We start from the raw sequence: 510,179 nt of genomic DNA, 5'->3' as shown, positions 1-510,179 counted from the left end.
TATTTTAATCAAACACAGAGCTCCGCTTCAGATTTAAGCACCCTAAAAAGTAGGAATGAGGACGAAACTTAATGACGATAGATTCCGTTCAGCAATAATATAATATCACAATAAATTCTTCTTATAGCGGTCTGAAACGATAGAAACCTGTATTCTCATTCAGAACCTAGATCTAGTTAGCAGGTTGGAAAGTGGTTGAAACTTTTATTAAAAAATTCAAATTCCTCACAAGTGAAAGCGAATTATTAAAACTGTAATAAAAAAGTGAGCAGAAAATTAGGAAGAATTACATAAAATTAAGCAATTGAAAAGACATTTACGTCACACATCACGTGAACGGCTCATTGTCAATATTCATTATGATTCGTATCTGTATGTAGTATTGAAAGTATCAGTATCTGTATGTAGTGTCGAAACTATGCTTTTGTTTACGAAAAATATTCTAATATCCAAAGTTTCAACCATGAGTTTTCTTGTCTTCTAAAATGTAAAATTACAAACATTACAAACTAAATTCTAAAATTACATAACTTAATAACTAAAAAAAATAAAACGTATGGATTGGTTATTTAACATAAAATAAAAACACAATATCTTAAGAATTAAAATAATAGGAAATACAATCCGTTACATTTAAAAAGTCAAGATGAATTTTTTTTAACTTGTCTGTTTTCCTAATTTCTTGGATTCTCTAGAAAAGTCTGGTTTCGTCGGAATCCATATCAAATTTAAAAATAAATAAATAAAGTAATAAAATTAAAAGAACTGACTTAAAAAAGAATTAAATATAATTTTGAAATTTACATTTTCTGAGTCATTTTTGCAACCTCACTTAATTTAAAATTTGTTAAGCAAATATGATTTCATGAAAAAATACATTTTTCATAATAATTAATTGTGTTTATTAATTTTTTTAATAATTATAAGAACTTGTGAATTACATAATTGAAAGTCTTGCGGCAATATTAATTATTTACAACACAACTTAATTAAATACATATAGTATATATAAAACAATGCTTCGTAGCATTAATAATTGGTTTCTAACAATTGTTTAATGGAATTAACAACAATGAATAATTAAAAAATATTTTTTATTTGAAAATTCAACATTTTCGCACTTTAAAATAGTATCTTATGGTAGCATTATTAGCTTTTCTTATATCATTACAACAACTTTAAGAACATTTCGTAGCAGTAAATTTGATTATACTTGTGTTGGTGAAATCTCAGAAAATTACTTTTAGTAATTACTATAAAAATGCTTAGGTTACTTACGAGTTCAAGACTAATTCACAGATGAGGTGGGCAATAATTAGTTCAATGCCCTTTAAAAAAAATCTACTTAGTCTTTTCGAAATTATTTTAAAATGTTCCTTTTATATGATTCCATAATTCTTTTTTAATCTTTTAAAAAATTTATTCATAGCTTTCTGAAATCAAAAACAAAAAATATAATATGATCAAAAAGTACTTTTTTACATTTGCATAGCAAATTACATTACAAGTTATTGCACTTACATAACATAAACAATTTCGCATAAAAATATTATATATGTCCTCACTTACTCAATAGATGGCACCATTTGTCAATATTTTTCCTAAAGCACTTCAATATTATTTCTTATCGGAAAAGTTATTCCAAACAGAAATAAATAAAATAGTTTTATTCTCCTTTCGAAATTTCTCATTTTTTGTCATTCCTCTCAATTTTTCAAGTACCTAATACTATAAATATATATATAGTTTTTTTTTCTTCTTTAATCTGGCAATCATCCAAAGCGAGCAGAGGCATGATGAATAATATTTACAATTCTTCGAGAGAAAAAATAAAAATAATCTCGCATTGAACTTTTTTCGAAAACTCTTTTTCATCTTTTTATTCCATTTCTATCCAGTAAATTGCCGTTTGGACGTTTGCCATCTTTAATGTTTGCCATTTTTATTTTCCACCGCGTCTAATTTACTTGTTCTTGCTTATGTTAATGACGTATTTTACGAGTTATTTTTTTTTTTATTTATCAATATTTTTTTTTTACCTTCTTCAATTTATTGCAAACGATCTTTTTTTTTTATTGGAGAAAAGGGGGAAAAAGTAAAGAAATTTTTCCCCTGCTATTTAAATTTTCGTGATTTTTGACTTCACGTTGCTTCCAATAAAAAAATAATTTTTAATGACCCTGTTTGAAACGTGTTCCATTTATTGTATTTTGATCTGAAAACTGAGACGAAATTGCGATATTAAAAATGTTTCATTGATGATAAGATTGGCGTTCTTGATTTCACGGAGATTACTTTTTGATGATGATTCTTTCGAGCCGGTGATTATCTTTTGGCTTGTTACTTATTTCTAAATAACGTTGTACTGTTATTAAAAATACGTATTTTATAATATTTTGAAAATTCAATTTCAACACAATCATAACAATTAGTGTATCTAACATTTGACATGCTGTTTGTATGTTCTAAAAGTTTCTATTCTATTTTTTTTTAAAGTTATTAAGAATATTAAAAAAAAATAAATAAATAAAAATTATTATTAAACGGGAAGAAAAATCAACAAGGGAACGTCACCATATTGAATTTAGTGCAGTATACTTTTTCAACGTTTTAAATGATTTTTGTAGTTTTTCAGCTGGAAAATTGTTTTCTTAACATTCAATATTAGGTAGGGAGATTTATTTTTAAAATTTTTTATTTAGTTGGGTATATTTTTCAACCAAATAAATCATATTTTCGATTCACAACACAATTGCAAAATAACAAACAATAAAAGCTCATAGATAACCAGTGGTTCAGTTAGACGGGAACATAATTTTTTTTCTTTTAGATTACATGTTTTTTTTATTTTTTAGATACTTCACAGCAACTTATATTTTATTTTCAATGTCTACAACTAGGCAATCTCAAGTTTAGAAAAATGATTATAATAATAAGAAAAACACATTTATGACTACTTGATTGAAACGCATAATTTCACCGTCGATTAAAATATTTGTTGAGCTCTTACGGAAGCTGCTAAAATAACAATGTCTGCGACATATTTTTTTTTTTTTTTTTTTTTTTTAAAGTTTAAATTACAGTTTATAATAGAACTGCTCCACTATTCTAATACTCACTCTACGAAACGAATGTATAACGCCACTCCAGTTCATAAAAAAATATATTGCTATGAAATAAATTTTATTTTGCTAGTCCAGGAAATTTTGTTTGCTAAAAAGTTGTTTGACAAAATATTACGAACAATAAGATAGCTAGGAGATAGTAATAAGAAAATTAGATTTTTATTGTGCTTAAAAATTTCCAAAAAATTATTGTTATTTAAATTTTAAAATTTTTTTTTATTTTGTGTGTATTTTTGTTGCTAGTTGAAGGGAACAAGGGGCAAGTCCCCGTAACACTTAGGGTGTGGACGCCTGTCACCCCTACTGTATGCTAAAGATGAGACGGACTCAGCCAAAGCTCAGGTTCATGAAAAAATTTTCATGTAGTTTCTCAATTTCTTTAAATTAAACAAAAGTAAAAATATTGTTCAGTGAAAACAGAGCTGGTTTAGCTATACATATATTCATAACTACTAATGAGAGCCGTGGTAACCCAGTGGTTAGAGAATCGGACTCCAGTACGAAAGACCCGGGTTCGATCCACTGCTCCGCTAAGACTTACTGAGTACGTGCGATATACGTGGTTGCCATCCTTTGGCATCATTCTTATATAAACTAATTTCTGAAGATTTTAATCCTTTGCCTAATCGACCCGTCTGTTGGCGAAAAAAAGCTGATGAAATGATAAAATAAAGTAAAAATCTAGGGAAAAAATCGAGTAATTTAAGTTTTTCAAAAAATTTCTTTTTCTACTTTTTTTTTCGTTAGCTAACGGTACATATTAAATGGCGATATTTGGCCAATAATAATAAGCTTGTTCAATATTCGCTATCAGGGTATGAATCTTGTGATTAGCTGGCGCATGTCAGAAATAATAATACTTATAAAGAAAATTTTGTACAAAACGAGCATGGTCTTTCTGAGTGACACTTACACTAAGACATATTTATTGTATTGTAAAGTTTCGAATATCGGATGTCACGAAAATGACCAACAATTAATAAAATCATTTTAAGAAAGGGGATATTTCAGTACCGTGATCTGTCGCCTTAACTGCTATCGCAAAGTTGCCCAATAGATTTTAAACTTGCAAAAAAAATTTAGAAGAAAAAAAAAAGTTTCATGTAGAAGTTTACCCGGGGTAGTTGCGAGTCCCTTTCTGTGATGTTTCTTTTAATTTCTCGTGGGCCGCTGCCTGGAAGTTGTGAAGACTTAGCGATTTGCACAGGTCACGATGCGAAAATTTTCCCTTAAAAAACGAAATGAGAGAAAAATGTGTGATTTGAGCTATGCTTACATATATTTACTACTTACATATATTTTAAAACAAATTTCAAAATTAGTTGCGAAATTCTTCAACAGATGGCATTACTTGGAAAAATGACAAAATATATAGTTTTCAATGAGACGATTCTTTTCAGCAACAAGAGGCGCAATTTGAGGACAAATTTGCCAGACAACTGTCCAATTATTTCAGTCGTAAGGAAAGTCCATCATTTTCTAATGTTTACTAGTCATCAGCACCATCTGTTAATGAACTAGTTAACTAATTTTGAAATAATCAGTGAAAAGATATTCTTAAAGAGATCACAGCGTATTTTCTTTTTTCTATAATTTATTTTTCTAATTGTTGGAATTATTTTTGGGATACGCCGTTTTCTACCCTCTTTTTAAATAATACTTTTTCATGCAAGCAATAATTTAATGTTCATAAAATTGTTCGAACATACGTTAAAACAAACTTTAAAATTAAGTTAACGTTTTCAAAAGAATCTCAATAATATTAAAGTAACAAGAACCTTCACACCTAATTACCTTCATAACTAGTTAACTAATTTTGAAATAATCAGTGAAAAGATATTCTTAAAGAGATCACAGCGTATTTTCTTTTTTCTATAATTTATTTTTCTAATTGTTGGAATTATTTTTGGGATACGCCGTTTTCTACCCTCTTTTTAAATAATACTTTTTCATGCAAGCAATAATTTAATGCTCATAAAATTGTTCGAACATACGTTAAAACAAACTTTAAAATTAAGTTAACGTTTTCAAAAGAATCTCAATAATATTAAAGTAACAAGAACCTTCATAAATAAATTATGGGAACAAAGAAAAAGAAAGGGGGAAAAAAAACCAAAGTTCGATAAAACGCGAGGCATTAAAAGCTTTAGTTTCAACAAAAACTTATAACCTTCTCCTCCAGTAAGAAGAAAAAAAGTACTAAAAGCATCCTTGAAAGGAAAAACTTAGGCGCATAAATCGCTCCATTCATCACACAATTGCCACGCAGTCTTCTCTAAATATTAATACTTTAATTATGTCACAAGAGAGGGTTAAAATATTCAGAGGTGACATTTTATGTCGTACTTTTATTAATCATTTTGTCCGGAGGCCGAAAAGGTATTAATCCATTTCGTAAACTTAATTTCCTACCCTAATGGCCTCTTAAAAGCATCTTTGTTTCTAAATTCTTTCTTTACTTTTTTTAATCACTTACCTGAAAAACGAGTTATTTTTTCTTTCAGATTCATTGCATGCAAATACAACATAAAAAAAATATTTAATTTGTTGCATGTTATTATCTTATTATTACATTATATCGATATGTTTGTTAAATTTATTTGATTTTATCGTCGAGTTAGAATGAACAATAGTAAGTGCAAACATGAAATATCTTTTTCAGTTATTAAAATTCAGAATGCATTTATAAGTCTCGCTAGAAGTAATTGTAATAAAAAACATACATAAAAATTGCGAATTTTTTATTGATCCATAAAGAGTATACTAGTATGGAGTTATGTTTAGTATATCTGTTACCTTTAAAGTGTGAAATCCTTTATTTCTTAGAATAACTAGGCATTTCAAGAAATAACAAGTCAGTTAAATTAAATTAAATTATTGAATTCTACGATTTAACTAAGTATTCTATAGAATAACGATTACTTGGTCGTTAAAGTATGAAATACGCTAGTGTTTCCCAAAGTGTGGTACGCGTACCCCCAGGGGTACGGGAACAGTTTAGTGGCGGTACGCGTTCTTATACGAAATATCTTACAACAAACGAAAATTTCTCAAATTTTATTTAAAAACAAAGCTAACCATAAAAATTTACGATTACGTATTTTTCTATTGGCTATTTTTTGCAGAGTTAACAGTTAATAATTAGTGGTGTCAACAGCCAGTTGTGATTTTTAACTTTTGTGCACTTTTTTTATAGTAAAAACCACATTCATTTTTTTATTAGTGGTACACAGCGTTGCGATAAATTTAGAAAGGGTACACAAAAGTCATAAGTTTGGGAAACACTAAAATACGCTAATACGGCTTTAGTAAGATCTTTGAATCAGTTCTAGCTGCTTTTAGTCAGTTTTAAACCTCTTATAGCTGCTTTCTGACACGTGTATGTACGCTTCATTCCGTTGCCGTAATCTTCGTTCCGTTCCTTTCAGGCGTAATTATTAATGTGAACAATAATAAATTATATCATTTGCTTTTCCTTATTCTTTATTAATTAATCATCCGCAATAGGGATAAAATGTATTTTTCCAGAGATTTTAGTTATTCACGATCAATTAATTTATAAAAAAAACTTTATTTTTCACTTTCACTTTATGGAATAACTAGGTAAAGTATGAAATGTTTCACCTATTGTATACTTATACTATTCTAATCATCTATTACAATGTTTCCCAAACTTATGACTTTTGTGAACCTTATTAAATTTTTCGTAACGCTGAGTACCACTAATAAAAAAATGAATGAATTTTTTACTATGAAAAATTGCGCAAAAGGTAAAAATCACAACTGGCTGTTGACACTACTAATTATTAACTGTTAACTCTGCAAAATGTAACCAATAGAAAAATACGAATTCGTAAATTTTCATGGTTAGCTTTGTTTTCAAATAAAATTTTTTGAAATTTTCGTTTGTTGCAAGATATTTCGCATAAGAACGCACTTTGGTAAAAACTGATCTATTATATATTTATAGTACCAATTTTTCCATATTTTATTTTTTTAAGGAAAAAAAAAGCTACTTTGTATGGCTGCTATATTTGCTAAAATATTATGCACTTGTGGTGAAATCTTTCTACCTAAAAAATTTCATTGAAATTGCAGGGCTCTAGTAGTCAACAACTTTTGAAAACCATTTGCACAATTACATGGATAGTCATGCGCATATTTCATCATTAAGGAACCCTCCTACAAACCATGTGATTAACCCAGGTCAAAATAGGGATATACACTGCCAACAAACATAGAGAAAAAAAGTGGTAAAACCTCCCTCTGGGGACACCTCTCAGGGGGGAACAACCCCTCTGCGTCATTGATGGATAGTTGCTGAATAAAGTACTCCCTTGAAACCCCCCACGGCTTCCCTTTCTACTATTTAGAATAGTGCTTCTGTAACGTTGAAAAAAAGAAATTTTTACGAGGTTCGTATGGAAGCCGTCGTCCCCCTTTTTTTTCTCTCCCTCCTTGTCCATACTTCTGGCTTAAGAAAATCTCTTCCCCTTTGAGATCATTTGTTGACATAAAATGCTCGACAGCAGATTTATAGAAATGCGAGCGGACAATTGTCAAGCCTTTCTCCACGTCTTCCTATAGGCTTTTAAAAATTTGTCAGAAAACTACATTTTTCTTCAAAAATTTATTATACTGGTTAAATGATATTTACCTGATCAATTATGAGACATAAAAAAAATTACTTCATTACATTGTTTGCCTACATGTTTCTGCAAATTTTATTTCTGAAAAAAAAAGCCAACAGTAACACGCGGGGAAAAAAAAACACAAAGGAAACCTGAAATACACAAAATAACACATCTAAAATTAAAATAACGCTTGCATATGTAGAAAATAGAGTATAAAGTCCGTTAAAAAATTTAACAACAAAAAAAAAGGATTACTTTTCAATAAAACTTCATGTAGGGCTATTACTCGTACAAGTAATAACTTGACCATTCGATTTCTTTTTTTCTTTTTAGTTCCATTATTTTATAGTACTCTTAATTGTCTCCTTCTCACTGTTTTAAATTATACGACTTTCATTAATTTGGTGCGCTATGGTCAAAGTCTGTTTGGTTCTAGTCAAAGTCATGGTCAAAGTTTATATATACATGCATTGTTCTTATTATTATCTGCTCTATTTTGTTACTGCTGTAATTGTTATTTTTGAATACTTTGAAAATTTTATGCATGTATTTTCTTTTTAGTATGTAGCATTACGAAAAGTGGTAACAACGTCGACTTACCTTCTTTTTTTTTTAAATGCTACATGGCATTCTACTATTGTTAAATCTGGGCTCTTATATGCTCTTATTATTGAAACTTGAAAATGAACACGCAAACTAACTCGATACTTTTCAAACTAAATGCCTCGAACGAATTTTAAAGTCAAATAAAATCACAAACAGTGAACTCTTTCAGAAAAACAAAAACTAAACCTATCACAATAGAAATGAAAAAACGAAGACGATCCTGAATAGGACACTGGCTAAAAATTTCCCCCAAAAGATCTAACTAGAAGAGCTTTGACGTAGGCGCCGGATGGAAAACGGAAAAGAAGCCGGCCGAAACTAACCTTCATAGAAATAATAATAAAAGAAAGATATTTCTTGAGATGACCCAGTTGGGGGAGGGAGCGCAAGGAAAACGGCTCTTTACCGGCAGGGACGCTACGTTTGTATTCTCATTAGCCACTTAACATAAATAGACTTAAGGCAAGTCAATATGGCATTCAACAACATTTTAAAATATAAGTTTCACAATCTTTATTCGTATCGAAATAAAACGTTTAATAAAATCAATATCAGATTGAATTGCCAACAGGGTAAACTTTAAATTATATTCAATGCATACTGAAAATTATAAAAAACCAGACAAGTTTTAGTAATTACTAAAAATAATACTGAACCGAAATTGTTTTTTCCCTATAGTATTTATAGTTTCTTCTTTTTTTATCATTTGGATTGTTTCAGCTTTTAACATGTTACAAGTACTCCCTTTTATTATTTTATTAGCTCAACCATATTTTTTTTTCTATATTTTCCATTCATCTGTGTCTTTATCTATATTATACAATGAGTAATCTTCCCCCCACGCTAGCCACACATTTATTCTAGCCAACTATCTTTTCATACGATTGGTTAGAGAAATCAATAAAAAAACACGCCACCTAGGCATCCTATTTCTTAATAAACCTTCAATAGAGAAAAAAGAAGCATTTCTGCAAACCTGAAAACATTATCTGAAAATGTCCCTTTTCCTGAATGTACAAAAGATCATTATATATGAGATCTCAATAAGCGACCGAATGATGCGAATATCCAAAAGAGGAAAGAAAATAAAGAGGAGTAACAACTCAAAAGGTGTCAGAAATAAATGGTTGATACATGAAACAGAAAGAAGGAGTAACAGGAGAAGAAAGCAAAATAGAAAGAAAATAAGTGACAATCAATTTACAAACAAGTAACAAGAAGAGACAGAAAAAGAAATTGGAGCAGCAGGGCTGTTTAATAATACATTAGGCCTATCCTGCTGCATGACCGGTGGCAGAAGATGTCACCTCCCCCCCTCCAAAGATGACGGCTGTATATAAAGGGTTAACCAGATGAAAGTTAATTCGTGCGTTGGAAGCAGACTTGAACTAAATGTTGGTTACTCATGTGTTTGACTTTTACTTCTTGTTTATGGAATCGATTATTTTTATGATCATTTGCTTAAAGATTTTTCTTAAACGTTAAAAACAGTGTTTTACTTTCCATTTTTTTTTTTTCGATTCTATCCACTTTCTAATAGAAGTAGATAAAAATTTACAACAAAATTGAGGGATTAGGTGGGATGACGTTTTCATTCCATTTGCAAAGCACATTTCATCGAATTAATATTAAGACAGATGGAGAAAAAAAAACGCATTTTAGTTTAAAAAAAATAGGCTACTTTTTTAACTGTCGTGAGTTAGTAACAATTATTCCTGACTGTTTAAGTTTTATTATTTAATTATAAAATGGCGCAAAGTGTCAATGCGGCTGTTTTCAGAAAAGGAAAAGCATTTGTGATTGAATTTTTTAATCTTAAAAAAGTTCGTTGTATTATCTGGACGCATAAGAATATTCGAAAATTGAAAGTAATCAATTGATTTAAATGATTTTATTCTATGTTTTAAAATCTCACCAAACTTGGCAATTTTCTCATGGCTGTCGTTGGCAATTAAAAAGGAGACTAAAACAACTATTTTGGGGATAAAGTTATTATTTTTACCAAAATAAATACAAAAACGACTATTTTGTAATCAGTTCCGAAAAATTTGCGACTTTTTTTCTGCATGTTAGGTGTTAAAAAAAGAATGAATTCGCGATTTTTCAGCAGTAGGGATAAAAATCGGTTTCTCTCTGATGTATTCATACGTGACGTCATGAGCTTATGGAGAGACTTTTTCTTTCACTTCATTTGTGCAATAGATATCTCCAAGTCAGAGGCTGAACTAGATCAGTGTTCTGCTATCATTCAAAAAATTTCAGTTTACACTATTCCTATAGGATGATTCGTATTCCAAGTAACGTCAGCTTAAACATCTCATGCGGAATGTTTTATGCCACTGAAGTAAACTGCAAGCGTTGATAACCGCCAGAAACCATAGTATAGTTCATTCACCAGGAGTTGGCACTTGGCTCCTCCTCCTCGGACGCAGAGTTCATTTCGGTGCGGGGGAGTAAGAGGAAAAACACTTTGCCGCTTGAAATCGAGATAAAATCTTATGCACGCAAAGCCTCCACACGGTTTTTTACAGGTAGTCCAATCAGACCACTAACCAAACCAATTTACGAAAGAGCCCTTTAATAGAAAATCTAGTAAAAATAAAAAAGTGGTAGCAAATATATGTTAAATTTTGAATATGATTAATTTGTCTTATATACTTGTTTACCACTACAGATTCAATTCTCAAATATATATGACAAATTCTTCTCAGTCATTTCTAAAATAGAATTTGGTTTCATGTACTCAGACTGTTCACTTTTTAAATAGTCTGCGCAGACTACTTATAAAAAACCGTGTGGAGGGTTTTTTGATGTAGAAGGTGATGGCCAAACACAAACAGTGAATTCTTTTTAAGTCACTTACTTCTCTTTATCATCAGCTATTATACCTTTCGTTATTCTAGCTAATTTATATTTAAAAACTTTTCCCCCGCAAAATATCTAAAAAAGAACAAACTATTCAAATAAAAAGAGAGAGAGAAATATCAACAAAATATGCACATGAAGATTGCGAAATAAATATTTTTGTCATATGATTGCCAAATAGCAGCCTTGTTCACATCCTTCTCCCCAAAATAGCGAAATAGTATCATCCGATACCACGTGATGAAGGCGGAGCCAAGTGCCAACTCCTGGTGAACGAACTATAGCTGTCAGAGTTAGTTTTTGATAGAAGCGTATGAATGTAAAATTTTTAGAATTTAATTACTATTATTATTTTAGAACAAAAATAAAGTATCGATGGATTTGCTTATTTTATTTAGCATTATTTTACAAGTGTACTGAGCCCGTTGTTCTTAATGAGGTAGGAAAATTTAACGAACTGATTTTCGGCATAACAAATAATGTAATTATTGATAATAGTATTTGAAAATTGACTACTCTAATACATAATTACACGCGGAATTTTATTCATCTAACATAACATATTAAATAATTATTTAGTATGTACTATATTATTCATTTAATTTAATTTCACGCGATTTCGATTAACTGTTTATTCACATAACTGTCATATTTAATTTAAAAAACTTGCTAAATCTGATCCGTGCCGTTTAACCATATCGCTATCTATGTTTTTAATTAATTCTAAGTCATATTTATTTATTTAAAAATTCATTTAAATGCCATACTTTCCTACTCATGTCGAGACTCGAGCATTTCAATTCATTCAGTCATGCATACTTTCTTCTTTGTAATCAAAATTGAGTTCTGCAATTCTAACTGTTATACTATCCCCGAATCTCTAACCTTTCATTTCATACATAACTTAATCATTTCATACATAACAGGAATTAATTACAAAATTGGCATTTTAACCTTTATCCGTGAATTTCAACTTAATTTGTACCACGCTAAGTTTAATTTTTTTTTTTTTAAATATTCAAACTAATAGAAATTTTTTAATAAGTTTAATATTTTCTTAAATATTTAAACTAATGGAAATTTTTTAATAAGTTTAATATTTTCTTAAATACTTAAACTAATGGAAAATTTTTAGTAAGTTTAATATTTTCTCAAATATTTAAACGAATGGAAACTTTTTAATAAGTTTAATATTTTTTTAAGTATTTAAACTAATGGAAATTTTTTAATAGGTTTAATATTTTTTTTAATATTTAAATTAATGGAAATTTTTTAATAAGTTTAATATTTTTTTAAATATTTAAACTAATGGAAATTTTTTAATAAGTGTAATATTTTTTTAAATATTTAAACTAATGGAAATTTTTTAATATTTTCTTAAATATTTAAACTAATGGAAATTTTTTAATAGGTTTAATATTTTTTTTTAATATTTAAACTAATGAAATTTTTTTAATAAGTTTAATATTTTTTTAAGTATTTAAACTAATGGAAATTTTTTTATAGGTTTAATATTTTTTTTAATATTTAAACTAATGGAAATTTTTTAATAAGTTTAATATTTTTTTAAATATTTAAACTAATGGAAATTTTTTAATAAGTTTAAAATTTTTTTAAATATTTAAACTAATGGAAATTTTTTAATATTTTCTTAAATATTTAAACTAATGGAAATTTTTTAATAGGTTTAATATTTTTTTTTAATATTTGAACTAATGGAAATTCTTTAATAAGTTTAATATTTTTTTAAATATTTAAACTAATGGAAATTTTTTAATAAGTTTAAAAAATTTTTAAGTGTTTAAACTAATGAAAATTTTGTAGTAGGTTTAATTTTTTTTTTAATATTTAAAGTAATAGAAATTTTTTAATATGTTTAATAATTTTTTTTAAATATTTAAACTAATAATTTTATAAAAAATAATTATTTTCTATTAATAATCATCTGAAATAATGTCCAGAGTAAAAGTACAAAATATTTTCAAGAAGTAGCCGGTAAAAAACTATTCAACCGTAGCTTAAAATTTGAACTTAATTGAGTAGTCAGTTGAATTTGGAGAAGATATCAAACAAATCAAGAGTAAGAGACCCACCGTTATCTTTTTTCAAAAGTTATAATAATAACTACAATAATATAATAATAACTGCAATAATAAATATATATATAAAAAAAAGCCTTAAAGAAATCTTATTCTTCGAGGAAACACTTTGATAACAATCCAATTTTACTGTCTCTTTTCAATGCAATTAACCGAAGTTCAGAATACCAATAGAATGAAGAAAAATGTTCTAGTGATAAAGGAGTACTAACTCAAAATCTGTCATCCATGACATTTTTATTTATTTAACTCTATTATTTATTTAACTTTATTATTATTTTGTATTATCTTGCTTAAAACAACTATTTTTAATATCTTGTGTAAATAAATATTTTCATAATTTCACCAATTGTTTTTCACATCTTTAATATTTTCTTTTTAACTATTGCGAACCACAATTCACTATAATATTTTGCAAAAGTTAAAACGCGGCCTCTATAAGTAGGAAAGATTTCGGTCAACTTTATTATAAAGGCTAAAGTTTCGAACTTAAAAAGTATCATTATCGTATCATTTTCATTCTTCTTCTCTTACTTACAAACTACATCATCCGGGAAGTGCTCGAGTTTCAGAATCTTCCTTCCTGTTTAAAATTACTCCTGATTTCGGCGAAATAATACATTTAGAATTCTATCGTTATCGTTACACTGTAGCAACATTTTATATCAGTTACTATTAAAACTGAACAACCATATTTACTTATGATAGCGGCAAATCGTATTATAAACAACACATTTCCGAAAGTAATACATTAATTACTTTAAAGTTACTTTAAAATGTAGGGAAAAACATCGAGTAAAATTTAATTTATAAAAATGTATTCATTTAAAGAATATAATTAACAACTAAAAATTTTTGACAATTTGTAATACTTTTAAGACTATAAATTTAAATTGAAGATAAATTAACTATAAAAATTAGTTTTGATTCAACTAATTTATAAAACCAGTTCACCTCGTAAAGGCATATATTAAACAAGCAATGTAACTTAAGTAAAGCAAGCATTTAAAGGTCCTTATAATCATTTAGAACATATAATAAGTCAAGATAAATTTTATAAACGAAAAAAAAACAATAATTCAATTGATCCAATTAATATCACCATATTCCTGAGACAGACAGACGTATACTATAATGTTAATGATACTAGGACGAGATTATTAGGGTTATTAGTTTTCTTTATCTGTTAGTATAAAGGATTAGAATATCGTCCTAAAACGAAACAAAATTTTTACCAATGATTAAAGCCAATCTCTGCAACTAGCACAAATTGCTACAGTGACACCACAATTCAGTCATAAATAGTCACACCAGTTATTACAGATACAGACACAGGTGTGGTCACACCATCATGGTTGTTAAGTGTTTTCTGATTTAATTAGTCTCATAGACGTATCGACATGACTATGGATGTTACTTAATCTTGTGACGCCACATAAAGGTCTCGGTGACTATTATAATTGGGCAAAACGAATCATCAAGGCGAATCGAATCAATAGAATAACTTCACTTTGGTGATTCGCATCACTCGTTGATTCGAATAACTGATTCGAATCATTTACTCATTCGAATCAGTGTGTGGTTCGATAATGAAATTGATAAAAATTGGATAAAAATTATTTATCTATTATAAAATTGACTTTAAAATATTTTTTCACATTTTTTCGGCAGTAATAAAATGATATGCCTCAATATCATTTTATTATCTTTTGAAAAAGCATTATTGCTTTTGTAGTTCCTTTCGAATGATACAAACATATTTTAGTCTAATTTTTCCAGAATAGTGGTACAATTTTTTTTATATGCATCTTGTGAAACCTTTGTATTCTTATACTTTTCGGTGAACTGTGAAAAAAAAAAACTTGTTGCAATTACATTATTTTCCTATTACCATAATTAGTTAAGCATCCCTAGCCCCAATAATAGATTAACAAGCACCGACCATAGTGCTGACGTGAAATATCCTCAGTGGTGGACGGATCATGGATTAGAATCCCCTTGCTATCGGGCTAACCGTGGTAGGTTCTCGTGGTTTTCCACACCATCTAAAGCAAATGTGGGTTAGTTTCACCAAAAAGTTCGCCTCAAAGGCTAGTTTGATCAAAGAACTCCCTTGTCTTCTGGGTTGGGTTCAAAATTACTAGGATACGGAGTTGAACATTGATAGTAGTCAAAATACCTATTTTTCTACCTATTTTGAAAATTTGTTTAGATAAAATAACATTTTAAAAAAATGAACACTAAAATACATGAGTACTACTCAAGAATCAAAGCTGCTTCGAATCTTTTAGAATAAAAAGTGGGGATCTTTTGTGGTTTTCCGAGCTATTAGTATATAAATTATTGTAATTCTTTTTATAGTAAACAATGTTCCTCTTTTTTTTTTCAAGCTCCCAGCTCTCAAGACTAAAATTTCAAGTTGGGAGCTGATCGGCAGAAGATTTGTATTTAATTAAGATGACAGTAGAGATTTTAATGGTGTTTCCTGTTTCAATTGATTTGTTTTCTTTTTTTCTGAAAGTGCTGTTTCCAAAGAAGGGTGAGTCTTACTTTTTGTCTTTAATTCTTCATATACTTAACCTTTTTCATGTTCTTAAATGTCACGTTTTATATTCTAAAATATTTACGTTTCCACTCTTAGCATATCTGTCATAGTTTAGTGACTATGCAATTTATATATTTTTTAAATCAAAAAATGGGATGTGAGATAAATTACAATGAAACACTCGGTTTGTGCCAAAATAACACCGTGAAAGCACCGAATTCGAAGCAAATGGCTCAGATTACTGATTCGAGACACCGAATCAATTCAGTGATTCGAATCTGTACTCAATTCTAGTCATCATGCATTGTGACTTGATCACTAAGTCAATGTTGAACTTTTCTTCACAAGAGTCAATTTTGCAAACGCGGTCTCACGTTGAAGTCATAAGATACCATTACCATGGACGGACATTGACACCTTTTAGAAGTGAGATGACTTCACAAATATGTCGCAGTACCGGTCGCAATCTGGTAACGAATCGTCATTTGTCAGTTTTATAACAAAAATAGAAAATGTTGAAGGATTTACTCCTTTAACATTGTTTCTATTTTGAAATATTAAAGAAATAATAAGTTACAAATAAAAAATGAAATTTTTTTAATGTAAAGAATAAAGCGTAGTTAGAAAAGATTTATTTAGTTTAAATAAGATATTTGTTCTTTGGTACTTTTTTGTTTACTTCGCACCAGAGCTGCACAATGTGTTAAATGATATTTGTTAGTTTAATAATTGTTATGTTTTTTATGTGACTAATTTATAAAAAAACTAATAATAAAAAAAATGTGTACTAAGTTTTGATTTTCACTGACATAGGGGGAAAAATTTGTGTTTTATCTCTGATAAACAATAGTAGAATGATATGAAACAATACTGAACAAAAAATCGTTCTACGTTCCTAGTTATCTTAACCATAGAACTATCTTTGAAGTAAAGAATAGCATCTGCTTCCGAAAATATTCTTATCAAACGTGAGCAGCTGTTTGCATATTCCAATCATACTTTTCTTTCTTTAACACCGCTGTGGCAACGCACGTAAAAAGCAGACGAGAAATGTAACCGCAACAAAATGGCCTCAATAAATATTTATTGTTGAATGGAGTAATCTAACAAAGAAGTTCATTTCATTTATGTAGGTACAGAAAAATGTTTTATTTATTATTTGACGAATATTGGTTACATAATAGGAGCACGAAAAAGAAAACTTTCCTATTTACAATATTGAAGGTTAAACAAATATTTGGAAAATGTTTCGTAGAGGGAAAGAAGTAAATAGCATTTTGGAAGATGAAAGCCAAGAGTTAAAATTACATAAATAGAATGTGGAATAAATACGATTTGATTCTTAAAGAAACACGTTTTTTTTTTTGTGTGCGTGTTCATTAAATATGATTTTAGTGAGTACTTTTAACTATTAGAGAAATTTCATGAATGCAAACAAAATAAATTGAGTTATAAACTAGTTTAATTTCATCGTTAAAATTTGAATTTCATAGAAATTTTCACTCAACTCACAACAATCTTATGTTTGTATAATGGTCCAAAAAAATATAGCCTGTCTCAAATTTTTTTAAATAAATAAATTAAGCACTTTTATATTTTCTCTTTGAAAATTCAGATTGTTTCACACTAGATCTGATATAACAATATTTTTTTCTGAATTCAATATAATTCATGATAATAAAAAGGAAAGTATTGAAAAATAAATTTGATAACGTAGTAGATAAGTTTATTTCTTTTAATTTTAAAAGAAAGTAAAAATAAAAATTAATTATGATTCAAATTTACTACCCACGTGCAGACAAAATACAAAAAGACAATTTGACATGCAATGAACAAAATTTGTTTTCTTTTCTTTCTATTAGAAATCACAGATTTCTTGAATGGAATTTTTGTGAATCTTTTGCTGAAATAATTGATGAACTAATACATTAAATTATTGAAATTTCCATTTTGAAGAATTTTTTTATTGTTATAAGTTACTAACTATATACTTTTTTTGTAGTCTAACAAGCCTTTTTTAGTCTCTGTAGTCTTTTTTAGTAGTCGAAAACATTACACAAGCTTTTTTTACACAAAACAATTTAGCCTGCGCAATCTGATGATGAACATTGTAGCGAAATTTGAAACAGTACTTTTTTTATTAAGCAGTGGCAACAAACCACATAATTGCCATTTTCTAAATTTATTTTTCATCTTTGTCGTCTCAATTCTTTTTTGAGACGACCACAAATCATTGATCAGTTTATTATTTTTGCTGATTATGAAGAAAACAAAAAGCTGATAAAACTTTAGATAAAATTGTGAGAATGTCACTAAACATTTCATGCAAACTCTGAAGTAAGAGCGAATAAATTGACTGTTTTGAAAATTCTAAACACAAATGTTTTGTCATACTTAATCTGTTCCCTCGTGATCGCAACGAACTATAACGTTGTTGTATGAGACGAATTCCTGCGATTTCTATATGAACAGTCATTCAGTTACTCTGGAGACGTCTTTAATGTAGCGTGTAGCATTCTAACGTTCCTTCTTTATTGTGGCTTATTAAATTTAAAAAAGAATAATGTTTGATATTCTTCTTTATGCAAGCGAAAACAAAATGGTATCTCTCTTTTTAGAGAAGGAACATCCAAAACACATCGGAAAAATATTATTAAATAAACAGAAAAAAAAAATTATCTTCTGATTAGAGTTAAAACCTAATGCCTGCGAAATCATTTTACTAAATTTAATGATATAACATGAAAGGCCTATTTAAACTTTACATTCAATAGTTTTATGAATCATATTACTTCAAACATTAAAATAAGCAAAAAGTATACATAAGCCTCATAATTTTATATCATTTAATTTTACAAAAATTTTTAAGTTTCAATAAAAATCATTATTTATAAACTAAAAAACGCAAACTAAAGAATGCTTACGAAAAAAAAAAAAACAATTCTAAAAATTCCTCAAATTAAAATTAAAAATTTTCATTTTTTTTAAATTCTTAATTGGACGTAGAAAACCATTCTATACAGAACTATCATCAAATTAGAAAAAAAAAAATTTTTTTTACAAGTAAATTTTTTATTATAAAAATCATAACACTTATCTGACTCATAAATCCGGAGAATGTCCAAAATGATATGTTCTTCATTTGAAAACTTTATTCTCAAATAATATATGTATAGATAGATTATCCTTTCATTACTTTACGATGACATACCACACAATAAAATTTTATAACTGCAAGATCTCAATATGAATTTCAATATGTAACTTAAAAACAGAATAGCTAAATTATAATTTAAATTTATCATTCAAAATTTTAAAAAAAACTTACCAAGAAAACGATGAAAATTTATTAATAATCAACGCAAAGGATACTATTTCAAGTAATTCGGATGATTCTTTATTGTTGTTTTTCGAATTATATAGATACAGAAATATATACTATTCTATAAAGAAGAAGAATATTCTATAACTATTACAGTTCTGAAATCACATTTATACACTGGAATGAAATAAGCAATGTTGACTTCACTTCAATTCATAATGAATTGAAGACAAAAAAAATTTATTTTACCGTAATACACACATCTGTAGCAGCATGCGATCATGAAATCGGAAATTATGTTGTTGATAATAGAAAGGTAAAAACTAATGAGAAATTGTTCTTCAAATGATAGGCGCGTTCTGTTTCAGAAAGATTTACCAATATTCTAGGTCGTTTTTTCAAGTTTTTCAGCCTTTTTCTGCAGTTAAATTTTTCTTTTTACTTGCTGCTAAAAAAATAGCGTCCTACTCTGTTAATGATTCTGATAGAACTGAATGAAAACTTAATAAATAAAAGCCTGAAAATAACCTATCCGCTAGAGGGCGTACTCGAGCGTTGCGATCGTGAATTAAGTTGCATTTAAGTTATATGTTCAAGAATAGTTTTAAAAACGATTATCCAGCTCTCCCAAGGCTGCAGTATTAGGGTTAAGTTCCAATAGCAACAACTACTTTTTTATTCTATCAAAGCGAAATCCTTCCTAAATCCTAAAATGGAATTGGAATGATATTTTAAAAAGAGATAATGAGAAGTTAAGCAGTGGTGACGAAAAACCATACTCTTGTCGAAGCTGGGTTTCTATATCGAACTATGATCATAAGGAAATTACGACACACGGTTAACATTCTCTGACTTATGGGTGGGAAGCCATATTCTCTAGTAAAAATAACTATTAATGTTTTTATTAATTCTCTAGACATATTTGAGTGGCAACGTTTGTTGAGACACATGTAATAAAAACAAATGGCGTAAAAATGTTCTACGAAAGTAAAAAGAAACAACTTGAAACAGTAAAACCTAAAATCTACTTTGTTTTATGACTATATTTTGTGTTTTGTTTGCTAACGAATGTATAATTTATTAGTCCTTGAACCACTCAGTCAAATAAGTCATAGAAGCTAAAAGAGCGTAAGGACTAATCAATACTGACATAAAGCTGAAGAATAATAAATTAAAGAGAAAAAAATTGACACAGGTAAGTGGTAATCTAATTGATATTGAGAAGTCGTAAGATCAAAATAATTTTGTATTATAAAAGTTTCAAATATCAATATACTTAAAAGCAAATTCTTTGTACGATATCGTAACTATTAAAAATGGCGCAGAAACAGGGTATGTCAAAATTATGTAGAACAAAAATGATACCAAAGCACTACAGATTAACGTTAATACAATAAATAAAAAGCGATGATGCATAATTTAACATGTAATAGTGATTTTTCAAAATTATATAGCAATTTTGAAAGAGATTCGGAACAACAGAAGTGTCTTTATTTACAAGAATTCTTCAATTATAGATTCAATAAAAAGATTTGGATTTCTCACTAATATTAAGCAAATTAGAACACATGGCATTTACTTTAAGCGCAATGGATAAAAATATAGATGAGGAAATGGTTATATCCAAATTTTTATCTATTCTTCCAGAGTAATAAAAGAATTTTGTGCATGGGAATCTGGGAAAAAAGAAAAAAACTTTAACGAATTTAACAGCAAGGTTATTGACTGGAGAACATAATATAAAATTGGCAGAAAATTGAGAATCGTTTGCTTTTAAAAAACAAGAAGATGTTTTAAATGTAATAGTACTTCGTTTATCTAATTGCATGCAAATTTAAAAGTCAAATATACTCGTCTAAAGGCATAAAATGTTTCAAGTGTAATAGTTCATCACATTTAGTAAAAGATTTCAAGAGTTCATCAGATAATTATAATATGAGTAAAAAGAAAGATTGTTATTTTCATAAAACCAACAAGAAACAAAATAAAGCCATATAGTTTCTAACCTTCAATACATTTCTGAATTTTTGGATGTCTGTATAGTTGATTCGGGATCTTCTTCTCATCTGGTAGACAGTAATAGTCTGATAGTAATAGTCTGATAATGAATCTGAAAGATGCATTTAAAAAATGTGTTATACATTCTAGATTTGAATGAAAATTTTTTGTCGGTTAATGCCATATCAGAAAATGATGACGTCGTAAAATTTGTTAAAGATGAGGTGGAAGTTTCTTTTATTTATTATTATTTTAAAAGTTAAACAAAGTAATTCCGCTCTATATGAAATAAAATAAATGAACGAAAAGATGCATTAATCACCAAAGACGAAAATAATGCAAATTCTTTCCATAGAAAATTTGGGTATTTAAACATTGATGGTATGAAGATATTAGTAACTCATTCATCCTGGAGGAATTTGAAAATTAATGAACTTAAGAATATTTCTCATCCTTGTGAAGTATTTGTAGAAGCATAACAAACTTGACGTCCATTGTCACGTGAATATATCAGAGCAACTAGGCCATTGGAATTAATACACAAAGATGTTTGTGGACCAAAAGAACATAACACATGGGATAGGAAGAATAAATATTGTAACATTTTTAGATTATTTATCATATTTTGTGACGGTTTATCCAATTAAAATTAAGTTTAAGGTTACAAAAAATTTGAAGAACTATTTTAGGGATGTAAAATGGTAGTGAAGTGTTTCAAAAATTTGGTTTGATAATGGAGGTGAATATATTTAACATGGGTTTAAAAACTGGAGAAAATTAAGGGAAATTGTTTCAAATTACCCCATTCCATATTCTCAATTAAATGGCATGGTTTGAATTGTAGTCTCCTATGTTAGATATTATTATTTGATTCCAGATCCAAAGAAGAGGAGACCTATTAACTGCAGCATATTTGTTAAATTGAAGTTCATCAAATGCAGTAAACACAACTCCAAATGAAACGTTGTTTCGAACAGAGTCAGATTTATTGAGAAAGAAAATATTTGGAAATAAAAACTTTGCAAAGATATCTTGGTAAGTTAACGAAACTATCTTAAAATTATGGGTTTACATTCACATTTTTAAATTTAAAACTAATCATAACTATTCAAAGTATCTATTACAAGCAGAAATATTATTAAATAACAATGTATTTTGTGAAATAATTCGAATTTAAAAATTATAATAGCTCTTCTTAGCATTTTTTATCAAGTAATTTAAGCTATATGACAAACGCACAGTTATTTTTCAGATAAAATTTGTTTTCTTGTTAAGAAGTCATTTATAGTAGCAGTTTTTTTAATTGAACGGATGAAAAATTTATGTTTAAGTATTTAAAGGACTGTTAAGAGATTAAACAGTTTAGCGTTATTTCATATCTTAGGAAGAAAATGCGGAACCTAACTCCCCTAAATATTGCTACCATGGCTTTTTCGACAAATACTGCTTATTCATGATTTGCTTATTCATGATTTAATTTTGATTTTGACTGTCAATATTTCGAACGCAAGTCATAATTTCAATTTTAAATGCCTTTTTTCCTGACACTTCACCAACTGAATAACTTTATATTTGTTTCCAATTTTTAAAGCATCAAAAAAATTTTTTTTCAAATATAACTCAATATTTTCAAATATAACCTTCAAATCGAAATATTTATAAATAAATAATCTTAGATTAAAACAACTTTCTTATGACATGAATCGAAATTATGAATAAAATATTCACGAACATTTTAAAAGAAAAAAAAACTTATTAAGAACAAAAGTCCATATAAAAACAAAGAAAAAAATACGACAAATATTTGCAACGTACTAGTTTATGTCAAATGCAGACAAGATTTTCCTCAAATATTTCTTCATTCTCCAGGAGATTGATATTTTTTACGGTGTTACGAAACTACGTGTAGCAAAAAATAAAGAGCAAAGAAAAAAGTTATTGCTTTGTAAATTGGTTTGACAAAACATTTTTATCTAATATATGGAAAAAATATGATATCATAGAAGATTAACCTAGTTTACCAAATATTTTCTGAGAATGATTTACTTCGCTTTCCTAAATCCTGAATTATGTTATTGATCCTGTTTTTACTTTATTGTGCTACACATCATTACTGCTCTTTTTGGAAGGGAATTTTCCCATACGACGTTTCAGTTTTCGGTGCTTTTAAGAGAATAGATTTGTTTAAGATCTATGGGGAAATTAAAGCTATGTATAAAAATGAAAAGTAAACAGAGTTGTTTAAAATAATAAATTGCAGATACTAAATTTTTTTTTCTAAGTTAGTCATTTCAATGAAGTCAAATAAAATCAACGTCCATAGATTGTTTCAGCTCGAAATAAAATTTTTATGATTATTTTTAATTTACTTGCAACGATTTTTAAACTTTCCTTTACCAGCAGTCGACACCGAAAAATAGTTATAAAAAAATTTATTCATAATTTTTACTGTTTTATTGTTTTCGCAAATAATATGCACTCGATTGGTTGAATAGTTAATACAAATACCCCTATTCTTATACGGTTTAATTCTTAATATTAGAGTACAGAATCTTCTAATTTGGAAAATTGTAAAGCTATTTGACATAATCTTATTGCATAGGAGTGTTCTATTATAGAAAATTAACACTCATATTCATGTTTTATTACATAAGACATTTAGATACTGTAATAGATTTTAATACTAAAACTAAAGCAAAATTTGATTTACTGTTTATTTCTTTCTTTCTTGGACCGATTTAATAGTTTACAGACTTATTAAATATGCCAATAAGCATTACGTAATTAATTTCTAACTACTTAATCAATATAATAAAGTAGTTGCATTATTTTTTTTTAACAAGACTTTTATGCTTGAGTTACGGTAATGGAAAAAATTGTATTTCACTTCTTATTTAAACTTAATCGATGTAAAACATAAACAACACACCACAAAAAATTAAAGAAAGTCTATTAAGATCGCATTTCTAAAACATGTTTTTCCCCCTCTTTATTTCCGGTGTAACGGATTAATTAAAAATCTTATAAACTATCATGCAAATGATAGCTGAATACCGGTTCTACGTACTGGGTGAAAGAAAGATAATAAATTAAAGTAAAAAGGAAGAAAAAGTATATAATCACTCAACTGATATTGATCAACTATATAACATCAAACACCTTTTCTTTCTTCTATCTAGGGGCGCAGTGTTAAAAAAAAACTACTTTAATTACTCATATCTTGCACAGTTTTAAACGAATTTTTTTTTCAAATTTTACAGCAAAAATTTTATAATTAATTTTAAATTGTTCTAAAAATTTTGATTAATTTTATTGAATATTTTAAGTTATAGAAAAAAACCTAAGAAAAAAAGTTTTTTTTTTATATAAAAATGTCTATATCTACGTGACTATTTAGCTATTCTTAGATATTTTGTGTAGTCATTGAATATAATAACTAAAAACACTGCTTTAAGTTACAAACCTATTGCTACATTTTTTGTCATACGGTGTTCAAAAACATTATTTTCTGTTTGTAATTTGTTGTCGGATCTTCAAACCTCTAAAAGCTTCAGACTTCTCTAAAACCTCTAAAACTTCTCTAAACCTCTAAAAGCTTTAAACTGTATGAGAAATTGCTTAATCGAAACATTTCTATAGTTATAAAATAATTCTCTTAGTATTTCTTGAAAAATATGAAAAAATGTATTGCTATAGAAAGAGTAAAATTACTTTACTTGTATTGTATTGTGTCATAACATTTTTTTTGTGTCATAATATTGTGTCATAACATTCTTTTTTTTAAAGTGCAATTAATCATTTTTAAATCCGGATAATTCTTTATTTCGTTATAATAAACATTTTAATAGAATGTTCTAATTTTCAAATTTAATAGTTATATAATTTATTAACAAAATTACATTTCTTTTTTTTTACAAATAATTTAAGAAAAAAAAATGATAAATGAGAAGCAATCGATGAGAGGAGAGAGCATGATCATTGCTTCCTAGTTTACAATAAATAAATACGTATTTTATTACATCTAAAATATTTCAAACGAGCAAATTATACTGGAATGCTCCATAATCAAATTAAGTTCTAGGTATTTAAAACAATCATACCATTGAAACAATTTTAACTGAAGAACTTTACAGTTGATTAAAAATTAAAGACACACTTAGATAAAAATGTAAAATTGATCTTTTCTTACACGCGTCAGATTTTATTTAAATATATTAAAACTAGTTTAATATTCAAGTTATGCCAGTTTTTACTTTAAGATCTACGGCATAATTTTATATAAAATAATTCTGAAAATAGCAGAAGGAAATACTAACTGTAACTGTGCATTCTTTTTAATAGAAAAAGAAGAAACAACCCCCTCAACCACCCTTTTACCCGGGTGACTTTATGCCCTTCCTTTTCCCTGACTTCACAGAATTCCTTCCGCGTCTTTCTTAGTTCCGAAGTTGACATTTTTGGAATTTCACATTCTCTAGGAATTCGACTTCCAGAGATTTTATTCTTAAACTTAAATTCAGTTAAAGATTCACCTCATTCGCTGCTCTTTTTTCTTTTATCATTTTGACTGGAAAAATTTTTTCATAGAAATAAAGAATTCTTTTAATACCAGAAAAATGTAATTGTGATTTATTGGATAATAAGTTAGACCATTTATATGCTACTTATCGTTTTATGCATATTAAAATTCTCTATATCTTACAATCTCAATAGTTTTCTAAAATAATAATAATAATTATAAATAAATAAATAAGAATAATTAACAAGATGGAAGCACCCGGGATTTTTGTTCAAACCTATCTCTTTTTTGTTTATCTGAAATATATATATATTCTTGAAAGATTCCGGTATGTGTAAGTTCATTTGAAATCGTTGAAATCGCAACTCGCTTTATATATTACATTCTGAGTTCTTATTTTTATTTTCTGTTTTTGTTTGATATATTTTATTTTGTACATTTTTACTTAATGCGTTCGATTTTCGTTTGGTTTTTTGACTGTTCCTCACACTACTGTAATATATTTTGCTTTGGCTATATATTAATACAATATTAGAAAGCACTCTCTTTTGCGGGCATATTAGTGTGAGCTGATGACAAGATTATATCATTATTTTGTTTGGACATTATTTTGTTTCCTGATTTTTTTAATAATTGCTTTTTAAATAAAAAAGAACATTTGAAATATTTTTAAAAATATTTTATTTTAATAATTTTTTTCTCTTTTTTTCATTAATTTTTATTACATTATTTTCCATGTTTTCTCTTTAACTTATAAATATACACATACGAAACGGCTGCTACGGGTGGTTCGACCCATCGTACAAAATCAAGGATTTTGTTTATAAAAAAAAATCTAATTATGTATTAGTTTTTCGTTAGAACTCTCTATAGATCTTTCGAATTAAAAAAAATTGTTAAGTTGTTTTGGTTAAACTTGATAATATGAACATAAAATAATACTTCTCTCTAACTTATCAGGGTCAAAAAGTTATTTTTTCCCCTAACATTTCGAAATTTTTTTAACTTTTTACTATATTTAATTATTTACTGGCTCATTTCCTCCATCATAAAATTTTTCGACTTAACTTGAAATTAGAAAAATAAAACAGTGTTTTCAAACTCATCAGTGCAGAGAGTTTTTTTCTGCTTGCTTTCATTTCGTCGAATTTTATTAAAAAATTGAAGAAATTTCTCAGAAATCAAAAAATAACTATAATTAACAAGCAACGTTCGTTCGAAAAAAAAAATTCCTCACATTAAAGGACATAACTATTTTATTTAAATATAACTTATATCTGCAGACGAACAATGATATCGTTTGACGTTATTGATTCTCCAAGCTCAAAATCTAATGATCACATCCTAAATGTCAGTGACATTTTGAAAATGACAAAAAAAAAAAGAAGAAAAAATGGAAATTATTATTCATTTCCTTAGCTTGCCTTTCCTTCCTTAGCTTTTAATCTTGTTCGTGTATTGTTTAGATCAGTGATTCTCAACCTTTTTTTTGTGGCGGCACACTTTTAAAGATTTCGAAATTTGACGGCACAAAATGAAAAAAATTAGCTTAAAAGTTATTTACTTACCTATAATACAATGTGTTAAATAGTTTGCGATAATAATTTTGAATGTGAAATAAAATGATACGTACTACAAAAGCACGTTTATTAAGGGATTAATTATTTCTTACGACTAATTTTTTGATAGTAACAGTTATTTATTTTTTGCTAGTTATTAATTGTTACAAGGTTCCCACTCTATGATGAGATAGAAATTTAAGGACTTTCCAGGACTTTTCAAGGACCTCAACAAAATTTTCAAGGACCTTAATCAAAGACCAATTTTAAAAATTATTCTCTTCTATTTTACTAGAAGCAATAATTAATTTCAAATATTATACCTAAATGCTTTGCCTATATAGAGAGAAGAGAGTATATGTATTATGGACTAAAATTTATATTTTTTTAAAAACAACCCTACTGGTTTTACATATTAATTCACAAAATCATTTTCAGCACAATCTATAACTAATGGTAATGAGGCGTTAATGGTGAAATCCTTTAATCCTGTGTATTTCCATGTGAAGGCTGCATGAAAGACAGAGCTAAATCTTAGGTATTCCATATTCCATGACTATTCCATAACCCCCTCCTCTCCTCTATTAAACACCGTTTCTGAAATTATTCATTCATAATTTACGCAACTTTCTCTAAATGTTATGCAGCAACAATTCTTTCTGAAAAAAAAAATTAGAAGGAACATATCCCATTTTCACCATGTTTAAAAGCATTATTCGTTATGTGTAATCCACAACTGCCAATGAATATGACCTGGTGGGAATAGTTCTCTTTTAATTCACACTGAAGCTTCTAATAGAATTTCTAATTGACATAGGGTCCATCCATGGATAATTGAAGTATTTTAGAGAGCTTTTAACCATTATCCATGCATTTGTAAAAAGAGGACAAAATATTTTCTGCAGTTCCATGACCCATAAATTGGGAGGTAAGATACTTAGTGCAAACTTTATTATCAATTCCTTACCATAATGTCCATCTGTTTAGATTGTAGAGACTGATTTAACGTCTCATCAAAGAGTACAGTGTAACAATCAACATTCTTCAGCTCATTTATGAGAACCCCTTTGAAGTATAGTGCCAATTCAAAGGAGCCCAAATAGGCTCACTTTGTGGCACTACAAAAAAATTGTCTCGCTATACAGCTATCAGCAAACATTTTGGAGAACAATTTACTAATCCCTTCACAGGAGTTACATGAATAATTACTAGTGATGCACTTCAGACTCCAGAGAATTTCAGCATCAAGCACATTCCTTTTGACCAGATAAGAAGACAATGTTACCTCGGCCACTAAAGTTTCTGTTTCACATGGGGCACACGATGCTGAAGGAGTATTTACACCAGATGAATTAGATGTTGATGTCTTTGGAAAAAGAGAACTCAGGGCATGAGACTGCTTTTTTGTTTTACCTTTCTTTGATGTGTGATTTCAGAGCAGATTCTTCCATTTTCGCGATATCGATCTCCTTCATGCATAATCGGCACTTGGCTCTGAACTTCTTTTCGGGCATCGATAAAATCCATTCTTTATAAGCTTGATTATCGATCCATTGGGGATTAAAATAGCACTTCCCAGGCATAACTAGTCTAAACTACATAACACAAATACGAAGCCGTGCCTTTGTGAATACGCTTTACAATAAAGTTTTGAAATGACGCAAACGTAAGGACAAGTGCGGATGGTAAAACGGCAAATTTATTGAAAACTACAAGGTACATATTGTTACGAAATTCGAGAGTATTCCAGTTTTGATAAGAAAAAAGATCTAAGCATATGCAACAGGAGATGAAGTGGAGTCTCGCCCAGAACGCATTGATTGTCTGCTGTGCTTCGCGCGCTTGGCAGACACCAAGACGCTAGGCCCGGTTAGAAACGGTAGCGTTAAAAACCACGTGAGAGAGCTCGTGAACAAAACAGAAAGAACGAGAGATCCGCGGGTGTTTTATGAAAAGGGCCGCCGGCAGTATTGGACAAATTCAAGGACCTAAGACGTTTTTCAAGCACTTTCAAGGACCTAAATTTAGCAAAAAAAAATTCAAGGACTTTCAAGGACTCTCAAGGACCGTGGGAACCCTGTGTTAGTATGTTTTCTACAGTTCATATTTGTTCGTTTTTTTACATTAATTCTTATTTTTTGTGATTTCCTGAAAACTAGTATTTTTGCTAATTATTAATTGTTAGCTTATTTTTTGTTAGTTATCCTTTGTTAATTTGTTTTTATAACTATTTATTGCATAGCTTACTTTAATGATTAGTTTTTAACTCCGTTTGAAAGTTAATATTTAGCTTGCTTTCCTTTGTTAATTAATAATTTTAATAGTCATTAAACTTCCTACCTATAATTTCAACATTTTTTAAAATTGTCAAAGACAATTTAAACAATTCCTTCTGATTCTAACTTATTTTAAGATTGTCTGAGACAAGACAATCACCGACAAAAATGTTCACGCGGCTAAAGCGTGGAAAAATTATAAAAAGTATATAGATATAGATATATATATATATATACACAGACTCTTTTTTAATTTAAATTTTACTCGTAATGAAAAAAGCATTCTAATTTTTATTGTATCATTTCCAATATTTGGCGGCACATTTTAAGAATTTGGCGGCACACAAAAGTGCCGCGGCACAGTGGTTGAGAATCACTGGTTTAGATTTTAATAGAACATGTTTTATATCGTTCAAGAAATTTTATATTCATCCATTGTATGCAAATAGCAATGCATTTCATTGCGTCGTGTCGTCTAGAACTAGTGAATTAGTTTTTTTTTTCCAAATTAATAGTCGGTTGAACCAACTCTGGAAGTTGGCACAATTTTTATAATGTTAAAAAAAGTGTTTTGTTCTAACAAGTTTAAATTTATATCATTTGAAATCTGATTCAAAGTAATATTAAAATCGCAACTCACAATTATAATCTTGCTTATTTAATGCAGCTATTAGACAACGGCTATACGTAGATCTTGGCGAACAAAGGTATTCTTTGGCGAAGACGTAGATAATGATTTATTCATACTATACGCGTTGTTAATTCTTTGCATTTAACAAAATGTTAATTGCGTTTATTTTCGAATTATTTCTTTTCACTATCAGATTTTTATTCCAAAGAAAAGTTGGAAATGTGGCTTGTACAAATAATATCAAAATAAAACGAATCAGACTTATAAGGGTCAAATGACAAGTTAAAATGCTTTGAAAAGCTTTTACATTTCTTACTTACTTTTCCTTTATCAGGGCGCAATTATTAAACTTTTTTTATTTATCATTTTTCAGAGGGGTGAAAATGAATAATGGAAAAATAAAATTTAATTAACTTTCACACTGTTAACGGAAAAGTACCGAATATCATAATGTAATTTATTTAATTTTTTTACATTTTTAAGTAAGGTAGAAATTAGTGTTACCGATTTTTTTAGCCAGTTTAATGTATCAATCATTGAACAATGAGTTTATATGACCATTTAGTTAGTTTCATATAAATAATAATTTGTAGCTGTGATTTTTACTTATTTGAATAGCATGTATCTATGACAGCTTCAGAGTCGCGTACATAAAAACAATTATTTATAGCGATTTTTACTTATTTGAAAAAGATTTTTCTTTGCCCGAGACAAAATCACATACCTAACGAAAATTATTTGTATCAAAATTGGCTTTATTTTAATACTGTTTTTCTATGACCTCTACAGAGCCAGGCACATAAAAAATTATACGTAGCCAAAGTGGTTTTTACTTAATTGAATAATGTTTTTCTTTGCTTGTGACAGAGTCAAGTACATAAAGAAAATCATTTGTATCCACTGCGGTTCTTACTTTTCCGAAGTCCATGCACCTGGTCTGAATTAAAAAAAAGTACGATCCGAAGCCGATGGTCGGAAATAAAATGTGTGTAACCTATTCGTAGGATAAGAAACACACAAAAATAAGGAATAATGCATAATTTAAAAAAAAAATCCCATCTCGATTAGTTTTTAAAACAAACAATCCAAAATTCTTGGAGAGAAGATTAAGGAAAGGAACCAATCATATACACCGGAGTTTGCGGTTACAGAATAGACAGGGTTAGTCCTACGTCATCAACGACGTCACTAGCTCTCCTCGTTCCAAACAAAGTTTTGAACGGAGCAAACAATATGGCGTTTCTCATGTAGTTAAAAGTGGGTCAACTGAATCTTTGAATTTATTAATATAGAGTCGAATTTAACCACTGACATGGCAAGAAAAAGTGTTGCATATATTAATATTACGTTAATCTCTTTTTATGATATTAATTGGAATAGCTTATTAATTGCAAATGATTATTAAAACTTTTTGTATATATGATTGAGAGAATTTGTATTTAATATTTACCATATAAATTGTATTTATAATCTGGAAATCGGAAATTTGTGAATTTTATTATTTGGAAAAAGTTATTTCTAATTTATGTTTAATTTTTCATAAAATATGTATATTATATTAAATAAATTTTTTTTTTATAATATTGTAACAACTTATTAATTGTAAATAATTATGAGAATTTTAAAACAAATTAAAAAGTTATGTAAGAAGCATGAATAAAGTTAGATAAATTAGTGAAAATTATAAAGCATTTTAGATACACGTTTTTAAAATAGCTCAAATTAATTGGTAAATTTACTAAAATGATAGGAAGTAAAAAATAAAAAAAAATTATGTAAACAAAAGAGTTGACAGGTCTTAAAACATATTTACAACCAAATTATGAAATAAATATGGATGACTTGAATGTTACGTTCACTGCAACAAATAGAATATTACTATGAAGGTAATTTAAAAAATTTTGATTTAGACTGTCAAATGCAAATTTTATTCTATAAAAAGTGATAACAGTAACATTTGCCAAAATAAAAGCTGTATAACTAAATATGCATACATACATTAAAGAATTAAGTTTCTGAATTAAAAAATTTCTTAAAAATTTGAATTATATTTATTTGAAATGCATGCGAAATTAATATTATTAAATAAGTAAAATTTAAACATCTATGTGAATACATAGATTAATAAATATGAATGTTAAATAAAAGTTTATGTATGGGATAAGTATGTTTTAAAGAATTCTAAAAAAATTCATGTTGCACTTTCTTATAGAATAAAATAGGAATCTGAGATTTTAAGATAAATTCATATATAACACCTAAAAAAATTGTTCCTCTCACATTTTAAAATGAAAATTAGAAATTTAAAATTCTGAAATAATTTAGCTATTCTATATATTAAAATTCTGGAAACTAAACATAGTATTGACCCTTTTAACATACCACTACACTGCACTATGATAACACTACACATTAATATAGCACTACACTACTAACGTTAAGAAATAATCTAATATTATTATTAGATAATAGATACCTTATTATCTAATAATAAGGTAACTTAATTTTCTCAAATAATTAATGCATAAAACTATAGTTAAAAACTAATTAATGATGATGTTGACAAATATAAACAAGATAAAATCTCAAGTCAAAATAAATCTGAGTTTAAACTAAAACTCTGTGCAGATTTAAAATTAAATAAGTTAGTTACATAATTTATTCCTATTTAGTAGTTAAAAACTAAAGCTTATGAGAATTAGCAGCAATAATCAGAAAATCTTAAGCAAACAAAGTTTACAATAACTACAAATTTTATCATCAGACATAATTAAATAAACAGACATATTAGTATTGATAAATACAATCTAATTATAGATTAAAAATTAATTACAAAGCGTTTTAAAACAATGCATGCCTATCCATAACTAAAGAAAAAAATTAGATGTAGGTCAAGAATATGTAACAAATTCTAAATAAAATAAGACATTATTTTAAACATGAAACAAGAGTTAAAAATATTGACGCTTAGATTTTTATACATCAAAATTAAAGATAACTTGACTATTTTGAAACTTTTTTTTATAGCATTTAATGCGCTTAACTCGCAAAATCTACTGATACTCCGTATAAAGAAAACTACTTAAATTAGGAATAAGTCCCTTAGAAGCGCTATATAAATTTATCTATTTCAATAATAAACTAAAAATCTTGCCGTCTTAAATTCACATAGGAAATGCCATTGAAATGGTTCGTTCGAAAAATTGTTTGGAACGCGTTTGGAAGAAGGCGGGGTTTGACGTCATAAAATACGTCATCACTGTCCCTGTCTATTACCAAATGGCGTACCTAACAATGAATAGATGACCTCTGCCCTTCCTCACTTACTCAAGGATTAATAAACGCACTTCAATATTCGATTATTATTGACTTGCCTCTATGGTGAGAAATATTTTAGTTGAAACTAAGTCTAACTTACTTCGTCTAAGGGTTACTGCTGCAAGTTCGTCTTTTAAGTGCACGTGTGAATATATATAGAGAATTTTTTTTTTATTTTATGTTTCATTCTGATTTTTAAAAGTTAATTGATTGTTGTTTAAAGAAAAAATATTTCTGCTGTTTATTCTTTTGTATCTTAATATATTTAAAAAAAATCTTCCGTGTTTTTGGTATTTCTTTTTTATTTCCCTCACATATATTTATTATCATTTCAATTATTAAGACCATTAAAAATTTATTTGATTGTTTCATTAAAAAAAAAGAAGCCTCGGACTATTTATTATAATCTATATATATATTTCTCTTACACGGCGACAAAAAAAAGCTCCTCGAATGGCAACGCTGGAAAATCGACCAATGGTTGACGCTAAAAATGTCACATGCCAAATCTACTGAAATGGCTCAACATATAGCGCTTTTAAAAACGGAAACTGAAATAACCAGAGAGAGCATAAGCTAGGCAGAAGTGAGTAGTCTTTGTCGATAGATCTCTATTCGCGATCGCAACGCTCGAGTACGCCGTCTAGCGGGAGCCTGTAAATATCAGACATTAATTTATCACATTTTCATTTAGTTCCATCAAAATCATTGACTGAATCAGATGCCATTTTTTAGCAGCAAATAAGAAACAAAATTTCCCTAAGGAAAAGGCCGAAGAACTTGAAAAAAATCTCCAGAATATTAGTAAATCTTTCAGGAACAGAACACGCCAAACATTTGAAGAAAAATTCTTCAATAATTTTTAATTTCTATTATCAACAAACTTGCAACTGATGACTTCCGATTTCGGATACTGTTACAGATGTGTGTATTAAGGTAAAATGCATTTCTTCTGTCTTCAATTCATTACGAATTAAAGTGAAGTCAACATTGCTTTCGTCATTCCAGTGAATAAATATGAATTCAGAACATACAGAATTGTAATAGTTATAGAATAGTATATATTTCTGTATCCATATAATTCGGAAAACAACAATAAAAAATTATCCAAGTTACTTGAAATAGTGCCATTTCTGCTGATTCTTAATTAATTTAAATCGTTTTCTTGGTAAGTTTTTTTTAATTTTGAAAGAATAAGTTCAACTAGAATTCAGCTATTCTGTTTTTAGCTACATATTCAAATTCATATCAATTATAAAATTTTGCTGTGTAGTATGTTATCTAAAAGTAATGAAGGTATAAACTATGTATCTATTATTTGAGAATAAAGTTTTCAAACAAGGAACTTATCATTTTGGAATTCTCCGGGAATCATAAATCAGGTAAGTGCAATGATTTTTACAATAAAAAATTTGCTTGTAAATATTTTTTTTTTTCATTTGATGATGGTTCTCTACAGAATGGTTTTTTACGTCTGATTAAGAACTATAAGAATAATAAAAAAAGAAACAATATGAAAGTTTTTATTTCAATGTAAAGAATTCTTAAAATCGTTTTTTTATCCTAAGAATTCTTTATTTTCCGTTTTTTAGTTTATAATTTTTTGATAAAAATTTTTCTCAAAATACTTTTTTTGAAAAATTAAATGGTATAACATTATGTGTTTATGTATACATCTTGTATATTCCAATGTTTGAAGTAATATGATTCAGAAAAGTATGGAATAAAAATTCGGTACTAACGTATTAACGCCACCGCCGCTACAGATTTGGCGGTTTTTAAGTGCCGCCAATCTACACTTAAAATTTTTGCGACAGTTCATAAAATAAAACACTTTATTTAAAATCAAAATAGTCAGTCGGATTTCGGTGGAAAATGAGCCGATATAGAGTTTAGCATAGATTCAAAACAATCATATCGCCATATGAACTCTGATAAATAAGATTCCAAATGAAATAACATTTCCAAAACGTACGTTTACCAAGATAAAGTTTTATGTTGTGGGAATTGGTACATTTTAGTTTTTTCGGTAAAATATTTCCCTCCTGAAAAAATAAAATTGCATCTTGTTTTGTTTTTGGCAAATCCCAAAGACGAATTTTCGTAGCACTAAAAATGGCGACAAAAAAGAATTGTTTTTTTTTTTTGTTTTTGTTTCGTCAGCATTCTTTATTTTACGTTTCTTAGTTTCTAAATAATGATTTTTATTGAAACTTGAAATTTTTTGATAAAAATTGTTGTCAAAAAACTTTGTTTACAAAATTAAATGTCATAAAATTATGAGGCTTATGTATACTTTTTGTTCATTTTAATTTTTGAAGTAATATGATTCTTAAAACTATAGAATGTAAAGTTCAAATGGGTCTTTCATGTTATAGCATTAAATTTAGTAATACTATTTCTCGGGCATTAGGTTTTAACTCTTATAAGAATATACATATTTTTTTCTGTTAATGTACAAATATTTTTCCGATGTATTTTGGATATTCCTTCTCTAATAAAAAGAGATACCATTTTGCTTTCGTTTGCATAAGAAAGAATATCAAGCATTTTTCTTTTTTAAATTTAATTAGTCACAATAAAGAAGGAACGTTGCAATGCTACGTGCTACATTAACAACGTCTCTAGAGTAACTGAATGACTGTTCATATAGAAATCGTAGGTATTAGTCTCATACAACAACGCCCCCTATAGTTCGTTGCGATCGCGAATTTTAGTATTTTGTCGAAAGCTCTTTTGTCACGAATTTATATATTACGAATTTATTTGACGATTTTTGATTTATATCACGAATTTATTTGTTTTACTAGAATTTATTTGTTTATGCAGGTTTTTCCATTGCAATTCACTTCTTTCAATTTTTAATAGACTTAATTATAGTCAAAATTATAACCTTCTGAAAGAGATATCAGTTTCAGAAATTTTATCTAAAGATTTTATACTATAGCACATTTCTAATAAGTTTAACAAATTACATGTCATTTATTTGAATTCAAATTTATTTTAATGACTTAGTATTTACTAAAAAGATGTACTTTTTTTTTAAAAAAAAAGTTGTTATATGGATTTTAATGATTGTTTTGAATTCTTAGAATTTTGTGCATTTGCAATGCACCTAAGTTAGTAGCGAGCGAAGCGTGCTTGGTTTGCGAAGCAAACCATATAAGATTGCGTAGCAATTTTCGGGGGTTCGCGAGCGTTAGCGAGCAGGGGGAGCAGCCCACTAGTATATAAAATTACAATATTTTAAATTATCGATTTAGTACCAACTGGGGCATTATCCTTTCAGGTAGTAAGGGAAAACTGTCCTATTTCAGTTGGTAAAAATTAAAAGGTTGCTGGCGTATCTCAGTCAGTGGTCTCTAAAATTATCGTAATTGAGTAATAAGCGCGTATTCTTTTCTTTAAAAAACGTTACTGAGTTGACGATCATAAAAATAATCGCATTTTTTTTATTCAACACTTCTTTATTTTTTATGAAACATAAATTTCTTTTCAACTGGCTTATTTGTTTACCATTTACCAATTGTAATTTTTATAATTATTATATATTAAGTATCAGTTTAGGGAGTATGGGGCAGTAACTCTTAATCTTTTTTTTTTAAAAAAAAAGAAAGAGAGAGAGAGAAAGAATATTGTCAAGTATAAAGCGGGTTATGGCCCTTTATCACCAAAAAATAACAATGTACTGGAAATAATAGGCAATAACCTCTTTATTCCTGCCTGTGTTAATACTCTTATTGTTTAGTAATAATCACATTACAAATAACCTGTAGTTCATACACTGATATTTTCCCTAATCTACCTTTAATCTTATAAAAGAATAAAATAACCATTATTTTTTTATAATTATTCCAAATACTGAAAAATTAAAAAGAATGATTTAATATAAAATAATATGTTACATTTTATTTGGTAGTTAAATAATATTCGAGATTCAAATAATAGTTTGAAGTTAAACTTGAATGTATCGCTGAATATATAAAATATTGCCACGAACAAAAATACTGAGTGTATTCTAATGAATAATACTTTAATAAGTAATACTTTGTAATAAATTAATAATTTTTTTTTTTAAAAATTGCGAATTAAATCACTTGGTGAATTTTTCGATGGCGAATTAGCATCTGTACTTGACTCAAGAATTTAAAATAAGCTCAATTTCAAAACTTTAAAGATGCAAAGGGAAAATTACCTTGAATAGCCTGCTTCATTGATGGTGAAGATAAAATAACAATACCATCAACATAGGAATAATTTTGGTTTCAAAAAATAAAAGCCTTTTTTTCGCCAAAAAGATTATGTAATAAAAATAGTGTTTTAAGGATATTTCCATTTTTCTACTTTTTTCGCCAAAAGGATTGTATCGTCTTCCCTCTCGTAAAATGTTGTTGACGTTCAAACTTGTTAGGACCCCTTCTCTGTCCTTGTTACATATCATACGTCCGGCGCTTTCGTGACCGTATGATCGGCGTCGCATACCATGTGACGAAGAAAAAAATTGCATCTTCTTCTTTGGCATGACAGCCTTTTGAGGGCCCGAGCCTTCCTCTATTCTGCTCTTTTCTTTGCGATTGTTCTCCAGTTAGTAATTCCTAGAATTTTAAAATCCTCTTCCACCCAGTCAAGCCAGTGATCAGTGGACCACATATTTCACCACCAATAGGTCAAGCAAAAAACTGCTTGCTGACCAAAACTATTTTGCATTTTCGAATTAAGGATAGAACATTTATTAAATTTCAGCAATAAAAAGAACTCTTTTTTTTAGGTCGGAAATTCGAAAAAAATTCCGACAGAGAAGAAGAATGCATTAAATCCACTAATAAATAGCTTGTTTATTGACGGTGATAAAATAAAACAAAGTAGTAAATCGATAGGAACAATTCGATTAAAAAAGAGGGATCAACTTTTTTTTTGCCGAAGAGATTATAGGAAGGCGGAACTCTTAAAGATATTTTTACTTTTTACTTTGAGCCAAACAAACTGTAGCGTTATAAAAATAGTTTACTTTTCTAATGATTCAATTACATATCTACGATGTTCAAAAGGGAACAGTAAAAAGTAAATCAACTACGTAAATAGCCTCTTCGTCGACAGTGATAAAAGAAAATTATATCACTCCAGGAATAATTTGATCTAAAAAAAGAAAGGTTAAAATTCTAACATACGATACAACCTTTGACATGGATTTGAAAATTTTCTCTAATACCAAATTGATGCGTTATTTTGCTTACAAATTAAAACATTGAATTTATTTACTTTGCAAATAAGCTTAACTGAGAAATTAAGATTGAATAAGGAACACAAAAGAGAAATAGGATTATGTGAACTGCTGTAACTTAATCATATTAAAAAAGAAAAGAGGATAAAAAAGAAATGATAACAAATCCTGCGTGTTTTGTATACTAGGATTAGACGCAATAAAAAGGTAACCACTCTTACCTCAGAAAAGATTTTATGATAGAGGCATAATTTTACTTTTTTTTTCCTTTTAAAAAGATTGCAGCGTCATAAAGGTAGTTTTTCTTTTCTGTTTTAGTTTATTATTATTTTAGTTGCCTCACTACCTACAATCAAAATCGGCATCGATGCTTCTGATGCATTTCATCATTTCGTTCTGTAGGGAATTGTATGATGAAATCATAAATCACGATTTTCCATGAACTTAAGAAAACTGATGTCACATTTAAGAAAATGCAAATGCCTTAACAATCGCAAGTCATGTATCTGTTTAGAAATTCTTATTTCTCTTAGGGAAAGAATCTACATAGTCAGAGCTGCTTTGTTTATAATCTCATTAGCGAATCACGACATTTATAATTGAGCGATAATTCCGTTTTATCTTCTTTTTTAAAAATTCATTTACACTTTCAATATTTCCTCTAGGATGTATGTTGACCCCCATTTTAGAAGAATAAGTCACGTGATAGTAATGTCATTATAGTATTTCATCTTCTTCCATGCGTATTTTAACTAATCTAAACAAAATACCATCCTAAATAAAAACATGTTTTTTCATACTCTCAAACATTTGAGGCTCTTACAAATTTTTTTTTTTATTTTTTTTATTATTTTTTATTAGTTGAAATGAGCTGACGCAGAAATTTTTCAAAACGAATAGAATTTTTTCATTATCCGAATTTGTTTTTTTATTTATCTATTTAAGTTATTTTAAGAAGTGGTGAACAAATTCATTCTTATTGTAATTTATTTGAATAGCAATACATTACGTTTGATACCACTAGGCAAAATATTTTCTGAAACTACTGATATTCCGTAGTTGTTAGAACGTATGTGCCAATCATAGTTTACTTCTTACAGAAAATAAATTTACTTAGGGCTGCTTTGTGTATAACCTCCTTGAATTGAATCAGGATTTGAATATATTTAAGCGACACGGTGTCCTACATTTTTTTCGAAATCATTTACACTTAAATATTTAGAAATAGGTTCTTAATGAAATAGGTCGATTTCATTATTTTTTTCGACAAAAAATCGTATGGCAGTAGAGCTATACTTGCGTTTCCCTTTTATTCTATGTATATTATAGTAATTCTAAGCTTATATGCCCCCCTTTTTCGACTTAAGAGATAACGTAATGATACTGTGCCATATTAAGCCAATCTACTAAAATCTCCGTGGGGAATTTATTTAAATCAATAAATTCCCAACGGAAATTTGGTTATTAAAATTTGGAGATTTGAGTGACATTTAGCTTTAAATTTGGAAATTTAAAGCTAAATGTCACTTTTTTTGGAGGAATATACAAAGGATTTATTAAGATCCGGTTTATTTGTTCATTTATTTTCGGACAAATCAGAGGGTTTTGAATCGTTGAGATTTTTGATCTTTTTCAAATTTTTAGAACAGGTTTTTCATGCTAAGATATTTGACACACATTTTTTTATTTCTTCGCAATATTTCTTTTTTCAAAAGTTTTGAAGAATTTAAAGGTAAAAAAGCATCTAAAATAGTATCTCACTTGTTTAAATAGATCTGTGTAAGTTTTGTCCTTCTTTGATCCAATCAGTAAATTCGCAATCGCAAATCATATTGGGCACAAACAACAACTTTTAAGGCTATTTCCAACCTTCTTTCCCCCCCCCCCTTCCCGGTATTTTCAAATTTATGAGAGGGTCTTAAAAGTTAAGGTTCATATTATATAAAGGTTGAGTAAGTTACACAGGATCTATGGATTAATTGATTAGCTTTGTTTCTACTATATTTAAAAGCTTTTTTTTCCCCCAGCTAATTTCATGCCTAATCACTTTTAGAAAAAGCACTTTATAACCTTGAAACTTACGAAAAAAATTCAGTTATTCACAATTTCAAGGTCAAATATTCATTTACCCCAAATTACACTACTTGCTCTTTTTTGGTACTTTTCATTAGTAAAATTATAACCTACAATTCATTCAATGCATTCAGAGAAATTCACCAAGTTATTCAATGTGATGATATTCAGTGAAATATCTAACGTTTGTGGTACACTGCCAGCACAAGTAAATTTTGTAGCTCAAAATCTAAGTTAAAAATCCTCGTTTCGTTGAATTTTGAATGTTTTTTTGACTTTTTTTTGGATCAATGTCAACCATTCGTATTTTTTGTTAAAATAGTAAATAGTAGAACACGAATAGTTATCAATTTATTTCCTTTTCACACAAAAAATATTTCCATGCTTAAATCGATGTGTTTTATCAGTTGACCGTCAGTATTAATCTCTCAAAAAGAAATTTTTTTTCTTGTAAACTTGAAAACAGTTATTGTCTAATAGCTTAAGCATGTTTTAACTTCAAGGTATCCTGAAAACGTCAACAAAATCAAAAATATCAGCTATCCAAAATTATCTTATTCTTTCAAAAATTGGTCCTCAATACTCCCATTGTCAAAAACATGTAGTATGAATATTTTTAAAATGAGCAAATATGAATATTTTTGAAATGACATTACTGCCGTATGAATTTTTAACGAGTCAATTAACATGTTTGATGAATGAATGAAACATGATTACTTAACAAACATGTTTGATGAATGAATGAAACATGATTATGTAACAAACATGTTTGATGAATGAATGAAACATGATTATGTAACAAACATGTTTGATGAATGAATGAAACATGATTATTTAACAAACATGTTTGTTGAATGAATGAAACATGATTATTTAACAAACATGTTTGATGAATGAATGAATGATTATTTACCGAGGATTAACAAACCTCTATAACGAGATGGTTATGGGCAAAATATTTTTTCCCCCTGATTTAAAGCATTTCTCAAAGCATATGCAATGATTACAGTGTTATACATTTAACGAAAAATTTGTCAAAAAATTCCAATACATATATTCATTAAAATGCCAGGTAACTACAATTAAAAACTGTAGCTTTAAATTTATAAAATAAATTATAATTCAATTTCTACGTTTTTAATTATTCCTACATTTTTTAACACGAATTATGAGACATTTGTATGATTTGGATTATAAAAATTATTGGTTACATAAAAACTAAGAAATATAGATTGTATTAGCTTCAATGATTTGTTTTATAAATCACCGAACTTACATAAATTTGCAAAATTGTTTGCTTACATGGTTAGATTTTCGTAAATTGAAATCAACAAAAAGCCATTTGAGACAATTTGGAATTTTTTCTTCTTCTTTTTTTAGCAGCATTGCTCGTTTGTCGAAATGTCATTTACAAGCATTTTTCCCTTTTTGCTCTTAGTGGATTTAGCCGACTTTTTCGCAGCTTAAGACTTCTTTCCCTAGACGGGTTTTCTCTGTTTAGTTGAGCCTTTTTCAGCCTGAGACATTTTGTTTCCGCTTCTAATGATGCTACAACCATAATTCTTCCGACACTACTGAAGTCTGGAATTTTTGCTCTCATATCAGTCAAACTGTTTGAAAAATAAATTTCATCTAGTTACATTGGAGATTCCTTATCGTTTTTCGAAGTCAAGCAAATATATTTGAAATTTAAAAACAAGTACTGTATTTCGAATCCAAAAAAAAATAAATAAATAAATAAAGTAAATAAATAATAATAATAATAATAATAATACATATATATATAATTTTTGAATGAAATACATAATTTTTATATACTTTTTAAAATTATTGTGATACATTATCTTGATTATAAAGTGTCCAATTTATTATTTATTTCACAGCTAAAGCAAAAACTTTAAAACGAGCCTGCCAGGATTCGAACCTGGAATCTCCTGATTCGTAGTCAGGCGCGTTATCCGTTGCGCCACAGGCCCCCATACAGAACCTGCTTTTTGTATAGATTACTATAGACGATTGCAACGCTCTCCCCATCTGGGGTGAAGACTGGTTCCACGCCATTTGCCCTTCTCCCTTCCCTCTCCTCCTCTTTTCAGTTGTATAGGAATATACTACGATATTTTCTTCCTTTCTTAATAATTTTCGTATTTAATTGTTAAAAAATATTTTTTAAATTTCCATGACTCATTCTTTCAGAACGATATTCAATGTAGTTTTCCATTCCATATATTTTCCTAACTTAAAAGATTTTAATCTATTTGAAAATCAAGACAGAAACTAACGTACTTCCTTCTCCTATGGCCCTCCACACGCTAATGGTGAAAGCATGCGCAGTGTTGCCATAGGTAGAGAGTTCTGCTCTACGCTACCTGTAGCCCATTTCGATAGCCAATAATAAGAAAATGCAATTTCTAGTAACTTGTTTTATTTTTATAGCAACGTTGCTGTTAGCTTCTTCATAGGAAATTTCAAATAACACTCACTCTTCTCTACTCCCGGGATTACCATATTGTGTTTCGAAAATTTTTATGAAATTAAACATTCATCCACTCTCAGGAGACAAAATATTTATGTTGCAGAGTTTAAAAAAAATACAAGAGCATAATGTTTTAATATTTATTTGCTTTTTTCAATTTTGCGCATGTGTAGCGAATGGCGTAGAGTACTAGTAAGCTTACAATGTTCGCTCGCCTTTTTCAAATCATTTCTGTATATTCATATATAAAAAAAAGCATTGTTTTCGCTATCACTATTTACTTAGAAAATATTCAAATAAATTTAGACGATAAATGAGTAAATTTAATGGTTAATAATTAACTGGTTAATATTTAATAAATAATCTCAAGAAATTAAAGCGGTAACTTGATTTTTTTTACCCATTGGCAAAATAGGTCTTGGTTTGGATTTGATGGCGTCATCACACTTTTTAACTACAATAATCAGGAGTAATAGTTTACAGTGCGCATGCGTCGTCATTGTATGCGTTGCTATGGCGACCGCTGCTGTTTGATAATTTTTTTAGAATTCTTTTTTTCACTTTTTAATTTTGTTTTGCATTAAGTGGGTGAGTTTATTTTTTTAATCGAAACTTCCAGAGAGTTTTTTCTTAAAAAAGAGTATTTAGTGGTATATATAGTCATTGCCTTTCTTTAAATAAGATCTTTCAGGATAAAACACTTTAAAATATGCAATAATGTTTTAAATAAATAAAATTTAAAAAATAATAATTGTAGCGATATCATACACACAAGACAGGAAAATAGATCGCTTTGTTTCTAGAGGATAATTTAAATTCTCTGATATTTTTCAAGGCCATAGAATTCTCCGCGTTTTAACTTTTACTACAAGTTTAAGAACAATTTACATATGCACGTCTTATAACTCATACTAATCATCGAAATAAAATAATTTTAAAAAAATTAATACCACCATACTTTACATATAACTTTTAATTTTCTGAAGGTAAAATGTTATTGAAAATTTGTCATTTGATTTCTTTTCTCATCATATCTTTATCTATCAATTAATATTTATAACATAAACTGATTAAAAGAATTTGTTTTTTAAATTTGATTTTAATGCAATTAAATTTTTATTCTAAAAACAACTTTAAACAAATTGGGTGAGTTTTTTAGCACTACGCTTATTTTTGTAATTTTCTGCAAAAACTGAGCAGGATCACTGAATATAATGCGTTGCAATCTTGCACAGTTGGTTCAAACAAGCGTAACGCTAACACGTTCGTAAGTTCTACTGAAGCTGAACTTGATCTTAACCGTTGGTAACCGCAACAGTTTAGTTTTACGGATCTAATTCAGCCTGAGTTCTACACAAGCTCTCTAGAGAGCCGAAATTGCTTCGTAGTACTTGTGCTGTCCAAAACATACGCACTTGAAGGCGTCGGATGCAAAAAGAAAGTGCTCGTAGTTAGCGCTTACTCAACTTAATCAAAACCTTCCGATACATTCATTCCTTTCTCAAATAGAGTCATATTTAAACTCATAAAATAATTTTGAGTCAAATTCTTTTTTAATAAATTACATACTTCAATTTATTTAGAAATACACTGACCTAGCTGTCATTTCGCCAATACATTATTAAAGGCATTTCTGTGCAATATTTTATTTATTACTAGCCGTCTGCAGCAACCAGCTGGTTCGCCTTCACGAACTCACCGCTACGCGGTTCCATATCGTTTTCCGCTTTCACGGAGTCACCGCTTCGTTGTTCCACATTGATTCTGTTACATTCGGCAGCATTACTCTTCTATGGCCTTGGTATTTTAGAAACAAATGAAAGGCATGCTATAAAAATTAAGCACTTTGCGGTTCTCTCTTTATGTTCGCCTACATGAAATCACCACTTCGCAGTTTCACATAGATCCTGCTGCTTCGGCAGCATTTACATTTGATTGATGCATTTATATAAAAGGAAAGTAGTAGGAATTAAGTTTTATTATTTAAATTACTAATTAAGAGTTCTTAGCTTTAATATTAACATCAAGCAAACATAGTTGTCTGTGGAGGTATATAATGAAAAGTATTCTCTGCTATTCTCTTAAACAAATTTTTAGTCTTTCTGAAAGTGTAAACTATTTTTCTATTCAATGAATAATAAATGGCGCTATACGTAATATCTGGCTGATACGTAAACAAATATGCAATAAAAGTAGCAATTAATACTATTACTATTAATATAACGATACAAAAACACGGCATTTAACCTTGAAACAAAGCAATAGATCGACAAAATTAAGTAAAAATCTTAAATTATAAGTTAAATTAGTAAACTATAAGTTAAAATTATAAATTAAATTAGTAAATTATAAGGAAAATTATAAGTTAAATTAGTAAATTATAAGCAAAATTATAAGTTAAAATTATAAATAAGTAAAATTATAAATAAGTAAAATTATAAGTTAAAATTATAAGCAAAAATTATAAAAGTACAAATTAAGTAAAAATTATTTTAAAAAAAATTTAAAATCTGTATTCTTTCAACAATTGTTAAAAATTAAAATTTTTTGTTTAAAAAAAAATCAAACTTTGTTTCACCCGACGAACAAAGTAACAGTATTTTCCTTGTCGATAACATACTTCCAGTTTAAAAGGGGAAAAGAATATAAATTTATTAAGTACGCTCATTTATTCCATTTATAAAAGATGTGTGTTGTTTTTTCGCGAAAAACAAATGAAATTATTATGCTGTTTCAAGTTGCATGATGAATTACTTTTCAAAACCACTTTTTCTATTTCCTCTTTCCATTCGTGGTTGTTTGTACGATGGTTGTTCGTATTTTAAAATTCATGAATAATAAGATAGGGTGAGTTAATGTTTCTTCTTCCCAAAACCACTTTATTATATTTGTGAATAGTTCCATTAATCAAAATGCGCATGTGGGGAAAGAAAGCTTGGCAAAAGATCAGTAATAAATCTTTGCACGTTACTTATTAGGAATTATTTCAATATTTATTATGTGATTTATTCTTTGATAATTTATCTTCAAGTTGCTTTCAAAATAATGCTTAAGAGGAATATTAAAAAGGGTATATTAAGAGGAATATCAATAATGCTAAAGAGGAATATTAAAAAGGGATAGTCGATGGTAATTTACTTACAATAGTAATTTCCTAATTTGCGCCTTATTAAGTAATGTTTTATACATTTGGAAATGTTCGTACAGTAAGGAACCGATTATCCGGAACTATCGCTATTCCGGATAACTGATTTTTCAGGTTTTCTGAATCGCTACAAAAAGCCGTTTTTTTTTATTGTTAAACCCAACTAAAAAAGAAAAAATGTTGGGAAATAATCTTAAAAAGAAGAAAAAACGATGAAGTAATACACTAATGATTATTTCCAAAATGATGGTAAGGTAAACATCTTTCAAAAAAGAAAGAAAAATCCTAAAATCTTACGAGGAAAAAAAAATTGTTTTAAAAATTGCGGGAAAATTTATTGATTTTCGTTCCGGTTTTTTGGTTTTCCGTTCTTCTGATTTCCGGATAACGGGTCCTGTACTGTAATAGATAACACATTTCTTCAGATATTAAAATAATGATCGATAGAAGCTTTCTAACAGTAATAATTTTATAATTTACAACATATTATGCATTTTTATTGTTTTATGGGTCGCAAAATATTCGAAATAGTGTATTACTACAAACTTATGGCAGAATATTTTGAATGCTTACAAAAAATCCTCAAAACATCTCAATAACTTTTGATCTAGTGTTCGGATTTCGACATACTAACAGTTGTAGGGACTAACCAAAATTCATACTGAATTAACTTTAATTTGTATAATATCTCAAGAGATATTTTAAGTTAGAAAACTTAGGATACTATGAATATTTTAAGATTGGAGGAAACAAGGTTGGGTCGTTTTTGAACAGTTTTTGAAAAATCTATATATGAAATTATAGGTTTTTCATTATAATATATATATTTCTAAATTTGAAACTTACATAACGCAAATAGAATGGTGCATTAAAATACTTGGACATTTCTTTAATTCCTAAAGCTAAAAATGAAAAATTTCTAAATAAATAAAAAAATTATAAGGAATAATATAATGAAGAATAATATAATATAAAGAAGAATAAATAAAAGTATTTTTTTTAGAGATCTATTTGCTTAATGTTCTTCTTTAGTTTAGCTTTTTTGACTTCTAGTTCAGCTTTCATTCTGTTCACTTCTTATAACTTCAGGTATATTCTGTTTTTATTTTATTTTATGTTTTAATTTTAAAATGTTAGATTAATCACATTTTAATGTATTCTGATATATATACTTTTCAACAAACGTTCAAAGATGCCCCACCAATGCAATTTAATTTTATCAATAACAACTCTAGCATAAATAGTTTATATCATAAGTATATCTATAAAGTAATTTAATAAAATGAGTGAAATAAATCAAAACTAAAGCTTTCAGTTAAATATGCTCTAAAGAATTAAAATAATAAGTGTAAATTAACTCCAGTTGTAAGCTTACAACTTTATTTTGATATATATAATTTAGTGATTACTTTACCAGACAGCTACATTTAAGAAAATGATTAACTTGACTAAACTTATCGGTTTATATTAAAAATTTGGAGCTCATGCACATATTTAAAAAATGTTCATAATTTCAAGGATAAAATTTAAGGTGTCAAAGTGTGCCTCATTCCTCTTACTTGGTTTATTTTAATATTTCTTAGTAGAAATGTGTACGTAGATACGAAGCATGGAATACAACAAAAATATTAATCGCAATTCTCATCGATATTTTAAATAAATTAATTAATCAAAAAAGTTTGGGGAAAAAATGAGTTTTGGGATTTTGGATTAAAAAAATAATTATAAAAGATTATGCTATAATGTATAATATAAAGTATTATAATATAAAGTGATGGTGCATAAAAGATCAAAAATATTGAATAACATTTAATTAAATAAATAAAAATAACATTTAATGAAAAAAGTTTCCAAGGGCTTTAAATACAATACTTTATTCTCACTATGTGAAAAATAATTAATATTTATTGCATTAAATAAATTTATTCAACTTTATCACGTTTCCTTTGAGATAATTGTTTATAAGCTTGGGAAATTGGGAGCAGTGAAATTGGAATTCTTCAAAGCATTAAGCAATAAACTGATACGAAATTTCTTAGCAATTAATTCTTATTCTGTAATTAAATGAAAATTAATTGGTTCACTTACAATTTCGAACAATGTTTTAAATGAATATATTAAACCGTCTCCTTATTTCAAATATATAATAGGCTTACAAATGTTTTAATTTAAATTTATAACTCTAATTATTTAAGCAAGAATTTCGATGTAATTATTTTAGTTTTGTTAATTAAATTAGTTTTTCTTAATTAGTTAAATTTGATCAAGTTTTTTTTAAAAAGATAGAACATGACTTATAATTAAATTATTTATTTAGAAAATATTACTTACATAAATTTATAAATATATATCCATTGAAGACATTTTTGTATGCAAGGTGTTCCGTTATGATTATCGTTGAAATAGATTTTTAAAACCCCTTTCAAAACACTATACACATTAGAAGGCACAAAATAATATTTTATCAATTAGAAAGCAAATATGTTATCAAAATCTACTGAAGAAAGAGGAGCTGAAAATATCAAATTGCAAGCTCCATCAGGCAATTAAACTGGATTTGGTTTATTTCATCCCATATTCCTCACTAGGAATTCAACATAATTTTTAGAACGTTTTTGTTTAATATTAATTGATATCAAACAATACATTAATTCGACCCTTTATATGACATTTTATTTTTGACAAAGATTCTAGAAACACTATTGAAGACGGTGATTGTGAAACCCTCTGTACAATTTCTGCTTCATTAGTTTGCAATTTTTCCACTTCGAAATTGCACAATCAGTTTTATATTAAAGTCAAAAATTTTACACTTAAGGAATAATTAAATAGAGTAAACCAGTGATTCCCAAAGTGGTCTATATCGACCCCCAGTGGTCGATGACAGCCTGCAAGGGGTCCATGTCAAATGAGAAAAAAATTGGGGGTCCATGAAATGAAAATGGGGGTCAACGATAGTGGATAAGCAGGTCGTGACTTTAAGTTTGGCATTTCATGAATGGTATAATCAACATACACTGATAGTACCCTATTTACTTACATTATACTACCTTATAATATAAAGACATATATTTATCTAAATTCTACATAATTTATAAAAGTAGCTATGAAGTAAAAATTTTATTAAAATTTAAGTTATTAGGATTATTTTCTGATATATGAAACTGAATTATTATGAACTAGCAGTTGCCAGCAACTCCGCCCGCGTACGTTTTTATTTTCTCTGCGTATAAGGTTTTATTTTGTAACAAAAAAGTATTTTTCCGCTGTAAATTAGTTTGAATTTTATTAATAAATATATAAAATTAACATGTGTTTTTCACACTACACTTCACTACAGTTAGAAATTCAAATCTTTCACACTAAGTAGCACTATATCAGCTGTCAAAAATACATTTGATGTTGATGAATTTATAAAAAATCAATATCAGGTAAAAAGGGGGTCTATCCAAAACCGAAAAAAACATGGCAAGGGTTCTACGAAACAAAAAAGTTCGGGAAAACGAATTATGACGTTTTGTCTAGTACAAAAACAAAATTTAATGTGGAATAATGTAAAATAAAAACTTTATTTAATGTTGCTTGTTATGTTCTTTTTCTTTTAAGACAAATTATTCTAAATTAACTTATATCCTTACCACATATATTTCCCCATTATGTACGACTAGTAGTAATATGCCTTGTAATTCTAAGGAAAGTAATTCTTGTCTGGAGTAGTATAATAGTTAAGAACGAATTCACTTAGTTATGTTAGCATGAACAAAAAGAAAGTAAAGATAAAGTGACTTAGAGAAGGAAATAAATATTAATTAGAACGAATAGAGGAAACAGAGACGAAGAATTCATGCTGAATATTTCATCACGTTCATAAATATGTAATGAATTATTATATTTTTCATTTATTAAAATAAATTTTTAACGTCGTCATGCTTACGGCGAAATACTTACTTTTAAATTGTTTTAACTCTCATTTCAGCAGGGGAAAGTATGAATAGTAAGTGAATAAAAATGATAAGAATAAATTCTCAATACTGTCATTTGATTCATTAGTTTTGATATAAGGAATCGGTCTATTTACGTGATGTTTATGAGCAATTATTACAGTTTAATTATATAGGGGGTTAGGATATCTAGACACTTGTTTTAAAGGGGTTATAGGTTTACCCTGGACGCCAATTTATGCCAAAAACGTATTTAAAACAACGTATAACTTATTTTCAGTACAAGTACAGTTATAGTAATAAAGCGTAATAAAGACTTCTAAAAACGTATTAGTAACATAAAGGTACGCATCTCCCAACCCATTTTTAGGGCTATATCTTTTAACGGCCATGGTAGGAATGCCACATAATTTTGTCACTCAAACGACGTGAACAGTGCCTGAGATGGTACCCCTCTTTTCAAATTTCCTCATCGCAACCAACGAGAGGACTTTCAGTCACGACAGATTTAACGTGCATCTTATCAAAACACGACAGATATACACACACCGGTTGTTGGTCGGCTGTTTGGATCAAACTCACAACCCCCAGCTCTCCAACCAGCGGTGTGAGTAAACTTGTAGGTATAGGTAAAAAAAAAAGACATTAAGTGATTAACTTGTGTTCTAATAACCGAAGATTTCTACGTACTAAAATCAATCGTACAGGGAGAAAGTTGCATGCAAAAAAGTGAACTGGACAAATCTTCTAAAGAAGGCCAAGGGCCACCCTGGTCTGCCACGTCAGCAATGATAATGGGGAAAATCAATCTTAATAGATTAAAAGATAAAATAATAGAATAAAAGATTATCTAATAGATAAAAGATTAACCTCACATATGTTAATAAATTAGTACTAATTAAGAATTAATTTATAAAATCAGACACAAAAAAATGCACGTTCTCTAAATATTTTTTTTTGTACAGATTTGATTCTTCCTATGTTTAATACACAATATGGAAAGAAGCTGCAATCGGAAATTCAAGGATTGGACAAAGTAAATGGAAACACTTCGATACTAACACATTTTTTGATATTTCTAAAAACATACTTAGAGAATCAGTTTATAAATTAAGAAGTGTTTAGATCGTTCGATTTCTCATACACATCAATGAAGTTTAAAGCTTTTGAGGTTTGACCGACAATAAAGTACAAACGGAAAAAAAAATTTTGAACACTCTATACCAAAACAATGTAGTATTAAATTTGTAACTTATAACTATTATTTTAGTTATTACATGCAATAATTGAACCAAATTTCGTAAACCAAGCTTAATAATAGAGGTATGGGCATTTTTATAAAAAAGAACTAATTTTTTGGTCTTACGTTATACCTTTGAAAATATTCAATAAAATTAAGCAAAACTTTTGCATCAATTTAAAACTGATTACCAAATTATTGCTTTAAAATTTGAGAAAAAAGGGTTAAAAACTGCGCAAGATATGAGCAATTTAAGTAGTTCGTTTAAGTAATTAGCATGCTCTGAAAGAATTAAAAAAAAAAAAAAAATTCTTAATTTTGTAGTAAATTGTATTTGGCAACTAATAAAAAATGTCCGATTAGAATATCATAAAAATTTTAAAAAATTTGAGCAATTTTCTTAGTAGTTTTCTTACTTTTTAAAGGAAAGCTTAAAATGATAAGGAGCTTTCCACAAATTTCATTTTGTACTATTAAACTAGATTTATGAACAAATGATAGTACCCTTTTAATGATGGTAAGGACAATATATGATGCTAAGGACAACAGTGTGATGGTATTAGGAAATAAAATATGAGAAAGAAAAGCTACTTTTATAGGGGATGATCCTCAATAATGCCGGCATAATTTTAATAAATCTTGTTTAATAGTACAAAATGAAATTTGTGGAAAAAACTTCATCATTTTGAAATATGCAGAAAATAATCTCTATAAAAGAACTACTTTATATACTCATATCTTGTTCAGTTTTTAACGAATTTTTCACAAATTTTAAAACAATAATTTTGTAAACAATTTTTAAATGCTTGTTTAAAAAGTTTTGTTTAATTTTATTGAATTATTTAAGAAGTTATAGCAAAACAAGGTGGGACAGAAAAAATTATGTCCATATCTCCATAAATATTTAAGCTAGGTCTACGAAATTTTGCGCAATTATTGCATGTAATAACCAAAATAACAGTTATAAGTTACGAATTTATTACTACATTTTTTGGCATAGGGTGTTCAAAAAATATTTTTTTCGTTTGTAATTTATTGTAAACCTCAAAAAGCTTTAAACTTCTTTAATATATATGAGAAATCGCACGTTCAAAATGCTTCTAAATTTATAAACTTATTCTCTAAGCATTTTTTAAAAATATCAAAAAATGTGTTATTATCGAAATGTTTCCATTATTTTGTCCAATCCCTATATATGTTCCTTATTGTTTAGTCAGGACAGTGGTCGAAAGTTTAGTCCTCTCAATTAATTTTATTATTTAATTAATTTTATTTCTGATTAATTTATTTGTTAATTATTTTTTGCATATTTCGAAATATCTAAAGAGCTTTTTAAGCGAATCAAAAAATTTATCACATAATAATGTCTATTTTCAGTCAGTTCCGTGCAAAAAATAATTTTCATAAAATATATCTCATCATATTGTCAAGAATTCAAAGTTGCCGAATAAAAGTTTTGTTAATTGACAACGGTATCTAAATAATGATATTACTTAGCTTCGTAGGAATAGGGAAAATATCATAAAACCAATTTTTCTTTTTGTGTGTGTTGGAGAAATCGGAAGTACTGCGCTAAAAGCACAATTTAAAAAAAGAAAGGAAAAAAAAAAGGAAAAATAGTGTTTTATTACAAATAATCACTAAGTCCTTCTAAGAGGGATAGAAAAGGAAAATGGGAAACATATTACGCATATTTTCAAAAATACATAGATTAATATTAAAAATAGATTATGAAAAATGAAAAAGTTTGAGTTTGATTATGTTGTTATTTTTAAGCAGAAAATTTGACTAAAAAGGTTTTTTTGAATCAAACTACAACATTTGAACTTCAAGGGATTTTTTTTGAGTAAAAATAATAATAAATGGCTGAGTATCTATATACTAATTTTAGTTTTAGATTATTTAGAAATAAAATTAGTTTAAATAAATTTACTAAAGCAAAAATAGATACGAAGGTCAGTTAAGTGGATAGAAAAACACATAAAATATTGATGCTAATTTCGTTTATTTTGAAAGTTTGATTTTTAGGTTACTTTTTTTTTCTTGAGTGATAAATTTCAAAATAAATTTAATTGGAAAAGACGTTGACAAATAACAAAAAAGAAGATAAATTAAGCAAAGGCTTTGATTTAAATTTTTCTTTTTCTCATAAAAAAAGAAAGAAAGATGAATTGACTGTAAAAGATGGAAACAAATGTTAACTAGGAAAAAAGAAACCGGACATGTTTATATTATACTCAGTAAAGGGAAAGAATAAACATAAAATAAATTGAGTGAGTAAGATAAAATCAAATACAGCGAAGTAAGAAACAAAAAGGAATCACAGACTAAACGAGTTAACGATTTAGTTTTTTTCCCTTTTTCCTCTGCGTTATAAAATAAGAAAGTTTTTTATCTCTCTGAAAGAAATAATTCATATTTACGTAAGGTATTTTTATTTTGTTACATTAAATCTCTATAGGGGATTAGCAACCTTTTTAAAGCATTTTTTTATTTATTTATTGTCTAAATTATATATTTTTTGCTTTAATTATTTGAAACGCGGCTTAGTCATTGAATTAATTTTGTGGTTTAAGGCAAGAACAGGCAATTGTAATGATTCTAATCTGAACAAAAACAGCAAAATAATCGAAATTTGAATTAAAAAATTTAGTTGACCCGATGTCATGTTATTAGTATGAAAATATTGATTTTAATATTTAATCAAGCAATTACAAAACTTAATTCCAAGCATTTTATCATTGATTTTTATTGCATTAAGCCTCTGAAATAATTGTTATTTTATAATAGGATTATCATTGAACTTTCTGGATAAAAAATCAAAGTAATTAATTTAAAATAATTTTTGATTAACTAACTTTAAATTATAATTTAATTAATTGAATGTAAATTTAAAATCAAAAAGAAATTTTGAATTGTTCAGGTAAATTCACATAAAGTACTGTTATGCTGTTCAAAGCACAAAACGCAATTATTCCACACTGGTATTGTTACGCTATTAAATTATTTATATCATAAAAGAATTACGATACCATGTTTTATAACAAACAATAATTGAAAATTAGAAAGCTATTGTCAATTGCAAGTTATACAATTTTTTAAGACCTCTATAAAATGTAATTTTGTGGGACAAAATTCAAATATTAATGAAATAACTAAATGGTTCAATAAAAGTATTTGATAGAATGCAACATATATTTTTAATTATAATCAATGTTAAGAAAATTTTATACGAATTTTTGGTAAATTAGTTTCCGAAGTAGTTATAAAAGTTTTTGATCTACGTACTTAATAAGTTCTAGAGATGTGCGTTGGAAATACAAAAAACGAAAATTAATTAAAGATCCTAAATTTTCGACCAATCACTTCTGACTAAACTATTCGAATAATTTTCCAGATTATGGTTACTTATTAAAGTTGTAGTGAATAATCTGAATCAGTTGTGAAAAGAAGCAGTATTTTGTTTTTTTAATAATTTTTTATGGAAAAATGTGACCTAAAAAAAAAATTTACAACGGACTACACTCAACAGTTTTTAATCTATTGATCGAACTTTCATGTTTTAGGACTTAATCTCAAGAGGGGTTGACGTCAAACATGCTAATTACCTAGTGTAGACGATATTTTAATACAAAACAATTAAAAACATTTTCGACCTTTTATTAAATTAAATAAAACAAAATAATAAATAATTAGTACAAAAAAATTCGAGCATGGAATTATTTTTGCTTGGATAAACAGATTTTATAACCTGTGAAAAATTTGTTTATGATCCGCTTAATAACTTCTCGAGATATAGTGAAATCAGGGCCGGATTAACCTATAGGCACACTAGGCACGTGCCTAGGGCCTACGAAATTCAGGGACCTACGAAAAACTTGGGAGAAAAAATTTGTCGACAAAAATAATTTAGCTTTAAAAATAACAAGTGTATTTTGCACAAAATTATGAAGATACAAATAAAAAAAAAATATTTTTCGGTAATAAATTATTTTGCAGAATCTTATGATCTAATATATTACTTTTTTGCGATTTTTGGATTCAACGAAATCTTGTATTATGCTGTCGAATTCCAAACTACGCTACTAAAAATGTAAAAAAAAATATGCAAGAAAATTTTAGCATATATTTTGAAAAGAGGGGAGGAGGGGGGGAGGAGGGGAGTAGGGGAGGGCCCAAAAACGGCTATGCCTAGGGCCTACGAAAGGTATAATCCGGCTCTGAGTGAAATGCGCAAAAATTAAAATTAACAATTAAAGGATCCAGATATTGGACCACTCTCCTGACCAAAATATTGGGACCATATTTCCAAGATTGTGGCTACCCACTAAAATATGGGGATCAAAAATCAGAATCCGTCGAAAGAAAGGAATGCTTATTCAGAGAAAGTAAGTTTTTTGAGTCTGATTTCGTAACTTAAAATGCCGTCTGCACTAATTAACTAGCATATTTAAAGTCACTTCCTCCAACCATAAAGATTAGAGTCCCATTACATGAAGATCTAATCATTAGATTAAAAGTTATTCAGCGTATTCCGTTTATTTATTTATTTTTTTCTGGGAGAGGGCACAGTGTGTCTAATGGGGATGTTTCGCTCAAAACTTATTTAGAATAAATTTCTCTGAACTTCTTTTTCGTTTTTTAATTTAAAAAAAGGCTGGAAGTAAAATCTATAAAGTAATTTGAATATTTTATAAAGATCGTTTAAAATGTTATACCTAAGCGAAGAAGAGTTAGCATATTTAAATCGTAAATATGTGTTGTTGTGGCTAATGCCACTTACCATTACTAGCAAGCCTGTTTGATGAAACCAATCTAATCTGCGAATTTAGGGCAAAGGGTGCGTTTCTTGTTTTATAGTGGCGACATCTATGGCCAAGAATACTACTTTAGCCACACACGGGTCACAGCCAGTTTGCAGGACTAACCCATTCAAACATTCATTCAATCCACAGATTGTAATTGAGACCTGAACCAGAGAACGATCAATCTTCAATTCAGTACCCCCAGAGATATTTATTTGTTATGGGAACATGGAGGACTTTGCGACCTGACATATTTAACGCGCACCCGTCACCATATACTAAACGGGAAGTCTTCGGACGGCGCAGATAGAACTCACGAACTCTAGAACATGGGCCCAACACTCAACCAACCAGGCCTATGAAATATCTAAATACCTTATTTAAAAACATGTTTTAAAACTACAAAAGTTAACGAATAAATAAATAAATATAAATAAATAAATAAATATAAATAAATAAATATAAATAAATAAATAAATATAAATTAATAAATAAAAATAAATAAGTGAAAATAAATAAAATTCAAATGATGAAAATTAAAAAATTTTATTAACAAATTGGTACATACAAAATCAATCCCTATCGATAAAGAGAAACTTTGTGACGTTAATGATTTCCTTTCCTCATTCCTTATAAAAACGAGCATTTTTAGAATTAACTCTGTTTCACCGAAAAATTAAGAATTTTGCTCAAAAAAAAAAAAAAAAAAAAAAAAAAAAATATTATATACTAACCTTAAAACAGAATACTAACTTATTTAGTATACTGACCTTAAAACTGAAAAATATAAATATTTAAATAACCCCAATAAGTGTTTCAAACAATGAAATAACTTTTATTGAAATGTATCTTTAAAAAGATTAATAATATTTAAATTATCTTTTTTCGTTGCGTTTTAAGCAGATGCCTGCCATTATCATAACCCTGAGGTCCGTAAATCATAGCCAAGCATTGTTAGAAACATTTCGTTTTTCTTTATTTAATTTTCTTTATTTATTTTGTTTTTTATTCCTTCCTTTTTTTCTCTCTTTCGCGTGCATATATTGGAATTATTATTATTATTATTTCCAGACCGTGTGTCCCCTAAATATAATATAATTTTAATTGCTAAAAAAATAATGATTTTCAGTTTAGTCTAATGATGGGATAAAATATTATATAACTAACAAAATACATTAAAAGAAGTCGAAGCATGAAATAGTTTTTAAAATAATATTTAAACAGAAAAATACGTACAACTACGTATACGTATAATAGTATGCTTAGATCATAAATAAATAGTTGAAACACATATAAATAGTATGAAATAATACATGAATAGTAGATGAATGTGTAATTCATAATTTTGTTTACATACAAACAAAAAAAAATTTAAATGATTATTTCATGATTAATTAATTTTTTTAATATGATTCCATTTTTTGAACTACAATTTCTTAAAAAGGATCCTCCAGTTTGCCTTAGCGAAGTTTCATACCTTAGTTCATATTTGCTCAAACTCTCTAATTTATCGTCGCTTTATGTAACTAATTGCCTAACTACCTAACTAATCGATTAACTAATCACCCGTCTTATTTCTCTTAAAATCGTAAGTGCTGTCGCCCTGGATTTGGGTGTTAAACCTAATGTTACATTTTGCTATGCTGCGTTAAAACTATAAAACTTGGTTACCATGGTGTGCAAAAAAAAAAAAAAAAAAAAAAAAAAACTGCCTAGGGAGATAGATGGAAAAAAATGATTTAAGATTTGATTATTAATTCGAGAATTATCAAATATTAAATTTGTAGTAAAAAAAAAAAGACATGTTGGGTTGATCTACTTCCCACTAAAATACAACTACAGAGTAAAAGTTGACGAGCTGAGTTTTAAATATGAACTTTATAAAGCTTTAACTTTTTTTTACGAAATTCTGAAAGTTTTTAAAGTTCAACTGTTTCTCTCTCTCTTTTTTTCTCTTTTTTTTTTAGAATTTTTTCACTTTTTCGTTTGTTTTAAAGAATATTTAAGTATACATTGTTGCAGAGAAACTTACCTTCCTCGAGATCCTAATTTTATAATCTCGCGTTTGACTTGATATCAAAAGTAACGAAACAAAAGTAAATATATAAAATAAAGAAGAAAAAAAAAAGTAATTAGATGTTGCCAAATATAAATCATAACATTTATATCAAATTGTTTTTTTAAAAAAAATATAAAATTCTCAAGCTGAAAAATAACCCATTTCCAATTTAAGCAGTAAGTTTAATGTTATAAATTGTTAAAACTTAAATTACTTCACCTTTATTACTCTTTATTGTGTCCCATTCTATATTCCCAGGTTTAAAAAGGATTTTTTTCTAGTACAGTTGATTATTTTTCAAATGCAAGTAAACCTTCATTTCGTAATGATTAACATATTGACAGAATTTTACTGCATAAAATTATTAATAATTTTATATTTTAGAACAAATTGCTTCTTTTTTTTCGTAAAAAATACCGACTTTTAAGGGGGGGGGGAAGGTGAATATGGAAACCGCGATGCGCAACCACAAGATTCGTGAGAGGCAAAACTTCAAAGTGCCATTATTTCTATAAAATTGTTTAATGAAATCACAGACGTGCACAAATAATTTTGACTTCATGATTATTGGGAAAATAATAATACTAAATTCTATCAACACAAAACTCTTTATTTACATTGAAAAGAAAATACATTTTGCAATGTCTCAGTTATACGCGTAATTCAACTTAAAGTAACATCAGTGGGACTTCTGTTATTGCGGATTAAATGACAAATAACTTATTTCAGGTTGTAAGGTATTAGTTTAAGCAGGACTGTCGATTTTTTTGCTAGTTATTTATTGTTAGCTTGTTTTTTATGGTCATTAATTGTTTATTTAGCATTAATTGCTAATTTTTTTATTAATAATTGTTTATTATTTTGTTTGTTTTTTGTGAATTTTAATTTAATTGTTACATATGCTTCATAGTAAAATAGCATTTGTGTAATAACAATTCATAGTACAATAACAATTGTGATCAGTGGCGTGCCCAAAATATTGTGTCGCGTGCCATTGGTTCGCCATCCCTGTTCTAGTATATTAGAATTTCCACCAAAACCTAGCAAAGTAATACGAATTATATAAGTATTACTAACAAATAAGGTATCTAAAGGGTTACTCGGAAATCAAGTTACATTTCAATAATTTAATTGAATAAAATATACTGTAAAATATTTTGCGTACATCATAGTGATTGATATAAACTTTAGGAAATGCAAATTTGTGCAAAAAAAAAATTAAAGAGTTGTAAAATTTCGCCAAATACACGATAAATAATACAGAAGGAGAAAAATCACGTTTAAAATATAAATAAAAGAAATAATTTTAAACGATTTCTCGTTAGAGCTCTAACTTTGTAAATAAATTGTTATTATAAAAAATATCTGAGAAAAAAACTACCTCTTTTTGGAAGTTATTGGCTCATAACGTTGAATTATGCTAATAGTTAATTACCAAGTGTTAATTTCAAATTGCATACATCGATCTTTTTATTTTTATTTTTATTAAAATTACAGAGGTTATATTTAAAATTGCACTTCATATTATAACATGATATCAGCAGAAATAAATTTTGAGAAATAAATTAGTATAAAATATTGAAATTTTGCAGAATTATTGTATCAAAATAGAAAAATATCAATATCATTCGTACATCGATAGATATTAATATCACTCACGCTCTCTCATACATGCATACATTTTGTTGGCTAATTGGAAAATTCGGTTCTTTGCAACCTGCCAACGTCACTTAGGAATACGCCAATGAGGCTCACTGCAATCAGCTCTACAAATTATGACGGCATTTTGCAAAGAGCCGAAACTTCTAATTAACCTAGATATAAACATCTTATTTTCAAAGGATTCTGTAGGGGAAAAACAAATTAGCTAAGAAACAAATACAAATAATCGATTTCATTCACTTGTATTATCTTTTTCAATTAACTTAGGAGCCGCCCGGATTGTGTAGAGGTCTGGGAACTGGCCTTGCATCGGAAAGATTCTGGGTTCGAATCTCGGTTATGGCATGGATGTTCCTTCATTCTCTGTACTATCTGTCCTAAATGTAGGGAGCAACGTTGACCCACCTAATATGGTCCCTCTGAAAGAATGGCCAACAAATCTGCCCGGGAATATGCCTGAATTGACGAAATGTTAACAAAGGTGGACATTGGAAATTAAAAAAAATTAACTTGGGAATTTACCTCAATAACTTAGGTTTTAGAAGTAGTAAATCAAAAGATAATTTAGAAAATATGAAACTGAATATTTTAAATTTATTTGCATAGAAACGCATGCATTTTTTATTAGTGTCCAAAATCGTAAAACGAGCAAATATTTCCGACTCCACTGCCCGGCTTTTAATTCGAAATTGAATTTACATTGGTTTTTAACATTTAAATATACATTCATTAACAAATATGTTCAGAAAAATCTGCAAAGAAAGAACTGATTCAACAAATCAAATTTATTTATGTTATTAAAACATAAGACAGTTTGATCTAATAATCGTAATTTTAGAAAACATCATAGAATATATATAATAGTCTAGAATATATTTAATGGTACTCAATATAACATGTATCATTGATATAAAAAATATTTCTCACTTCTGCCCTTTTGCTCTTCTCGAAATTAATAATAAATCTCATTTTTGGAACTGGAAAAACCAGACAGTTCTTATTTAGTAAATTGAAAGTTCGTTGAACTGGAGCGTACTCGAATGTTAATTTATATAAGGGTATAAATTGTCGCGAAACGGACAGATAATACAATAAAACGAGAAAAACTACTTACACCGACGAAATGTTTTAGTGGTTATAATCTTTTCCTTTCATGATATTAAACGTCTTAAACTTTTCAAACGTATACTGAGGCTTTCTTTTTTTTTAGTCTCGTTGCATCACACAAAGGTTAAAAGTTCTTAATTGAATTTAGTAACAAAGAATAATAAATAATTTTAAATAATTACTGTAACCCAAAAGGACTGTTGCGTTAGAGGACTTAAAAGGTTACCGAAAATTACGGTGTGTTAATAGTAAAAAATATTTTTATTAGCAACTATATCAATCAAAATGACAGTCTTTAATTAAGTAAATTGTCCCATAATACTAAGATATGATTACCGATATTTTCTTTATTTTACTTCCTTTATTTTGACGTCACACTTAGTTCATACAATTGCGCTTGATTTTATTACATCCAATGCGTAATTTCATTTGTGTATGAGGCAGTATATCCGCTTCTGGCTCTCGTGTCTTCAACCAGTTCTGTAAAGTCGGTAGTTGAAATGTCCGACTCCGTCTCTAACTCTGACTCCGACTTATACTCAATTGAAATTTCCACGAAATCCAAGTGTGAAATATTAATGTTAAGTAATTGTTAATTTTAAATTGTACATTTTATGTAATATTTAAGTAAAAGGCACTTTATTTGAAATTATATATTGTAATAGAACATAAGAGTTGAAAAAATAAATTAAAAGAAAAATATTTATACAAAATATTGAACTTGTGCAAAATAATCATGAGAAAAGAAGAACTTATCTACACATTACACGTTTACTGGCACACAGATGAAAGTCTTATGGAGGAAAAAAAAAATATTTTATTTTATAATCGGTGGTGAACAACTGACCCAATTTTTAACTCCGTAGCCTTGCAATTTTGAACCCAATACAGAAGATAAGGAAACTCCTAGATCAAGTATTGGAAAAAATTTGCCTTCGTGGAGGATTTTTTGATGGAACTAACCCGTATTTGCGTTACATTGAGATGAAAACCACGAAAACATCTCACGGTTTGTCTGAGGGAAAGAGGGCTCAAACCCATGATTCGTATACAAACCAATACAGAAGACAACGGAACCCATTACAGAGGACAAGGGAACTCCTAGATCAAGTATTGGAAGAAATTTGCCTTCACGGAGGTCTTTTTGATGTAACTAACAAATTTGCGTTACATTGAGATGAAAACCACGAAAAACTCCCATTGTTTGTCTGAGGGCAAGAGGGCTCAAACTCGTGATTCGTATACCACTGAGGAGATTTTAAGTTCCCACTGTGGTCTATGCGAGCCGAGTACGGAATTCGTATCGACCAGCCATCGCTGGAATTTGAACCCGGCTGACCTCGAGGCGAGTGCTTTTTCCCCTGAGCCGCCATTGCTCAAAAAGTTGTTTACTGAATATTCATGAACTAAAAAACTATTACAGTTGGTAAATTCAATTCATTCGTATATTTCTTTTTTTATTTGACTCAGTAAATAAATAAATTTGTCAAATTTCATTAAAAACACAAATCACATTTTCCATTTCATACACTGACATCTGCAAAATTAACTTTCATTTTAACTTCTCGGCTCCAACTCCACAGCCCTGCATTTTACGAACCGAACGAAATCATAAATATTGAGATAATAGTTATCATGAATTTCAGTCTGTCAAATTTCAAAATCTATTATAGACGAAGTTTTGTAGCTTTAGATTATAACAACAACATATTAAATAGAAGTAATTTATTTCATTTCATTCTATTCTCAATTTGTTTCAAACTTTTTATTAGTTTTTTATTTTAGTCCCCCCTCTCAAATATCTGATGGATGACGCGTTACTCACTAAGTTGTCATCAACGCCTGATGCATTGATCATAAGTAACAAAAAATGCTTTACTATAATTATGCTATAATTCATCAAAAATAAATAAATAAATAAAAATGACGAATCAAAAAATTCTTTAAAGTTACAAATTGTGATTTCACTGAGAAAAAAAAAGGAAAAAATCTTCTTACAAAGGAATTAGAAAATATTGTGAGCTATATTTTCCGATGTTTCCAATTATTCTGAAAAGCGCTATGCATTAGATGTAAATTCTCCAACCAATTCAAGAAGTTTTAACACAAAAAAATTACTAGAAATTTTTTTATAAGTTAAAAGCTTTTAGTTAAAAAAAAAAAAATACTTTCAATTAACATTTATTCTATTCCCCCCCCCCACACACACACACTAAGCGAATAAAATGTGACGCCCAAGTCATGTGGTATCCGTTAAGTTTGTTCTAGTGGTTTGGAGATAGAAGGTTGAACCGGAGAATAAAACAGAGAGATGTGAATTGAGACATTCTATATGGTCTTTTCACGGGTAGGAGGACCTACTTTTTTAGTAACTGTTTCGGTTTGAGTGTTTATGTTTGCCTCATAACAGGCCTCATGAGTAAGGTGATCTCCGAAGCAAGAAAAGAGGTTCAACCGGTTCTATTAGGTAACAAGCTCTGTTTTGTATTATGTTTGAGAAAAGTGAAACCTTTGCACTCTTCAGAACCGGTTTTTTGGGTTATGCTCAGTGGCATTTATGATAAAAATTTGAGTTTTGGCTTTAGGCTTGGTTAACAGTTCACTCAACTACATCACAAAAATAAAATTTGATTAGTTGTCCATTACGGGCATTTTACACTTAGATAGCCTTTAGCGTTTAAAAAAGATGGCGGATTACAGCAAATCACCTTTTTCTGCTGATTGCCTACGGGATTACAGCACATGGAGAATTTTTAACTTCTCTTCTACTTCATTCTATTGTAGTTTCACCTCTTCAGGCACTACCCATACTTCATTACGGAGGTGGCCTCATTGGCCAGGTACTCCGTCTCAACTTCTACCAGTTTACGCATTTAACCAGCTAAAATTTTATTCATATCTTCATTTTACAACCTTCAAAAATTCCCTATTTGAATGTAAATGAAATTTTCAACTAAATATCTTGTGCAAAATATATTATCTACACATTTTTAAGTTTTCTTTTCTTTTTTTTCTTTTTTTTTCTTTTTTTCTAGGCATTGGCTAAAAACATGGCTCTAAATACCTTGGTGTTATCAGAAACAAACCTTTTTTCTTCCAAATAATTTTTATTTTTCTTATTTAAATTTTTGTAACCTTATATTATTATTCTTGTAACCTTGTATTATTATTTTTGTAACCTTATGTTTATATTATTGAATTTTTCTTATTTAAACTTTTGTTATTAACTAACAACCCTGTTCTCCTTTATACATATTCAGTACTTAAAAATCTGCGAAGCCACATTAGTTGAGGCTGCACTGCACATAAATTGTAAATTAGATTTTTTTTTTAAAAAAGAGAATGAAAAAAAAAACACACCTCGAAATGCTTAACTCAATCACCTTAATCTCAAAAGAAAACAAATGCGAGTGAAATGTAGCAACGACCAGTTTCCAGGTTTTTCAGTTTTCAGACGTAAACAACTTTTTTCGCCATTTTCCCAGGGATGTTTTTAGTCCAACAGCCGGTTCTTCAACCTCAAGTCACAGGAGAAAGTGTCGCCACTGAAGCGGTAAATGCGACTTGTTTCTTTAGAAGAAAAAAAAGAAAGCCAAGACAATAACTACTTAAATACCGTGTTAAAAAAAAGGCAGTGTACGGGATGATGCATGTATTTTCCCTTACGGAGGTTATGGCCTGAAGGTGATGGTGTTGTTTTCTGCATTATAGATAATAAACACCTTGTTGCTTAAGGTAATAGAATATGACTTAGCCAACCGTTATGATAAATGTGCAGGAAACGAATAAGTAAATAAAACCGGAAGGAAACATAGGTTTAATTGACGTAAAAGATATTTCATAATGAAATGCACATTTAAATCTTACCATCATTTAAAAAGGAGAATGAACTATTAAATATGATCAGCACTATACCAAAATGCTTTTTTAAATAAAGTGTCCTAACACTAAAGTGACCACACGTCCCGATTTTGGCGGGACAGTCCCGCTTTTTGGTGGACTGTCCCGCGTCCCGCCGATTTTTAAAAATGTCCCGCTTTTTAGAAAATATCTGCATTTCTTATTTTAAATGTACTGTAAAAATATATTCCTATTATTTATTAAGTATTATGGTGAATATAAAGAAATAAAAAATACATAAAAAACACATAAAATGCGTGCAGAGTAAACTAAATTAGGCAATGTACCAGGTTAGATTTACTCGGTGGTGTGCTATCATTGTCTTTACGTCTCGGCTTAATTCAGATAACTGCGAACTGCCGTTAGACAGTGCGGTTTGTTGTTCTCAATTTGACGTTCGGTTTGACTCATTATTTGATTGACAAAGGTTGAGCAATAGTCGCCACAAAGTAACGGTCAATAAGGTAAAATTTAATACTCTTTTTTAGCCTTTGTAATAATTTTTTTTATTTATTTCTAGTATTTACCCACAAAATAAAAGATGAGTAAAAAAAGAGGATGCAAATTTAATGAAGAGCTAAGCAGAGAATTTCCATTTATTAAAAGTACCAAAATAGACTATATGGTACTGTGTGATAAACGCAATGCTGAATTTTCGGTCTCACATTGTGGAAAAAACGATATTACTAAGCATTTAGCGACAAAGAGGCACAAAAGATTTTTTAATAATGTCGCTTCCTCATATAAAATGGAACAGTTTTTTCGCAGTGCTAGCTTTAGCAACACGGAAAAACAGCTAGCATTAGCGGAAGGGCTATTTGCTTTCCGCACCATAAACCACAATCAAAGTTTCAGATCAATGGATTGTACGTCGCAAGTGATCATAACATTATACGACAAAAAAATATGCATGTGCAAGGACAAAAACCGAAGCAATTATTTGTAATGTTTTTTCACCATATTCGTTTTCACAATTGTAGAAAGAATTAGAAAAATGCGCATTTATATCCATATATTCTGATGCTTCCAACCACAAAGATTTAAAATTATTTCCCACAGGTGTTAGATTTTTTGATCTAGAAACAGGAATTAAAATTAGAATATTAGATTTTGTTTCATTGCCTGATGAAACTTCACAAATAATTTTTGATTTATTAAGTAGATACTATTTTAAAAAAGAATAATTTAAACAATAAAATTATTGCCCATTGTGCTGATAACACTAACGTAAATTTTGGTGGAAAAGCTAGAAGAGGCATCAATAACGTTTTTACGAAACTTAACGAACATTTGAAGCAAAAAAATATTGGAGTAGGTTGTGCAACGCACATTCTATACCTATACTATTCAAACAGCATCTGACTTACTTCCAGTTGATGTTGAAAATATTTTTGCAAACATTTATTCGTATTTTTATATATATATTGTGCGTGTTGAAAGTTTGACTAAATTGTAATACTCATTTCATCCCATTTGTCCCGCTTTGTCTCAATAAAAATGTGGTCACTTTACCTAACACTCACTGTAATTTCCAATTAAAAAAATCAATGAATTCAAACTTGATTTGATTCTGGAGTTTCAAAAAATTTTAAAATTTTAAAAGTCTGACATTTTATAAGTTTCGTTTTAGGTCATTTTTACTCATTAGCTCTTCTTTTATATAAAGTATTTTTAAACACCAAAATTCCCATTAAAATTACGATTGCTTAAAGTCATTGACATGAAATTTTATAATTTTGCTAAACACAGCGTTATTTTAAGACAGCTTAAAAAGTTTCTTTTTAAGACTTGGGATGCAAAATTTGCATTTTTGAGATGCATAATTACAAACATAGCGTAGTCGAATATCGAAATAATTTGAGAAAGTTGGAAATCGTTTTTATATTTTTGGCAAATCCTAATATTTGCTGACATTTGCTTTCTTTACCGTGATGAGCTTTAGCCACCATCTTGAATTTATTGAGAGGGGACACTTCAATGTTGCCGTCTACACTAATGGAGTATTTATTTATTTATTCCTATGTATTTTTGGCGCATAATAAAACGTAACCAAAACCAAGTTGGTAGGAATGAATGATTTGAAAATTATAAGCGTTTTATTCATAAATATTTATGAGTCAAAAATGAGACTTCTTATTGGTAAATATTACTTCTATTTATAATGTATCTATTGCTCATCCTCTAAACACGTTTTTATTCATTATTAAAAAAAACTTTTTGAATTTTACCTCATAAATTTAAAGTCAACACTTTCAGCTATGTTTTATATAAAACGTTGTAAGTTAGAAACATATAATAATTTAGTGACTTTGCTCATGTTTAAAATTGATATTCACTATGCGTGCGAATAATGTTTTAACATAATATGAGAAAATGATACAACGAATTCTTATTGACACCCTAGGAAAAATTGTGGCTCACGGCACAATAACTTGAAACTAAAATATCTTTCTGTTTCGGTTTTTATTCAATTAAAATTATTCATTTTTGGAAAATAATTCTCTAAAATTCAGTAATGAATTTAAACATATATCGATTACACAATTTCTAACACCAATCCGATTTTTTTTTAATGAAAATTCTTTAAATCCCAGTAAGAAATAATAATGATGCCCTGTTACGGTTGGGTATAGAATAAAAATGAAAAAGTTGCAAAAATGATAACAATTTAGAAAATAAAAAAACTAAAAAAATTAATGGCCGGGTGAAACATAGTTAGTGGTACATTTACGAAGTATGGCTAACCCAGAAAAATAGTAAATTTTCTTCTTCAAAAATACGTTCCAGAAGACAACAAGTATATTCAAAAAAACATGCCTTCTTCTCCATAAAAACGATATCCCGTTTAGGATGAAACAACCTGAAAAATCCTTGGCTAGTGAAAAAGGAATTAGTCCAGTTCTTTTTTTAAAAAAATCATTGTGGTTTTATTAGAGGAAAACAAGTTAAACAAATCATCATGTTGAGGCACCTCAGGTAAGGAATCATCAATGGAACATCCTAATATTGTGGTAACTAGTGATAACTGGAATAAGCAGGAGATATTCCTATCATGAAGTTAGAAAATGACTGTGAACGATTTCCATCACTGTCGGTGGCTGGTCAGAGGGTCATCTTAAAAAAACTGGAGATTTATAAGCAGGAGGTATCTTTAGTAGGCATTAATCCGATTTATCAGGAACATTCTTTTAGTAGGCATTCAATCAGCGACAATGACAAGGACAGCAGATTTTTAACATGGCGGTAGATGAGTTATTTTCAGAGAACAAAGCCAAACATCAAATAAAGATGGCGCAAGGAAGCCATCCTTCGAAAAAAAAGCTTCTCCACCTTAGGGAGGTGGGAGCAAAAAAAAATATTAAAAACTCCGTTAAGCGGAGGGCAGCAAGTTATCTGCACATCAAATTATCGAAAGCTATACGTCTTTCGCGCTCCTCCTTTTTATAAGATACGAAAACTGAAAGTTGAAGTTGTAGTGCATGTTGTGCAAGTTAAAGTTAAATTATCTAAAAATCACGAGTTGAGACGAAAAATTGATTATACGTTAAAAGTTACGGTTGAGAAACACAACAAACACGCGGAGATGAAAGATGCCGACGACCAGTGGAATTCTCAGAAAAAAAAGGGTGGAAACTTCTCGAAAGAAAGGGGCTCTTTAAGGAGCTGGTAAGGAATTTTAGGGGGAGAATGTCCAAATTGCGCTACCGCTTAAGGGGCTAAAGAAAGATGATGAAATAAAAAATGTATTACAAAATTATAAATTAAGTCAAAAGAATTAGTATTATTGATTAAAAAAAACAGGATATTTATAAATTAGGCTGTGACCTAATGTCACATTATACCCCCCACTGCAGAAAAAAAATTTTGAAGAAAAATTTTTTTTTCGTTTTTGCCAAAAAAATATTAATCCAAAAAAATTTATAAATGAAATTAAGTTCTATCAGCCTGCAACTCCAGTTCACCACTACTCCACTTACAAATAGTCAGATGTTTACATAACAATCTATATCAAAACTTTTGATAGTAAGAGTCTGAAATGAGAAAAGCTGTGCCTCAAACATAAGACATATAAAGAATTAGTAACACATAACAACACATACATATAAGCAGCTTTACATGGCTGCATCTTGATTAGTGAGATGGCCAAACAATGTTAATTGTTTGATAAATGGACGAAAAAAACACAAAACAATCTTAATTGTTTGCTACATGAAAACAAACATTTTGACAATGAATCGTCAACACATGTACTATAAATTAAACTTAAACAACATATGCCTTGATGCATGTGAATGCCTATAAGTGCAATAACACCCGTATAAAAATTCATGCTACATGAAGTAGACTGAGAAAATCTTCTCCAAAGAAAATAACATTAAGGAGGTAAAATGGATAATTGATTATTCAAAAAAGAAAATCTCACTTAGTAATAGTGGAAAAGCAATTTTTGAGGTAAAGGACATTAACTCAAATTATTCCTTGTAATAAGGAATTGAAAAAAAATTGATTTGTTTGCTGGAAATTATTATGAAAAAAAATTGAAAAATTGCAAACAAACGAAAAAAAATCAGGCTACCATTGTAGACTGACAATACTCCGAGCTTAAACGAAAAAAACTTTGTACAACATTTTGTACATCAATCCATTAAGTGAATTTTGAGAAAAAAATTGAAACCAATCAAACAAGATTGATAAGTAGTAATCCGAGTTAAAACGACAAAAAAAATTAGTACACATCAAACTGTATACCTGAAACAAATCAAAGTCATTAGTGAGAGCAATAAGTGCATTAAAATTATTAATTTTAGACTTGAAAAAAAATTTAAAAAAATTTGCAATTAAATTTACTAGTTGTAACAGGAAAAGCCTAGGCAAAACATTAAACTTAACAAAAACTGCAAGGAATTTTAACACTTAAAAAAACAACAAATTGACTCACAGAACTTTGACCAAAAAAAACTGCTAAAAACAAAACAAACACAAAACAAGGCCTTGACACATTGCTTACAAAAAGCATTACCTAACAAAAATTGCTGAACAATATACAATTAACAAACTCAGCATCAACAATTTGTATAAAACAACATAACACAAAACAATAAAAAATCATAACAACCGTTGTGACACCTTGAGATGTACAATGAGGTGTACTTGTATACATTACTAATGCAAAGATAATTCACACTCTGCAAAGATCCAAAAAAAATTTTTGTATGTAATAATAGTGACTTATGACATACTAGAAAAGGAAAAAAAAAATACTGTACAGAACTACAGGGTGAAAAACAAAAAAATTTGGCATTCGAAAATCAGACGTCATTAATTAATTACAATTATGTGTTTAAGTAATTTAAAAAAATACAAATATTAACATGAAATATTTGTTAAAAAATTGCAATCAGTTAGACATGAACAACCACAAACACGAACCCATAGTTATAAGTTTGTAGAGTCGCAAAAAGGAGGGCACTGCTCATCATCCACCATACAGACCATATCACAATTTTGAATACCTCATTCAATTAAAAAATGTTAGAATTATTGACAAAATTAGTTACAAGAACTGTATATCAAAAAAATTTAACCAAAAAATCACTGGTATTGCCTGACAAGTACTACAGGATCCCGATGTTCCGCGGATATGACGGCCAGCATCATATACACCGATACCCAAATAACACCCATCACACATATCAATGTTACATTCAAACAAATTTAATTAGAAAAAAATTATTTACTTCTTAAATTGTAACGACAAGCCTTAGGGAGAGTCATATCACTATCAATTACACTAGGGGAGGTATCCAAAGAGGGATGAAAAAGCAAATTTTGCCTCCTATGAGGACATAGACGTAAACGGTCTATATGAACAGTTAGTTTAGGTGCCTTCGTATTGTCCAAAAGTTGGATTACATAATCCACATCATTAAATTTTGACAAAATAGTAAACGGACCATCAAATTTAGGTTTAAACACATTAGTATGTTTTAAATAGACAATATCACCAATATTTAGTGATCTTAATTTTGCTTTCGCACCTTGTCTCGAATTTTGTTTGACTTGTGCTCGTTCAGAATTATGGTAAGCATTTTCATATGCAATATTGAGCTCATTTAAGGTCTCCAATAAATAGTGAGATTTATCCAAATGTATTGGTTCAACACTAGTTTCAAAACAATCAAAAATTAAAGCCAAATTACGACCAAAATGAAGTAAGTTAGGGGTGAATTTGGTTGAAGAGTGAATTGAACCATTGTATATATTTTGGTGAATTAATAAGCTGGTTGCAAATGACACACCTTTCTCATGTAAAGTTAAAACAGAAGATTTAATAGCTTGATTAATGCGTTCACTCATCCCATTACTTTGAGGATGAGCAGCACTGCTATGGGCTAATTTTATGCCTAACTTTTTATTGATTAATTCAAAAACCTCAGCTTTAAACTGAGTGCCTAGATCTGTTAATAGGTATAACATTCTACCATAGTGAGTAATATAATTCATTAAATGTTTAGAAACAGTCTCAGTGGTTAAATTGACTAGTTGGTTTAAAATTAAATGTCTAGAGAAATGATCTATGAAAGTTAAAATATATCCACAATTCTTAATGAGTCCTACAATGTCCATTGAGACAAATTGTCCAGGCCTCTGAGGTAGCCACATTGATTTTAAAGGAGCAGGCTTGCTCGCAGACTGTTTATGTTTAATACATAATTCACAAGACTTAACATAATTACAGGTATCACTGTAACAACTTTTCCAAAAATATCTTTTTGACACAAGCTCATACGTCTTTTGAATACCAGAATGGGAAACATGACAAATATTTAACACCTTAGATTTTAATGAATTTGGAACTACAATTCTGTGTTTATGAGGAAAAACCTCAGTGGCATACATTAATATACCATCATTTAAAAAGAAATGTTCAGTCTTAGATTGATTAATTAACGTGGGATTGTTTAAAAGAGAAATAATTTCCTGAATATTTTGATCTTTATATTGTTCCGATTTAAATGTGTCTAAAGAAATTTCAAGAGGGGAGTCATTATTAGTTAAAGCATGAATTACATGGTCTTCATTTATATCAGTGAAAGGTAAAATTAGTTCAAAATCATTACTATTTAAAGCAGGTTGACAAAAATTAGGATCAGGAGAACGACTAAACCAGTCGGCTAACACATTCTCATGACCAGGTATATGTATAAACTCAAAAGTATATTCACTTAAAGCAAGCAACCAACGTGTGATAATATCAGCAGGTGATGTAACCTTGCGATAATGTTTTAGGGGTTTACTATCACTCAAAATTGTAAAATTTCTATTATAGAGGTAAGATTTAAATGCTGTAACACCCTTAAAAATTGCATATAGCTCCAATTTGATGGCGGGATAGTTTTTCTCAGACTTGGACAAAGCCTTACTAAAAAAAGAGACAGGGCGAAGAGATCCTTCATGCTCCTGCATCAAAACTGCTGAAATGCCTAATTTGCTCGCATCAGTATTTAGGAAAAACGGTTTACTGAAGTCGGGTAACTGAACAAAAGGTTTCGAAAAAAATGCATTCTGTAATGCATCAAATGCCCGCTGTTGTTCGTCAGTCCATTTAAATTTAGATTGCTTTGTAGCAACTTTAGTCAACACCGCAATTAATTGGGCGAAATTTGGAATTAAATGGCGATAAAAGCCACACACACCTATAAACTTCTTAACCTGTTTGGCGTTACGAGGGGTAGCAAATGAAGTAATTTTGGCTATATTGGATGAAGTAGGGGTTATACACTTATGGGAAATTACAAAACCGAGATATTCAACAGACTCTTTAAAGAAAGAACATTTATTAGGAGCTAAAGTTAAGTTATATTTAGTTAAAATTTTAAGTAACGCTGATATTCTATTAGTCATTTCCTCAAAGGAATTTGCTCCGATTAGGAAATCGTCTTGATAAGCGTGGATACCTTTAATACCCTCAGTATTTACTTCCTCAATAATTAGGTCTACTAAAGCCTGGAAAGTACTCGCTGCCGTTTTGAGGCCAAAAACGAGTCGTCTATTAGCGAAGGATCCAAACGGAGTAGTAAAAGTTAGTATGTCCTGTAGGTGTTCAGGAAGCATAACCTGCCTATAGGCTTCTCGAATATCACACTTTGTGAAAAATTTATATGAAGAAATCTCATTAATTATAGTGCTTATTTTAGGCAAAGGGTAAGTGGAGCTTTCTACCACTGCATTAAGTAATCTTAAGTCCAAAGCTAAACGATACTTCGGTTTTCCTTGACTATTCTCTGAGTTTTTCTTTTTGACTAAGACTAGTGGAGCAGCCCAATGGCTAACATGCCTATGAATAATCCCGGCTTCCACTAATTCATCTAATTCTTGTTTAATGTCATCCCTTAAAGCATATGGAATTTCAAATGGTAAGGTTTTTATTGCATTGTCATTTTTCAATGTTAACGAGGGAAATCCTAAAGTTTTTATGGTTTTAGAAAATGCAGCAAAATTCTCCAATAAAATGTTTTGAAGAATTAATTTTTGATCAGTGTCTAAATGTGCTAAATCAAAATCAGTAGATTTTAGTTCATCTTTTCTTAAATTTAAAATATCCTGAGAAGCAGTAATTAAATTACACTGTTCTAGATTAGTACAATCATTTAAATCTACATTATTACCATCATTACTATTTTGGACAACAAAATTACAAATAATATAACCTATATTCAAGCCTTTATTTAAATGAACAGTGTTATCAGAATTATTTTGGATTATTGTATTAAACACATTATTGTCAACAACATTAATAGAAGGATGAATATTAATTTTTGAATTATAAGTAGGTGTGAAATACACTTCTTTATTTGTTTGATTAGCAAAAGAATTAATTCTTAAATGGGCAATGGCAGTCTCGCCTGGCTCAATTGTGAGTTTATTTTTTAAAACTACATCAATCTGTTCATTATTGGTATGATTAGAAGCTAACTTATCAAAATTATTTAAAGGAATACAAAAATTACTAAATTGCGCCAACTCGTCTTGGAATTTAATAAGAACATTATGTGTTCTTAGAAAATCAAAACCTAGAATTCCCTGAAAAGTATCACTCTTAATATCTGCAATAAAAAATTGATGTCGAAAAAAATTATTATGGATTTTAAAGGAAATTTCAGCACACGCCGAGAATTGAAGCTGAGAATTAACTGTTCTTATTTGGACTTTTCTTGATAAGAATTTTACTTTATTATGAGCCCTGATTGCATTGAAAGTATCTAATGTCAATAATGAGACTGACGACCCACTATCGAGTAGAAAATTTACATTAACATTTTTAAAGCTAGATGCAATTGTAGGAAGATTACTTTCATGTGAAACAATATTTATGTGTTCAGTATTCTCTTTATAGTCACAGTTATTCAAAAACTCCCTAATGGTAACATTTGAGTTATGCATCGATTTTGACATAAACTCATTTATATCAAAAATTTTGGATGGTTTGGTGGATGAGAAGACAGGGCCATCCCCTACTGCCTCCTGCGAGAGTTTAAAGGATTGTTACCTCTATAATTAGTATTATTAACCCTCGGTCTAAATTGTTCATTTTGACTAGGAATCGGTGGTGGTGGATACTGCGGTGCAGTGAACCTGGGAGAAACCATGGGGAACTGTGGCGGAAAAGAATGCATCGCCAATGGCCCAAATGAATTTTGTCTTAAATGTCTGAGATACGTTCGACACTCACTCATGATATGCCCAGACCTATTACAGAAAACACAGTGAAGGTTTGGAGTTGGGCGAGGTTGTTCATGTCCAACCCGATCCTGGTTCTGTACAGGGTGAACTAAAAGGGGACATAATTTAGTGCTGTGGGGTTTCGAACATATATTACAATTAGACTGCATAGTCTCAATTTTTGTTGTCAGCATTTCGAGTTGTTTTGAAATTAAGGTGAGCTGATCAGGTGCAGCAGAAGCACACTGAGTCACCGCATGAGCTGCGACTAAAGGAGTAGCCGATCCAGCTAAAGATTGTTGAATTGTCACGATATGATTGGCCCTTTTGACCATCTCGCGGTAATCTTGTATTCCCTCAATGAGAATAGTCTCCTTAAGGTGCAAAGGGATTGCAGATAAGAACTGCATGGCTTTTATCCGAGACAAAGCAGTTTGGTCATTTATAAAGTTATATGCCTTATGGGCAAGAGAATCTATCCTATATTCTAAATTTTTGATAGTTTCAGAGGGCAAAAGGCTGATTGCCTGAAATTTTGCCAAGTCAGCCGAGGAAGAATCTTCTTGTTTGAAAAAATTTTGAAGCAGCTGACATGCATCCTCGAACTTTGTGACCACCCTACATTCAGGTGAATTCTGAAAAAAAGTGAGAGCAGCCCCAGACAATTTTGATTTTAATAAGTATAATGCAGCCGGATTATCAAATTGATTTAATTTTATTAGATCTTTAATTTGGTTCAGGAACCACTCTACATTCTGAGAATTTCCAGAAAATTCTGGACTATTGAAATTGAATTTAGGGGTTTGCCTATTGGCCTCTATGTTATTTACGTTGTCAGGCATAATTATTGGATTAGAATAAGTTCTATTTCGGGTTTGAATTGGGGTCATCTAATGAAAAAAAATTTAAATAATAAAAGTATCAATTACACAGGTATTATTACTAATTGTAACCATTTGATAACCTCATGAAAATAATATAAACATTGAAATATAATAAATTTAAGTATCAAGAAAAACACAATTACAAAAAATTAGGTAACCCTTCAAATTAATCATATAACGATATACTTGCTTAAACAAGAAATATCAACCATTAGAAAAAACAATATTGTCATTAATTATTTCAAAGTGCAAATAAACACCCAAAAAAATTTTAAAAAAACCAATTATAGATATGTAATAGTATTATAATAGATTAGAACACTAATAATTTATCAATTTAGGAGAGTAAGACATTGGCAATTCATATTAAAAATCAATTCAATAACCTATCAACAAATTAATCAATTAAAGTATTAAACATGACCTATTTCAAAAGCATACGAAGCAAAATTTTATTTCACATAACATTTACCAAATATTAAATAATGATTATTTATTTTAACCAATTGCTGTGAAAAAAATTTTCAAACCATTTATGTAAACATCAATTTTATAGAATAAAAGGAATCTTATTTTTAAATTGTTATATGAAAAATTATTTACCAAACCTTATCCAATTACTACTTATTATTTAATCAAAAATATTTATATTAATCATCCTAATCAAAATCGTTATTTTTAATTACTATTATAAAACAATTGTAATATTCAATTACAGAAATTATGACAAATACTTATTATTATCTCAACTTAAAAAAATTATCTATTTGGTTATTGTATGAAACAAATTAGTAAATAACCAAAACAAGATATTAATGAACTAATCAAAACATAAAGTGTATTAAAAAAAATTTGATTACATTGCATAATTTATTATTGTTTATTTGGCTATTATATCAAAAACTATTGAAATAAACAATTCATTTCCTACTCCAAACTTAAAGAAATTTATTGAAATTAATTGTATTAAACATTGAATAATAATATCTTACATTACTCATAGTAAAAAAAATTTAATTTGAAATCACTGGTCAAAATAATTATAATTAAAAACTATATACACCAACCGAAAAGCGGAACGGCACCAGATGCCCTGTTACGGTTGGGTATAGAATAAAAATGAAAAAGTTGCAAAAATGATAACAATTTAGAAAATAAAAAAACTAAAAAAATTAATGGCCGGGTGAAACATAGTTAGTGGTACATTTACGAAGTATGGCTAACCCAGAAAAATAGTAAATTTTCTTCTTCAAAAATACGTTCCAGAAGACAACAAGTATATTCAAAAAAACATGCCTTCTTCTCCATAAAAACGATATCCCGTTTAGGATGAAACAACCTGAAAAATCCTTGGCTAGTGAAAAAGGAATTAGTCCAGTTCTTTTTTTAAAAAAATCATTGTGGTTTTATTGGAGGAAAACAAGTTAAACAAATCATCATGTTGAGGCACCTCAGGTAAGGAATCATCAATGGAACATCCTAATATTGTGGTAACTAGTGATAACTGGAATAAGCAGGAGATATTCCTATCATGAAGTTAGAAAATGACTGTGAACGATTTCCATCACTGTCGGTGGCTGGTCAGAGGGTCATCTTAAAAAAACTGGAGATTTATAAGCAGGAGGTATCTTTAGTAGGCATTAATCCGATTTATCAGGAACATTCTTTTAGTAGGCATTCAATCAGCGACAATGACAAGGACAGCAGATTTTTAACATGGCGGTAGATGAGTTATTTTCAGAGAACAAAGCCAAACATCAAATAAAGATGGCGCAAGGAAGCCATCCTTCGAAAAAAAAGCTTCTCCACCTTAGGGAGGTGGGAGCAAAAAAAAATATTAAAAACTCCGTTAAGCGGAGGGCAGCAAGTTATCTGCACATCAAATTATCGAAAGCTATACGTCTTTCGCGCTCCTCCTTTTTATAAGATACGAAAACTGAAAGTTGAAGTTGTAGTGCATGTTGTGCAAGTTAAAGTTAAATTATCTAAAAATCACGAGTTGAGACGAAAAATTGATTATACGTTAAAAGTTACGGTTGAGAAACACAACAAACACGCGGAGATGAAAGATGCCGACGACCAGTGGAATTCTCAGAAAAAAAAGGGTGGAAACTTCTCGAAAGAAAGGGGCTCTTTAAGGAGCTGGTAAGGAATTTTAGGGGGAGAATGTCCAAATTGCGCTACCGCTTAAGGGGCTAAAGAAAGATGATGAAATAAAAAATGTATTACAAAATTATAAATTAAGTCAAAAGAATTAGTATTATTGATTAAAAAAAACAGGATATTTATAAATTAGGCTGTGACCTAATGTCACAAATGAGTTTACAGATATCATCTTCGATATCTCCTTCGATTATAATCCAATTTTTATCAAATAAAAATTATTTATTTCTAGGAAAAAACATTCTCGAAAATTCAACACCAGGTAATAATGATTTTATCTCTATTGAAATTCTGTTTGTAATCCAGTTATCATTTAGTAAAAATTATTAATTTTTACTTCATGAAATCATTCTCTAAAGCTCAATAAGAGGTAATAATGAATTAAGTTCTACGTCTTAATTTACGTTTAATGAAATAATAATTAGACTGATGAAAACGTTAAAATTAATTGCACTTTATATACAACCTTGACGGAAACAAGATCAAACATATCAAGAATTAATTCATCTTTCCTACCTGTACCTTGACCTGTCCTTAACCTTACCTTAGATTCAAAGACAACGCAAAGAAGGAAAAGCGACGAAAATTGAACCCCTTTACTAATAATAATTACGAATTTTGAGACTCGAAAATTACTCATTAGTCTGCTTGTAAAAATGAATTGCCTTAAAATAATCGTAATAATAACTTTAAACAAACGAAACTGTTAAAGCTATTAATTACAATTCCTATTGACCTCTTAACCTAGAAGTCTGCTTAACGGAAAAGCTGTATTTCTTAACATATGTATGTGGATTTTTCTATCTGTCTATCATTTTATTAAAAAAAAAAATGATTGTTTTATTGAAATTTACCCCTCTCCAAAGTAAACATGGATACTAAATAAATTAGTCTTCCAATTAAATATTTTAATTCTGGTTAACGCGAACCATAATAAAGTCCATTGAACTTTTTAAAGAGGTTAAGATGCTTTATTGGAATTATTATTTTGCATAATACAATTAGGTAAATAATTGCCAAAATTTCGCTCTCTACAAAATAAAAATTTTTGAACCCTTCACCATTAAAACACAAACATCACCGATATAAATTATTTTATTTTAACCCAGTAAGGGTAAATATTGTTTAAAGATGAATATTTTAATTATACCTTTTGTGAGAAAGATTTTTTTGAATTTATTTTTATCTAAACTACCTTCGTCTATAATTTTATCTATTCAATTTTATCTTTTGCATGTTTTTTTTTTTAAACTTCATATTTTCCCTAATTATCTTTGTCTTTAATTTTTCCTGCATCCTTTGAATGTAAGATAGATTTTTTTAATTTTTCATCACTTAAATTATCTTTGTTTTTAAATTTCCCTTAACTTTTGTTAAGACAAAATTTATTGTTTTAAAAAAAAATATCATTACCTAAATTATTTTTGTTGTAAATTTTCCTGCATCTTTTGCAAAATAGCTTTTTTTTTTTTACATTCTTCATTGCCTAAATTTCCTTCGTCATTTGTGTTCTTATATTTCTTACAAGCAAGATTTTTTTCTTATCATTGTCCAAATTACCTTCGTCTTTGATTTTCTTGTATCTTTTGCAATCAGGATTTTTTTTAAACTTACCATTATCTAAATTATCTTTATCTTTAATTTTCCTGTATCTTTTGCCAGACAGATTTTTTTTTTTTTTTTAATTATCATTACCCAAATTATTTTTACCTTCACCTTTCTTGGCGAAAATGATTTTATGAGTGCTCTGTGAAGTCCATACACCACAAAAGCTAGTTACCTACGATAAAAAGACGAAAAATGATATAATTTACAAAAGGCGCAGTTTTGAAAAAAAAAAAAAATTCCAGAGATTATATTTGTAAGCTATTAAATTAAAAATGAGGGGAAAAAACTTGCTTTCGTATAAAGTTCATTGCGCGAGCTAAACAACATTGCACTATGGATAAATTTACTTTATTTAATACAAGTTACGCATATTTAATTACCAATCATTATTTAAATGTATGTGTCGAATTGTAGCTTGAGGTTTCTTATTTTTTGATCAAAATTAATACTACAATTTAAAACTTACCCAAAAATGCTTATGAAACATTTTTTGGAATGAAATACATTTTTTAAACATTTCATTGTCTAAATATTTATGAGTTTCAAATGTTGCATCAGGATTTATGAATCAAATGACATAAAAGCAAACACAAACAAGTAAATAATCTAATCCTCCAAACTGTGCATGAAAACTTAAGGGAAATTCTTCGTCCGGAGTTCGAGTAGCTGTTCAGGCGGGTTTCTTTAATTCTTTTTGCACTTAATATTTCATTGATGTTTTTAATTATTGTTTAAGATTTATAATGCAGACTGAAGACAAATTTTCGTGATAGCCAATATCTGAAATATATTAATTAATTAACAACATTAAATTTTCACTATTTATCTATGTGTTGTAATTTTTAGTATTACTTAATTACGTATTAGAGAAGAACTTTTAAACTAAACTAAAATTTAGATGATAAATTGTGATTTTTCAAATTATTAGCGCAGTCGGAAGAGCAAGAGGCTTCGGTAATAGGACGGCTCCGATTTTCGTTCGAATGTGTTATTTTTAATCATTTTTTAAAGTTCCTTGTATTATTTATACAGTCGAACTCGTTTATAACGAGCACAAAGGGACCGTCACATGTACTCGTTAAATCCGAGTGCTCGTAATAAACGGGTCCTTAAGGCAGACGTGCAACCAGAAGAGGGGGGCTTGGAGGTCAAATGATTGAGTTGACTTAAAATTTAATTAATACTTACTTACTTTAATTACATTAATTAATTTAATTAAATATTTGTCTTAATTTAGTGACAACTAACCCCTCCCCCCAAACCAGCAAAAAATTTCTAGTTGCGCTACAGTCTTAAAGGAAAGGAAATATAAACGGAAAGAAAAATAAAGGAAAAGATTCTTACCAAAACATTTATTTTTTCATTAATCTTCATATTTAAAATAGTTTGTCAGCTTACTTTTAACTCGCGCATTTCATATCATTTTGAAAAAAAGATAAGACAGAAAGACTAAAAAGATGAGAAAAAAGATTGCCAGACAGAAAAATATTGCTCGCTAAAACCGGGTCTTGCTCGTTAAAAGCGACTTCTGTTCTATAGACTTAACATTGATCCAACCAAATATTCTCGTTTCCCTCGTTAAATCCGAGTTCTCGTTAAATCCGAGCTCGTTATAAACGAGTTCGACTGTATCTTGTTTAAAGTTTAAGACATATAATGCTTACTAGAATCAAATCTTCTCGATTAAATCCGTCGTCAGTGAAAATATGAAATTTATTTATTTAAATATATATAATAGTAGATTTTTGAGATTTCTTTACGCGTTACATTCTTTTTCTTTTTATTATTATTACTATTTTGTCTAGTGTAGAAAATTGTAAAGCCGAATTGAAATATGGATATTAAATTTCGAAACGGGATAGCTTAGTTAGTAGTAGAACGCTAAGCTTTTAACCTAACAGTAGAGACTTTTTTTTCATTCTCTTTTTCCCTGCATTATTCATTAATGTCAAATTTCAAAAATGGCTCCCTTATCTACGTCCCTTTAGTCCAAATACTCCAAAAAATTATCGTAGTCCTTCCTTAGCAAGTACTTTTTTTTTTCAAAAATATTTTTTCATCGGCCAATTTCACTTGAAATGAGCCAAAATTGAAACATGATTATATTTCATTTTTCATCCATTTATTTATATATTGCTCGGCTTTTACATAACATTTTAAAATTTATTAATCTTTCAATTTCATTATAATCTTCATTTAATGTATTACTATTTCTTTTATTTTTAATAAAATTACATATTTTTTTTATAATTTTACCATATTTTTTTATCTTTGAGAATTTTAGAGATTTTATCACACATCATTAGTGAAAGTTTCTAAAAGGTTGCTTTAATCGTAGTCATTATAAATTTCACGAAATTGTTGCTTTAAGTCATCTTTATTACTCGTCTTACTCGTTTAAATCTATCTGCTAAAAATTATCTACTTTATTCATTGATTTACTTTTTTTATTACTATTATTATTTTCTTAATTTTACAGACTTATTTTGTGTAGTGTTGATCTTTGAAAGAAGACTTTAAATCATATTAATTTCCTAATATTTAAGAATTAACTTCATTTCAGAATTAACTTCCTAGCAATGCCTGTTTTTTTATTTCGAATGCATTATTAGATTTTTTTATTTTACTGTTATTAAGTATTAATTTTTGGTAATTAAGATTAATTTATAATAAATATTATTATCTACCTTATTTTTTTAATACACGTGATCAAATAATTTTTTTTCTTGGACTGTTAGTGAAAGTTTTGACCCCTGAAAAGTGACTTTTAGCCGTATCAATTTCCTGATAAACGAAAGTCAACTTCTGACCTTGCCGTGACCTTAACAGACAGCAGTAGTAAAAGCGCTGAACGAAACTTCTCCTTTTCCCTACTTCACACAAATCCCATTCTTTTTTCTTTTTCTTTTTACTTTTTTTTTCTAGTTATTCACCTGACCCATAACCGTGAAGAATATTTAAGAAAAGGGGGGAGTGCATAAGCATCCCCTGTAACCAATTCTTAAAATGATCAGCTGTCTTTCAATTGCCAGGTAGCAAACTTTTTTTTCCCCTACAAAATACTTCTTTTCTTTTTTTCACCCTTCAGAAAGCGTTAGTTTTTTCTTTCTTTTTTTCCCTTTAATTTTTTATTGATTTTTTTTTCTCTTTCGAACGCGTGTGAGATTAGAACGTGTACTAAACACGAGCTGTGGAACTTTTTTTCCCGCCTATAATCCAGATACCTCATAGCTGCAGGAAATAGCACACTTTTTCCCCACCATAAATGTTTGGGGTGTTTTAATATATTAACTTTATTTTCTTCCGGGATCGTTTCGTGGGCAAATCAAATTTTTTTAAATAAAAATACAGTTATTTTAGAGGTAAATTCTGAAGAAAAAAAAATTGAAATATACTGAGTATATTAATGAAATAATATCAGAAATAATAAATGAATAATAAATTTTTTTTTATGAAATATAATGAAATAATAAATTAAGGAAATAATTATGTAAAGAAATATATCGAAATAGATTATAATAAATGATACATTAAATGAAATACAGTGGTTTTGAAAGTCGTTAAAAAAATAGCAAATTTGAAGGTGTCAAAAGCCTTTAAAATTTGTTGTAAAAAATATTCTGTTATTTACTTTATTTGTTAAAATATTTATTTAAATTTTTGATAAATTTTATTTCAACAATGTCCATAGTTTTTAACAGTTATCGATCGATTCACTGCTGAATTAAGTTTTTTTTTCTAAATTTTTCTTTCAAATATTACTGTAAAATTTCTATTTGAAAACTGCCGTTTATAGGGAAACCAAAAATGCATTAAATATGTGTATACTCAAAACATTTTTAACGTATTTACAAATTTAAAGTTGTTACTGCAAAATCAGTCTTCACTTTGATTTGTTAATAACTTTAAATCAGTTGCATATGCATTATTCTTATTTTACTAGGAAATATATAAATATTTTTTTTTTTTTTTTCATTTCGTAAGGCAATATCAGATATATTTGCCTTTTTTTTCTACGTTATGTAGATTTTTTTATGCTTCTTAAATGATAAATTCTTAATGTTTTGTTAAAAGAAATTTTTTATTTTGGAAAGCAACAATGTCAGATACATTTGCTAATGCAATGATTTTAAAAATCAATGTCAGATATACTTGTTGTAATTTATTGAACTATGTAGAATTTTTCGTCTCTCTCTCTCTTTCTTTCTCTCTCTCTCTCTTAGTGTAAAAATTATTTTTCCTAATGTAATTTCTTATGCTCTGAGAGACTGCAAGGACAGCGTTGAACGAAGAGTAATTCTAAGATCACCTTAAAAAATCAGTTTTTAAATTTATTTCAAATTCTATTTTTACGAACTTTTACACGTGGATAGTTAAAGGGAACATAAAACTTAATTAATTGATGATTAAAATTGATAGGAAAAATGCAGTAAATCTCACCTTTTCAAGGCAATGAGTTCGATGACTGAAAATAAATTCTTTGATATTGATTAATCTGTGAATGAGTTAAACTAATATCATTAAATAAGCATCCTTTTAAGCAATAGAGTAATTTAAAGATGCATTTTGATAGAACATTTTTACAAGCTGTGAGGAAGGATAAGACTTCTCCCTCAGTTGATGATGGTTACACCAAGTGAAAATGAAATCTGAGAAACAAAGAGTAATAAAAGATAAAATATAGCATTTATATTCAATTAATATTTAGACATTGAAAAGATAGTCGTATGACATGAAAGATTCAGTTCTCAAAAACCACACCCCCTGGCTGTAAAAAAAAAAAAAAAAAAAAAAAAAAAAAAAAAAAAAGCAGAGATTTTTTTATCCAACAAAAATTTCAAATCAGCATTTTAGAAATTTAAGGAAAAAGTTTTTATATTTCCTTATTACTACTACACTTTCCTAAATTGTTCCAATATTGATTTATAAGCTATGTATCAAATCCGCAATCAAGAACAAAATATATGTCCACAAAAATGGGACAAATTGTTCTACAAACTGCCAAATGAAACATCGATTGTAGCAACACATGCTTAAAACTTAAAACTGCACAAATTATGTACTTTTTTTTAATAAATAAATATAACTAGTAGACAAAAGAAGCCATCATTAAAAAAATGCATGCAGCTAAAAAATAAATTAAACGCATCTTAATTATTAGAATATTTTTACGCACGTGAGAAGTAGGATTAATTTAAATGATCGCAAAAAGACATGACTGTAACTAGAATGCAACAGATAGGTTTAGATTCATCAGATTGATCAGACTGGTGTCTTACTATTCCTTTTTTTTTTTCGCTGGAGAACCGCGCGTCTTAGGGCAGTGTTCCCCAAACCCCGGTCCGCGGATCCAATGCTACCGGGAAGCCCATTTCATTGAAACTGAATTTAAATTCCTAGGTTTATACCCCAAATTAAATTAAAAATATGCGTGTTTCATTAAAATTTTATTTATTTAAAAAAAAGGGGTCCCCGAAGGTAGTGACATAAATTTTTTAATGTTTAAAAAAAAAAAAAAAAAAAAGGAGGAAAACCACCGCAACTATTTTTTCTTTCAATTAGTTTTAATAAAAAAAATCAATCATCATAACTCATAACTTTAAATATCATAAATAAAACACGAAAGCGCGGCCTCGAAATTTACATTGGAACTAATGAAGAACAGTAACAGCAACCAAAACAAAGCAACGGAATAAACTGGACATAAGCAACACACTTCGGGTGTCAGTGTCTCCGATCACCCCCTGATGGAACCGTCTCATTGCAAAGAAGCAAGCTTAGGGTTATTGATTTAACGTTCTAGTAAGTTGAAATGTTAAATCACTTTATATTTATTTTTTGGTGTAACTGTATTTTATTTTGAGGGCATGTTTAAATACAATTAAATTAAAATTAATAAATCAAAATAATCTAAAATATAAACAATCAAGGCCCCCCCCTCCCCATCGGGCCACGGTAAAATTATCAAACGTTGACAGGTCCGCTTTGATAAAAAGGTTGGGGAACACTGTCCTAGGGGACGCGTCATAAGTTATTATTAGCCGTCTGTTCTATAATTTTAACTCCGCCGACCGAAGATTCCCCGTGAAGTAAATGGTGACTGAAGCCCGTTAAATCTGTCGAGTCGCAAAGTCCTCCATGTTCCCATAACAAATCAATACCTCTCGGGTTACTGATCCAGGAGTTTCCTTGTCTTCTGGATTGGTTCAAAATTACAAGGCTACGTAGACTACATCAGTAGTCGTAAACCCAAAAAAATTGGGTCGGCTGTTCAACGACGGATATAATATAATTTTAACGTATATGACGCGTTATAGCATGCAAACGGTCAAAGATAAGGTGTAGGAAAAGGTCCAAAAGGAATACGAGATTCACAGCTAATAAACTACAGATAAATCATTGTTTACTTTTGGCTAACTTGAATGTTTACTTTCTTCTGATTAATGCTGCTTTACATGCTGGAGCTTTTAAGTTGCATCTTCGCATCTGCATTAAGTTGCATCTTCGCAAGACAAATTCAGGCCCAAGGCCCTCCAAATTTTCAGGGGCCCCTTACAAAATATTTTGAAATTAAATTACTGAAGAGTAGTCCTAACAATGGAAAAGAATCTATTGAGCTGCATGATCCAAGAGAAACATTCTAAGAAAGTTTGAAAGCAGACAATTGAAGATTATTTTTCTGAGATAAAGTTTACGTATCTATAAATTAGAGCAAAATATAAAACAACAAAATAATGTTATGTCAAAATAAAAATAGTTTGGTGGCCAAAAACAATTTAAATCAGTGGTTTTTGCTAAAAACCGCTGATTAGCGGAATTATATTTTTATTTAATACTTAAACCAACACAAAGCTAGCCCACCTTTCATTAACTTTTTACTAATTTTTGAGGACCCTCAGAAATTGTGGGCCCTAGGCCCATACCTATTGGGCTTAGGCGATAATCAGGGCCTGTCTGCATTTTTATACTAAGTCAAACTGTTTACAATCAATTGCAGTTTACAACAGCTGCTCGAAAGAGCGATGACCAGCGCCCTCTGTTGGTTTAACGCTGTATTTCCGCACACGCATTCTTATCTAAAATATGGTTATGTACTTTTTTTTTACATTTATACCCTGCCTTAACACCCTGTAAAATTTACCAATCAGTGGATTTGTATATGTAATAAGTACTTGTAAGTTACAAATGACAGCAAAAGATTGTTTTGCAATTCTCAATAATTTGTTAGAAAAAAATTATTTTTATAGTTAATCTTTATTTTTATATTGTTCGTGAGATATTTTCGAATGTCTTCCTTTATTAATTCCGCCACTGGAAAAGATAAAGAAAGAAAGAAAAAACACACCTCATGTTAACGACTGCAATTTGTGGAATTTTCTATAACCCTATAAGGTCAAATATCAGGTTCAGTTATCTAAGTTCTATACTTAATTGGAAAGAAACAAATCTAAGTTGTCTTAACAAATAAAATTTATTGGTCAAGAAAAGTGAAAGAAAAAAAAATTGCGGAATTGAAAAGATCTTATTTGTTAGATAACTTTAAATGGAAGAACTTTATTTTCTTTTATTTAATATCTTTTTTCTTTTCTTGGTTTAATATCCTTTTTTTTTTATTAATAAGTTATCCGTAATATTTATTTCTCGCTCATATCTACAAATGAAAGAAAAAAGTTACAAGGCGTGAAGAAAGGGAAGAAATGGCAATTTTCTTTTTTTTCCTTTCTTTCTTTTTATTGTTGTTATTATTTATGTATTTTTACAGAATGTGCAATGTAAACTATCCTCGGTAATAGATGGATCATGGACTCAAATCCTCTTGACATCGGGCTAACCGTGGGAGATTTTTGTGGTTTCATAGAGGTTCAAGTAAGTTTCAGTTCAAAATTCAAAGGTTACGGGGTTAAACATTGACAGTGGGTCAAAAGTGGGTCGGAAGTTCAGCGCCGGTTATAAAATGAAATAACGAGTGATGCGGAAAAACTCTTTCTCTTCCACGAGTGTGGAAAGCAACCTTATTTAAACAAGAGTGAGACAAATAATTATGTTTTAGTTCGAAGATCAAACAGTAGTTAGCTTTGCTACGTGCGAGTTAATTCCATTTGATAATGCATTAGTAATTTTGAGTTGTGCCATTTTTGATCTAGATAAAAAAATAATTAAAACTTAGAATTATTTTTTGGGAGAAAATTTAAGTCAATGATGTCTGACATGCAATCAATGATCGTATCAAAATTTATCTGTACAGGCATGGCAGAATGAAATGATTGGGTTAATATCCCACATTTTTTCCAAGAGTGACATTTTTACATCTAACTGCTCTTAAATATTGTTTCCAGATAGGTATTTTACAAACCTCTAGAATTTCCACTAGATGGCACTCAACAAATACTCACGCCAGGTGGCTGAGTGGTAGCGCTTCGCGCTCCTGTGCCACAGGTCCTGGGCTTGATCCTCGGGCCGGGCAAGGTTGACTCAGCCTTTCATCCCTTCAGTGGGTCGATAAATGAGTACCAAGCATGCTTGGGAACTAAACACTGGGGGTTTCGCGTTCGGCTGACCACCAAAAACGGAAAATCTGCTCCTGCACCCCAGAGCCCAAGGTCAAGAAACCTGAGATGGGCACTGTAGGTCTTGGCCCTCTATAGGCTGTCGCGCCACTGAGTTTAGTAGTTAGTTTAGTAGGCACCCAACAAAAACATTTTGTTGCTTACATGGTGTTTTTCACCATGTAACCTGAACAATATGAAAAATCTGACTTATCATCATATTTCCCAATTGATTCTTGAACTATAATCGCAGCCTAAATTACCTATTGATGTAAAAATTTGAATCTAATTAGTGTAACGTGTTGTAAGGACGCATTGTTTACAGATACGTACGTACTTTACAAGTTTTCAATACTTCCACAAGATGAAACTTTTTTTTTTTTTTTAATTTTTACAGAATTGCATATTATATATTCACCGTACTCTAGTATCTTTTAACACGTTCATTGCCAGTCGAGCGTAGATGGTTAAACTATATCTATCATTGAAGACAGGCAATCTTTAAAGATAAAATCTAAGTTACATTTTCTTATTTTAACGAACAGTTAAGTTTTTCAAATTCACATTTAGTTTATTTTAATAAATATTAATAATATTTCAATAATTCTATTTTGTCCAGAGAAAACATGTTTTCTGCACAAAGTAGTTGAATGGTAATATATGCATATTGTTACCACGGCAAGAATTTCGTGATATAGCCTGATCGGCAACGAAATTGTTAAAGCGTATGAAAATACAAAGATGTTAATCAACAAGAATTTGACTTTAGTTGAGTTAGTAAGTTTGAACTCAGTTAGTTTAATATTGTACATATCTCTGTATTTGAGTTTTAATAAATATTTTAGTTTTTGCATTATCTTTATAATTTTATAAGACAGTAACGTTATAGTCAAAGTACTTTAATATGAGTCGTATTTTAATATGAGCAGTATTTTAAACAGTAATGCAAGTAATTTTTTTAAAAAAATTTGAAATACAAGGCCGTTAACCAATCAGACAAAACCACGCGATATTTTATATACTTTATTAATCTCTTCTGACAAAATTATGCTAATTCAATTCTGCGATCAGTTTTTTTTTTTGAAAGTTAGTTTAATATTATACATGTGTCTATTTTTTTTTTGTACTTATTATTTTTTTTATTTTTATAAATATTAGCTGGACCGGAAAGTAATGTCGTTTCGGTGCATTAGATATTAGTTATCAAGATTTTATTTTTAATCAATAATGTATTCACCCTCGTTAGCCACAACCTTTTCAATGCCGGATCGAAAATGAATCTAAATGGATCGGGGGAGGGATGAATTGGTTTTTAAGACTAACGAAAATTTAGTGCGCCGTAACAACATTACTTTTTGGTCCCCTTAATACTCGAGCTTTTGCATTACCTGTATAATATTATAGAACAGTAACGTTATTGTCACAGTATTTTAATATGAACAGTATTTAAAACAATAATATTCAATAACAAAGAATCTTTTTAAAAAATCTCAAAGCTGGTACTACCACTTTGACATAGAATTTTTATTAAACATATTTTTCATACTTTTTTCATTAGTTTGTATCAATTTAGGTCAAAAAAAGTGAAAAGTATTATATTTATAATTTATAGTTATAAAATAATGCAACGCTGCACTTTTTTTTAATTTTTTTTTAATTTTTTTTAATTTTTTTTTTAGAAAAGTAAAATCTTCTAAACACTACTCACTTCCAAAGAATATTTTTTTCTAATTTGATCTTATTTGCAGCTATTAGGATCTAAGAGAAACAATTATTCATCATTGAAATTTCGTTAATTTACAAAATCAATTATTGATAAGTTTTTGAATAAGAATGATAAAACATTTTTTCAAACTACTTTTTGGATTTTACATTTTACTATACAAATATAATTCCGGTGATCTAACAGATTTTTTTTTAAGTAACTGGTAGTCTGTTTTTATAATTAAAAAAATACCGAAATATGTATTTGCGTGTAATTAGAGCACCAGAAAAACATTATGTAAAAGAGACATCGATGTCTCATCTGCGTCAAAGGGTTAAATGATTTATCCAAAATTGCTAACTGCTTTAGATTTTTTAGCTCTAAATTTATATTTTTAAATTTTTCGTAAGTTCTAAATGCCACTAAGTTCTATTAGGCTGAATAATTGCGTATCCCCAAAAGTTTGTTAAAAACTTAAAAGCAATTCAAGCAAACGAAAATCAAAAATCTTAACTAAAAAAACCAAGGATACCTCTAAATTCATTCTTTCAGTAATTTTATAATTGTTTAATTTTAATTGAACAGGGGGAGGACTTATCTTTTTAATTGATTTTCTGAACATACATCGAAATTACCTCTTAATCAGTAAACTTAAATCAGATGTATAATTTCATCATTTAGATGTCGCAACGTGAGAAACTTTTCATTATATGAAAGCATCACTTTCTCAGTTTGTTTATCTTGTCTAGTCTGACGTCTGTTTGAAAAAGAAGAATAAACAACCTTCAAATTCATCACTTTAACCTCTTTCCCCAGCTATCTTCAGCGCAAATCAAAATGTGTTGATTTATTTCGGCGGATGGATCGTTTTCTGGACGCGCCTCGCATTTCCAATCTTTCCTGGAAGGTGTGCACAGCGTGACGATTTACAGAGAGCTATTCTTCTATTTCACCTTCTCGCTTTATTTATTTATTACTTTTATCGTCTGTTTCCCCCTCCCCCCCATTCTTTATCTTTCTTTTTTTATATTCTTTCAGGAAAAAGAGAGTTAAAAGTTCTGGGCAAAACTCGTTCGTTCCATACTTTTCAAATCAAATTTGCGCATGAGTGACACTCATTTTTATTTATTTATTTTTTAACGAAGAAGTTAATCAAATATGCTGCATAAAAAAAGAATCTCACTCCTTTTCCTTTCACTGTGGCGTAAATAACACCTTCGAATTGCTTATAGGATATGATTCTAATCAGAGATTAGTAAAATATTATAAAATATTGCACTTATTCATAACAATTCTCTTCATTGTTAGCATAACTTATTAAATTACTTATTTACTCCTACTTATACCCTGGCACTACAATTTATGTACGGTCCTCGCCTTACAGTCCATACCGTCTACAGTAGCCGCAACAATTCCAAATTATTAAATTAAAATACATAAATGCATACTTAATTAAAAATGTTACATTATTTAGAAACTGTAATTATAAGATAAATGATTATTTTTGAATTTATTAAATTACAAGATTACAAAATGAATTTGTAAAAGAAAATGCTAATTAGGGTCCTAATAGCATATTTGAACACAAGCTCCTCAAATCGCTACTGCTCTCCGATCATTTTTTTAAGAGAAGGATGCTAATTATTTTTTTTTTCTGTCAAAAATATTATTGATTGAGTTGGACACGAAAAATATTAGTTTCAAAAAGCAGTCTCATTTGCAGGAACCATTTATAATTAGTTTACTTTTCAATGCATAAAATGAATGACGAAAAAAAATAATACTAAATAAATAAGTGCGGAACAAAGCAGCAGTCTACGGAATGCAGGTTTCGTATTACATACTTATGTAAAAGTACAGGACGAAAGAATTAAGAAAAAAAAAAAAAAAAAAAAAAAAAAAAAAAAAAGACCTTGGAAAACTTTTGATTAAATTATTCGATTTACACGTTCTAGGTCTCGGTGTTAATGGTTCTAGGGGGTGACCTCAAATATGCTAATTAATTCATGAATATGATGTTTTTAGTTACGAAATCAGACACAAAAACATACTTTCTCGGAATAAACATACCTTTTAGATATAGGGGGTAGCTGCTATCTGGAAAATATTGTCCCAATGGTTTGGTAAACAGACCGCAAAAGTTTAGATCCCTTAATATTAATTTTATTTTTTAAACGAAAACTTTTTAAACGAATCCAAAATTTTTTACACACTATTCTAAAATTCGTTTATCCAAAGATAATTTCATGGAAAAAATAACTTTTACAATACATCAATTATTTTTTATTATTTTATTTTTCATTATTTTATTTTTTATTATTTTATTTTTCATTATTTTATTTTTTATTATTTCATTTTCTATTATTTTATTATTTATTATTTTATTTAATAATGATCGGAAAAGTTTCGAATTGTAAGGTATTGCTGTATCTAATCATTTAGTTAAAAAGTAGGAATGTATTAAGTTTATTTCCGTTAACTTCAAATTAATGCTTATTGAATTTTTAAAACGATATTTAATTGGATTCGAGATACAATTACTTTAAATTCTGACTCAGTTTTCCAATGCGATCGGAAAGGAACTCTTTATCTATCTCAATCTTTTTTTCTAGGGGTGAGTTTTTTCTTGCCTATTAAACAGAACAGAGGTAGACATAGTTAGACCACATACTTAGTCATCATTATAGAAAACAAATTCAATAAAAAGAAGATCATTTGTTTAATTGGACTAATCTCTGAAGTTATTATTATTTAATTTTCGTTTTATTTCAAACACGTAATGTATCTCTCTTCTCGTGTTAGAGTTGTTTCTAATTTATCATTATGTAGCATACATTTAAAAAGTAAAAGAACACGAGCCTGCCAGGATTCGAACCTGGAATCTCCTGATCCGTAGTCAGGCGCGTTATCCGTTGCGCCACAGGCCCTCGATTTAGCAAAGAGAGTGGATAATAATGTTGAAAAAATTTTAACTGTCGAAATATTTATTAGCTATCCAGGTTATCAAACTAAGGTAAACAACGTTAAAGAGCACAAAAATATATTATTTTTAGCACAAAGGTCGCCCACTTGTGTATTTATCCAGGTTATCCTTGCAATCAAAACACTTTTATTTCTATTTAAAATATATTGGTGTACAAGTCTCCACTTTCACACTGGTAGATTTAAAGAACAAGTTAACATTTAAAAACATTACAATATTTCACTGTTGTAATATACTAGCTTTTAGTTTTTTTTTCTCCTTAAAAAACGGGTTTTATTCTTTCCGAGATACTCCATTGATATTATTCTCTTTTTTTTCTTTCTTACTTTTTAAGAATTTTTTTCATTTCTATTGTTTTTGTTGTTATGCAGGCCATTAAGGCACGGGGTTGCGCTTGTTGCTGTTTTCCAGTGGCGCCATCTATTTTCAAGACTTTGGCTTCTGCCACACCCTTACGTCATATCCATTTATACGGTGGACCCATTCATACATCCATTCATTCATCTACACAGATCGTAATTTCGACCTAAACCAAAGAATGATCAATATCCTATCCAGTTTAACCAGAAGTAAAATTTGTTACGGAAACAGGGAGGATTTCGATACCCGACAGAATTATCGCGCACACCAGTCACCATTTATTAAACGGGGACTCTTCAGCCGGCTGGATTCGAACTCCAGTTCTCGCGAATGGGGATCCAGCGCTCTACCATTTAAGCTATTCTGGCCTCTTTTTTTCTCCCTTCTTCTTACAATAACATTCAATGTTTGCATCATACGGGCAATGACTCAGATACTAGAAGCTAATATGGTGAGAAAATATCTATAGAAACCAAATTTTATTTTTGATTCATCATATTTTATGCGCTGTAAAGAATTTTAGAGTAGCTCGACACCGAAAATCGTGGCAACTACTTTATACCTAAGCTTTTTAGAACAAAGGACAGTTCCTGAAACACCAAGCATGGTCTTTTACACTAGTTGGAGTAAAATAGCTGCCACCACTTTCGTTATTCAGTGACACTAATATTTGTAATTACAGTAAAATAAGATACATATACTACAAAACAATCAGTAAAATTCTTACAAAACAATATAAAGTAAGAATCGTTAAGTGGGTTTCGTATATACAGTAACTTTTAAAATAAAATTAGTTTGCAAGTCAAAGATACAAATAGTACGAAGAGAAAATTAAGACAAATTCGTGCGAGTAATACATTATAAAATTATATAATGTAATTTACTGAGACTTAGAAATTAAAATATAAGTATCCTTATTACACTATTAAAAAAATACACAATTAAAATAATTTTGCGGCAAACTTTTGTTTTTGTTTATGCAAAGCAGCATTAATGATATCAACAAACTCATGCCAACTCGTAATCGATTACAGACAGTATAAAAAGTGCTCTTAACAGTGTTGTTTTCGGTAGCGAAGATATATAACGTCTGACGTGAATTCATGTGTGTTTAGCGTACTTCTATTGTAAGTGTTTTAGATTTAAGAGGACACTATTCCACGAGAGAAACTTTTCATCGTAAATTTTCATTCGCCCTCTATAATTTAAAAGAAAGAAGAAGTAAGTTCAGGAAAACCTAGAGTAAGGCATGAAGTTTCAAATACTGTAAAAAAAAATTCAAAATATCAAAATGAAAATGAATTTAAGAAAAGATAACTTAGGATTACGCAATGGGACATTTCTCTTCCAACAATTTGCTTGCATTTTGATATTTCGAATTCTTTTTTCTTTCAGCATTTGAAACTTATTCTAGGTTTGCCTGAAATCACTTTTCCTATACTCTAAATTTTAAGTTACTGAGGGAGATGAAAAATATTAGCAACGAAAAGTTTCTAATGGCATCCTCTTTACTACACTTTTTAAATTGTATATGAAAGCTCGATTTAGTTTTAATTGGAAATAAAGTGTTTCATTTAGACAATCGTTTGAGTTGTTCAACATCAAATTTGTAGAGATAGATAGAACATCACAATTTTTACAGCGTATAGTTACACTACATGCATTTTTTAGATGAACAAACAAGAAGCCCAGGATTTTTATGTCTCTACTTTACATGGTGTTGCTTTGTAGTGGTGTGTTGGAGAATATGCGACTTTTCAATTAAATAAAGTAATTATGCGATTTTGAAATGAAAAAAATAAGTAAATAATAATGCGTTCCTTTGTTTCTCCAGCAACTGAATTTGCTAATTATAATTCTTTTTATTATTATTTGTGATATGTGTGAATTACAGTTTCAGATATTAAATTTTGGTGCCTGCTATAAAATTTTAGAGTTAATAAAACTCTGTTTTATGATAGGGGTGACACTTATCAAACTTATTCTCTTAAATCACCTTTTGAAACCCTCATAGGGAGTTCTTTATTGTGCGGTTTCATCCACACTTATTTTTTATCCCTGTTCAATACAGCTTCACGTGACTCTTTGTAGACAGTACTCGACAATACATTCTAAAAGTACTTTCATACTTTTCAAAATTTATTTGTCGTATATTTTGGTGTATAAGTCGACCCCCTATTGGTGTATGTTGGGTGTATAAGTAGAACGCAGAAGAAACCAAATATGAAAATTTCTATTTTACTATAAATTCTTTTAAAAATTGTGGAATTTCGAATTTTTTGAATGGGGGTGAAGACGATTTTTCGTGGTACTTAGCAGATGAGGGTGAAATAGAATCTATCGCTTCGTGGGATCCGTAAGACGGCACTACTAATGTTATTGAATCCCACACAAATGATGTTCTAAATTTTTTAAAATTTAGCCCTATAGTATATTTCAAAAGTTTTTATTGTCTTATATTTTTTGAATACTCTTGAATAAATTATATTAACTTTACCTATTCTTACACTTTTTTTTCCTTAACGTAATTTAGAGTATCGTTTCTAAAAAATCTTTATATATTAGGAAAATATGATAAGAGAAAATGCAAAAAATTAAAATTTTATTGTATATAGCATATTAAAAATTGTTTTTGAATAAATTGTTTTTGAAAAAAATGTTTTGAAAAATTAATATTAGAAATTGTTTTGTAAAAATTGTTTTGAAAAATTGATATTAAAAATTGTTTTTGCAGGAATTTTTTTTTTCTATTTTATTATAAAATCTTTTAAAAATTGTGGAATTTTGAACTTTTTATTGTGTTATATTTTTGAAATACTCTTGAATAAATTATATTAACTTTTCTTATTCATAATTTCTATTTCTTAAAGTAATTTAGAGTATTGTTTGTAAGAAAATCTTTATATATAAAGAAAATATAATAAAAAGAAAAAGAAAAAAATTCAAATTTAATTGCATATACGGTATTAAAAACTGTTTTTATAATTGGTAAATTGATGCAGAGTTATTTATATCTACCTCATTGTTCATAATGCATCGATATTTGACGATCAACTAATGTCCGATTTTATTATTGGTGTATAAGTCGAACTTCTGATTATCGTAAAATTTTGCGTGTTTAAAAAGTCGACTTATACACAGCGATATATAGTATATATCATTTTTTTAAAATAAATATTAAATTAGAATTTTGTAAAGTTTTTAATTCGAGTAAGATGTATTTAGTATTTGCATTTTAATTGTAAAGTATTTCCTGGTTTTCTTTGAATTGTAACCGAAATATTACAACTAATGAAAATAAAAAGCGCATCTTTTAATAGGTAAAGATCATGATAAAAAGTTCAGAAATCAAACAATTCCAAAGAAAAAGAAATGAATAATTGTTTACTTTAATATTATTAGATCATTAGCAATTGGAGTTATGGAAATTACAATTAGTTTTTATGGTATTTGTACATAAAATCAAAATTATTCCAATTCGCTACGTTTGAAAAAAATTGAATGGTCTTATGATGACTCCTGAAAAATAAATTGAATTTAAAAATATCACAGAGATGTCTCCGGGGAATATAACAGCAACTGAGAGCTGAAATAAAATCTCAATTTCATAGTCATCTTTTCTGTAGTTTTACCATGAATATCAGTACAAAGGAGAAAAACAGAATTGAAGGGCTGGGGTAACAGAACTGAAAACTTTAAACATATAGAGAGATCAATATTCTTTCGCTTTTATGAACTACTTTTTTGGTACTTTCTTACAAAACAAAAGTACGTAAGTCTAAACATTCAGTCTTATCCAATATACGAAAATAGGAAGATAGCATGATTGTATTTGAAAATAGCATGATATGTTTTTTTTTTTCGTGTTTCGTAAAATACATTTCGCTTTTGGAAAACAACACTGACAGAATTTAAACGATTAAAATGTCAAGCTAACTACAAATAGTCACAATAACAAAGATCATTTTTTAGCCAAAATTGTTTCTAAGGTTGTAGAAAACCCTTTTTTTTTTAATTTTTTAATCTAAATCAAAAATAACATTTGAAACCTTTTTTTAAAAAATGTTTTTAGTTTCCATTCTATTCCATTCAATTTTCCTTTCAATTTTTTCTTTCCATTTGGATTTTAATTTATTTCTTTATTTCATTTTTTCAAAGTAAAAAAATTCCATTTCTATTAAAAATGGAATATTATATAGAAAAGAAATCGGTATTGTTTTACCCCATTGTTTTTCATAAATAATCGAAAAAAGTTACCAAAAATACAAATTTGTAAAAATATTTGAACAACGACTATGTAACCAACTTACCTCTAAACAGTAATTTCTCACCCAAGGTTTGTCCATTAAAAAAAAAAAAAATCTGTTGACAAATAGGAAATTCAGGAAAGGGCCTTAAAATTAATAATAAATGTCAGAAAGTTAATAAATATGCACGATAGACTACTGAATTGAGAGTGACGAGGAATTCTATTGCAGAGAAAGCCAAAAATCACCCAGAAGAGCTGGAAAAGAAGAAGTCGAAGACTACTGAATTGTCAAACAGTGAAACTAGCAAGAACATGGTAAGTGTATAATATTATTTAATACTTGTATATTGCATCAATAATTTCAATATTTCCACTTATCTTTATTACATTTTTTCATCAATAATTGCAATAATATAAATCAACTGTTTATATTTTAATTAATAGTCATCTAATTAATAAATATTTATAGTCAATTAATATTGAACAGAAATTGTTTCCATTTGATTAAGTGTTTCCATAAAAAGAAAAAAAAAAAAGATTTTAGTGATATACAAAAAAGATGAAAGAGTTAGTCAATGCTATTCAACAAGTGCGACATTTTCATATACATTTATTACATTGTATCACCATTAATTTGTAAAATGTGGAATATTTTTTATTTCATTTTTATTTAATTGATAATCCAAACTTAAGTTAAGAAAAAGTAAGTAAATAAATGAAGGCCTTTTCTGTTTTATAGTTAGTTATGGCCTTAAGAGAAGGCAATTAAACCTATTACGACCCTTCATAAAACCCTTAAGAAACAAATTTTATGGAAACTATATTCATAATTTTTTTTTCTTGGCGCCATCTATTTCTATATTCGTCGATTATAGTTAAGATTTTAGTGTATTGAATTTCCTTAAAAAATATTTTTAAAAGATATTATTAAAAATGTGCTTTGCATAAAAACAAACTCTTTCAGAGCTAAAAGCAACAACTAATGAAATTTAAATATGTATCACTCCAGACAAAGAGTAATAAAGGGAAATTCAAGACAAAATATTTATATTTTATGATAATGAGACCAAATATGTACATACATTTTTTAAAATTTATATACAATTGATAATAAACTACCAACTGAGAATTCTTTGATTATTATTATACAGAAACGGACAATGGTCTGTATTCAGTTTTGTTAATCCCCATACAGTCATTCTTTTCTTTGAAATAATATTGAAAAAAAAAATATTCCCCTTTTAATTTCAAAAGAACTATGACCCGAGCCTGCCAGGATTCGAACCTGGAATCTCCTGATCCGTAGTCAGGCGCGTTATCCGTTGCGCCACAGGCCCCCGCGATGCGTTTCAAGTAGTAAAAAATTAATAAGCATCAAATGTGTTAGTGCAGGTGCTTCTAAAGCGTATGCTTTAAAGTGCCGAAGTAATCTAAGGGGGGAAGCGAAATCCATACAATTTCAACTATAATATTATTTCCTTAATCGTAATCTGCTTCGTTTCAAAGGAAAAAGCATCAACATTTTTTTTAAAATTGACTTTTGGATGTCCAAGTTATGAAAGTGAAAGAGTTTTGAGAGTTCACATTGCCTTTGCTGCTATGCGTCTATTTGAAGCTGGGTTCTTAACAGTCTGTTATTGTTCGAATGCGCAAATATCGCTCAAAAAGAAATTCGGAAAGAAAAAGAAAATTGCGAGAAGCTACGTGAAAATACGCCATATCACAATTTTAATGTTATTCAATGAACTGCTAGTTCACCCACGGCACTAAATAAATTTCCAATATTTCCGAAAATTCGTGGTAATTTCTTTTTATTTATATTTGCTTTTATGTTTTTACTATATGCTATTATAAATACACTATTGTAAATAAAATTAGAATACTTGATGGTTTTCAAGTATGAGCTTTTATTCTCAATACTTACTTCATAACTGTTTTATAGTCTAGTGTGTGCTGTGCTATGCAGGGTTTGATCAAGAAAAGCGGAAGTCTTACTCAGAACTGTGAGAGGCGCATTGAGTGCTAATTTAAACCAAATTTACATGTTGTTTAATCATGAAGAGTTTTTAAAATATTTATAACATAAGTAAATTACGCTATGTTAGTAAATTTAAGCTGTTGTGAAGCAATGAAACATGGAACAATAGTTTTATAATTTCATTCCATGCATTATTTACTTTAGAAAATGATTGCAAAATGTATCAGCACTCTAATTAAACGCTTGTTTATGTTTTGTATGCATCTCGTTTCATGAGATAAATATCTAAAATAGAGAAAAATAAATAATTTTGAACAAATAAGTTGCTGATAAGTCCACATGAACTAAATGTTTGAGCTTTGAGGTAATCTTAAACATTTTATTCTTCTTTCTTTCTTTTCTTTATTTTAAAATCAATATGAATTTGTTTAAAAAGTAACCATTCTACTCAAAATAATAATAATCATTTAAGGAAAAAATATATGAAAGTAACAAAAGAGTGTTTCCTTAAATTACTATTTATTTTCTTAGAATCTAGAATTGTTTCATTTTTTCGGAAACCCCAATTGGTTAAAAAAATAATAAATCATAAATAAATAAAAATATGACATAGTTTCAAATGATATAATATTTAATACATTCTTTCTTATTTGTAAAATAAGTAAAATGAAAATATATATATATTTATTTATTTTAGTAATCATATGTTTGGGAAAATATAGTAAACGGTTTAAAAGATTTTTTCTATTGAAAAATAAATTCCAAAAGTAGATATCAGTAAATACTTAATATGTTTAAAAATAAAAAAAGAGCAATGGAACATTTATTCAAAACTATGGATGCACAGAAGTACAAGTAATTAATAATTTTGTATAAAATATATGAACTATTATTTTTCTTATTATTTTTAATAAGCGATTTAAATTACTTTTTTGAGCCGTTATGAGATGAATCATTTTACGTGTAATTTTTTAATGCATACATTATTACTCCGATGTTTTTAAATAATTAAAACTAACTAACTGAATTAAAAAATTTTATTATTCTACTGTACAGTAACATTTTAATAATTATTTTCTTCCTTTCTGTTTTATTTAATATTACTTAATATTTAATTCTCTTTAATTTGATTTTCTTTGTTACTAATGATTTATTCATTTTTTAAAATTTCATTTGCAGATCCAATCGAGAAATATAAATTTCTTTATTTAATATTTATCTAAATTTTTTTCTTCTAAATTTTAATTTTAATCTAAAAGCATTTACGTTTTTCCTTTTTCATAACATTTGCACGAAATTGATTTTACCATGATGATAATATTAATTTTAACTTGATACAATAAAGTAATACTCTTCATAATATTTGTATTGAAGTTACAGAAAATTAATTCAATCATGTTTGTATTAAAAACTAAAATACCTAGCGTGTTTTTGTGGTTGTTGACCTTGCACGCTTCCTCTGTGTACTCTGACTGACAGAAAAAGGAAAAAAATTTTACTCCACTATTTCTTATTAAAGGAATTCTTTAGTTTACAATATAGGTAATTGGTGATGTCTCTGCGCATGTGCGAACACTTGCTTTTGTATATTTACTGTTTCGCTTTCAAAATATTTAGATTTTTAGATTCAAATAGTTAGATTTTGGTTCACTTCAAAATATTTATATTTTGACCATTCTTTTCATGGTATTAAAAAAAAAAAAGAAAGAAAGGAAATACTAAGAACACGATTTCCCTTTAGTAATTAGACATTTTTTTTTAAGGAATATTGAGATAAAAACGTTTTCCAAGTTTGCAATTACAACTACAAGATCTATAAAAATATCTTTTAATGCTAAAAATGTTTACTAAGCGTAATTTTGATCTCAACTAACATATTTTTTTGAAAATTAAAATTGGAACTAAATTTTTATTTTCATTTCGAACTATACATAACCAACTTGATTGTTTCATTTTTTGGTTTTGGTTTTCTCTCTGACACTTAATAATTTCTTAATAATTTATTTTATTTTATTTTCATTATTTATTTATTGTGCTTTCGGATAGCTGTATATTTTTTCAATCTTTGTCATGTAATTTCTATTTCGATGCGTACTGTAGTTGTTTGAAGTATCAAGTACTGGAAACATTTGTACTTTTCTGTTAGATAGATAAGAAATTTTTTTGCATTGCTTTTATTTATTTATTTTTCCCTTTTTACGTTTCTTATTTCTATGGAACAGCTTTTTATTAATCAAATCTCTTTACAAATTTGTCAGCTGCTAAATTAATTCTTGAGTATGATTTCTGGATGGGCTTTAACCCCAAACTCACTATCTACGTCACTGATTGGGATTGTTTCCAATGAGTTTGCGACTCCTTCCTGTAGATTGGATTGATATGAAAATCGTGTTTTAATATCAATCCAATAATATCTAGCGTTTGGCTAGACAACCTTACGAAATTTATGGTGGTAAACTTCGTCTGATGCAGTAACGAAAGTAGAAAATAACACAGGAACAATCAAAAATATTGTCCCAATATGCGAGCCACCTAACTAAAATGTGAAATTACTTGACAGATCAATAGATGGCACCACTAACATTTTGATCGATATAAATTTTTAAAAAATTTAATATATATTAAATAAAAAAAAATTGATAAAGATAAATTATGATTTAAACAAAATTTGATAAAAAGACGGTAAAAAATACATGAGGAAAATGTGTAAAACTACCATTTCAACGGAGCCCCCTATCGATCAGTAAGGTAACTACATCGGTCGATTCCATATTGGAAGTAAACCCAAACAAACAAAAAAAAGAAGAAAAGAGGAAAGGAATCTAATGCACCACAGAATAGTGAAATTCAAAATAATTTTTATTCTAAGAAAATAAACCTCTTGAGAAAGCGCTTAAATTTATAAAAGATCAACAATGAGCATAAGTGCTGAGTAAGTGCATAATCATGCATAATCATGTAAAGTCTTATCAATGAGTAAGTGCATAATCATGAAAAGGGTATAAAAATAAATGCCAATCAACAAAGGAGTGCAATCCATCAAATATAATCAAATATTTTTTAGTTGTGTGATTACAGTATAATTTTGAATAATTCTTTGAATAAAAGCACCTTAAAAATTTATTTCAGAAAAGTAATACACAAATGTTTAGTTATTTTAAGAACAACTAAGGATTAAATTTTAAACTTAGAATCATTATTTTATCCTCCTCCTTTGATTAAATATTTTTTTAACACATTCATTATCTGTTAGTAGTAATAGCAGGCATGTATGCGGCGGAAGTGACGTCACAGTCAACCTGAGCTTATTTCTGCCCCAACCGGAAGTTGCTTATTTCTGCCCACCTACAAACCGGAAGTTGCTTATTTCTGCCCACCTACAAACCGGAAGTTGCTTATTTCTGCCCGCTTGCTTATTTCTGCCCGCCTGAAACTTCGTCTGCAGCGTCATGGGGAGCTTATTTCTTTTTTTCTTAAGCCTAATATATTTTTAGTTTCGGTTTCTGTTTTTAATTTAGTTTCGTTTTTTAAATATTATTTAATTTATTAGTTTTTGAGGGTGGCAACACTTATTATTTTTAATATTAGTTTTTAAGGATGGCAACACTTAGAAGCTTTGTTATTTGGGGAGATATTGTATATTATGAAGTTATGACGTCATCTTTTATTACATAACACATAAATGATATCATGCTTTTGATCTAGTGGCGCCATCTATGTGGGAATAAAATAACTTTAAATCTATTTTAATATTTAAATCTGTTTTAATATTATTTATTAAATATAATTAAGGCTGAGGATCGAACTCACGCCATCAAAAAGCCTTCGTGGGTCAGTAGTTGGATATCATAACCACTGACCCACGAATGCTTGGTTAGATACGTGTTAATAAGCTAAACTTTTGTATTCTGAACACGTGTATAAATAAAAACTGTTTGATATCGATATCATACTACAGTTTCATCGATATTCACTTAACCTTTGATAGTTATTAAATAATTATTTCTGCCCCTCTTAATACTATTATAATTTTCTCTGGATGGCAATGGTACTGACCATACACGTGTTAATTATTACATAATAAATAAATGATATCATGCACATGCTTTTTATTCTAATGGCTCCATCTATACTTAAATATTAAAAAGAAAATATATTAATAACTCTTAATTTTAGTTATTTTTTATTATAAATATAATTGATAAGACTTTAATTATTATTAACCTAATCAATATTAATGAATACATTTAAATAAATTGATTCTATAATAAAATAAAAATTGTATTAAGTATGTCTACTGTGAATATTAAAAGTATCAGACTTAAAGGCATATTAATTTTAAGTCAATGAATGTTATTTTATAAGATTAGATATTTATCACCTTCGTTTGAATTTACGGCTATCAATGTAGTTTTGTTATTTTTGAACCCAGAAGACAAGGGAACTCCTAGATCTCGAAACAATACATGTCTTCGAAGAGGACTTTGTGACTGCCCACGTTATATGAAGAGGAAAACCACGAAAAACCTCCTACGCTTAGTCCGACGAAAAGCAGTGGGCTTGGTTTTGTTAATCAGAATCCTGTGAATGTACAGAGATCAGAGGAAAAACTTAAGGTTTTACTTTGAAAAACTAGAAAATTTTTACTAAAATAAAATTATTTTCTTAAAAGTTAGATATTATTTTTACAAAAATAAAAATTTTTGAAAGTTTCCCTCAATAATAAAATATTTTCTGAAAATTGGAAAATGTTAATAAAAAGTTTGAAATATTTTTACAAAACTAGGATAATTTTTACAAAAATCAAAAATATTTTACTAAAAGATAGAAAAATTTCATAAAAATAAGAAATATTTTCTGAAATGTTAAAAAAAAATTTTACAAAAAAAAAAAAAAAAAAAAATCTTTTCTGAAAACTGGAAAATGTTAATAAAAAGTTTGAAATATTTTTAGAAAACTATAATCTATGATTTAATTAATCTATTACGCAATCACACTAATGATGAAAAAATGAATATGATATTAGCAATAAATGGTTGATAGTTAGAAAACTGGACAGATGCCTTTGATTTCACCTAATTTTTAGTTTTGCAAGAGCTCCAACACGTATTAATATAGATATTTAAAAAATATAAATTTTATTAATTTTCTATAAAATCATTTATGAAAAAAAAATTATTATCTAATTAAAAACTAATATATAACAATATATCTACGGTGTTTATTCAAACATATTTTTAAATACATTAATAAACATCTTTAAACTTATAATTTATCAACTAATATAATTTAATTATTATATTAAAATACTTATTTTTTAATCTCATGAAAAAAATATCTGAATTAATTTTATTTTCTATTAGAAAATGAATAATGACATATTTGCATAATATTATCAATTATATATTAAATTTCTTTAAAATTACAAATGAATTAATTTAAATCTAAGAAACACATAAAAGGAGTTTTTGCCGCTATAAATTCATTTATGTTCAAAACATATTCATTTTATTTTTATTTAATATTATAATAATGCAAATAGCTTACTTTATTTTGAAAAATACTAGTAAATTTAAAAACTATCTATAGCCATTCTATTTGAAAGTATATATTTAAATGATACTGATTACAGAACTTGAACATGATATCTATTCCTCACAAAAGTTTACAAAGATAATGTCTGTCCAGGACGTTTGGGGTTTATCCACGTTTTATCAATTAGTCATAATATAAAGTGTAACATACTTGTTATAGAACGTGGGAATACAACTATTTCTCAGAAAAAATTGTTAAGAAACATATGATGTATGCTCGCAGAAGTGGTTGGATGAAACTTTGAATGAAATGTTATTTATTAAAATATATTTTGTCTTTATTGATCATTTTTCACACGTGAAAAAGTTTATATTATCAAGAAAAAATTACACTCTTTAATAATTAATACAAAAAGTTTCAGAAAAATATATAAAATTCTCTGAAAAACTAGGAGGTTTTAGCAAAAAACTTAAATATTTTTATAAAACTAACAAATTTTTCACAAAAAGTAAAAATATTTTCTTAAAAGAGAAATTTTTTGTAAAAACATAAATATTTTTCTTGAAAGATAGAAATTTTTTAACAAAAAGTTAAATTTTTTTCTTGAAAGACGAAATTTTTTATAAAAACATGAACATTTTCTGATAAAATAGCAAATTTTTAACAAAAAGTTAAAATTTTTTCTTAAGAAAGGAAATTTTTTGTAAAAACGTAATTAGCTTACTTAAAAGATAGAAACTTAAAACTAAAAACTTAAAAGATAGAAAATTTTGTGAAAAAGTTTGAAATATTTTTATAAAACTAGCAAATTTTTAACAAAAAGTTAAAAAAATTTCTCTTTTATAAAAATTTTTTTAACTTTTTGTAATAATAATGGGCAGAAATAAGCAACTTCCGGTTGGGGCAGAAATAAGCTCAGGTTGACTGTGACGTCACTTCCGCCGCATACATGCCTGCTATTACTACTTCTGTTTAATGCAAAATTTCATTGTATGTGAAGTTATTAAAATACATTAAGTAAAAAGAGTTTATTTATTCTACCTATAAAAAAATTAAATTGTCCATAAAAAAAAATCATAATTTTTCAAATTATTTTTTTCTTCTATTTTTTTCATTCACGCATATACACAACTTGTTAAATACGTTTTTTCATTCTTGTTTTTTTTATTTTCAATTATTTTATGTGTTTAAGAGTTATTAAAAACAAATTCTGAATAAATTTTTTTTTAAATTTTAAAGGCAAAATACAAATTTAAAACTTAATATTCCATTTTCAGAACATTGACGTTTCAAAGGTTCTATTTTTAGATGATGTAGTGATACATATTAATGGGAATATTTGTTATTATTCCTTACTAATTATTATGAAGTTTTCTGTCATATGTCATAAATTCATACGTCTTCGGAGAGAAATACCTTTTAAAAAGTCAAAAATAAAGTTTCAATTGTTTGACTCAATTTTGAAAATTCTATATGTATTGAACTATAATTTGACACTCATTACAAGTTGGATTTGACGTCCTTGGCATGGCTTCGAATGTTCGAAACGCGTGTATGAATCCTTTATTATTTGAAATTTTAGTAATATTTTATGATCAGAACTCCTATGAGAATTTGTAAAACCTTTTTTTTTAAATCTTAAACGATTAAAAATTAACTTTAAATTAACATGATGGAAGAAAATTGAATAAGAAATATATCGTCTTATCTCGAAAAAAAAAATTCGATTGAAAATGATGGACGATTATTCTATTCCACTTACATTTCAAAACAGTCCCATGAAATCGATAAAACAACTTACGGCACTGACAACAAGAGATTGACAATCGTTCCCCTTCTCTGGAAGAACATTTCTTTGTAACAAATCATTGGCTCACTGGATATTGCGTATTTTCCCATCGGATGAAACATGGCACAAAATCGATGCTATTGTTTTGAATCTATGGCTCAAGTAAGAAAGCCTTGGCCCAAAGTGTTTTATTCCCTTTGCGATCACGGCATTTTCGAGATGAAATGAGACTTTTAGATATATCTATCGAACCTGCTGTAGGTATTTTAGTTATTTTAAAATATAGTTTAATGGATTGGAACAAATTTCATGGATTGATTTAAGGAACCGGTTCCAGATATATTAAAGTAAACAAAAACAAATAAAAAACCTAATTGGAAGTTTGAATTTAATAAAATAATATTATAATAATTTAAAAATGTGCAAAGTAAGACTGCAAATTTATTTTCATTACTTCTTTGACGCAGATGGGGCACCGGTGTTCTTTTCATACATATATTTTTTTCCCCTGATGTCTTCTATTGTAATTGCAAGTAAAAATATATTTTGATATTTTTTAATAATAAAAAGCTATCTGATAGTTATTCTGATAGTTATTAAAAATCTGTTAGATTATCGAAATCATGTTTGTTCTGAAACATAAAATTCAAAAAGAAGTAGGAAGAAAAATTTTTTTGTTTCCTTCATATTCGAAAATTTATTAATAATTGAATTAGCAAATTTCAATGATGAATAACCGTTTCTGTTAGATCTAAATAACTGCGAAGAAGTGCAAATTGGAAAAATTATTATTTGGAAATTCGTGTTTGGAAGATTTTACCTGTAACGCAGAAATAAAAATACTTTATAAACAATATTTTCAAAAAAAAAAAAAAAAAAAAAAAAAAAAATATTTGAAATAATAGGAAATAAAGTATTTTGCATTAACATATTGTATTTAACTCGCAAACGAGGTTTAGTTACTTAAAGCGCCTGTCGCAGGGCCGTCTTAATAGCAAGCAGGGCCCCCGGGCACAGAAATGTTTTAGGCCCCTATTACATTTCATACTGTTTAAAATAGAACTAAAAAACTTTACATGCATAAAATTAAGCATTTTTAAGATATGCAATAATTTTAACAAAGATAAAACACATTTTTATAGCCCCAAAAACTCAATGCACATAAAATAAAGCATTTTTAAACTAGGCATAATTTTTCTTAAATAAATGAGATGCTAACAAATTGCAATCCTCAAATAGTAAGTAATTTTCAAAACGAAGAAGCTAATTAAAATAAGTAAATTAAAAAGCATAGGGATATAAAAAAAAGTATTGTATTTTATTTTGTAACCGTCTCTGAACAGCCAACCCAATTTTTGGGTTTACGTCTACCAATGTTCAATTCCGCAGCCTTGTAATTTTTAACCAATCCAGAAGACAAGGAAACTCCTGGATCAGTACCCCCAGAGGTATGACTTGTTATGGGAACATGGAGGACTTTGTGACTCGACAGACTTAACGTGCATCAGTCACCATTTACTACACAGGGAGTTTTCGCCGGCAGAGATCGAACCCACGTACATGGGCTCAGTGCCCTACAAACCAGGCTATCCCGGCCAAGGGTTAAACAGTTGTTTCATTTTTATTATATCCGTCATTGAACAGCCGACCCAATTTTTGGGTTTACGACTTCTAATGTTCAACTCTGTAGCCTTTTACTTTTGAACTCAATATAGAAAACAAAGGAGCTCTTGTATCAAGTATCGGGAGAAATTTTGCATTCGTGGAGTACTTTTTCAGTGGAACTAACCCGCATTTACATTACATGGAGATGAAGACCACGAGAGCCTCCCACGGTTAGTCTGACGGCAAAGGGACTCTAACCCATGATCCGTCTGCCACTGAGGATATTTCACGTCAGAGCTGTGGTCTGTGCAAGCCGGAAGCAGATTCGTATCGACCAGCCATCCTCGAATTCGAACCCGGTTCACCTCATTGGAAGGCGAACACTCTATCACCTGAGCCATTGCGGCTAGGGTATAGCAATTTAAAAAATTCAAAACGTATGAATTGTTTCGTCAAACTATTAAAAAGTCAGTTATTGTAATATCAATATTTAAACATCTTTCAATGCACATCAGACATAACCAGTTTAAAAGTTGTTGTCGTATGATTCGAAACACTTTCAATTATTATTTTAATTAACTATAAATACTAAACAGAGTTGGTTGTCAACCAGATTTAGTTGTTGTTGTAGTTCATTTACGTCACACTGGAGCTGCACAACGGGCTATTGGCGACGGTCTGGGAAACATCCCTGAGGATGATCCGAAGACATGCCATCCCAATTTTAATCCTCTGATGAGGGGATGGCATCCCCGCTTCGGTAGCCCAATGACCTACGCGAAGTCGAGCACTTTACGGTAGAACAGTTTAACGAGGACCCATACCGCATATCTTCGGTCCCTACGCAGACTGATCCAAGTGGTTACCCACCCTCACAGTGACCGTAGCCAGTGATGCTTGACTTCGGTGATCTCAAGCATATTAAGAGACATTATCGCTTAGGGAGTTGAGCACCTAAAAACTTCATTTTAACGAAGAAAAATAGATTTCGGCTGACTTTTTATTTTTCCTAGTGATAAACTATTCAAACTATTGGTGTTTGCATGGTAATCAATCACTATTCTTAGAAAAAAATGCGCACTTTTTACACTAGTATATATCCCAAAAAGCATGCAACCTTACGACTACCTTCTGTCAGAATTTTCTTCTTATTGTCGAACGAAAGTGTTTGTACTAAAAAGCTTTTTTTAATAGGGCAAAAATATTGCAGTTTTTAAACCTTTCATCCTAAAAGGATTACAAATTATTTTTTAAGACTTTTTTTTTAAATAAGGTCACTTAGGTCCATAATGAAGGCTTAGCTGACGTCACACACTAACGATAAGATCAAACTGCATTGCTCATTAAAATTTCATGACAAGGTGGATTTTAGCTGAGCATGCAAGACTTTGTGCAAAGAAACCTTATAATGACCTAGGTTTAAGAGTATTTTCACTTTGAGACTAGCTTCATTAAAGGATTTTTTTCAAGCTTGAAAACTCTAAGTCAACCTCGATTTAAGGTTTTTATATAGGAGGTTGTTATCCAAGGTTTTGGATGAGGGTAATGTGCGTAGAATGGAGCAGATGGCCACTGATCTCGTTTTAAGGTTAGAAGACTTACACGTAAGCCGCATAACCAACCTTTTTAGGTTTACATTAAAAGGTTTCTGCTGAGTGAAAATAAACCATATTTTGCTATTTGGGATTTATTTTAAAAATTATATAATGCAAAGTTGTTTATTCTTAGTTTTTTTTTCAATACAATTTATAAAAAGTAAGATTCTCAAGGGCCCCCTGAGTGCCTGGGGCCCCTGGGCACTGCCCGGGTGTGCCCATGCGTAAAGACGGTACTGGCCTGTCGAGTAAACAGGAATATGAATCTAGTTACCGGTGCTGGCACTTTTAAGTGAGGCGGAGCGTTGTTCAGAAACTTTAGTGAAAGTATTTCTAATCTGAATTTAGAATCTGAATTATTCTTATCAATTATACAATTTGTTTAAACTTTCATATACCAACAAATAATATACTAACTGATGTTTCATAATGTATTTCATAAACATAAATTATTAAAATGTTAAGTATAATACTTTTCTCTTATTTTGATCTAAAATAATAATAATAGCAAAGAAAGTATGAAAAATGAAATTAATTAAAATTCTGCGCTAAAAGGCTAAAATAAAGTAACTCTTAAGCAAAATTCCAAATGGAAGTTCTAGTTTTTGTAGTAAACTAGTTTAAGAAAGTGACAGAATTCCAAATAGTAGTTCTAGTTAGTGTAAATAAACTAGATTAAGAAAAGCACAGAATTCCAAATGATCGTTCTAGTTAAAAGAACCGACTTAAAAAAAGTGACGAGATTCCAAGTGGTAGTTCTAGTTCGTGTAAATATACTAGTTTAAGAAAGTACTAAAATTCCAAATGATAGTTCTAGATCTTGTAAATAAACCAGTTTAAAAAAAGTGACAAAATGTCAGATAGCAATTTTAGCTTGTGCAAATTAAACAGTTTAAGATAGAGACAGATTTCCAAATGGTGGTGGTGGTACTTATTCCTCTTGGCCTAGAACAAGGCTAGACCAAGTCCAGGAGACCGTTCACCGACAGAAAATCAAACACCATCTGCGGATCCTCCAAAATAAAAATTTTCTCCAGTCCCATACAGGACAGCAAATGATCAGGTGAAGCCTGGTGAGCAATACATTTTAGGCATATAGGGAACGTCTTTTGACCCTGAAAAAATGCTAGTCCGCGGGTATGACCAGTGATTAGTCTTGTGATAGCTGTCTGCAGTTTCCTATCACCTTTTAGCTCCAGGGCAGCCCCAGGACTATTTTGTTGATACCATTCACGACCAGGTGGAATCCTCCAAGTCCTATTATTGTCGGCCTTTACTTTTGCATAGATTTCATTGAATGTTAGAAGGCCACTACTATCTATGGGATCATTGGAGCCCTCCTTGGCCAGATCATTAAAGTGAAGGCTCACGTGGGAGGGGATCCACTGAAGATGTATATCATTGTGATAAGAGTAAGTCATCAAATTGTCGATGATATTTAGGCCAATTCTGTCACTGATGTTTTGCCAATTACTCAGGTATTGAACTGAGCTCTTACTATCCGTGAAAATCCAGATATTCTCTGTACTCTAAATGCAATGGAATTTTCCAATCCAATGGAATTTTCCAAATGGTAGTTACAGTTAGTGAAAATAAACCAGTTTCAGAAAGTGCATGATTCTTTTGATGCCTCTTTTAAAATTTTAAAAACGTTTGCAAATCCAGAGATTAGCATTCTCAGTTTCTTCAGAGTCTACCATCATGAACGTGAGTGGATGTGAAAACATTAGAGAAAACTGAGCAAGATTCTTATAAGAGAGAATTTCGAAGATGCACTGAACAGGCACTAAAGAAATTCAAATTTACGCTTAACTATTTATTAGGCAAAGACTCTAACCATTGCACCTCTTTCAAAAACCATTTATCAAAAATATCAAAAAAAAGTTTTAATTTTTTTTTTTTGAAAAAAAAAAAATCAATGCTTCTAAAACATAAGGTCGAATAATTTCAACTGCTCATATGCCAAATTAACAGAGTTCGGATTTTTAAAATCTTTGAATCCCCTATAAACATGACAACACCATTAATTAACTAAACCATGATGTCACAGTTATGGATCAATGACTTCAATCATCTTTCAGAAACAGGAAAAGAGATTTTTAAGTACAATAATAATCAGGATTGTAGTGTTAATTTTCTTTATTTTTTATTCGAACAGAAACTACTGCACAGTGAGGAGGAAAGGGTAAATCAGAAAATATCAAAGATAATTTTCGGTCAAAAATTGTTATAAGATCTGAAGTTGTCTAAGTTTTTTCTTTTAGGGCTTCCATATTTTTATTAAAATACTATATACAATACGTACTATAAAATAATACTATATACGTACTTTTATTTGCCTACTTATTTTTATTTTTTCGTTCTGAAAAATCAGTATAAAATGTATAAAAATATACAGAGTTATGAATTATTTATTCAAAATTTAAGCATCGAACTGCTTATTATTTTACCCTTAAAAAACCAGAGAAAGAGCTCTAATAGAATAAAATATCCTAATTAGACTATAAAATAGGAATGTAATATTAGATAGAACGATAATTTCGCAACTAGAAAATTCTCAAAATCCAGCACAATTGATGTCTAACTTGCACTTAAGATACGTTAGCCTTCAATTTATTAGTATTACGATCTGATAGTATATCATTTGTATACGAAAATTTATACAAATTATATATTTGATAAGAATAGTTCTGATTCTAAATTAAACATAGGAAATACGTTCATAAAAATTTCTGAGCAAAGTTCCGCCTCGCTAAAAAGTACCAGCGCCGGTAACTAGATTCATGTTCCTGTTTACTGGACAGACGCTATAAGCAACTAAGCCACGGCGCCACGATTGTACGGAATTACAAATGCAAAATACTTTATGTCCTTTTTTCTGTAAGAAACAAATATTTGAAAGTATTGTTTACAAAATAATTTTTATATCCATCACTTTCATGCATAGTTAATTTACATATATTAAAAGTTAAAAGCAGGCATGGGAGAGATTCGAACTCTCGATCTCCTGTTTACTAGACAGGCGCTTTAACCAACTAAGCCACGGCGCCACGAATGTACGGAATTTCAAATGCAAAATACTTTATGTCCTTTTATCTGTGAGAAACAAATATTTGAAAATATTGTTTACGAAATAATTTTTATATCCATCACTTTCATGCATAGTTAATTTACATATATTAAAAGTTGAAAGCAGGCACCGGAGAGATTCGAACTTTCGATCTCCTGTTTTCTGGACAGGCGCTTTAACCAACTAAGCCACGGCGCCACGATTGTACGGAATTGCAAACGCAAAATATTTTATGTCCTTTTATCTGTGAGAAACGAATATTTGAAAATATTGTTCACAAAATAATTTTTATATCCATCACTTTCATGCATAGTTAATTTACATATATTAAAAGTTCAAAGCAGGCACCGGAGAGATTCGAACTCTCGATCTCCTGTTTACTAGACAGGCGCTTTAACCAACTAAGCCACGGCGCATCGATTGTACGGAATTGCAAATGCAAAATACTTTAAGTCCTTTTATCTGTGAGAAACAAATATTTGAAAATATTGTTTACAAAATAATTTTTATATCCATCACTTTCTTGCATAGTTAATTTACATATATTAAAAGTTGTACGCAGGCACCGGAGAGATTCGAAATCTCGATCTCCTGTTTACTAGACAGGCACTTTAACCAACTAAGCCACGGCGCCACGATTGTACGGAATTGCAAATGCAAAATACTTTATGTCCTTTTATCTGTGAGAAACAAATATTTGAATATATTGTTTACATAATAATTTTTAAATCCTTCACTTTCATGCATAGTTAATTTACATATATTAAAAGTTGAAAGTAGGCACCGGTCAGATTCGAACTCTCGATCTCCTGTTTACTAGACAGGCGCTTTAACCAACTAAGCCACGGCGCCACGATTGTACAGAATTGCAAATGCAAAATACTTTGTGTCCTTTTATCTGTGAGAAACAAATATTTGAAAATATTGTTTACATAATAATTTTTATATCCATCACTTTCACGCATAGTTAATTTACATGTATTAAAAGTTGAAAGCAGGCACCGGAGAGATTCGAACTCTCGATCTCCTGTTTACTAGACAGGCGCTTTAACCTACTAAGCCACGGCGCCACAATTGTACGGAATTTCAAATGCAAAATACTTTATGTCCTTTTATCTGTGAGAAACAAATATTTGAAAATATTGTTTACGAAATAATTTTTATATCCATCACTTTCATGCATGGTTAATTTAAATATATTAAAAGTTGAAAGCAGGCACCGGAGAGATTCGAACTCTCGATCTCCTGTTTACTAGACAGGCGCTTTAACCAACTAAGCCACGGCATCACAATTGTACGGAATTTCAAATGCAAAATACTTTATGTCCTTTTATCTGTGAGAAACAAATATTTGAAAATATTGTTTACGAAATAATTTTTATATCCATATCTTTCATGCATAGTTAATTTACATATATTAAAAGTTGTACGAAGGCACCGGAGAGATTCGAACTCTCGATCTCCTGTTTACTAGACAGGCGCTTTAACCAACTAAGCCACGGCGCCACGATTGTACGGAATTGCAAATGCAAAATACTTTATGTCCTTTTATCTGTGAGAAAAAAATATTTGTAAATATTGTTTACAAAATAATTTTTAAATCTTCACTTTCATGCATAGTTAATTTACATATATTAAAAGTTGAAAGCAGGCACCGTAGAGAATCGAACTCTCGATCTCCTGTTTACTAGACAGGCGCTTTAACCAACTAAGCCAAGGAGCCAAGATTGTACGGAATTGCAAATGCAAAATACTTTATGTCCTTTTATCTGTGAGAAACAAATATTTGAAAATATTGTTTACAAAATAATTTTTATATCCATCACTTTCATGCATAGTTAATTTAAATATATTAAAAGTTGTACTCAGGCACCGGAGAGATTCGAACTCTCGATCTCCTGTTTACTAGACAGGCGCTTTAACCAACTAAGCCACGACGCCACGATTGTACGGAATTGCAAATGCAAAATACTTTATCTCGTTTTATCTGTGAGAAACAAATATTTGAAAATATTGTTTACGAAATAATTTTTATATCCATCACTTTCATGCATAGTTAATTTAAATATATTAAAAGTTGAAAGCAGGCACCGGAGAGATTCGAACTTTCGTTCTCCTGTTTACTAGACAGGCGCTTTAACCAACTAAGCCACGGCGCCACGATTGTACGGAATTGCAAATGCAAAATACTTTATGTCCTTTTATCTGTGAGAAACAAATATTTGTAAATATTGTTTACGAAATAATTTTTATATCCATGACTTTCATGCATAGTTAATTTACATATATTAAAAGTTGTACGCAGGCACCGGAGAGATTTGAACTCTCGATCTCCTGTTTACTAGACAGGCGCTTTAACCAACTAAGCCACGGCGCCACGATTGTACGGAATTGCAAATGCAAAATACTTTATGTCCTTTTATCTGTGAGAAACAAATATTTGTAAATATTGTTTACAAAATAATTTTTAAATCTTCACTTTCATGCATAGTTAATTTACATATATTAAAAGTTGAAAGCAGGCACCGTAGAGAATCGAACTCTCGATCTCCTGTTTACTAGACAGGCGCTTTAACCAACTAAGCCACGGAGCCAAGATTGTACGGAATTGCAAATGCAAAATACTTTATGTCCTTTTATCTGTGAGAAACAAATATTTGAAAATATTGTTTACAAAATAATTTTTATATCCATCACTTTCATGCATAGTTAATTTACATATATTAAAAGTTGAAAGCAGGCAACGGAGAGATTCGAACTCTCGATCTCCTGTTTACTAGACAGGCACTTTAACCAACTATGCCACGGCGCCAAGATTGTACGGATTTGCAAATGCAAAATACTTTATGTCCTTTTATCTGTGAGAAACAAATATTTGAAAATAATGTTTACAAAATAATTTTTATATCCATCACTTTCATGCATAGTTAATTTACATATATTAAAAGTTGAACGCAGGCACCGGAGAGATTCGAACTCTCGATCTCCTGTTTACTAGACAGGCGCTTTAACCAACTGAGCCACGGCGCCACGAATGTACGGAATTGCAAATGCTAAATACTTTATGGTCTTTTATCTGTGAGAAACAAATATTTGAAAATATTGTTTACGAAATAATTTTTATATCCATCACTTTCATGCACAGTTAATTTAAATATATTAAAAGGTGTACGCAGGCACCGGAGAGATTCGAACTCTCGATCTCCTGTTTACTAGACAGGCGCTTTAACCAACTAAGCCACGACGCCACGATTGTACGGAATTGCAAATGCAAAATACTTTATCTCGTTTTATCTGTGAGAAACAAATATTTGAAAATATTGTTTACGAAATAATTTTTATATCCATCAATTTCATCCATAGTTAATTTAAATATATTAAAAGTTGAAAGCAGGCACCGGAGAGATTCGAACTCTCGATCTCCTGTTTACTAGACAGGCGCTTTAACCAACTAAGCCACGGCGCCACGATTGTACGGAATTGCAAATGCAAAATACTTTATGTCCTTTTATCTGTGAGAAACAAATATTTGTAAATATTGTTTACGAAATAATTTTTATATCCATGACTTTCATGCATAGTTAATTTACATATATTAAAAGTTGTACGCAGGCACCGGAGAGATTCGAACTCTCGATCTCCTGTTTACTAGACAGGCGCTTTAACCAACTAAGCCACGGCGCCACGATTGTACGGAATTGCAAGTGCAAAATACTTTATGTCCTTTTATCTGTGAGAAACAAATATTTGTAAATATTGTTTACAAAATAATTTTTAAATCTTCACTTTCATGCATAGTTAATTTACATATATTAAAAGTTGAAAGCAGGCACCGTAGAGAATCGAACTCTCGATCTCCTGTTTACTAGACAGGCGCTTTAACCAACTAAGCCACGGAGCCAAGATTGTACGGAATTGCAAATGCAAAATACTTTATGTCCTTTTATCTGTGAGAAACAAATATTTGAAAATATTGTTTACAAAATAATTTTTATATCCATCACTTTCATGCATAGTTAATTTACATATATTAAAAGTTGAAAGCAGGCAACGGAGAGATTCGAACTCTCGATCTCCTGTTTACTAGACAGGCACTTTAACCAACTATGCCACGGCGCCAAGATTGTACGGATTTGCAAATGCAAAATACTTTATGTCCTTTTATCTGTGAGAAACAAATATTTGAAAATAATGTTTACAAAATAATTTTTATATCCATCACTTTCATGCATAGTTAATTTACATATATTAAAAGTTGAACGCAGGCACCGGAGAGATTCGAACTCTCGATCTCCTGTTTACTAGACAGGCGCTTTAACCAACTGAGCCACGGCGCCACGAATGTACGGAATTGCAAATGCTAAATACTTTATGGTCTTTTATCTGTGAGAAACAAATATTTGAAAATATTGTTTACGAAATAATTTTTATATCCATCACTTTCATGCACAGTTAATTTAAATATATTAAAAGGTGTACGCAGGCACCGGAGAGATTCGAACTCTCGATCTCCTGTTTACTAGACAGGCGCTTTAACCAACTAAGCCACGACGCCACGATTGTACGGAATTGCAAATGCAAAATACTTTATCTCGTTTTATCTGTGAGAAACAAATATTTGAAAATATTGTTTACGAAATAATTTTTATATCCATCAATTTCATCCATAGTTAATTTAAATATATTAAAAGTTGAAAGCAGGCACCGGAGAGATTCGAACTCTCGATCTCCTGTTTACTAGACAGGCGCTTTAACCAACTAAGCCACGGCGCCACGATTGTACGGAATTGCAAATGCAAAATACTTTATGTCCTTTTATCTGTGAGAAACAAATATTTGTAAATATTGTTTACGAAATAATTTTTATATCCATGACTTTCATGCATAGTTAATTTACATATATTAAAAGTTGTACGCAGGCACCGGAGAGATTCGAACTCTCGATCTCCTGTTTACTAGACAGGCGCTTTAACCAACTGAGCCACGGCGCCACGAATGTACGGAATTGCAAATGCTAAATACTTTATGGTCTTTTATCTGTGAGAAACAAATATTTGAAAATATTGTTTACGAAATAATTTTTATATCCATCACTTTCATGCACAGTTAATTTAAATATATTAAAAGGTGTACGCAGGCACCGGAGAGATTCGAACTCTCGATCTCCTGTTTACTAGACAGGCGCTTTAACCAACTAAGCCACGACGCAACGATTGTACGGAATTGCAAATGCAAAATACTTTATCTCGTTTTATCTGTGAGAAACAAATATTTGAAAATATTGTTTACGAAATAATTTTTATATCCATCAATTTCATCCATAGTTAATTTAAATATATTAAAAGTTGAAAGCAGGCACCGGAGAGATTCGAACTCTCGATCTCCTGTTTACTAGACAGGCGCTTTAACCAACTAAGCCACGGCGCCACGATTGTACGGAATTGCAAATGCAAAATACTTTATGTCCTTTTATCTGTGAGAAACAAATATTTGTAAATATTGTTTACGAAATAATTTTTATATCCATGACTTTCATGCATAGTTAATTTACATATATTAAAAGTTGTACGCAGGCACCGGAGAGATTCGAACTCTCGATCTCCTGTTTACTAGACAGGCGCTTTAACCAACTAAGCCACGGCGCCACGATTGTACGGAATTGCAAGTGCAAAATACTTTATGGCCGTTTATCTGTGAGAAACAAATATTTGTAAATATTGTTTACAAAATAATTTTTGAATCTTCACTTTCATGCATAGTTAATTTACATATATTAAAAGTTGAAAGCAGGCACCGTAGAGAATCGAAATGTCGATCTCCTGTTTACTAGACAGGCGCTTTAACCAACTATGCCACGGAGCCAAGATTGTACGGAATTGCAAATGCAAAATACTTTATGTCCTTTTATCTGTGAGAAACAAATATTTGAAAATATTGTTTACAAAATAATTTTTATATCCATCACTTTCATGCATAGTTAATTTACATATATTAAAAGTTGAAAGCAGGCACCGGGGAGATTCGAACTCTCGATCTCCTGTTTACTAGACAGGCACTTTAACCAACTAAGCCACGGCGCCACGATTGTACGGAATTGCAAATGCAAAATACTTTATGTCCTTTTATCTGTGAGAAACAAATATTTGTAAATATTGTTTACAAAATAATTTTTAAATCTTCACTTTCATGCATAGTTAATTTACATATATTAAAAGTTGAAAGCAGGCACCGTAGAGAATCGAACTCTCGATCTCCTGTTTACTAGACAGGCGCTTTAACCATCTAAGCCACGGAGCCAAGATTGTACGGAATTGCAAATGCAAAATACTTTATGTCCTTTTATCTGTGAGAAACAAATATTTGAAAATATTGTTTACAAAATAATTTTTATAACCATCACTTTCATGCATAGTTAATTTACATATATTAAAAGTTGAAAGCAGGCACCGGAGAGATTCGAACTCTCGATCTCCTGTTTACTAGACAGGCGCTTTAACCAACTAAGCCAAGGAGCCAAGATTGTACGGAATTGCAAATGCAAAATACTTTATGTCCTTTTATCTGTGAGAAACAAATATTTGAAAATATTGTTTACAAAATAATTTTTATATCCATCACTTTCATGCATAGTTAATTTACATATATTAAAAGTTGAAAGCAGGCACCGGAGAAATTCGAACTCTCGATCTCCTGTTTACTAGACAGGCGCTTTAACCAACTAAGCCACGGCGCCAAAATTGTACGGAATTTCAAATGCAAAATACTTTATGTCCTTTTATCTGTGAGAAACAAATATTTGAAAATATTGTTTACGAAATAATTTTTATATCAATGACTTTCATGCATAGTTAATTTACATATTAAAAGTTGTACGCAGGCACCGGAGAGATTCGAACTCTCGATCTCCTGTTTACTAGACAGGCGCTTTAACCAACTAAGCCACGGCGCCACGATTGTACGGAATTGCAAATGCAAAATACTTTATGTCCTTTTATCTGTGAGAAACAAATATTTGAAAATATTGTTTACGAAATAATTTTTATATCCATCACTTTCATGCATGGTTAATTTAAATATATTAAAAGTTGTACTCAGGCACCGGAGAGATTCGAACTCTCGATCTCCTGTTTACTAGACAGGCGCTATAACCAACTAAGCCACGGCACCACGATTGTACGGAATTGCAAATGCAAAATACTTTATGTCCTTTTATCTGTGAGAAACAAATATTTGTAAATATTGTTTACGAAATAATTTTTATATCCATGACTTTCATGCATAGTTAATTTAAATATATTAAAAGGTGTACGCAGGCACCGGAGAGATTCGAACTCTCGATCTCCTGTTTACTAGACAGGCGCTTTAACCAACTAAGCCACGACGCAACGATTGTACGGAATTGCAAATGCAAAATACTTTATCTCGTTTTATCTGTGAGAAACAAATATTTGAAAATATTGTTTACGAAATAATTTTTATATCCATCAATTTCATCCATAGTTAATTTAAATATATTAAAAGTTGAAAGCAGGCACCGGAGAGATTCGAACTCTCGATCTCCTGTTTACTAGACAGGCGCTTTAACCAACTAAGCCACGGCGCCACGATTGTACGGAATTGCAAATGCAAAATACTTTATGTCCTTTTATCTGTGAGAAACAAATATTTGTAAATATTGTTTACGAAATAATTTTTATATCCATGACTTTCATGCATAGTTAATTTACATATATTAAAAGTTGTACGCAGGCACCGGAGAGATTCGAACTCTCGATCTCCTGTTTACTAGACAGGCGCTTTAACCAACTAAGCCACGGCGCCACGATTGTACGGAATTGCAAGTGCAAAATACTTTATGGCCGTTTATCTGTGAGAAACAAATATTTGTAAATATTGTTTACAAAATAATTTTTGAATCTTCACTTTCATGCATAGTTAATTTACATATATTAAAAGTTGAAAGCAGGCACCGTAGAGAATCGAAATGTCGATCTCCTGTTTACTAGACAGGCGCTTTAACCAACTATGCCACGGAGCCAAGATTGTACGGAATTGCAAATGCAAAATACTTTATGTCCTTTTATCTGTGAGAAACAAATATTTGAAAATATTGTTTACAAAATAATTTTTATATCCATCACTTTCATGCATAGTTAATTTACATATATTAAAAGTTGAAAGCAGGCACCGGGGAGATTCGAACTCTCGATCTCCTGTTTACTAGACAGGCACTTTAACCAACTAAGCCACGGCGCCACGATTGTACGGAATTGCAAATGCAAAATACTTTATGTCCTTTTATCTGTGAGAAACAAATATTTGTAAATATTGTTTACAAAATAATTTTTAAATCTTCACTTTCATGCATAGTTAATTTACATATATTAAAAGTTGAAAGCAGGCACCGTAGAGAATCGAACTCTCGATCTCCTGTTTACTAGACAGGCGCTTTAACCATCTAAGCCACGGAGCCAAGATTGTACGGAATTGCAAATGCAAAATACTTTATGTCCTTTTATCTGTGAGAAACAAATATTTGAAAATATTGTTTACAAAATAATTTTTATAACCATCACTTTCATGCATAGTTAATTTACATATATTAAAAGTTGAAAGCAGGCACCGGAGAGATTCGAACTCTCGATCTCCTGTTTACTAGACAGGCGCTTTAACCAACTAAGCCAAGGAGCCAAGATTGTACGGAATTGCAAATGCAAAATACTTTATGTCCTTTTATCTGTGAGAAACAAATATTTGAAAATATTGTTTACAAAATAATTTTTATATCCATCACTTTCATGCATAGTTAATTTACATATATTAAAAGTTGAAAGCAGGCACCGGAGAAATTCGAACTCTCGATCTCCTGTTTACTAGACAGGCGCTTTAACCAACTAAGCCACGGCGCCAAAATTGTACGGAATTTCAAATGCAAAATACTTTATGTCCTTTTATCTGTGAGAAACAAATATTTGAAAATATTGTTTACGAAATAATTTTTATATCAATGACTTTCATGCATAGTTAATTTACATATATTAAAAGTTGTACGCAGGCACCGGAGAGATTCGAACTCTCGATCTCCTGTTTACTAGACAGGCGCTTTAACCAACTAAGCCACGGCGCCACGATTGTACGGAATTGCAAATGCAAAATACTTTATGTCCTTTTATCTGTGAGAAACAAATATTTGAAAATATTGTTTACGAAATAATTTTTATATCCATCACTTTCATGCATGGTTAATTTAAATATATTAAAAGTTGTACTCAGGCACCGGAGAGATTCGAACTCTCGATCTCCTGTTTACTAGACAGGCGCTATAACCAACTAAGCCACGGCACCACAATTGTACGGAATTTCAAATGCAAAATACTTTATGTCCTTTTATCTGTGAGAAACAAATATTTGAAAATATTGTTTACGAAATAATTTTTATATCCATGACTTTCATGCATAGTTAATTTACATATATTAAAAGTTGTACGCAGGCACCGGAGAGATTCGAACTCTCGATCTCCTGTTTACTAGACTGGCGCTTTCACCAACTAAGCCACGGCGCCACGATTGGACGGAATTGCAAATGCAAAATACTTTATGTCCTTTTATCTGTGAGAAAAAAATATTTGTAAATATTGTTTACAAAATAATTTTTAAATCTTCACTTTCATGCATAGTTAATTTACATATATTAAAAGTTGAAAGCAGGCACCGTAGAGAATCGAACTCTCGATCTCCTGTTTACTAGACAGGCGCTTTAACTAACTAAGCCAAGGAGCCAAGATTGTACGGAATTGCAAATGCAAAATACTTTATGTCCTTTTATCTGTGAGAAACAAATATTTGAAAATATTGTTTACAAAATAATTTTTATATCCATCACTTTCATGCATAGTTAATTCACATATATTAAAAGTTGAAAGCAGGCACCGGAGAGATTCGAACTCTCGATCTCCTGTTTACTAGACAGGCGCTTTAACCAACTAAGCCACGGCGCCACGATTGTACGGAATTGCAAATGCAAAATTCTTCATGTCCTTTTATCTGTGAGAAACAAATATTTGAAAATATTGTTTGCAAAATAATTTTTATATCCATCACTTTCATGCATAGTTAATTTACATATATTAAAAATGAAAGCAGGCACCGTAGAGATTCGAACTCTCAATCTCCTGTTTACTAGACAGGCGCTTTAACCGACTAAGCCACGGCGCCACGATTGTACGGAATTTCAAATGCAAAATACTTTATGTCCTTTTATCTAAGAGAGACAAATATTTGAAAATATTGTTTACGAAATAATTTTTATATCCATCAATTTCATCCATAGTTAATTTAAATATATTAAAAGTTGAAAGCAGGCACCGGAGAGATTCGAACTCTCGATCTCCTGTTTACTAGACAGGCGCTTTAACCAACTAAGCCACGGCGCCACGATTGTACGGAATTGCAAATGCAAAATACTTTATGTCCTTTTATCTGTGAGAAACAAATATTTGTAAATATTGTTTACGAAATAATTTTTATATCCATGACTTTCATGCATAGTTAATTTACATATATTAAAAGTTGTACGCAGGCACCGGAGAGATTCGAACTCTCGATCTCCTGTTTACTAGACAGGCGCTTTAACCAACTAAGCCACGGCGCCACGATTGTACGGAATTGCAAGTGCAAAATACTTTATGGCCGTTTATCTGTGAGAAACAAATATTTGTAAATATTGTTTACAAAATAATTTTTGAATCTTCACTTTCATGCATAGTTAATTTACATATATTAAAAGTTGAAAGCAGGCACCGTAGAGAATCGAAATGTCGATCTCCTGTTTACTAGACAGGCGCTTTAACCAACTATGCCACGGAGCCAAGATTGTACGGAATTGCAAATGCAAAATACTTTATGTCCTTTTATCTGTGAGAAACAAATATTTGAAAATATTGTTTACAAAATAATTTTTATATCCATCACTTTCATGCATAGTTAATTTACATATATTAAAAGTTGAAAGCAGGCACCGGGGAGATTCGAACTCTCGATCTCCTGTTTACTAGACAGGCACTTTAACCAACTAAGCCACGGCGCCACGATTGTACGGAATTGCAAATGCAAAATACTTTATGTCCTTTTATCTGTGAGAAACAAATATTTGTAAATATTGTTTACAAAATAATTTTTAAATCTTCACTTTCATGCATAGTTAATTTACATATATTAAAAGTTGAAAGCAGGCACCGTAGAGAATCGAACTCTCGATCTCCTGTTTACTAGACAGGCGCTTTAACCATCTAAGCCAGGGAGCCAAGATTGTACGGAATTGCAAATGCAAAATACTTTATGTCCTTTTATCTGTGAGAAACAAATATTTGAAAATATTGTTTACAAAATAATTTTTATAACCATCACTTTCATGCATAGTTAATTTACATATATTAAAAGTTGAAAGCAGGCATCGGAGAGATTCGAACTCTCGATCTCCTGTTTACTAGACAGGCGCTTTAACCAACTAAGCCAAGGAGCCAAGATTGTACGGAATTGCAAATGCAAAATACTTTATGTCCTTTTATCTGTGAGAAACAAATATTTGAAAATATTGTTTACAAAATAATTTTTATATCCATCACTTTCATGCATAGTTAATTTACATATATTAAAAGTTGAAAGCAGGCACCGGAGAAATTCGAACTCTCGATCTCCTGTTTACTAGACAGGCGCTTTAACCAACTAAGCCACGGCGCCAAAATTGTACGGAATTTCAAATGCAAAATACTTTATGTCCTTTTATCTGTGAGAAACAAATATTTGAAAATATTGTTTACGAAATAATTTTTATATCAATGACTTTCATGCATAGTTAATTTACATATATTAAAAGTTGTACGCAGGCACCGGAGAGATTCGAACTCTCGATCTCCTGTTTACTAGACAGGCGCTTTAACCAACTAAGCCACGGCGCCACGATTGTACGGAATTGCAAATGCAAAATACTTTATGTCCTTTTATCTGTGAGAAACAAATATTTGAAAATATTGTTTACGAAATAATTTTTATATCCATCACTTTCATGCATGGTTAATTTAAATATATTAAAAGTTGTACTCAGGCACCGGAGAGATTCGAACTCTCGATCTCCTGTTTACTAGACAGGCGCTATAACCAACTAAGCCACGGCACCACAATTGTACGGAATTTCAAATGCAAAATACTTTATGTCCTTTTATCTGTGAGAAACAAATATTTGAAAATATTGTTTACGAAATAATTTTTATATCCATGACTTTCATGCATAGTTAATTTACATATATTAAAAGTTGTACGCAGGCACCGGAGAGATTCGAACTCTCGATCTCCTGTTTACTAGACTGGCGCTTTCACCAACTAAGCCACGGCGCCACGATTGTACGGAATTGCAAATGCAAAATACTTTATGTCCTTTTATCTGTGAGAAAAAAATATTTGTAAATATTGTTTACAAAATAATTTTTAAATCTTCACTTTCATGCATAGTTAATTTACATATATTAAAAGTTGAAAGCAGGCACCGTAGAGAATCGAACTCTCGATCTCCTGTTTACTAGACAGGCGCTTTAACTAACTAAGCCAAGGAGCCAAGATTGTACGGAATTGCAAATGCAAAATACTTTATGTCCTTTTATCTGTGAGAAACAAATATTTGAAAATATTGTTTACAAAATAATTTTTATATCCATCACTTTCATGCATAGTTAATTCACATATATTAAAAGTTGAAAGCAGGCACCGGAGAGATTCGAACTCTCGATCTCCTGTTTACTAGACAGGCGCTTTAACCAACTAAGCCACGGCGCCACGATTGTACGGAATTGCAAATGCAAAATTCTTTATGTCCTTTTATCTGTGAGAAACAAATATTTGAAAATATTGTTTGCAAAATAATTTTTATATCCATCACTTTCATGCATAGTTAATTTACATATATTAAAAATGAAAGCAGGCACCGTAGAGATTCGAACTCTCAATCTCCTGTTTACTAGACAGGCGCTTTAACCGACTAAGCCACGGCGCCACGATTGTACGGAATTTCAAATGCAAAATACTTTATGTCCTTTTATCTAAGAGAGACAAATATTTGAAAATATTGTTTACGAAATAATTTTTATATCCATGACTTTCATGCATAGTTAATTTACATATATTAAAAGTTGTACGCAGTCACCGGAGAGATTCGAATTCTCGATCTCCTGTTTGCTAGACAGGCGCTTTAACCAACTAAGCCACGGCGCCACGATTGTACGGAATTGCAAATGCAAAATACTTTATATCCTTTTATCTGTGAGAAACAAATATTTGAAAATATTGTTTAAAAATTAATTTTTATATCCATCACTTTCATGCATAGATAATTTAAATATATTAAAAGTTGAAAGCAGGCACCGGAGAGATTCGAACTCTCGATCTCCTGTTTACTAGACAGGCACTTTAACCAACTAAGCCACGGCGCCACAATTGTACGGAATTTCAAATGCAAAATACTTTATGTCCTTTTATCTGTGAGAAACAATAATTTGAAAATATTGTTTACGAAATAATTTTTATATCCATGACTTTCATGCATAGTTAATTTACATATACTAAAAGTTGAAAGCAGGCACCGTAGAGATTCGAACTCTCGATCTCCTGTTTACTAGACAGGCGCTTTAACCAACTAAGCCGCGGCGCGACGAATGTATGGAATTGCAAATGCAAAATACTTTAGGGTCTTTTATCTTTGAGAAACAAATATTTGAAAATATTGTTTACGAAATAATTTTTATATCCATCACTTTCATGCACAGTTAATTTAAATATATTAAAAGTTGTACGCAGGCACCGGAGAGATTCGAACTCTTGATCTCCTGTTTACTAGACAGGCGCATTAACCAACTAAGCCACGGCGCCACGATTCTACGGAATTGCAAATGCAAAATACTTTATGTCCTTTTATCTGTGAGAGACAAATATTTGAAAATATTGTTTACGAAATAATTTTTATATCCATGACTTTCATGCATAGTTAATTTACATATATTAAAAGTTGTACGCAGGCACCGGAGAGATTCGAATTCTCGATCTCCTGTTTACTAGACAGGCGCTTTAACCAACTAAGCCACGGCGCCACGATTGTACGGAATTGCAAATGCAAAATACTTTATATCCTTTTATCTGTGAGAAACAAATATTTGAAAATATTGTTTACAAAATAATTTTTATATTCATCACTCTCATGCATAGTTAATTTACATATATTAAAAGTTGAAAGCAGGCAACGGAGAGATTCGAACTCTCGATCTCCTGTTTACTAGACAGGCACTTTAACCAACTGAGCCACGGCGCCACGAATGTTCGGAATTGCAAATGCTAAATACGTTATGGTCTTTTATCTGTGAGAAACAAATATTTGAAAATATTGTTTACGAAATAATTTTTATATCCATCACTTTCATGCACAGTTAATTTAAATATATTAAAAGGCGTACGCAGGCACCGGAGAGATTCGAACTCTCGATCTCCTGTTTACTAGACAGGCGCTTTAACCAACTAAGCCACGACGCCACGATTGTACGGAATTGCAAATGCAAAATACTTTATCTCGTTTTATCTGTGAGAAACAAATATTTGAAAATATTGTTTACGAAATAATTTTTATATCCATCAATTTCATCCATAGTTAATTTAAATATATTAAAAGTTGAAAGCAGACACCGGAGAGATTCGAACTCTCGATCTCCTGTTTACTAAACAGGCGCTTTAACCAAGTAAGCCACGGCGCCTCGATTGTACGGAATTGCAAATGCAAAATACTTTATGTCCTTTTATCTGTGAGAAACAAATATTTGTAAATATTGTTTACGAAATAATTTTTATATACATGACTTTCATGCATAGTTAATATACATATATTAAAAGTTGTACGCAGGCACCGGAGAGATTCGATCTCTCGATCTCCTGTTTACTAGACAGGCGCTTTAACCAACTAAGCCACGGCACCACGATTGTACGGAATTGCAAGTGCAAAATACTTTATGGCCGTTTATCTGTGAGAAACAAATATTTGTTAATATTGTTTACAAAATAATTTTTGAATCTTCACTTTCATGCATAGTTAATTTACATATATTAAAAGTTGAAAGCAGGCACCGTAGAGAATCGAACTGTCGATGTCCTGTCTACTAGACAGGCGCTTTAACCAACTATGCCACGGAGCCAAGATTGTACGGAATTGCAAATGCAAAATACTTTATGTCCTTTTATCTGTGAGAAACAAATATTTGTAAATATTGTTTACAAAATAATTTTTAAATCTTCACTTTCATGCATAGTTAATTTACATATATTAAAAGTTGAACGCAGGCACCGGAGAGATTCGAACTCTCGATCTCCTGTTTACTAGACAGGCGCTTTAACCAACTAAGCCACGGCGCCACGATTGTACGGAATTGCAAATGCAAAATACTTTATGTCCTTTTATCTGTGAGAAACAAATATTTGTAAATATTGTTTACAAAATAATTTTTAAATCTTCACTTTCATGCATAGTTAATTTACATATATTAAAAGTTGAAAGCAGGCACCGGAGAGATTCGAATTCTCGATCTCCTGTTTGCTAGACAGGCGCTTTAACCAACTAAGCCACGGCGCCACGATTGTACGGAATTGCAAATGCAAAATACTTTATATCCTTTTATCTGTGAGAAACAAATATTTGAAAATATTGTTTACAAAATAATTTTTATATCCATCACTTTCATGCATAGTTAATTTACATATATTAAAAGTTGAAAGCAGGCACCGTAGAGATTCGAACTCTCGATCTCCTGTTTACTAGACAGGCGCTTTAACCAACTAAGCCACGGCGCCACGAATGTACGGAATTGCAAATGCAAAATACTTTATGGTCTTTTATCTGTGAGAAACAAATATTTGAAAATATTGTTTACGAAATAATTTTTATATCCATCACTTTCATGCACAGTTAATTTAAATATATTAAAAGTTGTACGCAGGAACCGGAGAGATTCGAACTCTCGATCTCCTGTTTACTGGACAGGTGCTTTAACCAACTAAGCCACGGCGCCACGATTGTACGGAATTGCAAATGCAAAATACTTTATGTCCTTTTATCTGTGAGAAACAAATATTTGAAAATATTGTTTACGAAATAATTTTTATATACATCACTTTCATGCATAGTTAATATAAATATATTAAAAGTTGAAAGCAGGCACCGGAGAGATTCGAACTCTCGATCTCCTGTTTACTAGACAGGCGCTTTAACCAACTAAGCCACGGCGCCAAGATTGTACGGAATTGCAAATTGAAAATACTTTATGTCCTTTTATCTGTGAGAAACAAATATTTGAAAATATTGTTTAAAAATTAATTTTTATATCCATCACTTTCATGCATAGATAATTTAAATATATTAAAAGTTGAAAGCAGGCACCGGAGAGATTCGAACTCTCGATCTCCTGTTTACTAGACAGGCACTTTAACCAACTAAGCCACGGCGCCACAATTGTACGGAATTTCAAATGCAAAATACTTTATGTCCTTTTATCTGTGAGAAACAATAATTTGAAAATATTGTTTACGAAATAATTTTTATATCCATGACTTTCATGCATAGTTAATTTACATATACTAAAAGTTGAAAGCAGGCACCGTAGAGATTCGAACTCTCGATCTCCTGTTTACTAGACAGGCGCTTTAACCAACTAAGCCGCGGCGCGACGAATGTATGGAATTGCAAATGCAAAATACTTTAGGGTCTTTTATCTTTGAGAAACAAATATTTGAAAATATTGTTTACGAAATAATTTTTATATCCATCACTTTCATGCACAGTTAATTTAAATATATTAAAAGTTGTACGCAGGCACCGGAGAGATTCGAACTCTTGATCTCCTGTTTACTAGACAGGCGCATTAACCAACTAAGCCACGGCGCCACGATTCTACGGAATTGCAAATGCAAAATACTTTATGTCCTTTTATCTGTGAGAGACAAATATTTGAAAATATTGTTTACGAAATAATTTTTATATCCATGACTTTCATGCATAGTTAATTTACATATATTAAAAGTTGTACGCAGGCACCGGAGAGATTCGAATTCTCGATCTCCTGTTTACTAGACAGGCGCTTTAACCAACTAAGCCACGGCGCCACGATTGTACGGAATTGCAAATGCAAAATACTTTATATCCTTTTATCTGTGAGAAACAAATATTTGAAAATATTGTTTACAAAATAATTTTTATATTCATCACTCTCATGCATAGTTAATTTACATATATTAAAAGTTGAAAGCAGGCAACGGAGAGATTCGAACTCTCGATCTCCTGTTTACTAGACAGGCACTTTAACCAACTGAGCCACGGCGCCACGAATGTTCGGAATTGCAAATGCTAAATACGTTATGGTCTTTTATCTGTGAGAAACAAATATTTGAAAATATTGTTTACGAAATAATTTTTATATCCATCACTTTCATGCACAGTTAATTTAAATATATTAAAAGGCGTACGCAGGCACCGGAGAGATTCGAACTCTCGATCTCCTGTTTACTAGACAGGCGCTTTAACCAACTAAGCCACGACGCCACGATTGTACGGAATTGCAAATGCAAAATACTTTATCTCGTTTTATCTGTGAGAAACAAATATTTGAAAATATTGTTTACGAAATAATTTTTATATCCATCAATTTCATCCATAGTTAATTTAAATATATTAAAAGTTGAAAGCAGACACCGGAGAGATTCGAACTCTCGATCTCCTGTTTACTAAACAGGCGCTTTAACCAACTAAGCCACGGCGCCACGATTGTACGGAATTGCAAATGCAAAATACTTTATGTCCTTTTATCTGTGAGAAACAAATATTTGTAAATATTGTTTACGAAATAATTTTTATATACATGACTTTCATGCATAGTTAATATACATATATTAAAAGTTGTACGCAGGCACCGGAGAGATTCGATCTCTCGATCTCCTGTTTACTAGACAGGCGCTTTAACCAACTAAGCCACGGCACCACGATTGTACGGAATTGCAAGTGCAAAATACTTTATGGCCGTTTATCTGTGAGAAACAAATATTTGTAAATATTGTTTACAAAATAATTTTTGAATCTTCACTTTCATGCATAGTTAATTTACATATATTAAAAGTTGAAAGCAGGCACCGTAGAGAATCGAACTGTCGATGTCCTGTCTACTAGACAGGCGCTTTAACCAACTATGCCACGGAGCCAAGATTGTACGGAATTGCAAATGCAAAATACTTTATGTCCTTTTATCTGTGAGAAACAAATATTTGTAAATATTGTTTACAAAATAATTTTTAAATCTTCACTTTCATGCATAGTTAATTTACATATATTAAAAGTTGAACGCAGGCACCGGAGAGATTCGAACTCTCGATCTCCTGTTTACTAGACAGGCGCTTTAACCAACTAAGCCACGGCGCCACGATTGTACGGAATTGCAAATGCAAAATACTTTATGTCCTTTTATCTGTGAGAAACAAATATTTGTAAATATTGTTTACAAAATAATTTTTAAATCTTCACCTGGACAGGCGCTTTAACCAACTAAGCCACGGCGCCACGATTGTACGGAATTTCAAATGCAAAATACTTTATATCCTTTTATCTGTGAGAAACAAATATTTGAAAATATTGTTTAAAAAATAATTTTTATATCCATCACTTTCATGCATAGTTAATTTAAATATATTATAAGTTGAAAGCAGGCACCGGAGAGATTCGAACTCTCGATCTCCTGTTTACTAGACAGGCGCTTTAACCAACTAAGCCACGGCGCCACAATTGTACGGAATTTCAAATGCAAAATACTTTATGTCCTTTTATCTGTGAGAAACAAATATTTGAAAATATTGTTTACGAAATAATTTTTATATCCATGACTTTCATGCATAGTTAATTTACATATATTAAAAGTTGAACGCAGGCACCGGAGAGATTCGAACTCTCGATCTCCTGTTTACTAGACAGGCGCTTTAACCAACTAAGCCACGGCGCCACGATTGTACGGAATTGCAAATGCAAAATACTTTATGTCCTTTTATCTGTGAGAAACAAATATTTGTAAATATTGTTTACAAAATAATTTTTAAATCTTCACTTTCATGCATAGTTAATTTACATATATTAAAAGTTGAAAGCAGGCACCGTAGAGATTCGAACTCTCGATCTCCTGTTTACTAGACAGGCGCTTTAACCAACCAAGCCACGGCGCCAAGATTGTACGGAATTGCAAATGCAAAATACTTTATGTCCTTTTATCTGTGAGAAACAAATATTTGAAAATATTGTTTACAAAATAATTTTTATATCCATGACTTTCATGCATAGTTAATTTACATGTATTTAAAGTTGAAAGCAGGCACCGGAGAGATTCGAACTCTCGATCTCCTGTTTGCTAGACAGGCGCTTTAACCAACTAAGCCACGGCGCCACGAATGTACGGAAGTGCAAATGCAAAATATTTTATGGTCTTTTATCTGTGAGAAACAAATATTTGAAAATATTGTTTACGAAATAATTTTTATATCCATCACTTTCATGCACAGTTAATTTAAATATATTAAAAGTTGTACGCAGGCACCGGAGAGATTCGAACTCTCGATCTCCTGTTTACTAGACAGGCGCTTTAACCAACTAAGCCACGGCGCCACGATTGTACGGAATTTCAAATACAAAATACTTCATGTCCTTTTATCTGTGAGAAACAAATATTTGAAAATATTGTTTACGAAATAATTTTTATATCCATGACTTTCATGCATACTTAATTTACATATATTAAAAGTTGTACGCAGGCACCGGAGAGATTCGAACTCTCGATCTCCTTTTTACTAGACAGGAGCTTTAACCAACTAAGCCACGGCGGCACGATTGTACGGAATTGCAAATGCAAAATACTTTATGTCCTTTTATCTGTGAGAAACAAATATTTGTAAATATTGTTTACAAAATAATTTTTAAATCTTCACTTTCATGCATAGTTAATTTACATATATTAAAAGTTGAAAGCAGGCACCGTAGAGATTCGAACTCTCGATCTCCTGTTTTCTAGACAGGCGCTTTAACCAACTAAGCCACAGCGCCACGATTGTACGGAATTGCAAATGCAAAATACTTTATGTCCTTTTATCTGTGAGAAGCAAATATTTGAAAATATTGTTTACAAAATAATTTTTATATCCATGACTTTCATGCATAGTTAATTTACATGTATTTAAAGTTGAAAGCAGGCACCGGAGAGATTCGAACTCTCGATCTCCTGTTTGCTAGACAGGCGCTTTAACCAACTAAGCCACGGCGCCACGAATGTACGGAAGTGCAAATGCAAAATATTTTATGGTCTTTTATCTGTGAGAAACAAATATTTGAAAATATTGTTTACGAAATAATTTTTATATCCATCACTTTCATGCACAGTTAATTTAAATATATTAAAAGTTGTACGCAGGCACCGGAGAGATTCGAACTCTCGATCTCCTGTTTACCAGACAGGCGCTTTAACCAACTAAGCCACGGCGCCACGATTGTACGGAATTTTAAATGAAAAATACTTTATGTCCTTTTATCTGTGAGAAACAAATATTTGAAAATTTTATATCCATCACTTTCATGCATAGTTAATTTAAATATATTAAAAGTTGAAAGCAGGCACCGGAGAGATTCGAACTCTAGATCTCCTGTTTACTAGACAGGCGCTTTAACCAACTAAGCCACGGCGCCACGATTGTACGGAATTGCAAATGCAAAATACTTTATGTCCTTTTATCTGTGAGAAACAAATATTTGAAAATATTGTTTACAAAATAATTCTTATATCCATCACTTTCATGCATAGTTTATTTACATATATTAAAAATGAAAGCAGGCACCGGTGAGATTCGAACTCTCGATCTCCTGTTTACTAGACAGGCGCTTTAACCAACTAAGCCACGGCGCCACAATTGTTCGGAATTGCAAATGCAAAATACTTTATGTCCTTTTTTCTGTGAGAAACAAATATTTGAAAATATTGTTTACAAAATAATTTTTATATCCATCACTTTCATGCATAGTTAATTTACATGTTTTTAAAGTTGAAAGCAGGCACCGGAGAGATTCGAACTCTCGATCTCCTGTTTACTAGACAGGCGCTTTAACCAACTGAGCCACGGCGCCACGAATGTTCGGAATTGCAAATGCTAAATACTTTATGGTCTTTTATCTGTGAGAAACAAATATTTGAAAATATTGTTTACGAAATAATTTTTATATCCATCACTTTCATGCACAGTTAATTTAAATATATTAAAAGGCGTACGCAGGCACCGGAGAGATTCGAACTCTCGATCTCCTGTTTACTAGACAGGCGCTTTAACCAACTAAGCCACGACGCCACGATTGTACGGAATTGCAAATGCAAAATACTTTATCTCGTTTTATCTGTGAGAAACAAATATTTGAAAATATTGTTTACGAAATAATTTTTATATCCATCAATTTCATCCATAGTTAATTTAAATATATTAAAAGTTGAAAGCAGACACCGGAGAGATTCGAACTCTCGATCTCCTGTTTACTAGACAGGCGCTTTAACCAACTAAGCCACGGCGCCACGATTGTACGGAATTGCAAATGCAAAATACTTTATGTCCTTTTATCTGTGAGAAACAAATATTTGTAAATATTGTTTACGAAATAATTTTTATATACATGACTTTCATGCATAGTTAATATACATATATTAAAAGTTGTACGCAGGCACCGGAGAGATTCGATCTCTCGATCTCCTGTTTACTAGACAGGCGCTTTAACCAACTAAGCCACGGCACCACGATTGTACGGAATTGCAAGTGCAAAATACTTTATGGCCGTTTATCTGTGAGAAACAAATATTTGTAAATATTGTTTACAAAATAATTTTTGAATCTTCACTTTCATGCATAGTTAATTTACATATATTAAAAGTTGAAAGCAGGCACCGTAGAGAATCGAACTGTCGATGTCCTGTCTACTAGACAGGCGCTTTAACCAACTATGCCACGGAGCCAAGATTGTACGGAATTGCAAATGCAAAATACTTTATGTCCTTTTATCTGTGAGAAACAAATATTTGTAAATATTGTTTACAAAATAATTTTTATATCCATGACTTTCATGCATAGTTAATTTACATGTATTTAAAGTTGAAAGCAGGCACCGGAGAGATTCGAACTCTCGATGTCCTGTTTGCTAGACAGGCGCTTTAACCAACTAAGCCACGGCGCCACGAATGTACGGAAGTGCAAATGCAAAATATTTTATGGTCTTTTATCTGTGAGAAACAAATATTTGAAAATATTGTTTACGAAATAATTTTTATATCCATCACTTTCATGCACAGTTAATTTAAATATATTAAAAGTTGTACGCAGGCACCGGAGAGATTCGAACTCTCGATCTCCTGTTTACTAGACAGGCGCATTAACCAACTAAGCCACGGCGCCACGATTCTACGGAATTGCAAATGCAAAATACTTTATGTCCTTTTATCTGTGAGAGACAAATATTTGAAAATATTGTTTACGAAATAATTTTTATATCCATGACTTTCATGCATAGTTAATTTACATGTATTTAAAGTTGAAAGCAGGCACCGGAGAGATTCGAACTCTCGATCTCCTGTTTGCTAGACAGGCGCTTTAACCAACTAAGCCACGGCGCCACGAATGTACGGAAGTGCAAATGCAAAATATTTTATGGTCTTTTATCTGTGAGAAACAAATATTTGAAAATATTGTTTACGAAATAATTTTTATATCCATCACTTTCATGCACAGTTAATTTAAATATATTAAAAGTTGTACGCAGGCACCGGAGAGATTCGAACTCTCGATCTCCTGTTTACTAGACAGGCGCTTTAACCAACTAAGCCACGGCGCCACGATTGTACGGAATTTTAAATGAAAAATACTTTATGTCCTTTTATCTGTGAGAAACAAATATTTGAAAATTTTATATCCATCACTTTCATGCATAGTTAATTTAAATATATTAAAAGTTGAAAGCAGGCACCGGAGAGATTCGAACTCTAGATCTCCTGTTTACTAGACAGGCGCTTTAACCAACTAAGCCACGGCGCCACGATTGTACGGAATTGCAAATGCAAAATACTTTATGTCCTTTTATCTGTGAGAAACAAATATTTGAAAATATTGTTTACAAAATAATTCTTATATCCATCACTTTCATGCATAGTTTATTTACATATATTAAAAATGAAAGCAGGCACCGGTGAGATTCGAACTCTCGATCTCCTGTTTACTAGACAGGCGCTTTAACCAACTAAGCCACGGCGCCACAATTGTTCGGAATTGCAAATGCAAAATACTTTATGGTCTTTTATCTGTGAGAAACAAATATTTGAAAATATTGTTTACGAAATAATTTTTATATCCATCACTTTCATGCATAGTTAATTTACATGTTTTTAAAGTTGAAAGCAGGCACCGGAGAGATTCGAACTCTCGATCTCCTGTTTACTAGACAGGCGCTTTAACCAACTAAGCCACGGCGCCAAGATTGTACGGAATTGCAAATTGAAAATACTTTATGTCCTTTTATCTGTGAGAAACAAATATTTGAAAATATTGTTTAAAAAATAATTTTTATATCCATCACTTTCATGCATAGTTATTTTAAATATATTAAAAGTTGAAAGCAGGCACCGGAGAGATTCGAACTCTCGATCTCCTGTTTACTAGACAGGCGCTTTAACCAACTAAGCCGCGGCGCCACGAATGTACGGAATTGCAAATGCAAAATACTTTAGGGTCTTTTATCTTTGAGAAACAAATATTTGAAAATATTGTTTACGAAATAATTTTTATATCCATCACTTTCATGCACAGTTAATTTAAATATATTAAAAGTTGTACGCAGGCACCGGAGAGATTCGAACTCTCGATCTCCTGTTTACTAGACAGGCGCATTAACCAACTAAGCCACGGCGCCACGATTCTACGGAATTGCAAATGCAAAATACTTTATGTCCTTTTATCTGTGAGAGACAAATATTTGAAAATATTGTTTACGAAATAATTTTTATATCCATGACTTTCATGCATAGTTAATTTACATATATTAAAAGTTGTACGCAGGCACCGGAGAGATTCGAATTCTCGATCTCCTGTTTACTAGACAGGCGCTTTAACCAACTAAGCCACGGCGCCACGATTGTACGGAATTGCAAATGCAAAATACTTTATATCCTTTTATCTGTGAGAAACAAATATTTGAAAATATTGTTTACAAAATAATTTTTATATTCATCACTCTCATGCATAGTTAATTTACATATATTAAAAGTTGAAAGCAGGCAACGGAGAGATTCGAACTCTCGATCTCCTGTTTACTAGACAGGCACTTTAACCAACTGAGCCACGGCGCCACGAATGTTCGGAATTGCAAATGCTAAATACTTTATGGTCTTTTATCTGTGAGAAACAAATATTTGAAAATATTGTTTACGAAATAATTTTTATATCCATCACTTTCATGCACAGTTAATTTAAATATATTAAAAGGCGTACGCAGGCACCGGAGAGATTCGAACTCTCGATCTCCTGTTTACTAGACAGGCGCTTTAACCAACTAAGCCACGACGCCACGATTGTACGGAATTGCAAATGCAAAATACTTTATCTCGTTTTATCTGTGAGAAACAAATATTTGAAAATATTGTTTACGAAATAATTTTTATATCCATGACTTTCATGCATAGTTAATTTACATATATTAAAAGTTGAACGCAGGCACCGGAGAGATTCGAACTCTCGATCTCCTGTTTACTAGACAGGCGCTTTAACCAACTAAGCCACGGCGCCACGATTGTACGGAATTGCAAATGCAAAATACTTTATGTCCTTTTATCTGTGAGAAACAAATATTTGTAAATATTGTTTACAAAATAATTTTTAAATCTTCACTTTCATGCATAGTTAATTTACATATATTAAAAGTTGAAAGCAGGCACCGTAGAGATTCGAACTCTCGATCTCCTGTTTACTAGACAGGCGCTTTAACCAACCAAGCCACGGCGCCAAGATTGTACGGAATTGCAAATGCAAAATACTTTATGTCCTTTTATCTGTGAGAAACAAATATTTGAAAATATTGTTTACAAAATAATTTTTATATCCATGACTTTCATGCATAGTTAATTTACATGTATTTAAAGTTGAAAGCAGGCACCGGAGAGATTCGAACTCTCGATCTCCTGTTTGCTAGACAGGCGCTTTAACCAACTAAGCCACGGCGCCACGAATGTACGGAAGTGCAAATGCAAAATATTTTATGGTCTTTTATCTGTGAGAAACAAATATTTGAAAATATTGTTTACGAAATAATTTTTATATCCATCACTTTCATGCACAGTTAATTTAAATATATTAAAAGTTGTACGCAGGCACCGGAGAGATTCGAACTCTCGATCTCCTGTTTACTAGACAGGCGCTTTAACCAACTAAGCCACGGCGCCACGATTGTACGGAATTTCAAATACAAAATACTTCATGTCCTTTTATCTGTGAGAAACAAATATTTGAAAATATTGTTTACGAAATAATTTTTATATCCATGACTTTCATGCATACTTAATTTACATATATTAAAAGTTGTACGCAGGCACCGGAGAGATTCGAACTCTCGATCTCCTTTTTACTAGACAGGAGCTTTAACCAACTAAGCGACGGCGGCACGATTGTACGGAATTGCAAATGCAAAATACTTTATGTCCTTTTATCTGTGAGAAACAAATATTTGTAAATATTGTTTACAAAATAATTTTTAAATCTTCACTTTCATGCATAGTTAATTTACATATATTAAAAGTTGAAAGCAGGCACCGTAGAGATTCGAACTCTCGATCTCCTGTTTTCTAGACAGGCGCTTTAACCAACTAAGCCACAGCGCCACGATTGTACGGAATTGCAAATGCAAAATACTTTATGTCCTTTTATCTGTGAGAAGCAAATATTTGAAAATATTGTTTACAAAATAATTTTTATATCCATGACTTTCATGCATAGTTAATTTACATGTATTTAAAGTTGAAAGCAGGCACCGGAGAGATTCGAACTCTCGATCTCCTGTTTGCTAGACAGGCGCTTTAACCAACTAAGCCACGGCGCCACGAATGTACGGAAGTGCAAATGCAAAATATTTTATGGTCTTTTATCTGTGAGAAACAAATATTTGAAAATATTGTTTACGAAATAATTTTTATATCCATCACTTTCATGCACAGTTAATTTAAATATATTAAAAGTTGTACGCAGGCACCGGAGAGATTCGAACTCTCGATCTCCTGTTTACTAGACAGGCGCTTTAACCAACTAAGCCACGGCGCCACGATTGTACGGAATTTTAAATGAAAAATACTTTATGTCCTTTTATCTGTGAGAAACAAATATTTGAAAATTTTATATCCATCACTTTCATGCATAGTTAATTTAAATATATTAAAAGTTGAAAGCAGGCACCGGAGAGATTCGAACTCTAGATCTCCTGTTTACTAGACAGGCGCTTTAACCAACTAAGCCACGGCGCCACGATTGTACGGAATTGCAAATGCAAAATACTTTATGTCCTTTTATCTGTGAGAAACAAATATTTGAAAATATTGTTTACAAAATAATTCTTATATCCATCACTTTCATGCATAGTTTATTTACATATATTAAAAATGAAAGCAGGCACCGGTGAGATTCGAACTCTCGATCTCCTGTTTACTAGACAGGCGCTTTAACCAACTAAGCCACGGCGCCACAATTGTTCGGAATTGCAAATGCAAAATACTTTATGTCCTTTTTTCTGTGAGAAACAAATATTTGAAAATATTGTTTACAAAATAATTTTTATATCCATCACTTTCATGCATAGTTAATTTACATGTTTTTAAAGTTGAAAGCAGGCACCGGAGAGATTCGAACTCTCGATCTCCTGTTTACTAGACAGGCGCTTTAACCAACTGAGCCACGGCGCCACGAATGTTCGGAATTGCAAATGCTAAATACTTTATGGTCTTTTATCTGTGAGAAACAAATATTTGAAAATATTGTTTACGAAATAATTTTTATATCCATCACTTTCATGCACAGTTAATTTAAATATATTAAAAGGCGTACGCAGGCACCGGAGAGATTCGAACTCTCGATCTCCTGTTTACTAGACAGGCGCTTTAACCAACTAAGCCACGACGCCACGATTGTACGGAATTGCAAATGCAAAATACTTTATCTCGTTTTATCTGTGAGAAACAAATATTTGAAAATATTGTTTACGAAATAATTTTTATATCCATCAATTTCATCCATAGTTAATTTAAATATATTAAAAGTTGTACGCAGGCACCGGAGAGATTCGAACTCTCGATCTCCTGTTTACTAGACAGGCGCTTTAACCAACTAAGCCACGGCGCCACGATTGTACGGAATTGCAAATGCAAAATACTTTATGTCCTTTTATCTGTGAGAAACAAATATTTGTAAATATTGTTTACGAAATAATTTTTATATACATGACTTTCATGCATAGTTAATATACATATATTAAAAGTTGTACGCAGGCACCGGAGAGATTCGATCTCTCGATCTCCTGTTTACTAGACAGGCGCTTTAACCAACTAAGCCACGGCACCACGATTGTACGGAATTGCAAGTGCAAAATACTTTATGGCCGTTTATCTGTGAGAAACAAATATTTGTAAATATTGTTTACAAAATAATTTTTGAATCTTCACTTTCATGCATAGTTAATTTACATATATTAAAAGTTGAAAGCAGGCACCGTAGAGAATCGAACTGTCGATGTCCTGTCTACTAGACAGGCGCTTTAACCAACTATGCCACGGAGCCAAGATTGTACGGAATTGCAAATGCAAAATACTTTATGTCCTTTTATCTGTGAGAAACAAATATTTGTAAATATTGTTTACAAAATAATTTTTAAATCTTCACTTTCATGCATAGTTAATTTACATATATTAAAAGTTGAACGCAGGCACCGGAGAGATTCGAACTCTCGATCTCCTGTTTACTAGACAGGCGCTTTAACCAACTAAGCCACAGCGCCACGATTGTACGGAATTGCAAATGCAAAATACTTTATGTCCTTTTATCTGTGAGAAACAAATATTTGAAAATATTGTTTACAAAATAATTTTTATATCCATGACTTTCATGCATAGTTAATTTACATGTATTTAAAGTTGAAAGCAGGCACCGGAGAGATTCGAACTCTCGATGTCCTGTTTGCTAGACAGGCGCTTTAACCAACTAAGCCACGGCGCCACGAATGTACGGAAGTGCAAATGCAAAATATTTTATGGTCTTTTATCTGTGAGAAACAAATATTTGAAAATATTGTTTACGAAATAATTTTTATATCCATCACTTTCATGCACAGTTAATTTAAATATATTAAAAGTTGTACGCAGGCACCGGAGAGATTCGAACTCTCGATCTCCTGTTTACTAGACAGGCGCTTTAACCAACTAAGCCACGGCGCCACGATTGTACGGAATTTTAAATGAAAAATACTTTATGTCCTTTTATCTGTGAGAAACAAATATTTGAAAATTTTATATCCATCACTTTCATGCATAGTTAATTTAAATATATTAAAAGTTGAAAGCAGGCACCGGAGAGATTCGAACTCTAGATCTCCTGTTTACTAGACAGGCGCTTTAACCAACTAAGCCACGGCGCCACGATTGTACGGAATTGCAAATGCAAAATACTTTATGTCCTTTTATCTGTGAGAAACAAATATTTGAAAATATTGTTTACAAAATAATTCTTATATCCATCACTTTCATGCATAGTTTATTTACATATATTAAAAATGAAAGCAGGCACCGGTGAGATTCGAACTCTCGATCTCCTGTTTACTAGACAGGCGCTTTAACCAACTAAGCCACGGCGCCACAATTGTTCGGAATTGCAAATGCAAAATACTTTATGTCCTTTTTTCTGTGAGAAACAAATATTTGAAAATATTGTTTACAAAATAATTTTTATATCCATCACTTTCATGCATAGTTAATTTACATGTTTTTAAAGTTGAAAGCAGGCACCGGAGAGATTCGAACTCTCGATCTCCTGTTTACTAGACAGGCGCTTTAACCAACTAAGCCACGGCGCCAAGATTGTACGGAATTGCAAATTGAAAATACTTTATGTCCTTTTATCTGTGAGAAACAAATATTTGAAAATATTGTTTAAAAAATAATTTTTATATCCATCACTTTCATGCATAGTTATTTTAAATATATTAAAAGTTGAAAGCAGGCACCGGAGAGATTCGAACTCTCGATCTCCTGTTTACTAGACAGGCGCTTTAACCAACTAAGCCGCGGCGCCACGAATGTACGGAATTGCAAATGCAAAATACTTTAGGGTCTTTTATCTTTGAGAAACAAATATTTGAAAATATTGTTTACGAAATAATTTTTATATCCATCACTTTCATGCACAGTTAATTTAAATATATTAAAAGTTGTACGCAGGCACCGGAGAGATTCGAACTCTCGATCTCCTGTTTACTAGACAGGCGCATTAACCAACTAAGCCACGGCGCCACGATTCTACGGAATTGCAAATGCAAAATACTTTATGTCCTTTTATCTGTGAGAGACAAATATTTGAAAATATTGTTTACGAAATAATTTTTATATCCATGACTTTCATGCATAGTTAATTTACATATATTAAAAGTTGTACGCAGGCACCGGAGAGATTCGAATTCTCGATCTCCTGTTTACTAGACAGGCGCTTTAACCAACTAAGCCACGGCGCCACGATTGTACGGAATTGCAAATGCAAAATACTTTATATCCTTTTATCTGTGAGAAACAAATATTTGAAAATATTGTTTACAAAATAATTTTTATATTCATCACTCTCATGCATAGTTAATTTACATATATTAAAAGTTGAAAGCAGGCAACGGAGAGATTCGAACTCTCGATCTCCTGTTTACTAGACAGGCACTTTAACCAACTGAGCCACGGCGCCACGAATGTTCGGAATTGCAAATGCTAAATACTTTATGGTCTTTTATCTGTGAGAAACAAATATTTGAAAATATTGTTTACGAAATAATTTTTATATCCATCACTTTCATGCACAGTTAATTTAAATATATTAAAAGGCGTACGCAGGCACCGGAGAGATTCGAACTCTCGATCTCCTGTTTACTAGACAGGCGCTTTAACCAACTAAGCCACGACGCCACGATTGTACGGAATTGCAAATGCAAAATACTTTATCTCGTTTTATCTGTGAGAAACAAATATTTGAAAATATTGTTTACGAAATAATTTTTATATCCATCAATTTCATCCATAGTTAATTTAAATATATTAAAAGTTGAAAGCAGACACCGGAGAGATTCGAACTCTCGATCTCCTGTTTACTAGACAGGCGCTTTAACCAACTAAGCCACGGCGCCACGATTGTACGGAATTGCAAATGCAAAATACTTTATGTCCTTTTATCTGTGAGAAACAAATATTTGTAAATATTGTTTACGAAATAATTTTTATATACATGACTTTCATGCATAGTTAATATACATATATTAAAAGTTGTACGCAGGCACCGGAGAGATTCGATCTCTCGATCTCCTGTTTACTAGACAGGCGCTTTAACCAACTAAGCCACGGCACCACGATTGTACGGAATTGCAAGTGCAAAATACTTTATGGCCGTTTATCTGTGAGAAACAAATATTTGTAAATATTGTTTACAAAATAATTTTTGAATCTTCACTTTCATGCATAGTTAATTTACATATATTAAAAGTTGAAAGCAGGCACCGTAGAGAATCGAACTGTCGATGTCCTGTCTACTAGACAGGCGCTTTAACCAACTATGCCACGGAGCCAAGATTGTACGGAATTGCAAATGCAAAATACTTTATGTCCTTTTATCTGTGAGAAACAAATATTTGTAAATATTGTTTACAAAATAATTTTTAAATCTTCACTTTCATGCATAGTTAATTTACATATATTAAAAGTTGAACGCAGGCACCGGAGAGATTCGAACTCTCGATCTCCTGTTTACTAGACAGGCGCTTTAACCAACTAAGCCACAGCGCCACGATTGTACGGAATTGCAAATGCAAAATACTTTATGTCCTTTTATCTGTGAGAAACAAATATTTGAAAATATTGTTTACAAAATAATTTTTATATCCATGACTTTCATGCATAGTTAATTTACATGTATTTAAAGTTGAAAGCAGGCACCGGAGAGATTCGAACTCTCGATGTCCTGTTTGCTAGACAGGCGCTTTAACCAACTAAGCCACGGCGCCACGAATGTACGGAAGTGCAAATGCAAAATATTTTATGGTCTTTTATCTGTGAGAAACAAATATTTGAAAATATTGTTTACGAAATAATTTTTATATCCATCACTTTCATGCACAGTTAATTTAAATATATTAAAAGTTGTACGCAGGCACCGGAGAGATTCGAACTCTCGATCTCCTGTTTACTAGACAGGCGCATTAACCAACTAAGCCACGGCGCCACGATTCTACGGAATTGCAAATGCAAAATACTTTATGTCCTTTTATCTGTGAGAGACAAATATTTGAAAATATTGTTTACGAAATAATTTTTATATCCATGACTTTCATGCATAGTTAATTTACATATATTAAAAGTTGTACGCAGGCACCGGAGAGATTCGAATTCTCGATCTCCTGTTTACTAGACAGGCGCTTTAACCAACTAAGCCACGGCGCCACGATTGTACGGAATTGCAAATGCAAAATACTTTATATCCTTTTATCTGTGAGAAACAAATATTTGAAAATATTGTTTACAAAATAATTTTTATATTCATCACTCTCATGCATAGTTAATTTACATATATTAAAAGTTGAATGCAGGCAACGGAGAGATTCGAACTCTCGATCTCCTGTTTACTAGACAGGCACTTTAACCAACTGAGCCACGGCGCCACGAATGTTCGGAATTGCAAATGCTAAATACTTTATGGTCTTTTATCTGTGAGAAACAAATATTTGAAAATATTGTTTACGAAATAATTTTTATATCCATCACTTTCATGCACAGTTAATTTAAATATATTAAAAGGCGTACGCAGGCACCGGAGAGATTCGAACTCTCGATCTCCTGTTTACTAGACAGGCGCTTTAACCAACTAAGCCACGACGCCACGATTGTACGGAATTGCAAATGCAAAATACTTTATCTCGTTTTATCTGTGAGAAACAAATATTTGAAAATATTGTTTACGAAATAATTTTTATATCCATCAATTTCATCCATAGTTAATTTAAATATATTAAAAGTTGAAAGCAGACACCGGAGAGATTCGAACTCTCGATCTCCTGTTTAGTAGACAGGCGCTTTATCCAACTAAGCCACGGCGCCACGATTGTACGGAATTGCAAATGCAAAATACTTTATGTCCTTTTATCTGTGAGAAACAAATATTTGTAAATATTGTTTACGAAATAATTTTTATATACATGACTTTCATGCATAGTTAATATACATATATTAAAAGTTGTACGCAGGCACCGGAGAGATTCGATCTCTCGATCTCCTGTTTACTAGACAGGCGCTTTAACCAACTAAGCCACGGCACCACGATTGTACGGAATTGCAAGTGCAAAATACTTTATGGCCGTTTATCTGTGAGAAACAAATATTTGTAAATATTGTTTACAAAATAATTTTTGAATCTTCACTTTCATGCATAGTTAATTTACATATATTAAAAGTTGAAAGCAGGCACCGTAGAGAATCGAACTGTCGATGTCCTGTCTACTAGACAGGCGCTTTAACCAACTATGCCACGGAGCCAAGATTGTACGGAATTGCAAATGCAAAATACTTTATGTCCTTTTATCTGTGAGAAACAAATATTTGTAAATATTGTTTACAAAATAATTTTTAAATCTTCACTTTCATGCATAGTTAATTTACATATATTAAAAGTTGAACGCAGGCACCGGAGAGATTCGAACTCTCGATCTCCTGTTTACTAGACAGGCGCTTTAACCAACTAAGCCACGGCGCCACGATTGTACGGAATTGCAAATGCAAAATACTTTATGTCCTTTTATCTGTGAGAAACAAATATTTGTAAATATTGTTTACAAAATAATTTTTAAATCTTCACTTTCATGCATAGTTAATTTACATATATTAAAAGTTGAAAGCAGGCACCGTAGAGATTCGAACTCTCGATCTCCTGTTTACTAGACAGGCGCATTAAAAGTTGAAAGCAGGCACCGTAGAGATTCGAACTCTCGATCTCCTGTTTACTAGACAGGCGCTTTAACCAACCAAGCCACGGCGCCAAGATTGCACGGAATTGCAAATGCAAAATACTTTATGTCCTTTTATCTGTGAGAAACAAATATTTGAAAATATTGTTTACAAAATAATTTTTATATCCATCACTTTCATGCATAGTTTATTTACATATATTAAAAATGAAAGCAGGCACCGGTGAGATTCGAACTCTCGATGTCCTGTTTACTAGACAGGCGCTTTAACCAACTAAGCCACGGCGCCACAATTGTTCGGAATTGCAAATGCAAAATACTTTATGTCCTTTTATCTGTGAGAAACAAATATTTGAAAATATTGTTTACAAAATAATTTTTTTATCCATGACTTTCATGCATAGTTAATTTACATGTATTTAAAGTTGAAAGCAGACTCCGGAGAGATTCGAACTCTCGGTCTCCTGTTTGCTGGACAGGCGCTTTAACCAACTAAGCCACGGCGCCACGATTGTACGGAATTTCAAATTCAAAATACTTTATATCCTTTTATCTGTGAGAAACAAATATTTGAAAATATTGTTTAAAAAATAATTTTTATATCCATCACTTTCATGCATAGTTAATTTAAATATATTATAACTTGAAAGCAGGCACCGGAGAGATTCGAACTCTCGATCTCCTGTTTACTAGACAGGCGCTTTAACCAACTAAGCCACGGCGCCACAATTGTACGGAATTTCAAATGCAAAATACTTTATGTCCTTTTATCTGTGAGAAACAAATATTTGAAAATATTGTTTACGAAATAATTTTTATATCCATGACTTTCATGCATAGTTAATTTACATATATTAAAAGTTGAACGCAGGCACCGGAGAGATTCGAACTCTCGATCTCCTGTTTACTAGACAGGCGCTTTAACCAACTAAGCCACGGCGCCACGATTGTACGGAATTGCAAATGCAAAATACTTTATGTCCTTTTATCTGTGAGAAACAAATATTTGTAAATATTGTTTACAAAATAATTTTTAAATCTTCACTTTCATGCATAGTTAATTTACATATATTAAAAGTTGAAAGCAGGCACCGTAGAGATTCGATCTCTCGATCTCCTGTTTACTAGACAGGCGCTTTAACCAACCAAGCCACGGCGCCAAGACTGTACGGAATTGCAAATGCAAAATACTTTATGTCCTTTTATCTGTGAGAAACAAATATTTGAAAATATTGTTTACAAAATAATTTTTATATCCATGACTTTCATGCATAGTTAATTTACATGTATTTAAAGTTGAAAGCAGGCACCGGAGAGATTCGAACTCTCGATCTCCTGTTTGCTAGACAGGCGCTTTTACCAACTAAGCCACGGCGCCACGAATGTACGGAAGTGCAAATGCAAAATATTTTATGGTCTTTTATCTGTGAGAAACAAATATTTGAAAATATTGTTTACGAAATAATTTTTATATCCATCACTTTCATGCACAGTTAATTTAAATATATTAAAAGTTGTACGCAGGCACCGGAGAGATTCGAACTCTCGATCTCCTGTTTACTAGACAGGCGCTTTAACCAACTAAGCCACGGCGCCACGATTGTACGGAATTTCAAATACAAAATACTTCATGTCCTTTTATCTGTGAGAAACAAATATTTAAAAATATTGTTTACGAAATAATTTTTATATCCATGACTTTCATGCATACTTAATTTACATATATTAAAAGTTGTACGCAGGCACCGGAGAGATTCGAACTCTCGATCTCCTTTTTACTAGACAGGAGCTTTAACCAACTAAGCCACGGCGGCACGATTGTACGGAATTGCAAATGCAAAATACTTTATGTCCTTTTATCTGTGAGAAACAAATATTTGTAAATATTGTTTATAAAATAATTTTTAAATCTTCACTTTCATGCATAGTTAATTTACATATATTAAAAGTTGAAAGCAGGCAACGTAGAGATTCGAACTCTCGATCTCCTGTTTTCTAGACAGGCGCTTTAACCAACTAAGCCACAGCGCCACGATTGTACGGAATTGCAAATGCAAAATACTTTATGTCCTTTTATCTGTGAGAAACAAATATTTGAAAATATTGTTTACAAAATAATTTTTATATCCATGACTTTCATGCATAGTTAATTTACATGTATTTAAAGTTGAAAGCAGGCACCGGAGAGATTCGAACTCTCGATCTCCTGTTTGCTAGACAGGCGCTTTAACCAACTAAGCCACGGCGCCACGAATGTACGGAAGTGCAAATGCAAAATATTTTATGGTCTTTTATCTGTGAGAAACAAATATTTGAAAATATTGTTTACGAAATAATTTTTATATCCATCACTTTCATGCACAGTTAATTTAAATATATTAAAAGTTGTACGCAGGCACCGGAGAGATTCGAACTCTCGATCTCCTGTTTACTAGACAGGCGCTTTAACCAACTAAGCCACGGCGCCACGATTGTACGGAATTTTAAATGAAAAATACTTTATGTCCTTTTTTCTGTGAGAAACAAATATTTGAAAATTTTATATCCATCTCTTTCATGCATAGTTAATTTAAATATATTAAAAGTTGAAAGAAGGCACCGGAGAGATTCGAACTCTCGATCTCCTGTTTACTAGACAGGCGCTTTAACCAACTAAGCCACGGCGCCACGATTGTACGGAATTGCAAATGCAAAATACTTTATGTCCTTTTATCTGTGAGAAACAAATATTTGAAAATATTGTTTACAAAATATATCTTATATCCATCACTTTCATGCATAGTTTATTTACATATATTAAAAATGAAAGCAGGCACCGGTGAGATTCGAACTCTCGATCTCCTGTTTACTAGACAGGCGCTTTAACCAACTAAGCCACGGCGCCACAGTTGTTCGGAATTGCAAATGCAAAATACTTTATGTCCTTTTTTCTGTGAGAAACAAATATTTGAAAATATTGTTTACAAAATAATTTTTATATCCATCACTTTCATGCATAGTTAATTTACATGTATTTAAAGTTGAAAGCAGGCACCGGAGAGATTCGAACTCTCGATCTCCTGTTTACTAGACAGGCGCTTTAACCAACTAAGCCACGGCGCCAAGATTGTACGGAATTGCAAATTGAAAATACTTTATGTCCTTTTATCTGTGAGAAATAAATATTTGAAAATATTGTTTAAAAAATAATTTTTATATCCATCACTTTCATGCATAGTTAATTTAAATATATTAAAAGTTGAAAGCAGGCACCGGAGAGATTCGAACTCTCGATCTCCTGTTTACTAGACAGGCGCTTTAACCAACTAAGCCACGGCGCCACAATTGTACGGCATTTCAAATGCAAAATACTTTATGTCCTTTCATCTGTGAGAAACAAATATTTGAAAATATTGTTTACGAAATAATTTTTATATCCATGACTTTCATGCATAGTTAATTTACATATATTAAAAGTTGTACGCAGGCACCGGAGAGATTCGAACTCTCGATCTCCTGTTTACTTGACAGGCGCTTTAACCAACTAAGCCACGGCGCCACGATTGTACGGAAATGCAAATGCAAAATACTTTATGTCCTTTTATCTGTGAGAAACAAATATTTGTAAATATTGTTTACAAAATAATTTTTGAATCTTCACTTTCATGCATAGTTAATTTACATATATTAAAAGTTGAAAGCAGGCACCGTAGAGAATCGAACTGTCGATGTCCTGTCTACTAGACAGGCGCTTTAACCAACTATGCCACGGAGCCAAGATTGTACGGAATTGCAAATGCAAAATACTTTATGTCCTTTTATCTGTGAGAAACAAATATTTGTAAATATTGTTTACAAAATAATTTTTAAATCTTCACTTTCATGCATAGTTAATTTACATATATTAAAAGTTGAACGCAGGCACCGGAGAGATTCGAACTCTCGATCTCCTGTTTACTAGACAGGCGCTTTAACCAACTAAGCCACGGCGCCACGATTGTACGGAATTGCAAATGCAAAATACTTTATGTCCTTTTATCTGTGAGAAACAAATATTTGTAAATATTGTTTACAAAATAATTTTTAAATCTTCACTTTCATGCATAGTTAATTTACATATATTAAAAGTTGAAAGCAGGCACCGTAGAGATTCGAACTCTCGATCTCCTGTTTACTAGACAGGCGCTTTAACCAACCAAGCCACGGCGCCAAGGTTGCACGGAATTGCAAATGCAAAATACTTTATGTCCTTTTATCTGTGAGAAACAAATATTTGAAAATATTGTTTACAAAATAATTTTTATATCCATCACTTTCATGCATAGTTTATTTACATATATTAAAAATGAAAGCAGGCACCGGTGAGATTCGAACTCTCGATCTCCATTTTACTAGACAGGCGCTTTAACCAACTAAGCCACGGCGCCACAATTGTTCGGAATTGCAAATGCAAAATACTTTATGTCCTTTTATCTGTGAGAAACAAATATTTGAAAATATTGTTTACAAAATAATTTTTTTATCCATGACTTTCATGCATAGTTAATTTACATGTATTTAAAGTTGAAAGCAGACACCGGAGAGATTCGAACTCTCGGTCTCCTGTTTGCTGGACAGGCGCTTTAACCAACTAAGCCACGGCGCCACGATTGTACGGAATTTCAAATGCAAAATACTTTATGTCCTTTTATCTGTGAGAAACAAATATTTGTAAATATTGTTTACAAAATAATTTTTAAATCTTCACTTTCATGCATAGTTAATTTACATATATTAAAAGTTGAAAGCAGGCACCGTAGAGATTCGAACTCTCGTTCTCCTGTTTACTAGACAGGCGCTTTAACCAACCAAGCCACGGCGCCAAGATTGTACGGAATTGCAAATGCAAAATACTTTATGTCCTTTTATCTGTGAGAAACAAATATTTGAAAATATTGTTTACAAAATAATTTTTATATCCATGACTTTCATGCATAGTTAATTTACATGTATTTAAAGTTGAAAGCAGGCACCGGAGAGATTCGAACTCTCGATCTCCTGTTTGCTAGACAGGCGCTTTAACCAACTAAGCCACGGCGCCACGAATGTACGGAAGTGCAAATGCAAAATATTTTATGGTCTTTTATCTGTGAGAAACAAATATTTGAAAATATTGTTTACGAAATAATTTTTATATCCATCACTTTCATGCACAGTTAATTTAAATATATTAAAAGTTGTACGCAGGCACCGGAGAGATTCGAACTCTCGATCTCCTGTTTACTAGACAGGCGCTTTAACCAACTAAGCCACGGCGCCACGATTGTACGGAATTTCAAATACAAAATACTTCATGTCCTTTTATCTGTGAGAAACAAATATTTGAAAATATTGTTTACGAAATAATTTTTATATCCATGACTTTCATGCATACTTAATTTACATATATTAAAAGTTGTACGCAGGCACCGGAGAGATTCGAACTCTCGATCTCCTTTTTACTAGACAGGCGCTTTAACCAACTAAGCCACGGCGGCACGATTGTACGGAATTGCAAATGCAAAATACTTTATGTCCTTTTATCTGTGAGAAACAAATATTTGTAAATATTGTTTACAAAATAATTTTTAAATCTTCACTTTCATGCATAGTTAATTTACATATATTAAAAGTTGAAAGCAGGCACCGTAGAGATTCGAACTCTCGATCTCCTGTTTTCTAGACAGGCGCTTTAACCAACTAAGCCACGGCGCCACGATTGTACGGAATTGCAAATGCAAAATACTTTATGTCCTTTTATCTGTGAGAAACAAATATTTGAAAATATTGTTTACAAAATAATTTTTATATCCATGACTTTCATGCATAGTTAATTTACATGTATTTAAAGTTGAAAGCAGGCACCGGAGAGATTCGAACTCTCGATCTCCTGTTTGCTAGACAGGCGCTTTAACCAACTAAGCCACGGTGCCACGAATGTACGGAAGTGCAAATGCAAAATATTTTATGGTCTTTTATCTGTGAGAAACAAATATTTGAAAATATTGTTTACGAAATAATTTTTATATCCATCACTTTCATGCACAGTTAATTTAAATATATTAAAAGTTGTACGCAGGCACCGGAGAGATTCGAACTCTCGATCTCCTGTTTACTAGACAGGCGCTTTAACCAACTAAGCCACGGCGCCACGATTGTACGGAATTTTAAATGCAAAATACTTTATGTCCTTTTATCTGTGAGAAACAAATATTTGAAAATTTTATATCCATCACTTTCATGCATAGTTAATTTAAATATATTAAAAGTTGAAAGCAGGCACCGGAGAGATTCGAACTCTCGATCTCCTGTTTACTAGACAGGCGCTTTAACCAACTAAGCCACGGCGCCACGATTGTACGGAATTGCAAATGCAAAATACTTTATGTCCTTTTATCTGTGAGAAACAAATATTTGAAAATATTGTTTACAAAATAATTTTTATATTCATGACTTTCATGCATAGTTAATTTACATGTATTTAAAGTTGAAAGCAGGCACCGGAGAGATTCGAGCTCTCGATCTCCTGTTTGCTAGACAGGCGCTTTAACCAACTAAGCCACGGTGCCACGAATGTACGGAAGTGCAAATGCAAAATACTTTATGTCCTTTTATCTGTGAGAAACAAATATTTGTAAATATTGTTTACAAAATAATTTTTAAATCTTCACTTTCATGCATAATTAATTTACATATATTAAAAGTTGAAAGCAGGCACCGTAGAGATTCGAACTCTCGATCTCCTGTTTTCTAGACAGGCGCTTTAACCAACTAAGCCACGGCGCCACGATTGTAGGGAATTGCAAATGCAAAATACTTTATGTCCTTTTATCTGTGAGAAACAAATATTTGAAAATATTGTTTACAAAATAATTTTTATATCCATCACTTTCATGCATAGTTTATTTACATATATTAAAAATGAAAGCAGGCACCGGAGAGATTCGAACTCTCGATCTCCTGTTTACTAGACAGGCGCTTTAACCAACCAAGCCACGGCGCCAAGGTTGCACGGAATTGCAAATGCAAAATACTTTATGTCCTTTTATCTGTGAGAAACAAATATTTGAAAATATTGTTTACAAAATAATTTTTATATCCATCACTTTCGTGCATAGTTTCTTTACATATATTAAAAATGAAAGCAGGCACCGGTGAGATTCGAACTCTCGATCTCCATTTTACTAGACAGGCGCTTTAACCAACTAAGCCACGGCGCCACAATTGTTCGGAATTGCAAATGCAAAATACTTTATGTCCTTTTATCTCTGAGAAACAAATATTTGTAAATATTGTTTACAAAATAATTTTTAAATCTTCACTTTCATGCATAGTTAATTTACATATATTAAAAGTTGAAAGCAGGCACCGTAGAGATTCGAACTCTCGTTCTCCTGTTTACTAGACAGGCGCTTTAACCAACCAAGCCACGGCGCCAAGATTGTACGGAATTGCAAATGCAAAATACTTTATGTCCTTTTATCTGTGAGAAACAAATATTTGAAAATATTGTTTACAAAATAATTTTTATATCCATGACTTTCATGCATAGTTAATTTACATGTATTTAAAGTTGAAAGCAGGCACCGGAGAGATTCGAACTCTCGATCTCCTGTTTGCTAGACAGGCGCTTTAACCAACTAAGCCACGGCGCCACGAATGTACGGAAGTGCAAATGCAAAATATTTTATGGTCTTTTATCTATGAGAAACAAATATTTGAAAATATTGTTTACGAAATAATTTTTATATCCATCACTTTCATGCACAGTTAATTTAAATATATTAAAAGTTGTACGCAGGCACCGGAGAGATTCGAACTTTCGATCTCCTGTTTACTAGACAGGCGCTTTAACCAACTAAGCCACGGCGCCACGATTGTACGGAATTTCAAATACAAAATACTTCATGTCCTTTTATCTGTGAGAAACAAATATTTGAAAATATTGTTTACGAAATAATTTTTATATCCATGACTTTCATGCATACTTAATTTACATATATTAAAAGTTGTACGCAGGCACCGGAGAGATTCGAACTCTCGATCTCCTTTTTACTAGATAGGCGCTTTAACCAACTAAGCCACGGCGGCACGATTGTACGGAATTGCAAATGCAAAATACTTTATGTCCTTTTATCTGTGAGAAACAAATATTTGTAAATATTGTTTACAAAATAATTTTTAAATCTTCACTTTCATGCATAGTTAATTTACATATATTAAAAGTTGAAAGCAGGCACCGTAGAGATTCGAACTCTCGATCTCCTGTTTTCTAGACAGGCGCTTTAACCAACTAAGCCACGGCGCCACGATTGTACGGAATTGCAAATGCAAAATACTTTATGTCCTTTTATCTGTGAGAAACAAATATTTGAAAATATTGTTTACAAAATAATTTTTATATCCATGACTTTCATGCATAGTTAATTTACATGTATTTAAAGTTGAAAGCAGGCACCGAAGAGATTCGAACTCTCGATCTCCTGTTTGCTAGACAGGCGCTTTAACCAACTAAGCCACGGCGCCACGAATGTACGGAAGTGCAAATGCAAAATATTTTATGGTCTTTTATCTGTGAGAAACAAATATTTGAAAATATTGTTTACGAAATAATTTTTATATCCATCACTTTCATGCACAGTTAATTTAAATATATTAAAAGTTGTACGCAGGCACCGGAGAGATTCGAACTCTCGATCTCCTGTTTACTAGACAGGCGCTTTAACCAACTAAGCCACGGCGCCACGATTGTACGGAATTTTAAATGCAAAATACTTTATGTCCTTTTATCTGTGAGAAACAAATATTTGAAAATTTTATATCCATCACTTTCATGCATAGTTAATTTAAATATATTAAAAGTTGAAAGCAGGCACCGGAGAGATTCGAACTCTCGATCTCCTGTTTACTAGACAGGCGCTTTAACCAACTAAGCCACGGCGCCACGATTGTACGGAATTGCAAATGCAAAATACTTTATGTCCTTTTATCTGTGAGAAACAAATATTTGTAAATATTGTTTACAAAATAATTTTTAAATCTTCACTTTCATGCATAGTTAATTTACATACATTAAAAGTTGAAAGCAGGCACCGTAGAGATTCGAACTCTCGATCTCCTGTTTACTAGACAGGCGCTTTAACCAACTAAGCCACGGCGCCACGATTGTACGGAATTGCAAATGCAAAATACTTTATGTCCTTTTATCTGTGAGAAACAAATATTTGAAAATATTGTTTACAAAATAATTCTTATATCCATCACTTTCATGCATAGTTTATTTACATATATTAAAAATGAAAGCAGGCACCGGTGAGATTCGAACTCTCGATCTCCTGTTTACTAGACAGGCGCTTTAACCAACTAAGCCACGGCGCCACAATTGTTCGGAATTGCAAATGCAAAATACTTTATGTCCTTTTTTCTGTGAGAAACAAATATTTGAAAATAATGTTTACAAAATAATTTTTATATCCATCACTTTCATGCATAGTTAATTTACATGTATTCAAAGTTGAAAGCAGGCACCGGAGAGATTCGAACTCTCGATCTCCTGTTTACTAGACAGGCGCTTTAACCAACTAAGCCACGGCGCCAAGATTGTACGGAATTGCAAATTGAAAATACTTTATGTCCTTTTATCTGTGAGAAACAAATATTTGAAAATATTGTTTACAAAATAATTTTTTTATCCATGACTTTCATGCATAGTTAATTTACATGTATTTAAAGTTGAAAGCAGACACCGGAGAGATTCGAACTCTCGGTCTCCTGTTTGCTGGACAGGCGCTTTAACCAACTAAGCCACGGCGCCACGATTGTACGGAATTTCAAATGCAAAATACTTTATATCCTTTTATCTGTGAGAAACAAATATTTGAGAATATTGTTTAAAAAATAATTTTTATATCCATCACTTTCATGCATAGTTAATTTAAATATATTATAAGTTGAAAGCAGGCACCGGAGAGATTCGAACTCTCGATCTCCTGTTTACTGGACAGGCGCTTTAACCAACTAAGCCACGGCGCCACAATTGTACTGAATTTCAAATGCAAAATACTTTATGTCCTTTTATCTGTGAGAAACAAATATTTGAAAATATTGTTTACGAAATAATTTTTATATCCATGACTTTCATGCATAGTTAATTTACATATATTAAAAGTTGAACGCAGGCACCGGAGAGATTCGAACTCTCGATCTCCTGTTTACTAGACAGGCGCTTTAACCAACTAAGCCACGGCGCCACGATTGTACGGAATTGCAAATGCAAAATACTTTATGTCCTTTTATCTGTGAGAAACAAATATTTGTAAATATTGTTTACAAAATAATTTTTAAATCTTCACTTTCATGCATAGTTAATTTACATATATTAAAAGTTGAAAGCAGGCACCGTAGAGATTCGAACTCTCGATCTCCTGTTTACTAGACAGGCGCTTTAACCAACCAAGACACGGCGCCAAGATTGTACGGAATTGCAAATGCAAAATACTTTATGTCCTTTTATCTGTGAGAAACAAATATTTGAAAATATTGTTTACAAAATAATTTTTATATCCATGACTTTCATGCATAGTTAATTTACATGTATTTAAAGTTGAAAGCAGGCACCGGAGTGATTCGAACTCTCGATCTCCTGTTTGCTAGACAGGCGCTTTAACCAACTAAGCCACGGCGCCACGAATGTACGGAAGTGCAAATGCAAAATATTTTATGGTCTTTTATCTGTGAGAAACAAATATTTGAAAATATTGTTTACGAAATAATTTTTATATCCATCACTTTCATGCACAGTTAATTTAAATATATTAAAAGTTGTACGCAGGCACCGGAGAGATTCGAACTCTCGATCTCCTGTTTACTAGACAGGCGCTTTAACCAACTAAGCCACGGCGCCACGATTGTACGGAATTTCAAATACAAAATACTTCATGTCCTTTTATCTGTGAGAAACAAATATTTGAAAATATTGTTTACGAAATAATTTTTATATCCATGACTTTCATGCATACTTAATTTACATATATTAAAAGTTGTACGCAGGCACCGGAGAGATTCGAACTCTCGATCTCCTTTTTACTAGACAGGCGCTTTAACCAACTAAGCCACGGCGGCACGATTGTACGGAATTGCAAATGCAAAATACTTTATGTCCTTTTATCTGTGAGAAACAAATATTTGTAAATATTGTTTACAAAATAATTTTTAAATCTTCACTTTCATGCATAGTTAATTTACATATATTAAAAGTTGAAAGCAGGCACCGTAGAGATTCGAACTCTCGATCTCCTGTTTTCTAGACAGGCGCTTTAACCAACTAAGCCACGGCGCCACGATTGTACGGAATTGCAAATGCAAAATACTTTATGTCCTTTTATCTGTGAGAAACAAATATTTGAAAATATTGTTTACAAAATAATTTTTATATCCATGACTTTCATGCATAGTTAATTTTCATGTATTTAAAGTTGAAAGCAGGCACCGGAGAGATTCGAACTCTCGATCTCCTGTTTGCTAGACAGGCGCTTTAACCAACTAAGCCACGGCGCCACGAATGTACGGAAGTGCAAATGCAAAATATTTTATGGTCTTTTATCTGTGAGAAACAAATATTTGAAAATATTGTTTACGAAATAATTTTTATATCCATCACTTTCATGCACAGTTAATTTAAATATATTAAAATTTGTACGCAGGCACCGGAGAGATTCGAACTCTCGATCTCCTGTTTACTAGACAGGCGCTTTAACCAACTAAGCCACGGCGCCACGATTGTACGGAATTTTAAATGCAAAATACTTTATGTCCTTTTATCTGTGAGAAACAAATATTTGAAAATTTTATATCCATCACTTTCATGCATAGTTAATTTAAATATATTAAAAGTTGAAAGCAGGCACCGGAGAGATTCGAACTCTCGATCTCCTGTTTACTAGACAGGCGCTTTAACCAACTAAGCCACGGCGCCACGATTGTACGGAATTGCAAATGCAAAATACTTTATGTCCTTTTATCTGTGAGAAACAAATATTTGTAAATATTGTTTACAAAATAATTTTTAAATCTTCACTTTCATGCATAGTTAATTTACATACATTAAAAGTTGAAAGCAGGCACCGTAGAGATTCGAACTCTCGATCTCCTGTTTACTAGACAGGCGCTTTAACCAACTAAGCCACGGCGCCACGATTGTACGGAATTGCAAATGCAAAATACTTTATGTCCTTTTATCTGTGAGAAACAAATATTTGAAAATATTGTTTACAAAATAATTCTTATATCCATCACTTTCATGCATATTTTATTTACATATATTAAAAATGAAAGCAGGCACCGGTGAGATTCGAACTCTCGATCTCCTGTTTACTAGACAGGCGCTTTAACCAACTAAGCCACGGCGCCACAATTGTTCGGAATTGCAAATGCAAAATACTTTATGTCCTTTTTTCTGTGAGAAACAAATATTTGAAAATATTGTTTGCAAAATAATTTTTATATCCATCACTTTCATGCATAGTTAATTTACATGTATTTAAAGTTGAAAGCAGGCACCGGAGAGCTTCGAACTCTCGATCTGTTGTTTACTAGACAGGCGCTTTAACCAACTAAGCCACGGCGCCACAATTGTACGGAATTTCAAATGCAAAATACTTTATGTCCTTTCATCTGTGAGAAACAAATATTTGAAAATATTGTTTACGAAATAATTTTTATATCCATGACTTTCATGCATAGTTAATTTACATATATTAAAAGTTGTACGCAGGCGCCGGAGAGATTCGAACTCTCGATCTCCTGTTTACTAGACAGGCGCTTTAACCAACTAAGCCACGGCGCCACGATTGTACGGAATTGCAAATGCAAAATACTTTATGTCCTTTTATCTGTGAGAAACAAATATTTGTAAATATTGTTTACAAAATAATTTTTAAATCTTCACTTTCATGCATAGTTAATTTACATACATTAAAAGTTGAAAGCAGGCACCGTAGAGATTCGAACTCTCGATCTCCTGTTTACTAGACAGGCGCTTTAACCAACTAAGCCACGGCGCCACGATTGTACGGAATTGCAAATGCAAAATACTTTATGTCCTTTTATCTGTGAGAAACAAATATTTGAAAATATTGTTTACAAAATAATTCTTATATCCATCACTTTCATGCATAGTTAATTTACATGTATTTAAAGTTGAAAGCAGGCACCGGAGAGATTCGAACTCTTGATCTCCTGTTTGCTAGACAGGCGCTTTAACCAACTAAGCCACGGCGCCACGATTGAACGGAATTGCAAATGCAAAATACTTTATGTCCTTTTATCTGTGAGAAACAAATATTTGAAAATATTGTTTACAAACTAATTCTTATATCCATCACTTTCATGCATAGTTTATTTACATATATTAAAAATGAAAGCAGGCACCGGTGAGATTCGAACTCTCGATCTCCTGATTACTAGACAGGCGCTTTAACCAACTAAGCCACGACGCCACAATTGTTCGGAATTGCAAATGCAAAATACTTTATGTCCTTTTTTCTGTGAGAAACAAATATTTGTAAATATTGTTTACAAAATAATTTTTAAATCTTCACTTTCATGCATAGTTAATTTACATACATTAAAAGTTGAAAGCAGGCACCGTAGAGATTCGAACTCTCGATCTCCTGTTTACTAGACAGGCGCTTTAACCAACTAAGCCACGGCGGCACGATTGTACGGAATTGCAAATGAAAAATACTTTATGTCCTTTTATCTGTGAGAAACAAATATTTGAAAATATTGTTTACAAAATAATTCTTATATCCATCACTTTCATGCATAGTTAATTTACATGTATTTAAAGTTGAAAGCAGGCACCGGAGAGATTCGAACTCTTGATCTCCTGTTTGCTAGACAGACGCTTTAACCATCTAAGCCACGGCGCCACGAATGTACGGAATTTAGAATGCAAAATACTTTATATCCTTTTATCTGTGAGAAACAAATATTTGAAAATATTGTTTACAAAATAATTTTTATATCCATCACTTTCATGCATAGTTAATTTACATATATTAAAAGTTGAAAGCAGGCACCGTAGAGATTCGAACTCTCGATCTCCTGTTTACTAGACAGGCGCTTTAACCAACTAAGCCACGGCGCCACGAAAGTACGGAATTGCAAATGCAAAATATTTTATGGTCTTTTATCTGTGAGAAACAAATATTTGAAAATATTGTTTACGAAATAATTTTTATATCCATCACTTTCATGCACAGTTAATTTAAATATATTAAAAGTTGTATGCAGGCACCGGAGAGATTCGAACTCTCGATCTCCTGTTTACTAGACAGGCACTTTAACCAACTAAGCCACGGCGCCACGATTGTACGGAATTGCAAATGCAAAATACTTTATGTCCTTTTATCTGTGAGAAACAAATATTTGAAAATTTTATATCCATCACTTTCATGCATAGTTAATTTAAATATATTAAAAGTTGAAAGCAGGCACCGGAGAGATTCGAACTCTCGATCTCCTGTTTACTAGACAGGCGCTTTAACCAACTAAGCCACGGCGCCACGATTGTACGGAATTGCAAATGCAAAATACTTTATGTCCTTTTATCTGTGAGAAACAAATATTTGTAAATATTGTTTACAAAATAATTTTTAAATCTTCACTTTCATGCATAGTTAATTTACATACATTAAAAGTTGAAAGCAGGCACCGTAGAGATTCGAACTCTCGATCTCCTGTTTACTAGACAGTCGCTTTAACCAACTAAGCCACGGCGCCACGATTGTACGGAATTGCAAATGCAAAATACTTTATGTCCTTTTATCTGTGAGAAACAAATATTTGAAAATATTGTTTACAAAATAATTCGTATATCCATCACTTTCATGCATATTTTATTTACATATATTAAAAATGAAAGCAGGCACCGGTGAGATTCGAACTCTCGATCTCCTGTTTACTAGACAGGCGCTTTAACCAACTAAGCCACGGCGCCACAATTGTTCGGAATTGCAAATGCAAAATACTTTATGTCCTTTTTTCTGTGAGAAACAAATATTTGAAAATATTGTTTGCAAAATAATTTTTATATCCATCACTTTCATGCATAGTTAATTTACATGTATTTAAAGTTGAAAGCAGGCACCGGAGAGCTTCGAACTCTCGATCTGTTGTTTACTAGACAGGCGCTTTAACCAACTAAGCCACGGCGCCACAATTGTACGGAATTTCAAATGCAAAATACTTTATGTCCTTTCATCTGTGAGAAACAAATATTTGAAAATATTGTTTACGAAATAATTTTTATATCCATGACTTTCATGCATAGTTAATTTACATATATTAAAAGTTGTACGCAGGCGCCGGAGAGATTCGAACTCTCGATCTCCTGTTTACTAGACAGGCGCTTTAACCAACTAAGCCACGGCGCCACGATTGTACGGAATTGCAAATGCAAAATACTTTATGTCCTTTTATCTGTGAGAAACAAATATTTGTAAATATTGTTTACAAAATAATTTTTAAATCTTCACTTTCATGCATAGTTAATTTACATACATTAAAAGTTGAAAGCAGGCACCGTAGAGATTCGAACTCTCGATCTCCTGTTTACTAGACAGGCGCTTTAACCAACTAAGCCACGGCGCCACGATTGTACGGAATTGCAAATGCAAAATACTTTATGTCCTTTTATCTGTGAGAAACAAATATTTGAAAATATTGTTTACAAAATAATTCTTATATCCATCACTTTCATGCATAGTTAATTTACATGTATTTAAAGTTGAAAGCAGGCACCGGAGAGATTCGAACTCTTGATCTCCTGTTTGCTAGACAGGCGCTTTAACCAACTAAGCCACGGCGCCACGATTGAACGGAATTGCAAATGCAAAATACTTTATGTCCTTTTATCTGTGAGAAACAAATATTTGAAAATATTGTTTACAAACTAATTCTTATATCCATCACTTTCATGCATAGTTTATTTACATATATTAAAAATGAAAGCAGGCACCGGTGAGATTCGAACTCTCGATCTCCTGATTACTAGACAGGCGCTTTAACCAACTAAGCCACGACGCCACAATTGTTCGGAATTGCAAATGCAAAATACTTTATGTCCTTTTTTCTGTGAGAAACAAATATTTGTAAATATTGTTTACAAAATAATTTTTAAATCTTCACTTTCATGCATAGTTAATTTACATACATTAAAAGTTGAAAGCAGGCACCGTAGAGATTCGAACTCTCGATCTCCTGTTTACTAGACAGGCGCTTTAACCAACTAAGCCACGGCGGCACGATTGTACGGAATTGCAAATGAAAAATACTTTATGTCCTTTTATCTGTGAGAAACAAATATTTGAAAATATTGTTTACAAAATAATTCTTATATCCATCACTTTCATGCATAGTTAATTTACATGTATTTAAAGTTGAAAGCAGGCACCGGAGAGATTCGAACTCTTGATCTCCTGTTTGCTAGACAGACGCTTTAACCATCTAAGCCACGGCGCCACGAATGTACGGAATTTAGAATGCAAAATACTTTATATCCTTTTATCTGTGAGAAACAAATATTTGAAAATATTGTTTACAAAATAATTTTTATATCCATCACTTTCATGCATAGTTAATTTACATATATTAAAAGTTGAAAGCAGGCACCGTAGAGATTCGAACTCTCGATCTCCTGTTTACTAGACAGGCGCTTTAACCAACTAAGCCACGGCGCCACGAAAGTACGGAATTGCAAATGCAAAATATTTTATGGTCTTTTATCTGTGAGAAACAAATATTTGAAAATATTGTTTACGAAATAATTTTTATATCCATCACTTTCATGCACAGTTAATTTAAATATATTAAAAGTTGTATGCAGGCACCGGAGAGATTCGAACTCTCGATCTCCTGTTTACTAGACAGGCACTTTAACCAACTAAGCCACGGCGCCACGATTGTACGGAATTGCAAATGCAAAATACTTTATGTCCTTTTATCTGTGAGAAACAAATATTTGAAAATATTGTTTACGAAATAATTTTTATATCCATCACTTTCATGCATAGTTAATTTAAATATATTAAAAGTTGAAAGCAGGCACCGGAGAGATTCGAACTCTCGATCTCCTGTTTACTAGACAGGCGCTTTAACCAACTAAGCCACGGCGCCAAGATTGTACGGAATTGCAAATTGAAAATACTTTATGTCCTTTTATCTGTGAGAAACAAATATTTGAAAATATTGTTTAAAAAATAATTTTTATATCCATCACTTTCATGCATAGTTAATTTAAATATATTAAAAGTTGAAAGCAGGCACCGGAGAGATTCGAACTCTCGATCTCCTGTTTACTAGACAGGCGTTTTAACCAACTAAGCCACGGCGCCACAATTGTACGGAATTTCAAATGCAAAATACTTTATGTCCTTTCATCTGTGAGAAACAAATATTTGAAAATATTGTTTACGAAATAATTTTTATATCCATGACTTTCATGCATAGTTAATTTACATATATTAAAAGTTGAACGCAGGCTCCGGAGAGATTCGAACTCTCGATCTCCTGTTTACTGGACAGGCGCTTTAACCAACTAAGCCACGGCGCCACGATTGTACGGAATTGCAAATGCAAAATACTTTATGTCCTTTTATCTGTGAGAAACAAATATTTGTAAATATTTTTTACAAAATAATTTTTAAATCTTCACTTTCATGCATAGTTAATTTACATACATTAAAAGTTGAAAGCAGGCACCGTAGAGATTCGAACTCTCGATCTCCTGTTTACTAGACAGGCGCTTTAACCAACTAAGCCACGGCGCCACGTTTGTACGGAATTGCAAATGCAAAATACTTTATGTCCTTTTATCTGTGAGAAACAAATATTTAAAAATATTGTTTACAAAATAATTCTTATATCCATCACTTTCATGCATAGTTAATTTACATGTATTTAAAGTTGAAAGCAGGCACCAGAGAGATTCGAACTCTTGATCTCCTGTTTGCTAGACAGGCGCTTTAACCATCTAAGCCACGGCGCCACGATTGTATGGAATTTCAAAATTTCAAATGCAAAATACTTTATATCCTTTTATCTGTGAGAAACAAATATTTGAAAATATTGTTTAAAAAATAATTTTTATATCCATCACTTTCATGCATAGTTAATTTAAATATATTAAAAGTTGAAAGCAGGCACAGGAGAGATTCGAACTCTCGATCTCCTGTTTACTAGCCAGGCGCTTTAACCAACTAAGCCACGGCGCCACGATTGTACGGAATTGCAAATGCAAAATACTTTATGTCCTTTTATCTGTGAGAAACAAATATTTGTAAATATTGTTTACAAAATAATTTTTAAATCTTCACTTTCATGAATAGTTAATTTACATATATTAAAAGTTGAAAGCAGGCACCGTAGAGATTCGAACACTCGATCTCCTGTTTACTAGACAGGAGCTTTAACCAACTAAGCCACGGCGCCACGATTGTACGGAATTGCAAATGCAAAATACTTTATGTCCTTTTATCTGTGAGAAACAAATATGTGAAAATATTGTTTACAAAATAATTTTTATATCCATCACTTTCATGCATAATTAATTTACATATATTAAAAATGAAAGCAGGCAACGGTGAGATTCGAACTCTCGATCTCCTGTTTACTAGACAGGCGCTTTAACCAACTAAGCCACGGCGCCACAATTGTACGGAATTTCAAATGCAAAATACTTTATGTCCTTTCATCTGTGAGACACAAATATTTGAAAATATTGTTTACGAAATAATTTTTATATCCATGACTTTCATGCATAGTTAATTTACATATATTAAAAGTTGAACGCAGGCTCCGGAGAGATTCGAACTCTCGATCTCCTGTTTACTGGACAGGCACTTTAACCAACTAAGCCACGGCGCCACGATTGTACGGAATTGCAAATGCAAAATACTTTATGTCCTTTTATCTGTGAGAAACAAATATTTGTAAATATTTTTTACAAAATAATTTTTAAATCTTCACTTTCATGCATAGTTAATTTACATACATTAAAAGTTGAAAGCAGGCACCGTAGAGATTCGAACTCTCGATCTCCTGTTTACTAGACAGGCGCTTTAACCAACTAAGCCACGGCGCCACGTTTGTACGGAATTGCAAATGCAAAATACTTTATGTCCTTTTATCTGTGAGAAACAAATATTTAAAAATATTGTTTACAAAATAATTCTTATATCCATCACTTTCATGCATAGTTAATTTACATGTATTTAAAGTTGAAAGCAGGCACCGGAGAGATTCGAACTCTTGATCTCCTGTTTGCTAGACAGGCGCTTTAACCATCTAAGCCACGGCGCCACGATTGTATGGAATTTCAAAATTTCAAATGCAAAATACTTTATATCCTTTTATCTGTGAGAAACAAATATTTGAAAATATTGTTTACAAAATAATTTTTATATCCATCACTTTCATGCATAGTTAATTTACATATATTAAAAGTTGAAAGCAGGCACCGTACAGATTCGAACTCTCGATCTCCTGTTTACTAGACAGGCGCTTTAACCAACTAAGCCACGGCGCCACGAAAGTACAGAATTGCAAATGCAAAATATTTTATGGTCTTTTATCTGTAAGAAACAAATATTTGAAAATATTGTTTACGAAATAATTTTTATATCCATCACTTTCATGCACAGTTAATTTAAATATATTAAAAGTTGCATGCAGGCACCGGAGAGATTCGAACTCTCGATCTCCTGTTTACTAGACAGGCGCTTTAACCAACTAAGCCACGGCGCCACGATTGTACGGAATTGCAAATGCAAAATACTTTATGTCCTTTTATCTGTGAGAAACAAATATTTGAAAATATTGTTTACGAAATAATTTTTATATCCATCACTTTCATGCATAGTTAATTTAAATATATTAAAAGTTGAAAGCAGGCACCGGAGAGATTCGAACTCTCGATCTCCTGTTTACTAGACAGGCGCTTTAACCAACTAAGCCACGGCGCCAAGATTGTACGGAATTGCAAATTGAAAATACTTTATGTACTTTTATCTGTGAGAAACAAATATTTGAAAATATTGTTTAAAAAATAATTTTTATATCCATCACTTTCATGCATAGTTAATTTAAATATATTAAAAGTTGAAAGCAGGCACAGGAGAGATTCGAACTCTCGATCTCCTGTTTACTAGCCAGGCGCTTTAACCAACTAAGCCACGGCGCCACGATTGTACGGAATTGCAAATGCAAAATACTTTATGTCCTTTTATCTGTGAGAAACAAATATTTGTAAATATTGTTTACAAAATAATTTTTAAATCTTCACTTTCATGAATAGTTAATTTACATATATTAAAAGTTGAAAGCAGGCACCGTAGAGATTCGAACACTCGATCTCCTGTTTACTAGACAGGAGCTTTAACCAACTAAGCCACGGCGCCACGATTGTACGGAATTGCAAATGCAAAATACTTTATGTCCTTTTATCTGTGAGAAACAAATATGTGAAAATATTGTTTACAAAATAATTTTTATATCCATCACTTTCATGCATAATTAATTTACATATATTAAAAATGAAAGCAGGCAACGGTGAGATTCGAACTCTCGATCTCCTGTTTACTAGACAGGCGCTTTAACCAACTAAGCCACGGCGCCACAATTGTACGGAATTTCAAATGCAAAATACTTTATGTCCTTTTATCTGTGAGAAACAAATATTTGAAAATATTGTTTACGAAATAATTTTTATATCCATGACTTTCATGCATAGTTAATTTACATATATTAAAAGTTGTACGCAGGCACCGGAGAGATTCGAACTCTCGATCTCCTGTTTACTAGCCAGGCGCTTTAACCAACTAAGCCACGGCGCCACGATTGTACGGAATTGCAAATGCAAAATACTTTATGTCCTTTTATCTGTGAGAAACAAATATTTGTAAATATTGTTTACAAAATAATTATTAAATCTTCACTTTCATGAATAGTTAATTTACATATATTAAAAATGAAAGCAGGCAACGGTGAGATTCGAACTCTCGATCTCCTGTTTACTAGACAGGAGCTTTAACCAACTAAGCCATGGCGCCACAATAGTTCGGAACTGCAAATGCAAAATACTTTATGTCCTTTTATCTGTGAGAAACAAATATTTGAAAATATTGTTTACAAAATAATTTTTATATCCATCACTTTCATGCATAGTTAAGTTACATATATTAAAAGTTGAAAGCAGGCACCGTAGAGATTCGAACTCTCGATCTCCTGTTTACTAGACAGGCGCTTTAACCAACTAAGCCACGGCTCCACGAATGCACGGAATTGCAAATGCAAAATACTTTATGGTCTTTTATCTGTGAGAAACAAATATTTGAAAATATTGTTTACGAAATAATTTTCATATCCATCACTTTCATGCACAGTTAATTTAAATATATTAAAACTTGTACGTAGGCACCGGAGATATTCGAACTCTCGATCTCCTGTTTACTAGACAGGCGCTTTAACCAACTAAGCCACGGCGCCACGATTGTACGGAATTGCAAATGCAAAATACTTTATGTCCTTTTATCTGTGAGAAACAAATATTTGAAAATATTGTTTACGAAATAATTTTTATATCCATCACTTTCATGCATAGTTAATTTAAATATATTAAAAGTTGAAAGCAGGCACCGGAGAGATTCGAACTCTCGATCTCCTGTTTACTAGACAGGCGCTTTAACCAACTAAGCCACGGCGCCACAATTGTACGGAATTTCAAATGCAAAATACTTTATGTCCTTTTATCTGTGAGAAACAAATATTTGAAAATATTGTTTACGAAATAATTTTTGTATCCATGACTTTCATGCATAGTTAATTTACATATATTAAAAGTTGTACGCAGGCACCGGAGAGATTCGAACTCTCGATCTCCTGTTTACTAGCCAGGCGCTTTAACCAACTAAGCCACGGCGCCACGATTGTACGGAATTGCTAATGCAAAATACTTTATGTCCTTTTATCTGTGAGAAACAAATATTTGTAAATATTGTTTACAAAATAATTTTTAAATCTTCACTTTCATGAATAGTTAATTTACATATATTAAAAGTTGAAAGCAGGCACCGTAGAGATTCGAACTCTCGATCTCCTGTTTACTAGACAGGAGCTTTAACCAACTAAGCCACGGCGCCACGATTGTACGGAATTGCAAATGCAAAATACTTTATGTCCTTTTATCTGTGAGAAACAAATATTTGAAAATATTGTTTACAAAATAATTTTTATATCCATCACTTTCATGCATAGTTAAGTTACATATATTAAAAATGAAAGCAGGCAACGGTGAGATTCGAACTCTCGATTTCCTGTTTACTAGACAGGCGCTTTAACCAACTAAGCCACGGCGCCACAATTGTACGGAATTTCAAATGCAAAATACTTTATGTCCTTTTATCTGTGAGAAACAAATATTTGAAAATATTGTTTACAAAATAATTTTTATATCCATGACTTTCATGCATAGTTAATTTACATATATTAAAAGTTGTACGCAGGCACCGGAGAGATTCGAACTCTCGATCTCCTGTTTACTAGCCAGGCGCTTTAACCAACTAAGCCACGGCGCCACGATTGTACGGAATTGCAAATGCAAAATACTTTATGTCCTTTTATCTGTGAGAAACAAATATTTGTAAATATTGTTTACAAAATAATTATTAAATCTTCACTTTCATGAATAGTTAATTTACATATATTAAAAATGAAAGCAGGCAACGGTGAGATTCGAACTCTCGATCTCCTGTTTACTAGACAGGCGCTTTAACCAACTAAGCCACGGCGCCACAATAGTTCGGAACTTCAAATGCAAAATACTTTATGTCCTTTTATCTGTGAGAAACAAATATTTGTAAATATTGTTTACAAAATAATTTTTATATCCATCACTTTCATGCATAGTTAAGTTACATATATTAAAAGTTGAAAGCAGGCACCGTAGAGATTCGAACTCTCGATCTCCTGTTTACTAGACAGGCGCTTTAACCAACTAAGCCACGGCTCCACGAATGCACGGAATTGCAAATGCAAAAGACTTTATAGTCTTTTATCTGTGAGAAACAAATATTTGAAAATATTGTTTACGAAATAATTTTCATATCCATCACTTTCATGCACAGTTAATTTAAATATATTAAAAGTTGTACGTAGGCACCGGAGATATTCGAACTCTCGATCTCCTGTTTACTAGACAGGCGCTTTAACCAACTAAGCCACGGCGCCACGATTGTACGGAATTGCAAATGCAAAATACTTTATGTCCTTTTATCTGTGAGAAACAAATATTTGAAAATATTGTTTACGAAATAATTTTTATATCCATCACTTTCATGCATAGTTAATTTAAATATATTAAAAGTTGAAAGCAGGCACCGGAGAGATTCGAACTCTCGATCTCCTGTTTACTAGACAGGCGCTTTAACCAACTAAGCCACGGCGCCAAGATTGTACGGAATTTCAAATGCAAAATACTTTATGTCCTTTTATCTGTGAGAAACAAATATTTGAAAATATTGTCTACGAAATAATTTTTATATCCATGACTTTCATGCACAGTTAATTTACATATATTAAAAGTTGTACGCAGGCACCGGTGAGATTCGAACTCTCGATCTCCTGTTTACTAGACAGGCGCTTTAACCAACTAAGCCACGGCGCCACGATTGTACGGAATTGCAAATGCAAAATACTTTATGTCCTTCTATCTGTGAGAAACAAATATTTGTAAATATTGTTTACAAAATAATTTTTATATCCATCACTTTCATGCACAGTTAATTTAAATATATTAAAAGTTGTACGTAGGCACCGGAGATATTCGAACTCTCGATCTCCTGTTTACTAGACAGGGGCTTTAACCAACTAAGCCACGGCGCCACGATTGTACGGAATTGCAAATGCAAAATACTTTATGTCCTTTTATCTGTGAGAAACAAATATTTGAAAATATTGTTTACGAAATAATTTTTATATCCATCACTTTCATGCCTAGTTAATTTAAATATATTAAAAGTTGAAAGCAGGCACAAGAGAGATTCGAACTCTCGATCTCCTGTTTACTAGACAGGCGCTTTAACCAACTAAGCCACGGCGCCAAGATTGTTCGGAATTTCAAATGCAAAATACTTTATGTCCTTTTATCTGTGAGAAAAAAATATTTGAAAATATTGTCTACGAAATAATTTTTATATCCATGACTTTCATGCACAGTTAATTTACATATATTAAAAGTTGTACGCAGGCACCGGTGAGATTCGAACTCTCGATCTCATGTTTACTAGACAGGCGCTTTAACCAACTAAGCCACGGCGCCACGATTGTACGGAATTGCAAATGCAAAATACTTTATGTCCTTCTATCTGTGAGAAACAAATATTTGTAAATATTGTTTACAAAATAATTTTTATATCCATCACTTTCATGCATAGTTACTTTACATATATTAAAAGTTGAAAGCAGGCACCGGAGAGATTCGAACTCTCGATCTCCTGTTTACTAGACAGGCGCTTTAACCAACTAAGCCACGGCGCCACGGTTGTACGTAATTTCAAATGCAAAATACTTTATGTCCTTTTATCTGTGAGAAGCAAATATTTGAAAATATTGTTTACGAAATAATTTTTATATCCATGACTTTCATGCATAGTTAATTTACATATATTAAAAGTTGTACGCAGGCGCCGGAGAGATTCGAACTTTCGATCTCCTGTTTACTAGACAGGCGCTTTAACCAACTAAGCCACGGCGCCACGATTGTACGGAATTGCAAATGCAAAATATTTTATGTCCCTTTATCTGTGAGAAACAAATGGTTGTAAATATTGTTTACAAAATAATTTTTAAATCCTTCACTTTCATGCATAGTTAATTTACATGTATTAAAAGTTCAAACCAGGCACCGTAGAGATTCGAACTCTCGATCTCCTGTTTAGTAGACAGGCGCTTTAACCAACTAAGCCACGGCTCCACGATTGTGCGGAATTACAAATTCAAAATACTTTATGTCCTTTTATCTGTGAGAAACAAATATTTGAAAATATTGTTTACAAAATAATTTTCATATCCATCACTTTCATGCATAGTTAATTTACATATATTAAAAGTTCAAAGCAGGCACCGGAGAGATTCGAACTCTCGATCGCCTGTTTACTAGACAGGCGCTTTAACCAACTAAGCCACGGCGCCACGATTGTACGGAATTGCAAATGCAAAATACTTTATGTCCTTTTATCTGTGAGAAACAAATATTTGAAAATATTGTTTACGAAATAATTTTTATATCCATCACTTTCATGCATAGTTAATTTAAATATATTAAAAGTTGAAAGCAGGCACCGGAGAGATTCGAACTCTCGATCTCCTGTTTACTAGACAGGCGCTTTAACCAACTAAGCCACGGCGCCAAGATTGTACGGAATTTCAAATGCAAAATACTTTATGTCCTTTTATCTGTGAGAAACAAATATTTGAAAATATTGTCTACGAAATAATTTTTATATCCATGACTTTCATGCATAGTTAATTTACATATATTAAAATTTGTACGCAGGCACCGGTGAGATTCGAAATCTCGATCTCCTGTTTACTAGACAGGCGCTTTAACCAACTAAGCCACGGCGCCACGATTGTACGGAATTGCAAATGCAAAATACTTTATGTCCCTTTATCTGTGAGAAACAAATGGTTGTAAATATTGGTTACAAAATAATTTTTAAATCCTTCACTTTCATGCATAGTTAATTTACATATATTAAAAGTTGAAAGCAGCCACCGTAGAGATTCGAACTCTCGATCTCCTGTTTAGTAGACAGGCGCTTTAACCAACTAAGCCACGGCTCCACGATTGTATGGAATTACAAATGCAAAATACTTTATGTCCTTTTATCTGTGAGAAACAAATATTTGAAAATATTGTTTACAAAATAATTTTTATATCCATCACTTTCAGGCATAGTTAATTTACATATATTAAAAATGAAAGCAGGCACCGGAGAGATTCGAACTCTTGATCTCCTGTTTGCTAGACAGGCGCTTTAACCAACTAAGCCACGGCGCAACGATTGTTTGGAATTTCAAATGCAAAGTACTTTATATCCTTTTATCTGTGAGAAACAAATATTTGACAATATTGTTTTCAAAATAATTTTTATATCCATCACATTCATGCATAGTTAATTTACATATATTAAAAGTTGAAAGCAGGCACCGTAGAGATTCGAACTCTCGATCTCCTGTTTACTAGACAGGCGCTTTAACCAACTAAGCCACGGCTCCACGAATGTACGGAATTGCAAATGCAAAATACTTTATGGTCTTTTATCTGTGAGAAACAAATATTTGAAAATATTGTTTACGAAATAATTTTTATATCCATCACTTTCATGCACAGTTAATTTAAATATATTAAAAGTTGTACGTAGGCACCGGAGATATTCGAACTCTCGATCTCCTGTTTACTAGACAGGCGCTTTAACCAACTAAGCCACGGCGCCACGATTGTACGGAATTGCAAATGCAAAATACTTTATGTCCTTTTATCTGTGAGAAACAAATATTTGAAAATATTGTTTACGAAATAATTTTTATATCCATCACTTTCATGCATAGTTAATTTAAATATATTAAAAGTTGAAAACAGGCACCGGAGAGATTCGAACTCTCGATCTCCTGTTTACTAGACAGGCGCTTTAACCAACTAAGCCACGGCGCCAAGATTGTACGGAATTTCAAATGCAAAATACTTTATGTCCTTTTATCTGTGAGAAACAAATATTTGAAAATATTGTCTACGAAATAATTTTTATATCCATCACTTTCATGCATAGTTAAGTTACATATATTAAAAGTTGAAAGCAGGCACCGTAGAGATTCGAACTCTCGATCTCCTGTTTACTAGACAGGCGCTTTAACCAACTAAGCCACGGCTCCACGAATGCACGGAATTGCAAATGCAAAATACTTTATAGTCTTTTATCTGTGAGAAACAAATATTTGAAAATATTGTTTACGAAATAATTTTCATATCCATCACTTTCATGCACAGTTAATTTAAATATATTAAAAGTTGTACGTAGGCACCGGAGATATTCGAACTCTCGATCTCCTGTTTACTAGACAGGCGCTTTAACCAACTAAGCCACGGCGCCACGATTGTACGGAATTGCAAATGCAAAATACTTTATGTCCTTTTATCTGTGAGAAACAAATATTTGAAAATATTGTTTACGAAATAATTTTTATATCCATCACTTTCATGCATAGTTAATTTAAATATATTAAAAGTTGAAAGCAGGCACCGGAGAGATTCGAACTCTCGATCTCCTGTTTACTAGACAGGCGCTTTAACCAACTAAGCCACGGCGCCAAGATTGTACGGAATTTCAAATGCAAAATACTTTATGTCCTTTTATCTGTGAGAAACAAATATTTGAAAATATTGTCTACGAAATAATTTTTATATCCATGACTTTCATGCATAGTTAATTTACATATATTAAAAGTTTAAAGCAGGCACCGTAGAGATTCGAACTCTCGATCTCCTGTTTACTAGACAGGCGCTTTAACCAACTAAGCCACGGCTCCACGAATGTACGGAATTGCAAATGCAAAATACTTTATGGTCTTTTATCTGTGAGAAACAAATATTTGAAAATATTTTTTACGAAATAATTTTTATATCCATCACTTTCATGCACAGTTAATTTAAATATATTAAAAGTTGTACGTAGGCACCGGAGATATTCGAACTCTCGATCTCCTGTTTACTAGACAGGCGCTTTAACCAACTAAGCCACGGCGCCACGATTGTACGGAATTGCAAATGCAAAATACTTTATGTCCTTTTATCTGTGAGAAACAAATATTTGAAAATATTGTTTACGAAATAATTTTTATATCCATCACTTTCATGCATAGTTAATTTAAATATATTAAAAGTTGAAAGCAGGCACCGGAGAGATTCGAACTCTCGATCTCCTGTTTACTAGACAGGCGCTTTAACCAACTAAGCCACGGCGCCAAGATTGTACGGAATTTCAAATGCAAAATACTTTATGTCCTTTTATCTGAGAGAAACAAATATTTGAAAATATTGTCTACGAAATAATTTTTATATCCATGACTTTCATGCATAGTTAATTTACATATATTAAAAGTTGTACGCAGGAACCGGAGACATTCGAACTCTCGATCTCCTGTTTGCTAGACAGGCGCTTTAACCAACTAAGCCACGGCGCCGCGACTGTACGGAATTTCAAATGCAAAGTACTTTATATCCTTTTATCTGTGAGAAACAAATATTTGACAATATTGTTTTCAAAATAATTTTTATATCCATCACATTCATGCATAGTTAATTTACATATATTAAAAGTTAAAAGCAGGCACCGTAGAGATTCGAACTCTCGATCTCCTGTTTACTAGACAGGCGCTTTAACCAACTAAGCCACGGCGCCACGATTGTACGGAATTGCAAATGCAAAATACTTTATGTCCCTTTATCTGTGAGAAACAAATGGTTGTAAATATTGTTTACAAAATAATTTTTAAATCCTTCACTTTCATGCATAGTTAATTTACATATATTAAAAGTTCAAACCAGGCACCGTAGAGATTCGAACTCTCGATCTCCTGTTTAGTAGACAGGCGCTTTAACCAACTAAGCCACGGCTCCACGATTGTACGGAATTACAAATTCAAAATACTTTATGTCCTTTTATCTGTGAGAAACAAATATTTGAAAATATTGTTTACAAAATAATTTTTATATCCATCACTTTCATGCATAGTTAATTTACATATATTAAAAGTTCAAAGCTGGCACCGGAGAGATTCGAACTCTCGATCTCCTGTTTACTAGACAGGCGCTTTAACCAACTAAGCCACGGCGCCACAATTGTACGGAATTTCAAATGCAAAATACTTTATGTCCTTTTATCTGTGAGAAACAAATATTTGAAAATATTGTTTACGAAATAATTTTTATATAAATGGCTTTCATGCATAGTTAATTTACATAAATTAATAGTTGAAAGCAGGCACCGGAGAGATTCGAACTCTCGATCTCCTGTTTGCTAGACTGGCGCTTTAACCAACTAAGCCACGGCGCCACCATTGTACGGAATTTCAAATGCAAAATACTTTATGTCCTTTTATCTGTGAGAAACAAATATTTGAAAATATTGTTTAAAAAATAATTTTTATATCCATCACTTTCATGCATAGTTAATTTAAATATATTAAAAGTTGAAAGCAGGCACCGGAGAGATTCGAACTCGCGATCTCCTGTTTACTAGACAGGCGCTTTAACCAACTAAGCCACGACGCCACAATTGTACGGAATTTCAAATGCAAAATACTTTATGTCCTTTTATCTGTGAGAAACAAATATTTGAAAATATTGTTTACGAAATAATTTTTATATCCATGACTTTCATGCATAGTTAATTTACATATATTAAAAGTTGTACGCAGGCACCGGAGAGATTCGAACTCTCGATCTCCTGTTTACTAGACAGGCGCTTTAACCAATTAAGCCACGGCGCCACGATTGTACGGAATTGCAAATGCAAAATACTTTATGTCCTTTTATCTGTGAGAAACAAATATTTGTAAATATTGTTTACAAAATAATTTTTAAATCTTCACTTTCATGAATAGTTAATTTACATATATTAAAAGTTGAAAGCAGGCACCGTAGAGATTCGAACTCTCGATCTCCTGTTTACTAGACAGGCGCTTTAACCAACTAAGCCACGGCGCCACGATTGTACGGAATTGCAAATGCAAAATACTTTATGTCCTTTTATCTGTGAGAAACAAATATTTGAAAATATTGTTTACAAAATAATTTTTATATCCATCACTTTCATGCATAGTTAATTTACATATATTAAACATGAAAGCAGGCAACGGTGAGATTCGAACTCTCGATCTCCTGTTTACTAGACAGGTGCTTTAACCAACTAAGCCACGGCGCCACAACTGTTCGGAATTGCAAATGCAAAATACTTTATGTCCTTTTATCTGTGAGAAACAAATATTTGAAAATATTGTTTACAAAATAATTTTTATATCCATCACTTTCATGCATAGTTAATTTACATGTATTAAAAGTTGAAAGCAGGCACCGGAGAGAATCGAACTCTTGATCTCCTGTTTGGTAGACAGGCGCTTTAACCAACTAAGCCACGGCGCCACGATTGTACGGAATTTCAAATGCAAAATACTTTATATCCTTTTATCTGTGAGAAACAAATATTTGACAATATTGTTTTCAAAATAATTTTTATATCCATCACATTCATGCATAGTTAATTTACATATATTAAAAGTTGAAAGCAGGCACCGTAGAGATTCGAACTCTCGATCTCCTGTTTACTAGACAGGCGCTTTAACCAACTAAGCCACGGCTCCACGAATGTACGGAATTGCAAATGCAAAATACTTTATGGTCGTTTATCTGTGAGAAACAAATATTTGAAAATATTGTTTACGAAATTATTTTTATATCCATCACTTTCATGCACAGTTAATTTAAATATATTAAAAGTTGTACGTAGGCACCGGAGATATTCGAACTCTCGATCTCCTGTTTACTAGACAGGCGCTTTAACCAACTAAGCCACGGCGCCACGATTGTACGGAATTGCAAATGCAAAATACTTTATGTCCTTTTATCTGTGAGAAACAAATATTTGAAAATATTGTTTACGAAATAATTTTTATATCCATCACTTTCATGCATAGTTAATTTAAATATATTAAAAGTTGAAAGCAGGCACCGGAGAGATTCGAACTCTCGATCTCCTGTTTACTAGACAGGCGCTTTAACCAACTAAGCCACGGCGCCAAGATTGTACGGAATTTCAAATGCAAAATACTTTATGTCCTTTTATCTGTGAGAAACAAATATTTGAAAATATTGTCTACGAAATAATTTTTATATCCATTACTTTCATGCATAGTTAATTTACATATATTAAAAGTTGTACGCAGGCACCGGTGAGATTCGAAATCTCGATCTCCTGTTTACTAGACAGGCGCTTTAACCAACTAAGCCACGGCGCCACGATTGTACGGAATTGCAAATGCAAAATACTTTATGTCCCTTTATCTGTGAGAAACAAATGGTTGTAAATATTGTTTACAAAATAATTTTTAAATCCTTCACTTTCATGCATAGTTAATTTACATATATTAAAAGTTGAAAGCAGCCACCGTAGAGATTCGAACTCTCGATCTCCTGTTTAGTAGACAGGCGCTTTAACCAACTAAGCCACGGCTCCACGATTGTATGGAATTACAAATGCAAAATACTTTATGTCCTTTTATCTGCGAGAAACAAATATTTGAAAATATTGTTTACAAAATAATTTTTATATCCATCACTTTCATGCATAGTTAATTTACATATATTAAAAATGAAAGCAGGCACTGGAGAGATTCGAACTCTTGATCTCCTGTTTGCTAGACAGGCGCTTTAACCAACTAAGCCACGGCGCCACGATTGTACGGAATTTCAAATGCAAAGTACTTTGTATCCTTTTATCTGTGAGAAACAAATATTTGACAATATTGTTTTCAAAATAATTTTTATATCCATCACATTCATGCATAGTTAATTTAAATATATTAAAAGTTGAAAGCAGGCACCGGAGAGATTCGAACTCTCGATCTCCTGTTTACTAGACAGGCGCTTTAACCAACTAAGCCACGGCGCCAAGATTGTACGGAATTTCAAATGCAAAATACTTTATGTCCTTTTATCTGTGAGAAACAAATATTTGAAAATATTGTCTACGAAATAATTTTTATATCCATGACTTTCATGCATAGTTAATTTACATATATTAAAAGTTGTACGCAGGCACCGGAGACATTCGAACTCTCGATCTCCTGTTTACTAGACAGGCGCTTTAACCAACTAAGCCACGGCGCCACGATTGTACGGAATTGCAAATGCAAAATACTTTATGTCCCTTTATCTGTGAGAAACAAATGGTTGTAAATATTGTTTACAAAATAATTTTTAAATCCTTCACTTTCATGCATAGTTAATTTACATATATTAAAAGTTGAAAGCAGCCACCGTAGAGATTCGAACTCTCGATCTCCTGTTTAGTAGACAGGCGCTTTAAGCAACTAAGCCACGGCTCCACGATTGTACGGAATTACAAATGCAAAATACTTTATGTCCTTTTATCTGTGAGAAACAAATATTTGAAAATATTGTTTACAAAATAATTTTTATATCCATCACTTTCATGCATAGTTAATTTACATATATTAAAAACTAGCCGCCTAAGGCGGCCAGCTGTCCGCCACGCTGAAGGTTTTCACAAATAAAGTTTTTTAAAACGTAGCAGGAAATCTGAAGATTAGTGGACAATTAAAGTGTTCCTGTCCTGCAATTTTGTCTTCATATCCAGTTCTGCTGCAGATGTGTTATAGCTCTTGAGGATGTTTGAAATTATATAGTTACAACGCTTAAGAAAAAGAAAACTAAAATGCTAAATACATGAAAAGAACACGAAAACGAATAAATGTTTTATGGTATCAATTTCTATTTCTATATAATTTTTTATGGTATCAAATTCTATTTCTATATCTGTTACGTCAAGCACTCAGGTATTATAATTTGATCTAGTTGTGCTTGTATAATTTTGATCTAGTTGCGCTTTCTACGTCATTTTGTTAACATCGTTTGGTTTGTTATTTAACATCGTTTGGTTTGTTATTTCTAAGTTAACTTTCAAAAAATTGGCTGGCATCAGCATTTTTATTCTTTAAGTTGCTTATTTTTTCTTTTGGAATTCGTTCCTTTTTAGCAAAATGTTTTTCAACCTAATCGAATTCTTTGCCGACTGTTCTCTGTATATATAAACAAAATAAAGTAAATATTTTTAAAGTGTTGTGAAAAGAATTTTTAGTTGTACAAAGTACTACAATATCGCTACAAAAATTATCGTCTTCGCTTAAGAAAAAAAAAATAGAGCGTGGAAAGAAGAAGAAAAACTTATTATAACAATTATGAACAGCGACAAATATATCAAAGCGAAGCGTTCTATTTACGTATCGAATATGTTGCCACATTTTTAATACAAAAGTTAAACTTTTCTCCACTTTAATAAATGTAAACTAATGCGAACTTTACAATTAAATTATTAATTCCTTCGTATATCATTGGTTTAAGTTGTCGAAAATTAATATTTCAATTGTAAGGTTCGCATTAGCATACATTTATAAGAGTGGGGAAAAGTATATGCATTTTTTAATAGTTTTTTGAATATGGCTCTTTGAAGACGAAAAAGCAGACGAAAAGCATAGACTTACAAAATGACTGATAACTAAATAACTAATCCAAATTTTTAAAAAAGAAAAAAAATACTTCTTCATTATGTCAAAACACAATTATGTGCCGAGTTTCGTGCCTGGGCGAGGCTTCTGGGGCGATATATTGTGATTACAGACACACACACACACACACACACAGCCGCTTTTATTATTATGTATAGATGAAAGCAGGCACCGGAGAGATTCGAACTCTTGATCTCCTGTTTGCTAGACAGGCGCTTTAACCAACTAAGCCACGGCGCCTCGATTGTACGGAATTTCAAATGCAAAGTACTTTATATCCTTTTATCTGTGAGAAACAAATATTTGACAATATTGTTTTCAAAATAATTTTTATATCCATCACATTCATGCATAGTTAATTTACATATATTAAAAGTTGAAAGCAGGCACCGTAGAGATTCGAACTCTCGATCTCCTGTTTACTAGACAGGCGCTTTAACAAACTAAGCCACGGCTCCACGAATGTACGGAATTGCAAATGCAAAATACTTTATGGTCTTTTATCTGTGAGAAACAAATATTTGAAAATATTGTTTACGAAATAATTTTTATATCCATCACTTTCATGCACAGTTAATTTAAATATATTAAAAGTTGTACGTAGGCACCGGAGATATTCGAACTCTCGATATCATGTTTACTAGACAGGCGCTTTAACCAACTAAGCCACGGCGCCAAGATTGTACGGAATTTCAAATGCAAAATACTTTATGTCCTTTTATCTGTGAGAAGCAAATATTTGAAAATATTGTTTTCGAAATAATTTTTATATCCATGACTTTCATGCATAGTTAATTTACATATATTAAAAGTTGTACGCAGGCGCCGGAGAGATTCGAACTCTCGATCTCCTGTTTAGTAGACAGGCGCTTTACCCAACTAAGCCACGGCTCCACGATTGTTCGGAATTACAAATGCAAAATACTTCATGTCCTTTTATCTGTGAGAAACAAATATTTGAAAATATTGTTTACAAAATAATTTTTATATCCATCACTTTCATGCATAGTTAATTTACATATATTAAAAATGAAAGCAGGCACCGGAGAGATTCGAACTCTCGATCTCCTGTTTACTAGACAGGCGCTTTAGCCAACTAAGCAGCGGCGCCCCAATTGTACGGAATTGCAAATGCAAAATACTTTGTGTCCTTTTATCTGTGAGAAACAAATATTTGAAAATATTGTTTACAAAATAATTTTTATATCCATCACTTTCATGCATAGTTAATTTACATATATTAAAAGTTCAAAGCAGGCACCGGAGAGATTCGAACTCTCGCTCTCCTGTTTACTAGACAGGCGCTTGAACCAACTAAGCCACGGCGTCACAATTGTACGGAATTTCAAATGCAAAATACTTTATGTCCTTTTATCTGTGAGAAACAAATATTTGAAAATATTGTTTACGAAATAATTTTTATATACATGACTTTCATGCATAGTTAATTTACATATATTAAAAGTTGTACGCAGGCACCGGAGAGATTCGAACTCTCGATCTCCTGTTTACTAGACAGGCGCTTTAACCAACTAAGCCACGGCGCCACGATTGTACGTAATTTCAAATGCAAAATACTTTATGTCCTTTTATCTGTGAGAAGCAAATATTTGAAAATATTGTTTTCGAAATAATTTTTATATCCATGACTTTCATGCATAGTTAATTTACATATATTAAAAGTTGTACGCAGGAGCCGGAGAGATTCGAACTCTCGATCTCCTGTTTACTAGACAGGCGCTTTAACCAACTAAGCCACGGCGCCACGATTGTACGGAATTGCAAATGCAAAATACTTTATGTCCCTTTATCTGTGAGAAACAAATGGTTGTAAATATTGTTTACAAAATAATTTTTAAATCCTTCACTTTCATGCACAGTTAATTTACATATATTAAAAGTTCAAAGCAGGCACCGGAGAGATTCGAACTCTCGATCTCCTGTTTACTAGACAGGCGCTTTAACCAACTAACCCACGGCGCCACAATTGTACGGAATTTCAAATGCAAAATACTTTATGTCCTTTTATCTGTGAGAAACAAATATTTGAAAATATTGTTTACGAAATAATTTTTATATAAATGACTTTCATGCATAGTTAATTTAAATATATTAAAAGTTGAAAGCAGGCACCGGAGAGATTCGAACTCTCGATCTCCTGTTTACTAGACAGGCGCTTTAACCAACTAAGCCACGGCGCCAAGATTGTACGGAATTGCAAATTGAAAATACTTTATGTCCTTTTATCTGTGAGAAACAAATATTTGAAAATATTGTTTACAAAATAATTTTTATATCCATTCACTTTCATGCAAAGTTAATTTACATGTATTAAAAGTTGAAAGCAGGCACCGGAGAGAATCGAACTCTTGATCTCCTGTTTGGTAGACAGGCGCTTTAACCAACTAAGCCACGGCGCCACGATTGTACGGAATTTCAAATGCAAAATACTTTATATCCTTTTATCTGTGAGAAACAAATATTTGACAATATTGTTTTCAAAATAATTTTTATATCCATCACATTCATGCATAGTTAATTTACATATATTAAAAGTTGAAAGCAGGCACCGTAGAGATTCGAACTCTCGATCTCCTGTTTACTAGACAGGCGCTTTAACCAACTAAGCCACGGCTCCACGAATGTACGGAATTGCAAATGCAAAATACTTTATGGTCTTTTATCTGTGAGAAACAAATATTTGAAAATATTGTTTACGAAATTATTTTTATATCCATCACTTTCATGCACAGTTAATTTAAATATATTAAAAGTTGTACGTAGGCACCGGAGATATTCGAACTCTCGATCTCCAGTTTACTAGACAGGCGCTTTAACCAACTAAGCCACGGCGCCACGATTGTACGGAATTGCAAATGCAAAATACTTTATGTCCTTTTATCTGTGAGAAACAAATATTTGAAAATATTGTTTACGAAATAATTTTTATATCCATCACTTTCATGCATAGTTAATTTAAATATATTAAAAGTTGAAAGCAGGCACCGGAGAGATTCGAACTCTCGATCTCCTGTTTACTAGACAGGCGCTTTAACCAACTAAGCCACGGCGCCAAGATTGTACGGAATTTCAAATGCAAAATACTTTATGTCCTTTTATCTGTGAGAAACAAATATTTGAAAATATTGTCTACGAAATAATTTTTATATCCATGACTTTCATGCATAGTTAATTTACATATATTAAAAGTTGTACGCAGGCACCGGTGAGATTCGAAATCTCGATCTCCTGTTTACTAGACAGGCGCTTTAACCAACTAAGCCACGGCGCCACGATTGTACGGAATTGCAAATGCAAAATACTTTATGTCCCTTTATCTGTGAGAAACAAATGGTTGTAAATATTGTTTACAAAATAATTTTTAAATCCTTCACTTTCATGCATAGTTAATTTACATATATTAAAAGTTGAAAGCAGCCACCGTAGAGATTCGAACTCTCGATCTCCTGTTTAGTAGACAGGCGCTTTAACCAACTAAGCCACGGCTCCACGATTGTATGGAATTACAAATGCAAAATACTTTATGTCCTTTTATCTGCGAGAAACAAATATTTGAAAATATTGTTTACAAAATAATTTTTATATCCATCACTTTCATGCATAGTTAATTTACATATATTAAAAATGAAAGCAGGCACCGGAGAGATTCGAACTCTTGATCTCCTGTTTGCTAGACAGGCGCTTTAACCAACTAAGCCACGGCGCCACGATTGTACGGAATTTCAAATGCAAAGTACTTTGTATCCTTTTATCTGTGAGAAACAAATATTTGACAATATTGTTTTCAAAATAATTTTTATATCCATCACATTCATGCATAGTTAATTTAAATATATTAAAAGTTGAAAGCAGGCACCGGAGAGATTCGAACTCTCGATCTCCTGTTTACTAGACAGGCGCTTTAACAAACTAAGCCACGGCTCCACGAATGTACGGAATTGCAAATGCAAAATACTTTATGGTCTTTTATCTGTGAGAAACAAATATTTGAAAATATTGTTTACGAAATAATTTTTATATCCATCACTTTCATGCACAGTTAATTTAAATATATTAAAAGTTGTACGTAGGCACCGGAGATATTCGAACTCTCGATATCCTGTTTACTAGACAGGCGCTTTGACCAACTAAGCCACGGCGCCACGATTGTACGGAATTGCAAATGCAAAATACTTTATGTCCTTTTATCTGTGAGAAACAAATATTTGAAAATATTGTTTACGAAATAATTTTTATATCCATCACTTTCATGCATAGTTAATTTAAATATATTAAAAGTTGAAAGCAGGCACCGGAGAGATTCTAACTCTCGATCTCCTGTTTACTAGACAGGCGCTTTAACCAACTAAGCCACGGCGCCAAGATTGTACGGAATTTCAAATGCAAAATACTTTATGTCCTTTTATCTGTGAGAAGCAAATATTTGAAAATATTGTTTTCGAAATAATTTTTATATCCATGACTTTCATGCATAGTTAATTTACATATATTAAAAGTTGTACGCAGGCGCCGGAGAGATTCGAACTCTCGATCTCCTGTTTAGTAGACAGGCGCTTTAACCAACTAAGCCACGGCTCCACGATTGTACGGAATTACAAATGCAAAATACTTCATGTCCTTTTATCTGTGAGAAACAAATATTTGAAAATATTGTTTACAAAATAATTTTTATATCCATCACTTTCATGCATAGTTAATTTACATATATTAAAAATGAAAGCAGGCACCGGAGAGATTCGAACTCTCGATCTCCTGTTTACTAGACAGGCGCTTTAACCAACTAAGCAGCGGCGCCCCAATTGTACGGAATTGCAAATGCAAAATACTTTGTGTCCTTTTATCTGTGAGAAACAAATATTTGAAAATATTGTTTACAAAATAATTTTTATATCCATCACTTTCATGCATAGTTAATTTACATATATTAAAAGTTCAAAGCAGGCACCGGAGAGATTCGAACTCTCGCTCTCCTGTTTACTAGACAGGCGCTTGAACCAACTAAGCCACGGCGTCACAATTGTACGGAATTTCAAATGCAAAATACTTTATGTCCTTTTATCTGTGAGAAACAAATATTTGAAAATATTGTTTACGAAATAATTTTTATATACATGACTTTCATGCATAGTTAATTTACATATATTAAAAGTTGTACGCAGGCACCGGAGAGATTCGAACTCTCGATCTCCTGTTTACTAGACAGGCGCTTTAACCAACTAAGCCACGGCGCCACGATTGTACGTAATTTCAAATGCAAAATACTTTATGTCCTTTTATCTGTGAGAAGCAAATATTTGAAAATATTGTTTTCGAAATAATTTTTATATCCATGACTTTCATGCATAGTTAATTTACATATATTAAAAGTTGTACGCAGGAGCCGGAGAGATTCGAACTCTCGATCTCCTGTTTACTAGACAGGCGCTTTAACCAACTAAGCCACGGCGCCACGATTGTACGGAATTGCAAATGCAAAATACTTTATGTCCCTTTATCTGTGAGAAACAAATGGTTGTAAATATTGTTTACAAAATAATTTTTAAATCCTTCACTTTCATGCACAGTTAATTTACATATATTAAAAGTTCAAAGCAGGCACCGGAGAGATTCGAACTCTCGATCTCCTGTTTACTAGACAGGCGCTTTAACCAACTAAGCCACGGCGCCACAATTGTACGGAATTTCAAATGCAAAATACTTTATGTCCTTTTATCTGTGAGAAACAAATATTTGAAAATATTGTTTACGAAATAATTTTTATATAAATGACTTTCATGCATAGTTAATTTAAATATATTAAAAGTTGAAAGCAGGCACCGGAGAGATTCGAACTCTCGATCTCCTGTTTATTAGACAGGCGCTTTAACCAACTAAGCCACGGCGCCAAGATTGTACGGAATTGCAAATTGAAAATACTTTATGTCCTTTTATCTGTGAGAAACAAATATTTGAAAATATTGTTTAAAAAATAATTTTTATATCCATCACTTTCATGCATAGTTAATTTAAATATATTAAAAGTTGAAAGCAGGCACCGGAGAGATTCGAACTTTCGATCTCCTGTTTACTAGACAGGCGCTTTAACCAACTAAGCCACGGCGCCACAATTGTACGGAATTTCAAATGCAAAATACTTTATGTCCTTTTATCTGTGAGAAACAAATATTTGAAAATATTGTTTACGAAATAATTTTTATATCCATGACTTTCATGCATAGTTAATTTACATATATTAAAAGTTGTACGCAGGCACCGGAGAGATTCGAACTCTCGATCTCCTGTTTACTAGACAGGCGCTTTAACCAACTAAGCCACGGCGCCACGATTGTACGTAATTTCAAATGCAAAATACTTTATGTCCTTTTATCTGTGAGAAGCAAATATTTGAAAATATTGTTTTCGAAATAATTTTTATATCCATGACTTTCATGCATAGTTAATTTACATATATTAAAAGTTGTACGCAGGCGCCGGAGAGATTCGAACTCTCGATCTCCTGTTTACTAGACAGGCGCTTTGACCAACTAAGCCACGGCGCCACGATTGTACGGAATTGCAAATGCAAAATACTTTATGTCCTTTTATCTGTGAGAAACAAATATTTGAAAATATTGTTTACGAAATAATTTTTATATCCATCACTTTCATGCATAGTTAATTTAAATATATTAAAAGTTGAAAGCAGGCACCGGAGAGATTCTAACTCTCGATCTCCTGTTTACTAGACAGGCGCTTTAACCAACTAAGCCACGGCGCCAAGATTGTACGGAATTTCAAATGCAAAATACTTTATGTCCTTTTATCTGTGAGAAGCAAATATTTGAAAATATTGTTTTCGAAATAATTTTTATATCCATGACTTTCATGCATAGTTAATTTACATATATTAAAAGTTGTACGCAGGCGCCGGAGAGATTCGAACTCTCGATCTCCTGTTTAGTAGACAGGCGCTTTAACCAACTAAGCCACGGCTCCACGATTGTACGGAATTACAAATGCAAAATACTTCATGTCCTTTTATCTGTGAGAAACAAATATTTGAAAATATTGTTTACAAAATAATTTTTATATCCATCACTTTCATGCATAGTTAATTTACATATATTAAAAATGAAAGCAGGCACCGGAGAGATTCGAACTCTCGATCTCCTGTTTACTAGACAGGCGCTTTAACCAACTAAGCAGCGGCGCCCCAATTGTACGGAATTGCAAATGCAAAATACTTTGTGTCCTTTTATCTGTGAGAAACAAATATTTGAAAATATTGTTTACAAAATAATTTTTATATCCATCACTTTCATGCATAGTTAATTTACATATATTAAAAGTTCAAAGCAGGCACCGGAGAGATTCGAACTCTCGCTCTCCTGTTTACTAGACAGGCGCTTGAACCAACTAAGCCACGGCGTCACAATTGTACGGAATTTCAAATGCAAAATACTTTATGTCCTTTTATCTGTGAGAAACAAATATTTGAAAATATTGTTTACGAAATAATTTTTATATACATGACTTTCATGCATAGTTAATTTACATATATTAAAAGTTGTACGCAGGCACCGGAGAGATTCGAACTCTCGATCTCCTGTTTACTAGACAGGCGCTTTAACCAACTAAGCCACGGCGCCACGATTGTACGTAATTTCAAATGCAAAATACTTTATGTCCTTTTATCTGTGAGAAGCAAATATTTGAAAATATTGTTTTCGAAATAATTTTTATATCCATGACTTTCATGCATAGTTAATTTACATATATTAAAAGTTGTACGCAGGAGCCGGAGAGATTCGAACTCTCGATCTCCTGTTTACTAGACAGGCGCTTTAACCAACTAAGCCACGGCGCCACGATTGTACGGAATTGCAAATGCAAAATACTTTATGTCCCTTTATCTGTGAGAAACAAATGGTTGTAAATATTGTTTACAAAATAATTTTTAAATCCTTCACTTTCATGCACAGTTAATTTACATATATTAAAAGTTCAAAGCAGGCACCGGAGAGATTCGAACTCTCGATCTCCTGTTTACTAGACAGGCGCTTTAACCAACTAAGCCACGGCGCCACAATTGTACGGAATTTCAAATGCAAAATACTTTATGTCCTTTTATCTGTGAGAAACAAATATTTGAAAATATTGTTTACGAAATAATTTTTATATAAATGACTTTCATGCATAGTTAATTTAAATATATTAAAAGTTGAAAGCAGGCACCGGAGAGATTCGAACTCTCGATCTCCTGTTTACTAGACAGGCGCTTTAACCAACTAAGCCACGGCGCCAAGATTGTACGGAATTGCAAATTGAAAATACTTTATGTCCTTTTATCTGTGAGAAACAAATATTTGAAAATATTGTTTAAAAAATAATTTTTATATCCATCACTTTCATGCATAGTTAATTTAAATATATTAAAAGTTGAAAGCAGGCACCGGAGAGATTCGAACTTTCGATCTCCTGTTTACTAGACAGGCGCTTTAACCAACTAAGCCACGGCGCCACAATTGTACGGAATTTCAAATGCAAAATACTTTATGTCCTTTTATCTGTGAGAAACAAATATTTGAAAATATTGTTTACGAAATAATTTTTATATCCATGACTTTCATGCATAGTTAATTTACATATATTAAAAGTTGTACGCAGGCACCGGAGAGATTCGAACTCTCGATCTCCTGTTTACTAGACAGGCGCTTTAACTAACTAAGCCACGGCGCCACGATTGTACGTAATTTCAAATGCAAAATACTTTATGTCCTTTTATCTGTGAGAAGCAAATATTTGAAAATATTGTTTTCGAAATAATTTTTATATCCATGACTTTCATGCATAGTTAATTTACATATATTAAAAGTTGTACGCAGGCGCCGGAGAGATTCGAACTCTCGATCTCCTGTTTACTAGACAGGCGCTTTAACCAACTAAGCCACGGCGCCACGTTTGTACGGAATTGCAAATGCAAAATACTTTATGTCCCTTTATCTGTGAGAAACAAATGGTTGTAAATATTGTTTACAAAATAATTTTTAAATCCTTCACTTTCATGCATAGTTAATTTACATATATTAAAAGTTGAAAGCAGGTACCGTAGAGATTCGAACTCTCGATCTCCTGTTTACTAGACAGGCGCTTTAACCAACTAAGCCACGGAGCCACGAATGTACGGAATTGCAAATGCAAAATATTTTATGGTCTTTTATCTGTGAGAAACAAATATTTGAAAATATTGTTTACGAAATAATTTTTATATCCATCACTTTCATGCACAGTTAATTTAAATATATTAAAAGTTGTACGCAGGCACCGGAGATATTCGAACTCTCGATCTCCTGTTTACTAGACAGGCGCTTTAACCAACTAAGCCACGGCGCCACGATTGTACGGAATTGCAAATGCAAAATACTTTATGTCCTTTTATCTGTGAGAAACAAATATTTGAAAATATTGTTTACGAAATAATTTTTATATCCATCACTTTCATGCATAGTTAATTTAAATATATTAAAAGTTGAAAGCAGGCACCGGAGAGATTCAAACTCTCGATCTCCTGTTTACTAGACAGGCGCTTTAACCAACTAAGCCACGGCGCCAAGATTGTACGGAATTTCAAATGCAAAATACTTTATGTCCTTTTATCTGTGAGAAACAAATATTTGAAAATATTGTTTACGAAATAATTTTTATATCCATGACTTTCATGCATAGTTAATTTACATATATTAAAAGTTGTACGCAGGCACCGGAGAGATTCGAACTCTCGATCTCCTGTTTACTAGACAGGCGCTTTAACCTACTAAGCCACGGCGCCACGATTGTACGTAATTTCAAATGCAAAATACTTTATGTCCTTTTATCTGTGAGAAGCAAATATTTGAAAATATTGTTTTCGAAATAATTTTTATATCCATGACTTTCATGCATAGTTAATTTACATATATTAAAAGTTGTACGCAGGCGCCGGAGAGATTCGAACTCTCGATCTCCTGTTTACTAGACAGGCGCTTTAACCAACTAAGCCACGGCGCCACGTTTGTACGGAATTGCAAATGCAAAATACTTTATGTCCCTTTATCTGTGAGAAACAAATGGTTGTAAATATTGTTTACAAAATAATTTTTAAATCCTTCACTTTCATGCATAGTTAATTTACATATATTAAAAGTTGAAAGCAGGTACCGTAGAGATTCGAACTCTCGATCTCCTGTTTACTAGACAGGCGCTTTAACCAACTAAGCCACGGAGCCACGAATGTACGGAATTGCAAATGCAAAATATTTTATGGTCTTTTATCTGTGAGAAACAAATATTTGAAAATATTGTTTACGAAATAATTTTTATATCCATCACTTTCATGCACAGTTAATTTAAATATATTAAAAGTTGTACGCAGGCACCGGAGATATTCGAACTCTCGATCTCCTGTTTACTAGACAGGCGCTTTAACCAACTAAGCCACGGCGCCACGATTGTACGGAATTGCAAATGCAAAATACTTTATGTCCTTTTATCTGTGAGAAACAAATATTTGAAAATATTGTTTACGAAATAATTTTTATATCCATCACTTTCATGCATAGTTAATTTAAATATATTAAAAGTTGAAAGCAGGCACCGGAGAGATTCGAACTCTCGATCTCCTGTTTACTAGACAGGCGCTTTAACCAACTAAGCCACGGCGCCAAGATTGTACGGAATTGCAAATTGAAAATACTTTATGTCCTTTTATCTGTGAGAAACAAATATTTGAAAATATTGTTTAAAAAATAATTTTTATATCCATCACTTTCATGCATAGTTAATTTAAATATATTAAAAGTTGAAAGCAGGCACCGGAGAGATTCGAACTCTCGACCTCCTGTTTACTAGACAGGCGCTTTAACCAACTAAGCCACGGCGCCACGATTGTACGTAATTTCAAATGCAAAATACTTTATGTTCTTTTATCTGTGAGAAGCAAATATTTGAAAATATTGTTTTCGAAATAATTTTTATATCCATGACTTTCATGCATAGTTAATTTACATATATTAAAAGTTGTACGCAGGCGCCGGAGAGATTCGAACTCTCGATCTCCTGTTTACTAGACAGGCGCTTTAACCAACTAAGCCAGGGCGCCACGATTGTACGGAAATGCAAATGCAAAATACTTTATGTCCCTTTATCTGTGAGAAACAAATGGTTGTAAATATTGTTTACAAAATAATTCTTAAATCCTTCACTTTCATGCATAGTTAATTTACATATATTAAAAGTTGAAAGCAGGCACCGCAGAGATTCGAACTCTCGATCTCCTGTTTAGTAGACAGGCGCTTTAACCAACTAAGCCACGGCACCACGATTGTACGGAATTACAAATGCAAAATACTTTATGTCCTTTTATCTGTGAGAAACAAATATTTGAAAATATTGTTTACAAAATAATTTTTATATCCATCACTTTCATGCATAGTTAATTTACATATATTAAAAATGTAAGCAGGCACCGGAGAGATTCGAACTCTCGATCTCCTGTTTACTAGACAGGCGCTTTAACCAACTAAGCCACGGCGCCACAATTGTACGGAATTGCAAATGCAAAATACTTTGTGTCCTTTTATCTGTGAGAAACAAATATTTGAAAATATTGTTTACGAAATAATTTTTATATCCATCACTTTCATGCATAGTTAATTTACATATATTAAAAGTTCAAAGCAGGCACCGGAGAGATTCGAACTCTCGATCTCCTGTTTACTAGACAGGCGCTTTAACCAACTAAGCCACGGCGCCACAATTGTACGGAATTTCAAATGCAAAATACTTTATGTCCTTTTATCTGTGAGAAACAAATATTTGAAAATATTGTTTACAAAATAATTTTTAAATCCTTCACTTTCATGCATAGTTAATTTACATATATTAAAAGTTCAAAGCAGGCACCGGAGAGATTCGAACTCTCGATCTCCTGTTTACTAGACAGGCGCTTTAACCAACTAAGCCACGGCGCCACAATTGTACGGAATTTCAAATGCAAAATACTTTATGTCCTTTTATCTGGGAGAAACAAATATTTGAAAATATTGTTTACGAAATAATTTTTATATAAATGACTTTCATGCATAGTTAATTTAAATATATTAAAAGTTAAAAGCAGGCACCGGAGAGATTCGAACTCTCGATCTCCTGTTTACTAGACAGGCGCTTTAACCAACTAAGCCACGGCGCCACGATTGTACGTAATTTCAAATGCAAAATACTTTATGTCCTTTTATCTGTGAGAAGCAAATATTTGAAAATATTGTTTTCGAAATAATTTTTATATCCATGACTTTCATGCATAGTTAATTTACATATATTAAAAGTTGTACGCAGGCGCCGGAGAGATTCGAACTCTCGATCTCCTGTTTACTAGACAGGCGCTTTAACCAACTAAGCCACGGCGCCACGTTTGTACGGAATTGCAAATGCAAAATACTTTATGTCCCTTTATCTGTGAGAAACAAATGGTTGTAAATATTGTTTACAAAATAATTTTTAAATCCTTCACTTTCATGCATAGTTAATTTACATATATTAAAAGTTGAAAGCAGGTACCGTAGAGATTCGAACTCTCGATCTCCTGTTTACTAGACAGGCGCTTTAACCAACTAAGCCACGGCGCCACGATTGTACGGAATTGCAAATGCAAAATACTTTATGTCCTTTTATCTGTGAGAAACAAATATTTGAAAATATTGTTTACGAAATAATTTTTATATCCATCACTTTCATGCATAGTTAATTTAAATATATTAAAAGTTGAAAGCAGGCACCGGAGAGATTCGAACTCTCGATCTCCTGTTTACTAGACAGGCGCTTTAACCAACTAAGCCATTGCGCCAAGATTGTACGGAATTGCAAATTGAAAATACTTTATGTCCTTTTATCTGTGAGAAACAAATATTTGAAAATATTGTTTAAAAAATAATTTTTATATCCATCACTTTCATGCATAGTTAATTTAAATATATTAAAAGTTGAAAGCAGGCACCGGAGAGATTTGAACTCTCGACCTCCTGTTTACTAGACATGCGCTTTAACCAACTAAGCCACGGCGCCACGATTGTACGTAATTTCAAATGCAAAATACTTTATGTCCTTTTATCTGTGAGAAGCAAATATTTGAAAATATTGTTTTCGAAATAATTTTTATATCCATGACTTTCATGCATAGTTAATTTACATATATTAAAAGTTGTACGCAGGCGCCGGAGAGATTCGAACTCTCGATCTCCTGTTTACTAGACAGGCGCTTTAACCAACTAAGCCAGGGCGCCACGATTGTACGGAAATGCAAATGCAAAATACTTTATGTCCCTTTATCTGTGAGAAACAAATGGTTGTAAATATTGTTTACAAAATAATTCTTAAATCCTTCACTTTCATGCATAGTTAATTTACATATATTAAAAGTTGAAAGCAGGCACCGTATAGATTCGAACTCTCGATCTCCTGTTTAGTAGACAGGCGCTTTAACCAACTAAGCCACGGCACCACGTTTGTACGGAATTACAAATGCAAAATACTTTATGTCCTTTTATCTGTGAGAAACAAATATTTGAAAATATTGTTTACAAAATAATTTTTATATCCATCACTTTCATGCATAGTTAATTTACATATATTAAAAATGTAAGCAGGCACCGGAGAGATTCGAACTCTCGATCTCCTGTTTACTAGACAGGCGCTTTAACCAACTAAGCCACGGCGCCACAATTGTACGGAATTGCAAATGCAAAATACTTTGTGTCCTTTTATCTGTGAGAAACAAATATTTGAAAATATTGTTTACAAAATAATTTTTATATCCATCACTTTCATGCATAGTTAATTTACATATATTAAAAGTTCAAAGCAGGCACCGGAGAGATTCGAACTCTCGATCTCCTGTTTACTAGACAGGCGCTTTAACCAACTAAGCCACGGCGCCACAATTGTACGGAATTTCAAATGCAAAATACTTTATGTCCTTTTTTCTGTGAGAAACAAATATTTGAAAATATTGTTTACGAAATAATTTTTATATAAATGACTTTCATGCATAGTTAATTTACATAAATTAAAAGTTGAAAGCAGGCACCGGAGAGATTCGAACTCTCGATCTCCTGTTTGCTAGACTGGCGCTTTAACCAACTAAGCCACGGCGCCACCATTGTACGGAATTTCAAATGCAAAATACTTTATGTCCTTTTATCTGTGAGAAACAAATATTTGAAAATATTGTTTAAAAAATAATTTTTATATCTATCACTTTCATGCATAGTTAATTTAAATATATTAAAAGTTGAAAGCAGGCACCGGAGAGATTCGAACTCTCGATCTCCTGTTTACTAGACAGGCGCTTTAACCAACTAAGCCACGGCGCCACCATTGTACGGAATTTCAAATGCAAAATACTTTATGTCCTTTTATCTGTGAGAAACAAATATTTGAAAATATTGTTTAAAAAATAATTTTTATATCTATCACTTTCATGCATAGTTAATTTAAATATATTAAAAGTTGAAAGCAGGCACCGGAGAGATTCGAACTCTCGATCTCCTGTTTACTAGACAGGCGCTTTAACCAACTAAGCCACGGCGCCACAATTGTACGGAATTGCAAATGCAAAATACTTTATGTCCTTTTATCTGTGAGAAACAAATATTTGTAAATATTGTTTACAAAATAATTTTTAAATCTTCACTTTCATGAATAGTTAATTTACATATATTAAAAGTTGAAAGCAGGCACCGTAGAGATTCGAACTCTCGATCTCCTGTTTACTAGACAGGCGCTTTAACCAACTAAGCCACGGCGCCACGATTGTACGGAATTGCAAATGCAAAATACTTTATGTCCTTTTATCTGTGAGAAACAAATATTTGAAAATATTGTTTACAAAATAATTTTTATATCCATCACTTTCATGCATAGTTAATTTACATATATTAAAAATGAAAGCAGGCAACGGTGAGATTCGAACTCTCGATCTCCTGTTTACTAGACAGGCGCTTTAACCAACTAAGCCACGGCGCCACAATTGTTCGGAATTGCAAATGCAAAATACTTTATGTCCTTTTATGTGTGAGAAACAAATATTTGAAAATATTGTTTACAAAATAATTTTTATATCCATCACTTTCATGCATAGTTAATTTACATGTATTAAAAGTTGAAAGCAGGCACCGGAGAGATTCGAACTCTTGATCTCCTGTTTGCTAGACAGGCGCTTTAACCAACTAAGCCATGGCGCCACGATTGTACGGAATTTCAAATACAAAATACTTTATATCCTTTCATCTGTGAGAAACAAATATTTGAAAATATTGTTTTCAAAATAATTTTTATATCCATCACTTTCATGCATAGTTAATTTACATATATTAAAATTTGAAAGCAGGCACCGTAGAGATTCGAACTCTCGATCTCCTGTTTACTAGACAGGCGCTTTAACCAACTAAGCCACGGCGCCACAATTGTACGGAATTGCAAATGCAAAATACTTTATGTCCTTTTATCTGTGAGAAACAAATATTTGTAAATATTGTTTACAAAATAATTTTTAAATCTTCACTTTCATGAATAGTTAATTTACATATATTAAAAGTTGAAAGCAGGCACCGTAGAGATTCGAACTCTCGATCTCCTGTTTACTAGACAGGCGCTTTAACCAACTAAGCCACGGCGCCACGATTGTACGGAATTGCAAATGCAAAATACTTTATGTCCTTTTATCTGTGAGAAACAAATATTTGAAAATTGTTTACAAAATAATTTTTATATCCATCACTTTCATGCATAGTTAATTTACATATATTAAAAATGAAAGCAGGCAACGGTGAGATTCGAACTCTCGATCTCCTGTTTACTAGACAGGCGCTTTAACCAACTAAGCCACGGTGCCACAATTGTTCGGAATTGCAAATGCAAAATACTTTATGTCCTTTTATGTGTGAGAAACAAATATTTGAAAATATTGTTTACAAAATAATTTTTATATCCATCACTTTCATGCATAGTTAATTTACATGTATTAAAAGTTGAAAGCAGGCACCGGAGAGATTCGAACTCTTGATCTCCTGTTTGCTAGACAGGCGCTTTAACCAACTAAGCCATGGCGCCACGATTGTACGGAATTTCAAATACAAAATACTTTATATCCTTTCATCTGTGAGAAACAAATATTTGAAAATATTGTTTTCAAAATAATTTTTATATCCATCACTTTCATGCATAGTTAATTTACATATATTAAAATTTAAAAGCAGGCACCGTAGAGATTCGAACTCTCGATCTCCTGTTTACTAGACAGGCGCTTTAACCAACTAAGCCACGGCTCCACGAATGTACGGAATTGCAAATGCAAAATACTTTATGGTCTTTTATCTGTGAGAAACAAATATTTGAAAATATTGTTTACAAAATAATTTTTATATCCATCACTTTCATGCATAGTTAATTTACATGTATTAAAAGTTGAAAGCAGGCACCGGAGAGATTCGAACTCTTGATCTCCTGTTTGCTAGACAGGCGCTTTAACCAACTAAGCCATGGCGCCACGATTGTACGGAATTTCAAATACAAAATACTTTATATCCTTTCATCTGTGAGAAACAAATATTTGAAAATATTGTTTTCAAAATAATTTTTATATCCATCACTTTCATGCATAGTTAATTTACATATATTAAAATTTAAAAGCAGGCACCGTAGAGATTCGAACTCTCGATCTCCTGTTTACTAGACAGGCGCTTTAACCAACTAAGCCACGGCTCCACGAATGTACGGAATTGCAAATGCAAAATACTTTATGGTCTTTTATCTGTGAGAAACAAATATTTGAAAATATTGTTTACGAAATAATTTTTATATCCATCACTTTCATGCACAGTTAATTTAAATATATTAAAAGTTGTACGTAGGCACCGGAGATATTCGGACTCTCGATCTCCTGTTTACTAGACAGGCGCTTTAACCAACTAAGCCACGGCGCCACGATCGTACGGAATTGCAAATGCAAAATACTTTATGTCCTTTTATCTGTGAGAAACAAATATTTGAAAATATTGTTTACGAAATAATTTTTATATCCATCACTTTCATGCATAGTTAATTTAAATATATTAAAAGTTGAAAGCAGGCACCGGAGAGATTCGAACTCTCGATCTCCTGTTTACTAGACAGGCGCTTTAACCAACTAAGCCACGGCGCCAAGATTATACGGAATTTCAAATGCAAAATACTTTATGTCCTTTTATCTGTGAGAAACAAATATTTGAAAATATTGTCTACGAAATAATTTTTATATCCATGACTTTCATGCATAGTTAATTTACATACATTAAAAGTTGTACGCAGGCACCGGTGAGATTCGAACTCTCGATCTCCTGTTTACTAGACAGGCGCTGTAACCAACTAAGCCACGGCGCCACGGCGCCACGATTGTACGGAATTGCAAATGCAAAATACTTTATGTCCTTCTATCTGTGAGAAACAAATATTTGTAAATATTGTTTACAAAATAATTTTTATATCCATCACTTTCATGCATATTTAATTTACATCTATTAAAAGTTGAAAGCAGGCACCGGAGAGATTCGAACTCTCGATCTCCTGTTTACTAGACAGGCGCTTTAACCAACTAAGCCACGGCGCCACGATTGTACGTAATTTCAAATGCAAAATACTTTATGTCCTTTTATCTGTGAGAAGCAAATATTTGAAAATATTGTTTACGAAATAATTTTTATATCTATCACTTTCATGCATAGTTAATTTAAATATATTAAAAGTTGAAAGCAGGCACCGGAGAGATTCGAACTCTCGATCTCCTGTTTACTAGACAGGCGCTTTTACCAACTAAGCCACGGCGCCAAGATTGTACGGAATTGCAAATTGAAAATACTTTATGTCCTTTTATCTGTGAGAAACAAATATTTGAAAATATTGTTTAAAAAATAATTTTTATATCCATCACTTTCAGGCATAGTTAATTTAAATATATTAAAAGTTGAAAGCAGGCACCGGAGAGATTCGAACTCTCGATCTCCTGTTTACTAGACAGGCGCTTTAACCAACTAAGCCACGGCGCCACAATTGTACGGAATTGCAAATGCAAAATACTTTATGTCCTTTTATCTGTGAGAAACAAATATTTGAAAATATTGATTACGAAATAATTTTTATATCCATGACTTTCATGCATAGTTAATTTACATATATTAAAAGTTGTACGCAGGCACCGGAGAGATTCGAACTCTCGATCTCCTGTTTACTAGACAGGCACTTTAACCAACTAAGCCACGGCGCCACGATTGTACGGAATTGCAAATGCAAAATACTTTATGTCCTTTTATCTGTGAGAAACAAATATTTGTAAATATTGTTTAAAAAATAATTTTTAAATCTTCACTTTCATGCATAGTTAATATACATATATTAAAAGTTGAAAGCGGGCACCGTAGAGATTCGAATCCTCGATCTCCTGTTTACTAGACAGGCGCTTTAACCAACTAAACCACGGCGCCACGATTGTACGGAATTGCAAATGCAAAATACTTTATGTCCTTTTATCTGTGAGAAACAAATATTTGAAAATATTGTTTACAAAATAATTTTTATATCCATCACTTTCATGCATATTTAATTTACATATATTAAAAATGAAAGCAGGCAACGGTGAGATTCGAACCTTCGATCTCCTGTTTACTAGACAGGCGCTTTAACCAACTAAGCCACGGCGCCACAATTGTTCGGAATTGCAAATGCAAAATACTTTATGTCTTTTTATCTGTGAGAAACAAATATTTGAAAATATTGTTTACAAAATAATTTTTATATCCATCACTTTCATGCATAGTTAATTTACATGTATTAAAAGTTGAAAGCAGGCACCGGAGAGATTCGAACTCTCGATCTCCTGTTTACTAGACAGGCGCTTTAACCAACTAAGCCACGGCTCCACGAATGTACGGAATTGCAAATGCAAAATTCTTTATGGTCTTTTATCTGTGAGAAACAAATATTTGAAAATATTGTTTACGAAATAATTTTTATATCCATCACTTTCATGCACAGTTAATTTAAATATATTAAAAGTTGTACGTAGGCACCGGAGAGATTCGAACTCTCGATCTCCTGTTTACTTGACAGGCGCTTTTGTGGATTTAACTCACAAAGCAGAGTTTGCTAAAAATCATGACGTACACAAATAAAGTGGAACACATTTATTATTACTTTCAATGGTTAACTTAAATCTAAAATTCTAATTGAATATACAAATATAAATATCGGATCATCATACAATCGGCCAAAGACTCAAAATATGAGTAGGCTGCTCATCCCGCTCCACTGGGGTGAAAGAAGAAATTGTTCGTTCTTTTATAGATAACGATTTCGTACGTCACATTGATTGAATGCTTGTTTCTTGAATTCCCTTCACTTCCTTCCTGGAAACGAATCTAAAAAATAAACTCAAACTCTAAAGTTTATAAATGGAAACTACTTATTTCCACATTCGGCCCCATTATAAACTTTATCAATAAAATACTGAAATTTTTCTTTACTTAAAGGTTTCGTGAGAAAATCTGCTAAGTTGTCTTTGCTACAGATGTACTCCAATTTAAATAAGTTTTCTTCTAACATATTTCTAATAAATTGATATCTTACGTCTATGTGCTTAGTTTTCACATTTTCAATCGAATTTTTGGAAAAATAAATTGCTGCTTTGTTGTCACAGAGTTGAATTGGTACTTCCATATTTTCTAATACATTCAATTCATTTAAAACTCTTGAAAACCAAATAATTTCTTTAACAGATTCTATAAGTGAGATAAATTCGGATTCCATAGAACTAAGAGCTACACACTTTTGTTTACTTGTTTTCCAAGTGAACGGTACACCACCAAAATATATTATATGTCCACTTGATGAATATCTGTTGGTTAAATGGCATCCCCAATTAGCATCAGAAAAAGCTACTAAGTTATTTTGATTTACACTTGACAAGTTAATTTTTAAATCTTTCGTATTAAACACATAATTTAATAAATCAACAACTATATTCCAATGTTGATAAGAATAACCATTACAATATTGCGATAAAATATTAACTGAGAAAGCAATATCAGGTCTACTTCTATTAGCTATAAAAGAAAGACAACCAATCAAAGTTCTATATGGGAATTTTTTCATTAAATCTGTTTCAAAAATTTCTTCTTCGTTAACTTTAGGTGGTAATTTAATTCCAGGTTTTAAAGGCAAATTTACAAAAGTTTTAGGTAATTCTTCAAATTTCTTCATTAACTTTTCAATATAAGTTACTTGATGTAAATAAACCCTATCATTTACGGTTTCAAAGTTTACACCTAACAAATATTTCAATTTGCCTAAATCTTGAATTTCTAATTTACTTTTAAGTAAATCAACAGCTTCATCAATTTTGTTTTGGTCTTCCCCAAATAATACTATGTCGTCGACATACACCAAAAGAATAACTTTAGATTTTAATTTATAAACACAATTACACCAAAGTAGTTTTTCAAAACCTAGTTGTCCTAAAGTATTATCTAACTCAATATTCCACTGTCGTCCACTTTGTTTTAAACCATATATAGCTTTATTTAATTTACAAACCATATATTCTTTACCTTTAACTTCAAATCCTTTCGGTTGAGACCTATATAAAGTTTCACTTAAATTACCGTATAAATAAGCACTTTTAATATCCAGTTGTACACATTTCCAGCATAAACAACTTACTAATAAAATGAATAGAAATCGTATAATTGAAAAATTTACTACAGGTGAAAAAATTTCAGAAAAGTCTTTTCCTTTTACCTGTTTAAATCCTTGAGCTACCAGCCGGGACTTGAACTTCTTTATCTGGTTTTTATCATCTCGCTTCACATTATACACCCATCTGCTTCCGATGATTTTGGCACTTTCTGGAGGTTCAACTAAATCCCATACTTTACGATTTTTCATCATTTGAATTTCATCTTCCATGGATTTATTCCACTTATCCTTGTCGGCTGATTCTTGGGTTTCCTCGTACGTTCTAGGCGATTCCAAGTTGTATACTTCGTCTTCAAAAATATCTTCGAAATCTTGAACTACACAATCCGTCGATGAATCTCCGCTATCTTCTTGCTTTGGACTTGTAGACTTAAATGAAAATAGTTCTGGTTGGAACTTTAATCCGTTCTTAGCACAAAATCGTTCTACGTCCATAGTTGATCGAAGTCTCTCTTTGCTTGAAGGTGGGTAATAGTAAACATCTATTCTTGAACTTAATTTTCTTGGTGCTTCAACTCTTTTCCACTCTTCAATTTTTATTGGTAGCATTTCTTCTTTCTTTGTAACAGTTTCTTCATTATTGTCTAACACTTGTTCTTGGTAGCTGTCTTTGTATCTTACGTATTCACACTTCTTATTCTTCCCAAATAATGTCTCTACTCCATTTTTCGTTTCGTCAAAACTAGCATGAATAGTTTCTACTACTCTTCTTTCTTCTGGAATATAGATCCTATAACCCTTCGTTCTTGTTGCGTAGCCAACAAAGATTCCTAATTTTGATGTCTTGTTCAATTTGTTGCGTTTTACCTTGGGTACGTGAACAAATGCCAAAGAACCAAATATTCTTAGATGTCGAACTGATGGTTTGTATCCACTCCAAATTTCAAAAGGTGTTAATCCATTTGTTAATTTGTGTTCACTTCGGTTTCGTACATGAACGTACATATATAGAGCTTCAGCCCAAAATCGGTCATTTAGTCCACTATCGTGAAGTGATGCTCGAACAGCTTCAACTGCGTCACGGTTGAATTTTTCTGCAATCCCGTTTTGTTCTGGTGAATAAGTTGAAGTTCGCTCTATTCGAATTCCCAGATTGTTTAAATAATCTTCAAACTCGGCGTGACAAAATTCCATTCCGTTGTCTGTTCGGACTGACTTCAATTTGCAGTTTAATTCTCTTTCAGATTTTACGAGATATGTTTTGAAACATTTAAAAACTTCTGTTTTCTTCTCTACAGTAAAAACTTTCACTTTTCTGGAAAAATCATCTATTATCGACAAAAAATATCGACTTCCACCCATTGAAGGTGTTGGAGAAGGTCCCCACAAATCCATATGCACCTTATCCAGTACTTTATTTGTTAGACGTTGATAATTCCTTTTAAAAGATGCTCGGGTAGACTTTGTCACTTTGCAAGTAATACAAGTTTCAGATTTACCTTTAAGTTGCTCAATTCCTTTTACAACATTGTTATTACTCATGTGCTTAACAAGACTGTCATTTAGGTGAGCAAATCTCCTATGACACAGTGTTACGTCTAATGCAGCGTTAATTTCATTTTTAAGTATTTCAGATTTACGTTTGTCAGGTAATCCTTTCACAATGTACAGTTTATCTATTCTAGGTACACTGAAGAAATATCTGCTACGGTTATCGTAGATTATCATTTTTGAATTTTGCCAAACAATTTTATATCCCGCTATATCAATATTAGATCCAGCTATTAAGTTGCGTCGTATATTTGGAGCATAGTATACGTTCTTTAATATAAGCTTTACGAATCTGTCGTTATCGTTAACATAAAAAATTATGTCACCTACCCCTTCTACTTCTGATGTACTGTTCTTATCCCCGACGAGTACTTTTGCTTTCTTCAGAGGTCTAAACGTCTCGAACCATTCTCGTCTGTTTGTGAAATGGGATGTTGCTGCTGAGTCAATAAGCCATTCTTCTAAATCCAGTTCCGTGCTGTCGACCGAGGCAACTTCTTCGTTAATTTCAATATCCGTATAGAAAAGACCAGTAGCGGGATTTTGCCTCACACTTTGACGATCTTGCATCTTATTTGCAGTTTTGCTTGCTCTGCAATCTCTTGAATAATGACCTTGTTTATTGCAGTTGAAACACGGCCCCATACCTTTAGGTCGATATCCTTTGCTCTGCAAGTTTCGTCTGTATCCAGTTTCTTGTGTACTTCTCCGGCCCAGACCGCTTCCGCTGTGTGGAATGTCTTTGTGCTTCGACAAATTCCTTTCTCTTGATGATTTTATGTCTGTTTTAGCTAAGTAAGCATTTGTAACTGAATCGAACCCACTATCTCGAGCTTTTAGTTGGATTCTGCCGGATTCGCTGATCAATTGACTCTCAATATTATTTATTGTAAATTCCGAATCCTTTAAACGATATAAGATCTGTACTAAATTGCCATATTCTTCCGGAAGTTTCCTTATTATCTGGAAACAAATTAATAGTTCGGGAATCTCGAATCCAGCTTCTTTAATCTGTGCACTTTTATCTCGAACTCGTTGACAGAATATTCCAATCACCTCTTCATTTGGCTGAAATTTCAATTCGTAAAATTCATCTACCAGGCCAGCAATTCTTGCTCTTGATTTAGGTTCAAAATTTTCTTTTAGAATGTCCCAAGCTTTTCTTCCATCTGTCGTAGACTGAATCAACTTTAAAAATTGACGTTCAACACCTTGATATATTGTAGAATAAGCTCTAGCTTTCCTTATCTCGAAATTCTGTTTAACTGATTCTGGAGCAGTGTCTACAGGTGGTGGTGGGGGTTCAGCTCCACCGACGAATTCCCAACTTCCACGATCCATCAGAGCCACTCTCATGTCACACTTCCAACTATCGTAGTTGAATGCTCCAAGTTTGGGAAAGGCTAAGTTCGTTGATTCGGAATTTCCTTCCATATTCAAAACTTGGTTTCTTCCTGCTATTAAAATAAATCTTTCAGCTCCCAGATAAAATTTCTTCTTAATCTATATCGTTGAGGTGGGCAAAGGCGTTGACGTTTGCAAATAGCGTTGAGGTGGGCAAAGGCGTTGACGTTGGCAAATAGCGTTGAGGTGGGCAAAGGCCCATAACCTTTGTGGATTTAACTCACAAAGCAGAGTTTGCTAAAAATCATGACGTACACAAATAAAGTGGAACACATTTATTATTACTTTCAATGGTTAACTTAAATCTAAAATTCTAATTGAATATACAAATATAAATATCGGATCATCATACAATCGGCCAAAGACTCAAAATATGAGTAGGCTGCTCATCCCGCTCCACTGGGGTGAAAGAAGAAATTGTTCGTTCTTTTATAGATAACGATTTCGTACGTCACATTGATTGAATGCTTGTTTCTTGAATTCCCTTCACTTCCTTCCTGGAAACGAATCTAAAAAATAAACTCAAACACTAAAGTTTATAAATGGAAACTACTTATTTCCACAGCTTTAACCAACTAAGCCACGGCGCCACGATTGTACGGAATTGCAAATGCAAAATACTTTATGTCCTTTTATCTGTGAGAAACAAATATTTGTAAATATTGTTTACAAAATAATTTTTAAGTCCATCACTTTCATGCATAGTTAATTTACATATATTAAAAGTTGTACGCAGGCGCCGGAGAGATTCGAACTCTCGATCTCCTGTTTAGTAGACAGGCGCTTTAACCAACTAAGCCACGGCGCCACGATTGTACGGAATTTCAAATGCAAAATACTTTATGTCCTTTTATCTGTGAGAAACAAATATTTGTAAATATTGTTTACAAAATAATTTTTAAATCTTCACTTTCATGCATAGTTAATTTACATATATTAAAAGTTGAAAGCAGGCACCGTAGAGATTCGAACTCTCGATCTCCTGTTTACTAGACAGGCGCTTTAACCAACTAAGCCTCATCGCCAAGACTGTACGGAATTGCAAATGCAAAATACTTTATGTCCTTTTATCTGTGAGAAACAAATATTTGAAAATATTGTTTACAAAATAATTTTTATATCCATCACTTTCATGCATAGTTAATTTACATATATTAAAAGTTGAAAGCAGGCACCGGAGAGATTCGAACTCTCGATCTCCTGTTTACTAGACAGGCGCTTTAACCAACTAAGCCACGGCGCCACAGTTGTACGGAATTTCAAATGCAAAATACTTTATGTCCTTTTATCTGTGAGAAACAAATATTTGAAAATATTGTTTACGAAATAATTTTTATATCCATGACTTTCATGCATAGTTAATTTAAATATATTAAAAGTTGTACGCAGGCACCGGAGAGATTCGAACTCTCGATCTCCTGTTTACTAGACAGGCGCTTTAACCAACTAAGCCACGGCGCCACGATTGTACGGAATTGCAAATGCAAAATACTTTATGTCCTTTTATCTGTGAGAAACAAATATTTGAAAATATTGTTTGAAAAATAATTTTTATATCCATCACTTTCATGCATAGTTATTTTACATATATTAAAAATGAAAGCAGGCTCCGGAGAGATTCGAACTCTCGATCTCCTGTTTACTGGACAGGCGCTTTAACCAACTAAGCCACGGCGCCTCGATTGTACGGAATTGCAAATGCAAAATACTTTATGTCCTTTTATCTGTGAGAAACAAATATTTGAAAATATTGTTTACAAAATACTTTTTATATCCATCACTTTCATGCATAGTTCATTTACATATATTAAAAGTTGTGCGCAGGCACCGGAGAGATTCGAACTCTCGATCTCCTGTTAACTAGACAGGCGCTTTAACCAACTAAGCCTCGGCGCCACGATTGTACGGAATTGCAAATGCAAAATACTTTATGTACTTTTATCTGTGAGAAACAAATATTTGAAAATATTGTTTACGAAATAATTTTTATATCCATCACTTTCATGCTTAGTTCATTTACATATATTAAAAGTTGCACGCAGGCACCGGAGAGATTCGAACTCTCGATCTCCTGTTTACTAGACAGGCGCTTTACCCAACTAAGCCACGGCGCCACGATTTTACGGAATTGCAAATGCAAAATCCTTTATGTCCTTTTATCTGTGAGAAACAAATATTTGTAAATATTGTTTACAAAATAATTTTTAAATCCTTCACTTTCTTGCATAGTTAATTTGCATATATTAAAAGTTGAAAGCAGGCACCGTAGAGATTCGAACTCTCGATCTCCTGTTTACTAGACAGGAGCTTTAACCAACTAAGCCACGGCGCCACGATTGTACGGAATTGCAAATGCAAAATACTTTATGTCCTTTTATCTGTGAGAAACAAATATTTGAAAATATTGTTTACGAAATAATTTTTATATCCATCACTTTCATGCTTAGTTCATTTACATATATTAAAAGTTGAAAGCAGGCACCGGAGAGATTCGAACTCTCGATCTCCTGTTTACTAGACAGGCGCTCTACCCAACTAAGCCACGGCGCCACGATTGTACGGAATTGCAAATGCAAAATACTTTATGTCCTTTTATCTGTGAGAAACAAATATTTGTAAATATTATATACAAAATAATTTTTAAATCCTTCACTTTCATGCATAGTTAATTTACATATATTAAAAGTTGAAAGCAGGCACCGTAGAGATTCGGACTCTCGATCTCCTGTTTACTAGACAGGCGCTTTAACCAACTAAGCCACGGCGCCACGATTGTACGGAATTGCAAATGCAAAATACTTTATGTCCTTTTATCTGTGAGAAACAAATATTTGAAATTATTGTTTACGAAATAATTTTTATATCCATGACTTTCATGCATAGTTAATTTAAATATATTAAAAGTTGTACGCAGGCACCGGAGAGATTCGAACTCTCGATCTCCTGTTTACTAGACAGGCGCTTTAACCAACTAAGCCACGGCGCCACGATTGTACGGAATTGCAAATGCAAAATACTTTATGTCCTTTTATCTGTGAGAAACAAATATTTGAAAATATTGTTTAAAAAATAATTTTTATATCCATCACTTTCATGCATAGTTAATTTACATATATTAAAAGTTAAAAGCAGGCACCGGAGAGATTCGAACTCTCGATCTCCTGTTTACTAGACAGGTGCTTTAACCAACTAAGCCACGGCGCAACGATTGTACGAAATTGCAAATGCGAAATACTTTATGTCCTTTTATCTGTGAAAAACAAATATTTGAAAATATTGTTTAAAAAATAACTTTTATATCCATTACTTTCATGCATAGTTAATTTACATATATTAAAAGTTGAAACCAGGCTCCGGAGAGATTCGAACTCTCGATCTCCTGTTTACTAGACAGGCGCTTTAACCAACTAAGCCACGGCGCCAAGATGGTGCGGAATTGCAAATGCAAAATACTTTGAGTCCTTTTATCTGAGAGAAACAAAAATTTGAAAATATTGTTTACGAAATAATTTTTATATCCATCACTTTCATGCACAGTTAATTTACATATATTAAAAGTTGAAGGCAGGCACCGGAGAGATTCGAACTCTCGATCTCCTGTTTACTAGACAGGCGCTTTAACCAACTAAGCCACGGCGCCTCGATTGTACGGAATTGCAAATGCAAAATACTTTATGTCCTTTTATCTGTGAGAAACAAATATTTGAAAATATTGTTTGAAAAATAATTTTTATATCCTTCACTTTCATGCATAGTTAATTTACATATATTAAAAATGAAAGCAGGCTCCGGAGAGATTCGAACTCTCGATCTCCTGTTTACTAGACAGGCGCTTTAACCAACTAAGCCACGGCGCCTCGATTGTACGGAATTGCAAATGCAAAATACTTTATGTCCTTTTATCTGTGAGAAACAAATATTTGAAAATATTGTTTACAAAATACTTTTTATATCCATCACTTTCATGCATAGTTCATTTACATATATTAAAAGTTGTGCGCAGGCACCGGAGAGATTCGAACTCTCGATCTCCTGTTAACTAGACAGGCGCTTTAACCAACTAAGCCTCGGCGCCACGATTGTACGGAATTGCAAATGCAAAATACTTTATGTCCTTTTATCTGTGAGAAACAAATATTTGAAAATATTGTTTACGAAATAATTTTTATATCCATCACTTTCATGCTTAGTTCATTTACATATATTAAAAGTTGCACGCAGGCACCGGAGAGATTCGAACTCTCGATCTCCTGTTTACTAGACAGGCGCTTTACCCAACTAAGCCACGGCGCCACGATTGTACGAAATTGCAAATGCAAAATCCTTTATGTCCTTTTATCTGTGAGAAACAAATATTTGTAAATATTGTTTACAAAATAATTTTTAAATCCTTCACTTTCTTGCATAGTTAATTTACATATATTAAAAGTTGAAAGCAGGCACCGTAGAGATTCGAACTCTCGATCTCCTGTTTACTAGACAGGAGCTTTAACCAACTAAGCCACGGCGCCACGATTGTACGGAATTGCAAATGCAAAATACTTTATGTCCTTTTATCTGTGAGAAACAAATATTTGTAAATATTGTTTACAAAATAATTTTTAAATCTTCACTTTCATGCATAGTTAATTTACATATATTAAAAGTTGAAAGCAGGCACCGTAGAGATTCGAACTCTCGATCTCTTGTTTACTAGACGGGCGCTTTAACCAACTAAGCCACGGCGCCACGATTGTACGGAATTGCAAATGCAAAATACTTTATGGTCTTTTATCTGTGAGAAACAAATATTTGAAAATATTGTTTACGAAATAATTTTTATATCCATCACTTTCATGCACAGTTAATTTAAATATATTAAAAGTTGTACGCAAGCACCGGAGAGATTCGAACTCTCGATCTCCTGTTTACTAGACAGGCGCTTTAACCAACTAAGCCACGGCGCCACGATTGTACTGAATTGCAAATGCAAAATTCTTTATGTCCTTTTATCTGTGAGAAACAAATATTTGAAAATATTGTTTACGAAAATTTTTTTATATCCATCACTTTCATGCATAGTTAATTTACATATATTAAAAGTTGAAAGCAGGCACCGGAGAGATTCGAACTCTCGATCTCCTGTTTACTAGACAGGCGCTTTAACCAACTAAGCCACGGCGCCTCTATTGTACGGAATTGCAAATGCAATATAATTTATGTCTTTTTATCTGTGAGAAACAAATATTTGAAAATATTGTTTACGAAATAATTTTTATATCCATGACTTTCATGCATAGTTAATTTAAATATATTAAAAGTTGTACGCAGGCACCGGAGAGATTCGAACTCTCGATCTCCTGTTTACTAGACAGGCGCTTTAACCATCTAAGCCACGGAGCCACGATTGTACGGAATTGCAAATGCAAAATACTTTATGTCCTTTTATCTGTGAGAAACAAATATTTGAAAATATTGTTTAAAAAATAATTTTTATATCCATCACTTTCATGCATAGTTAATTTACATATATTAAAAGTTAAAAGCAGGCACCGGAGAGATTCGAACTCTCGATCTCCTGTTTACTAGACAGGTGCTTTAACCAACTAAGCCACGGCTCAACGATTGTACGAAATTGCAAATGCGAAATACTTTATGTCCTTTTATCTGTGAAAAACAAATATTTGAAAATATTGTTTAAAAAATAACTTTTATATCCATTACTTTCATGCATAGTTAATTTACATATATTAAAAGTTGAAACCAGGCTCCGGAGAGATTCGAACTCTCGATCTCCTGTTTACTAGACAGGCGCTTTAACCAACTAAGCCACGGCGCCAAGATGGTGCGGAATTGCAAATGCAAAATACTTTGAGTCCTTTTATCTGAGAGAAACAAAAATTTGAAAATATTGTTTACGAAATAATTTTTATATCCATCACTTTCATGCACAGTTAATTTACATATATTAAAAGTTGAAGGCAGGCACCGGAGAGATTCGAACTCTCGATCTCCTGTTTACTAGACAGGCGCTTTAACCAACTAAGCCACGGCGCCTCGATTGTACGGAATTGCAAATGCAAAATACTTTATGTCCTTTTATCTGTGAGAAACAAATATTTGAAAATATTGTTTGAAAAATAATTTTTATATCCATCACTTTCATGCATAGTTAATTTACATATATTAAAAATGAAAGCAGGCTCCGGAGAGATTCGAACTCTCGATCTCCTGTTTACTAGACAGGCGCTTTAACCAACTAAGCCACGGCGCCTCGATTGTACGGAATTGCAAATGCAAAATACTTTATGTCCTTTTATCTGTGAGAAACAAATATTTGAAAATATTGTTTACAAAATACTTTTTATATCCATCACTTTCATGCATAGTTCATTTACATATATTAAAAGTTGTGCGCAAGCACCGGAGAGATTCGAACTCTCGATCTCCTGTTAACTAGACAGGCGCTTTAACCAACTAAGCCTCGGCGCCACGATTGTACGGATTTGCAAATGCAAAATACTTTATGTCCTTTTATCTGTGAGAAACAAATATTTGAAAATATTGTTTACGAAATAATTTTTATATCCATCACTTTCATGCTTAGTTCATTTACATATATTAAAAGTTGCACGCAGGCACCGGAGAGATTCGAATTCTCGATCTCCTGTTTACTAGACAGGCGCTTTACCCAACTAAGCCACGGCGCCACGATTGTACGGAATTGCAAATGCAAAATCCTTTATGTCCTTTTATCTGTGAGAAACAAATATTTGTAAATATTGTTTACAAAATAATTTTTAAATCCTTCACTTTCTTGCATAGTTAATTTACATATATTAAAAGTTGAAAGCAGGCACCGTAGAGATTCGAACTCTCGATCTCCTGTTTACTAGACAGGAGCTTTAACCAACTAAGCCACGGCGCCACGATTGTACGGAATTGCAAATGCAAAATACTTTATGTCCTTTTATCTGTGAGAAACAAATATTTGTAAATATTGTTTACAAAATAATTTTTAAATCTTCACTTTCATGCATAGTTAATTTACATATATTAAAAGTTGAAAGCAGGCACCGTAGAGATTCGAACTCTCGATCTCTTGTTTACTAGACGGGCGCTTTAACCAACTAAGCCACGGCGCCACGATTGTACGGAATTGCAAATGCAAAATACTTTATGTCCTTTTATCTGTGAGAAACAAATATTTGAAAATATTGTTTACGAAATAATTTTTATATCCATCACTTTCATGCTTAGTTCATTTACATATATTAAAAGTTGTACGCAGGCACCGGAGAGATTCGAACTCTCGATCTCCTGTTTACTAGACAGGCGCTCTACCCAACTAAGCCACGGCGCCACGATTGTACGGAATTGCAAATGCAAAATACTTTATGTCCTTTTATCTGTGAGAAACAAATATTTGTAAATATTGTTTACAAAATAATTTTTAAATCCTTCACTTTCATGCATAGTTAATTTACATATATTAAAAGTTGAAAGCAGGCACCGTAGAGATTCGAACTCTCGATCTCCTGTTTACTAGACAGGCGCTTTAACCAACTAAGCCACGGCGCCACGAATGTACGGAATTGCAAATGCAAAATACTTTATGGTCTTTTATCTGTGAGAAACAAATATTTGAAAATATTGTTTACGAAATAATTTTTATATCCATCACTTTCATGCACAGTTAATTTAAATATATTAAAAGTTGTACGCAAGCACCGGAGAGATTCGAACTCTCGATCTCCTGTTTACTAGACAGGCGCTTTAACCAACTAAGCCACGGCGCCACGATTGTACTGAATTGCAAATGCAAAATTCTTTATGTCCTTTTATCTGTGAGAAACAAATATTTGAAAATATTGTTTACGAAAATTTTTTTATATCCATCACTTTCATGCATAGTTAATTTACATATATTAAAAGTTGAAAGCAGGCACCGGAGAGATTCGAACTCTCGATCTCCTGTTTACTAGACAGGCGCTTTAACCAACTAAGCCACGGCGCCTCTATTGTACGGAATTGCAAATGCAATATAATTTATGTCTTTTTATCTGTGAGAAACAAATATTTGAAAATGTTGATTACAAGATAATTTTTATATCCATCACTTTCATGAATAGGTAGTTTACATATATTAAAGGTTGAAAGCAGGCACCGGAGAGATTCGAACTCTCGATCTCCTGTTTACTAGACAGGCGCTTTAACCAACTAAGCCACGGCGCCTCGATTGTACGGAATTGCAAATGCAAAATACTTTATGCCCTTTTATCTGTGAGAAACAAATATTTGAAAATATTGTTTACAAAATAATTTTTATATCCATCACTTTCATGCATAGTTCATTTACATATATTAAAAGTTGTACGCAGGCACCGGAGAGATTCGAACTCTCGATCTCCTGTTTACTAGACAGGCGCTTTAACCAACTAAGCCACGGCGCCACGATTGTACGGAATTGCAAATGCAAAATACTTTATGTCCTTTTATCTGTGGGAAACAAATATTTGAAAATATTGTTTACGAAATAATTTTTATATCCATCACTTTCATGCTTAGTTCATTTACATATATTAAAAGTTGTACGCAGGCACCGGAGAGATTCGAACTCTCGATCTCCTGTTTACTAGACAGGCGCTTTAACCAACTAAGCCACGGCGCCACGATTGTACGGAATTGCAAATGCAAAATACTTTATGTCCTTTTATCTGTGAGAAACAAATATTTGAAAATATTGTTTAAAAAATAATTTTTATATCCATCACTTTCATGCATAGTTAATTTACATATATTAAAAGTTAAAAGCAGGCACCGGAGAGATTCGAACTCTCGATCTCCTGTTTACTAGACAGGTGCTTTAACCAACTAAGCCACGGCGCAACGGTTGTACGAAATTGCAAATGCGAAATACTTTATGTCCTTTTATCTGTGAAAAACAAATATTTGAAAATATTGTTTAAAAAATAACTTTTATATCCATTACTTTCATGCATAGTTAATTTACATATATTAAAAGTTGAAACCAGGCTCCGGAGAGATTCGAACTCTCGATCTCCTGTTTACTAGACAGCCGCTTTAACCAACTAAGCCACGGCGCCTCGATTGTACGGAATTGCAAATTCAAAATACTTTATGTCCTTTTATCAGTGAGAAACAAAAATTTGAAAATATTGTTTACGAAATAATTTTTATATCCATCACTTTCATGCACAGTTAATTTACATATATTAAAAGTTGAAGGCAGGCACCGGAGAGATTCGAACCCTCGATCTCCTGTTTACTAGACAGCCGCTTTAACCAACTAAGCCACGGCGCCTCGATTGTACGGAATTGCAAATTCAAAATACTTTATGTCCTTTTATCAGTGAGAAACAAATATTTGAAAATATTGTTTACAAAATAATTTTTATATCCATCGCTTTCATGCATAGTTATTAATTTACAAATATTAAAAATGAAAGCGGGCACCGGAGAGATTCGAACTCTCGATCTTCTGTTTACTAGACCGGCGCTTTAACCAGCTAAGCCACGGCGCCACGAATGTACGGAGTTGCAAATGCAAAATACTTTATAGCCATTTATCGGTAAGAAGCAAATATTTGAAAATATTGTTTACAAAATAATTTTTATATCCATGACTTTCATGCACAGTTAATTTACATATATTAAAAGTTGAAAGCAGGCACCGGAGAGATTCGAACTCTCGATCTCCTGTTTACTAGGCAGGCCCTTTCACCAACTAAGCCACGGCGCCACGATTGTACGAAATTGCAAATGCCAAATACTTTACGTCCTTTTATCTGTGAGAAGCAAATATTTGAAAATAGTGTTTGCAAAAAAATTTTTATATCCATCAATTTCATGCATAGTTAATTTACATATATTAAAAGTTGAGAGCAGGCACCGGAGAGATTCGAACTCTCGATCTTCTGTTTACTAGACAGGCGCTTTAACCAACTAAGCCACGGCGCCACGATTGTACGGAATTGCAAATGCAAAATACTTTATGTCCTTTTATGTGTGAGAAACAAATATTTGAAAATATTGTTTACGAAATAATTTTTATATCCATGACTTTCATGCGTAGTTAATTTACATATATTAAAAGTTGACAGCAGGCACCGGAGAGATTCGAACTCTCGATCTCCTGTTTACTACACAGGCGCTTTAACCAACTAAGCCAACGCGCCACGATTGTACGGAATTGCAAATGCAAAATAATTTATGTCCTTTTATCTGTGAGAAACAAATATTTGAAAATATTGTTTACGGAATAATTTTTATATCCATGACTTTCATGCGTAGTTAATTTACATATATTAAAAGTTGAAAGCAGGCACCGGAGAGATTCGAACTCTCGATCTCCTGTTTACTACACAGGCGCTTTAACCAACTAAGACACGGCGCCTCGATTGTACGGAATTGCAAATGCAAAATACTTTATGTCCTTTTATCTGTGAGAAACAAATATTTGAAAGTAATGTTTGCAAAATAATTTTTATATCCATCAATTTCATGAATAGTTAATTTACATATATTAAAAGTTGAAAGCAGGCACCGGAGAGATTCGAACTCTCGATCTCCTGTTTACTACACAGGCCCTTTCACCAACTAAGCCACGGCGCCTCGATTTTACGAAATTGCAAATGCCAAATACTTTACGTCCTTTTATCTGTGAGAAACAAATATTTGAAAATAGTGTTTACAAAAAAATTTTTATATCCATCAATTTCATGCATAGTTAATTTACATATATTAAACGTTGAGAGCAGGCACCGGAGAGATTCGAACTCTCGATCTTCTGTTTACTAGACAGGCGCTTTAACCAACTAAGCCACGGCACCACGGTTGTACGGAATTGCAAATGCAAAATACTTCATGTCCTTTTATCTGTTAGAAACAAATATTTGAATATATTGCTTGAAAAATAGTTTTTTTATCCATCAATTTCATGCATAGTTAATTTGCATAGATTAAAAGTTGAAAGCAGTCACCGTAAAGATTCGAACTCTCGATCTCCTGTTTACTAGACAGGCGCTTTAACCAACTAAGCCACGGCGCCACGATTGTACGAAATTGCAAATGCAAAATACTTTATGTCCTTTTATCTGTGAGAAACAAATATTTGAATATAATGTTTTCAAAATAATTTTTTTATCCATCACTTTCATGCATAGTTAATTAACATATACTAAAAGTCGAAAGCAGGCACCGGAGAGGTAAGAACTCTCGATCTCCTGTTTACTAGACAGGCGCTTTAACCAACTAAGCCAAGGCGCCACGATTGTACGGAATTGCAAATGCAAAATACTTTATGTCCTTTTATCTGTTAGAAACAAATATTTGAAAATATTGTTTGCAAAATAATTTTTATATCCATCACTTTCATGCATAGTTAATTTATATATATTAAAAGTTGAAAGCAGGCACCGGAGAGATTCGAACTTTCGATCTCCTGTTTACTAGACAGGCGCTTTAACCAACTAAGCCAAGGCGCCATGATTGTACGGAATTGCAAATGCAAAATACTTTATGTCCTTTTATATGTGAGAAACAAATATTTGAAAATATTGCTTACAAAATAATTCTTATATCCATCAATTTCATGCATATTTAGTTTAATTATATTAAAAGTTGAAAGCAGGAACCGGAGAGATTCGAATTCTCGATCTCCTGTTTACTAGACAGGCGCTTTAACCAACAAAGCCACGGCGCCACGATTGCAGGGAATTGCAAATGCAAATTACTTTATGTCCTTTTATCTGTTAGAAACAAATATTTGAAAATATTGTTTAAAAAATAATTTTTATATCCATCAATTTCATGCATAGTTAATTTACATATATTAAAAGTTGAGAGCAGGCACCGGAGAGATTCGAACTCTCGATCTCCTGTTTACTAGACAGGCGCTTTAACCAACTAAGCCACGGCGCCACGATTGTACGGAATTGCAAATGCAAAATACTTTATGTCCTTTTATCTGTGAGAAACAAATATCTGAAAATAATGTTTACAAAAGAATTTTTATATCCATCAATTTCATGCATAGTTAATTTACATATATTAAAAGTTTAAAGCAGGCACCGGAGAGATTCAAACTCTCGATTTCCTGTTTATTAGACAGGCGCTTCACTCAACTAAGCCACGGCGCCACCGTTCTAAGGAATTGCAAATGCAAAATACCTTATGTCGTTTCATCTATAAGAAACAATTATTTTAAAATATTGTGTTTACAAAAAAATTTTTATATCCATCACTTTCATGCATAGTTAATTTACATGTATTAAAAGTTGAAATCAGGCACCGGAAAGATTCAAACTCTTTTTTTTTTTTTTTCAAGACAGGTACTTTAACCAACTAAGCCACATTGATACTGTTGTGAGCTAGAAATTTGCAAATGCGAATTACTTTATGTCCCTTTATATGTAAGAATATACAAAATATTTATACAAAATAATGTAATTTATACAAAATAATGTGCAAATGCAAAATACTTAGCTTCCAAGAAGAAAAAAATTCTTTAATACTGTTAACAAAATTATGTTTATTTCCATTCATCTTTCGCCCATAGTTAATTTCCAAGAAAAAAATATTTAGAAATACCGTATACAAACGTTTTTTTTTCATTCCCGTCCATGTCTCATGCACATTTACATATCACTTGGCTGAAGCACGGAAAGTTACGAACCCACAATTTACAGTTGTTTTTGCCACACAAAAAAAAACCAAGGTGACGCCGGTATTAAATATTCCTTTTGTTTATGTAAATTGAATAAACTTTAATAGTTGTTATCATCCTTTTCTCTTGATAGGAGGGAAATTATTTGAAATATTGTTAACAAGCTCTTTTTGATATTTGTGATAATTTAATTTACAACTAATGCTATGTTGAGATGGCCATTGCCATATAATTCAGAATCATCTCTTATAGTTCAAATTAACATAAAGGATTGTGTTTCTTCTTAAAGTAATTTCCTTGGTTCAAGAAATTCAGAAAAAGAGCGGATCAATTTGTTTACCTTTTACAGCAATTGAAACTATATATAATTAATTTTCAAAATTCATTTATGTATGTCTTTGGAAGCGGGAAATATATTTCCTGTGAAAAATAATTATAGATTTTGTAACTTTAAAACTCCTAAAGCTTGAAGATCCTTCCCTAATTCAATAAAAAAATATTTTGAAAAATTAACATGATTAAATTTTAACTACTTTAATCATAATAAAATATTGAAATCATTATTGTTAGTATTATTATTTATTTATTTTTACAACTTGTTGACTGTGGATTCCCTTTTTATGGTAACTCGAAATTGTCTGTTTCTCACTGCCATGTACGCCAATTACCACAAATATTGATCGTTAAAATTAATTTTAATAAAAGAAAAGTATGATTTTTTCCTTTTTCTGATTTGTTCCAACTCTGGATTCCATTTGGAATGGTTACTCGAGATCGTTTGTTTCTCAAGGACAAGTTCGCTAAATACCACGAATTTAATGTCACAGTTTAAAAACGTTTTCATTATTTACTTCCAAACAATTCCGATCGACCTTAGCGTAAATTCCTTACTAACACAGAGAAGAAAAAAAGAGGTAATTGCTCAGGGCTTTTTAAAGCCAAATAAAAACAACGAGATCGGACAATAGACGTGCTTTAATGATTAGAGAGGTGAGAGAAATATTTTTCTTTTTTTCCCTTTGTCTCTCTCTTTTGTCCAAGTACCGGTTCTTCGTCAAAAATCCCAACAATCTCTTTTTACCAGTAAGTTTCTTAATCGGATGATATGTTATTAAATAATGATAAGAAAATAAAAAAATCAGTTATTGGTTTAGATATAAACGGAAGTTCGAGAGACTAAAAGATTAAAAAGTTTGAGTTTTAATTTTTATTGCTTAAAAAGAGTAAAGTATGTTTTTCTCTTGCAAATAAAGGAAAAATTGATTTTGCTTAATTAAAACGCAAAATTAAACTTGGTTTCGTTTTTCCCCTACATTGAATTTCATTTGATATTGAAAATTGGAGCACGAATTGAAAATGACAATGATCAAAAGGGCTTTGATCATAGCCATTTTTCATTATTTGTTTTCCAACTTTAAAACAATTTATTTCGAAACCACAAATATATTTAAAACTTTAATGTTTCAGTTATTTTAATTTAACTTGTTTTCTGGAAGTTGGTAGAATGTTTTAAGATATTATTTTATAGTTTTAGTTTAAAAGTTTTTTAGCTTCTTTTTTTAAAGAAAAATGTGTCCTTTTAATTTTAGTACTTTTAGTAATTTTTAAATTTTTTTAAACGTTAAAAACAAAAATTCCTTCGAGATATTAAAGAAAAATTCGAAAATTAAATTAAAGTATTTAAAATACTAAAATTGAATTAAACTATTTAAAATAATAAAATTGAATTAAAGTATTTAAAATAATAACTAACACCTAACTTTGAAAATATTCACTTGCTTAAAAACATATTAATAAAAATAAAAAAAATATTTTTAAGTGAAATAACTTCTCTTTATGAACTCGTCAAACCTTACAGTTGTTCACTTTCAAAGCATCAAGAGGGCATTAAGAGGACACTATACAGAGGAAAAAATTTTTCATAGCGAATTCTGTATCGGTAATTTAAAATTTAAGGTGGAGAAAAAAGAGAATTTATGTAATCAATTGTAAACCATAAAATTTCTTTGTTTACATTTTGACATTTAAAAAAATAATAAATAAATGCAATAATAAATAAATGAAATAATAAATGAAATAATAAATAAATGAAATAATAAATAAATGAAATAATAAATAAATGAAACAATAAATAAATGAAATGAAATTAAAATATTTAGTGTTTGAAACGTTATGGTTTTATCTTGCTTTATCTTAATTCACTTTTTCTGTACTTTAAATTTCATCATGAGAAAAGTATCAACTATTGGACTATTAACCGACTTCGTTAGTTTCCTAAGACTAATTTCCCTCGAAAAAGAAAGTAAATTGGTTAGTATGTCAACGAAATATTTTAATACGCGAATTAACATAAATAATTTTTAAGGCACTCGTTAATATAATAATTTTTCATAAAAAATTAATTTTATTTCAAATTGGTCCTCTTTCTCTCTCACACACAATCTTTTATTCAAGATTTATTTTTTCTTAACAGCTTATTTATTGTATTACTAATGCCCCGAATGACTATCTAAAGACACCGACGAGTGAAATTTTTAAATTGGATGGAAGGAAAATAGTTTACATAACTAATTACAATTTTTAATTATTTTGAAAGAATTTGTAATTGTTGAATCTGACGCCGTTTTGTCTTTCTTTTTCCGATACATAGCTAAGCAATCTCCAGAATTTAAAATTTCAAAACTTCATGAAATACTAAATGAAAAAAGATTAAAAATGAGTGTTTAAAATACACACAATTCAATTTTCGTTCTCATTAATCGTCTGCGAAAGACTTATCGTCTGAATGGAATAAACACAAGGAACAGTGAAACTTATTTATTTCAAATCACTAACGCATTGAATAAATAGGAGTTTTCAAAAAGGAACCCTTACAGAAATTGAACGATCGATTCATCACAGCTTTTCTGAATCAAGTCTTTGAGAACAAAGATAAAACAGTTTTACGGAATCTGCCAACATCTCATTTTTCCCACCATCCCTCATTCTAAAGTAATAGCATGATTTTCACTTGGAACACGCTAATAGCTGCGAAACTTAAAGTGTTCTTAATAGCTCTTTTTTCCCCTTTCCTTCTAGATTACAATTGTGATAGAAGATTTGAAGTCGATTTTCTACTTCGTTACTGAATCAAAAGATTTTCTTAAGACTTGCTTTGAATTTTCACGGTAAATTAATTTCTAAAAGTGTACGGATACTTGCACTCTGTTCATTAGAGTTACAGCCCATGATGATTTAATATTACTTAGTATCTGTCTCAGTAGTCTAAAACAGTAATTTTATCGCAGCAGATGATTAATGATTGCTGCTCAATAGTTTTAAAAATTAGATATCACAGTGAAAGCAGATATAGAATCTGCAACAAGGCACTTAGCCTCCAACTAAAGGTAATTGAATGATTTTAAAGGTAAAATAATGATTTTCACTATGAACACACTAATGTCTTAAAAACTTTAAATGTTCTTAAATAGCATTTTTTATTCTTTATTTTACAGTTTAGAACAGTGGTAAAGAAATTTGAAGTCGATTTTCTACAACGCTACTGAGGCAAAAGATTTTTTAAGACTAACTGCCTTGAATTTTCAAGGTAAATTAGATTCTAAAAGTATATAGATGCTTTTGCTAAGCTCTTTCTAGAAACAGCCCATGAAGATTTAGTATAATTTAGAATCCGTCTAAAACAGCAATTTTATCTTAGCTGATGATTAATAAGCGCTGTACAATGCGCTTAAAATTGATAGCACTATGTCTTTACAGATTTTAAAAAAGTAATAATCAATAAAAAATAGTTTTAAAAATTAAGATATTACTGTGAAAACAGATATAGAATCTGCAAACAAGCTACTTAGCCATTAACTCTTATTCTAAAGTTAATAGAATGATTTTCACTACAAACACACTGATGGCTGCGAAACTTGAAATGTTCTTAAATATCATTTTTTTAAAAAAAATTTTTGTCGGATCAGAACAATGGTAAAAAATTTGAAGTCGATTTTCCTCATCTCTACTGAATCAAAGAATTCAATTCACTCGAATTTTTACGGTAAATTAAATTTTAAAAGCACAGAAACACTTATGCTCTGCTATTTCTGACCGCAGTCCTTGATGAAGTCGTTAAATGAAGTTTTTGTGAAAGAGTAATAGTATTAGGGGGGCAGAAAAGTAATGCCGTTTCGGTGCATTTGATGTTTGTTATCAAGATTTTATTTTTAATCAATAACGTATTCACCCTCTTTAGCAACAACTTTTTCAATGAATGCCGGATCGAAAATGAATCTAAATGGATCGAAAAAGGAATTGGTTTTTAAGACTAACGAATATTTAATTTTCATTATTTTTTGACAATTTTTTTACACATTTTTGACAACGATTTACCTTTTCAGAAATGAATTGTTAAATTTTATGTAAAAATGTCATACTTCTTTATGTTTCATAAAATTTATTATAGGATCATTTGCGCTGCCTTCCACGTGTAGAGGTGAGAGGGAGGCTAGTGTGAACATTAGGAAGAAAGCGACATCTTGCGTAACTGATTTATTTATTGCTCAAATATCTTCCGAGGGATATTGTAACTTGGCAACATTAATAGACACTTCCATATGCTGTTGCTTAATCACTTGACGAATGCTTTGGTAGAAATCTGAAGAAAAAAAAAAAGGTTTTTAAGGTACAAAAGTAATTTTCAAATGTTCTCTTCACCTTTTTATTTACTTATTTAATTTTCATATTTCAATAATTCTTTACCTTTTTATCGACATACTATTTAATTATTATGGAAAAACTAACAACTTTTTAAGTTCATCTATGAACCAGAATGCAGTAAAACGTCCAAATTATTATTAAAAATACTTAACAAGTTAAAATTTATATTTAATAAGGTTTTTTCACAAATTTTTAAACATGTCACTGATTGATTTTAATTCCGCACTCTGTGGAAGTTTTCTGAAATTAAATTCCACACTTAAATGGTTATTGAGAGCTATGTAATAAGTTTGGTCACCGCAGGTGGCCAGTTGACCCGCGAAGCGGTTTAACGACTTTTTAAGGCCCCCACGTAAGTTACATCACCCTCGCACCCCGGAGGTCACAGGATCCAGCTCGTTGGACCGGGAAACCACACAGCCGCCACCCAGAAGCCGTGCGTGCGGTCTCGAACACTTAATGCCTAATCTTACAACCCTATAGACCTACTAAGCCCGTCTGTCTAGGCTAGCTGGAAAGAAATAAAATAAACGCAAAAAAAAAAAAAAAAAAAAAAAACGATTAAAACAGCTTAGTAGGGTCGATCGGACGGAGCACTAAGTGACTCTATATGTCTAGTCCTTGTCTATATGTAATCCTAGGTCTAGTCTATATGTGTCCTAGGTCTAGTCTATATGTAATCTATATTTAAAACTGATGGCCCATGCCATAACCATTAACCATATCTGTTATAAAAATAACAATAATTATTTTTATTTATTGTTTAGATAAACCGCCGTGACTGCCGGTCGCCTGCCAATGAGGTGACCCTGGTTTGAATATCAGAGGTGGCGGGTTGGTACGAGTTCTGCTCCCGACTTTCACTAACCGCAGTGCTGACATAAAATATCCTCCCCTTACCATCGGCCTAAATGTCGGAGGACTTTTTTATGGAATTAACCCGTATTTGTGCAACAGGGAGAGGAAATCACAAAAATCTCATACTGTTTGAACGACAGCAAAGAGATTCTAACTCATAATCTATCTGCCACAGAGGATATTTTACGTCAGCACTGTGTTCGGTGAGAGCTGGGAACAGAATTCGTATCAACCAGCCACCATTGGGATTCGAAACTGGGTCACAGAGGAGAGAGGAGGCCAGAAACAGTCCATCCCCTCAGCTACCATGGCTCCATGTAATAGAGGATCACGTTGAAGTAAAGTTTAAAAATGACGTTTGATAAATAGATGTTAATAAAGTAACTCCCAAACCACGCTTTGCTAGCTAATTTTTGTAAATGTTTTAACTCAAAGCCTACAGGCAATTACCATTTTGTTTCTATACCATTTGAAAAAATAATCTGGTGTTTGGTATATTTGAAAAAAATAAAATAAATTTTTTTTATTTTACTTGATTGCTAACGAATTTCAATCATTTCCTGAACAGCTACAAATATAATGTATATATATCGTCAGATTTTTCGTCAAATATATCATCCCTAGAAAGAGAATTAATTTCCGAGGAGCTAAATTGGTCAAATATCAAATAAATCTTTTAATTTTTACTAGTGGCTCCTGTTGAACTTTGTCATGGGTACCACAGGCACCAGAATCTTCCTAGTTTACATTAGTTAAGAATTCGTGATAACAATTAACGCACTATATGTGTATATCTTCTCAACTAACTCTTTGTTTTTCCCTTATTACTGCCTCAGAAACCACAAATATCAATAACAAGTTCTAGAAAGTCACAAGACCAATAAGTTCCCGATTGTGGTTTTGAAACGTAATGGAGGGTCTCTAACTTCATAAGAAAAGGGCCTTATCACGTGTCATCGACCTCTTGTAAGTCCATCAATCTATGTTCACAGGGGGAGGGGTCCAGTAGGGAGAACGAAAAACTCTTGTCACCCACTTTACATGTTTCTTAGTCACTGAAGAATCGTAAATTTGGAAATTCCTTATGCTAGTTCCAATTGCTTTTCAAATAGTTTTTGAGCATGATTTTCTTTGAAAAAAATAATTAAGTTAAAAACTCGTTTTTAGTATGGGGATTACTACTGCTGATAAAGCAGAATTATGTATTTATGAAAAAATTGTTTTTAATCCATTCTTTCCACACCATCCTGGATTTTAGGAAAATATTTTTTTTTTTTTTAATTTAACAAACATGTGTAATACGCGCGTGTTTGTGTGCAAATATAATATAACGTGTTTAGAATAACAAATACTCAAATTCTTAAAAAAATAGAATCTTTATTTTATTAGAAGAGACGTTGAGAATACCATATGAATCTTTTTTCAAGCAAATCGCACCACCCCATACAATAATGTAAGGTATTGTGTCTAAATTATCATAATCAAAAATAAAGAATATATAAGACTGTATTTCTTTATCTATTTTATTTCATTATCTATCGTATTTCATTATCTACAGTAGGGAACCGATTATCCGGAACGGTCGGGATCATCGCTATTCCGGATAACTGATTTTTCCGGTTTTCTGAATCGCTACAAAAGCCGTTTTTTTTATTGTTAAACCCAACTAAAAAAAAAATATATTGGAAATAATCTTAAAAATAAGAAAAAACGATGAAGTAATACACTAAAGATTATTTCCAAAATGATGGTAAGGTAAACCTCTTTAAAAAAGAAAGAAAAAACGTAAAATCTTACGAGGAAAAAAAATTGTTTTTAAAAATGGCAAGAAAATTTATCGAATTTTGTTACGGTTTTTTGGTTTTCCGGTTTTCTGATTTCCGGATAACGGGTTCTGTACTGTATTACATAACTTGAAAGAGCTTTAAAAAAATTTCGCCTACGTAGATCAATGGGATCTTTAAAATATTATTTTATTTCCTCTAACCTTATTTTAAAAATTTAAATTTTTAAATTTAATTGTATTTACAGTTTGCACATAATTTTTTTTAACGAAAACAGGAATTATATGCATTGCTTCTTAAGTCCTCAGGGATCATTAAATTAAAATCCTCCGGACGAGGACTCATACCCTGGACCGTAAGGTAAAAAGTCAACACTCTACCCGCAAGTGGAGAAAGAGGAAAAAAGGAAATATGATAAAAAAAGTAATATAGGATCAGAAAAAATAGGGATTTGAACCCTAGATCGTCAAAATAAAAACCAAACGCTCTACCGACTGAGCTATTGGACTCTATCAGCTAGAACAGAAAAAACGTAGAATACTTTCAGAACAAAAAAAAGAGGAATGTGACAGAGAAGTAAAATAAAATCAACCGAACAGAGACTCAAGCCCTGGAACTTTAGTTTTAAAACCAAACGTTTTACTGGCTGAGAAATTCGGGACCATTGCGCTTGAACAGTAAAAACTGAAAACTCCTCCGGGAAAAAAGAATATAAGAGAGGAGTAAAATAAACTCTCCCGTACAGGGACTCGAACCCTGTACCTTTTGGATAATAGCCTAACTCAATATCTATAAATATATGAGGGCTCTCACTGCTAGTGAGGGAAAAAAATCGTAGAATTCAGACGGGAAAAAAAATTAGGAATAGGAGAGAGAAGTAAAATAATATCCATGTGTTAAGGTCTTGATCCCTGCACCGATAAGTTAATAGCCTAACGCTCTACCGACTAAGCTCACCGGCATCTTTTCTTTATTGCAGATAAACAGATAAAATATTATAATTATAAAATAGAAGAAAAAAAATAATCGCCAGAACACGGACTCGAATCCTGCACCGTTAGGTTAAAAGATTAGCGCTCTTCCGACTGAGGTATCCGGGATCATTCCGGTTAAGCAGATAAACAGATGAAATATTACAAGTATAAAATAGGAGTAAAAAAATGGATCGCCCGATTGCCGAAGACAGATAAAATATTCAAAGTATAAAATAGAAGTAAAAAAATGGATCGCCCGTACAGGGACTCGAATCCTGGACCGTTAGGTTAATAGCCTAACGCTCTACAAAACTGAGCTATCGGGGCTTATTCCGTTTGTGCAGATAGGCAGATAAAATATTATAAGTATAAAATTGAAGTAAGAAAAAGAATCGCCCGATCGCGGAAGACAGATAAAATATTCCAGGTGTAAAATACAAGTAAAAAAAGGGATCGCCCAAGCAAGGGTTCGAGCCCTGGACCGTTAGATTAATAGCCTAATGCTCTACCGACTGAGCTATCCGGGCTTAATCCGTTCGTGCAGATAAACAGATAAAATATTATAAGTATAAAATAGAAGTAAGAAAAAGAATCGCCCGTTCGCGGAAGACAAATAAAATATTCCAGGTGTAAAATACAAGTAAAAAAAGGAATCGCCCGAGCAAGGGTTCGAGCCCTGGACCGTTAGATTAATAGCCAAATGCTCTACCGACTGAGCTATCCGGGCTTAATCCGCTCGTGCAGATAAACAGATAAAATATTATAAGTATAAAATAGAAGTAAGAAAAAGAATCGCCCGTTCGCGGAAGACAAATAAAATATTCCAGGTGTAAAATACAAGTAAAAAAAGGGATCGCCCGAGCAAGGGTTCGAGCCCTGGACCGTTAGATTAATAGCCAAATGCTCTACCGACTGAGCTATCCGGGCTTAATCTGTTCGTGCAGATAAACAGATAAAATATTATAAGTATAAAATAGAAGTAAGAAAAAGAATCGCCCGTTCGCGGAAGACAAATAAAATATTCCAGGTGTAAAATACAAGTAAAAAAAGGGATCGCCCGAGCAAGGGTTCGAGCCCTGGACCGTTAGATTAATAGCCAAATGCTCTACCGACTGAGCTATCCGGGCTTAAACCGCTCGTGCAGATAAACAGATAAAATATTATAAGTATAAAATAGAAGTAAGAAAAAGAATCGCCCGTTCGCGGAAGACAAATAAAATATTCCAGGTGTAAAATACAAGTAAAAAAAGGGATCGCCCGAGCAAGGGTTCGAGCCCTGGACCGTTAGATTAATAGCCAAATGCTCTACCGACTGAGCTATCCGGGCTTAATCCGCTCGTGCAGATAAACAGATAAAATATTATAAGTATAAAATAGAAGTAAGAAAAAGAATCGCCCGTTCGCGGAAGACAAATAAAATATTCCAGGTGTAAAATACAAGTAAAAAAAGGGATCGCCCGAGCAAGGGTTCGAGCCCTGGACCGTTAGATTAATAGCCAAATGCTCTACCGACTGAGCTATCCGGGCTTAATCCGCTCGTGCAGATAAACAGATAAAATATTATAAGTATAAAATAGAAGTAAGAAAAAGAATCGCCCGTTCGCGGAAGACAAATAAAATATTCCAGGTGTAAAATACAAGTAAAAAAAGGGATCGCCCGAGCAAGGGTTCGAGCCCTGGACCGTTAGATTAATAGCCAAATGCTCTACCGACTGAGCTATCCGGGCTTAATCCGCTCGTGCAGATAAACAGATAAAATATTATAAGTATAAAATAGAAGAAAGAGAAAGAATCGCCCGATCGCGGAAGACAGATAAATTATTCCAAGTATAAAATACAAGTTAAAAATGGGATCGCCCGAACAGGGACTCGAACCCTGGACCGTTAGGTTAAAAGCCTAACGCTCTACCGACTGAGCTATCCGGGCTCAATCCGTTAGTGCCGATAAACAGACAAAATATTATAAGAATAAAATAGAAGAAAGAGAAAGAATCACCCGATCGCGGAAGGCAGACAAAATATTCCAAGTATAAAATAGAAGTAAAAAAAGGGATCGCCCGAACAGGGACACGAACCCTGGACCGTTAGGTTAAACGCCTAACGCTCTATCGACTGAGCTATCCGGGCTCAATCCGTTAGTGCCGATAAACAGATAAAATATTATAAGTATAAAATAGAAGAAAGAGAAATAATCGCCCGATTGCGGAAGACAGATAGAATTTTCCAAGTATAAAATAGAAGTAAAAAAAGGGATCGCCCGAACAGAAACTCTATCCCTGGACCGTTAGGTTAAAAGCCTAACGCTCTACCGACTGAGCTGTCCGGGCTCAATCCGTTAGTGCCGATAAACAGATAAAATATTATAAGTATAAAATAGAAGAAAGAGAAAGAATCGCCCGATCGCGGAAGACAGATAGAATTTTCCAAGTATAAAATACAAGTTAAAAAAGGGATCGCCCGAACAGGGACTCGAACCCTGGACCGTTAGGTTAAAAGCCTAACGCTCTTCCGACTGAGCTATCGGGGTTCAATCCGTTAGTGCCGATAAACAGATAAAATATTATAAGTATAAAATAGAAGAAAGAGAAAGAATCGCCCGATCACGGAAGACAGATAGAATTTTCCAAGTATAAAATACAAGTTAAAAAAGGGATCGCCCGAACAGGGACTCGAACCCTGGACCGTTAGGTTAAAAGCCTAACGCTCTTCCGACTGAGCTATCGGGGTTCAATCCGTTAGTGCCGATAAACAGATAAAATATTATAAGTATAAAATAGAAGAAAGAGAAATAATCGCCCGATTGCGAGAGACAGATAGAATTTTCCAAGTATAAAATAGAATTAAAAAAAGGGATCGCCCGAAAAGGGACTCGAACCCTGCACCGTTAGGTTAAAAGCCTAACGCTCTACCGACTGAACTATCCGGGCTCAATCCGTCAGTGCCGATAAACAGATAAAATATTATAAGTATAAAATAGAAGAAAGAGAAAGAATCGCCCGATCGCGGAAGACAGATAGAATATTCCAAGTATAAAATACAAGTAAAAAAAGAGATCGCCCGAACAGGGACTCGAACCCTGGACCGTTAGGTTAAAAGCCTAACGCTCTACCGACTGAGCTATCCGGGCTCTTTCAGTTTGTGCCGATAAACAGATAACATATTATAAGTATAAAATAGAAGAAAGAGAAAGAATCGCCCGATCGCGGAAGACAGATAAAATATTCCAAGTATAAAATACAATTAAAAAAGGGATCGCCCGAACAGGGACTCGAACCCTGGACCGTTAGGTTAAAAGCCTAACGCTCTACCGACTGAGCTATCCGGGCTCAATCCGTTAGTGCCGATAAACAGATAAAATATTATAAGTATAAAATGGAAGAAAGAGAAAGAATCGCCCGATCGCGGAAGACAGATAAAATATTCCAAGTATAAAATACAAGTAAAAAAAGGGATCGCCCGAACAGGGACTCGAACCCTGGACCGTTAGGTTAAAAGCCTAACGCTCTACCGACTGAGCTATCCGGGCTCAATCCGTTAGTGCCGATAAACAGATAAAATATTATAAGTATAAAATAGAAGAAAGAGAAAGAATCGCCCGATCGCGGAAGACAGATAAAATATTCCAAGTATAAAATACAAGTAAAAAAAGGGATCGCCCGAACAGGGACTCGAACCCTGGACCGTTAGGTTAAAAGCCTAACGCTCTACCGACTGAGCTATCCGGGCTCAATCCGTTAGTGCCGATAAACAGATAAAATATTATAAGTATAAAATAGAAGAAAGAGAAAGAATCGCCCGATCGCGGAAGACAGATAAAATATTCCAAGTATAAAATACAAGTAAAAAAAGAGAGCGCCCGAACAGGGTCTCGAACCCTGGACCGTTAGGTTAAAAGCCTAACGCTCTACCGACTGAGCTATCCGGGCTCAATCCGTTAGTGCCGATAAACAGATAAAATATTATAAGTATAAAATAGAAGAAAGAGAAAGAATCGCCCGATCGCGGAAGACAGATAAAATATTCCAAGTATAAAATACAAGTAAAAAAAGGGATCGCCCGAACAGGGACTCGAACCCTGGACCGTTAGGTTAAAAGCCTAACGCTCTACCGACTGAGCTATCCGGGCTCAATCCGTTAGTGCCGATAAACAGATAAAATATTATAAGTATAAAATAGAAGAAAGAGAAAGAATCGCCCGATCGCGGAAGACAGATAAAATATTCCAAGTATAAAATACAAGTAAAAAAAGGGATCGCACGAACAGGGACTCGAACCCTGGACCGTTAGGTTAAAAGCCTAACGGTCTACCGACTGAGCTATCCGGGCTCAATCCGTTAGTGCCGATAAACAGATAAAATATTATAAGTATAAAATAGAAGAAAGAGAAAGAATCGTCCGATCGCGGAAGACAGATAAATTATTCCAAATATAAAATACAAGTAAAAAAAGGGAGCGCCCGAAAAGGGACTCGAACCCTGGACCGTTAGGTTAAAAGCCTAACGCTCTACCGACTGAGCTATCCGGGCTCAATCCGTTAGTGCCGATAAACAGATAAAATATTATAAGTATAAAATAGAAGGAAGAGAAAGAATCGCCCGATCGCGGAAGACATATAAAATATTCCAAGTATAAAATACAAGTAAAAAAAGGGATCGCCCGAACAGGGACTCGAACCCTGGACCGTTAGGTTAAAAGCGTAACGCTCTACCGACTGAGCTATCCGGGCTCAATCCGTTAGTGCCGATAAACAGATAAAATATTATAAGTATAAAATAGAAGAAAGAGAAACAATCGCCCGATCGCGGAAGACAGATAAAATATTCCAAGTATAAAATACAAGTAAGAAAGGGATCGCCCGAACAGGGACTCGAACCATGGACCGTTATTTTAAAAGCCTAACGCTCTACCGAATGAGCTATCCGTGCTCAATCAGTTAGTGCCGATAAACAGATAAAATTTTATAAGTATAAAATAGAAGAAAGAGAAAGAATCGCAGGATCGCGGATGACAGATAAAATATTCCAAGTATAAAATACAAGTAAAAAAGGGATCGCCCGAACAGGGACTCGAACCATGGACCGTTATTTTAAAAGCCTAACGCTCTACCGAATGAGCTATCCGTGCTCAATCAGTTAGTGCCGATAAACAGATAAAATTTTATGAGTATAAAATAGAAGAAAGAGAAAGAATCGCCCGATCGCGGATGACAGATAAAATACAAGTAAAAAAAGGGATCGCCCGAACAGGGACTCGAACCCTGGACCGTTAGGTTAAAAGCCTAACTCTCTACCGACTGAGCTATCCGGGCTCAATCCGTTAGTGCCGATAAACAGTTAAACTATTATAAGTATAAAATAGAAGAAAGAGAAAGAATCGCCCGATCGCGAAAGACAGATAAAATATTCCAAGTATAAAATACAAGTTTAAAAAGGGATCGCCCGATCAGGGACTCGAATCCTGGACCGTTAGGTTAAAAGTCCAACGCTCTACCGACTGAGCTATCCGGGCTCAATCCGTTAGTGCCGATAAACAGATAAAATATTATAAGTATAAAATAGAAGAAAGAGAAAGAATCGCCCGATCGCGGAAGACATATAAAATATTCCAAGTATAAAATACAAGTAAAAAAAGGGATCGCCCGAACAGGGACTCGAACCCTGGACCGTTAGGTTAAAAGCGTAACGCTCTACCGACTGAGCTATCCGGGCTCAATCCGTTAGTGCCGATAAACAGATAAAATATTATAAGTATAAAATAGAAGAAAGAGAAAGAATCGCCCGATCGCGGAAGACATATAAAATATTCCAAGTATAAAATACAAGTAAAAAAAGGGATGGCCCGAACAGGGACTCGAACCCTGGACCGTTAGGTTAAAAGCCTAACGCTCTACCGACTGAGCTATCCGGGCTCAATCCGGTAGTGCCGATAAACAGATAAAATATTATAAGTATAAAATAGAAGAAAGAGAAAGAATCGCCCGATCGCGGAAGACATATAAAATATTCCAAGTATAAAATACAAGTAAAAAAAGGGATCGCCCGAACAGGGACTCGAACCCTGGACCGTTAGGTTAAAAGCCTAACGCTCTACCGACTGAGCTATCCGGGCTCAATCCGTTAGTGCCGATAAACAGATAAAATATTATAAGTATAAAATAGAAGAAAGAGAAAGAATCGCCCGATCGCGGAAGACATATAAAATATTCCAAGTATAAAATACAAGTAAAAAAAGGGATGGCCCGAACAGGGACTCGAACCCTGGACCGTTAGGTTAAAAGCCTAACGCTCTACCGACTGAGCTATCCGGGCTCAATCCGTTAGTGCCGATAAACAGATAAAATATTATAAGTATAAAATAGAAGAAAGAGAAAGAATCGCCCGATCGCGGAAGACAGATAGAATTTTCCAAGTATAAAATACAAGTTAAAAAAGGGATCGCCCGAACAGGGACTCGAACCCTGGACCGTTAGGTTAAAAGCCTAACGCTCTTCCGACTGAGCTATCGGGGTTCAATCCGTTAGTGCCGATAAACAGATAAAATATTATAAGTATAAAATAGAAGAAAGAGAAATAATCGCCCGATTGCGAGAGACAGATAGAATTTTCCAAGTATAAAATAGAATTAAAAAAAGGGATCGCCCGAAAAGGGACTCGAACCCTGCACCGTTAGGTTAAAAGCCTAACGCTCTACCGACTGAACTATCCGGGCTCAATCCGTCAGTGCCGATAAACAGATAAAATATTATAAGTATAAAATAGAAGAAAGAGAAAGAATCGCCCGATCGCGGAAGACAGATAGAATATTCCAAGTATAAAATACAAGTAAAAAAAGAGATCGCCCGAACAGGGACTCGAACCCTGGACCGTTAGGTTAAAAGCCTAACGCTCTACCGACTGAGCTATCCGGGCTCTTTCAGTTTGTGCCGATAAACAGATAACATATTATAAGTATAAAATAGAAGAAAGAGAAAGAATCGCCCGATCGCGGAAGACAGATAAAATATTCCAAGTATAAAATACAATTAAAAAAGGGATCGCCCGAACAGGGACTCGAACCCTGGACCGTTAGGTTAAAAGCCTAACGCTCTACCGACTGAGCTATCCGGGCTCAATCCGTTAGTGCCGATAAACAGATAAAATATTATAAGTATAAAATGGAAGAAAGAGAAAGAATCGCCCGATCGCGGAAGACAGATAAAATATTCCAAGTATAAAATACAAGTAAAAAAAGGGATCGCCCGAACAGGGACTCGAACCCTGGACCGTTAGGTTAAAAGCCTAACGCTCTACCGACTGAGCTATCCGGGCTCAATCCGTTAGTGCCGATAAACAGATAAAATATTATAAGTATAAAATAGAAGAAAGAGAAAGAATCGCCCGATCGCGGAAGACAGATAAAATATTCCAAGTATAAAATACAAGTAAAAAAAGGGATCGCCCGAACAGGGACTCGATTTCTGGACCGTTAGGTTAAAAGCCTAACGCTCTACCGACTGAGCTATCCGGGCTCAATCCGTTAGTGCCGATAAACAGATAAAATATTATAAGTATAAAATAGAAGAAAGAGAAAGAATCGCCCGATCGCGGAAGACAGATAAAATATTCCAAGTATAAAATACAAGTAAAAAAAGGGATCGCCCGAACAGGGACTCGAACCCTGGACCGTTAGGTTAAAAGCCTAACGATCTACCGACTGAGCTATCCGGTCTCAATCCGTTAGTGCCGATAAACAGATAAAATATTATAAGTATAAAATAGAAGAAAGAGAAAGAATCGCCCGATCGCGGAAGACAGATAAAATATTCCAAGTATAAAATACAAGTAAAAAAAGGGAGCGCCCGAACAGGGTCTCGAACCCTGGACCGTTAGGTTAAAAGCCTAACGCTCTACCGACTGAGCTATCCGGGCTCAATCCGTTAGTGCCGATAAACAGATAAAATATTATAAGTATAAAATAGAAGAAAGAGAAAGAATCGCCCGATCGCGGAAGACAGATAAAATATTCCAAGTATAAAATACAAGTAAAAAAAGGTATCGCCCGAACAGGGACTCGAACCCTGGACCGTTAGGTTAAAAGCCTAACGCTCTACCGACTGAGCTATCCGGGCTCAATCCGTTAGTGCCGATAAACAGATAAAATATTATAAGTATAAAATAGAAGAAAGAGAAAGAATCGCCCGATCGCGGAAGACAGATAAAATATTCCAAGTATAAAATACAAGTAAAAAAAGGGATCGCCCGAACAGGAACTCGAACCCTGGACCGTTAGGTTAAAAGCCTAACGCTCTACCGACTGAGCTATCCGGGCTCAATCCGTTAGTGCCGATAAACAGATAAAATATTATAAGTATAAAATAGAAGAAAGAGAAAGAATCGTCCGATCGCGGAAGACAGATAAATTATTCCAAATATAAAATACAAGTAAAAAAAGGGAGCGCCCGAAAAGGGACTCGAACCCTGGACCGTTAGGTTAAAAGCCTAACGCTCTACCGACTGAGCTATCCGGGCTCAATCCGTTAGTGCCGATAAACAGATAAAATATTATAAGTATAAAATAGAAGGAAGAGAAAGAATCGCCCGATCGCGGAAGACATATAAAATATTCCAAGTATAAAATACAAGTAAAAAAAGGGATCGCCCGAACAGGGACTCGAACCCTGGACCGTTAGGTTAAAAGCCTAACGCTCTACCGACTGAGCTATCCGGGCTCAACCCGTTAGTGCCGATAAACAGATAAAATATTATAAGTATAAAATAGAAGAAAGAGAAACAATCGCCCGATCGCGGAAGACAGATAAAATATTCCAAGTATAAAATACAAGTAAGAAAGGGATCGCCCGAACAGGGACTCGAACCATGGACCGTTATTTTAAAAGCCTAACGCTCTACCGAATGAGCTATCCGTGCTCAATCAGTTAGTGCCGATAAACAGATAAAATTTTATAAGTATAAAATAGAAGAAAGAGAAAGAATCGCAGGATCGCGGATGACAGATAAAATATTCCAAGTATAAAATACAAGTAAAAAAGGGATCGCCCGAACAGGGACTCGAACCATGGACCGTTATTTTAAAAGCATAACGCTCTACCGAATGAGCTATCCGTGCTCAATCAGTTAGTGCCGATAAACAGATAAAATTTTATAAGTATAAAATAGAAGAAAGAGAAAGAATCGCCCGATCGCGGATGACAGATAAAATATTCCAAGTATAAAATACAAGTAAAAAAAGGGATCGCCCGAACAGGGACTCGAACCCTGGACCGTTAGGTTAAAAGCCTAACTCTCTACCGACTGAGCTATCCGGGCTCAATCCGTTATTGCCGATAAACAGTTAAAATATTATAAGTATAAAATAGAAGAAAGAGAAAGAATCGCCCGATCGCGGAAGACAGATAAAATATTCCAAGTATAAAATATAAGTTTAAAAAGGGATCGCCCGATCAGGGACTCGAATCCTGGACCGTTAGGTTAAAAGTCCAACGCTCTACCGACTGAGCTATCCGGGCTCAATCCGTTAGTGCCGATAAACAGATAAAATATTATAAGTATAAAATAGAAGAAAGAGAAAGAATCGCCCGATCGCGGAAGACATATAAAATATTCCAAGTATAAAATACAAGTAAAAAAAGGGATGGCCCGAACAGGGACTCGAACCCTGGACCGTTAGGTTAAAAGCCTAACGCTCTACCGACTGAGCTATCCGGGCTCAATCCGGTAGTGCCGATAAACAGATAAAATATTATAAGTATAAAATAGAAGAAAGAGAAAGAATCGCCCGATCGCGGAAGACATATAAAATATTCCAAGTATAAAATACAAGTAAAAAAAGGGATCGCCCGAACAGGGACTCGAACCCTGGACCGTTAGGTTAAAAGCCTAACTCTCTACCGACTGAGCTATCCGGGCTCAATCCGTTATTGCCGATAAACAGTTAAAATATTATAAGTATAAAATAGAAGAAAGAGAAAGAATCGCCCGATCGCGGAAGACAGATAAAATATTCCAAGTATAAAATATAAGTTTAAAAAGGGATCGCCCGATCAGGGACTCGAATCCTGGACCGTTAGGTTAAAAGTCCAACGCTCTACCGACTGAGCTATCCGGGCTCAATCCGTTAGTGCCGATAAACAGATAAAATATTATAAGTATAAAATAGAAGAAAGAGAAAGAATCGCCCGATCGCGGAAGACATATAAAATATTCCAAGTATAAAATACAAGTAAAAAAAGGGATGGCCCGAACAGGGACTCGAACCCTGGACCGTTAGGTTAAAAGCCTAACGCTCTACCGACTGAGCTATCCGGGCTCAATCCGGTAGTGCCGATAAACAGATAAAATATTATAAGTATAAAATAGAAGAAAGAGAAAGAATCGCCCGATCGCGGAAGACATATAAAATATTCCAAGTATAAAATACAAGTAAAAAAAGGGATCGCCCGAACAGGGACTCGAACCCTGGACCGTTAGGTTAAAAGCCTAACGCTCTACCGAGTGAGCTATCCGGGCTCAATCCGTTAGTGCCGATAAACAGATAAAATATTATTAGTATAAAATAGAAGAAAGAGAAAGAATCGCCCGATCGCGGAAGACATATAAAATATTCCAAGTATAAAATACAAGTAAAAAAAGGGATCGCCCGAACAGGGACTCGAACCCTGGACCGTTAGGTTAAAAGCGTAACGCTCTACCGACTGAGCTATCCGGGCTCAATCCGTTAGTGCCGATAAACAGATAAAATATTATAAGTATAAAATAGAAGAAAGAGAAAGAATCGCCCGATCGCGGAAGACATATAAAATATTCCAAGTATAAAATACAAGTAAAAAAAGGGATGGCCCGAACAGGGACTCGAACCCTGGACCGTTAGGTTAAAAGCCTAACGCTCTACCGACTGAGCTATCCGGGCTCAATCCGGTAGTGCCGATAAACAGATAAAATATTATAAGTATAAAATAGAAGAAAGAGAAAGAATCGCCCGATCGCGGAAGACATATAAAATATTCCAAGTATAAAATACAAGTAAAAAAAGGGATCGCCCGAACAGGGACTCGAACCCTGGACCGTTAGGTTAAAAGCCTAACGCTCTACCGAGTGAGCTATCCGGGCTCAATCCGTTAGTGCCGATAAACAGATAAAATATTATTAGTATAAAATAGAAGAAAGAGAAAGAATCGCCCGATCGCGGAAGACATATAAAATATTCCAAGTATAAAATACAAGTAAAAAAAGGGATGGCCCGAACAGGGACTCGAACCCTGGACCGTTAGGTTAAAAGCCTAACGCTCTACCGACTGAGCTATCCGGGCTCAATCCGTTAGTGCCGATAAACAGATAAAATATTATAAGTATAAAATAGAAGAAAGAGAAAGAATCGCCCGATCGCGGAAGACATATAAAATATTCCAAGTATAAAATACAAGTAAAAAAAGGGATCGCCCGAACAGGGACTCGAACCCTGGACCGTTAGGTTAAAAGCCTAACGCTCTACCGACTGAGCTATCCGGGCTCAATCCGGTAGTGCCGATAAACAGATAAAATATTATAAGTATAAAATAGAAGAAAGAGGAAGAATCGCCCGATCGCGGAAGACATATAAAATATTCCAAGTATAAAATATAAGTAAAAAAAGGAATCGCCCGAACAGGGACTCGAACCCTGGACCGTTAGGTTAAAAGCCTAACGCTCTACCGACTGAGCTATCCGGGCTCAATCCGTTAGTGCCGATAAAGAGATAAAATATTATAAGTATAATATAGAAGAAAGAGAAAGAATCGCCCGATCGCGGAAGACATATAAAATATTCCAAGTATAAAATACAAGTAAAAAAAGGGATGGCCCGAACAGGGACTCGAACCATGGACCGTTATTTTAAAAGCCTAACGCTCTACCGAATGAGCTATCCGTGCTCAATCAGTTAGTGCCGATAAAAAGATAAAATTTTATAAGTATAAAATAGAAGAAAGAGAAAGAATCGCAGGATCGCGGATGACAGATAAAATATTCCAAGTATAAAATACAAGTAAAAAAAGGGATCGCCCGAACAGGGACTCGAACCCTGGACCGTTAGGTTAAAAGCCTAACTCTCTACCGACTGAGCTATCCGGGCTCAATCCGTTAGTGCCGATAAACAGTTAAAATATTATAAGTATAAAATTGAAGAAAGAGAAAGAATCGCCCGATCGCGGAAGACAGATAAAATATTCCAAGTATAAAATACAAGTTTAAAAAGGGATCGCCCGATCAGGGACTCGAATCCTGGACCGTTAGGTTAAAAGTCCAACGCTCTACCGACTGAGCTATCCGGGCTCAATCCGTTAGTGCCGATAAACAGATAAAATATTATAAGTATAAAATAGAAGAAAGAGAAAGAATCGCCCGATCGCGGAAGACATATAAAATATTCCAAGTATAAAATACAAGTAAAAAAAGGGATCGCCCGAACAGGGACTCGAACCCTGGACCGTTAGGTTAAAAGCCTAACACTCTACCGACTGAGCTATCCGGGCTCAATCCGTTAGTGCCGATAAACAGATAAAATATTATAAGTATAAAATAGAAGAAAGAGAACGAATCGCCCGATCGCGGAAGACATATAAAATATTCCAAGTATAAAATACAAGTAAAAAAAGGGATGGCCCGAACAGGGACTCGAACCCTGGACCGTTCGGTTAAAAGCCTAACGCTCTACCGACTGAGCTATCCGGGCTCAATCCGGTAGTGCCGATAAACAGATAAAATATTATAAGTATAAAATAGAAGAAAGAGAAAGAATCGCCCGATCGCGGAAGACATATAAAATATTCCAAGTATAAAATACAAGTAAAAAAAGGGATCGCCCAAACAGGGACTCGAACCCTGGACCGTTAGGTTAAAAGCCTAACGCTCTACCGACTGAGCTATCCGGGCTCAATCCGTTAGTGCCGATAAACAGATAAAATATTATAAGTATAAAATAGAAGAAAGAGAAAGAATCGCCCGATCGCGGAAGACATATAAAATATTCCAAGTATAAAATACAAGTAAAAAAATGGATGGCCAGAACAGGGACTCGAACCCTGGACCGTTAGGTTAAAAGCCTATCGCTCTACCGACTGAGCTATCCGGGCTCAATCCGTTAGTGCCGATAAACAGATAAAATATTATAAGTATAAAATAGAAGAAAGAGAAAGAATCGCCCGATCGCGGAAGACATATAAAATATTCCAAGTATAAAATACAAGTAAAAAAAGGGATGGCCCGAACAGGGACTCGAACCCTGGACCGTTAGGTTAAAAGCCTAACGCTCTACCGACTGAGCTATCCGGGCTCAATCCGTTAGTGCCGATAAACAGATAAAATATTATAAGTATAAAATAGAAGAAAGAGAAAGAATCGCCCGATCGCGGAAGACATATAAAATATTCCAAGTATAAAATACAAGTAAAAAAAGGGATCGCCCGAACAGGGACTCGAACCCTGGACCGTTAGGTTAAAAGCCTAACGCTCTACCGACTGAGCTATCCGGGCTCAATCCGGTAGTGCCGATAAACAGATAAAATATTATAAGTATAAAATAGAAGAAAAAGGAAGAATCGCCCGATCGCGGAAGACATATAAAATATTCCAAGTATAAAATATAAGTAAAAAAAGGAATCGCCCGAACAGGGACTCGAACCCTGGACCGTTAGGTTAAAAGCCTAACGCTCTACCGACTGAGCTATCCGGGCTCAATCCGTTAGTGCCGATAAACAGATAAAATATTATAAGTATAAAATAGAAGAAAGAGAAAGAATCGCCCGATCGCGGAAGACATATAAAATATTCCAAGTATAAAATACAAGTAAAAAAAGGGATGGCCCGAACAGGGACTCGAACCATGGACCGTTATTTTAAAAGCCTAACGCTCTACCGAATGAGCTATCCGTGCTCAATCAGTTAGTGCCGATAAAAAGATAAAATTTTATAAGTATAAAATAGAAGAAAGAGAAAGAATCGCAGGATCGCGGATGACAGATAAAATATTCCAAGTATAAAATACAAGTAAAAAAAGGGATCGCCCGAACAGGGACTCGAACCCTGGACCGTTAGGTTAAAAGCCTAACTCTCTACCGACTGAGCTATCCGGGCTCAATCCGTTAGTGCCGATAAACAGTTAAAATATTATAAGTATAAAATTGAAGAAAGAGAAAGAATCGCCCGATCGCGGAAGACAGATAAAATATTCCAAGTATAAAATACAAGTTAAAAAAGGGATCGCCCGAACAGGGACTAGAATCCTGGACCGTTAGGTTAAAAGCCCAACGCTCTACCGACTGAGCTATCCGGGCTCAATCCGTTAGTTCCGATAAACAGATAAAATATTATAAGTATAAAATAGAAGAAAGAGAAAGAATCGCCCGATCGCGGAAGACAGATAAAATATTCCAAGTATAAAATACAAGTTAAAAAAGGGATCGCCGAACAGGGACTAGAATCCTGGACCGTTAGGTTAAAAGCCCAACGCTCTACCGACTGAGCTATCCGGGCTCAATCCGTTAGTGCCGATAAACAGATAAAATATTATAAGTATAAAATAGAAGAAAGAGAAAGAATCAGCCGATCGCGGAAGGCAGACAAAATATTCCAAGCATAAAATACAAGTAAAAAAAGGGATCGCCCGAACAGGGACTCGAACCCTGGACCGTTAGGTTAAAAGCCTAACTCTCTACCGACTGAGCTATCCGGGCTCAATCCGTTAGTGCCAATAAACAGATAAAATATTATAAGTATAAAATAGAAGAAAGAGAAAGAATCGCCCGATCGCGGAAGACAGATAAAATATTCCAAGTATAAAATACAAGTTAAAAAAGGGATCGCCCGAACAGGGACTAGAATCCTGGACCGTTAGGTTAAAAGCCCAACGCTCTACCGACTGAGCTATCCGGGCTCAATCCGTTAGTGCCGATAAACAGATAAAATATTATAAGAATAAAATAGAAGAAAGAGAAAGAATCACCCGATCACGGAAGGCAGACAAAATATTCCAAGTATAAAATAGAAGTAAAAGAAGGGATCGCCCGAACAGGGACTCGAACCCTGGACCGTTAGGTTAGAAGCCTAACGCTCTACCGACTGAGCTACCCGGGCTCAAACCGTTAGTGCCGATAAACAGATAAAATATTATAAGAATAAAATAGAAGAAAGAGAAAGAATCACCCAATCGCGGAAGGCAGACAAAATATTCCAAGTATAAAATAGAATTTAAAGAAGGGATCGCCCGAACAAGGACTCGAACCCTGGACCGTTAGGTTAAAAGCCTAGCGCTCTACCGACTGAGCGATCCGGGCTCAATCCGTTAGTGCCGATAAACAGATAAAATATTATAAGTATAAAATAGAAGAAAGAGAAAGAATCGCCCGATCGCGGAAGACAGATAGAATTTTCCAAGTATAAAATACAAGTTAAAAAAGGGATCGCCCGAACAGGGACTCGAACCCTGGACCGTTAGGTTAAACGCCTAACGCTCTACCGACTGAGCTATCCGGGCTCAATCCGTTAGTGCCGATAAACAGAAAAAATATTATAAGTATAAAATAGAAGAAAGAGAAATAATCGCCCGATTGCGGAAGACAGATAGAATTTTCCAAGTATAAAATAGAAGTAAAAAAAGGTATCGCCCGAACAGGGACTCGAACCCTGGACCGTTAGGTTAAAAGCCTAACGCTCTAAAGTCTGAACTATCCGGGCTCAATCCGTTAGTGCCGATAAACAGATAAAATATTATAAGTATAAAATAGAAGAAAGAGAAAGAATCGCCCGATCGCGGAAGACAGATAGAATATTCCAAGTATAAAATACAAGTAAAAAAAGATATCGCCGGAACAGGGACTCGAACCCTGGACCGTTAGGTTAAAAGCCTAACGCTCTACCGACTGAGCTATCCGGGCTCTTTCCGTTTGTGCCTATAAACAGATAACATATTATAAGTATAAAATAGAAGAAAGAGAAAGAATCGCCCGATCGCGGAAGACAGATAAAATATTCCAAGTATAAAATACAAGTAAAAAAGGGATCGCTCGAACAGGGACTCGAACCCTGGACCGTTAGGATAAAAGCCTAACGCTCTACCGACTGAGCTATCCGGGCTCAATCCGTTAGTGCCGATAAGCAGATAAAATATTATAAGTATAAAATAGAAGAAAGAGAAAGAATCGCCCGATCGCGGAAGACAGATAAAATATTCCAAGTATAAAATACAAGTAAAAAAAGGGATCGCACGAACAGGGACTCGAACCCTGGACCGTTAGGTTAAAAGCCTAACGCTCTACCGACTGAGCTATCCGGGCTCAATCCGTTAGTGTCGATAAACAGATAAAATATTATAAGAATAAAATAGAAGAAAGAGAAAGAATCACCCGATCGCGGAAGGCAGACAAAATATTCCAAGTATAAAATAGAAGTAAAAAAAGGGATCGCCCGAACAGGGACTCGAACCCTGGACCGTTAGGTTAAAAGCCTAACGCTCTACCGACTGAGCGATCCGGGCTCAATCCGTTAGTGCCGATAAACAGATAAAATATTATAAGTATAAAATAGAAGAAAGAGAAAGAATCGCCCGATCGCGGAAGACAGATAGAATTTTCCAAGTATAAAATACAAGTTAAAAAAGGGATCGCCCGAACAGGGACTCGAACCCTGGATCGTTAGGTTAAAAGCCTAACGCTCTACCGACTGAGCTATCCGGGCTCAATCCGTTAGTGCCGATAAACAGATAAAATATTATAATAATAAAATAGAAGAAAGAGAAAGAATCACCCGATCGCGGAAGGCAGACAAAATATTCCAAGTATAAAATAGAAGTAAAAAAAGGGATCGCCCGAACAGGGACTCGAACCCTGGACCGTTAGGTTAAAAGCCTAACGCTCTACTGACTGAGCGATCCGGGCTCAATCCGGTAGTGCCGATAAACAGATAAAATATTATAAGTATAAAATAGAAGAAAGAGAAAGAATCGCCCGATCGCGGAAGACAGATAGAATTTTCCAAGTATAAAATACAAGTTAAAAAAGGGATCGCCCGAACAGGGACTCGAACCCTGGACCGTTAGGTTAAAAGCCTAACGCTCTACCGACTGAGCTATCCGGGCTCAATCCGTTAGTGCCGATAAACAGATAAAATATTATAAGAATAAAATAGAAGAAAGAGAAAGAATCACCCGATCGCGGAAGGCAGACAAAATATTCCAAGTATAAAATAGAAGTAAATGAAGGGATCGCCCGAACAGGGACTCGAACCCTGGACCGTTAGGTAAAAAACCTAACGCTCTACCGACTGAGCTATCCGGGCTCAATCCGTTAGTGCCGATAAACAGATAAAATATTATAAGTATAAAATAGAAGAAAGAGAAATAATTGCCCGATTGCGGAAGACAGATAGAATTTTCCAAGTATAAAATAGAAGTAAAAAAAGGGATTGCCCGAACAGGGACTCGAACCCTGGACCGTTAGGTTAAACGCCTAACGCTCTACCGACTGAGCTATCCGGGCTCAATCCGTTAGTGCCGATAAACAGAAAAAATATTATAAGTATAAAATAGAAGAAAGAGAAATAATCGCCCGATTGCGGAAGACAGATAGAATTTTCCAAGTATAAAATAGAAGTAAAAAAAGGTATCGCCCGAACAGGGACTCGAACCCTGGACCGTTAGGTTAAAAGCCTAACGCTCTAAAGTCTGAACTATCCGGGCTCAATCCGTTAGTGCCGATAAACAGATAAAATATTATAAGTATAAAATAGAAGAAAGAGAAAGAATCGCCCGATCGCGGAAGACAGATAGAATATTCCAAGTATAAAATACAAGTAAAAAAAGATATCGCCGGAACAGGGACTCGAACCCTGGACCGTTAGGTTAAAAGCCTAACGCTCTACCGACTGAGCTATCCGGGCTCTTTCCGTTTGTGCCTATAAACAGATAACATATTATAAGTATAAAATAGAAGAAAGAGAAAGAATCGCCCGATCGCGGAAGACAGATAAAATATTCCAAGTATAAAATACAAGTAAAAAAGGGATCGCTCGAACAGGGACTCGAACCCTGGACCGTTAGGATAAAAGCCTAACGCTCTACCGACTGAGCTATCCGGGCTCAATCCCTTAGTGCCGATAAGCAGATAAAATATTATAAGTATAAAATAGAAGAAAGAGAAAGAATCGCCCGATCGCGGAAGACAGATAAAATATTCCAAGTATAAAATACAAGTAAAAAAAGGGATCGCACGAACAGGGACTCGAACCCTGGACCGTTAGGTTAAAAGCCTAACGCTCTACCGACTGAGCTATCCGGGCTCAATCCGTTAGTGTCGATAAACAGATAAAATATTATAAGAATAAAATAGAAGAAAGAGAAAGAATCACCCGATCGCGGAAGGCAGACAAAATATTCCAAGTATAAAATAGAAGTAAAAAAAGGGATCGCCCGAACAGGGACTCGAACCCTGGACCGTTAGGTTAAAAGCCTAACGCTCTACCGACTGAGCGATCCGGGCTCAATCCGTTAGTGCCGATAAACAGATAAAATATTATAAGTATAAAATAGAAGAAAGAGAAAGAATCGCCCGATCGCGGAAGACAGATAGAATTTTCCAAGTATAAAATACAAGTTAAAAAAGGGATCGCCCGTACAGGGACTCGAACCCTGGATCGTTAGGTTAAAAGCCTAACGCTCTACCGACTGAGCTATCCGGGCTCAATCCGTTAGTGCCGATAAACAGATAAAATATTATAATAATAAAATAGAAGAAAGAGAAAGAATCACCCGATCGCGGAAGGCAGACAAAATATTCCAAGTATAAAATAGAAGTAAAAAAAGGGATCGCCCGAACAGGGACTCGAACCCTGGACCGTTAGGTTAAAAGCCTAACGCTCTACTGACTGAGCGATCCGGGCTCAATCCGGTATTGCCGATAAACAGATAAAATATTATAAGTATAAAATAGAAGAAAGAGAAAGAATCGCCCGATCGCGGAAGACAGATAGAATTTTCCAAGTATAAAATACAAGTTAAAAAAGGGATCGCCCGAACAGGGACTCGAACCCTGGACCGTTAGGTTAAAAGCCTAACGCTCTACCGACTGAGCTATCCGGGCTCAATCCGTTAGTGCCGATAAACAGATAAAATATTATAAGAATAAAATAGAAGAAAGAGAAAGAATCACCCGATCGCGGAAGGCAGACAAAATATTCCAAGTATAAAATAGAAGTAAATGAAGGGATCGCCCGAACAGGGACTCGAACCCTGGACCGTTAGGTAAAAAACCTAACGCTCTACCGACTGAGCTATCCGGGCTCAATCCGTTAGTGCCGATAAACAGATAAAATATTATAAGTATAAAATAGAAGAAAGAGAAATAATTGCCCGATTGCGGAAGACAGATAGAATTTTCCAAGTATAAAATAGAAGTAAAAAAAGGGATTGCCCGAACAGGGACTCGAACCCTGGACCGTTAGGTTAAAAGCCTAACGCTCTAAAGACTGAACTATCCGGGCTCAATCCGTTAGTGCCGATAAACAGATAAAATATTATAAGTATAAAATAGAAGAAAGAGAAAGAATCGCCCGATCGCGGAAGACAGATAGAATATTCCAAGTATAAAATACAAGTAAAAAAAGAGATCGCCCGAACAGGGACTCGAACCCTGGACCGTTAGGTTAAAAGCCTAACGCTCTACCGACTGAGCTAACCGGGCTCTTACCGTTTGTGCCGATAAACAGATAACATATTATAAGTATAAAATAGAAGAAAGAGAAAGAATCGCCCGATCGCGGAAGACAGATAAAATATTCCAAGTATAAAATACAAGTAAAAAAGGGATCGCCCGAACAGGGACTCGAACCCTGGACCGTTAGGTTAAAAGCCTAACGCTCTACCGACTGAGCTATCCGGGTTCAATCCGTTAGTGCCGATATGCAGATAAAATATTATAAGTATAAAATAGAAGAAACAGAAAGAATCGCCCGATCGCGGAAGACAGATAAAATATTCCAAGTATAAAATACAAGTTAAAAAAGGGATCGCACGAACAGGGACTCGAACCCTGGACCGTTAGGTTAAAAGCCTAACGCTCTACCGACTGACCTATCCGGGCTCAATCCGTTAGTGCCGATAAACAGATAAAATATTATAAGTATAAAATAGAAGAAAGAGAAAGAATCGCCCGATCGCGGAGGACAGATAAAATATTCCAAGTATAAAATACAAGTAAAAAAGGGATCGCCCGAACAGGTACCTGGACCGTCAGGTTAAAAGCCTAATGCTCTACCGAATGAGCTATCCGGGATCAATCCGTTAATGCCGATAAACAGATAAAATATTATAAGTATAAAATAGAAGAAAGAGAAAGAATCGCCCGATCGCGGAAGACAGATAAAATATTCCTAGTATAAAATACAAGTTAAAAAAGGGATCGCCTGAACAGGGACTCGAACCCTGGACCGTTAGGTTAAAAGCCCAACGCTCTACCGACTGAGTTATCCGGGCTCAATCCGTTAGTGCCGATAAACAGATAAAATATTATAAGTATAAAATAGAAGAAAGAGAAAGAATCGCCCGATAGCGGAAGACAGATAAATTATTTCGAGTATAAATCACAAGTAAGAAAAGGGATCGCCCAAACAGGGACTCGAACCCTGGACCGTTAGGTTAAAAGCCTAACGCTCTACCGACTGAGCTATCCGGGCTCAATCCGTTAGTGCCAATAAACAGATAAAATATTATAAGTATAAAATAGAAGAAAGAGAAAGAATCGCCCGATCGCGGAAGACAGATAAATTATTCCAAGTATAAAATACAAGTAAAAAAAGGGATCGCCCGAACAGGGACTCGATCCCTGGACCGTTAGGTTAAAAGCCTAACGCTCTACCGACTGAGCTATCCGGCTCAATCCGTTAGTGCCGATAAACAGATAAAATATTATAAGTATAAAATAGAAGAAACAGAAAGAATCGCCCGATCGCGGAAGACATATAAAATATCCCAAGTATAAAATACAATTAAAAAAAGGGATAGCCCGAACAGGGACTCGAACCCTGGACCGTTAAGTTAAAAGCCTAACGCTCTACCGACTGAGCTATCCGGGCTCAATCCGTTAGTGCCGATAAGCAGATAAAATATTATAAGTATAAAATAGAAGAAAGAAAAAGAATCGCCCGATCGCGGAAGACAGATTAAATATTCCAAGTATAAAATACAAGTAAAAAAAGAGATCGCACGAACAGGGACTCGAACCATGGACCGTTAGGTTAAAAGCCTAACGCTCTACCGACTGAGCTATCCGGGCTCAATCCGTTAGTGCCGATAAACAGATAAAATATTATAAGAATAAAATAGAAGAAAGAGAAAGAATCACCCGATCGCGGAAGGCAGACAAAATATTCCAAGTATAAAATAGAAGTAAAAAAAGGGATCGCCCGAACAGGGACTCGAACCCTGGACCGTTAGGTTAAAGGCCTAACGCTCTACCGACTGAGCGATCCGGGCTCAATCCGTTAGTGCCGATAAACAGATAAAATATTATAAGTATAAAATAGAAGAAAGAGAAAGAATCGCCCGATCGCGGAAGACAGATAGAATTTTCAAAGTATAAAATACAAGTTAAAAAAGGGATCGCCCGAACAGGGACTCGAACCCTGGACCGTTAGGTTAAAAGCCTAACGCTCTACCGACTGAGCTATCCGGGCTCATACCGTTAGTGCCGATAAACAGATAAAATATTATAAGAATAAAATAGAAGAAAGAGAAAGAATCACCCGATCGCGGAAAGCAGACAAAATATTCCAAGTATAAAATAAAGGTAAAAGAAGGGATCGCCCGAACGGGGACTCGAACCCTGGACCGTTAGGTTAAAAGCCTAACGCTCTAAAGACTGAACTATCCGGGCTCAATCCGTTTGTGCCGATAAACAGATAACATATTATAAGTATAAAATAGAAGAAAGAGAAAGAATCGCCCGATCGCGGAAGACAGATAAAATATTCCAATTATAAAATACAAGTAAAAAAGGGATCGCCCGAACAGGGACTCGAACCCTGGACCGTTAGGTTAAACGCCTAACGCTCTACCGACTGAGCTATCCGGGCTCAATCCGTTTGTGCCGATAAGCAGGTAAAATATTATAAGTATAAAATAGAAGAAACAGAAAGAATCGCCCGATCGCGGAAGACAGATAAAATATTCCAAGTATAAAATACAAGTAAAAAAAGGGATCGCCCGAACAGGGACTCGAACCCTGGACCGTTAGATTAAAAGCCTAACACTCTACCGACTGAGCTATCCGGGCTCTATCCGTTAGTGCCGATAAACAGATAAAATATTATAAGTATAAAATAGAAGAAAGAGAAAGAATCGCCCGATTGCGGAAGACAGATAAAATATTCCAAGTATAAAATACAAGTAAAAAAGGGATCGCCCGAATAGGGACTCGAACCCTGGACCGTTAGGTTAAAAGCCTAACGCACTACCGACTGAGCTATCCGGGCTCAATCAGTTAGTGCCGATAAACAGATAAAATATTATAAGTATAAAATAGAAGAAAGAGAAAGAATCGCCGGATCGCGGAAGACAGATAGAATTTTCCAAGTATAAAATAGAAGTAAAAAAAGGGATCGCCCGAACAGGGACTCGAACCCTGGACCGTTAGGTTAAAAGCCTAACGCTCTACCGACTGAGCTATCCGGGCTCAATCCGTTAGTTCCGATAAAAAGACAAAATATTATAAGTATAAAATAGAAGAAAGAGAAAGAATCACCCGATCGCGGAAGACAGATAGAATTTTCCAAGTATAAAATAGAAGTAAAAAAAGGGATCGCCCGAACAAGGACTCGAACCCTGGACCGTTAGGTTAAAAGCCTAACGCTCTACCGACTGAGCTATCCGGGCTCAATCCGTTAGTGCCAATAAACAGATAAAATATTATAAGTATAAAATAGAAGAAAGAGAAAGAATCGCCCGATCGCGGAAGACAGATAAATTATTCCAAGTATAAAATACAAGTAAAAAAAGGGATCGCCCGAACAGGGACTCGATCCCTGGACCGTTAGGTTAAAAGCCTAACGCTCTACCGACTGAGCTATCCGGGCTCAATCCGTTAGTGCCGATAAACAGATAAAATATTATAAGTATAAAATAGAAGAAATAGAAAGAATCGCCCGATCGCGGAAGACATATAAAATATCCCAAGTATAAAATACAATTAAAAAAAGGGATAGCCCGAACAGGGACTCGAACCCTGGACCGTTAAGTTAAAAGCCTAACGCTCTACCGACTGAGCTATCCGGGCTCAATCCGTTAGTGCCGATAAACAGATAAAATATTATAAGAATAAAATAGAAGAAAGAGAAAGAATCACCCGATCGCGGAAGGCAGACAAAATATTCCAAGTATAAAATAGAAGTAAAAAAAGGGATCGCCCGAACAGGGACTCGAACCCTGGACCGTTAGGTTAAAGGCCTAACGCTCTACCGACTGAGCGATCCGGGCTCAATCCGTTAGTGCCGATAAACAGATAAAATATTATAAGTATAAAATAGAAGAAAGAGAAAGAATCGCCCGATCGCGGAAGACAGATAGAATTTTCCAAGTATAAAATACAAGTTAAAAAAGGGATCGCCCGAACAGGGACTCGAACCCTGGACCGTTAGGTTAAAAGCCTAACGCTCTACCGACTGAGCTATCCGGGCTCAATCCGTTAGTGCCGATAAACAGATAAAATATTATAAGAATAAAATAGAAGAAAGAGAAAGAATCACCCGATCGCGGAAAGCAGACAAAATATTCCAAGTATAAAATAAAGGTAAAAGAAGGGATCGCCCGAACATGGACTCGAACCCTGGACCGTTAGGTTAAAAGCCTAACGCTCTACCGACTGAGCTATCCGGGCTCAATCCGTTAGTGCCGATAAACAGATAAAATATTATAAGTATAAAATAGAAGAAAGAGAAATAATCGCCCGATTGCGGAAGACATATAGAATTTTCCAATTATAAAATAGAAGTAAAAAAAGGGATCGCCCGAACAGGGACTCGAACCCTGGACCGTTAGGTTAAAAGCCTAACGCTCTACCGACTGAGCTATCCGGGCTCTTTCCGTTTGTGCCGATAAACAGATAACATATTATAAGTATAAAATAGAAGAAAGAGTAAGAATCGCCCGATCGCGGAAGACAGATAAAATATTCCAAGTATAAAATACAAGTAAAAAAGGGATCGCCCGAACAGGGACTCGAACCCTGGACCGTTAGGTTAAACGCCTAACGCTCTACCGACTGAGCTATCCGGGCTCAATCCGTTTGTGCCGATAAGCAGGTAAAATATTATAAGTATAAAATAGAAGAAACAGAAAGAATCGCCCGATCGCGGAAGACAGATAAAATATTCCAAGTATAAAATACAAGTAAAAAAAGGGATCGCCCGAACAGGGACTCGAACCCTGGACCGTTAGATTAAAAGCCTAACACTCTACCGACTGAGCTATCCGGGCTCTATCCGTTAGTGCCGATAAACAGATAAAATATTATAAGTATAAAATAGAAGAAAGAGAAAGAATCGCCCGATTGCGGAAGACAGATAAAATATTCCAAGTATAAAATACAAGTAAAAAAGGGATCGCCCGAATAGGGACTCGAACCCTGGACCGTTAGGTTAAAAGCCTAACGCACTACCGACTGAGCTATCCGGGCTCAATCAGTTAGTGCCGATAAACAGATAAAATATTATAAGTATAAAATAGAAGAAAGAGAAAGAATCGCCGGATCGCGGAAGACAGATAGAATTTTCCAAGTATAAAATAGAAGTAAAAAAAGGGATCGCCCGAACAGGGACTCGAACCCTGGACCGTTAGGTTAAAAGCCTAACGCTCTACCGACTGAGCTATCCGGGCTCAATCCGTTAGTTCCGATAAAAAGACAAAATATTATAAGTATAAAATAGAAGAAAGAGAAAGAATCACCCGATCGCGGAAGACAGATAGAATTTTCCAAGTATAAAATAGAAGTAAAAAAAGGGATCGCCCGAACAAGGACTCGAACCCTGGACCGTTAGGTTAAAAGCCTAACGCTCTACCGACTGAGCTATCCGGGCTCAATCCGTTAGTGCCAATAAACAGATAAAATATTATAAGTATAAAATAGAAGAAAGAGAAAGAATCGCCCGATCGCGGAAGACAGATAAATTATTCCAAGTATAAAATACAAGTAAAAAAAGGGATCGCCCGAACAGGGACTCGATCCCTGGACCGTTAGGTTAAAAGCCTAACGCTCTACCGACTGAGCTATCCGGGCTCAATCCGTTAGTGCCGATAAACAGATAAAATATTATAAGTATAAAATAGAAGAAATAGAAAGAATCGCCCGATCGCGGAAGACATATAAAATATCCCAAGTATAAAATACAATTAAAAAAAGGGATAGCCCGAACAGGGACTCGAACCCTGGACCGTTAAGTTAAAAGCCTAACGCTCTACCGACTGAGCTATCCGGGCTCAATCCGTTAGTGCCGATAAACAGATAAAATATTATAAGTATAAAATAGAAGAAAGAGAAAGAATCGCCCGATCGCGGAAGACAGATAGAATTTTCAAAGTATAAAATGCAAGTTAAAAAAGGGATCGCCCGAACAGGGACTCGAACCCTGGACCGTTAGGTTAAAAGCCTAACGCTCTACCGACTGAGCTATCCGGGCTCATACCGTTAGTGCCGATAAACAGATAAAATATTATAAGAATAAAATAGAAGAAAGAGAAAGAATCACCCGATCGCGGAAAGCAGACAAAATATTCCAAGTATAAAATAAAGGTAAAAGAAGGGATCGCCCGAACGGGGACTCGAACCCTGGACCGTTAGGTTAAAAGCCTAACGCTCTAAAGACTGAACTATCCGGGCTCAATCCGTTTGTGCCGATAAACAGATAACATATTATAAGTATAAAATAGAAGAAAGAGAAAGAATCGCCCGATCGCGGAAGACAGATAAAATATTCCAATTATAAAATACAAGTAAAAAAGGGATCGCCCGAACAGGGACTCGAACCCTGGACCGTTAGGTTAAACGCCTAACGCTCTACCGACTGAGCTATCCGGGCTCAATCCGTTTGTGCCGATAAGCAGGTAAAATATTATAAGTATAAAATAGAAGAAACAGAAAGAATCGCCCGATCGCGGAAGACAGATAAAATATTCCAAGTATAAAATACAAGTAAAAAAAGGGATCGCCCGAACAGGGACTCGAACCCTGGACCGTTAGATTAAAAGCCTAACACTCTACCGACTGAGCTATCCGGGCTCTATCCGTTAGTGCCGATAAACAGATAAAATATTATAAGTATAAAATAGAAGAAAGAGAAAGAATCGCCCGATTGCGGAAGACAGATAAAATATTCCAAGTATAAAATACAAGTAAAAAAGGGATCGCCCGAATAGGGACTCGAACCCTGGACCGTTAGGTTAAAAGCCTAACGCACTACCGACTGAGCTATCCGGGCTCAATCAGTTAGTGCCGATAAACAGATAAAATATTATAAGTATAAAATAGAAGAAAGAGAAAGAATCGCCGGATCGCGGAAGACAGATAGAATTTTCCAAGTATAAAATAGAAGTAAAAAAAGGGATCGCCCGAACAGGGACTCGAACCCTGGACCGTTAGGTTAAAAGCCTAACGCTCTACCGACTGAGCTATCCGGGCTCAATCCGTTAGTTCCGATAAAAAGACAAAATATTATAAGTATAAAATAGAAGAAAGAGAAAGAATCACCCGATCGCGGAAGACAGATAGAATTTTCCAAGTATAAAATAGAAGTAAAAAAAGGGATCGCCCGAACAAGGACTCGAACCCTGGACCGTTAGGTTAAAAGCCTAACGCTCTACCGACTGAGCTATCCGGGCTCAATCCGTTAGTGCCAATAAACAGATAAAATATTATAAGTATAAAATAGAAGAAAGAGAAAGAATCGCCCGATCGCGGAAGACAGATAAATTATTCCAAGTATAAAATACAAGTAAAAAAAGGGATCGCCCGAACAGGGACTCGATCCCTGGACCGTTAGGTTAAAAGCCTAACGCTCTACCGACTGAGCTATCCGGGCTCAATCCGTTAGTGCCGATAAACAGATAAAATATTATAAGTATAAAATAGAAGAAATAGAAAGAATCGCCCGATCGCGGAAGACATATAAAATATCCCAAGTATAAAATACAATTAAAAAAAGGGATAGCCCGAACAGGGACTCGAACCCTGGACCGTTAAGTTAAAAGCCTAACGCTCTACCGACTGAGCTATCCGGGCTCAATCCGTTAGTGCCGATAAACAGATAAAATATTATAAGAATAAAATAGAAGAAAGAGAAAGAATCACCCGATCGCGGAAGGCAGACAAAATATTCCAAGTATAAAATAGAAGTAAAAAAAGGGATCGCCCGAACAGGGACTCGAACCCTGGACCGTTAGGTTAAAGGCCTAACGCTCTACCGACTGAGCGATCCGGGCTCAATCCGTTAGTGCCGATAAACAGATAAAATATTATAAGTATAAAATAGAAGAAAGAGAAAGAATCGCCCGATCGCGGAAGACAGATAGAATTTTCCAAGTATAAAATACAAGTTAAAAAAGGGATCGCCCGAACAGGGACTCGAACCCTGGACCGTTAGGTTAAAAGCCTAACGCTCTACCGACTGAGCTATCCGGGCTCAATCCGTTAGTGCCGATAAACAGATAAAATATTATAAGAATAAAATAGAAGAAAGAGAAAGAATCACCCGATCGCGGAAAGCAGACAAAATATTCCAAGTATAAAATAAAGGTAAAAGAAGGGATCGCCCGAACATGGACTCGAACCCTGGACCGTTAGGTTAAAAGCCTAACGCTCTACCGACTGAGCTATCCGGGCTCAATCCGTTAGTGCCGATAAACAGATAAAATATTATAAGTATAAAATAGAAGAAAGAGAAATAATCGCCCGATTGCGGAAGACATATAGAATTTTCCAATTATAAAATAGAAGTAAAAAAAGGGATCGCCCGAACAGGGACTCGAACCCTGGACCGTTAGGTTAAAAGCCTAACGCTCTACCGACTGAGCTATCCGGGCTCTTTCCGTTTGTGCCGATAAACAGATAACATATTATAAGTATAAAATAGAAGAAAGAGTAAGAATCGCCCGATCGCGGAAGACAGATAAAATATTCCAAGTATAAAATACAAGTAAAAAAGGGATCGCCCGAACAGGGACTCGAACCCTGGACCGTTAGGTTAAAAGCCTAACGCTCTACCGACTGAGCTATCCGGGCTCAATCCGTTTGTGCCGATAAGCAGGTAAAATATTATAAGTATAAAATAGAAGAAACAGAAAGAATCGCCCGATCGCGGAAGACAGATAAAATATTCCAAGTATAAAATACAAGTAAAAAAAGGGATCGCCCGAACAGGGACTCGAACCCTGGACCGTTAGATTAAAAGCCTAACACTCTACCGACTGAGCTATCCGGGCTCTATCCGTTAGTGCCGATAAACAGATAAAATATTATAAGTATAAAATAGAAGAAAGAGAAAGAATCGCCCGATTGCGGAAGACAGATAAAATATTCCAAGTATAAAATACAAGTAAAAAAGGGATCGCCCGAACAGGGACTCGAACCCTGGACCGTTAGGTTAAAAGCCTAACGCACTACCGACTGAGCTATCCGGGCTCAATCAGTTAGTGCCGATAAACAGATAAAATATTATAAGTATAAAATAGAAGAAAGAGAAAGAATCGCCGGATCGCGGAAGACAGATAGAATTTTCCAAGTATAAAATAGAAGTAAAAAAAGGGATCGCCCGAACAGGGACTCGAACCCTGGACCGTTAGGTTAGAAGCCTAACGCTCTACCGACTGAGCTATCCGGGCTCAATCCGTTAGTTCCGATAAAAAGACAAAATATTATAAGTATAAAATAGAAGAAAGAGAAAGAATCGCCCGATCGCGGAAGACAGATAGAATTTTCCAAGTATAAAATAGAAGTAAAAAAAGGGATCGCCCGAACAAGGACTCGAACCCTGGACCGTTATGCTAAAAGCCTAACGCTCTACCGACTGAGCTATCCGGGCTCAATCCGTTAGTGCCGATAAACAGATAAAATATTATAAGTATAAAATAGAAGAAAGAGAAAGAATCGCCCGATTGCGGAAGACAGATAAAATATTCCAAGTATAAAATACAAGTAAAAAAAGAGATCGCCCGAACAGTAACTCGAACCCTGGACCGTTAGGTTAAAACCCTAACGCTCTACCGACTGAGCTATCCGGGCTCAATCCGTTAGTGCCGATAAACAGATAAAATATTATAAGTATAAAATAGAAGAAAGAGAAAGAATCGCCCGATCGCGGAAGGAAGACAAAATATTCCACGTATAAAATACAAGTAAAAAAAAAGGGATTGCCCGATCAGGGACTCGAACCCTGGACCGTTAGGTTAAAAGCCTAACGCTCTACCGACTGAGCTATCCGGGCTAAATCCGTTAATTCCGATAAAAAGATAAAATATTATAAGTATAAAATAGAAGAAAGAGAAAGAATCGCCCGATCGCGGAAGACAGATAGAATTTTCCAAGTATAAAATAGAAGTAAAAAAAGGGATCGTCCGAACAGAGACTCGAACCCTGGACCGTTAGGTTAACACCCTAACGCTCTACCGACTGAGCTATCCGGGCTCAATCCGTTAGTGCCGATAAACAGATAAAATATTATAAGTATAAAATAGAAGAAAGAGAAAGAATCGCCCGATCGCGGAAGGAAGACAAAATATTCCAAGTATAAAATACAAGTAAAAAAAGAGATCGCCCGAACAGGGACTCGAACCCTGGACCGTTAGGGTAAAAGCCTAACGCTCTACCGACTGAGCTATCCGGGCTCAATCCGTTAGTGCCGATAAACAGATAAAATATTATAAGTATAAAATAGAAGAAAGAGAAAGAATCGCCCGAACGCGGATGACTGATAAAATATTCCAAGTATAAAATACAAGTAAAAAAAGTGATCGCCCGAACAGGGACTCGAACCCTGGACCGTTAGGTTAAAAGCCTAACGCTCTACCGACTGAGCTATCCGGGCTCAATCCGTTTGTTCCGATAAACAGATAAAATATTATAAGTATAAAATAGAAGAAAGAGAAAGAATCGCCCAAACGCGGAAGACAGATAGAATTTTCCAAGTATAAAATAGAAGTAAAAAAAGGGATCGCCCGTACAGGGACTCGAACCCTGGACCGTTAGGTTAAAAGCCTAACGCTCTACCGACTGAGCTATCCGGGCTCAATCCGTTAGTTCCGATAAAAAGATAAAATATTATAAGTATAAAATAGAAGAAAGAGAAAGAATCGCCAGATCGCGGAAGACAGATAGAATTTTCCAAGTATAAAATAGAAATAAAAAAAGGGATCGCCCGAACAGGGACTCGAACCCTGGACCGTTAGGGTAAAAGCCTAACGCTCTACCGACTGAGCTATCCGGGCTCAATACGTTAGTGCCGATAAACAGATAAAATATTATAAGTATAAAATAGAAGAAAGAGAAAGAATCGCCCGAACGCGGAAGACTGATAAAATATTCCAAGTATAAAATACAAGTAAAAAAAGAGATCGCCCGAACAGAGAATCGAACCCTGGACCGTTAGGTTAAAAGCCTAACGCTCAACCGACTGAGCTATCCGGGCTCAGTCCGTTAGTGCCGATAAGCAGATAAAATATTATAAGTATAAAATAGAAGAAAGAGAAAGAATCGCCTGATCGCGGAAGACAGATAGAATTTTCCAAGTATAAAATACAAGTTAAAAAAGGGATCGCCCGAACAGAGACTCGAACCCTGGACCGTTAGGTTAAAAGCCTAACACTCTATCTACAGAGCTATCCGGGCTCAATCCGTTAGTGCCGATAAACAGATCAAATATTATAAGTATAAAATAGAAGAAAGAGAAAGAATCGCCCGATCGCGGAAGACAGATAGAATATTCCAAGTATAAAATACAAGTAAAGAAAGAGATCGCCCGAAGAGGGACTCGAACCCTGGACCGTTAGGTTAAAAGCCTAACGCTTTACCGACTGAGCTATCCGGGCTCTTTCCGATTGTGCCAATAAACAGATAAAATATTATAAGTATAAAATAGAAGAAAGAGAAAGAATCGCCCGATCGCGGATGACAGATAAAATATTCCAAGTATAAAATACAAGTAAAAAAAGGGATCGCCCGAACAGGGACTCGAACCCTGGACCGTTAGGTTAAAAGCCTAACGCTCTACCGACTGAGCTATCCGGGCTCAATCCGTTAGTGCCGATAAACAGATAAAATATTATAAGTATAAAATAGAAGAAAGAGAAAGAATCGCCCGATCGCGGAAGACAGATAAATTATTCCAAGTATAAAATACAAGTTAAAAAAAGGGACCGCCCGAACAGGAACTCGAACCCTGGACCGTTAGGTTAAAAGCCTAACGCTCTACCGACTGAGCTATCCGGGCTCAATCCGTTAGTGCCGATAAACAGATAAAATATTATAAGTATAAAATAGAAGACAGAGAATGAATCGCCCGATCGCGGAAGACAGATAGAATTTTCCAAGTATAAAATAGAAGTAAAAAAAGGGATCGCCCGAACAGGGACTCTAACCCTGGACCGTTAGGTTAAAAGCCTAACGCTCTACCGTCTGAGCTATCCGGACTCATTCCGTTAGTTCCGATAAACAGATAAAATATTATAAGTATAAAATAGAAGAAAGAGAAAGAATCACCCGATCGCGGAAGACAGATCGAATTTTCCAAGTATAAAATACAAGTTAAAAAAGGGATCGCCCGAACTGAGACTTGAGCCCTGGACCGTTAGGTTAAAAGCCTGACGCTCTACCTACAGAGCTATCCGGGCTAAATCCGTTAGTGCCGATAAACAGATAAAATAATATAAGTATAAAATAGAAGAAAGAGAAAGAATCGCCCGATCGCGGAAGACAGATAGAATATTCCAAGTATAAAATACAAGTAAAGAAAGAGATCGCCCGAACAGGGACTCGAACCCTGGACCGTTAGGTTAAAAGCCTAACGCTCTACCGACTGAGCTATCCGGGCTCAAACCGTTAGTGCCGATAATCAGATAAAATATTATAAGTATAAAATAGACGAAAGAGAAAGAATCGCCCGATTGCGGAAGACAGATAAAATATTCCAAGTATAAAATACAAGTAAAAAAAGAGATCGCCCGAACAGTGACTCGAACCCTGGACCGTTAGGTTAAAACCCTAACGCTCTACCGACTGAGCTATCCGGGCTCAATCCGTTAGTGCCGATAAACAGATAAAATATTATAAGTATAAAATAGAAGAAAGAGAAAGAATCGCCCGATCGCGGAAGGAAGACAAAATATTCCACGTATAAAATACAAGTAAAAAAAAAGGGATTGCCCGATCAGGGACTCGAACCCTGGACCGTTAGGTTAAAAGCCTAACGCTCTACCGACTGAGCTATCCGGGCTCAATCCGTTAGTGCCGATAAACAGATAAAATATTATAAGTATAAAATAGAAGAAAGAGAAAGAATCGCCAGATCGCGGAAGACAGATAGAATTTTCCAAGTATAAAATAGAAATAAAAAAAGGGATCGCCCGAACAGGGACTCGAACCCTGGACCGTTAGGGTAAAAGCCTAACGCTCTACCGACTGAGCTATCCGGGCTCAATCCGTTAGTGCCGATAAACAGATAAAATATTATAAGTATAAAATAGAAGAAAGAGAAAGAATCGCCTGATCGCGGAAGACAGATAGAATTTTCCAAGTATAAAATACAAGTTAAAAAAGGGATCGCCCGAACAGAGACTCGAACCCTGGACCGTTAGGTTAAAAGCCTAACGCTCTATCTACAGAGCTATCCGGGCTCAATCCGTTAGTGCCGATAAACAGATCAAATATTATAAGTATAAAATAGAAGAAAGAGAAAGAATCGCCCGATCGCGGAAGACAGATAGAATATTCCAAGTATAAAATACAAGTAAAGAAAGAGATCGCCCGAAGAGGGACTCGAACCCTGGACCGTTAGGTTAAAAGCCTAACGCTTTACCGACTGAGCTATCCGGGCTCTTTCCGTTAGTGCCGATAAACAGATCAAATATTATAAGTATAAAATAGAAGAAAGAGAAAGAATCGCCCGATCGCGGAAGACAGATAGAATATTCCAAGTATAAAATACAAGTAAAGAAAGAGATCGCCCGAACAGGGACTCGAACCCTGGACCGTTAGGTTAAAAGCCTAACGCTTTACCGACTGAGCTATCCGGGCTCTTTCCGTTTGTGCCGATAAACAGATAAAATATTATAAGTATAAAATAGAAGAAAGAGAAAGAATCGCCCGATCGCGGAAGACAGTCAAAATATTCCAAGTATAAAATACAAGTAAAACAAGGGATCGCCCGAACAGGGACTCGAACCCTGGACCGTTAGGTTAAAAGCCTAACGCTCAACCGACTGAGCTATCCGGGCTCAGTCCGTTAGAGCCGATAAGCAGATAAAATATTATAAGTATAAAATAGAAGAAAGAGAAAGAATCGCCTGATCGCGGAAGACAGATAGAATTTTCCAAGTATAAAATACAAGTTAAAAAAGGGATCGCCCGAACAGAGACTCGAACCCTGGACCGTTAGGTTAAAAGCCTAACGCTCTATCTACAGAGCTATCCGGGCTCAATCCGTTAGTGCCGATAAACAGATCAAATATTATAAGTATAAAATAGAAGAAAGAGAAAGAATCGCCCGATCGCGGAAGACAGATAGAATATTCCAAGTATAAAATACAAGTAAAGAAAGAGATCGCCCGAAGAGGGACTCGAACCCTGGACCGTTAGGTTAAAAGCCTAACGCTTTACCGACTGAGCTATCCGGGCTCTTTCCGTTTGTGCCGATAAACAGATAAAATATTATAAGTATAAAATAGAAGAAAGAGAAAGAATCGCCCGATCGCGGAAGACAGTCAAAATATTCCAAGTATAAAATACAAGTAAAACAAGGGATCGCCCGAACAGGGACTCGAACCCTGGACCGTTAGGTTAAAAGCCTAACGCTCTACCAACTGAGCTATCCGGGCTCAATCCGTTAGTGCCGATAAACAGATAAAATATTATAAGTATAAAATAGAAGAAAGAGAAAGAATCGCCCGATCGCGGAAGACAGACAAAATATTCCAAGTATAAAATACAAGTAAAAAAAGAGATCGCCCGAACAGGGACTCGAACCCTGGACCGTTAGGTTAAAAGCCTAACGCTCTACCGACTGAGCTATCCAGGCTCAATCCGTTAGTGCCGATAAACAGATAAAATATTATAAGTATAAAATAGAAGAAAGAGAAAGAATCGCCCGATCGCGGAAGACAGATAAATTATTCCAAGTATAAAATACAAGTAAAAAAAGAGATCGCCCGAACAGTGACTCGAACCCTGGACCGTTAGGTTAAAACCCTAACGCTCTACCGACTGAGCTATCCGGGCTCAATCCGTTAGTGCCGATAAACAGATAAAATATTATAAGTATAAAATAGAAGAAAGAGAAAGAATCGCCCGATCGCGGAAGGAAGACAAAATATTCCACGTATAAAATACAAGTAAAAAAAAAGGGATTGCCCGATCAGGGACTCGAACCCTGGACCGTTAGGTTAAAAGCCTAACGCTCTACCGACTGAGCTATCCGGGCTCAATCCGTTAGTGCCGATAAACAGATAAAATATTATAAGTATAAAATAGAAGAAAGAGAAAGAATCGCCAGATCGCGGAAGACAGATAGAATTTTCCAAGTATAAAATAGAAATAAAAAAAGGGATCGCCCGAACAGGGACTCGAACCCTGGACCGTTAGGGTAAAAGCCTAACGCTCTACCGACTGAGCTATCCGGGCTCAATCCGTTAGTGCCGATAAACAGATAAAATATTATAAGTATAAAATAGAAGAAAGAGAAAGAATCGCCTGATCGCGGAAGACAGATAGAATTTTCCAAGTATAAAATACAAGTTAAAAAAGGGATCGCCCGAACAGAGACTCGAACCCTGGACCGTTAGGTTAAAAGCCTAACGCTCTATCTACAGAGCTATCCGGGCTCAATCCGTTAGTGCCGATAAACAGATCAAATATTATAAGTATAAAATAGAAGAAAGAGAAAGAATCGCCCGATCGCGGAAGACAGATAGAATATTCCAAGTATAAAATACAAGTAAAGAAAGAGATCGCCCGAAGAGGGACTCGAACCCTGGACCGTTAGGTTAAAAGCCTAACGCTTTACCGACTGAGCTATCCGGGCTCTTTCCGTTAGTGCCGATAAACAGATCAAATATTATAAGTATAAAATAGAAGAAAGAGAAAGAATCGCCCGATCGCGGAAGACAGATAGAATATTCCAAGTATAAAATACAAGTAAAGAAAGAGATCGCCCGAACAGGGACTCGAACCCTGGACCGTTAGGTTAAAAGCCTAACGCTTTACCGACTGAGCTATCCGGGCTCTTTCCGTTTGTGCCGATAAACAGATAAAATATTATAAGTATAAAATAGAAGAAAGAGAAAGAATCGCCCGATCGCGGAAGACAGTCAAAATATTCCAAGTATAAAATACAAGTAAAACAAGGGATCGCCCGAACAGGGACTCGAACCCTGGACCGTTAGGTTAAAAGCCTAACGCTCAACCGACTGAGCTATCCGGGCTCAGTCCGTTAGAGCCGATAAGCAGATAAAATATTATAAGTATAAAATAGAAGAAAGAGAAAGAATCGCCTGATCGCGGAAGACAGATAGAATTTTCCAAGTATAAAATACAAGTTAAAAAAGGGATCGCCCGAACAGAGACTCGAACCCTGGACCGTTAGGTTAAAAGCCTAACGCTCTATCTACAGAGCTATCCGGGCTCAATCCGTTAGTGCCGATAAACAGATCAAATATTATAAGTATAAAATAGAAGAAAGAGAAAGAATCGCCCGATCGCGGAAGACAGATAGAATATTCCAAGTATAAAATACAAGTAAAGAAAGAGATCGCCCGAAGAGGGACTCGAACCCTGGACCGTTAGGTTATAAGCCTAACGCTTTACCGACTGAGCTATCCGGGCTCTTTCCGTTAGTGCCGATAAACAGATCAAATATTATAAGTATAAAATAGAAGAAAGAGAAAGAATCGCCCGATCGCGGAAGACAGATAGAATATTCCAAGTATAAAATACAAGTAAAGAAAGAGATCGCCCGAACAGGGACTCGAACCCTGGACCGTTAGGTTAAAAGCCTAACGCTTTACCGACTGAGCTATCCGGGCTCTTTCCGTTTGTGCCGATAAACAGATAAAATATTATAAGTATAAAATAGAAGAAAGAGAAAGAATCGCCCGATCGCGGAAGACAGTCAAAATATTCCAAGTATAAAATACAAGTAAAACAAGGGATCGCCCGAACAGGGACTCGAACCCTGGACCGTTAGGTTAAAAGCCTAACGCTCTACCAACTGAGCTATCCGGGCTCAATCCGTTAGTGCCGATAAACAGATAAAATATTATAAGTATAAAATAGAAGAAAGAGAAAGAATCGCCCGATCGCGGAAGACAGACAAAATATTCCAAGTATAAAATACAAGTAAAAAAAGAGATCGCCCGAACAGGGACTCGAACCCTGGACCGTTAGGTTAAAAGCCTAACGCTCTACCGACTGAGCTATCCAGGCTCAATCCGTTAGTGCCGATAAACAGATAAAATATTATAAGTATAAAATAGAAGAAAGAGAAAGAATCGCCCGATCGCGGAAGACAGATAAATTATTCCAAGTATAAAATACAAGTTAAAAAAAGGGACCGCCCGAACAGGGACTCGAACCCTGGACCGTTAGGTTAAAAGCCTAACGCTCTACCGACTGAGCTATCCGGGCTCAATCCGTTAGTGCCGATAAACAGATAAAATATTATAAGTATAAAATAGAAGACAGAGAATGAATCGCCGGATCGCGGAAGACAGATAGAATTTTCCAAGTATAAAATAGAAGTAAAAAAAGGGATCGCCCGAACAGGGACTCGATAGGTTAAAAGCCTAACGCTCTACCGACTGAGCTATCCGGGCTCAATCCGTTAGTTCCGATAAAAAGATAAAATATTATAAGTATAAAATAGAAAAAAGAGAAAGAATCGCCCGATCGCGGAAGACAGATAGAATTTTCCAAGTATAAAATAGAAGTAAGAAAAGGGATTGCCCGAACAGGGACTCGAACCCTAGACCGTTAGGTTAAAAGCCTAACGCTCTACCGACTGAGCTATCCGGGCTCAATCCGTTAGTGCCGATAAACAGATAAAATATTATAAGAATAAAATAGAAGAAAGAGAAAGAATCGCCCGATCGCGGAAGACAGATAGAATTTTCCAAGTATAAAATAAAAGTAAAAAAAGGGACCGCCCGAACAGGGACTCGAACCCTGGACCGTTAGGTTAAAAGCCTAACGCTCTACCGACTGAGCTATCCGGGCTCAATCCGTTAGTGCCGATAAACAGATAAAATAATATAAGTATAAAATAGAAGAAAGAGAAAGAATCGCCCGATCGCGGAAGACAGATAGAATATTCCAAGTATAAAATACAAGTAAAGAAAGAGATCGCCCGAACAGGGACTCGAACCCTGGACCGTTAGGTTAAAAGCCTAACGCTCTACCGACTGAGCTATCCGGGCTCAAACCGTTAGTGCCGATAATCAGATAAAATATTATAAGTATAAAATAGACGAAAGAGAAAGAATCGCCCGATTGCGGAAGACAGATAAAATATTCCAAGTATAAAATACAAGTAAAAAAAGAGATCGCCCGAACAGTGACTCGAACCCTGGACCGTTAGGTTAAAACCCTAACGCTCTACCGACTGAGCTATCCGGGCTCAATCCGTTAGTGCCGATAAACAGATAAAATATTATAAGTATAAAATAGAAGAAAGAGAAAGAATCGCCCGATCGCGGAAGGAAGACAAAATATTCCACGTATAAAATACAAGTAAAAAAAAAGGGATTGCCCGATCAGGGACTCGAACCCTGGACCGTTAGGTTAAAAGCCTAACGCTCTACCGACTGAGCTATCCGGGCTCAATCCGTTAGTGCCGATAAACAGATAAAATATTATAAGTATAAAATAGAAGAAAGAGAAAGAATCGCCAGATCGCGGAAGACAGATAGAATTTTCCAAGTATAAAATAGAAATAAAAAAAGGGATCGCCCGAACAGGGACTCGAACCCTGGACCGTTAGGGTAAAAGCCTAACGCTCTACCGACTGAGCTATCCGGGCTCAATCCGTTAGTGCCGATAAACAGATAAAATATTATAAGTATAAAATAGAAGAAAGAGAAAGAATCGCCCGAACGCGGAAGACTGATAAAATATTCCAAGTATAAAATACAAGTAAAAAAAGAGATCGCCCGAACAGGGACTCGAACCCTGGACCGTTAGGTTAAAAGCCTAACGCTCAACCGACTGAGCTATCCGGGCTCAGTCCGTTAGAGCCGATAAGCAGATAAAATATTATAAGTATAAAATAGAAGAAAGAGAAAGAATCGCCTGATCGCGGAAGACAGATAGAATTTTCCAAGTATAAAATACAAGTTAAAAAAGGGATCGCCCGAACAGAGACTCGAACCCTGGACCGTTAGGTTAAAAGCCTAACGCTCTATCTACAGAGCTATCCGGGCTCAATCCGTTAGTGCCGATAAACAGATCAAATATTATAAGTATAAAATAGAAGAAAGAGAAAGAATCGCCCGATCGCGGAAGACAGATAGAATATTCCAAGTATAAAATACAAGTAAAGAAAGAGATCGCCCGAAGAGGGACTCGAACCCTGGACCGTTAGGTTAAAAGCCTAACGCTTTACCGACTGAGCTATCCGGGCTCTTTCCGTTAGTGCCGATAAACAGATCAAATATTATAAGTATAAAATAGAAGAAAGAGAAAGAATCGCCCGATCGCGGAAGACAGATAGAATATTCCAAGTATAAAATACAAGTAAAGAAAGAGATCGCCCGAACAGGGACTCGAACCCTGGACCGTTAGGTTAAAAGCCTAACGCTTTACCGACTGAGCTATCCGGGCTCTTTCCGTTTGTGCCGATAAACAGATAAAATATTATAAGTATAAAATAGAAGAAAGAGAAAGAATCGCCCGATCGCGGAAGACAGTCAAAATATTCCAAGTATAAAATACAAGTAAAACAAGGGATCGCCCGAACAGGGACTCGAACCCTGGACCGTTAGGTTAAAAGCCTAACGCTCTACCGACTGAGCTATCCGGGCTCAATCCGTTAGTTCCGATAAAAAGATAAAATATTATAAGTATAAAATAGAAGAAAGAGAAAGAATCGCCCGATCGCGGAAGACAGATAGAATTTTCCAAGTATAAAATAGAAGTAAAAAAAGGGATCACCCGAACAGGGACTCGAACCCTGGACCGTTAGGTTAAAAGCCTAACGCTCTACCGACTGAGCTATCCGGGCTCAATCCGTTAGTTCCGATAAAAAGATAAAATATTATAAGTATAAAATAGAAGAAAGAGAAAGAATCGCCCGATCGCGGAAGACAGATAGAATTTTCCAAGTATAAAATAGAAGTTAAAAAAGGGATTGCCCAAACAGGGACTCGAACCCTGGACCGTTAGGTTAAAAGCCTAACGCTCTAACGACTGAGCTATCCGGGCTCAATCCGTTAGATTCCGATAAAAAGATAAAATATTATAAGTATAAAATAGAAGAAAGAGAAAGAATCACCCGATCGCGGAAGACAGATAGAATTTTCCAAGTATAAAATAGAAGTAAAAAAAGGGATCCCCCGAACAGGGACTCTAACCCTGGACCGTTAGGTTAAAAGCCTAACGCTCTACCGTCTGAGCTATCCGGGCTCATTCCGTTAGTTCCGATAAATAGATAAAATATTATAAGTATAAAATAGAAGAAAGAGAAAGAATCGCCCGATCGCGGAAGACAGATAGAATTTTCCAAGTATAAAATAGAAGTAAAAAAAGGGATCGCCCGAACAGGGACTCGAAGCCTGGACCGTTAGGTTAAAAGCCTAACGCTCTACCTACAGAGCTATCCGGGCTCAATCCGTTAGTTTCGATAAACAGATAAAATATTATAAGTATAAAATAGAAGAAAGAGAAAGAATCACCCGATCGCGGAAGACAGATCGAATTTTCCAAGTATAAAATACAAGTAAAGAAAGAGATCGCCCGAACAGGGACTCGAACCCTGGACCGTTAGGTTAAAAGCCTAACGCTCTACCGACTGAGCTATCCGGGCTCAAACCGTTAGTGCCGATAATCAGATAAAATATTATAAGTATAAAATAGACGAAAGAGAAAGAATCGCCCGATTGCGGAAGACAGATAAAATATTCCAAGTATAAAATACAAGTAAAAAAAGAGATCGCCCGAACAGTGACTCGAACCCTGGACCGTTAGGTTAAAACCCTAACGCTCTACCGACTGAGCTATCCGGGCTCAATCCGTTAGTGCCGATAAACAGATAAAATATTATAAGTATAAAATAGAAGAAAGAGAAAGAATCGCCCGATCGCGGAAGGAAGACAAAATATTCCACGTATAAAATACAAGTAAAAAAAAAAGGGATTGCCCGATCAGGGACTCGAACCCTGGACCGTTAGGTTAAAAGCCTAACGCTCTACCGACTGAGCTATCCGGGCTCAATCCGTTAGTGCCGATAAACAGATAAAATAATATAAGTATAAAATAGAAGAAAGAGAAAGAATCGCCCGATCGCGGAAGACAGATAGAATATTCCAAGTATAAAATACAAGTAAAGAAAGAGATCGCCCGAACAGGGACTCGAACCCTGGACCGTTAGGTTAAAAGCCTAACGCTCTACCGACTGAGCTATCCGGGCTCAAACCGTTAGTGCCGATAATCAGATAAAATATTATAAGTATAAAATAGACGAAAGAGAAAGAATCGCCCGATTGCGGAAGACAGATAAAATATTCCAAGTATAAAATACAAGTAAAAAAAGAGATCGCCCGAACAGTGACTCGAACCCTGGACCGTTAGGTTAAAACCCTAACGCTCTACCGACTGAGCTATCCGGGCTCAATCCGTTAGTGCCGATAAACAGATAAAATATTATAAGTATAAAATAGAAGAAAGAGAAAGAATCGCCCGATCGCGGAAGGAAGACAAAATATTCCACGTATAAAATACAAGTAAAAAAAAAGGGATTGCCCGATCAGGGACTCGAACCCTGGACCGTTAGGTTAAAAGCCTAACGCTCTACCGACTGAGCTATCCGGGCTCAATCCGTTAGTGCCGATAAACAGATAAAATATTATAAGTATAAAATAGAAGAAAGAGAAAGAATCGCCAGATCGCGGAAGACAGATAGAATTTTCCAAGTATAAAATAGAAATAAAAAAAGGGATCGCCCGAACAGGGACTCGAACCCTGGACCGTTAGGGTAAAAGCCTAACGCTCTACCGACTGAGCTATCCGGGCTCAATCCGTTAGTGCCGATAAACAGATAAAATATTATAAGTATAAAATAGAAGAAAGAGAAAGAATCGCCCGAACGCGGAAGACTGATAAAATATTCCAAGTATAAAATACAAGTAAAAAAAGAGATCGCCCGAACAGGGACTCGAACCCTGGACCGTTAGGTTAAAAGCCTAACGCTCAACCGACTGAGCTATCCGGGCTCAGTCCGTTAGAGCCGATAAGCAGATAAAATATTATAAGTATAAAATAGAAGAAAGAGAAAGAATCGCCTGATCGCGGAAGACAGATAGAATTTTCCAAGTATAAAATACAAGTTAAAAAAGGGATCGCCCGAACAGAGACTCGAACCCTGGACCGTTAGGTTAAAAGCCTAACGCTCTATCTACAGAGCTATCCGGGCTCAATCCGTTAGTGCCGATAAACAGATCAAATATTATAAGTATAAAATAGAAGAAAGAGAAAGAATCGCCCGATCGCGGAAGACAGATAGAATATTCCAAGTATAAAATACAAGTAAAGAAAGAGATCGCCCGAAGAGGGACTCGAACCCTGGACCGTTAGGTTAAAAGCCTAACGCTTTACCGACTGAGCTATCCGGGCTCTTTCCGTTAGTGCCGATAAACAGATCAAATATTATAAGTATAAAATAGAAGAAAGAGAAAGAATCGCCCGATCGCGGAAGACAGATAGAATATTCCAAGTATAAAATACAAGTAAAGAAAGAGATCGCCCGAACAGGGACTCGAACCCTGGACCGTTAGGTTAAAAGCCTAACGCTTTACCGACTGAGCTATCCGGGCTCTTTCCGTTTGTGCCGATAAACAGATAAAATATTATAAGTATAAAATAGAAGAAAGAGAAAGAATCGCCCGATCGCGGAAGACAGTCAAAATATTCCAAGTATAAAATACAAGTAAAACAAGGGATCGCCCGAACAGGGACTCGAACCCTGGACCGTTAGGTTAAAAGCCTAACGCTCTACCGACTGAGCTATCCGGGCTCAATCCGTTAGTTCCGATAAAAAGATAAAATATTATAAGTATAAAATAGAAGAAAGAGAAAGAATCGCCCGATCGCGGAAGACAGATAGAATTTTCCAAGTATAAAATAGAAGTAAAAAAAGGGATCACCCGAACAGGGACTCGAACCCTGGACCGTTAGGTTAAAAGCCTAACGCTCTACCGACTGAGCTATCCGGGCTCAATCCGTTAGTTCCGATAAAAAGATAAAATATTATAAGTATAAAATAGAAGAAAGAGAAAGAATCGCCCGATCGCGGAAGACAGATAGAATTTTCCAAGTATAAAATAGAAGTTAAAAAAGGGATTGCCCAAACAGGGACTCGAACCCTGGACCGTTAGGTTAAAAGCCTAACGCTCTAACGACTGAGCTATCCGGGCTCAATCCGTTAGATTCCGATAAAAAGATAAAATATTATAAGTATAAAATAGAAGAAAGAGAAAGAATCACCCGATCGCGGAAGACAGATAGAATTTTCCAAGTATAAAATAGAAGTAAAAAAAGGGATCCCCCGAACAGGGACTCTAACCCTGGACCGTTAGGTTAAAAGCCTAACGCTCTACCGTCTGAGCTATCCGGGCTCATTCCGTTAGTTCCGATAAATAGATAAAATATTATAAGTATAAAATAGAAGAAAGAGAAAGAATCGCCCGATCGCGGAAGACAGATAGAATTTTCCAAGTATAAAATAGAAGTAAAAAAAGGGATCGCCCGAACAGGGACTCGAAGCCTGGACCGTTAGGTTAAAAGCCTAACGCTCTACCTACAGAGCTATCCGGGCTCAATCCGTTAGTTTCGATAAACAGATAAAATATTATAAGTATAAAATAGAAGAAAGAGAAAGAATCACCCGATCGCGGAAGACAGATCGAATTTTCCAAGTATAAAATACAAGTTAAAAAAGGGATCGCCCGAACTGAGACTTGAGCCCTGGACCGTTAGGTTAAAAGCCTGACGCTCTACCTGCAGAGGTATCCGGGCTAAATCCGTTAGTGCCGATAAACAGATAAAATATTATAAGTATAAAATAGAAGAAAGAGAAAGAATCGCCCGATCGCGGAAGACAGTCAAAATATTCCAAGTATAAAATACAAGTAAAACAAGGGATCGCCCGAACAGGGACTCGAACCCTGGACCGTTAGGTTAAAAGCCTAACGCTCTACCAACTGAGCTATCCGGGCTCAATCCGTTAGTGCCGATAAACAGATAAAATATTATAAGTATAAAATAGAAGAAAGAGAAAGAATCGCCCGATTGCGGAAGACAGATCGAATTTTCCAAGTATAAAATACAAGTTAAAAAAGGGATCGCCCGAACTGAGACTTGAGCCCTGGACCGTTAGGTTAAAAGCCTAACGCTCTACCTACAGAGCTATCCATGCTAAATCCGTTAGTGCCGATAAACAGATAAAATATTATAAGTATAAAATAGAAGACAGAGAATGAATCGCCCGATCGCGGAAGACAGATAGAATTTTCCAAGTATAAAATAGAAGTAAAAAAAGGGATCGCCCGAACTGAGACTTGAGCCCTGGACCGTTAGGTTAAAAGCCTAACGCTCTACCTAGAGAGCTATCCGGGCTAAATCCGTTAGTGCCGATAAACAGATAAAATATTATAAGTATAAAATAGAAGAAAGAGAAAGAATCGCCCGATCGCGGAAGACAGATAGAATATTCCAAGTATAAAATACAACTAAAGAAAGAGATCGCCCGAACAGGGACTCGAACCCTGGACCGTTAGGTTAAAAGCCTAACGCTCTACCGACTGAGCTATCCGGGCTCTTTCCGTTTGTGCCGATAAACAGATAAAATATTATAAGTATAAAATAGAAGAAAGAGAAAGAATCGCCCGATCGCGGAAGACAGATAGAATTTTCCAAGTATAAAATAGAAGTAAAAAAAGGGATCGCCCGAACAGGGACTCGAACCCTGGACCGTTAGGTTAAAAGCCTAACGCTCTACCGACTGAGCTATCAGGGCTCAAACCGTTAGTGCCGATAATCAGATAAAATATTATAAGTATAAAATAGAAGAAAGAGAAAGAATCGCCCGATTGCGGAAGACAGATAAAATATTCCAAGTATAAAATACAAGTAAAAAAAGAGATCGCCCGAACAGTGACTCGAACCCTGGACCGTTAGGTAACAACCCTAACGCTGTACCGACTGAGCTATCCGGGCTCAATCCGTTAGTGCCGATAAACAGATAAAATATTATAAGTATAAAATAGAAGAAAGAGAAAGAATCGCCCGATCGCGGAAGGAAGACAAAATAATCCACGTATAAAATACAAGTAAAAAAAGGGATCGCCCGAACAGGGACTCGAACCCTGAACCGTTAGGTTAAAAGCCTAACGCTCTACCGACTGAGCTATCCGGGCTCAATCCGTTAGTTCCGATAAAAAGATAAAATATTATAAGTATAAAATAGAAGAAAGAGAAAGAATCGCCCGATCGCGGGAGACAGATAGAATTTTCCAAGTATAAAATAGAAGTAAAAAAAGGGATCATCCGAACAGAGACTCGAACCCTGGACCGTTAGGGTAAAAGCCTAACGCTCTACCGACTGAGCTATCCGGGCTCAATCCGTTAGTGCCGATAAACAGATAAAATATTATAAGTATAAAATAGAAGAAAGAGAAAGAATCGCCCGAACGCGGATGACTGATAAAATATTCCAAGTATAAAATACAAGTAAAAAAAGAGATCGCCCGAACAGGGACTCGAACCCTGGACCGTTAGGTTAAAAGTCTAACGCTCTACCGACTGAGCTATCCGGGCTCAATCCGTTAGTGCCGATAAACAGATAAAATATTATATGTATAAAATAGAAGAAAGAGAAAGAATCGCCCGATCGCGGAAGGAAGACAAAATATTCCAAGTATAAAATACAAGTAAAAAAAGAGATCGCCCGAACAGGGACTCGAACCCTGGACCGTTAGGGTAAAAGCCTAACGCTCTACCGACTGAGCTATCCGGGCTCAATCCGTTAGTGCCGATAAACAGATATAATATTATAAGTATAAAATAGAAGAAAGAGAAAGAATCGCCCGATCGCGGAAGGAAGACAAAATATTCCAAGTATAAAATACAAGTAAAAAAAGAGATTGCCCGAACAGGGACTCGAACCCTGGACCGTTAGGGTAAAAGCCTAACGCTCTACCGACTGAGCTATCCGGGACCAATCCGTTAGTGCCGATAAACAGATAAAATATTATAAGTATAAAATAGAAGAAAGAGAAAGAATCGCCCGAACGCGGATGACTGATAAAATATTCCAAGTATAAAATACAAGTAAAAAAAGAGATCGCCCGAACAGGGACTTGAACCCTGGACCGTTAGGTTAAAAGCCTAACGCTCTACCGACTAAGCTATCCGGGCTCAATCCGTTAGTTCCGATAAACAGATAAAATATTATAAGTATAAAATAGAAGAAAGTGAAAGAATCGCCCGATCGCGGAAGACAGAATTTTCCAAGTATAAAATAGAAGTAAAAAAAGGGATCGCCCAAACAGGGACTCGAACCCTGGACCGTCAGGTTAAAAGCCTAACGCTCTACCGACTGAGCTATCCGGGCTCAATCCGTTAGTTCCGATAAACAGATAAAATATTATAAGTATAAAATAGAAGAAAGAGAAAAAATCGCCCAAACGCGGAAGACAGATAGAATTTTCCAAGTATTAAATAGAAGTTAAAAAAGGGATCGCCCGAACAGGGACTCGAACCCTGGACCGTTAGGTTAAAAGCCTAACGCTCTACCGACTGAGCTATCCGGGCTCAATCCGTTAGTTCCGATAAAAAGATAAAATATTATAAGTATAAAATAGTAGAAAGAGAAAGAATCGCCCGATCGCGGAAGACAGATAGAATTTTCCAAATATAAAATAGAAGTAAAAAAAGGGATCGCCCGAACAGGGACTCGAACCCTGGACCGTTAGGTTAAAAGCCTAACGCTCTACCGACTGAGCTATCCGGGCTCAATCCGTTAGTGCCGATAAACAGATAAAATATTATAAGTATAAAATAGAAGAAAGAGAAAGAATCGCCCGATCGCGGAAGGAAGACAAAATATTCCACGTATAAAATACAAGTAAAAAAAAAGGGATCGCCCGAACAGGGACTCGAACCCTGGACCGTTAGGTTAAAAGCCTAACGCTCTACCGACTGAGCTATCCGGGCTCATTCCGTTAGTTCCGATAAACAGATAAAATATTATAAGTATAAAATAGAAGAAAGAGAAAGAATCGCCCGATCGCGGAAGACAGATAGAATTTTCCAAGTATAAAATAGAAGTAAAAAAAGGGATCGCCCGAACAGGGACTCGAACCCTGGACCGTTAGGTTAAAAGCCTAACGCTCTACCTACAGAGCTATCCGGGCTCAATCCGTTAGTTTGGATAAACAGATAAAATATTATAAGTATAAAATAGAAGAAAGAGAAAGAATCACCCGATCGCGGAAGACAGATCGAATTTTCCAAGTATAAAATACAAGTTAAAAAAGGGATCGCCCGAACTGAGACTTGAGCCCTGGACCGTTAGGTTAAAAGCCTAACGCTCTACCTACAGAGCTATCCGGGCTAAATCCGTTAGTGCCGATAAACAGATAAAATATTATAAGTATAAAATAGAAGAAAGAGAAAGAATCGCCCGATCGCGGAAGACAGATAGAATATTCCAAGTATAAAATACAAGTAAAGAAAGAGATCGCCCGAACAGGGTCTCGAACCCTGGACCGTTAGGTTAAAAGCCTAACGCTCTACCGACTGAGCTATCCGGGCTCAATCCGTTAGTGCCGATAAACAGATAAAATATTATAAGTATAAAATAGAAGAAAGAGAAAGAATCGCCCGATCGCGGAAGACAGATAAATTATTCCAAGTATAAAATACAAGTAAAAAAAAGGAACCGCCCGAACAGGGACTCGAATCCTGGACCGTTAGGTTAAAAGCCTAACGCTCTACCGACTGAGCTATCCGGGCTCAATCCGTTAGTGCCGATAAACAGATAAAATATTATAAGTATAAAATAGAAGACAGAGAATGAATCGCCCGATCGCGGAAGACAGATAGAATTTTCCAAGTATAAAATAGAAGTAAAAAAAAGGGATCGCCCGAACAGGGACTCGAACCCTGGACCGTTAGGTTAAAAGCCTAACGCTCTACCGACTGAGCTATCCGGGCTCAATCCGTTAGTGCCGATAAACAGATAAAATATTATAAGTATAAAATAGAAGAAAGAGAAAGAATCGCCCGATCGCGGAAGACAGATAAATTATTCCAAGTATAAAATACAAGTAAAAAAAAGGGACCGCCCGAACAGGGACTCGATCCCTGGACCGTTAGGTTAAACGCCTAACGCTCTACCGACTGAGCTATCCGGGCTCAATCCGTTAGTGCCGATAAACAGATAAAATATTATAAGTATAAAATAGAAGAAAGAGAAAGAATCACCCGATCGCGGAAGACAGATCGAATTTTCCAAGTATAAAATACAAGTTAAAAAAGGGATCGCCCGAACTGAGACTTGAGCCCTGGACCGTTAGGTTAAAAGCCTAACGCTCTACCTACAGAGCTATCCGGGCTAAATCCGTTAGTGCCGATAAACAGATAAAATATTATAAGTATAAAATAGAAGAAAGAGAAAGAATCACCCGATCGCGGAAGACAGATCGAATTTTCCTAGTATAAAATACAAGTTAAAAAAGGGATCGCCCGAACTGAGACTTGAGCCCTGGACCGTTAGGTTAAAAGCCTAACGCTCTACCTACAGAGCTATCCGGGCTAAATCCGTTAGTGCCGATAAACAGATAAAATATTATAAGTATAAAATAGAAGAAAGAGAAAGAATCGCCCGATCGCGGAAGACAGATAGAATATTCCAAGTATAAAATGCAAGTAAAGAAAGAGATCGCCCGAACAGGGACTCGAACCCTGGACCGTTAGGTTAAAAGCCTAACGCTCTACCGACTGAGCTATCCGGGCTCAAACCGTTAGTGCCGATAATCAGATAAAATATTATAAGTATAAAATAGAAGAAAGAGAAAGAATCGCCCGATTGCGGAAGACAGATAAAATATTCCAAGTTTAAAATACAAGTAAAAAAAGAGATCGCCCGAACAGTGACTCGAACCCTGGACCGTTAGGTTAAAAGCCTAACGCTCTACCGACTGAGCTATCCGGGCTCAATCCGTTAGTGCCGATAAACAGATAAAATATTATAAGTATAAAATAGAAGAAAGAGAAAGAATCGCCCGATCGCGGAAGGAAGACAAAATATTCCACGTATAAAATACAAGTAAAAAAAAAGGGATCGCCCGAACAGGGACTCGAACCCTGGACCGTTAGGTTAAAAGCCTAACGCTCTACCGACTGAGCTATCCGGGCTCATTCCGTTAGTTCCGATAAACAGATAAAATATTATAAGTATAAAATAGAAGAAAGAGAAAGAATCGCCCGATCGCGGAAGACAGATAGAATTTTCCAAGTATAAAATAGAAGTAAAAAAAGGGATCGCCCGAACAGGGACTCGAACCCTGGACCGTTAGGTTAAAAGCCTAACGCTCTACCTACAGAGCTATCCGGGCTCACTCCGTTAGTTTCGATAATCAGATAAAATATTATAAGTATAAAATAGAAGAAAGAGAAAGAATCGCCCGATTGCGGAAGACAGATAAAATATTCCAAGTTTAAAATACAAGTAAAAAAAGAGATCGCCCGAACAGTGACTCGAACCCTGGACCGTTAGGTTAAAAGCCTAACGCTCTACCGACTGAGCTATCCGGGCTCAATCCGTTAGTGCCGATAAACAGATAAAATATTATAAGTATAAAATAGAAGAAAGAGAAAGAATCGCCCGATCGCGGAAGGAAGACAAAATATTCCACGTATAAAATACAAGTAAAAAAAAAGGGATCGCCCGAACAGGGACTCGAACCCTGGACCGTTAGGTTAAAAGCCTAACGCTCTACCGACTGAACTATCCGGGCTCAATCCGTTAGTTCCGATAAAAAGATAAAATATTATAAGTATAAAATAGAAGAAACAGAAAGAATCACCCGATCGCGGAAGACAGATAGAATTTTCCAAGTATAAAATAGAAGTAAAAAAAGGGATCGTCCGAACAGAGACTCGAAACCTGGACCGTTAGGTTAAAACCCTAACGCTCTACCGACTGAGCTATCCGGGCTCAATCCGTTAGTGCCGATAAACAGATAAAATATTATAAGTATAAAATAGAAGAAAGAGAAAGAATCGCCCGATCGCGGAAGACAGATAAATTATTCCAAGTATAAAATACAAGTAAAAAAAAGGGACCGCCCGAACAGGGACTCGAACCCTAGACCGTTAGGTTAAACGCGTAACGCTCTACCGACTGAGCTATCCGGGCTCAATCCGTTAGTGCCGATAAACAGATAAAATATTATAAGTATAAAATAGAAGACAGAGAATGAATCGCCCGATCGCGGAAGACAGATAGAATTTTCCAAGTATAAAATAGAATTAAAAAAAGGGATCGCCCGAACAGGGACTCGAACCCTGGACCGTTAGGTTAAAAGCCTAACGCTCTACCGACTGAGCTATCCGGGCTCAATCCGTTAGTTCCGATAAAAAGATAAAATATTATAAGTATAAAATAGAAGAAAGAGAAAGAATCGCCCGATCGCGGAAGACAGATAGAATTTTCCATGTATAAAATAGAAGTAAAAAAAGGGATCGCCCGAACAGGGACTCGAACCCTGGACCGTTAGGTTAAAAGCCTAACGCTCTACCGACTGAGCTATCCGGGCTCAATCCGTTAGTGCCGATAAACAGATAAAATATTATAAGTATAAAAAAGAAGAAAGAGAAAGAATCGCCCGATCGCGGAAGACAGATAGAATTTTCCAAGTACAAAATAGAAGTAAAAAAAGGGATCGCCCGAACAGGGACTCGAACCCTGGACCGTTAGTTTAAAAGCCTAACGCTCTACCGACTGAGCTATCCGAGCTCAATCCGTTAGTTCCGATAAAAAGATAAAATATTATAAGTATAAAATAGAAGAAAGAGAAAGAATCGCCGGATCGCGGAAGACAGATAGAATTTTCCAAGTATAAAATAGAAGTAAAAAAAAGGGATCGCCCGAACAGGGACTCGAACCCTGGACCGTTAGGTTAAAAGCCTAACGCTCTACCGACTGAGCTATCCGGGCTCAATCCGTTAGTGCCGATAAACAGATAAAATATTATAAGTATAAAATAGAAGAAAGAGAAAGAATCACCCGATCGCGGAAGACAGATCGAATTTTCCAAGTATAAAATACAAGTTAAAAAAGGGATCGCCCGAACTGAGACTTGAGCCCTGGACCGTTAGGTTAAAAGCCTAACGCTCTATCTACAGAGCTATCCGGGCTAAATCCGTTAGTCCCGATAAACAGATAAAATATTATAAGCATAAAATAGAAGAAAGAGAAAGAATCACCCGATCGCGGAAGACAGATCGAATTTTCCTAGTATAAAATACAAGTTAAAAAAGGGATCGCCCGAACTGAGACTTGAGCCCTGGACCGTTAGGTTAAAAGCCTAACGCTCTACCTACAGAGCTATCCGGGCTAAATCCGTTAGTGCCGATAAACAGATAAAATATTATAAGTATAAAATAGAAGAAAGAGAAAGAATCGCCCGATCGCGGAAGACAGATAGAATATTCCAAGTATAAAATACAAGTAAAGAAAGAGATCGCCCGAACAGGGATTCGAACCCTGAACCGTTAGGTTAAAAGCCTAACGCTCTACCGACTGAGCTATCCGGGCTCAAACCGTTAGTGCCGATAATCAGATAAAATATTATAAGTATAAAATAGAAGAAAGAGAAAGAATCGCCCGATTGCGGAAGACAGATAAAATATTCCAAGTTTAAAATACAAGTAAAAAAAGAGATCGCCCGAACAGTGACTCGAACCCTGGACCGTTAGGTTAAAAGCCTAACGCTCTACCGACTGAGCTATCCGGGCTCAATCCGTTAGTGCCGATAAACAGATAAAATATTATAAGTATAAAATAGAAGAAAGAGAAAGAATCGCCCGATCGCGGAAGGAAGACAAAATATTCCACGTATAAAATACAAGTAAAAAAAAAGGGATCGCCCGAACAGGGACTCGAACCCTGGACCGTTAGGTTAAAAGCCTAACGCTCTACCGACTGAGCTATCCGGGCTCATTCCGTTAGTTCCGATAAACAGATAAAATATTATAAGTATAAAATAGAAGAAAGAGAAAGAATCGCCCGATCGCGGAAGACAGATAGAATTTTCCAAGTATAAAATAGAAGTAAAAAAAGGGATCGCCCGAACAGGGACTCGAACCCTGGACCGTTAGGTTAAAAGCCTAACGCTCTACCTACAGAGCTATCCGGGCTCAATCCGTTAGTTTCGATAAACAGATAAAATATTATAAGTATAAAATAGAAGAAAGAGAAAGAATCACCCGATCGCGGAAGACAGATCGAATTTTCCAAGTATAAAATACAAGTTAAAAAAGGGATCGCCCGAACTGAGACTTGAGCCCTGGACCGTTAGGTTAAAAGCCTAACGCTCTACCTACAGAGCTATCCGGGCTAAATCCGTTAGTGCCGATAAACAGATAAAATATTATAAGTATAAAATAGAAGAAAGAGAAAGAATCACCCGATCGCGGAAGACAGATCGAATTTTCCTAGTATAAAATACAAGTTAAAAAAGGGATCGCCCGAACTGAGACTTGAGCCCTGGACCGTTAGGTTAAAAGCCTAACGCTCTACCTACAGAGCTATCCGGGCTAAATCCGTTAGTGCCGATAAAAAGATAAAATATTATAAGTATAAAATAGAAGAAAGAGAAAGAATCGCCCGATCGCGGAAGACAGATAGAATATTCCAAGTATAAAATACAAGTAAAGAAAGAGATCGCCCGAACAGGGACTCGAACCCTGGACCGTTAGGTTAAAAGCCTAACGCTCTACCGACTGAGCTATCCGGGCTCAATCCGTTAGTGCCGATAAACAGATAAAATATTATAAGTATAAAATAGAAGAAAGAGAAAGAATCGCCCTATCGCGGAAGACAGATAAATTATTCCAAGTATAAAATACAAGTAAAAAAAAGGAACCGCCCGAACAGGGACTCGAATCCTGGACCGTTAGGTTAAAAGCCTAACGCTCTACCGACTGAGCTATCCGGGCTCAATCCGTTAGTGCCGATAAACAGATAAAATATTATAAGTATAAAATAGAAGACAGAGAATGAATCGCCCGATCGCGGAAGACAGATAGAATTTTCCAAGTATAAAATAGAAGTAAAAAAAAGGGATCGCCCGAACAGGGACTCGAACCCTGGACCGTTAGGTTAAAAGCCTAACGCTCTACCGACTGAGCTATCCGGGCTCAATCCGTTAGTGCCGATAAACAGATAAAATATTATAAGTATAAAATAGAAGAAAGAGAAAGAATCACCCGATCGCGGAAGGCAGATCGAATTTTCCAAGTATAAAATACAAGTTAAAAAAGAGATCGCCCGAACTGAGACTTGAGCCCTGGACCGTTAGGTTAAAAGCCTAACGCTCTACCTACAGAGCTATCCGGGCTAAATCCGTTAGTGCCGATAAACAGATAAAATATTATAAGTATAAAATAGAAGAAAGAGAAAGAATCACCCGTTCGCGGAAGACAGATCGAATTTTCCTAGTATAAAATACAAGTTAAAAAAGGGATCGCCCGAACTGAGACTTGAGCCCTGGACCGTTAGGTTAAAAGCCTAACGCTCTACCTACAGAGCTATCCGGGCTAAATCCGTTAGTGCCGATAAACAGATAAAATATTATAAGTATAAAATAGAAGAAAGAGAAATAATCGCCCGATCGCGGAAGACAGATAGAATATTCCAAGTATAAAATACAAGTAAAGAAAGAGATCGCCCGAACAGGGACTCGAACCCTGGACCGTTAGGTTAAAAGCCTAACGCTCTACCGACTGAGCTATCCGGGCTCAAACCTTTAGTGCCGATAATCAGATAAAATATTATAAGTATAAAATAGAAGAAAGAGAAAGAATCGCCCGATTGCGGAAGACAGATAAAATATTACAAGTTTAAAATACAAGTAAAAAAAGAGATCGCCCGAACAGTGACTCGAACCCTGGACCGTTAGGTTAAAAGCCTAACGCTCTACCGACTGAGCTATCCGGGCTCAATCCGTTAGTGCCGATAAACAGATAAAATATTATAAGTATAAAATAGAAGAAAGAGAAAGAATCGCCCGATCGCGGAAGGAAGACAAAATATTCCACGTATAAAATACAAGTAAAAAAAAAGGGATCGCCCGAACAGGGACTCGAACCCTGGACCGTTAGGTTAAAAGCCTAACGCTCTACCGACTGAGCTATCCGGGCTCATTCCGTTAGTTCCGATAAACAGATAAAATATTATAAGTATAAAATAGAAGAAAGAGAAAGAATCGCCCGATCGCGGAAGACAGATAGAATTTTCCAAGTATAAAATAGAAGTAAAAAAAGGGATCGCCCGAACAGGGACTCGAACCCTGGACCGTTAGGTTAAAAGCCTAACGCTCTACCTACAGAGCTATCCGGGCTCAATCCGTTAGTTTCGATAATCAGATAAAATATTATAAGTATAAAATAGAAGAAAGAGAAAGAATCGCCCGATTGCGGAAGACAGATAAAATATTCCAAGTTTAAAATACAAGTAAAAAAGAGATCGCCCGAACAGTGACTCGAACCCTGGACCGTTAGGTTAAAAGCCTAACGCTCTACCGACTGAGCTATCCGGGCTCAATCCGTTAGTGCCGATAAACAGATAAAATATTATAAGTATAAAATAGAAGAAAGAGAAAGAATCGCCCGATCGCGGAAGGAAGACAAAATATTCCACGTATAAAATACAAGTAAAAAAAAAGGGATCGCCCGAACAGGGACTCGAACCCTGGACCGTTAGGTTAAAAGCCTAACGCTCTACCGACTGAACTATCCGGGCTCAATCCGTTAGTTCCGATAAAAAGATAAAATATTATAAGTATAAAATAGAAGAAACAGAAAGAATCACCCGATCGCGGAAGACAGATGGAATTTTCCAAGTATAAAATAGAAGTAAAAAAAGGGATCGTCCGAACAGAGACTCGAAACCTGGACCGTTAGGTTAAAACCCTAACGCTCTACCGACTGAGCTATCCGGGCTCAATCCGTTAGTACCGATAAACAGATAAAATATTATAAGTATAAAATAGAAGAAAGAGAAAGAATCGCCCGATCGCGGAAGACAGATAAATTATTCCAAGTATAAAATACAAGTAAAAAAAAGGGACCGCCCGAACAGGGACTCGAATCCTGGACCGTTAGGTTAAAAGCCTAACGCTCTACCGACTGAGCTATCCGGGCTCAATCCGTTAGTGCCGATAAACAGATAAAATATTATAAGTATAAAATAGAAGACAGAGAATGAATCGCCCGATCGCGGAAGACAGATAGAATTTTCCAAGTATAAAATAGAAGTAAAAAAAAGGGATCGCCCGAACAGGGACTCGAACCCTGAACCGTTAGGTTAAAAGCCTAACGCTCTACCGACTGAGCTATCCGGGCTCAATCCGTTAGTGCCGATAAACAGATAAAATATTATAAGTATAAAATAGAAGAAAGAGAAAGAATCGCCCGATCGCGGAAGACAGATAAATTATTCCAAGTATAAAATACAAGTAAAAAAAAGGGACCGCCCGAACAGGGACTCGAACCCTGGACCGTTAGGTTAAACGCCTAACGCTCTACCGACTGAGCTATCCGGGCTCAATCCGTTAGTGCCGATAAACAGATAAAATATTATAAGTATAAAATAGAAGACAGAGAATGAATCGCCCGATCGCGGAAGACAGATAGAATTTTCCAAGTATAAAATAGAATTAAAAAAAGGGATCGCCCGAACAGGGACTCGAACCCTGGACCGTTAGGTTAAAAGCCTAACGCTCTACCGACTGAGCTATCCGGGCTCAATCCGTTAGTTCCGATAAAAAGATAAAATATTATAAGTATAAAATAGAAGAAAGAGAAAGAATCGCCCGATCGCGGAAGACAGATAGAATTTTCCATGTATAAAATAGAAGTAAAAAAAGGGATCGCCCGAACAGGGACTCGAACCCTGGACCGTTAGGTTAAAAGCCTAACGCTCTACCGACTGAGCTATCCGGGCTCAACCCGTTAGTGCCGATAAACAGATAAAATATTATAAGTATAAAAAAGAAGAAAGAGAAAGAATCGCCCGATCGCGGAAGACAGATAGAATTTTCCAAGTACAAAATAGAAGTAAAAAAAGGGATCGCCCGAACAGGGACTCGAACCCTGGACAGTTAGTTTAAAAGCCTAACGCTCTACCGACTGAGCTATCCGAGCTCAATCCGTTAGTTCCGATAAAAAGATAAAATATTATAAGTATAAAATAGAAGAAAGAGAAAGAATCGCCGGATCGCGGAAGACAGATAGAATTTTCCAAGTATAAAATACAAGTTAAAAAGGGGATCGCCCGAACAGAGACTCGAACCCTGGACCGTTAGGTTAAAAGCCTAACGCTCTACCTACAGAGCTATCCGGGCTCAATACGTTAGTGCCGATAAACAGATCAAATATTATAAGCATAAAATTGAAGAAAGAGAAAGAATCGCCCGATCGCGGAAGACAGATAGAATATTCCAAGTATAAAATACAAGTAAAGAAAGAGATCGCCCGAACAGGGACTCGAACCCTGGACCGTTAGGTTAAAAGCCTAACGCTTTACCGACTGAGCTATCCGGGCTCTTTCCGTTTGTGCCGATAAACAGATCAAATATTATAAGTATAAAATAGAAGAAAGAGAAAGAATCGCCCGATCGCGGATGACAGATAGAATTTTCCAAGTATAAAATAGAAGTAAAAAAAGGGATCGCCCGAACAGGGACTCGAACCCTGGACCGTTAGGTTAAAAGCCTAACGCTCTACCGACTGAGCTATCCGGGCTCAATCCGTTAGTTCCGATAAAAAGATAAAATATTATAAGTATGAAATAGAAGAAAGAGAAAGAATCGCCCGATCGCGGAAGACAGATAGAATTTTCCAAGTATAAAATAGAAGTAAAAAAAGAGATCGCCCGAACAGGGACTCGAACCCTGGACCGTTAGGTTAAAAGCCTAACGCTCTACCGACTGAGCTATCCGGGCTCAATCCGTTAGTTCCGATAAAAAGATAAAATATTATAAGTATAAAATAGAAGAAAGAGAAAGAATCGCCCGATCGCGGAAGACAGATAGAATTTTCCAAGTATAAAATAGAAGTAAAAAAAGGGATCGCCCGAACAGGGACTCGAACCCTGGACCGTTAGGTTAAAAGCCTAACGCTCTAACGACTGAGCTATCCGGGCTCAATCCGTTAGTTCCGATAAAAAGATAAAATATTATAAGTATAAAATAGAAGAAAGAGAAAGAATCACCCGATCGCGGAAGACAGATAGAATTTTCCAAGTATAAAATAGAAGTAAAAAAAGGGATTCCCCGAACAGGGACTCTAACCCTGGACCGTTAGGTTAAAAGCCTAACGCTCTACCGACTGAGCTATCCGGGCTCAAACCGTTAGTGCCGATAATCAGATAAAATATTATAAGTATAAAATAGAAGAAAGAGAAAGAATCGCCCGATTGCGGAAGACAGATAAAATATTCCAAGTTTAAAATACAAGTAAAAAAAGAGATCGCCCGAACAGTGACTCGAACCCTGGACCGTTAGGTTAAAAGCCTAACGCTCTACCGACTGAGCTATCCGGGCTCAATCCGTTAGTGCCGATAAACAGATAAAATATTATAAGTATAAAATAGAAGAAAGAGAAAGAATCGCCCGATCGCGGAAGGAAGACAAAATATTCCACGTATAAAATACAAGTAAAAAAAAAGGGATCGCCCGAACAGGGACTCGAACCCTGGACCGTTAGGTTAAAAGCCTAACGCTCTACCGACTGAGCTATCCGGGCTCATTCCGTTAGTTCCGATAAACAGATAAAATATTATAAGTATAAAATAGAAGAAAGAGAAAGAATCGCCCGATCGCGGAAGACCGATAGAATTTTCCAAGTATAAAATAGAAGTAAAAAAAGGGATCGCCCGAACAGGGACTCGAACCCTGGACCGTTAGGTTAAAAGCCTAACGCTCTACCTACAGAGCTATCCGGGCTCAATCCGTTAGTTTCGATAATCAGATAAAATATTATAAGTATAAAATAGAAGAAAGAGAAAGAATCGCCCGATTGCGGAAGACAGATAAAATATTCCAAGTTTAAAATACAAGTAAAAAAGAGATCGCCCGAACAGTGACTCGAACCCTGGACCGTTAGGTTAAAAGCCTAACGCTCTACCGACTGAGCTATCCGGGCTCAATCCGTTAGTGCCGATAAACAGATAAAATATTATAAGTATAAAATAGAAGAAAGAGAAAGAATCGCCCGATCGCGGAAGGAAGACAAAATATTCCACGTATAAAATACAAGTAAAAAAAAAGGGATCGCCCGAACAGGGACTCGAACCCTGGACCGTTAGGTTAAAAGCCTAACGCTCTACCGACTGAACTATCCGGGCTCAATCCGTTAGTTCCGATAAAAAGATAAAATATTATAAGTATAAAATAGAAGAAACAGAAAGAATCACCCGATCGCGGAAGACAGATGGAATTTTCCAAGTATAAAATAGAAGTAAAAAAAGGGATCGTCCGAACAGAGACTCGAAACCTGGACCGTTAGGTTAAAACCCTAACGCTCTACCGACTGAGCTATCCGTGCTCAATCCGTTAGTACCGATAAACAGATAAAATATTATAAGTATAAAATAGAAGAAAGAGAAAGAATCGCCCGATCGCGGAAGACAGATAAATTATTCCAAGTATAAAATACAAGTAAAAAAAAGGGACCGCCCGAACAGGGACTCGAATCCTGGACCGTTAGGTTAAAAGCCTAACGCTCTACCGACTGAGCTATCCGGGCTCAATCCGTTAGTGCCGATAAACAGATAAAATATTATAAGTATAAAATAGAAGACAGAGAATGAATCGCCCGATCGCGGAAGACAGATAGAATTTTCCAAGTATAAAATAGAAGTAAAAAAAAGGGATCGCCCGAACAGGGACTCGAACCCTGAACCGTTAGGTTAAAAGCCTAACGCTCTACCGACTGAGCTATCCGGGCTCAATCCGTTAGTGCCGATAAACAGATAAAATATTATAAGTATAAAATAAAAGAAAGAGAAAGAATCGCCCGATCGCGGAAGACAGATAAATTATTCCAAGTATAAAATACAAGTAAAAAAAAGGGACCGCCCGAACAGGGACTCGAACCCTGGACCGTTAGGTTAAACGCCTAACGCTCTACCGACTGAGCTATCCGGGCTCAATCCGTTAGTGCCGATAAACAGATAAAATATTATAAGTATAAAATAGAAGACAGAGAATGAATCGCCCGATCGCGGAAGACAGATAGAATTTTCCAAGTATAAAATAGAATTAAAAAAAGGGATCGCCCGAACAGGGACTCGAACCCTGGACCGTTAGGTTAAAAGCCTAACGCTCTACCGACTGAGCTATCCGGGCTCAATCCGTTAGTTCCGATAAAAAGATAAAATATTATAAGTATAAAATAGAAGAAAGAGAAAGAATCGCCCGATCGCGGAAGACAGATAGAATTTTCCATGTATAAAATAGAAGTAAAAAAAGGGATCGCCCGAACAGGGACTCGAACCCTGGACCGTTAGGTTAAAAGCCTAACGCTCTACCGACTGAGCTATCCGGGCTCAACCCGTTAGTGCCGATAAACAGATAAAATATTATAAGTATAAAAAAGAAGAAAGAGAAAGAATCGCCCGATCGCGGAAGACAGATAGAATTTTCCAAGTACAAAATAGAAGTAAAAAAAGGGATCGCCCGAACAGGGACTCGAACCCTGGACAGTTAGTTTAAAAGCCTAACGCTCTACCGACTGAGCTATCCGAGCTCAATCCGTTAGTTCCGATAAAAAGATAAAATATTATAAGTATAAAATAGAAGAAAGAGAAAGAATCGCCGGATCGCGGAAGACAGATAGAATTTTCCAAGTATAAAATACAAGTTAAAAAGGGGATCGCCCGAACAGAGACTCGAACCCTGGACCGTTAGGTTAAAAGCCTAACGCTCTACCTACAGAGCTATCCGGGCTCAATACGTTAGTGCCGATAAACAGATCAAATATTATAAGCATAAAATTGAAGAAAGAGAAAGAATCGCCCGATCGCGGAAGACAGATAGAATATTCCAAGTATAAAATACAAGTAAAGAAAGAGATCGCCCGAACAGGGACTCGAACCCTGGACCGTTAGGTTAAAAGCCTAACGCTTTACCGACTGAGCTATCCGGGCTCTTTCCGTTTGTGCCGATAAACAGATCAAATATTATAAGTATAAAATAGAAGAAAGAGAAAGAATCGCCCGATCGCGGATGACAGATAGAATTTTCCAAGTATAAAATAGAAGTAAAAAAAGGGATCGCCCGAACAGGGACTCGAACCCTGGACCGTTAGGTTAAAAGCCTAACGCTCTACCGACTGAGCTATCCGGGCTCAATCCGTTAGTTCCGATAAAAAGATAAAATATTATAAGTATGAAATAGAAGAAAGAGAAAGAATCGCCCGATCGCGGAAGACAGATAGAATTTTCCAAGTATAAAATAGAAGTAAAAAAAGAGATCGCCCGAACAGGGACTCGAACCCTGGACCGTTAGGTTAAAAGCCTAACGCTCTACCGACTGAGCTATCCGGGCTCAATCCGTTAGTTCCGATAAAAAGATAAAATATTATAAGTATAAAATAGAAGAAAGAGAAAGAATCGCCCGATCGCGGAAGACAGATAGAATTTTCCAAGTATAAAATAGAAGTAAAAAAAGGGATCGCCCGAACAGGGACTCGAACCCTGGACCGTTAGGTTAAAAGCCTAACGCTCTAACGACTGAGCTATCCGGGCTCAATCCGTTAGTTCCGATAAAAAGATAAAATATTATAAGTATAAAATAGAAGAAAGAGAAAGAATCACCCGATCGCGGAAGACAGATAGAATTTTCCAAGTATAAAATAGAAGTAAAAAAAGGGATTCCCCGAACAGGGACTCTAACCCTGGACCGTTAGGTTAAAAGCCTAACGCTCTACCGTCTGAGCTATCCGGGCTCATTCCGTTAGTTCCGATAAACAGATAAATTATTATAAGTATAAAATAGAAGAAAGAGAAAGAATCGCCCGATCGCGGAAGACAGATAGAATTTTCCAAGTATAAAATAGAAGTAAAAAAAGGGATCGCCCGAACAGGGACTCGAATCCTGGACCGTTAGGTTAAAAGCCTAACGCTCTACCTACAGAGCTATCCGGGCTCAATCCGTTAGTTTCGATAAACAGATAAAATATTATAAGTATAAAATAGAAGAAAGAGAAAGAATCACCCGATCGCGGAAGACAGATCGAATTTTCCAAGTATAAAATACAAGTTAAAAAAGGGATCGCCCGAACTGAGACTTGAGCCCTGGACCGTTAGGTTAAAAGCCTAACGCTCTACCTACAGAGCTATCCGGGCTAAATCCGTTAGTGCCGATAAACAGATAAAATATTATAAGTATAAAATAGAAGAAAGAGAAAGAATCACCCGATCGCGGAAGACAGATCGAATTTTCCTAGTATAAAATACAAGTTAAAAAAGGGATCGCCCGAACTGAGACTTGAGCCCTGGACCGTTAGGTTAAAAGCCTAACGCTCTACCTACAGAGCTATCCGGGCTAAATCCGCTAGTGCCGATAAACAGATAAAATATTATAAGTATAAAATAGAAGAAAGAGAAAGAATCGCCCGATCGCGGAAGACAGATTGAATATTCCAAGTATAAAATACAAGTAAAGAAAGAGATCGCCCGAACAGGGACTCGAACCCTGGACCGTTAGGTTAAAAGCCTAACGCTCTACCAACTGAGCTATCCGGGCTCAAACCGTTAGTGCCGATAATCAGATAAAATATTATAAGTATAAAATAGAAGAAAGAGAAAGAATCGCCCGATTGCGGAAGACAGATAAAATATTCCAAGTTTAAAATACAAGTAAAAAAAGAGATCGCCCGAACAGTGACTCGAACCCTGGACCGTTAGGTTAAAAGCCTAACGCTCTACCAACTGAGCTATCCGGGCTCAATCCGTTAGTGCCGATAAACAGATAAAATATTATAAGTATAAAATAGAAGAAAGAGAAAGAATCGCCCGATCGCGGAAGGAAGACAAAATATTCCACGTATAAAATACAAGTAAAAAAAAAGGGATCGCCCGAACAGGGACTCGAACCCTGGACCGTTAGGTTAAAAGCCTAACGCTCTACCGACTGAGCTATCCGGGCTCATTCCGTTAGTTCCGATAAACAGATAAAATATTATAAGTATAAAATAGAAGAAAGAGAAAGAATCGCCCGATCGCGGAAGACAGATAGAATTTTCCAAGTATAAAATAGAAGTAAAAAAAGGGATCGCCCGAACAGGGACTCGAACCCTGGACCGTTAGGTTAAAAGCCTAACGCTCTACCTACAGAGCTAACCGGGCTCAATCCGTTAGTTTCGATAAACAGATAAAATATTATAAGTATAAAATAGAAGAAAGAGAAAGAATCACCCGATCGCGGAAGACAGATCGAATTTTCCAAGTATAAAATACAAGTTAAAAAAGGGATCGCCCGAACTGAGACTTGAGCCCTGGACCGTTAGGTTAAAAGCCTAACGCTAAACCTACAGAGCTATCCGGGCTAAATCCGTTAGTGCCGATAAACAGATAAAATATTATAAGTATAAAATAGAAGAAAGAGAAAGAATCACCCGATCGCGGAAGACAGATCGAATTTTCCTAGTATAAAATACAAGTTAAAAAAGGGATCGCCCGAACTGAGACTTGAGCCCTGGACCGTTAGGTTAAAAGCCTAACGCTCTACCTACAGAGCTATCCGGGCTAAATCCGTTAGTGCCGATAAACAGATAAAATATTATAAGTATAAAATAGAAGAAAGAGAAAGAATCGCCCGATCGCGGAAGACAGATAGAATTTTCCAAGTATAAAATAGAAGTAAAAAAAAGGGATCGCCCGAACAGGGACTCGAACCCTGAACCGTTAGGTTAAAAGCCTAACGCTCTACCGACTGAGCTATCCGGGCTCAATCCGTTAGTGCCGATAAACAGATAAAATATTATAAGTATAAAATAGAAGAAAGAGAAAGAATCGCCCGATCGCGGAAGACAGATAAATTATTCCAAGTATAAAATACAAGTAAAAAAAAGGGACCGCCCGAACAGGGACTCGAACCCTGGACCGTTAGGTTAAACGCCTAACGCTCTACCGACTGAGCTATCCGGGCTCAATCCGTTAGTGCCGATAAACAGATAAAATATTATAAGTATAAAATAGAAGACAGAGAATGAATCGCCCGATCGCGGAAGACAGATAGAATTTTCCAAGTATAAAATAGAATTAAAAAAAGGGATCGCCCGAACAGGGACTCGAACCCTGGACCGTTAGGTTAAAAGCCTAACGCTCTACCGACTGAGCTATCCGGGCTCAATCCGTTAGTTCCGATAAAAAGATAAAATATTATAAGTATAAAATAGAAGAAAGAGAAAGAATCGCCCGATCGCGGAAGACAGATAGAATTTTCCATGTATAAAATAGAAGTAAAAAAAGGGATCGCCCGAACAGGGACTCGAACCCTGGACCGTTAGGTTAAAAGCCTAACGCTCTACCGACTGAGCTATCCGGGCTCAATCCGTTAGTGCCGATAAACAGATAAAATATTATAAGTATAAAAAAGAAGAAAGAGAAAGAATCGCCCGATCGCGGAAGACAGATAGAATTTTCCAAGTACAAAATAGAAGTAAAAAAAGGGATCGCCCGAACAGGGACTCGAACCCTGGACAGTTAGTTTAAAAGCCTAACGCTCTACCGACTGAGCTATCCGAGCTCAATCCGTTAGTTCCGATAAAAAGATAAAATATTATAAGTATAAAATAGAAGAAAGAGAAAGAATCGCCGGATCGCGGAAGACAGATAGAATTTTCCAAGTATAAAATACAAGTTAAAAAAGGGATCGCCCGAACAGAGACTCGAACCCTGGACCGTTAGGTTAAAAGCCTAACGCTCTACCTACAGAGCTATCCGGGCTCAATACGTTAGTGCCGATAAACAGATCAAATATTATAAGCATAAAATTGAAGAAAGAGAAAGAATCGCCCGATCGCGGAAGACAGATAGAATATTCCAAGTATAAAATACAAGTAAAGAAAGAGATCGCCCGAACAGGGACTCGAACCCTGGACCGTTAGGTTAAAAGCCTAACGCTCTACCGACTGAGCTATCCGAGCTCAATCCGTTAGTTCCGATAAAAAGATAAAATATTATAAGTATAAAATAGAAGAAAGAGAAAGAATCGCCGGATCGCGGAAGACAGATAGAATTTTCCAAGTATAAAATACAAGTTAAAAAAGGGATCGCCCGAACAGAGACTCGAACCCTGGACCGTTAGGTTAAAAGCCTGACGCTCTACCTACAGAGCTATCCGGGCTCAATACGTTAGTGCCGATAAACAGATCAAATATTATAAGCATAAAATTGAAGAAAGAGAAAGAATCGCCCGATCGCGGAAGACAGATAGAATATTCCAAGTATAAAATACAAGTAAAGAAAGAGATCGCCCGAACAGGGACTCGAACCCTGGACCGTTAGGTTAAAAGCCTAACGCTTTACCGACTGAGCTATCCGGGCTCTTTCCGTTTGTGCCGATAAACAGATAAAATATTATAAGTATAAAATAGAAGAAAGAGAAAGAATCGCCCGATCGCGGATGACAGATAGAATTTTCCAAGTATAAAATAGAAGTAAAAAAAGGGATCGCCCGAACAGGGACTCGAACCCTGGACCGTTAGGTTAAAAGCCTAACGCTCTACCGACTGAGCTATCCGGGCTCAATCCGTTAGTTCCGATAAAAAGATAAAATATTATAAGTATGAAATAGAAGAAAGAGAAAGAATCGCCCGATCGCGGAAGACAGATAGAATTTTCCAAGTATAAAATAGAAGTAAAAAAAGAGATCGCCCGAACAGGGACTCAAACCCTGGACCGTTAGGTTAAAAGCCTAACGCTCTACCGACTGAGCTATCCGGGCTCAATCCGTTAGTTCCGATAAAAAGATAAAATATTATAAGTATAAAATATTATAAGTATAAAATAGAAGAAAGAGAAAGAATCGCCCGATCGCGGAAGACAGATAGAATTTTCCAAGTATAAAATAGAAGTAAAAAAAGGGATCGCCCGAACAGGGACTCGAACCCTGGACCGTTAGGTTAAAAGCCTAACGCTCTAACGACTGAGCTATCCGGGCTCAATCCGTTAGTTCCGATAAAAAGATAAAATATTATAAGTATAAAATAGAAGAAAGAGAAAGAATCACCCGATCGCGGAAGACAGATAGAATTTTCCAAGTATAAAATAGAAGTAAAAAAAGGGATTCCCCGAACAGGGACTCTAACCCTGGACCGTTAGGTTAAAAGCCTAACGCTCTACCGTCTGAGCTATCCGGGCTCATTCCGTTAGTTCCGATAAACAGATAAATTATTATAAGTATAAAATAGAAGAAAGAGAAAGAATCGCCCGATCGCGGAAGACAGATAGAATTTTCCAAGTATAAAATAGAAGTAAAAAAAGGGATCGCCCGAACAGGGACTCGAATCCTGGACCGTTAGGTTAAAAGCCTAACGCTCTACCTACAGAGCTATCCGGGCTCAATCCGTTAGTTTCGATAAACAGATAAAATATTATAAGTATAAAATAGAAGAAAGAGAAAGAATCACCCGATCGCGGAAGACAGATCGAATTTTCCAAGTATAAAATACAAGTTAAAAAAGGGATCGCCCGAACTGAGACTTGAGCCCTGGACCGTTAGGTTAAAAGCCTAACGCTCTACCTACAGAGCTATCCATGCTAAATCCGTTAGTGCCGATAAACAGATAAAATATTATAAGTATAAAATAGAAGAAAGAGAAAGAATCACCCGATCGCGGAAGACAGATCGAATTTTCCTAGTATAAAATACAAGTTAAAAAAGGGATCGCCCGAACTGAGACTTGAGCCCTGGACCGTTAGGTTAAAAGCCTAACGCTCTACCTACAGAGCTATCCGGGCTAAATCCGCTAGTGCCGATAAACAGATAAAATATTATAAGTATAAAATAGAAGAAAGAGAAAGAATCGCCCGATCGCGGAAGACAGATAGAATATTCCAAGTATAAAATACAAGTAAAGAAAGAGATCGCCCGAACAGGGACTCGAACCCTGGACCGTTAGGTTAAAAGCCTAACGCTCTACCAACTGAGCTATCCGGGCTCAAACCGTTAGTGCCGATAATCAGATAAAATATTATAAGTATAAAATAGAAGAAAGAGAAAGAATCGCCCGATTGCGGAAGACAGATAAAATATTCCAAGTTTAAAATACAATTAAAAAAAGAGATCGCCCGAAGAGTGACTCGAACCCTGGACCGTTAGGTTAAAAGCCTAACGCTCTACCGACTGAGCTATCCGGGCTCAATCCGTTAGTGCCGATAAACAGATAAAATATTATAAGTATAAAATAGAAGACAGAGAATGAATCGCCCGATCGCGGAAGACAGATAGAATTTTCCAAGTATAAAATAGAAGTAAAAAAAAGGGATCGCCCGAACAGGGACTCGAACCCTGGACCGTTAGGTTAAAAGCCTAACGCTCTACCGACTGAGCTATCCGGGCTCAATCCGTTAGTGCCGATAAACAGATAAAATATTATAAGTATAAAATAGAAGAAAGAGAAAGAATCGCCCGATCGCGGAAGACAGATAAATTATTCCAAGTATAAAATACAAGTAAAAAAAAGGGACCGCCCGAACAGGGACTCGAACCCTGGACCGTTAGGTTAAACGCCTAACGCTCTACCGACTGAGCTATCCGGGCTCAATCCGTTAGTGCCGATAAACAGATAAAATATTATAAGTATAAAATAGAAGAAAGAGAAAGAATCACCCGATCGCGGAAGACAGATCGAATTTTCCAAGTATAAAATACAAGTTAAAAAAGGGATCGCCCGAACTGAGACTTGAGCCCTGGACCGTTAGGTTAAAAGCCTAACGCTCTACCTACAGAGCTATCCGGGCTAAATCCGTTAGTGCCGATAAACAGATAAAATATTATAAGCATAAAATAGAAGAAAGAGAAAGAATCACCCGATCGCGGAAGACAGATCGAATTTTCCTAGTATAAAATACAAGTTAAAAAAGGGATCGCCCGAACTGAGACTTGAGCCCTGGACCGTTAGGTTAAAAGCCTAACGCTCTACCTACAGAGCTATCCGGGCTAAATCCGTTAGTGCCGATAAACAGATAAAATATTATAAGTATAAAATAGAAGAAAGAGAAAGAATCGCCCGATCGCGGAAGACAGATAGAATATTCCAAGTATAAAATACAAGTAAAGAAAGAGATCGCCCGAACAGGGACTCGAACCCTGGACCGTTAGGTTAAAAGCCTAACGCTCTACCGACTGAGCTATCTGGGCTCAAACCGTTAGTGCCGATAATCAGATAAAATATTATAAGTATAAAATAGAAGAAAGAGAAAGAATCGCCCGATTGCGGAAGACAGATAAAATATTCCAAGTTTAAAATACAAGTAAAAAAAGAGATCGCCCGAACAGTGACTCGAACCCTGGACCGTTAGGTTAAAAGCCTAACGCTCTACCGACTGAGCTATCCGGGCTCAATCCGTTAGTGCCGATAAACAGATAAAATATTATAAGTATAAAATAGAAGAAAGAGAAAGAATCGCCCGATCGCGGAAGGAAGACAAAATATTCCACGTATAAAATACAAGTAAAAAAAAAGGGATCGCCCGAACAGGGACTCGAACCCTGGACCGTTAGGTTAAAAGCCTAACGCTCTACCGACTGAGCTATCCGGGCTCATTCCGTTAGTTCCGATAAACAGATAAAATATTATAAGTATAAAATAGAAGAAAGAGAAAGAATCGCCCGATCGCGGAAGACAGATAGAATTTTCCAAGTATAAAATAGAAGTAAAAAAAGGGATCGCCCGAACAGGGACTCGAACCCTGGACCGTTAGGTTAAAAGCCTAACGTTCTACCTACAGAGCTATCCGGGCTCAATCCGTTAGTTTCGATAAACAGATAAAATATTATAAGTATAAAATAGAAGAAAGAGAAAGAATCACCCGATCGCGGAAGACAGATCGAATTTTCCAAGTATAAAATACAAGTTAAAAAAGGGATCGCCCGAACTGAGACTTGAGCCCTGGACCGTTAGGTTAAAAGCCTAACGCTCTACCTACAGAGCTATCCGGGCTAAATCCGTTAGTGCCGATAAACAGATAAAATATTATAAGTATAAAATAGAAGAAAGAGAAAGAATCACCCGATCGCGGAAGACAGATCGAATTTTCCTAGTATAAAATACAAGTTAAAAAAGGTATCGCCCGAACTGAGACTTGAGCCCTGGACCGTTAGGTTAAAAGCCTAACGCTCTACCTACAGAGCTATCCGGGCTAAATCCGTTAGTGCCGATAATCAGATAAAATATTATAAGTATAAAATAGAAGAAAGAGAAAGAATCGCCCGATCGCGGAAGACAGATAGAATATTCCAAGTATAAAATACAAGTAAAGAAAGAGATCGCCCGAACAGGGACTCGAACCCTGGACCGTTAGGTTAAAAGCCTAACGCTCTACCGACTGAGCTATCCGGGCTCAATCCGTTAGTGCCGATAAACAGATAAAATATTATAAGTATAAAATAGAAGAAAGAGAAAGAATCGCCCGATCGCGGAAGACAGATAAATTATTCCAAGTATAAAATACAAGTAAAAAAAAGGGACCGCCCGAACAGGGACTCGAATCCTGGACCGTTAGGTTAAAAGCCTAACGCTCTACCGACTGAGCTATCCGGGCTCAATCCGTTAGTGCCGATAAACAGATAAAATATTATAAGTATAAAATAGAAGACAGAGAATGAATCGCCCGATCGCGGAAGACAGATAGAATTTTCCAAGTATAAAATAGAAGTAAAAAAAAGGGATCGCCCGAACAGGGACTCGAACCCTGGACCGTTAGGTTAAAAGCCTAACGCTCTACCGACTGAGCTATCCGGGCTCAATCCGTTAGTGCCGATAAACAGATAAAATATTATAAGTATAAAATAGAAGAAAGAGAAAGAATCGCCCGATCGCGGAAGACAGATAAATTATTCCAAGTATAAAATACAAGTAAAAAAAAGGGACCGCCCGAACAGGGACTCGAACCCTGGACCGTTAGGTTAAACGCCTAACGCTCTACCGACTGAGCTATCCGGGCTCAATCCGTTAGTGCCGATAAACAGATAAAATATTATAAGTATAAAATAGAAGAAAGAGAAAGAATCACCCGATCGCGGAAGACAGATCGAATTTTCCAAGTATAAAATACAAGTTAAAAAAGGGATCGCCCGAACTGAGACTTGAGCCCTGGACCGTTAGGTTAAAAGCCTAACGCTCTACCTACAGAGCTATCCGGGCTAAATCCGTTAGTGCCGATAAACAGATAAAATATTATAAGTATAAAATAGAAGAAAGAGAAAGAATCACCCGATCGCGGAAGACAGATCGAATTTTCCAAGTATAAAATACAAGTTAAAAAAGGGATCGCCCGAACTGAGACTTGAGCCCTGGACCGTTAGGTTAAAAGCCTAACGCTCTACCTACAGAGCTATCCGGGCTAAATCCGTTAGTGCCGATAAACAGATAAAATATTATAAGTATAAAATAGAAGAAAGAGAAAGAATCACCCGATCGCGGAAGACAGATCGAATTTTCCTAGTATAAAATACAAGTTAAAAAAGGTATCGCCCGAACTGAGACTTGAGCCCTGGACCGTTAGGTTAAAAGCCTAACGCTCTACCTACAGAGCTATCCGGGCTAAATCCGTTAGTGCCGATAATCAGATAAAATATTATAAGTATAAAATAGAAGAAAGAGAAAGAATCGCCCGATCGCGGAAGACAGATAGAATATTCCAAGTATAAAATACAAGTAAAGAAAGAGATCGCCCGAACAGGGACTCGAACCCTGGACCGTTAGGTTAAAAGCCTAACGCTCTACCGACTGAGCTATCCGGGCTCAATCCGTTAGTGCCGATAAACAGATAAAATATTATAAGTATAAAATAGAAGAAAGAGAAAGAATCGCCCGATCGCGGAAGACAGATAAATTATTCCAAGTATAAAATACAAGTAAAAAAAAGGGACCGCCCGAACAGGGACTCGAATCCTGGACCGTTAGGTTAAAAGCCTAACGCTCTACCGACTGAGCTATCCGGGCTCAATCCGTTAGTGCCGATAAACAGATAAAATATTATAAGTATAAAATAGAAGACAGAGAATGAATCGCCCGATCGCGGAAGACAGATAGAATTTTCCAAGTATAAAATAGAAGTAAAAAAAAGGGATCGCCCGAACAGGGACTCGAACCCTGGACCGTTAGGTTAAAAGCCTAACGCTCTACCGACTGAGCTATCCGGGCTCAATCCGTTAGTGCCGATAAACAGATAAAATATTATAAGTATAAAATAGAAGAAAGAGAAAGAATCGCCCGATCGCGGAAGACAGATAAATTATTCCAAGTATAAAATACAAGTAAAAAAAAGGGACCGCCCGAACAGGGACTCGAACCCTGGACCGTTAGGTTAAACGCCTAACGCTCTACCGACTGAGCTATCCGGGCTCAATCCGTTAGTGCCGATAAACAGATAAAATATTATAAGTATAAAATAGAAGAAAGAGAAAGAATCACCCGATCGCGGAAGACAGATCGAATTTTCCAAGTATAAAATACAAGTTAAAAAAGGGATCGCCCGAACTGAGACTTGAGCCCTGGACCGTTAGGTTAAAAGCCTAACGCTCTACCTACAGAGCTATCCGGGCTAAATCCGTTAGTGCCGATAAACAGATAAAATATTATAAGTATAAAATAGAAGAAAGAGAAAGAATCACCCGATCGCGGAAGACAGATCGAATTTTCCTAGTATAAAATACAAGTTAAAAAAGGGATCGCCCGAACTGAGACTTGAGCCCTGGACCGTTAGGTTAAAAGCCTAACGCTCTACCTACAGAGCTATCCGGGCTAAATCCGTTAGTGCCGATAAACAGATAAAATATTATAAGTATAAAATAGAAGAAAGAGAAAGAATCGCCCGATCGCGGAAGACAGATAGAATATTCCAAGTATAAAATACAAGTAAAGAAAGAGATCGCCCGAACAGGGACTCGAACCCTGGACCGTTAGGTTAAAAGCCTAACGCTCTACCGACTGAGCTATCCGGGCTCAAACCGTTAGTGCCGATAATCAGATAAAATATTATAAGTATAAAATAGAAGAAAGAGAAAGAATCGCCCGATTGCGGAAGACAGATAAAATATTCCAAGTTTAAAATACAAGTAAAAAAAGAGATCGCCCGAACAGTGACTCGAACCCTGGACCGTTAGGTTAAAAGCCTAACGCTCTACCGACTGAGCTATCCGGGCTCAATCCGTTAGTGCCGATAAACAGATAAAATATTATAAGTATAAAATAGAAGAAAGAGAAAGAATCGCCCGATCGCGGAAGGAAGACAAAATATTCCACGTATAAAATACAAGTAAAAAAAAAGGGATCGCCCGAACAGGGACTCGAACCCTGGACCGTTAGGTTAAAAGCCTAACGCTCTACCGACTGAGCTATCCGGGCTCATTCCGTTAGTTCCGATAAACAGATAAAATATTATAAGTATAAAATAGAAGAAAGAGAAAGAATCGCCCGATCGCGGAAGACAGATAGAATTTTCCAAGTATAAAATAGAAGTAAAAAAAGGGATCGCCCGAACAGGGACTTGAACCCTGGACCGTTAGGTTAAAAGCCTAACGCTCTACCTACAGAGCTATCCGGGCTCAATCCGTTAGTTTCGATAAACAGATAAAATATTATAAGTATAAAATAGAAGAAAGAGAAAGAATCACCCGATCGCGGAAGACAGATCGAATTTTCCAAGTATAAAATACAAGTTAAAAAAGGGATCGCCCGAACTGAGACTTGAGCCCTGGACCGTTAGGTTAAAAGCCTAACGCTCTACCTACAGAGCTATCCGGGCTAAATCCGTTAGTGCCGATAAACAGATAAAATATTATAAGTATAAAATAGAAGAAAGAGAAAGAATCACCCGATCCCGGAAGACAGATCGAATTTTCCTAGTATAAAATACAAGTTAAAAAAGGGATCGCCCGAACTGAGACTTGAGCCCTGGACCGTTAGGTTAAAAGCCTAACGCTCTACCTACAGAGCTATCCGGGCTAAATCCGTTAGTGCCGATAAACAGATAAAATATTATAAGTATAAAATAGAAGAAAGAGAAAGAATCGCCCGATCGCGGAAGACAGATAGAATATTCCAAGTATAAAATACAAGTAAAGAAAGAGATCGCCCGAACAGGGACTCGAACCCTGGACCGTTAGGTTAAAAGCCTAACGCTCTACCGACTGAGCTATCCGGGCTCAAACCGTTAGTGCCGATAATCAGATAAAATATTATAAGTATAAAATAGAAGAAAGAGAAAGAATCGCCCGATTGCGGAAGACAGATAAAATATTCCAAGTTTAAAATACAAGTAAAAAAAGAGATCGCCCGAACAGTGACTCGAACCCTGGACCGTTAGGTTAAAAGCCTAACGCTCTACCGACTGAGCTATCCGGGCTCAATCCGTTAGTGCCGATAAACAGATAAAATATTATAAGTATAAAATAGAAGAAAGAAAGAATCGCCCGATCGCGGAAGGAAGACAAAATATTCCACGTATAAAATACAAGTAAAAAAAAAGGGATCGCCCGAACAGGGACTCGAACCCTGGACCGTTAGGTTAAAAGCCTAACGCTCTACCGACTGAACTATCCGGGCTCAATCCGTTAGTTCCGATAAAAAGATAAAATATTATAAGTATAAAATAGAAGAAACAGAAAGAATCACCCGATCGCGGAAGACAGATAGAATTTTCCAAGTATAAAATAGAAGTGAAAAAGGGGATCGTCCGAACAGAGACTCGAAACCTGGACCGTTAGGTTAAAACCCTAACGCTCTACCGACTGAGCTATCCGGGCTCAATCCGTTAGTGCCGATAAACAGATAAAATATTATAAGTATAAAATAGAAGAAAGAGAAAGAATCGCCCGATCGCGGAAGACAGATAAATTATTCCAAGTATAAAATACAAGTAAAAAAAAGGGACCGCCCGCACAGGGACTCGAATCCTGGACCGTTAGGTTAAAAGCCTAACGCTCTACCGACTGAGCTATCCGGGCTCAATCCGTTAGTGCCGATAAACAGATAAAATATTATAAGTATAAAATAGAAGACAGAGAATGAATCGCCCGATCGCGGAAGACAGATAGAATTTTCCAAGTATAAAATAGAAGTAAAAAAAAGGGATCGCCCGAACAGGGACTCGAACCCTGAACCGTTAGGTTAAAAGCCTAACGCTCTACCGACTGAGCTATCCGGGCTCAATCCGTTAGTGCCGATAAACAGATAAAATATTATAAGTATAAAATAGAAGAAAGAGAAAGAATCGCCCGATCGCGGAAGACAGATAAAATATTCCAAGTATAAAATACAAGTAAAAAAAAGGGACCGCCCGAACAGGGACTCGAACCCTGGACCGTTAGGTTAAACGCCTAACGCTCTACCGACTGAGCTATCCGGGCTCAATCCGTTAGTGCCGATAAAAAGATAAAATATTATAAGTATAAAATAGAAGACAGAGAATGAATCGCCCGATCGCGGAAGACAGATAGAATTTTCCAAGTATAAAATAGAATTAAAAAAAGGGATCGCCCGAACAGGGACTCGAACCCTGGACCGTTAGGTTAAAAGCCTAACGCTCTACCGACTGAGCTATCCGGGCTCATTCCGTTAGTTCCGATAAAAAGATAAAATATTATAAGTATAAAATAGAAGAAAGAGAAAGAATCGCCCGATCGCGGAAGACAGATAGAATTTTCCATGTATAAAATAGAAGTAAAAAAAGGGATCGCCCGAACAGGGACTCGAACCCTGGACCGTTAGGTTAAAATCCTAACGCTCTACCGACTGAGCTATCCGGGCTCAATCCGTTAGTGCCGATAAACAGATAAAATATTATAAGTATAAAAAAGAAGAAAGAGAAAGAATCGCCCGATCGCGGAAGACAGATAGAATTTTCCAAGTACAAAATAGAAGTAAAAAAAGGGATCGCCCGAGCAGGGACTCGAACCCTGGACCGTTAGTTTAAAAGCCTAACGCTCTACCGACTGAGCTATCCGAGCTCAATCTGTTAGTTCCGATAAAAAGATAAAATATTATAAGTATAAAATAGAAGAAAGAGAAAGAATCGCCGGATCGCGGAAGACAGATAGAATTTTCCAAGTATAAAATACAAGTTAAAAAAGGGATCGCCCGAACAGAGACTCGAACCCTGGACCGTTAGGTTAAAAGCCTAACGCTCTACCTACAGAGCTATCCGGGCTCAATACGTTAGTGCCGATAAACAGATCAAATATTATAAGCATAAAATTGAAGAAAGAGAAAGAATCGCCCGATCGCGGAAGACAGATAGAATATTCCAAGTATAAAATACAAGTAAAGAAAGAGATCGCCCGAACAGGGACTCGAACCCTGGACCGTTAGGTTAAAAGCCTAACGCTCTACCGACTGAGCTATCCGGGCTCAATCCGTTAGTTCCGATAAAAAGATAAAATATTATAAGTATGAAATAGAAGAAAGAGAAAGAATCGCCCGATCGCGGAAGACAGATAGAATTTTCCAAGTATAAAATAGAAGTAAAAAAAGAGATCGCCCGAACAGGGACTCGAACCCTGGACCGTTAGGTTAAAAGACTAACGCTCTACCGACTGAGCTATCCGGGCTCAATCCGTTAGTTCCGATAAAAAGATAAAATATTATAAGTATAAAATAGAAGAAAGAGAAAGAATCGCCCGATCGCGGAAGACAGATAGAATTTTCCAAGTATAAAATAGAAGTAAAAAAAGGGATCGCCCGAACAGGGACTCGAACCCTGGACCGTTAGGTTAAAAGCCTAACGCTCTAACGACTGAGCTATCCGGGCTCAATCCGTTAGTTCCGATAAAAAGATAAAATATTATAAGTATAAAATAGAAGAAAGAGAAAGAATCACCCGATCGCGGAAGACAGATAGAATTTTCCAAGTATAAAATAGAAGTAAAAAAAGGGATTCCCCGAACAGGGACTCTAACCCTGGACCGTTAGGTTAAAAGCCTAACGCTCTACCGTCTGAGCTATCCGGGCTCATTCCGTTAGTTCCGATAAACAGATAAAATATTATAAGTATAAAATAGAAGAAAGAGAAAGAATCGCCCGATCGCGGAAGACAGATAGAATTTTCCAAGTATAAAATAGAAGTAAAAAAAGGGATCGCCCGAACAGGGACTCGAATCCTGAACCGTTAGGTTAAAAGCCTAAAGCTCTACCTACAGAGCTATCCGGGCTCAATCCGTTAGTTTCGATAAACAGATAAAATATTATAAGTATAAAATAGAAGAAAGAGAAAGAATCACCCGATCGCGGAAGACAGATCGAATTTTCCAAGTATAAAATACAAGTTAAAAAAGGGATCGCCCGAACTGAGACTTGAGCCCTGGACCGTTAGGTTAAAAGCCTAACGCTCTACCTACAGAGCTATCCGGGCTAAATCCGTTAGTGCCGATAAACAGATAAAATATTATAAGTATAAAATAGAAGAAAGAGAAAGAATCGCCCGATCGCGGAAGACAGATAGAATATTCCAAGTATAAAATACAAGTAAAGAAAGAGATCGCCCGAACAGGGACTCGAACCCTGGACCGTTAGGTTAAAAGCCTAACGCTCTACCGACTGAGATATCCGGGCTCAAACCGTTAGTGCCGATAATCAGATAAAATATTATAAGTATAAAATAGAAGAAAGAGAAAGAATCGCCCGATTGCGGAAGACAGATAAAATATTCCAAGTTTAAAATACAAGTAAAAAAAGAGATCGCCCGAACAGTGACTCGAACCCTGGACCGTTAGGTTAAAAGCCTAACGCTCTACCGACTGAGCTATCCGGGCTCAATCCGTTAGTGCCGATAAACAGATAAAATATTATAAGTATAAAATAGAAGAAAGAGAAAGAATCGCCCGATCGCGGAAGGAAGACAAAATATTCCACGTATAAAATACAAGTAAAAAAAAGGGATCGCCCGAACAGGGACTCGAACCCTGGACCGTTAGGTTAAAAGCCTAACGCTCTACCGACTGAACTATCCGGGCTCAATCCGTTAGTTCCGATAAAAAGATAAAATATTATAAGTATAAAATAGAAGAAACAGAAAGAATCACCCGATCGCGGAAGACAGATAGAATTTTCCAAGTATAAAATAGAAGTAAAAAAAGGGATCGTCCGAACAGAGACTCGAACCCTCGACCGTTAGGTTAAAACCCTAACGCTCTACCGACTGAGCTATCCGGGCTCAATCCGTTAGTGCCGATAAACAGATAAAATATTATAAGTATTAAATAGAAGAAAGAGAAAGAATCGCCCGATCGCGGAAGACAGATAAATTATTCCAAGTATAAAATACAAGTAAAAAAAAGGGACCGCCCGAACAGGGACTCGAACCCTGGACCGTTAGGTTAAAAGCCTAACGCTCTACCGACTGAGCTATCCGGGCTCAAACCGTTAGTGCCGATAAACAGATAAAATATTATAAGTATAAAATAGAAGACAGAGAATGAATCGCCCGATCGCGGAAGACAGATAGAATTTTCCAAGTATAAAATAGAAGTAAAAAAAGGGATCGCCCGAACAGGGACTCGAACCCTGGACCGTTAGGTTAAAAGCCTAACGCTCTACCGACTGAGCTATCCGGGCTCAATCCGTTAGTGCCGATAAACAGATAAAATATTATAAGTATAAAATAGAAGAAAGAGAAAGAATCGCCCGATCGCGGAAGACAGATAAATTATTCCAAGTATAAAATACAAGTAAAAAAAAGGGACCGCCCGAACAGGGACTCGAACCCTGGACCGTTAGGTTAAAAGCCTAACGCTCTACCGACTGAGCTATCCGGGCTCAATCCGTTAGTGCCGATAAACAGATAAAATATTATAAGTATAAAATAGAAGACAGAGAATGAATCGCCCGATCGCGGAAGACAGATAGAATTTTCCAAGTATAAAATAGAATTAAAAAAAGTTATCGCCCGAACAGGGACTCGAACCCTGGACCGTTAGGTTAAAAGCCTAACGCTCTACCGACTGAGCTATCCGGGCTCAATCCGTTAGTACCGATAAAAAGATAAAATATTATAAGTATAAAATAGAAGAAAGAGAAAGAGTCGCCCGATCGCGGAAGACAGATAGAATTTTCCATGTATAAAATAGAAGTAAAAAAAGGGATCGCCCGAACAGGGACTCGAACCCTGGACCGTTAGGTTAAAAGCCTAACGCTCTACCGACTGAGCTATCCGGGCTCAATCCGTTAGTGCCGATAAACAGATAAAATATTATAAGTATAAAAAAGAAGAAAGAGAAAGACTCGCCCGATCGCGGAAGACAGATAGAATTTTCCAAGTACAAAATAGAAGTAAAAAAAGGGATCGCCCGAACAGGGACTCGAACCCTGGACCGTTAGGTTAAAAGCCTAACGCTCTACCGACTGAGCTATCCGAGCTCAATCCGTTAGTACCGATAAAAAGATAAAATATTATAAGTATAAAATAGAAGAAAGAGAAAGAATCGCCGGATCGCGGAAGACAGATAGAATTTTCCAAGTATAAAATACAAGTTAAAAAAGGGATCGCCCGAACAGAGACTCGAACCCTGGACCGTTAGGTTAAAAGCCTAACGCTCTACCTACAGAGCTATCCGGGCTCAATCCGTTAGTGCCGATAAACAGATCAAATATTATAAGTATAAAATTGAAGAAAGAGAAAGAATCGCCCGATCGCGGAAGACAGATAGAATATTCCAAGTATAAAATACAAGTAAAGAAAGAGATCGCCCGAACAGGGACTCGAACCCTGGACCGTTACGTTAAAAGCCTAACGCTCTACCGACTGAGCTATCCGGGCTCAATCCGCTAGTGCCGATAAACAAATAAAATATTATCTGTATGATATAGAAGAAACAGAAAGAATCCCCAATCGCGGAAGACAGATAAAATATTCCAAGTATAAAATACAAGTAAAAAAAGGGATCGCCCGAACAGGAACTCGAACCCTGGACCGTTAGGTAAAAAGCCTACCGCTCTACCGACTGAGCTATCCGGTCTCAATCCGTTAGTGCCGATAAACAGATAAAATATTATAAGTATAAAATAGAAGAAAGAGCAAGAATCGCCCGATCGCGGAAGACAGTCAAAATATTCCAAGTATAAAATACAAGTAAAACAAGGGATCGCCCGAACAGGGACTCGAACCCTGAACCGTTAGGTTAAAAGCCTAACGCTCTACCAACTGAGCTATCCGGGCTCAATCCGTTAGTGCCGATAAACAGATAAAATATTATAAGTATAAAATAGAAGAAAGAGAAAGAATCGCCCGATCGCGGAAGACAGACAAAATATTCCAAGTATAAAATAGAAGTAAAAAAAGAGATCGCCCGAACAGTGACTCGAACCCTGGACCGTTAGGTTAAAAGCCTAACGCTCTACCGACTGAGCTATCCGGGCTCAATCCGTTAGTGCCGATAAACAGATAAAATATTATAAGTATAAAATAGAAGAAAGAAAGAATCGCCCGATCGCGGAAGGAAGACAAAATATTCCACGTATAAAATACAAGTAAAAAAAAAGGGATCGCCCGAACAGGGACTCGAACCCTGGACCGTTAGGTTAAAAGCCTAACGCTCTACCGACTGAACTATCCGGGCTCAATCCGTTAGTTCCGATAAAAAGATAAAATATTATAAGTATAAAATAGAAGAAACAGAAAGAATCACCCGATCGCGGAAGACAGATAGAATTTTCCAAGTATAAAATAGAAGTAAAAAAGGGGATCGTCCGAACAGAGACTCGAAACCTGGACCGTTAGGTTAAAACCCTAACGCTCTACCGACTGAGCTATCCGGGCTCAATCCGTTAGTGCCGATAAACAGATAAAATATTATAAGTATAAAATAGAAGAAAGAGAAAGAATCGCCCGATCGCGGAAGACAGATAAATTATTCCAAGTATAAAATACAAGTAAAAAAAAGGGACCGCCCGCACAGGGACTCGAATCCTGGACCGTTAGGTTAAAAGCCTAACGCTCTACCGACTGAGCTATCCGGGCTCAATCCGTTAGTGCCGATAAACAGATAAAATATTATAAGTATAAAATAGAAGACAGAGAATGAATCGCCCGATCGCGGAAGACAGATAGAATTTTCCAAGTATAAAATAGAAGTAAAAAAAAGGGATCGCCCGAACAGGGACTCGAACCCTGAACCGTTAGGTTAAAAGCCTAACGCTCTACCGACTGAGCTATCCGGGCTCAATCCGTTAGTGCCGATAAACAGATAAAATATTATAAGTATAAAATAGAAGAAAGAGAAAGAATCGCCCGATCGCGGAAGACAGATAAATTATTCCAAGTATAAAATACAAGTAAAAAAAAGGGACCGCCCGAACAGGGACTCGAACCCTGGACCGTTAGGTTAAACGCCTAACGCTCTACCGACTGAGCTATCCGGGCTCAATCCGTTAGTGCCGATAAAAAGATAAAATATTATAAGTATAAAATAGAAGACAGAGAATGAATCGCCCGATCGCGGAAGACAGATAGAATTTTCCAAGTATAAAATAGAATTAAAAAAAGGGATCGCCCGAACAGGGACTCGAACCCTGGACCGTTAGGTTAAAAGCCTAACGCTCTACCGACTGAGCTATCCGGGCTCAATCCGTTAGTTCCGATAAAAAGATAAAATATTATAAGTATAAAATAGAAGAAAGAGAAAGAATCGCCCGATCGCGGAAGACAGATAGAATTTTCCATGTATAAAATAGAAGTAAAAAAAGGGATCGCCCGAACAGGGACTCGAACCCTGGACCGTTAGGTTAAAATCCTAACGCTCTACCGACTGAGCTATCCGGGCTCAATCCGTTAGTGCCGATAAACAGATAAAATATTATAAGTATAAAAAAGAAGAAAGAGAAAGAATCGCCCGATCGCGGAAGACAGATAGAATTTTCCAAGTACAAAATAGAAGTAAAAAAAGGGATCGCCCGAGCAGGGACTCGAACCCTGGACCGTTAGTTTAAAAGCCTAACGCTCTACCGACTGAGCTATCCGAGCTCAATCTGTTAGTTCCGATAAAAAGATAAAATATTATAAGTATAAAATAGAAGAAAGAGAAAGAATCGCCGGATCGCGGAAGACAGATAGAATTTTCCAAGTATAAAATACAAGTTAAAAAAGGGATCGCCCGAACAGAGACTCGAACCCTGGACCGTTAGGTTAAAAGCCTAACGCTCTACCTACAGAGCTATCCGGGCTCAATACGTTAGTGCCGATAAACAGATCAAATATTATAAGCATAAAATTGAAGAAAGAGAAAGAATCGCCCGATCGCGGAAGACAGATAGAATATTCCAAGTATAAAATACAAGTAAAGAAAGAGATCGCCCGAACAGGGACTCGAACCCTGGACCGTTAGGTTAAAAGCCTAACGCTCTACCGACTGAGCTATCCGGGCTCAATCCGTTAGTTCCGATAAAAAGATAAAATATTATAAGTATGAAATAGAAGAAAGAGAAAGAATCGCCCGATCGCGGAAGACAGATAGAATTTTCCAAGTATAAAATAGAAGTAAAAAAAGAGATCGCCCGAACAGGGACTCGAACCCTGGACCGTTAGGTTAAAAGACTAACGCTCTACCGACTGAGCTATCCGGGCTCAATCCGTTAGTTCCGATAAAAAGATAAAATATTATAAGTATAAAATAGAAGAAAGAGAAAGAATCGCCCGATCGCGGAAGACAGATAGAATTTTCCAAGTATAAAATAGAAGTAAAAAAAGGGATCGCCCGAACAGGGACTCGAACCCTGGACCGTTAGGTTAAAAGCCTAACGCTCTAACGACTGAGCTATCCGGGCTCAATCCGTTAGTTCCGATAAAAAGATAAAATATTATAAGTATAAAATAGAAGAAAGAGAAAGAATCACCCGATCGCGGAAGACAGATAGAATTTTCCAAGTATAAAATAGAAGTAAAAAAAGGGATTCCCCGAACAGGGACTCTAACCCTGGACCGTTAGGTTAAAAGCCTAACGCTCTACCGTCTGAGCTATCCGGGCTCATTCCGTTAGTTCCGATAAACAGATAAAATATTATAAGTATAAAATAGAAGAAAGAGAAAGAATCGCCCGATCGCGGAAGACAGATAGAATTTTCCAAGTATAAAATAGAAGTAAAAAAAGGGATCGCCCGAACAGGGACTCGAATCCTGGACCGTTAGGTTAAAATCCTAACGCTCTACCGACTGAGCTATCCGGGCTCAATCCGTTAGTGCCGATAAACAGATAAAATATTATAAGTATAAAAAAGAAGAAAGAGAAAGAATCGCCCGATCGCGGAAGACAGATAGAATTTTCCAAGTACAAAATAGAAGTAAAAAAAGGGATCGCCCGAGCAGGGACTCGAACCCTGGACCGTTAGTTTAAAAGACTAACGCTCTACCGACTGAGCTATCCGAGCTCAATCTGTTAGTTCCGATAAAAAGATAAAATATTATAAGTATAAAATAGAAGAAAGAGAAAGAATCGCCGGATCGCGGAAGACAGATAGAATTTTCCAAGTATAAAATACAAGTTAAAAAAGGGATCGCCCGAACAGAGACTCGAACCCTGGACCGTTAGGTTAAAAGCCTAACGCTCTACCTACAGAGCTATCCGGGCTCAATACGTTAGTGCCGATAAACAGATCAAATATTATAAGCATAAAATTGAAGAAAGAGAAAGAATCGCCCGATCGCGGAAGACAGATAGAATATTCCAAGTATAAAATACAAGTAAAGAAAGAGATCGCCCGAACAGGGACTCGAACCCTGGACCGTTAGGTTAAAAGCCTAACGCTCTACCGACTGAGCTATCCGGGCTCAATCCGTTAGTTCCGATAAAAAGATAAAATATTATAAGTATGAAATAGAAGAAAGAGAAAGAATCGCCCGATCGCGGAAGACAGATAGAATTTTCCAAGTATAAAATAGAAGTAAAAAAAGAGATCGCCCGAACAGGGACTCGAACCCTGGACCGTTAGGTTAAAAGACTAACGCTCTACCGACTGAGCTATCCGGGCTCAATCCGTTAGTTCCGATAAAAAGATAAAATATTATAAGTATAAAATAGAAGAAAGAGAAAGAATCGCCCGATCGCGGAAGACAGATAGAATTTTCCAAGTATAAAATAGAAGTAAAAAAAGGGATCGCCCGAACAGGGACTCGAACCCTGGACCGTTAGGTTAAAAGCCTAACGCTCTAACGACTGAGCTATCCGGGCTCAATCCGTTAGTTCCGATAAAAAGATAAAATATTATAAGTATAAAATAGAAGAAAGAGAAAGAATCACCCGATCGCGGAAGACAGATAGAATTTTCCAAGTATAAAATAGAAGTAAAAAAAGGGATTCCCCGAACAGGGACTCTAACCCTGGACCGTTAGGTTAAAAGCCTAACGCTCTACCGTCTGAGCTATCCGGGCTCATTCCGTTAGTTCCGATAAACAGATAAAATATTATAAGTATAAAATAGAAGAAAGAGAAAGAATCGCCCGATCGCGGAAGACAGATAGAATTTTCCAAGTATAAAATAGAAGTAAAAAAAGGGATCGCCCGAACAGGGACTCGAATCCTGGACCGTTAGGTTAAAAGCCTAAAGCTCTACCTACAGAGCTATCCGGGCTCAATCCGTTAGTTTCGATAAACAGATAAAATATTATAAGTATAAAATAGAAGAAAGAGAAAGAATCACCCGATCGCGGAAGACAGATCGAATTTTCCAAGTATAAAATACAAGTTAAAAAAGGGATCGCCCGAACTGAGACTTGAGCCCTGGACCGTTAGGTTAAAAGCCTAACGCTCTACCTACAGAGCTATCCGGGCTAAATCCGTTAGTGCCGATAAACAGATAAAATATTATAAGTATAAAATAGAAGAAAGAGAAAGAATCGCCCGATCGCGGAAGACAGATAGAATATTCCAAGTATAAAATACAAGTAAAGAAAGAGATCGCCCGAACAGGGACTCGAACCCTGGACCGTTAGGTTAAAAGCCTAACGCTCTACCGACTGAGATATCCGGGCTCAAACCGTTAGTGCCGATAATCAGATAAAATATTATAAGTATAAAATAGAAGAAAGAGAAAGAATCGCCCGATTGCGGAAGACAGATAAAATATTCCAAGTTTAAAATACAAGTAAAAAAAGAGATCGCCCGAACAGTGACTCGAACCCTGGACCGTTAGGTTAAAAGCCTAACGCTCTACCGACTGAGCTATCCGGGCTCAATCCGTTAGTGCCGATAAACAGATAAAATATTATAAGTATAAAATAGAAGAAAGAGAAAGAATCGCCCGATCGCGGAAGGAAGACAAAATATTCCACGTATAAAATACAAGTAAAAAAAAGGGATCGCCCGAACAGGGACTCGAACCCTGGACCGTTAGGTTAAAAGCCTAACGCTCTACCGACTGAACTATCCGGGCTCAATCCGTTAGTTCCGATAAAAAGATAAAATATTATAAGTATAAAATAGAAGAAACAGAAAGAATCACCCGATCGCGGAAGACAGATAGAATTTTCCAAGTATAAAATAGAAGTAAAAAAAGGGATCGTCCGAACAGAGACTCGAACCCTCGACCGTTAGGTTAAAACCCTAACGCTCTACCGACTGAGCTATCCGGGCTCAATCCGTTAGTGCCGATAAACAGATAAAATATTATAAGTATTAAATAGAAGAAAGAGAAAGAATCGCCCGATCGCGGAAGACAGATAAATTATTCCAAGTATAAAATACAAGTAAAAAAAGGGACCGCCCGAACAGGGACTCGAACCCTGGACCGTTAGGTTAAAAGCCTAACGCTCTACCGACTGAGCTATCCGGGCTCAAACCGTTAGTGCCGATAAACAGATAAAATATTATAAGTATAAAATAGAAGACAGAGAATGAATCGCCCGATCGCGGAAGACAGATAGAATTTTCCAAGTATAAAATAGAAGTAAAAAAAGGGATCGCCCGAACAGGGACTCGAACCCTGGACCGTTAGGTTAAAAGCCTAACGCTCTACCGACTGAGCTATCCGGGCTCAATCCGTTAGTGCCGATAAACAGATAAAATATTATAAGTATAAAATAGAAGAAAGAGAAAGAATCGCCCGATCGCGGAAGACAGATAAATTATTCCAAGTATAAAATACAAGTAAAAAAAAAGGGACCGCCCGAACAGGGACTCGAACCCTGGACCGTTAGGTTAAAAGCCTAACGCTCTACCGACTGAGCTATCCGGGCTCAATCCGTTAGTGCCGATAAACAGATAAAATATTATAAGTATAAAATAGAAGACAGAGAATGAATCGCCCGATCGCGGAAGACAGATAGAATTTTCCAAGTATAAAATAGAATTAAAAAAAGTTATCGCCCGAACAGGGACTCGAACCCTGGACCGTTAGGTTAAAAGCCTAACGCTCTACCGACTGAGCTATCCGGGCTCAATCCGTTAGTACCGATAAAAAGATAAAATATTATAAGTATAAAATAGAAGAAAGAGAAAGAGTCGCCCGATCGCGGAAGACAGATAGAATTTTCCATGTATAAAATAGAAGTAAAAAAAGGGATCGCCCGAACAGGGACTCGAACCCTGGACCGTTAGGTTAAAAGCCTAACGCTCTACCGACTGAGCTATCCGGGCTCAATCCGTTAGTGCCGATAAACAGATAAAATATTATAAGTATAAAAAAGAAGAAAGAGAAAGACTCGCCCGATCGCGGAAGACAGATAGAATTTTCCAAGTACAAAATAGAAGTAAAAAAAGGGATCGCCCGAACAGGGACTCGAACCCTGGACCGTTAGGTTAAAAGCCTAACGCTCTACCGACTGAGCTATCCGAGCTCAATCCGTTAGTACCGATAAAAAGATAAAATATTATAAGTATAAAATAGAAGAAAGAGAAAGAATCGCCGGATCGCGGAAGACAGATAGAATTTTCCAAGTATAAAATACAAGTTAAAAAAGGGATCGCCCGAACAGAGACTCGAACCCTGGACCGTTAGGTTAAAAGCCTAACGCTCTACCTACAGAGCTATCCGGGCTCAATCCGTTAGTGCCGATAAACAGATCAAATATTATAAGTATAAAATTGAAGAAAGAGAAAGAATCGCCCGATCGCGGAAGACAGATAGAATATTCCAAGTATAAAATACAAGTAAAGAAAGAGATCGCCCGAACAGGGACTCGAACCCTGGACCGTTACGTTAAAAGCCTAACGCTCTACCGACTGAGCTATCCGGGCTCAATCCGCTAGTGCCGATAAACAAATAAAATATTATCTGTATGATATAGAAGAAACAGAAAGAATCCCCAATCGCGGAAGACAGATAAAATATTCCAAGTATAAAATACAAGTAAAAAAAGGGATCGCCCGAACAGGAACTCGAACCCTGGACCGTTAGGTAAAAAGCCTACCGCTCTACCAACTGAGCTATCCGGTCTCAATCCGTTAGTGCCGATAAACAGATAAAATATTATAAGTATAAAATAGAAGAAAGAGCAAGAATCGCCCGATCGCGGAAGACAGTCAAAATATTCCAAGTATAAAATACAAGTAAAACAAGGGATCGCCCGAACAGGGACTCGAACCCTGGACCGTTAGGTTAAAAGCCTAACGCTCTACCGACTGAGCTATCCGGGCTCAAACCGTTAGTGCCGATAATCAGATAAAATATTATAAGTATAAAATAGAAGAAAGAGAAAGAATCGCCCGATTGCGGAAGACAGATAAAATATTCCAAGTATAAAATACAAGTAAAAAAAGAGATCGCCCGAACAGTGACTCGAACCCTGGACCGTTAGGTTAAAACCCTAACGCTCTACCGACTGAGCTATCCGGGCTCAATCCGTTAGTGCCGATAAACAGATAAAATATTATAAGTATAAAATAGAAGAAAGAGAAAGAATCGCCCGATCGCGGAAGGAAGACAAAATATTCCACGTATAAAATACAAGTAAAAAAAAAGGGATCGCCCGAACAGGGACTCGAACCCTGGACCGTTAGGTTAAAAGCCTAACGCTCTACCGACTGAGCTATCCGGGCTCAATCCGTTAGTTCCGATAAAAAGATAAAATATTATAAGTATAAAATAGAAGAAAGAGAAAGAATCGCCCGATCGCGGAAGACAGATAGAATTTTCCAAGTATAAAATAGAAGTAAAGAAAGAGATCGCCCGAACAGGGACTCGAACCCTGGACCGTTAGGTTAAAAGCCTAACGCTTTACCGACTGAGCTATCCGGGCTCAATCCGTTAGTGCCGATAAACAGATAAAATATTATAAGTATAAAATAGAAGAAAGAGAAAGAATCGCCCGATCGCGGAAGGAAGACAAAATATTCCAAGTATAAAATACAAGTAAAAAAAGGGATCGCCCGAACAGGGACTCGAACCCTGGACCGTTAGGTTAAAAGCCTAACGCTCTACCGACTGAGCTATCCGGGCTCAATCCGCTAGTGCCGATAAACAAACAAAATATTATAAGTATGAAATAGAAGAAACAGAAAGAATCACCCGATCGCGGAAGACAGATAAAATATTCCAAGTATAAAATACAAGTAAAAAAAGGGATCGCCCGAACAGGAACTCGAACCCTGGACCGTTAGGTAAAAAGCCTACCGCTCTACCGACTGAGCTATCCGGTCTCAATCCGTTAGTGCCGATAAACAGATAAAATATTATAAGTATAAAATAGAAGAAAGAGCAAGAATCGCCCGATCGCGGAAGACAGTCAAAATATTCCAAGTATAAAATACAAGTAAAACAAGGGATCGCCCGAACAGGGACTCGAACCCTGAACCGTTAGGTTAAAAGCCTAACGCTCTACCAACTGAGCTATCCGGGCTCAATCCGTTAGTGCCGATAAACAGATAAAATATTATAAGTATAAAATAGAAGAAAGAGAAAGAATCGCCCGATCGCGGAAGACAGACAAAATATTCCAAGTATAAAATAGAAGTAAAAAAAGGGATCGCCCGAACAGGGACTCGAACCCTGGACCGTTAGGTTAAAAGCCTAACGCTCTACCGACTGAGCTATCCGGGCTCAAACCGTTAGTGCCGATAAGCAGATAAAATATTATAAGTATAAAATAGAAGAAAGAGAAAGAATCGCCGGATCGCGGAAGACAGATAGAATTTTCCAAGTATAAAATACAAGTTAAAAAAGGGATCGCCCGAACAGACACTCGAACCCTGGACCGTTAGGTTAAAAGCCTAACGCTCTACCTACAGAGCTATCCGGGCTCAATCCGTTAGTGCCGATAAACAGATCAAATATTATAAGTATAAAATAGAAGAAAGAGAAAGAATCGCCCGATCGCGGAAGACAGATAGAATATTCCAAGTATAAAATACAAGTAAAGATAGAGATCGCCCGAACAGGGACTCGAACCCTGGACCGTTAGGTTAAAAGCCTAACGCTTTACCGACTGAGCTATCCGGGCTCTTTCCGTTTGTGCCGATAAACAGATAAAATATTATAAGTATAAAATAGAAGAAAGAGAAAGAATCGCCCGATCGCGGATGACAGATAAAATATTCCAAGTATAACATACAAGTAAAAAAAGGGATCGCCCGAACAGGGACTCGAACCCTGGACCGTTAGGTTAAAAGCCTAACGCTCTACCGACTGAGCTATCCGGGCTCAATCCGCTAGTGCCGATAAACAGATAAAATATTATAAGTATAAAATAGAAGAAAGAGCAAGAATCGCCCGATCGCGGAAGACACTCAAAATATTCCAAGTATAAAATACAAGTAAAACAAGGGATCGCCCGAACAGGGACTCGAACCCTGAACCGTTAGGTTAAAAGCCTAACGCTCTACCAACTGAGCTATCCGGGCTCAATCCGTTAGTGCCGATAAACAGATAAAATATTATAAGTATAAAATAGAAGAAAGAGAAAGAATCGCCCGATCGCGGAAGACAGACAAAATATTCCAAGTATAAAATAGAAGTAAAAAAAGGGATCGCCCGAACAGGGACTCGAACCCTGGACCGTTAGGTTAAAAGCCTAAAGCTCTACCGACTGAGCTATCCGGGCTCAAACCGTTAGTGCCGATAATCAGATAAAATATTATAAGTATAAAATAGAAGAAAGAGAAAGAATCGCCCGATTGCGGAAGACAGATAAAATATTCCAAGTATAAAATACAAGTAAAAAAAGAGATCGCCCGAACAGTGACTCGAACCCTGGACCGTTAGGTTAAAACCCTAACGCTCTACCGACTGAGCTATCCGGGCTCAATCCGTTAGTGCCGATAAACAGATAAAATATTATAAGTATAAAATAGAAGAAAGAGAAAGAATCGCCGATCGCGGAAGACAGATAGAATTTTCCAAGTATAAAATAGAAGTAAAGAAAGAGATCGCCCGAACAGGGACTCGAACCCTGGACCGTTAGGCTAAAAGCCTAACGCTTTACCGACTGAGCTATCCGGGCACAAACCGTTAGTGCCGATAAACAGATAAAATATTATAAGTATAAAATAGAAGAAAGAGAAAGAATCGCCCGATCGCGGAAGGAAGACAAAATATTCCAAGTATAAAATACAAGTAAAAAAAAGGGATCGCTCGAACAGGGACTCGAACCCTGGACCGTTAGGTTAAAAGCCTAACGCTCTACCGACTGAGCTATCCGGGCTCAATCCGATAGTGCCGATAAACAAATAAAATATTATATGTATGAAATAGAAAAAACAGAAAGAATCACCCGATCGCGGAAGACAGATAAAATATTCCAAGTATAAAATAAAAGTAAAAAAAGGGATCGCCCGAACAGGAACTCGAACCCTGGACCGTTAGGTAAAAAGCCTACCGCTCTACCGACTGAGCTATCCTGTCTCAATCCGTTAGTGCCGATAAACAGATAAAATATTATAAGTATAAAATAGAAGAAAGAGCAAGAATCGCCCGATCGCGGAAGACAGTCAAAATATTCCAAGTATAAAATACAAGTAAAACAAGGTATCGCCCGAACAGGGACTCGAACCCTGAACCGTTAGGTTAAAAGCCTAACGCTCTACCAACTGAGCTACCCGGGCTCAATCCGTTAGTGCCGATAAACAGATAAAATATTATAAGTATAAAATAGAAGAAAGAGAAAGAATCGCCCGATCGCGGAAGACAGACAAAATATTCCAAGTATAAAATAGAAGTAAAAAAAGGGATCGCCCGAACAGGGACTCGAACCCTGGACCGTTAGGTTAAAAGCCTAACGCTCTACCGACTGAGCTATCCGGGCTCAAACCGTTAGTGCCGATAATCAGATAAAATATTATAAGTATAAAATAGAAGAAAGAGAAAGAATCGCCCGATTGCGGAAGACAGATAAAATATTCCAAGTATAAAATAGAAGTAAAAAAAGGGATCGTCCGAACAGAGACTCGAACCCTGGACCGTTAGGTTAAAACCCTAACGCTCTACCGACTGGGCTATCCGGGCTCAATCCGTTAGTGCCGATAAACAGATAAAATATTATAAGTATAAAATAGAAGAAAGAGAAAGAATCGCCCGATCGCGGAAGGAAGACAAAATATTCCAAGTATAAAATACAAGTAAAAAAAGAGATCGCCCGAACAGGGACTCGAACCCTGGACCGTTAGGTTAAAAGTCTAACGCTCTACCGACTGAGCTATCCGGGCTCAATCCGTTAGTTCCGATAAACAGATAAAATATTATAAGTATAAAATAGAAGAAAGAGAAAGAATCGCCCAAACGCGGAAGACAGATAGAATTTTCCAAGTATAAAATAGAAGTAAAAATGGGATCGCCCGTACAGGGACTCGAACCCTGGACCGTTAGGTTAAAAGCCTAACGCTCTCCCGACTGAGCTATCCGGGTCAATCCGTTAGTTCCGATAAAAAGATAAAATATTATAAGTATAAAATAGAAGAAAGAGAAAGAATCGCCCGATCGCGGAAGACAGATAGAATTTTCCAAGTATAAAATAGAAGTGAAAAAAGGGATCGCCCGAACAGGGACTCGAACCCTGGACCGTTAGGGTAAAAGCCTAACGCTCTACCGACTGAGCTATCCGGGCTCAATCCGTTAGTGCCGATAAACAGATAAAATATTATAAGTATAAAATAGAAGAAAGAGAAAGAATCGCCCGAACGCGGAAGACTGATAAAATATTCCAAGTATAAAATACAAGTAAAAAAAGAGATCGCCCGAACAGGGACTCGAACCCTGGACCGTTAGGTTAAAAGCCTAACGCTCTACCGACTGAGCTATCCGGGCTCAGTCCATTAGTGCCGATAAACAGATAAAATATTATAAGTATAAAATAGAAGAAAGAGAAAGAATCGCCTGATCGCGGAAGTCAGATAGAATTTTCCAAGTATAAAATACAAGTTAAAAAAGGGATCGCCCGAACAGAGACTCGAACCCTGGACCGTTAGGTTAAAAGCCTAACGCTCTACCTACAGAGCTATCCGGGCTCAATCCGTTAGTGCCGATAAACAGATCAAATATTATAAGTATAAAATAGAAGAAAGAGAAAGAATCGCCCGATCGCGGAAGACAGATAAATTATTCCAAGTATAAAATAGAAGTAAAAAAAGGGACCGCCCGAACAGGGACTGGAACCCTGGACCGTTAGGTTAAAAGCCTAACGCTCTACCGACTGAGCTATCCGGGCTCAATCCGTTAGTGCCGATAAACACATAAAATATTATAAGTATAAAATAGAAGACAGAGAATGAATCGCCCGATCGCGGAAGACAGATAGAATTTTCCAAGTATAAAATAGAATTAAAAAAAGGGATCGCCCGAACAGGGACTCGAACCCTGGACCGTTAGGTTAAAAGCCTAACGCTCTACCGACTGAGCTATCCGGGCTCAATCCGTTAGTTCCGATAAAAAGATAAAATATTATAAGTATAAAATAGAAGAAAGAGAAAGAATCGCCCGATCGCGGAAGACAGATAGAATTTTCCATGTATAAAATAGAAGTAAAAAAAGGGATCGCCCGAACAGGGACTCGAACCCTGGACCGTTAGGTTAAAAGCCTAACGCTCTACCGACTGAGCTATCAGGGCTCAATCCGTTAGTGCCGATAAACAGATAAAATATTATAAGTATAAAATAGAAGAAAGAGAAAGAATCGCCCGATCGCGGAAGACAGACAAAATATTCCAAGTATAAAATAGAAGTAAAAAAAGGGATCGCCCGAACAGGGACTCGAACCCTGGACCGTTAGGTTAAAAGCCTAAAGCTCTACCGACTGAGCTATCCGGGCTCAAACCGTTAGTGCCGATAATCAGATAAAATATTATAAGTATAAAATAGAAGAAAGAGAAAGAATCGCCCGATTGCGGAAGACAGATAAAATATTCCAAGTATAAAATACAAGTAAAAAAAGAGATCGCCCGAACAGTGACTCGAACCCTGGACCGTTAGGTTAAAACCCTAACGCTCTACCGACTGAGCTATCCGGGCTCAATCCGTTAGTGCCGATAAACAGATAAAATATTATAAGTATAAAATAGAAGAAAGAGAAAGAATCGCCGATCGCGGAAGACAGATAGAATTTTCCAAGTATAAAATAGAAGTAAAGAAAGAGATCGCCCGAACAGGGACTCGAACCCTGGACCGTTAGGCTAAAAGCCTAACGCTTTACCGACTGAGCTATCCGGGCACAAACCGTTAGTGCCGATAAACAGATAAAATATTATAAGTATAAAATAGAAGAAAGAGAAAGAATCGCCCGATCGCGGAAGGAAGACAAAATATTCCAAGTATAAAATACAAGTAAAAAAAAGGGATCGCTCGAACAGGGACTCGAACCCTGGACCGTTAGGTTAAAAGCCTAACGCTCTACCGACTGAGCTATCCGGGCTCAATCCGATAGTGCCGATAAACAAATAAAATATTATATGTATGAAATAGAAAAAACAGAAAGAATCACCCGATCGCGGAAGACAGATAAAATATTCCAAGTATAAAATAAAAGTAAAAAAAGGGATCGCCCGAACAGGAACTCGAACCCTGGACCGTTAGGTAAAAAGCCTACCGCTCTACCGACTGAGCTATCCGGTCTCAATCCGTTAGTGCCGATAAACAGATAAAATATTATAAGTATAAAATAGAAGAAAGAGCAAGAATCACCCGATTGCGGAAGACAGATAAAATATTCCAAGTATAAAATAGAAGTAAAAAAAGGGATCGTCCGAACAGAGACTCGAACCCTGGACCGTTAGGTTAAAACCCTAACGCTCTACCGACTGGGCTATCCGGGCTCAATCCGTTAGTGCCGATAAACAGATAAAATATTATAAGTATAAAATAGAAGAAAGAGAAAGAATCGCCCGATCGCGGAAGGAAGACAAAATATTCCAAGTATAAAATACAAGTAAAAAAAGAGATCGCCCGAACAGGGACTCGAACCCTGGACCGTTAGGTTAAAAGTCTAACGCTCTACCGACTGAGCTATCCGGGCTCAATCCGTTAGTTCCGATAAACAGATAAAATATTATAAGTATAAAATAGAAGAAAGAGAAAGAATCGCCCAAACGCGGAAGACAGATAGAATTTTCCAAGTATAAAATAGAAGTAAAAATGGGATCGCCCGTACAGGGACTCGAACCCTGGACCGTTAGGTTAAAAGCCTAACGCTCTCCCGACTGAGCTATCCGGGTCAATCCGTTAGTTCCGATAAAAAGATAAAATATTATAAGTATAAAATAGAAGAAAGAGAAAGAATCGCCCGATCGCGGAAGACAGATAGAATTTTCCAAGTATAAAATAGAAGTGAAAAAAGGGATCGCCCGAACAGGGACTCGAACCCTGGACCGTTAGGGTAAAAGCCTAACGCTCTACCGACTGAGCTATCCGGGCTCAATCCGTTAGTGCCGATAAACAGATAAAATATTATAAGTATAAAATAGAAGAAAGAGAAAGAATCGCCCGAACGCGGAAGACTGATAAAATATTCCAAGTATAAAATACAAGTAAAAAAAGAGATCGCCCGAACAGGGACTCGAACCCTGGACCGTTAGGTTAAAAGCCTAACGCTCTACCGACTGAGCTATCCGGGCTCAGTCCATTAGTGCCGATAAACAGATAAAATATTATAAGTATAAAATAGAAGAAAGAGAAAGAATCGCCTGATCGCGGAAGTCAGATAGAATTTTCCAAGTATAAAATACAAGTTAAAAAAGGGATCGCCCGAACAGAGACTCGAACCCTGGACCGTTAGGTTAAAAGCCTAACGCTCTACCTACAGAGCTATCCGGGCTCAATCCGTTAGTGCCGATAAACAGATCAAATATTATAAGTATAAAATAGAAGAAAGAGAAAGAATCGCCCGATCGCGGAAGACAGATAAATTATTCCAAGTATAAAATAGAAGTAAAAAAAGGGACCGCCCGAACAGGGACTGGAACCCTGGACCGTTAGGTTAAAAGCCTAACGCTCTACCGACTGAGCTATCCGGGCTCAATCCGTTAGTGCCGATAAACACATAAAATATTATAAGTATAAAATAGAAGACAGAGAATGAATCGCCCGATCGCGGAAGACAGATAGAATTTTCCAAGTATAAAATAGAATTAAAAAAAGGGATCGCCCGAACAGGGACTCGAACCCTGGACCGTTAGGTTAAAAGCCTAACGCTCTACCGACTGAGCTATCCGGGCTCAATCCGTTAGTTCCGATAAAAAGATAAAATATTATAAGTATAAAATAGAAGAAAGAGAAAGAATCGCCCGATCGCGGAAGACAGATAGAATTTTCCATGTATAAAATAGAAGTAAAAAAAGGGATCGCCCGAACAGGGACTCGAACCCTGGACCGTTAGGTTAAAAGCCTAACGCTCTACCGACTGAGCTATCAGGGCTCAATCCGTTAGTGCCGATAAACAGATAAAATATTATAAGTATAAAAAAGAAGAAAGAGAAAGAATCGCCCGATCGCGGAAGACAGATAGAATTTTCCAAGTACAAAATAGAAGTAAAAAAGGGATCGCCCGAACAGGGACTCGAACCCTGGACCGTTAGGTTAAAAGCCTAACGCTCTACCGACTGAGCTATCCGAGCTCAATCCGTTAGTTCCGATAAACAGATAAAATATTATAAGTATAAAATAGAAGAAAGAGAAAGAATCGCCGGATCGCGGAAGACAGATAGAATTTTCCAAGTATAAAATAGAAGTAAAAAAAGGGATCGCCCGAACAGGGACTCGAACCCTGGACCGTTAGGTTAAAAGTCTAACGCTCTACCGACTGAGCTATCCGGGCTCAATCCGTTAGTTCCGATAAACAGATAAAATATTATAAGTATAAAATAGACGAAAGAGAAAGAATCGCCCAAACGCGGAAGACAGATAGAATTTTCCAAGTATAAAATAGAAGTAAAAAAGGGATCGCCCGTACAGGGACTCGAACCCTGGACCGTTAGGTTAAAAGCCTAACGCTCTCCCGACTGAGCTATCCGGGTCAATCCGTTAGTTCCGATAAAAAGATAAAATATTATAAGTATAAAATAGAAGAAAGAGAAAGAATCGCCCGATCGCGGAAGACAGATAGAATTTTCCAAGTATAAAATAGAAGTGAAAAAAGGGATCGCCCGAACAGGGACTCGAACCCTGGACCGTTAGGGTAAAAGCCTAACGCTCTACCGACTGAGCTATCCGGGCTCAATCCGTTAGTGCCGATAAACAGATAAAATATTATAAGTATAAAATAGAAGAAAGAGAAAGAATCGCCCGAACGCGGAAGACTGATAAAATATTCCAAGTATAAAATACAAGTAAAAAAAGAGATCGCCCGAACAGGGACTCGAACCCTGGACCGTTAGGTTAAAAGCCTAACGCTCTACCGACTGAGCTATCCGGGCTCAGTCCGTTAGTGCCGATAAACAGATAAAATATTATAAGTATAAAATAGAAGAAAGAGAAAGAATCGCCTGATCGCGGAAGTCAGATAGAATTTAACAAGTATAAAATACAAGTTAATAAAGGGATCGCCCGAACAGAGACTCGAACCCTGGACCGTTAGGTTAAAAGCCTAACGCTATACCTACAGAGCTATCCGGGCTCAATCCGTTAGTGCCGATAAACAGATCAAATATTATAAGTATAAAATAGAAGAAAGAGAAAGAATCGCCCGATCGCGGAAGACAGATAGAATTTTCCAAGTATAAAATAGAAGTAAAAAAAGGGATCGCCCGAACAGGGACTCGAACCCTGGACCGTTAGGTTAAAAGCCTAACGCTCTACCGACTGAGCTATCCGGGCTCAATCCGTTAGTTCCGATAAAAAGATAAAATATTATAAGTATAAAATAGAAGAAAGAGAAAGAATCGCCCGATCGCGGAAGACAGATAGAATTTTCCATGTATAAAATAGAAGTAAAAAAAGGGATCGCCCGAACAGGGACTCGAACCCTGGACCGTTAGGTTAAAAGCCTAACGCTCTACCGACTGAGCTATCCGGGCTCAATCCGTTAGTGCCGATAAACAGATAAAATATTATAAGTATAATAAAGAAGAAAGAGAAAGAATCGCCCGATCGCGGAAGACAGATAGAATTTTCCAAGTACAAAATAGAAGTAAAAAAGGGATCGCCCGAACAGGGACTCGAACCCTGGACCGTTAGGTTAAAAGCCTAACGCTCTACCGACTGAGCTATCCGGGCTCAATCCGTTAGTGCCGATAATCAGATAAAATATTATAAGTATAAAATAGAAGAAAGAGAAAGAATCGCCGGATCGCGGAAGACAGATAGAATTTTCCAAGTATAAAATAGAAGTAAAAAAAGGGATCGCCCGAACAGGGACTCGAACCCTGGACCGTTAGGTTAAAAGCCTAACGCTCTACCGACTGAGCTATCCGGGCTCAATCAGTTAGTTCCGATAAAAAGATAAAATATTATAAGTATAAAATAGAAGAAAGAGAAAGAATCGCCCGATCGCGGAAGACAGATAGAATTTTCCAAGTATAAAATAGAAGTAAAAAAAGGGATCGCCCGAACAGGGACTCGAACCCTGGACCGTTAGGTTAAAAGCCTAACGCTCTACCGACTGAGCTATCCGGGCTCAATCCGTTAGTGCCGATAATCAGATAAAATATTATAAGTATAAAATAGAAGAAAGAGAAAGAATCGCCCGATCGTGGAAGACAGATAGAATTTTCCAAGTATAAAATAGAAGTTAAAAAAGGGATCGCCCAAACAGGGACTCGAACCCTGGACCGTTAGGTTAAAAGCCTAACGCTCTACCGACTGAGCTATCCGGGCTCAATCCGTTAGTTCCGATAAAAAAATAAAATATTATAAGTATAAAATAGAAGAAAGAGAAAGAATCGCCCGATCGCGGAAGACAGATAGAATTTTCCAAGTATAAAATAGAAGTAAAAAAAGGGATCGCCCGAACAGGGACTCGAACCCTGGACCGTTAGGTTAAAAGTCTAACGCTCTACCGACTGAACTATCCTGGCTCAATCCGTTAGTTCCGATAAAAAGAAAAAATATTATAAGTATAAAATAGAAGAAAGAGTCGCCCGATCGCGGAAGACAGATAGAATTTTCCAAGTATAAAATAGAAGTAAAAAAAGGGATCGCCCGAACAGGGACTCGAACCTTGGACCGTTAGGTTAAAAGCCTAACGCTCTACCGACTGAGCTATCCGGGCTCAATCCGTTAGTTCCGATAAAAAGATAAAATATTATAAGTATAAAATAGAAGAAAGAGAAAGAATCGCCCGATCGCGGAAGACAGATAGAATTTTCCAAGTATAAAATAGAAGTAAAAAAAGGGATCGCCCGAACAGGGACTCAAACCCTGGACCGTTAGGTTAAAAGCCTAACGCTCTAACGACTGAGCTATCCGGGCTCAATCCGTTAGTTCCGATAAAAAGATAAAATATTATAAGTATAAAATAGAAGAAAGAGAAAGAGTCACCCGATTGCGGAAGACAGATAGAATTTTCCAAGTATAAAATAGAAGTAAAAAAAGGGATCCCCCGAACAGGGACTCTAACCCTGGACCGTTAGGTTAAAAGCCTGACGCTCTACCGTCTGAGCTATCCGGGCTCATTCCGTTAGTTCCGATAAACAGATAAAATATTATAAGTATAAAATAGAAGAAAGAGAAAGAATCGCCCGATCGCGGAAGACAGATAAATTATTCCAAGCATAAAATACAAGTTAAAAATGGGATCGCCCGAACAGGGACTCGAACCCTGGACCGTTAGGTTAAAAGCCCAACGCTCTACCGACTGAGCTATCCGGGCTCAATCCGTTAGTGCCGATAATCAGATAAAATATTATAAGTATAAAATAGAAGAAAGAGAAAGGATCGCCCGATCGCGGAAGACAGATAAATTATTCCAAGTATAAATCACAAGTAAAAAAAGGGATCGCCCAAACAGGGACTCGAACCCTGGACCGTTAGGTTAAGTGCCTAACGTTCAACCGACTGAGCTATCCGGGCTTAATCCGTTAGTGCCAATAAACAGATAAAATATTATAAGTATAAAATAGAAGAAAGAGAAAGAATCGCCGGATTGCGGAAGACAGATAGAATTTTCCAAGTATAAAATAGAAGTAAAAAAAGGGATCGCCCGAACAGGGACACGAACCCTGGACCGTTAGGTTAAAAGCCTAACGCTCTACCGACTGAGCTATCCGGGCGCAATCCGTTAGTTCCGATAAAAAGACAAAATATTATAAGTATAAAATAGAATAAACAGAAAGAATCGCCCGATCGCGGAAGACAGATAGAATTTTCCAAGTATAAAATAGAAGTAAAAAAAGGGATCGCCCGAACAGGGACTCGAACCCTGGACAGTTAGGTTAAAAGCCTAACGCTCTACCGACTGAGCTATCCGGGCTCAATCCATTAGTGCCGATAAACAGATAAAATATTATAAGTATAAAATAGAAGAAAGAGAAAGAATCGCCCGATCGCGGAAGACAGATAGAATTTTCCAAGTATAAAATAGAAGTAAAAAAAGGGATCGCCCGAACAGGGACTCGAACCCTGGACCGTTAGGTTAAAAGCCTAACGCTTTACCGACTGAGCTATCCGGGCTCAATCCGATAGTTCCGATAAAAAGATAAAATATTATAAGTATAAAATGGAAGAAAGAGAAAGAATCGCCCGATCGCGGGAGACAGATAGAATTTTCCAAGTATAAAATAGAAGTAAAAAAAGGGTTCGCCCGAACAGGGACTCGAACCCTGGACCGTTAGGTTAAAAGCCTAACGCTCTACCGACTGAGCTATCCGGGCTCAATCCGATAGTTCCGATAAAAAGATAAAATATTATAAGTATAAAATAGAAGAAAGAGAAAGAATCGCCCGATCGCGGAAGACAGATAGAATTTTCCAAGTATAAAATAGAAGTAAAAAAAGGGATCGCCCGAACAGGGACTCGAACCCTGGACTTTTAGGTTAAAAGCCTAACGCTCTACCGACTGAGCTATCCGGGCTCAATCCGTTAGTTATGATAAAAAGATAAAATATTATTAGTATAAAATAGAAGAAAGAGAAAGAATCGCCCGATCGTGGAAGACAGATAGAATTTTCCAAGTATAAAATAGAAGTAAAAAAAGGGATCGCCCGAACAGGGACTCGAACCCTGGACCGTTAGGTTAAAAGCCTAACGCTCTAACGACTGAGCTATCCGGGTTCAATCCGTTAGTTCCGATAAAAAGATAAAATATTATAAGTATAAAATAGAAGAAAGAGAAAGAATCACCCGATCGCGGAAGACAGATAGAATTTTCCAAGTATAAAATAGAAGTAAAAAAAGGGATCCCCCGAACAGGGACTCTAACCCTGGACCGTTAGGTTTAAAGCCTAACGCTCTACCGTCTGAGCTATCCGGGCTCATTCCGTTAGTTCCGATAAACAGATAAAATATTATAAGCATAAAATAGAAGAAAGAGAAAGAATCGCCCGATCGCGGAAGACAGATAGAATTTTCCAAGTATAAAATAGAAGTAAAAAAAGGGATCGCCCGAACAGGGACTCGAACCCTGGACCGTTAGGTTAAAAGCCTACCGCTCTACCGACTGAGCTATCCGGGCTCAATCCGTTAGTTCCGATAAAAAGATAAAGTATTATAAGTATAAAATAGAAGAAAGAGAAAGAATCGCCCGATCGCGGAAGACAGAGAGAATTTTCCAAGTATAAAATAGAAGTAAAAAAAGGGATCGTCCGAACAGAGACTCAAACCCTGAACCGTTAGGTTAAAACCCTAACGCTCTACCGACTGAGCTATCCGGGCTCAATCCGTTAGTGCCGATAAACAGATAAAATATTATAAGTATAAAATAGAAGAAAGAGAAAGAATCGCCCGATCGCGGAAGGAAGACAAAATATTCCAAGTATAAAATACAAGTAAAGAAAGAGATCGCCCGAACAGGGACTCGATCCCTGGACCGTTAGGGTAAAAGCCTAACGCTCTACCGACTGAGCTATCCGGGCTCAAACCGTTAGTGCCGATAAACAGATAAAATATTATAAGTATAAAATAGAAGAAGGAGAAAGAATCGCCCGAACGCGGATGACAGATAGAATTTTCCAAGTACAAAATAGAAGTAAAAAAGGGATCGCCCGAACAGGGACTCGAACCCTGGACCGTTAGGTTAAAAGCCTAACGCTCTACCGACTGAGCTATCCGGGCTCAATCCGTTAGTGCCGATAATCAGATAAAATATTATAAGTATAAAATAGAAGAAAGAGAAAGAATCGCCGGATCGCGGAAGACAGATAGAATTTTCCAAGTATAAAATAGAAGTAAAAAAAGGGATCGCCCGAACAGGGACTCGAACCCTGGACCGTTAGGTTAAAAGCCTAACGCTCTACCGACTGAGCTATCCGGGCTCAATCCGTTAGTTCCGATAAAAAGATAAAATATTATAAGTATAAAATAGAAGAAAGAGAAAGAATCGCCCGATCGCGGAAGACAGATAGAATTTTCCAAGTATAAAATAGAAGTAAAAAAAGGGATCGCCCGAACAGGGACTCGAACCCTGGACCGTTAGGTTAAAAGCCTAACGCTCTACCGACTGAGCTATCCGGGCTCAATCCGTTAGTGCCGATAATCAGATAAAATATTATAAGTATAAAATAGAAGAAAGAGAAAGAATCGCCCGATCGTGGAAGACAGATAGAATTTTCCAAGTATAAAATAGAAGTTAAAAAAGGGATCGCCCAAACAGGGACTCGAACCCTGGACCGTTAGGTTAAAAGCCTAACGCTCTACCGACTGAGCTATCCGGGCTCAATCCGTTAGTTCCGATAAAAAAATAAAATATTATAAGTATAAAATAGAAGAAAGAGAAAGAATCGCCCGATCGCGGAAGACAGATAGAATTTTCCAAGTATAAAATAGAAGTAAAAAAAGGGATCGCCCGAACAGGGACTCGAACCCTGGACCGTTAGGTTAAAAGTCTAACGCTCTACCGACTGAACTATCCTGGCTCAATCCGTTAGTTCCGATAAAAAGATAAAATATTATAAGTATAAAATAGAAGAAAGAGTCGCCCGATCGCGGAAGACAGATAGAATTTTCCAAGTATAAAATAGAAGTAAAAAAAGGGATCGCCCGAACAGGGACTCGAACCCTGGACCGTTAGGTTAAAAGCCTAACGCTCTACCGACTGAGCTATCCGGGCTCAATCCGTTAGTGCCGATAATCAGATAAAATATTATAAGTATAAAATAGAAGAAAGAGAAAGAATCGCCCGATCGTGGAAGACAGATAGAATTTTCCAAGTATAAAATAGAAGTTAAAAAAGGGATCGCCCAAACAGGGACTCGAACCCTGGACCGTTAGGTTAAAAGCCTAACGCTCTACCGACTGAGCTATCCGGGCTCAATCCGTTAGTTCCGATAAAAAAATAAAATATTATAAGTATAAAATAGAAGAAAGAGAAAGAATCGCCCGATCGCGGAAGACAGATAGAATTTTCCAAGTATAAAATAGAAGTAAAAAAAGGGATCGCCCGAACAGGGACTCGAACCCTGGACCGTTAGGTTAAAAGTCTAACGCTCTACCGACTGAACTATCCTGGCTCAATCCGTTAGTTCCGATAAAAAGATAAAATATTATAAGTATAAAATAGAAGAAAGAGTCGCCCGATCGCGGAAGACAGATAGAATTTTCCAAGTATAAAATAGAAGTAAAAAAAGGGATCGCCCGAACAGGGACTCGAACCTTGGACCGTTAGGTTAAAAGCCTAACGCTCTACCGACTGAGCTATCCGGGCTCATTCCGTTAGTTCCGATAAAAAGATAAAATATTATAAGTATAAAATAGAAGAAAGAGAAAGAATCGTCCGATCGCGGAAGACAGATAGAATTTTCCAAGTATAAAATAGAAGTAAAAAAAGGGATCGCCCGAACAGGGACTCAAACCCTGGACCGTTAGGTTAAAAGCCTAACGCTCTAACGACTGAGCTATCCGGGCTCAATCCGTTAGTTCCGATAAAAAGATAAAATATTATAAGTATAAAATAGAAGAAAGAGAAAGAGTCACCCGATTGCGGAAGACAGATAGAATTTTCCAAGTATAAAATAGAAGTAAAAAAAGGGATCCCCCGAACAGGGACTCTAACCCTGGACCGTTAGGTTAAAAGCCTGACGCTCTACCGTCTGAGCTATCCGGGCTCATTCCGTTAGTTCCGATAAACAGATAAAATATTATAAGTATAAAATAGAAGAAAGAGAAAGAATCGCCCGATCGCGGAAGACAGATAAATTATTCCAAGCATAAAATACAAGTTAAAAATGGGATCGCCCGAACAGGGACTCGAACCCTGGACCGTTAGGTTAAAAGCCCAACGCTCTACCGACTGAGCTATCCGGGCTCAATCCGTTAGTGCCGATAATCAGATAAAATATTATAAGTATAAAATAGAAGAAAGAGAAAGGATCGCCCGATCGCGGAAGACAGATAAATTATTCCAAGTATAAATCACAAGTAAAAAAAGGGATCGCCCAAACAGGGACTCGAACCCTGGACCGTTAGGTTAAGTGCCTAACGTTCAACCGACTGAGCTATCCGGGCTTAATCCGTTAGTGCCAATAAACAGATAAAATATTATAAGTATAAAATAGAAGAAAGAGAAAGAATCGCCGGATTGCGGAAGACAGATAGAATTTTCCAAGTATAAAATAGAAGTAAAAAAAGGGATCGCCCGAACAGGGACACGAACCCTGGACCGTTAGGTTAAAAGCCTAACGCTCTACCGACTGAGCTATCCGGGCGCAATCCGTTAGTTCCGATAAAAAGACAAAATATTATAAGTATAAAATAGAATAAACAGAAAGAATCGCCCGATCGCGGAAGACAGATAGAATTTTCCAAGTATAAAATAGAAGTAAAAAAAGGGATCGCCCGAACAGGGACTCGAACCCTGGACAGTTAGGTTAAAAGCCTAACGCTCTACCGACTGAGCTATCCGGGCTCAATCCATTAGTGCCGATAAACAGATAAAATATTATAAGTATAAAATAGAAGAAAGAGAAAGAATCGCCCGATCGCGGAAGACAGATAGAATTTTCCAAGTATAAAATAGAAGTAAAAAAAGGGATCGCCCGAACAGGGACTCGAACCCTGGACCGTTAGGTTAAAAGCCTAACGCTTTACCGACTGAGCTATCCGGGCTCAATCCGATAGTTCCGATAAAAAGATAAAATATTATAAGTATAAAATGGAAGAAAGAGAAAGAATCGCCCGATCGCGGGAGACAGATAGAATTTTCCAAGTATAAAATAGAAGTAAAAAAAGGGTTCGCCCGAACAGGGACTCGAACCCTGGACCGTTAGGTTAAAAGCCTAACGCTCTACCGACTGAGCTATCCGGGCTCAATCCGATAGTTCCGATAAAAAGATAAAATATTATAAGTATAAAATAGAAGAAAGAGAAAGAATCGCCCGATCGCGGAAGACAGATAGAATTTTCCAAGTATAAAATAGAAGTAAAAAAAGGGATCGCCCGAACAGGGACTCGAACCCTGGACTGTTAGGTTAAAAGCCTAACGCTCTACCGACTGAGCTATCCGGGCTCAATCCGTTAGTTATGATAAAAAGATAAAATATTATAAGTATAAAATAGAAGAAAGAGAAAGAATCGCCCGATCGTGGAAGACAGATAGAATTTTCCAAGTATAAAATAGAAGTAAAAAAAGGGATCGCCCGAACAGGGACTCGAACCCTGGACCGTTAGGTTAAAAGCCTAACGCTCTAACGACTGAGCTATCCGGGTTCAATCCGTTAGTTCCGATAAAAAGATAAAATATTATAAGTATAAAATAGAAGAAAGAGAAAGAATCACCCGATCGCGGAAGACAGATAGAATTTTCCAAGTATAAAATAGAAGTAAAAAAAGGGATCCCCCGAACAGGGACTCTAACCCTGGACCGTTAGGTTTAAAGCCTAACGCTCTACCGTCTGAGCTATCCGGGCTCATTCCGTTAGTTCCGATAAACAGATAAAATATTATAAGCATAAAATAGAAGAAAGAGAAAGAATCGCCCGATCGCGGAAGACAGATAGAATTTTCCAAGTATAAAATAGAAGTAAAAAAAGGGATCGCCCGAACAGGGACTCGAACCCTGGACCGTTAGGTTAAAAGCCTACCGCTCTACCGACTGAGCTATCCGGGCTCAATCCGTTAGTTCCGATAAAAAGATAAAGTATTATAAGTATAAAATAGAAGAAAGAGAAAGAATCGCCCGATCGCGGAAGACAGAGAGAATTTTCCAAGTATAAAATAGAAGTAAAAAAAGGGATCGTCCGAACAGAGACTCAAACCCTGAACCGTTAGGTTAAAACCCTAACGCTCTACCGACTGAGCTATCCGGGCTCAATCCGTTAGTGCCGATAAACAGATAAAATATTATAAGTATAAAATAGAAGAAAGAGAAAGAATCGCCCGATCGCGGAAGGAAGACAAAATATTCCAAGTATAAAATACAAGTAAAGAAAGAGATCGCCCGAACAGGGACTCGATCCCTGGACCGTTAGGGTAAAAGCCTAACGCTCTACCGACTGAGCTATCCGGGCTCAAACCGTTAGTGCCGATAAACAGATAAAATATTATAAGTATAAAATAGAAGAAGGAGAAAGAATCGCCCAAACGCGGATGACTGATAAAATATTCCAAGTATAAAATACAAGTAAAAAAAGAGATCACCCGAACAGGGACTCGATCCCTGGACCGTTAGGTTAAAAGCCTAACGCTCTACCGACTGAGCTTTTCGGGCTCAATCCGTTAGTGCCGATAAACAGATAAAATATTATAAGTATAAAATAGAAGAAAGAGAAAGAATCACCCGACTGCGGAAGACAGATCGAATTTACCAAGTATTAAATAGAAGTAAAAAAAGGGATCGCCCGAACAGGGACTCGAACCCAGGACCGTTAGGTTAATAGCCTAATGCTCTACCGACTGAGCTATCCGGGCTCAATCCGTTAGTGCCGATAAACAGATAAAATATTATAAGTATAAAATAGAGGAAAGAGAAAGAATCGCCCGATCGCGCAAGACAGATAGAATTTTCCAAGTATAAAATACAAGTTAAAAAAGGGATCGCCCGAACAGAGACTCGAACCCTGGACCGTTAGGTTAAAAGTCTAACGCTCTACCTGCAGAGCTATCCGGGCTCAAGCCGTTAGTTCCGATAAAAAGATAAAATATTATAAGTATAAAATAGAAGAAAGAGAAAGAATCGCCCGATCGCGGAAGACAGATAGAATTTTCCAAGTATAAAATAGAAGTAAAAAAAGGGATCGCCCGAACAGGGACTCTAACCCTGGACCGTTAGGTTAAAAGCCTAACGCTCTACCGTCTGAGCTATCCGGGCTCAAACCGTTAGTGCCGATAAAAAGATAAAATATTATAAGTATAAAATAGAAGAAGGAGAAAGAATCGCCCGAACGCGGATGACTGATAAAATATTCCAAGTATAAAATACAAGTAAAAAAAGAGATCGCACGAACAGGGACTCGAACCCTGGACCGTTAGGTTAAAGGCCTAACGCTCTACCGACTGAGCTATCCGGGCTCAATCCGTTAGTGCCGATAAACAGATAAAATATTATAAGTATAAAAAAGAAGAAAGAGAAAGAATCGCCCGATCGCGGAAGACAGATAGAATTTTCCAAGTATAAAATAGAAGTTAAAAAAGGGATCGCCCAAACAGGGACTCGAACCCTGGACCGTTAGGTTAAAAGCCTAACGCTCTACCGACTGAGCTATCCGGGCTCAATCCGTTAGTTCCGATAAAAAGATAAAATATTATAAGTATAAAATAGAAGAAAGAGAAAGAATCGCCCGATCGCGGAAGACAGATAGAATTTTCCAAGTATAAAATAGAAGTAAAAAAAGGGATCGCCCGAACAGGGACTCGAACCCTGGACCGTTAGGTTAAAAGCCTAACGCTCTACCGACTGAGCTATCCGGGCTCAATCCGTTAGTTCCGATAAAAAGATAAAATATTATAAGTATAAAATAGAAGAAAGAGAAAGAATCGCCCGATCGCGGAAGACAGATAGAATTTTCTAAGTATAAAATAGAAGTAAAAAAAGGGATCGCCCGAACAGGGACTCGAACCCTGGACTGTTAGGTTAAAAGCCTAACGCTCTACCGACTGAGCTATCCGGGCTCAATCCGTTAGTTATGATAAAAAGATAAAATATTATAAGTATAAAATAGAAGAAAGAGAAAGAATCGCCCGATCGCGGAAGACAGATAGAATTTTCCAAGTATAAAATAGAAGTAAAAAAAGGGATCCCCCGAACAGGGACTCTAACCCTGGACCATTAGGTTAAAAGCCTGACGCTCTACCGTCTGAGCTATCCGGGCTCATTCCGTTAGTTCCGATAAACAGATAAAATATTATAAGTATAAAGTAGAAGAAAGAGAAAGAATCGCCCGATCGCGGAAGACAGATAAATTATTCCAAGCATAAAATACAAGTTAAAAATGGGATCGCCCGAACAGGGACTCGAACCCTGGACCGTTAGGTTAAAAGCCCAACGCTCTACCGACTGAGCTATCCGGGCTCAATCCGTTAGTGCCGATAAACAGATAAAATATTATAAGTATAAAATAGAAGACAGAGAATGAATCGCCCGATCGCGGAAGACAGATAGAAATTTCCAAGTATAAAATAGAAGTAAAAAAAGGGATCGCCCGAACAGGGACTCGAACCCTGGACCGTTAGGTTAAAAGCCTAACGCTCTACCGACTGAGCTATCCGGGCTCAATCCGTTAGATCCGATAAAAAGATAAAATATTATAAGTATAAAATAGAAGAAAGAGAAAGAATCGCCCGATCGCGGAAGACAGATAGAATTTTCCATGTATAAAACAGAAATAAAAAAAGGGATCGCCCGAACAGGGACTCGAACCCTGGACCGTTAGGTTAAAAGCCTAACGCTCTACCGACTGAGCTATCCGGGCTCAATCCGTTAGTGCCGATAAACAGATAAAATATTATAAGTATAAAAAAGAAGAAAGAGAAAGAATCGCCCGATCGCGGAAGACAGATAGAATTTTCCAAGTATAAAATAGAAGTAAAATAAGGGATCACCCGAACAGGGACTCGAACCCTGGACCGTTAGGTTAAAAGCCTAACGCTCTACCGACTGAGCTATCCGAGCTCAATCCGTTAGTTCCGATAAAAAGATAAAATATTATAAGTATAAAATAGAAGAAAGAGAAAGAATCGCCCGATCGCGGAAGACAGATAGAATTTTCAAAGTATAAAATAGAAGTAAAAAAAGGGATCGCCCGAACAGGGACTCGAACCCTGGACCGTTAGGTTAAAAGCCTAACGCGCTACCGACTGAGCTATCCGGGCTCAATCCGTTAGTGCCGATAAACAGATAAAATATTATAAGTATAAAATAGAAGAAAGAGAAAGAATCGCCGGATTGCGGAAGACAGATAGAATTTTCCAAGTATAAAATAGAAGTAAAAAAAGGGATCGCCCGAACAGGGACACGAACCCTGGACCGTTAGGTTAAAAGCCTAACGCTCTACCGACTGAGCTATCCGGGCGCAATCCGTTAGTTCCGATAAAAAGACAAAATATTATAAGTATAAAATAGAAGAAACAGAAAGAATCGCCCGATCGCGGAAGACAGATAGAATTTTCCAAGTATAAAATAGAAGTAAAAAAAGGGATCGCCCGAACAGGGACTCGAACCCTGGACTGTTAGGTTAAAAGCCTAACGCTCTACCGACTGAGCTATCCGGGCTCAATCCGTTAGTTATGATAAAAAGATAAAATATTATAAGTATAAAATAGAAGAAAGAGAAAGAATCGCCCGATCGCGGAAGACAGATAGAATTTTCCAAGTATAAAATAGAAGTAAAAAAAGGGATCCCCCGAACAGGGACTCTAACTCTGGACCGTTAGGTTAAAAGCCTGACGCTCTACCGTCTGAGCTATCCGGGCTCATTCCGTTAGTTCCGATAAACAGATAAAATATTATAAGTATAAAGTAGAAGAAAGAGAAAGAATCGCCCGATCGCGGAAGACAGATAAATTATTCCAAGCATAAAATACAAGTTAAAAATGGGATCGCCCGAACAGGGACTCGAACCCTGGACCGTTAGGTTAAAAGCCCAACGCTCTACCGACTGAGCTATCCGGGCTCAATCCGTTAGTGCCGATAATCAGATAAAATATTATAAGTATAAAATAGAAGAAAGAGAAAGGATCGCCCGATCGCGGAAGACAGATAAATTATTCCAAGTATAAATCAGAAGTAAAAAAAGGGATCGCCCAAACAGGGACTCGAACCCTGGACCGTTAGGTTAAGTGCCTAACGTTCAACCGACTGAGCTATCCGGGCTTAATCCGTTAGTGCCAATAAACAGATAAAATATTATAAGTATAAAATAGAAGAAAGAGAAAGAATCGCCCGATCGCGGAAGACACATAAAATATTCCAAGTATAAAATACAAGTAAAAAAAGGGATCGCCCGAACAGGGACTCGAACCCTGGACCGTTAGGTTAAAAGCCTAACGCTCTACCGACTGAGCTATCCGGGCTCAATCCGTTAGTGCCGATAAACAGATAAAATATTATAAGTATAAAATAGAAGACAGAGAATGAATCGCCCGATCGCGGAAGACAGATAGAAATTTCCAAGTATAAAATAGAAGTAAAAAAAGGGATCGCCCGAACAGGGACTCGAACCCTGGACCGTTAGGTTAAAAGCCTAACGCTCTACCGACTGAGCTATCCGGGCTCAATCCGTTAGATCCGATAAAAAGATAAAATATTATAAGTATAAAATAGAAGAAAGAGAAAGAATCGCCCGATCGCGGAAGACAGATAGAATTTTCCATGTATAAAATAGAAATAAAAAAAGGGATCGCCCGAACAGGGACTCGAACCCTGGACCGTTAGGTTAAAAGCCTAACGCGCTACCGACTGAGCTATCCGGGCTCAATCAGTTAGTGCCGATAAACAGATAAAATATTATAAGTATAAAATAGAAGAAAGAGAAAGAATCGCCGGATTGCGGAAGACAGATAGAATTTTCCAAGTATAAAATAGAAGTAAAAAAAGGGATCGCCCGAACAGGGACTCGAACCCTGGACCGTTAGGTTAAAAGCCTAACGCGCTACCGACTGAGCTATCCGGGCTCAATCCGTTAGTGCCGATAAACAGATAAAATATTATAAGTATAAAAAAGAAGAAAGAGAAAGAATCGCCCGATCGCGGAAGACAGATAGAATTTTCCAAGTATAAAATAGAAGTAAAATAAGGGATCACCCGAACAGGGACTCGAACCCTGGACCGTTAGGTTAAAAGCCTAACGCTCTACCGACTGAGCTATCCGAGCTCAATCCGTTAGTTCCGATAAAAAGATAAAATATTATAAGTATAAAATAGAAGAAAGAGAAAGAATCGCCCGATCGCGGAAGACAGATAGAATTTTCAAAGTATAAAATAGAAGTAAAAAAAGGGATCGCCCGAACAGGGACTCGAACCCTGGACCTTTAGGTTAAAAGCCTAACGCGCTACCGACTGAGCTATCCGGGCTCAATCAGTTAGTGCCGATAAACAGATAAAATATTATAAGTATAAAATAGAAGAAAGAGAAAGAATCGCCGGATTGCGGAAGACAGATAGAATTTTCCAAGTATAAAATAGAAGTAAAAAAAGGGATCGCCCGAACAGGGACACGAACCCTGGACCGTTAGGTTAAAAGCCTAACACTCTACCGACTGAGCTATCCGGGCGCAATCCGTTAGTTCCGATAAAAAGACAAAATATTATAAGTATAAAATAGAAGAAACAGAAAGAATCGCCCGATCGCGGAAGACAGATAGAATTTTCCAAGTATAAAATAGAAGTAAAAAAAGGGATCGCCCGAACAGGGACTCGAACCCTGGACAGTTAGGTTAAAAGCCTAACGCTCTACCGACTGAGCTATCCGGGCTCAATCCATTAGTGCCGATAAACAGATAAAATATTATAAGTATAAAATAGAAGAAAGAGAAAGAATCGCCCGATCGCGGAAGACAGATAGAATTTTCCAAGTATAAAATAGAAGTAAAAAAAGGGATCGCCCGAACAGGGACTCGAACCCTGGACCGTTAGGTTAAAAGCCTAACGCTCTACCGACTGAGCTATCCGGGCTCAATCCGTTAGTTCCGATAAAAAGATAAAATATTATAAGTATAAAATGGAAGAAAGAGAAAGAATCGCCCGATCGCGGGAGACAGATAGAATTTTCCAAGTATAAAATAGAAGTAAAAAAAGGGTTCGCCCGAACAGGGACTCGAACCCTGGACCGTTAGGTTAAAAGCCTAACGCTCTACCGACTGAGCTATCCGGGCTCAATCCGTTAGTTCCGATAAAAAGATAAAATATTATAAGTATAAAATAGAAGAAAGAGAAAGAATCGCCCGATCGCGGAAGACAGATAGAATTTTCCAAGTATAAAATAGAAGTAAAAAAAGGGATCCCCCGAACAGGGACTCTAACCCTGGACCGTTAGGTTAAAAGCCTGACGCTCTACCGTCTGAGCTATCCGGGCTCATTCCGTTAGTTCCGATAAACAGATAAAATATTATAAGTATAAAGTAGAAGAAAGAGAAAGAATCGCCCGATCGCGGAAGACAGATAAATTATTCCAAGCATAAAATACAAGTTAAAAATGGGATCGCCCGAACAGGGACTCGAACCCTGGACCGTTAGGTTAAAAGCCCAACGCTCTACCGACTGAGCTATCCGGGCTCAATCCGTTAGTGCCGATAATCAGATAAAATATTATAAGTATAAAATAGAAGAAAGAGAAAGGATCGCCCGATCGCGGAAGACAGATAAATTATTCCAAGTATAAATCAGAAGTAAAAAAAGGGATCGCCCAAACAGGGACTCGAACCCTGGACCGTTAGGTTAAAAGCCTAACGCTCTACCGACTGAGCTATCCGGGCTCAATCCGTTAGTTCCGATAAAAAGATAAAATATTATAAGTATAAAATGGAAGAAAGAGAAAGAATCGCCCGATCGCGGGAGACAGATAGAATTTTCCAAGTATAAAATAGAAGTAAAAAAAGGGTTCGCCCGAACAGGGACTCGAACCCTGGACCGTTAGGTTAAAAGCCTAACGCTCTACCGACTGAGCTATCCGGGCTCAATCCGTTAGTTCCGATAAAAAGATAAAATATTATAAGTATAAAATAGAAGAAAGAGAAAGAATCGCCCGATCGCGGAAGACAGATAGAATTTTCCAAGTATAAAATAGAAGTAAAAAAAGGGATCCCCCGAACAGGGACTCTAACCCTGGACCGTTAGGTTAAAAGCCTGACGCTCTACCGTCTGAGCTATCCGGGCTCATTCCGTTAGTTCCGATAAACAGATAAAATATTATAAGTATAAAGTAGAAGAAAGAGAAAGAATCGCCCGATCGCGGAAGACAGATAAATTATTCCAAGCATAAAATACAAGTTAAAAATGGGATCGCCCGAACAGGGACTCGAACCCTGGACCGTTAGGTTAAAAGCCCAACGCTCTACCGACTGAGCTATCCGGGCTCAATCCGTTAGTGCCGATAATCAGATAAAATATTATAAGTATAAAATAGAAGAAAGAGAAAGGATCGCCCGATCGCGGAAGACAGATAAATTATTCCAAGTATAAATCAGAAGTAAAAAAAGGGATCGCCCAAACAGGGACTCGAACCCTGGACCGTTAGGTTAAGTGCCTAACGTTCAACCGACTGAGCTATCCGGGCTTAATCCGTTAGTGCCAATAAACAGATAAAATATTATAAGTATAAAATAGAAGAAAGAGAAAGAATCGCCCGATCGCGGAAGACAGATAAAATATTCCAAGTATAAAATACAAGTAAAAAAAGGGATCGCCCGAACAGGGACTCGAACCCTGGACCGTTAGGTTAAAAGCCTAACGCTCTACCGACTGAGCTATCCGGGCTCAATCCGTTAGTGCCGATAAACAGATAAAATATTATAAGTATAAAATAGAAGACAGAGAATGAATCGCCCGATCGCGGAAGACAGATAGAAATTTCCAAGTATAAAATAGAAGTAAAAAAAGGGATCGCCCGAACAGGGACTCGAACCCTGGACCGTTAGGTTAAAAGCCTAACGCTCTACCGACTGAGCTATCCGGGCTCAATCCGTTAGATCCGATAAAAAGATAAAATATTATAAGTATAAAATAGAAGAAAGAGAAAGAATCGCCCGATCGCGGAAGACAGATAGAATTTTCCATGTATAAAATAGAAATAAAAAAAGGGATCGCCCGAACAGGGACTCGAACCCTGGACCGTTAGGTTAAAAGCCTAACGCTCTACCAACTGAGCTATCCGGGCTCAATCCGTTAGTGCCGATAAACAGATAAAATATTATAAGTATAAAAAAGAAGAAAGAGAAAGAATCGCCCGATCGCGGAAGACAGATAGAATTTTCCAAGTATAAAATAGAAGTAAAATAAGGGATCACCCGAACAGGGACTCGAACCCTGGACCGTTAGGTTAAAAGCCTAACGCTCTACCGACTGAGCTATCCGAGCTCAATCCGTTAGTTCCGATAAAAAGATAAAATATTATAAGTATAAAATAGAAGAAAGAGAAAGAATCGCCCGATCGCGGAAGACAGATAGAATTTTCAAAGTATAAAATAGAAGTAAAAAAAGGGATCGCCCGAACAGGGACTCGAACCCTGGACCGTTAGGTTAAAAGCCTAACGCGCTACCGACTGAGCTATCCGGGCTCAATCAGTTAGTGCCGATAAACAGATAAAATATTATAAGTATAAAATAGAAGAAAGAGAAAGAATCGCCGGATTGCGGAAGACAGATAGAATTTTCCAAGTATAAAATAGAAGTAAAAAAAGGGATCGCCCGAACAGGGACACGAACCCTGGACCGTTAGGTTAAAAGCCTAACGCTCTACCGACTGAGCTATCCGGGCGCAATCCGTTAGTTCCGATAAAAAGACAAAATATTATAAGTATAAAATAGAAGAAACAGAAAGAATCGCCCGATCGCGGAAGACAGATAGAATTTTCCAAGTATAAAATAGAAGTAAAAAAAGGGATCGCCCGAACAGGGACTCGAACCCTGGACAGTTAGGTTAAAAGCCTAACGCTCTACCGACTGAGCTATCCGGGCTCAATCCATTAGTTCCGATAAACAGATAAAATATTATAAGTTTAAAATAGAAGAAAGAGAAAGAATCGCCCGATCGCGGAAGACAGATAGAATTTTCCAAGTATAAAATAGAAGTAAAAAAAGGGATCGCCCGAACAGGGACTCGAACCCTGGACCGTTAGGTTAAAAGCCTAATGCTCTACCGACTGAGCTATCCGGGCTCAATCCGTTAGTTCCGATAAAAAGATAAAATATTATAAGTATAAAATGGAAGAAAGAGAAAGAATCGCCCGATCGCGGGAGACAGATAGAATTTTCCAAGTATAAAATAGAAGTAAAAAAAGGGTTCGCCCGAACAGGGACTCGAACCCTGGACCGTTAGGTTAAAAGCCTAACGCTCTACCGACTGAGCTATCCGGGCTCAATCCGTTAGTTCCGATAAAAAGATAAAATATTATAAGTATAAAATAGAAGAAAGAGAAAGAATCGCCCGATCGCGGAAGACAGATAGAATTTTCCAAGTATAAAATAGAAGTAAAAAAAGGGATCGCCCGAACAGGGACTCGAACCCTGGACTGTTAGGTTAAAAGCCTAACGCTCTACCGACTGAGCTATCCGGGCTCAATCCGTTAGTTATGATAAAAAGATAAAATATTATAAGTATAAAATAGAAGAAAGAGAAAGAATCGCCCGATCGCGGAAGACAGATAGAATTTTCCAAGTATAAAATAGAAGTAAAAAAAGGGATCGCCCGAACAGGGACTCGAACCCTGGACCGTTAGGTTAAAAGCCTAACGCTCTAACGACTGAGCTATCCGGGTTCAATCCGTTAGTTCCGATAAAAAGATAAAATATTATAAGTATAAAATAGAAGAAAGAGAAAGAATCACCCGATCGCGGAAGACAGATAGAATTTTCCAAGTATAAAATAGAAGTAAAAAAAGGGATCCCCCGAACAGGGACTCTAACCCTGGACCGTTAGGTTTAAAGCCTAACGCTCTATCGTCTGAGCTATCCGGGCTCATTCCGTTAGTTCCGATAAACAGATAAAATATTATAAGCATAAAATAGAAGAAAGAGAAAGAATCGCCCGATCGCGGAAGACAGATAGAATTTTCCAAGTATAAAATAGAAGTAAAAAAAGGGTTCGCCCGAACAGGGACTCGAACCCTGGACCGTTAGGTTAAAAGCCTACCGCTCTACCGACTGAGCTATCCGGGCTCAATCCGTTAGTTCCGATAAAAAGATAAAGTATTATAAGTATAAAATAGAAGAAAGAGAAAGAATCGCCCGATCGCGGAAGACAGAGAGAATTTTCCAAGTATAAAATAGAAGTAAAAAAAGGGATCGTCCGAACAGAGACTCAAAGCCTGGACCGTTAGGTTAAAACCCTAACGCTCTACCGACTGAGATATCCGGGCTCAATCCGATAGTGCCGATAAACAGATAAAATATTATAAGTATAAAATAGAAGAAAGAGAAAGAATCGCCCGATCGCGGAAGGAAGACAAAATATTCCAAGTATAAAATACAAGTAAAGAAAGAGATCGCCCGAACAGGGACTCGATCCCTGGACCGTTAGGGTAAAAGCCTAACGCTCTACCGACTGAGCTATCCGGGCTCAAACTGTTAGTGCCGATAAACAGATAAAATATTATAAGTATAAAATAGAAGAAGGAGAAAGAATCGCCCGAACGCGGATGACTGATAAAATATTCCAAGTATAAAATACAAGTAAAAAAAGAGATCGCCCGAACAGGGACTCGAACCCTGGACCGTTAGGTTAAAAGCCTAACGCTCTACCGACTGAGCTTTTCGGGCTCAATCCGTTAGTGCCGATAAACAGATAAAATATTATAAGTATAAAATAGAAGAAAGAGAAAGAATCACCCGACTGCGGAAGACAGATCGAATTTACCAAGTATTAAATAGAAGTAAAAAAAGGGATCGCCCGAACAGGGACTCGAACCCAGGACCGTTAGGTTAATAGCCTAACGCTCTAGCGACTGAGCTATCCGGGCTCAATCCGTTAGTGCCGATAAACAGATAAAATATTATAAGTATAAAATAGAGGAAAGAGAAAGAATCGCCCGATCGCGCAAGACAGATAGAATTTTCCAAGTATAAAATACAAGTTAAAAAAGGGATCGCCCGAACAGAGACTCGAACCCTGGACCGTTAGGTTAAAAGCCTAACGCTCTACCGACTGAGCTATCCGGGCTCAATCCGTTAGTTATGATAAAAAGATAAAATATTATAAGTATAAAATAGAAGAAAGAGAAAGAATCGCCCGATCGCGGAAGACAGATAGAATTTTCCAAGTATAAAATAGAAGTAAAAAAAGGGATCGCCCGAACAGGGACTCGAACCCTGGACCGTTAGGTTAAAAGCCTAACGCTCTAACGACTGAGCTATCCGGGCTCAATCCGTTAGTTCCGATAAAAAGATAAAATATTATAAGTATAAAATAGAAGAAAGAGAAAGAATCACCCGATCGCGGAAGACAGATAGAATTTTCCAAGTATAAAATAGAAGTAAAAAAAGGGATCCCCCGAACAGGGACTCTAACCCTGGACCGTTAGGTTAAAAGCCTAACGCTCTACCGTCTGAGCTATCCGGGCTCAAACCGTTAGTGCCGATAAACAGATAAAATATTTTAAGTATAAAATAGAAGAAGGAGAAAGAATCGCCCGAACGCGGATGACTGATAAAATATTCCAAGTATAAAATACAAGTAAAAAAAGAGATCGCCCGAACAGGGACTCGAACCCTGGACCGTTAGGTTAAAAGCCTAACGCTCTACCGACTGAGCTATCCGGGCTCAATCCGTTAGTGCCGATAAACAGATAAAATATTATAAGTATAAAATAGAAGAAAGAGAAAGGATCGCCCGATCACGGAAGACAGATAAATTATTCCAAGTATAAATCAGAAGTAAAAAAAGGGATCGCCCAAACAGGGACTCGAACCCTGGACCGTTAGGTTAAGTGCCTAACGTTCAACCGACTGAGCTATCCGGGCTTAATCCGTTAGTGCCAATAAACAGATAAAATATTATAAGTATAAAATAGAAGAAAGAGAAAGAATCGCCCGATCGCGGAAGACAGATAAAATATTCCAAGTATAAAATACAAGTAAAAAAAGGGATCGCCCGAACAGGGACTCGAACCCTGGACCGTTAGGTTAAAAGCCTAACGCTCTACCGACTGAGCTATCCGGGCTCAATCCGTTAGTGCCGATAAACAGATAAAATATTATAAGTATAAAATAGAAGACAGAGAATGAATCGCCCGATCGCGGAAGACAGATAGAAATTTTCAAGTATAAAATAGAAGTAAAAAAAGGGATCGCCCGAACAGGGACTCGAACCCTGGACCGTTAGGTTAAAAGCCTAACGCTCTACCGACTGAGCTATCCGGGCTCAATCCGTTAGATCCGATAAAAAGATAAAATATTATAAGTATAAAATAGAAGAAAGAGAAAGAATCGCCCGATCGCGGAAGACAGATAGAATTTTCCATGTATAAAATAGAAATAAAAAAAGGGATCGCCCGAACAGGGACTCGAACCCTGGACCGTTAGGTTAAAAGCCTAACGCTCTACCAACTGAGCTATCCGGGCTCAATCCGTTAGTGCCGATAAACAGATAAAATATTATAAGTATAAAAAAGAAGAAAGAGAAAGAATCGCCCGATCGCGGAAGACAGATAGAATTTTCCAAGTATAAAATAGAAGTAAAATAAGGGATCACCCGAACAGGGACTCGAACCCTGGACCGTTAGGTTAAAAGCCTAACGCTCTACCGACTGAGCTATCCGAGCTCAATCCGTTAGTTCCGATAAAAAGATAAAATATTATAAGTATAAAATAGAAGAAAGAGAAAGAATCGCCCGATCGCGGAAGACAGATAGAATTTTCAAAGTATAAAATAGAAGTAAAAAAAGGGATCGCCCGAACAGGGACTCGAACCCTGGACCGTTAGGTTAAAAGCCTAACGCGCTACCGACTGAGCTATCCGGGCTCAATCAGTTAGTGCCGATAAACAGATAAAATATTATAAGTATAAAATAGAAGAAAGAGAAAGAATCGCCGGATTGCGGAAGACAGATAGAATTTTCCAAGTATAAAATAGAAGTAAAAAAAGGGATCGCCCGAACAGGGACACGAACCCTGGACCGTTAGGTTAAAAGCCTAACGCTCTACCGACTGAGCTATCCGGGCGCAATCCGTTAGTTCCGATAAAAAGACAAAATATTATAAGTATAAAATAGAAGAAACAGAAAGAATCGCCCGATCGCGGAAGACAGATAGAATTTTCCAAGTATAAAATAGAAGTAAAAAAAGGGATCGCCCGAACAGGGACTCGAACCCTGGACAGTTAGGTTAAAAGCCTAACGCTCTACCGACTGAGCTATCCGGGCTCAATCCATTAGTGCCGATAAACAGATAAAATATTATAAGTTTAAAACAGAAGAAAGAGAAAGAATCGCCCGATCGCGGAAGACAGATAGAATTTTCCAAGTATAAAATAGAAGTAAAAAAAGGGATCGCCCGAACAGGGACTCGAACCCTGGACCGTTAGGTTAAAAGCCTAATGCTCTACCGACTGAGCTATCCGGGCTCAATCCGTTAGTTCCGATAAAAAGATAAAATATTATAAGTATAAAATGGAAGAAAGAGAAAGAATCGCCCGATCGCGGGAGACAGATAGAATTTTCCAAGTATAAAATAGAAGTAAAAAAAGGGTTCGCCCGAACAGGGACTCGAACCCTGGACCGTTAGGTTAAAAGCCTAACGCTCTACCGACTGAGCTATCCGGGCTCAATCCGTTAGTTCCGATAAAAAGATAAAATATTATAAGTATAAAATAGAAGAAAGAGAAAGAATCGCCCGATCGCGGAAGACAGATAGAATTTTCCAAGTATAAAATAGAAGTAAAAAAAGGGATCGCCCGAACAGGGACTCGAACCCTGGACTGTTAGGTTAAAAGCCTAACGCTCTACCGACTGAGCTATCCGGGCTCAATCCGTTAGTTATGATAAAAAGATAAAATATTATAAGTATAAAATAGAAGAAAGAGAAAGAATCGCCCGATCGCGGAAGACAGATAGAATTTTCCAAGTATAAAATAGAAGTAAAAAAAGGGATCGCCCGAACAGGGACTCGAACCCTGGACCGTTAGGTTAAAAGCCTAACGCTCTAACGACTGAGCTATCCGGGTTCAATCCGTTAGTTCCGATAAAAAGATAAAATATTATAAGTATAAAATAGAAGAAAGAGAAAGAATCACCCGATCGCGGAAGACAGATAGAATTTTCCAAGTATAAAATAGAAGTAAAAAAAGGGATCCCCCGAACAGGGACTCTAACCCTGGACCGTTAGGTTTAAAGCCTAACGCTCTATCGTCTGAGCTATCCGGGCTCATTCCGTTAGTTCCGATAAACAGATAAAATATTATAAGCATAAAATAGAAGAAAGAGAAAGAATCGCCCGATCGCGGAAGACAGATAGAATTTTCCAAGTATAAAATAGAAGTAAAAAAAGGGTTCGCCCGAACAGGGACTCGAACCCTGGACCGTTAGGTTAAAAGCCTACCGCTCTACCGACTGAGCTATCCGGGCTCAATCCGTTAGTTCCGATAAAAAGATAAAGTATTATAAGTATAAAATAGAAGAAAGAGAAAGAATCGCCCGATCGCGGAAGACAGAGAGAATTTTCCAAGTATAAAATAGAAGTAAAAAAAGGGATCGTCCGAACAGAGACTCAAAGCCTGGACCGTTAGGTTAAAACCCTAACGCTCTACCGACTGAGCTATCCGGGCTCAATCCGATAATGCCGATAAACAGATAAAATATTATAAGTATAAAATAGAAGAAAGAGAAAGAATCGCCCGATCGCGGAAGACAGATAGAATTTTCCAAGTATAAAATAGAAGTAAAAAAAGGGATCGCCCGAACAGGGACTCGAACCCTGGACCGTTAGGTTAAAAGCCTAACGCTCTAACGACTGAGCTATCCGGGCTCAATCCGTTAGTTCCGATAAAAAGATAAAATATTATAAGTATAAAATAGAAGAAAGAGAAAGAATCACCCGATCGCGGAAGACAGATAGAATTTTCCAAGTATAAAATAGAAGTAAAAAAAGGGATCCCCCGAACAGGGACTCTAACCCTGGACCGTTAGGTTAAAAGCCTAACGCTCTACCGTCTGAGCTATCCGGGCTCAAACCGTTAGTGCCGATAAACAGATAAAATATTTTAAGTATAAAATAGAAGAAGGAGAAAGAATCGCCCGAACGCGGATGACTGATAAAATATTCCAAGTATAAAATACAAGTAAAAAAAGAGATCGCCCGAACAGGGACTCGAACCCTGGACCGTTAGGTTAAAAGCCTAACGCTCTACCGACTGAGCTATCCGGGCTCAATCAGTTAGTGCCGATAAACAGATAAAATATTATAAGTATAAAAAAGAAGAAAGAGAAAGAATCGCCCGATCGCGGAAGACAGATAGAATTTTCCAAGTATAAAATAGAAGTAAAAAAAGGGATCGCCCGAACAGGGACTCGAACCCTGGACCGTTAGGTTAAAAGCCTAACGCTCAACCGACTGAGCTATCCGAGCTCAATCCGTTAGTTCCGATAAAAAGATAAAATATTATAAGTATAAAATAGAAGAAAGAGAAAGAATCGCCCGATCGCGGAAGACAGATAGAATTTTCAAAGTATAAAATAGAAGTAAAAAAAGGGATCGCCCGAACAGGGACTCGATCCCTGGACCGTTAGGTTAAAAGCCTAACGCGCTACCGACTGAGCTATCCGGGCTCAATCAGTTAGTGCCGATAAACAGATAAAATATTATAAGTATAAAATAGAAGAAAGAGAAAGAATCGCCGGATTGCGGAAGACAGATAGAATTTTCCAAGTATAAAATAGAAGTAAAAAAAGGAATCGCCCGAACAGGGACACGAACCCTGGACCGTTAGGTTAAAAGCCTAACGCTCTACCGACTGAGCTATCCGGGCGCAATCCGTTAGTTCCGATAAAAAGACAAAATATTATAAGTATAAAATAGAAGAAACAGAAAGAATCGCCCGATCGCGGAAGACAGATAGAATTTTCCAAGTATAAAATAGAAGTAAAAAAAGGGATCGCCCGAACAGGGACTCGAACCCTGGACAGTTACGTTAAAAGCCTAACGCTCTACCGACTGAGCTATCCGGGCTCAATCCATTAGTGCCGATAAACAGATAAAATATTATAAGTATAAAATAAAAGAAAGAGAAAGAATCGCCCGATCGCGGAAGACAGATAGAATTTTCCAAGTATAAAATAGAAGTAAAAAAAGGGATCGCCCGAACAGGGACTCGAACCCTGGACCGTTAGGTTAAAAGCCTAACGCTCTACCGACTGAGCTATCCGGGCTCAATCCGTTAGTTCCGATAAAAAGATAAGATATTATAAGTATAAAATAGAAGAAAGAGAAAGAATCGCCCGATCGCGGAAGACAGATAGAATTTTCCAAGTATAAAATAGAAGTAAAAAAAGGGATCGCCCGAACAGGGACTCGAACCCTGGACCGTTAGGTTAAAAGCCTAACGCTCTACCGACTGAGCTATCCGGGCTCAATCCGTTAGTTATGATAAAAAGATAAAATATTATAAGTATAAAATAGAAGAAAGAGAAAGAATCGCCCGATCGCGGAAGACAGTTAGAATTTTCCAAGTATAAAATAGAAGTAAAAAAAGGGATCGCCCGAACAAGGACTCGAACCCTGGACTGTTAGGTTAAAAGCCTAACGCTCTACCGACTGAGCTATCCGGGCTCAATCCGTTAGTTATGATAAAAAGATAAAATATTATAAGTATAAAATAGAAGAAAGAGAAAGAATCGCCCGATCGCGGAAGACAGATAGAATTTTCCAAGTATAAAATAGAAGTAAAAAAAGGGATCGCCCGAACAGGGACTCGAACCCTGGACCGTTAGGTTAAAAGCCTAACGCTCTACCGACTGAGCTATCCGGGCTCAATCCGTTAGTTATGATAAAAAGATAAAATATTATAAGTATAAAATAGAAGAAAGAGAAAGAATCGCCCGATCGCGGAAGACAGATAGAATTTTCCAAGTATAAAATAGAAGTAAAAAAAGGGATCGCCCGAACAGGGACTCGAACCCTGGACCGTTAGGTTAAAACCCTAACGCTCTACCGACTGAGCTATCCGGGCTCAATCCGTTAGTGCCGATAAACAGATAAAATATTATAAGTATAAAATAGAAGAAAGAGAAAGAATCGCCCGATCGCGGAAGGAAGACAAAATATTCCAAGTATAAAATACAAGTAAAGAAAGAGATCGCCCGAACAGGGACTCGATCCCTGGACCGTTAGGGTAAAAGCCTAACGCTCTACCGACTGAGCTATCCGGGCTCAAACCGTTAGTGCCGATAAACAGATAAAATATTATAAGTATAAAATAGAAGAAGGAGAAAGAATCGCCCGAACGCGGATGACTGATAAAATATTCCAAGTATAAAATACAAGTAAAAAAAGAGATCGCACGAACAGGGACTCGAACCCTGGACCGTTAGGTTAAAAGCCTAACGCTCTACCGACTGAGCTTTTCGGGCTCAATCCGTTAGTGCCGATAAACAGATAAAATATTATAAGTATAAAATAGAAGAAAGAGAAAGAATCACCCGACTGCGGAAGACAGATCGAATTTACCAAGTATTAAATAGAAGTAAAAAAAGGGATCGCCCGAACAGGGACTCGAACCCAGGACCGTTAGGTTAATAGCCTAATGCTCTACCGACTGAGCTATCCGGGCTCAATCCGTTAGTGCCGATAAACAGATAAAATATTATAAGTATAAAATAGAAGAAAGAGAAAGAATCGCCCGATCGCGGAAGGAAGACAAAATATTCCAAGTATAAAATACAAGTAAAGAAAGAGATCGCCCGAACAGGGACTCGATCCCTGGACCGTTAGGGTAAAAGCCTAACGCTCTACCGACTGAGCTATCCGGGCTCAAACCGTTAGTGCCGATAAACAGATAAAATATTATAAGTATAAAATAGAGGAAAGAGAAAGAATCGCCCGATCGCGCAAGACAGATAGAATTTTCCAAGTATAAAATACAAGTTAAAAAAGGGATCGCCCGAACAGAGACTCGACCCCTGGACCGTTAGGTTAAAAGTGTAACGCTCTACCTGCAGAGCTATCCGGGCTCAAGCCGTTAGTTCCGATAAAAAGATAAAATATTATAAGTATAAAATAGAAGAAAGAGAAAGAATCGCCCGATCGCGAAAGACAGATAGAATTTTCCAAGTATAAAATAGAAGTAAAAAAAGGGATCGCCCGAACAGGGACTCGAACCCTGGACCGTTAGGTTAAAAGCCTAACGCTCTACCGACTGAGCTATCCGGGCTCAATCCGTTAGTTATGATAAAAAGATAAAATATTATAAGTATAAAATAGAAGAAAGAGAAAGAATCGCCCGATCGCGGAAGACAGATAGAATTTTCCAAGTATAAAATAGAAGTAAAAAACGGGATCGCCCGAACAGGGACTCGAACCCTGGACCGTTAGGTTAAAAGCCTAACGCTCTAACGACTGAGCTATCCGGGCTCAATCCGTTTGTTCCGATAAAAAGATAAAATATTATAAGTATAAAATAGAAGAAAGAGAAAGAATCACCTGATCGCGGAAGACAGATAGAATTTTCCAAGTATAAAATAGAAGTAAAAAAAGGGATCCCCCGAACAGGGACTCTAACCCTGGACCGTTAGGTTAAAAGCCTAACGCTCTACCGTCTGAGCTATCCGGGCTCAAACCGTTAGTGCCGATAAACAGATAAAATATTATAAGTATAAAATAGAAGAAGGAGAAAGAATCGCCCGAACGCGGATGACTGATAAAATATTCCAAGTATAAAATACAAGTAAAGAAAGAGATCGCCCGAACAGGGACTCGAACCCTGGCCCGTTAGGTTAAAAGCCTAACGCTCTACCGACGGAGCTATCCGGGCTCAATCCGTTAGTGCCGATAAACAGATAAAATATTATAAGTACAAAATAGAAGAAAGAGAAAGAATCACCCGATCGCGGAAGACAGATCGAATTTTCCAAGTATTAAATAGAAGTAAAAAAAGGGATCGCCCGAACAGGGACTCGAACCCAGGACCGTTAGGTTAATAGCCTAATGCTCTACCGACTGAGCTATCCGGGCTCAATCCGTTAGTGCCGATAAACAGATAAAATATTATAAGTATAAAATAGAGGAAAGAGAAAGAATCGCCCGATCGCGCAAGACAGATAGAATTTTCCAAGTATAAAATACAAGTTAAAAAAGGGATCGCCCGAACAGAGACTCGATCCCTGGACCGTTAGGTTAAAAGCCTAACGCTCTACCTGCACAGCTATCCGGGCTCAAGCCGTTAGTTCCGATAAAAAGATAAAATATTATAAGTATAAAATAGAAGAAAGAGAAAGAATCGCCCGATCGCGGAAGACAGATAGAACTTTCCAAGTATAAAATAGAAGTAAAAAAAGGGATCGCCCGAACAGGGACTCGAACCCTGGACCGTTAGGTTAAAAGCCTAACGCTCTACCGACTGAGCTATCCGGGCTCAATCCGTTAGTTCCGATAAAAAGATAAAATATTATAAGTATAAAATAGAAGAAAGAGAAAGAATCGCCCGATCGCGGAAGACAGATAGAATTTTCCAAGTATAAAATAGAAGTAAAAAAAGGGATCGCCCGAACAGGGACTCGAACCCTGGACCGTTAGGTTAAAAGCCTAACGCTCTACCGACTGAGCTATCCGGGCTCAATCCGTTTGTTCCGATAAAAAGATAAAATATTATAAGTATAAAATAGAAGAAAGAGAAAGAATCGCCCGATCGCGGAAGACAGATAGAATTTTCCAAGTATAAAATAGAAGTAAAAAAAGGGATCGCCCGAACAGGGACTCGAACCCTGGACCGTTAGGTTAAAAGCCTAACGCTCTAACGACTGAGCTATCCGGGCTCAATCCGTTAGTTCCGATAAAAAGATAAAATATTATAAGTATAAAATAGAAGAAAGAGAAGGAATCACCCGATCGCGGAAGACAGATAGAATTTTCCAAGTATAAAATAGAAGTAAAAAAAGGGATCCTCCGAACAGGGACTCTAACCCTGGACCGTTAGGTTAAAAGCCTAACGCTCTACCGTCTGAGCTATCCGGGCTCATTCCGTTAGTTCCGATAAACAGATAAAATATTATAAGTATAAAATAGAAGAAAGAGAAAGAATCGCCCGATCGCGGAAGACAGATAGAATTTTCCAAGTATAAAATAGAAGTAAAAAAGGGATCGCCCGAACAGGGACTCGAACCCTGGACCGTTAGGTTATAAGCCTAACTCTCTACCGACTGAGCTATCCGGGCTCAATCCGTTAGTTCCGATAAAAAGATAAAGTATTATAAGTATAAAATAGAAGAAAGAGAAAGAATCGCCCGATCGCGGAAGACAGAGAGAATTTTCCAAGTATAAAATAGAAGTAAAAAAAGGGATCGTCCGAACAGAGACTCGAACCCTGGACCGTTAGGTTAAAACCCTAACGCTCTACCGACTGAGCTATCCGGGCTCAATCCGTAAGTGCCGATAAACAGATAAAATATTTTAAGTATAAAATAGAAGAAAGAGAAAGAATCGCCCGATCGCGGAAGGAAGACAAAATATTCCGAGTATAAAATACAAGTAAATAAAGAGATCGCCCGAACAGGGACTCGATCCCTGGACCGTTAGGGTAAAAGCCTAACGCTCTACCGACTGAGCTATCCGGGCTCAAACGGTTAGTGCCGATAAACAGATAAAATATTATAAGTATAAAATAGAGGAAAGAGAAAGAATCGCCCGATCGCGCAAGACAGATAGAATTTTCCAAGTATAAAATACAAGTTAAAAAAGGGATCGCCCGAACAGAGACTCGAACCCTGGACCGTTAGGTTAAAAGTCTAACGCTCTACCTGCAGAGCTATCCGGGCTCAAGCCGTTAGTTCCGATAAAAAGATAAAATATTATAAGTATAAAATAGAAGAAAGAGAAAGAATCGCCCGATCGCGGAAGACAGATAGAATTTTCCAAGTATAAAATAGAAGTAAAAAAAGGGATCGCCCGAACAGGGACTCGAACCCTGGACCGTTAGGTTAAAAGCCTAACGCTCTACCGTCTGAGCTATCCGGGCTCAATCCGTTTGTTCCGATAAAAAGATAAAATATTATAAGTATAAAATAGAAGAAAGAGAAAGAATCGCCCGATTGCGGAAGACAGATAGAATTTTCCAAGTATAAAATAGAAGTAAAAAAAGGGATCGCCCGAACAGGGACTCGAACCCTGGACCGTTAGGTTAAAAGCCTAACGCTCTACCGACTGAGCTATCCGGGCTCAATCCGTTAGTTCCGATAAAAAGATAAAATATTATAAGTATAAAATGGAAGAAAGAGAAAGAATCGCCCGATCGCGGGAGACAGATAGAATTTTCCAAGTATAAAATAGAAGTAAAAAAAGGGTTCGCCCGAACAGGGACTCCAACCCTGGACCGTTAGGTTAAAAGCCTAACGCTCTACCGACTGAGCTATCCGGGCTCAATCCGTTAGTTCCGATAAAAAGATAAAATATTATAAGTATAAAATAGAAGAAAGAGAAAGAATCGCCCGATCGCGGAAGACAGATAGAATTTTCAAAGTATAAAATAGAAGTAAAAAAAGGGATCGCCCGAACAGGGACTCGAACCCTGGACTGTTAGGTTAAAAGCCTAACGCTCTACCGACTGAGCTATCCGGGCTCAATCCGTTAGTTATGATAAAAAGATAAAATATTATAAGTATAAAATAGAAGAAAGAGAAAGAATCGCCCGATCGCGGAAGACAGATAGAATTTTCCAAGTATAAAATAGAAGTAAAAAAAGGGATCCCCCGAACAGGGACTCTAACCCTGGACCGTTAGGTTAAAAGCCTGACGCTCTACCGTCTGAGCTATCCGGGCTCATTCCGTTAGTTCCGATAAACAGATAAAATATTATAAGTATAAAGTAGAAGAAAGAGAAAGAATCGCCCGATCGCGGAAGACAGATAAATTATTCCAAGCATAAAATACAAGTTAAAAATGGGATCGCCCGAACAGGGACTCGGACTCTGGACCGTTAGGTTAAAAGCCCAACGCTCTACCGACTGAGCTATCCGGGCTCAATCCGTTAGTGCCGATAATCAGATAAAATATTATAAGTATAAAATAGAAGAAAGAGAAAGGATCGCCCGATCGCGGAAGGCAGATAAATTATTCCAAGTATAAATCAGAAGTAAAAAAAGGGATCGCCCAAACAGGGACTCGAACCCTGAACCGTTAGGTTAAGTGCCTAACGTTCAACCGACTGAGCTATCCGGGCTTAATCCGTTAGTGCCAATAAACAGATGAAATATTATAAGTATAAAATAGAAGATAGAGAAAGAATCGCCCGATCGCGGAAGACAGATAAAATATTCCAAGTATAAAATACAAGTAAAAAAAGGGATCGCCCGAACAGGGACTCGAACCCTGGACCGTTAGGTTAAAAGCCTAACGCTCTACCGACTGAGCTATCCGGGCTCAATCCGTTAGTTATGATAAAAAGATAAAATATTATAAGTATAAAATAGAAGAAAGAGAAAGAATCGCCCGATCGCGGAAGACAGATAGAATTTTCCAAGTATAAAATAGAAGTAAAAAAAGGGTTCGCCCGAACAGGGACTCGAACCCTGGACCGTTAGGTTAAAAGCCTAACGCTCTACCGACTGAGCTATCCGGGCTCAATCCGTTAGTTCCGATAAAAAGATAAAATATTATAAGTATAAAATAGAAGAAAGAGAAAGAATCGCCCGATCGCGGAAGACAGATAGAATTTTCCAAGTATAAAATAGAAGTAAAAAAAGGGATCGCCCGAACAGGGACTCGAACCCTGGACTGTTAGGTTAAAAGCCTAACGCTCTACCGACTTAGCTATCCGGGCTCAATCCGTTAGTTATGATAAAAAGATAAAATATTATAAGTATAAAATAGAAGAAAGAGAAAGAATCGCCCGATCGCGGAAGACAGATAGAATTTTCCAAGTATAAAATAGAAGTAAAAAAAGGGATCCCCCGAACAGGGACTCTAACCCTGGACCGTTAGGTTAAAAGCCTGACGCTCTACCGTCTGAGCTATCCGGGCTCATTCCGTTAGTTCCGATAAACAGATAAAATATTATAAGTATAAAGTAGAAGAAAGAGAAAGAATCGCCCGATCGCGGAAGACAGATAAATTATTCCAAGCATAAAATACAAGTTAAAAATGGGATCGCCCGAACAGGGACTCGAACCCTGGACCGTTAGGTTAAAAGCCCAACGCTCTACCGACTGAGCTATCCGGGCTCAATCCGTTAGTGCCGATAATCAGATAAAATATTATAAGTATAAAATAGAAGAAAGAGAAAGGATCGCCCGATCGCGGAAGACAGATAAATTATTCCAAGTATAAATCAGAAGTAAAAAAAGGGATCGCCCAAACAGGGACTCGAACCCTGAACCGTTAGGTTAAGTGCCTAACGTTCAACCGACTGAGCTATCCGGGCTTAATCCGTTAGTGCCAATAAACAGATAAAATATTATAAGTATAAAATAGAAGAAAGAGAAAGAATCGCCCGATCGCGGAAGACAGATAAAATATTCCAAGTATAAAATACAAGTAAAAAAAGGGATCGCCCGAACAGGAACTCGAACCCTGGACCGTTAGGTTAAAAGCCTAACGCTCTACCGACTGAGCTATCCGGGCTCAATCCGTTAGTGCCGATAAACAGATAAAATATTATAAGTATAAAATAGAAGACAGAGAATGAATCGCCCGATCGCGGAAGACAGATAGAAATTTCCAAGTATAAAATAGAAGTAAAAAAAGGGATCGCCCGAACAGGGACTCGAACCCTGGACCGTTAGGTTAAAAGCCTAACGCTCTACCGACTGAGCTATCCGGGCTCAATCCGTTAGATCCGATAAAAAGATAAAATATTATAAGTATAAAATAGAAGAAAGAGAAAGAATCGCCCGATCGCGGAAGACAGATAGAATTTTCCATGTATAAAATAGAAATAAAAAAAGGGATCGCCCGAACAGGGACTCGAACCCTGGACCGTTAGGTTAAAAGCCTAACGCTCTACCGACTGAGCTATCCGGGCTCAATCCGTTAGTGCCGATAAACAGATAAAATATTATAAGTATAAAAAAGAAGAAGCAGAAAGAATCGCCCGATCGCGGAAGACAGATAGAATTTTCCAAGTATAAAATAGAAGTAAAATAAGGGATCACCCGAACAGGGACTCGAACCCTGGACCGTTAGGTTAAAAGCCTAACGCTCTACCGACTGAGCTATCCGAGCTCAATCCGTTAGTTCCGATAAAAAGATAAAATATTATAAGTATAAAATAGAAGAAAGAGAAAGAATCGCCCGATCGCGGAAGACAGATAGAATTTTCAAAGTATAAAATAGAAGTAAAAAAAGGGATCGCCCGAACAGGGACGCGAACCCTGGACCGTTAGGTTAAAAGCCTAACGCGCTACCGACTGAGCTATCCGGGCTCAATCAGTTAGTGCCGATAAACAGATAAAATATTATAAGTATAAAATAGAAGAAAGAGAAAGAATCGCCGGATTGCGGAAGACAGATAGAATTTTCCAAGTATAAAATAGAAGTAAAAAAAGGGATCGCCCGAACAGGGACACGAACCCTGGACCGTTAGGTTAAAAGCCTAACGCTCTACCGACTGAGCTATCCGGGCGCAATCCGTTAGTTCCGATAAAAAGACAAAATATTATAAGTATAAAATAGAAGAAACAGAAAGAATCGCCCGATCGCGGAAGACAGATAGAATTTTCCAAGTATAAAATAGAAGTAAAAAAAGGGATCGCCCGAACAGGGACTCGAACCCTGGACAGTTAGGTTAAAAGCCTAACGCTCTACCGACTGAGCTATCCGGGCTCAATCCATTAGTGCCGATAAACAGATAAAATATTATAAGTATAAAATAGAAGAAAGAGAAAGAATCGCCCGATCGCGTAAGACAGATAGAATTTTCCAAGTATAAAATAGAAGTAAAAAAAGGGATCGCCCGAACAGGGACTCGAACCCTGGACCGTTAGGTTAAAAGCCTAACGCTCTACCGACTGAGCTATCCGGGCTCAATCCGTTAGTTCCGATTAAAAGATAAAATATTATAAGTATAAAATGGAAGAAAGAGAAAGAATCGCCCGATCGCGGGAGACAGATAGAATTTTCCAAGTATAAAATAGAAGTAAAAAAAGGGTTCGCCCGAACAGGGACTCGATCCCTGGACCGTTAGGTTAAAAGCCTAACGCTCTACCGACTGAGCTATCCGGGCTCAATCCGTTAGTTCCGATAAAAAGATAAAATATTATAAGTATAAAATAGAAGAATGAGAAAGAATCGCCCGATCGCGGAAGACAGATAGAATTTTCCAAGTATAAAATAGAAGTAAAAAAAGGGATCGCCCGAACAGGGACTCAAACCCTGGACTGTTAGGTTAAAAGCCTAACGCTCTACCGACTGAGCTATCCGGGCTCAATCCGTTAGTTATGATAAAAAGATAAAATATTATAAGTATAAAATAGAAGAAAGAGAAAGAATCGCCCGATCGCGGAAGACAGATAGAATTTTCCAAGTATAAAATAGAAGTAAAAAAAGGGATCGCCCGAACGGGGACTCGAACCCTGGACCGTTAGGTTAAAAGCCTAACGCTCTAACGACTGAGCTATCCGGGTTCAATCCGTTAGTTCCGATAAAAAGATAAAATATTATAAGTATAAAATAGAAGAAAGAGAAAGAATCACCCGATCGCGGAAGACACATAGAATTTTCCAAGTATAAAATAGAAGTAAAAAAAGGGATCCCCCGAACAGGGACTCTAACCCTGGACCGTTAGGTTTAAAGCCTAACGCTCTACCGTCTGAGCTATCCGGGCTCATTCCGTTAGTTCCGATAAACAGATAAAATATTATAAGCATAAAATAGAAGAAAGAGAAAGAATCGCCCGATCGCGGAAGACAGATAGAATTTTCCAAGTATAAAATAGAAGTAAAAAAAGGGATCGCCCGAACAGGGACTCGAACCCTGGACCGTTAGGTTAAAAGCCTACCGCTCTACCGACTGAGCTATCCGGGCTCAATCCGTTAGTTCCGATAAAAAGATAAAGTATTATAAGTATAAAATAGAAGAAAGAGAAAGAATCGCCCGATCGCGGAAGACAGAGAGAATTTTCCAAGTATAAAATAGAAGTAAAAAAAGGGATCGTCCGAACAGAGACTCAAACCCTGGACCGTTAGGTTAAAACCCTAACGCTCTACCGACTGAGCTATCCGGGCTCAATCCGTTAGTGCCGATAAACAGATAAAATATTATAAGTATAAAATAGAAGAAAGAGAAAGAATCGCCCGATCGCGGAAGGAAGACAAAATATTCCAAGTATAAAATACAAGTAAAGAAAGAGATCGCCCGAACAGGGACTCGATCCCTGGACCGTTAGGGTAAAAGCCTAACGCTCTACCGACTGAGCTATCCGGGCTCAAACTGTTAGTGCCGATAAACAGATAAAATATTATAAGTATAAAATAGAAGAAGGAGAAAGAATCGCCCGAACGCGGATGACTGATAAAATATTCCAAGTATAAAATACAAGTAAAAAAAGAGATCGCCCGAACAGGGACTCGAACCCTGGACCGTTAGGTTAAAAGCCTAACGCTCTACCGACTGAGCTTTTCGGGCTCAATCCGTTAGTGCCGATAAACAGATAAAATATTATAAGTATAAAATAGAAGAAAGAGAAAGAATCACCCGACTGCGGAAGACAGATCGAATTTACCAAGTATTAAATAGAAGTAAAAAAAGGGATCGCCCGAACAGGGACTCGAACCCAGGACCGTTAGGTTAATAGCCTAATGCTCTAGCGACTGAGCTATCCGGGCTCAATCCGTTAGTGCCGATAAACAGATAAAATATTATAAGTATAAAAAAGAAGAAAGAGAAAGAATCGCCCGATCGCGGAAGACAGATAGAATTTTCCAAGTATAAAATAGAAGTAAAAAAAGGGATCACCCGAACAGGGACTCGAACCCTGGACCGTTAGGTTAAAAGCCTAACGCTCTACCGACTGAGCTATCCGAGCTCAATCCGTTAGTTCCGATAAAAAGATAAAATATTATAAGTATAAAATAGAAGAAAGAGAAAGAATCGCCCGATCGCGGAAGACAGATAGAATTTTCAAAGTATAAAATAGAAGTAAAAAAAGGGATCGCCCGAACAGGGACTCGATCCCTGGACCGTTAGGTTAAAAGCCTAACGCGCTACCGACTGAGCTATCCGGGCGCAATCAGTTAGTGCCGATAAACAGATAAAATATTATAAGTATAAAATAGAAGAAAGAGAAAGAATCGCCGGATTGCGGAAGACAGATAGAATTTTCCAAGTATAAAATAGAAGTAAAAAAAGGGATCGCCCGAACAGGGACACGAACCCTGGACCGTTAGGTTAAAAGCCTAACGCTCTACCGACTGAGCTATCCGGGCGCAATCCGTTAGTTCCGATAAAAAGACAAAATATTATAAGTATAAAATAGAAGAAACAGAAAGAATCGCCCGATCGCGGAAGACAGATAGAATTTTCCAAGTATAAAATAGAAGTAAAAAAAGGGATCGCCCGAACAGGGACTCGAACCCTGGACAGTTAGGTTAAAAGCCTAACGCTCTACCGACTGAGCTATCCGGGCTCAATCCATTAGTGCCGATAAACAGATAAAATATTATAAGTATAAAATAGAAGAAAGAGAAAGAATCGCCCGATCGCGGAAGACAGATAGAATTTTCCAAGTATAAAATAGAAGTAAAAAAAGGGATCGCCCGAACAGGGACTCGAACCCTGGACCGTTAGGTTAAAAGCCTAACGCGCTACCGACTGAGCTATCCGGGCTCAATCAGTTAGTGCCGATAAACAGATAAAATATTATAAGTATAAAATAGAAGAAAGAGAAAGAATCGCCGGATTGCGGAAGACAGATAGAATTTTCCAAGTATAAAATAGAAGTAAAAAAAGGGATCGCCCGAACAGGGACACGAACCCTGGACCGTTAGGTTAAAAGCCTAACGCTCTACCGACTGAGCTATCCGGGCGCAATCCGTTAGTTCCGATAAAAAGACAAAATATTATAAGTATAAAATAGAAGAAACAGAAAGAATCGCCCGATCGCGGAAGACAGATAGAATTTTCCAAGTATAAAATAGAAGTAAAAAAAGGGATCGCCCGAACAGGGACTCGAACCCTGGACAGTTAGGTTAAAAGCCTAACGCTCTACCGACTGAGCTATCCGGGCTCAATCCATTAGTGCCGATAAACAGATAAAATATTATAAGTATAAAATAGAAGAAAGAGAAAGAATCGCCCGATCGCGGAAGACAGATAGAATTTTCCAAGTATAAAATAGAAGTAAAAAAAGGGATCGCCCGAACAGGGACTCGAACCCTGGACCGTTAGGTTAAAAGCCTAACGCTCTACCGACTGAGCTATCCGGGCTCAATCCGTTAGTTCCGATAAAAAGATAAAATATTATAAGTATAAAATGGAAGAAAGAGAAAGAATCGCCCGATCGCGGGAGACAGATAGAATTTTCCAAGTATAAAATAGAAGTAAAAAAGGGTTCGCCCGAACAGGGACTCGATCCCTGGACCGTTAGGTTAAAAGCCTAACGCTCTACCGACTGAGCTATCCGGGCTCAATCCGTTAGTTCCGATAAAAAGATAAAATATTATAAGTATAAAATAGAAGAAAGAGAAAGAATCGCCCGATCGCGGAAGACAGATAGAATTTTCCAAGTATAAAATAGAAGTAAAAAAAGGGATCGCCCGAACAGGGACTCAAACCCTGGACTGTTAGGTTAAAAGCCTAACGCTCTACCGACTGAGCTATCCGGGCTCAATCCGTTAGTTATGATAAAAAGATAAAATATTATAAGTATAAAATAGAAGAAAGAGAAAGAATCGCCCGATCGCGGAAGACAGATAGAATTTTCCAAGTATAAAATAGAAGTAAAAAAAGGGATCGCCCGAACAGGGACTCGAACCCTGGACCGTTAGGTTAAAAGCCTAACGCTCTAACGACTGAGCTATCCGGGTTCAATCCGTTAGTTCCGATAAAAAGATAAAATATTATAAGTATAAAATAGAAGAAAGAGAAAGAATCACCCGATCGCGGAAGACACATAGAATTTTCCAAGTATAAAATAGAAGTAAAAAAAGGGATCCCCCGAACAGGGACTCTAACCCTGGACCGTTAGGTTTAAAGCCTAACGCTCTACCGTCTGAGCTATCCGGGCTCATTCCGTTAGTTCCGATAAACAGATAAAATATTATAAGCATAAAATAGAAGAAAGAGAAAGAATCGCCCGATCGCGGAAGACAGATAGAATTTTCCAAGTATAAAATAGAAGTAAAAAAAGGGATCGCCCGAACAGGGACTCGAACCCTGGACCGTTAGATTAAAAGCCTACCGCTCTACCGACTGAGCTATCCGGGCTCAATCCGTTAGTTCCGATAAAAAGATAAAGTATTATAAGTATAAAATAGAAGAAAGAGAAAGAATCGCCCGATCGCGGAAGACAGAGAGAATTTTCCAAGTATAAAATAGAAGTAAAAAAAGGGATCGTCCGAACAGAGACTCAAACCCTGGACCGTTAGGTTAAAACCCTAACGCTCTACCGACTGAGCTATCCGGGCTCAATCCGTTAGTTATGATAAAAAGATAAAATATTATAAGTATAAAATAGAAGAAAGAGAAAGAATCGCCCGATCGCGGAAGACAGATAGAATTTTCCAAGTATAAAATAGAAGTAAAAAAAGGGATCGCCCGAACAGGGACTCGAACCCTGGACCGTTAGGTTAAAAGCCTAACGCTCTAACGACTGAGCTATCCGGGTTCAATCCGTTAGTTCCGATAAAAAGATAAAATATTATAAGTATAAAATAGAAGAAAGAGAAAGAATCACCCGATCGCGGAAGACACATAGAATTTTCCAAGTATAAAATAGAAGTAAAAAAAGGGATCCCCCGAACAGGGACTCTAACCCTGGACCGTTAGGTTTAAAGCCTAACGCTCTACCGTCTGAGCTATCCGGGCTCATTCCGTTAGTTCCGATAAACAGATAAAATATTATAAGCATAAAATAGAAGAAAGAGAAAGAATCGCCCGATCGCGGAAGACAGATAGAATTTTCCAAGTATAAAATAGAAGTAAAAAAAGGGATCGCCCGAACAGGGACTCGAACCCTGGACCGTTAGGTTAAAAGCCTACCGCTCTACCGACTGAGCTATCCGGGCTCAATCCGTTAGTTCTGATAAAAAGATAAAGTATTATAAGTATAAAATAGAAGAAAGAGAAAGAATCGCCCGATCGCGGAAGACAGAGAGAATTTTCCAAGTATAAAATAGAAGTAAAAAAAGGGATCGTCCGAACAGAGACTCAAACCCTGGACCGTTAGGTTAAAATCCTAACGCTCTACCGACTGAGCTATCCGGGCTCAATCCGTTAGTGCCGATAAACAGATAAAATATTATAAGTATAAAATAGAAGAAAGAGAAAGAATCGCCCGATCGCGGAAGGAAGACAAAATATTCCAAGTATAAAATACAAGTAAAGAAAGAGATCGCCCGAACAGGGACTCGATCCCTGGACCGTTAGGGTAAAAGCCTAACGCTCTTCCGACTGAGCTATCCGGGCTCAAACTGTTAGTGCCGATAAACAGATAAAATATTATAAGTATAAAATAGAAGAAGGAGAAAGAATCGCCCGAACGCGGATGACTGATAAAATATTCCAAGTATAAAATACAAGTAAAAAAAGAGATCGCCCGAACAGGGACTCGAACCCTGGACCGTTAGGTTAAAAGCCTAACGCTCTACCGACTGAGCTTTTCGGGCTCAATCCGTTAGTGCCGATAAACAGATAAAATATTATAAGTATAAAATAGAAGAAAGAGAAAGAATCACCCGACTGCGGAAGACAGATCGAATTTACCAAGTATTAAATAGAAGTAAAAAAAGGGATCGCCCGAACAGGGACTCGAACCCAGGACCGTTAGGTTAATAGCCTAATGCTCTAGCGACTGAGCTATCCGGGCTCAATCCGTTAGTGCCGATAAACAGATAAAATATTATAAGTATAAAAAAGAAGAAAGAGAAAGAATCGCCCGATCGCGGAAGACAGATAGAATTTTCCAAGTATAAAATAGAAGTAAAAAAAGGGATCACCCGAACAGGGACTCGAACCCTGGACCGTTAGGTTAAAAGCCTAACGCTCTACCGACTGAGCTATCCGAGCTCAATCCGTTAGTTCCGATAAAAAGATAAAATATTATAAGTATAAAATAGAAGAAAGAGAAAGAATCGCCCGATCGCGGAAGACAGATAGAATTTTCAAAGTATAAAATAGAAGTAAAAAAAGGGATCGCCCGAACAGGGACTCGATCCCTGGACCGTTAGGTTAAAAGCCTAACGCGCTACCGACTGAGCTATCCGGGCGCAATCAGTTAGTGCCGATAAACAGATAAAATATTATAAGTATAAAATAGAAGAAAGAGAAAGAATCGCCGGATTGCGGAAGACAGATAGAATTTTCCAAGTATAAAATAGAAGTAAAAAAAGGGATCGCCCGAACAGGGACACGAACCCTGGACCGTTAGGTTAAAAGCCTAACGCTCTACCGACTGAGCTATCCGGGCGCAATCCGTTAGTTCCGATAAAAAGACAAAATATTATAAGTATAAAATAGAAGAAACAGAAAGAATCGCCCGATCGCGGAAGACAGATAGAATTTTCCAAGTATAAAATAGAAGTAAAAAAAGGGATCGCCCGAACAGGGACTCGAACCCTGGACAGTTAGGTTAAAAGCCTAACGCTCTACCGACTGAGCTATCCGGGCTCAATCCATTAGTGCCGATAAACAGATAAAATATTATAAGTATAAAATAGAAGAAAGAGAAAGAATCGCCCGATCGCGGAAGACAGATAGAATTTTCCAAGTATAAAATAGAAGTAAAAAAAGGGATCGCCCGAACAGGGACTCGAACCCTGGACCGTTAGGTTAAAAGCCTAACGCTCTACCGACTGAGCTATCCGGGCTCAATCCGTTAGTTCCGATAAAAAGATAAAATATTATAAGTATAAAATAGAAGAAAGAGAAAGAATCGCCCGATCGCGGAAGACAGAATTTTCCAAGTATAAAATAGAAGTAAAAAAAGGGATCGCCCGAACAGGGACTCGAACCCTGGACTGTTAGGTTAAAAGCCTAACGCTCTACCGACTGAGCTATCCGGGCTCAATCCGTTAGTTATGATAAAAAGATAAAATATTATAAGTATAAAATAGAAGAAAGAGAAAGAATCGCCCGATCGCGGAAGACTGATAGAATTTTCCAAGTATAAAATAGAAGTAAAAAAAGGGATCGCCCGAACAGGGACTCGAACCCTGGACCGTTAGGTTAAAAGCCTAACGCTCTACCGACTGAGCTTTTCGGGCTCAATCCGTTAGTGCCGATAAACAGATAAAATATTATAAGTATAAAATAGAAGAAAGAGAAAGAATCACCCGACTGCGGAAGACAGATCGAATTTACCAAGTATTAAATAGAAGTAAAAAAAGGGATCGCCCGAACAGGGACTCGAACCCAGGACCGTTAGGCTAATAGCCTAATGCTCTACCGACTGAGCTATCCGGGCTCAATCCGTTAGTGCCGATAAACAGATAAAATATTATAAGTATAAAATAGAGGAAAGAGAAAGAATCGCCCGATCGCGCAAGACAGATAGAATTTTCAAAGTATAAAATACAAGTTAAAAAAGGGATCGCCCGAACAGAGACTCGAACCCTGGACCGTTAGGTTAAAAGTCTAACGCTCTACCTGCAGAGCTATCCGGGCTCAAGCCGTTAGTTCCGATAAAAAGATAAAATATTATAAGTATAAAATAGAAGAAAGAGAAAGAATCGCCCGATCGCGGAAGACAGATAGAATTTTCCAAGTATAAAATAGAAGTAAAAAAAGGGATCGCCCGAACAGGGACTCGAACCCTGGACCGTTAGGTTAAAAGCCTAACGCTCTACCGACTGAGCTATCCGGGCTCAATCCGTTAGTTATGATAAAAAGATAAAATATTATAAGTATAAAATAGAAGAAAGAGAAAGAATCGCCCGATCGCGGAAGACAGATAGAATTTTCCAAGTATAAAATAGAAGTAAAAAAAGGGATCGCCCGAACAGGGACTCGAACCCTGGACCGTTAGGTTAAAAGCCTAACGCTCTAACGACTGAGCTATCCGGGCTCAATCCGTTAGTTCCGATAAAAAGATAAAATATTATAAGTATAAAATAGAAGAAAGAGAAAGAATCACCCGATCGCGGAAGACAGATAGAATTTTCCAAGTATAAAATAGAAGTAAAAAAAGGGATCCCCCGAACAGGGACTCTAACCCTGGACCGTTAGGTTAAAAGCCTAACGCTCTACCGTCTGAGCTATCCGGGCTCAAACCGTTAGTGCCGATAAACAGATAAAATATTATAAATATAAAATAGAAGAAGGAGAAAGAATCGCCCGAACGCGGATGACTGATAAAATATTCCAAGTATAAAATACAAGTAAAAAAAGAGATCGCCCGAACAGGGACTCGAACCCTGGACCGTTAGGTTAAAAGCCTAACGCTCTACCGACTGAGCTATCCGGGCTCAATCCGTTAGTGCCGATAAACAGATAAAATATTATAAGTATAAAAAAGAAGAAAGAGAAAGAATCGCCCGATCGCGGAAGACAGATAGAATTTTCCAAGTATAAAATAGAAGTAAAAAAAGGGATCACCCGAACAGGGACTCGAACCCTGGACCGTTAGGTTAAAATCCTAACGCTCTACCGACTGAGCTATCCGAGCTCAATCCGTTAGTTCCGATAAAAAAGATAAAATATTATAAGTATAAAATAGAAGAAAGAGAAAGAATCGCCCGATCGCGGAAGACAGATAGAATTTTCAAAGTATAAAATAGAAGTAAAAAAAGGGATCGCCCGAACAGGGACTCGAACCCTGGACCGTTAGGTTAAAAGCCTAACGCGCTACCGACTGAGCTATCCGGGCTCAATCAGTTAGTGCCGATAAACAGATAAAATATTATAAGTATAAAATAGAAGAAAGAGAAAGAATCGCCGGATTGCGGAAGACAGATAGAATTTTCCAAGTATAAAATAGAAGTAAAAAAAGGGATCGCCCGAACAGGGACACGAACCCTGGACCGTTAGGTTAAAAGCCTAACGCTCTACCGACTGAGCTATCCGGGCGCAATCCGTTAGTTCCGATAAAAAGACAAAATATTATAAGTATAAAATAGAAGAAACAGAAAGAATCGCCCGATCGCGGAAGACAGATAGAATTTTCCAAGTATAAAATAGAAGTAAAAAAAGGGATCGCCCGAACAGGGACTCGAACCCAGGACCGTTAGGTTAATAGCCTAATGCTCTAGCGACTGAGCTATCCGGGCTCAATCCGTTAGTGCCGATAAACAGATAAAATATTATAAGTATAAAAAAGAAGAAAGAGAAAGAATCGCCCGATCGCGGAAGACAGATAGAATTTTCCAAGTATAAAATAGAAGTAAAAAAAGGGATCACCCGAACAGGGACTCGAACCCTGGACCGTTAGGTTAAAAGCCTAACGCTCTACCGACTGAGCTATCCGAGCTCAATCCGTTAGTTCCGATAAAAAGATAAAATATTATAAGTATAAAATAGAAGAAAGAGAAAGAATCGCCCGATCGCGGAAGACAGATAGAATTTTCAAAGTATAAAATAGAAGTAAAAAAAGGGATCGCCCGAACAGGGACTCGATCCCTGGACCGTTAGGTTAAAAGCCTAACGCGCTACCGACTGAGCTATCCGGGCGCAATCAGTTAGTGCCGATAAACAGATAAAATATTATAAGTATAAAATAGAAGAAAGAGAAAGAATCGCCGGATTGCGGAAGACAGATAGAATTTTCCAAGTATAAAATAGAAGTAAAAAAAGGGATCGCCCGAACAGGGACACGAACCCTGGACCGTTAGGTTAAAAGCCTAACGCTCTACCGACTGAGCTATCCGGGCGCAATCCGTTAGTTCCGATAAAAAGACAAAATATTATAAGTATAAAATAGAAGAAACAGAAAGAATCGCCCGATCGCGGAAGACAGATAGAATTTTCCAAGTATAAAATAGAAGTAAAAAAAGGGATCGCCCGAACAGGGACTCGAACCCTGGACAGTTAGGTTAAAAGCCTAACGCTCTACCGACTGAGCTATCCGGGCTCAATCCATTAGTGCCGATAAACAGATAAAATATTATAAGTATAAAATAGAAGAAAGAGAAAGAATCGCCCGATCGCGGAAGACAGATAGAATTTTCCAAGTATAAAATAGAAGTAAAAAAAGGGATCGCCCGAACAGGGACTCGAACCCTGGACCGTTAGGTTAAAAGCCTAACGCTCTACCGACTGAGCTATCCGGGCTCAATCCGTTAGTTCCGATAAAAAGATAAAATATTATAAGTATAAAATAGAAGAAAGAGAAAGAATCGCCCGATCGCGGAAGACAGAATTTTCCAAGTATAAAATAGAAGTAAAAAAAGGGATCGCCCGAACAGGGACTCGAACCCTGGACTGTTAGGTTAAAAGCCTAACGCTCTACCGACTGAGCTATCCGGGCTCAATCCGTTAGTTATGATAAAAAGATAAAATATTATAAGTATAAAATAGAAGAAAGAGAAAGAATCGCCCGATCGCGGAAGACTGATAGAATTTTCCAAGTATAAAATAGAAGTAAAAAAAGGGATCGCCCGAACAGGGACTCGAACCCTGGACCGTTAGGTTAAAAGCCTAACGCTCTACCGACTGAGCTTTTCGGGCTCAATCCGTTAGTGCCGATAAACAGATAAAATATTATAAGTATAAAATAGAAGAAAGAGAAAGAATCACCCGACTGCGGAAGACAGATCGAATTTACCAAGTATTAAATAGAAGTAAAAAAAGGGATCGCCCGAACAGGGACTCGAACCCAGGACCGTTAGGCTAATAGCCTAATGCTCTACCGACTGAGCTATCCGGGCTCAATCCGTTAGTGCCGATAAACAGATAAAATATTATAAGTATAAAATAGAGGAAAGAGAAAGAATCGCCCGATCGCGCAAGACAGATAGAATTTTCAAAGTATAAAATACAAGTTAAAAAAGGGATCGCCCGAACAGAGACTCGAACCCTGGACCGTTAGGTTAAAAGTCTAACGCTCTACCTGCAGAGCTATCCGGGCTCAAGCCGTTAGTTCCGATAAAAAGATAAAATATTATAAGTATAAAATAGAAGAAAGAGAAAGAATCGCCCGATCGCGGAAGACAGATAGAATTTTCCAAGTATAAAATAGAAGTAAAAAAAGGGATCGCCCGAACAGGGACTCGAACCCTGGACCGTTAGGTTAAAAGCCTAACGCTCTACCGACTGAGCTATCCGGGCTCAATCCGTTAGTTATGATAAAAAGATAAAATATTATAAGTATAAAATAGAAGAAAGAGAAAGAATCGCCCGATCGCGGAAGACAGATAGAATTTTCCAAGTATAAAATAGAAGTAAAAAAAGGGATCGCCCGAACAGGGACTCGAACCCTGGACCGTTAGGTTAAAAGCCTAACGCTCTAACGACTGAGCTATCCGGGCTCAATCCGTTAGTTCCGATAAAAAGATAAAATATTATAAGTATAAAATAGAAGAAAGAGAAAGAATCACCCGATCGCGGAAGACAGATAGAATTTTCCAAGTATAAAATAGAAGTAAAAAAAGGGATCCCCCGAACAGGGACTCTAACCCTGGACCGTTAGGTTAAAAGCCTAACGCTCTACCGTCTGAGCTATCCGGGCTCAAACCGTTAGTGCCGATAAACAGATAAAATATTATAAGTATAAAATAGAAGAAGGAGAAAGAATCGCCCGAACGCGGATGACTGATAAAATATTCCAAGTATAAAATACAAGTAAAAAAAGAGATCGCCCGAACAGGGACTCGAACCCTGGACCGTTAGGTTAAAAGCCTAACGCTCTACCGACTGAGCTATCCGGGCTCAATCCGTTAGTGCCGATAAACAGATAAAATATTATAAGTATAAAAAAGAAGAAAGAGAAAGAATCGCCCGATCGCGGAAGACAGATAGAATTTTCCAAGTATAAAATAGAAGTAAAAAAAGGGATCACCCGAAGAGGGACTCGAACCCTGGACCGTTAGGTTAAAATCCTAACGCTCTACCGACTGAGCTATCCGAGCTCAATCCGTTAGTTCCGATAAAAAAGATAAAATATTATAAGTATAAAATAGAAGAAAGAGAAAGAATCGCCCGATCGCGGAAGACAGATAGAATTTTCAAAGTATAAAATAGAAGTAAAAAAAGGGATCGCCCGAACAGGGACTCGAACCCTGGACCGTTAGGTTAAAAGCCTAACGCGCTACCGACTGAGCTATCCGGGCTCAATCAGTTAGTGCCGATAAACAGATAAAATATTATAAGTATAAAATAGAAGAAAGAGAAAGAATCGCCGGATTGCGGAAGACAGATAGAATTTTCCAAGTATAAAATAGAAGTAAAAAAAGGGATCGCCCGAACAGGGACACGAACCCTGGACCGTTAGGTTAAAAGCCTAACGCTCTACCGACTGAGCTATCCGGGCGCAATCCGTTAGTTCCGATAAAAAGACAAAATATTATAAGTATAAAATAGAAGAAACAGAAAGAATCGCCCGATCGCGGAAGACAGATAGAATTTTCCAAGTATAAAATAGAAGTAAAAAAAGGGATCGCCCGAACAGGGACTCGAACCCTGGACAGTTAGGTTAAAAGCCTAACGCTCTACCGACTGAGCTATCCGGGCTCAATCCATTAGTGCCGATAAACAGATAAAATATTATAAGTATAAAATAGAAGAAAGAGAAAGAATCGCCCGATCGCGGGAGACAGATAGAATTTTCCAAGTATAAAATAGAAGTTAAAAAAGGGTTCGCCCGAACAGGGACTCGAACCCTGGACCGTTAGGTTAAAAGCCTAACGCTCTACCGACTGAGCTATCCGGGCTCAATCCGTTAGTACCGATAAAAAGATAAAATATTATAAGTATAAAATAGAAGAAAGAGAAAGAATCGCCCGATCGCGGAAGACAGATAGAATTTTCCAAGTATAAAATAGAAGTAAAAAAAGGGATCGCCCGAACAAGGACTCGAACCCTGGACTGTTAGGTTAAAAGCCTAACGCTCTACCGACTGAGCTATCCGGGCTCAATCCGTTAGTTATGATAAAAAGATAAAATATTATAAGTATAAAATAGAAGAAAGAGAAAGAATCGCCCGATCGCGGAAGACAGATAGAATTTTCCAAGTATAAAATAGAAGTAAAAAAAGGGATCGCCCGAACAGGGACTCGAACCCTGGACCGTTAGGTTAAAAGCCTAACGCTCTACCGACTGAGCTATCCGGGATCAATCCGTTAGTTATGATAAAAAGATAAAATATTATAAGTATAAAATAGAAGAAAGAGAAAGAATCGCCCGATCGCGGAAGACAGATAGAATTTTCCAAGTATAAAATAGAAGTAAAAAAAGGGATCGCCCGAACAGGGACTCGAACCCTGGACCGTTAGGTTAAAACCCTAACGCTCTACCGACTGAGCTATCCGGGCTCAATCCGTTAGTGCCGATAAACAGATAAAATATTATAAGTATAAAATAGAAGAAAGAGAAAGAATCGCCCGATCGCGGAAGGAAGACAAAATATTCCAAGTATAAAATACAAGTAAAGAAAGAGATCGCCCGAACAGGGACTCGATCCCTGGACCGTTAGGGTAAAAGCCTAACGCTCTACCGACTGAGCTATCCGGGCTCAAACCGTTAGTGCCGATAAACAGATAAAATATTATAAGTATAAAATAGAAGAAGGAGAAAGAATCGCCCGAACGCGGATGACTGATAAAATATTCCAAGTATAAAATACAAGTAAAAAAAGAGATCGCCCGAACAGGGACTCGAACCCTGGACCGTTAGGTTAAAAGCCTAACGCTCTACCGACTGAGCTTTTCGGGCTCAATCCGTTAGTGCCGATAAACAGATAAAATATTATAAGTATAAAATAGAAGAAAGAGAAAGAATCACCCGACTGCGGAAGACAGATCGAATTTACCAAGTATTAAATAGAAGTAAAAAAAGGGATCGCCCGAAAAGGGACTCGAACCCAGGACCGTTAGGTTAATAGCCTAATGCTCTACCGACTGAGCTATCCGGGCTCAATCCGTTAGTGCCGATAAACAGATAAAATATTATAAGTATAAAATAGAAGAAAGAGAAAGAATCGCCCGATCGCGGAAGGAAGACAAAATATTCCAAGTATAAAATACAAGTAAAGAAAGAGATCGCCCGAACAGGGACTCGATCCCTGGACCGTTAGGGTAAAAGCCTAACGCTCTACCGACTGAGCTATCCGGGCTCAAACCGTTAGTGCCGATAAACAGATAAAATATTATAAGTACAAAATAGAAGAAAGAGAAAGAATCACCCGATCGCGGAAGACAGATCGAATTTTCCAAGTATTAAATAGAAGTAAAAAAAAGGGATCGCCCGAACAGGGACTCGAACCCTGGACCGTTAGGTTAAAAGCCTAACGCTCTAACGACTGAGCTATCCGGGCTCAATCCGTTTGTTCCGATAAAAAGATAAAATATTATAAGTATAAAATAGAAGAAAGAGAAAGAATCACCCGATCGCGGAAGACAGATAGAATTTTCCAAGTATAAAATAGAAGTAAAAAAAGGGATCCCCCGAACAGGGACTCGAACCCTGGACCGTTAGGTTAAAAGCCTAACGCTCTACCGTCTGAGCTATCCGGGCTCAAACCGTTAGTGCCGATAAACAGATAAAATATTATAAGTATAAAATAGAAGAAGGAGAAAGAATCGCCCGAACGCGGATGACTGATAAAATATTCCAAGTATAAAATACAAGTAAAAAAAGAGATCGCCCGAACAGGGACTCGAACCCTGGACCGTTAGGTTAAAAGCCTAACGCTCTACCGACTGAGCTATCCGGGCTCAATCCGTTAGTGCCGATAAACAGATAAAATATTATAAGTATAAAAAAGAAGAAAGAGAAAGAATCGCCCGATCGCGGAAGACAGATAGAATTTTCCAAGTATAAAATAGAAGTAAAAAAAGGGATCACCCGAACAGGGACTCGAACCCTGGACCGTTAGGTTAAAATCCTAACGCTCTACCGACTGAGCTATCCGAGCTCAATCCGTTAGTTCCGATAAAAAAGATAAAATATTATAAGTATAAAATAGAAGAAAGAGAAAGAATCGCCCGATCGCGGAAGACAGATAGAATTTTCAAAGTATAAAATAGAAGTAAAAAAAGGGATCGCCCGAACAGGGACTCGAACCCTGGACCGTTAGGTTAAAAGCCTAACGCGCTACCGACTGAGCTATCCGGGCTCAATCAGTTAGTGCCGATAAACAGATAAAATATTATAAGTATAAAATAGAAGAAAGAGAAAGAATCGCCGGATTGCGGAAGACAGATAGAATTTTCCAAGTATAAAATAGAAGTAAAAAAAGGGATCGCCCGAACAGGGACACGAACCCTGGACCGTTAGGTTAAAAGCCTAACGCTCTACCGACTGAGCTATCCGGGCGCAATCCGTTAGTTCCGATAAAAAGACAAAATATTATAAGTATAAAATAGAAGAAACAGAAAGAATCGCCCGATCGCGGAAGACAGATAGAATTTTCCAAGTATAAAATAGAAGTAAAAAAAGGGATCGCCCGAACAGGGACTCGAACCCTGGACAGTTAGGTTAAAAGCCTAACGCTCTACCGACTGAGCTATCCGGGCTCAATCCATTAGTGCCGATAAACAGATAAAATATTATAAGTATAAAATAGAAGAAAGAGAAAGAATCGCCCGATCGCGGGAGACAGATAGAATTTTCCAAGTATAAAATAGAAGTTAAAAAAGGGTTCGCCCGAACAGGGACTCGAACCCTGGACCGTTAGGTTAAAAGCCTAACGCTCTACCGACTGAGCTATCCGGGCTCAATCCGTTAGTTCCGATAAAAAGATAAAATATTATAAGTATAAAATAGAAGAAAGAGAAAGAATCGCCCGATCGCGGAAGACAGATAGAATTTTCCAAGTATAAAATAGAAGTAAAAAAAGGGATCGCCCGAACAAGGACTCGAACCCTGGACTGTTAGGTTAAAAGCCTAACGCTCTACCGACTGAGCTATCCGGGCTCAATCCGTTAGTTATGATAAAAAGATAAAATATTATAAGTATAAAATAGAAGAAAGAGAAAGAATCGCCCGATCGCGGAAGACAGATAGAATTTTCCAAGTATAAAATAGAAGTAAAAAAAGGGATCGCCCGAACAGGGACTCGAACCCTGGACCGTTAGGTTAAAAGCCTAACGCTCTACCGACTGAGCTATCCGGGATCAATCCGTTAGTTATGATAAAAAGATAAAATATTATAAGTATAAAATAGAAGAAAGAGAAAGAATCGCCCGATTGCGGAAGACAGATAGAATTTTCCAAGTATAAAATAGAAGTAAAAAAAGGGATCGCCCGAACAGGGACTCGAACCCTGGACCGTTAGGTTAAAACCCTAACGCTCTACCGACTGAGCTATCCGGGCTCAATCCGTTAGTGCCGATAAACAGATAAAATATTATAAGTATAAAATAGAAGAAAGAGAAAGAATCGCCCGATCGCGGAAGGAAGACAAAATATTCCAAGTATAAAATACAAGTAAAGAAAGAGATCGCCCGAACAGGGACTCGATCCCTGGACCGTTAGGTTAAAAGCCTAACGCTCTACCGACTGAGCTATCCGGGCTCAATCCGTTAGTGCCGATAAACAGATAAAATATTATAAGTACAAAATAGAAGAAAGAGAAAGAATCACCCGATCGCGGAAGACAGATCGAATTTTCCAAGTATTAAATAGAAGTAAAAAAAGGGATCGCCCGAACAGGGACTCGAACCCAGGACCGTTAGGTTAATAGCCTAATGCTCTACCGACTGAGCTATCCGGGCTCAATCCGTTAGTGCCGATAAACAGATAAAATATTATAAGTATAAAATAGAGGAAAGAGAAAGAATCGCCCGATCGCGCAAGACAGATAGAATTTTCCAAGTATAAAATACAAGTTAAAAAAGGGATCGCCCGAACAGAGACTCGATCCCTGGACCGTTAGGTTAAAAGCCTAACGCTCTACCTGCAGAGCTATCCGGGCTCAAGCCGTTAGTTCCGATAAAAAGATAAAATATTATAAGTATAAAATAGAAGAAAGAGAAAGAATCGCCCGATCGCGGAAGACAGATAGAATTTTCCAAGTATAAAATAGAAGTAAAAAAAGGGATCGCCCGAACAGGGACTCTTACCCTGGACCGTTAGGTTAAAAGCCTAACGCTCTACCGACTGAGCTATCCGGGCTCAATCCGTTAGTTCCGATAAAAAGATAAAATATTATAAGTATAAAATAGAAGAAAGAGAAAGAATCGCCCGATCGCGGAAGACAGATAGAATTTTCCAAGTATAAAATAGAAGTAAAAAAAGGGATCGCCCGAACAGGGACTCGATCCCTGGACCGTTAGGTTAAAAGCCTAACGCTCTACCGACTGAGCTATCCGGGCTCAATCCGTTTGTTCCGATAAAAAGATAAAATATTATAAGTATAAAATAGAAGAAAGAGAAAGAATCGCCCGATCGCGGAAGACAGATAGAATTTTCCAAGTATAAAATAGAAGTAAAAAAAGGGATCGCCCGAACAGGGACTCGAACCCTGGACCGTTAGGTTAAAAGCCTAACGCTCTAACGACTGAGCTATCCGGGCTCAATCCGTTAGTTCCGATAAAAAGATAAAATATTATAAGTATAAAATAGAAGAAAGAGAAGGCATCACCCGATCGCGGAAGACAGATAGAATTTTCCAAGTATAAAATAGAAGTAAAAAAAGGGATCCTCCGAACAGTGACTCTAACCCTGGACCGTTAGGTTAAAATCCTAACGCTCTACCGTCTGAGCTATCCGGGCTCATTCCGTTAGTTCCGATAAACAGATAAAATATTATAAGTATAAAATAGAAGAAAGAGAAAGAATCGCCCGATCGCGGAAGACAGATAGAATTTTCCAAGTATAAAATAGAAGTAAAAAAGGGATCGCCCGAACAGGGACTCGAACCCTGGACCGTTAGGTTAAAAGCCTAACTCTCTACCGAATGAGCTATCCGGGCTCAATCCGTTAGTTCCGATAAAAAGATAAAGTATTATAAGTATAAAATAGAAGAAAGAGAAAGAATCGCCCGATCGCGGAAGACAGAGAGAATTTTCCAAGTATAAAATAGAAGTAAAAAAAGGGATCGTCCGAACAGAGACTCGAACCCTGGACCGTTAGGTTAAAACCCTAACGCTCTACCGACTGAGCTATCCGGGCTCAATCCGTAAGTGCCGATAAACAGATAAAATATTTTAAGTATAAAATAGAAGAAAGAGAAAGAATCGCCCGATCGTGGAAGGAAGACAAAATATTCCGAGTATAAAATACAAGTAAATAAAGAGATCGCCCGAACAGGGACTCGATCCCTGGACCGTTAGGGTAAAAGCCTAACGCTCTACCGACTGAGCTATCCGGGCTCAAACGGTTAGTGCCGATAAACAGATAAAATATTATAAGTATAAAATAGAGGAAAGAGAAAGAATCGCCCGATCGCGCAAGACAGATAGAATTTTCCAAGTATAAAATACAAGTTAAAAAAGGGATCGCCCGAACAGAGACTCGAACCCTGGACCGTTAGGTTAAAAGTCTAACGCTCTACCTGCAGAGCTATCCGGGCTCAAACCGTTAGTTCCGATAAAAAGATAAAATATTATAAGTATAAAATAGAAGAAAGAGAAAGAATCGCCCGATCGCGGAAGACAGATAGAATTTTCCAAGTATAAAATAGAAGTAAAAAAAGGGATCGCCCGAACAGGGACTCGAACCGTGGACCGTTAGGTTAAAAGCCTAACGCTCTACCGACTGAGCTATCCGGGCTCAATCCGTTAGTTATGATAAAAAGATAAAATATTATAAGTATAAAATAGAAGAAAGAGAAAGAATCGCCCGATCGCGGAAGACAGATAGAATTTTCCAAGTATAAAATAGAAGTAAAAAAAGGGATCGCCCGAACAGGGACTCGAACCCTGGACCGTTAGGTTAAAAGCCTAACGCTCTACCGTCTGAGCTATCCGGGCTCAATCCGTTTGTTCCGATAAAAAGATAAAATATTATAAGTATAAAATAGAAGAAAGAGAAAGAATCACCCGATCGCGGAAGACAGATAGAATTTTCCAAGTATAAAATAGAAGTAAAAAAAGGGATCCCCCGAACAAGGACTCTAACCCTGGACCGTTAGGCTAAAAGCCTAACGCTCTACCGTCTGAGCTATCCGGGCTCAAACCGTTAGTGCCGATAAACAGATAAAATATTATAAGTATAAAATAGAAGAAGGAGAAAGAATCGCCCGAACGCGGATGACTGATAAAATATTCCAAGTATAAAATACAAGTAAAAAAAGAGATCGCCCGAACAGGGACTCGAACCCTGGCCCGTTAGGTTAAAAGCCTAACGCTCTACCGACTGAGCTATCCGGGCTCAATCCGTTAGTGCCGATAAACAGATAAAATATTATAAGTATAAAATAGAAGAAAGAGAAAGAATCACCCGATCGCGGAAGACAGATCGAATTTTCCAAGTATTAAATAGAAGTAAAAAAAGGGATCGCCCGAACAGGGACTCGAACCCAGGACCGTTAGGTTAATAGCCTAATGCTCTACCGACTGAGCTATCCGGGCTCAATCCGTTAGTGCCGATAAACAGATAAAACATTATAAGTATAAAATAGAGGAAAGAGAAAGAATCGCCCGATCGCGCAAGACAGATAGAATTTTCCAAGTATAAAATACAAGTTAAAAAGGGATCGCCCGAACAGAGACTCGATCCCTGGACCGTTAGGTTAAAAGCCTAACGCTCTACCTGCAGAGCTATCCGGGCTCAAGCCGTTAGTTCCGATAAAAAGATATAATATTATAAGTATAAAATAGAAGAAAGAGAAAGAATCGCCCGATCGCGGAAGACAGATAGAATTTTAAAAGTATAAAATAGAAGTAAAAAAAGGGATCGCCCGAACAGGGACTCGAACCCTGGACCGTTAGGTTAAAAGCCTAACGCTCTACCGACTGAGCTATCCGGGCTCAATCCGTTAGTTCCGATAAAAAGATAAAATATTATAAGTATAAAATAGAAGAAAGAGAAAGAATCGCCCGATCGCGGAAGACAGATAGAATTTTCCAAGTATAAAATAGAAGTAAAAAAAGGGATCGCCCGAACAGGGACTCGAACCCTGGACCGTTAGGTTAAAAGCCTAACGCTCTACCGACTGAGCTATCCGGGCTCAATCCGTTTGTTCCGATAAAAAGATAAAATATTATAAGTATAAAATAGAAGAAAGAGAAAGAATCGCCCGATCGCGGAAGACAGATAGAATTTTCCAAGTATAAAATAGAAGTAAAAAAAGGGATCGCCCGAACAGGGACTCGAACCCTGGACCGTTAGGTTAAAAGCCTAACGCTCTAACGACTGAGCTATCCGGGCTCAATCCGTTAGTCCCGATAAAAAGATAAAATATTATAAGTATAAAATAGAAGAAAGAGAAAGAATCACCCGATCGCGGAAGACAGATAGAGTTTTCCAAGTATAAAATAGAAGTAAAAAAAGGGATCCCCCGAACAGGGACTCTAACCCTGGACCGTTAGGTTAAAAGCCTAACGCTCTACCGTCTGAGCTATCCGGGCTCATTCCGTTAGTTCCGATAAACAGATAAAATATTATAAGTATAAAATAGAAGAAAGAGAAAGAATCGCCCGATCGCGGAAGACAGATAGAATTTTCCAAGTATAAAATAGAAGTAAAAAAGGGATCGCCCGAACAGGGACTCGAACCCTGGACCGTTAGGTTAAAAGCCTAACTCTCTACCGACTGAGCTATCCGGGCTCAATCCGTTAGTTCCGATAAAAAGATAAAGTATTATAAGTATAAAATAGAAGAAAGAGAAAGAATCGCCCGATCGCGGAAGACAGAGAGAATTTTCCAAGTATAAAATAGAAGTAAAAAAAGGGATCGTCCGAACAGAGACTCGATCCCTGGACCGTTAGGTTAAAACCCTAACGCTCTACCGACTGAGCTATCCGGGCTCAATCCGTAAGTGCCGATAAACAGATAAAATATTTTAAGTATAAAATAGAAGAAAGAGAAAGAATCGCCCGATCGCGGAAGGAAGACAAAATATTCCGAGTATAAAATACAAGTAAATAAAGAGATCGCCCGAACAGGGACTCGATCCCTGGACCGTTAGGGTAAAAGCCTAACGCTCTACCGACTGAGCTATCCGGGCTCAAACGGTTAGTGCCGATAAACAGATAAAATATTATAAGTTTAAAATAGAAGAAGGAGAAAGAATTGCCCGAAGGCGGATGACTGATAAAATATTCCAAGTATAAAATACAAGTAAAAAAAGAGATCGCCCGAACAGGGACTCGAACCCTGGACCGTTAGGTTAAAAGCCTAACGCTCTACCGACTGAGCTATCCGGGCTCAATCCGTTAGTTCCGATAAAAAGATAAAATATTATAAGTATAAAATAGAAGAAAGAGAAAGAATCGCCCGATCGCGGAAGACAGATAGAATTTTCCAAGTATAAAATAGAAGTAAAAAAAGGGATCGCCCGAACAGGGACTCGAACCCTGGACCGTTAGGTTAAAAGCCTAACGCTCTACCGACTGAGCTATCCGGGCTCAATCCGTTTGTTCCGATAAAAATATAAAATATTATAAGTATAAAATAGAAGAAAGAGAAAGAATCGCCCGATCGCGGAAGACAGATAGAATTTTCCAAGTATAAAATAGAAGTAAAAAAAGGGATCGCCCGAACAGGGACTCGAACCCTGGACCGTTAGGTTAAAAGCCTAACGCTCTAACGACTGAGCTATCCGGGCTCAATAAGTTAGTTCCGATAAAAAGATAAAATATTATAAGTATAAAATAGAAGAAAGAGAAAGAATCAGCCGATCGCGGAAGACAGATAGAATTTTCCAAGTATAAAATAGAAGTAAAAAAAGGGATCCCCCGAACAGGGACTCTAACCCTGGACCGTTAGGTTAAAAGCCTAACGCTCTACCGTCTGAGCTATCCGGGCTCATTCCGTTAGTTCCGATAAACAGATAAAATATTATAAGTATAAAATAGAAGAAAGAGAAAGAATCGCCCGATCGCGGAAGACTGATAAAATATTCCAAGTATAAAATACAAGTAAAAAAAGAGATCGCCCGAACAGGGACTCGAACCCTGGACCGTTAGGGTAAAAGCCTAACGCTCTACCGACTGAGCTATCCGGGCTCAAACGGCTAGTGCCGATAAACACATAAAATATTATAAGTATAAAATAGAAGAAGGAGAAAGAATCGCCCGAACGCGGATGACTGATAAAATATTCCAAGTATAAAATACAAGTAAAAAAAGAGATCGCCCGAACAGGGACTCGAACCCTGGACCGTTAGGTTAAAAGCCTAACGCTCTACCGACTGAGCTATCCGGGCTCAATCCGTTAGTGCCGATAAACAGATAAAATATTATAAGTATAAAATAGAAGAAAGAGAAAGAATCACCCGATCGCGGAAGACAGATCGAATTTTCCAAGTATTAAATAGAAGTAAAAAAAGGGATCGCCCGAACAGGGACTCGAACCCAGGACCGTTAGGTTAATAGCCTAATGCTCTACCGACTGAGCTATCCGGGCTCAATCCGTTAGTGCCGATAAACAGATAAAATATTATAAGTATAAAATAGAGGAAAGAGAAAGAATCGCCCGATCGCGCAAGACAGATAGAATTTTCCAAGTATAAAATACAAGTTAAAAAGGGATCGCCCGAACAGAGACTCGATCCCTGGACCGTTAGGTTAAAAGCCTAACGCTCTACCTGCAGAGCTATCCGGGCTCAAGCCGTTAGTTCCGATAAAAAGATATAATATTATAAGTATAAAATAGAAGAAAGAGAAAGAATCGCCCGATCGCGGAAGACAGATAGAATTTTCCAAGTATAAAATAGAAGTAAAAAAAGGGATCGCCCGAACAGGGACTCGAACCCTGGACCGTTAGGTTAAAAGCCTAACGCTCTACCGACTGAGCTATCCGGGCTCAATCCGTTAGTTCCGATAAAAAGATAAAATATTATAAGTATAAAATAGAAGAAAGAGAAAGAATCGCCCGATCGCGGAAGACAGATAGAATTTTCCAAGTATAAAATAGAAGTAAAAAAAGGGATCGCCCGAACAGGGACTCGAACCCTGGACCGTTAGGTTAAAAGCCTAACGCTCTACCGACTGAGCTATCCGGGCTCAATCCGTTTGTTCCGATAAAAAGATAAAATATTATAAGTATAAAATAGAAGAAAGAGAAAGAATCGCCCGATCGCGGAAGACAGATAGAATTTTCCAAGTATAAAATAGAAGTAAAAAAAGGGATCGCCCGAACAAGGACTCGAACCCTGGACCGTTAGGTTAAAAGCCTAACGCTCTAACGACTGAGCTATCCGGGCTCAATCCGTTAGTCCCGATAAAAAGATAAAATATTATAAGTATAAAATAGAAGAAAGAGAAAGAATCACCCGATCGCGGAAGACAGATAGAGTTTTCCAAGTATAAAATAGAAGTAAAAAAAGGGATCCCCCGAACAGGGACTCTAACCCTGGACCGTTAGGTTAAAAGCCTAACGCTCTACCGTCTGAGCTATCCGGGCTCATTCCGTTAGTTCCGATAAACAGATAAAATATTATAAGTATAAAATAGAAGAAAGAGAAAGAATCGCCCGATCGCGGAAGACAGATAGAATTTTCCAAGTATAAAATAGAAGTAAAAAAGGGATCGCCCGAACAGGGACTCGAACTCTGGACCGTTAGGTTAAAAGCCTAACTCTCTACCGACTGAGCTATCCGGGCTCAATCCGTTAGTTCCGATAAAAAGATAAAGTATTATAAGTATAAAATAGAAGAAAGAGAAAGAATCGCCCGATCGCGGAAGACAGAGAGAATTTTCCAAGTATAAAATAGAAGTAAAAAAAGGAATCGTCCGAACAGAGACTCGAACCCTGGACCGTTAGGTTAAAACCCTAACGCTCTACCGACTGAGCTATCCGGGCTCAATCCGTAAGTGCCGATAAACAGATAAAATATTTTAAGTATAAAATAGAAGAAAGAGAAAGAATCGCCCGATCGCGGAAGGAAGACAAAATATTCCGAGTATAAAATACAAGTAAATAAAGAGATCGCCCGAACAGGGACTCGATCCCTGGACCGTTAGGGTAAAAGCCTAACGCTCTACCGACTGAGCTATCCGGGCTCAAACGGTTAGTGCCGATAAACAGATAAAATATTATAAGTTTAAAATAGAAGAAGGAGAAAGAATTGCCCGAAGGCGGATGACTGATAAAATATTCCAAGTATAAAATACAAGTAAAAAAAGAGATCGCCCGATCAGGGACTCGAACCCTGGACCGTTAGGTTAAAAGCCTAACGCTCTACCGACTGAGCTATCCGGGCTCAATCCGTTAGTTCCGATAAAAAGATAAAATATTATAAGTATAAAATAGAAGAAAGAGAAAGAATCGCCCGATCGCGGAAGACAGATAGAATTTTCCAAGTATAAAATAGAAGTAAAAAAAGGGATCGCCCGAACAGGGACTCGAACCCTGGACCGTTAGGTTAAAAGCCTAACGCTCTACCGACTGAGCTATCCGGGCTCAATCCGTTTGTTCCGATAAAAAGATAAAATATTATAAGTATAAAATAGAAGAAAGAGAAAGAATCGCCCGATCGCGGAAGACAGATAGAATTTTCCAAGTATAAAATAGAAGTAAAAAAAGGGATCGCCCGAACAGGGACTCGAACCCTGGACCGTTAGGTTAAAAGCCTAACGCTCTAACGACTGAGCTATCCGGGCTCAATAAGTTAGTTCCGATAAAAAGATAAAATATTATAAGTATAAAATAGAAGAAAGAGAAAGAATCAGCCGATCGCGGAAGACAGATAGAATTTTCCAAGTATAAAATAGAAGTAAAAAAAGGGATCCCCCGAACAGGGACTCTAACCCTGGACCGTTAGGTTAAAAGCCTAACGCTCTACCGTCTGAGCTATCCGGGCTCATTCCGTTAGTTCCGATAAACAGATAAAATATTATAAGTATAAAATAGAAGAAAGAGAAAGAATCGCCCGATCGCGGAAGACTGATAAAATATTCCAAGTATAAAATACAAGTAAAAAAAGAGATCGCCCGAACAGGGACTCGAACCCTGGACCGTTAGGGTAAAAGCCTAACGCTCTACCGACTGAGCTATCCGGGCTCAAACGGCTAGTGCCGATAAACACATAAAATATTATAAGTATAAAATAGAAGAAGGAGAAAGAATCGCCCGAACGCGGATGACTGATAAAATATTCCAAGTATAAAATACAAGTAAAAAAAGAGATCGCCCGAACAGGGACTCGAACCCTGGACCGTTAGGTTAAAAGCCTAACGCTCTACCGACTGAGCTATCCGGGCTCAATCCGTTAGTGCCGATAAACAGATAAAATATTATAAGTATAAAATAGAAGAAAGAGAAAGAATCGCCCGATCGCGCAAGACAGATAGAATTTTCCAAGTAGAAAATACAAATTAAAAAAGCGATCGCCCGAACAGAGACTCGAACCCTGGACCGTTAGGTTAAAAGCCTAACGCTCTACCTGCAGAGCTATCCGGGCTCAAGCCGTTAGTGCCGATAAACAGATAAAATATTATATGTATAAAATAGAAAAAAGAGAAAGAATCACCCGATCGCGGAAGACAGATAAAATATTCCAAGTATAAAATACAAGTAAAAAAAGGGATCGCCCGAACAGGAACTCGAACCCTGGACCGTTAGGTAAAAAGCCTACCGCTCTACCGACTGAGCTATCCGGTCTCAATCCGTTAGTGCCGATAAACAGATAAAATATTATAAGTATAAAATAGAAGAAAGAGAAAGAATCGCCCGATCGCGGAAGACAGACAAAATATTCCAAGTATAAAATACAAGAAAAACAAGGGATCGCCGAACAGGGACTCGAACCCTGGACCGTTAGGGTAAAAGCCTAACGCTCTACCGACTGAGCTATCCGGGCTCAATCCGTTAGTGCCGATAAACAGATTAAATATTATAAGTATAAAATAGAAGAAAGAGAAAGAATCGCCCGATCGCGGAAGACAGATAGAATTTTCCAAGTATAAAATAGAAGTAAAAAAAGGGATCGCCCGAACAGGGACTCGAACCCTGGACCGTTAGGTTAAAAGCCTAACGCTCTACCGACTGAGCTATCCGGGCTCAATCCGTTAGTGCCGATAAACAGATAAAATATTATAAGTATAAAATAGAAGAAAGAGAAAGAATCACCCGATCGCGGAAGACGGATCGAATTTTCCAAGTATTAAATAGAAGTAAAATAAGGGATCGCCCGAACAGGGACTCGAACCCTGGACCGTTAGGTTAAAAGCCTAACGCTCTACCTACAGAGCTATCCGGGCTCAATCCGTTAGTTTCGATAAACAGATAAAATATTACAAGTATAAAATAGAAGAAAGAGAAAGAATCACCCGATCGCAGAAGACAGATCGAATTTTCTAAGTATTAAATAGAAGTAAAAAAAGGGATCGCCCGAACAGGCACTCGAACCCTGGACCGTTAGGTTAAAAGCCTAATGCTCTACCGAGTGAGCTATACGGGCTCAATCCGTTAGTGCCGATAAACAGATAAAATATTATAAGTATAAAATAGAAGAAAGAGAAAGAATCACCCGATCGCAGAAGACAGATCGAATTTTCTAAGTATTAAATAGAAGTAAAAAAAGGGATCGCCCGAACAGGCTCTCGAACCCTGGACCGTTAGGTTAAAAGCCTAATGCTCTACCGACTGAGCTATCCGGGCTCTTTCCGTTTGTGCCGATAAACAGATAAAATATTATAAGTATAAAATAGAAGAAAGAATCGCCCGATCGCGGAAGACAGATAGAATTTTCCAAGTATAAAATAGAAGTAAAAAAAGGGATCGCCCGAACAGGGACTCGAACCCTGGACCGTTAGGTTAAAAGCCTAACGCTCTACCGACTGAGCTATCCGGGCTCAAACCGTTAGTGCCGAAAATCAGATAAAATATTATAAGTATAAAATAGAAGAAAGAGAAAGAATCGCCCGATTGCGGAAGACAGATAAAATATTCCAAGTATAAAATACAAGTAAAAAAAGAGATCACCCGAACAGGGACTCGAACCGTGGACCGTTAGGTTAAAACCCTAACGCTCTACCGACTGAGCTATCCGGGCTCAATCCGTTAGTGCCGATAAACAGATAAAATATTATAAGTATAAAATAGAAGACAGAGAAAGAATCGCCCTATCGCGGAAGGAAGACAAAATATTCCAAGTATAAAATACAAGTAAAAAAAGGGATCGCCCGAACAGGGACTCGAACCCTGGACCGTTAGGTTAAAACCCTAACGCTCTACCGACTGAGCTATCCGGGCTCAATCCGTTAGTGCCGACAAAAAGATAAAATATTATAAGTATAAAATAGAAGAAAGAGAAAGAATCGCCCGAACGCGGATGACTGATAAAATATTCCAAGTATAAAATAGAAGTTAAAAAAGGGATCGCCCGAACAGAGACTCGAACCCTGGACCGTTAGGGTAAAAGCCTAACGCTTTACCGACTGAGCTATCCGGGCTCAATCCGTTAGTGCCGATAAACAGATAAAATATTATAAGTATAAAATAGAAGAAAGAGAAAGAATCGCCCGAACGCGGAAGACTGATAAAATATTCCAAGTATAAAATACAAGTAAAAAAAGAGATCGCCCGAACAGGGACTCGAACCCTGGACCGTTAGGTTAAAACCCTAACGCTCTACCGACTGAGCTATCCGGGCTCAATCCGTTAGTGCCGATAAACAGATAAAATATTATAAGTATAAAATAGAAGAAAGAAAGAATCGCCCTATCGCGGAAGGAAGACAAAATATTCCAAGTATAAAATACAAGTAAAAAAAGGGATCGCCCGATCAGGGACTCGAACCCTGGACCGTTAGGTTAAAAGCCTAACGCTCTACCGACTGAGCTATCCGGGCTCAATCCGTTAGTTCCGATAAAAAGATAAAATATTATAAGTATAAAATAGAAGAAAAAGAAAGAATCGCCCGATCGCGGAAGACAGATAGAATTTTCCAAGTATAAAATAGAAGTAAAAAAAGGGATCGTCCGAACAGAGACTCGAACCCTGGACCGTTAGGTTAAAACCTTAACGCTCTACCGACTGAGCTATCCGGGCTCAATCCGTTAGTGCCGATAAACAGATAAAATATTATAAGTATAAAATAGAAGAAAGAGAAAGAATCGCCCGATCGCGGAAGGAAGACAAAATATTCCAAGTATAAAATACAAGTAAAAAAAGAGATCGCCCGAACAGGGACTCGAACCCTGGACCGTTAGGTTAAAAGCCTAACGCTCTACCGACTGAGCTATCCGGGCTCAATCCGTTAGTTCCGATAAACAGATAAAATATTATAAGTATAAAATAGAAGAAAGTGAAAGAATCGCACGATCGCTGAAGACTGATAAAATATTCCAAGTATAAAATACAAGTAAAAAAAGAGATCGCCCGAACTGGGACTCGAACCCTGGACCGTTAGGTTAAAAGCCTAACGCTCTACCGACTGAGCTATCCGGGCTCAAACCGTTAGTGCCGAAAATCAGATAAAATATTATAAGTATAAAATAGAAGAAAGAGAAAGAATCGCCCGATTGCGGAAGACAGACAAAATATTCCAAGTATAAAATACAAGAAAAACAAGGGATCGCCGAACAGGGACTCGAACCCTGGACCGTTAGGGTAAAAGCCTAACGCTCTGCCGACTGAGCTATCCGGGCTCAATCCGTTAGTGCCGATAAACAGATTAAGTATTATAAGTATAAAATAGAAGAAAGAGAAAGAATCGCCCGATCGCGGAAGACAGATAGAATTTTCCAAGTATAAAATAGAAGTAAAAAAAGGGATCGCCCGAACAGGGACTCGAACCCTGGACCGTTAGGTTAAAAGCCTAACGCTCTACCGACTGAGCTATCCGGGCTCAATCCGTTAGTGCCGATAAACAGATAAAATATTATAAGTATAAAATAGAAGAAAGAGAAAGAATCACCCGATCGCGGAAGACGGATCGAATTTTCCAAGTATTAAATAGAAGTAAAATAAGGGATCGCCCGAACAGGGACTCGAACCCTGGACCGTTAGGTTAAAAGCCTAACGCTCTACCTACAGAGCTATCCGGGCTCAATCCGTTAGTTTCGATAAACAGATAAAATATTACAAGTATAAAATAGAAGAAAGAGAAAGAATCACCCGATCGCAGAAGACAGATCGAATTTTCTAAGTATTAAATAGAAGTAAAAAAAGGGATCGCCCGAACAGGCACTCGAACCCTGGACCGTTAGGTTAAAAGCCTAATGCTCTACCGAGTGAGCTATACGGGCTCAATCCGTTAGTGCCGATAAACAGATAAAATATTATAAGTATAAAATAGAAGAAAGAGAAAGAATCACCCGATCGCAGAAGACAGATCGAATTTTCTAAGTATTAAATAGAAGTAAAAAAAGGGATCGCCCGAACAGGCTCTCGAACCCTGGATCGTTAGGTTAAAAGCCTAATGCTCTACCGACTGAGCTATCCGGGCTCTTTCCGTTTGTGCCGATAAACAGATAAAATATTATAAGTATAAAATAGAAGAAAGAATCGCCCGATCGCGGAAGACAGATAGAATTTTCCAAGTATAAAATAGAAGTAAAAAAAGGGATCGCCCGAACAGGGACTCGAACCCTGGACCGTTAGGTTAAAAGCCTAACGCTCTACCGACTGAGCTATCCGGGCTCAAACCGTTAGTGCCGAAAATCAGATAAAATATTATAAGTATAAAATAGAAGAAAGAGAAAGAATCGCCCGATTGCGGAAGACAGATAAAATATTCCAAGTATAAAATACAAGTAAAAAAAGAGATCACCCGAACAGGGACTCGAACCGTGGACCGTTAGGTTAAAACCCTAACGCTCTACCGACTGAGCTATCCGGGCTCAATCCGTTAGTGCCGATAAACAGATAAAATATTATAAGTATAAAATAGAAGACAGAGAAAGAATCGCCCTATCGCGGAAGGAAGACAAAATATTCCAAGTATAAAATACAAGTAAAAAAAGGGATCGCCCGAACAGGGACTCGAACCCTGGACCGTTAGGTTAAAACCCTAACGCTCTACCGACTGAGCTATCCGGGCTCAATCCGTTAGTGCCGACAAAAAGATAAAATATTATAAGTATAAAATAGAAGAAAGAGAAAGAATCGCCCGAACGCGGATGACTGATAAAATATTCCAAGTATAAAATAGAAGTTAAAAAAGGGATCGCCCGAACAGAGACTCGAACCCTGGACCGTTAGGGTAAAAGCCTAACGCTTTACCGACTGAGCTATCCGGGCTCAATCCGTTAGTGCCGATAAACAGATAAAATATTATAAGTATAAAATAGAAGAAAGAGAAAGAATCGCCCGAACGCGGAAGACTGATAAAATATTCCAAGTATAAAATACAAGTAAAAAAAGAGATCGCCCGAACAGGGACTCGAACCCTGGACCGTTAGGTTAAAACCCTAACGCTCTACCGACTGAGCTATCCGGGCTCAATCCGTTAGTGCCGATAAACAGATAAAATATTATAAGTATAAAATAGAAGAAAGAAAGAATCGCCCTATCGCGGAAGGAAGACAAAATATTCCAAGTATAAAATACAAGTAAAAAAAGGGATCGCCCGATCAGGGACTCGAACCCTGGACCGTTAGGTTAAAAGCCTAACGCTCTACCGACTGAGCTATCCGGGCTCAATCCGTTAGTTCCGATAAAAAGATAAAATATTATAAGTATAAAATAGAAGAAAGAGAAAGAATCGCCCGATCGCGGAAGACAGATAGAATTTTCCAAGTATAAAATAGAAGTAAAAAAAGGGATCGTCCGAACAGAGACTCGAACCCTGGACCGTTAGGTTAAAACCTTAACGCTCTACCGACTGAGCTATCCGGGCTCAATCCGTTAGTGCCGATAAACAGATAAAATATTATAAGTATAAAATAGAAGAAAGAGAAAGAATCGCCCGATCGCGGAAGGAAGACAAAATATTCCAAGTATAAAATACAAGTAAAAAAAGAGATCGCCCGAACAGGGACTCGAACCCTGGACCGTTAGGTTAAAAGCCTAACGCTCTACCGACTGAGCTATCCGGGCTCAATCCGTTAGTTCCGATAAACAGATAAAATATTATAAGTATAAAATAGAAGAAAGTGAAAGAATCGCACGATCGCTGAAGACAGATAGAATTTTCCAAGTATAAAATAGAAGTAAAAAAAGGGATCGCCCGTACAGGGACTCGAACTCTGGACCGTTAGGTTAAAAGCCTAACGCTCTACCGACTGAGCTATCCGGGCTCAATCCGTTAGTTCCGATAAAAAGATAAAATATTATAAGTATAAAATAGTAGAAAGAGAAAGAATCGCCCGATCGCGGAAGACAGATAGAATTTTCCAAGTATAAAATAGAAGTAAAAAAAGGGATCGCCCGAACAGGGACTCGAACCCTGGACCGTTAGGGTAAAAGCCTAACGCTTTACCGACTGAGCTATCCGGGCTCAATCCGTTAGTGCCGATAAACAGATAAAATATTATAAGTATAAAATAGAAGAAAGAGAAAGAATCGCCCGAACGCGGAAGACTGATAAAATATTCCAAGTATAAAATACAAGTAAAAAAAGAGATCGCCCGAACTGGGACTCGAACCCTGGACCGTTAGGTTAAAAGCCTAACGCTCTACCGACTGAGCTATCCGGGCTCAAACCGTTAGTGCCGAAAATCAGATAAAATATTATAAGTATAAAATAGAAGAAAGAGAAAGAATCGCCCGATTGCGGAAGACAGATAAAATATTCCAAGTATAAAATACAAGTAAAAAAAGAGATCGCCCGAACAGGGACTCGAACCGTGGACCGTTAGGTTAAAACCCTAACGCTCTACCGACTGAGCTATCCGGGCTCAATCCGTTAGTGCCGATAAACAGTTAAAATATTATAAGTATAAAATAGAAGACAGAGAAAGAATCGCCCGATCGCGGAAGACAGATAGAATTTTCCAAGTATAAAATAGAAGTAAAAAAAGGGATCGCCCGAACAGGGACTCGAACCCTGGACCGTTAGGTTAAAAGCCTAACGCTCTACCGACTGAGCTATCCGGGCTCAAACCGTTAGTGCCGAAAATCAGATAAAATATTATAAGTATAAAATAGAAGAAAGAGAAAGAATCGCCCGATTGCGGAAGACAGATAAAATATTCCAAGTATAAAATACAAGTAAAAAAAGAGATCGCCCGAACAGGGACTCGAACCGTGGACCGTTAGGTTAAAACCCTAACGCTCTACCGACTGAGCTATCCGGGCTCAATCCGTTAGTGCCGATAAACAGATAAAATATTATAAGTATAAAATAGAAGACAGAGAAAGAATCGCCCTATCGCGGAAGGAAGACAAAATATTCCAAGTATAAAATACAAGTAAAAAAAGGGATCGCCCGAACAGGGACTCGAACCCTGGACCGTTAGGTTAAAACCCTAACGCTCTACCGACTGAGCTATCCGGGCTCAATCCGTTAGTGCCGACAAAAAGATAAAATATTATAAGTATAAAATAGAAGAAAGAGAAAGAATCGCCCGAACGCGGATGACTGATAAAATATTCCAAGTATAAAATACAAATAAAAAAAGAGATCTCCCGAACAGGGACTCGAACCCTGGACCGTTAGGTTAAAACCCTAACGCTCTACCGACTGAGCTATCCGGGCTCAATCCGTTAGTGCCGATAAACAGATAAAATATTATAAGTATAAAATAGAAGAAAGAGAAAGAATCGCCCTATCGCGGAAGGAAGACAAAATATTCCAAGTATAAAATACAAGTAAAAAAAGGGATCGCCCGATCAGGGACTCGAACCCTGGACCGTTAGGTTAAAAGCCTAACGCTCTACCGACTGAGCTATCCGGGCTCAATCCGTTAGTTCCGATAAAAAGATAAAATATTATAAGTATAAAATAGAAGAAAGAGAAAGAATCGCCCGATCGCGGAAGGAAGACAAAATATTCCAAGTATAAAATACAAGTAAAAAAAGAGATCGCCCGAACAGGGACTCGAACCCTGGACCGTTAGGTTAAAAGCCTAACGCTCTACCGACTGAGCTATCCGGGCTCAATCCGTTAGTTCCGATAAAAAGATAAAATATTATAAGTATAAAATAGAAGAAAGAGAAAGAATCGCCCTATCGCGGAAGGAAGACAAAATATTCCAAGTATAAAATACAAGTAAAAAAAGAGATCGCCCGAACAGGGACTCGAACCCTGGACCGTTAGGTTAAAAGCCTAACGCTCTACCGACTGAGCTATCCGGGCTCAATCCGTTAGTGCCGATAAACAGATAAAATATTATAAGTATAAAATAGAAGAAAGAGAAAGAATCGCCCGATCGCGCAAGACAGATAGAATTTTCCAAGTAGAAAATACAAATTAAAAAAGCGATCGCCCGAACAGAGACTCGAACCCTGGACCGTTAGGTTAAAAGCCTAACGCTCTACCTGCAGAGCTATCCGGGCTCAAGCCGTTAGTGCCGATAAACAGATAAAATATTATATGTATAAAATAGAAAAAAGAGAAAGAATCACCCGATCGCGGAAGACAGATAAAATATTCCAAGTATAAAATACAAGTAAAAAAAGGGATCGCCCGAACAGGAACTCGAACCCTGGACCGTTAGGTAAAAAGCCTACCGCTCTACCGACTGAGCTATCCGGTCTCAATCCGTTAGTGCCGATAAACAGATAAAATATTATAAGTATAAAATAGAAGAAAGAGAAAGAATCGCCCGATCGCGGAAGACAGACAAAATATTCCAAGTATAAAATACAAGAAAAACAAGGGATCGCCGAACAGGGACTCGAACCCTGGACCGTTAGGGTAAAAGCCTAACGCTCTACCGACTGAGCTATCCGGGCTCAATCCGTTAGTGCCGATAAACAGATAAAATATTATAAGTATAAAATAGAAGAAAGAGAAAGAATCGCCCGATCGCGGAAGACAGATAGAATTTTCCAAGTATAAAATAGAAGTAAAAAAAGGGATCGCCCGAACAGGGACTCGAACCCTGGACCGTTAGGTTAAAAGCCTAACGCTCTACCGACTGAGCTATCCGGGCTCAATCCGTTAGTGCCGATAAACAGATAAAATATTATAAGTATAAAATAGAAGAAAGAGAAAGAATCACCCGATCGCGGAAGACGGATCGAATTTTCCAAGTATTAAATAGAAGTAAAATAAGGGATCGCCCGAACAGGGACTCGAACCCTGGACCGTTAGGTTAAAAGCCTAACGCTCTACCTACAGAGCTATCCGGGCTCAATCCGTTAGTTTCGATAAACAGATAAAATATTATAAGTATAAAATAGAAGAAAGAGAAAGAATCACCCGATCGCAGAAGACAGATCGAATTTTCTAAGTATTAAATAGAAGTAAAAAAAGGGATCGCCCGAACAGGCACTCGAACCCTGGACCGTTAGGTTAAAAGCCTAATGCTCTACCGAGTGAGCTATACGGGCTCAATCCGTTAGTGCCGATAAACAGATAAAATATTATAAGTATAAAATAGAAGAAAGAGAAAGAATCACCCGATCGCAGAAGACAGATCGAATTTTCTAAGTATTAAATAGAAGTAAAAAAAGGGATCGCCCGAACAGGCTCTCGAACCCTGGACCGTTAGGTTAAAAGCCTAATGCTCTACCGACTGAGCTATACGGGCTCAATCCGTTAGTGCCGATAAACAGATAAAGTATTATAAGTATAAAATAGAAGAAAGAGAAAGAATCGCCCGATCGCGGAAGACAGATAGAATTTTCCAAGTATAAAATACAAGTTAAAAAAGGGATCGCCCGAACTGAGACTTGAGCCCTGGACCGATAGGTTAAAAGCCTAACGCTCTACCTACAGAGCTATCCGGGCTAAATCCGTTAGTGCCGATAAACAGATAAAATATTATAAGTATAAAATAGAAGAAAGAGAAAGAATCGCCCGTTCGCGGAAGACAGATAGAATATTCCAAGTATAAATTACAAGTAAAGAAAGAGATCGCCCGAACAGGGACTCGAACCCTGGACCGTTAGGTTAAAAGCCTAACGCTCTACCGACTGAGCTATCCGGGCTCTTTCCGTTTGTGCCGATAAACAGATAAAATATTATAAGTATAAAATAGAAGAAAGAGAAAGAATCGCCCGATCGCGGAAGACAGATAGAATTTTCCAAGTATAAAATAGAAGTAAAAAAAGGGATCGCCCGAACAGGGACTCGAACCCTGGACCGTTAGGTTAAAAGCCTAACGCTCTACCGACTGAGCTATCCGGGCTCAAACCGTTAGTGCCGAAAATCAGATAAAATATTATAAGTATAAAATAGAAGAAAGAGAAAGAATCGCCCGATTGCGGAAGACAGATAAAATATTCCAAGTATAAAATACAAGTAAAAAAAGAGATCACCCGAACAGGGACTCGAACCGTGGACCGTTAGGTTAAAACCCTAACGCTCTACCGACTGAGCTATCCGGGCTCAATCCGTTAGTGCCGATAAACAGATAAAATATTATAAGTATAAAATAGAAGACAGAGAAAGAATCGCCCTATCGCGGAAGGAAGACAAAATATTCCAAGTATAAAATACAAGTAAAAAAAGGGATCGCCCGAACAGGGACTCGAACCCTGGACCGTTAGGTTAAAACCCTAACGCTCTACCGACTGAGCTATCCAGGCTCAATCCGTTAGTGCCGACAAAAAGATAAAATATTATAAGTATAAAATAGAAGAAAGAGAAAGAATCGCCCGAACGCGGATGACTGATAAAATATTCCAAGTATAAAATAGAAGTTAAAAAAGGGATCGCCCGAACAGAGACTCGAACCCTGGACCGTTAGGGTAAAAGCCTAACGCTTTACCGACTGAGCTATCCGGGCTCAATCCGTTAGTGCCGATAAACAGATAAAATATTATAAGTATAAAATAGAAGAAAGAGAAAGAATCGCCCGAACGCGGAAGACTGATAAAATATTCCAAGTATAAAATACAAGTAAAAAAAGAGATCGCCCGAACAGGGACTCGAACCCTGGACCGTTAGGTTAAAACCCTAACGCTCTACCGACTGAGCTATCCGGGCTCAATCCGTTGGTGCCGATAAACAGATAAAATATTATAAGTATAAAATAGAAGAAAGAAAGAATCGCCCTATCGCGGAAGGAAGACAAAATATTCCAAGTATAAAATACAAGTAAAAAAAGGGATCGCCCGATCAGGGACTCGAACCCTGGACCGTTAGGTTAAAAGCCTAACGCTCTACCGACTGAGCTATCCGGGCTCAATCCGTTAGTTCCGATAAAAAGATAAAATATTATAAGTATAAAATAGAAGAAAGAGAAAGAATCGCCCGATCGCGGAAGACAGATAGAATTTTCCAAGTATAAAATAGAAGTAAAAAAAGGGATCGTCCGAACAGAGACTCGAACCCTGGACCGTTAGGTTAAAACCTTAACGCTCTACCGACTGAGCTATCCGGGCTCAATCCGTTAGTGCCGATAAACAGATAAAATATTATAAGTATAAAATAGAAGAAAGAGAAAGAATCGCCCGATCGCGGAAGGAAGACAAAATATTCCAAGTATAAAATACAAGTAAAAAAAGAGATCGCCCGAACAGGGACTCGAACCCTGGACCGTTAGGTTAAAAGCCTAACGCTCTACCGACTGAGCTATCCGGGCTCAATCCGTTAGTTCCGATAAACAGATAAAATATTATAAGTATAAAATAGAAGAAAGTGAAAGAATCGCACGATCGCTGAAGACAGATAGAATTTTCCAAGTATAAAATAGAAGTAAAAAAAGGGATCGCCCGTACAGGGACTCGAACTCTGGACCGTTAGGTTAAAAGCCTAACGCTCTACCGACTGAGCTATCCGGGCTCAATCCGTTAGTTCCGATAAACAGATAAAATATTATAAGTATAAAATAGAAGAAAGAGAAAGAATCGCCCGAACGCGGAAGACTGATAAAATATTCCAAGTATAAAATACAAGTAAAAAAAGAGATCGCCCGAACTGGGACTCGAACCCTGGACCGTTAGGTTAAAAGCCTAACGCTCTACCGACTGAGCTATCCGGGCTCAAACCGTTAGTGCCGAAAATCAGATAAAATATTATAAGTATAAAATAGAAGAAAGAGAAAGAATCGCCCGATTGCGGAAGACAGATAAAATATTCCAAGTATAAAATACAAGTAAAAAAAGAGATCGCCCGAACAGGGACTCGAACCGTGGACCGTTAGGTTAAAACCCTAACGCTCTACCGACTGAGCTATCCGGGCTCAATCCGTTAGTGCCGATAAACAGATAAAATATTATAAGTATAAAATAGAAGAAAGAGAAAGAATCGCCCTATCGCGGAAGGAAGACAAAATATTCCAAGTATAAAATACAAGTAAAAAAAGGGATCGCCCGATCAGGGACTCGAACCCTGGACCGTTAGGTTAAAAGCCTAACGCTCTACCGACTGAGCTATCCGGGCTCAATCCGTTAGTTCCGATAAAAAGATAAAATATTATAAGTATAAAATAGAAGAAAGAGAAAGAATCGCCCGATCGCGGAAGGAAGACAAAATATTCCAAGTATAAAATACAAGTAAAAAAAGAGATCGCCCGAACAGGGACTCGAACCCTGGACCGTTAGGTTAAAAGCCTAACGCTCTACCGACTGAGCTATCCGGGCTCAATCCGTTAGTTCCGATATACAGATAAAATATTATAAGTATAAAATAGAAAAAAGAGAAAGAATCTCCCGATCGCGGAAGACAGAATTTTCCAAGTATTAAATAGAAGTTAAAAAAGGGATCACCCGAACAGGGACTCGAACCCTTGACCGTTAGGTTAAAAGCCTAACGCTCTACCGACTGAGCTATCCGGGCTCAATCCGTTAGGTCCGATAAAAAGATAAAATATTATAAGTATAAAATAGTAGAAAGAGAAAGAATCGCCCGATCGCGGAAGACAGATAGAATTTTCCAAGTATAAAATAGAAGTAAAAAAAGGGATCGCCCGAACAGGGACTCGAACCCTGGACCGTTAGGGTAAAAGCCTAACGCTTTACCGACTGAGCTATCCGGGCTCAATCCGTTAGTGCCGATAAACAGATAAAATATTATAAGTATAAAATAGAAGAAAGAGAAAGAATCGCCCGAACGCGGAAGACTGATAAAATATTCCAAGTATAAAATACAAGTAAAAAAAGAGATCGCCCGAACAGGGACTCGAACCCTGGACCGTTAGGTTAAAAGCCTAACGCTCTACCGACTGAGCTATCCGGGCTCAGTCCGTTAGTGCCGATAAACAGATAAAATATTATAAGTATAAAATAGAAGAAAGAGAAAGAATCGCCCGATCGCGGAAGACAGATAGAATTTTCCAAGTATAAAATACAAGTTAAAAAAGGGATCGCCCGAACAGAGACTCGAACCCTGGACCGTTAGGTTAAAAGCCTAACGCTCTACCTATAGAGCTATCCGGGCTCAATCCGTTAGTGCTGATAAACAGATAAAATATTATAAGTATAAAATAGAAGAAAGAGAAAGAATCGCCCGATCGCGGATGACAGATAAAATATTCCAAGTATAAAATACAAGTAAAAAAAGGGATCGCCCGAACAGGAACTCGAACCCTGGACCGTTAGGTAAAAAGCCTACCGCTCTACCGACTGAGCTATCCGGTCTCAATCCGTTAGTGCCGATAAACAGATAAAATATTATAAGTATAAAATAGAAGAAAGAGAAAGAATCGCCCGATCGCGGAAGACAGACAAAATATTCCAAGTATAAAATACAAGTAAAAAACGCGATCACCCGAACAGGGACTCGAACCCTGGACCGTTAGGTTAAAAGCCTAACGCTCTAACAACTGAGCTATCCGGGATCAATCCGTTAGATCCGATAAACAGATAAAATATTATAAGTATAAAATAGAAGAAAGAGAAAGAATCGCCCGATCGCGGAAGACAGATAGAATTTTCTTAGTATAAAATAGAAGTAAAAAAAGGGGTCGCCCGAACAGGGACTCGAACCCTGGACCGTTAGGTTAAAAGCCTATCGCTCTACCGACTGAGCTATCCGGGCTCAATCCGTTAGTGCCGATAAACAGATAAAATATTATAAGTATAAAATAGAAGAAAGAGAAAGAATCGCCCGATCGCGGAAGACAGATAGAATTTTCCAAGTATAAAATAGAAGTAAAAAAAGGGATCGCCCGAACAGGGACTCGAACCCTGGACCGTTAGGTTAAAAGCCTAACGCTCTACCGACTGAGCTATCCGGGCTCAATCCGTTATTCCGATAAACAGATAAAATATTATAAGTATAAAATAGAAGAAAGAGAAAGAATCGCCCGATCGCGGAAGACAGATAGAATTTTCCAAGTATAAAATAGAAGTAAAAAAAGGGATCGCCCGAACAGGGACTCGAACCCTGGACCGTTAGGTTAAAAGCCTAACGCTCTACCGACTGAGCTATCCGGGCTCAATCCGTTAGTTCCGATAAACAGATAAAATATTATAAGTATGAAATAGAAGAAAGAGAAAGAATCGCCCGATCGCGGAAGACAGATAGAATTTTCCTAGTATAAAATAGAAGTAAAAAAAGGAATCGCCCGAACAGGGACTCGAACCCTGGACCGTTAGGTTAAAAGCCTAACGCTCTACTGACTGAGCTATACGGGCTCAATCCGTTAGTTCCGATAAACAGATAAAATATTATAAGTATAAAATAGAAGAAAGAGAAAGAATCGCCCGATCGCGGAAGACAGATAGAATTTTCTTAGTATAAAATAGAAGTGAAAAAAGGAGTCGCCCGAACAGGGACTCGAACCCTGGACCGTTCGGTTAAAAGCCTATCGCTCTACCGACTGAGCTATCCGGGCTCAATCCGTTAGTGCCGATAAACAGATAAAATATTATAAGTATAAAATAGAAGAAAGAGAAAGAATCGCCCGATCGCGGAAGACAGATAGAATTTTCCAAGTATAAAATAGAAGTATAAAAAGGGATCGCCCGAACAGGGACTCGAACCCTGGACCGTTAGGTTAAAAGCCTAACGCTCGACCGACTGAGCTATCCGGGCTCAATCCGTTAGTTCCAATAAACAGATAAAATATTATAAGTATAAAATAGAAGAAAGAGAAAGAATCGCCCGATCGCGGAAGACAGATAGAATTTTCCAAGTATAAAATACAAGTTAAAAAAGAGATCGCCCGAACAGAGACTCGAACCCTGGACCGTTAGGTTAAAAGCCTAACGCTCTACCTACAGAGCTATCCGGGCTCAATCCGTTAGTGCCGATAAACAGATAAAATATTATAAGTATAAAATAGAAGAAAGAGAACGAATCGCCCGATCGCGGATGACAGATAAAATATTCCAAGTATAAAATACAAGTAAAAAAAGGGATCGCCCGAACAGGGACTCGAACCCTGGACCGTTAGGTTAAAAGCCTAACGCTCTACCGACTGAGCTATCCGGGCTCAATCCGCTAGTGCCGATAAACAGATAAAATATTATATGTATGAAATAGAAGAAAGAGAAAGAATCACCCGATTGCGGAAGACAGATAAAATATTCCAAGTATAAAATACAAGTAAAAAAAGGGATCGCCCGAACAGGAACTCGAACCCTGGACCGTTAGGTAAAAAGCCTACCGCTCTTTCGACTGAGCTATCCGGTCTCAATCCGTTAGTGACGATAAACAGATAAAATATTATAAGTATAAAATAGAAGAAAGAGAAAGAATCGCCCGATCGCGGAAGACAGACAAAATATTCCAAGTATAAAATACAAGTAAAACAAGGGATCGCCCGAACAGGGACTCGAACCCTGGACCGTTAGGTTACAAGCCTATCGCTCTACCGACTGAGCTTTCTGGGCTCATTCCGTTAGTGCCGATAAACAGATAAAATATTATAAGTATAAAATAGAAGAAAGAGAAAGAATCGCCCGATCGCGGAAGACAGATAGAATTTTCCAAGTATAAAATAGAAGTAAAAAAAGGGATCGCCCGAACAGGGACTCGAACCCTGGACCGTTAGGTTAAAAGCCTAACGCTCTACTGACTGAGCTATCCGGGCTCAATCCTTTTGTTCCGATAAAAAGATAAAATATTATAAGTATAAAATAGAAGAAAGAGAAAGAATCGCTAGATCGCGGAAGGCAGATAGAATTTTCCAAGTTTAAAATAGAAGTAAAAAAAGGGATCGCCCGAACAGGGACTCGAACCCTGGACCGTTAGGTTAAAAGCCTAACGCTCTAACGACTGAGCTATCCGGGCTCAATCCGTTAGTAAAGATAAAAAGATAAAATATTATAAGTATAAAATAGAAGAAAGAGAAAGAATCGCCCGATCGCGGAAGACAGATAGAATTTTCCAAGTATAAACAAGAAGTAAAAAAAGGGATCGCCCGAACAGGGACTCGAACCCTGGACCGTTAGGTTAAAAGCCTAACGCTCTACCGACTGAGCTATCCGGGCTCAATCCGTTAGTTCCGATAAACAGATAAAATATTAAAAGTATAAAATAGAAGAAAGAGAAAGAATCGCCCGATCGCGGAAGACAGATAGAATTTTCCAAGTATAAAATAGAAGTAAAAAAATGGATCGCCCGAACAGGGACTCGAACCCTGGACCGTTAGGTTAAAAGCCTACCGCTCTACCGACTGAACTATCCGGGCTCAATCCTTTAGTGCCGATAAACAGATAAAATATTATAAGTATAAAATACAAGAAAGAGAAAGAATCGCCCGATTGCGGAAGACACATAAAATATTCCAAGTATAAAATACAAGTAAAAAAAGAGATCGCCCGAACAGGGACTCGAACCCTGGACCGTTAGTCTAAAAGCCTAATGCTCTACCGACTGAGCTATCCGGGCTCAATCCGTTAGTGCCGATAAACAGATAAAATATTATAAGTATAAAATAGAAGGAAGAGAAAGAATCGCCCGATCGCGGAAGACAGATAGAATTTTCCAAGTATAAAATACAAGTAAAAAAAGGGATCGCCCGAACAGGGACTCGAACCCTGGACCGTTAGGTTAAAAGCCTAACGCTCTACCGACTGAGCTATCCGGGCTCAATCCGCTAGTGCCGATAAACAGATAAAATATTATATGTATGAAATAGAAGAAAGAGAAAGAATCACCCGATTGCGGAAGACAGATAAAATATTCCAAGTATAAAATACAAGTAAAAAAAGGGATCGCCCGAACAGGAACTCGAACCCTGGACCGTTAGGTAAAAAGCCTACCGCTCTTTCGACTGAGCTATCCGGTCTCAATCCGTTAGTGACGATAAACAGATAAAATATTATAAGTATAAAATAGAAGAAAGAGAAAGAATCGCCCGATCGCGGAAGACAGACAAAATATTCCAAGTATAAAATACAAGTAAAACAAGGGATCGCCCGAACAGGGACTCGAACCCTGGACCGTTAGGTTACAAGCCTATCGCTCTACCGACTGAGCTTTCTGGGCTCATTCCGTTAGTGCCGATAAACAGATAAAATATTATAAGTATAAAATAGAAGAAAGAGAAAGAATCGCCCGATCGCGGAAGACAGATAGAATTTTCCAAGTATAAAATAGAAGTAAAAAAAGGGATCGCCCGAACAGGGACTCGAACCCTGGACCGTTAGGTTAAAAGCCTAACGCTCTACTGACTGAGCTATCCGGGCTCAATCCTTTTGTTCCGATAAAAAGATAAAATATTATAAGTATAAAATAGAAGAAAGAGAAAGAATCGCTAGATCGCGGAAGGCAGATAGAATTTTCCAAGTTTAAAATAGAAGTAAAAAAAGGGATCGCCCGAACAGGGACTCGAACCCTGGACCGTTAGGTTAAAAGCCTAACGCTCTAACGACTGAGCTATCCGGGCTCAATCCGTTAGTAAAGATAAAAAGATAAAATATTATAAGTATAAAATAGAAGAAAGAGAAAGAATCGCCCGATCGCGGAAGACAGATAGAATTTTCCAAGTATAAACAAGAAGTAAAAAAAGGGATCGCCCGAACAGGGACTCGAACCCTGGACCGTTAGGTTAAAAGCCTAACGCTCTACCGACTGAGCTATCCGGGCTCAATCCGTTAGTTCCGATAAACAGATAAAATATTAAAAGTATAAAATAGAAGAAAGAGAAAGAATCGCCCGATCGCGGAAGACAGATAGAATTTTCCAAGTATAAAATAGAAGTAAAAAAATGGATCGCCCGAACAGGGACTCGAACCCTGGACCGTTAGGTTAAAAGCCTACCGCTCTACCGACTGAACTATCCGGGCTCAATCCTTTAGTGCCGATAAACAGATAAAATATTATAAGTATAAAATACAAGAAAGAGAAAGAATCGCCCGATTGCGGAAGACACATAAAATATTCCAAGTATAAAATACAAGTAAAAAAAGAGATCGCCCGAACAGGGACTCGAACCCTGGACCGTTAGTCTAAAAGCCTAATGCTCTACCGACTGAGCTATCCGGGCTCAATCCGTTAGTGCCGATAAACAGATAAAATATTATAAGTATAAAATAGAAGGAAGAGAAAGAATCGCCCGATCGCGGAAGACAGATAGAATTTTCCAAGTATAAAATACAAGTTAAAAAAGGGATCGCCCGAACAGAGACTCGATCCCTGGACCGTTAGGCTAAAAGCCTAATGCTCTACCGAAAGAGCTATCCGGGCTCAATCCGTTAGTGCCGATAAATAGATAAAATATTATAAGTATAAAATAGAAGAAAGAGAAAGAATCGCCCGATCGTCGGAGACAGATAAATTATTCCAAGTATAAAATACAAGTAAAAAAAGAGATCGCCCGAACAGGGACTCGAACCCTGGACCGTTAAGTTATAAGCCTAACGCTCTACCGACTGAACTATCCGGGCTCAATCCGTTTGTGCCGATAAACAGATAAAATATTATAAGTATAAAATAGAAGAAAGAGAAAGAATCGCCCGATTGCGGAAGACAGATAAAATATTCCAAGTATAAAATACAAGTAAAAAAAGAGATCGCCCGAACAGGGACTCGAACCCTGGAACGTTAGGTTAAAAGCCTAACACTCTACCGACTGAGCTATCCGGGCTCAATCCGTTAGTGCCGATAAACAGATAAAATATTATAAGTATAAAATAGAAGAAAGAGAAAGAATCGCCCGATCGCGGAAGACAGATAAATTATTCCAAGTATAAAATACAAGTAAAAAAAGGGATCGCCCGATCAGGGACTCGAACCCTGGACCGTTAGGTTAAAAGCCTAACGCTCTACCGACTGAGCTATCCGGGCTCAATCCGTTAGTGCCGATAAACAGATAAAATATTATAAGTATAAAATCGAAGAAAGAGAAAGAATCTCCCGATCGCGGAAGGCAGAAAAAATATTCCAAGTATAAAATACAAGTAAAAAAAGAGATCGCCCGATTAGGGACTCGAACCCTGGACCGTTAAGTTATAAGCCTAACGCTCTACCGACTGAACTATCCGGGCTCAATCCGTTTGTGCCGATAAACAGATAAAATATTATAAGTGTAAAATAGAAGAAAGAGAAAAAATCGCCCGATTGCGGAAGACAGATAAAATATTCCAAGTATAAAATACAAGTAAAAAAAGAGATCGCCCGAACAGGGACTCGAACCCTGGAGCGTTAGGTTAAAAGCCTAACGCTCTACCGACTGAGCTATCCGGGCTCAATCCGTTAGTGCCGATAAATAGATAAAATATTATAAGTATAAAATAGAAGAAAGAGAAAGAATCTCCCGATCATGGAAGGCAGACAAAATATTCCAAGTATAAAATACAAGTAAAAGAAGAGATCGCCCGAACAGGGACTCGAACCCTGGACCGTTAGGTTAAAAGCATAACGCTCTACCGACTGAGCTATCCGGGCTCAATCCGTTAGTACCGATAAACAGATAAAATATTATAAGTATAAAATAGAAGAAAGAGAAAGAATCGCCCGATCGCGGAAGACAGATAGAATTTTCCAAGTATAAAATAGAAGTAAAAAAAGGGATCGCCCGAACAGGGACTCGAACCCTGGACCGTTAGGTTAAAAGCCTAACGCTCTACCGACTGAGCTATCCGGGCTCAATGCGTTAGTTCCGATAAAAAGATAAAATATTAAAAGTATAAAATAGAAGAAAGAGAAAGAATCGCCCGATCGCGGAAGACAGATAGAATTTTCCAAGTATAAAATAAAAGTAAAAAAAGGGATCGCCCGAACAGGGACTCGAACCCTGGACCGTTAGGTTAAAAGCCTAACGCTCTACCGACTGAACTATCCGGGCTCAATCCGTTAGTTCCGATAAACAGATAAAATATTAAAAGTATAAAATAGAAGAAAGAGAAAGAATCGCCCGATCAAGGAAGACAGATAGAATTTTCCAAGTATAAAATAGAAGTAAAAAAATGGATCGCCCGAACAGGGACTCGAACCCTGGACCGTTAGGTTAAAAGCCTAACGCGCTACCGACTGAACTATCCGGGCTCAATCCTTTAGTGCCGATAAACAGATAAAATATTATAAGTATAAAATACAAGAAAGAGAAAGAATCGCCCGATTGCGGAAGACACATAAAATATTCCAAGTATAAAATACAAGTAAAAAAAGAGATCGCCCGAACAGGGACTCGAACCCTGGACCGTTAGGTTAAAAGCCTAACGCTCTACCGACTGATCTATCTGGGCTCAATCCGTTAGTGCCGATAAACAGATAAAATATTATAAGTATAAAATAGAAGGAAGAGAAAGGATCGCCCGATCGCGGAAGACAGATAGAATTTTCCAAGTATAAAATACAAGTTAAAAGAGGGATCGCCCGAACAGAGACTCGATCCCTGGACCGTTAGGCTAAAATTCTAATGCTCTACCGAAAGAGCTATCCGGGCTCAAACCGTTAGTACCGATAAATAGATAAAATATTATAAGTATAAAATAGAAGAAAGAGAAAGAATCTCCCGATCATGGAAGGCAGACAAAATATTCCAAGTATAAAATACAAGTAAAAAAAGAGATCGCCCGAACAGGGACTCGAACCCTGGACCGTTAGGTTAAAAGCATAACGCTCTACCGACTGAGCTATCCGGGCTCAATCCGTTAGTACCGATAAACAGATAAAATATTATAAGTATAAAATAGAAGAAAGAGAAAGAATCTCCCGATCGCGGAAGGCAGATAGAATTTTCCAAGTTTAAAATAGAAGTAAAAAAAGGGATCGCCCGAACAGGGACTCGAACCCTGGACCGTTAGGTTAAAAGCCTAACGCTCTACCGACTGAACTATCCGGGCTCAATCCTTTAGTGCCGATAAACAGATAAAATATTATAAGTATAAATAGAAGAAAGAGAAAGAATCGCCCGATTGCGGAAGACACATAAAATATTCCAAGTATAAAATACAAGTTAAAAAAGGGATCGCCCGAACAGAGACTCGATCCCTGGACCGTTAGGCTAAAATTCTAATGCTCTACCGAAAGAGCTATCCGGGCTCAATCCGTTAGTGCCGATAAATAGATAAAATATTATAAGTATAAAATAGAAGAAAGAGAAAGAATCGCCCGATCGCGGAAGACAGATAAATTATTCCAAGCATAAAATACAAGTAAAAAAAGGGATCGCCCGATCAGGGACTCGAACCCTGGACCGTTAGGTTAAAAGCCTAACGCTCTACCGACTGAGCTATCCGGGCTCAATCCGTTAGTGCCGATAAACAGATAAAATATTATAAGTGTAAAATAGAAGAAAGAGAAAAAATCGCCCGATTGCGGAAGACAGATAAAATATTCCAAGTATAAAATACAAGTAAAAAAAGAGATCGCCCGAACAGGCACTCGAACCCTGGAGCGTTAGGTTAAAAGCCTAACGCTCTACCGACTGAGCTATCCGGGCTCAATCCGTTAGTGCCGATAAATAGATAAAATATTATAAGTATAAAATAGAAGAAAGAGAAAGAATCTCCCGATCATGGAAGGCGGACAAAATATTCCAAGTATAAAATACAAGTAAAAGAAGAGATCGCCCGAACAGGGACTCGAACCCTGGACCGTTAGGTTAAAAGCATAACGCTCTACCGACTGAGCTATCCGGGCTCAATCCGTTAGTACCGATAAACAGATAAAATATTATAAGTATAAAATAGAAGAAAGAGAAAGAATCGCCCGATCGCGGAAGACAGATAGAATTTTCCAAGTATAAAATAGAAGTAAAAAAAGGGATCGCCCGAACAGGGACTCGAACCCTGGACCGTTAGGTTTAAAGCCTAACGCTCTACCGACTGAGCTATCCGGGCTCAATGCGTTAGTTCCGATAAAAAGATAAAATATTAAAAGTATAAAATAGAAGAAAGAGAAAGAATCGCCCGATCGCGGAAGACAGATAGAATTTTCCAAGTATAAAATACAAGTTAAAAAAGGGATCGCCCGAACAGAGACTCGATCCCTGGACCGTTAGGCTAAAATTCTAATGCTCTACCGAAAGAGCTATCCGGGCTCAATCCGTTAGTGCCGATAAATAGATAAAATATTATAAGTATAAAATAGAAGAAAGAGAAAGAATCGCCCGATCGCGGAAGACAGATAAATTATTCCAAGCATAAAATACAAGTAAAAAAAGGGATCGCCCGATCAGGGACTCGAACCCTGGACCGTTAGGTTAAAAGCCTAACGCTCTACCGACTGAGCTATCCGGGCTCAATCCGTTAGTGCCGATAAACAGATAAAATATTATAAGTATAAAATCGAAGAAAGAGAAAGAATCTCCCGATCGCGGAAGGCAGAAAAAATATTCCAAGTATAAAATACAAGTAAAAAAAGAGATCGCCCGATTAGGGACTCGAACCCTGGACCGTTAAGTTATAAGCCTAACGCTCTACCGACTGAACTATCCGGGCTCAATCCGTTTCTGCCGATAAACAGATAAAATATTATAAGTGTAAAATAGAAGAAAGAGAAAAAATCGCCCGATTGCGGAAGACAGATAAAATATTCCAAGTATAAAATACAAGTAAAAAAAGAGATCGCCCGAACAGGGACTCGAACCCTGGAACGTTAGGTTAAAAGCCTAACGCTCTACCGACTGAGCTATCCGGGCTCAATCCGTTAGTGCCGATAAATAGATAAAATATTATAAGTATAAAATAGAAGAAAGAGAAAGAATCTCCCGATCATGGAAGGCAGACAAAATATTCCAAGTATAAAATACAAGTAAAAAAAGAGATCGCCCGAACAGGGACTCGAACCCTGGACGTTAGGTTAAAAGCATAACGCTCTACCGACTGAGCTATCCGGGCTCAATCCGTTAGTACCGATAAACAGATAAAATATTATAAGTATAAAATAGAAGAAAGAGAAAGAATCGCCCGATCGCGGAAGACAGATAGAATTTTCCAAGTATAAAATAGAAGTAAAAAAAGGGATCGCCCGAACAGGGACTCGAACCCTGGACCGTTAGGTTAAAAGCCTAACGCTCTACCGACTGAGCTATCCGGGCTCAATGCGTTAGTTCCGATAAAAAGATAAAATATTAAAAGTATAAAATAGAAGAAAGAGAAAGAATCGCCCGATCGCGGAAGACAGATAGAATTTTCCAAGTATAAAATAGAAGTAAAAAAAGGGATCGCCCGAACAGGGACTCGAACCCTGGACCGTTAGGTTAAAAGCCTATCGCTCTACCGACTGAACTATCCGGGCTCAATCCTTTAGTGCCGATAAACAGATAAAATATTATAAGTATAAAATAGAAGAAAGAGAAAGAATCGCCCGATCGCGGAAGACAGATAAATTATTCCAAGTATAAAATACAAGTAAAAAAAGGGACCGCCCGAACAGGGACTCGAACCCTGGACCGTTAGGTTAAAAGCCTAACGCTCTACCGACTGAGCTATCCGGGCTCAATCCGTTAGTGCCGATAAACAGATAAAATATTATAAGTATAAAATCGAAGAAAGAGAAAGAATCTCCCGATCGCGGAAGGCAGAAAAAATATTCCAAGTATAAAAAGAGATCGCCCGAACAGGGACTCGAACCCTGGACCGTTAAGTTATAAGCCTAACGCTCTACCGACTGAACTATCCGGGCTCAATCCGTTTGTGCCGATAAACAGATAAAATATTATAAGTGTAAAATAGAAGAAAGAGAAAGAATCGCCCGATTGCGGATGACAGATAAAATATTCCAAGTATAAAATACAAGTAAAAAAAGAGATCGCCCGAACAGGGACTCGAAGCCTGGAACGTTAGGTTAAAAGCCTAACGCTCTACCGACTGAGCTATCCGGGCTCAATCCGTTAGTGCCGATAAATAGATAAAATATTATAAGTATAAAATAGAAGAAAGAGAAAGAATCTCCCGATCATGGAAGGCAGACAAAATATTCCAAGTATAAAATACAAGTAAAATAAGAGATCGCCCGAACAGGGACTCGAACCCTGGTTCGTTAGGTTAAAAGCATAACGCTCTACCGACTGAGCTATCCGGGCTCAATCCTTTAGTGCCGATAAACAGATAAAATATTATAAGTATAAAATACAAGAAAGAGAAAGAATCGCCCGATTGCGGAAGACAGATAAAATATTCCAAGTATAAAATACAAGTAAAAAAAGAGATCGCCCGAACAGGGACTCGAACCCTGGACCGTTAGGCTAAAAGCCTAATGCTCTACCGACTGAGCTATCCGGGCTCAATCCGTTAGTGCCGATAAACAGATAAAATATTATAAGTATAAAATAGAAGGAAGAGAAAGAATCGCCCGATCGCGGAAGACAGATAGAATTTTCCAAGTATAAAACAGAAGTAAAAAAATGGATCGCCCGAACAGGCACTCGAACCCTGGAGCGTTAGGGTAAAAGCCTAACGCTCTACCGACTGAGCTATCCGGGCTCAATCCGTTAGTGCCGATAAATAGATAAAATATTATAAGTATAAAATAGAAGAAAGAGAAAGAATCTCCCGATCATGGAAGGCGGACAAAATATTCCAAGTATAAAATACAAGTAAAAGAAGAGATCGCCCGAACAGGGACTCGAACCCTGGACCGTTAGGTTAAAAGCATAACGCTCTACCGACTGAGCTATCCGGGCTCAATCCGTTAGTACCGATAAACAGATAAAATATTATAAGTATAAAATAGAAGAAAGAGAAAGAATCGCCCGATCGCGGAAGACAGATAGAATTTTCCAAGTATAAAATAGAAGTAAAAAAAGGGATCGCCCGAACAGGGACTCGAACCCTGGACCGTTAGGTTTAAAGCCTAACGCTCTACCGACTGAGCTATCCGGGCTCAATGCGTTAGTTCCGATAAAAAGATAAAATATTAAAAGTATAAAATAGAAGAAAGAGAAAGAATCGCCCGATCGCGGAAGACAGATAGAATTTTCCAAGTATAAAATACAAGTTAAAAAAGGGATCGCCCGAACAGAGACTCGATCCCTGGACCGTTAGGCTAAAATTCTAATGCTCTACCGAAAGAGCTATCCGGGCTCAATCCGTTAGTGCCGATAAATAGATAAAATATTATAAGTATAAAATAGAAGAAAGAGAAAGAATCGCCCGATCGCGGAAGACAGATAAATTATTCCAAGCATAAAATACAAGTAAAAAAAGGGATCGCCCGATCAGGGACTCGAACCCTGGACCGTTAGGTTAAAAGCCTAACGCTCTACCGACTGAGCTATCCGGGCTCAATCCGTTAGTGCCGATAAACAGATAAAATATTATAAGTATAAAATCGAAGAAAGAGAAAGAATCTCCCGATCGCGGAAGGCAGAAAAAATATTCCAAGTATAAAATACAAGTAAAAAAAGAGATCGCCCGATTAGGGACTCGAACCCTGGACCGTTAAGTTATAAGCCTAACGCTCAACCGACTGAACTATCCGGGCTCAATCCGTTTCTGCCGATAAACAGATAAAATATTATAAGTGTAAAATAGAAGAAAGAGAAAAAATCGCCCGATTGCGGAAGACAGATAAAATATTCCAAGTATAAAATACAAGTAAAAAAAGAGATCGCCCGAACAGGGACTCGAACCCTGGAACGTTAGGTTAAAAGCCTAACGCTCTACCGACTGAGCTATCCGGGCTCAATCCGTTAGTGCCGATAAATAGATAAAATATTATAAGTATAAAATAGAAGAAAGAGAAAGAATCTCCCGATCATGGAAGGCAGACAAAATATTCCAAGTATAAAATACAAGTAAAAAAAGAGATCGCCCGAACAGGGACTCGAACCCTGGACGTTAGGTTAAAAGCATAACGCTCTACCGACTGAGCTATCCGGGCTCAATCCGTTAGTACCGATAAACAGATAAAATATTATAAGTATAAAATAGAAGAAAGAGAAAGAATCGCCCGATCGCGGAAGACAGATAGAATTTTCCAAGTATAAAATAGAAGTAAAAAAAGGGATCGCCCGAACAGGGACTCGAACCCTGGACCGTTAGGTTAAAAGCCTAACGCTCTACCGACTGAGCTATCCGGGCTCAATGCGTTAGTTCCGATAAAAAGATAAAATATTAAAAGTATAAAATAGAAGAAAGAGAAAGAATCGCCCGATCGCGGAAGACAGATAGAATTTTCCAAGTATAAAATAGAAGTAAAAAAAGGGATCGCCCGAACAGGGACTCGAACCCTGGACCGTTAGGTTAAAAGCCTATCGCTCTACCGACTGAACTATCCGGGCTCAATCCTTTAGTGCCGATAAACAGATAAAATATTATAAGTATAAAATACAAGAAAGAGAAAGAATCACCAGATTGCGGAAGAAAGATAAAATATTCCAAGTATAAAATACAAGTAAAAAAAGAGATCGCCCGAACAGGGACTCGAACCCTGAACCGTTAGGTTAAAAGCCTAACGCTCTACCGACTGAGCTATCCGGGCGCAATCCGTTAGTGCCGATAAACAGATAAAATATTATAAGTATAAAATAGAAGAAAGAGAAAGAATCGCCCGATCGCGGAAGACAGATAGAATTTTCCAAGTATAAAATAGAAGTAAAAAAAGGGATCGCCCGAACAGGGACTCGAACCCTGGACCGTTAGGTTAAAAGCCTAACGCTCTACCGACTGAGCTATCCGGGCTCAATCCGTTAGTTCCGATAAACAGATAAAATATTAAAAGTATAAAATAGAAGAAAGAGAAAGAATCGCCCGATCGCGGAAGACAGATAGAATTTTCCAAGTATAAAATAGAAGTAAAAAAATGGATCGCCCGAACAGGGACTCGAACCCTGGACCGTTAGGTTAAAAGCCTAACGCTCTACCGACTGAACTATCCGGGCTCAATCCTTTAGTGCCGATAAACAGATAAAATATTATAAGTATAAAATACAAGAAAGAGAAAGAATCGCCCGATTGCGGAAGACACATAAAATATTCCAAGTATAAAATACAAGTAAAAAAAGAGATCGCCCGAACAGGGACTCGAACCCTGGACCGTTAGGTTAAAAGCCTAACGCTCTACCGACTGAGCTATCCGGGCTCAATCCGTTAGTGCCGATAAACAGATAAAATATTATAAGTATAAAATAGAAGGAAGAAAAAGAATCGCCCGATCGCGGAAGACAGATAGAATTTTCCAAGTATAAAATACAAGTTAAAAAAGGGATCGCCCGAACAGAGACTCGATCCCTGGACCGTTAGGCTAAAATTCTAATGCTCTACCGAAAGAGCTATCCGGGCTCAATCCGTTAGTGCCGATAAATAGATAAAATATTATAAGTATAAAATAGAAGAAACAGAAAGAATCGCTCGATCGCGGAAGACAGATAAATTATTCCAAGTATAAAATACAAGTAAAAAAAGGGATCGCCCGAACAGGGACTCGAACCCAGGACCGTTAGGTTAAAAGCCTAACGCTCTACCGACTGAGCTATCCGGGCTCAATCCGTTAGTGCCGATAAACAGATAAAATATTATAAGTATAAAATCGAAGAAAGAGAAAGAATCTCCCGATCGCGGAAGGCAGAAAAAATATTCCAAGTATAAAATACAAGTAAAAAAAGAGATCGCCCGAACAGGGACTCGAACCCTGGAACGTTAGGTTAAAAGCCTAACGCTCTACCGACTGAGCTATCCGGGCTCAATCCGTTAGTGCCGATAAACAGATAAAATATTATAAGTATAAAATAGAAGAAAGAGAAAGAATCGCCCGATCGCGGAAGACAGATAAATTATTCCAAGTATAAAATACAAGTAAAAAAAGGGACCGCCCGAACAGGGACTCGAACCCTGGACCGTTAGGTTAAAAGCCTAACGCTCTACCGACTGAGCTATCCGGGCTCAATCCGTTAGTGCCGATAAACAGATAAAATATTATAAGTATAAAATCGAAGAAAGAGAAAGAATCTCCCGATCGCGGAAGGCAGAAAAAATATTCCAAGTATAAAAAGAGATCGCCCGAACAGGGACTCGAACCCTGGACCGTTAAGTTATAAGCCTAACGCTCTACCGACTGAACTATCCGGGCTCAATCCGTTTGTGCCGATAAACAGATAAAATATTATAAGTGTAAAATAGAAGAAAGAGAAAGAATCGCCCGATTGCGGATGACAGATAAAATATTCCAAGTATAAAATACAAGTAAAAAAAGAGATCGCCCGAACAGGGACTCGAAGCCTGGAACGTTAGGTTAAAAGCCTAACGCTCTACCGACTGAGCTATCCGGGCTCAATCCGTTAGTGCCGATAAATAGATAAAATATTATAAGTATAAAATAGAAGAAAGAGAAAGAATCTCCCGATCATGGAAGGCAGACAAAATATTCCAAGTATAAAATACAAGTAAAATAAGAGATCGCCCGAACAGGGACTCGAACCCTGGTTCGTTAGGTTAAAAGCATAACGCTCTACCGACTGAGCTATCCGGGCTCAATCCTTTAGTGCCGATAAACAGATAAAATATTATAAGTATAAAATACAAGAAAGAGAAAGAATCGCCCGATTGCGGAAGACAGATAAAATATTCCAAGTATAAAATACAAGTAAAAAAAGAGATCGCCCGAACAGGGACTCGAACCCTGGACCGTTAGGCTAAAAGCCTAATGCTCTACCGACTGAGCTATCCGGGCTCAATCCGTTAGTGCCGATAAACAGATAAAATATTATAAGTATAAAATAGAAGGAAGAGAAAGAATCGCCCGATCGCGGAAGACAGATAGAATTTTCCAAGTATAAAACAGAAGTAAAAAAATGGATCGCCCGAACAGGGACTCGAACACTGGACCGTTAGGTTAAAAGCCTAACGCTCTACCGACTGAACTATCCGGGCTCAATCCTTTAGTGCCGATAAACAGATAAAATATTATAAGTATAAAATACAAGAAAGAGAAAGAATCGCCCGATTGCGGAAGACACATAAAATATTCCAAGTATAAAATACAAGTAAAAAAAGAGATCGCCCGAACAGGGACTCGAACCCTGGACCGTTAGGTTAAAAGCCTAACGCTCTACCGACTGAGCTATCCGGGCTCAATCCGTTAGTGCCGATAAACAGATAAAATATTATAAGTATAAAATAGAAGGAAGAGAATGAATCGCCCGATCGCGGAAGACAGATAGAATTTTCCAAGTATAAAATACAAGTTAAAAAAGGGATCGCTCGAACAGAGACTCGATCCCTGGACCGTTAGGCTAAAATTCTAATGCTCTACCGAAAGAGCTATCCGGGCTCAATCCGTTAGTGCCGATAAATAGATAAAATATTATAAGTATAAAATAGAAGAAAAAAGAAAGAATCGCCCGATCGCGGAAGACAGATAAATTATTCCAAGTATAAAATACAAGTAAAAAAAGGGATCGCCCGAACAGGGACTCGAACCCTGGACCGTTAGGTTAAAAGCCTAACGCTCTACCGACTGAGCTAACCGGGCTCAATCCGTTAGTGCCGATAAACAGATAAAATATTATAAGTATAAAATCGAAGAAAGAGAAAGAATCTCCCGATCGCGGAAGGCAGAAAAAATATTCCAAGTATAAAATACAAGTAAAAAAAGAGATCGCCTGAACAGGGACTCGAACCCTGGACCGTTAAGTTATAAGCCTATCGCTCTACCGACTGAACTATCCGGGCTCAATCCGTTTGTGCCGATAAACAGATAAAATATTATAAGTATAAGATAGAAGAAAGAGAAAGAATCGCCCGATTGCGGAAGACAGATAAAATATTCCAAGTATAAAATACAAGTAAAAAAAGAGATCGCCCGAACAGGGACTCGAACCCTGGACCGTTAGGTTAAAAGCCTAACGCTCTACCGACTGAGCTATCCGGGCTCAATCCGTTAGTGCCGATAAACAGATAAAATATGATAAGTATAAAATCGAAGAAAGAGAAAGAATCTCCCGATCGCGGAAGGCAGAAAAAATATTCCAAGTATAAAATACAAGTAAAAAAAGAGATCGCCCGAACAGGGACTCGAACACTGGACCGTTAAGTTATAAGCCTAACGCTCTACCGACTGAACTATCCGGGCTCAATCCGTTTGTGCCGATAAACAGATAAAATATTATAAGTGTAAAATAGAAGAAAGAGAAAGAATCGCCCGATTGCGGAAGACAGATAAAATATTCCAAGTATAAAATACAAGTAAAAAAAGAGATCGCCCGAACAGGGACTCGAACCCTGGACCGTTAGGTTAAAAAGCCATACGCTCTACTGACTGAGCTATCCGGGCTCATTCCGTTTGTGCCGATAAACAGTTAAAATATTATAAGTATAAAATAGAAGTAAGAAAAATAATCGCCCGATCACGGAAGACAGATAAAATATTCCAAGTATAAAATACAAGTAAAAAAAGGGATCGAATGAACAGGGACTCGAACCCTGGACCGTCAGGTTAAAAGTCTACCGCTCTACCGACTGAGCTGTCTGGGCTCATTCCGTTTGTGAAGATAAACAGATAAAGTATTATAAGTATAAAATAGAAGTAAGAAAAATAATCGCCCGATCGCGGAAGACAGATAAAATATTCCAAGTATAAAATACAAGTGAAAAAAGTGATCGCCCAAACAGGGACTCGAACCCTGGCCCGTCAGGTTAAAAGCCTAACGCTCTACCGACTGAGCTGTCTGGGCTCATTCCGTTTGTGCCGATAAACAGATAAAATATTATAAGTATAAAATAGAAGAAAGAAAAATAATCGCCCGATAGCGGAAGACAGATAAAATATTCCAAGTATAAAATACAAGTGAAAAAAGGAATCGCCCGAACAGGGACTCGAACCCGGGACAGTTAGGTTAAAAGCCTAACGCTCTAGCGACTGAGCTAACCGGGCTCATTCCGTTTGTGCCGATAAACAGATAAAATATTATAAGTATAAAATAGAAGAATAAAAAATAATCACCCGATCGCGAAAGACAGATAAAATATTCCAAGTATAAAATACAAGTAAAAAAGGGATTCGCCCGAACAGGGACTCGAACCCTGGACCGTTAGGTTAAAAATCTAACGCTCTACCGACTGAGCTATCCGGGCTCATTCCGTTTGTGCCGATAAACAGATAAAATATTATAAGTATAAAATAGAAGAAAGAAAAATAATCGCCCGATCGCGGAAGACAGATAAAATATTCCAAGTATAAAAAGAAATCGCCCGAACAGGGACTTGAACCCTGAACCGTTAGGTTAAAAGCCTAACGCTCTACCGACTGAGCTATCCGGGCTCATTCCGTTTGTGCCGATTAACAGATAAAATAATATAAGTATAAAATAGAAGTAAGAAAAATAAACGCCCGATCGCGGAAGACAAATAAAATATTCCAAATACAAAATACAAGTAAAAAAAGGGATCGCCCAAACAGGGCTTCGAACCCTGTACCGTTAGGTTAAAATCCTAACGCTCAACCGACTGAGCTATCCGGGGTCATTCCGTTTTTGCCGATAAACAGATAAAATATTATAAGTATAAAATAGAAGTAAGAAAAATAATCGCCCGATCGCGGAAGACAGATAAAATATTCCAAGTACAAAATACAAGTAAAAAAATGGATCGCCCGAACAGGGCCTCGAACCCTGGACCGTTAGGTTAAAATCCTAACGCTCTACCGACTGAGCTATCCGGGCTCATTCCGTTCGTTCCGATAAACAGATATAATATTATAAGTATAAAATAGAAGAAAGAGAAAGAATCTCCCGATCGCGGAAGGCAGAAAAAATATTCCAAGTATAAAATACAAGTAAAAAAAGAGATCGCCCGATTAGGGACTCGAACCCTGGACCGTTAAGTTATAAGCCTAACGCTCTACCGACTGAACTATCCGGGCTCAATCCGTTTGTGCCGATAAACAGATAAAATATTATAAGTGTAAAATAGAAGAAAGAGAAAAAATCGCCCGATTGCGGAAGACAGATAAAATATTCCAAGTATAAAATACAAGTAAAAAAAGAGATCGCCCGAACAGGGACTCGAACCCTGGAGCGTTAGGTTAAAAGCCTAACGCTCTACCGACTGAGCTATCCGGGCTCAATCCGTTAGTGCCGATAAATAGATAAAATATTATAAGTATAAAATAGAAGAAAGAGAAAGAATCTCCCGATCATGGAAGGCAGACAAAATATTCCAAGTATAAAATACAAGTAAAAGAAGAGATCGCCCGAACAGGGACTCGAACCCTGGACCGTTAGGTTAAAAGCATAACGCTCTACCGACTGAGCTATCCGGGCTCAATCCGTTAGTACCGATAAACAGATAAAATATTATAAGTATAAAATAGAAGAAAGAGAAAGAATCGCCCGATCGCGGAAGACAGATAGAATTTTCCAAGTATAAAATAGAAGTAAAAAAAGGGATCGCCCGAACAGGGACTCGAACCCTGGACCGTTAGGTTAAAAGCCTAACGCTCTACCGACTGAGCTATCCGGGCTCAATGCGTTAGTTCCGATAAAAAGATAAAATATTAAAAGTATAAAATAGAAGAAAGAGAAAGAATCGCCCGATCGCGGAAGACAGATAGAATTTTCCAAGTATAAAATAGAAGTAAAAAAAGGGATCGCCCGAACAGGGACTCGAACCCTGGACCGTTAGGTTAAAAGCCTAACGCTCTACCGACTGAACTATCCGGGCTCAATCCGTTAGTTCCGATAAACAGATAAAATATTAAAAGTATAAAATAGAAGAAAGAGAAAGAATCGCCCGATCAAGGAAGACAGATAGAATTTTCCAAGTATAAAATAGAAGTAAAAAAATGGATCGCCCGAACAGGGACTCGAACCCTGGACCGTTAGGTTAAAAGCCTAACGCGCTACCGACTGAACTATCCGGGCTCAATCCTTTAGTGCCGATAAACAGATAAAATATTATAAGTATAAAATACAAGAAAGAGAAAGAATCGCCCGATTGCGGAAGACACATAAAATATTCCAAGTATAAAATACAAGTAAAAAAAGAGATCGCCCGAACAGGGACTCGAACCCTGGACCGTTAGGTTAAAAGCCTAACGCTCTACCGACTGATCTATCTGGGCTCAATCCGTTAGTGCCGATAAACAGATAAAATATTATAAGTATAAAATAGAAGGAAGAGAAAGGATCGCCCGATCGCGGAAGACAGATAGAATTTTCCAAGTATAAAATACAAGTTAAAAAAGGGATCGCCCGAACAGAGACTCGATCCCTGGACCGTTAGGCTAAAATTCTAATGCTCTACCGAAAGAGCTATCCGGGCTCAAACCGTTAGTACCGATAAATAGATAAAATATTATAAGTATAAAATAGAAGAAAGAGAAAGAATCTCCCGATCATGGAAGGCAGACAAAATATTCCAAGTATAAAATACAAGTAAAAAAAGAGATCGCCCGAACAGGGACTCGAACCCTGGACCGTTAGGTTAAAAGCATAACGCTCTACCGACTGAGCTATCCGGGCTCAATCCGTTAGTACCGATAAACAGATAAAATATTATAAGTATAAAATAGAAGAAAGAGAAAGAATCTCCCGATCGCGGAAGGCAGATAGAATTTTCCAAGTTTAAAATAGAAGTAAAAAAAGGGATCGCCCGAACAGGGACTCGAACCCTGGACCGTTAGGTTAAAAGCCTAACGCTCTACCGACTGAACTATCCGGGCTCAATCCTTTAGTGCCGATAAACAGATAAAATATTATAAGTATAAATAGAAGAAAGAGAAAGAATCGCCCGATTGCGGAAGACACATAAAATATTCCAAGTATAAAATACAAGTTAAAAAAGGGATCGCCCGAACAGAGACTCGATCCCTGCACCGTTAGGCTAAAATTCTAATGCTCTACCGAAAGAGCTATCCGGGCTCAATCCGTTAGTGCCGATAAATAGATAAAATATTATAAGTATAAAATAGAAGAAAGAGAAAGAATCGCCCGATCGCGGAAGACAGATAAATTATTCCAAGCATAAAATACAAGTAAAAAAAGGGATCGCCCGATCAGGGACTCGAACCCTGGACCGTTAGGTTAAAAGCCTAACGCTCTACCGACTGAGCTATCCGGGCTCAATCCGTTAGTGCCGATAAACAGATAAAATATTATAAGTGTAAAATAGAAGAAAGAGAAAAAATCGCCCGATTGCGGAAGACAGATAAAATATTCCAAGTATAAAATACAAGTAAAAAAAGAGATCGCCCGAACAGGCACTCGAACCCTGGAGCGTTAGGTTAAAAGCCTAACGCTCTACCGACTGAGCTATCCGGGCTCAATCCGTTAGTGCCGATAAATAGATAAAATATTATAAGTATAAAATAGAAGAAAGAGAAAGAATCTCCCGATCATGGAAGGCGGACAAAATATTCCAAGTATAAAATACAAGTAAAAGAAGAGATCGCCCGAACAGGGACTCGAACCCTGGACCGTTAGGTTAAAAGCATAACGCTCTACCGACTGAGCTATCCGGGCTCAATCCGTTAGTACCGATAAACAGATAAAATATTATAAGTATAAAATAGAAGAAAGAGAAAGAATCGCCCGATCGCGGAAGACAGATAGAATTTTCCAAGTATAAAATAGAAGTAAAAAAAGGGATCGCCCGAACAGGGACTCGAACCCTGGACCGTTAGGTTTAAAGCCTAACGCTCTACCGACTGAGCTATCCGGGCTCAATGCGTTAGGTCCGATAAAAAGATAAAATATTAAAAGTATAAAATAGAAGAAAGAGAAAGAATCGCCCGATCGCGGAAGACAGATAGAATTTTCCAAGTATAAAATACAAGTTAAAAAAGGGATCGCCCGAACAGAGACTCGATCCCTGGACCGTTAGGCTAAAATTCTAATGCTCTACCGAAAGAGCTATCCGGGCTCAATCCGTTAGTGCCGATAAATAGATAAAATATTATAAGTATAAAATAGAAGAAAGAGAAAGAATCGCCCGATCGCGGAAGACAGATAAATTATTCCAAGCATAAAATACAAGTAAAAAAAGGGATCGCCCGATCAGGGACTCGAACCCTGGACCGTTAGGTTAAAAGCCTAACGCTCTACCGACTGAGCTATCCGGGCTCAATCCGTTAGTGCCGATAAACAGATAAAATATTATAAGTATAAAATCGAAGAAAGAGAAAGAATCTCCCGATCGCGGAAGGCAGAAAAAATATTCCAAGTATAAAATACAAGTAAAAAAAGAGATCGCCCGATTAGGGACTCGAACCCTGGACCGTTAAGTTATAAGCCTAACGCTCTACCGACTGAACTATCCGGGCTCAATCCGTTTGTGCCGATAAACAGATAAAATATTATAAGTGTAAAATAGAAGAAAGAGAAAAAATCGCCCGATTGCGGAAGACAGATAAAATATTCCAAGTATAAAATACAAGTAAAAAAAGAGATCGCCCGAACAGGGACTCGAACCCTGGAACGTTAGGTTAAAAGCCTAACGCTCTACCGACTGAGCTATCCGGGCTCAATCCGTTAGTGCCGATAAATAGATAAAATATTATAAGTATAAAATAGAAGAAAGAGAAAGAATCTCCCGATCATGGAAGGCAGACAAAATATTCCAAGTATAAAATACAAGTAAAAAAAGAGATCGCCCGAACAGGGACTCGAACCCTGGACGTTAGGTTAAAAGCATAACGCTCTACCGACTGAGCTATCCGGGCTCAATCCGTTAGTACCGATAAACAGATAAAATATTATAAGTATAAAATAGAAGAAAGAGAAAGAATCGCCCGATCGCGGAAGACAGATAGAATTTTCCAAGTATAAAATAGAAGTAAAAAAAGGGATCGCCCGAACAGGGACTCGAACCCTGGACCGTTAGGTTAAAAGCCTAACGCTCTACCGACTGAGCTATCCGGGCTCAATGCGTTAGTTCCGATAAAAAGATAAAATATTAAAAGTATAAAATAGAAGAAAGAGAAAGAATCGCCCGATCGCGGAAGACAGATAGAATTTTCCAAGTATAAAATAGAAGTAAAAAAAGGGATCGCCCGAACAGGGACTCGAACCCTGGACCGTTAGGTTAAAAGCCTATCGCTCTACCGACTGAACTATCCGGGCTCAATCCTTTAGTGCCGATAAACAGATAAAATATTATAAGTATAAAATACAAGAAAGAGAAAGAATCACCAGATTGCGGAAGAAAGATAAAATATTCCAAGTATAAAATACAAGTAAAAAAAGAGATCGCCCGAACAGGGACTCGAACCCTGAACCGTTAGGTTAAAAGCCTAACGCTCTACCGACTGAGCTATCCGGGCGCAATCCGTTAGTGCCGATAAACAGATAAAATATTATAAGTATAAAATAGAAGAAAGAGAAAGAATCGCCCGATCGCGGAAGACAGATAGAATTTTCCAAGTATAAAATAGAAGTAAAAAAAGGGATCGCCCGAACAGGGACTCGAACCCTGGACCGTTAGGTTAAAAGCCTAACGCTCTACCGACTGAGCTATCCGGGCTCAATCCGTTAGTTCCGATAAACAGATAAAATATTAAAAGTATAAAATAGAAGAAAGAGAAAGAATCGCCCGATCGCGGAAGACAGATAGAATTTTCCAAGTATAAAATAGAAGTAAAAAAATGGATCGCCCGAACAGGGACTCGAACCCTGGACCGTTAGGTTAAAAGCCTAACGCTCTACCGACTGAACTATCCGGGCTCAATCCTTTAGTGCCGATAAACAGATAAAATATTATAAGTATAAAATACAAGAAAGAGAAAGAATCGCCCGATTGCGGAAGACACATAAAATATTCCAAGTATAAAATACAAGTAAAAAAAGAGATCGCCCGAACAGGGACTCGAACCCTGGACCGTTAGGTTAAAAGCCTAACGCTCTACCGACTGAGCTATCCGGGCTCAATCCGTTAGTGCCGATAAACAGATAAAATATTATAAGTATAAAATAGAAGGAAGAAAAAGAATCGCCCGATCGCGGAAGACAGATAGAATTTTCCAAGTATAAAATACAAGTTAAAAAAGGGATCGCCCGAACAGAGACTCGATCCCTGGACCGTTAGGCTAAAATTCTAATGCTCTACCGAAAGAGCTATCCGGGCTCAATCCGTTAGTGCCGATAAATAGATAAAATATTATAAGTATAAAATAGAAGAAACAGAAAGAATCGCTCGATCGCGGAAGACAGATAAATTATTCCAAGTATAAAATACAAGTAAAAAAAGGGATCGCCCGAACAGGGACTCGAACCCAGGACCGTTAGGTTAAAAGCCTAACGCTCTACCGACTGAGCTATCCGGGCTCAATCCGTTAGTGCCGATAAACAGATAAAATATTATAAGTATAAAATCGAAGAAAGAGAAAGAATCTCCCGATCGCGGAAGGCAGAAAAAATATTCCAAGTATAAAATACAAGTAAAAAAAGAGATCGCCCGAACAGGGACTCGAACCCTGGAACGTTAGGTTAAAAGCCTAACGCTCTACCGACTGAGCTATCCGGGCTCAATCCGTTAGTGCCGATAAACAGATAAAATATTATAAGTATAAAATAGAAGAAAGAGAAAGAATCGCCCGATCGCGGAAGACAGATAAATTATTCCAAGTATAAAATACAAGTAAAAAAAGGGACCGCCCGAACAGGGACTCGAACCCTGGACCGTTAGGTTAAAAGCCTAACGCTCTACCGACTGAGCTATCCGGGCTCAATCCGTTAGTGCCGATAAACAGATAAAATATTATAAGTATAAAATCGAAGAAAGAGAAAGAATCTCCCGATCGCGGAAGGCAGAAAAAATATTCCAAGTATAAAAAGAGATCGCCCGAACAGGGACTCGAACCCTGGACCGTTAAGTTATAAGCCTAACGCTCTACCGACTGAACTATCCGGGCTCAATCCGTTTGTGCCGATAAACAGATAAAATATTATAAGTGTAAAATAGAAGAAAGAGAAAGAATCGCCCGATTGCGGATGACAGATAAAATATTCCAAGTATAAAATACAAGTAAAAAAAGAGATCGCCCGAACAGGGACTCGAAGCCTGGAACGTTAGGTTAAAAGCCTAACGCTCTACCGACTGAGCTATCCGGGCTCAATCCGTTAGTGCCGATAAATAGATAAAATATTATAAGTATAAAATAGAAGAAAGAGAAAGAATCTCCCGATCATGGAAGGCAGACAAAATATTCCAAGTATAAAATACAAGTAAAATAAGAGATCGCCCGAACAGGGACTCGAACCCTGGTTCGTTAGGTTAAAAGCATAACGCTCTACCGACTGAGCTATCCGGGCTCAATCCTTTAGTGCCGATAAACAGATAAAATATTATAAGTATAAAATACAAGAAAGAGAAAGAATCGCCCGATTGCGGAAGACAGATAAAATATTCCAAGTATAAAATACAAGTAAAAAAAGAGATCGCCCGAACAGGGACTCGAACCCTGGACCGTTAGGCTAAAAGCCTAATGCTCTACCGACTGAGCTATCCGGGCTCAATCCGTTAGTGCCGATAAACAGATAAAATATTATAAGTATAAAATAGAAGGAAGAGAAAGAATCGCCCGATCGCGGAAGACAGATAGAATTTTCCAAGTATAAAACAGAAGTAAAAAAATGGATCGCCCGAACAGGGACTCGAACACTGGACCGTTAGGTTAAAAGCCTAACGCTCTACCGACTGAACTATCCGGGCTCAATCCTTTAGTGCCGATAAACAGATAAAATATTATAAGTATAAAATACAAGAAAGAGAAAGAATCGCCCGATTGCGGAAGACACATAAAATATTCCAAGTATAAAATACAAGTAAAAAAAGAGATCGCCCGAACAGGGACTCGAACCCTGGACCGTTAGGTTAAAAGCCTAACGCTCTACCGACTGAGCTATCCGGGCTCAATCCGTTAGTGCCGATAAACAGATAAAATATTATAAGTATAAAATAGAAGGAAGAGAATGAATCGCCCGATCGCGGAAGACAGATAGAATTTTCCAAGTATAAAATACAAGTTAAAAAAGGGATCGCTCGAACAGAGACTCGATCCCTGGACCGTTAGGCTAAAATTCTAATGCTCTACCGAAAGAGCTATCCGGGCTCAATCCGTTAGTGCCGATAAATAGATAAAATATTATAAGTATAAAATAGAAGAAAAAAGAAAGAATCGCCCGATCGCGGAAGACAGATAAATTATTCCAAGTATAAAATACAAGTAAAAAAAGGGATCGCCCGAACAGGGACTCGAACCCTGGACCGTTAGGTTAAAAGCCTAACGCTCTACCGACTGAGCTAACCGGGCTCAATCCGTTAGTGCCGATAAACAGATAAAATATTATAAGTATAAAATCGAAGAAAGAGAAAGAATCTCCCGATCGCGGAAGGCAGAAAAAATATTCCAAGTATAAAATACAAGTAAAAAAAGAGATCGCCTGAACAGGGACTCGAACCCTGGACCGTTAAGTTATAAGCCTATCGCTCTACCGACTGAACTATCCGGGCTCAATCCGTTTGTGCCGATAAACAGATAAAATATTATAAGTATAAGATAGAAGAAAGAGAAAGAATCGCCCGATTGCGGAAGACAGATAAAATATTCCAAGTATAAAATACAAGTGAAAAAAGTGATCGCCCAAACAGGGACTCGAACCCTGGCCCGTCAGGTTAAAAGCCTAACGCTCTACCGACTGAGCTGTCTGGGCTCATTCCGTTTGTGCCGATAAACAGATAAAATATTATAAGTATAAAATAGAAGAAAGAAAAATAATCGCCCGATAGCGGAAGACAGATAAAATATTCCAAGTATAAAATACAAGTGAAAAAAGGAATCGCCCGAACAGGGACTCGAACCCGGGACAGTTAGGTTAAAAGCCTAACGCTCTAGCGACTGAGCTAACCGGGCTCATTCCGTTTGTGCCGATAAACAGATAAAATATTATAAGTATAAAATAGAAGAATAAAAAATAATCACCCGATCGCGAAAGACAGATAAAATATTCCAAGTATAAAATACAAGTAAAAAAGGGATTCGCCCGAACAGGGACTCGAACCCTGGACCGTTAGGTTAAAAATCTAACGCTCTACCGACTGAGCTATCCGGGCTCATTCCGTTTGTGCCGATAAACAGATAAAATATTATAAGTATAAAATAGAAGAAAGAAAAATAATCGCCCGATCGCGGAAGACAGATAAAATATTCCAAGTATAAAAAGAAATCGCCCGAACAGGGACTTGAACCCTGAACCGTTAGGTTAAAAGCCTAACGCTCTACCGACTGAGCTATCCGGGCTCATTCCGTTTGTGCCGATTAACAGATAAAATAATATAAGTATAAAATAGAAGTAAGAAAAATAAACGCCCGATCGCGGAAGACAAATAAAATATTCCAAATACAAAATACAAGTAAAAAAAGGGATCGCCCGAACAGGGCTTCGAACCCTGTACCGTTAGGTTAAAATCCTAACGCTCAACCGACTGAGCTATCCGGGGTCATTCCGTTTTTGCCGATAAACAGATAAAATATTATAAGTATAAAATAGAAGTAAGAAAAATAATCGCCCGATCGCGGAAGACAGATAAAATATTCCAAGTACAAAATACAAGTAAAAAAATGGATCGCCCGAACAGGGCCTCGAACCCTGGACCGTTAGGTTAAAATCCTAACGCTCTACCGACAGAGCTATCCGGGCTCATTCCGTTCGTTCCGATAAACAGATATAATATTATAAGTATAAAATAGAAGTAAGAAAATTAATCGCCCGATCGCGGAGGACAGATAAAATATTCCAAGTACAAAATACAAGTTAAAAAAGGGATCGCCCGAACAGGGCCTCGAACCCTGGACCGTTAGGTTAAAATCCTAACGCTCTACCGACTGAGCTATCCGGGCTCATTCCGTTTGTGCCGATAAACAGATAAAATATTATAAGTATAAAATAAAAGTAAGAAAAATAATTGCCAGATCGCGGAAGACGGATAAAATATTCCAAGTATAAAATACAAGTAAAAAAAGGGATCGCCCGAACAGGGACTCGAACCCTGGACCGTTAGGTTAAAAAGCCAAACGCTCTACCGACTGAGCTATCCGGGCTCATTCCGTTTGCGCCGATAAACAGATAAAATATTATAAGTATAAAATAGAAGTAAGAAAATTAATCGCCCGATCGCAGAAGACAGATAAAATATTCCAAGTATAAAATACAAGTAAAAAAAGGGATCACCCGCTCGAAACCTGGACAGTTAGGTTAAAAGCCTAACGCTCTACCGACTGAGCTATCCAGGCTCATTCCTTTTGTGCCGATAAACAGATAAAATATTATAAGTATAAAATAGAAGTAAGAAAAATAATGGCCCGATCGCGGAAGACAGATAAAATATTCCAAGTAAAAAATACAAGTAAAAAAAGGGATCGAACGAATAGGGACTCGAACCCTGGACCGTTAGGTTAAAAGCCTAACGCTCTACCGACTGAACTATCAGGGCTCATTTCGTTTGTGCCGATAAACAGATAAAATATTATAAGTATAAAATGGAAGTAAGAAAAATAATCGCCCGATCGCGGAAGACTGATAAAATATTCCAAGTGTAAAATACAAGTTAAAAAAGGGATCGCCCGAGCAGGTACTCGAACCCTGGACCGTTAGGTTAAAAAGCCAAACGCTCTACCGACTGAGCTATCCGGGCTCATTCCGTTTGTGCCGATAAACAGATAAAATATTATAAGTATATAATAGAAGTTAGAAAATTAATCGCCCGATCGCGTAAGACAGATAAAATATTCCAAATATAAAATACAAGCAAAAAAAGGGATCGCCTGAACAGGGACTCGAACCCTGGATCGTTAGGTTAAAAGCCAACGCTCTACCGACTGAGCTATCCGAGCTCTTTCCGTTTGTGCCGATAAACAGATAAAATATTATAAGTATAAAATAGAAGTAAGAAAAATAATCGCCCGATCGCGTAAGACAGATAAAATATTCCAATTACAAAATACAAGTAAAAAATGGGATCGCCTGAACAGGGACTCGAACCCTGGATCGTTAGGTTAAAAGCCAACGCTCTACCGACTGAGCTATCCGAGCTAATTCCGTTTGTGCCGATAAACAGATAAAATATTATAAGTATAAAATAGAAGTAAGAAAAATAATCGCCCGATCGCGTAAGACAGATAAAATATTCCAAATATAAAATACAAGCAAAAAAAGGGATCGCCTGAACAGGGACTCGAACCCTGGATCGTTAGTTTAAAAGCCAACGCTCTACCGACTTAGCTATCCGAGCTCATTCCGTTTGTGCCGATAAACAGATAAAATATTATAAGTATAAAATAGAAGTAAGAAAAATAATCGCCCGATCGCGTAAGACAGATAAAATATTCCAAGTACAAAATACAAGTAAAAAAAGGGATCGCCTGAACAGGGACTCGAACCCTGGATCGTTAGGTTAAAAGCCAACGCTCTACCGACTGAGCTATCCGAGCTCATTCCGTTTGTGCCGATAAACAGATAAAATATTATAAGTATAAAATAGAAGTAAGAAAAATAATCGCCCGATCGCGTAAGACAGATAAAATATTCCAAATATAAAATACAAGCAAAAAAAGGGATCGCCTGAACAGGGACTCGAACCCTGGATCGTTAGGTTAAAAGCCAACGCTCTACCGACTGAGCTATCCGAGCTCATTCCGTTTGTGCCGATAAACAGATAAAATATTATAAGTATAAAATAGAAGTAAGAAAAATAATCGCCCGATCGCGTAAGACAGATAAAATATTCCAAGTATAAAATACAAGCAAAAAAAGGGATCGCCTGAACAGGGACTCGAACCCTGGATCGTTAGGTTAAAAGCCAACGCTCTACCGACTGAGCTATCCGAGCTCATTCCGTTTGTGCCGATAAACAGATAAAATCTTATAAGTATAAAATAGAAGTAAGAAAAATAATCGCCCGATCGCGTAAGACAGATAAAATATTCCAAGTACAAAATACAAGTAAAAAAAGTGATCGCCTGAACAGGGACTCGAACCCTGGATCGTTAGGTTAAAAGCCAACGCTCTACCGACTGAGCTATCCGAGCTCATTCCGTTTGTGCCGCTAAACAGATAAAATATTATAAGTATAAAATAGAAGTAAGAAAAATAATCGCCCGATCGCGTAAGACAGATAAAATATTCCAAATATAAAATACAAGCAAAAAAAGGGATCGCCTGAACAGGGACTCAAACCCTGGATCGTTAGGTTAAAAGCCAACGCTCTACCGACTGAGCTATCCGAGCTCATTCCGTTTGTGCCGATAAACAGATAAAATATTATAAGTATAAAATAGAAGTAAGAAAAATAATCGCCCGATCGCGTAAGACAGATAAAATATTCCAAGTACAAAATACAAGTAAAAAAAGGGATCGCCTGAACAGGGACTCGAACCCTGGATCGTTAGGTTAAAAGCCAACGCTCTACCGACTGAGCTATCCGAGCTCATTCCGTTTGTGCCGATAAACAGATAAAATATTATAAGTATAAAATAGAAGTAAGAAAAATAATCGCCCGATCGCGTAAGACAGATAAAATATTCCAAGTACAAAATACAAGTAAAAAAAGGGATCGCCTGAACAGGGACTCGAACCCTGGATCGTTAGGTTAAAAGCCAACGCTCTACCGACTGAGCTATCCGAGCTCATTCCGTTTGTGCCGATAAACAGATAAAATATTATTAGTATAAAATAGAAGTAAGAAAAATAATCGCCCGATCGCGTAAGACAGATAAAATATTCCAAGTACAAAATACAAGTAAAAAAAGGGATCGCCTGAACAGGGACTCGAACCCTGGATCGTTAGGTTAAAAGCCAACGCTCTACCGACTGAGCTATCCGAGCTCATTCCGTTTGTGCCGATAAACAGATAAAATATTATAAGTATAAAATAGAAGTAAGAAAAATAATCGCCCGATCGCGTAAGACAGATAAAATATTCCAAATATAAAATACAAGCAAAAAAAGGGATCGCCTGAACAAGGACTCGAACCCTGGATCGTTAGGTTAAAAGCCAACGCTCTACCGACTGAGCTATCCGAGCTCATTCCGTTTGTGCCGATAAACAGATAAAATATTATAAGTATAAAATAGAAGTAAGAAAAATAATCGCCCGATCGCGTAAGACAGATAAAATATTCCAAGTACAAAATACAAGTAAAAAAAGGGATCGCCTCAACAGGGACTCGAACCCTGGATCGTAAGGTTAAAAGCCAACGCTCTACCGACTGAGCTATCCGAGCTCATTCCGTTTGTGCCGATAAACAGATAAAATATTATAAGTATAAAATAGAAGTAAGAAAAATAATCGCCCGATCGCGTAAGACAGATAAAATATTCCAAATATAAAATACAAGCAAAAAAAGGGATCGCCTGAACAGGGACTCGAACCCTGGATCGTTAGGTTAAAAGCCAACGCTCTACCGACTGAGCTATCCGAGCTCATTCCGTTTGTGCCGATAAACAGATAAAATATTATAAGTATAAAATAGAAGTAAGAAAAATAATCGCCCGATCGCGTAAGACAGATAAAATATTCCAAGTACAAAATACAAGTAAAAAAAGGGATCGCCTGAACAGGGACTCGAACCCTGGATCGTTAGGTTAAAAGCCAACGCTCTACCGACTGAGCTATCCGAGCTCATTCCGTTTGTGCCGATAAACAGATAAAATATTATAAGTATAAAATAGAAGTAAGAAAAATAATCGCCCGATCGCGTAAGACAGATAAAATATTCCAAATATAAAATACAAGCAAAAAAAGGGATCGCCTGAAAAGGGACTCGAACCCTGGATCGTTAGGTTAAAAGCCAACGCTCTACCGACTGAGCTATCCGAGCTCATTCCGTTTGTGCTGATAAACAGATAAAATATTATAAGTATAAAATAGAAGTAAGAAAAATAATCGCCCGATCGCGTAAGACAGATAAAATATTCCAAGTACAAAATACAAGTAAAAAAAGGGATCGCCTGAACAGGGACTCGAACCCTGGATCGTTAGGTTAAAAGCCAACGCTCTACCGACTGAGCTATCCGAGCTCATTCCGTTTGTGCCGATAAACAGATAAAATATTATAAGTATAAAATAGAAGTAAGAAAAATAATCGCCCGATCGCGTAAGACAGATAAAATATTCCAAGTACAAAATACAAGTAAAAAAAGGGATCGCCTGAACAGGGACTCGAACCCTGGATCGTTAGGTTAAAAGCCAACGCTCTACCGACTGAGCTATCCGAGCTCATTCCGTTTGTGCCGATAAACAGATAAAATATTATAAGTATAAAATAGAAGTAAGAAAAATAATCGCCCGATCGCGTAAGACAGATAAAATATTCCAAGTACAAAATACAAGTAAAAAAAGGGATCGCCTGAACAGGGACTCGAACCCTGGATCGTTAGGTTAAAAGCCAACGCTCTACCGACTGAGCTATCCGAGCTCATTCCGTTTGTGCCGATAAACAGATTAAATATTATAAGTATAAAATAGAAGTAAGAAAAATAATCGCCCGATCGCGTAAGACAGATAAAATATTCCAAATATAAAATACAAACAAAAAAAAGATATCGCCCGAACAGGGACTCGAACCCTGGACCGTTAGGTTAAAAGCCTAACGCTTTACCGACTGAGCTATCCGGGCTTGTTCCATTTGTGCAGATAAACAGATAAAATATTATAAGTATAAAATAGAAGTAAGAAAAATAATCGCCCAATCGCGGAAGACAGATAAAATATTCCAAGTATAAAATACAAGTAAAAAAAGCGATCGCCCGAACAGGGACTCGAACCCTGGACCGTTAGCTTAAAAGCCTAACGCTCTACCGACTGTGCTATCCGGGCTCATTCCGTTTGTGCCGATAAACAGATAAAATATTATGAGTATAAAATAGAAGTAAGAAAAAGAATCGCCCGATTGCGGAAGACAGATAAAATATTCCAAGTATAAAATACAAGTAAAAAGAGGGATCGCCCGAACAGGGACTCGAACCCTGGACCATTAGGTTAAAAGCCAACGCTCTACCGACTGAGCTATCCGGTCTCATTCCGTTTGTGCCGATAAACAGATAAAATATTATAAGTATAAAATAGAAGTATGAAAAATAATCGCCCGATCGCGGAAGACAGATAAAATATTCCAAGTATAAAAAGGGATCGCCTGACCAGGGACTCGAACCCTGGAGCTCAGTCGGTTGAGCGTTAGGCTTTTAACCTAACGGTCCCAGGTTCGAGTCCCTGATCGGTCGATCCCTTTTTTTACGTGCATTTTTAACTTGGAATATTTTATCTGTCTTCCGCAATCGGGCGATTCTTTTTTTCACTTCTATTTTATACTTAGAATATTTTATCTGTTTATCTGCACAACCGGAATGAGCCCGGATAGCTCAGTCAGTAGAGCGTTAGGCTTTTAACCTAACGGTCCAGGGTTGGAGTCCCTGTTCGGGCGATCCCTTTTTATACATGGAATATTTTATGTATCTTCCGCAATCGGGCGATTCTTTTTTTTTACTTCTATTTTATACTTATAATATTCTAACTGTTTATCGGCACAAACGGAATAAGCCCTGATAGCTCAGTCGATAGAGCGTTAGGCTTTTATCCTAACGGTCCAGGATTCGAGTCCCTGTTCGGGAGATCTTTTTTTTTACTTGTATTTTATACTTGGAATATTTTATCTGTGATCCACAATCGGATGATTCTTTTGTTCACTTCTATTTTATACTTATAATATTTTATCTGTTTATCTGCACAAATGGAACAAGCCCGGATAGCTCAGTCGGTAGAGCGTTCGGGTTTTAACCTAACGGTCCAGGGTTCGAATCCCTGTTCGGGCGATCCCTTTTTTTACTTGTATTTCACACTTGGAATATTTTATCTGTCTTCCGTGAACGGGCGATTCTTTTTCTTACTTCTATTTTATACTTATAATATTTTATCTGTTTATCTGCACAAATGGAACAAGCCCGGATAGCTCAGTCGGTAGAGCGTTCGGGTTTTAACCTAAAGGTCCAGTGTTCGAATCCCTGTTCGGGGATCCCTTTTTTTACTTGTATTTTACACCTGGAATATTTTATTTGTCTTCCGCGAACGGGCGATTCTTTTTCTTACTTCTATTTTATACTTATAATATTTTATCTGTTTATCTGCACGAGCGGATTAAGCCCGGATAGCTCAGTCGGTAGAGCATTTGGCTATTAATCTAACGGTCCAGGGCTCGAACCCTTGCTCGGGCGATCCCTTTTTTTACTTGTATTTTACACCTGGAATATTTTATTTGTCTTCCGCGAACGGGCGATTCTTTTTCTTACTTCTATTTTATACTTATAATATTTTATCTGTTTATCTGCACGAACGGATTGAGCCCGGATAGCTCAGTCGGTAGAGCGTTAGGCTATTAATCTAACGGTCCAGGGCTCGAACCCTTGCTCGGGCGATCCCTTTTTTTACTTGTATTTTACACCTGGAATATTTTATTTGTCTTCCGCGAACGGGCGATTCTTTTTCTTACTTCTATTTTATACTTATAATATTTTATCTGTTTATCTGCACGAACGGATTGAGCCCGGATAGCTCAGTCGGTAGAGCGTTAGGCTATTAATCTAACGGTCCAGGGCTCGAACCCTTGCTCGGGCGATCCCTTTTTTTACTTGTATTTTACACCTGGAATATTTTATTTGTCTTCCGCGAACGGGCGATTCTTTTTCTTACTTCTATTTTATACTTATAATATTTTATCTGTTTATCTGCACGAACGGATTGAGCCCGGATAGCTCAGTCGGTAGAGCGTTAGGCTATTAATCTAACGGTCCAGGGCTCGAACCCTTGCTCGGGCGATCCCTTTTTTTACTTGTATTTTACACCTGGAATATTTTATTTGTCTTCCGCGAACGGGCGATTCTTTTTCTTACTTCTATTTTATACTTATAATATTTTATCTGTTTATCTGCACGAGCGGATTAAGCCCGGATAGCTCAGTCGGTAGAGCATTTGGCTATTAATCTAACGGTCCAGGGCTCGAACCCTTGCTCGGGCGATCCCTTTTTTTACTTGTATTTTACACCTGGAATATTTTATTTGTCTTCCGCGAACGGGCGATTCTTTTTCTTACTTCTATTTTATACTTATAATATTTTATCTGTTTATCTGCACGAACGGATTGAGCCCGGATAGCTCAGTCGGTAGAGCGTTAGGCTTTTAACCTAACGGTCAAGGGTTCGAGTCCCTGTTCGGGCGATCCCTTTTTTTACTTGTATTTTATACTCGGAAAATTCTATTTGTCTTCCGCGATCGGGCGATTCTTTCTCTTTCTTCTATTTTATACTTATAATATTTTATCTGTTTATCGGCACTAACGGATTGAGCCCGGATAGCTCAGTCGGTAGAGCGTTAGGCTTTTAACCTTACGGTCCAGGGTTTGAGTCCCTGTTCGGGTGATCCTTTTTTTTACTTCTATTTTATACTTGGAAAATTCTATCTGTCTTCCGCGAACGGGCGATTCTTTCTCTTTCTTCTATTTTATACTTATAATATTTTATCTGTTTATCGGCACTATCGCTTTGAGCCCGGGTAGCTCAGTCGGTAGAGCATTAGGCTTTTAACCTAACGTTCCAGGGTTCGAGACCCTGTTCGGGCGATCTCTTTTTTTACTTGTATTTTATACTTGGAATATTTTATCTGTCTTCCGCAATCGGGCGATTCTTTCTCTTTCTTCTATTTTATACTTATAATATTTTCTCTGTTTATCGGCACTAACGGATTGAGCCCGGATAGTTCAGTCGGTAGAGCGTTAGGCTTTTAACCTAACGGTCCAGGGTTCGAGTCCCTGTTCAGGCGATCCCTTTTTTTACTTCTATTTTATACTTGGAATATTGTGTCTGCCTTCCGCGATCGGGTGATTCTTTCTCTTTCTTCTATTTTATACTTATAATATTTTATCTGTTTATCGGCACTAACGGATTGAGCTCGGATAGCTCAGTCGGTAGAGCGTTAGGCTTTTAACCTAACGGTCCAGGGTTCGAGTCCCTGTTCGGGCGATCCCATTTTTAACTTGTATTTTATACTTGGAATAATTTATCTGTCTTCCGCGATCGGGCGATTCTTTCTCTTTCTTCTATTTTATACTTATAATATTTTATCTGTTTATCGGCACTAACGGATTGAGCCCGGATAGCTCAGTCGGTAGAGCGTTAGGCTTTTAACCTAACGGTCAAGGGTTCGAGTCCCTGTTCGGGCGATCCCTTTTTTTACTTGTATTTTATACTTGGAATATTCTATCTGTCTTCCGCGATCGGGCGATTCTTTCTCTTTCTTCTATTTTATACATATAATATTTTATCTGTTTATCGGAACTAACGGATTAAGCCCGGATAGCTCAGTCGGTAGAGCGTTAGGCTTTTAACCTAACGGTCCTGGGTTCGAGTCCCTGTTCGGGCGATCCCTTTTTTTACTTCTATTTTATACTTGGAAAATTCTATCTGTCTTCCGCAATCGGGCGATTATTTCTCTTTCTTCTATTTTATACTTATAATATTTTATCTGTTTATCGGCACTAACGGATTGAGCCCCGATAGCTCAGTCGGTAGAGCGTTAGGCTTTTAACCTAACGGTTCAGGTTTCGAGTCCCTGTTCATGCGATCCCTTTTTTAACTTGTATTTTATACTCGGAAAATTCTATCTGTCTTCCGCGATCGGGCGATTCTTTCTCTTTCTTCTATTTTATACTTATAATATTTTATCTGTTTATCGGCACTAACGGATTGAGCCCGGATAGCTCAGTCGGTAGAGCGTTAGGCTTTTAACCTTACGGTCCAGGGTTTGAGTCCCTGTTCGAGTGATCCTTTTTTTTACTTCTATTTTATACTTGGAAAATTCTATCTGTCTTCCGCGAACGGGCGATTCTTTCTCTTTCTTCTATTTTATACTTATAATATTTTCTCTGTTTATCGGCACTAACGGATTGAGCCCGGATAGTTCAGTCGGTAGAGCGTTAGGCTTTTAACCTAACGGTCCAGGGTTCGAGTCCCTGTTCGGGCGATCCCTTTTTTTACCTCTATTTTATACTTGGAATATTGTGTCTGCCTTCCGCGATCGGGTGATTCTTTCTCTTTCTTCTATTTTATACTTATAATATTTTATCTGTTTATCGGCACTAACGGATTGAGCTCGGATAGCTCAGTCGGTAGAGCGTTAGGCTTTTAACCTAACGGTCCAGGGTTCGAGTCCCTGTTCGGGCGATCCCATTTTTAACTTGTATTTTATACTTGGAATATTTTATCTGTCTTCCGCGATCGGGCGATTCTTTCTCTTTCTTCTATTTTATACTTATAATATTTTATCTGCTTATCGGCACAAACGGAATGAGCCCGCATAGCTCAGTCGGTAGAGCGTTAGGCCTTTTACCTAACGGTCCAGGGATCGAGTCCCTGTTCGGGCGATCCCTTTTTTTACTTCTATGTTATACTTGGAAAATTCTATCTGTCTTCCGCGATCGGGCGATTCTTTCTCTTTCTTCTATTTTATACTTATAATATTTTATCTGCTTATCGGCACATTCGGAATGAGCCCGGATAGCTCAGTCGGAAGAGCGTTAGGCTTTTAACCTAACGGTCCAGGGTTCGAATCCCTGCTCGGACGATTCCTTTTTTTACTTGTATTTTATACTTGGAATATTTTATCTGTCTTCCGCGATCGGGCGATTTTTTGTCTTTCTTCTATTTTATACTTATAATATTTTATCTGTTTTTCGGCAATAACGAATTGAGCCCGGATAGCTCAGTCGGTAGAGCGTTAGGCTTTTAACCTAACGGTCCAGGAATCGAGTCCCTGTTCGGGCGATCCCTTTTTTTACTTCTATTTTATACTTGGAAAATTCTATCTGTCTTCCGCGATCGGGCGATTCTTTTTCTTACTTCTATTTTATACTTATAATATTTTATCTGTTTCTCGGCACTAACGGATTGAGCCCGGATATCTCAGTCGGTAGAGCGTTAGGCTTTTAAACTAACGGTCCAGGGTTCGAGTCCCTGTTCGGGCGATCCCTTTTTTTACTTCTATTTTATACTTGGAAAATTCTGTCTTCCGCGATCGGGCGATTCTTTCTCTTTCTTCTATTTTATACTTATAATATTTTATCTGTTTATCGGCACAAACGGAAGGAGCCCGGATAGTTCAGTCGGTAGAGCGTTAGGCTTTTATCCTAACGGTCCAGGGTTCGAGTCCCTGCTCGGGCGATCCCTTCTTTTACTTCTATTTTATACTTGGAAAATTCTATCTGTCTTCCGCAATCGGGCGATTATTTCTCTTTCTTCTATTTTATACTTATAATATTTTATCTGCTTATCGGCACATTCGGAATGAGCCCGGATAGCTCAGTCGGTAGAGCGTTAGGCTTTTAAACTAACGGTCCAGGTTTCGAGTCCCTGTTCGGGCGATCCCTTTTTTTACTTCTATTTTATACTTGGAAAATTCTGTCTTCCGCGAACGGGCGATTCTTTCTCTTTCTTCTATTTTATACTTATAATATTTTATCTGTTTATCGGCACAAACGAAATGAACCCGGATAGCTCAGTCGGTAGAGCGTTAGGCTTTTAACCTAACGGTCCAGGGTTCGAGTCCCTGTTCGGGCGATCCCTTCTTTTACTTGTATTTTATACTTGGAATATTTCATGTCTTCCGCGATCGGGCGATTATTTTTCTTACTTCCATTTTATACTTATAATATTTTATCTGCTTATCGGCACAAACGGAATGAGCCCGGATAGCTCAGTCGGTAGAGCGTTAGGCTTTTAACCTAACGGTCCAGGGTTCGAGTCTCTGTTCGGGCGATACCTTTTTTTAATTGTATTTTATACTTGGTATATTTCATCTGTCTTCCGCGATCGGGCGATTATTTTTCTTACTTCTATTTTATACTTATAATATTTTATCTGTTTATCGGCACAAACGGAATGAGCCCGGATAGCTCAGTCGGAAAGAGCGTTAGGCTTGTATCCTAACGGTCCAGGGATCGAGTCCCTGTTCGGGCAATCCCTTTTTTAACTTCTATTTTATACTTGGAAAATTCTATCTGTCTTCCGCGAACGGGCGATTCTTTCTCTTTCTTCTATTTTATTCTTATAATATTTTATCTGTTTATCGGCACTAACGGATTGAGCCCGGATAGCTCATTCCGTAGAGCGTTAGGCTTTCAACCTAACGGTCCAGGGTTCAAGTCCCTGTTCGGACGATCCCTTTTTTTACTTGTATTTTATACTTGGAATATTTTATCTGTCTTCCGCGATCGGGCGATTCTTTCTCTTTCTTCTATTTTATACTTATAATATTTTATCTGCTTATCGGCTAAAACGGAATGAGCCCGCATAGCTCAGTCGGTAGAGCGTTAGGCTTTTTACCTAACGGTCCAGGGTTCGAGTCCCTGCTCGGGCGTTCCCTTTTTTTACTTCTATGTTATACTTGGAAAATTTTATCTGTCTTCCGCGATCGGGCGATTCTTTCTCTTTCTTCTATTTTATACTTATAATATTTTATCTGCTTATCGTCACATTCGGAATGAGCCCGGATAGCTCAGTCGGAAGAGCGTTAGGCTTTTAACCTAACGGTCCAGGGATCGAGTCCCTGCTCGGACGATTCCTTTTTTAACTTGTATTTTATACTTGGAATAATTTATCTGTCTTCCGCGATCGGGCGATTTTTTCTCTTTCTTCTATTTTATACTTATAATATTTTATCTGTTTTTCGGCAATAACGGATTGAGCCCGGATAGCTCAGTCGGTAGAGCGTTATTCTTTTAACCTAACGGTCCAGGGTTCGAGTCCCTGTTCGGGCGATCCCTTTTTTTACTTCTATTTTATACTTGGAAAATTCTATCTGTCTTCCGCGATCGGGCGATTCTTTTTCTTCTATTTTATACTTATAATATTTTATCTGTTTATCGGCACTAACGGATTGAGCCCGGATAGCTCAGTCGGTAGAGCGTTAGGCTTTTAACCTAACGGTCCCTGTTCGGGCGATCCCTTTTTTTACTTCTATTTTATACTTGGAAAATTCTGTCTTCCGCGATCGGGCGATTCTTTCTCTTTCTTCTATTTTATACTTATAATATTTTATCTGTTTATCGGCACAAGCGAAATGAGCCCGGATAGCTCAGTCGGTAGAGCGTTAGGCTTTTAACCTAACGGTCCAGGGTTCGAGTTCCTGTTCGGGCGGTCCCTTCTTTTACTTGTATTTTATACTTGGAATATTTCATGTCTTCCGCGATTGGGCGATTATTTTTCTTACTTCCATTTTATACTTATAATATTTTATCTGCTTATCGGCACAAACGGAATGAGCCCGGATAGCTCAGTTGGTAGAGCGTTAGGCTTTTAACCTAACGGTCCAGGGTTCGAGTCCCTGTTCGGGCGATCCCTTTTTTTAATTGTATTTTATACTTGGAATATTTCATCTGTCTTCCGCGATCGGGCGATTATTTTTCTTACTTCTATTTTATACTTATAATATTTTATCTGTTTATCGGCACAAACGGAATGAGCCCGGATAGCTCAGTCGGTAGAGCGTTAGGCTTTTAACCTAAGGGTCCAAGGTTCGAGTCCCTGTTCGGGCGATCCCCTTTTTTACTTGTATTTTATACTTGGAATATTTTATCTGTCTTCCGCGATCGGGCGATTATTTTTCTTACTTCTATTTTATATTTATAATATTTTATCTGTTTATCGGCACAAACGGAATGAGCTCGGATAGCTCATTCGGTAGAGCGTTAGGCCTTTAACCTAACAGTCCAGGGTTCGATTCCCTGTTCGGGCGATCCCTTTTTTTGCTTCTATTTTATACTTGGAATATTTTATCTGTCCTCCGCGATCGGGCGATTATTTTTCTTACCTCTATTTTATACTTATAATATTTTATCTGTTTATCGGCACGAACGGAATGAGCCAGGATAGCTCAGTCGGTAGAGCGTTAGGCTTATAACCTAACGATCAAAGGTTCGAGTCCCTGTTCGGGCGTTCCCTTTTTTTATTGTATTTTATACTTGGAATATTTCATGTGTCTTCCGCGATCGGGCGATTATTTTTCTTACTTCTATTTTATACTTATAATATTTTATCTGCTTATCGGCACAAACGGAATGAGCCCGGATAGCTCAGTCAGTAGAGCGTTAGGCTTTTAACCTAACGGTCCAGGGTTCGAGTCCCTGCTCGGGCGATCCCTTTTTTTTACTTGTATTTTATACTTGGAATATTCTGTCTTCCGCGATCGGGCGATTCTTTCTCTTTCTTCTATTTTATACTTATAATATTTTATCTGTTTATCGGCACAAACGAAATGAGGCCGGATAGCTCAGTCGGTAGAGCGTTAGGCTTTTAACCTAACGGTCCAGGGTTCGAGTTCCTGTTCGGGCGGTCCCTTCTTTTACTTGTATTTTATACTTGGAATATTTCATGTCTTCCGCGATCGGGCGATTATTTTTCTTACTTCCATTTTATACTTATAATATTTTATCTGCTTATCGGCACAAACGGAATGAGCCCGGATAGCTCAGTCGGTAGAGCGTTAGGCTTTTAACCTAACGGTCCAGGGTTCGAGTCCCTGTTCGGGCGATCCCTTTTTTTAATTGTATTTTATACTTGGAATATTTCATCTGTCTTCCGCGATCGGGCGATTATTTTTCTTACTTCTATTTTATACTTATAATATTTTATCTGTTTATCGTCACATTCGGAATGAGCCCGGATAGCTCCGTCGGAAGAGCGTTAGGCTTTTAACCTAACGGTCCAGGGATCGAGTCCCTGCTCGGACGATTCCTTTTTTAACTTGTATTTTATACTTGGAATATTTTATCTGTCTTCCGCGATCGGGCGATTCTTTTTCTTCTATTTTATACTTATAATATTTTATCTGTTTATCGGCACAAACGGAATGAGCCCGGATAGCTCAGTCGGTAGAGCGTTAGGCTTTTAACCTAACGGTCCAGGGTTCGAGTCCCTGTTCGGGCGATCCCTTTTTTTACTTCTATTTTATACTTGGAAAATTCTATCTGTCTTCCGCGATCGGGCGATTCTTTTTCTTCTATTTTATACTTATAATATTTTATCTGTTTATCGGCACTAACGGATTGAGCCCGGATAGCTCAGTCGGTAGAGCGTTAGGCTTTTAACCTAACGGTTCCTGTTCGGGCGATCCCTTTTTTTACTCCTATTTTATACTTGGAAAATTCTGTCTTCCGCGATCGGGCGATTCTTTCTCTTTCTTCTATTTTATACTTATAATATTTTATCTGTTTATCGGCACAAACGAAATGAGCCCGGATAGCTCAGTCGGTAGAGCGTTAGGCTTTTAACCTAACGGTCCAGGGTTCGAGTTCCTGTTCGGGCGGTCCCTTCTTTTACTTGTATTTTATACTTGGAATATTTCATGTCTTCCGCGATCGGGCGATTATTTTTCTTACTTCCATTTTATACTTATAATATTTTATCTGCTTATCGGCACAAACGGAATGAGCCCGGATAGCTCAGTCGGTAGAGCGTTAGGCTTTTAACCTAACGGTCCAGGGTTCGAGTCCCTGTTCGGGCGATCCCTTTTTTTAATTGTATTTTATACTTGGAATATTTCATCTGTCTTCCGCGATCGGGCGATTATTTTTCTTACTTCTATTTTATACTTATAATATTTTATCTGTTTATCGGCACAAACGGAATGAGCCCGGATAGCTCAGTCGGTAGAGCGTTAGGCTTTTAACCTAACGGTCCAAGGTTCGAGTCCCTGTTCGGGCGATCCCCTTTTTTACTTGTATTTTATACTTGGAATATTTTATCTGTCTTCCGCGATCGGGCGATTATTTTTCTTACTTCTATTTCATATTTATAATATTTTATCTGTTTATCGGCACAAACGGAATGAGCTCGGATAGCTCATTCGGTAGAGCGTTAGGCCTTTAACCTAACGGTCCAGGGTTCGAGTCCCTGTTCGGGCGATCCCTTTTTTTGCTTCTATTTTATACTTGGAATATTTTATCTGTCTTCCGCGATCGGGCGATTATTTTTCTTACTTCTATTTTATACTTATAATATTTTATCTGTTTATCGGCACGAACGGAATGAGCCAGGATAGCTCAGTCGGTAGAGCGTTAGGCTTATAACCTAACGGTCCACGGTTCGAGTCCCTGCTCGGGCGATCCCTTTTTTTTACTTGTATTTTATACTTGGAATATTCTGTCTTCCGCAATCGAGCGATTCTTTCTCTTTCTTCTATTTTATACTTATAATATTTCATCTGTTTGTCGGCACTAACGGATTGAGCCCGGATAGCTCAGTCGGTAGAGCGTTAGGCTTTTAACCTAACGGTCCCTGTTCGGGCGATCCCTTTTTTTACTTCTATTTTATACTTGGAAAATTCTGTCTTCCGCGATCGGGCGATTCTTTCTCTTTCTTCTATTTTATACTTATAATATTTTATCTGTTTATCGGCACAAACGAAATGAGCCCGGATAGCTCAGTCGGTAGAGCGTTAGGCTTTTAACCTAACGGTCCAGCGTTCGAGTTCCTGTTCGGGCGGTCCCTTCTTTTACTTGTATTTTATACTTGGAATATTTCATGTCTTCCGCGATCGGGCGATTATTTTTCTTACTTCCATTTTATACTTATAATATTTTATCTGCTTATCGGCACAAACGGAATGAGCCCGGATAGCTCAGTCGGTAGAGCGTTAGGCTTTTAACCTAACGGTCCAGGGTTCGAGTCCCTGTTCGGGCGATCCCTTTTTTTAATTGTATTTTATACTTGGAATATTTCATCTGTCTTCCGCGATCGGGCGATTATTTTTCTTACTTCTATTTTATACTTATAATATTTTATCTGTTTATCGGCACAAACGGAATGAGCCCGGATAGTTCAGTCGGTAGAGCGTTAGGCTTTTAACCTAACGGTCCAGGGTTCGAGTCCCTGTTCGGGCGATCCCTTTTTTTACTTCTATTTTATACTTGGAATATTGTGTCTGCCTTCCGCGATCGGGTGATTCTTTCTCTTTCTTCTATTTTATACTTATAATATTTTATCTGTTTATCGGCACAAACGGAATGAGCCCGGATAGCTCAGTCGGTAGAGCGTTAGGCTTTTAACCTAACGGTCCAGGGTTCGAGTCTCTGTTCGGGCGATACCTTTTTTTAATTGTATTTTATACTTGGTATATTTCATCTGTCTTCCGCGATCGGGCGATTATTTTTCTTACTTCTATTTTATACTTATAATATTTTATCTGTTTATCGGCACAAACGGAATGAGCCCGGATAGCTCAGTCGGTAGAGCGTTAGGCTTGTATCCTAACGGTCCAGGGATCGAGTCCCTGTTCGGGCAATCCCTTTTTTAACTTCTATTTTATACTTGGAAAATTCTATCTGTCTTCCGCGAACGGGCGATTCTTTCTCTTTCTTCTATTTTATTCTTATAATATTTTATCTGTTTATCGGCACTAACGGATTGAGCCCGGATAGCTCATTCCGTAGAGCGTTAGGCTTTCAACCTAACGGTCCAGGGTTCAAGTCCCTGTTCGGACGATCCCTTTTTTTACTTGTATTTTATACTTGGAATATTTTATCTGTCTTCCGCGATCGGGCGATTCTTTCTCTTTCTTCTATTTTATACTTATAATATTTTATCTGCTTATCGGCACAAACGGAATGAGCCCGCATAGCTCAGTCGGTAGAGCGTTAGGCTTTTTACCTAACGGTCCAGGGTTCGAGTCCCTGCTCGGGCGTTCCCTTTTTTTACTTCTATGTTATACTTGGAAAATTTTATCTGTCTTCCGCGATCGGGCGATTCTTTCTCTTTCTTCTATTTTATACTTATAATATTTTATCTGCTTATCGTCACATTCGGAATGAGCCCGGATAGCTCAGTCGGAAGAGCGTTAGGCTTTTAACCTAACGGTCCAGGGATCGAGTCCCTGCTCGGACGATTCCTTTTTTAACTTGTATTTTATACTTGGAATAATTTATCTGTCTTCCGCGATCGGGCGATTTTTTCTCTTTCTTCTATTTTATACTTATAATATTTTATCTGTTTTTCGGCAATAACGGATTGAGCCCGGATAGCTCAGTCGGTAGAGCGTTAGGCTTTTAACCTAACCGTCCCTGTTCGGGCGATCCCTTTTTTTACTTCTATTTTATACTTGGAAAATTCTGTCTTCCGCGATCGGGCGATTCTTTCTCTTTCTTCTATTTTATACTTATAATATTTTATCTGTTTATCGGCACAAGCGAAATGAGCCCGGATAGCTCAGTCGGTAGAGCGTTAGGCTTTTAACCTAACGGTCCAGGGTTCGAGTTCCTGTTCGGGCGGTCCCTTCTTTTACTTGTATTTTATACTTGGAATATTTCATGTCTTCCGCGATCGGGCGATTATTTTTCTTACTTCAATTTTATACTTATAATATTTTATCTGCTTATCGGCACAAACGGAATGAGCCCGGATAGCTCAGTCGGTAGAGCGTTAGGCTTTTAACCTAACGGTCCAGGGTTCGAGTCCCTGTTCGGGCGATCCCTTTTTTTAATTGTATTTTATACTTGGAATATTTCATCTGTCTTCCGCGATCGGGCGATTATTTTTCTTACTTCTATTTTATACTTATAATATTTTATCTGTTTATCGGCACAAACGGAATGAGCCCGGATAGCTCAGTCGGTAGAGCGTTAGGCTTTTAACCTAAGGGTCCAAGGTTCGAGTCCCTGTTCGGGCGATCCCCTTTTTTACTTGTATTTTATACTTGGAATATTTTATCTGTCTTCCGCGATCGGGCGATTATTTTTCTTACTTCTATTTTATATTTATAATATTTTATCTGTTTATCGGCACAAACGGAATGAGCTCGGATAGCTGATTCGGTAGAGCGTTAGGCCTTTAACCTAACAGTCCAGGGTTCGAGTCCCTGTTCGGGCGATCCCTTTTTTTGCTTCTATTTTATACTTGGAATATTTTATCTGTCTTCCGCGATCGGGCGATTATTTTTCTTACTTCTATTTTATACTTATAATATTTTATCTGTTTATCGGCACGAACGGAATGAGCCAGGATAGCTCAGTCGGTAGAGCGTTAGGCTTATAACCTAACGATCAAAGGTTCGAGTCCCTGTTCGGGCGTTCCCTTTTTTTATTGTATTTTATACTTGGAATATTTCATGTGTCTTCCGCGATCGGGCGATTATTTTTCTTACTTCTATTTTATACTTATAATATTTTATCTGCTTATCGGCACAAACGGAATGAGCCCGGATAGCTCAGTCAGTAGAGCGTTAGGCTTTTAACCTAACGGTCCAGGGTTCGAGTCCCTGCTCGGACGATCCCTTTTTTTTACTTGTATTTTATACTTGGAATATTCTGTCTTCCGCGATCGGGCGATTCTTTCTCTTTCTTCTATTTTATACTTATAATATTTTATCTGTTTATCGGCACAAACGAAATGAGGCCGGATAGCTCAGTCGGTAGAGCGTTAGGCTTTTAACCTAACGGTCCAGGGTTCGAGTCCCTGTTCGGGCGATCCCCTTTTTTACTTGTATTTTATACTTGGAATATTTTATCTGTCTTCCGCGATCGGGCGATTATTTTTCTTACTTCTATTTTATATTTATAATATTTTATCTGTTTATCGGCACAAACGGAATGAGCTCGGATAGCTGATTCGGTAGAGCGTTAGGCCTTTAACCTAACAGTCCAGGGTTCGAGTCCCTGTTCGGGCGATCCCTTTTTTTGCTTCTATTTTATACTTGGAATATTTTATCTGTCTTCCGCGATCGGGCGATTATTTTTCTTACTTCTATTTTATACTTATAATATTTTATCTGTTTATCGGCACGAACGGAATGAGCCAGGATAGCTCAGTCGGTAGAGCGTTAGGCTTATAACCTAACGATCAAAGGTTCGAGTCCCTGTTCGGGCGTTCCCTTTTTTTATTGTATTTTATACTTGGAATATTTCATGTGTCTTCCGCGATCGGGCGATTATTTTTCTTACTTCTATTTTATACTTATAATATTTTATCTGCTTATCGGCACAAACGGAATGAGCCCGGATAGCTCAGTCAGTAGAGCGTTAGGCTTTTAACCTAACGGTCCAGGGTTCGAGTCCCTGCTCGGACGATCCCTTTTTTTTACTTGTATTTTATACTTGGAATATTCTGTCTTCCGCGATCGGGCGATTCTTTCTCTTTCTTCTATTTTATACTTATAATATTTTATCTGTTTATCGGCACAAACGAAATGAGGCCGGATAGCTCAGTCGGTAGAGCGTTAGGCTTTTAACCTAACGGTCCAGGGTTCGAGTTCCTGTTCGGGCGGTCCCTTCTTTTACTTGTATTTTATACTTGGAATATTTCATGTCTTCCGCGATCGGGCGATTCTTTCTCTTTCTTCTATTTTATTCTTATAATATTTTATCTGTTTATCGGCACTAACGGATTGAGCCCGGATAGCTCATTCCGTAGAGCGTTAGGCTTTCAACCTAACGGTCCAGGGTTCAAGTCCCTGTTCGGAGGATCCCTTTTTTTACTTGTATTTTATACTTGGAATATTTTATCTGTCTTCCGCGATCGGGCGATTCTTTCTCTTTCTTCTATTTTATACTTATAATATTTTATCTGCTTATCGGCTAAAACGGAATGAGCCCGCATAGCTCAGTCGGTAGAGCGTTAGGCTTTTTACCTAACGGTCCAGGGTTCGAGTCCCTGCTCGGGCGTTCCCTTTTTTTACTTCTATGTTATACTTGGAAAATTTTATCTGTCTTCCGCGATCGGGCGATTCTTTCTCTTTCTTCTATTTTATACTTATAATATTTTATCTGCTTATCGTCACATTCGGAATGAGCCCGGATAGCTCAGTCGGAAGAGCGTTAGGCTTTTAACCTAACGGTCCAGGGATCGAGTCCCTGCTCGGACGATTCCTTTTTTAACTTGTATTTTATACTTGGAATAATTTATCTGTCTTCCGCGATCGGGCGATTTTTTCTCTTTCTTCTATTTTATACTTATAATATTTTATCTGTTTTTCGGCAATAACGGATTGAGCCCGGATAGCTCAGTCGGTAGAGCGTTATTCTTTTAACCTAACGGTCCAGGGTTCGAGTCCCTGTTCGGGCGATCCCTTTTTTTACTTCTATTTTATACTTGGAAAATTCTATCTGTCTTCCGCGATCGGGCGATTCTTTTTCTTCTATTTTATACTTATAATATTTTATCTGTTTATCGGCACTAACGGATTGAGCCCGGATAGCTCAGTCGGTAGAGCGTTAGGCTTTTAACCTAACGGTCCCTGTTCGGGCGATCCCTTTTTTTACTTCTATTTTATACTTGGAAAATTCTGTCTTCCGCGATCGGGCGATTCTTTCTCTTTCTTCTATTTTATACTTATAATATTTTATCTGTTTATCGGCACAAGCGAAATGAGCCCGGATAGCTCAGTCGGTAGAGCGTTAGGCTTTTAACCTAACGGTCCAGGGTTCGAGTTCCTGTTCGGGCGGTCCCTTCTTTTACTTGTATTTTATACTTGGAATATTTCATGTCTTCCGCGATTGGGCGATTATTTTTCTTACTTCCATTTTATACTTATAATATTTTATCTGCTTATCGGCACAAACGGAATGAGCCCGGATAGCTCAGTTGGTAGAGCGTTAGGCTTTTAACCTAACGGTCCAGGGTTCGAGTCCCTGTTCGGGCGATCCCTTTTTTTAATTGTATTTTATACTTGGAATATTTCATCTGTCTTCCGCGATCGGGCGATTATTTTTCTTACTTCTATTTTATACTTATAATATTTTATCTGTTTATCGGCACAAACGGAATGAGCCCGGATAGCTCAGTCGGTAGAGCGTTAGGCTTTTAACCTAAGGGTCCAAGGTTCGAGTCCCTGTTCGGGCGATCCCCTTTTTTACTTGTATTTTATACTTGGAATATTTTATCTGTCTTCCGCGATCGGGCGATTATTTTTCTTACTTCTATTTTATATTTATAATATTTTATCTGTTTATCGGCACAAACGGAATGAGCTCGGATAGCTCATTCGGTAGAGCGTTAGGCCTTTAACCTAACAGTCCAGGGTTCGATTCCCTGTTCGGGCGATCCCTTTTTTTGCTTCTATTTTATACTTGGAATATTTTATCTGTCCTCCGCGATCGGGCGATTATTTTTCTTACCTCTATTTTATACTTATAATATTTTATCTGTTTATCGGCACGAACGGAATGAGCCAGGATAGCTCAGTCGGTAGAGCGTTAGGCTTATAACCTAACGATCAAAGGTTCGAGTCCCTGTTCGGGCGTTCCCTTTTTTTATTGTATTTTATACTTGGAATATTTCATGTGTCTTCCGCGATCGGGCGATTATTTTTCTTACTTCTATTTTATACTTATAATATTTTATCTGCTTATCGGCACAAACGGAATGAGCCCGGATAGCTCAGTCAGTAGAGCGTTAGGCTTTTAACCTAACGGTCCAGGGTTCGAGTCCCTGCTCGGGCGATCCCTTTTTTTTACTTGTATTTTATACTTGGAATATTCTGTCTTCCGCGATCGGGCGATTCTTTCTCTTTCTTCTATTTTATACTTATAATATTTTATCTGTTTATCGGCACAAACGAAATGAGGCCGGATAGCTCAGTCGGTAGAGCGTTAGGCTTTTAACCTAACGGTCCAGGGTTCGAGTTCCTGTTCGGGCGGTCCCTTCTTTTACTTGTATTTTATACTTGGAATATTTCATGTCTTCCGCGATCGGGCGATTATTTTTCTTACTTCCATTTTATACTTATAATATTTTATCTGCTTATCGGCACAAACGGAATGAGCCCGGATAGCTCAGTCGGTAGAGCGTTAGGCTTTTAACCTAACGGTCCAGGGTTCGAGTCCCTGTTCGGGCGATCCCTTTTTTTAATTGTATTTTATACTTGGAATATTTCATCTGTCTTCCGCGATCGGGCGATTATTTTTCTTACTTCTATTTTATACTTATAATATTTTATCTGTTTATCGTCACATTCGGAATGAGCCCGGATAGCTCCGTCGGAAGAGCGTTAGGCTTTTAACCTAACGGTCCAGGGATCGAGTCCCTGCTCGGACGATTCCTTTTTTAACTTGTATTTTATACTTGGAATATTTTATCTGTCTTCCGCGATCGGGCGATTCTTTTTCTTCTATTTTATACTTATAATATTTTATCTGTTTATCGGCACAAACGGAATGAGCCCGGATAGCTCAGTCGGTAGAGCGTTAGGCTTTTAACCTAACGGTCCAGGGTTCGAGTCCCTGTTCGGGCGATCCCTTTTTTTACTTCTATTTTATACTTGGAAAATTCTATCTGTCTTCCGCGATCGGGCGATTCTTTTTCTTCTATTTTATACTTATAATATTTTATCTGTTTATCGGCACTAACGGATTGAGCCCGGATAGCTCAGTCGGTAGAGCGTTAGGCTTTTAACATAACGGTTCCTGTTCGGGCGATCCCTTTTTTTACTCCTATTTTATACTTGGAAAATTCTGTCTTCCGCGATCGGGCGATTCTTTCTCTTTCTTCTATTTTATACTTATAATATTTTATCTGTTTATCGGCACAAACGAAATGAGCCCGGATAGCTCAGTCGGTAGAGCGTTAGGCTTTTAACCTAACGGTCCAGGGTTCGAGTTCCTGTTCGGGCGGTCCCTTCTTTTACTTGTATTTTATACTTGGAATATTTCATGTCTTCCGCGATCGGGCGATTATTTTTCTTACTTCCATTTTATACTTATAATATTTTATCTGCTTATCGGCACAAACGGAATGAGCCCGGATAGCTCAGTCGGTAGAGCGTTAGGCTTTTAACCTAACGGTCCAGGGTTCGAGTCCCTGTTCGGGCGATCCCTTTTTTTAATTGTATTTTATACTTGGAATATTTCATCTGTCTTCCGCGATCGGGCGATTATTTTTCTTACTTCTATTTTATACTTATAATATTTTATCTGTTTATCGGCACAAACGGAATGAGCCCGGATAGCTCAGTCGGTAGAGCGTTAGGCTTTTAACCTAACGGTCCAAGGTTCGAGTCCCTGTTCGGGCGATCCCCTTTTTTACTTGTATTTTATACTTGGAATATTTTATCTGTCTTCCGCGATCGGGCGATTATTTTTCTTACTTCTATTTCATATTTATAATATTTTATCTGTTTATCGGCACAAACGGAATGAGCTCGGATAGCTCATTCGGTAGAGCGTTAGGCCTTTAACCTAACGGTCCAGGGTTCGAGTCCCTGTTCGGGCGATCCCTTTTTTTGCTTCTATTTTATACTTGGAATATTTTATCTGTCTTCCGCGATCGGGCGATTATTTTTCTTACTTCTATTTTATACTTATAATATTTTATCTGTTTATCGGCACGAACGGAATGAGCCAGGATAGCTCAGTCGGTAGAGCGTTAGGCTTATAACCTAACGGTCCACGGTTCGAGTCCCTGCTCGGGCGATCCCTTTTTTTTACTTGTATTTTATACTTGGAATATTCTGTCTTCCGCAATCGAGCGATTCTTTCTCTTTCTTCTATTTTATACTTATAATATTTCATCTGTTTGTCGGCACTAACGGATTGAGCCCGGATAGCTCAGTCGGTAGAGCGTTAGGCTTTTAACCTAACGGTCCCTGTTCGGGCGATCCCTTTTTTTACTTCTATTTTATACTTGGAAAATTCTGTCTTCCGCGATCGGGCGATTCTTTCTCTTTCTTCTATTTTATACTTATAATATTTTATCTGTTTATCGGCACAAACGAAATGAGCCCGGATAGCTCAGTCGGTAGAGCGTTAGGCTTTTAACCTAACGGTCCAGCGTTCGAGTTCCTGTTCGGGCGGTCCCTTCTTTTACTTGTATTTTATACTTGGAATATTTCATGTCTTCCGCGATCGGGCGATTATTTTTCTTACTTCCATTTTATACTTATAATATTTTATCTGCTTATCGGCACAAACGGAATGAGCCCGGATAGCTCAGTCGGTAGAGCGTTAGGCTTTTAACCTAACGGTCCAGGGTTCGAGTCCCTGTTCGGGCGATCCCTTTTTTTAATTGTATTTTATACTTGGAATATTTCATCTGTCTTCCGCGATCGGGCGATTATTTTTCTTACTTCTATTTTATACTTATAATATTTTATCTGTTTATCGGCACAAACGGAATGAGCCCGGATAGTTCAGTCGGTAGAGCGTTAGGCTTTTAACCTAACGGTCCAGGGTTCGAGTCCCTGTTCGGGCGATCCCTTTTTTTACTTCTATTTTATACTTGGAATATTGTGTCTGCCTTCCGCGATCGGGTGATTCTTTCTCTTTCTTCTATTTTATACTTATAATATTTTATCTGTTTATCGGCACAAACGGAATGAGCCCGGATAGCTCAGTCGGTAGAGCGTTAGGCTTTTAACCTAACGGTCCAGGGTTCGAGTCTCTGTTCGGGCGATACCTTTTTTTAATTGTATTTTATACTTGGTATATTTCATCTGTCTTCCGCGATCGGGCGATTATTTTTCTTACTTCTATTTTATACTTATAATATTTTATCTGTTTATCGGCACAAACGGAATGAGCCCGGATAGCTCAGTCGGTAGAGCGTTAGGCTTGTATCCTAACGGTCCAGGGATCGAGTCCCTGTTCGGGCAATCCCTTTTTTAACTTCTATTTTATACTTGGAAAATTCTATCTGTCTTCCGCGAACGGGCGATTCTTTCTCTTTCTTCTATTTTATTCTTATAATATTTTATCTGTTTATCGGCACTAACGGATTGAGCCCGGATAGCTCATTCCGTAGAGCGTTAGGCTTTCAACCTAACGGTCCAGGGTTCAAGTCCCTGTTCGGACGATCCCTTTTTTTACTTGTATTTTATACTTGGAATATTTTATCTGTCTTCCGCGATCGGGCGATTCTTTCTCTTTCTTCTATTTTATACTTATAATATTTTATCTGCTTATCGGCACAAACGGAATGAGCCCGCATAGCTCAGTCGGTAGAGCGTTAGGCTTTTTACCTAACGGTCCAGGGTTCGAGTCCCTGCTCGGGCGTTCCCTTTTTTTACTTCTATGTTATACTTGGAAAATTTTATCTGTCTTCCGCGATCGGGCGATTCTTTCTCTTTCTTCTATTTTATACTTATAATATTTTATCTGCTTATCGTCACATTCGGAATGAGCCCGGATAGCTCAGTCGGAAGAGCGTTAGGCTTTTAACCTAACGGTCCAGGGATCGAGTCCCTGCTCGGACGATTCCTTTTTTAACTTGTATTTTATACTTGGAATAATTTATCTGTCTTCCGCGATCGGGCGATTTTTTCTCTTTCTTCTATTTTATACTTATAATATTTTATCTGTTTTTCGGCAATAACGGATTGAGCCCGGATAGCTCAGTCGGTAGAGCGTTAGGCTTTTAACCTAACCGTCCCTGTTCGGGCGATCCCTTTTTTTACTTCTATTTTATACTTGGAAAATTCTGTCTTCCGCGATCGGGCGATTCTTTCTCTTTCTTCTATTTTATACTTATAATATTTTATCTGTTTATCGGCACAAGCGAAATGAGCCCGGATAGCTCAGTCGGTAGAGCGTTAGGCTTTTAACCTAACGGTCCAGGGTTCGAGTTCCTGTTCGGGCGGTCCCTTCTTTTACTTGTATTTTATACTTGGAATATTTCATGTCTTCCGCGATCGGGCGATTATTTTTCTTACTTCAATTTTATACTTATAATATTTTATCTGCTTATCGGCACAAACGGAATGAGCCCGGATAGCTCAGTCGGTAGAGCGTTAGGCTTTTAACCTAACGGTCCAGGGTTCGAGTCCCTGTTCGGGCGATCCCTTTTTTTAATTGTATTTTATACTTGGAATATTTCATCTGTCTTCCGCGATCGGGCGATTATTTTTCTTACTTCTATTTTATACTTATAATATTTTATCTGTTTATCGGCACAAACGGAATGAGCCCGGATAGCTCAGTCGGTAGAGCGTTAGGCTTTTAACCTAAGGGTCCAAGGTTCGAGTCCCTGTTCGGGCGATCCCCTTTTTTACTTGTATTTTATACTTGGAATATTTTATCTGTCTTCCGCGATCGGGCGATTATTTTTCTTACTTCTATTTTATATTTATAATATTTTATCTGTTTATCGGCACAAACGGAATGAGCTCGGATAGCTGATTCGGTAGAGCGTTAGGCCTTTAACCTAACAGTCCAGGGTTCGAGTCCCTGTTCGGGCGATCCCTTTTTTTGCTTCTATTTTATACTTGGAATATTTTATCTGTCTTCCGCGATCGGGCGATTATTTTTCTTACTTCTATTTTATACTTATAATATTTTATCTGTTTATCGGCACGAACGGAATGAGCCAGGATAGCTCAGTCGGTAGAGCGTTAGGCTTATAACCTAACGATCAAAGGTTCGAGTCCCTGTTCGGGCGTTCCCTTTTTTTATTGTATTTTATACTTGGAATATTTCATGTGTCTTCCGCGATCGGGCGATTATTTTTCTTACTTCTATTTTATACTTATAATATTTTATCTGCTTATCGGCACAAACGGAATGAGCCCGGATAGCTCAGTCAGTAGAGCGTTAGGCTTTTAACCTAACGGTCCAGGGTTCGAGTCCCTGCTCGGACGATCCCTTTTTTTTACTTGTATTTTATACTTGGAATATTCTGTCTTCCGCGATCGGGCGATTCTTTCTCTTTCTTCTATTTTATACTTATAATATTTTATCTGTTTATCGGCACAAACGAAATGAGGCCGGATAGCTCAGTCGGTAGAGCGTTAGGCTTTTAACCTAACGGTCCAGGGTTCGAGTTCCTGTTCGGGCGGTCCCTTCTTTTACTTGTATTTTATACTTGGAATATTTCATGTCTTCCGCGATCGGGCGATTATTTTTCTTACTTCCATTTTATACTTATAATATTTTATCTGCTTATCGGCACAAACGGAATGAGCCCGGATAGCTCAGTCGGTAGAGCGTTAGGCTTTTAACCTAACGGTCCAGGGTTCGAGTCCCTGTTCGGGCGATCCCTTTTTTTAATTGTATTTTATACTTGGAATATTTCATCTGTCTTCCGCGATCGGGCGATTATTTTTCTTACTTCTATTTTATACTTATAATATTTTATCTGTTTATCGTCACATTCGGAATGAGCCCGGATAGCTCCGTCGGAAGAGCGTTAGGCTTTTAACCTAACGGTCCAGGGATCGAGTCCCTGCTCGGACGATTCCTTTTTTAACTTGTATTTTATACTTGGAATATTTTATCTGTCTTCCGCGATCGGGCGATTTTTTCTCTTTCTTCTATTTTATACTTATAATATTTTATCTGTTTTTCGGCAATAACGGAATGAGCCCGGATAGCTCAGTCGGTAGAGCGTTATTCTTTTAACCTAACGGTCCAGGGTTCGAGTCCCTGTTCGGGCGATCCCTTTTTTTACTTCTATTTTATACTTGGAAAATTCTATCTGTCTTCCGCGATCGGGCGATTCTTTTTCTTCTATTTTATACTTATAATATTTTATCTGTTTATCGGCACTAACGGATTGAGCCCGGATAGCTCAGTCGGTAGAGCGTTAGGCTTTTAACCTAACGGTCCCTGTTCGGGCGATCCCTTTTTTTACTCCTATTTTATACTTGGAAAATTCTGTCTTCCGCGATCGGGCGATTCTTTCTCTTTCTTCTATTTTATACTTATAATATTTTATCTGTTTATCGGCACAAACGAAATGAGCCCGGATAGCTCAGTCGGTAGAGCGTTAGGCTTTTAACCTAACGGTCCAGGGTTCGAGTTCCTGTTCGGGCGGTCCCTTCTTTTACTTGTATTTTATACTTGGAATATTTCATGTCTTCCGCGATCGGGCGATTATTTTTCTTACTTCCATTTTATACTTATAATATTTTATCTGCTTATCGGCACAAACGGAATGAGCCCGGATAGCTCAGTCGGTAGAGCGTTAGGCTTTTAACCTAACGGTCCAGGGTTCGAGTCCCTGTTCGGGCGATCCCTTTTTTTAATTGTATTTTATACTTGGAATATTTCATCTGTCTTCCGCGATCGGGCGATTATTTTTCTTACTTCTATTTTATACTTATAATATTTTATCTGTTTATCGGCACAAACGGAATGAGCCCGGATAGCTCAGTCGGTAGAGCGTTAGGCTTTTAACCTAACGGTCCAAGGTTCGAGTCCCTGTTCGGGCGATCCCCTTTTTTACTTGTATTTTATACTTGGAATATTTTATCTGTCTTCCGCGATCGGGCGATTATTTTTCTTACTTCTATTTCATATTTATAATATTTTATCTGTTTATCGGCACAAACGGAATGAGCTCGGATAGCTCATTCGGTAGAGCGTTAGGCCTTTAACCTAACGGTCCAGGGTTCGAGTCCCTGTTCGGGCGATCCCTTTTTTTGCTTCTATTTTATACTTGGAATATTTTATCTGTCTTCCGCGATCGGGCGATTATTTTTCTTACTTCTATTTTATACTTATAATATTTTATCTGTTTATCGGCACGAACGGAATGAGCCAGGATAGCTCAGTCGGTAGAGCGTTAGGCTTATAACCTAACGGTCCAGGGTTCGAGTCCCTGCTCGGGCGATCCCTTTTTTTTACTTGTATTTTATACTTGGAATATTCTGTCTTCCGCAATCGAGCGATTCTTTCTCTTTCTTCTATTTTATACTTATAATATTTCATCTGTTTGTCGGCACTAACGGATTGAGCCCGGATAGCTCAGTCGGTAGAGCGTTAGGCTTTTAACCTAACGGTCCCTGTTCGGGCGATCCCTTTTTTTACTTCTATTTTATACTTGGAAAATTCTGTCTTCCGCGATCGGGCGATTCTTTCTCTTTCTTCTATTTTATACTTATAATATTTTATCTGTTTATCGGCACAAACGAAATGAGCCCGGATAGCTCAGTCGGTAGAGCGTTAGGCTTTTAACCTAACGGTCCAGGGTTCGAGTTCCTGTTCGGGCGGTCCCTTCTTTTACTTGTATTTTATACTTGGAATATTTCATGTCTTCCGCGATCGGGCGATTATTTTTCTTACTTCCATTTTATACTTATAATATTTTATCTGCTTATCGGCACAAACGGAATGAGCCCGGATAGCTCAGTCGGTAGAGCGTTAGGCTTTTAACCTAACGGTCCAGGGTTCGAGTCCCTGTTCGGGCGATCCCTTTTTTTAATTGTATTTTATACTTGGAATATTTCATCTGTCTTCCGCGATCGGGCGATTATTTTTCTTACTTCTATTTTATACTTATAATATTTTATCTGTTTATCGGCACAAACGGAATGAGCCCGGATAGTTCAGTCGGTAGAGCGTTAGGCTTTTAACCTAACGGTCCAGGGTTCGAGTCCCTGTTCGGGCGATCCCTTTTTTTACTTCTATTTTATACTTGGAATATTGTGTCTGCCTTCCGCGATCGGGTGATTCTTTCTCTTTCTTCTATTTTATACTTATAATATTTTATCTGTTTATCGGCACAAACGGATTGAGCTCGGATAGCTCAGTCGGTAGAGCGTTAGGCTTTTAACCTAACGGTCCAGGGTTCGAGTCCCTGTTCGGGCGATCCCATTTTTAACTTGTATTTTATACTTGGAATATTTTATCTGTCTTCCGCGATCGGGCGATTCTTTCTCTTTCTTCTATTTTATACTTATAATATTTTATCTGCTTATCGGCACAAACGGAATGAGCCCGCATAGCTCAGTCGGTAGAGCGTTAGGCTTTTTACCTAACGGTCCAGGGATCGAGTCCCTGTTCGGGCGATCCCTTTTTTTACTTCTATGTTATACTTGGAAAATTCTATCTGTCTTCCGCGATCGGGCGATTCTTTCTGTTTCTTCTATTTTATACTTATAATATTTTATCTGCTTATCGGCACATTCGGAATGAGCCCGGATAGCTCAGTCGGAAGAGCGTTAGGCTTTTAACCTAACGGTCCAGGGTTCGAATCCCTGCTCGGACGATTCCTTTTTTTACTTGTATTTTATACTTGGAATATTTTATCTGTCTTCCGCGATCGGGCGATTTTTTGTCTTTCTTCTATTTTATACTTATAATATTTTATCTGTTTTTCGGCAATAACGAATTGAGCCCGGATAGCTCAGTCGGTAGAGCGTTAGGCTTTTAACCTAACGGTCCAGGGATCGAGTCCCTGTTCGGGCGATCCCTTTTTTTACTTCTATTTTATACTTGGAAAATTCTATCTGTCTTCCGCGATCGGGCGATTCTTTTTCTTACTTCTATTTTATACTTATAATATTTTATCTGTTTATCGGCACTAACGGATTGAGCCCGGATATCTCAGTCGGTAGAGCGTTAGGCTTTTAAACTAACGGTCCAGGGTTCGAGTCCCTGTTCGGGCGATCCCTTTTTTTACTTCTATTTTATACTTGGAAAATTCTGTCTTCCGCGATCGGGCGATTCTTTCTCTTTCTTCTATTTTATACTTATAATATTTTATCTGTTTATCGGCACAAACGGAAGGAGCCCGGATAGTTCAGTCGGTAGAGCGTTAGGCTTTTATCCTAACGGTCCAGGGTTCGAGTCCCTGTTCGGGCGATCCCTTCTTTTACTTCTATTTTATACTTGGAAAATTCTATCTGTCTTCCGCAATCGGGCGATTATTTCTCTTTCTTCTATTTTATACTTATAATATTTTATCTGCTTATCGGCACATTCGGAATGAGCCCGGATAGCTCAGTCGGTAGAGCGTTAGGCTTTTAAACTAACGGTCCAGGTTTCGAGTCCCTGTTCGGGCGATCCCTTTTTTTACTTCTATTTTATACTTGGAAAATTCTGTCTTCCGCGAACGGGCGATTCTTTCTCTTTCTTCTATTTTATACTTATAATATTTTATCTGTTTATCGGCACAAACGAAATGAGCCCGGATAGCTCAGTCGGTAGAGCGTTAGGCTTTTAACCTAACGGTCCAGGGTTCGAGTTCCTGTTCGGGCGGTCCCTTCATTTACTTGTATTTTATACTTGGAATATTTCATGTCTTCCGCGATCGGGCGATTATTTTTCTTACTTCCATTTTATACTTATAATATTTTATCTGCTTATCGGCACAAACGGAATGAGCCCGGATAGCTCAGTCGGTAGAGCGTTAGGCTTTTAACCTAACGGTCCAGGGTTCGAGTCCCTGTTCGGGCGATCCCTTTTTTTAATTGTATTTTATACTTGGAATATTTCATCTGTCTTCCGCGATCGGGCGATTATTTTTCTTACTTCTATTTTATACTTATAATATTTTATCTGTTTATCGGCACAAACGGAATGAGCCCGGATAGCTCAGTCGGTAGAGCGTTAGGCTTTTAACCTAACGGTCCAAGGTTCGAGTCCCTGTTCGGGCGATCCCCTTTTTTACTTGTATTTTATACTTGGAATATTTTATCTGTCTTCCGCGATCGGGCGATTATTTTTCTTACTTCTATTTCATATTTATAATATTTTATCTGTTTATCGGCACAAACGGAATGAGCTCGGATAGCTCATTCGGTAGAGCGTTAGGCCTTTAACCTAACGGTCCAGGGTTCGAGTCCCTGTTCGGGCGATCCCTTTTTTTGCTTCTATTTTATACTTGGAATATTTTATCTGTCTTCCGCGATCGGGCGATTATTTTTCTTACTTCTATTTTATACTTATAATATTTTATCTGTTTATCGGCACGAACGGAATGAGCCAGGATAGCTCAGTCGGTAGTGCGTTAGGCTTATAACCTAACGGTCCAGGGTTCGAGTCCCTGCTCGGGCGATCCCTTTTTTTTACTTGTATTTTATACTTGGAATATTCTGTCTTCCGCAATCGGGCGATTCTTTCTCTTTCTTCTATTTTATACTTATAATATTTCATCTGTTTGTCGGCACTAACGGATTGAGCCCGGATAGCTCAGTCGGTAGAGCGTTAGGCTTTTAACCTAACGGTCCCTGTTCGGGCGATCCCTTTTTTTACTTCTATTTTATACTTGGAAAATTCTGTCTTCCGCGATCGGGCGATTATATTTCTTACTTCCATTTTATACTTATAATATTTTATCTGCTTATCGGCACAAACGGAATGAGCCCGGATAGCTCAGTCGGTAGAGCGTTAGGCTTTTAACCTAACGGTCCAAGGTTCGAGTCCCTGTTCGGGCGATCCCCTTTTTTACTTGTATTTTATACTTGGAATATTTTATCTGTCTTCCGCGATCGGGCGATTATTTTTCTTACTTCTATTTTATATTTATAATATTTTATCTGTTTATCGGCACAAACGGAATGAGCTCGGATAGCTCATTCGGTAGAGCGTTAGGCCTTTAACCTAACGGTCCAGGGTTCGAGTCCCTGTTCGGGCGATCCCTTTTTTTGCTTCTATTTTATACTTGGAATATTTTATCTGTCTTCCGCGATCGGGCGATTATTTTTCTTACTTCTATTTTATACTTATAATATTTTATCTGTTTATCGGCACGAACGGAATGAGCCAGGATAGCTCAGTCGGTAGAGCGTTAGGCTTATAACCTAACGATCAAAGGTTCGAGTCCCTGTTCGGGCGTTCCCTTTTTTTATTGTATTTTATACTTGGAATATTTCATGTGTCTTCCGCGATCGGGCGATTATTTTTCTTACTTCTATTTTATACTTATAATATTTTATCTGCTTATCGGCACAAACGGAATGAGCCCGGATAGCTCAGTCTGTAGAGCGTTAGGCTTTTAACCTAACGGTCCAGGGTTCGAGTCCCTGCTGGGGCGATCCCTTTGTTTTACTTGTATTTTATACTTGGAATATTCTGTCTTCCGCGATCGGGCGATTCTTTCTCTTTCTTCTATTTTATTCTTATAATATTTCATCTGTTTATCGGCACAAACGGAATGAGCCCGGATAGCTCAGTCGGTAGAACGTTAGGCTTTTAACCTAACGGTCCAAGGTTCGAGTCCCTGTTCGGGCGATCCCCTTTTTTACTTGTATTTTATACTTGGAATATTTTATCTGTCTTCCGCGATCGGGCGATTATTTTTCTTACTTCTATTTTATATTTATAATATTTTATCTGTTTATCGGCACAAACGGATTGAGCTCGGATAGCTCAGTCGGTAGAGCGTTAGGCTTTTAACCTAACGGTCCAGGGTTCGAGTCCCTGTTCGGGCGATCCCATTTTTAACTTGTATTTTATACTTGGAATATTTTATCTGTCTTCCGCGATCGGGCGATTCTTTCTCTTTCTTCTATTTTATACTTATAATATTTTATCTGCTTATCGGCACAAACGGAATGAGCCCGCATAGCTCAGTCGGTAGAGCGTTAGGCTTTTTACCTAACGGTCCAGGGATCGAGTCCCTGTTCGGGCGATCCCTTTTTTTACTTCTATGTTATACTTGGAAAATTCTATCTGTCTTCCGCGATCGGGCGATTCTTTCTGTTTCTTCTATTTTATACTTATAATATTTTATCTGCTTATCGGCACATTCGGAATGAGCCCGGATAGCTCAGTCGGAAGAGCGTTAGGCTTTTAACCTAACGGTCCAGGGTTCGAATCCCTGCTCGGACGATTCCTTTTTTTACTTGTATTTTATACTTGGAATATTTTATCTGTCTTCCGCGATCGGGCGATTTTTTGTCTTTCTTCTATTTTATACTTATAATATTTTATCTGTTTTTCGGCAATAACGAATTGAGCCCGGATAGCTCAGTCGGTAGAGCGTTAGGCTTTTAACCTAACGGTCCAGGGATCGAGTCCCTGTTCGGGCGATCCCTTTTTTTACTTCTATTTTATACTTGGAAAATTCTATCTGTCTTCCGCGATCGGGCGATTCTTTTTCTTACTTCTATTTTATACTTATAATATTTTATCTGTTTATCGGCACTAACGGATTGAGCCCGGATATCTCAGTCGGTAGAGCGTTAGGCTTTTAAACTAACGGTCCAGGGTTCGAGTCCCTGTTCGGGCGATCCCTTTTTTTACTTCTATTTTATACTTGGAAAATTCTGTCTTCCGCGATCGGGCGATTCTTTCTCTTTCTTCTATTTTATACTTATAATATTTTATCTGTTTATCGGCACAAACGGAAGGAGCCCGGATAGTTCAGTCGGTAGAGCGTTAGGCTTTTATCCTAACGGTCCAGGGTTCGAGTCCCTGTTCGGGCGATCCCTTCTTTTACTTCTATTTTATACTTGGAAAATTCTATCTGTCTTCCGCAATCGGGCGATTATTTCTCTTTCTTCTATTTTATACTTATAATATTTTATCTGCTTATCGGCACATTCGGAATGAGCCCGGATAGCTCAGTCGGTAGAGCGTTAGGCTTTTAAACTAACGGTCCAGGTTTCGAGTCCCTGTTCGGGCGATCCCTTTTTTTACTTCTATTTTATACTTGGAAAATTCTGTCTTCCGCGAACGGGCGATTCTTTCTCTTTCTTCTATTTTATACTTATAATATTTTATCTGTTTATCGGCACAAACGAAATGAGCCCGGATAGCTCAGTCGGTAGAGCGTTAGGCTTTTAACCTAACGGTCCAGGGTTCGAGTTCCTGTTCGGGCGGTCCCTTCATTTACTTGTATTTTATACTTGGAATATTTCATGTCTTCCGCGATCGGGCGATTATTTTTCTTACTTCCATTTTATACTTATAATATTTTATCTGCTTATCGGCACAAACGGAATGAGCCCGGATAGCTCAGTCGGTAGAGCGTTAGGCTTTTAACCTAACGGTCCAGGGTTCGAGTCCCTGTTCGGGCGATCCCTTTTTTTAATTGTATTTTATACTTGGAATATTTCATCTGTCTTCCGCGATCGGGCGATTATTTTTCTTACTTCTATTTTATACTTATAATATTTTATCTGTTTATCGGCACAAACGGAATGAGCCCGGATAGCTCAGTCGGTAGAGCGTTAGGCTTTTAACCTAACGGTCCAAGGTTCGAGTCCCTGTTCGGGCGATCCCCTTTTTTACTTGTATTTTATACTTGGAATATTTTATCTGTCTTCCGCGATCGGGCGATTATTTTTCTTACTTCTATTTCATATTTATAATATTTTATCTGTTTATCGGCACAAACGGAATGAGCTCGGATAGCTCATTCGGTAGAGCGTTAGGCCTTTAACCTAACGGTCCAGGGTTCGAGTCCCTGTTCGGGCGATCCCTTTTTTTGCTTCTATTTTATACTTGGAATATTTTATCTGTCTTCCGCGATCGGGCGATTATTTTTCTTACTTCTATTTTATACTTATAATATTTTATCTGTTTATCGGCACGAACGGAATGAGCCAGGATAGCTCAGTCGGTAGTGCGTTAGGCTTATAACCTAACGGTCCAGGGTTCGAGTCCCTGCTCGGGCGATCCCTTTTTTTTACTTGTATTTTATACTTGGAATATTCTGTCTTCCGCAATCGGGCGATTCTTTCTCTTTCTTCTATTTTATACTTATAATATTTCATCTGTTTGTCGGCACTAACGGATTGAGCCCGGATAGCTCAGTCGGTAGAGCGTTAGGCTTTTAACCTAACGGTCCCTGTTCGGGCGATCCCTTTTTTTACTTCTATTTTATACTTGGAAAATTCTGTCTTCCGCGATCGGGCGATTATATTTCTTACTTCCATTTTATACTTATAATATTTTATCTGCTTATCGGCACAAACGGAATGAGCCCGGATAGCTCAGTCGGTAGAGCGTTAGGCTTTTAACCTAACGGTCCAAGGTTCGAGTCCCTGTTCGGGCGATCCCCTTTTTTACTTGTATTTTATACTTGGAATATTTTATCTGTCTTCCGCGATCGGGCGATTATTTTTCTTACTTCTATTTTATATTTATAATATTTTATCTGTTTATCGGCACAAACGGAATGAGCTCGGATAGCTCATTCGGTAGAGCGTTAGGCCTTTAACCTAACGGTCCAGGGTTCGAGTCCCTGTTCGGGCGATCCCTTTTTTTGCTTCTATTTTATACTTGGAATATTTTATCTGTCTTCCGCGATCGGGCGATTATTTTTCTTACTTCTATTTTATACTTATAATATTTTATCTGTTTATCGGCACGAACGGAATGAGCCAGGATAGCTCAGTCGGTAGAGCGTTAGGCTTATAACCTAACGATCAAAGGTTCGAGTCCCTGTTCGGGCGTTCCCTTTTTTTATTGTATTTTATACTTGGAATATTTCATGTGTCTTCCGCGATCGGGCGATTATTTTTCTTACTTCTATTTTATACTTATAATATTTTATCTGCTTATCGGCACAAACGGAATGAGCCCGGATAGCTCAGTCTGTAGAGCGTTAGGCTTTTAACCTAACGGTCCAGGGTTCGAGTCCCTGCTGGGGCGATCCCTTTGTTTTACTTGTATTTTATACTTGGAATATTCTGTCTTCCGCGATCGGGCGATTCTTTCTCTTTCTTCTATTTTATTCTTATAATATTTCATCTGTTTATCGGCACAAACGGAATGAGCCCGGATAGCTCAGTCGGTAGAACGTTAGGCTTTTAACCTAACGGTCCAAGGTTCGAGTCCCTGTTCGGGCGATCCCCTTTTTTACTTGTATTTTATACTTGGAATATTTTATCTGTCTTCCGCGATCGGGCGATTATTTTTCTTACTTCTATTTTATATTTATAATATTTTATCTGTTTATCGGCACAAACGGAATGAGCTCGGATAGCTCAGTCGGTAGAGCGTTAGGCTTTTAACCTAACGGTCCAGGGATCGAGTCCCTGTTCGGGCGATCCCTTTTTTTTACTTCTATTTTATACTTGGAAAATTCTATCTGTCTTCCGCAATCGGGCGATTATTTCCCTTTCTTCTATTTTATACTTATAATATTTTATCTGTTTATCGGCGCTAACGGATTGAGCCCCGATAGCTCAGTCGGTAGAGCGTTAGGCTTTTAATCTAACGGTCCAGGGTTCAAGTCCCTGTTCGGACGATCCCTTTTTTTACTTGTATTTTATACTTGGAATATTTTATCTGTCTTCCGCGATCGGGCGATTCTTTCTCTTTCTTCTATTTTATACTTATAATATTTTATCTGCTTATCGGCACAAACGGAATGAGCCCGCATAGCTTAGTCGGTAGAGCGTTAGGCTTCTTACCTAACGGTCCAGGGTTCGAGTCCCTGTTCGGGCGATCCCTTTTTTTACTTCTATGTTATACTTGGAAAATTGTATCTGTCTTCCGCGATCGGGCGATTCTTTCTCTTTCTTCTATTTTATACTTATAATATTTTATCTGTTTATCGGCACGAACGGAATGACCCAGGATAGCTCAGTCGGTAGAGCGTTAGGCTTATAACCTAACGATCAAAGGTTCGAGTCCCTGTTCGGGCGTTCCCTTTTTTTATTGTATTTTATACTTGCAATATTTCATGTGTCTTCCGCGATCGGGCTATTATTTTTATTACTTCTATTTTATACTTATAATATTTTATCTGCTTATCGGCACAAACGGAATGAGCCCGGATAGCTCAGTCAGTAGAGCTTTAGGCTTTTAACCTAACGGTCCAGGGTTCGAGTCCCTGCTCGGGCGATCCCTTTTTTTTACTTGTATTTTATACTTGGAATATTCTGTCTTCCGCGATCTGGCGATTCTTTCTCTTTCTTCTATTTTATACTTATAATATTTCATCTGTTTATCGGCACAAACGAAATGAGCCCGGATAGCTCAGTCGGTAGAGCGTTAGGCTTTTAACCTATCGGTCCAGGGTTCGAGTCCCTGTTCGGGCGATCCCTTCTTTTACTTGTATTTTATACTTGGAATATTTTATCTATCTTCCGCGATCGGGCGATTATTTTTCTTACTTCTATTTTATACTTATAATATTTTATCTGTTTATCGGCACAAACGGAATGAGCCCGGATAGCTCAGTCGGTAGAGCGTTAGGCTTTTAACCTAACGAGCGAAGGTTCGAGTCCATGTTCGGGCGATCCCTTTTTTTAATTGTATTTTATACTTGGAATATTTCATCTGTCATCCGCGATCGGCGCATATTTTTCTTACTTCTATTTTATACTTAGAATATTTTATCGGTTGTCGGCACAAACGGAATGAGCCCGGATAGCTCAGTCGGTAGAGCGTTAGGCTTTTAACCTAACGGTTCAGGGTACGAGTCCCGGTTCGGGCGATCTCTTTATTTGCTTGTATTTTATACTTGGAATATTTTATCTGTCTTCCGCGATCGGGCGATTATTTTTCTTACTTCTATTTTTTACTTATAATATTTTATCTGTTTATCGGCACAAACGGAATGAGCCAGGATAGCTCAGTCGGTAGAGCGTTAGGCTTATAACCTAACGATCAAAGGTTCGAGTCCCTGTTCGGGCGTTCCCTTTTTTTATTGTATTTTATACTTGGAATATTTCATGTGTCTTCCGCGATCGGGCGATTATTTTTCTTACTTCTATTTTATACTTATAATATTTTATCTGCTTATCGGCACTAACGGAATGAGCCCGGATAGCTCAGTCAGTAGAGCGTTAGGCTTTTAAACTAACGGTCCAGGGTTCGAGTCCCTGCTCGGGCGATCCCTTTTTTTTTACTTGTATTTTATACTTGGAATATTTTATCTGTCTTCCGCGATCGGGCGATTATTTTTCTTACTTCTATTTTATACTTATAATATTTTATCTGTTTATCGGCACAAACGGTATGAGCCCGGATAGCTCAGTCGGTAGAGCGTTAGGCTTTTAACCTAACGGTCCAGGGTGCGAGTCCCTGTTCGGACGATCCCTTTTTTTTACTTGTATTTTATACTTGGAATATTTAATCTGTCTTCCGCGATCGGGCGATTCTTTTTCTTACTTTTATTTTATACTTATAATATTTTATCTGTTTATCGGCACAAGTGGAATGAGCCCGGATAGCTAAGTCGGTAGAGCATTAGGCTTTTAACCTAACGGTCCAGGGTTCGAGTCCCTGTTCTGGCGATCCCTTTTTTTACTTGTATTTTATACTTGGAATATTTTATCTGTCTTCCGCGATCGGGCGATTCTTTTTCTTACTTCTATTTTATACTTATAATATTTTATCTGTTTATCGGTACAAGCGGAATGAGCCCGAATAGCTAAGTCGGTAGAGCGTTAGGCTTTTAACCTAACCGTCCAGGGTTCGAGTCCCTGTTCTGGCGATCCCTTTTTTTACTTGTATTTTATACTTGGAATATTTTATCTGTCTTCCGCGATCGGGCGATTCTTTCTCTTTCTTCTATTTTATACTTATAATATTTTATCTGTTTATCGGCACTAACGGATTTAGCCCGGATAGCTCAGTCGGTAGAGCGTTAGGCTTTTAACCTAACGGTCCAGGGTTCGAGTCCCTGTTCGGGCGTTCCCTTTTTTTACTTGTATTTTATACTTGGAATATTTTATCTGTCTTCCGCGATCGGGCGATTATTTTTCTTACTTCTATTTTATACTTATAATATTTTATCTGTTTATCGGCACAAACGGAATGAGCCCGGATAGCTCAGTCGGGAGAGCGTTAGGCTTTTAACCTAACGATCGAAGGTTCGAGTCCATGTTCGGGCGATCCCTTTTTTATTGTATTTTATACTTGGAATATTTTATCTATCTTCCGCGATCGGGCGATTATTTTTCTTACTTCTATTTTATACTTATAATATTTTATCTGTTTATCGGCACAAACGAAATGAGCCCGGATAGCTCAGTCGGCAGAGCGTTAGGCTTTTAACCTAACGGTCCAGGGTTCGAGTCCCTGTTCGGGCGATCCCTCTTTTTACTTGTATTTTAAACTTGGAATATTTCATCTGTCTTCCGCGATCGGACGATTATTTTTCTTACTTCTATTTTATACTTATAATATTTTATCTGTTTATCGGCACAAACGGAATGAGCCCGGATAGCTCAGTCGGTAGAGCGTTAGGCTTATAACCTAACGGTCCAGAGTTCGAGTCCCTGTTCTGGCGATCCCTTTTTTTACTTGTATTTTATACGTGGAATATTTTATCTGTCTTCCGCGATCGGGCGATTATTTTTCTTACTTCTATTTTATACTTATAATATTTTATCTGTTTATCGGCACTAGCGAAATGAGCCCGGATAGCTAAGTCGGTAGAGCGTTAGGCTTTTAACCTAACGGTCCAGGGTTCGAGTCCCTGTTCTGGCGATCCCTTTTTTTACTTGTATTTTATACTTGGAATATTTTATCTGTCTTCCGCGATCGGGCGATTCTTTTTCTTACTTCTATTCTATACTTATAATATTTTATCTGTTTATCGGCACAAGTGGAATGAGCCCGGATAGCTAAGTCGGTAGAGCGTTAGGCTTTTAACCTAACGGTCCAGGGTTCGAGTCCCTGTTCTGGCGATCCCTTTTTTTACTTGTATTTTATACTTGGAATATTTTATCTGTCTTCCGCGATCGGGCGATTCTTTTTCTTACTTCTATTTTATACTTATAATATTTTATCTGTTTATCGGCACTAACGGATTTAGCCCGGATAGCTCAGTCGGTAGAGCGTTAGGCTTTTAACCTAACGGTCCAGGGTTCGAGTCCCTGTTCGGGCGATCCCTTTTTTTACTTGTATTTTATACTTGGAATATTTTATCTGTCTTCAGCGATCGGGCGATTCTTTCTCTTTCTTCTATTTTCTACTTATAATATTTTATCTGTTTATCGGCACTAACGGATTTAGCCCGGATAGCTCAGTCGGTAGAGCGTTAGGCTTTTAACCTAACGGTCCAGGGTTCGAGTCCCTGTTCGGGCGATCCCTTTTTTTACTTGTATTTTATACTTGGAATATTTTATCTGTCTTCCGCGATCGGGCGATTCTTTCGCTTTCTTCTATTTTATACTTATAATATTTTATCTGTTTAGCGGCACAAACCGAATAAGCCCGGGAAGCTCAGTCGGTAGAGCGTGAGGCTTTTAACCTAACGGTTCAGGGTTCGAGTCCCTGTTCGGGCGATCCCTTTTTTTACTTTTATACTTGGAAAATTCTATCTGTCTTCCGCGATCGGGCGATTCTTTCGCTTTCTTCTATTTTATACTTATAATATTTTATCTGTTTATCAGCACTAACGGATTGAGCCCGGATAGCTCATTCGGTAGAGCGTTTGACTTTCAACCTAACGGTCCAGGGTTCGAGTCCCAGTTCGGAGGATCCCTTTTTTTACTTGTATTTTATACTTGGAATATTTTATCTGTCTTCCGCTATCGGTCGATTCTTTCTATTTCTTCTATTTTATACTTATAATATTTTAACTGTTTATCGGCACATTCGGAATGAGCCCGGATAGCTCAGTCGGTAGAGCGTTAGGCTTTTAACCTAATGGTCCAGGGTTCGAGTCCCTGCTCGGACGATCCCTTTTTTTACTTGTATTTTATACTTGGAATATTTTATCTGTCTTCCGCGATCGGGCGATTCTTTCGCTTTCTTCTATTTTATACTTATAATATTTTATCTGTTTAGCGGCACAAACCGATTAAGCCCGGGAAGCTCAGTCGGTAGAGCGTGAGGCTCTTAACCTAGCGGTTCAGGGTTCGAGTCCCTGTTCGGACGATCCCCTTTTTTACTTGTATTTTATACTTGGAATATTTTATCTGTCTTCCGCGATCGGGCGATTATTTTTCTTACTTCTATTTTATACTTATAATATTTTATCTGTTTATCGGCACCAGCGGAATGAGCCTGGATAGCTCAGTCGGTAGAGCGGTAGGCTTTTAACCTAACGGTCCAGGGTTCGAGTCCCTGTTCGGACGATCCCTTTTTTTTACTTGCATTTTATACTTGGAATATTTTATCTGTCTTCCGCGATCGGGCGATTATTTTTCTTACTTCCAATTTATACTTATAATATTTTATCTGCTTATCGGCGCAAACGGAATGAGCCCGGATAGCTTAGTCGGTAAAGCGTTTGGCTTTTAACCTAACGGTCCAGGGTTCGAGTCCCTGTTCGGGCGATCCGTTTTTTTACTTGTATTTTATACTTGGAATATTTCATCTGTCTTCCGCGATCGGGCGATTATTTTTCTTACTTCTATTTTATACTTATAATATTTTATCTGCTTAGCGGCACAAACGAAATGAGCCCGGATAGCTCAGTCGGTAGAGCGTTAGGCTTTTAACCTAACGGTCCAAGGGTCGAGTCCCTGTTCGGGAGATCCCTTTTTTTACTTGTATTTTATACTTGGAATATTTCATCTGTCTTCCGCGATCGGGCGATTATTTTTCTTACTTCTATTTTATACTTATAATATTTTATCGGTTGTCGGCACAAACGGAATGAGCCCGGATAGCTCAGTCGGTAGAGCGTTAGGCTTTTAAACTAACGGTCCAGGGTTCGAGTCCCGGTTCGGGCGATCTCTTTATTTGCTTGTATTTTATACTTGGAATATTTTATCTGTCTTCCGCGATCGGGCGATTATTTTTCTTACTTCTATTTTTTACTTATAATATTTTATCTGTTTATCGGCACAAACGGAATGAGCCAGGATAGCTCTGTCGGTAGAGCGTTAGGCTTATAACCTAACGATCAAAGGTTCGAGTCCCTGTTCGGGCGTTCCCTTTTTTTATTGTATTTTATACTTGGAATATTTCATGTGTCTTCCGCGATCGGGCGATTATTTTTCTTACTTCTATTTTATACTTATAATATTTTATCTGCTTATCGGCACTAACGGAATGAGCCCGGATAGCTAAGTCGGTAGAGGGTTAGGCTTTTAACCTAACGGTCCAGTGTTCGAGTCCCTGCTCGGGGGATCTCTTTTTTTTACTTGTATTTTATACTTGGAATATTTTATCTGTCTTCCGAGGTCGCGCGATTATTTTTCTTACTTCTATTTTATACTTATAATATTTTATCTGTTTATCGGCACAAACGGAATGAGCCCGGATAGCTCAGTCGGAAGAGCGTTAGGCTTTTAACCTAACGGTCCAGGGTGCGAGTCCCTGTTCGGACGATCCCTTTTTTATACTTGCATTTTATACTTGGAATATTTTATCTGTCTTACGCGATCGGGCGATTATTTTTCTTACTTCCAATTTATACTTATAATATTTTATCTGCTTATCGGCACAAACGGAATGAGCCCGGATAGCTTAGTCGGTAGAGCGTTAGGCTTTTAACCTAACGGTCCAGGGTTCGAGTCCCTGTTTGGGCGATCCCTTTTTTTACTTGTATTTTATACTTGGAATATTTCATCTGTCTTCCGCGATCGGGCGATTATTTTTCTTACTTCTATTTTATACTTATAATATTTTATCTGCTTATCGGCACAAACGAAATGAGCCCGGATAGCTCAGTCGGTAGAGCGTTAGGCTTTTAACCTAACGGTCCAAGGCTCGAGTCCCTTTTCGGGAGGTCCCTTTTTTTACTTGTATATTTTACTTGGAATATTTCATCTGTCTTCCGCGATCGGGCGATTATTTTTCTTACTTCTATTTTATACTTATAATATTTTATCTGTTTATCGGCACAAACGGAATGAGCCCGGATAGCTCAGTCGGTAGAGCGTTAGGCTTTTAACCTAACGATCGAAGGTTCGAGTCCATGTTCGGGCGATCCCTTTTTTATTGTATTTTATACTTGGAATATTTCATCTGTCTTCCGCGATCGGGCGATTATTTTTCTATACTTATAATATTTTATCTGTTTATCGGCACAAACGGAATGAGCCCGGATAGCTCAGTCGGTAGAGCGTTAGGCTTTTAACCTAACGATCGAAGGTTCGAGTCCATGTTCGGGCGATCCCTTTTTTATTGTATTTTATACTTGGAATATTTTATCTATCTTCCGCGATCGGGCGATTATTTTTCTTACTTCTATTTTATACTTATAATATTTTATCTGTTTATCGGCACAAACGGAATGAGCCCGGATAGCTCAGTTGGTAGAGCGTTAGGCTTATAACCTAACGGTCCAGAGTTCGAGTCCCTGTTCTGGCGAGCCCTTTTTTTACTTGTATTTTATACGTGGAATATTTTATCTGTCTTCCGCGATCGGGCGATTATTTTTCTTACTTCTATTTTATACTTATAATATTTTATCTGTTTATCGGCACTAGCGAAATGAGCCCGGATAGCTAAGTCGGTAGAGCGTTAGGCTTTTAACCTAACGGTCCAGGGTTCGAGTCCCTGTTCTGGCTATCCCTTTTTTTACTTGTATTTTATACTTGGAATATTTTATCTGTCTTCCGCGATCGGGCGATTCTTTTTCTTACTTCTATTTTATACTTATAATATTTTATCTGTTTATCGGCACAAGTGGAATGAGCCCGGATAGCTAAGTCGGTAGAGCGTTAGGCTTTTAACCTAACGGTCCAGGGTTCGAGTCCCTGTTCTGGTGAACCCATTTTTTTACTTGTATTTTATACTTGGAATATTTTATCTGTCTTCCGCGATTGGGCGATTCTTTCTCTTTCTTCTATTTCATACTTATAATATTTTATCTGTTTAGCGGCACAAACCGAATAAGCCCGGGAAGCTCAGTCGGTAGAGCGTGAGGCTTTTAACCTAACGGTTCAGGGTTCGAGTCCCTGTTCGGGCGATCCCTTTTTTTACTTTTATACTTGGAAAATTCTATCTGTCTTCCGCGATCGGGCGATTCTTTCGCTTTCTTCTATTTTATACTTATAATATTTTATCTGTTTATCAGCACTAACGGATTGAGCCCGGATAGCTCATTCGGTAGAGCGTTTGACTTTCAACCTAACGGTCCAGGGTTCGAGTCCCAGTTCGGAGGATCCCTTTTTTTACTTGTATTTTATACTTGGAGTATTTTATCTGTCTTCCGCTATCGGGCGATTCTTTCTCTTTCTTCTATTTTATACTTATAATATTTTAACTGTTTATCGGCACATTCGGAATGAGACAGGATAGCTCAGTCGGTAGAGCGTTAGGCTTTTAACCTAATGGTCCAGGTTTCGAGTCCCTGCTCGGACGATCCCTTTTTTTACTTGTATTTTATACTTGGAATATTTTATCTGTCTTCCGCGATCGGGCGATTCTTTCGCTTTCTTCTATTTTATACTTATAATATTTTATCTGTTTAGCGGCACAAACCGATTAAGCCCGGGAAGCTCAGTCGGTAGAGCGTGAGGCTCTTAACCTAGCGGTTCAGGGTTCGAGTCCCTGTTCGGACGATCCCCTTTTTTACTTGTATTTTATACTTGGAATATTTTATCTGTCTTCCGCGATCGGGCGATTATTTTTCTTACTTCTATTTTATACTTAAAATATTTTATCTGTTTATCGGCACAAACGGAATGAGCCTGGATAGCTCAGTCGGTAGAGCGGTAGGCTTTTAACCTAACGGTCCAGGGTTCGAGTTCCTGTTCGGACGATCCCTTTTTTTTACTTGCATTTTATACTTGGAATATTTTATCTGTCTTCCGCGATCGGGCGATTATTTTTCTTACTTCCAATTTATACTTATAATATTTTATCTGCTTATCGGCGCAAACGGAATGAGCCCGGATAGCTTAGTCGGTAGAGCGTTTGGCTTTTAACCTAACGGTCCAGGGTTCGAGTCCCTGTTCGGGCGATCCGTTTTTTTACTTGTATTTTATACTTGGAATATTTCATCTGTCTTCCGCGATCGGGCGATTATTTTTCTTTCTTCTATTTTATACTTATAATATTTTATCTGCTTAGCGGCTCAAACGAAATGAGCCCGGATAGCTCAGTCGGTAGAGCGTTAGGCTTTTAACCTAACGGTCCAAGGGGCGAGTCCCTGTTCGGGAGATCCCTTTTTTTACTTGTATTTTATACTTGGAATATTTCATCTGTCTTCCGCGATCGGGCGATTATTTTTCTTACTTCTATTTTATACTTATAATATTTTATCTGTTTATCGGCACAAACGGAATGAGCCGGATAGCTCAGTCGGTAGAGCGTTAGGCTTTTAACCTAACGAGCGAAGGTTCGAGTCCATGTTCGGACGATCCCTATTTTTAATTGTATTTTATACTTGGAATATTTCATCTGTCATCCGCGATCGGGCGATTATTTTTCTTACTTCTATTTTATACTTATAATATTTTATCGGTTGTCGGCACAAACGGAATGAGCCCGGATAGCTCAGTCGGTAGAGCGTTAGGCTTTTAACCTAACGGTCCAGGGTTCGAGTCCCGGTTCGGGCGATCTCTTTATTTGCTTGTATTTTATACTTGGAATATTTTATCTGTCTTCCGCGATCGGGCGATTATTTTTCTTACTTCTATTTTTTACTTATAATATTTTATCTGTTTATCGGCACAAACGGAATGAGCCAGGATAGCTCAGTCGGTAGAGCGTTAGGCTTATAACCTAACGATCAAAGGTTCGAGTCCCTGTTCGGGTGTTCCCTTTTTTTATTGTATTTTATACTTGGAATATTTCATGTGTCTTCCGCGATCGGGCGATTATTTTTCTTACTTCTATTTTATACTTATAATATTTTATCTGCTTATCGGCACTAACGGAATGAGCCCGGATAGCTCAGTCAGTAGAGCGTTAGGCTTTTTACCTAACGGTCCAGGGTTCGAGTCCCTGCTCGGGCGATCCCTTTTTTTTACTTGTATTTTATACTTGGAATATTTTATCTGTCTTCCGCGATCGGGCGATTATTTTTCTTACTTCTATTTTATACTTATAATATTTTATCTGTTTATCGGCACAAACAGCATGAGCCCGGATAGCTCAGTCGGTAGAGCGTTAGGCTTTTAACCTAACGGTCCAGGGTGCGAGTCCCTGTTCGGACGATCCCTTTTTTTTACTTGCATTTTATACTTGGAATATTTTATCTGTCTTCCGCGATCGGGCGATTATTTTTCTTACTTCCAATTTATACTTATAATATTTTATCTGTTTATCGGCACAAACGGAATGAGCCCGGATAGCTAAGTCGGTAGAGCGTTAGGCTTTTAACCTAACGGTCCAGTGTTCGAGTCCCTGCTCGGGGGATCTCTTTTTTTTACTTGTATTTTATACTTGGAATATTTTATCTGTCTTCCGAGGTCGCGCGATTATTTTTCTTACTTCTATTTTATACTTATAATATTTTATCTGTTTATCGGCACAAACGGAATGAGCTCGGATAGCTCAGTCGGTAGAGCGTTAGGCTTTTAACCTAACGGTCCAGGGTGCGAGTCCCTGTTCGGACGATCCCTTTTTTTTACTTGCATTTTATACTTGGAATATTTTATCTGTCTTCCGCGATCGGGAGATTATTTTTCTTACTTCCAATTTATACTTATAATATTTTATCTGCTTATCGGCACAAACGGAATGAGCCCGGATAGCTTAGTCGGTAGAGCGTTAGGCTTTTAACCTAACGGTCCAGGGTTCGAGTCCCTGTTTGGGTGATCCCTTTTTTTACTTGTATTTTATACTTGGAATATTTCATCTGTCTTCCGCGATCGGGCGATTATTTTTCTTACTTCTATTTTATACTTATAATATTTTATCTGCTTATCGGCACAAACGAAATGAGCCCGGATAGCTCAGTCGGTAGAGCGTTAGGCTTTTAACCTAACGGTCCAAGGCTCGAGTCCCTGTTCGGGAGGTCCCTTTTTTTACTTGTATATTTTACTTGGAATATTTCATCTGTCTTCCGCGATCGGGCGATTATTTTTCTTACTTCTATTTTATACTTATAATATTTTATCTGTTTATCGGCACAAACGGAATGAGCCCGGATAGCTCAGTCGGTAGAGCGTTAGGCTTTTAACCTAACGATCGAAGGTTCGAGTCCATGTTCGGGCGATCCCTTTTTTATTGTATTTTATACTTGGAATATTTCATCTGTCTTCCGTGATCGGGCGATTATTTTTCTATACTTATAATATTTTATCTGTTTATCGGCACAAACGGAATGAGCCCGGATAGCTCAGTCGGTAGAGCGTTAGGCTTTTAACCTAACGATCGAAGGTTCGAGTCCATGTTCGGGCGATCCCTTTTTTATTGTATTTTATACTTGGAATATTTTATCTATCTTCCGCGATCGGGCGATTATTTTTCTTACTTCTATTTTATACTTATAATATTTTATCTGTTTATCGGCACAAACGAAATGAGCCCGGATAGCTCAGTGGGCAGAGCGTTAGCCTTTTAACCTAACGGTCCAGGGTTCGAGTCCCTGTTCGGGCGATCCCTCTTTTTACTTGTATTTTATACTTGGAATATTTCATCTGTCTTCCGCGATCGGACGATTATTTTTCTTACTTCTATTTTATACTTATAATATTTTATCTGTTTATCGGCACAAACGGAATGAGCCCGGATAGCTCAGTTGGTAGAGCGTTAGGCTTATAACCTAACGGTCCAGAGTTCGAGTCCCTGTTCTGGTGAACCCATTTTTTTACTTGTATTTTATACTTGGAATATTTTATCTGTCTTCCGCGATCGGGCGATTCTTTCTCTTTCTTCTATTTCATACTTATAATATTTTATCTGTTTATCGGCACTAACGGATTTAGCCCGGATAGCTCAGTCGGTAGAGCGTTAGGCTTTTAACCTAACGGTCCAGGGTTCGAGTCCCTGTTCGGGCGATCCCTTTTTTTACTTGCATTTTATACTTGGAATATTTTATCTGTCTTCCGCGATCGGGCGATTATTTTTCTTACTTCCAATTTATACTTATAATATTTTATCTGTTTATCGGCACAAACGGAATGAGCCCGGATAGCTAAGTCGGTAGAGCGTTAGGCTTTTAACCTAACGGTCCAGTGTTCGAGTCCCTGCTCGGGGGATCTCTTTTTTTTACTTGTATTTTATACTTGGAATATTTTATCTGTCTTCCGAGGTCGCGCGATTATTTTTCTTACTTCTATTTTATACTTATAATATTTTATCTGTTTATCGGCACAAACGGAATGAGCCCGGATAGCTCAGTCGGTAGAGCGTTAGGCTTTTAACCTAACGGTCCAGGGTGCGAGTCCCTGTTCGGACGATCCCTTTTTTTTACTTGCATTTTATACTTGGAATATTTTATCTGTCTTCCGCGATCGGGCGATTATTTTTCTTACTTCCAATTTATACTTATAATATTTTATCTGCTTATCGGCACAAACGGAATGAGCCCGGATAGCTTAGTCGGTAGAGCGTTAGGCTTTTAACCTAACGGTCCAGGGTTCGAGTCCCTGTTTGGGCGATCCCTTTTTTTACTTGTATTTTATACTTGGAATATTTCATCTGTCTTCCGCGATCGGGCGATTATTTTTCTTACTTCTATTTTATACTTATAATATTTTATCTGCTTATCGGCACAAACGAAATGAGCCCGGATAGCTCAGTCGGTAGAGCGTTAGGCTTTTAACCTAACGGTCCAAGGCTCGAGTCCCTGTTCGGGAGGTCCCTTTTTTTACTTGTATATTTTACTTGGAATATTTCATCTGTCTTCCGCGATCGGGCGATTATTTTTCTTACTTCTATTTTATACTTATAATATTTTATCTGTTTATCGGCACAAACGGAATGAGCCCGGATAGCTCAGTCGGTAGAGCGTTAGGCTTTTAACCTAACGATCGAAGGTTCGAGTCCATGTTCGGGCGATCCCTTTTTTATTGTATTTTATACTTGGAATATTTCATCTGTCTTCCGCGATCGGGCGATTATTTTTCTATACTTATAATATTTTATCTGTTTATCGGCACAAACGGAATGAGCCCGGATAGCTCAGTCAGTAGAGCGTTAGGCTTTTAACCTAACGATCGTAGGTTCGAGTCCATGTTCGGGCGATCCCTTTTTTATTGTATTTTATACTTGGAATATTTTATCTATCTTCCGCGATCGGGCGATTATTTTTCTTACTTCTATTTTATACTTATAATATTTTATCTGTTTATCGGCACAAACGAAATGAGCCCGGATAGCTCAGTCGGCAGAGCGTTAGCCTTTTAACCTAACGGTCCAGGGTTCGAGTCCCTGTTCGGGCGATCCCTCTTTTTACTTGTATTTTATACTTGGAATATTTCATCTGTCTTCCGCGATCGGACGATTATTTTTCTTACTTCTATTTTATACTTATAATATTTTATCTGTTTATCGGCACAAACGGAATGAGCCCGGATAGCTCAGTTGGTAGAGCGTTAGGCTTATAACCTAACGGTCCAGAGTTCGAGTCCCTGTTCTGGCGATCCCTTTTTTTACTTGTATTTTATACGTGGAATATTTTATCTGTCTTCCGCGATCGGGCGATTATTTTTCTTACTTCTATTTTATACTTATAATATTTTATCTGTTTATCGGCACTAGCGAAATGAGCCCGGATAGCTAAGTCGGTAGAGCGTTAGGCTTTTAACCTAACGGTCCAGGGTTCGAGTCCCTGTTCTGGCGATCCCTTTTTTTACTTGTATTTTATACTTGGAATATTTTATCTGTCTTCCGCGATCGGGCGATTCTTTTTCTTACTTCTATTTTATACTTATAATATTTTAAATTTTTAAGTTTTTCCGTTTAACTTTTAACCTAACGGTCCAGGGTTCGAGTCCCTGTTCTGGTGAACCCATTTTTTTACTTGTATTTTATACTTGGAATATTTTATCTGTCTTCCGCGATCGGGCGATTCTTTCTCTTTCTTCTATTTCATACTTATAATATTTTATCTGTTTATCGGCGCTAACGGATTTAGCCCGGATAGCTCAGTCGGTAGAGCGTTAGGCTTTTAACCTAACGGTCCAGGGTTCGAGTCCCTGTTCGGGCGATCCCTTTTTTTACTTGTATTTTATACTTGGAATATTTTATCTGTCTTCCGCGATCGGGCAATTCTTTCGCTTTCTTCTATTTTATACTTATAATATTTTATCTGTTTATCAGCACTAACGGATTGAGCCCGGATAGCTCATTTGGTAGAGCGTTAGACTTTCAACCTAACGGTCCAGGGTTCGAGTCCCAGTTCGGATGATCCCTTTTTTTACTTGTATTTTATACTTGGAATATTTTATCTGTCTTCCGCGATCGGGCGATTCTTTTTCTTACTTCTAGTTTATACTAATAATATTTTATCTGTTTATCGGCACTAACGGATTGAGCCCGGGTAGCTCATTCGGTAGAGTGTTAGGCTTTCAACCTAACGGTCCAGATTTCAAGTCCCTGTTCGGACGATCCCCTTTTTTACTTGTATTTTATACTTGGAATATTTTATCTGTCTTCCGCGATCGGGCGATTATTTTTCTTACTTCTATTTTATACTTATAATATTTTATCTGTTTATCGGCACAAACGGAATGAGCCAGGATAGCTCAGTCGGTAGAGCGTTAGGCTTTTAACCTAACAGTCCAGGGTGCGAGTCCCTGTTCGGACTATCCCTTTTTTTTACTTGCATTTTATACTTGGAATATTTTATCTGTCTTCCGCGATCGGGCGATTATTTTTCTTACTTCCAATTTATACTTATAATATTTTATCTGCTTATCGGCACAAACGGAATGAGCCCGGATAGCTTAGTCGGTAGAGCGTTAGGCTTTTAACCTAACGGTCCAAGGTTCGAGTCCCTGTTCGGGAGATCCCTTTTTTTATTGTATTTTATACCTGGAATATTTTATCTGTCTTCCGCGATCGGGCGATTATTTTTCTTACTTCTATTTTATACTTATAATACTTTATCTGTTTATCGGCACAAACGGAATGAGCCAGGATAGCTCAGTCGGTAGAGCGTTAGGCTTATAACCTAACGATCAAAGGTTCGAGTCCCAGTTCGGGCGTTCCCTTTTTTTATTGTATTTTATACTTGGAATATTTCATGTGTCTTCCGCGATCGGGCGATTGTTTTTCTTACTTCTATTTTATACTTATAATATTTTATCTGCTTATCGGCACTAACGGAATGAGCCCGGATAGCTCAGTCAGTAGAGCGTTAGGCTTTTAACCTAACGGTCCAGGCTTCGAGTCCCTGCTCGGGCGATCCCTTTTTTTTACTTGTATTTTATACTTGGAATATTTTTTCTGTCTTCCGCGATCGGGCGATTATTTTTCTTGCTCCTATTTTATACTTATAATATTTTATCTGTTTATCGGCACAAACGGAATGAGCCCGGATAGCTCAGTCGGTAGAGCGTTAGGCTTTTAACCTAACGGTCCAAGGTTCGAGTCCCTGTTCGGGAGGTCCCTTTTTTTACTTGTATATTTTACTTGGAATATTTCATCTGTCTTCCGCGATCGGGCGATTATTTTTCTTACTTCTATTTTATACTTATAATATTTTATCTGTTTATCGGCACAAACGGAATGAGCCCGGATAGCTCAGTCGGTAGAGCGTTAGGCTCTTAACCTAACGATCGAAGGTTCGAGTCCATGTTCGGGTGATCCCTTTTTTTATTGTATTTTATACTTGGAATATTTTATGTATCTTCCGCGATCGGGCGATTATTTTTCTTACTTCTATTTTATACTTATAATATTTTATCTGTTTATCGGCACAAACGAAATGAGCCCTCATAGCTCAGTCGGTAGAGCGTTAGGCTTTTAACCTAACGGTCCAGGGTTCGAGTCCCTGTTCGGGCGATCCCTCTTTTTACTTGTATTTTATACTTGGAATATTTCATCTGTCTTCCGCGATCGGACGATTATTTTTCTTACTTCTATTTTATACTTATAATATTTTATCTGTTTATCGGCACAAACGGAATGAGCCCGGATAGCTCAGTCGGTAGAGCGTTAGGCTTGTAACCTAACGGTCCAGAGTTCGAGTCCCTGTTCTGGCGATCCCTTTTTTTACTTGTATTTTATACGTGGAATATTTTATCTGTCTTCCGCGATCGGGCGATTATTTTTCTTACTTCTATTTTATACTTATAATATTTTATCTGTTTATCGGCACTAGCGAAATGAGCCCGGATAGCTAAGTCGGTAGAGCGTTAGGCTTTTAACCTAACGGTCCAGGGTTCGAGTCCCTGTTCGGGCGATCCCTCTTTTTACTTGTATTTTATACTTGGAATATTTCATCTGTCTTCCGCGATCGGGCGATTATTTTTCTTACTTCTATTTTATACTTATAATATTTTATCTGTTTATCGGCACTAGCGAAATGAGCCCGGATAGCTAAGTCGGTAGAGCGTTAGGCTTTTAACCTAACGGTCCAGGGTTCGAGTCCCTGTTCTGGCGATCCCTTTTTTTACTTGTATTTTATACTTGGAATATTTTATCTGTCTTCCGCGATCGGGCGATTCTTTTTCTTACTTCTATTTTATACTTATAATATTTTAAATTTTTAAGTTTTTCCGTTTAACTTTTAACCTAACGGTCCAGGGTTCGAGTCCCTGTTCTGGTGAACCCATTTTTTTACTTGTATTTTATACTTGGAATATTTTATCTGTCTTCCGCGATCGGGCGATTCTTTCTCTTTCTTCTATTTCATACTTATAATATTTTATCTGTTTATCGGCGCTAACGGATTTAGCCCGGATAGCTCAGTCGGTAGAGCGTTAGGCTTTTAACCTAACGGTCCAGGGTTCGAGTCCCTGTTCGGGCGATCCCTTTTTTTACTTGTATTTTATACTTGGAATATTTTATCTGTCTTCCGCGATCGGGCAATTCTTTCGCTTTCTTCTATTTTATACTTATAATATTTTATCTGTTTATCAGCACTAACGGATTGAGCCCGGATAGCTCATTTGGTAGAGCGTTAGACTTTCAACCTAACGGTCCAGGGTTCGAGTCCCAGTTCGGATGATCCCTTTTTTTACTTGTATTTTATACTTGGAATATTTTATCTGTCTTCCGCGATCGGGCGATTCTTTTTCTTACTTCTAGTTTATACTAATAATATTTTATCTGTTTATCGGCACTAACGGATTGAGCCCGGGTAGCTCATTCGGTAGAGTGTTAGGCTTTCAACCTAACGGTCCAGATTTCAAGTCCCTGTTCGGACGATCCCCTTTTTTACTTGTATTTTATACTTGGAATATTTTATCTGTCTTCCGCGATCGGGCGATTATTTTTCTTACTTCTATTTTATACTTATAATATTTTATCTGTTTATCGGCACAAACGGAATGAGCCAGGATAGCTCAGTCGGTAGAGCGTTAGGCTTTTAACCTAACAGTCCAGGGTGCGAGTCCCTGTTCGGACTATCCCTTTTTTTTACTTGCATTTTATACTTGGAATATTTTATCTGTCTTCCGCGATCGGGCGATTATTTTTCTTACTTCCAATTTATACTTATAATATTTTATCTGCTTATCGGCACAAACGGAATGAGCCCGGATAGCTTAGTCGGTAGAGCGTTAGGCTTTTAACCTAACGGTCCAAGGTTCGAGTCCCTGTTCGGGAGATCCCTTTTTTTATTGTATTTTATACCTGGAATATTTTATCTGTCTTCCGCGATCGGGCGATTATTTTTCTTACTTCTATTTTATACTTATAATACTTTATCTGTTTATCGGCACAAACGGAATGAGCCAGGATAGCTCAGTCGGTAGAGCGTTAGGCTTATAACCTAACGATCAAAGGTTCGAGTCCCAGTTCGGGCGTTCCCTTTTTTTATTGTATTTTATACTTGGAATATTTCATGTGTCTTCCGCGATCGGGCGATTGTTTTTCTTACTTCTATTTTATACTTATAATATTTTATCTGCTTATCGGCACTAACGGAATGAGCCCGGATAGCTCAGTCAGTAGAGCGTTAGGCTTTTAACCTAACGGTCCAGGCTTCGAGTCCCTGCTCGGGCGATCCCTTTTTTTTACTTGTATTTTATACTTGGAATATTTTTTCTGTCTTCCGCGATCGGGCGATTATTTTTCTTGCTCCTATTTTATACTTATAATATTTTATCTGTTTATCGGCACAAACGGAATGAGCCCGGATAGCTCAGTCGGTAGAGCGTTAGGCTTTTAACCTAACGGTCCAAGGTTCGAGTCCCTGTTCGGGAGGTCCCTTTTTTTACTTGTATATTTTACTTGGAATATTTCATCTGTCTTCCGCGATCGGGCGATTATTTTTCTTACTTCTATTTTATACTTATAATATTTTATCTGTTTATCGGCACAAACGGAATGAGCCCGGATAGCTCAGTCGGTAGAGCGTTAGGCTCTTAACCTAACGATCGAAGGTTCGAGTCCATGTTCGGGTGATCCCTTTTTTTATTGTATTTTATACTTGGAATATTTTATGTATCTTCCGCGATCGGGCGATTATTTTTCTTACTTCTATTTTATACTTATAATATTTTATCTGTTTATCGGCACAAACGAAATGAGCCCTCATAGCTCAGTCGGTAGAGCGTTAGGCTTTTAACCTAACGGTCCAGGGTTCGAGTCCCTGTTCGGGCGATCCCTCTTTTTACTTGTATTTTATACTTGGAATATTTCATCTGTCTTCCGCGATCGGACGATTATTTTTCTTACTTCTATTTTATACTTATAATATTTTATCTGTTTATCGGCACAAACGGAATGAGCCCGGATAGCTCAGTCGGTAGAGCGTTAGGCTTGTAACCTAACGGTCCAGAGTTCGAGTCCCTGTTCTGGCGATCCCTTTTTTTACTTGTATTTTATACGTGGAATATTTTATCTGTCTTCCGCGATCGGGCGATTATTTTTCTTACTTCTATTTTATACTTATAATATTTTATCTGTTTATCGGCACTAGCGAAATGAGCCCGGATAGCTAAGTCGGTAGAGCGTTAGGCTTTTAACCTATCGGTCCAGGGTTCGAGTCCCTGTTCTGGCGATCCCTTTTTTTACTTGTATTTTATACTTGGAATATTTTATCTGTCTTCCGCGATCGGGCGATTCTTTTTCTTACTTCTATTTTATACTTATAATATTTTATCTGTTTATCGGCACAAGTAGAATGAGCCCGGATAGCTAAGTCGGTAGAGTGTTAGGCTTTTAACCTAGCGGTCCAGGGTTCGAGTCCCTGTTCTGGCGATCCCTTTTTTTACTTGTATTTTATACTTGGAATATTTTATCTGTCTTCCGCGATCGGGCGATTCTTTTTCTTACTTCTATTTTATACTTATAATATTTTATCTGTTTATCGGCACAAGCGGAATGAGCCCGGATAGCTAAGTCGGTAGAGCGTTAGGCTTTTAACCTAACGGTCCAGGGTTCGAGTCCCTGTTCTGGCGATCCCTTTTTTTACTTGTAATTTATACTTGGGATATTTTATCTGTCTTCCGCGATCGGGTGATTCTTTTTCTTACTTCTATTTTATACTTATAATATTTTATCTGTTTATCGGCACAAGCGGAATGAGCCCGGATAGCTAAGTCGGTAGAGCGTTAGGCTTTTAACCTAACGGTCCAGGGTTCGAGTCCCTGTTCTGGCGATCCCTTTTTTTACTTGTAGTTTATACTTGGGATATTTTATCTGTCTTCCGCGATCGGGTGATTCTTTTTCTTACTTCTATTTTATACTTATAATATTTTATCTGTTTATCGGCACAAGCGGAATGAGCCCGGATAGCTAAGTCGGTAGAGCGTTAGGCTTTTAACCTAACGGTCCAGGGTTCGAGTCCCTGTTCTGGCGATCCCTTTTTTTACTTGTAGTTTATACTTGGGATATTTTATCTGTCTTCCGCGATCGGGTGATTCTTTTTCTTTCTTCTATTTTATACTTATAATATTTTATCTGTTTATCGGCACAAGCGGAATGAGCCCGGATAGCTAAGTCGGTAGAGCGTTAGGCTTTTAACCTAACGGTCCAGGGTTCGAGTCCCTGTTCTGGCGATCCCTTTTTTTACTTGTAGTTTATACTTGGGATATTTTATCTGTCTTCCGCGATCGGGTGATTCTTTTTCTTACTTCTATTTTATACTTATAATATTTTATCTGTTTATCGGCACAAGCGGAATGAGCCCGGATAGCTAAGTCGTTAGAGCGTTAGGCTTTTAACCTAACGGTCCAGGGTTCGAGTCCCTGTTCTGGCGATCCCTTTTTTTACTTGTAGTTTATACTTGGGATATTTTATCTGTCTTCCGCGATCGGGTGATTCTTTTTCTTACTTCTATTTTATACTTATAATATTTTATCTGTTTATCGGCACAAGCGGAATGAGCCCGGATAGCTAAGTCGGTAGAGCGTTAGGCTTTTAACCTAACGGTCCAGGGTTCGAGTCCCTGTTCTGGCGATCCCTTTTTTTACTTGTAGTTTATACTTGGGATATTTTATCTGTCTTCCGCGATCGGGTGATTCTTTTTCTTACTTCTATTTTATACTTATAATATTTTATCTGTTTATCGGCACAAGCGGAATGAGCCCGGATAGCTAAGTCGGTAGAGCGTTAGGCTTTTAACCTAACGGTCCAGGGTTCGAGTCCCTGTTCTGGCGATCCCTTTTTTTACTTGTAGTTTATACTTGGGATATTTTATCTGTCTTCCGCGATCGGGTGATTCTTTTTCTTACTTCTATTTTATACTTATAATATTTTATCTGTTTATCGGCACAAGCGGAATGAGCCCGGATAGCTAAGTCGGTAGAGCGTTAGGCTTTTAACCTAACGGTCCAGGGTTCGAGTCCCTGTTCTGGCGATCCCTTTTTTTACTTGTAGTTTATACTTGGGATATTTTATCTGTCTTCCGCGATCGGGTGATTCTTTTTCTTACTTCTATTTTATACTTATAATATTTTATCTGTTTATCGGCACAAGCGGAATGAGCCCGGATAGCAAAGTCGGTAGAGCGTTAGGCTTTTAACCAAACGGTCCAGGGTTCGAGTCCCTGTTCTGGCGATCCCTTTTAATCCTTCAGATAAAATATTCCAAGTATAAAATAGAAGTAAAAAAAAAAGAATCGCCCGATTGCGAAAGACAGATAAAATATTCCAAGTATAAAATAGATTTAAAAAAGGGGATCGCCCGAACAGGAACTCGAATCCTTGACTGTTGGGTTAAAACCCTAACGCTCTACCGACTGAGCTATCCGGGCTCATTCCGTTTGTGCAGATAATCAGATAAAATATTTTCAGTATAAAATAGAAGTTTTTGATGTTGTTGTTCCTTATCCTCCAATTGTCTGACGAAGTCGGGCATGATACAATAGGTTGTCGACCCTCAAAAAGTCGATGACAAGAAGTTAAATAGCATGTAAGTCCTCCTTGGAAAGGCCCAAGCAGTCAAGGATATGTTCTTCTGAGGCCTGCTGGGCTCCACATTTGGAGCAGACTGATTTGGAGAAGTCTTTCTTGGATCAAAGTACGAGAGACTATTCGTGTGTCCTCTTGCCAATCTGGAAATAGCTGATTGAGATGCTCTCTCTCCTATAACAAGTGAAGAGCCCGGTTCCTTGGCCGCATACCAATGATGAGAGTGGGGTATCCTCCACTTTTTTGATAGATGGCTTTTGATTTTGGACTGATACTCTGAGTAGTTAAGGGCTGAGGACGAAGATGTTAAATGACTTCAGCCCTCCTTGGCCAAGCAATCCACTTGTTCATTGCCAAAGATGTCAACGTGGGATGGTCTCCACTTAAGATGAACGTCGTGATGCTTTGAGATAAGTTGAAGTTTAAGAAGGATGGAGATGCTTGTTTTGTCTCCAACTTTAGTCCAATTGTGTAGGTGTTGAAGGGAGTTGCGACTGTTCGACAGGATCCAAAGATCTCCTAAGTCTCTCTCGTTGATTATATTATCGATGCCCTGTTCAATTGCGATTAATTCACTTCGAAAGACTGAAGTGAAATCATTATTACGGAGACAGATGGAGTAATTTTGCCCAGATTTTTCAATGATGACGCCGCTACCAGCTAGGTCTCCCAGTCCACTACCGTCTGTGTAAATTTTTACGGCGTCACTGGGAATCTCGCCTAAACGTTCCAAAGTTAGCTGCCTAAGTTCAACTGGAACATGATCTTTCTTTGTCACCGGAGCAGAAAAGCCGAAGTGGAAATGGTCTCGGGGGATTCCCTCTGAAGGATTCAGACAATATTTTAAGGAGTGGGGCTCAACGTCTTCAGAAGGCAAATGCAGAAGTTCGGCATGACTGAATGGATTGTTTTTCTTCAGTCGCTGATTGTTGCGACAATTGTTAAGGTAAAGAGAGGTTCTATTGTGCTGACCATAGCTAGAAAGTTTGTTGAAGTAATTGGTGAGATTAGCCTTTCTTCTAGTTTGGAGAGGTTGAAGATCAGCCTCAAAGAGGACTATTTATTTGGGGCAACTACGTCTGAGTCCAGTAATTATTCTTAATAATAGAATTGTAAAATAGAAGTAAAAAAAATAATCGTCCGATCACGGAAAACATATAAAATATTCCAAGTATAAAATAGGATCGCCCGAACAGGGACTCGAACCCTGACCGTTAGGTTAAAAGCCTATCGCTCTACCGACTAAGCTAACCGGCATCTTTCTTTTTTTGCAGTAAACAGATAAAATATTCTAATTATGAAATAGAAGTAAAAAAAAAGGATCGCACGAGCAGGGACTCGAACACTGGACCGTTAGGTTAAAAGCCTCACTCCGTATAATCATAGAACCCCATCATAAAGACTATAAGGAACGTAAGAGATATATAGAATAAAATCTCCCGATCAGATACCTGAACTAACCCAAATCATTCATTTAAAAAGCTTTTTAATTTTCTTATTTTAAGCAATGGATACTTTTCTAAAGGAAGGTTGCATTTTTTATTCTGCTAATTGTGTTAACAGTGAATCAATTTTTTCGAAATTCTATTAAATTATTTCAAATTCCTAAGAATTTTACTGTCCTTTTCGGAGAGAGGATATTTTTGAGTGCGAAATCCATAAAGATGGGTAAAATTATCTTTTTATATCAACACGATATTAATTCAAGCCAGTAAATATTTTTTTTCTCTTTTCTTATAATACGCTGAATTTTGGTGTAAAAACCAAGACTTGAAGATAATATTTGTTAGTTCAATGTTTACAGGCACTTTCCCAACCCTTTAGTTTAAAATTTTTAGAATTTTAGAAGATTGGGTGTATTTGTAATAATTGTTTTTCAACTCCTCGTGGTTTTCTCCGGTTTAAAAAAAAATGTTTAATTGTTTTCAGACTTGCTCTACTTCGTTGTATTTCAATAGCAGTTTTTTCTGTCGCTTAGTTATTAGTTTTTAACTCTCTCTCTCTTTTAGATTCTTTATTATATACATCCGATTCCGCCTTATTTTTAGCGCGTATTTTAAATCATTGTCTTGTATAAATAACGAAGCATTGTATTCGATTTTCAAATAACTAAAATATTAAGTTAAATCTATATCAGTTAAATCAATTTTAAGGCAAAATGTGTAGTTTGAAAGGAAAATGGTTTTGTGAATAAGATCGTTGCAAGAAAAGTGAACTTAAATTTCAAAAAATTAAAATGACAGTACATATGGAACTTGGTGTCGTATTTATTGCAAGTAATGGTATCGAAAATTGGTATCGTATTTATTTCTGTGATTCGTAATTCTTTAAAACAAACCCATAAAATTTCATTTTCAAATTTAAAAAAAATTTTGAAAGGATTTATAAACTAAAATGAAAAATTCTTTTATTATAAATTTTAAAGAGTGGGTCCCTATGCAGTGGAAGAGACGATTTAGATAAATACTGTATTATATCATTTATCTTGTTTATGTACGCATATCATTCCGTAGCCCCATCTCTATTCTAAAATTCTGATATTAAGAACACATTAAAAATAAATGAAACTTTGAGAAAATTAGGATTTAAAAAGGTTGAGATGTATAAAATCCGGATGTTATTTTTTTCCTACTTTTTTGCAATGTTTTTTTTTATGTTTTGTAACATATTATGAAATTTTCAGTAGATAGTTTTGGACACTATTTTATTTTCATGAACTTATAAATTATTTCTCTTTTTATTTTTATTTTTTGTTTTAAATTTAATTGCTGTCCCCATTCTAAAAAAGTTATATTGTTATGATAAGAATTACATTCACGTTAAGGTAAGACTATTTAAAGTTTTACAAATCATTTCACGCATTCTTGCAAAACAAAAACTTATTATTTTATAGAAAGGTCTAATAATCGAAGATTAATGTCATATTATTTTATATGAAAATTTTTCTACTTACTTATAAATATAATTTTTATGCTTTAAGTATAATTTTTATTCTTAAAAATTTTTATACTTGTTTTTACCTATTTTTGAACACGTATTTATTCTTGTGAAACATGCCTATTGTGCAAATGGAATTTTAAGAGACAAAAAAATTTTTTACTTTCTTTTTGAATGAGAACGCATGATTTATTTTGAGTTTTTTTTCCCCCTCTCTTTATTGAAATAGTCACTTGTGACCGCTACATCTTAAATAAACCAAAGAGATTTGTTTAAAAAAAAAGAGAGAGAGATTTTGTTCGCCGATCAAATAATTAAAACAGTTCTGTAAAATTGAAAAAACTTATTATTTTTAATAGTTAACAACTTATCACACTTGATATTTAAATGCCGTTTATTCATTCATTTGCTCATTTACTACTCTAATAATCAATTGTAAGAAATAAACAATCGTTAAAAATTGCAATGTTGTTGGGAAAATCATTTTTATGGCAAAAAGAAATAACTTACAGTGATGATTAGGGGGCAACCAGAGCCGGACAAAGGCAGGGGCATACGGGGCAGTTGCCTCCGGCCCCACATCAGAGGGGACCCCAATTCGAATTGGAAGTTTATTTTAGGTTTCCTTCTTTAATGAACTTTTGTCCCGCAGTGGACTGATCGTTAAGACACGGTTCCCAGCAGATCACCGAAGTCGAGCATCACTGGCTGCGGTCAGTGTGCGGGTAGATGACCACTTGGATCAGTCTGCGTAGGGACTGAGGGTGTGCGGTATTGGTCCTCGTTAAACTGTTCTACCGTAAAGCGTTCGACTTCGCGTGCAGGTCGTCGGACTACCGAAGCGGGGGTTCCATCCCCTATGCAGAGGATCAAAATTGTGATGGCATGTCTTTGGATCATCCTCAGGGATGTTTCCCGAACCGTCGCCAATAGCCCACTGTGCAGCTCTAGTGCGACGTAAATGAACTACAACAACAATTAATGAACTTTCGTTTAACAAAATATCAGTACAGTGTAAAATCCGTCAGTTTTATGTTAGCTTCTTCATTAATCTATCGTTATGAACACAAAGAATCTATATTTCGTAAATCCATGGCTTTCTAGGGTGGAATTCAGATAAATTTTTTGCAATTACGATGGACGAATTTGGTCAATCAAAAGCCTGTATTTTTACATATTCCAAAATGCAATATGCTTACAAAAATACGGGCTTCTGATTAGCTTGAAAGAGCCATCGTAATTGCGAAAATTTAGCTGAATTCCGCCCTAAAAAAAGTAGTTAAAAAGAAAAGAAGAATTTTTTTTAAATATGATTTACAAATTATTATTATATTATATGAATTATAACTTATTAACTTACTGTAAGATAACTATAATTAACTATCTTAGCATAATTATTATTAACTTAAAAACAAACAAAAGGTATTGTGGTCGAAATGTTTTATGTGTAATTAAAAGAAAATTGATACAAATTATATGATCCTTAACATATCCAGAATCCAAATAAATATGGCTTAGTTTTAAAAAAAGTAACTTTTATAAAATGTTTAAAATTGTTAAGGTTACATTATTTTTTATACTTGAAGAATTTAGATAAATACGAGCAATGATTTTTGAAAGATTAAAAAAAGTAAAGATTATCACTAAATGTAGCAAATAGCTAAAAATATTTTTAAGTTACATAATTTTTTCATAACGCAGAACTGAGATAAAAACATTAGCTTTACTGATCTTTACCTTTTTAAGATAAGATAAGCATATTCTAACATTGATTAGAAAATAAATATAGGTTGTATATTCTATTTAGAATTTCCTGAAAATAAATAAATTCAACTAATATTTAAATTTATTCTTAGTTTTTATAATTATTGAAGAATGTTTAGGGATAAAAGTATAAAATTACAGAATTCGAGATTATCCAATCGAGATATTTTTGAATTCTTTAAATTAGATAAGGATGCATATAATACAATTTTCTTTTCTTTATTACGAAGCGTCATACTTTTTTCTGTGGTACTTACTTTTACTACATTTTAATTAATAAGATATTTTAATTTTTGGCAAAGAAAAAATAAATTATCGATTAGAGTGTTCATATTTTTATCTCTAATTTAGACTTAATAAGACTGATTCTCTTTATTTGAAAGTGTAAAGAAATAAGATGCATAGAAATAAAAGGAAGCAAATAAAAGGAGTGAAAGGAAAAAGAAAAAAAGACGAGCTTTAAAAATTTATCTTATTCAAAAACTACTGGACATAACTTATAATTATTTAAACGTGTCAGAACATCTTTTAAAGCCATAAATCTTTATAAATTACCTTTATTTCTCTCCTTCTTTTCTTATTTTTTTTTTATGAAAATTATTATTATTATTTTGAACTAGAAAGCAAGTGGTTAATTTGTGGTACCCAGGAGTAAGTAAGTAAGAAATTTTATAAGGGCCGTGGTACCCCAGTGGGTTAGAGATCCTTGATTCCGCTACAACCCACCGAATACATCCTCGTAAAATCTGTGGAATCAAAAGTCCTGTGGTCGATGGGTACAAGGATCTGTAGAAAATTTCCTTCCCCTTCAGGTCTATGTCTAAATTGAGAAAGTGGCCTCACAGATGGGTGAAGTTGCCATCCTTCCGTTTAGTTTTAAGCTAAGACGTACTTTCACCTTTGCTGTGCTGCCTTTTTAAACAATCGACGCAACTTCCTCCCTTAATTTGCAAAAGACCAACGGCTTGTTCAAGAGTCATTCGAAGAAACAACTAAGATTTTTATAGAAAAAAAAATTTTATAATGGATTTTATCCATAAATTAGTAGTTTTTTTAAACTTAAATTTAAATTTTTATGGTGTTTTCAGTTTTATTTCTATACTCATTTTTTAAACAAATTTATTAGGCACTTGCATTTTCGGATGAAAAAAAAAGTTATTTATGTAATTGAATTGAGCACTATTAAATCAGTTTATGAGATGGGGAAAATATTCAATAGTTTTCTTGATCCATAATCGACTGCGTTCCTTATTCTAATGATCCAAAGCATCTTATGACGACTAATCTATAAATGTTGTCGAAGATTAAAAATCAATATAAAGCCACGAAGCGACAAATTTGTGTTTATAACTTCTTGCCTCTGAAAAAAAAAACTACCGCATAACAGCTAAATCCTGCATAATTATGGGAATAGAATGGAAATTTTCAATCCTGTTTTACAATCTATAGGAGGAACTGTAAAATTAATTCGACCTGTATACATTTTTCAAGAATATTCTTCTTCTTAAATAGCTCATTTTATTACGTTGTATGAACTACTGATTCATAACTTTTGCAATCACATGTTTAGTTTTTTACTTTGAATCCAACTCAGAAGAAAAGATACATAGGATAAATATTTAAAATTTTCCGAGGGAAATTGTACTTGATAAGAAAGGCATACAAAATCTCTCCCTTGCGTAATTGCAGCATACAAAGTCTCTCTCTTGCGTAATTGCAGCATACAAAGTCTCTCCCTTGCGTAATTGCAGCATACAAAGTTTCTCCCTTGCGTAATTGCAGCATACAAAGTCTCTCCCTTGAGTAAGTTTAATATGAATATGCTTTTCCCCTTGAATCTTCACTGTAAATATTTGGGGATCAAATTACAGTAAAAAAACCGGCACTTTGGATACCGGTACTTTTTGATGTAAAATTCATTTTTTCTATAAAATTTTATGAAGCAAAGAGTCTGATAAACAGTAACATTTACAGTGATATTTACGATAAACTCACTGAATAACTGTAGTTAAATAAATATCACTGTAAAAATTATGGCATAAAATTTTACTGTAAAAATTGATTTTACGGTAAAAGGGATTTTGCTGATGATGCACGCAGGAGGCTAGTTCTTTTTACCATAAATTGATCAGCAGTTTATTACAGTGTAAATAAAGCTATTAGGTAATAAATAAAGGATAATAGCTGATAAGTACTCAAAGTTGTATAAGTTGCCCTAGAAAATGAATTGAAATAAAAAAAAATAATAAATAGTATTAAGTAAATAAATAAAATTAAATGTTAAATAGAGTTAAGTAATTAAGTAATAAATAAATAGAATTATGCAGTTAAATAAATATTACTGTGAAAATTACAATATAAAAATTTACAATAAAAATGGATTTTAAGGACGATGCACTCAAGGTGTAAATTTTATCCGAAATTGAGCCGGAATTTATTACATTGTAAATAAAAGATGTTAGATAATAAATAATAGTAAATAAAAGATAATAGTTGATAAGTGCCCAAAGTTGTATTAGTTGCCCTAGAAAATGGATAGAAATAAATCAATAAAAATGAATAAATAGCATTTGGTAAATAAATAGATTTAATTAAATAAATAGAATTAAGTAAATAAATAGAAGTAAATAGAAGTAAATAAATAGAAATAAATAGAAGTAAATAAATAGAAATAAATAGAAGTAAATAAATAGAAATAAATAGAAGTAAATAAATAGAAATAAATATAATTAAATAAATATATTGTAAGAAAATAATAAAATAAAATTATGACTCACAGTTTTTATTACGAATTTTTTCTGGAGTTACATTGTTTTAATTCATATTATTTTAATTTGTCTTGTATAATGTCCTTAATATTTTTAAAAAAAAAATTTTCAATTCATAAAATTTTATATTTACTAAAATCTATTGCATTACGGAAAAAAATTTTCCCAAAAAAATTTAAACGCTTTAAAATTATCTTCAAAAGCACTTATAAACTGAATGCTTAACGCTGAACTCGTATTTTAATATTCAGTTACTGTTATGTTCATAATAGGAAAGTAAAAATAAGCCCAACTTCGCAAAGTATAACGAAACAGTTTATTTAAATCCTAAAGTAAACAAGAACGATTTAAAAAAACATCTCCACCTAGATAAAGTTAATTGAAATGTATCCAAGAAGTTTGTTTTTCTTTGCTTATAAACAAAAACATTTCATTCTTTTTCTCTCAATTATATGATTGTACTTGGTTTTCTTAATTTTTTCATACATTTATATTTCAAGATTAAATTGAAAAGTTTAAAACATACTTCGTACAAACATAAACAAAATAAATAAGTAATTAAATATTATATATTTGAATGTATATTTAAATTTCTAGGTTATAATTATCATAACAAAACGTTAAATCAAAGAGAACAATATTTTATGAGCCTAACAGCATAAAGCAAATAATAATAACTGGTAATTATTATTTATATTTTTTTCTAAAGCAAATAAAAGTCATAATAAAATTTAGTTGTTAGTTGTTGTTCTATGTTTTTTAATAATAAATACTGTAATGAAAATTAAATAATTAAGCGGAAATAAATAATTACGATATTTAAAGTGGATTAATTTCTCTTCGATTAAGGATTTGCAAGTGATAAAAAAAGATTATTTTAAAAGAAGAAAAAATGAGAATAGATATAAAATTTTCATTATTCATTAAAGCAGTAGTGAATGTTTAATTTCGTTTTATAAAAATAATTAGCTGGTGAAACTAATAAAGAGAATTAATTATAAAAGGTTTAATACTGAAGGTTTAAATGCAGATTTTTCATTGGTTTATTGTTTTTCTATTCGTTTATTTTACTTTCACTTTTGTTTCATTCTGGAACAATAAAATGAAATATAATTATTGAAATTAAGTAGAATGAATTGCATACTTAAATAAGAGACCTAATGGTGTAAAATGAAGTTTTTGCTGAATATGTTAAATTTTTCGAAGAATTTATTTTCTTAAAGGTAAAACTAACTTATTAAAGAAAAAAAAAATTTAAAGATTTTTTCCTTTTTATAATATACTGTAAAACATTCAAAAGTTTCATTCAAAACTTTTATTTAAAATGTTCAAAAGTTTTTAAAAGAATAAAATTGTTAAATACTTTTCATTACCATGTTTTTTATTAACTGAACTTGTGCGTGAGAACATAAACTTGTAATCGAAATTTTGACCACTTTTCGATTAACTAGAGTACTGAAATATCTACTGTAGCTCTGTGTTTAATGGCAATGCAAGTTTCAACTGTTTCCTGACCTTGTAAAAGCAGATTTTACCGCCGAAAAGAATTTTTCTTAAAAATTTTGAGCATTTTTCAACTAAGTAGCATTGTTAAATTTAAACTGAATCTTTGAGCTAAATGACAACAAAATTTTAAACTATTTCTTGACCACTACAAGCAGAATTTATTATCTCAGTCAAAATTTTGATCAATTTCCAACAAGTAGGAGCAGTAAAATTTCAATAGGAGCTTTATACCTGATGCCTATACAAATTACGATTATTTTGTAAATGTAGCAAAATGTATCACCATTTTGTTACAAGTCAAAATATTCAACAGCATTCCGTCAGTTAAAATCTAACAAGCACAAAATAAAAACACAGAAAATACGGAAATAAAAAAAATTATGAGACTATGTTTTTAAAATAGTTTAAAAATGGGAAAATAATAAATATATCTTAAACGGTATCAAGGTTTGAAAATTCGCGTCTTTCAAACGTGACACGCACCCTCCGTTTATAAAATTATTTTCTCCATTTTAATCCACTCAAAAACGTAATTTTTAAAATTTTAATTTTATTTTTTTTTCGTCGTCGGACGCGCTGTAACGTGCTAAACGTGCTGTAAACTTAATTATTACATTATTGCTTATATTTCTGACATAGATTTTTTGCGTAAGTAGTGGAAATTTAATTTTATTGTAGGTTGTCATCAGAAGTAAATAATTTTGCTACGTATATATATTTGTAATAAATTCATTTGACTTCTATCATTTCGATTGTAAAAGGTATTTAAAAACAAAAATAAGAATAACACCAAAACAAAAAGAAAGTTTTAAAAGCTTTCAGAATATTTTCTCTATATTTTTTAAGAAGTCGCATAATTTTTAAGGAAATGCTCGGCACATTCTTTTTTCTCAATTGCGTCTGCATTTAGAGTTTCATTTTGAGTAACTGAGTTTTGCTTATTTCCTACATATACACGTTTCAATTAGTCAAATTGATACCTTCATTTTTTTTTCATTTTCTTTTATCATTTGTAAAGGATAAATAATTATATTAATAACTAATGTTTCTTCATAATAATCACATGCAATACTTTAAATAAAAGTTTAAAATATAAATAAGAATCAAATAAGACGTATTTTTACCCTTGCGGTGCTCTCTCGCCAAACGAAAGGCGCACCTTCTTGACTTAATTTGCAAAAGTCCAATGGCTGGTGAACTTGGCTTGTCCAAGCGTCATTAGAAACAACAACAACAAACATTTAGCAAATTCATTTCAATAGTAGAATACAATTCAATAGTTTAATACAATTCTCATAGTTTTCGTTTTCTTCGCAAACAAAACAGCATTTTGCAAACTATACCTGATTCAATCATGCCCTCTATACAGCTTCTTCTGCTTGCAGGAACAATTTTCTAATTTTTAATTTTCAAATCGTTTTAAAGTCTTCTAACCTTTTATTAAAGTTCTTTCTTTTGCTAGAGATGTTACGAGTTTTTCGAATGTCAAGAATGATCAAGATCCTTTAAACTTAACCCAGCCATCTTGACCCTTTGACGTAGATAGGTGTCCTTCACATATAGATTTTTTTCTGACGCTTTATTTACAATCAAAAATATATTTTGGTATTTTTAATTCTAAAAAACAGTTTAACGGTAACTAAAACAAACTGCTAGATTATCGGGTATTAAAATATAAAATCCAAAAAAGTAGTTTTTTTTTCATTCACATTCAAAAACTGAATCAATAATAGATTTTATCAATTAAAAATTTTTTTCACTGATTAATAACTCTTTCCTTTAGATCTAAATAAATGCAAATTTAAAAATTAAAAAAAAATTTAAAAATTGTTCAGTAATGAGCCGTGTTTAAAAGATTTAACCCTGATCGCAGAATGGACTGTATTTCACAACCATAAATCATTCAATTGTAAATATAATATTTTTATGCAGAATAATACAAAAAATATGAAAAATATGTTTAAAAAATTCACATGTTAATTCAAAAATTAATATGTTTAAAAAAGAATAAAGAGGACGTTATACCTTCGAAGATACCTTTCACAACAAATTATTTTTCTCCAACATAATTTAAACTTTTAAATATGGAGAAAAGTTATTTCAATTAAACCTAGAATAAACCATGGAATTTCAGATGATGAAAAAAATACTTCAATGCAAAAAAAAACGGGGCAAGATTTTATAACGGGGGAGTAATCTTGCAATAATTTGTTTCCAGTTTAATATTTTGGAAGTATTTTTTATGCATTTGAATTTTCATGGTTTTCTCTAGGTTTTCCTAACACAATTTTCTATAAATTTTAAATTGCAAATGGAGGTGAAACAGAAGTCAGGAATAGTTTCTTTCCCTGTATAGCGATCACTTAATCTATTACAACGGATAGCTTGAGTTATTTGTGCTTGCCCAACTATTCAAGGTAATATCTTATTCTCCAACATCCTTTTCCTGCACTAGGTTAACGATTGCTCGGAGAACATTAATCCAAGACTTGTCCAGCGAGAATTGTGTACCAAGTAATCATTGTTGTCCGCATTGTTTAATGGTAGTAATATCTTATATGTTTTAATTTTTTTTCCTCATCCGAATGAAGCGTTTATTAGTCATTTCGATTCTGTATTATCTTCTTTTTTTTTCAGAAGTTATAATTTCATTTATTTATAGAAAAGCGCTCGTTTCCAGTTATATCATCTTCTAAGACCATGGAAGCCAGTTACTTATTGTCGTTGCTCACACAGACATAGCCTGTTGATCTAGATATATTTTTATTATATATTTGGAAATGGTTTTTATTTTATGTTATGATTGGCAATGAACAACCTATCCATGCATGCGAATTCGAGACAACAATATTGAACTTCGTTTTTTTTTTGTGAAATACTTTTCAGTCAAACGAACTAGCATTTGTGTCGTTACCGGGAGAGAAAAACCACGAAAACATTCCATGATCACCCTGACTAGAATAGAGAGATCATTGGTGTTTGTATAAGTTTAGAAAAATTTAGGCAGGGTTTATGGTTAGTTTGGGTGGAGAATAGTAAGCGAGTTTACCAGTGATTGTCTAATATCCGAACCTAGGTTGTTTGGGTAAGATGCAACTGTTCTATAGCCTATCCTGTCTCAAGTAAGTCTCTGTGGATAAAGTATCACACTTTGGCCGTGCAGTTATCAAGTATTTATGTTTTTAAATTAATTATAAAAAAATTATAAGAATTTTATATAAAATATAACTCTTACCGGTAATTTATCAATATCGTAACAATATTAAACTAATTAACCTATTCAGCTCAAGTTAAAATACATTATTGAAGAAAAATTTACATTTAGTAAACGGGAAATTCAAGGTATAAACATAGCGTGAAAAGAAAAATTGATTAGCAAACGATTTTGCTACCAGCTAAAAGCTAAATCTTAATTAAATTGTGGACCATACGCCTGCCAAATAGTACCCAAATTTAAAATGTATACCAAAATGTCTCTTTTAAAAGTAATAATAATGAAATAAATAATAAGGAAGCAAAAGAAACGAAATAACACCATCAAAGTCATAGTTTTCGAACAATGGCTCATTGACTTTTCCTCTGAGTTAAAACTAAATGATGTTCTAAACTAATTTATCTAAGTATGGAACTGATACTTGTATTGCATTTATCGGGATCAATTTTTTTTTTTTTTTTTTTTTTTTTTGGTCTGATTTGGTTTTCCAGATTGAGTTTGGCATTTCATTACACACCATTGTAACAATAAACACCTCAAAACACGCCAGCCATGTTAAATGGAAAGGTAATGAAATAAACAAGTTAAGTATTGATAAAAAAAAAAGGTTCACTTTACGAAAACGACGACTGATAAAAAAGAAGAAGAAAATGTGTTGCACCAACCTTTCAAACATACAAAGGTAGTCGCTTATCATTTTAACATTCAAGTTCTACTCTTAAACAGGAACCCTCTAAATCGTGACTAAAATAATAAAAATGATATAAAGGATTATAAACTTGCATGCTCTTATAATGTAATTGACTACTTAAAAATTGATCTTTTCTTTGTAAGCAGTAATAGTATATAGGGAGAATAATGAAAGAAATGTGAATAAGTTATTATATTTTTCCATTTTAATAATTATATTTCGATTTTACGGTGAAAAAAATTCGGGTAAAAATGCCGTTCTATATGGTGGTGATATTTCAGGTAAAATAACAAAAAGGCATAATTATGGTTAATAAAACCAAAATATACGATACTTAAACCATTCATTAGGTAATTTTTCCATTTATTCACCGTAAAAAATCCCGATCAAAATTTTTAAAAATGTAAAACACTCATAAAAAAATCGAAAAATGTCAACCGACACAAAAGCAAATTTTATGTTCTTAATATTAATTTATTTTTTGTTGAAAGAAAAACTCAATAATGCTTAATTTTAAAGTAATCTACACTGGTTATCATAAATTAAGGAAAAATCACAAAAATAGCGATAACTCTTTCAAAAGTAAGCCAAACCGTGCAAAATTTGCATATGTTGTCCACTAAGAGTAGCTGAGTAAAATTGCAATATGCAAATTAGTGGCGCTGCACTCGGCTTACGTCATCTGCCTGGAGCATAAAAGTCCAAGTTTGAGAGAAAGCACACAAATTTTACTGTGATTGCGACATTGAAAATCTGAGATAGCCAATTCGTAATAATGACCTCTAGGCATCATTTGCCTGAAGAACTACGATGGAGAGCCATCGGGAGACTAGAGGCAGGGCAGAGTCAATCAGAAGTGGCCAGATGGCTAAATGTGAGTCCATCTGTGGTTCATAGACTTTGGAGGCAATTTCAAACCACAGATTCGGCATCTAGGAGGTTCAGTCAAGGACGGCCAACTGTTACGACCAGTGCCGATGACCGATATTTGACATTAAGTGCACGCAGGAATAGAACCGCTACTCCGACACATCTTAGATCCTCTCTTGCTGCAGCCACCGGAAGGTTGGTGTCAACGTCAACTGTGCGCAGAAGGCTCCACGAAGGTGGTCTGTATGCGAGACGACCAGCCATTTGCGTGCCGCTCACATCACGCCATAGGAGAGACCGTTTGCAGTGGGCCCGACAACATGTCCACTGGACGTCAGATCAATGGAGGCCTGTTCTCTTTACGGATGAGTCCAGGTTTAGTCTAGAAAGTGACAGTAGACGTTATTTGATATGGAGAGAACCTGGGACCCGTTATCATCCATCAAACATCCGTGAAAGAGATGCATACGGAAGAGGCAGTGTCTGTGTTTGGGGAGGCATATCCTTAGGAGGGCGTACATACCTCCATGTCTTACCAAGGGGAACCGTGAATGCTCAGGTTTATCGAGACAACATCCTTGATGCTTATGTGCGCCCATATGCCGGGGCAATTGGTGATTGCTTCCTGTTACAGGACGATAATGCAAGACCACACAGAGCTCGCATTGTTGATGATTATCTTCAACAGGAAACAATTACTCGCATGGAGTGGCCAGCTCGATCCCCGGACTTGAATCCTATCGAGCACGTTTGGGATGCTCTAGGGAGGCGTGTATCTGCCATCAATCCGCCCCCTCAGACCCTTGCCACGCTTGCAACTGCTTTACAAGAGCAATGGCTCTCACTTCCTATTGAACTGATAGACCGCATAATTGAAAGCATCACACATCGCTGTTTGTGCTGTATTGCTTCTAGAGGCAATCATATTCCATATTAAAGGTACTTTTTCTATTGCAAACCGATACTTCCAATTTGTTTATTTTATACATGTGCTAATTTCTATACTACTATTAATGTCTGATAATTTCTTTTTATGTTGTTTAATACCTTACTATGTGTTGTATATTGTGGGTAAGTTTCATAAAATTCCATGTGTAATTTCTTGAGTTATCGCGATTTTTGTGAATTTTCCTTAATTTATGATAACCAGTGTATTTCCTCAAAGGAGTTCATTTTTAAGAAGTTTTTTGCTAAAGTATGACTAAAATTATGAAGTTATCTACCCATCTATAAAAGCTAATTTGCAGCATAAAAATTTTAATAATTTTAAATAATTATACATTTAAAAAAAAAAAAAAAAAAATCTGGGTTTCATTATGACATTGTTTTTGGAAAATAAATGTATGATTGGTATTTTAAAAATAAACAATTCATATATTTTAATAAAAGTAATTAAAAATTTTGCTGCCAACGTAATGAAAGAAAATGCTATTTATTGAATATTCAGAAACTATACGAGTAATGCATTCAATCATGAAAATTACAGTTTTAAAATAACAAAAGAAATATTTACTAAAAAAAATTAGTTAGCTAATAAACATAGGTGGACGCAGACATGACTTTCACTCGTAAAACTTGATAAGTATGAAACTATCACATGCATGTAAAATGTGCAATGTGTTTATTAATAAAATTTGTAATGTGTGAAACTAATACGCCGTCGTAAGACATAAAAAATACTCGGAAAATAAGGATTCGGACAACAATAATTTTCTAGCGAGCACTTATTCCAACAATTTGAACTCAGGAAGATGAACTTAATATGAAATTTCATTTCAATTGAAGCGTTTCCTCTATAATTCCAAAAAATATGTTGCTTTTTTCTGAAAATACACGAGTCTGGGCTGTGTTTAGTGCTTAGATAATTGAAGATATGACCCCGTATGCCCTTTTGTGTTTGCAAAAATGCCACCTGCAAATAAAAAAGGTAGACTATTTCATCCCCCTCCCCAAAACAGGTGGAAAATATGAACAGAGCAGAAAGACTCACATGTAATTAGAGTGTATTCGAACAAATAGTGCAATTCAAGATTCAATTACTGGATTATTTTTGTCCTCAACTTCGACAAAACTGACATAACATCTTTGAATTAGTTCGACATGTTCACAAAACATACATTACCCTTTTAATAAGTGATTCTCACTTAATTGTCAGATACTTGAAAGTAATTCTATAATCTTCGTAGAGTTTTTCTTTATTTTATCTTTGTACAGTGAGAAGAAAAAGAATACATCTCACTGTGAATAATTTTTTATTCTAATGATCGGATATTTTTTTAGTAAGTGACTCTTATTGGTTTGAAGGGTAAATTATAAGCTAACTATTTACTGTTAATGACCCGAATGGCACGGTAGGCAGGGCGCTGGACACACGTTTGTGAGATCGGAAGCTCGAACCCAGACGGCCAAAGACTCTCCGTGTAGTAAATGGTGACTGGTGCACGTTAAATTTGCCGGGTCACAAAGTTCTCCGTGTTCCCATAACAATACCCCTAGGTGTACTGAATTGGAGATCGTTCGTTCTCTGGTTCAGGTAAAAATTACGATCTAAATGGGCCGCCCTATAAACGAGTGTGACGTATGGGTGTGGTAGAAGTCGAATTCTTGGCCATAGATGGCGCCACTGCAAAAAAGGAGCAATCGCACCTCCTCTGGTTGAATGGCCGACGACAACAGCAGAATTTACTGTTAATAATTAATTAAGTTACAGAATTCGACACTATAGCATATTTTTTCTGAATAACCACCGTTATAAAGTTTCAAAAAAAGTCATATATTTAAATTTTCACAAGAGCTATTAGACCGAATTCATTCAAATTTCGTATTTTGTTATCCAAAATTGCATAATTTAAAATGATCGAAAAACGTGTAAAACCTAAAATAAAATTAAAAAAAAAAAAAAAAAAAAAAAATTAAGAATAAATTTAAAAGTAAACTTTTCTTGTCTAAATGAATTTTACAATGAAGCGTTAACATTTTTGATTCGCCAAAAATGTTTCCGAAACATGGCGAATTATACAAAAATGAAATTAACAGTGATGAAGTAACAACAAACTTTCACTGTTCTCCTGACCGAATTACTGGAACCATATTTTTCAGATTGATGCAACTCCCTATATCTTATGGCTGAAGAATCAAAATTCGCCGATAAAAGATACGTTTGTAGTTTTGTAGTTTTCATCAAACATATTTTTCTTACTTTTTTCATTATATTCTATTAATCTAGGTCAAAGTGAGTGAAAAATATCATAAGTAGAATTTTAATAATTCGTAGTTATGAAATCGGGATAGATAAGCACATGTGTTCCTTAGCAAGTATAGACTTGTATGAAGTATGGGCATTCAAATTTACACTTATTAGCAGTTATTTAGATTTAAGAGAAAAAGTTATTCATCATTAAAATTTCTTTCATTTACGAAATTAATAATTGATAAATCTATTAATATAAATGGAAAAAAATTAAAACAACTTTTTTTTTTAACATTTTAGTACAAATAAATATACTTTGTATTCGTAATGTACTAATATATATTTACAAATACATTAGTACAAATATACTTACAAATATACTTTAGTACAAATATATTTCCGAAAATCTAAGAGATTTTTTAGAAACTATTAGGCTTGTTTTTTGTAATTAAAAAACACCAAAATACATTTTTACTTATATTTAGAGAGATACTTATACATTAAGAGAAATAATCTACGATCTAGTTAATTCAACAATCTAGTTTAGTAATCTAGTTAATTCAACAATAAAACTAGTATAAATACGTGGCAAGATTTAGTTTAGCATACTGATTTAACTTCACCGTGCAAAAGAAGTTTAATTTTTCAATGTATTCAATGCACACAATAAATTTTTAAAAAAAGAAGAAAAAAAAAGGTAAGAAAAGATTGAAAAAAGTGACCGGTTGTTTATTTAATGAAATACGCCACTTTTTTTTTTTTTTTTTTTTTTTTTTGACTCGCCAAGTGACGAATATTTTTTTTTTTCAGGTCTCGGGTCAGTTTTGGTCAACTTCTTTTTCTGTTGTCATTAAAATATCCGTTTATGATTTTATTTTGCATATCTATTTCTTCCATTCTTTCTACTTGTCTTATCCATTGCATTCTTTCATGAATTTCACGAAATCTTTCTTCTCAATTAAATTTTTAATTCGCATTATTTCCTCCACATTCATTTTTCAGAAATATCAAATTATTCTTATGAAACGATTTTTATTGATTACATTTTACAATTGTAATCGGAATTAATTCCCAGATCAAATTATTTTTGTTTTCTGGTATCTATTATATAACTTATAAGCAGATCATTAATGAAGAATAAAAATTATAAATGCATGCTTATTTGAGTGGAGAAAAAAAAATTTATACTAAAATAATTAAAAATTTTAAAAAAAGTAAAAAGCATTATTTTTTAATAAAGACGGATTATTATTACTAATAAATAATACGTAAAAGACTTATTATTGATCACAAATATGAACCAATTTATTATTATTAGAAATATCGATAATTTCTAGTTTAAGGGATATTTTTAATTTTGATAGTTAATTTCGAAATGTTTTAAGGAAATTAGAACATTTCTTTTGATGACAATAAAATTCTTATCTTTACGATAGTTAGATTCTTTGCGATATGAAGTTGAATTTTATTTTCAGTGCTTTTAAGAGCATGTTCTAAAGAGCAAAATACTAAACAAAGATTTATTCTCGAAATTGGAAGGGAAAAAAAACACAATTAAGAAAAATTAACGTTAAAATTGAAGAATGGCATCAAGTAGAGTATTTTTATTAATCAACATTCATGGAAGAAAATAAATTCAATAAAAAGTAACATAAAGGCAAAATTTTAAAAATCATCATGTATCTTTTTTTTTTTCCTTTTCTTTTTTCCACACCTGTCAAGCGTAAAGTAAGAGATTGAGATTTTTTTATTTTTTATTCTTTTGTAAACAGAAGGAATAATCTAATAATCACATACGTGAACAAGACTTAGATTAGATTCGAAAATAAGTTGTTGAAAAAGAAGGAACACCCATTATCAAATCCTTTTGTGATGCAACAAGAACTAGAAATGGTTTTTTTTTGCCCTTTATTAAATATTTCTCTTCACTTGAATTTATTAAAACACGAGATAGTTCACTTCTGTTGGTAAAGTTAAGACGATTCTGGTGACAATGTCATTATATATAAACATTGGTCATTCATTAAGCATATTTTCTAAAATTGTTGATTTATGAGATAAACTCGCAATTTTTCAAAATTTGTAATTGATTAAAAATACATTTGTAATTAAAAACATTTTATTAACTTGTTAAGCGTGTCAGTCAAAACAGTTTATTGATGTGAAAAAGTTTAGCCTTTTTGTAAAATTTGATATGAAATGATTGTGCATTGTAAACGGATTATGATTAATGTGATGATAAGGCACATTAGTTAAAAAGTTATACAGTCCTTCCCTGCTTTTACAGGATGTCAGCTCACCTTAAGAGGTCACCATACCCCCCACGGGGGAAACTTTTCGTCGCAAATTCTCCTTCACCTCCATTACTAATTTAAAAGAAAGAAAAATTGAGTTCAGGTAAACCTAGAGTAAGTCATATAGTTTCAATTGCTAAAAAAAAATTTCAAAATATCAAACTATAAACAAATTGTTGGAAGAGAACTTTTACATTGCGTAATCCTAAGTTATCTTCGTATAATTAATTTTCATTTTTAGATTTTATAAAGTTCTTTTCAGCAATAACTCCATGGCTTATATAAGGTTTGTCTGAACTCACTTTTCCTATATTTTAAATTCTAAATTAGGTGAGAGAGAATTTGCGACGAAAAGTTTCTCCCGCGTTATGGCCTTCTCTTAGCGAGTTATGATTGCTAGCTAAAAAATTTTATTAATCTAACGAATAGCTTGTAATATGTAAAACTAAATGCAGGGTTATTCATAATTCCCTCTGTTTACTACAACCTTATGTTTACTACAACTGGCTTCAGTGGTACATGTTACTGCCATCTACCGGCAACTGCTTAAATTAAAACTTGAATACTTTCGGAATAATTTCATATGTTCTCTTTTGCAATATTCGTCTTCGTTTTTTAACTATAACGCTTCAAAACCCCGGAAGGAATTATGAATGATCCTGTATATTAAAATTATGCATGTTTACCAAAACATTTAACAACATACAAATGTTGCACACTAGTCGTACTTATAGTACATTGTTTATGTTTGCTATGTGAAACTGCATTTTTTTTTATTTTGTTTGAAGTTTATAACATCATAATACACTATAAACCATAAGTACTGTATTGTTATGTAATATTTCCTCCTTAATTGTTTTACCAAAATATTTCTAAGAATTATGCTTGATGTTAACATTTAAAATCGCGTCCCTCCCTTCCACATGTAGAGAGGGATTGGATATTTATAAAATTAATATTTTAACATTTTCTTTCAAATATATAGATTTTAAATTCAAAGTGCCCATAATTTAAGTTAACATTTGTGAGCTATCGTTTTCATAAAAAGTATATAGCGAACATTTATGAAAATTCACAACGCGAATGGGGGTGTAACTTCTCCTTGTTTGAGGTTTGAATCTTTTAATCATAAATAAGGTAAACTTCGAAGCAAGGAGAAGGGATCAACAGGATTTTATTACGTAACAAGCTATGTTATGTGTTTGTTTGAGAAAGGTAAACTCACTTCGCACGCTTCAGAACCGGTTTTTGCTTATGTTCAGAACAACGATGAAACAGCATTATGAGGAATAAGTTAACTCAGAAATAACCACAAAATGAAGATTTGACTAGTTGTCCATTGGGTAGTGTCATAAAGAATTCGTGAAATTTTATTTAAAGAAATAAATAAATAAACAGTTCCAAAAGCAACCACTAGATGGCGATCACCAGTCGTCATTTCCCTGCAACTTCGCCTCTTAGTTCCCTTGACTTGAATCCTCGTGAATACTGATTTGGAAAATACCTCAAAAACTTAATTTACTGTCTGTCTGTCTGTTTTCGGATACCTGCTTACAAAATAGTCAAATATAGCACAAGCTATTTCACGCTTCCAGATAGTAGCAGACAATGATGAACTTCCTACTGATCATGTTTTGTCAATAGAAGATCATTTAATTTTGTATGTTATTAAGTGTTATCAATATGTTTTCTATAAAATTGCTAAATCGCTTAGTTTAGCGGTTACAAATTAGAAGGGGTGTAGATGCATATCAACCCTTGATTGCCCGCCGCCAGGAGTGCTTCTCTGATATCCCTTGTTGTCTCTACTTCTTTTTTTTTTTTTCTTTTTCAAAATTATCTTAATTTAGATTTAAGTTTATGTATTTCTTTTATTGATTATTGGCAAAAATTCCATTCGAATAGGCTCAGAAATAGCTTTATTATTATTATTATTATTTTTAACAATGGATTTGGTGACTAACACTAGATTGCCAAAGGAAGTCATTTTGACTGCTTTTTAATTTCAATTAGAAAAACCATGATGTATATAATGACACAATCTCTTAGAATTTTGTGACTTTTTGTACAACATATAAATTTTTTTTTTGTTAATATTTACGAATAACTTGTTTAATAACTGTAAATAATATAAAAAATATTAAAAATAAATTTTAAACAAATTTCCTTACGTATTCGCAATCCAGTCATTTTGACTGCTTTTGGGCAATATAGGTATATACTAATTTTCAGTCCTTCTAGTGTTAATAAGCTCGCAAATCATTGGATTACGGATAAGACAGCTATTTCTGATTCTTTTTTAATGCAATTTTCGGCAATAATTATTTAAAAACATAACCTATGTTAATTTAGTGAATAAAAATAATAGTTCGGGCTGAATAAGGATGCGCCCCTAGTGGCGTCCGATGACATTTCTGCCATGTAGTTAGGCGCTAGAGTAGAGGAGATCCTTACGATGTCCTCTACTCTAGCTCTTCACCAAGTTTGCATGCGTTGTATTGAATCATCCTGAATAATATACTATCATTTACTTATTTACTTATATAGATAAAATTCTTATTATTTCATTAAGACATTACCCAGCTTTCAAGAAATTCTTTCACACCATTTTTTATACAAACTGTTCACAAACGTTAATTTCAACTAAGGACACCCGTGTTCTAAAATATTAGGTGGACCGGAAAGTAATGTCGTTTCAGTGCATTTGATATTTGTTTTAATCAATAATATATTCACCCTCGTTAGCTACAAGCTTTCAATGTCGGATCGTAAATGAATCGAAATGAATCGAGAAAAAAAATGAATTTGTTTTTAAGACTAACGAATATTTAATGCGCCGAAACGACATTACTTTCCGGTCCACCTAATATTTATTTTGAGACTATTGTACCAGTAGTAATATAATTAAACGAAATATCGATCTAAAAAAATCAAATTTCTCCCTACTCTCCGCTATATATAATATCAATATCTATTTTTAAATGTATTATATTTATATAATGTTGGTATTATATAAATATAATACAATATCTTTTTTTATAAAAAAAAAATATCTTCTTATCGAAACGAATTTCGAACAACATAAAATAAGTTGTAATATATATTTAAAACTAATGAAGCATGATTTAAATTTTAAAATAATACTTAAAAGGGAGCTCAAACAATTATAGTGTTGTAATTTGAACTGATTACATTTACTTTGAATGTAAACTTAATTGCCCATAAAGAAAATTAATTTAATACTGAATTTCATTTCCTTAACTTTATTCGAATTTCATTTCAAATGCTGTCATTTAACAACAGTCACACTATTTCAAAACTAATTTTTAATTAAGAAAATTAAAAACATTTTGCTGCAAAATTTTAATTCAGTAATCTTGTTAAACATAATTACATTATACTTTCATCATCTTTCAGTTTATTTTCTTTTTATCAATACTTGATTTAATCATTGATTAACATTTTTAAAAATATCACTTTAAAAGATTTGTTATCTCAACTTTTTGATGATTAATTGCCGTAAAATCGATAATTAACTGTTATCCATAATACACCGAATTCTCTTTTAGCAAACATGTTTAAAATGAAGCAAAATTTCCGAAAACAGAAAAAACGCTATCAAAATTATAATTGGTTAATCTTATTAAACATATATATATATATATATATATATATATATATATATATATATATATATATATATATATATATATATATATATATATATATATTTCAATCAAAAGAGGATTTAACAATTGGTTAGCACTTAAAAAAATTACTTTTGTTCTACTTAACTTTCTAATGGGTAATAATTGCTTGATAAGTTACTATCTATGATCCAAAATAAAACGATTTTTCTACTTTCAAACTAATTTAAAATTTCGCAAAACATAAAAATTCAAAATCTCGCTATCAAAATTGTAATTGATTACCTTTTTTAAACTTATTTGCCTAATGCTTTTCATCTCATTTCATTTTTTTTTCTTTTTATGAAAAATATATTTATTAATTCGTTTAATACTTAAAAAATCACTTTTAAAGCTTTATTCTACTTATTAAACTTTTTGATAAAACATTGCCCAATTGATAACTAACCGTGACCTAAAAGATAACGAATTCGTCCGTAAAAATAATTAAGATAACCTTCCGGGAAAGATAAAATAAAAGGAAAAGTATAAATAAAAAATACGATTAGTGTCTCGCAAATTTTTATCTGAATAAATTTACATTTACTTCTACTCTTAATTATTATTTTTATTTTTTTAAATTTTATCTCTTTAGAATATGATTAAATTACCTCCACTAAATACTCATTTTTGTAATTTGACTTTGGTATAATTTAACTTTAGTTGTAATTTAACTTTAAAGAACTTATTAATATTTCTTTTAAAAAAAATACCTATCTCGAATTAATGATAAAGGAAAAATGAATTTTTTTAATGTAAGGCCTGTAACGAAAATTTGAACCATATTACCATCTATCTTAAACCTTCTTAATTTCAATCACGTGATATTTATGGTTCAACATGAATGGACCGTTTCTACATTTATTTTACGTTATTACGTTACTTTTTTTACATTATTTTCTTTTTTAAGATTTAATTTTATATACTTTTTTAAGTTTTAATTTAGTTTTCAAGGATTTAATTATATTTTTTTAAAAATACTTATGTCACGTAGATCAAAAAGAAAAAAATTAAATTTTTTTTTTAATGTTAGGTATATAACGGAAATTTGAGCCCTATTATCATCCATATTAAACCTTCTTAACTTTAATATTAAGATTATACTTGATTTAAGGTTTAACTTATTTACTTATATTTAAGGTTCAACTTGAATGGACCGTTGCTACTTTTATTTTATGTTAATTTTTTTTTTACGTTATTCACCTTTTTAAGTTTTAATTTAATTATTAAGTGTAAATAATATTTTTTTAAAGAATATCTATCTCGTGTAGTGATTTTTTTAATGTTAGGCCTGTAGCGAACATTTGAACCATATTATCATCCATATTAAATCTTCTCTACTTTGATCACGTGATATTTATCGTGCAATCTGAATGGAAATAGTCAATAATTAAAGTTGCAGCAAATCCGCACGATATTATGGTTCAAAAGTGAACTGATTTGAAATATGAAATTATACATACTGAAAATATACGTATGTCTTGCAAATACTTATTAATATGGAAGGGCATGAAGGTGATTATTTTTAAACTATATACTTTTAAAAAGGATTAAGTACTTAAAGCAACAATAAAACTGTAACCCTACCCCTTTTCAAAACCCATATAGTGTAGCGTGACGAATGAGAGGATAATTACCTTGAAGAAAAATATTTTTCTCACGGAAGCTCGCTCAAAGACCACACACGCTTGGCTCAATTTCGTTCAGAACTTGCTCTCAGTATGATTGTTTCCAAAATTTTTGATTTTCGATTCTTCAATGAATAGTTCTTTTAAACAAGAAGTATTTTGGTTCATAATTATCAAAAACGGATACTGTATAAACAGTTTCTTTTTCACGTAATTTTGTAACAAAACAAGGGTATTAAAATATATGTTCTTCACTATGCGAAGTTAAAAAATCTAGTTTGTTATATATATTGCTCATTTTTCAAGAAAATTAGTTTTATAAATGCTATGGAGCTCTGAATAGAAAATATGCGAGAACTGAGAAATTATAATTTAAAAAATAAATAAATAAATAAACAATTTTAAAAAAAGCGTTGTTACAATTAAAATGAGATTCTTTCTCTCTACTAATTGAAAGATAAATAAATAAATGCTACTTCCGTAACATTTTAAGTCAAGTTCTTTCTTCCAGATTAAAATAAGAAATTAAGTTCCACTTCTATTAAACGTCATATTCTCTCTCTTGATTAAAAAAAAAAAAAATATGCACAATGTAGTAAAAAAAAAAAATTTTTATAAAAGTTTAAATTTTGTTCACATTCTACGTAAAATATAGTAGTTATTTCACTAGTAATCTAAATGTTGACCTTGAAATAACATGAAATCTACGTATATTTTTGATGAAAATTGAAAATAGTTTTTAATCAAAGTTGAGTTCTTCTAGATTTCGAAAGATCTGAATATTGAGTTTTAATATGCTGTTTTTTTCACAGCTATTTTGCGATTTCAAATTTATTTTAAATTAAAATTTACGTTTTCAACCTCAAAAAATTTAAGCTTTAAGCCCATTTCTAGACACTTGAATGTTTTGAAAGTTGAATGTTTTTTTTCTTGTAAATATGAACCTAGTTTAAAGCTCTTTTTTTTAAATCGGTGTCAAAATTTAAGTTTAAAAAAAACGAAATTCCGAACCGTTGGTTGAGAGGCTTCTCCCATTGAGGTAACCCGGGGTCGAATCCGAGCGACTGCTGAGCTATACGAATTCCGCACCCGGTTCGCACCGACTAAAAATATCCTCAGAGGTAGACAGATCGTGGTTTTAAGTCCCCTTGCCATCAGGCTAACCATGAGTGGTTTTCGTGGTTTTCGTGGTTTTCCTCTCCTTGCGGGTTAGTTCCATCAACAAGTCCTCTACGAAAGAAAATTTCTCCTAATACTTGATCTGGGAGTTCTCTTGTCTTCTGGATTAGGTTCAAAATATCAAGGTTACGGAGTTGAACATTGGTCGAAGCAAATTCAAATTTGGGTCGTCTGTTCAACGACGGTTAAAAAATAAAATAAAATGTTCTTCTGCCCTCTTGTCTGAAGAATCCCTGGAAATATTCATCTAATCGAGAAAAGCCCTAAATATGTTTTCTTTTTTTCTTTTTTGTTTTTGTACTGTATTTTTTCCTATATGGACATAACAAATATTTGGATGTGAAGGTAGAAGAAAAATAAATGGAATAGAATAAACTGCCGAATGTCATCTTAGACTTATCTAGATTTCATGGTCAGGCTGAATGATTGATTTACTTTCGCTCGCTCGCCAAATCCACTGGGATGGCGTCTTACAAAGAAAAATCAAAGCTTTTGTGGTATATTTTCTTGATCACAAATCATTAATGTCTTCATATCGACATTATAAATGTGACGCTTATTGTTGGATCGATATTAATAATTTATCACTAGTTTCGAACATCTAGTTGTGAATAACATCAAAATGCTTTTAAATATATTCCAAACTTTCTTTAAAATGTGCTTGAAAAGCTGGACATAAACGATATTGTTAATCCGACCACCAATTCATATATATATATATTTATATAATATTATAGCTTGTAACTCTATTTCACTGTATAACATGGAGACTGGAGGGAGGTATTATATTTAAATTAAAGAGATAGGGATCTTCTATCTCATGTAGAAAAGGCTACTTTGGATGTAGCGTTTCTCAGAAACTGTAGAATCGATTATCAAAAAGCTTTGCTTCGTTCCTCTTTGTAGTAAATTTTAAAAGAAAGAGTGAGATTATGTTTTGACATTTTTATTTTAAGTCACATAATATTTATTTAAGTTTAAGATAAATTTTTTATTCCATTCTGTAGAGGATTCGATAGAGTTTTTTCTGAGAAAATACTGAATCGATTATCAAAAACTTAGTTTTGTTTTCCTTCTTATGGTGCTCATTTTAAGGCTTTTTTTTTAAATTTTAAACTGATGATTTTTTTTTATTCATGTCTACAGTTAATTTTTTAACAAAAGAAAATTTTCCATGTTTTAAATTTCTTTTTCGAATTACAAAATAAATGTTGATTTCTTTTTCTTTTTGCTTATAGAATAACTCTTTAAAATATTCAAAATGAGTTTAAGATTCTTGCTGAGTACCTACCTGGAAACGGTGCTAAGGTACAGTTTGCTGTAATGATACTACTTTTGGAAGAAGCGTGTTTTGTCCTAAGCAGACCAATTTTTAGGTTATCGTGAATAAACAAACTGCTTAGAAACTGAAGCTGGTGTGGTTATTTCGATTAAATTTTCGGTATGAGCATCTTAAATTATTTTTTTTTTCTTTAATGAATTATTTGTTTAAGATACAAATAAATAAAATAAAAATTTTAAAATGGATTTAGCACAATCTTAAAACATTTTAAGTGCAACCGCTTTTACTCTTTTGAACGTTTTGTTCTTGCCCAAAAACTAAAACAATTAAAAACTTGAAAATATGAATTACTGAAAAATGTTCACAAAATATGATGGAATAAAAAAAATCTAGCATTTTATTAACTGTTAAACTTTTAGGGGAAAAAAATACTGCGCGGGCTGCTCTGTGTCCCAGAAAAACGCAACAACAGAGTTAAAATTTAACGTGCTGAAAAAACGGCTAATTTGTAATCGTTACGCGTGTTTTCCCCTCGAAATTTAAATTTGTTCACAAGTTATTGTTTTAGGTGCTTTTTCACGAGCTTCTTCTCACTTATAAACAATTATCATTTTGCTTACGTTGCAACAAAAAGTAGGAGCCTTTTTAATCTTCTATTTTTATTTTATAAGCTTGCTTTTTTTTATTAATGTGGGGCGTAGTAGTCCAGAGGTTAGATAATCGAACTCCGTGCTAAGTTCGATTCGACGCCGTTAAGACAAACTAAGTACATACGTTATTCCTGCTCGTAAAATCTGTAGAATCGGAAGTCCTGTAGTCAGTTCAAGCGGTACCATGGTTACAGGGACTAGGAGAAATTTTCTATCCCCTACAGATCTATGTCGAAATTAAGGAAGCTGAAGGCAAAGAGGAATAAAAAGTTGCTATAAAAATTTTAACCCATTCAAAAAGAAAAGAAAAAAAGGTTTGAAGAGTAATTACTATATGAATTGCATTGCCAAACGAAATTAATGGAGGTATATGTACTAAAAACAATCGTATCGAGATTGAAATTTCAAAAAATAATCAAAAATTAACAAAAAAAGATGAAAATCATATTTTAAGCAAAATATTTTCATTATTGTTATTTTTCTTTCACGCATTAAGGCTTACATAAATCAATCGATAAATATATTACCAAATTGAACAATTTATTGTGAACCATCATCATTAAAAAATATACTCTTTGTAAATGTCCTAGATAAATTATATATCGATTGACTCTGATGTCTTAGTAGTTCAAATCTTATGAAATCATGTTTTTGGCACTTTTGGAATCCCCCCTTCCTTCGTCACTAAAAATAAACTAAATGAACTTATTAAACTAAAAATAAACTAATTAAATTTAACATAAACTAATTAACATAAATCCTCTCCCATGCTTACACAAGAAAGTCGCATCCTTCTCCTTGATTTCATTTTGACATTTAGTGTAGTAACCTCCCGCCCCGCCTAGGAGTCGGGGAACTGGTCTTGCATCAGAAAGGTTCTGGGTTTGAATCCCGGGCAAGGCATGGATGTTCTTTCCTTCTTTTTACTATCTGTTCTTACTGTGTGAGCAACGTTGGCCCACCTAATATGTTGGCCTTGAAAAAGAGTCGCCAACAAATCTGCCCATCAGTAAGACGAAAGGTCATTCTCAAGGTGGGTATTGGAAAAAAAACAACAAAAAACTCTAGTAATCCAATTTTAGGATTCAATTCAAATAAAAGATATAACTTCGAATAATAATAATAAGAAAATATGTTTAAAAATTTATTTCATACAAATTTAAATTCATTAAAAATTAGATTTCATAAAAAAAAATTGCATAAAAGTTTGAAACTATTCGAAGAAATTTTTTTTCTAACTTTTTAATTTTTTAATATAGCCCTTATTCCAAATTTGAAAATTTTCAGAATGTATTTATTTCTCAAATTTTTTTGTTGAATTTACTTATAGAGCAAAAAAAAAAAAATTTAAAGAAGGAGATTTTAGAGTCTTTTGTAAGCATCGCTTCCACCCTTTCCTCTTTGTTTTCAAAAATATGCAAGTCAAGTCACAAACCTTCTCTCCCCTTTGGTAATTACGAAATATTCAACGATCCCTAAAGAATATAACTCTCCCCCCCCCCACTCCCTCGAAAGGATGTTGATGGAAAAAGGCAATTCTAGCAAAATAAGTACCTGGATACTATGTAATCCGTTCGTGAAAATAAAAAGTAGTTGCCTTCTGAACTATATTCTTCTTCTAATTATAACTAACACTTGCGCTGCCACACAAACGAAAGAAAATTTAGTTTCCATAACACCACATATCGGATAAAAATTATCCTCAATGGTAGTTAAATCGTAGGTTCGAATTGTCATCGGAAAAAGATGGGGAAATTTTCATGGTTTACCACCCCTTGTAATGCTGCGTAACTTCCCCCCCCCCTCCCGATCAAACTCAACTGCCCAGGGGGTGGAGACAGGGAGGGAAGATTCAAATATTCTTTTAATCCTTTTTATTTAATTTTCCCAAACAAACCGATGGCGGATATTTATTCTATTCGCCAGTATCTTTCGAATCATGCAAAATACAAGCCCGTCATCCAATCAGATTTTGAGATATGAGGTGTTCGGTATTTTTGTTTTTTTCCACTCCTTTTTTTTTCTCATAATATTATACGAATATATTCCACAGTGAACATTGTTTGAAACGTAGTTTAGTATTATATATTTCTTTCTATTTAGATTTTTGATTAATATCTTTGTTTTTGCGTAATTTACGTAATTTGTTTTGTGTTATTTACGTTAAAAAATATTTATCGTTATCCGAATCGGTTTGTATTAATTTAAAACTACAATAAAACTAAATTTTAATAAATCAAAAGACAGGCAAATGTGCAATTTTAAATTACTTAAACAAAATTGAAAATTGTTTAAATGTATCGCCTTAATTTTTTTATTTTATTTATTAATCTATAGAAGTTTCAAGAATTATCTATCACTATTTCTCCTAATCTAGCAAATCAACCACTTTATTTTCAAACTTTTGTGAAAGGTATAGGTGCTTCTAATGGTTCTTTATCGTCGAAAGTCTAAAGTTAGTTAAGCACAAAAAATACATAGAGAAAATGAAAATCGAAAATTTAATCTAAAAACCAAGATAGCAGGACAAAAGGTCACTTAATACTCGTCTTCAGAGTTGTATTCAAAGTTAAATAAAGGTTTTGAGAAGTATGACATTATTTTTGACCCCATATAATCTAAATGGCTCCAACTATCATAATACCAGTAGAGCCTAATACGAAAATTAATTACGCATGATTGGCGTCAATAACAGCTTGGCGATTTTTCACTCTTCTCCTAAATAACTTGGTACCGTATCTTCATTAATTTTAGATTTTAGTTTATTTTTCGATTAGGTTTAATTTTGGTTATTAGAACACACTTTTTTTTTATTCGATTAGAATTTATTAAAAAAAAATACATTAAGCATCATTGGCGTCAATAATAGAATAGCGATTTTTAACGGTTCCCTTTAAAAAATTAATTTTGCTTTTTAGTTGATAGTTTTTTTTTTACTACCAAAAATTAAATAAGCATATTTGACATCAATAATAGTTTGGTGATTTTTTTATGCTTCTCTTAAACAAATTAGTAACATTGCTCTATTAATATTGCTTTTCAGTACAAAGTTTTTTTTCTTCAATTAATAACTGCGAACCACAGTGACACAGGGGTTCAGTGTTTGCCTCCAAATTTGTAACTAGGTTCGAATCCCAGCGGTGGCTGGTTGATACGAATTCTGCTCCCGCCTCGCATCAGCCACTGTGCTGACGTAAAATATTCTCAGTTGATCATGGCTTAGAATCCTTTTACCGAGAGACTAATCGTGTGAGGTTTTCCTCTCCATGTAACGCGAATGCTGGTTCATTCCATCAAAAAGTCCACCACGAAGGCTAGTTTGTCCCAATGCCTGACCCAGAAGTTCCCTTGTCTTTTGGTTTGGGTTCAGAATTACAAAGCTACGGATTTGAACATTGATAGTGTAAATTCAGAATTGGGGAGGCTATTCAACGATGGTTTAAAAAAAAGAAAAGAAATTATTAAATATTACCAAAATTAATTAAGCATCATTAGCGTTAATAGTAGTATGGGGATGTTTTAAGTTTAAGGTTTCTCTAAAAAATTAAGTATCTTTTCTCCATTAATGTTGCTTTTTAGTATATAGCTTTTTTTTTTAGAAATTAGTACTTATTTCCAAAATAAAATGAGAATCATTAGCAATCAATAAAAGTGTGGCGATTATTTTACGTTTCTTAAATTACGTTAGTACACAGCTTTTTTTCTTTTTAATTTCAATTACCGTTGGTCTAAAATTATCTAGTTTTACATAAACACTTTTAAAAAATTGTAAAAAATAAATAAATAAATAAACATTTGATTTCAGATAACTTTAGGAATACTAGTTTGCTGACGTAGTCCGCTTATGTTACCAAGTGCACGTTGATCTTTGAGTTAATCTGATATAATCAGGGGTCTGTCTAGGTTTTTCTGAAAGGTACCTATTTTGTGAAAATTTAGACATAATTTGTGAAAAGTTAAAAATTATATTAAAATATCAACACAAAAATATGGTAAAAATATAGATTTAATGTTTCTTAACGGATACAAAAACAAAATTTTAAAGAAAAGTATTTTGTGAAGTTACCGTTTTCCCTAAAGTTGAATTTGTGAAACTACCGTTTTAAATAAAATTGAATTTGTGAAGGTACCGCTAAACGGTAGCAAATTCGGCCTGGACAGACCCCTGATAATGAATTAAAAATAATTGAGTATCAAAGAAGGTGCAAAAGACTCCTTTTTATCGATGAGAGCTATAAGCTGGCAAGCATCACTGATTGTTTCATTAAAATATTTGTAAAAACTGAATCGTCTGCAGTTTAAGTTATATCAATAACAAAATGAGTCGATGAGAATATTACTCTATATATATGGAATTATATACATGTGAAGCGAATCGAAAAATTTTTGCACGTAAGTATAAAAATTATTTGTCCAAAGATAATTTACCCAAAAAATTTTGATAATTTTTATTCTTTTTAATTACAATATTTAGTTATAGTCACAAAATTTTGCATCGTAAGGTACATACATTTTTACATCATTTTACACTTAAGTAGTTTTAAATTATGAAAGAAATTAGTCGAATAGTTTCTGAGTAATAAAATTTTAAAAATCTTATTTTTAAGCTTTTCTTTTTCAAAAATTATTCCACCGATTACCTTAAAATTTCAGATTCCGTATTCGCATTAGTTTATAACTTGCAATAAATGGAATGGCACTTAAATAGAATGTTCTCAATTTTAATGTAAATATATGAATTTTTAACCTTATAAGTGACAAAAAACTAATGTTTCAGGTGATAATAGTCTTGGTGTCTATAACCTTATAAGTGAAATATTATGCACAGATATTAAGTTCAT

General features: G+C 35.7%; 482 non-coding genes across 482 annotated transcripts; 41 read left to right on the top strand and 441 right to left on the bottom strand.

The window, feature by feature from the left end:
• Nucleotides 1-42,694: 42,694 nt before the first annotated feature.
• TRNAR-ACG (transfer RNA arginine (anticodon ACG)) lies at nt 42,695-42,767 on the bottom strand. The gene has a single exon. It is a non-coding gene; the product is annotated as a tRNA-Arg (tRNA).
• Nucleotides 42,768-92,609: 49,842 nt separating this feature from the next.
• TRNAR-ACG (transfer RNA arginine (anticodon ACG)) lies at nt 92,610-92,682 on the bottom strand. Its single transcript has one exon. It is a non-coding gene; the product is annotated as a tRNA-Arg (tRNA).
• A 5,929-nt stretch (nt 92,683-98,611) lies between these two features.
• TRNAR-ACG (transfer RNA arginine (anticodon ACG)) lies at nt 98,612-98,684 on the bottom strand. The gene has a single exon. It is a non-coding gene; the product is annotated as a tRNA-Arg (tRNA).
• Nucleotides 98,685-113,043: 14,359 nt separating this feature from the next.
• TRNAS-AGA (transfer RNA serine (anticodon AGA)) lies at nt 113,044-113,117 on the bottom strand. Its single transcript has one exon. It is a non-coding gene; the product is annotated as a tRNA-Ser (tRNA).
• A 798-nt stretch (nt 113,118-113,915) lies between these two features.
• Nucleotides 113,916-113,989, bottom strand: TRNAT-AGU (transfer RNA threonine (anticodon AGU)). Its single transcript has one exon. It is a non-coding gene; the product is annotated as a tRNA-Thr (tRNA).
• A 362-nt stretch (nt 113,990-114,351) lies between these two features.
• TRNAT-AGU (transfer RNA threonine (anticodon AGU)) lies at nt 114,352-114,425 on the bottom strand. Its single transcript has one exon. It is a non-coding gene; the product is annotated as a tRNA-Thr (tRNA).
• Nucleotides 114,426-114,786: 361 nt separating this feature from the next.
• Nucleotides 114,787-114,860, bottom strand: TRNAT-AGU (transfer RNA threonine (anticodon AGU)). Its single transcript has one exon. It is a non-coding gene; the product is annotated as a tRNA-Thr (tRNA).
• Nucleotides 114,861-115,222: 362 nt separating this feature from the next.
• Nucleotides 115,223-115,296, bottom strand: TRNAT-AGU (transfer RNA threonine (anticodon AGU)). Its single transcript has one exon. It is a non-coding gene; the product is annotated as a tRNA-Thr (tRNA).
• A 579-nt stretch (nt 115,297-115,875) lies between these two features.
• On the bottom strand, nt 115,876-115,949 carry TRNAT-AGU (transfer RNA threonine (anticodon AGU)). The gene has a single exon. It is a non-coding gene; the product is annotated as a tRNA-Thr (tRNA).
• Nucleotides 115,950-116,093: 144 nt separating this feature from the next.
• Nucleotides 116,094-116,167, bottom strand: TRNAT-AGU (transfer RNA threonine (anticodon AGU)). Its single transcript has one exon. It is a non-coding gene; the product is annotated as a tRNA-Thr (tRNA).
• A 144-nt stretch (nt 116,168-116,311) lies between these two features.
• On the bottom strand, nt 116,312-116,385 carry TRNAT-AGU (transfer RNA threonine (anticodon AGU)). Its single transcript has one exon. It is a non-coding gene; the product is annotated as a tRNA-Thr (tRNA).
• A 144-nt stretch (nt 116,386-116,529) lies between these two features.
• On the bottom strand, nt 116,530-116,603 carry TRNAT-AGU (transfer RNA threonine (anticodon AGU)). The gene has a single exon. It is a non-coding gene; the product is annotated as a tRNA-Thr (tRNA).
• A 579-nt stretch (nt 116,604-117,182) lies between these two features.
• On the bottom strand, nt 117,183-117,256 carry TRNAT-AGU (transfer RNA threonine (anticodon AGU)). The gene has a single exon. It is a non-coding gene; the product is annotated as a tRNA-Thr (tRNA).
• Nucleotides 117,257-117,400: 144 nt separating this feature from the next.
• Nucleotides 117,401-117,474, bottom strand: TRNAT-AGU (transfer RNA threonine (anticodon AGU)). Its single transcript has one exon. It is a non-coding gene; the product is annotated as a tRNA-Thr (tRNA).
• A 144-nt stretch (nt 117,475-117,618) lies between these two features.
• Nucleotides 117,619-117,692, bottom strand: TRNAT-AGU (transfer RNA threonine (anticodon AGU)). The gene has a single exon. It is a non-coding gene; the product is annotated as a tRNA-Thr (tRNA).
• A 144-nt stretch (nt 117,693-117,836) lies between these two features.
• Nucleotides 117,837-117,910, bottom strand: TRNAT-AGU (transfer RNA threonine (anticodon AGU)). The gene has a single exon. It is a non-coding gene; the product is annotated as a tRNA-Thr (tRNA).
• Nucleotides 117,911-118,272: 362 nt separating this feature from the next.
• On the bottom strand, nt 118,273-118,346 carry TRNAT-AGU (transfer RNA threonine (anticodon AGU)). The gene has a single exon. It is a non-coding gene; the product is annotated as a tRNA-Thr (tRNA).
• Nucleotides 118,347-118,490: 144 nt separating this feature from the next.
• On the bottom strand, nt 118,491-118,564 carry TRNAT-AGU (transfer RNA threonine (anticodon AGU)). The gene has a single exon. It is a non-coding gene; the product is annotated as a tRNA-Thr (tRNA).
• A 1,014-nt stretch (nt 118,565-119,578) lies between these two features.
• On the bottom strand, nt 119,579-119,652 carry TRNAT-AGU (transfer RNA threonine (anticodon AGU)). The gene has a single exon. It is a non-coding gene; the product is annotated as a tRNA-Thr (tRNA).
• Nucleotides 119,653-119,794: 142 nt separating this feature from the next.
• Nucleotides 119,795-119,868, bottom strand: TRNAT-AGU (transfer RNA threonine (anticodon AGU)). Its single transcript has one exon. It is a non-coding gene; the product is annotated as a tRNA-Thr (tRNA).
• A 144-nt stretch (nt 119,869-120,012) lies between these two features.
• On the bottom strand, nt 120,013-120,086 carry TRNAT-AGU (transfer RNA threonine (anticodon AGU)). The gene has a single exon. It is a non-coding gene; the product is annotated as a tRNA-Thr (tRNA).
• A 362-nt stretch (nt 120,087-120,448) lies between these two features.
• TRNAT-AGU (transfer RNA threonine (anticodon AGU)) lies at nt 120,449-120,522 on the bottom strand. Its single transcript has one exon. It is a non-coding gene; the product is annotated as a tRNA-Thr (tRNA).
• Nucleotides 120,523-120,666: 144 nt separating this feature from the next.
• TRNAT-AGU (transfer RNA threonine (anticodon AGU)) lies at nt 120,667-120,740 on the bottom strand. Its single transcript has one exon. It is a non-coding gene; the product is annotated as a tRNA-Thr (tRNA).
• Nucleotides 120,741-121,754: 1,014 nt separating this feature from the next.
• On the bottom strand, nt 121,755-121,828 carry TRNAT-AGU (transfer RNA threonine (anticodon AGU)). Its single transcript has one exon. It is a non-coding gene; the product is annotated as a tRNA-Thr (tRNA).
• Nucleotides 121,829-121,972: 144 nt separating this feature from the next.
• Nucleotides 121,973-122,046, bottom strand: TRNAT-AGU (transfer RNA threonine (anticodon AGU)). The gene has a single exon. It is a non-coding gene; the product is annotated as a tRNA-Thr (tRNA).
• A 144-nt stretch (nt 122,047-122,190) lies between these two features.
• Nucleotides 122,191-122,264, bottom strand: TRNAT-AGU (transfer RNA threonine (anticodon AGU)). Its single transcript has one exon. It is a non-coding gene; the product is annotated as a tRNA-Thr (tRNA).
• Nucleotides 122,265-122,408: 144 nt separating this feature from the next.
• Nucleotides 122,409-122,482, bottom strand: TRNAT-AGU (transfer RNA threonine (anticodon AGU)). Its single transcript has one exon. It is a non-coding gene; the product is annotated as a tRNA-Thr (tRNA).
• A 361-nt stretch (nt 122,483-122,843) lies between these two features.
• On the bottom strand, nt 122,844-122,917 carry TRNAT-AGU (transfer RNA threonine (anticodon AGU)). Its single transcript has one exon. It is a non-coding gene; the product is annotated as a tRNA-Thr (tRNA).
• A 361-nt stretch (nt 122,918-123,278) lies between these two features.
• On the bottom strand, nt 123,279-123,352 carry TRNAT-AGU (transfer RNA threonine (anticodon AGU)). The gene has a single exon. It is a non-coding gene; the product is annotated as a tRNA-Thr (tRNA).
• Nucleotides 123,353-123,496: 144 nt separating this feature from the next.
• Nucleotides 123,497-123,570, bottom strand: TRNAT-AGU (transfer RNA threonine (anticodon AGU)). The gene has a single exon. It is a non-coding gene; the product is annotated as a tRNA-Thr (tRNA).
• Nucleotides 123,571-124,584: 1,014 nt separating this feature from the next.
• Nucleotides 124,585-124,658, bottom strand: TRNAT-AGU (transfer RNA threonine (anticodon AGU)). The gene has a single exon. It is a non-coding gene; the product is annotated as a tRNA-Thr (tRNA).
• Nucleotides 124,659-124,802: 144 nt separating this feature from the next.
• On the bottom strand, nt 124,803-124,876 carry TRNAT-AGU (transfer RNA threonine (anticodon AGU)). The gene has a single exon. It is a non-coding gene; the product is annotated as a tRNA-Thr (tRNA).
• Nucleotides 124,877-125,020: 144 nt separating this feature from the next.
• Nucleotides 125,021-125,094, bottom strand: TRNAT-AGU (transfer RNA threonine (anticodon AGU)). The gene has a single exon. It is a non-coding gene; the product is annotated as a tRNA-Thr (tRNA).
• Nucleotides 125,095-125,238: 144 nt separating this feature from the next.
• TRNAT-AGU (transfer RNA threonine (anticodon AGU)) lies at nt 125,239-125,312 on the bottom strand. The gene has a single exon. It is a non-coding gene; the product is annotated as a tRNA-Thr (tRNA).
• A 361-nt stretch (nt 125,313-125,673) lies between these two features.
• TRNAT-AGU (transfer RNA threonine (anticodon AGU)) lies at nt 125,674-125,747 on the bottom strand. The gene has a single exon. It is a non-coding gene; the product is annotated as a tRNA-Thr (tRNA).
• A 579-nt stretch (nt 125,748-126,326) lies between these two features.
• Nucleotides 126,327-126,400, bottom strand: TRNAT-AGU (transfer RNA threonine (anticodon AGU)). The gene has a single exon. It is a non-coding gene; the product is annotated as a tRNA-Thr (tRNA).
• Nucleotides 126,401-127,416: 1,016 nt separating this feature from the next.
• Nucleotides 127,417-127,490, bottom strand: TRNAT-AGU (transfer RNA threonine (anticodon AGU)). The gene has a single exon. It is a non-coding gene; the product is annotated as a tRNA-Thr (tRNA).
• Nucleotides 127,491-128,286: 796 nt separating this feature from the next.
• TRNAT-AGU (transfer RNA threonine (anticodon AGU)) lies at nt 128,287-128,360 on the bottom strand. Its single transcript has one exon. It is a non-coding gene; the product is annotated as a tRNA-Thr (tRNA).
• A 143-nt stretch (nt 128,361-128,503) lies between these two features.
• Nucleotides 128,504-128,577, bottom strand: TRNAA-AGC (transfer RNA alanine (anticodon AGC)). Its single transcript has one exon. It is a non-coding gene; the product is annotated as a tRNA-Ala (tRNA).
• Nucleotides 128,578-129,157: 580 nt separating this feature from the next.
• On the bottom strand, nt 129,158-129,231 carry TRNAT-AGU (transfer RNA threonine (anticodon AGU)). Its single transcript has one exon. It is a non-coding gene; the product is annotated as a tRNA-Thr (tRNA).
• Nucleotides 129,232-129,375: 144 nt separating this feature from the next.
• On the bottom strand, nt 129,376-129,449 carry TRNAT-AGU (transfer RNA threonine (anticodon AGU)). The gene has a single exon. It is a non-coding gene; the product is annotated as a tRNA-Thr (tRNA).
• A 1,016-nt stretch (nt 129,450-130,465) lies between these two features.
• On the bottom strand, nt 130,466-130,539 carry TRNAT-AGU (transfer RNA threonine (anticodon AGU)). Its single transcript has one exon. It is a non-coding gene; the product is annotated as a tRNA-Thr (tRNA).
• Nucleotides 130,540-130,683: 144 nt separating this feature from the next.
• TRNAT-AGU (transfer RNA threonine (anticodon AGU)) lies at nt 130,684-130,757 on the bottom strand. The gene has a single exon. It is a non-coding gene; the product is annotated as a tRNA-Thr (tRNA).
• A 578-nt stretch (nt 130,758-131,335) lies between these two features.
• Nucleotides 131,336-131,409, bottom strand: TRNAT-AGU (transfer RNA threonine (anticodon AGU)). The gene has a single exon. It is a non-coding gene; the product is annotated as a tRNA-Thr (tRNA).
• A 282-nt stretch (nt 131,410-131,691) lies between these two features.
• TRNAT-AGU (transfer RNA threonine (anticodon AGU)) lies at nt 131,692-131,765 on the bottom strand. Its single transcript has one exon. It is a non-coding gene; the product is annotated as a tRNA-Thr (tRNA).
• A 144-nt stretch (nt 131,766-131,909) lies between these two features.
• On the bottom strand, nt 131,910-131,983 carry TRNAT-AGU (transfer RNA threonine (anticodon AGU)). The gene has a single exon. It is a non-coding gene; the product is annotated as a tRNA-Thr (tRNA).
• Nucleotides 131,984-132,344: 361 nt separating this feature from the next.
• On the bottom strand, nt 132,345-132,418 carry TRNAA-AGC (transfer RNA alanine (anticodon AGC)). Its single transcript has one exon. It is a non-coding gene; the product is annotated as a tRNA-Ala (tRNA).
• A 144-nt stretch (nt 132,419-132,562) lies between these two features.
• TRNAT-AGU (transfer RNA threonine (anticodon AGU)) lies at nt 132,563-132,636 on the bottom strand. Its single transcript has one exon. It is a non-coding gene; the product is annotated as a tRNA-Thr (tRNA).
• A 361-nt stretch (nt 132,637-132,997) lies between these two features.
• TRNAS-AGA (transfer RNA serine (anticodon AGA)) lies at nt 132,998-133,071 on the bottom strand. Its single transcript has one exon. It is a non-coding gene; the product is annotated as a tRNA-Ser (tRNA).
• A 144-nt stretch (nt 133,072-133,215) lies between these two features.
• TRNAA-AGC (transfer RNA alanine (anticodon AGC)) lies at nt 133,216-133,289 on the bottom strand. Its single transcript has one exon. It is a non-coding gene; the product is annotated as a tRNA-Ala (tRNA).
• A 144-nt stretch (nt 133,290-133,433) lies between these two features.
• On the bottom strand, nt 133,434-133,507 carry TRNAT-GGU (transfer RNA threonine (anticodon GGU)). The gene has a single exon. It is a non-coding gene; the product is annotated as a tRNA-Thr (tRNA).
• Nucleotides 133,508-133,850: 343 nt separating this feature from the next.
• Nucleotides 133,851-133,924, bottom strand: TRNAT-AGU (transfer RNA threonine (anticodon AGU)). The gene has a single exon. It is a non-coding gene; the product is annotated as a tRNA-Thr (tRNA).
• A 144-nt stretch (nt 133,925-134,068) lies between these two features.
• TRNAT-AGU (transfer RNA threonine (anticodon AGU)) lies at nt 134,069-134,142 on the bottom strand. The gene has a single exon. It is a non-coding gene; the product is annotated as a tRNA-Thr (tRNA).
• Nucleotides 134,143-134,286: 144 nt separating this feature from the next.
• TRNAT-AGU (transfer RNA threonine (anticodon AGU)) lies at nt 134,287-134,360 on the bottom strand. The gene has a single exon. It is a non-coding gene; the product is annotated as a tRNA-Thr (tRNA).
• A 144-nt stretch (nt 134,361-134,504) lies between these two features.
• TRNAT-AGU (transfer RNA threonine (anticodon AGU)) lies at nt 134,505-134,578 on the bottom strand. The gene has a single exon. It is a non-coding gene; the product is annotated as a tRNA-Thr (tRNA).
• Nucleotides 134,579-135,157: 579 nt separating this feature from the next.
• On the bottom strand, nt 135,158-135,231 carry TRNAA-AGC (transfer RNA alanine (anticodon AGC)). The gene has a single exon. It is a non-coding gene; the product is annotated as a tRNA-Ala (tRNA).
• A 362-nt stretch (nt 135,232-135,593) lies between these two features.
• Nucleotides 135,594-135,667, bottom strand: TRNAA-AGC (transfer RNA alanine (anticodon AGC)). Its single transcript has one exon. It is a non-coding gene; the product is annotated as a tRNA-Ala (tRNA).
• Nucleotides 135,668-135,811: 144 nt separating this feature from the next.
• On the bottom strand, nt 135,812-135,885 carry TRNAT-AGU (transfer RNA threonine (anticodon AGU)). Its single transcript has one exon. It is a non-coding gene; the product is annotated as a tRNA-Thr (tRNA).
• Nucleotides 135,886-136,228: 343 nt separating this feature from the next.
• Nucleotides 136,229-136,302, bottom strand: TRNAT-AGU (transfer RNA threonine (anticodon AGU)). The gene has a single exon. It is a non-coding gene; the product is annotated as a tRNA-Thr (tRNA).
• Nucleotides 136,303-136,446: 144 nt separating this feature from the next.
• On the bottom strand, nt 136,447-136,520 carry TRNAT-AGU (transfer RNA threonine (anticodon AGU)). Its single transcript has one exon. It is a non-coding gene; the product is annotated as a tRNA-Thr (tRNA).
• A 1,016-nt stretch (nt 136,521-137,536) lies between these two features.
• TRNAT-AGU (transfer RNA threonine (anticodon AGU)) lies at nt 137,537-137,610 on the bottom strand. Its single transcript has one exon. It is a non-coding gene; the product is annotated as a tRNA-Thr (tRNA).
• Nucleotides 137,611-137,754: 144 nt separating this feature from the next.
• TRNAT-AGU (transfer RNA threonine (anticodon AGU)) lies at nt 137,755-137,828 on the bottom strand. Its single transcript has one exon. It is a non-coding gene; the product is annotated as a tRNA-Thr (tRNA).
• Nucleotides 137,829-138,189: 361 nt separating this feature from the next.
• Nucleotides 138,190-138,263, bottom strand: TRNAA-AGC (transfer RNA alanine (anticodon AGC)). Its single transcript has one exon. It is a non-coding gene; the product is annotated as a tRNA-Ala (tRNA).
• Nucleotides 138,264-138,407: 144 nt separating this feature from the next.
• TRNAT-AGU (transfer RNA threonine (anticodon AGU)) lies at nt 138,408-138,481 on the bottom strand. Its single transcript has one exon. It is a non-coding gene; the product is annotated as a tRNA-Thr (tRNA).
• Nucleotides 138,482-138,842: 361 nt separating this feature from the next.
• TRNAS-AGA (transfer RNA serine (anticodon AGA)) lies at nt 138,843-138,916 on the bottom strand. Its single transcript has one exon. It is a non-coding gene; the product is annotated as a tRNA-Ser (tRNA).
• Nucleotides 138,917-139,060: 144 nt separating this feature from the next.
• TRNAA-AGC (transfer RNA alanine (anticodon AGC)) lies at nt 139,061-139,134 on the bottom strand. Its single transcript has one exon. It is a non-coding gene; the product is annotated as a tRNA-Ala (tRNA).
• A 144-nt stretch (nt 139,135-139,278) lies between these two features.
• On the bottom strand, nt 139,279-139,352 carry TRNAT-AGU (transfer RNA threonine (anticodon AGU)). The gene has a single exon. It is a non-coding gene; the product is annotated as a tRNA-Thr (tRNA).
• A 343-nt stretch (nt 139,353-139,695) lies between these two features.
• TRNAT-AGU (transfer RNA threonine (anticodon AGU)) lies at nt 139,696-139,769 on the bottom strand. Its single transcript has one exon. It is a non-coding gene; the product is annotated as a tRNA-Thr (tRNA).
• A 144-nt stretch (nt 139,770-139,913) lies between these two features.
• Nucleotides 139,914-139,987, bottom strand: TRNAT-AGU (transfer RNA threonine (anticodon AGU)). Its single transcript has one exon. It is a non-coding gene; the product is annotated as a tRNA-Thr (tRNA).
• A 144-nt stretch (nt 139,988-140,131) lies between these two features.
• TRNAT-AGU (transfer RNA threonine (anticodon AGU)) lies at nt 140,132-140,205 on the bottom strand. Its single transcript has one exon. It is a non-coding gene; the product is annotated as a tRNA-Thr (tRNA).
• Nucleotides 140,206-140,349: 144 nt separating this feature from the next.
• On the bottom strand, nt 140,350-140,423 carry TRNAT-AGU (transfer RNA threonine (anticodon AGU)). Its single transcript has one exon. It is a non-coding gene; the product is annotated as a tRNA-Thr (tRNA).
• Nucleotides 140,424-141,001: 578 nt separating this feature from the next.
• Nucleotides 141,002-141,075, bottom strand: TRNAT-AGU (transfer RNA threonine (anticodon AGU)). Its single transcript has one exon. It is a non-coding gene; the product is annotated as a tRNA-Thr (tRNA).
• A 144-nt stretch (nt 141,076-141,219) lies between these two features.
• On the bottom strand, nt 141,220-141,293 carry TRNAA-AGC (transfer RNA alanine (anticodon AGC)). Its single transcript has one exon. It is a non-coding gene; the product is annotated as a tRNA-Ala (tRNA).
• A 144-nt stretch (nt 141,294-141,437) lies between these two features.
• TRNAT-AGU (transfer RNA threonine (anticodon AGU)) lies at nt 141,438-141,511 on the bottom strand. Its single transcript has one exon. It is a non-coding gene; the product is annotated as a tRNA-Thr (tRNA).
• Nucleotides 141,512-141,854: 343 nt separating this feature from the next.
• Nucleotides 141,855-141,928, bottom strand: TRNAT-AGU (transfer RNA threonine (anticodon AGU)). Its single transcript has one exon. It is a non-coding gene; the product is annotated as a tRNA-Thr (tRNA).
• Nucleotides 141,929-142,072: 144 nt separating this feature from the next.
• On the bottom strand, nt 142,073-142,146 carry TRNAT-AGU (transfer RNA threonine (anticodon AGU)). Its single transcript has one exon. It is a non-coding gene; the product is annotated as a tRNA-Thr (tRNA).
• Nucleotides 142,147-143,162: 1,016 nt separating this feature from the next.
• TRNAT-AGU (transfer RNA threonine (anticodon AGU)) lies at nt 143,163-143,236 on the bottom strand. The gene has a single exon. It is a non-coding gene; the product is annotated as a tRNA-Thr (tRNA).
• Nucleotides 143,237-143,380: 144 nt separating this feature from the next.
• On the bottom strand, nt 143,381-143,454 carry TRNAT-AGU (transfer RNA threonine (anticodon AGU)). The gene has a single exon. It is a non-coding gene; the product is annotated as a tRNA-Thr (tRNA).
• A 578-nt stretch (nt 143,455-144,032) lies between these two features.
• Nucleotides 144,033-144,106, bottom strand: TRNAT-AGU (transfer RNA threonine (anticodon AGU)). Its single transcript has one exon. It is a non-coding gene; the product is annotated as a tRNA-Thr (tRNA).
• A 144-nt stretch (nt 144,107-144,250) lies between these two features.
• On the bottom strand, nt 144,251-144,324 carry TRNAA-AGC (transfer RNA alanine (anticodon AGC)). The gene has a single exon. It is a non-coding gene; the product is annotated as a tRNA-Ala (tRNA).
• A 798-nt stretch (nt 144,325-145,122) lies between these two features.
• On the bottom strand, nt 145,123-145,196 carry TRNAT-AGU (transfer RNA threonine (anticodon AGU)). Its single transcript has one exon. It is a non-coding gene; the product is annotated as a tRNA-Thr (tRNA).
• Nucleotides 145,197-145,340: 144 nt separating this feature from the next.
• Nucleotides 145,341-145,414, bottom strand: TRNAS-ACU (transfer RNA serine (anticodon ACU)). The gene has a single exon. It is a non-coding gene; the product is annotated as a tRNA-Ser (tRNA).
• Nucleotides 145,415-145,992: 578 nt separating this feature from the next.
• On the bottom strand, nt 145,993-146,066 carry TRNAT-AGU (transfer RNA threonine (anticodon AGU)). Its single transcript has one exon. It is a non-coding gene; the product is annotated as a tRNA-Thr (tRNA).
• An 862-nt stretch (nt 146,067-146,928) lies between these two features.
• Nucleotides 146,929-147,002, bottom strand: TRNAT-AGU (transfer RNA threonine (anticodon AGU)). Its single transcript has one exon. It is a non-coding gene; the product is annotated as a tRNA-Thr (tRNA).
• Nucleotides 147,003-147,146: 144 nt separating this feature from the next.
• TRNAT-AGU (transfer RNA threonine (anticodon AGU)) lies at nt 147,147-147,220 on the bottom strand. Its single transcript has one exon. It is a non-coding gene; the product is annotated as a tRNA-Thr (tRNA).
• Nucleotides 147,221-147,581: 361 nt separating this feature from the next.
• Nucleotides 147,582-147,655, bottom strand: TRNAA-AGC (transfer RNA alanine (anticodon AGC)). Its single transcript has one exon. It is a non-coding gene; the product is annotated as a tRNA-Ala (tRNA).
• A 144-nt stretch (nt 147,656-147,799) lies between these two features.
• TRNAT-AGU (transfer RNA threonine (anticodon AGU)) lies at nt 147,800-147,873 on the bottom strand. The gene has a single exon. It is a non-coding gene; the product is annotated as a tRNA-Thr (tRNA).
• A 579-nt stretch (nt 147,874-148,452) lies between these two features.
• On the bottom strand, nt 148,453-148,526 carry TRNAA-AGC (transfer RNA alanine (anticodon AGC)). Its single transcript has one exon. It is a non-coding gene; the product is annotated as a tRNA-Ala (tRNA).
• A 144-nt stretch (nt 148,527-148,670) lies between these two features.
• On the bottom strand, nt 148,671-148,744 carry TRNAT-AGU (transfer RNA threonine (anticodon AGU)). The gene has a single exon. It is a non-coding gene; the product is annotated as a tRNA-Thr (tRNA).
• A 126-nt stretch (nt 148,745-148,870) lies between these two features.
• Nucleotides 148,871-148,944, bottom strand: TRNAT-AGU (transfer RNA threonine (anticodon AGU)). Its single transcript has one exon. It is a non-coding gene; the product is annotated as a tRNA-Thr (tRNA).
• Nucleotides 148,945-149,087: 143 nt separating this feature from the next.
• TRNAT-AGU (transfer RNA threonine (anticodon AGU)) lies at nt 149,088-149,161 on the bottom strand. Its single transcript has one exon. It is a non-coding gene; the product is annotated as a tRNA-Thr (tRNA).
• A 144-nt stretch (nt 149,162-149,305) lies between these two features.
• On the bottom strand, nt 149,306-149,379 carry TRNAT-AGU (transfer RNA threonine (anticodon AGU)). Its single transcript has one exon. It is a non-coding gene; the product is annotated as a tRNA-Thr (tRNA).
• Nucleotides 149,380-149,523: 144 nt separating this feature from the next.
• Nucleotides 149,524-149,597, bottom strand: TRNAT-AGU (transfer RNA threonine (anticodon AGU)). Its single transcript has one exon. It is a non-coding gene; the product is annotated as a tRNA-Thr (tRNA).
• A 578-nt stretch (nt 149,598-150,175) lies between these two features.
• Nucleotides 150,176-150,249, bottom strand: TRNAT-AGU (transfer RNA threonine (anticodon AGU)). The gene has a single exon. It is a non-coding gene; the product is annotated as a tRNA-Thr (tRNA).
• A 578-nt stretch (nt 150,250-150,827) lies between these two features.
• TRNAA-AGC (transfer RNA alanine (anticodon AGC)) lies at nt 150,828-150,901 on the bottom strand. Its single transcript has one exon. It is a non-coding gene; the product is annotated as a tRNA-Ala (tRNA).
• A 361-nt stretch (nt 150,902-151,262) lies between these two features.
• TRNAA-AGC (transfer RNA alanine (anticodon AGC)) lies at nt 151,263-151,336 on the bottom strand. Its single transcript has one exon. It is a non-coding gene; the product is annotated as a tRNA-Ala (tRNA).
• Nucleotides 151,337-151,480: 144 nt separating this feature from the next.
• On the bottom strand, nt 151,481-151,554 carry TRNAT-AGU (transfer RNA threonine (anticodon AGU)). The gene has a single exon. It is a non-coding gene; the product is annotated as a tRNA-Thr (tRNA).
• Nucleotides 151,555-151,915: 361 nt separating this feature from the next.
• Nucleotides 151,916-151,989, bottom strand: TRNAS-AGA (transfer RNA serine (anticodon AGA)). Its single transcript has one exon. It is a non-coding gene; the product is annotated as a tRNA-Ser (tRNA).
• A 144-nt stretch (nt 151,990-152,133) lies between these two features.
• TRNAA-AGC (transfer RNA alanine (anticodon AGC)) lies at nt 152,134-152,207 on the bottom strand. The gene has a single exon. It is a non-coding gene; the product is annotated as a tRNA-Ala (tRNA).
• A 144-nt stretch (nt 152,208-152,351) lies between these two features.
• Nucleotides 152,352-152,425, bottom strand: TRNAT-AGU (transfer RNA threonine (anticodon AGU)). The gene has a single exon. It is a non-coding gene; the product is annotated as a tRNA-Thr (tRNA).
• A 126-nt stretch (nt 152,426-152,551) lies between these two features.
• On the bottom strand, nt 152,552-152,625 carry TRNAT-AGU (transfer RNA threonine (anticodon AGU)). The gene has a single exon. It is a non-coding gene; the product is annotated as a tRNA-Thr (tRNA).
• Nucleotides 152,626-152,769: 144 nt separating this feature from the next.
• Nucleotides 152,770-152,843, bottom strand: TRNAA-AGC (transfer RNA alanine (anticodon AGC)). The gene has a single exon. It is a non-coding gene; the product is annotated as a tRNA-Ala (tRNA).
• Nucleotides 152,844-152,986: 143 nt separating this feature from the next.
• On the bottom strand, nt 152,987-153,060 carry TRNAS-AGA (transfer RNA serine (anticodon AGA)). The gene has a single exon. It is a non-coding gene; the product is annotated as a tRNA-Ser (tRNA).
• A 143-nt stretch (nt 153,061-153,203) lies between these two features.
• Nucleotides 153,204-153,277, bottom strand: TRNAT-AGU (transfer RNA threonine (anticodon AGU)). The gene has a single exon. It is a non-coding gene; the product is annotated as a tRNA-Thr (tRNA).
• A 578-nt stretch (nt 153,278-153,855) lies between these two features.
• Nucleotides 153,856-153,929, bottom strand: TRNAA-AGC (transfer RNA alanine (anticodon AGC)). Its single transcript has one exon. It is a non-coding gene; the product is annotated as a tRNA-Ala (tRNA).
• A 579-nt stretch (nt 153,930-154,508) lies between these two features.
• TRNAS-AGA (transfer RNA serine (anticodon AGA)) lies at nt 154,509-154,582 on the bottom strand. The gene has a single exon. It is a non-coding gene; the product is annotated as a tRNA-Ser (tRNA).
• Nucleotides 154,583-154,726: 144 nt separating this feature from the next.
• TRNAA-AGC (transfer RNA alanine (anticodon AGC)) lies at nt 154,727-154,800 on the bottom strand. Its single transcript has one exon. It is a non-coding gene; the product is annotated as a tRNA-Ala (tRNA).
• A 144-nt stretch (nt 154,801-154,944) lies between these two features.
• Nucleotides 154,945-155,018, bottom strand: TRNAT-AGU (transfer RNA threonine (anticodon AGU)). Its single transcript has one exon. It is a non-coding gene; the product is annotated as a tRNA-Thr (tRNA).
• Nucleotides 155,019-155,144: 126 nt separating this feature from the next.
• TRNAT-AGU (transfer RNA threonine (anticodon AGU)) lies at nt 155,145-155,218 on the bottom strand. Its single transcript has one exon. It is a non-coding gene; the product is annotated as a tRNA-Thr (tRNA).
• Nucleotides 155,219-155,578: 360 nt separating this feature from the next.
• TRNAT-AGU (transfer RNA threonine (anticodon AGU)) lies at nt 155,579-155,652 on the bottom strand. Its single transcript has one exon. It is a non-coding gene; the product is annotated as a tRNA-Thr (tRNA).
• Nucleotides 155,653-155,796: 144 nt separating this feature from the next.
• TRNAT-AGU (transfer RNA threonine (anticodon AGU)) lies at nt 155,797-155,870 on the bottom strand. Its single transcript has one exon. It is a non-coding gene; the product is annotated as a tRNA-Thr (tRNA).
• Nucleotides 155,871-156,014: 144 nt separating this feature from the next.
• On the bottom strand, nt 156,015-156,088 carry TRNAA-AGC (transfer RNA alanine (anticodon AGC)). The gene has a single exon. It is a non-coding gene; the product is annotated as a tRNA-Ala (tRNA).
• A 144-nt stretch (nt 156,089-156,232) lies between these two features.
• TRNAT-AGU (transfer RNA threonine (anticodon AGU)) lies at nt 156,233-156,306 on the bottom strand. The gene has a single exon. It is a non-coding gene; the product is annotated as a tRNA-Thr (tRNA).
• A 144-nt stretch (nt 156,307-156,450) lies between these two features.
• On the bottom strand, nt 156,451-156,524 carry TRNAT-AGU (transfer RNA threonine (anticodon AGU)). Its single transcript has one exon. It is a non-coding gene; the product is annotated as a tRNA-Thr (tRNA).
• A 361-nt stretch (nt 156,525-156,885) lies between these two features.
• TRNAA-AGC (transfer RNA alanine (anticodon AGC)) lies at nt 156,886-156,959 on the bottom strand. The gene has a single exon. It is a non-coding gene; the product is annotated as a tRNA-Ala (tRNA).
• Nucleotides 156,960-157,103: 144 nt separating this feature from the next.
• TRNAT-AGU (transfer RNA threonine (anticodon AGU)) lies at nt 157,104-157,177 on the bottom strand. The gene has a single exon. It is a non-coding gene; the product is annotated as a tRNA-Thr (tRNA).
• A 361-nt stretch (nt 157,178-157,538) lies between these two features.
• On the bottom strand, nt 157,539-157,612 carry TRNAS-AGA (transfer RNA serine (anticodon AGA)). Its single transcript has one exon. It is a non-coding gene; the product is annotated as a tRNA-Ser (tRNA).
• A 144-nt stretch (nt 157,613-157,756) lies between these two features.
• On the bottom strand, nt 157,757-157,830 carry TRNAA-AGC (transfer RNA alanine (anticodon AGC)). The gene has a single exon. It is a non-coding gene; the product is annotated as a tRNA-Ala (tRNA).
• A 144-nt stretch (nt 157,831-157,974) lies between these two features.
• Nucleotides 157,975-158,048, bottom strand: TRNAT-AGU (transfer RNA threonine (anticodon AGU)). The gene has a single exon. It is a non-coding gene; the product is annotated as a tRNA-Thr (tRNA).
• Nucleotides 158,049-158,174: 126 nt separating this feature from the next.
• On the bottom strand, nt 158,175-158,248 carry TRNAT-AGU (transfer RNA threonine (anticodon AGU)). The gene has a single exon. It is a non-coding gene; the product is annotated as a tRNA-Thr (tRNA).
• A 360-nt stretch (nt 158,249-158,608) lies between these two features.
• On the bottom strand, nt 158,609-158,682 carry TRNAT-AGU (transfer RNA threonine (anticodon AGU)). Its single transcript has one exon. It is a non-coding gene; the product is annotated as a tRNA-Thr (tRNA).
• Nucleotides 158,683-159,044: 362 nt separating this feature from the next.
• TRNAT-AGU (transfer RNA threonine (anticodon AGU)) lies at nt 159,045-159,118 on the bottom strand. The gene has a single exon. It is a non-coding gene; the product is annotated as a tRNA-Thr (tRNA).
• Nucleotides 159,119-159,479: 361 nt separating this feature from the next.
• TRNAA-AGC (transfer RNA alanine (anticodon AGC)) lies at nt 159,480-159,553 on the bottom strand. The gene has a single exon. It is a non-coding gene; the product is annotated as a tRNA-Ala (tRNA).
• Nucleotides 159,554-160,567: 1,014 nt separating this feature from the next.
• TRNAT-AGU (transfer RNA threonine (anticodon AGU)) lies at nt 160,568-160,641 on the bottom strand. The gene has a single exon. It is a non-coding gene; the product is annotated as a tRNA-Thr (tRNA).
• A 126-nt stretch (nt 160,642-160,767) lies between these two features.
• On the bottom strand, nt 160,768-160,841 carry TRNAT-AGU (transfer RNA threonine (anticodon AGU)). The gene has a single exon. It is a non-coding gene; the product is annotated as a tRNA-Thr (tRNA).
• Nucleotides 160,842-161,201: 360 nt separating this feature from the next.
• Nucleotides 161,202-161,275, bottom strand: TRNAT-AGU (transfer RNA threonine (anticodon AGU)). Its single transcript has one exon. It is a non-coding gene; the product is annotated as a tRNA-Thr (tRNA).
• Nucleotides 161,276-161,637: 362 nt separating this feature from the next.
• TRNAT-AGU (transfer RNA threonine (anticodon AGU)) lies at nt 161,638-161,711 on the bottom strand. Its single transcript has one exon. It is a non-coding gene; the product is annotated as a tRNA-Thr (tRNA).
• Nucleotides 161,712-162,072: 361 nt separating this feature from the next.
• Nucleotides 162,073-162,146, bottom strand: TRNAA-AGC (transfer RNA alanine (anticodon AGC)). Its single transcript has one exon. It is a non-coding gene; the product is annotated as a tRNA-Ala (tRNA).
• Nucleotides 162,147-163,160: 1,014 nt separating this feature from the next.
• TRNAT-AGU (transfer RNA threonine (anticodon AGU)) lies at nt 163,161-163,234 on the bottom strand. The gene has a single exon. It is a non-coding gene; the product is annotated as a tRNA-Thr (tRNA).
• A 144-nt stretch (nt 163,235-163,378) lies between these two features.
• On the bottom strand, nt 163,379-163,452 carry TRNAT-AGU (transfer RNA threonine (anticodon AGU)). The gene has a single exon. It is a non-coding gene; the product is annotated as a tRNA-Thr (tRNA).
• A 144-nt stretch (nt 163,453-163,596) lies between these two features.
• Nucleotides 163,597-163,670, bottom strand: TRNAT-AGU (transfer RNA threonine (anticodon AGU)). The gene has a single exon. It is a non-coding gene; the product is annotated as a tRNA-Thr (tRNA).
• Nucleotides 163,671-165,562: 1,892 nt separating this feature from the next.
• TRNAA-AGC (transfer RNA alanine (anticodon AGC)) lies at nt 165,563-165,636 on the bottom strand. The gene has a single exon. It is a non-coding gene; the product is annotated as a tRNA-Ala (tRNA).
• Nucleotides 165,637-166,006: 370 nt separating this feature from the next.
• On the bottom strand, nt 166,007-166,080 carry TRNAT-AGU (transfer RNA threonine (anticodon AGU)). The gene has a single exon. It is a non-coding gene; the product is annotated as a tRNA-Thr (tRNA).
• A 144-nt stretch (nt 166,081-166,224) lies between these two features.
• TRNAT-AGU (transfer RNA threonine (anticodon AGU)) lies at nt 166,225-166,298 on the bottom strand. Its single transcript has one exon. It is a non-coding gene; the product is annotated as a tRNA-Thr (tRNA).
• A 796-nt stretch (nt 166,299-167,094) lies between these two features.
• On the bottom strand, nt 167,095-167,168 carry TRNAT-AGU (transfer RNA threonine (anticodon AGU)). Its single transcript has one exon. It is a non-coding gene; the product is annotated as a tRNA-Thr (tRNA).
• Nucleotides 167,169-167,964: 796 nt separating this feature from the next.
• TRNAT-AGU (transfer RNA threonine (anticodon AGU)) lies at nt 167,965-168,038 on the bottom strand. Its single transcript has one exon. It is a non-coding gene; the product is annotated as a tRNA-Thr (tRNA).
• Nucleotides 168,039-169,704: 1,666 nt separating this feature from the next.
• TRNAT-AGU (transfer RNA threonine (anticodon AGU)) lies at nt 169,705-169,778 on the bottom strand. The gene has a single exon. It is a non-coding gene; the product is annotated as a tRNA-Thr (tRNA).
• Nucleotides 169,779-169,922: 144 nt separating this feature from the next.
• On the bottom strand, nt 169,923-169,996 carry TRNAT-AGU (transfer RNA threonine (anticodon AGU)). The gene has a single exon. It is a non-coding gene; the product is annotated as a tRNA-Thr (tRNA).
• A 798-nt stretch (nt 169,997-170,794) lies between these two features.
• TRNAT-AGU (transfer RNA threonine (anticodon AGU)) lies at nt 170,795-170,868 on the bottom strand. Its single transcript has one exon. It is a non-coding gene; the product is annotated as a tRNA-Thr (tRNA).
• A 144-nt stretch (nt 170,869-171,012) lies between these two features.
• TRNAT-AGU (transfer RNA threonine (anticodon AGU)) lies at nt 171,013-171,086 on the bottom strand. The gene has a single exon. It is a non-coding gene; the product is annotated as a tRNA-Thr (tRNA).
• Nucleotides 171,087-171,230: 144 nt separating this feature from the next.
• TRNAS-ACU (transfer RNA serine (anticodon ACU)) lies at nt 171,231-171,304 on the bottom strand. Its single transcript has one exon. It is a non-coding gene; the product is annotated as a tRNA-Ser (tRNA).
• Nucleotides 171,305-171,448: 144 nt separating this feature from the next.
• TRNAT-AGU (transfer RNA threonine (anticodon AGU)) lies at nt 171,449-171,522 on the bottom strand. Its single transcript has one exon. It is a non-coding gene; the product is annotated as a tRNA-Thr (tRNA).
• Nucleotides 171,523-171,666: 144 nt separating this feature from the next.
• On the bottom strand, nt 171,667-171,740 carry TRNAT-AGU (transfer RNA threonine (anticodon AGU)). The gene has a single exon. It is a non-coding gene; the product is annotated as a tRNA-Thr (tRNA).
• A 1,233-nt stretch (nt 171,741-172,973) lies between these two features.
• On the bottom strand, nt 172,974-173,047 carry TRNAT-AGU (transfer RNA threonine (anticodon AGU)). Its single transcript has one exon. It is a non-coding gene; the product is annotated as a tRNA-Thr (tRNA).
• A 580-nt stretch (nt 173,048-173,627) lies between these two features.
• Nucleotides 173,628-173,701, bottom strand: TRNAT-AGU (transfer RNA threonine (anticodon AGU)). Its single transcript has one exon. It is a non-coding gene; the product is annotated as a tRNA-Thr (tRNA).
• Nucleotides 173,702-174,281: 580 nt separating this feature from the next.
• On the bottom strand, nt 174,282-174,355 carry TRNAT-AGU (transfer RNA threonine (anticodon AGU)). Its single transcript has one exon. It is a non-coding gene; the product is annotated as a tRNA-Thr (tRNA).
• A 580-nt stretch (nt 174,356-174,935) lies between these two features.
• Nucleotides 174,936-175,009, bottom strand: TRNAS-ACU (transfer RNA serine (anticodon ACU)). The gene has a single exon. It is a non-coding gene; the product is annotated as a tRNA-Ser (tRNA).
• A 144-nt stretch (nt 175,010-175,153) lies between these two features.
• On the bottom strand, nt 175,154-175,227 carry TRNAT-AGU (transfer RNA threonine (anticodon AGU)). The gene has a single exon. It is a non-coding gene; the product is annotated as a tRNA-Thr (tRNA).
• Nucleotides 175,228-175,371: 144 nt separating this feature from the next.
• On the bottom strand, nt 175,372-175,445 carry TRNAA-AGC (transfer RNA alanine (anticodon AGC)). The gene has a single exon. It is a non-coding gene; the product is annotated as a tRNA-Ala (tRNA).
• Nucleotides 175,446-175,807: 362 nt separating this feature from the next.
• On the bottom strand, nt 175,808-175,881 carry TRNAT-AGU (transfer RNA threonine (anticodon AGU)). Its single transcript has one exon. It is a non-coding gene; the product is annotated as a tRNA-Thr (tRNA).
• Nucleotides 175,882-176,459: 578 nt separating this feature from the next.
• Nucleotides 176,460-176,533, bottom strand: TRNAG-ACC (transfer RNA glycine (anticodon ACC)). Its single transcript has one exon. It is a non-coding gene; the product is annotated as a tRNA-Gly (tRNA).
• A 580-nt stretch (nt 176,534-177,113) lies between these two features.
• On the bottom strand, nt 177,114-177,187 carry TRNAT-AGU (transfer RNA threonine (anticodon AGU)). The gene has a single exon. It is a non-coding gene; the product is annotated as a tRNA-Thr (tRNA).
• Nucleotides 177,188-177,984: 797 nt separating this feature from the next.
• TRNAT-AGU (transfer RNA threonine (anticodon AGU)) lies at nt 177,985-178,058 on the bottom strand. Its single transcript has one exon. It is a non-coding gene; the product is annotated as a tRNA-Thr (tRNA).
• Nucleotides 178,059-179,860: 1,802 nt separating this feature from the next.
• On the bottom strand, nt 179,861-179,934 carry TRNAA-AGC (transfer RNA alanine (anticodon AGC)). The gene has a single exon. It is a non-coding gene; the product is annotated as a tRNA-Ala (tRNA).
• A 580-nt stretch (nt 179,935-180,514) lies between these two features.
• Nucleotides 180,515-180,588, bottom strand: TRNAS-ACU (transfer RNA serine (anticodon ACU)). Its single transcript has one exon. It is a non-coding gene; the product is annotated as a tRNA-Ser (tRNA).
• A 579-nt stretch (nt 180,589-181,167) lies between these two features.
• Nucleotides 181,168-181,241, bottom strand: TRNAT-AGU (transfer RNA threonine (anticodon AGU)). Its single transcript has one exon. It is a non-coding gene; the product is annotated as a tRNA-Thr (tRNA).
• A 144-nt stretch (nt 181,242-181,385) lies between these two features.
• TRNAT-AGU (transfer RNA threonine (anticodon AGU)) lies at nt 181,386-181,459 on the bottom strand. The gene has a single exon. It is a non-coding gene; the product is annotated as a tRNA-Thr (tRNA).
• Nucleotides 181,460-181,821: 362 nt separating this feature from the next.
• Nucleotides 181,822-181,895, bottom strand: TRNAT-AGU (transfer RNA threonine (anticodon AGU)). The gene has a single exon. It is a non-coding gene; the product is annotated as a tRNA-Thr (tRNA).
• A 145-nt stretch (nt 181,896-182,040) lies between these two features.
• On the bottom strand, nt 182,041-182,114 carry TRNAG-ACC (transfer RNA glycine (anticodon ACC)). The gene has a single exon. It is a non-coding gene; the product is annotated as a tRNA-Gly (tRNA).
• Nucleotides 182,115-182,694: 580 nt separating this feature from the next.
• On the bottom strand, nt 182,695-182,768 carry TRNAT-AGU (transfer RNA threonine (anticodon AGU)). The gene has a single exon. It is a non-coding gene; the product is annotated as a tRNA-Thr (tRNA).
• A 579-nt stretch (nt 182,769-183,347) lies between these two features.
• Nucleotides 183,348-183,421, bottom strand: TRNAA-AGC (transfer RNA alanine (anticodon AGC)). Its single transcript has one exon. It is a non-coding gene; the product is annotated as a tRNA-Ala (tRNA).
• A 580-nt stretch (nt 183,422-184,001) lies between these two features.
• On the bottom strand, nt 184,002-184,075 carry TRNAT-AGU (transfer RNA threonine (anticodon AGU)). The gene has a single exon. It is a non-coding gene; the product is annotated as a tRNA-Thr (tRNA).
• Nucleotides 184,076-184,219: 144 nt separating this feature from the next.
• On the bottom strand, nt 184,220-184,293 carry TRNAS-ACU (transfer RNA serine (anticodon ACU)). Its single transcript has one exon. It is a non-coding gene; the product is annotated as a tRNA-Ser (tRNA).
• Nucleotides 184,294-184,872: 579 nt separating this feature from the next.
• Nucleotides 184,873-184,946, bottom strand: TRNAT-AGU (transfer RNA threonine (anticodon AGU)). The gene has a single exon. It is a non-coding gene; the product is annotated as a tRNA-Thr (tRNA).
• Nucleotides 184,947-185,090: 144 nt separating this feature from the next.
• TRNAT-AGU (transfer RNA threonine (anticodon AGU)) lies at nt 185,091-185,164 on the bottom strand. The gene has a single exon. It is a non-coding gene; the product is annotated as a tRNA-Thr (tRNA).
• A 144-nt stretch (nt 185,165-185,308) lies between these two features.
• Nucleotides 185,309-185,382, bottom strand: TRNAT-AGU (transfer RNA threonine (anticodon AGU)). Its single transcript has one exon. It is a non-coding gene; the product is annotated as a tRNA-Thr (tRNA).
• Nucleotides 185,383-185,526: 144 nt separating this feature from the next.
• On the bottom strand, nt 185,527-185,600 carry TRNAI-AAU (transfer RNA isoleucine (anticodon AAU)). Its single transcript has one exon. It is a non-coding gene; the product is annotated as a tRNA-Ile (tRNA).
• Nucleotides 185,601-185,962: 362 nt separating this feature from the next.
• Nucleotides 185,963-186,036, bottom strand: TRNAT-AGU (transfer RNA threonine (anticodon AGU)). Its single transcript has one exon. It is a non-coding gene; the product is annotated as a tRNA-Thr (tRNA).
• A 144-nt stretch (nt 186,037-186,180) lies between these two features.
• TRNAT-AGU (transfer RNA threonine (anticodon AGU)) lies at nt 186,181-186,254 on the bottom strand. The gene has a single exon. It is a non-coding gene; the product is annotated as a tRNA-Thr (tRNA).
• A 144-nt stretch (nt 186,255-186,398) lies between these two features.
• Nucleotides 186,399-186,472, bottom strand: TRNAT-AGU (transfer RNA threonine (anticodon AGU)). The gene has a single exon. It is a non-coding gene; the product is annotated as a tRNA-Thr (tRNA).
• A 144-nt stretch (nt 186,473-186,616) lies between these two features.
• Nucleotides 186,617-186,690, bottom strand: TRNAS-ACU (transfer RNA serine (anticodon ACU)). The gene has a single exon. It is a non-coding gene; the product is annotated as a tRNA-Ser (tRNA).
• Nucleotides 186,691-187,269: 579 nt separating this feature from the next.
• On the bottom strand, nt 187,270-187,343 carry TRNAT-AGU (transfer RNA threonine (anticodon AGU)). Its single transcript has one exon. It is a non-coding gene; the product is annotated as a tRNA-Thr (tRNA).
• A 144-nt stretch (nt 187,344-187,487) lies between these two features.
• TRNAT-AGU (transfer RNA threonine (anticodon AGU)) lies at nt 187,488-187,561 on the bottom strand. The gene has a single exon. It is a non-coding gene; the product is annotated as a tRNA-Thr (tRNA).
• Nucleotides 187,562-187,705: 144 nt separating this feature from the next.
• Nucleotides 187,706-187,779, bottom strand: TRNAT-AGU (transfer RNA threonine (anticodon AGU)). The gene has a single exon. It is a non-coding gene; the product is annotated as a tRNA-Thr (tRNA).
• Nucleotides 187,780-187,923: 144 nt separating this feature from the next.
• On the bottom strand, nt 187,924-187,997 carry TRNAT-AGU (transfer RNA threonine (anticodon AGU)). Its single transcript has one exon. It is a non-coding gene; the product is annotated as a tRNA-Thr (tRNA).
• A 362-nt stretch (nt 187,998-188,359) lies between these two features.
• On the bottom strand, nt 188,360-188,433 carry TRNAT-AGU (transfer RNA threonine (anticodon AGU)). Its single transcript has one exon. It is a non-coding gene; the product is annotated as a tRNA-Thr (tRNA).
• Nucleotides 188,434-188,577: 144 nt separating this feature from the next.
• Nucleotides 188,578-188,651, bottom strand: TRNAT-AGU (transfer RNA threonine (anticodon AGU)). The gene has a single exon. It is a non-coding gene; the product is annotated as a tRNA-Thr (tRNA).
• Nucleotides 188,652-189,231: 580 nt separating this feature from the next.
• On the bottom strand, nt 189,232-189,305 carry TRNAT-AGU (transfer RNA threonine (anticodon AGU)). Its single transcript has one exon. It is a non-coding gene; the product is annotated as a tRNA-Thr (tRNA).
• A 144-nt stretch (nt 189,306-189,449) lies between these two features.
• Nucleotides 189,450-189,523, bottom strand: TRNAT-AGU (transfer RNA threonine (anticodon AGU)). The gene has a single exon. It is a non-coding gene; the product is annotated as a tRNA-Thr (tRNA).
• A 144-nt stretch (nt 189,524-189,667) lies between these two features.
• TRNAT-AGU (transfer RNA threonine (anticodon AGU)) lies at nt 189,668-189,741 on the bottom strand. Its single transcript has one exon. It is a non-coding gene; the product is annotated as a tRNA-Thr (tRNA).
• Nucleotides 189,742-190,321: 580 nt separating this feature from the next.
• Nucleotides 190,322-190,395, bottom strand: TRNAT-AGU (transfer RNA threonine (anticodon AGU)). The gene has a single exon. It is a non-coding gene; the product is annotated as a tRNA-Thr (tRNA).
• Nucleotides 190,396-190,539: 144 nt separating this feature from the next.
• On the bottom strand, nt 190,540-190,613 carry TRNAT-AGU (transfer RNA threonine (anticodon AGU)). The gene has a single exon. It is a non-coding gene; the product is annotated as a tRNA-Thr (tRNA).
• Nucleotides 190,614-190,757: 144 nt separating this feature from the next.
• On the bottom strand, nt 190,758-190,831 carry TRNAT-AGU (transfer RNA threonine (anticodon AGU)). The gene has a single exon. It is a non-coding gene; the product is annotated as a tRNA-Thr (tRNA).
• A 144-nt stretch (nt 190,832-190,975) lies between these two features.
• Nucleotides 190,976-191,049, bottom strand: TRNAS-ACU (transfer RNA serine (anticodon ACU)). The gene has a single exon. It is a non-coding gene; the product is annotated as a tRNA-Ser (tRNA).
• Nucleotides 191,050-191,192: 143 nt separating this feature from the next.
• Nucleotides 191,193-191,266, bottom strand: TRNAT-AGU (transfer RNA threonine (anticodon AGU)). Its single transcript has one exon. It is a non-coding gene; the product is annotated as a tRNA-Thr (tRNA).
• Nucleotides 191,267-191,410: 144 nt separating this feature from the next.
• On the bottom strand, nt 191,411-191,484 carry TRNAT-AGU (transfer RNA threonine (anticodon AGU)). The gene has a single exon. It is a non-coding gene; the product is annotated as a tRNA-Thr (tRNA).
• Nucleotides 191,485-191,628: 144 nt separating this feature from the next.
• TRNAT-AGU (transfer RNA threonine (anticodon AGU)) lies at nt 191,629-191,702 on the bottom strand. The gene has a single exon. It is a non-coding gene; the product is annotated as a tRNA-Thr (tRNA).
• A 144-nt stretch (nt 191,703-191,846) lies between these two features.
• Nucleotides 191,847-191,920, bottom strand: TRNAT-AGU (transfer RNA threonine (anticodon AGU)). The gene has a single exon. It is a non-coding gene; the product is annotated as a tRNA-Thr (tRNA).
• Nucleotides 191,921-192,064: 144 nt separating this feature from the next.
• Nucleotides 192,065-192,138, bottom strand: TRNAT-AGU (transfer RNA threonine (anticodon AGU)). The gene has a single exon. It is a non-coding gene; the product is annotated as a tRNA-Thr (tRNA).
• Nucleotides 192,139-192,718: 580 nt separating this feature from the next.
• On the bottom strand, nt 192,719-192,792 carry TRNAT-AGU (transfer RNA threonine (anticodon AGU)). The gene has a single exon. It is a non-coding gene; the product is annotated as a tRNA-Thr (tRNA).
• A 144-nt stretch (nt 192,793-192,936) lies between these two features.
• TRNAT-AGU (transfer RNA threonine (anticodon AGU)) lies at nt 192,937-193,010 on the bottom strand. The gene has a single exon. It is a non-coding gene; the product is annotated as a tRNA-Thr (tRNA).
• Nucleotides 193,011-193,371: 361 nt separating this feature from the next.
• On the bottom strand, nt 193,372-193,445 carry TRNAT-AGU (transfer RNA threonine (anticodon AGU)). Its single transcript has one exon. It is a non-coding gene; the product is annotated as a tRNA-Thr (tRNA).
• Nucleotides 193,446-193,589: 144 nt separating this feature from the next.
• TRNAT-AGU (transfer RNA threonine (anticodon AGU)) lies at nt 193,590-193,663 on the bottom strand. The gene has a single exon. It is a non-coding gene; the product is annotated as a tRNA-Thr (tRNA).
• A 144-nt stretch (nt 193,664-193,807) lies between these two features.
• On the bottom strand, nt 193,808-193,881 carry TRNAA-AGC (transfer RNA alanine (anticodon AGC)). The gene has a single exon. It is a non-coding gene; the product is annotated as a tRNA-Ala (tRNA).
• A 144-nt stretch (nt 193,882-194,025) lies between these two features.
• TRNAT-AGU (transfer RNA threonine (anticodon AGU)) lies at nt 194,026-194,099 on the bottom strand. The gene has a single exon. It is a non-coding gene; the product is annotated as a tRNA-Thr (tRNA).
• A 144-nt stretch (nt 194,100-194,243) lies between these two features.
• On the bottom strand, nt 194,244-194,317 carry TRNAT-AGU (transfer RNA threonine (anticodon AGU)). The gene has a single exon. It is a non-coding gene; the product is annotated as a tRNA-Thr (tRNA).
• Nucleotides 194,318-196,853: 2,536 nt separating this feature from the next.
• TRNAT-AGU (transfer RNA threonine (anticodon AGU)) lies at nt 196,854-196,927 on the bottom strand. The gene has a single exon. It is a non-coding gene; the product is annotated as a tRNA-Thr (tRNA).
• Nucleotides 196,928-197,297: 370 nt separating this feature from the next.
• TRNAT-AGU (transfer RNA threonine (anticodon AGU)) lies at nt 197,298-197,371 on the bottom strand. The gene has a single exon. It is a non-coding gene; the product is annotated as a tRNA-Thr (tRNA).
• Nucleotides 197,372-197,515: 144 nt separating this feature from the next.
• On the bottom strand, nt 197,516-197,589 carry TRNAT-AGU (transfer RNA threonine (anticodon AGU)). The gene has a single exon. It is a non-coding gene; the product is annotated as a tRNA-Thr (tRNA).
• A 144-nt stretch (nt 197,590-197,733) lies between these two features.
• Nucleotides 197,734-197,807, bottom strand: TRNAT-AGU (transfer RNA threonine (anticodon AGU)). Its single transcript has one exon. It is a non-coding gene; the product is annotated as a tRNA-Thr (tRNA).
• Nucleotides 197,808-197,951: 144 nt separating this feature from the next.
• Nucleotides 197,952-198,025, bottom strand: TRNAT-AGU (transfer RNA threonine (anticodon AGU)). Its single transcript has one exon. It is a non-coding gene; the product is annotated as a tRNA-Thr (tRNA).
• Nucleotides 198,026-204,140: 6,115 nt separating this feature from the next.
• TRNAS-ACU (transfer RNA serine (anticodon ACU)) lies at nt 204,141-204,214 on the bottom strand. Its single transcript has one exon. It is a non-coding gene; the product is annotated as a tRNA-Ser (tRNA).
• A 361-nt stretch (nt 204,215-204,575) lies between these two features.
• Nucleotides 204,576-204,649, bottom strand: TRNAT-AGU (transfer RNA threonine (anticodon AGU)). Its single transcript has one exon. It is a non-coding gene; the product is annotated as a tRNA-Thr (tRNA).
• A 144-nt stretch (nt 204,650-204,793) lies between these two features.
• Nucleotides 204,794-204,867, bottom strand: TRNAT-AGU (transfer RNA threonine (anticodon AGU)). The gene has a single exon. It is a non-coding gene; the product is annotated as a tRNA-Thr (tRNA).
• Nucleotides 204,868-205,446: 579 nt separating this feature from the next.
• TRNAT-AGU (transfer RNA threonine (anticodon AGU)) lies at nt 205,447-205,520 on the bottom strand. The gene has a single exon. It is a non-coding gene; the product is annotated as a tRNA-Thr (tRNA).
• A 362-nt stretch (nt 205,521-205,882) lies between these two features.
• Nucleotides 205,883-205,956, bottom strand: TRNAT-AGU (transfer RNA threonine (anticodon AGU)). Its single transcript has one exon. It is a non-coding gene; the product is annotated as a tRNA-Thr (tRNA).
• A 362-nt stretch (nt 205,957-206,318) lies between these two features.
• On the bottom strand, nt 206,319-206,392 carry TRNAT-AGU (transfer RNA threonine (anticodon AGU)). Its single transcript has one exon. It is a non-coding gene; the product is annotated as a tRNA-Thr (tRNA).
• Nucleotides 206,393-206,754: 362 nt separating this feature from the next.
• Nucleotides 206,755-206,828, bottom strand: TRNAT-AGU (transfer RNA threonine (anticodon AGU)). Its single transcript has one exon. It is a non-coding gene; the product is annotated as a tRNA-Thr (tRNA).
• Nucleotides 206,829-206,972: 144 nt separating this feature from the next.
• TRNAT-AGU (transfer RNA threonine (anticodon AGU)) lies at nt 206,973-207,046 on the bottom strand. The gene has a single exon. It is a non-coding gene; the product is annotated as a tRNA-Thr (tRNA).
• Nucleotides 207,047-207,189: 143 nt separating this feature from the next.
• Nucleotides 207,190-207,263, bottom strand: TRNAT-AGU (transfer RNA threonine (anticodon AGU)). Its single transcript has one exon. It is a non-coding gene; the product is annotated as a tRNA-Thr (tRNA).
• Nucleotides 207,264-207,625: 362 nt separating this feature from the next.
• On the bottom strand, nt 207,626-207,699 carry TRNAT-AGU (transfer RNA threonine (anticodon AGU)). The gene has a single exon. It is a non-coding gene; the product is annotated as a tRNA-Thr (tRNA).
• Nucleotides 207,700-208,278: 579 nt separating this feature from the next.
• TRNAT-AGU (transfer RNA threonine (anticodon AGU)) lies at nt 208,279-208,352 on the bottom strand. The gene has a single exon. It is a non-coding gene; the product is annotated as a tRNA-Thr (tRNA).
• Nucleotides 208,353-208,496: 144 nt separating this feature from the next.
• TRNAT-AGU (transfer RNA threonine (anticodon AGU)) lies at nt 208,497-208,570 on the bottom strand. Its single transcript has one exon. It is a non-coding gene; the product is annotated as a tRNA-Thr (tRNA).
• A 580-nt stretch (nt 208,571-209,150) lies between these two features.
• TRNAT-AGU (transfer RNA threonine (anticodon AGU)) lies at nt 209,151-209,224 on the bottom strand. The gene has a single exon. It is a non-coding gene; the product is annotated as a tRNA-Thr (tRNA).
• Nucleotides 209,225-209,368: 144 nt separating this feature from the next.
• On the bottom strand, nt 209,369-209,442 carry TRNAT-AGU (transfer RNA threonine (anticodon AGU)). The gene has a single exon. It is a non-coding gene; the product is annotated as a tRNA-Thr (tRNA).
• A 143-nt stretch (nt 209,443-209,585) lies between these two features.
• On the bottom strand, nt 209,586-209,659 carry TRNAT-AGU (transfer RNA threonine (anticodon AGU)). Its single transcript has one exon. It is a non-coding gene; the product is annotated as a tRNA-Thr (tRNA).
• Nucleotides 209,660-210,674: 1,015 nt separating this feature from the next.
• TRNAT-AGU (transfer RNA threonine (anticodon AGU)) lies at nt 210,675-210,748 on the bottom strand. Its single transcript has one exon. It is a non-coding gene; the product is annotated as a tRNA-Thr (tRNA).
• Nucleotides 210,749-211,110: 362 nt separating this feature from the next.
• On the bottom strand, nt 211,111-211,184 carry TRNAT-AGU (transfer RNA threonine (anticodon AGU)). The gene has a single exon. It is a non-coding gene; the product is annotated as a tRNA-Thr (tRNA).
• A 144-nt stretch (nt 211,185-211,328) lies between these two features.
• On the bottom strand, nt 211,329-211,402 carry TRNAT-AGU (transfer RNA threonine (anticodon AGU)). The gene has a single exon. It is a non-coding gene; the product is annotated as a tRNA-Thr (tRNA).
• Nucleotides 211,403-211,546: 144 nt separating this feature from the next.
• On the bottom strand, nt 211,547-211,620 carry TRNAT-AGU (transfer RNA threonine (anticodon AGU)). The gene has a single exon. It is a non-coding gene; the product is annotated as a tRNA-Thr (tRNA).
• A 144-nt stretch (nt 211,621-211,764) lies between these two features.
• Nucleotides 211,765-211,838, bottom strand: TRNAT-AGU (transfer RNA threonine (anticodon AGU)). Its single transcript has one exon. It is a non-coding gene; the product is annotated as a tRNA-Thr (tRNA).
• Nucleotides 211,839-211,982: 144 nt separating this feature from the next.
• TRNAT-AGU (transfer RNA threonine (anticodon AGU)) lies at nt 211,983-212,056 on the bottom strand. The gene has a single exon. It is a non-coding gene; the product is annotated as a tRNA-Thr (tRNA).
• Nucleotides 212,057-213,292: 1,236 nt separating this feature from the next.
• Nucleotides 213,293-213,366, bottom strand: TRNAT-AGU (transfer RNA threonine (anticodon AGU)). The gene has a single exon. It is a non-coding gene; the product is annotated as a tRNA-Thr (tRNA).
• Nucleotides 213,367-215,254: 1,888 nt separating this feature from the next.
• TRNAT-AGU (transfer RNA threonine (anticodon AGU)) lies at nt 215,255-215,328 on the bottom strand. Its single transcript has one exon. It is a non-coding gene; the product is annotated as a tRNA-Thr (tRNA).
• Nucleotides 215,329-224,844: 9,516 nt separating this feature from the next.
• On the bottom strand, nt 224,845-224,917 carry TRNAN-AUU (transfer RNA asparagine (anticodon AUU)). The gene has a single exon. It is a non-coding gene; the product is annotated as a tRNA-Asn (tRNA).
• Nucleotides 224,918-225,044: 127 nt separating this feature from the next.
• On the bottom strand, nt 225,045-225,117 carry TRNAN-AUU (transfer RNA asparagine (anticodon AUU)). Its single transcript has one exon. It is a non-coding gene; the product is annotated as a tRNA-Asn (tRNA).
• A 127-nt stretch (nt 225,118-225,244) lies between these two features.
• On the bottom strand, nt 225,245-225,317 carry TRNAN-AUU (transfer RNA asparagine (anticodon AUU)). The gene has a single exon. It is a non-coding gene; the product is annotated as a tRNA-Asn (tRNA).
• Nucleotides 225,318-225,444: 127 nt separating this feature from the next.
• On the bottom strand, nt 225,445-225,517 carry TRNAN-AUU (transfer RNA asparagine (anticodon AUU)). The gene has a single exon. It is a non-coding gene; the product is annotated as a tRNA-Asn (tRNA).
• A 127-nt stretch (nt 225,518-225,644) lies between these two features.
• On the bottom strand, nt 225,645-225,717 carry TRNAN-AUU (transfer RNA asparagine (anticodon AUU)). Its single transcript has one exon. It is a non-coding gene; the product is annotated as a tRNA-Asn (tRNA).
• Nucleotides 225,718-225,844: 127 nt separating this feature from the next.
• Nucleotides 225,845-225,917, bottom strand: TRNAN-AUU (transfer RNA asparagine (anticodon AUU)). Its single transcript has one exon. It is a non-coding gene; the product is annotated as a tRNA-Asn (tRNA).
• A 127-nt stretch (nt 225,918-226,044) lies between these two features.
• TRNAN-AUU (transfer RNA asparagine (anticodon AUU)) lies at nt 226,045-226,117 on the bottom strand. Its single transcript has one exon. It is a non-coding gene; the product is annotated as a tRNA-Asn (tRNA).
• Nucleotides 226,118-226,244: 127 nt separating this feature from the next.
• On the bottom strand, nt 226,245-226,317 carry TRNAK-UUU (transfer RNA lysine (anticodon UUU)). The gene has a single exon. It is a non-coding gene; the product is annotated as a tRNA-Lys (tRNA).
• Nucleotides 226,318-227,444: 1,127 nt separating this feature from the next.
• Nucleotides 227,445-227,517, bottom strand: TRNAK-UUU (transfer RNA lysine (anticodon UUU)). Its single transcript has one exon. It is a non-coding gene; the product is annotated as a tRNA-Lys (tRNA).
• Nucleotides 227,518-227,643: 126 nt separating this feature from the next.
• Nucleotides 227,644-227,716, bottom strand: TRNAK-UUU (transfer RNA lysine (anticodon UUU)). Its single transcript has one exon. It is a non-coding gene; the product is annotated as a tRNA-Lys (tRNA).
• A 127-nt stretch (nt 227,717-227,843) lies between these two features.
• Nucleotides 227,844-227,916, bottom strand: TRNAK-UUU (transfer RNA lysine (anticodon UUU)). Its single transcript has one exon. It is a non-coding gene; the product is annotated as a tRNA-Lys (tRNA).
• Nucleotides 227,917-228,043: 127 nt separating this feature from the next.
• Nucleotides 228,044-228,116, bottom strand: TRNAK-UUU (transfer RNA lysine (anticodon UUU)). The gene has a single exon. It is a non-coding gene; the product is annotated as a tRNA-Lys (tRNA).
• A 327-nt stretch (nt 228,117-228,443) lies between these two features.
• Nucleotides 228,444-228,516, bottom strand: TRNAK-UUU (transfer RNA lysine (anticodon UUU)). The gene has a single exon. It is a non-coding gene; the product is annotated as a tRNA-Lys (tRNA).
• Nucleotides 228,517-230,425: 1,909 nt separating this feature from the next.
• TRNAK-UUU (transfer RNA lysine (anticodon UUU)) lies at nt 230,426-230,498 on the bottom strand. The gene has a single exon. It is a non-coding gene; the product is annotated as a tRNA-Lys (tRNA).
• A 727-nt stretch (nt 230,499-231,225) lies between these two features.
• TRNAK-UUU (transfer RNA lysine (anticodon UUU)) lies at nt 231,226-231,298 on the bottom strand. Its single transcript has one exon. It is a non-coding gene; the product is annotated as a tRNA-Lys (tRNA).
• Nucleotides 231,299-231,424: 126 nt separating this feature from the next.
• TRNAK-UUU (transfer RNA lysine (anticodon UUU)) lies at nt 231,425-231,497 on the bottom strand. The gene has a single exon. It is a non-coding gene; the product is annotated as a tRNA-Lys (tRNA).
• Nucleotides 231,498-231,624: 127 nt separating this feature from the next.
• On the bottom strand, nt 231,625-231,697 carry TRNAK-UUU (transfer RNA lysine (anticodon UUU)). The gene has a single exon. It is a non-coding gene; the product is annotated as a tRNA-Lys (tRNA).
• A 727-nt stretch (nt 231,698-232,424) lies between these two features.
• Nucleotides 232,425-232,497, bottom strand: TRNAK-UUU (transfer RNA lysine (anticodon UUU)). Its single transcript has one exon. It is a non-coding gene; the product is annotated as a tRNA-Lys (tRNA).
• Nucleotides 232,498-233,024: 527 nt separating this feature from the next.
• On the bottom strand, nt 233,025-233,097 carry TRNAK-UUU (transfer RNA lysine (anticodon UUU)). Its single transcript has one exon. It is a non-coding gene; the product is annotated as a tRNA-Lys (tRNA).
• A 2,725-nt stretch (nt 233,098-235,822) lies between these two features.
• Nucleotides 235,823-235,895, bottom strand: TRNAK-UUU (transfer RNA lysine (anticodon UUU)). The gene has a single exon. It is a non-coding gene; the product is annotated as a tRNA-Lys (tRNA).
• Nucleotides 235,896-236,022: 127 nt separating this feature from the next.
• On the bottom strand, nt 236,023-236,095 carry TRNAK-UUU (transfer RNA lysine (anticodon UUU)). Its single transcript has one exon. It is a non-coding gene; the product is annotated as a tRNA-Lys (tRNA).
• Nucleotides 236,096-237,822: 1,727 nt separating this feature from the next.
• TRNAK-UUU (transfer RNA lysine (anticodon UUU)) lies at nt 237,823-237,895 on the bottom strand. The gene has a single exon. It is a non-coding gene; the product is annotated as a tRNA-Lys (tRNA).
• A 127-nt stretch (nt 237,896-238,022) lies between these two features.
• On the bottom strand, nt 238,023-238,095 carry TRNAK-UUU (transfer RNA lysine (anticodon UUU)). The gene has a single exon. It is a non-coding gene; the product is annotated as a tRNA-Lys (tRNA).
• Nucleotides 238,096-239,421: 1,326 nt separating this feature from the next.
• Nucleotides 239,422-239,494, bottom strand: TRNAR-UCU (transfer RNA arginine (anticodon UCU)). The gene has a single exon. It is a non-coding gene; the product is annotated as a tRNA-Arg (tRNA).
• A 1,926-nt stretch (nt 239,495-241,420) lies between these two features.
• Nucleotides 241,421-241,493, bottom strand: TRNAK-UUU (transfer RNA lysine (anticodon UUU)). The gene has a single exon. It is a non-coding gene; the product is annotated as a tRNA-Lys (tRNA).
• A 1,926-nt stretch (nt 241,494-243,419) lies between these two features.
• TRNAK-UUU (transfer RNA lysine (anticodon UUU)) lies at nt 243,420-243,492 on the bottom strand. The gene has a single exon. It is a non-coding gene; the product is annotated as a tRNA-Lys (tRNA).
• A 2,517-nt stretch (nt 243,493-246,009) lies between these two features.
• Nucleotides 246,010-246,082, bottom strand: TRNAK-UUU (transfer RNA lysine (anticodon UUU)). The gene has a single exon. It is a non-coding gene; the product is annotated as a tRNA-Lys (tRNA).
• Nucleotides 246,083-247,007: 925 nt separating this feature from the next.
• Nucleotides 247,008-247,080, bottom strand: TRNAK-UUU (transfer RNA lysine (anticodon UUU)). Its single transcript has one exon. It is a non-coding gene; the product is annotated as a tRNA-Lys (tRNA).
• A 927-nt stretch (nt 247,081-248,007) lies between these two features.
• Nucleotides 248,008-248,080, bottom strand: TRNAK-UUU (transfer RNA lysine (anticodon UUU)). The gene has a single exon. It is a non-coding gene; the product is annotated as a tRNA-Lys (tRNA).
• A 327-nt stretch (nt 248,081-248,407) lies between these two features.
• Nucleotides 248,408-248,480, bottom strand: TRNAK-UUU (transfer RNA lysine (anticodon UUU)). Its single transcript has one exon. It is a non-coding gene; the product is annotated as a tRNA-Lys (tRNA).
• Nucleotides 248,481-249,205: 725 nt separating this feature from the next.
• TRNAK-UUU (transfer RNA lysine (anticodon UUU)) lies at nt 249,206-249,278 on the bottom strand. Its single transcript has one exon. It is a non-coding gene; the product is annotated as a tRNA-Lys (tRNA).
• Nucleotides 249,279-250,005: 727 nt separating this feature from the next.
• Nucleotides 250,006-250,078, bottom strand: TRNAK-UUU (transfer RNA lysine (anticodon UUU)). Its single transcript has one exon. It is a non-coding gene; the product is annotated as a tRNA-Lys (tRNA).
• A 925-nt stretch (nt 250,079-251,003) lies between these two features.
• Nucleotides 251,004-251,076, bottom strand: TRNAK-UUU (transfer RNA lysine (anticodon UUU)). Its single transcript has one exon. It is a non-coding gene; the product is annotated as a tRNA-Lys (tRNA).
• A 927-nt stretch (nt 251,077-252,003) lies between these two features.
• On the bottom strand, nt 252,004-252,076 carry TRNAK-UUU (transfer RNA lysine (anticodon UUU)). The gene has a single exon. It is a non-coding gene; the product is annotated as a tRNA-Lys (tRNA).
• A 327-nt stretch (nt 252,077-252,403) lies between these two features.
• Nucleotides 252,404-252,476, bottom strand: TRNAK-UUU (transfer RNA lysine (anticodon UUU)). The gene has a single exon. It is a non-coding gene; the product is annotated as a tRNA-Lys (tRNA).
• A 126-nt stretch (nt 252,477-252,602) lies between these two features.
• Nucleotides 252,603-252,675, bottom strand: TRNAK-UUU (transfer RNA lysine (anticodon UUU)). The gene has a single exon. It is a non-coding gene; the product is annotated as a tRNA-Lys (tRNA).
• Nucleotides 252,676-253,201: 526 nt separating this feature from the next.
• Nucleotides 253,202-253,274, bottom strand: TRNAR-UCU (transfer RNA arginine (anticodon UCU)). Its single transcript has one exon. It is a non-coding gene; the product is annotated as a tRNA-Arg (tRNA).
• A 1,129-nt stretch (nt 253,275-254,403) lies between these two features.
• TRNAK-UUU (transfer RNA lysine (anticodon UUU)) lies at nt 254,404-254,476 on the bottom strand. Its single transcript has one exon. It is a non-coding gene; the product is annotated as a tRNA-Lys (tRNA).
• A 1,127-nt stretch (nt 254,477-255,603) lies between these two features.
• Nucleotides 255,604-255,676, bottom strand: TRNAK-UUU (transfer RNA lysine (anticodon UUU)). The gene has a single exon. It is a non-coding gene; the product is annotated as a tRNA-Lys (tRNA).
• Nucleotides 255,677-256,404: 728 nt separating this feature from the next.
• Nucleotides 256,405-256,477, bottom strand: TRNAK-UUU (transfer RNA lysine (anticodon UUU)). Its single transcript has one exon. It is a non-coding gene; the product is annotated as a tRNA-Lys (tRNA).
• A 1,929-nt stretch (nt 256,478-258,406) lies between these two features.
• TRNAK-UUU (transfer RNA lysine (anticodon UUU)) lies at nt 258,407-258,479 on the bottom strand. Its single transcript has one exon. It is a non-coding gene; the product is annotated as a tRNA-Lys (tRNA).
• A 1,929-nt stretch (nt 258,480-260,408) lies between these two features.
• Nucleotides 260,409-260,481, bottom strand: TRNAI-UAU (transfer RNA isoleucine (anticodon UAU)). Its single transcript has one exon. It is a non-coding gene; the product is annotated as a tRNA-Ile (tRNA).
• Nucleotides 260,482-260,808: 327 nt separating this feature from the next.
• Nucleotides 260,809-260,881, bottom strand: TRNAK-UUU (transfer RNA lysine (anticodon UUU)). Its single transcript has one exon. It is a non-coding gene; the product is annotated as a tRNA-Lys (tRNA).
• Nucleotides 260,882-261,209: 328 nt separating this feature from the next.
• On the bottom strand, nt 261,210-261,282 carry TRNAK-UUU (transfer RNA lysine (anticodon UUU)). Its single transcript has one exon. It is a non-coding gene; the product is annotated as a tRNA-Lys (tRNA).
• Nucleotides 261,283-261,797: 515 nt separating this feature from the next.
• Nucleotides 261,798-261,870, bottom strand: TRNAK-UUU (transfer RNA lysine (anticodon UUU)). Its single transcript has one exon. It is a non-coding gene; the product is annotated as a tRNA-Lys (tRNA).
• Nucleotides 261,871-261,997: 127 nt separating this feature from the next.
• TRNAK-UUU (transfer RNA lysine (anticodon UUU)) lies at nt 261,998-262,070 on the bottom strand. Its single transcript has one exon. It is a non-coding gene; the product is annotated as a tRNA-Lys (tRNA).
• A 1,529-nt stretch (nt 262,071-263,599) lies between these two features.
• Nucleotides 263,600-263,672, bottom strand: TRNAK-UUU (transfer RNA lysine (anticodon UUU)). The gene has a single exon. It is a non-coding gene; the product is annotated as a tRNA-Lys (tRNA).
• A 928-nt stretch (nt 263,673-264,600) lies between these two features.
• On the bottom strand, nt 264,601-264,673 carry TRNAK-UUU (transfer RNA lysine (anticodon UUU)). Its single transcript has one exon. It is a non-coding gene; the product is annotated as a tRNA-Lys (tRNA).
• A 530-nt stretch (nt 264,674-265,203) lies between these two features.
• Nucleotides 265,204-265,276, bottom strand: TRNAK-UUU (transfer RNA lysine (anticodon UUU)). Its single transcript has one exon. It is a non-coding gene; the product is annotated as a tRNA-Lys (tRNA).
• Nucleotides 265,277-266,805: 1,529 nt separating this feature from the next.
• TRNAK-UUU (transfer RNA lysine (anticodon UUU)) lies at nt 266,806-266,878 on the bottom strand. The gene has a single exon. It is a non-coding gene; the product is annotated as a tRNA-Lys (tRNA).
• A 1,128-nt stretch (nt 266,879-268,006) lies between these two features.
• On the bottom strand, nt 268,007-268,079 carry TRNAK-UUU (transfer RNA lysine (anticodon UUU)). The gene has a single exon. It is a non-coding gene; the product is annotated as a tRNA-Lys (tRNA).
• A 527-nt stretch (nt 268,080-268,606) lies between these two features.
• Nucleotides 268,607-268,679, bottom strand: TRNAK-UUU (transfer RNA lysine (anticodon UUU)). Its single transcript has one exon. It is a non-coding gene; the product is annotated as a tRNA-Lys (tRNA).
• A 1,923-nt stretch (nt 268,680-270,602) lies between these two features.
• On the bottom strand, nt 270,603-270,675 carry TRNAK-UUU (transfer RNA lysine (anticodon UUU)). Its single transcript has one exon. It is a non-coding gene; the product is annotated as a tRNA-Lys (tRNA).
• A 127-nt stretch (nt 270,676-270,802) lies between these two features.
• On the bottom strand, nt 270,803-270,875 carry TRNAK-UUU (transfer RNA lysine (anticodon UUU)). Its single transcript has one exon. It is a non-coding gene; the product is annotated as a tRNA-Lys (tRNA).
• Nucleotides 270,876-271,004: 129 nt separating this feature from the next.
• TRNAK-UUU (transfer RNA lysine (anticodon UUU)) lies at nt 271,005-271,077 on the bottom strand. The gene has a single exon. It is a non-coding gene; the product is annotated as a tRNA-Lys (tRNA).
• A 929-nt stretch (nt 271,078-272,006) lies between these two features.
• On the bottom strand, nt 272,007-272,079 carry TRNAK-UUU (transfer RNA lysine (anticodon UUU)). The gene has a single exon. It is a non-coding gene; the product is annotated as a tRNA-Lys (tRNA).
• A 728-nt stretch (nt 272,080-272,807) lies between these two features.
• TRNAK-UUU (transfer RNA lysine (anticodon UUU)) lies at nt 272,808-272,880 on the bottom strand. Its single transcript has one exon. It is a non-coding gene; the product is annotated as a tRNA-Lys (tRNA).
• Nucleotides 272,881-273,209: 329 nt separating this feature from the next.
• Nucleotides 273,210-273,282, bottom strand: TRNAK-UUU (transfer RNA lysine (anticodon UUU)). Its single transcript has one exon. It is a non-coding gene; the product is annotated as a tRNA-Lys (tRNA).
• Nucleotides 273,283-274,412: 1,130 nt separating this feature from the next.
• On the bottom strand, nt 274,413-274,485 carry TRNAK-UUU (transfer RNA lysine (anticodon UUU)). The gene has a single exon. It is a non-coding gene; the product is annotated as a tRNA-Lys (tRNA).
• A 127-nt stretch (nt 274,486-274,612) lies between these two features.
• TRNAK-UUU (transfer RNA lysine (anticodon UUU)) lies at nt 274,613-274,685 on the bottom strand. Its single transcript has one exon. It is a non-coding gene; the product is annotated as a tRNA-Lys (tRNA).
• Nucleotides 274,686-275,013: 328 nt separating this feature from the next.
• TRNAK-UUU (transfer RNA lysine (anticodon UUU)) lies at nt 275,014-275,086 on the bottom strand. The gene has a single exon. It is a non-coding gene; the product is annotated as a tRNA-Lys (tRNA).
• Nucleotides 275,087-276,015: 929 nt separating this feature from the next.
• Nucleotides 276,016-276,088, bottom strand: TRNAK-UUU (transfer RNA lysine (anticodon UUU)). Its single transcript has one exon. It is a non-coding gene; the product is annotated as a tRNA-Lys (tRNA).
• Nucleotides 276,089-276,815: 727 nt separating this feature from the next.
• Nucleotides 276,816-276,888, bottom strand: TRNAK-UUU (transfer RNA lysine (anticodon UUU)). The gene has a single exon. It is a non-coding gene; the product is annotated as a tRNA-Lys (tRNA).
• Nucleotides 276,889-277,217: 329 nt separating this feature from the next.
• Nucleotides 277,218-277,290, bottom strand: TRNAK-UUU (transfer RNA lysine (anticodon UUU)). The gene has a single exon. It is a non-coding gene; the product is annotated as a tRNA-Lys (tRNA).
• A 527-nt stretch (nt 277,291-277,817) lies between these two features.
• TRNAK-UUU (transfer RNA lysine (anticodon UUU)) lies at nt 277,818-277,890 on the bottom strand. The gene has a single exon. It is a non-coding gene; the product is annotated as a tRNA-Lys (tRNA).
• Nucleotides 277,891-278,219: 329 nt separating this feature from the next.
• Nucleotides 278,220-278,292, bottom strand: TRNAK-UUU (transfer RNA lysine (anticodon UUU)). Its single transcript has one exon. It is a non-coding gene; the product is annotated as a tRNA-Lys (tRNA).
• Nucleotides 278,293-279,823: 1,531 nt separating this feature from the next.
• Nucleotides 279,824-279,896, bottom strand: TRNAK-UUU (transfer RNA lysine (anticodon UUU)). Its single transcript has one exon. It is a non-coding gene; the product is annotated as a tRNA-Lys (tRNA).
• Nucleotides 279,897-280,023: 127 nt separating this feature from the next.
• On the bottom strand, nt 280,024-280,096 carry TRNAK-UUU (transfer RNA lysine (anticodon UUU)). The gene has a single exon. It is a non-coding gene; the product is annotated as a tRNA-Lys (tRNA).
• Nucleotides 280,097-280,823: 727 nt separating this feature from the next.
• Nucleotides 280,824-280,896, bottom strand: TRNAK-UUU (transfer RNA lysine (anticodon UUU)). Its single transcript has one exon. It is a non-coding gene; the product is annotated as a tRNA-Lys (tRNA).
• A 127-nt stretch (nt 280,897-281,023) lies between these two features.
• On the bottom strand, nt 281,024-281,096 carry TRNAK-UUU (transfer RNA lysine (anticodon UUU)). The gene has a single exon. It is a non-coding gene; the product is annotated as a tRNA-Lys (tRNA).
• Nucleotides 281,097-281,825: 729 nt separating this feature from the next.
• On the bottom strand, nt 281,826-281,898 carry TRNAK-UUU (transfer RNA lysine (anticodon UUU)). Its single transcript has one exon. It is a non-coding gene; the product is annotated as a tRNA-Lys (tRNA).
• A 1,531-nt stretch (nt 281,899-283,429) lies between these two features.
• TRNAK-UUU (transfer RNA lysine (anticodon UUU)) lies at nt 283,430-283,502 on the bottom strand. Its single transcript has one exon. It is a non-coding gene; the product is annotated as a tRNA-Lys (tRNA).
• Nucleotides 283,503-283,629: 127 nt separating this feature from the next.
• On the bottom strand, nt 283,630-283,702 carry TRNAK-UUU (transfer RNA lysine (anticodon UUU)). Its single transcript has one exon. It is a non-coding gene; the product is annotated as a tRNA-Lys (tRNA).
• Nucleotides 283,703-284,429: 727 nt separating this feature from the next.
• TRNAK-UUU (transfer RNA lysine (anticodon UUU)) lies at nt 284,430-284,502 on the bottom strand. The gene has a single exon. It is a non-coding gene; the product is annotated as a tRNA-Lys (tRNA).
• Nucleotides 284,503-284,629: 127 nt separating this feature from the next.
• On the bottom strand, nt 284,630-284,702 carry TRNAK-UUU (transfer RNA lysine (anticodon UUU)). The gene has a single exon. It is a non-coding gene; the product is annotated as a tRNA-Lys (tRNA).
• Nucleotides 284,703-285,829: 1,127 nt separating this feature from the next.
• TRNAK-UUU (transfer RNA lysine (anticodon UUU)) lies at nt 285,830-285,902 on the bottom strand. The gene has a single exon. It is a non-coding gene; the product is annotated as a tRNA-Lys (tRNA).
• A 329-nt stretch (nt 285,903-286,231) lies between these two features.
• On the bottom strand, nt 286,232-286,304 carry TRNAK-UUU (transfer RNA lysine (anticodon UUU)). The gene has a single exon. It is a non-coding gene; the product is annotated as a tRNA-Lys (tRNA).
• Nucleotides 286,305-287,433: 1,129 nt separating this feature from the next.
• On the bottom strand, nt 287,434-287,506 carry TRNAK-UUU (transfer RNA lysine (anticodon UUU)). Its single transcript has one exon. It is a non-coding gene; the product is annotated as a tRNA-Lys (tRNA).
• A 127-nt stretch (nt 287,507-287,633) lies between these two features.
• TRNAK-UUU (transfer RNA lysine (anticodon UUU)) lies at nt 287,634-287,706 on the bottom strand. The gene has a single exon. It is a non-coding gene; the product is annotated as a tRNA-Lys (tRNA).
• A 1,127-nt stretch (nt 287,707-288,833) lies between these two features.
• TRNAK-UUU (transfer RNA lysine (anticodon UUU)) lies at nt 288,834-288,906 on the bottom strand. Its single transcript has one exon. It is a non-coding gene; the product is annotated as a tRNA-Lys (tRNA).
• Nucleotides 288,907-290,249: 1,343 nt separating this feature from the next.
• TRNAK-UUU (transfer RNA lysine (anticodon UUU)) lies at nt 290,250-290,322 on the bottom strand. Its single transcript has one exon. It is a non-coding gene; the product is annotated as a tRNA-Lys (tRNA).
• Nucleotides 290,323-290,650: 328 nt separating this feature from the next.
• TRNAK-UUU (transfer RNA lysine (anticodon UUU)) lies at nt 290,651-290,723 on the bottom strand. The gene has a single exon. It is a non-coding gene; the product is annotated as a tRNA-Lys (tRNA).
• A 1,130-nt stretch (nt 290,724-291,853) lies between these two features.
• On the bottom strand, nt 291,854-291,926 carry TRNAK-UUU (transfer RNA lysine (anticodon UUU)). The gene has a single exon. It is a non-coding gene; the product is annotated as a tRNA-Lys (tRNA).
• Nucleotides 291,927-292,653: 727 nt separating this feature from the next.
• Nucleotides 292,654-292,726, bottom strand: TRNAK-UUU (transfer RNA lysine (anticodon UUU)). The gene has a single exon. It is a non-coding gene; the product is annotated as a tRNA-Lys (tRNA).
• A 329-nt stretch (nt 292,727-293,055) lies between these two features.
• TRNAK-UUU (transfer RNA lysine (anticodon UUU)) lies at nt 293,056-293,128 on the bottom strand. The gene has a single exon. It is a non-coding gene; the product is annotated as a tRNA-Lys (tRNA).
• Nucleotides 293,129-294,056: 928 nt separating this feature from the next.
• TRNAK-UUU (transfer RNA lysine (anticodon UUU)) lies at nt 294,057-294,129 on the bottom strand. The gene has a single exon. It is a non-coding gene; the product is annotated as a tRNA-Lys (tRNA).
• Nucleotides 294,130-294,458: 329 nt separating this feature from the next.
• TRNAK-UUU (transfer RNA lysine (anticodon UUU)) lies at nt 294,459-294,531 on the bottom strand. Its single transcript has one exon. It is a non-coding gene; the product is annotated as a tRNA-Lys (tRNA).
• Nucleotides 294,532-295,259: 728 nt separating this feature from the next.
• TRNAK-UUU (transfer RNA lysine (anticodon UUU)) lies at nt 295,260-295,332 on the bottom strand. Its single transcript has one exon. It is a non-coding gene; the product is annotated as a tRNA-Lys (tRNA).
• A 329-nt stretch (nt 295,333-295,661) lies between these two features.
• Nucleotides 295,662-295,734, bottom strand: TRNAK-UUU (transfer RNA lysine (anticodon UUU)). Its single transcript has one exon. It is a non-coding gene; the product is annotated as a tRNA-Lys (tRNA).
• Nucleotides 295,735-296,461: 727 nt separating this feature from the next.
• TRNAK-UUU (transfer RNA lysine (anticodon UUU)) lies at nt 296,462-296,534 on the bottom strand. The gene has a single exon. It is a non-coding gene; the product is annotated as a tRNA-Lys (tRNA).
• A 1,330-nt stretch (nt 296,535-297,864) lies between these two features.
• TRNAK-UUU (transfer RNA lysine (anticodon UUU)) lies at nt 297,865-297,937 on the bottom strand. Its single transcript has one exon. It is a non-coding gene; the product is annotated as a tRNA-Lys (tRNA).
• Nucleotides 297,938-298,664: 727 nt separating this feature from the next.
• Nucleotides 298,665-298,737, bottom strand: TRNAK-UUU (transfer RNA lysine (anticodon UUU)). Its single transcript has one exon. It is a non-coding gene; the product is annotated as a tRNA-Lys (tRNA).
• A 1,929-nt stretch (nt 298,738-300,666) lies between these two features.
• TRNAK-UUU (transfer RNA lysine (anticodon UUU)) lies at nt 300,667-300,739 on the bottom strand. Its single transcript has one exon. It is a non-coding gene; the product is annotated as a tRNA-Lys (tRNA).
• Nucleotides 300,740-300,866: 127 nt separating this feature from the next.
• Nucleotides 300,867-300,939, bottom strand: TRNAK-UUU (transfer RNA lysine (anticodon UUU)). Its single transcript has one exon. It is a non-coding gene; the product is annotated as a tRNA-Lys (tRNA).
• Nucleotides 300,940-301,067: 128 nt separating this feature from the next.
• TRNAK-UUU (transfer RNA lysine (anticodon UUU)) lies at nt 301,068-301,140 on the bottom strand. Its single transcript has one exon. It is a non-coding gene; the product is annotated as a tRNA-Lys (tRNA).
• Nucleotides 301,141-301,267: 127 nt separating this feature from the next.
• Nucleotides 301,268-301,340, bottom strand: TRNAK-UUU (transfer RNA lysine (anticodon UUU)). The gene has a single exon. It is a non-coding gene; the product is annotated as a tRNA-Lys (tRNA).
• Nucleotides 301,341-301,467: 127 nt separating this feature from the next.
• TRNAK-UUU (transfer RNA lysine (anticodon UUU)) lies at nt 301,468-301,540 on the bottom strand. Its single transcript has one exon. It is a non-coding gene; the product is annotated as a tRNA-Lys (tRNA).
• A 2,329-nt stretch (nt 301,541-303,869) lies between these two features.
• Nucleotides 303,870-303,942, bottom strand: TRNAK-UUU (transfer RNA lysine (anticodon UUU)). Its single transcript has one exon. It is a non-coding gene; the product is annotated as a tRNA-Lys (tRNA).
• A 727-nt stretch (nt 303,943-304,669) lies between these two features.
• Nucleotides 304,670-304,742, bottom strand: TRNAK-UUU (transfer RNA lysine (anticodon UUU)). The gene has a single exon. It is a non-coding gene; the product is annotated as a tRNA-Lys (tRNA).
• A 1,327-nt stretch (nt 304,743-306,069) lies between these two features.
• TRNAK-UUU (transfer RNA lysine (anticodon UUU)) lies at nt 306,070-306,142 on the bottom strand. Its single transcript has one exon. It is a non-coding gene; the product is annotated as a tRNA-Lys (tRNA).
• Nucleotides 306,143-308,070: 1,928 nt separating this feature from the next.
• On the bottom strand, nt 308,071-308,143 carry TRNAK-UUU (transfer RNA lysine (anticodon UUU)). Its single transcript has one exon. It is a non-coding gene; the product is annotated as a tRNA-Lys (tRNA).
• A 127-nt stretch (nt 308,144-308,270) lies between these two features.
• On the bottom strand, nt 308,271-308,343 carry TRNAK-UUU (transfer RNA lysine (anticodon UUU)). Its single transcript has one exon. It is a non-coding gene; the product is annotated as a tRNA-Lys (tRNA).
• A 129-nt stretch (nt 308,344-308,472) lies between these two features.
• Nucleotides 308,473-308,545, bottom strand: TRNAK-UUU (transfer RNA lysine (anticodon UUU)). The gene has a single exon. It is a non-coding gene; the product is annotated as a tRNA-Lys (tRNA).
• Nucleotides 308,546-308,672: 127 nt separating this feature from the next.
• On the bottom strand, nt 308,673-308,745 carry TRNAK-UUU (transfer RNA lysine (anticodon UUU)). The gene has a single exon. It is a non-coding gene; the product is annotated as a tRNA-Lys (tRNA).
• A 127-nt stretch (nt 308,746-308,872) lies between these two features.
• Nucleotides 308,873-308,945, bottom strand: TRNAK-UUU (transfer RNA lysine (anticodon UUU)). The gene has a single exon. It is a non-coding gene; the product is annotated as a tRNA-Lys (tRNA).
• Nucleotides 308,946-309,871: 926 nt separating this feature from the next.
• Nucleotides 309,872-309,944, bottom strand: TRNAK-UUU (transfer RNA lysine (anticodon UUU)). Its single transcript has one exon. It is a non-coding gene; the product is annotated as a tRNA-Lys (tRNA).
• Nucleotides 309,945-310,273: 329 nt separating this feature from the next.
• Nucleotides 310,274-310,346, bottom strand: TRNAK-UUU (transfer RNA lysine (anticodon UUU)). The gene has a single exon. It is a non-coding gene; the product is annotated as a tRNA-Lys (tRNA).
• A 327-nt stretch (nt 310,347-310,673) lies between these two features.
• TRNAK-UUU (transfer RNA lysine (anticodon UUU)) lies at nt 310,674-310,746 on the bottom strand. The gene has a single exon. It is a non-coding gene; the product is annotated as a tRNA-Lys (tRNA).
• A 527-nt stretch (nt 310,747-311,273) lies between these two features.
• TRNAK-UUU (transfer RNA lysine (anticodon UUU)) lies at nt 311,274-311,346 on the bottom strand. The gene has a single exon. It is a non-coding gene; the product is annotated as a tRNA-Lys (tRNA).
• A 527-nt stretch (nt 311,347-311,873) lies between these two features.
• On the bottom strand, nt 311,874-311,946 carry TRNAK-UUU (transfer RNA lysine (anticodon UUU)). The gene has a single exon. It is a non-coding gene; the product is annotated as a tRNA-Lys (tRNA).
• Nucleotides 311,947-313,473: 1,527 nt separating this feature from the next.
• On the bottom strand, nt 313,474-313,546 carry TRNAK-UUU (transfer RNA lysine (anticodon UUU)). Its single transcript has one exon. It is a non-coding gene; the product is annotated as a tRNA-Lys (tRNA).
• Nucleotides 313,547-314,471: 925 nt separating this feature from the next.
• Nucleotides 314,472-314,544, bottom strand: TRNAK-UUU (transfer RNA lysine (anticodon UUU)). Its single transcript has one exon. It is a non-coding gene; the product is annotated as a tRNA-Lys (tRNA).
• Nucleotides 314,545-315,071: 527 nt separating this feature from the next.
• TRNAK-UUU (transfer RNA lysine (anticodon UUU)) lies at nt 315,072-315,144 on the bottom strand. Its single transcript has one exon. It is a non-coding gene; the product is annotated as a tRNA-Lys (tRNA).
• Nucleotides 315,145-317,269: 2,125 nt separating this feature from the next.
• Nucleotides 317,270-317,342, bottom strand: TRNAK-UUU (transfer RNA lysine (anticodon UUU)). Its single transcript has one exon. It is a non-coding gene; the product is annotated as a tRNA-Lys (tRNA).
• Nucleotides 317,343-317,869: 527 nt separating this feature from the next.
• Nucleotides 317,870-317,942, bottom strand: TRNAK-UUU (transfer RNA lysine (anticodon UUU)). The gene has a single exon. It is a non-coding gene; the product is annotated as a tRNA-Lys (tRNA).
• Nucleotides 317,943-319,066: 1,124 nt separating this feature from the next.
• On the bottom strand, nt 319,067-319,139 carry TRNAK-UUU (transfer RNA lysine (anticodon UUU)). The gene has a single exon. It is a non-coding gene; the product is annotated as a tRNA-Lys (tRNA).
• A 327-nt stretch (nt 319,140-319,466) lies between these two features.
• Nucleotides 319,467-319,539, bottom strand: TRNAK-UUU (transfer RNA lysine (anticodon UUU)). Its single transcript has one exon. It is a non-coding gene; the product is annotated as a tRNA-Lys (tRNA).
• Nucleotides 319,540-319,666: 127 nt separating this feature from the next.
• Nucleotides 319,667-319,739, bottom strand: TRNAK-UUU (transfer RNA lysine (anticodon UUU)). Its single transcript has one exon. It is a non-coding gene; the product is annotated as a tRNA-Lys (tRNA).
• A 126-nt stretch (nt 319,740-319,865) lies between these two features.
• On the bottom strand, nt 319,866-319,938 carry TRNAK-UUU (transfer RNA lysine (anticodon UUU)). Its single transcript has one exon. It is a non-coding gene; the product is annotated as a tRNA-Lys (tRNA).
• A 127-nt stretch (nt 319,939-320,065) lies between these two features.
• On the bottom strand, nt 320,066-320,138 carry TRNAK-UUU (transfer RNA lysine (anticodon UUU)). Its single transcript has one exon. It is a non-coding gene; the product is annotated as a tRNA-Lys (tRNA).
• Nucleotides 320,139-320,265: 127 nt separating this feature from the next.
• Nucleotides 320,266-320,338, bottom strand: TRNAK-UUU (transfer RNA lysine (anticodon UUU)). Its single transcript has one exon. It is a non-coding gene; the product is annotated as a tRNA-Lys (tRNA).
• A 2,121-nt stretch (nt 320,339-322,459) lies between these two features.
• On the bottom strand, nt 322,460-322,532 carry TRNAK-UUU (transfer RNA lysine (anticodon UUU)). Its single transcript has one exon. It is a non-coding gene; the product is annotated as a tRNA-Lys (tRNA).
• A 1,326-nt stretch (nt 322,533-323,858) lies between these two features.
• Nucleotides 323,859-323,931, bottom strand: TRNAK-UUU (transfer RNA lysine (anticodon UUU)). The gene has a single exon. It is a non-coding gene; the product is annotated as a tRNA-Lys (tRNA).
• A 127-nt stretch (nt 323,932-324,058) lies between these two features.
• Nucleotides 324,059-324,131, bottom strand: TRNAK-UUU (transfer RNA lysine (anticodon UUU)). The gene has a single exon. It is a non-coding gene; the product is annotated as a tRNA-Lys (tRNA).
• Nucleotides 324,132-324,258: 127 nt separating this feature from the next.
• Nucleotides 324,259-324,331, bottom strand: TRNAK-UUU (transfer RNA lysine (anticodon UUU)). Its single transcript has one exon. It is a non-coding gene; the product is annotated as a tRNA-Lys (tRNA).
• A 521-nt stretch (nt 324,332-324,852) lies between these two features.
• TRNAK-UUU (transfer RNA lysine (anticodon UUU)) lies at nt 324,853-324,925 on the bottom strand. Its single transcript has one exon. It is a non-coding gene; the product is annotated as a tRNA-Lys (tRNA).
• Nucleotides 324,926-327,046: 2,121 nt separating this feature from the next.
• TRNAK-UUU (transfer RNA lysine (anticodon UUU)) lies at nt 327,047-327,119 on the bottom strand. Its single transcript has one exon. It is a non-coding gene; the product is annotated as a tRNA-Lys (tRNA).
• A 1,527-nt stretch (nt 327,120-328,646) lies between these two features.
• TRNAN-AUU (transfer RNA asparagine (anticodon AUU)) lies at nt 328,647-328,719 on the bottom strand. The gene has a single exon. It is a non-coding gene; the product is annotated as a tRNA-Asn (tRNA).
• Nucleotides 328,720-329,646: 927 nt separating this feature from the next.
• TRNAK-UUU (transfer RNA lysine (anticodon UUU)) lies at nt 329,647-329,719 on the bottom strand. Its single transcript has one exon. It is a non-coding gene; the product is annotated as a tRNA-Lys (tRNA).
• A 727-nt stretch (nt 329,720-330,446) lies between these two features.
• Nucleotides 330,447-330,519, bottom strand: TRNAK-UUU (transfer RNA lysine (anticodon UUU)). The gene has a single exon. It is a non-coding gene; the product is annotated as a tRNA-Lys (tRNA).
• Nucleotides 330,520-330,646: 127 nt separating this feature from the next.
• TRNAK-UUU (transfer RNA lysine (anticodon UUU)) lies at nt 330,647-330,719 on the bottom strand. The gene has a single exon. It is a non-coding gene; the product is annotated as a tRNA-Lys (tRNA).
• A 1,527-nt stretch (nt 330,720-332,246) lies between these two features.
• Nucleotides 332,247-332,319, bottom strand: TRNAK-UUU (transfer RNA lysine (anticodon UUU)). The gene has a single exon. It is a non-coding gene; the product is annotated as a tRNA-Lys (tRNA).
• Nucleotides 332,320-332,446: 127 nt separating this feature from the next.
• Nucleotides 332,447-332,519, bottom strand: TRNAK-UUU (transfer RNA lysine (anticodon UUU)). Its single transcript has one exon. It is a non-coding gene; the product is annotated as a tRNA-Lys (tRNA).
• A 1,327-nt stretch (nt 332,520-333,846) lies between these two features.
• Nucleotides 333,847-333,919, bottom strand: TRNAK-UUU (transfer RNA lysine (anticodon UUU)). Its single transcript has one exon. It is a non-coding gene; the product is annotated as a tRNA-Lys (tRNA).
• A 127-nt stretch (nt 333,920-334,046) lies between these two features.
• On the bottom strand, nt 334,047-334,119 carry TRNAK-UUU (transfer RNA lysine (anticodon UUU)). Its single transcript has one exon. It is a non-coding gene; the product is annotated as a tRNA-Lys (tRNA).
• A 727-nt stretch (nt 334,120-334,846) lies between these two features.
• TRNAK-UUU (transfer RNA lysine (anticodon UUU)) lies at nt 334,847-334,919 on the bottom strand. Its single transcript has one exon. It is a non-coding gene; the product is annotated as a tRNA-Lys (tRNA).
• Nucleotides 334,920-335,646: 727 nt separating this feature from the next.
• On the bottom strand, nt 335,647-335,719 carry TRNAK-UUU (transfer RNA lysine (anticodon UUU)). The gene has a single exon. It is a non-coding gene; the product is annotated as a tRNA-Lys (tRNA).
• Nucleotides 335,720-335,846: 127 nt separating this feature from the next.
• On the bottom strand, nt 335,847-335,919 carry TRNAK-UUU (transfer RNA lysine (anticodon UUU)). The gene has a single exon. It is a non-coding gene; the product is annotated as a tRNA-Lys (tRNA).
• A 127-nt stretch (nt 335,920-336,046) lies between these two features.
• Nucleotides 336,047-336,119, bottom strand: TRNAK-UUU (transfer RNA lysine (anticodon UUU)). The gene has a single exon. It is a non-coding gene; the product is annotated as a tRNA-Lys (tRNA).
• A 1,127-nt stretch (nt 336,120-337,246) lies between these two features.
• On the bottom strand, nt 337,247-337,319 carry TRNAK-UUU (transfer RNA lysine (anticodon UUU)). The gene has a single exon. It is a non-coding gene; the product is annotated as a tRNA-Lys (tRNA).
• A 1,527-nt stretch (nt 337,320-338,846) lies between these two features.
• Nucleotides 338,847-338,919, bottom strand: TRNAN-AUU (transfer RNA asparagine (anticodon AUU)). Its single transcript has one exon. It is a non-coding gene; the product is annotated as a tRNA-Asn (tRNA).
• Nucleotides 338,920-339,646: 727 nt separating this feature from the next.
• On the bottom strand, nt 339,647-339,719 carry TRNAK-UUU (transfer RNA lysine (anticodon UUU)). The gene has a single exon. It is a non-coding gene; the product is annotated as a tRNA-Lys (tRNA).
• Nucleotides 339,720-340,046: 327 nt separating this feature from the next.
• TRNAK-UUU (transfer RNA lysine (anticodon UUU)) lies at nt 340,047-340,119 on the bottom strand. Its single transcript has one exon. It is a non-coding gene; the product is annotated as a tRNA-Lys (tRNA).
• A 127-nt stretch (nt 340,120-340,246) lies between these two features.
• On the bottom strand, nt 340,247-340,319 carry TRNAK-UUU (transfer RNA lysine (anticodon UUU)). Its single transcript has one exon. It is a non-coding gene; the product is annotated as a tRNA-Lys (tRNA).
• A 127-nt stretch (nt 340,320-340,446) lies between these two features.
• Nucleotides 340,447-340,519, bottom strand: TRNAK-UUU (transfer RNA lysine (anticodon UUU)). The gene has a single exon. It is a non-coding gene; the product is annotated as a tRNA-Lys (tRNA).
• A 1,127-nt stretch (nt 340,520-341,646) lies between these two features.
• On the bottom strand, nt 341,647-341,719 carry TRNAK-UUU (transfer RNA lysine (anticodon UUU)). The gene has a single exon. It is a non-coding gene; the product is annotated as a tRNA-Lys (tRNA).
• Nucleotides 341,720-343,246: 1,527 nt separating this feature from the next.
• Nucleotides 343,247-343,319, bottom strand: TRNAK-UUU (transfer RNA lysine (anticodon UUU)). The gene has a single exon. It is a non-coding gene; the product is annotated as a tRNA-Lys (tRNA).
• Nucleotides 343,320-344,246: 927 nt separating this feature from the next.
• TRNAK-UUU (transfer RNA lysine (anticodon UUU)) lies at nt 344,247-344,319 on the bottom strand. Its single transcript has one exon. It is a non-coding gene; the product is annotated as a tRNA-Lys (tRNA).
• A 127-nt stretch (nt 344,320-344,446) lies between these two features.
• Nucleotides 344,447-344,519, bottom strand: TRNAK-UUU (transfer RNA lysine (anticodon UUU)). Its single transcript has one exon. It is a non-coding gene; the product is annotated as a tRNA-Lys (tRNA).
• Nucleotides 344,520-344,846: 327 nt separating this feature from the next.
• On the bottom strand, nt 344,847-344,919 carry TRNAK-UUU (transfer RNA lysine (anticodon UUU)). Its single transcript has one exon. It is a non-coding gene; the product is annotated as a tRNA-Lys (tRNA).
• Nucleotides 344,920-345,646: 727 nt separating this feature from the next.
• On the bottom strand, nt 345,647-345,719 carry TRNAN-AUU (transfer RNA asparagine (anticodon AUU)). Its single transcript has one exon. It is a non-coding gene; the product is annotated as a tRNA-Asn (tRNA).
• Nucleotides 345,720-346,246: 527 nt separating this feature from the next.
• TRNAK-UUU (transfer RNA lysine (anticodon UUU)) lies at nt 346,247-346,319 on the bottom strand. The gene has a single exon. It is a non-coding gene; the product is annotated as a tRNA-Lys (tRNA).
• Nucleotides 346,320-347,046: 727 nt separating this feature from the next.
• On the bottom strand, nt 347,047-347,119 carry TRNAN-AUU (transfer RNA asparagine (anticodon AUU)). The gene has a single exon. It is a non-coding gene; the product is annotated as a tRNA-Asn (tRNA).
• A 327-nt stretch (nt 347,120-347,446) lies between these two features.
• TRNAK-UUU (transfer RNA lysine (anticodon UUU)) lies at nt 347,447-347,519 on the bottom strand. Its single transcript has one exon. It is a non-coding gene; the product is annotated as a tRNA-Lys (tRNA).
• A 127-nt stretch (nt 347,520-347,646) lies between these two features.
• TRNAK-UUU (transfer RNA lysine (anticodon UUU)) lies at nt 347,647-347,719 on the bottom strand. Its single transcript has one exon. It is a non-coding gene; the product is annotated as a tRNA-Lys (tRNA).
• A 526-nt stretch (nt 347,720-348,245) lies between these two features.
• On the bottom strand, nt 348,246-348,318 carry TRNAI-UAU (transfer RNA isoleucine (anticodon UAU)). The gene has a single exon. It is a non-coding gene; the product is annotated as a tRNA-Ile (tRNA).
• A 927-nt stretch (nt 348,319-349,245) lies between these two features.
• On the bottom strand, nt 349,246-349,318 carry TRNAK-UUU (transfer RNA lysine (anticodon UUU)). The gene has a single exon. It is a non-coding gene; the product is annotated as a tRNA-Lys (tRNA).
• A 1,127-nt stretch (nt 349,319-350,445) lies between these two features.
• Nucleotides 350,446-350,518, bottom strand: TRNAK-UUU (transfer RNA lysine (anticodon UUU)). Its single transcript has one exon. It is a non-coding gene; the product is annotated as a tRNA-Lys (tRNA).
• A 127-nt stretch (nt 350,519-350,645) lies between these two features.
• Nucleotides 350,646-350,718, bottom strand: TRNAK-UUU (transfer RNA lysine (anticodon UUU)). The gene has a single exon. It is a non-coding gene; the product is annotated as a tRNA-Lys (tRNA).
• Nucleotides 350,719-351,845: 1,127 nt separating this feature from the next.
• Nucleotides 351,846-351,918, bottom strand: TRNAK-UUU (transfer RNA lysine (anticodon UUU)). The gene has a single exon. It is a non-coding gene; the product is annotated as a tRNA-Lys (tRNA).
• A 127-nt stretch (nt 351,919-352,045) lies between these two features.
• On the bottom strand, nt 352,046-352,118 carry TRNAK-UUU (transfer RNA lysine (anticodon UUU)). The gene has a single exon. It is a non-coding gene; the product is annotated as a tRNA-Lys (tRNA).
• Nucleotides 352,119-353,045: 927 nt separating this feature from the next.
• On the bottom strand, nt 353,046-353,118 carry TRNAK-UUU (transfer RNA lysine (anticodon UUU)). The gene has a single exon. It is a non-coding gene; the product is annotated as a tRNA-Lys (tRNA).
• A 1,727-nt stretch (nt 353,119-354,845) lies between these two features.
• TRNAN-AUU (transfer RNA asparagine (anticodon AUU)) lies at nt 354,846-354,918 on the bottom strand. The gene has a single exon. It is a non-coding gene; the product is annotated as a tRNA-Asn (tRNA).
• Nucleotides 354,919-356,445: 1,527 nt separating this feature from the next.
• On the bottom strand, nt 356,446-356,518 carry TRNAK-UUU (transfer RNA lysine (anticodon UUU)). The gene has a single exon. It is a non-coding gene; the product is annotated as a tRNA-Lys (tRNA).
• Nucleotides 356,519-359,044: 2,526 nt separating this feature from the next.
• On the bottom strand, nt 359,045-359,117 carry TRNAN-AUU (transfer RNA asparagine (anticodon AUU)). Its single transcript has one exon. It is a non-coding gene; the product is annotated as a tRNA-Asn (tRNA).
• Nucleotides 359,118-360,044: 927 nt separating this feature from the next.
• TRNAK-UUU (transfer RNA lysine (anticodon UUU)) lies at nt 360,045-360,117 on the bottom strand. The gene has a single exon. It is a non-coding gene; the product is annotated as a tRNA-Lys (tRNA).
• Nucleotides 360,118-360,640: 523 nt separating this feature from the next.
• TRNAN-AUU (transfer RNA asparagine (anticodon AUU)) lies at nt 360,641-360,713 on the bottom strand. Its single transcript has one exon. It is a non-coding gene; the product is annotated as a tRNA-Asn (tRNA).
• Nucleotides 360,714-361,040: 327 nt separating this feature from the next.
• On the bottom strand, nt 361,041-361,113 carry TRNAK-UUU (transfer RNA lysine (anticodon UUU)). The gene has a single exon. It is a non-coding gene; the product is annotated as a tRNA-Lys (tRNA).
• A 527-nt stretch (nt 361,114-361,640) lies between these two features.
• Nucleotides 361,641-361,713, bottom strand: TRNAK-UUU (transfer RNA lysine (anticodon UUU)). Its single transcript has one exon. It is a non-coding gene; the product is annotated as a tRNA-Lys (tRNA).
• A 728-nt stretch (nt 361,714-362,441) lies between these two features.
• TRNAN-AUU (transfer RNA asparagine (anticodon AUU)) lies at nt 362,442-362,514 on the bottom strand. Its single transcript has one exon. It is a non-coding gene; the product is annotated as a tRNA-Asn (tRNA).
• A 927-nt stretch (nt 362,515-363,441) lies between these two features.
• Nucleotides 363,442-363,514, bottom strand: TRNAK-UUU (transfer RNA lysine (anticodon UUU)). Its single transcript has one exon. It is a non-coding gene; the product is annotated as a tRNA-Lys (tRNA).
• A 523-nt stretch (nt 363,515-364,037) lies between these two features.
• Nucleotides 364,038-364,110, bottom strand: TRNAN-AUU (transfer RNA asparagine (anticodon AUU)). Its single transcript has one exon. It is a non-coding gene; the product is annotated as a tRNA-Asn (tRNA).
• A 327-nt stretch (nt 364,111-364,437) lies between these two features.
• TRNAK-UUU (transfer RNA lysine (anticodon UUU)) lies at nt 364,438-364,510 on the bottom strand. Its single transcript has one exon. It is a non-coding gene; the product is annotated as a tRNA-Lys (tRNA).
• Nucleotides 364,511-365,037: 527 nt separating this feature from the next.
• Nucleotides 365,038-365,110, bottom strand: TRNAK-UUU (transfer RNA lysine (anticodon UUU)). Its single transcript has one exon. It is a non-coding gene; the product is annotated as a tRNA-Lys (tRNA).
• Nucleotides 365,111-366,038: 928 nt separating this feature from the next.
• Nucleotides 366,039-366,111, bottom strand: TRNAK-UUU (transfer RNA lysine (anticodon UUU)). Its single transcript has one exon. It is a non-coding gene; the product is annotated as a tRNA-Lys (tRNA).
• Nucleotides 366,112-367,238: 1,127 nt separating this feature from the next.
• On the bottom strand, nt 367,239-367,311 carry TRNAN-AUU (transfer RNA asparagine (anticodon AUU)). Its single transcript has one exon. It is a non-coding gene; the product is annotated as a tRNA-Asn (tRNA).
• Nucleotides 367,312-368,039: 728 nt separating this feature from the next.
• TRNAK-UUU (transfer RNA lysine (anticodon UUU)) lies at nt 368,040-368,112 on the bottom strand. Its single transcript has one exon. It is a non-coding gene; the product is annotated as a tRNA-Lys (tRNA).
• A 928-nt stretch (nt 368,113-369,040) lies between these two features.
• TRNAK-UUU (transfer RNA lysine (anticodon UUU)) lies at nt 369,041-369,113 on the bottom strand. The gene has a single exon. It is a non-coding gene; the product is annotated as a tRNA-Lys (tRNA).
• Nucleotides 369,114-370,040: 927 nt separating this feature from the next.
• Nucleotides 370,041-370,113, bottom strand: TRNAN-AUU (transfer RNA asparagine (anticodon AUU)). Its single transcript has one exon. It is a non-coding gene; the product is annotated as a tRNA-Asn (tRNA).
• A 2,526-nt stretch (nt 370,114-372,639) lies between these two features.
• Nucleotides 372,640-372,712, bottom strand: TRNAK-UUU (transfer RNA lysine (anticodon UUU)). Its single transcript has one exon. It is a non-coding gene; the product is annotated as a tRNA-Lys (tRNA).
• Nucleotides 372,713-372,839: 127 nt separating this feature from the next.
• Nucleotides 372,840-372,912, bottom strand: TRNAN-AUU (transfer RNA asparagine (anticodon AUU)). The gene has a single exon. It is a non-coding gene; the product is annotated as a tRNA-Asn (tRNA).
• A 326-nt stretch (nt 372,913-373,238) lies between these two features.
• TRNAK-UUU (transfer RNA lysine (anticodon UUU)) lies at nt 373,239-373,311 on the bottom strand. Its single transcript has one exon. It is a non-coding gene; the product is annotated as a tRNA-Lys (tRNA).
• A 127-nt stretch (nt 373,312-373,438) lies between these two features.
• On the bottom strand, nt 373,439-373,511 carry TRNAK-UUU (transfer RNA lysine (anticodon UUU)). The gene has a single exon. It is a non-coding gene; the product is annotated as a tRNA-Lys (tRNA).
• A 1,126-nt stretch (nt 373,512-374,637) lies between these two features.
• On the bottom strand, nt 374,638-374,710 carry TRNAK-UUU (transfer RNA lysine (anticodon UUU)). Its single transcript has one exon. It is a non-coding gene; the product is annotated as a tRNA-Lys (tRNA).
• Nucleotides 374,711-374,837: 127 nt separating this feature from the next.
• On the bottom strand, nt 374,838-374,910 carry TRNAK-UUU (transfer RNA lysine (anticodon UUU)). The gene has a single exon. It is a non-coding gene; the product is annotated as a tRNA-Lys (tRNA).
• A 727-nt stretch (nt 374,911-375,637) lies between these two features.
• TRNAK-UUU (transfer RNA lysine (anticodon UUU)) lies at nt 375,638-375,710 on the bottom strand. The gene has a single exon. It is a non-coding gene; the product is annotated as a tRNA-Lys (tRNA).
• Nucleotides 375,711-375,837: 127 nt separating this feature from the next.
• TRNAN-AUU (transfer RNA asparagine (anticodon AUU)) lies at nt 375,838-375,910 on the bottom strand. Its single transcript has one exon. It is a non-coding gene; the product is annotated as a tRNA-Asn (tRNA).
• Nucleotides 375,911-376,236: 326 nt separating this feature from the next.
• Nucleotides 376,237-376,309, bottom strand: TRNAK-UUU (transfer RNA lysine (anticodon UUU)). Its single transcript has one exon. It is a non-coding gene; the product is annotated as a tRNA-Lys (tRNA).
• Nucleotides 376,310-376,436: 127 nt separating this feature from the next.
• On the bottom strand, nt 376,437-376,509 carry TRNAK-UUU (transfer RNA lysine (anticodon UUU)). The gene has a single exon. It is a non-coding gene; the product is annotated as a tRNA-Lys (tRNA).
• Nucleotides 376,510-377,835: 1,326 nt separating this feature from the next.
• On the bottom strand, nt 377,836-377,908 carry TRNAK-UUU (transfer RNA lysine (anticodon UUU)). The gene has a single exon. It is a non-coding gene; the product is annotated as a tRNA-Lys (tRNA).
• Nucleotides 377,909-378,635: 727 nt separating this feature from the next.
• On the bottom strand, nt 378,636-378,708 carry TRNAK-UUU (transfer RNA lysine (anticodon UUU)). Its single transcript has one exon. It is a non-coding gene; the product is annotated as a tRNA-Lys (tRNA).
• Nucleotides 378,709-379,434: 726 nt separating this feature from the next.
• On the bottom strand, nt 379,435-379,507 carry TRNAK-UUU (transfer RNA lysine (anticodon UUU)). Its single transcript has one exon. It is a non-coding gene; the product is annotated as a tRNA-Lys (tRNA).
• Nucleotides 379,508-380,228: 721 nt separating this feature from the next.
• On the bottom strand, nt 380,229-380,301 carry TRNAK-UUU (transfer RNA lysine (anticodon UUU)). The gene has a single exon. It is a non-coding gene; the product is annotated as a tRNA-Lys (tRNA).
• Nucleotides 380,302-381,626: 1,325 nt separating this feature from the next.
• On the bottom strand, nt 381,627-381,699 carry TRNAK-UUU (transfer RNA lysine (anticodon UUU)). Its single transcript has one exon. It is a non-coding gene; the product is annotated as a tRNA-Lys (tRNA).
• Nucleotides 381,700-382,225: 526 nt separating this feature from the next.
• On the bottom strand, nt 382,226-382,298 carry TRNAK-UUU (transfer RNA lysine (anticodon UUU)). Its single transcript has one exon. It is a non-coding gene; the product is annotated as a tRNA-Lys (tRNA).
• Nucleotides 382,299-383,019: 721 nt separating this feature from the next.
• TRNAK-UUU (transfer RNA lysine (anticodon UUU)) lies at nt 383,020-383,092 on the bottom strand. Its single transcript has one exon. It is a non-coding gene; the product is annotated as a tRNA-Lys (tRNA).
• A 1,325-nt stretch (nt 383,093-384,417) lies between these two features.
• Nucleotides 384,418-384,490, bottom strand: TRNAK-UUU (transfer RNA lysine (anticodon UUU)). Its single transcript has one exon. It is a non-coding gene; the product is annotated as a tRNA-Lys (tRNA).
• Nucleotides 384,491-385,417: 927 nt separating this feature from the next.
• TRNAK-UUU (transfer RNA lysine (anticodon UUU)) lies at nt 385,418-385,490 on the bottom strand. The gene has a single exon. It is a non-coding gene; the product is annotated as a tRNA-Lys (tRNA).
• Nucleotides 385,491-386,417: 927 nt separating this feature from the next.
• On the bottom strand, nt 386,418-386,490 carry TRNAK-UUU (transfer RNA lysine (anticodon UUU)). Its single transcript has one exon. It is a non-coding gene; the product is annotated as a tRNA-Lys (tRNA).
• Nucleotides 386,491-386,617: 127 nt separating this feature from the next.
• Nucleotides 386,618-386,690, bottom strand: TRNAK-UUU (transfer RNA lysine (anticodon UUU)). Its single transcript has one exon. It is a non-coding gene; the product is annotated as a tRNA-Lys (tRNA).
• Nucleotides 386,691-387,416: 726 nt separating this feature from the next.
• On the bottom strand, nt 387,417-387,489 carry TRNAK-UUU (transfer RNA lysine (anticodon UUU)). Its single transcript has one exon. It is a non-coding gene; the product is annotated as a tRNA-Lys (tRNA).
• A 927-nt stretch (nt 387,490-388,416) lies between these two features.
• TRNAK-UUU (transfer RNA lysine (anticodon UUU)) lies at nt 388,417-388,489 on the bottom strand. The gene has a single exon. It is a non-coding gene; the product is annotated as a tRNA-Lys (tRNA).
• Nucleotides 388,490-388,616: 127 nt separating this feature from the next.
• Nucleotides 388,617-388,689, bottom strand: TRNAK-UUU (transfer RNA lysine (anticodon UUU)). Its single transcript has one exon. It is a non-coding gene; the product is annotated as a tRNA-Lys (tRNA).
• Nucleotides 388,690-390,014: 1,325 nt separating this feature from the next.
• TRNAK-UUU (transfer RNA lysine (anticodon UUU)) lies at nt 390,015-390,087 on the bottom strand. Its single transcript has one exon. It is a non-coding gene; the product is annotated as a tRNA-Lys (tRNA).
• A 927-nt stretch (nt 390,088-391,014) lies between these two features.
• On the bottom strand, nt 391,015-391,087 carry TRNAK-UUU (transfer RNA lysine (anticodon UUU)). Its single transcript has one exon. It is a non-coding gene; the product is annotated as a tRNA-Lys (tRNA).
• A 523-nt stretch (nt 391,088-391,610) lies between these two features.
• TRNAK-UUU (transfer RNA lysine (anticodon UUU)) lies at nt 391,611-391,683 on the bottom strand. The gene has a single exon. It is a non-coding gene; the product is annotated as a tRNA-Lys (tRNA).
• A 927-nt stretch (nt 391,684-392,610) lies between these two features.
• TRNAK-UUU (transfer RNA lysine (anticodon UUU)) lies at nt 392,611-392,683 on the bottom strand. Its single transcript has one exon. It is a non-coding gene; the product is annotated as a tRNA-Lys (tRNA).
• Nucleotides 392,684-392,809: 126 nt separating this feature from the next.
• On the bottom strand, nt 392,810-392,882 carry TRNAK-UUU (transfer RNA lysine (anticodon UUU)). Its single transcript has one exon. It is a non-coding gene; the product is annotated as a tRNA-Lys (tRNA).
• A 927-nt stretch (nt 392,883-393,809) lies between these two features.
• TRNAK-UUU (transfer RNA lysine (anticodon UUU)) lies at nt 393,810-393,882 on the bottom strand. Its single transcript has one exon. It is a non-coding gene; the product is annotated as a tRNA-Lys (tRNA).
• A 327-nt stretch (nt 393,883-394,209) lies between these two features.
• TRNAT-UGU (transfer RNA threonine (anticodon UGU)) lies at nt 394,210-394,282 on the bottom strand. Its single transcript has one exon. It is a non-coding gene; the product is annotated as a tRNA-Thr (tRNA).
• Nucleotides 394,283-394,809: 527 nt separating this feature from the next.
• TRNAK-UUU (transfer RNA lysine (anticodon UUU)) lies at nt 394,810-394,882 on the bottom strand. Its single transcript has one exon. It is a non-coding gene; the product is annotated as a tRNA-Lys (tRNA).
• Nucleotides 394,883-395,809: 927 nt separating this feature from the next.
• TRNAT-UGU (transfer RNA threonine (anticodon UGU)) lies at nt 395,810-395,882 on the bottom strand. The gene has a single exon. It is a non-coding gene; the product is annotated as a tRNA-Thr (tRNA).
• A 1,327-nt stretch (nt 395,883-397,209) lies between these two features.
• TRNAI-UAU (transfer RNA isoleucine (anticodon UAU)) lies at nt 397,210-397,282 on the bottom strand. The gene has a single exon. It is a non-coding gene; the product is annotated as a tRNA-Ile (tRNA).
• Nucleotides 397,283-402,394: 5,112 nt separating this feature from the next.
• TRNAI-UAU (transfer RNA isoleucine (anticodon UAU)) lies at nt 402,395-402,467 on the bottom strand. Its single transcript has one exon. It is a non-coding gene; the product is annotated as a tRNA-Ile (tRNA).
• A 4,313-nt stretch (nt 402,468-406,780) lies between these two features.
• On the bottom strand, nt 406,781-406,853 carry TRNAI-UAU (transfer RNA isoleucine (anticodon UAU)). Its single transcript has one exon. It is a non-coding gene; the product is annotated as a tRNA-Ile (tRNA).
• A 1,928-nt stretch (nt 406,854-408,781) lies between these two features.
• Nucleotides 408,782-408,854, bottom strand: TRNAI-UAU (transfer RNA isoleucine (anticodon UAU)). The gene has a single exon. It is a non-coding gene; the product is annotated as a tRNA-Ile (tRNA).
• A 7,700-nt stretch (nt 408,855-416,554) lies between these two features.
• On the bottom strand, nt 416,555-416,627 carry TRNAI-UAU (transfer RNA isoleucine (anticodon UAU)). Its single transcript has one exon. It is a non-coding gene; the product is annotated as a tRNA-Ile (tRNA).
• Nucleotides 416,628-425,909: 9,282 nt separating this feature from the next.
• On the top strand, nt 425,910-425,982 carry TRNAN-AUU (transfer RNA asparagine (anticodon AUU)). Its single transcript has one exon. It is a non-coding gene; the product is annotated as a tRNA-Asn (tRNA).
• Nucleotides 425,983-426,109: 127 nt separating this feature from the next.
• Nucleotides 426,110-426,182, top strand: TRNAN-AUU (transfer RNA asparagine (anticodon AUU)). The gene has a single exon. It is a non-coding gene; the product is annotated as a tRNA-Asn (tRNA).
• A 127-nt stretch (nt 426,183-426,309) lies between these two features.
• Nucleotides 426,310-426,382, top strand: TRNAN-AUU (transfer RNA asparagine (anticodon AUU)). The gene has a single exon. It is a non-coding gene; the product is annotated as a tRNA-Asn (tRNA).
• Nucleotides 426,383-426,509: 127 nt separating this feature from the next.
• TRNAN-AUU (transfer RNA asparagine (anticodon AUU)) lies at nt 426,510-426,582 on the top strand. Its single transcript has one exon. It is a non-coding gene; the product is annotated as a tRNA-Asn (tRNA).
• A 127-nt stretch (nt 426,583-426,709) lies between these two features.
• On the top strand, nt 426,710-426,782 carry TRNAN-AUU (transfer RNA asparagine (anticodon AUU)). Its single transcript has one exon. It is a non-coding gene; the product is annotated as a tRNA-Asn (tRNA).
• Nucleotides 426,783-430,699: 3,917 nt separating this feature from the next.
• On the top strand, nt 430,700-430,773 carry TRNAT-UGU (transfer RNA threonine (anticodon UGU)). Its single transcript has one exon. It is a non-coding gene; the product is annotated as a tRNA-Thr (tRNA).
• Nucleotides 430,774-430,900: 127 nt separating this feature from the next.
• TRNAE-UUC (transfer RNA glutamic acid (anticodon UUC)) lies at nt 430,901-430,973 on the top strand. Its single transcript has one exon. It is a non-coding gene; the product is annotated as a tRNA-Glu (tRNA).
• Nucleotides 430,974-432,077: 1,104 nt separating this feature from the next.
• Nucleotides 432,078-432,150, top strand: TRNAK-UUU (transfer RNA lysine (anticodon UUU)). Its single transcript has one exon. It is a non-coding gene; the product is annotated as a tRNA-Lys (tRNA).
• Nucleotides 432,151-433,271: 1,121 nt separating this feature from the next.
• Nucleotides 433,272-433,344, top strand: TRNAK-UUU (transfer RNA lysine (anticodon UUU)). The gene has a single exon. It is a non-coding gene; the product is annotated as a tRNA-Lys (tRNA).
• Nucleotides 433,345-433,667: 323 nt separating this feature from the next.
• Nucleotides 433,668-433,740, top strand: TRNAK-UUU (transfer RNA lysine (anticodon UUU)). Its single transcript has one exon. It is a non-coding gene; the product is annotated as a tRNA-Lys (tRNA).
• A 504-nt stretch (nt 433,741-434,244) lies between these two features.
• Nucleotides 434,245-434,317, top strand: TRNAK-UUU (transfer RNA lysine (anticodon UUU)). The gene has a single exon. It is a non-coding gene; the product is annotated as a tRNA-Lys (tRNA).
• Nucleotides 434,318-435,422: 1,105 nt separating this feature from the next.
• Nucleotides 435,423-435,495, top strand: TRNAK-UUU (transfer RNA lysine (anticodon UUU)). Its single transcript has one exon. It is a non-coding gene; the product is annotated as a tRNA-Lys (tRNA).
• A 527-nt stretch (nt 435,496-436,022) lies between these two features.
• On the top strand, nt 436,023-436,095 carry TRNAT-UGU (transfer RNA threonine (anticodon UGU)). The gene has a single exon. It is a non-coding gene; the product is annotated as a tRNA-Thr (tRNA).
• A 127-nt stretch (nt 436,096-436,222) lies between these two features.
• Nucleotides 436,223-436,295, top strand: TRNAE-UUC (transfer RNA glutamic acid (anticodon UUC)). The gene has a single exon. It is a non-coding gene; the product is annotated as a tRNA-Glu (tRNA).
• A 908-nt stretch (nt 436,296-437,203) lies between these two features.
• Nucleotides 437,204-437,276, top strand: TRNAK-UUU (transfer RNA lysine (anticodon UUU)). Its single transcript has one exon. It is a non-coding gene; the product is annotated as a tRNA-Lys (tRNA).
• A 3,094-nt stretch (nt 437,277-440,370) lies between these two features.
• Nucleotides 440,371-440,443, top strand: TRNAK-UUU (transfer RNA lysine (anticodon UUU)). The gene has a single exon. It is a non-coding gene; the product is annotated as a tRNA-Lys (tRNA).
• A 1,121-nt stretch (nt 440,444-441,564) lies between these two features.
• TRNAK-UUU (transfer RNA lysine (anticodon UUU)) lies at nt 441,565-441,637 on the top strand. Its single transcript has one exon. It is a non-coding gene; the product is annotated as a tRNA-Lys (tRNA).
• A 323-nt stretch (nt 441,638-441,960) lies between these two features.
• Nucleotides 441,961-442,033, top strand: TRNAK-UUU (transfer RNA lysine (anticodon UUU)). The gene has a single exon. It is a non-coding gene; the product is annotated as a tRNA-Lys (tRNA).
• A 504-nt stretch (nt 442,034-442,537) lies between these two features.
• TRNAK-UUU (transfer RNA lysine (anticodon UUU)) lies at nt 442,538-442,610 on the top strand. The gene has a single exon. It is a non-coding gene; the product is annotated as a tRNA-Lys (tRNA).
• A 1,105-nt stretch (nt 442,611-443,715) lies between these two features.
• On the top strand, nt 443,716-443,788 carry TRNAK-UUU (transfer RNA lysine (anticodon UUU)). The gene has a single exon. It is a non-coding gene; the product is annotated as a tRNA-Lys (tRNA).
• Nucleotides 443,789-444,315: 527 nt separating this feature from the next.
• TRNAT-UGU (transfer RNA threonine (anticodon UGU)) lies at nt 444,316-444,388 on the top strand. Its single transcript has one exon. It is a non-coding gene; the product is annotated as a tRNA-Thr (tRNA).
• A 127-nt stretch (nt 444,389-444,515) lies between these two features.
• Nucleotides 444,516-444,588, top strand: TRNAE-UUC (transfer RNA glutamic acid (anticodon UUC)). The gene has a single exon. It is a non-coding gene; the product is annotated as a tRNA-Glu (tRNA).
• A 908-nt stretch (nt 444,589-445,496) lies between these two features.
• TRNAK-UUU (transfer RNA lysine (anticodon UUU)) lies at nt 445,497-445,569 on the top strand. Its single transcript has one exon. It is a non-coding gene; the product is annotated as a tRNA-Lys (tRNA).
• A 1,121-nt stretch (nt 445,570-446,690) lies between these two features.
• Nucleotides 446,691-446,763, top strand: TRNAK-UUU (transfer RNA lysine (anticodon UUU)). Its single transcript has one exon. It is a non-coding gene; the product is annotated as a tRNA-Lys (tRNA).
• Nucleotides 446,764-447,667: 904 nt separating this feature from the next.
• Nucleotides 447,668-447,740, top strand: TRNAK-UUU (transfer RNA lysine (anticodon UUU)). Its single transcript has one exon. It is a non-coding gene; the product is annotated as a tRNA-Lys (tRNA).
• A 527-nt stretch (nt 447,741-448,267) lies between these two features.
• On the top strand, nt 448,268-448,340 carry TRNAI-UAU (transfer RNA isoleucine (anticodon UAU)). Its single transcript has one exon. It is a non-coding gene; the product is annotated as a tRNA-Ile (tRNA).
• A 505-nt stretch (nt 448,341-448,845) lies between these two features.
• TRNAK-UUU (transfer RNA lysine (anticodon UUU)) lies at nt 448,846-448,918 on the top strand. Its single transcript has one exon. It is a non-coding gene; the product is annotated as a tRNA-Lys (tRNA).
• Nucleotides 448,919-450,835: 1,917 nt separating this feature from the next.
• On the top strand, nt 450,836-450,908 carry TRNAK-UUU (transfer RNA lysine (anticodon UUU)). Its single transcript has one exon. It is a non-coding gene; the product is annotated as a tRNA-Lys (tRNA).
• Nucleotides 450,909-454,401: 3,493 nt separating this feature from the next.
• On the top strand, nt 454,402-454,474 carry TRNAK-UUU (transfer RNA lysine (anticodon UUU)). Its single transcript has one exon. It is a non-coding gene; the product is annotated as a tRNA-Lys (tRNA).
• A 4,500-nt stretch (nt 454,475-458,974) lies between these two features.
• Nucleotides 458,975-459,047, top strand: TRNAK-UUU (transfer RNA lysine (anticodon UUU)). The gene has a single exon. It is a non-coding gene; the product is annotated as a tRNA-Lys (tRNA).
• Nucleotides 459,048-459,572: 525 nt separating this feature from the next.
• On the top strand, nt 459,573-459,645 carry TRNAI-UAU (transfer RNA isoleucine (anticodon UAU)). Its single transcript has one exon. It is a non-coding gene; the product is annotated as a tRNA-Ile (tRNA).
• Nucleotides 459,646-460,172: 527 nt separating this feature from the next.
• Nucleotides 460,173-460,245, top strand: TRNAK-UUU (transfer RNA lysine (anticodon UUU)). Its single transcript has one exon. It is a non-coding gene; the product is annotated as a tRNA-Lys (tRNA).
• A 127-nt stretch (nt 460,246-460,372) lies between these two features.
• On the top strand, nt 460,373-460,445 carry TRNAK-UUU (transfer RNA lysine (anticodon UUU)). The gene has a single exon. It is a non-coding gene; the product is annotated as a tRNA-Lys (tRNA).
• A 3,107-nt stretch (nt 460,446-463,552) lies between these two features.
• On the top strand, nt 463,553-463,625 carry TRNAI-UAU (transfer RNA isoleucine (anticodon UAU)). The gene has a single exon. It is a non-coding gene; the product is annotated as a tRNA-Ile (tRNA).
• A 4,309-nt stretch (nt 463,626-467,934) lies between these two features.
• On the top strand, nt 467,935-468,007 carry TRNAI-UAU (transfer RNA isoleucine (anticodon UAU)). The gene has a single exon. It is a non-coding gene; the product is annotated as a tRNA-Ile (tRNA).
• Nucleotides 468,008-468,135: 128 nt separating this feature from the next.
• Nucleotides 468,136-468,208, top strand: TRNAK-UUU (transfer RNA lysine (anticodon UUU)). The gene has a single exon. It is a non-coding gene; the product is annotated as a tRNA-Lys (tRNA).
• Nucleotides 468,209-469,721: 1,513 nt separating this feature from the next.
• TRNAI-UAU (transfer RNA isoleucine (anticodon UAU)) lies at nt 469,722-469,794 on the top strand. The gene has a single exon. It is a non-coding gene; the product is annotated as a tRNA-Ile (tRNA).
• Nucleotides 469,795-470,288: 494 nt separating this feature from the next.
• Nucleotides 470,289-470,361, top strand: TRNAK-UUU (transfer RNA lysine (anticodon UUU)). The gene has a single exon. It is a non-coding gene; the product is annotated as a tRNA-Lys (tRNA).
• Nucleotides 470,362-472,287: 1,926 nt separating this feature from the next.
• TRNAT-UGU (transfer RNA threonine (anticodon UGU)) lies at nt 472,288-472,360 on the top strand. The gene has a single exon. It is a non-coding gene; the product is annotated as a tRNA-Thr (tRNA).
• Nucleotides 472,361-473,054: 694 nt separating this feature from the next.
• Nucleotides 473,055-473,127, top strand: TRNAK-UUU (transfer RNA lysine (anticodon UUU)). The gene has a single exon. It is a non-coding gene; the product is annotated as a tRNA-Lys (tRNA).
• A 1,926-nt stretch (nt 473,128-475,053) lies between these two features.
• TRNAT-UGU (transfer RNA threonine (anticodon UGU)) lies at nt 475,054-475,126 on the top strand. Its single transcript has one exon. It is a non-coding gene; the product is annotated as a tRNA-Thr (tRNA).
• The last annotated feature ends 35,053 nt before the right edge of the window (nt 475,127-510,179 follow it).

The sequence above is a fragment of the Parasteatoda tepidariorum genome, chromosome 2 (assembly GCF_982258835.1).
Source record: "Parasteatoda tepidariorum strain Cologne lab strain chromosome 2, Ptep-v5.0, whole genome shotgun sequence".
NCBI classification, from domain to species: Eukaryota; Metazoa; Arthropoda; class Arachnida; order Araneae; family Theridiidae; genus Parasteatoda; species Parasteatoda tepidariorum.
The sequence above is the reverse complement of the archived record's forward strand: the minus strand, read 5'-3'. Positions and strand labels throughout refer to the sequence as shown.